This window comes from Symphalangus syndactylus, chromosome 12 (genome assembly GCF_028878055.3).
Source record: "Symphalangus syndactylus isolate Jambi chromosome 12, NHGRI_mSymSyn1-v2.1_pri, whole genome shotgun sequence".
Classification (NCBI taxonomy): Eukaryota; Metazoa; Chordata; class Mammalia; order Primates; family Hylobatidae; genus Symphalangus; species Symphalangus syndactylus.
Window position 1 is genome coordinate 37,341,190 of NC_072441.2, and position 576,716 is coordinate 37,917,905.

The 576,716-nt window shown below is 38.3% G+C and overlaps 1 protein-coding gene and 1 long non-coding RNA gene across 7 annotated transcripts; both read right to left on the bottom strand.

The window, feature by feature from the left end:
* Window positions 1–53,288: 53,288 nt before the first annotated feature.
* Window positions 53,289–399,017, bottom strand: LOC134733700 (uncharacterized). Of its 4 annotated transcripts, none has more exons than XR_010117331.1 (3): window positions 398,914–399,017; window positions 387,905–388,018; window positions 53,289–53,419 (listed from the first exon to the last, which is right to left on the bottom strand). It is a non-coding gene; the product is annotated as an uncharacterized lncRNA (long non-coding RNA). The 4 variants fall into 4 exon arrangements; XR_010117330.1 differs by lacking the exon at window positions 53,289–53,419 and adding an exon at window positions 130,800–130,897; XR_010117328.1 differs by lacking the exon at window positions 53,289–53,419 and adding an exon at window positions 284,516–284,721.
* Window positions 399,018–404,514: 5,497 nt separating this feature from the next.
* On the bottom strand, window positions 404,515–540,167 carry TTLL7 (tubulin tyrosine ligase like 7). Of its 3 annotated transcripts, XR_010117321.1 has the most exons (22): window positions 539,733–539,958; window positions 491,563–491,771; window positions 491,219–491,350; window positions 489,241–489,362; window positions 488,013–488,080; window positions 486,181–486,339; window positions 481,531–481,747; window positions 476,929–477,093; window positions 472,644–472,802; window positions 468,178–468,272; window positions 460,010–460,157; window positions 459,850–459,923; window positions 458,463–458,598; window positions 456,387–456,473; window positions 449,939–450,137; window positions 446,222–446,427; window positions 445,097–445,231; window positions 442,842–442,922; window positions 427,897–428,057; window positions 420,800–420,973; window positions 406,713–409,563; window positions 404,515–405,352 (listed from the first exon to the last, which is right to left on the bottom strand). XR_010117321.1 is itself a non-coding variant. In XM_063624200.1 (21 exons), exons 2-21 carry the CDS (start codon window positions 491,585–491,587, stop codon window positions 409,443–409,445), a joined length of 2,664 nt encoding a protein of 887 aa, XP_063480270.1. In that variant the 5' UTR covers window positions 491,588–491,771; window positions 539,733–539,958; the 3' UTR covers window positions 404,515–409,442. The 3 variants fall into 3 exon arrangements, 2 of the variants coding, with proteins under 2 accessions (XP_063480270.1, XP_063480271.1); XM_063624200.1 differs by having other exon boundaries at window positions 404,515–409,563; XM_063624201.1 differs by lacking the exon at window positions 420,800–420,973 and having other exon boundaries at window positions 404,515–409,563; window positions 539,733–540,167.
* Between the last annotated feature and the right edge of the window lie 36,549 nt (window positions 540,168–576,716).

The window sequence follows — 576,716 nt, forward strand, 5'->3', positions numbered from 1 at the left end:
TCCGCCTGCCTCAGCTCCAAAAGTGCTGGGGTTACAGGCATGAGCCACTGCACCTGGCCTGTGTCCCCATATTCTCGCCAACATAGTGTGTTATCAAACTTGTTGATCTTTGCCAATCTGAAAAGCAAAAGTAGTATTCCCTTACAGTTTCAACTGCTTTTTACTTGACTTACAGTTTATCTGGGTGGAAAATTTAGGGATCACATTCTTTACAGGTTGTGGTTATTGCTTCAAAAGACTCTAGCATTTTACGTTAATGTAGAGCTAATAAGGATGACCTGTTTTTCCCCTAGAAGCGTCTTGAACCTTTTGCCTGCTTGAGGCGTCCTTCATTATATTTCGAGTCCAGTAGTGTTAACAGAATATGTCCTTTAAATATATAGACTTAGGTCTCCTTTTATAAATAAGTCCTCTTGAGTTATATTTTCAAATACATTTGAATCATCAACCACTTTTCTAAACTCTGCAAGCTCATATTTCTTTCCGTAGTCTTCTCATATCTTTCCTGAACTCTTACATGAATTTTTTGTCTTTTTGTTTTATGAAAGCAGTTGCTTTAAGTCTTATTTTAATTTCATTGATACATTTAGGAACAACTTTTACTGTTCTGTGAAAAACAGGTTTGTTTTCCAGAGATTATTCTGTAACTGCCATTCGGTTTTTATGTTCTCTTTAAAAATGACAATACATACTATGCTAGTTTTTGTTGTTTTTGAGAATATACCTTTTTCATTTGACTAAAAATCCTTGACCAGCTCTTTCCAGAAAATGTGGTAGGGGAACAGAGTCATGTTCCAGTCTAAAAAGACAGAATTATGTATGTTATTTCAATTTTACTTTGCCCCAGTCTACCAAAATCAATTCTGCAGAGATGCTCACGACGTGAATTCTCCTTATGTCCTCTGCCTTACTGACACTCTACCTGCAAGTGCAGCTCATCTGTGAACGTGGCCCATGCAGATTTCCTTGTCTATTTCTCCTCAGAATCAGACTCAGGGAATTTCCCACTAAGAGTCCCTAGCCCCTGGTCCTGTTATAAAGAAAAACGTGCTGTTTTGCAATAGGTTGTGCCACTTGAGTTAGAAAGGCGTGCTTTGCCAACGTTTTCTGAGCTCTGAAGTTATGACCATTTTTTTCCAGTGTCTCTCTCCACTCACCCCTGTTTCACCTTGACTGATTTGGGCTGCTCTCTTCCTCTTTTGCAATTCAGAGATTTAAGTAGTCTGCTGGTTTCAACCAAAAATTTAACTTTTTTGCTTCTTATTTTTCTGGTTAGTTTTTAATAATAATTGAAAGAAAAAATAAGAAATGTTCATTTTAGTCAGTCACAATAAAACTAAATTTTTTAATGTTTCTTTAAGGGAACATTTTGACTATATTTTGTTTCTTGTACTGTAATGGGTCTATTTAGGTTATCTACTTTTGTTGAGTCAATGTTAGTAATTTACATTTTTCTAGAAACTATGCATTTCATCTGGATTCTAGATTTTTTTAATGTATATGCTATTTTACATATATTTGATTACATGTATAATGGTTACATATATGACAAAAATGATATATATGTTATTCTTTTCATTTTTAAAAAGTTATCTTTATTTGTAATTATATCCCCTTATCTTCTTTCTTCAACTAACTTACAAAGTAGATTGGTATAGATTAGCAGATACTTTTCACTGTTGTTTAATTCATAATTTTTTCTTTGCAAATTCTGATTTACTTGCATTTTACTTATTCTTTTCCTTGATTTCGAGTACAATACTTTATATTGAACTATGTTGTTTTCAATTAAGCATTTTGGGGATTGTGAAATTAACTCTGAATATTGATTTTATTGTATCTCGGAGGAATTGATGGTTAATATTCTCACTGTTTGTTTTTAAAAAGTTTCTAACACCAATTTTGATTCTCTATTGTCATTGTTATGCATTTTTTTAATTTCTTTGGTAAATGGATTTAATTGGCTATTAATTCATTGTTCTTTTCTAAATTTATGCATGTAGTTTAATGATATAGTCTGAATTATATCCATTTGGTATTTTGTTTTTAATTTCTTGAGATGATGATTAATGACTAATGTCTAGTAAATTATTTTAGATATTTCATTAATGTTAAAAATAATGTATATTCTTAGCTTAAGTAACATATTTCTGTTTAGTAAATATATGTTGTTCATCGTGTTTTAAAAATTTCCTATATTCTTAGTTTCCAAGAAAAAAGCATTAAAGTGCCATAGAATATTAAAGAGCAATTAAAAGAATGAAGATCACTTCATATGCTGGTAAGAAAAGTCTTCCATATGTTTAGTGTTAAACTAAGTTTGGAACATCTCCTACAAGTCTTTGCCCAAATACTCTCTCAGTGAAGCTTGCCTGGCCATCTTATTTAAAATTGCGGCACTCCTCACTACACACACAAACTTCTCACCCCTCTTCCTCTGCTGTGCAATTTCACCGCATTGCCATCTTCTAAGATGTTACATGATTTGATGATATGTGATGCTTATTGCTCATCATCTGCTTTTCTCCACTAGAATGGAAACTTCATAAGCCCAGTAGTTTTTGCTTGCTTTGGTGACCAATGTATCTTGGTGCCTGTACATGTGGGTGCTCAGTAGTTACAGGTTGAAAATATTAGTATGTGTATTATGGTAATTCATGTAAAAACAAAACCCCAAGCTATTTTGAAAACAAGTATATGCAAATGCATAGAAAAAGATCTGGCAGTACACTCACCAAATTGTTAACAGTTTGATTTTAGGGTGTGATTGAAAAATCAAGACAGCTATTACCTTTTATAAGGGATCTTTTCATTACCTGCTAAATTTAATACTTAAAGAGCATTGTCTTTGTCATTGCAATGTTAAAATTTTTATTTGGAATAATAAACCATTCAGAAAACAATTAAATATTTTGATAAAAAAAGAGTAATAGATGAGGACTATCCTTGACATACATGAAGATACACTGTAAGATTCCAATCATTCAATTAGAATGGTATTGATAAGAAAATAGACCTACAAATCATGGAACTAGACAGATATCTGATATAGATTACTTAGCATATATAAGAAAGTACCACATAACAAAAGAGACATTTCAAATCAGTGACAAATAGAAGGATATAGAGATAACTATTAGCTTTTGGAAAGACAGGGTAAAACAATGTAAATTTTCACTTTATATATTAAAAATATGAGTAGATTTGTGAACATGAAACATAGCACTCAGCACAGAAAACATCATAAATAAAATTTAAAGTCCAATATTGTCTTAGAAAAAATTGTGAACAAACATAAAGACATTAGGTTGAGATCCTTATTAAATCAAGGTCACTAATGAAAAACACTAAAACTCTAGTAAATAGACCAAGCTCTTAAGTATGTAGAACTGATTCAACTACAAACCACCAGTTTGTCTCTCTGATTTAATGGGACAAAAGGCACTTGCAGATGGTTACTTTATACAGAATGACCCTATGAATAAAGTCTGTGGAATCCACAAACAGCACACTTGCAGAATTTTGAAAAAGCTTTGAGATTGTGGGAGTACTGCCCTTTACATAAACTGAGACTTCCCACATTTATTTTTATTGTCGTTTAAACACAATTCAAGGATGCTAGTTCAATGACAAATCTGCACGAAGTAAACTGGGACAAGAGGTTATTCAATGGCCCAGAACAGGGAGAATTTGTCTCTCTATCATCCCTGTCAATAATAATTAGCCCTTTCTGAAAAGGGTGTTGTAGATACACAGTCAAAATGATCCTTAAAGGGAGGATATAATTTGGCTTACAGAAATCCATTACCAACAAATAACTGCTTGTAGAGGAAATATACAACAAAGCACCACACTTGGAAGTGATAATCACAGTAAATAGCATCCCTAGCCTAGACTGGGTCTTATATAAGAAACTATCATATTGCCAATTAACAAGTGTTTTCTCAGTGTGATGACACTTCGAAATGGCTAAATATAAAATTGGGAGGAGAAAAGAAATTGCTTAGTCTCCTCCCTACCCCTCGTCCCCCACCTCCACAGCCCCCCAAACTACACAAGAGAAAACTCAATAATTCTGTAAGAATGATTTTCCTGGCTCAGTTTTATAAGAGACTTGGAAATAATACAACATCAGTTTATAAACCAGACAGGGCTTGGCCTGCTATGTCAACATAGAAAATCAATCCAGGAGTCCCAACCCTGCTTTGTGGCCTTTAGGGCTGCTTCAGAAATCAATTCCCGAGAAGGATAAAAAAGGTCACTGCCATGGGGCTCAGGAACACATGCCTCAAATTGCCAGCTGCAGAGCTCAATTCCCCCAGGGACTTGGCAATTTTTGGCTCTAAATGTAGATTCACAAAGGAGAGCCATCCTGACCAAGCACATATGGTCTTTTGAGGTAGTGGCCATTTTCATGCCGAAATTTTTGAGGACCTATCATGGATCAGGACTGAGCTGAGTCTTTCCATGCATTGCCTCACTGAATCTCCACAATAACTCCTGTATGAGTCCGTTTTCACACTGCTGTAAAGAACTGCCCAAAACCGGGTAATTATATTATAAAGGAAAGAGGTTTAATTGACTCACAGTTTTGCACAGCTGCAAAGGCTTCAGGAAACTTACAATCATGGCGGAAGGCGAAGAGGAAGCAAAGACTTTCTTCGCATGGTGGAAGAAAAGAGACAGCGTGTATGTCAGCGCAGGAAAAACTGCCATTTATAAAACTATCAGATCTCATGAGAATTTGCTCACTATCACAAGAACAGCATGGGGAAACCATATCTATAACCCAATCACTTCCCACCACGTCTCTAAACATCTGGGGATTACAATTCAAGAGGAGATTTGGGTATTGACACAAATCCTAACCATATCAGTTCCTGAGTAGATGCTATCATTATCATTATCCCCCTTCACAGAAGGGCATAGAGGGACTTAGAGCATGTGGCTGGCCAAGGTACTAATCTACCCAGTGAAGTCAGACCTTTTAACCTTTTTCTGGTATGTTTGTATTCATTCACTGGGGCTGCCTTAACAAAGTACCACAGGTTGGGTGGCTTATTCAACAGAAATTTACTTTCTCACACTTTTAGAGGCTAGAAGTCCAAGATCAAGGTGGCGTCTTCTGAGACTTCTCTATCTGGCTTGTTTTTTTTTTCCTGTCTTCATATTATCTTCCCTCTATACATGTCTGCTTCCTAATCTGTTCTTATAAGGACACCAGTCCTATTGGATTAGGGCCCACTTTAATGACCTCATTTAACCTTAATTGCTTCCATAAAGGTCCTGCATCCAAATGCAGTCACATTCTATAGTACTGAGGGTTATCATTTTATCATATGAGTTGGGTGGAGCACAACTCAGTCCATCACATTCTCTATTATTGAAATTGTTCAGATCCATTTATCTCTTATAAACCAATGATCAAAACCTGCACATCCAACTCTCTGCTCATCCCATAAGAAATACCTGGTTGTGGCTGGAGAAAGAGCTACAATATACTGACTGGTCTCACTTGGCATGTTCTTGACATTCAGGATAGGCGGAGTGACCCAGCAATCATATGGACACCATCCATTCCAGTGACACTCAAACTTCAGCGTGCATCAGAATTCCTGCAAGGCTTGCTAAGACACCGACTGCTGCGCCTACCTCAGAGTTCCTGAATCAGCAAGCTAGAAGTAAGGCCTGAGATTTTGCATTACTAACAAGTCTTCAGGTGATACCAATGCTGCTGATCTGGAGACTGCCCTTTGAGAGCCACTATTCTCTTTCCCAATCAACTGTCCTTTCTCAACTCCCTTTTAAATCTCCAGCACCTGCTCCCTCATGTTCATTCTCAATGCACAATCTTGTTTTCTCCTTTACTGACAGAGGTGAAACAATTAAAAGAGAATTTCCCCAGTCTCTCACTACTGCACCTGCTCACCCTCCCACAAGCACGTGTACTCACTGTGCTTTTCTTGCTGTTTTGAAAGGTGAATTGTCTGTGGTCTTTCTAGAGCCAATCTCTTCATATGTGCACCAGATTCCAAGCCCTGCTGCCCACTCAAGGGCATCCCTGCATGTATTCTCCCATCTCTCTTACCTTGTCAACTCTTTCCACTTTTTGAATCATCCTCCTCCGCACAAAAGATTGTTATTCATTCATTTATCTTCAAAAAACTAAACCAACAAAAACAAGAAAAAACAGAAATAAAACCTTTTACTGGACCCTCTCTCCCTACCAGCTATGACTCCATTTCTCTTTGCCTTTGCAGAAAAACATTTGGAAAGGGGGTCTGTATTAATTCTATCCAGTTCCTCTCCTCTCATTCTCTCACAGACCCACTGAAATCAGGTCTTAACTCTCACCAAAATTGCTGTTACTGAGGTCTCGGATAAACTTCAGGTGGCTGAATCTCATGGCCCACATTTGGTCTTCCCACATTTTACCCCCCTTGACAGAGATGACACCACTCCTTGAAACTTTTTTTTTTTTTTTTTTTTTTTTTTTTTTTTTTTTTTGGCTTCTAAGCCTTCCTAATTCACTGGTTGCTAGTCTCAGAACTTTGTGAATGACTTATCTTTGCTTATACCTCTTAGTCCTGGACTGACTTGCCCCAGATTGTAGTTTCTTTTTTTATCCACTCTCCTTCCTTTAGGGATCTCATCCAGTCTCCCTCTGCATGCCCTTTGTTGCCAAATTTACATCTCCAGCCCTGGATGCTCCTTTGCCTCAGACTCCAAAACTATATTCAAAGTCTCCCATTTAGATCATTCAAACTTTTCAAGAGTGACTCCTGATCTTCTCCCAAATATCTGAGCTGCTCAAAGCTTTCCATCTCAGTAGATGAAAAATTCATCCCTCTAGTGCTTAGGTCAAAAATCTTTGAGTCACCCTTGATTCCTTTCTTTATTACTTCCATTGCACATCCAATTCACCAGGAAGTCTTCCTGTGTTTACCCTAAACATATATTCAGAGACCAATTACTCCTCACCACCTCCACGGCTATCACTTTGGTCATACTTGCTAGATTTTAGCAATCGTCTCATAACTGTTTTCCTATTCCCACCCTTGCCTCCTTCCATTCTATTGCCCACAAAGAAGTATAAGTGATCCTTTTGAAACATAAGTCAGATTATGGCATTTCTTCCACAAAAAATCCTGTAAAGGCTCCTCACCTACCTCAGAGTGGAAGTCCAAGTTATTATATGGCCTGTAAAGACCTCTGTGTACTCTCCTCCTCCCTCCATTAGCTCTCTGATCTTCCCTCCTTCTTTCTTCCTCATCCTACTCTGCTCCAGCCACGCAGTCTTTCTGGCTATTTCTTGAACACAGTAAACGTGATCCCTCCTCTGAGCTTTGAGTTGTTTCCTTTGCCTGGGAAATTCTGTCTGGAGACTTCTGGGCTTGCTCACCTATATAGGCAAGTCTGTACATAAGACCTGCTCTGACCACTCAATTTAAAATGGCAGCAAAATCCTTCCTGACGCTCCACCTTTAAAATGGCAACAAAAGCCTTCCTGGCACCTTTCCTTTCTAGCTTTGGACCTATTACATAATCTATGTACTTTTTGTGTTGATTATCATCTGCCTTCCCCGCTAGTATGTAAACTCCACTAACGTTGAGATTTTTGTTTAGTTCACTGATGTATCCCAAGGACATAGTTCAGTATCTAACTTGCAGTGGAAACTCACCAAGTACTTATCAAATTATTTGATAAATGAATGTGATGATCAGATTAAAATGATACTTTATAGTCACTAGAGAAATCAGTCTCTGACATCCCCAGGAACAAAATCGACGTTCTTTGGAATAGTCATTGATAAAAGGTTCATAACTTTTTGTGCCATGGACTTCTTTGGCAGTCTGTTGAAGCCTACAAACCCCTTCACAGATTAGTATTTTTAAATGTACAAAATAAAATCAATAAACTAAAAATGTAGTAAATTATTTTATCAGAACATTTTTAAAATTATAAAACAAATTTGTAGCTAATAGTAATACACATACTTTGTTATCCATTAATTGACAACATCTGGTAATGGTTCTAATAACGACCATAATTTTGAAATACTGATGTGTATGAATGATATTTCAAGATGTCTGTAATAACTCTAATGTGATACGAATGTATCTGTAATTTCCATTGTGAACGAAGTCACAGGTACTGCTAATAGCACCATGGTTTCTTGCCTATATTCATAAACGAAGGAAATGTTAAATTTTAGTTGGTTAAAAAGAAAACTGAAAATGAGGTTGTATTTTCTACAGATACTTAAATGAATGCTTTGGAAACACTTGTAAAGAGTAGAAATAAAAGCAGAAAGACTTTCCCCTTTCTTACTCCCCCAAATGGTGCTAATGAATTGTTGCAGATAAGGAAATTGTAAGATAATTTAAAAAATAATAAAAATCTGGAAGAATTCTGTTTCAAGACTGTTTTTGCTTTTGCAAGTGTCTAAATTCTTGTTCTACTTTAATAAAATCAAATCTGCAAATTTTCAAAGAGTGATGATGTACATGGTTCATATAAAGCAGACAATGTGGAACTCCAAGTATCTGAACAATCAGATCAAAATACCCAGACTATCTATCAAGAAAGCAGGCTGAGTGCGATGGTTCATGCCTGTTATCCCAGCACTTTGGGAGGCTGAGGCAGGAGGATTGCATAGGAACTCAAGACCAGCCCAGGCAACATAGCGAGACCCATCTCTACAAAAAGAAAGAAAAAAGAAAAGAAAAGAAAAAAGAAAAGAAAAAGAAAAGAAAAGAAAAGAAAAAGAAAGAGCTGGGCATGGTGTCACTCGCCTGTAATCCTAGCTACTAGGGAGGCTGAGGCAGGAGGATCCCTTGAGCCCAGGAGTTTGAGGTTGTTGTGAGCTATGATTGTGCCACTACCCTCCAATCCAGGCAACAGAGCGAGACCCTATATCTTAAAAAAAGAAAATAGAAAGCAGTGCCTCCATGTGCCTCAATGTGCATTTATGTATTTAAGATAAATTTTTTATGATGTGTATTTATAATTTCCTATCATTTTTCACTCACGGTTTTGTGGTTTTCTCTTTCTTTTCTTTTCTTTCCCTTTCTTTTTCTTCCTTTTATTTTTCTTCTTTTTTTTATTCACCAACTACCCACCTTCCCTAATTCGTAGGTTAGAAGGATTTCTCTACAATTCTTCCTCTTTTTTCCAATTTCTTCTGGATGTTTCTTCATCTCAAACTACATAGACATTGTGGAAATCCATATCTTCATTTCAAGTCTAGGTGGGTCAAATTTGATTCTCTTGTATTTTCACTCTTAAAATAGCATCTTGAACTTTCACCTGTGATCCATCTATAAGGATCAAATGTAAAGACTTCAAGAGGGCATCTTCCCAATAATTTCTGTATACCCAGTACAGCAAACAGGGTGGTATTTTTGATGTGTACTCAGTGCATACAATAGTATAGTAGTGTTGTACATGCTTTGCAGAGAGTAGCATTATTGTTGTACCAGTACATAGGACAGGACAGTTTTATTGCAACATAACCAAAACATAGGTTAAATGTTAATGTTGTTGTATTCCCAGTGCATAGAACAACATAAAATTGTTGTTATATATTCAATGCAAACCACAGAGTAGAATGCTCAATTTTTGTCGAATGACATAAATGAATTAAATGGACACAGCATCACCTACATGCCTCACCTACAAAAGCCTAACTTGTAATGGGATTACTATTGTTGTTTTAATAAATTAATTAATGAATACAATTTCAAAAAGTGCTTAGCTTTATTTTTCAACACAGTAAATATGAATATAACCCATATCAGTAAAAGTTGTTTGGGGTCTTCAATGATATCTTCAGGCTATAAAGAGGTCCTGAAACCAAAAGGGGGAGAAGCATCACAATCTTGCATGCTCCTGGTTCCTGAGAGGTCCATGTTGCAGTCTGCCATACTATTGTATTTCCGGTGCTTACATAGTGTTTTGGCAAAACCTGGGCATGTGTTGTCAAGTGGCTGATGAGGATGTGATTCTGAAAAAGGCACCATGAGATAAAAGATACGAATCTCAGCTGGGTGCGGTGGCTCACGCCTATAATCCCAACACTTTGGGAGGCCAAGGCCGGCAGATCATGAGGTCAGGAGATCAAAACCATCCTGGCTAATACAGTGAAACCCCGTCTCTACTAAAAATACAAAAAAAGTAGCTGGGCGTGGTGATGGGCACCTGTAGTCCCAGCTCCTGGGGAGGCTGAGGCAGGATAATTGCTTGAACCAAAGAGGCAGAGGTTGCAGTGAGCCAAGATCGTGCCACTGCACTCCAGCCTGGGCGACAGAGCGAGACTCCAACTCAAAAAAAATAAAAAGACATGGATCTCTTTAACGTGAGTAAGGTTTAGATTTTTATCCTCGCAGAAGAAATAGCAATGCAGAGAATAGACAAATCTACCAAGGTCTCAATTCCTACAAGTTCCCCCAGCTGCTGAGTGTGAAGCCCCACGAGGTTCTTTGAAAAGTGTTCCTTTGCCAGTCTAAACTGTTCTGGGACTTCATTATAGCAACGCCTGCTCACCACAGGCAAGGAACCAGCAACCTGCTGAAGGATTTATTGAAAATGTGGGTAAATCAGAGTTTTTGTTCCCATGTGAATGATTCCCCTGGCAGGCTTGAGCTTTAGAAGCTCTATAAATACTTACTAAGTAATTAATTGATTGACTAAAGAAATAAATGAAAAAAATAATAATTATAAATTGAGGAAATGTAAAATGTATATTAAATTGTCACAATGGATGAAAATATACCAAAAGAGATCATTTGGTTGTGAGTTAGGTTTTAAAGTATATGCAATATCAGAAATGAATAATTGAAGATAGATTCAATAATTTTAAAAACTACCACCCAATGGTAAAAGATATAAAAGATTATGTAATTTACAAGGCAGATGTCCTATATCTCTTGAATTATTTTAGACTGGGACACAAAAATCCCAGGCAGTCAAGATGATATTAAATGATTCAAAAATAGCATTATTTCAATTAAACAAATAAAGGCCCACAAGACCTATACAACAAGCTGAAAAAGTTAGGTGCTTATCGCATCAGGATTCTATACTACCTTCCTTTGGGAAAAAAATATCATTGAAATACTGAATTTTATTGAAACATCATTTTTAAAAGAATTAGGCAATGCATGGAACATACTTCTGAGTCTTTTTCCCTGAGTTTCAAAACACAATTCAGTTATTGCTTCCTTTCCAAGAAGTCAAACAAATATTGCTATTTACAAACTAGACAAATAGCATCAAGAGAAGAAAATATATTTCTTTTTACTTTCTCTGCCGCTGAAGATCTACTAACACTAGCAGAGAAGACCATTAATACATAATAAGGCCACATTCAATGCCCCATGATTTCTACTACTCTACATCAACTTAAACAGGGGAATTCTAATTCTTTTGACTATGCACTTCCTCTTTTTCCCTTTTCTTTTTTTTTTTTTAATTAATGTTAAAACTTTCAGGGCTACAATATTGCAATCTATTCTTTCAAAACACTATTTGCCTATGAAAAGAGATTTCACCAAGTTCAGACATTATCTTAGCAAAACAGTAGAATATTTTTCTACTAATAAAAAAATCAACTCCTGCAGTTTTAACCAACACCTATGTGTACATAGTCTTCTCATTTATATCACATTTACAACATTGCCACTACTCAGTTAAGGTGCATAAGAGCAGAAACTGTGACTTCTCAGCACTAGGACCTGGCCACATAGTCATTGCCTGGTTCAAAATAAGCTCAACAACAGTTAAACGGCAAGTTTAGACGGTGCCATCTGAATCCTCCATAAGCACTGCAAATTCGGCATTTTATTCTTCCATTCTTACTTATCTGTGTTGATTGCTTCATCACCTACCCATTTGTTAAGGCCAAAAATGTTGGCTTCATCAATGGCTGTACACTCTCCCTCCTTTGAAATTCTTGCCCTATTATTTGCCTAGTCCTACAGATTCTCTGCAAATTCTCTATTACTACACAAATTTAGCTTTCATTATTACTCATCAAAATATTACTTTTGTCTCTTTCATTGTCACCAATAGAATGCCTTTTCTACCTTCTCCAACCTATTTCATTATAAAGTTAGTTGTGCTTGCTTTCTAAAAAGTGGATATACTTTTGCTTTCCTCCCAGTTTCCCCTCTGTTTAGATTTTTAATGGCTTCCGATTTTCTGTATTATCTAAATGCTCAGCACGTCCTACTGGGCTTCACTACTACCTTTAAATAACAGCTCCCCAATCAGCTCTCGCCTAGACTCTCCTTATGCCTTATATGACCAACCAATGTCTCTGTCTTAAGTTGGTTTCCCCAGAAGCAGATTCGGAGACAAAGATTTGAGTACTGGTGCTATATTATTTGGGAAACGATCCCAGGAAACAACAGTAAATGTCTGGAGAGAGATAAAGAGAAGGAAAGAGAACCAATAATTTGTGCCTTGTCAAGCAGGTGTTAGAGGTAGGGCAACTGAGTTCAATCTCACTGGGGACTCCTAAAAGATAGTGAGGAACACTCTTCCTTATTATCCAACCCCAACCCCTCCTGCCTCCAAGGGCAAGGAAGGTAGAGTGTGTATTCTCCGATCCATTTGTCACTGGCCAAGAACTGCTACTGCATGCATTCATCACTTACCATTTCCAGCCTGCCCAATAAACAGAAAGTCTCAGGTAGAGAGTTACAGGTGATTCTAGCGGAATGCCAGAATGACATGGGTAGGCAATGATGCAGGACTGATTTTATGCACATACCACACAGCCTCACATATACACTATTGTTCTGTATAAACTGTTACTTGTGTAGGAACTCTCATTGTTGTTGTTCCAGTGAAATTCTACTCAATCTTTAATCCCAATGTCAAAAGTCACTCTGATTCCATTTCTGAGGAAGAATTAATGATTCCTCCCCTGTACTTCCATAATACTTCCTTGGAGATTAAGATTTCAAATTGTACTCATGGTTCCCCCTTTGTATCACTATGCAATGCAGTAATCTCCATTTAACAAATCAGGAAACAGTCAGATAGATCATGCCAGAAATTACATGATTCCTAAAAGTTGGAGTGTGGAACTCCAACCTAGCCCTCTTAAAAATCTTCTACTTTGCCCAATAAATCAGATATCCTCAACCTGAACTGACTATGTATCTGCTATATTAAATAACTGAAGACCAACTGGCCTAAATAAATGCCTTGCTACTCAGAGAATCAGCACTACAATGTGGAACAGATCTATGTGCCTTATAAGCAAGAAGTCCAGTTTCTCCTTCTTCATGCTCTTCACTCCAATGGACTGTTCATAATCATGAGGGTTTCACAAACCAAAACAAGAACCTTACAAACTTCCACACTCAAGCCTGCAAAGACCCAGTATCTCAAGTAAGCACTTCCATTGGGTCTTGTTGCAGCATGGTGGACAATAGAATGTGGCCCCACAGTCTACTAGTCAATATTGGTCTCCTGCTATGGTCATCTCACTGCTCTAGATGCTTTCCAGCTGCTCTTCAAGGAAGCACACTGAAGCAGTAAGTGCTCAGTCCTTTCAGTCTCCTACACAGTCAACTCAGGGTGTTCTCAGTTCCAGGGCAGCAGGACAGGATGGTTCAGGCACCTGTCACTTCGTATGAGTAGTGCTAATTTTCCTTCCCTTCTTTTGCTTCTTATCACCATCTCTTGGGCCGTCATGTCAATATCACACTGGCTGTTCTTTTTAACTCTATTTACAGGTACGAATCTCAGCCCACAAATTAAAGTGAGCAAGAAGTCTACAATCTTTACATTATAAAACTTTATTTTTTGTTGTAAGAGCCTCCTTTCCCGCATGAGTAGTGGGAGACTTAAACTCAGTCCCATTCATGATTTTCTGTCCCTTAGTGGGTTCTTAGAGAGTGCCTTGGGATTAAGGAGTGGGATCTCTCTGATCCTTAAGCACCTGTCCACACACAGACAGCTAATGAGACACTCTCTGTCTTTCTCCACGTCACGCATCTGGCATGCTGGCTCGCTCCTGCCAAGCACACTTGGGACATAAAACCTTTCTCTGAGTTTGTCCATGGAAACCACCTTCTCAAATACCCCACATAGTCATTTCCTCTCAGGGGTTTTCCACCACTCAACCTTACTTCTGTTGACTGAGGCCTTGGTCTGTACCACACAGGGACTTTTACAAACTATCTTGCTTTCTCCTTGCAAGTGGAGACACATCTCTCTAGTCTTACAGGCTTTAGTCCAGCTCTCCCTACTGCTTCTGGCCAAGATACTCTGTCTAGCCTGCCAATTCTGTCTTCTCTGTGGGGCTTTTAAAGGACAGATAAACTAATAAAATCCAAAAATATTGGAATGCCATTTCTTCTTTCTGCTTTTTAACACCCCTTCCCTGAGTTGAATGAGAGGAAGAGAATCAGAGATTCAGGGAGAAAACAATTCTAGATTAATATTACAAATTATTTCTCCAGATACACCTAGAAACACAAAGAAATAATTATAGCTATTTCATCCCATTGGGGTTATTAGCTCTGTCCTTCTTACTCTACTTAAGCTAATATCCTAAATCCTTGTGCACAAATATCCTCTTTATATCCCACTTCCTCTCCAAAATATATCCTCTTTCCCTGCCCCTATTCTTGTAGGAGTAATTCCAGAAGGCCCTGACCATTGCTCCCCTTTTAGGGAGGAATTGCTCCCTAAAAGTCCAAGGTGATTTTCTGGCTACAAATGTATTCTCTAATGGGAGAGTCTACATGAAACAACAGAAAAAAAAATTAAATGTGTCAATTGATACAACTTGATAAACCTTAATATCAACATATTTGCGACCAAAGGATGTGGAAAAATGAGCAGGTGGAGATTAACCAGTGGTTAGGAAACAAAATTCTGAGTCAGAAACTGGTCTTCTGTTTCAAACTGTATCCCTTCATCATAAAATACATGCATGTTTCTAGATAAAGCAACCCTTTACTCTTTTCCAAAAGGGGAAAAATATCTCTGTGAGTGTCTGTTCCTAAATTCTGACAAGTGTCATCTTAGAAAAAAAAATTAGAAAATTGCTAAACAATCCTGCTAGCTGCTATTCAGTTATAAAGATCATAGTCATTCTGTTTGTGAGATACCCTAAAGATGTTATTCAGAGGCTGCTTAGGAGAAAAAAAAGAAGAATGCAAACTGTTAGATCTCAGTTAAATAACTGAGTTTATTGCAATTTAAGCTAATAGTTATTCAGTATTCAGTCAACTATTTGGTGCAAACAAATAAATATTCTTCCACTTGTTAGTCCCTAGGGGCTTTCTTAATCCTATCTGGATTTACTTTCTGTGAATTTCTGAGTAATCAGAAGTTATAGGGTTGGATACATCTTGTGCTAGGGACACCCATGGTGTAACTGCTTCATTTTTTCTTTTCATTCCAAAGGAAATGGTCCATCCAAAGTGAAAATTGTTGTGTTTTTTTTTTTGTGGTAGAGTATATTTTCCTTTTTGTTGGTGTTGTTATTGTTGCTGTTGTTTTAATCAGAGAGTTATTTCAAACAGAAGCAATCAAGTTCCTTTTTTCATTGCCATCTCCCTCTACCCCTCCTACTCAATCCATGCTGTTAAGAAAATATCCTTGTTAGTAATGTGATTCATCTATTTTGTGTGTATGCAGCTGAAGCAGCTGGGAAGACCATCATAAAGAAATCTTTTCAGATGGTCTATATAGAGCTAAACTATCATTAGCAGTATGACAATACTCAAGGTTACAGGTAACCTCGAGGTTACAGGTATTTGCTGAGGTCTAACATGTCTTTTGAAGAAAAGAGGAATAATTGATACTCATCAGGGACGAAGAAAGAGAATACTTAGTTCCAAGCTCCACAATCTGAAAGTGTGCTATGCATCTCCATCTGGCCTTACAATTGCAGCTATAGTCAACCTCTCCTCTTCTCATCTATGCATTAGCTGGAGACAAGTCTTTTCTCTGCACATAAACAGATAATGCACTCCCTCCTGCCCAAATAGCACATAAAATTTCCACGTGATAGACATGATCCTGTGTTTTCAGATGGATGGCTACCATGTTCACATGCTACCACTCAATAACATGCTTCGGCTTACAGATTGAATTCTCTCACTCCATTGGGAGTAAAACTATAAGGGAATGGGATACAGGACAATAAAGTATGACTACAGGAAAGACGAACAAGATCTGAAAAAAAAGAGGGGAGAACTATCTGGAGAAGTCAGATCAAAAACTAGAGTGAACAAAGTAGTATGAAGGTAGGAAATTGTCATGGACTTCTTCAAATCTGCACTGAAAATATTCACTCAAATGCTATTCGTAGTGTCTCCTTTCTATACAAAGGATAGATTGTAAACAGTGGTTGTTCCTCGTGGTAACTAAAACAATTTACTGAAACCAACTGTCCAATTAAATATTGCATTAAATAAGTCACAGCCAAATAAATTACAAGGAAAGAGGGTGCTATGTTATGTTTTCTTCAATATGGTAGAAAATTTCCTGCTTTAAATCAAAGTCAACGCAGTCGAAAGAACTATTATTATATCTTATTTATAGATATTTCTTCTTTCTCTTGCTTTGTCCAAGTGGAAAATTAGCTCTAAATGGAGGAAAACAGAGAGGAGACATTATGTTATCTTCTCAGTACTTCTACTTTAGTTGAGAACAATCACAGAAGAAATGATTGTTGAAATGTAGTCAAATATTTCATGGGTAGTTTAAATTTGTCAAAAGTTGTAGCTTATGATTTTCTATTCAAATTTTCTCCAGCCCACATATCCAGAACTCATTATGAGAGTATTAACTAACCAGATTTAAAGTTCCTAAATGCACTTAAATTTGAGAAGATAAGCGATTTGTCACAAAGGACACTACCAGGTAACTGGGGACACAACCTAGGTATACAAAACCCAATCAAAACTAATTAATTTAAAAGTGCAAGATCCCTAGAAAAAAAATAGTAGGTTTTGAAATGTAGGACTCATTAAGTCAAACCTCTCACAATGGTAAAACCCCCTGAAGAAAGAATTTAGTCAAGTGATGTTTAGCTGTCATAACTCGTGTATAGTATGTGGGAGGGGGTAGGGGTATGTGTGTGTATAAGAGAAAGCATGAAAAAGTGGTATTTGAGTGCCTGTGATATGTCAGGGACTGAGGCTCCAGAACATAATGCTAAATAAGCCAGTAAGAAAACACAGTCCAGTGGCAGAGAGACTTCGACCCACTGTCAAGAGATCTGATGACCTTAGGCCTTGCAACCTTATTGACCTAAATAGCCACCCTCTCCTGTCCTTCCAAACACCTAAGCTGCTTGAAAATCCTAACCTAATGTTCTTACACATGGTTACTCTCCAGCCCCATCCCTCCTTCACCTTAATTAATTCATTATTTCCTCCCATTAATTCTCTTTGCCTGACAAATTCTCCACTTGCCTTTTGGGACATAGCTTTAAAATGACAGTCTTTGGGAAGTCTTCCCTTGCCTTTCTAGGCAGGTGGGCCCTTCCTTCTCTGTGGTCTGGTTCAGTAGATATGAACATTCCTCTGTTTAATGGTCTTTTTCCCCCCTGGACCAGAAACTTCTAAAAGACAGAGATTATGATCTATTTATCTTAGCATCCCCAGCACATAGCACAGCTTCTGGAACAAAATAGATAGTATCACGAGTTTAGAGAATAAATCAATGACGGTAAGAACAAACTCCAAGCAAAATAAGTAATAACATCTCTGCAAATGCTGAGAGTTTTATAGAAAAAAAATATAAAATCATGTGAAAATTCCTTGAATATGTAAAACCCCAGGCAAACCTTTAACAGGCAAGTGTTTATTGTGTGCCAACATATACTAAGCACACAATGTGCGGTATTGGACAAAGCCAAGGTTATGTGGCTTGTGATTCCTGTAACTTTGTTAAAAGTCTTCCATAAAATAAAATAATCCTGTCTCCTTCATTTTAAATATGTTTCCCAGGAGCCTTCATGTTCCCTGGAATTTCTATTAATAATTCCATTTATCCCAGTAATACAATATGTGTCAAATATCACAGTGTCTATGAGAGATTAATAACCTAAGTTTCTCTTGACATGAGAAAAGATTGATGGGAAAAAAAACTCTGGAAAGAGATTTTGATGCCAAATTAAGACTTCAAGGTGAATTGATAAGAGCTTTTTAAGAACTGAAATGTCGTCCTATAAAGTTTCTTTTAGGTACCACATCCAGTTCACCAGGTGCCCTGGATTCAACTTTGTGTCTCCGGGGCCTCAGCACTTGAATTCTAATTGGGCTCCTGTACTCTTTCCTCATGTGGACAAAGCCTGTCTTGCTTCCAACTCTCTAGGCTTTTAAATATGCTCCTCTTTCCTACGTTTGCTTATTCTTCTGTTAGTTGGGTTGTGAGATATACTTTTTTCTAACATACCTTTTAATTCCATTCCAGTTCCTTTTCTCATGCTACTTTGAGTACATCTCCAGGGTAGGACCCTCTGCCCTCAGGATTTCTTTCACTCAATCAGGACCAGACAACTTGTGTAATGTAATATGTGGCATCATTCTAGTGTCCACAACCTTGAACCCAGTGCCTGGCATGTCGTGGGCACACAATAAATATATAATAAATACATTAATTATTTATAGCTTACATTATTACTGTCACATTGGACCGGAGACAGTAGGACATTAATGAAATGGGGTTTTATTTCCAAGATAAGGAACATAAAAAAAAGAAAGCCAGAAATGAAGTACCAGAGCAAGTCAATAACGTAGTGAGGAGCAAGAAAATGAAAAGAAAAAAATAAAACAGTAAAGATGAGGTAGCAGTAGATTTGGGGGAAAGATAAAGAAGCTTAAGTTTCAGGGCCCCTCATTTGCACAGGCCCCTTCCAAGGCCCTGTGCCTAATTTTATGTTTAGGACTTAATATTTTATTTATTAAAGAGAATGCTACAAATTATATATTCTTAAAGCCTCACAAAAATGGGATCTTCCCCGGATAAAAGACAAAAATGGAAATAATTATGCATGTTGTCAATCAGCAAACATTTATCTAATATTAGATCCTTTTCAGGTCACTGGAGACCCAAGGTCAAATAAGAAAGTCTAGCAAGCATATTATTTATTAACAATTTTATTCATATGTCATACTGGCATATTACTTTAAAATGTGCAAAGTACCCATACCTCATCAGTTGATCCTCACTGCAAATCAATGTCTGGATCTTCACCAAAATACAAGTGAGAAGGATTAGTCTCATTGTACAGATGAGGAACCTGAAGCATCATTTAGATAGAATAATCCACCCCCCCCATCCCCCTTAACATGCCCAGGCCCTAAGCCCCAAAACCCATGAATGTTATCTTACATGGAAAAGGAGATTTTGCATATGTGATCAAGGTTGTGGACCTTGAGATGGGGAGATTATTCTGGATTTTCTAGGTGGGTCAATTCCAATCACGAGTTTCTAAAAGTGAAGAACATTTTCCAGCTAAGGAGGGTTACACAGCTGAAATGGAAAGAAAAAGAGGATCTACATAACACATGTACTTCTTTAATGCATTGATAGAATTCTGAAAAAGAAAGGGAAATCCCTAAAATAAAATTAATGAATGAAGGTTCTTTAAAAACAAACAAACTCTAGAACAGTGAGCTAAAACCAAACGCTGATTAGTAATGTTAAACCCAGAGTTACCCTTGGCACAAATGCAAGCCACCACGAAATCCAGAACAAACCTGAAACTCATCCACTGAGCCAGGATAGTTGAAGGAAAATAAAGTGGACCCATATCTGTACTGCCCTACTAATACAGCCAAATACATTTCTAAAAAATACTCCTAAACATTTGTTTGAAGTTTTAGTGAAACTTCAAACAAAAACCAAGAGAACATCTTAAAAGCTGCCAGAGAAAAAAAGACAGATCTATACAAAAGAAAAGAAACATAATTAGTGGAAAACTGATGCCTCAAAAGCCATAATGGGAAACAAAAGTCAGTTTAATGACATCTTCATGGTGCTGAAACATAACTCTCAACTTAGAACTGTGTACAACAAAATTATCCCTCAAGAGCAAAAAGAAAAATAAAGACATTTTTGACAAACAAAAATTGAGAGTTTATAAAAAAAATAGAATTTCATTAAAATAACCCCTAAAAACTTCACAGTCCTTCAAGTGGCAGGAAAATGACTCCAGAAAGAAGATCCAAAATTGAAAGAGGATATAAGCAAAACTCTGGTAAACATGTAACAAATCTTTAAAAAATTATGCTTATACTCAATTAAAATATGAATAATGTCCAGTTTAAGTGATTGGAAAAAAAAGAGATCTACAATATTGAGAATTTTTCATCATATAAAGTAAGAAACTGTTGACTGAAATTAAAGTGTACTAAATTCTGTATTGTCTTACTCCATTTGGGCTATTATAACAAAAATACTATAAACTGGGTAGCTTATAAACAGAAATGTATTTCTCACTGTTCTGGAGGCTAGGAAGTCCATGATTAAGGCATAAACAGATGTGATGTCTGGTTAGGGCTTGCCTTCTCATAGATGGGGCCTTCTTGTGTCCTCCTATGGTGGAAGGGCAGAGAAGTTTCTTTGGACCTATTTTACAAGGGCACTAAACCCGTTCATGAATGCTCCACTCTCCTGACTTAATCACACCCCAAAGCCCCCACTTCTTAATACTATCACTGTGGGGGTGAAGGTTTTAACATTTAAATTTTCAGAAAACGCAAACATTCAGATCATAGCACATATTATTCAAGTTGATATCAAGTTATTAACTTAAGCTCTTTCAAGTTTTAGGTGTGCATGGTAAAACTTCAAAGGTTAGCCATAAAATAATAGAAAGGGGGTTTATAATTTCCAAATATGTGAGAGAAAAAACAAAATGAAAACAAGCAAAAAAAATCTATAAAAACAAAAGCAAGAAATACAAAAGAAGAAAACAGGAAATGGGGACAAAGAATAAACAAACTGAAATGGCAGAAATAATTTTAAAAAAATACAGGGATTATCAGTTTGATTTTTTAAAACTTTAAAAAATAATCCGCCCATAAACTATAGAGACATACCTAGCACGCAAGGACACAAATAAGCAGAGTTAAAAAATACAAGTCATATACCAACCAAACGAAAGCTGGGGTAGCTATAGCAATGTTTTTAAACACACTTCTGGGGAACACATGGCTCAAAGAATAAATCAAATGGATTTTTAAAAATACATAGAACTGAGAGACAAGGAAAACATTACACGTTAAATCTTCTGTGAAACAATAAAAGCAATATTTAGTAGAAATTTCTAGCATTGAATTATATCACCAGTGAGTGAAAATTAATAATTTAAGAGTCTAACTTTACAATTTGAGAGGGGAGGAGGAATAAAATAAAACCAAGGAAAGTAGATTTGATGGTATAATAAAGAGGAGAAATTTTAACGAACTAAAATAGAAAATAAAGATAACAGAGAATCAGCAAAGCCAAACCTGGTTATTTGAAGAAACATAATAAACCAGACAAAACTTTGGAGGCAGTTTAAAGAAAAAAGACAGGTGGAGAAGACACAGATGAACAATATTATGAATGGGATAGGAACACAGCAGCCACGCACAGGAAATTCTGCTGGTGCTTTGACGGCATCCACCACCAGCCAAGGCCATGAGCGAGCCTCACAGTTTTACTCTCCTTTGTGTTACATGGCCCACTGTTATTTAGGTGAAGTCATGGGAATTCAATAAACTATTTAAGTTCTCTGTCATAGGACTGAAAGAAAGAAGGAGAAGCAGATGTTTGAGAATAAATATTTCGAGAATGAAAGCAGTATGGCAGGTAAGAAGTTGAATGCACACGGCCATGAAAATTCATTTCACGTAACTGCACAAGAACCCTAACTTGTGACCCTGCTCAGCCCTATTGTTTAGACAGCGGCCATGCTAATTCCTCCAGGAAGACTCCCTCAGGGACACCTACCAGTTAACTCCCCCACCCCCAGTTCCGACTTGGCATCTTCCCTTTCTGCCGTCATGAGACCCAAATTGTTCCCTCCCACAGTACTTATGACATAAGGATTATAAACTGTCTTTCTAGTTATCTGTATCCCCCAGCAGATGGCCATTTCCATTAACACTGTATTTTCTTCATCATTATACTCTCCACAGTTGGCGCCTGGCATATACAAGGTAGTCAGTAAATACGTGTCACAAGATTGAGTATGAACCCAAAAGTCAGAGGTGGAAGTGGCCACTACTTAATCCTGCAGCAAAAGAGTATTTCAGGGTGTGGTCAAGGAAAGATATGAGTTGCAAAAATATGTCATCAAATCCTTGCAGGGATGAATCTGAATCTGTGTACCTTGCTGAGTCTGAGGTCAATCTCAACAGAAGAGGAGAAAAGCACAACGCTAAGTGCTAGATGGGAACTTGGGAGTCCGAATCTATCATCCTCATTGCCCAGTCGCTTGGGTCAAGGGTCATTTTAGAGGAACAGACACCCTCTGACCATCTGAAAAGCACAGTTCTATGAGCCCAGCATCGACAAGAGGCTGCATGTTGGGTTTGATTTAAGATTTATTTGGTAGAGGATGCCCTTTTACTAGCTGACATCCACACTATGAAATAGTATTTTTTCTTTACCTTAATGGTCTGTGCACAGAGAAGTTTCATGATGAAATAGGTTAATGGGTATAGAAACTCCTGAGGAAGCAAGCAGTAGCTTCTTTCCACCTCTTTTCATCCCACCCGTCTGAGACAGGCATTGTATACAATTAGAGTATTTCTTTATGTGGAAAGCTCCCCTTTGCACAGGATATGTGAATCCAAACATTTTGAGCTATGCCCTGGAATGATTACATAAAACGCATAATTATAAAGGAATTTAATCTTCATGTAGCCAGGAAACATGGCACACATGCTTATGTCATTTTTTTTAAAGAGTATGTTCCAATCTTTGTAGTAAGTAAAATAAACTAATTCTTCCTTATTTTTCCAAGGCACCTTCTGCAGTCTGTAAGAAGCAGGCTTCCTAGCCAGAGACAGTGTAATTTGCGAGGTTAATTTGGTTGGGGCTGTAATGATATTTGTGCACTGAAAAATGCTATTTATATATCTGTGCAAGATGGAAGTGGACAACATAGATGACATAGGGTTGACATGAAGCTGTCCTTTGCTGATGTGTACGAATGTTACATGAGCCCTTTCTTCTGAGAGTGGCAGCTTCCCAGTCAATGTTGAAGACTCACTGTGTTTTTTGACATGGAATTACTGGATACTGAGGTTCAACTCTTCCGGTTGTTGAAAATAATGGATTTCAATGGTAAATTCAATTTGACGTTTTCTTTTTATCCTAGGAGGATAAAAAGAGTAGGACTCTATTGATGTATTGGACCAAATGAATGGGTTATACTGATGCCTTATAAACCCAGTATATATAAGTTTCAAAATAATGAAGGGCCTGGAGCCTGCTCATTCTCAGTGCAGATGTAAAATAAGAGGGAATTAATTTGCCTTCTAATGTGAGACTCACTCTACTTCCTTTGTGCAGAGAAATGCAATGCAGATGGGAAAGGTAGCTTCAGAGAAGAGGACTTATTTGACTCAGATGGGAAGGGACACCTAAGAAGTCATAAGAAGACCTACAGCCTCTTCTGACTCTGATGCAGTAATGCCTCCTGCTGCTGGCCAAAAAGTGTAGTATAGCTCTAACAAAAGCAAGGTCCAGACATTTTTTAGCTTTAAGTGTCTGGATTTAAAAAGCTGTGATTTTGCATTTCTGTTGCTGCCTTGTGCTATTATATGCTTGTACTATAAAGATAAAAATAACATGTCACAGAATCTCTGTAAATTGAACTGCACGGTGGCAAAAAGGTGGCTACTGGGACATAGGAAGAATAAATGATCTTAGTTTATTTATTAAAAATATGTACAGCCATGTGGAAAACTTACCTTTCTTTTTATCCCAGTGGGATTTTTCATCTAAGGTTCACTTGCTACATGAGAGAGGCACTTTAAACTTCATCTTTTATAAAACTCAGCTACTTCCCTCACATATTACCATTTTGAACATTTTTTTGAAACAATAGATGGTGCTGACTTGTAATAAGACAACAGCTTTTGGCTCTGAACTAGACATTTTTTTCCCAATTTAAGCATCTTCTTGTTACCAGTGGCCTCCATTTCAAACATGCTCATTACCTTGAATGTACTGTGACATGGAGTATATCACAATACCAAGATGACCTCTCTTTGCTGTTAAAAAAAAATGCCTTCAGAAACCAGAATGAATCAACAATTTCATATTTTAGCAACTCAGAGAGCACAAGGTGGTCCTGTCCCAGTGCCAAAATAAAAGCCTTGGAAAGCATTTAAGAAGTTTGCTCTTCCCAAGACATAAAAACATAACCCACCTTAGCATTAATTTGAGTTGTGCACGCACAGTGAATGAAAGGTAGACCTCCCCTAAGTGCATAAATCTCTCTGAAAAGGAAGGGGTGGATATTGGCTTGCCTAAATACATACACTGTACATAAAAATATAAAACATGCATGCATGCAGTTTTAGGCAGGTGTAAGTATAATTGAGTGGTGGCCAAGATTCTGAATAAGAGGCATATGACGTGTAAAGAACATATGGTAACGTGTGAAAAATGTAAGCCTATATATGGAAGACCTGACCTATGTGTTTATGATGTGCTCAAAAGGTCATTCATTTCTATTTCAATCGCTTTTTTTATTGATATGTCCCTTGTGACAAGGGTTTACAAAAGGGAAGCTAAGTAATGAGTAAGTTCTATATTGAGTGAAACTTACTAAATTTCATCATAGGTGGATATATTGAGAGCCACTAATAAACTTTTAAATTTAGTATTAGTATTGCAAAGCTATTAACAGTATGTAACATCTTACCAATAAATTTACCCCTCTTTCAAGATTTGGAACCAGTTTAGGTATAGTTGTATTTCCTACAGATTAAGTTACAAGTCATTTCAAACTGCAGCCCAAATATCCACCCAGCCCATTCATTTCCTATGAGCATGTTGAGTCCCCATATCTACTGTGTCCATCCTCCTTAACAAGAACCTTAATTCACGCTTCTGAAAATCCATCAAGACAAGTTGTCTGCCATGTTGCATAATCGATCTGTGGTTGGAAGCCTGCTTATCACTATAATCTACATAGAGGATGCATGAAAGAGTTAAAGTGCTAAATCAGTGAGCTAAACCCTGCCCCAAGGACAGAGGAGACATAAACAGTGAACCTAAAATAAGACCTAAAGAAAAGTGATTTAGAGGAATTGAGGAGAGCCCTTTAAACCAAAATCCATCCAAGAAAATTCTACTTTTGTTCTCATAATCAGAAAGAAATATTAATTCCATCTACTACAAAGAAGGCATCCAGAAACATTTACAAAATGCACAGGGGAGTTGGGATCCTCGAACATAAAATGTTATAGTAACAAAATGGGAAAGAAAAAAATAAGTACTAATAGAAACTGAGTTGCTAAAGTGAAACTGCTAAGAAATTACAGATAGTGAGAAGGGAAGCTCTAGGCTAGAACCTTCAAAAATATCAATGTGGTATCAAACTAGGCAGAGAAGTATTCCACAAAGCAGAATGAGAAGGAAAATCCAAAGGAAACCCAGGAAAACATGTAGTCATGGATTCAAGGCAAGAAAATGTTTCAAGAGGAGAGGAGTCAAGGATCAAATGACACCCAAAAGTCATGGGAGACAAGGATGGAGAAGAGTTCACTGGACTTAGTAATAAGGGGGGCAAAGGAGGAAGATCTTGGAAAAAAAACAGCAACAGAAAGGGAGGCGAAGAAGGGAAAACTGAATAAAAATGTTCAGCTCTGAAGGAGAGTAAAGAGATACAGAGGAGAGATGGAAGAGAGTTCCATTATTTATTTGTTCATTTGTCGTTATAAGGATGGAAGACCCCTAAGCAAGTTTTAGTGTTGATGTTTTGGAATCAGTAGAGATTAGAGAATGTTTATGTTAGAAAAGAATAGAAAAAGGAAAAGGTGAGTTAGGGGTGTTCAAAGTCATTAGTTTGGGGAACTGAGACAGTTCCCTTTCATGATTTCTGTTTTCTGTGTAGTGTAAAAGGCAAAGTCATTTCTCAAGAGTGGGGAAAGATGACAAGGTCAGAAGTCTGGGCAGACTAGAGAAGTCCTGAAATCACTGCTGAGGAGAAGGCGAGGGAGATGATTAGGGGAGGCTTAAAGGAACAGCTTAGCTGGGATGAACATCCACCAAGCCTGGACTAAATGAGATCATGTTTTCAAGTCTTCTAGCCTCATATTGGGCGTAGAATGTGTGCCTAATAAAGATGAGTCTCTGCTGTCACTTTTATCATTTGAAATCTTTGGACAAAAGTTGTTACATCTATAGCATTAGACAAACTTTCAGACACAATAGCTCAGCAACAATTTTTTAAAATCTCTGTTGAATTACTCCCAATGTGAGCTTTGAGTATGCCAGATTGAAGGAGAAAATGGTTTGTACAAAATTATTTTAAGAAGATAAATGGGAGAAAGGGTCTCCCATATTTACAGAAAACAATCACAATCATTTCCCAGCACTCTTATGAGATGTTAACAAATAGTCTGTTTCTGTTTCGAGCTTTTGTGCCCTCAGCAGCCCTGCTTCAATTTGTGTGTTCTCAGCCATCTGCCTCCTGTCTTTCTCCCATTACTACAGAAAAGGGCTAGAAAATTTCTATTTTGAAAAAGAAACATTTCTTTTATCTCATGTTTGTATGTCATATTTAAATAGCATATTTGATATCTCATATTTGTAGAATCATATTTATCAGTGCAAACTTAGCACTATTTGATTATCCCTGAAAACGATAATTAAGTTTAGTCAATAATCTTTTTAAGGGCCAGTGTGTTAACTGTCAAGACTGCCTAACAGAATTAGAAAGAAGGTACCCTAAGTGGCCTTTAGCAGTAATTACCTTGTCTTAGGCTGTGTCCTGAGAGCAAAGGCACAAGGTGTTTTCCCATTACTCATTACTTACATTCCCCTATCGCATAACCGTATCTCAGTCCCCTTTCACCTTCTCTTGTTTATCTTTCTCTTTGACCCTTTTCATCCGTGCCAAAGGCTGAGCTGTACTGGCAGAGAAGTTTGTAACAGTCACAAAATAGCTCTCCAAAGGTTAAATAAAGTAACATGGCATAAGAACAGAAGAGGAAGAAAGCGTTATGTCATTGATCTTTCTGTTTTGCCATTTGTTAGGTACCATGTCATATTTTAAGGCTGGAGAGAGTGTTTGATGAGGACTTTGATTTTTACTTAGAGTGAGACGAGATACCACTGAGTAGAGAAGCAACACTATTGCTGGCAGAGAATAGTGCCAGAGACAAGACTGTAAGCAAGAAGAACAACAGCACTGCAATAATCTAGAGAGGGGATGCTGGCTTCACCCAGGGTGATGGTAGTAGAAATGGCAAGAAATGGTCTAATTCTGATGTATTTTGACAGTAAAGCCAAAAAGTTTTGTTGGTGGATTTAATAGGAGTATGAGAAAAAAAAAAATAACATTGAAGGGTGAATGTAAACTTCTGGACCTGAGAACTCAGCAATGGGGAGTTACAATTCACTTAATAAAGAAAACACAGTGGGAGAAGCGCTTTTGCAAGGAAGATCAGGAGTTTGATTTGCAGCAGGTTCTGTTGAGATGGCCATTAGACAACCTAATGGAAAGTTGAGTTGGCAGCTGGATAGATATGTCACAGTTCAAGGGAGAGGTCCAGGCCCAGAATATAAATTTGAGAATAATGAGAAAATAAACAGTACTTAAAGCCATAAGACCAGATGAGTTTACACTGAAGTGAGTGCAACTAGAGAAGGGTTCTGGAGACTATACACTAGTGCATTTCAGCCTTTAAATATTGGGATGGTAATGAGGAATTAACAAAGGAGACAGAGAAGGAAATATTAGAAAAATAGGAGAAAACAAGAAGCTTGTGAGGAATTTAGGTAACTTACTAGTTAATGTAGTATCTGGGAATCAAGCTCAGCAGTCTGGCTACAGGATAGGGTAGCCAGTAGTCTATCTGAAATTAATAGAGATAGTTATACAAAGCAAGAGACAAATAGCTGTCCTTCAGATCAATGCAAGGGCTTTGCAGATTCTAAAAAAGCAAAGAGAATCTGAATTTTTCTCTAATAGATTAGTAATCTTAGCATCTATTTCTAATTAATTTCCTGATGAAGAACATAAATATATGTGGGTATGTAATGGAGTTACTGGGTATTGGCACTGGCTTTGCCTTAAATTTTTGTGAAAAAAATCCTAAAGGTGAGAAAGCACTATTTCTAAAAGAATAATGGTTTATTTGCCAGATTGAACAAAGACAGACCCATTTCAGCAGCCACTGAAGGGTCTTTGGCTTTTTTTGTTTTTGTTCTGATTTTATTTTTGGGCATTAAACATAGATCTTAAAAGCTGGATTTCTTTCCAAAATATCATATGAGCACTTGCTTTGTATCATTTTGTCTGGGAGAGAGGAGAGGAAACTTCCAACTTCTTGTTTTTCATTATTGCTTCACTGACTCATCTAGTCTTCTTTAAAGAACAACAACAAAAAAAAGAACAGAACAAGAAAACAGCTGAAGCCATGCAAGAGGAAAAAAAGGAAAAAGAAGTCTATATTAATAAAAATAACCACATTCTGCCCAAGTGCTAAGCACTGGAATAATAAAATAAGCATAATTCCATTTCTGGTTGGTTGCTTTTTCTTCTTCTTAACTTGAACAAGTCATGAAATTATGTCATTAAGTGGGGATATCTTCCTCTTAAAAATAACTTGGAGATAATTTTACATGAGTGTGTTTACTGGACTACATCAAGAGATTTGTTGAAATTGCTTTCAAAGCGAAGACAAAATAATTTAGATTTATAAGAGTAAACAGAAATAAATTTTTTAAGGCAAGGGAAAGGGGGCAGCATGTCTCCCAAGCCATCACCCAATCAGCTAAGCATGAAGAAATTGGGAATTCAAACTTTATGTTTTCTGAAAACAATGTTTAAATAAGCCATTTGAATATCCTCAAAGCATAAAAAAGCGTATCCTTTTTCTAAACCATGCCCCTGAGGACTTACATCTCGACTTTCTGATACGGAAATAAAAATAGGTAATCTGTATTTTTAAAAGTTTATGAAATTATTTCATCTTCATTACTATAAACACCTAAGATATTTATTCACTGATTCAGATGACAGTCATTTTCCTAGAATGACACTGAAATTTATGTGTGGCTATTGTTCGAGTAACATGTTCAATAACTCAGTAACACTTCATTTCTCTTGATGTGTAAAAAGTTTTCTTACCAGATGAGATCACCCTTTCAACTATATTCTATTTGTGATAATCCCTAATGCCCTTTCGGTAAAAGTCCTTCCTTAAAATTCTACAATTATATCATAAATTCTTTATCAGATTATTCAACAGGAGAGCTTTGACAAGCCAGCCTGCAGAATGTGCTCAATAACCAGTGGATTGCACAGTTCATGGACCCCAGATTGCCTTCATGCCTAGAAGAAGAGTGTATACCAGAGGAGTAATGTAGGTGAAATTCTCCCTTAAAGATTATCACATGGGGTTTATCCAGTTGTGGATTAACAGTATTCAACCAACATGGGCTTGATGTTGGGCAACATTTCAAAATGGAGATCTGTCAGTAAATGAAATAGTCTCCCAAGGGAACTAATGAGAGTATAATTGCTTTTCTCATTTAAAACAGGGCCAGACAAAGCCTTTCTGGAAAGAGCCATGATGTTATGCCAGGGTGATGGACTGCACAACTCATGAGGCCTCTTCCATCTCTAATTTTAAGACATGAAAAATAAAGAAACACATTAAAATTAATGCATTTTAGCACATATCCATCTATCACCCCCAAATAATTCATAGCTGAAAGGGACAAATAACAATTTTTGAAATCTACCACTAATCATAAGAAAGTACTACTCATCAGAAATACTCTTTTAAGAATAGCCACCATCTAACTCATGGCACCTTTGATTAACATTTGGGTGGACTGCCTGAAAGCCAACCTCACAGCTGGCATACCCTCCAAGACTCTATTTAATAATGTAGCTAGTGTTCGTTCAAAAGAAAATAAAAATCATTTCAGCTTTTCACAAGCTCTCTGCCACTGCTGTCATTTCACTTTTTGTTATCATAGCAATATTTCACACAAAACAAAACTCAGATGTTGTTGGATGTAAAATATGTTCAGTGGTTCTCTAAGTGTGGTCTAGCAACCCGAGGGTCCCAAGATGCTTTCAGTATGTCCATGATGTCAAAACTATTTTCATAAAGACACTAAAACATTATTTGCATTTTCACCCTCATTGTCTAATAATAGGCTACATGATATACTCACAACTATCAGAGAACATATCTAGGTAGATAAAGATATTTATTAAAATACGTATCTGTATGAGGCCTGAATTTCTTCATTTGTTTGACCAAAACAACAAATTGCAATAAATTAAATACAGAGGCATATATGAGAATCTGTTCTTTTCCCCTATTAAGCCAAACAGTAAACACATTTGCAAAACTGTAAAAGAATACCACTGGGCTCACTTTTTTTGAAAAAATATTTTTATTAAAATACGCTATTTAACATGTGATAGTTTGTTATTTTAACAAATTAATAAAAGAAATATGTCTACATTTTAATTTTCAGTACAGTAAATATCAATAGCTGTATCTCACAGAAAAATTTTTCATTTTTTAATAATGTTGAAGAATATAATGAAGTTTTAAAACCAACAAGTTTAATAACCATTGACCTAGGAATTTTACAATTTTTAGATTGATTTTATATTATCTAGGTAGTAAGTACTGTTATATGTCTGTTTCTCTTTTTTTAAGCACAATTTTTAGAATTTTGTCTTCATTTAGTGGCTCCACGTTCTTACCTCCTAATCTTTCTTTAACTTAGTCAAATAGATGTTTTATTCCTCAAAATTCTCTGAAACTACTCTTACCAGGAGATCTATGACCTCCATTCTATCCATGTAGAGATCAATTCTCACTCCTAATCTTAATCACTCTACCAGTCAAGGGTTGACCCCTCCTTCTTTATTTACTCATCCTCTAGCTCACCACAGTCTTGGGGTCTTTCTCCTGCCTCCTCCTCCTTCCAGAGCCATTTTATTTGCAGTACTGGCTCCCTTCTCTTTCTGACTGTGGTTTACTTTACATTGCTTCAGGGCTCAGTCGTTGGTCCACTTCTCTATTCTCTATCCCAGCTAAACCCATGACCTCAACAACTATCTACATTCAATAATTGTAAGTGTTTCTATTTCCAGCCATTCTAAACTCTCAGCTCTACCACCTGCAAGACATTGTCATTGAAATATCTAAAAGGCATCTCAAATCTAAGATGCTTCCAAAAGAACTTTTTATTCTGCCCGTCATCCAAATTTGCCTCCTCCTTTTCCCCACTTCATTTAAATGACACCACAGCTTTCCCTAACGCTTAAGCCAAAAACCTAGATGTTACTGAGACATCTTCTCTTTCTGTTAGGCCCCACATTCGATTCATTAACAAGTTCTGTGGCCTCTACCTTAAGAATATATCCCAATCTAAAAATATCTTACCAACTGTATATTATTGTCATGCTCCAATCCACCTTTTTTCGTTCCTGGACTACTCTAGTAGCCTCCTAACTCATTTCCTTCTCCTGCTTTTGCCATCTTACCATCTCAATTCCGTACCACATCCAGAGTAATCTACTCAAAATGTAAATCAAATACCATCATCCCATCTCCCAACTAAACCTGTATGCTTGTTCTCCTGACAAGTGACTGGCCATTCCTGCATCCCTACCCTCATCTACAAATCTTCCCTCACTGAATCTGTTCTGTCTATGTTAATCTAGTTGGTGTTCAGCAAGCATACCAATCTCACCCATCTTCAGGATTTTTATACTTAATATCCTCTACGCCAATGCTGTGACTCTGGATCTTTGCATGGCTTGTTTTTCAAGATATTATATTAATATAATATTAATAGTTCATGTCTCAACTTACATGCTATATCTTTGGAGAGTTCTCTATCTTCTCATCCTTCTTTATTTTCTTCACTATACTTATCACTATCTGAAAATGTATGTTTATTTATTTATTCATTTACTGTTTATTCTGAGCCTTAAGAGGGCAGGGACTTTGGCTTCTTTGTTTTTTCCTTGGTCCAGGAACACAGCCAGAGTCTTAGTAGACATGTAATAAATAAGAATAATAATGATGATAGTGTTAATCCACACATATTTCCTTCAGTAGGATAGATGCTGCTCACAATAAAACTGTTTTACTCATATTTTTATATGTAGCATTAAGTACTATACCTGGAATATAACATATATTAAATAAGTGATGAATGAAAGTAATGAGTTTAATAATTTAATGCTTAATTGTTTACAAAACACTTTTATATATCCCTAATGCAGCTGATAATCAACATATCTCTAAACAATAGATAAAACCTCTCCCTACTTTTTATTTGTAAATACATTCCCTGTTTCACATAAATAGTTAGATGGTCTTCTTCTTTTTTTGTTTATTTATTTTTTTGGGAACAAAGTTTTGCTCTTGTGCCCCAGGCTGGAGTGCAGTGGCACAATCTTGGCTCGCTGCAACCTCCACCTCCCAGGTTCAAGTGATTCTCCTGCCTCAGCCTCCCAAGTAGCTGGAATTATGGACGCAGATCACCATGCCTAGCAAATTTTTTATTTTTAGTAGAGACAGGGTTTCACCATGTTGGCCAGGCTGGTCTCGAACTCCTGACCTCAGGTGATCCACCTGCCTCGGCCTCCCAAAGTACTGGGATTACAGGCATGAGCCACTGTGTCTGGCCAGATGGTCTTCTTCTTAACAGAATGGAAAACTAATTTTTCTAATACTAAATTTTATGCTCTTTTCTTTAGAAATAATGTAATAAATAAGCAGTTAAACTTCATACAAGTTTAAAAAGAAACAACTAGAGCTCAAAATGTATTTTTCTATTAATTATTCTACATTCTAGAATAATAATTTTTATACCAGTTGACTATATCTCTGGATGACTAAATAGTAATAATGAAATGGAGAATAGTGACAAAATTGAGAAACTAAAATATATTTTAAACTTTACTAAATTTATAGTCACCACTCAGAGGGTGCAAGTGGTCTAATGGAGAAATGTGTTCTTTTCTATGAGATGTGGATTGCTTAAAATCTAGTTGAGCTAGAGCCTAGTTCCAAAAGAATCTGTTCCAAAAGCAACCAGGCATTTTTCAAGTCTATGCAGATTCCCTTTATGTATATATGGTTGGTGGAGGGGCAGTGTAAATACGGGGAGTGGTGATGATGAGCATACTAAATCTCTATACTCATAACATCCCATTAATGCTTTGAACCCATTAATGTGTTAAACTTGAGCCTCAAAATGACCTACTGAGACAGTAGCTTTCTTGGATGAGATATGAAACATTCTTTGCCTGCTTTGATCATTGAAGATAGTCTTCAGAATCTGAAAAATCCATTTAGTTTATCTTATAAGATACATCTCTTAGGGATAGCTTTGCCAATGATGAAATAATAGCATCATCCCTGTTGTGAGTTGGGGACATTTAGTCTTGCTTGTATCAAGGGAGGCATACATGGAAGATTTAGCAGCTATAACAGGAACCTTCTTGCCAACTGGGCATTTAGGAGAATGTGGCCTGCAGTTGAGCCAGAGGGACAGTGTTACCATGCTGAGTGTGTTACTATGATTTATGCATCTCTCTCCTCTCTCTCTCTCTTTTTTTTTTTGATGACTTCCCAAAAACTCAGGTTTTGTTCCAGTGTGTTCACTTTTTGGGAAATGTAGATAAGATTAAATTTCTTAGGCCCAGCTTCATGCAGGGTGGATAGAATTCTGACTTGAGCTTTGCTGCAGCATTTATTCTTTGTACATGAGCTTAGGTGCCCTTAAGCATTTGGTGCACTTAAAATAAATCAACAACAAGTAAATAATTTGAGCTCATCTACCTGTTACTCAGACTCTTCAATAGGAAGTCCATGTTTTTTAACGTTAAATCATTAGTGTTCAATGTTTAAATCTTTTGTGATATGTGTCTCCATGGCCTCAGAAACAGGATTTGAGGAGATTATGGAGGTCATGTGCTTTCCTTGATGTCTTCGGAGTGCCAAGGAAGAGAAAGAGAATCAGGATATCCCTTTCCACAGTGTGGAATAAATTACATCTTTGCACAACATTTTTATGAATTTTAATTCAAAAGTTATCTGCAAATCTAACTTACCTCTTATAAACACGTTTTCAGAAGATAATTACTAAGACTGCTGCAAAATACCAAGCAGAATCAGGAAGACAGGTATCTGACTTCAAAGCTATTCTTACTCCTCACTTCCCTTCCCCGAACTCTCAACTCCACCCAAAAGCAAGTCTCTTTTTAAACTCTTGAGATTTCATGCAAGTCTGGAGTCTGGCTCTGACCACAAGGCAGGAAATAGCTCATATGCAGCATCCAGAGAAGAAGGTTACGAGACAGAAAAAAAGCCCACACATACACACACACATTTCTTTTTTATCTGATACTTTACAAAGTTTATTTGGAAGAAAGGTTGAATTGTGCTTTTTGTTTGTTTTGTTTTAAAACTGCCTGTTCCCAAATGGCTGATGAGCATTGAGTTGAGATGAGGACAAGTTGGCTGTTAGCCTGAAGGCTCTTCCTTGTTGCACCCAAAGGGAATTGTAGAAAGATTTAGAATTCTTCAGATCTTTAGCTTAGAGACCATGGGTGGAGCCTACTTGAACAGCATTCAGCTGATGGTTGCTAATTAAATGCTGGCCCAGTGACTTCAACTGGCCAGACTATTTCACAGGAGAGGAAACAACACCCCATGAGATAACTGCCAGGGAAAGAGGGATGTCTGGCAAAGTTTGCTAGAAACCAGAGGTGCTGGCTTGGAGTGTATTTCTCTCTGAAGAAAAAGTGGTAGCCAACCTGGAAATCTGGGTCAAATAAAGCATACTTTAAGTCCACCCATAGGAAAAGGACAGAATTGAGAGTTAAAAAGCTAAAATAGTTCTTTTAAATTAACGAACGACAATTAAGTAAATAAAGTCAAACAGTTGTGATTTCTAACTTCATAGTTAACAGAAGTTTTCAAACTGATAAATTTAACTCCATTCTAGTTTAGACTGAGGTATGCATAAACATCACTTCTAATCCTTCCACAGTCTGGGACCTTGGCTGGGTCGGTTTCTATTTACACTGGAGTAATTAATAGCACCCTCTTCTACTCCCCAAAGAGTCCAAGTTTGGATGATAAATTATATGGTCATGCTTTCCATGACCAACGCCTTGCAAGACTTCAGATGGTTTCTAGTGATACATTATAATGTGATAATTAGGGAGTCACTGACAAACCTAGTAAGCCTAATTGTATCAAAACTTCTTAAAAACACAACCAGAGTGAAGAATCCAACAGTGCTTCAGCAATTAGTTGTAGTTAAGTACAAACCCAAAACAAATTGACTCTGTCATGAGATGCCAAAACAAGTTAATAAGTTATCTTAAATTGCATAAATTGAATTCTAATGTCCAGAGCCAAGGAATGTATCGATATCTCTTTTCGTGTTTCTGAATTGTGCCTCAAGAATAGTATTTCTTGCTAAGCATACATTGCAAGAAGCACTAATAAACTGAAGCACATGCAGAAAAACAACCACAAAGATGGAAAGAAACATTTTAGGAAACTATGGCCTAAGTGGTATAGTTGAAAGAGCTAACAAATGGTGCCCAAAAGGTAAGAAGGCTATCAAGTCCTGCTAGATGTCTTCAAATACTTAAACATCTGTTATATGAAGGAGAGAGCCGATTTATTCTGTAGATCTTGAGGTTAGATAATATGTTAAAGGTAAGCAAAAAAAAAAAAAAATCTATTCAGTACAAGGGAAAGCTTTCTAACTAATAAAACCTTCCAAAAATGGAATGAAATATCTTTGGAGGCCATAAACATTGATAGAGGAGTTCAAGCACAAGCTAGATAATATCTTGATAGGGATATACAATAAATTAATGCACCTCTTAGAAGCTAGAACTAAAGAATCCTAAACTCCTTTCAAATTCTGTATACTATCCTTCTAATGAAATGATGAGTAGGTAATTCAGAAAAATCTCTACCATGGCATTAATCACCATCACCATGTCTATATTTTGAAGAGTCTGAATTGTTCACACTATCTCTAATTTATAGTAAATACAATAATATTAAGCAATTATTCTCTCTCAGTCTATCAGCTATCAGTACCATTGCCTAGATCTCAGGAGCTCATCAGAACTGCAGGTTCCTGAGCCAGCCCAGCCCAGGTCTACTTAACCAAAATCTCTGGGAAGTTCCCAGGAAGTCACAAAAGATACATATTCTGGAATGGTTTACAATGTGAATCTGTCCATCCACTAGCACTTAGTACTCACTGGGAAACTTGGAAACAGTCTGAAGTCATTTTTATACTTGGAAGCTAGAAACAGACAATGTTGTCTCAAACATTATTATTAATGTCCCTTGTTTTGAGATTGTGTAGCATCCTTTAGGATGCATATGACAAAAACCTTACCAATCAAGAAAAAATATTGGCTCAAATAACTCAAAAATTGAAATGAGGAGCTGAATCAAGCATGATTCCAAGAGCATGCCATCTTCAGGGTCCTGTTTCTTATTCCTTTCTTGTGTGTTTGTTTCACTCTGCTTGGCTCCCTTTTCCAATTGGCTCTTGTCATGTAGCCATAAGATGGCCACAGAAGTGGCCACCAGCATCCTTACAGCTCAAATACATGGATAAATAGTGCAGATGTTTGGGTAAGAGCTCAGAGAAATCCTGGGGAGGATTCTGATTGACCTGACTTGGATCACATGCCCACCCCTGGAGACACTGGGCTCAGGGTAGCAGTCCCATTGTGACCATATGGGCTAGCAGAATTATTATAGAGGGATGACTGGGCAACTATATGCTCACTATAAAAGGTAATAAACTGAGCTAAGAAATGGAAGGAAACCACAATAATTTTCTATTTTATTCTGCAACAAGGTGGTCTTTTTCATGATAACACTTAATAGCAACTGACCCCAGCTATGAGGTTATACTATAAATTTATAATCTCTGCCAGAAACTATCACAATGCATTAGAAAAAAGCCATACCCTGTGAATATAATCCAGTTGGCTCCTATGGATTTGTATTATAAATATGTGACGGTACATTATATATAGCTTATCAGTATATTATACTACCTATTACCCTAGCTTGGAAAGTTCCCGATAGGAATGTCTCTTCATCTTGCACTATTCTGGGCTTTCCTCCAAGTGGCTCATAAATATGGTTGAGTTGCTGATCTAGATTAAAATGTTCTTTCCCTAAAAGACAACAATGAAAGTCCATAGACAATACAAATATCAAGGTATAAATCACACATAATTGAGGTGAAAAGGACTTTTTCTAACCCCTAAGGTTTGGGATTTGGCTTGCTGCTCTAAAGCCAACAGCAGCTGAGCACATAATTCTTTATTATAAAAAACTCAAAAACTAAGGTCAAGATTTAATTCCAATGAAATTATCACTTCTTAGAAGTTCCGTAGATTTTAGTTAACTCACTTTCTTGATTTTCACATAACTGATTAATTCCCTTTTCAGTTGCTTTTCTAGTTCCCCCATGCCTGCCACCTTTTTATAAATTCCTTTGATAGGTTCATTAAGTTAACTGCTAGTTCTTGCCCTGAACATCCGGCTCTTAGGAGAACCCTGGTTAGCTTCTCCCTCAACAACTTAATTGGAGACAAGGGAATTCTGAACTACTCTCATTTCAGGGACCTTTAAAAACCCCAAAGAAAAGAGATTTTAATAGGCTTAACTACCTGCTATCAAAGAGAAGTTAGATAATTCTGTCCCCCATAAGAGAAATATCACAAATGTGTTTCAACTTCTACACAACCACTCCAAAACTGAGTAGTCATTAACAAACTAGACAGTAGAAAGATATACATTTTCTGCAGAGGAAACCAGAAGTGAAGAGAAAAAGAGAGTGGGAAGGAAATTTTCAAAGCAAAGTAATGAATATTTTCAAGATAAATGCTCAAAAATGGAATATTTGGCAATACAATTATCATCAGCAGAAACAATTAGCTGGAGAATTTATACTCTTATATGCTGTATAATCAGAAAATCTTCCATTAGATTTTTATGGAATGCCTTACCATTATCACCTAAATAGAAGTAATAACTGATCTCACTGTATAACTTAATAAATGCTATTTATCCCTTTTATATCACTTAATGTATTTGCCAAACAATTACTCTTCCTAGGTAATTGGTGTTGTTGCAAAATCTTGGGGTTGCCAGGGGAAATGGTTTCCTGTGTATGTGGAATGAAATACTAATATATTTTCCCTGCTGCCACCTGCAGTTCCCAAGGGATCGGACTTCCAAAGATAATTCTTTTATGCAGGTGGTGAATATTTTTTTCTTTAATTTATTTGGAAAGGGTCAAAGTCAAGGAGGGGGACTTTTTTTCATTGATCCATTTTCTGTATTTAATTATTTGACTCATGGCTGTGTAATTATCTTTTGGAGTGTTTAACATTAATGTCAAATGGTACTGTATTTCTAAGCCAAATGGAATTTTTATGGGGCCATACAACCCTTCTTGGCTTTACTTTTTGTTTAATGGTCATGCTGTAGCAAACAGCAATGTGCAATATGAACAGTTAAACTATTCTCTTAATTATTGCATCTGGTTTACCATATCCTGCCCATCTAGTATGTTTTAATTGAAGGGCAGAAAAGATCTCTAGTTGATCATTGATGGTTTTAAATTGGCACATAATGATAATACTGAGTTCTGGAGGGAGTTCTTCCTAAATCTCAGCATATGTCTTTATGTTAAACAATTAAACCACATCTGGAAAGAGAAAGCAGATCAGTACATTCCTCAGCGGAATCTATGAGAAAACTGATTCAGTGGACTGAATACTTGTTACCAGACCTAGAGAGAGAAAGAGAGAGAGAGGAAGAAAGATAACCTTGAACTGAAGAGAATTTGCAGATTCTTTTAAAAAGGAACAGGTGTTTGAAGGAAAATTCCCACAATGAAATAAATAGTTTTATATCGGCAAGGGCATTTAGGCAATAATGAGGAGATTTCATGCATTTTATGCAAAAGCACCAGGGGGAATTTGTAACAGAAGAATATAAAGAACTTATTTCAAGAAAGTATATTATTATTAGGATTTGCCAAGTCCCATGTATAAGTTAGCTGAATAAGGACCCACTTAGCATTTAAAAGAGAATCTAGATTATGTTTAGAAAGGGTTAATGTGCTCTTCACATTGCCTGAGGCAAATCAAACTAAAAGTTACACTTCCGCACAAATTTCTAGGTGAGAGTTAAGGGGAACTTTTATAGACACAAAGTTGGTTCAGACCCCAGTCTCTTCCTCGGTAGACTACCACCAACTCTGTCTATCGCCCACCTCTAGTATCTCACCTGAAGTCTTCTAACACAAGTCACTGGATGCCAAAAGATAAGTCTCCCTAAAATAGGCTTTTATCACATCACTTGCCTGCGGAAAATCATCAGTGGCTTCCCCATCCCTTTTTTTTTTTCCTTTAAGAAAAAGTCCAAATTAATGCATTTGACAGTTAAACTTTCCATAATCTGCTTCAACACTATTTTTCCAGGCTTATTTTTCCACTATTCCCCATAGGAATCCTCTATCCTAGCCTAATCTGTTTATCTAGTCTTATTCCCCAAACGCCTTTTGTACTTTCCTCTTTTAGGGATATTTTCCTTCTCCAGAAGTCTTCTCTTCATTTATTTATTTATTTATTTATTTGTTTTTCTTTTGAGACAGAGTCTCACTCTGTCACCCAGGCTGGAGTACAGTGGCACAATCTCGGCTCACTGCAACTTCCTCCTCCCAGGCTCAAGCAATTCTCCTGCCTCAGCCTCCTGAGTAGCTGGGATTACAGGCATGTGCCACCACACCCAGCTAATTCTTTTATTTTTAGTAGAATCTGGGTTTCACCGTGTTGGTCAGGCTGGTCTGAAACTCCTGACCTCAGTGATCCGCCCGCCTTGGCCTTCCAAAGTGCTGGGATTATAGGTGTGAGCCACTGCACCTGGCCTTCTCTTCACTCTTAACTGATGTATTTTCTGATTTTAAGGCCCAACTGAGATGGCATCTCTCTATCAAAAGGTTTCCAACAATTCCAGTTTGAAGTGACCATCCCTGCTTCCCTAGAATAGCCATGTTTGTTACATTCATTTCGTATTTCTTGATCTGTTTCCATTTTTTGTTTCATGTGCAGATGGCTTAAGTACCTAAATGGACTGCATACTTCATGCAGTCCAGAATTTTGTCTTGTATAGGGTTGTGTCCACTTTTCCACAACCACTCTGTATTCTTTCACATAATAGATATACTTTTTTAAGTAACTGACAGTTTCAAAAAGTTGCATTTACTCTTGAAATTAAAGCCCACTTCTGTTGGGAACAATAAATGTGAAATATATTCTGTATTAGTTTGCTAGGGCTGCCGTAACAAAATACCATGGAGTGGTGGCCTAAACAACAGAATTTTTTTTTCTTACCCTTCTGAAGGCTAGAAGTCCAAGGCCAAGGTGTCCAAAGTTTTGGTTTCTTCTGAGGTCTCTCTCTTAGCTTGCATATGGCCATCTCCTCTCTGAGTCCTCACATGGCTTTTCCTCTCTGAACATACATCTATAGTGTCCCTCTCATCTATGGAGGAAGAGAGAGACTTTTTCTTGAAGGCAAAAAAAAAAAAGGGCAGGGGAAGCCATTGATGATTTTCAGCAGACAAGTGATGTGATAAAAGCCTATTTTAGGGAGACTTCTCTTTTGGCATCTAGTGGCTTATGTTAGAAGAATTCGGGTGAGATATTAATATCTTCTTTTTATAAGGACACCAATCATTGGATTAGAGACCAACCTAATGGCCTTATTTTAACTTTATTACCTATTTAAAAGCCTTATCACCAAATATGGTCACATTCTGAGGTACTGAGGATTAGGGCTTCAATGGTGGTTGGGGGGAGGGTGCATAATTCAGCTCATAACATAAACTATACAACAGTCTTAATTGTTTATTCTATTGTACCTTCTGCCGCATTTCCAAATAGTTGCACTTGTCAAAAGTTATGAGTAGAGAGACTCAATTTAATGGGCCCCAACACAAAATCAAAAGTTTTGGCCTTTGAATTATAAATCCAAAGCTCTAGAATTTTCATTCTTTCCCCTTTTCTCCTCACTGGACTTATTTCCATGTTTTCTCAGACAACCATTGCTTTCATGCTTCCACTTCACTTCCCCAGTATCAAATCTTACTTTTAGAAAATAAAACAATGAAAATTAGAATGTAAACAGTCAACGTGTCAACAGTCCTTTAGTTGCAACCAACAGTAACCCAAACTCCACTTTTTTAAATACAAAGGGAATGTTTTGACTCACATAACTTAAAAATAAAAATGACAGTGGAATCTAGATGTTCCTGTGATGGCATTAGGGCCTGGTTTCTGTCTTTCCTTCTCACAGTTTTGCTTTCTTTCATGTGGCTGCATTCTCTGACATCACTCATCTTTTCATGAAAAAAAACAAGGGGCCCTGAACCTTAGCATATGTCTCTCCATATTCAATACTAGTGAAAAAATGAGTCGCTGTTTCCTGGAAGCAATTATCCAAGTCTAAAGAGTTTCTGTGTTTTTGTTTGTTTGTTTGTATGTTTGTATGTTTGTTTGTTTTACTATAACAGTTAAGGATATGTTCCCATTCCTAAACCAATCCCTGCGGCAAAGGTGACATGAAGTGTCAAGTGTCCAGACTTGGATCACACATGCTGGCTTCTCAATGTGGGTATGGAGCTCCCTCTAAGGCAGAAAGATTGACAATGGAAAAAGAAGTGATTCTCCAAAAGAAAATCCGCATTTGGTTAACAAAAGGAGGGGGAATAGAGACATGGCAGTCAAAACTTAGCAAAATCCCACAGCAACAGCAATGTATAAGCTTAAATCTACTACCCCCCTTGATAATGGTGGTGAGGTAGCAGCACGGCAGCAAGAATTCATTAACTATCATGGCAAAGAACACTTTCAAAAAAGGTCTTGCCTTGTATCCTGGAAATTACACCACACAGAAGTCAGCCATGTTTAACTGCCCCTGATTTGCCCAGCTTAAAAGAACAAATTCACTCAACTTCCTGGTGCCCCAATTTTCTCAATGTCTCTCTAAAAGCCAGAGTCAGGATTAGGGCTGGAATTCAAGTTATTGAGGATGCCTAGTGAAAGGAAAAAGCAATTTGAAAATGGAAAGCCACATTCAAATTCTTATTAATAATTGTGTCTCTGCTGAGCACATGTAGAGACAGATAATTAGAATCACATAAAGAGTGATCTCTAATTGGATCCAGATGTGAAGGAGTCGGCAGACATCCACTAAAGGGAAACTGTACAAAATAACAAAGAAACAAATGGAATTGCAATGTGGAAGTTTATGAAGAATGATGGGCTGAATGAGTATAAAGCCTTTCAGGCAGCTTTTAGTGACACACTTGAAGAAATTTATTGTTTCATTGAGCATTATTACAGATCAGCATTGTCAAGAACCAATGGTGTTTCCTGAAGAAAGAATACAACATGGGACACAGGACTCTCAGAAAGGTCATTTTAGGGATTTTAACTGGGCCAGTCACGGTGGCTCATGCCTGTAATCCCAACACTTTGGAAGGTCGAGGTGGGTGGATCACCTGAGGTCAGCAGTTCTAGACCAGCCTGATGAACATGGAGAAATCCCTTCTCTACTAAGAATTCTAAATTAGCCAGGCATGGTGGCACATGCCTGTAGTCACAGCTACTCAGGAGGCTGAGGCAGAAGAATCGCTTGAACCTGGGAGGCAGAGGTTGCAGTGAGCTGAGATCACACCACTGCACTCCAGCCTGGGGAATAAGAGTGAAACTCTATCTAAAAAAAAAAATATATATATATATATATATAATATATTTTTTAAACTGGTCTGGAGATTCCCCCTTTTTATTTATCGGCTGTGTTTAATTTGAATTCCATAGCATTAAAAACTGAATCCCATCATTTTTTATCTCAAGTTTATGCCTGCGCTAGGTGGGGAGATTCTATAAACACTGCTAAAAGCTTACCTTGTCTCCATTTAATAGAGAAGACCTAACTCAATGTTTGTCTAACATAGCCCCAAATGAGTGTCCTCAATCCATATGTAACCATGGCCAGGTTTTACAAGGAGACAGCAGTCACATCAAAACTACCTACATATAACATCAGAATCAATAAATGCAAATACATATACTACTTGAGGCAAAAGGGAATTATATAGATCCTGTGGAGAATTTTAAATCTAAAATCTATCTTTTTCATGGCCATTCAATAGCCATTTTGTGAGTAGGAGAATGAACATTCTAAGTTTAGGAAAGAGTATATATATATGTCAAGTCCCCAGTAAAGACTATTTGAGTTTGAGGAACTGGAAAAACCTAGGGTGGCTGGATTGTAAAGAGAAAGGAGGGGAGTAAGAGACTGGGAATCAGACAAAAGCATAATTATGGAATTATGAATTACTTACAGATTTTTAGATTTCTGGCTTGAATAAGTGAACTATAGTGTAATTTTCTAAGGTAGAGATGAGTGGGAGAGAGAGAGACGGCAAAGATTTTAGGAGAGAAAAGGGTTCTGTTTTAGACATATCAAGTTTGAGATGTCTATGAACTACCCAGCTGAAAATGTCAAGTAGAGTATGGAGGTCTGGAGATCAGGAAAGAACTCTCAGCTGAAAACATACATTTAGAAGTCATCAGTATAATGATGGCCTTAACATGCAGGGAAAGGAATGAAGTCATCACTGAGAGAGTGCATAGATAGAACAACAAGAGATGAGGGGCAATTACAAAGGAGGCTGGAAAGAAGTAGGCTTTGGGGTGATCAGAAGGGCAGAAAAGTGGTGACAGAAGCCAAAAGAGAGGAAACAAAAAAGGAAGTTGAAAAAATGCTATCCCCATGAGGACAAAGATGAGGACAAAGAATTGTCCAATGGATTTAGCAACATGTCAGTCACTGACTAGAGCAATTATGATGAAACAATAAACCCTACTTCAGTGAGTCAATGAGTAAATTGGATGTAAAGACAAGAGAATAGTGATACTCTAAAATGCAAGCTCCATAAGTGAGAGGGATTGTATGCTTGGTGCTTCTTTGGTTCTCCAGTGTCTAAAATATTTCCTGACACATAAATAAAGTAGCTGCCGAAGGAATCATTGTTAATTGTTGAAAAAAATGTTATAAATGTCAACTAAAGTATTCAGTTGTGAGAATTTTCTGGCCAAATTAACCTTCTCATATGTTGGCATTGAGGCAGTTGATAGAAGAGTTCATCTTGTGTTGGATTTTGCCAGGAGAATGACAGAGAAAGAGGATGGCAAGCGTATGTAGGATATTTTCGATGAGCAACCACAGCAATACTCTATGGAAACTGAGTAGAATAAAAGGACAAAGAAAATGGTAGGGGACAATAGATTACAAGTCTCAATGCTGTTGAAGAATCCTGGAATTGAGGGAAGTTGTATAAGGGACATGGAGAATGAAAGGTTTTATCAGAGAGTAGAGATTTTATAAAGTCAGCATTTCAAAAGTGGTATATTTTTTCAGGTGTGGTCCTAGGTAGCTGAAGTGAGATCACATGTGATCAGATCAGAGAATAGAGGGTATGAGGCAGTTTCTCTAGATGGATGTTCAAGTCATCCAGAATAATCACAGGATCTGGGAAAGAGAAGATTCTTTGGAGTCGAGGAATAAGGTCTTTGAGAAACGAAATGAACAAGTGGTCAATAGATGAAAGCACTGGGCTGAGGAAGAGGATGGCATAACTAAATGCCATGTATCTCAATGGAGTAAAGTGTGTGTGTGTGTGTGTGTGTGTGTGTGTGTGTGTGTGTATGAGAGAGAGAGAGAGAAAGCAATGACGATGGAGAGTACACAACTCACATATCCCAGAGATATGTGAGTAATAAGGGATAAAATTAGACTAGCCCTGAGGAGGCTACAGAGTAGTGGCTTGCAGAGAAATCAAGGCTTCAGTTAGAAAAAAGTGATACAGAAAGGATGGTTTCAAGAAGAGGTAGAGGATAGAGAAGAGTTGAGCAAAGAGCAGGGGTCCCAGCGGGCAGAGTAGAAGGGTTCAGGAAAGAGGGACAAGCCAGGTGGCTGGCTGGGGCAGAATGGGATAGCAGTATGATTCTGCTGACGATGAGGGGCCAGGGAGAACAGACACCTAGCAGGAACTAAGAGAGTCAGGATACATGGCGATATCAGAATCCTCTCTGAAAGGAAGCGTGAGCTGTGGTCCCTATTATTTTCTTTCTAACTATGATACGAGTAAAATGCTGTGTGGGGGCTGGCGGGGTCTTCTGAGAAAGTTACGTGCAGTGACATGACATTACAGGACAACAAAGTTTTTAAGTGTTTCTTTGGAGTAATGTTTTGGCAACACTTTCTGAAGTTTTGTTGCACCATTTCTGTAGGTAGAGAATCCAAAGTGGTTCTGTTCTGGATCAGGGCTTCTTCTGAGAATGCAATCAAGGCACAGGTCAGGGATGCAGTCTTCTGAAGACCAGACTGAAGGAGGACCACTTCCAAGCTTATGCACTGGGTTATTGGCAGGTATCAGTTCCTTGTGCGCTGTTGGCCAGCTGCTTCAGTTCCACACCATGTGGGCCTCTCCATAGGCCACCTGACTGTCCCAATAATGGCAGATGATATCTCTCAGAGCGATCCAAGAGACAGAGACCAAGGCAAAAGGCATCATCTTTTATAACCTAATCTTGGAAGTGACATGCCATTACTTCTATCATATTCTGTTGGTCATACAGACCAACTCCAGTACAATGTGGGAGGGGACCACACAAGGGCATGTGTACCAGGATGCAGAAATTATTGGGGACTTTTCTGGAGGCCGGCTACCCTAGTATACCCTCTCTCTGGTCCTTAAGGATTAACATCTTTCCCTTGTGCAAAATATACTCACCAACTCGAAACCCCCAAAATCGTATCCCATTATAATATCAGGTCAATGTCTGGAATTTTTTCATCTAAATCAGACATAGTAAATAATGAGGCTTGACAGATTGAGCTCTCCCAAGTATCTTTCCCCTTATCTATAGATTTTAAACTTAAAAAATGAGAAGTTCTTCCTCCAAACGCCTATTCCATAACAGGAAGACATGAACAAGATAACTATGGTAGGCATTCTCATTCAAAAAGGGGGGAAATGAGAGACGCACAGAAGTCACTAATCCATAGATGTTCTGAAATCAGACAAGCAAATATTAGAAGTTCCTTCATTAGGACTCAGTATTATCTGCCCAGGAATCATTCTCCATGGCTTTTGGTTCTGCTTTCAGAGCCCTTGGTTTAGCCAGACAATTTCCTGCTGTTTCCCAGGTACAATAAAGCTCACAGCCTAGAACAGTAGAGAATTAAAAAAAAAAAAAAAAAATCCTCCTAATGAGTTTTCCTCTACTTCTCAGCCACCTCTCTTTCTTTAGTTCCCTTCCCCTCTCCCCTACTGATATGTTACTATAGGTGCTTACCTTGTTTGGAGAAAAAAGTAAAACTGATGGAAGGAGATTTCGAGTATTGTTTTCATTTTTTATCTCCTTATTTTTCGTGAAATCTTTTCTTGGATTAAGATTTAGCCTGAGACATTGCCTGTCTCCCATGGTATAGAGAATGCCATAAAGACAAGAACATCTTCTAACAGTCTAACAACTAGTGCTTTCCATCCTAAATTAGAATAACCCAAGAACTCCCCCTACACAGTGGGAGAATGGGTCCATTTGTCCACTATAAGATAAAAAAAAAAACTCATTGGACAGCCTGAGATGAAGAAATCAAATGACAATTCATGAATACACCTCCACTGACTTGCATGGGCATTCTTTAGATAGTGCTTACCCAACACTACAGTTTCACACTTCTAGGACACATCATAATCTATTGTAAAAACAAACAAAAGTAACAAACAAAAACAATGTAACAAAAGAGAAAAGAAGGCAGACATTATATTACATCATCCAAAAGTAGTTGCTACTATCAGGGCCTCAGGCAAAATCACAGGGTCAATCTTCATCAGATACATCAGAGATCTTTGATCCTCAAATAACTGTGATCCTTTCTCCTAAGTCTGGGCTCTTCTCCTCTGCTCATGAAAATAAGTTTTTCTTTCCTAGCCATGGGTGTCCAAGCTTTCCCTCCCTTATGTCACTGCTTCAACTCATCCACTGATCTTTCTTAATTTGTCCCGTATTTGTCACCTTCAATAGATTTCTTGGGCATATTTGTTTAATGTTTAATAAACTCATTTATCTAGTTGACACAATTTTGAATCACATCTTTCTCAAGCATTTAAACAACTATTACAAATTTAGTAAATAATTTATCTTGATTTTAACTGCTATTATGGCTGATTCTTTTCAATACTGCAAACATTTGAAATAACAAAGCATACACAAATATGAGTTATAAACTCAATTAATTATTTTAAATGTCAACATCATAGGTCTAACTCATTTATTTATTATTTCTTTACTTTTATTATTATACCTTTCTAGAGTAACTACTAATTTTCATTTATTTCCAGCGTTGCAGGCCCCAAAATAAAAAGATTATCATTTTGACCAGTCAAGTTAAGGTACTTTAATTATAGATGAATTCATTGTTGGCCAAGGCTGGATTTAGATTGCTGTTCCCAAAAAAAATCAAACGCAGGCCACTGGTCACCCAATGTAGTTTGTTTTTATTAGTAAATTATATTTGCTACATATATCAATAAGAGTAGAAAGTTCACACACTTCACATAGGCTTTAGTTTCTTGCAACTTTAATACTCCACCTAAAATGATACATTTATAAGTCTTGTTTGGTGAACATTACATAACCTATCTTTTTCTGTTTTAATGAAATATTTATTTAGACTTGTCATTATGAAATAGTGACTTGATCTGTTAGAATAATCAAAAATTCATGTTTACCTTATAATATTTCTTGAAATTAGCAGGGCCACATTGAAATTTTATCTCCAAGAAATGAGAGATTGAATCTTTAAGGTCAGATCTTTTCTTGAAAATATTTGGTTAACATATTATCCAATAACATACTGTTGACCTTCTTTCCCCTCTTTCTCTCTCTATATATGCTTTTTTTTCTTTTTAAATCAATTTTTTAAATTGATGAAGAGTAAGATTTACTCTTTTCCATTCTTAGACTTCCAATATCCAAAAATTATTTCATATTGCCCCTTTGTAGCCAGCCTCTTCTCTGACTCCCAAGTTCCAGGAAATTGCTGCTCTGTTTTCTGATCCAGTCTGCCACATAAATGGACTAACGCAGTATTTAGCTTTTGAATTCTGGCTTTTTCTCATACAACACAATCAATGCACTAGAGCTCCATCCATGGCATTGCATCTATCAGTAATGTGTTCCTTTATATCACTCAGCAGCATCCAATCTATGGAGGAACCATAACTTGTTTATCCATTCAACAATTGAAAGACATCTGAATAGTTTCCAGTTTCAGTGATTTTGAATACAACCACTATAATTGTTTTCATATGTTTTGTGTAAATTTAAATGTTCATTTTTCTTGGGTAAATACCTGACATTGGTCTTGATGTATCGCATGTCATTGTATGTTTAACTTTAGAAGACTGCTAAGCTATTTTCCAAAGTAGCTATACTATCTGCATTCTCTCCAGCAATTTAAGAGAGCTCCAGTTGCCTCAGAACTTTAGATAAGTAATAGTACACCTTTCTCATGTAATTTGCTTTTCCTAATGACTAATTACATTTAGTATCTCTTCATGTGAACCTTCTTTTGATTTTAAGCTCCATTAAGACAAGGCTTCCGTGTTAATGCTAAACACTGAATCTTCATCACTTAGTGATTTTCAATAAATACTTGTTGAATGCAGGAATGGCAGAAACATTACATTCAAGAAGAAGTTATGGAACCAGTCTTTAGTTCAGGTCTTTCTAGTGAAGACTTCACAAAAATTGCAGAAATAAAATAATAGGAAATGAAAAGAATGCCTAAACTACAAAGGTTCCTTGCTTCAGGGTAGATAGAGTAAGGGGGAAAATGCAGAACCTTGAAACCAGGACGTGGTCACTGCAACCACACCAGAAGATTGGGATGGAGATGAGCAATCATACTCAGCAGTGTTAAGCTGCCAAAACAAGGAGGTGCACAGTGGCAATCAATCTTGCTTCAGCGTATATAAATATAAATATAAACTCCTCAAAGGCCAGTCCAATGCAAGTCTTCCTCCTCCTCCCCCTCCTCTTTCATTTCCTCCTTCTTGTCTTTTTCACTATCATCCTAAACACTTATTGAACAATGATGATAGGCCAGCACTGCCCTATCAGTACTCTGCATAGAGTAAGTCACAGAGTCTTCACAACTCTAAAAGGTGTGTACTATTATTTTCATTGTGCAGATAAATAATTAAGGCTTACAGCATGCTGAATGTCATAGCTGGCATTCACAACTGATTTCGAAACTGAATCTCAACGTCTCCTCTGTCAAACTCTGAAGGCCATGCTACTCTACTTTATACAGCCATCTGCTCAGTGAGATCTCTTTGCTAGTCTCCATGATCATCTTTCATTCTACAGTAATTCACTTCTGGTTTTCCCATTTCCTTGCAAACAAGGATCCAAGGCCAGCCTACTGCACAGATCAATTAGGTAATGTGATTTCAAAGAGACTGGGAAGACCCAGATGTCCTAAATTCTCCCTGCCCCAATGGTTGATACATACTTCATTCTTTTCACTCAAGATTTGGATCTATGTTTAACTGCAAGGTTGCCAGAAAAAGGTAATATCGTAGGTGCTTATAAAGTTATTATAGGTGAAAAATCCTGAGAGGAGGTTTTGATTATAGTAAGGGCAAAAGAAACATGAGAGCAGTGAGTACTTGAGAGAAAAAAGATGTAGGAGAAAAGATGCCAAATAGGAAGACTAGTTTCACCAACAACACAGAATCTGATATGCATTTAGTAAATAGATGAATACATAAAAGATAACGTTGAGGCACCTCTCGAATTTAGCCCACTGGGAACTCTAGCTCTTCTTGTGCTCACACTCTTTCTGGCAAAGTGACAGGCTAAGGAGCCTCCCTGCACCTTAATCAATTAGGGAACACTGACAAATGGTGATTCTCATCCAGTATGAAAGCTAAAAAAGTAATTACCAGGTGATCCACTACTTGTATGATCTTTGATTCCACTGAGTTAAATATAGTGCTGTTCAAAGAGATCATCAAACGATTTTGAGTAGTTTGAGATTCAGTGAAGTCCAACACATTTTTCCTCCAGCACTTTCCTCTTAGTTTTTGTAATGAAATATGCCAAAGTAAAACAAATTAGTGGAATTTGTTAAAACAGAGGGTTGAAAATACAGAATAACTAGCTGGATCAAGTCCTTCACCCATACCATTCCCAAGGGTTTAAGGATCAATCCAGCTCGCAGGAGGGGCAGACATACAGTCTATACTGATGTGCAGACTGTGATGACAGTGGATCATGGCTGTGGGACCAGAAAACAAAACTGGAAAGCTTGGGCATGAACTGGAGCCAAACTAGGCACACCTACATCTTTTACAACTTCTAACTCCTTCTACACTAGAATTCAGAAGTCACTCATCCAGGCCCTTTTCACAGTATTATCCTTTCTGTATAATATTGACAGGGACAAATAGAATAACTAGGGAATAGTAATGCAATCAACCAAGAGCAGAAAATTAGAGGGTAAAGTTTGAAGAAGAAAATTAGTTTTGCACATGTTTAATATGAATTTTTGGTTGAGTAGTCACATGAAGATGTCTAGTAGAGAAATTAGTGCAGAAAATTTTTTAAAAACTGATTGGGCCTGGACCTTTAGGAGTTATCAGCATATAAGTTGTAATTAAAACCACTCTAGACCAGTTCTCTCTTACCCAGGAACTAATTACCCGTGCTGAATTCACCAAACAGTAGACCCACTTATACTCCAGTCCTTGCATTGGATCCCTGATCTGTTTATGGTACCTCAGCTCCTCTATTTGTCCCTTATTACCTTATTTATTCTAAGACTGGGCACCTTGTTTTGCTCTTTCTGGTCCCTTCCTAACTTCTGCTAACTCTGCCCTATGTGGGATGAAGACTAGTCTTTATACTTGTTTCTTGTATATTTGATCATCAGTACAGTGTGGGCATTGTTTGACCCTTGCTGCTACAAAGAATTTTATTGACTATCAGGCCTCATGTAAGGGTCACATTGGCTATCTGGGCATCCTTGCTAGAGCTTCTTTTGAAGCCATCTCTAGGGCCTATAGCTGTCTAATCTCTGATTCTATGTTCACCAAGCTGCCACACCAGAAACATATTGGTTATCATATAAAGACCTAACTGATAATATCTCACCCAGCTATGATCATCATATAACAAAGTACTAAGGCATTTTGTTTACACAGGCTCAGCTTCCCTCTGTTTATCCAGGCTGGTTTTTTTTCTGCCTCTCTTTGTGACACTCAGCGCTTATTCCAATTCCCCTTCTTATTTCTTTTTTTCTGACTCTGTCTCCTTCTTCTCCTACAACAGTAAAGTTGCTTCTCCTCCTTGTAGCATCTGATAAGCCCCCTTAGCTCTGTGATAGCCATCTACAACTTTAGGTTGGGATTACCAGGTAAAAAACCTCCTAGATGGAGACCTTCATGCTGGAGGTTTATTGGGAGCACTCTGTGGAACAACACTTGTAAGGAAGTAAACTAAGTAAGACTGGCTCGGCTACCCCAGAGGAAGAAATTGAACTGTGAAGCTCTTATAACATTATAACAGGGACCTCAGCCAATCATACAGGAGCTCTGAAGTTGGAATGGCACTTCTGAGTTATCCAAACTGGGGCAAAGGGCAAGGCCTGTGAGACGCATATCAACCAGTCACTGGATATAGGCTACTTCCAGGAAGAAGAAAACACCCTGGGCAAAAGAGGTCCTTTCAGCTAACAGCCATTGCAGGGAGAAGAACTCACCTATGAGTAAGGGAAGCTGGGGGAATGAGTGCTCACTATTGGAAAGAAATTTGGTGCAACACTACCTTCACCACATCTGCACTAATGTAATGAACACAGCCTAAGTTCTCCTTTGTTTCAAATAAATACAGATTCACTTCATATAAAAGATTTCCCTGACTCTCCTTCCTCCTCAAGTACTGTCCTACTCAAATATGTATGTGTATACATGGCAGCCATAATGATCATTGTATGCAGGAATAGGACCCACCAAGTGAAGTCCATGGATATAGAAATCAATAAGCTATTTAACTGTTATGGTTGTTTCATTCTAAGCCTTTCTAGTCTACTGGGAAAACCCAGCTGCTATTAACAGACTATAACAGATACATCAAATCTATTACAGATAATTTTAGTACAAAGTTAATATACTTTAATCTAAAAAAGAAATCTTCAAGGACCCCAAAAGTCCATCTAGTAAACATGTTGATCCTTATGCATTAAAATTTTTAACTTTTTCAATATAAAAAAGGTTTATGTTCTCTATCCCACTTTTTGAGGAAGAAATAATCCTCCTCAAATTGACATTCTGGTTACCAAAAGAAAAAAAGTACCAGGAAAAAAAGAAGTACTAGGATTACTGTCAGCAAACCTAGGTTTGAGACCAAGCTAAACATAGTTATTAACTGTGTGATCTGACACAAGTTAAAACCCATTTTGAACCTAAATTTTTATCATATGTAAAATATGTAATAATAATGAAGTCTGCTTCATAAAATTAACCAGAAAATTGAGCATCATTAATGATAACCAAAAGTAATATTAATTACAGCTTTCTAGTTATTCTGTGAATTGCATTACAAATATTTTCTGATTTTAAGCCTTATAAGGGCCTAAATAAGTATGTATTGTTATTATCTCTACTTTGAAGAAAAGGCAAAATGAAACTTGTGCAGATTAAGTAGCTTCCCCAAGGCCACAGAGCTAATAATCATCACTTCTGTGAAACTCCAAAGACCATGATTTAATTGTTTTGCATTCCTTTTGGAAAATACACCTGCAAGTGTTGTAAAGCCATGAAGCTCCATTTTAAATGTTGCTTCATTTTGTCATTTGTTGTTGCTGAACTTTTTATCGCTGGGCCTGTCTCTGAAGTGAGAAGGTTGTTTGTGCAGATTGCATCTGGTCAATCAAACTATTTGTATAACTCATCCCTGGAGCTGCGCCCTGGTAAGCAGGAGGAGGTGGAGACAGAATTCTCTGGTACCTGAAAAGAATACGTAAGTCTAATTACATTTGCTGGCACTACATAACGGCAAAGTCATTCTCAAAGTCCAGTAAACCAACTGCAAACAGAAGTTTCAGCATCTTAGTAATTCTTCTAAGATTGAGGGCATATCATGTGTTTTAAATACTTCTCAGTGATATATTTGTAGATTAGTGAATGTCCAATGATATTAAAGTCTTAGTCCTTTTTATAAATTCAGACAGGCTCCACTCTCTAAAGATACGTTGTTATTCCAGTGATGTAACAGGGTAAGCTAGCCTAGTACCTTTCTTAATTACTCTATTTCACTATGCCAAAAGAAAAAAAAAAAATCTGTTTCAAAATATATCAGAACTCAGTCCAAAATATAAGCTATTCACCTGTAAAAATAGGGTTGAAAGGATTTTGGAGAAATGTAATTGCATTTTTTTGAGACACAAAAAAACTTTAATTGCTGACTTTATTTTTCCAAGGTCTCTGAGAACTCAAAAGAGGGGCTAAACAGATTCTGGACTTTATAAAAGAAATTAACTTCCCAGATTAATATATTGTTTGCCAAGTTTCAGTTTAGAGTGAATTTTTACAACCAAGTTATAAAACTCCTGAAAATACCATGGGGACTTAGAATGGAAAAGCTCAGAGAACTCCAATATATCTGATGATAACCTAAGAGCCAAAAACACATGGTGAGATTGCTATTCCAAATGGTGAAAAAGGGACAGAGTCAGTTCATATGGTAAAATAAATGATATATTTTATGGTGTTCATATATTTTGAAAGGCATGCCATAGGGTATTCTGTAAAACTTTATTTGGATCTGTGGGAGACTGAATGACTCATTGCTGGTAATGGGATACAGAGCTCTCTGCTTCAGGGCCACCAATACAAATCTTCCCTGGGAAGAAAGCGATATAAAATTGTTACAATGGATCAACTTTTGTTTAATCCTCCTCGCCATTTACCCCTGCACTCCACACTCTCCATGCCTTCCACAGGCCTTCAGTCTTGGGGATAAAAGATGTATTGATAATTGAAGATAGAGGGATTTTTAATAAAGTAAAAGTTAATGCTTCTCATTTATTTCCTCTCTGAATCAGTTAGTAAATAATTTGGAAACTTTAATAAAGACCTTAGGAAACCAAAGTCATATATCACAACCAATTAGCAAATATTCAGTGGACCTCCTTAGTGCTTAAAAAATCAGCATAAAATACAAGGACAGTGTTCATCTAATGAAACCTTATATAAAGAATGAGGTGGAATGTTTTTCCATTTGTTTGTGTCCTCTCTGATTTCCTTGGGCAGTGGTTTGTAGTTCTCCTTGAAGAGGTCCTTCACTTCCCTTGTTAGCTGTATTCCTAGGTATTTTATTCTTTTTGTAGCAATTGTGAATGGGAGTTCATTCATGATTTGGCTCTCTGCTTGCCTCTTCTTGGTATATAGGAATGCTAGTGATTTTTGCACATTGATTTTCTAGCCTGAGACTTAGCTGAAGTTGCTTATCAGCTTAAGAAGCTTTTGGCTGAGACAATGGGGTTTTCTAGATATAGGATTGTGTCATCTACAAAGAAAGATAATTTGACTTCCTCTCTCCCTATTTGAATACTCTTTATTTCTTTCTGTTGCCTGATTGCTCTGGCCAGATCTTCCAATACTATGTTGAATAAGAGTGACGAGAGAGGGCATCCTTGTCTTGTGCTGGTTTTCAAGGGGAATGCTTCCAGCTTTTGCCCATTCCATATGATATTGGCTGTGAGTTTTTCATATCTGGCCCTTATTATTTTGAGGTATGTTCCTTCGATACTTAGTTTATTGAGAGCTTTCAACATGCAGGGATGTTGAATTTTATCTAAGGCCTTTTCTGCATCTATTGAAACAATCATGCAGTTTTTGTCTTTAGTTCTGTTTATGTGATGAATTATATTTATTGATTTGTGTATGTTGAACCAACCTTGCATCCTAGGGATGATGCTAACTTGATTGTGGCAGATAAGCTTATTGACGTGTTGCTGAATATGGTTTGCCAGTATGTTATTGAGGATTTCTGCATCAATGTTCATCAGGGATATTGCCCTGAAGGTTTTTTTGTTTTTGTTGTATCTCTGTCAGGTTTTGGTATCGGTATGATACTGGCCTCATAAAATGAGTTAGAGGGGAGTCCCTCTTTTTCAGTTTTTGGAATAGTTTCAGTAGAAATAGTACCAGCTCTTCCACAACCTACAGAATAAGAGAAAAATTTTGCAATCTATCCATCCAACAAAGGTCTAATATCCAGAGTCTGCAAGGAACTTGAACAAATTTACATGAAAAACAAACAACCCCATTAAAAAGTGGGCAAAGGACATGAACAGACACTTTTCAAGAGAAGACATTCATGTGGCCAATAAACATATTTTAAAAAGCTCAACATCACTGATCATTAGAGAAATGCAAATCAAAACCACAGGAGATACCATCTCAGGCCAATCAGTATGGTGATTACTAAAAAGTCCAGAAACAACAGATGCTGGCAAGACTGCAGAGATAAAGGAACGCTTTTACACTGTTGGTGGGAGTGTGAATTAGTTCAACCATTATGGAAGACAGTGTGGCCATTCCTCCAAGACCTAGAGGCAGAAATATCATTTGAGTCAGTAATCCCATTGCTGGGTATATACCCAGAGGAATCTAAATCATCTTATTATAAAGATACATGCATACATATGCTCATTGCAGCACTATTTACAATAGCAAAGACATGGAATCAGCCCAAATGCCCATTAATGATAGACTGGATAAAGAAAATGTGATATGTATACATCATGAAATACTATGCAGCCATTAAAAAGGAACAAGATCATGCCCTTTGCAGGGGCATGGATGGAGCTGAAAGCCATTTTCCTCAGCAAAATAACACAAGAATACAAAACCAAACACTGCATGTCCTCACTTATAACTGGGAGCTGAACAATGAGAACACATGGACACAGGGAGGGGACTACGCACACTGGGCCTGTCAGGTGTAAGGCAGAGCATCAGGAAGAACAGCAAATGAATGCTGGGCTTAACACCTGGGTGATGGGTTGATCTGTGCAGCAACCATCATAGCACACGTTTATCCATATAACAAACCTGCGCATCCTGCACATGTACCCTAGAACTTAAGAGTTGAAGAAAAAGAATGATGTAATAACTAAACTGAGTTTGTAAAAGTGGTAGGAACAAAGAAAATACGTTCATTGGGCAGATTCTATGGATTGAGTATTTCTACTTACATAACATTGAATTCTCACCACAACCCTCTGAGATATAGGTATTTTGCTTACATGTTGGCAGATGGAGAAACTGGAGCTTAAAGAGGTTGAGTTGCTCAGACCTCACAGATAGTAAGAGACAGGGCTGAGAATCAAACACAGATCTGTATTATTCTAAATCTTGTCTCTGTTTTCACCGTCAGTCCTTGAGGGCATGCTGAAGACATAAAATAATTGCAATATGCTCCCAGCAAACTAAAATAATTATGCTGCCAATGAATGTCCATGCTAGTTTTTCAAATACAGGTATTCTACACTTACAGGTCATCTCTCTACCAAAAATTTCAAGTGCTTTAGGAACCTGATTCTGGATGTTCCATGGGAGCATACCCCCATAATGATCAAACCGTGCATCCTATTCTAGTAACGGAAATGCTTCAGCAGCAAACCTAGCAAAAGTGACACCTGAAGAAAATCATTTTTAACACTCCCTCCTCTATATCATCAAATTTTCTTATTCAAAATCATAAATGTGAGAGGGGGTGGAGCCAAGATGGCCGAATACGAACAGCTCCGGTCTCCAGCTCCCAGCCCCAGCGACACAGAAGACGGGTGATTTCTGCATTTCTGCTTGAGGTACCGGTTTCATCTCACTAGGGAGTGCCTAACAGTGGGTTCAGGACAGTCGGTGAAGCGCACTGTGCGCGAGCCGAAGCAGGGCGAGGCATTGCCTCACTCGGGAAGCGCAAGGGGTCAGGGAGTTCCCTTTCCTAGTCAAAGAAAGGGGAAACAGACGGCACCTGGAATATCGGGTCAGTCCCGTCCTAATACTGCGCTTTTCCAACGGGCCTGGAAAACGGCACACTAGGAGATTGTGTCCCGCACCTGGCTCGGAGGGTCCTATGCCCACAGAGTCTTGCTGATTGCTAGCACAGCAGTCTGAGATCACGCTGCAAGGCGGCAACGAGGCTGGGGGAGGGGCGCCCGCCATTGCCCAGGCTTGCTTAGGTAAACAAAGCAGCCAGGAAGCTCGAACTGGGTGGAGCCCACCACAGCTCAAGGAGGCCTGCCTGCCTCTGTAGGCTCCACCTCTGGGGGCAGGGCACAGACAACCAAAAACTCAGCGAGAACCTCCACAGCCTTAAATGTCCCTGTCTGACTGACAGCTTTGAAGAGAGTAGTGGTTCTCCCAGCACGCAGCTGGAGATCTGAGAACGGACAGACTGCCTCCTAAAGTGGGTCCCTCACCCCTGAACAGCCTAACTGGGAGGCACCCCCCCAGTAGGGACAGACTGACACCTCATTCAACCGGGTACTCCTCTGAGACAAAACTTTCAGAGGAACTATCAGACAGCTGAATTTGTGGTCTCATGAAAATCCACTGTTCTGCAACCACCGGTGCTGACACCCAGCCAAACAGGGTCTGGAGTGGACCTCTAGTAAACTCCAACAGACCTGCAGCTGAGGGTCTTGTCTGGTAGAAGGAAAATTAACAAACAGAAAGGACATCCACACCAAAAACCCATCTGTACATCACCATCATCGAAGACAAAAAGTAGACAAAACCACAAAGATGGGGAAAAAACAGACCAAAAAAACTGGAAACTCTAAAAAACAGAGCACCTCTCCTCCTCCAAAGGAATGCAGTTCCTCACCAGCAACGGAACAAAGCTGGATGGAGGATGACTTTGATGAGTTGAGAGAAGAAGGCTTCAGACGATCAAACTACTCTGAGCTACGAGAGGAAATTCAAAACAATAGCAAAGAAGTTAAAAACTTTGAAAAAAAATTAGAAGAATGGATAACTAGAATAACCAATGGAGAGAAGGGCTTAAAGGAGATGATGGAGCTGAAAGCCAAGTTTCGAGAACTACGCGAAGAATGCAGAAGCCTCAGTAGCAGATGCGATCAACTGGAAGAAAGGGTATCGCTGATAGAAGATGAAATGAATGAAATGAAGAGAGAAGGGAAGTTTAGAGAAAAAAGAATAAAAAGAAATGAACAAAGCCTCCAAGAAATTTGGGACTATGTGAAAAGACCAAACCTACGTCTGATTGGTGTACCTGAAAATGATGGGGAGAATGGAACCAAGTTGGAAAACACTCTGCAAGATATTATCCAGGAGAACTTCCCCAATCTAGCAAGGCAGGCCAGCATTCAGATTCAGGAAATACAGAGAACGCCACAAAGATACTCCTCAAGAAGGGCAACTCCAAGACACATAATTGTCAGATTCACCAAAGTTGAAATGAAGGAAAAAATGTTAAGGGCAGCCAGAGAGAAAGGTCGGGTTACCCACAAAGGGAAGCCCATCAGACTAACAGCTGATCTCTCAGCAGAAACTCTACAAGCCAGAAGAGAGTGGGGGCCGATATTCAACATTCTTAAAGAAAAGAATTTTCAACCCAGAATTTCCTATCCCGCCAAACTAAGCTTCATAAGTGAAGGAGAAATAAAATACTTTACAGACAAGAAAACGCTGAGTGATTTTGTCACCACCAGGCCTGCCCTAAAAGAGCTCCTGAAGGAAGCACTAAACATGGAAAGGAACAACCGGTACCAGCCCCTGCAAAAACATGCCAAATTGTAAAGACCATCGAGGCTAGGAAGAAACTATAGCAACTAACGAGCAAAATAACCAACTAACATCATAATGACAGGATCAGATTCACACATAACAATATTCACGTTAAATGTAAATGGGCTAAATGCTCCAATCAAAAGACACAGACTGGCAAACTGGATAAGGAGTCAGGACCCATCAGTGTGCTGTATTCAGGAAACCCATCTCACGTGCAGAGACACACATAGACTCAAAATAAAGGGATGGAGGAAGATCTATCAAGCAAATGGAAAACAAAAAAAGGCAGGGGTTGCAATCCTAGTCTCTGATAAAATAGACTTTAAACCAACAAAGATCAAAAGAGACAAAGAAGGCCATTACATAATGGTAAAGGGATCAATTCAACAAGAAGAGCTAACTATCCTAAATATATATGCACCCAACACAGGAGCACCTAGATTCATAAAGCAAGTCCTCAGTGACCTACAAAAGGACTTAAACTCCCACACAATAATAATGGGAGATTTTAACACCCCACTGTCAGCATTAGACAGATCAACGAGACAGAAAGTTAACAAGGATATCCAGGAATTGAACTCAGCTCTACATAAAGTGAACCTAATAGACATCTACAGAACTCTCCACCCCAAATCAACAGAATATACATTTTTTTCAGCACCACACCACACCTATTCCAAAATTGACCACATAGTTGGAAGTAAAGCTCTTCTCAGCAAATGTAAAAGAACAGAGATTATAACAAACTGTCTCTCAGACCACAGTGCAATCAAACTAGAACTCAGGATTAAGAAACTCAGTCAAAACCGCTCAACTAAATGGAAACTGAACAACCTGCTCCTGAATGACTATTGGGTACATAATGAAATGAAGGCAGAAATAAAGATGTTCTTTGAAACCAACGAGAACAAAGACACAACATACCAGAATCTCTGGGACACGTTCAAAGCAGTGTGTAGAGGGAAATTTATAGCACTAAATGCCCACAAGAGAAAGCAGGAAAGATCCAAAATTGACACCCTAACATCACAATTAAAAGAACTAGAAAAGCAAGAGCAAACACATTCAAAAGCTAGCAGAAGGCTAGAAATAACCAAAATCAGAGCAGAACTGAAGGAAATAGAGACACAAAAAACCCTTCAAAAAATTAATGAATCCAGGAGCTGGTTTTTTGAAAAGATCAACAAAATTGATGGACCGCTAGCAAGACTAATAAAGAAGAAAAGAGAGAAGAATCAAATAGATTCAATAAAAAACGAAAAAGGGGATATCACCACCGATCCCACAGAAATACAATCTACCATCAGAGAATACTACAAACACCTCTATGCAAATAAACTAGAAAATCTAGAAGAAATGGATAAATTCCTCGACAAATACACCCTCCCAAGACTAAACCAGGAAGAAGTTGAATCCCTGAATAGACCAATAACAGGTTCTGAAATTGTGGCAATAATCAATAGCTTACCAACCAAAAAGAGTCCAGGACCTGATGGATTCACAGCTGAATTCTACCAGAGGTACAAGGAGGAACTGGTACCATTCCTTCTGAAACTATTCCAATTGATAGAAAAAGAGGGAATCCTCCCTAACACATTTTACGAAGCCAGCATCGTCCTGATACCAAAACCTGGCAGAGACATAACCAAAAAAGAGAATTTCAGACCAATATCCTTGATGAACATTGATGCAAAAGTCCTCAATAAAATACTGGCAAACAGAATCCAGCAGCACATCAAAAAGCTTATCCACCATGATCAAGTGGGCTTCATCCCTGGGATGCAAGGCTGGTTCAACATACGCAAATCAATAAATGTAATCCAGCATATAAACAGAACCAAAGACAAAAACCACATGATTATCTCAATAGATGCAGAAAAGGCCTTTGACAAAATTCAACAACCCTTCATGCTAAAAACTCTCAATAAATTAGGTATTGATGGGACGTATCTCAAAATAATAAGAGCTATCTACGACAAACCCACAGCCAATATCATACTGAATGGGCAAAAACTGGAAGCATTCCCTCTGAAAACTGGCACAAGACAGGGATGCCCTCTCTCACCGCTCCTATTCAACATAGTGCTGGAAGTTCTGGCCAGAGCAATCAGGCAGGAGAAGGAAATAAAGGGTATTCAAATAGGAAAAGAGGAAGTCAAATTGTCCCTGTTTGCAGATGACATGATTGTATATCTAGAAAACCCCATTGTCTCAGCCCAAAATCTCCTTAAGCTGATTAGCAACTTCAGCAAAGTCTCAGGATACAAAATTAATGTACAAAAATCACAAGCATTCTTGTACACCAATAACAGACAAACAGAGAGCCAAATCATGAGTGAACTCCCATTCACAATTGCTTCAAAGAGAATAAAATACCTAGGAATCCAACTTACAAGGGATGTGAAGGACCTCTTCAAGGAGAACTACAAACCACTGCTCAATGAAATAAAAGAGGATACAAACAAATGGAAGAACATTCCATGCTCATGGGTTGGAAGAATCAATATCGTGAAAATGGCCATACTGCCCAAGGTAATTTATAGATTCAATGCCATCCCCATCAAGCTACCAATGACTTTCTTCACAGAATTGGAAAAAACTACTTTCAAGTTCATATGGAACCAAAAAAGAGCCCGCATCGCCAAGTCAATCCTAAGCCAAAAGAACAAAGCTGGAGGCATCACGCTACCTGACTTTATACTACAAGCCTACAGTAACCAAAACAGCATGGTACTGGTACCACAACAGAGACATAGATCAATGGAACAGAACAGAGCCCTCAGAAATGATGCTGCATAGCTACAACTATCTGATCTTTGACAAACCTGACAAAAACAAGAAATGGGGAAAGGATTCCCTATTTAATCAATGGTGCTGGGAAAACTGGCTAGCCATATGTAGAAAGCTGCAACTGGATCCCTTCCTTACACCTTATACAAAAATTAATTCAAGATGGATTAAAGACTTATATGTTAGACCTAAAACCATTAAAATCCTACAAGAAAACCTAGGCAATACCATTCAGGACATAGGCGTGGGCAAGGACTTCATGTCTAAAACACCAAAAGCAATGGCAACAAAAGCCAAAATCGACAAATGGGATCTCATTAAACTAAAGAGCTTCTGCACAGCAAAAGAAACTATCATCAGAGTGAACAGGCAACCTACACAATGGGAGAAAATTTTTGCAACCTACTCATCTGACAAAGGGCTAATATCCAGAATCTACAATGAACTCAAACAAATTTACAAGAAAAAAACAAACAACCCCATCAAAAAGTGGGCAGAGGACATGAACAGACACTTCTCAAAAGAAGACATTTATGCAGCCAAAAAACACATGAAGAAATGCTCCTCATCACTGGCCATCAGAGAAATGCAAATCAAAACCACAGTGAGATACCATCTCACACCAGTTAGAATGGCCATCATTAAAAAATCAGGAAACAACAGGTGCTGGAGAGGATGTGGAGAAATAGGAACACTTTTACACTGTTGGTGGGACTGTAAACTAGTTCAACCATTGTGGAAGTCAGTGTGGCGATTCCTCAGGGATCTAGAACTAGAAATACCATTTGACCCAGCCATCCCATTACTGGGTATATACCCAAAGGACTATAAATCATGCTGCTATAAAGACACATGCACACGTATGTTTATTGCGGCACTATTCACAATAGCAAAGAGTTGGAACCAACCCAAATGTCCAACAACGATAGACTGGATTAAGAAAATGTGGCACATATACACCATGGAATACTATGCAGCCATAAAAAATGATGAGTTCGTGTCCTTTGTAGGGACATGGATGAAACTGGAAAACATCATTCTCAGTATACTATCGCAAGGACAAAAAACCAAACACCGCATGTTCTCACTCATAGGTGGGAATTGAACAATGAGAACTCATGGACACAGGAAGGGGACCATCACGCTCCTGGGACTGTTGTGGGGTGGGGGGAGGGGGGAGGGACAGCATTAGGAGATACACCTAATGCTAAATGACGAGTTAATGGGTGCAGGAAATCAACATGGCACATGGATACATATGTAACAAACCTGCACATTGTGCACATGTACCCTAAAACCCTAAAGTGTAATAAAAAAAAAAAAAAAAAAAAATTCAAGGAATAAATATTGAATTTCACATCTCCAAAAAAAAAAAAAAAAAAAAAAAAAGAAGAAACCGGAGATCTCCTCCTGCTCCCCCACCCCTCTACCTTGTGATTATATAGTAGGAAGGTGGCCGTCTGCAGGCCAGGACGAGAGCCCTCACCAGAACCTGACCATGCTGACACCCTGATCTCAGACTTACAGCCTCCAGAACTGTGAGGAGAAAATTAATTTCTGTTGTTCAGGCCACCCAGTCTTTGGCATTTTGCATGGCAGCCTGCGCTAATACAGCCTCTCAATAGCTAAATGAGGAGCCCAATAGGTTACCAATTTAGAAAGGCCAGGGAAGTGTGTTACTGAAAATGTTACATAACGAGAATGTCCATTATGTTGTTCTTTCCATTTCTACTCTGCTATAGTCTGTGGCCTGAGATAACAACTTTATCAGACTTTAAGATTATCCTGGACCAGCTCTGTCCAATAAAACTATAGTGGGATACACGTAACTAATTTAAAAATTTTTAATAGCTACATTTTAAAATGTCACAAGAAGTAGGTAAAATTAAATTTAATAACTCACTTAATTCAATATAGTCAAAATATTATAGACACACTACCAATATAAAATTATTAATAAGATAGTTCACATTTTTTTCCTACTAAGTCTTTAAAAATTGTTGTGATGTGCTATTTTACTCTTATAGCACATCTCAATTTGGACATGCCACATTTCAAGTGCTCAATACATACATGTGGCTAGTGGCTACTGTACCAGATAGTGCAGTTCTAGACATTTCATTTTTTTAAGAAAGACATAGACACAGTTTGTTTAAATATGAAGTCCCATTTTTCTTCTTGAGGGTTATTACCTGGCTTTAAAGTCCCTTATTTTTCTCTTAACTCTTTGAAGTCTTCTCTTTCTGGTTGCGCCCATCTTTATATCATAAAACAATTAATTATAAGACTATGTAATGGACACTGTGGTCCTGCTATGGTTTGAAAGTGTGTGTCCCCTAAAGAGTCACATGTTGGAACCTAAGACCCAATGTGATAGTATTAAGAAGGGTCTGTAGGAGGTGATCAGACTATGAGGGCTCTGTCCTCATGAGTGGAATTAGTGCCCTTATAAAAAAGCTTACGGGAGTGAGCTATTAGGCTCCTTTTGCCCTTCCACTCTTTGTCATATGAAGACACAGCAAGACGGCCCTCACCAGACACCCAAATGCCAGTGCTTTGATCTTGGACTTTGCATCCTTTCGAACTGTGAGAAATAAATTGCTATTGTTTATAAAAAAAAAAAAAAAAAAAAAAAAAAATCATAAACGTATACAGCCAGTCACTAATAAGAAAAGTTAAATGAAACTGAAACATCTGTGCAAAGTGCAATTTAGATAACTACTAATTTTTACCACTGATGCACATTTTATGGTTTTTTTGTTCTTTAGTATTAAAACAACTGATCATTTATAATTAAAATTTACAGATATTATTTTATCTCAATAAAATATTTCATATATGAACTAAAATCTGTACTCGCCAACCAAAAACTTTGTATTTAATGTTTCAAATCTTAAACATAGATTTAAAACTCAAAGTGGTCACATAAGATGATAGAATTGAAATAACTCAGATTCCAATTCTCCATTATCACATTTTCTCACTGTTTATTTCAAATCTACTGTTTAAACACAGGAATATGTAGTACCATAGGGATTGGAGACACAAATAATGCCTGAAGAAAATTCAACATTCTAATCTCTAACAAACTTCATCTCAAAACATACATAGTTAAGACCATATGTGTTATGGAACAAGCTGAATAACTGAGAGTTCTCCAAATTAACTTCCATGTAAAAAACAATGCTCATTAAAGGATAATAAAAATGTGCTAATTTGAAGCTTACATACATATTATTAAAATTTACAATTATGATTGTTTAGAACTTAGACAAACAAAACGTTTTTGAGGAAGAATTATTCTGTTACCAACTTTGTTTAGAATTGCCAGCACATGGTTATAATAAAAACCACCCTACTTTTAGCAAGCTTTATTATTCTTTCCAAGTTCTCTCCAGGCCCTGCACCCAGGACAGATGGTGCTCACTGCCCCCACCTTTAGTGTGCCACTAGCTCAGTCGCTTATTCAATATTGACCTACCAAAAATATCTAGAATGGAATGACATCTCCTTTAAGGCAGGGGATAATTAACTCGTCCCCACAAAGTATAAATAATCTCTTTCTTCACAAAGTAAATACGTTTTTCTGACACTATCTGACATTTCCATCCAGTGTGCTTTTGAAACTGTATGCTCTTGTTTTTGTTTTTTGTTTTTGTTTTTTTGTTGAGACAGTCTCACTCTGTCACCCGGGCAGGAGCGCAGTGGTGCAATCTCGGCTCACTGCAACCTCTGCCTCCCGGGTTCAAGCGATTCTCACGCCTCAGCCTCCTGAGCAGCTGGGACTACAGACGTGTGCCACCGAGCCAAGCTAATTTTTCTTTTTTTTTTTTTTTTTTGTATTTTTTGGTAGAGATGGGGTTTCACCATGTTGGCCAGGCTGGTCTCAAACTCCTGACCTTGAGTGATCTCCCCACCTTGGGCCTCCCAAAGTGCTGGGATTACAGGTGTGAGCCACTGCGCCCAGCCGGAAACTACATGCTCTTAATCACCACTCCCAAGAACAAATGATGGAAAATGGTGGCTGCTTTTTTTTTTTTTTTTTGTCATCTTAGTGACATGCCCAAACTGCAACAGAGACGACATGCCTACATAACAGCATGAGTAGGATAATAAAGAGCAGATGACATGCCAGCCATGGGATATAAGGACAGCTCAAGCAATTGTCCATCCAGGAAGGGCTGAGGAAAGTCCAAGCCTTTATGGTTATATTAACATTTCACTTTAAGTAAAATTTATACCTCAACGTGAACATACTTGCTAGCTATTTTGCTGGAAATCATGCCCAACACAATAAAAAAAAAGGGGTAACATGATGTTATACAACCAAGAAATGAACAAAGATTCTATTATCTGTAAAACATAGCCATGTGTCTATCACCAGGGTCAATACTGACCATGTCTGGAAGGTACGAAAAGGCAAGAAAGATGGCATAGAAAAGTATAATACCAAATGAAAACCTATGATTAGAAACAGGAAATAGTTATTCAGAAAGGAAGCCCACCTACATTTGTGTAACACTGACTTTCTCACAGTTAGCTTTTATACCCCACACATGAATTGACTCCTGTTCTATAGCACATGAAAAGCACACCTTTGTATATAACCTTGTCTAAAAAAATCATCTTACATAACATACTACCTGCAACACACACACACACACACACACACACACACACACACGCAGCAACAAAAACAACAGGACTTAAAAAGTATCTAGAGTCAACCTAAAAAATCATTCTCTGTAGTAAACATTGTCTCTGTAGGTGATATTGTAACAATAACTTTTAAATTAAGCTAATTAGTCAGGACTTTCTAAATGCCTTAAAAGTTCTTTATTCTGGACATGTATTTTTACTTGGTTTCCATATCTTACTATGTTATCTGAATAGATTCCATTTAATCATTTCTTTGAATGTTGCCTTCATCTTCACCCTCTTGCATTAACTGAAATCAGCCACACTTGAGGATATTATTACCTCTGCAGTGCATCCAAGGGGGATTTTTTTCTACTTCACCCCACTTACCATTAAGTCTGTTCAAAATGACCTTATATACTTCTTGCTCTTAACTGTTTTTTCCAATGAAATATATTATTTTAACTTTTATTTTAAGTTCGGGGGCACATGTGCAGGTTTGTTACATAGGTAAACTTGTGTCATGGGGGTTTGTTGTACAGATTATTTCATCAGCCAGGTATTAAGCCTAGTACCTACTAGTCATTTCTCCTGATCCTCTCCCTCCTCCTACCCTCCAACAGGCCCCAGTGTGTGTTGTTCCCCTCTATGTGTCCATGTGTTCTCATCATTTAGCTTCCAGTTATAAGTGAGAACATGTAGTATTTGGTTTTCCATTCCTGTGTTAGCTTGCTAAGGATAATGGCCTCCAGCTTCATCCATGTCCCTGCAAAAAACATGATCTCATTCTTTTTTATGGTTGCATAGTATTCCATGGCATATATATACCACATTTTCTTTATCCAGTCTATCATCGATGGGGATTTGAGTTGATTCCATGTCTTTGCTATTGTGAGTAGTGTGGCATGTGTCTTTATAATAGAATGATTTCTTTTTCTTTGGGTTCAATAAAGTATTTTTTATTGCTTTTTCTGTTGCTTTTCATTGTTCTCCAGTGAGCTTTTGTCCATTGCTTTTTCTTTTGTTCTTCCACATCCCTAAAAATGCCCTGTTCCATTGAAACATTTGCCATTGGACTCTACTCCCGTGCCATGTTGCAGTCATCTACCATCCTTCTGGAGCCAGTCTTGTTGTGATCTTCTGCTGATTTTCTTGTCACTCTTTCTCCTTCCATGAATACTGGAGCATCTGGCCTATTGTACTTCTCTCCAATGTCTCTCTTGTCATCTTTGTCCAATAGCCAGAAACTCAATGGAAATTCAATTCCTAGAAATTCCTTTACCTCCTCATCTCCAGTGACCTTGTCTTCTTCCTATATCAGGCCCACCACTCTGTGTTCATACGAGTAATAACTACATCTCCTCAAAAATGTCAATACTATGTTTATGCAATGATTTGACTCCACCAGAACCTTAAAAATATTGACCAAATCACCATGTCTCTGTATATTATCCTGTCATATTTTCACTTACTTCTTTACCCACTTGTATTCTATTCAGTGGACCATCATTGCGTCTATTCTTTTACATATACCTGACCTCCTCCACCTGTCTTTTATTCTGTTGTAATTACTTACGAAATTTATATTCCTGGTTAAATAGGACTCTCCATCTACTCTCTGCTTTTGTCCAGGTATCTGAAGAGGCAGAATCATATCACCATATATCTATGTTCACAAACTCAAAGCTTCAGCACTGCTTAGCAATCCAACTGTATTGCTCTAATTAATTTACTCTCCTACTTCTGAGACAACTCATCCATACCTTCACTTTTATTCTCAAAATGCTAACCTCCTCTATCCCCCTTGTCACTCTCAGCTGTTGATCTTGTTTCTCAGTTCAAGCAGCAACCAGAAAAATGAACCAATTCCTTAAAAGACACAATCTGCCAAAACTCAAGAAGAAATAGGTAATCAGAATAGGTCTATATCTATTTTAAAAACTGAACCAATATTTAATAATCTTTTAAAACAGAAAGTACTATTCACTGGTGAATTCTACCAAACATTTAAGGAAGAATTTTTTTGTGTGTGTGAGATGGAGTCTCACTCTGTTGCCCAGGCTGCGGTGCAGTGGCACAATCTTGGCTCACTGCAACCTCCGCCTCCCGGGTTCAAGCGATTCTCCTGTCTCAGCCTCCCGAGTAGCTGGGATTACAGGCGCATGCCACCATGCCCAGCTAATTTTTGTTTTTTTTTAGTTGAGACAGGGTTTCGCCATGTTGGTCGGGCTTGTCTTGAACTCCTGACCTCAGGTGATCCACTCGCCTCAGCCTCCCAAAGTGCTGGGACTATAGGCATGAGACACCGAACCCAGCCTAAGGAAGAAATTATACCAATTCTCTGCAATCTCTTTCAGAAGGCAGAGGAAATACTCCCTAACTAATTCTGTGAGGCTAACGATACCCTAATTCCAAAACAATGCAAAAACATTACAAGAAAACTACAGACCAATATCTCTTACAAGCAGAAATGCAAAATTCTCAATAAAATATTAGCGAATCGAATACAACTATATATACAAGTAATTATACAGCATGAACAAGTAGGATTTATCCCATATATGCAAGGCTGGTTCAACATTTGAAAATCAATTAATTTAATCCATTATATCAAGAGTGGCTAAAGAAAAAAAATAACAGGATTGTATTAATAGATGCAGAAGATAATTTGACAAACTCTAATGCCCACTCTTGATAATAACTCTCACTAAACTAAGAATAGAAGGGAAATTTCTTAACTGAATAAAGAATATCTACAAAACAAATCTTACTGCTAATATCACATGTGACAGTGAGAAACTCAAAGCTTTCCCACCAAGATAAAGAACAAGACAAGGGTGTACCCTCTCATCAGTGCTTTTCAACACTGAAATGTAAGTCCTAGCTAATAAGACAAGAAAAGGAAATAAAATGCAAATGCATATAGATTAAGAAAGAAGAAGTAATAAAACTTTCTTTGTTCAGAGATGGCGTACTCATTTCTGTAGAAAATTCCAGAAAAATTAACAAAAAAACTGGAACTAATAAATGATTATAGCAGGATGTCAGGATACAAGATTAATATACAACAGTAAATTGCTTTTTTACAAATCAGCAATGAACAAGTGGAATTTGAATTTAAAATCACAATACCATTTAAATTATCACTCAAAAATGAAATAGAAACCTAACAAAATACATATAAGATTTATAAGAGAAAAACTACAAAACTCTGATGAAAGTGATCAAAAAAACTAAATAAATGGAAAAAAGTTATATTTATGGATAGGAAGACTAAATATTGTCAAGATGTCAGTTCTTTTCAATTTGATCTACAAATTCAATGCAATGCCAATTAAAGTCTCAGCAAGTTTTCTGGGGGGTATCAATAAACTGATTCTAAATTGTATACAGAGAGGCAAAAGACCCAAAATAGCCAACATAACATTGAAGAAGAATAATGTTGGAGGATTGACCCTACTTAACTTCAAGACTTAATGTAAAGCTACAATAATCAAGATAGTGTGGTATTGGCAAAAGAATAAACAAATAGATCAATGGAATGGAATAGAGATCCCAGAAACAGACCAACAAAACTATAGTCAATTGATCACTGACAAAGGAACAAAGGCAATAAAAAGAAGAAAAGACAGTCTTTTAACAAATGATGCTTGAACAACTGAACATATATATACAAAAAATAAAAAGAATCTAGACACTGCCCTTCACAAAAACTAACTCAAAATGGATCACAAACCTAAGTGTAAAATGTAGGACTACAAAACTCCTAGAAGATAAGATGGAAAAAAAATCTAGATCACCTTAGGTTTGGTGATGACTTTTTAGAGACAGCACCAAAGGCATGATCCATAAAAGAAAGAATTGTTAAGCTGGACCTCATTAAAATTAAAAATTTCTGCTCTTTGAAAGACACTATCAAGAGAATGAAAACCCATAGTCTGGGAGAAAATATTTGTAAAGGACATGTCTCATTAAGGACTGTTACACAAAATACACAAAGAACTCTTAAAATTCAATGATAAAAAAAAATCCAATTTTTAAAATGGGCCTTAACAGACCTTAACAGACACCTCACCAAAGAAGATATGCAGATGACAAATAGGCATATGAGAAGTCACTCCACATCATATGGCACAAGAAAAATGCAAATTAAAACAATGAGATACCACTGACACCTATTAGAGTGGCTAAAACCCAAAACACGGATAACACCAAATGCCAAGGAGGATGGGGAACAACAGGAACCCTCATTGATTGTTTATTGCTTGTGGGAATGCAAAATGGCACAACCACTTTGGAAGACTATTGGTAGTTTCTTACAAAACTACTCTTTTTTTTTTTTTTTTTGAGACGGAGTCTTGCTCTGTCGCCCAGGCTGGAGTGCAGTGGCGCCATCTCGGCTCACTGCAAGCTCCGCCTCCTGGGTTCACGCCGTTCTCCTGCCTCAGCCTCCGGAGCAGCTGGGACTACAGGCGCCCACCACCACGCCCAGCTAATTTTTTTTATTTTCTGTATTTTTTTAGTAGAGACGAGGTTTCACCGTGTTAGCCAGGATGGTCTCAATCTCCTGAACTCGTGTTCCACCAGCCTCGACCTCCCAAAGTGCTGGGTAATTCCCAGCAGTGAGCCACCGCACCCAGGCTGGGTAATCCCCAGGCGTGAGCCACTGCACCCAGCCACAAAACTACTCTTAGCACACGACTCAGCAATTTCTTTCCGTGGTATTCACCCAAATGAGTTGAAAACTTATGTCCACACAAAAACCTGCACTTGGATATTTATAACAGCTTTATTCATTATTGTCAAAACTTGAAAGCAATCAAGATGTCCTTCAGTAGGTAAATGGAAAAATAAACATCCAGACAATGTAGCCACTATTGTGATACCCGCAGCCTTGTGATTAGATAAGATTATCTATGAGATGAGTGTAGATACAGAAGAAAAGAGGACAGAAGATTGAGTCCCAGGACACTCTAATATTTAGAAGTTATGAAGAGGAAGAGGCCTCTAGATTTCTAGTCTATATGCTCCCCTGAACATTCAATTTGCATATTCAACTCAATGCTGAAAAGAAATGAGCTAGCTGGGCACAGTGGCTCACACCTGTAATGCCAGCACTTTGGGAGGCCGAGGCGGGTGGATCACCTGAGGTCAGGAGTTCCAGACCAGCCTGGCCAACATGGTGAAACTTCATCTCTACTAATAATACAAAAATTAGTCAGGTGGGTGGCAGGTGCCTGTAATCCCAGCCACTCAGGAGGCTGAGGCAGGAGAATCGCTTGAACCTGGGAGGTGGAGGTTGCAGTGAGCCGCGATCATGCCACTGCATTCCAGCCTGGGCGACAGGGCAAGACTCCATCTCAAAAAAAAAAAAAAAAAGAAAAAGAAAAAAAGAAAGAAATGAGCTATCATCCATGAAGAGACATGGAGAAAACTTAAATGCATATTACTAAGTGAAAGAAGCCACTCTGAAAAGGCTACACACTGCCTAACTTCAACTATATGACATTCCAGGAAAGGTATAAATATAGAGAGACAGTAAAAAAAATCAGTGCTTGCCAGGGGTAAGGAGGGAGGAAGGATGAACAGGTGAAGCACAGAGGATTTTCAGGGCAGTGGAACTATCCTGCATAATACCATAATGGGCCGGGCGCAGTGGCTCACACATGTAATCCTGGCACTCTGGGAGGCCTCAAGTGAGGTCAGGAGTTCAAGACCAGCCTGGCCAACATGGTGAAACCCTGTCTGTACTAAAAATACAAAAATTAGCCAGGCACTGCGGTGCACAAATACTCAGGAGGCTGAGGCATGAGAATCACTTGAGCCCAGGAGGCAGAGGTTGCAGTGAGCCAAGATCATGCCACTGCACTCCAGCCTGGGGCACAGAGTGAGACTCTGTCTCAAAGAAAAAAAAAATACTAAAATTATACCTATCCTTATACATTTGTCCAAACCCATAGAATATACAATACCAAGAGTGATTCCTTTTTTTTTTTTTTTTTTGAGACGGAGTCTTTCTCTGTCCCCTAGGCTGGAGTGCAGTGGCACGATCTCGGCTCACTGCAAGCTCCGCCTCCCGGGTTCACGCCATTCTCCTGCCTCAGCCTCCCAAGTAGCTGGGACTACAGGCACCCGCCAACACGCCCGGCTAATTTTTTGTATTTTTAGTAGAGACGAGGTTTCACTGTGTTAGCCAGGATGGTCTCGATCTCCTGACCTCATGATCCGCCCGCCTCGGCCTCCCAAAGTGCTGGGATTACAGGCTTGAGCCACCGCGAGAGTGATTCCTAATGTAAACTATGGACTCTGGGTGATAATGATGTGTCAATGTAGATTTATCAGTTGTAACAAATGTACCACTCTGGTGGGGGATGTTGCTAATGAGGAAGCCTGTGCAGGTTTGGGGGGCAGGGATATATAGGAAATCTCTATACCTTCTGCTCAATATTGTTGTGAACCTAAAACTGCTTTTTAAAAATAGTCTATTTTAAAAAAAGAAGCAACCAGAAAAAACTTCTGTCTCCCACCACCAAATCTATTGGCCTACTTGCATCTTCATTCCTGCACTTTTCTTTCCAACATGGATGAAAGGCGCACCCCTACATAATATTACATTTTATCCCCACCTGCCTATTCAAGGACTTTGTTCCTAGAGTCTTTATTCATTTCTTGTCCACCATTAATTTCCCCTTTTCCAAATCATTTTCATATTGATAAAATTATGCATATCTGCCAACAGAAAATATAAGAAATTCTCTTAATTGAGCATCTTATTCAGCTATTGCTCCATTCACCTGATTCTCTTTAAAGAAAGCCCTTTAAAAATTTAAGGATACCTAATGTAGATGATGGGCTGATGGGTGCAGCAACCCATTATGGCACGTGTATACTTATGTAACAAACCTGCACGTTCTGAACATGTATCCCAGAACTTAAAGTATAATAATAAAAATAAAAATAAATTAACTATACGGTTTCTCAACCTCCTGTTTTCTCAAAGAAGCACCAGTCAGGCTTTTGTCTCCACTCATATATTGCCTTATATTGGTTGCTGATGACTCCATATTGCTAAATCAATGGTCAGTGCACTACCACAAATTTACTTGACCCCTCAGAAGAATGTGGCACAGGTGACCACTTTCTTTTTCTTGAAACTCTGTCTTTACTAGGCCTTTCCATACCCCACTCTTGGATTTTTCTCCTACCTCATTTGACCCTCCTTTCATTTTCCATTGCCTCTTCCTTTTCATGACATCTAAATTCTAGAGTACCCTGGGACACGATCTTCTGTCCTCTTTCCTTCTGTATCTACACTCATCTCATAGATAATCTTATCTAATCACAAGACTTCCAGTATCACAATAGTGGCTACATTTATATCTCTAGCCTAAACTCTCCCCTGGGCATTCAACTTGCTGCATATATGACCTCTTCAACTGAATATTAAATTGGATCTCAAATGAAACTTATTGTTCCTCTATACAACCTGTGGGTGGAGAGGAGGCTGGAGTTTTATGTGTCTCTGCTTTGCTTTCTCAACAGATTTCTTCATTTCAGTAATTGGCACATCTTTGAAGCAGCTGTCCAGTGGTTCTTGGAGCCTCACTGCTAAACCATCAGTAAGGTCAGTCAGCAACTTCTCAACATTTGCATCACAACCACCTTATTGCAAACCATCCTTTTTCTTCAGCATATCCACTACAATAACATTCTCCTTGGTCTTGGCTCCTGCCACCAACCATCTATTCTCCACATAGAAGTCAGAGTTATCCTTTAAAATTTTAAATCAGAGCACATTACTTTCTTGTTCAACAATGTCCAATGGCTTTGCACACACTGATAAGTAAATGTAAAATTCTTACCATGATCTACAGTGTGACCTATCTCTGACTATCTTGTTAATAGTCTCCTACCATTTAACCCTCATTCACTCTACTTCCTCTCCATAGCATCCATGCACTTTCTCAAATAGGCCAAGACCATGTCCACATTTGGCCTTTGCATTTGCTATTCCATCTGCCTGGAATGCTCTTCCACTTCATCTTTCCAACAGCTTGGTTTGTGCCTCATTTAGGTCTCTGCTCAAATGTCATCTCATCAGTTTGATCTTTAGTAACCATTCTATTTGAAATAACATTCCTGTTATTCTCCACACTCTTATCCTGCTTTGCTTTTCAAAACAGCGGTTGTCACCAACTAATATTTTACTGTGTATTAGGCAACATACGATAGTGGGCTATTTCATGAAGATAGACATTTGAATCCAGAGCGCATCAGAAAGTTTATCTAATTATCTTTATCCAATTACCTATGACCAAATAAGACAATTAGGGGCCAAGAACTAGCATTAAACTCAAAACCCTGGAATTGTAAGGGGAATATCAAGGGCTATGGGCCTAGTTGCTAACGCTAAAGAATGTAGTATTGCAGTAATAATGGTGCATTGAGGTAGAAAAACGGTATTGGGGTGGCCAAAGAAGTTACCGAGCATTCCAAAAACGCCCAAACACCAAGACATAACAAAAGTTGTTCTGTACTTCTAACAATAGTCTAGGTTCTTGCCCTAATTTTCTTTAATTGTGTCAGGTCCACTTAACATTTGTTTCATCTTCTACTTACAGTACGATTCCTGTACGATTCCTGTTTTTTCATTAGGACTTATATTTATCTTCACTTACCCAAAGGCAGAAGTAGACCTAAGTTAACAGATAAAGTTTCTGTTTGTTTCAGCAAATACAACTAAGTTAAGGAATGATGAGTTTTTCATTATCTATCCAGTTGTCTCTATCATCAGGCTGGCACACCCTTAAAAATACCTTTCATAGGCTCGTTTCTTGAGTGATTTTATAGTCAATTGTTTATATTTTCATCTGCTCCATTAACTTATAAACTCATCATTAGTAATCTCCTAAAGCCTACCACAATGCCTGGCTTGGTCATATCACATTTTTAAAAATTATTATTGTGTCTGACTTTAGATATTCTGAATATGTTTCTCAGTGCTTACAGGGCATCCAGGCAGGTCTTTAGGATTAAAAAAAAAATGTACATGTGATTAATGTTAGAGTTTTACCAATAATATCTACTAAATTTCAGTCAGATTTCACCATACCAATTATTTTAACAGGCAGAATTTAATGTAAAGATTGTTAATGGGTATTGAGGAAGTGAAAGGCAAATAGGAACACTAAGGAACACAGAGATAGGCATTGCAGGAAACAACTCTCACTCCCAGGAAACAACTCTCACTCCCAGGAAACAAAAGGAAGGGGTTGGAATTATTAAAACATAGAAGCTTACAGGATAAAGTAGACAGGGTAAGGACTCAGTCCTCTGAGGAGAGGCACTGGTACCAGGAGGAGATGAGACTTGTTCTGTGAGTATTAGAAAAACTGCAAATGGGTATTATCTGTGGCCACTGGAACGAACTGCTGCTGCCACTGTCAAGAAGCTGGATTCATAGTGATAGGACCAGGAACCAGCAGAAAGAAGTAAATCTCTCCAGTCTTCATCTAGATATTTATTATAATCATAGAATTATGGGCTAGGAGCGGTGGCTCACGCTTGTAATCCCAGCACTTTGGGAGGCCGAGGCGGGCGGATCACGAGGTCAGGAGATCGAGACCACGGTGAAACCCCGTCTCTACTAAAAATACAAAAAATTAGCTGGGCGTGGTGGTGGGCGCCTGTAGTCCCAGCTACTCGGAGAGGCTGAGGCAGGAGAATGGCGTGAACCCGGGAGGCGGAGCTTACAGTGAGCCGAGATTGCGCCACTGCACTCCAGCCTGGGCGACAGAGCCAGACTCCGTCTCAAAAAAAAAAAAAAAAAAAAAACGAATTATTTGTTTACTGTGTCCTCTTCATAAGCCTTTGAGCTCCATTACTGGGTGGTCTACCATTAAATGCCTAAAGTCTGTCAAAAGTAAGAAGGAATTCACAAAGAAATGAATGAGACCTACTAAATTAAGCAACCTACTTGAAAATTGAAACTGTCAGGAGGCATGAAAAGGCTTCACCCTGAGAAGACAAGAGATGTAGGAAAAATCATCATTTGCCTGTTGGTCCATTGATAATAATTGTGTGCAGTAAATTTGGTAATAATTTTGTTATAGTAGATTTACACATTTTTTCTTTTTTTGTTGTTTTTGTTTTTGTTTTTTTGAGACGGAGTTTCGCTCTTAATGCCCAGGCTGGAATGCAATGGCACCATCTTGGCTCACTGCAACCTCCGCCTCCCAGGTTTAAGCGACTATCCTGCGTCAGCCTCCCAAGTAGCTGGGATTACAGACATGTGCCACTGCACCCAGCTAATTTTGTATTTTTACTAGAGATGGGCTTTCACCATGTTGACCAGGCTGGTCCTGAACTCCTGAGCTCAGGCGATCCACCTGCCTCGGCCTCCCAAAGTGCTGGGATTACAGGCATGAACCACCGTGCCCAGCCCAGGTTTCTTTTCAACCTAGCAGCAAGTGTGTTTCCATAGTTTCTCAATTTTGTTTGACGTCTTCCTGTGAGCAGACAACTGCATTTTTTAAACTGGAAAATTCTATGAGAGCCAAAGCATATTGTTGTGTGCACAATATATTTTGAGTGCTTTCCTTCTAAGATTTATACATTTCATGAAAGAGTTTGTTTTTAGAGGAATCCTTCCCTGTTGTGATGGCCCAAGGGAATGCAAGTTAGACATCCTGGCTTATTTCTAACACCCCCATCTTAAAATTTCATTAAAGCCTTCTAACTGCCTCTCACAAAAATGTTTTATTTTTAGCCTCTTTATCTGATTTTCACATCTGTATCTTAATCACAACATTCTGAAATGAGATGGAATCCAAAGAGAACAACATTTTCTCCCCTATTTCATTGAAGATTATTTCATGCAGAAGGATATGTTGGCATGGATATGAATATAGCACCAAGGGCAGATGCCAATTAATGAATCATTTCTACAGGAAAAACGGGCCAACATATACACACATTGTGTCTTATTCTATATCACCTTCTCCTATTGAGCCTAATTACACAAAAGAAACAGGAAATGTTTGAGGCCAAATAACACAATACAGTCGGAAAAAGTTGTCTTATTCAAAGACTATCTAAATATATAATACAGGAAGGCACTGGTGAGGTTCATAATAATGAAAGGAAAGGATGATTTAAAAGTAAATGACGCACATTTTTCAGCATATTTGATCATATTTCCAAATGACCCATTCTCCTGTTTTTTCCAAATGCTAGTTTCCTTGAATAAATCAATTCCATGTGATAAGCTTTAAAAAAGAGACCTGTGATATGTACAAAAGCATTAAACATAATTTGAAATTTAAATTGTGTTCCAAAGAAATTGTAGTGCATTAGATTGTGTTCAACATTTACTGCTGCTATTTAGTCCATTTACATAGAGCAATAAAAGACAGCTAAACCATTAAATTACATGACTTTCTCAAAATTGCTCTTCAATTATGATAAAATTAAGCTTTTGTGTCCTATTTATAAACATGGATAAATAACCAATACATTGCAGATACCATCGTACTACAACCCAGTTTGATTTTCAATAGTTTCCACGGGGCTTTGATGATTTACTGATATTAGCTGATAAATTTGTGTGTGTGTATGTGTGTGTGTGTGTGCGCGCTCACACAATGTGTCTGTAAGCTTGTTAAATTATCTCTAAGGATGAAGGAAACCATATAATTCTTTGCAAATGCAAGGCATAGAATAGGACTTAACAACTGTCTTGAAGATAAATTGGCTTCGAGAAAATGAAAGTAAAATTAACTGCAAGGAAAATATAGGATAAAGGAATGATCAGGAAAGAGTACTGATTTTCCCAACTTGAAGGGTAGTTTTTGGAGTATTAATGAATTTGTGATTTATTAAAAATCTCAATTCTCATTGATTTTCACAATATTTTTCAGCCACCTTTAAATCTTGAAAAGCCTAGAGTCCTTGCTCCAGGTGATGTTGTGCGATTAGAAAAGACAGTTTTATGCAATTGCCCCCAGATGGCTCCTTGGCTGATACTCCTGTATCTTTCTGCTATATGAATTCACCAGATAAACAATGAGGTCTCCACTCCACTTGAGCTACAATCACATTTGGAATCATCCCTCTTAACTAAATGTCTTTCCTGACTAACTTAAAAACTCAGAAAGTAAGAATTGATAAAAATAAAATTGAATTATAATCTGTAAAATTTACCAAGATGAGTCCGAGTCCAATTCCAACAGAAAACAATAATGCTCATCATGAAGAATTTGTAAATTACTTCTTTCCTTCTCTTGATTTAGCTATTTTCCTTCTACATCTACACAGCACACATCAGAGTAGAGTGTTGGCAAAGTTCTGGTGAAATTGCAAACAGGATATAGCCAAGTGGGAGGACCTAAGCCAACAAGATTGCCTTGTGTTTAGCGTGGAATCCTGAGGTAATCCTGGCTAAAGCAAGTTTATGGCTTAGTGTATACAAATAAATGATGTAATGGGGTCTGCGATCATTACCAGTAAGACAAAAGTGCATTTTAACGTAAGATTCTCATCTCTGTGATAATTCTCGGCAAGCCTGTGATTTGATTCAAGAGCTCTGGCCCATGAGGACATGTGCATCTGCTACATCTAACACAGGCCTGTTCATTACTCCATGCAAAGGCTGGCAAGGGGAAGAGAAGAACCTCACCTGAAGATTTGGACATCATCATCAACACCTGTTTCCAGTTGAAACCTGCTGAACCAGTTTCTGTTTTCAAAACTAATTGAGAAAGTTAAGAAGTTTTGCGGCAGAAGAGAAAACACAAAGGGTCTCTCCTGCCAGAGGAGAAGTTGGGTAATCACAAAAAACATGTCATTTAAAGAGAAACACAGTCATCTGCCAATATGGCAGCCAGAGATTGCTGCCAAAATTCCAACAGTGCTCCAACTTCCAGTCTGCTCCTTGACCAGAAGGGGGACACTACCCCTGCTAACAAGATTGGTGAGCCTGGAGAAGCTGTCCATTATGGCACAAGGAAGCCAGGATATGGCAAAATAGAGGAAATATAGGTTCTCAGGCATGGTGCCAACTGTAAAGGGGGAGCAGAGCTGCTTCCGACTAAGGCTGAAGACACATAAAGCACACAGACTTAACAACAGTGGTGACAAGATGTCCAGACAGGCAGTTTGATCATAGATCTCATCTGGCAGCTCTCCATTCTCTTCTGGTTTAGATACCAGATAAAGATCTTTGTTTCTTCTTCCTTCTTGTCTGATTTTGGGAAAGGTTTCGCCACTGCTGCCCCTCCATTATTTTGACTGATAATCCAAATTGTATCTACAGGCACAATCAATGTTACTGTAGTCTTTGGACTAACTAACGACTACCCTTTTAACCAGCCAATGACAGTTGCTGTACTAAGAAAGACAAAACCACCAACTTAGAGTCAGAGGTAATTTGTATTGTATTTTTACACAAATTGAGTTCTAATTCTTGCTACTACATGCAATAAATCACTAAATTTATCTTGTAGTTTGAGAGGCAGTACACTGAATGCAGTGGTTCTCAAACTTTGCTGTACACTTGGAATCATGGGGGAACTTTAAAAAGTACTGATGCCTCACTCCAAACTCAAACATGCTGATTCAATTGATCTAGGGTGTAATCTGGACATTGAGATTTGTAAAAACTCATCAAGTGATTTTATTGTGCAGGTAGGTGTGGGAACCATTGTCATAGTGACTAAACAAATGAGTTCTGTAGCCTCCTTAGTTCAAAACTCAGCTTCACCATTTTCTAAGTGGATGACTTTGGAAAGATTAATTCACCAACTAATAGTAATGATTTCAAACAGTTACTTTGAGGATTTAATACAAGAGCATAGAAAAGTGCCTAGTACATAGCAAGTGCTAAATCAATGTGAGTTTTAAAATGAATCATTTATTAAAAACATGTATAAGTACTAATCCAAACAGAAGAAAACTGTTTACATGATTTTCTTATTGATTTCTTAAATGAATTCCATTCATTTGATATATATTTACTAAATAATATGCATTAGTTTTCTATATGCATTAGTTTTCTATGGCGGCCATACAAATGACCAAACACTTAGTGGTTTAAAACAACACAAGGCAAGGTGTGTTATGTTCGTTTTATATGTCAGAAGCCTAATGCAGTCTCAGTCAGCTAAAGTCAAGGTGTTGTCAGCAAGTGTTCCTTTCTGGAGGCTTTAGGGTAGAATCTGTTTCTGTGCCTTTTTCAGCCTTCCACATTCCTTGGCTTGTGCTCTCCTTTCCCCTGGCTTTCGTCCATCTTGTAAGCTAGCAGCATTGCATCTCTCTGACACTTTTCCATGGTCACATCTCTTGCTGACTAACCCCAGCTGGAAAAGGTTCTCCAACTTTAAAGACCCATGTGATTAGACTGGGCCCATCTGGATAAGAAAGGCTCCCCATCTCAAGGCCAGTAGTGTCAATCACAGCTGTTAAGTTCCTTGTGCCCTGTACACCAGCATTCACAGGTTCCAGGGATTCAAGGTGTGGACATCTTCAGGGAGCCATCATTCTTTCTATCACAGAATTACTGTGGCCTTGTATCATATTTTAAAAATTTTTCTCTTGGGTGAATAAAACTCTTCCATCCCTTAAAACTTAATATAAACCCCTCATTTTGCAAAATAACTTCAAGTATTATGGAAATTATAAAATTTGAACAAATTATGTCTATTCCTGGCACCCAGTAATTGATAATGTAGTTAGCAATTCACCAAATCATTCCCAGGTAGAGAAATAGCAATTCTTTTTTTATTTTTTATTTATTTTTTTATTTTTCTTTTTAAGACAGAGTCTCGCTCTGTCACCCAGGCTGAAGTGCAGTAGCACAATCTCAGGTCCACTGCAACCTCTGCCTCCCGGGTTCAAGTGATTCTCCTGCCTCAGCCTCCTGAGTAGCTGGGATTATAGGCACGTGCCACCACGCTTGGCTAATTTTTCTATTTTTAGTAGAGACAGGGTTTCACCATGTTGGCCAGGCTGGTCTTGAATTCCTGACCTCATGATTCGCCTGCCTTGACCTCCCAAAGTGCTGGGATCACAGGTGTGAGCCACAGTGCCTAGCCCCTGTGTTAAATTTTTTAACTTTTCTATTATTTCCTAGGATTTAGCTACAAACCATATTACCCAACTTCCCTTAGAACTTTAGTAGGTTTTTAAAAGTTGCCAGATTCCCTTCCCACTGTAATGGCATATTATTCCTGAATATTACATACACCACTCCAAACCCCCACCAAAAAGCTGCTTTAGCAAAAATAAGTAATGAGATCCCACCCAGCTTGATCTTGTTTCCTGACACTATTCATACCTCTCTGGATAATCAATCCATCATTTCTCTGCAGTACCAATTGACCCTGAAAAGTCTGGGCAAGTTACCAGAAACCTGTGAGTCGGCCCACACATTGTGTAAGAAGTTGTGGGTATTACACCCTGGAAAGGCTTGCTGAGCAAATATCCTCCTTCCAGCCAATGCCTCATCTTGAAAATGTATAGTTGGACCTTTCTCCTGGGCATCAACATCTGCCCACCATGCTCACTCAGACAGGCTCGCTTGACCACACCATTGAGTTCAGGTTAGCCACACAACTACATCCTCAGCCCTTCTTTATCAAACACAGTTGTGGTTCATTACAATGGCTCACATTCTCCTTTCTCCTCTCTGAGTTTCTATCATCTTCTGTCTGCAAAGCAATTTATAACAGCCCATCTTCCCCCACTTGTGGGATGGAAGAGGTGGGGAGTCGGGGCCTATGTCTTATTGTGGTGGATAATGGGAAGATAAGACTAGATAGGGCAGCAGGGCCAGATGATGGAAGGCTCTGGATTCTGGGCTGGGGATTTGGGTATGATTCATTAAATGATAGGACACCACCACAGGCTCCTGGGTAGAGGAGTGACAAGAAGATAGTGGTATTTTCAAAAGGACTGTCTGACAGTGCCATGTGTGATGACTTGGAAGCTGAGAGAAAACAGAAAAGAAGCCAGTTAGGAGACTATCACGAAAACCCAAGTCCAAGGTGATAAGAACCTGTAAGGATGTGACAATGTACTTGAAGCAGGAGCAAGGATAAATTCAAGAGACTTCAGGAAGGGAAAACCTATAGGGCTTAGTGACTAATTTTATATGGGTGATAAATTTAAGAGAGACCTCAAAGACGACTCTAAAATGTAAGCCTAAGACAGCAGGAAGATGGTAGTGCCTCTGACACAGTAAGGGGACTGGAAAGGTAATTGGATTTGAAAGTTTGGATCAGATGAACACTAATTACAGTGCTTGTGTTACTCCCTGATCAAAATCCATCAATAGCTTCTCATTGCATGTAGTATAAATTCCAAATGCTTATCACTTATAAGATTCTGCCTTAAATAACCCTAACGTCTCTATAATCTGATCTCTCATAATTCTTCTAATAGTAAATATCTTTCAGTACATTGCATGAGCCAAATTATGGTCTGCCTGTATGGTTGGACCCATGTCTGGCCAAGTGCAGAGCTCCATACTATAATTATCCCAAGGAATGTGAGAATTCATACATGGATGCTGATTTTAAAAGAAATGGTGGGAAAGCCTCTCTCTTTTTCTCTGGGACAGGAGCTATAAGGATCATGTAGCCTTGTGATTGCTAGTGGCCAACCTGCCACCAAATAGAGGAAGTCTCTGAGAATGAGGCCAAGCAAAGACAAATAGAACCAAGAGATGGACAGAGAGACAGAAACCTGAGGCCTCATATAAATCCTTGGATCCAGTCAGGCCTTGGTGTCTCCACCTCTTAGATGTCCCACTTATATGGACTAAACAGTTCTCTTTTTGTAGCTCAGGCTTGGGCTTTGTCACTTTCAGCCTAGAGTCCTGATTCTTCTATTATCTCAAGGCTGCTCATCTGCAGGGAATGTTTTTCTCTATGATCTTTGCCTGACTGATTCTCACTTGTCTTTAGGGCTTAGCTTAAATAATACTTTCTCAGAAAGCCATGTCACAAAGACCAAAGGGGACCAAATTAGGTCCCTCTTTGCTGTTCTCTCAAATTATCCTACTATTTTCCTTTATAGGTTATTCCTATAATTTGGAGTGATACGCTTATATGAATTTATTTATTTAAGATCTGTCTTCCTTAATGTTATAATACACATTACCCTCTGTACCCTCCTGAAGTCCCACTAGAATGATAATAATGAGACTTTTTGAAGACATAAATCCAAATTAAAGAAGGCATGACAAAACATTAAAAGTTAGGAAGCAGATGGATGAGTAGCAACTGACCTGGTGCACCCAAGGCAACTGAATCCTGAGCCAGAAGGAGAAAAAGATGAGAAGCAGCTTGATCTACAGGATGGAAGTCCCCAGAGACTCAGGAATCCTTGGCACCAATTGCCTCTGAATGCAGAAGGTAGAGCTAAAACCAAGTCAGATTAAGAATAGCTAGTACACGGAAAGTTATACAAATAAAATATAAATTATGACTATGATTGTTATTGTTAATCCCAGGAAAAAATAAAAGTTGCACAGGGAAAGATAATAATAAAAGCAAAAATTTCTAACACATATTTAGTGCTTACTAGAAGACATGGATTGTTCTAATTCTTTATATTTATTTATTTTATATTCATTCCGGTATTAACTATAAATTATCACAACTCATTGTTGTAGATACTGTGAGTATCTCATTCTACAGTCGAAGAAATTGAAACAGAGCTAGCTCCTAATAGTAAGTACTGTCTTCGGGATTTGAATCCAGGTTGTTGGACTCTAGAAGCTGTTCTCTTAACTATTACCCCATGTTACCTCTTAAAATAATCATAGTATGTTATCTATCTTTCACCTGTCAAACATAAACCCTGATTATTCATTTAATTCAAATTTTAAAATGATTCTTTAAAAAGAATAGGGGGAAGAGAGGATATGTATAGGTATAATGTGGTATACATGAAAGGAAGCTAAATCTTCTTCATCTACCTTGGAAGTCAATAGCTAAGAACATACAAAAATAGAAAGAAAGAGCAACATAAGTATTATTTTTAGATATTTTTAAATAATGCCCAAAAATACCAGTTAAAAGAATTGAATGTGGTTCCACAAATAGGATATGACAGGATATGAGGTTTCCTTCAGGGAATGAATTTTACCAAGACTTTTAGAAATATTTCCCTCTGTAAATTGTGTGCTTGGATAATTTTCATGTTTTAAGCCACTGCTGAAGGTTTCGGTTAGTATCACTAAGTTGGCATTTAAATGCATGGGTATGGGTTAACTCTCAGAGTGAGTAGAGAGGAAAGGTCCCTAGGACAGAGTTCTTTGGAGCCCTACATGGCCCACAGATTGGAAGCCAAAGGAACAAGAGGAAGCAAAGAAGAAACAGGAAAAAACCAAAGAGAAAAATCAAAGGGCTCAAAGAAGTTCAATGACCTAGAAAGCAAAGACCAGGAGAGAGCATTGGGAAGGAGGGACCCATCAACAGGAACCAAAAGAAGGGAATAACAATGAGCACAGCAACTGAGCCAAAATTGCTCAAAGTTACAAGTGGAAGACCAGAGCATTTCAGCAGTGGGTAGGGAGCAAAGGCCACGTCGTGGGGAATTACGGAAGGAGCTGTTGGTAAGACATCAGATGGAGTGAGGACAAGTTACAGTTGTCAGTGTATCAATGAATCCTAAAGAGGTCGTTCCTCTGGCATAGAACTCTCCACCTCAACAGCTGCCCAGCTGATGCGATTATTTCCTGAAGTATGCTGCCAAGGGAGAAGCTGCCCCTTTTAAAATAGGGCAGGAATAACAGGAAATCATTGGTAAGAACTTGTTGACAGGAGGAAAATGACATGGTTAGTTTCTGGTGGTGGCAGGGTGCCATTATCAGCCATGCCAAAGCAAAGAAATCATTATATCTAGAAAATAATATTTCCATGCCCACCACACAAATTCTAGCCAGATGCTGCCCTGAGGAATGTGAGCTCCTTTGGCTTTGATGACAAGTACAGAGGAGCAAAGACCTCCTTCTCACTATTGATGAGCCCCAGTTGTTGGTTGCATGAATCAGAAGACAAGCTTTGGGTAGGATCACAGCCAGCCTGGTGTTAGACCTGAAGGTAAGTAAGAGGTCACCGTTTAATTTCAAGAAGAGCACCAAGCACACACTGAAAAAGAGAGAAGCTACCTGGCAGCATTAAAGTAGAGCCTCTGGAATGCAATTGTGTTCTGGGGGCTGACTGATGAGATGGTGCTCAGTGCTCCAACCAACAAAGTATGTATGTGATGTGGGCAGCAGTTGATGAAAGCACCCCCGCCCCAGCAGTCGGTTACCTATAGGGGGTATCTGCAGATTGTGCCCCTTTGAAATGTTATAGACACATGTCAGAGTGCTGACTTCTTGAAGTAGAGGAAATCAGAAGACTGTAAGTTGGCTTCCAGTTGTACATTGATATGTAAGTTTCAATTATTCATTGAAGCTGCTGTTTTCTTCCTTTCACTGAGGTACAGTTTGAGAGAATGATCATTCTTTAAATATACATTTTCTACATGTAGATAAGAGACTATCAAGATTTACATAAAATTAGCATAATTCCTGAGAGCTGCACGGCAAGTGAAAGAGAGTATTTTGGCTGGGTCATGTTTCCCTTCTTCCTATATTTTCATAGCGCTCAGAGACAAAGCCAAAATATGCAAGCACACACATGCACACACACACACACAACATTTATGTGGGATTGAGACTAGAACTAAATTCATAAATTTAGTTGTAGTCTCTCCCCACTATGTTCTCCCTACTTCAAGAGGCATAGTAGATACGTGGAAGGGAGGAGCGGGTGATCTGGGGAAAGAGTTGAACTCCCCAAGATATCCTGGAGTAAAGATCAAGGAGCACTTGCCCGCTCACCTCTCACACCCTTGTTCTCTTTCCATGCTGCACCAGAAGCAAAGAATATCAAGGCATATCTATCCGTTCCAATGCATCCTAGACTGTAGATGACTTCCAGGGAACAACACCGCAGCAATGCAAAAAGAGATGCCAGGCTATGGGGTGGTTGCTTTGAAGCCTGTCTCCATCAATGTCCCACTCACCTGTACTTCTGAGAAATAAAAGCTACTAGTAGGCAAGAAAATATCTATGCTTTAGGAAGTGATGTCTGAGTGATACCAACTACAGGCTTGAGTTCACTCTAGATGAGGCAGAAAGACTCTATGCTTTTAGGATTAAAAGAAGCACAGCATAGAAATGAAGCACTTTGGTAGTGGAGCCAGGGTGCCTGGATTAAATTGCAAGTGTGCAGTTACTAGCTGTGTGACTTTAGGCAAGTTACTTAACCTCTCTGTGCCTCTGTTTCTTCAACTTGGAAATGACGTGAATGACCATATTTACCTCATAGGGTGCTTTTGTCAAAATTAAATGAGTTAATTAATTTAACACAAGCCCTATAAATGTTAGCTATTATTATGTATGTTCATGAAGTTTCTGAACTTTATTATGCTCCTTTATTATGCTCCTTTGGGGCAGCGTTGTTTACAGCATGGTCAGAAGAACACTGAAGCAAAATCATTCAGGAACTCTTAAAAATCCAGGGCAAATACATTTCAGACAAGTATCTATCAGGGATGATTCTTCCATTCATTACATTGTGAGAACCAGGATCCCCTTTGGAGTCACACATAAGGCTTCAGGCAGAGGAACTGGGAAAATCAGAGGAAGTGATAAAAGCAGTAGATGTGCAACAATACATTCTTGAAATTTCAAATTTGAAACTTATTTTAAGTAAATTAGAATACTAACCACTAAAAATAATGTCATAAAGTATATTTTTTAATATGGTATGTATATGCAAGAAAAAATGCATATTTACATTGTAAAAGTATATAGATACATACATACAACACACACACAATCTCATTTTGTAAAAAAGTAAGCCTTTGTATATATGTACAGAGAAAATTCTTTGAAGAATAAACCTCATAATGTTAGTGGTAGTTATCACTAGGCAGTGGGAATTGTGTAATTTGAGGGGCCGGGGTTCTGATTTTCCTAAGTGAATACATATTTTATGTGTAATTTTTAAAAAGCACCATAACTTCCTTTTCTTTAAGGCAAATAGCTAAAACCGAACTGGAATTCTAATTCAGTGAACTGAAGCCCTGAGAACAGAAGGGTTTGACCTCAGGGTGGGAGGCGATGACACAGCCCAGAGCTCTTTGCAGGGTGCCAGACCTTGGTCTGGGTGAACATCTCACAGTCAGGCCACCAGGGGAGAGCAGGAACTGAGGCTAAGTCTTCCCTAACCCAGGCAGCATTCGGTTAGGAAATCACAGACCCAGCTGTGAGAACCTGGAAGCACAGAGAAGAGGAAATGAAGCCGAAGCAGGCGGCTCTCACAAGAGATCTGGCCAGGGCCAGATCCAGAGGGTGCCCTGTCACTGCCAGAGTCCTGATCAGATGCTGCTGTCCTCTCCTCAGGGCTTGGAAGGTTCTAGAAAGCAGAGTTTAGCTCACGGCACCCACAATTCAAGTGGAGACTCAGGGTCCCGTATTATAGCAAAGATTCCTAAAGCATGTATTAACTACCCTAAAGAGAGCCCAAATCATTCCCAAACCTGAGATCCTTCAATTTTTCATATTCTATTTGTGAAATCATGACATGCTGTCTCACAACTGTGAAATTTTATTTTCCTACTTTGTGCTTCTAAAGTTGACATAATTGAAGGAGTTGTCTCAGACCCAGTGTTTGGAATGTGTGTTCCATATTCTGTCCCCCAGACTGCACTATCATCCTGTGCCATGCAGTTGTTTGGTAAATGTCATTATGAATAAATAATGATATATGGGATGCTACTCTTTTACATAAAATTATATGTATAATGCAGCTGATACTGGGGATGGAAAAACTTTTCACTGGTCCTATATCATAGTCTGTAAACCATGAGCATTGAATTAACCCAATAAAAGTGACAATTCTGACCCTGGGCTATACCCATTACTCTAAGGTTACAGCTTGCAAGCCAACTCAAATTGTTCTCAATGTAGTACTTTACTGAAATACTTATCATCTGGAAACCGTATGCAGTGCATATTCTTAATAAATAATAACACATTTTATTTTGGTTTACTGAAAATTAACAGGGCATTTGGGAAATTGCTGTTACTGTGGGAGCCTGTTTCACATTTGCCTTGGCAGTATAATAGCTATCTAAGTGGAAAATAGGAGAGCCAATGGCTGTTGAGTGTGGGGTTTGTTTGTTTTTTTTTCCTCTGTTGTTGGTATTCACAGAAAGTCATGCAGCTGGTAACATTAATGACATCCCATATACTCAAAGAGATGAAAGAAGTAAAGCAAAGTTGTAATGGGCATAACCATATGAAATTGTCATTCTGAGTTGATTACTTTTGCATTTGGACACAGTAAATCTACTTCTTTGCACCTATATTCCAATCTGTAGTCCAAATAGTCTGCAAAGTTTCAGGGCTTTTTAATAATTGCCTAAGACAGCTTTGTGAACATGCTGATCTAGAAGGCAAAAAGCAGAGAGCTTTCAGGGACCATTCCTATGTCAAGAGCCACTCTTGAGTTATGACTGTGTACTTTTCTCTGATAATCCCGATTTCTCACCATCCCACATTTTAGAAGCATCCCCTATAAAGTTCTCCCACCTCCTAATGTAACAGTTAGGAGATCAGCCTTAAATAGACTGGTTTTTATTGGAGAAAAATACAGTAGTACAATTGGAGAGAGAAGGATAGTGATGGATTCCAGCGAGGAAGAGAGGGCTGAGACAGAAGACAGAAAAATGCAGATCTTTTTAGTGGTTTCCTTTAGTGCGTTTTCTTCTCTTCCATGCAGGTCCTGCGGTGTAATCAGTGGGAGGTAACAGGGGCCATATTCCAAGCAAGCAATGCTTTCACTGGCTCTCAGGCCTGCTTCAGCTCTGCCAACCCTCTCGTCCCTTGCCCACCTTGTTTGCCAGCCCCCCTTTCTATGCCGAAAAGCTACAAATGGTTTCATTTTCATAGTAACAGAAAAATCTTCCAAACAAGTTTCCCTGTGTTTTTGTTGACGTTTGTTTTTCGTTTTAGTTTTAAATATACATCCTCATTCATTCCTTTCTATCAACTCCATGGGTGTTTCGAGGTTTAAAACTGATATACTGAGAAGCCATAGAATTATTCTTATCTAATGATGCGTTTTATATTTCCTGCATTTAGTAGAATTTGCTTTTTCTTATTTAATCCCTCTTTTTCCACATGGCTGATTCCTAAACATTAATGGTTCTACTCAAGCACACAACCTGGAAACCAAAGTGGCCCTTACTTTCTCTCATCTCCCTCACCTCCCTGCCACCCCACTATCATGCCTCCAAAATGACCCTCACATTTGTCACCCACAGTGATTGCCCTGGTCTTTATTCTTTTCCTCCTGGGCCATTATTCCCTCCTAACCAATCTGTCTGCGTTTGGTCTCCCTGCTTCAATGCACCCAACTATGCCACCAAAATAATCTTTCTAAAGTTCAAAAGAAAATCATATCCCAAGCCTACCTATGATGAATAAGTATATTTCCATTTTCGGCAGGGTTAGGTTAATACTTGTAAAGCAGACAAGCAAGGCAGCTAAAGCAAGGGCTCCAGAGCCTACCTGTCTTGAGTTCAAATACCAGCTGGGCCAATTATAAGCAGAGTGACTTGGAGCTGCACCTTAGTTTCTCCATCTGTAAAATGGGTTACTTATATTGTAGGCTTATTATGAGGATTGAGTTAATACTGGTAAATGGCATAGAACAGTGACTTATACATGGTGAGCATTATATGCCTTTTCCTATATAAATAAAATAACTCCTCCATGTATGGTATTCAGCCCCCTCTCTGCCTACTCTTCTACTTTTCTACCTCAACTTCCATCACTTCTGACCACATTTCTCACTCCCTTCACCACATCCGGCCATCCACCACATATTTTTGTATATTCTGTTCCTTCCACCCCAAATATCCTTATTATTTCTCCACCTTGGAATATTCTACTCAACTGGTTATTTATCACACGTCTTTACAGTAACGTATATCCCATTATTATATAATTTATTGCCCCCACTAAGCTTAAGAACTTTGAGTTTCAAGAACTCCCCTGTGCTCATGTCTACTAACTATAGACTAGTGTGCAAGCACTTATTAAGTATTCAAGAAATGATTGATGTTGGAAAGAAAGAAGGAAAGGAGGGAGGTACAGAAATAAAATCAGAGTTGCTAACAATTTTCTCTGTGCCAGACAAGGTACTAAATAATTTACATGGCTTAATTCAATTCTAACTACAGCTCTATGAAGTTGATAGCATTATTATCCCCATTTTACAGATAAGAAAAAAAAAATGCACAGAGTTGATATCGGTGACTCTTCAAATATCAACCTGACCATAGCATCTGTGTATACAGACATCTCACAAAGCTGTCTCCCACTGGTGCCAAACATAGCACTCGATATCCTTCTCCCCCAACCAGCAGACAACACAGACTCTAGGAGAGCCAGGGAGGCAGAGTGGGAAAAATGCAGGCTGCCATGCGTGGGTTTGAATCCCAACTCTAAGTCCCTCTAACAGACTTCCCTTAAGCAAGTTACTTAACATCTCTGATGCTGTTTCCTTAACTGTAAAATATCTATAAATGGCGCTCACCTCCCACCTTCTAGAATTATCATGAGGACACAGGTAAATAAAAGATGTAGAGCTACAGTTACAAGACCATAGAAAATGAGGCAGTTATGATTTAGACTAGCTTGGGAAAGAAAGTTTATTCATTATAATTTCCATTCTTGGTGGTTTTAAAGCACAGCCTTAATACTCTTTTGTAATACACCAGTTTGGTTTGGCTGAGTAAGACACTTCAAAGAATATGTTTTACACATGTTTGAAACAAAGGCATTAAGGAACGTGGCAGGGAGATAGGAATCTCCTGGAAGTGTAAGGAGCAAAGAAAATCTAATTCACCATTGAAGAAAGCACAGAACACTTCCATTCATATCGCACAAATAAAATAAAACTCCTTCCAGAATCAAGGCACCAATGACATAGTGGTCCAGAATTTCAGCTTAGGATTTGAGAAACGGGGACTTGAACAAGCTGAACAATTCTTTGACATGCATAGGTGTAGAAAACCTAAAGGAAACCTTGAAATCCAGAGGAAGAGTTGGAAGAGGTTCATGTCAATCTTAATTTAATTTAAGAAACCTAACCACATTTGTAACTGAAGAAGCCATGAATACACAAAATATGAAATTTTCTAAAATGGAACTTTGTTTGACAGGATTTAACCTTGTCTATTTTTCTTGTGGTCTTCTGACATTTTTGCAGTACATGATCAAAGACCAGCCCAAGACTTTTTCTCCCCAAATTTAAAAACGATTTTAAGGAGCAATTTATTGCCGTAAAGACAAAGTACATTTTTCATATGGCATAATTAAAACTAGGTCAATGGGAGAAAATGAGAGGCAGAGAGGTTGTCTAAATATTATACTGAAAAATGACAATCTACCTTGAAACACTTCTTCTACCATTTCTTTAGCCATGTCCTCCATTTTTGCATTCAAAGAATATTCAGTTTCCAAGATACCAGGTTTTCCAGCCATCTCCTAGGTTAGTGTGCCAAATGCTACAGATGGAGCTAAATAGATCTGTGGTAATTTACTATTCTCTACAGTCAAAGGGCAAATGTATCTCCTGTCTTTACTGTAGCCCTCTGGAGCATGCTCTGCACTTACTCTCTGGGCAGAGTTCCCACCGATAACCAGGCAGGGCTCACTGGTAGGGTGCATATGCAGAAAACTCCAGGCTACAGATCAGAGAGGAGAATTCAGTCCAGGCCCAGCTGAGCATTCCAAATTGAGGGGGAAAAAAAAAAGCAAAAATAATATCAACAATTGGGAGAAATGCCCTGATTCTGCAAGTTCAGGGTTTTCAAATCTTCTAGGAATTATATCCATATCTCTGATGTGCTCTGTGGTGGATGAGGCAAGGCAACGTAGCAACTAAGGGAATTGGGGCCGCAAGAAAAAGAAAAATAACTGAAGGAAATCATAGAAATGTCTGATTCTGTTCCAGAAAGTCACTCTTGTGAAGCTCACAGGGCATTAAGAAGAATGGTTTGTGTGCTTAGCTTGAGTTGGCTCAGCTGCATGGGGGAAAGAGGAACTAATTGCATAAACTCTACCAAGTATCTGGTAGCCTGACATGTTTTTCCCCTTGTCCTTCTCACACTCACCCCTTCCTACAGCCACAGTTTCAACCCCCACATCCTCTAATCTCCTTTTAGGTCCTTTCTGGAGTGGAGAGTGACATTCATGCTGAGTGTGTAACTACCTGGCAACAACATCCAAGCTTCGCTATAATTCATCGTCTTCCAGTCAACACTTTGGGCCTTGGGCAAAGCTGGCCTGAGATGTGGCCCTGAATCCTGTCAGAGCAGTGTCACTGCTAACACCTAGGACAGACACACCACCAGCAGACCGAATTCTCCAGCAGGCCATTTATCAGTTCCAACCATTTCTATAGCTGACAAGCAAAGAAAGACATTTCTAAGTGACTGATTCAGTTATGCATGTCTTTCAACACTTTCTGTTTTGAATGGTCTGTTCTGGTAGGGTTTGTGGCACTTGATGGCCCTAAAACCACAAATGTCTGAAGTACTTTTCTTTGAAATAATTTAGGCATTTTCTTCCTAGCAAGCTGCAGAAAGTGCAATTACAAAACATGCCTAAGGGATAGATCTTTCTAGGCATATAAAAATAACAATTTCTCCACAAAAAATCATCTTTCCCACACACTCCATCCAGCCTTGGGAAACAGTGCTTCAGGCTGTTGTGATCAGGAGGGTCTGAGGGGCCTTATTCTTCCCAGCTTGCTTACCCACCCTGAGAGTCCCCTCATAGTACCTCAATTTGCTTCCTTTCCCCATTTAGAATCCTTCCTGAGCTCTTAGGATCAAGTGCCCATTTCTGGATGCGGCCTCAGGAATCCATGTGATGTGGACTAGGCCTGTCTCTCTCCATTGCCAGTAAGCTCTCCACATGGCATCATTCCAGGGTCTTAAACTAACCAAGCCTCTCCTGCCACGGAGGCTTCTCACAGGTTGTCACCATGCCTGGGCTGAACTTCCCTCCTCCCAACCTCTACCATCTTTGAACTTACCTTGGAGATCAAATAATCACTTTTAGCAGGCCTTTCCTGACTCCTAAAATAAAGCAGACCCCTCCCTGAATTCTCCACAGGTAACTCTCTTTCTGCTACAGTAGCTTTCATCGCACTTTACCTTCTTCTTCCAGAAAGAAATCCCTGAGTACAGGAACTGTGTCTGTTGCATTCAGTGCTGTCCTTAGCACTTAGCTCAGTTCATGGCACCAAATAGGCCCTGTATTAGACTCCTATGGCTGCCATAACAAAATACCATAGTCTGGGTGGCTTCAACAACAAGAACATATTTTTTCAGAGTTCTAGAGGCCAGAAGTCCAAGGTCAAGGTGCCATCAGGGTTGGTTTCCGGTGAGGCCTCTCTTTCTGCCTTGTGAATAGCCTTCTTCCTGGGTCCTCCTGTGACCTTATCTCTGAGTATGCATGCAGGAGGAAGTGAGACAGACAGCTCTCTGCTGTCTCTTTCTCTTCTTAAGAGGCCACCAACCCTATCAGATTAGGACCCCACTCTTTATTTATTTATTTATTTATTTATTTATTTATTTATTTATTTATTTTGAGATGGAGTCTTGCTCTGTCGCCCAGGCTGGAGTGCAGTGGCGCTATCTTGGCTCACTGCAAGCTCCGCCTCCCGGGTTCACACCATTCTCCTGCCTCAGCCTCTCGAGTAGCTGGGACTACAGGTGCCTGCCACACATCCAGCTAGCTTTTTGTATTTTTAGTACAGATGGGGTTTCACCGTGTTAGCCAGGATGGTCTCGATCTCCTGACCTCGTGATCTGCCCGTCTCAGCCTCCCAAAGTGCTGGGATTACCAAAGGACCCCACTCTTATGATCTTTTTAACCTTAATTACCTCCCAAAAGGCTCTACCTCCAAGTATAGTCACATTGGGGTTAGAGCTTTAACATATGAATTTGGGCAGGGAATGAGGAAAGACACAATTCAGTCCATAATAGGACCGGGATACATTATCAGTTGAGTAAATGGCTAAATGAATGAATGGTTTCTCATTCCGAGTTTTTTTCTTACTAAGGACATTATTGGCTCATGACAGCAGGAACCCTGTCTTTCTCCCCCGCCCCAGCACCCTCACAGAACCTGTCACATAGTGCATATTTCATCCATATTTGCTGGACTGAGTTTGGGTTCAACCTTTAAGGCAAAGGTGCCCTGTGAGAATACAAGTATATGCGAGTCCGTGTGTATATTTGTATTTGTGGGCATTTTCATTACAAATAAAATGTAACTTAATGACTTCCTTATGATCATACAGGAAACTAATTCTAAACTTCCAGGCAGACAGCAAGTAAGCTCCAGCTTAAAGATCAGTTAAAGAACAGAAGCAAATGAGCTGCTTGCAAATTCTGGGCTGCTTAATTCCTTTCCCCCTTATAGTGACAGTGCTTTCTCTGTGAAGTAATTTTCTTTTGATAAAAGGAGATCAGGTCCCCTGACCCCAGAAAGAAATGAATTAGTGATTTCTCTGCCTGAGAGTTGACAAACAGCCCCTTACATCTCTATTCCCTGGTCTCCAGCAGTGAAACAAATAGACTGAAAATAATCTTCTTTTTTTTTTTTTTTTTTTTAAGAGGTTGGGGAATGAGAAAATTCCTGTTGAGTTAGACTTCTGGAAGAGTCTTCATTTTGTTTTTCTTCATGAGGACATCAGTGGCCTGTTGTCTACACATACCTCATATGCAGAAGCTCAAATGTCATTTCCCCAGCCAGCAGTGCCAGACTGGCAGCAAAGTGAGTGCCTCGTCTCCAGAGGCCCACTCACCAGGCACCTTTTCTCTGCCACCTGTGGTGGTCGTCCACACTCAGTGCTCTCCAGGCCTCTGAGAGCTCTGCTCAGATTTACTGCTTCCAACTCTAAACCGGCAGGTAGCTAGGCATCTTGAGAGGATATTTCCCTTTACCTAATCTGAATGTGCTTCTTTCTACCTTTATAGAAGAAGAGAGCAAGTGAAGGTTCTACCTTCTCCCTACCTCATCCCCTTCTTCAATGGGTCCTTTTCATAAGATTAGGTTTCATGGATGGCATTAAGCAAGACTTCTAATGTGGTTGCTGCCAGTCTCAGAACTTTTAGATTCTTTCTGGTGAGTGCTTGTGTAGACTGACCCTTGCTTAGCTTGTTACTGATTTTTCTCAAGAAAATGTGCATCAAAGAATAGGAATTAGCATACATTTGTAGAATATCTGGCAGAATAAATTAATAAGTTGTAATAATAACAATAAGAAATAAATAAAAGGTCATGTAATGTGACCATTTTAATACAATACTTCCTAAGACTGTTTATGAAAAGGACTGAGATCTACACAAATTTACAAAAGCAATCCACACACCACAAACCCCTGAAATATTACCCTTGACAAAAAACCTGGAGCACAAATCGGAAGCTTATTATGTCACACTTCACGTCTCCGAATCTTACCTCTGATTCCCACTGTAGCTGCGGCAATCTGTGAGAATTCCTGTGATAAAGTGTCATCTCAAGTGGCTGCTGAGTGCCTGTAGCTCTATGCCATGGATTTTTCCATCTCTAAGAATGTTCCAGTGTCACTGTATAGAACAATGGTATTGTCCAGGTGTCTACTTGCCACATACCCATGTGCCACCCAAAAGAATAAGGCACTTAACATCCCCATCAGGTGACCTTCAATGGAGAATGGAAACCAGTGAGGAAATGATTTCCCCTATCAATAGTTAGGTGGATAATTCTAAGAGACATTCTATTTGCTCCTCCAAAGGATCCAGCAGAATCAAACCCATGGTGCCCATGGACATAACCAACTGATACTACTCCCTCATATTGGCTTCCCCCTTCCCTCTTTCCCTCTCTCCTGCACCTCACTCCTGCTCCTGGACCAGGTTCTACTACTTACTAGGCAGGCATGTGACTTTGATCAAGCTACTTAACTTCTGTATTCCTCAGTTGCATGATGGGTAAAATAAGGATAATACCAGCACCTACTCCACGGGATTTAATAAGTTGACACCTGCAAAGCATTTATAAGTGTCAAGTACAATAATAAGAGCTCAACAAATATTAGCTAAAAGGGGAGGACATCCAAGTGAAAGCAAGGAACTATGAGGAACCACAGCAGGTAGGAACCTGTCATGTCAGTTACTTCCTGTGGATATAACCTAGGGTCTTGGTGGAAAACAGGGGACATGTGACTGGCAATACAGCCAGGAGTTCATCAGGAACAGATCACAGAGGCTCTTGTAGGATCTTGTGCTAAGAAACTCACCCTTTCTCCTAAAGGCAATATAAAAGTGTTGACAATTTTGAGCAGGAAAATGGTGTGATCAGATTTCTGGTTTCAAAAGATCATTCTGGAGGGTGTAAGGTGATGACTAGGAAGAAGTGAAATATATCATGATGAATAAAACAGAGCCAAATTATATCCACGCACTAGGCGATGTAGCAGGGCCGTAAGGTTCAGTCCATTTTCACCAGCTCTGCTCCTCCCAGTTGGTAGATTACCCTAAAGGAAAAAGTTGATGACGTTTTTGGGTTTTTTTTCTCCAGTGCCATTTTTAAATGATGAAATTATGGCCCTGAGATATGTATTAGTATTCCCTTAGTACGGTGACAAATTACTACAAAGTCAGTGGCTTAAAACCACACCTATTTATTATTGTCTTGCAGTTTTGGAAGTCAGAGGTCGAAATGGGTTTCACGGGGCTAAAATCACGGTGTTGGCAAGGCTTGCTGCTCCTGCAGACTCGACAGGAGATTCCACTCTTTGCCTTTTCCGGCCTCTCTAGGCCACTCCCACTCCATGGCTTGTGGCTCCTTCCTGCACCTACCAAGCCAGGAGCCTGACATCTTCAGACCTCTCTTTGGCTCTTATTCTGACACCCACTCTCCTACCTCCCTCTTCACTTCTAAGGACCCTTGTGAGCACACCTGGATAACCCGGGATGATCTCCCCATCTCAAGAGTCTTGACTTACTCACATCTGCAATGTCCCTTTAGCCATGTAAGGTAACCGTATTTACCAGATTCCAGGAATTAGGATGTAGACATTTGAAGAGGGTGACGTTGTTCTGCCTACCACAGGATGTGAACAATAGGTCAATATTTCTGCTATTTTCTTTCAAGTGCCCCTGATGTCCATATTTGCCATCAGCTAATTCCACCCAAGCAGGCCCCACTATGCGTAAGGCTTGTAAAAGGGAGAGCAGAAGCCCCAGAATCAGTTCAAGGAAGTTTATGATGACAGACAACTGGTCAGGGTGGGAGATAGAGTGTGGAGAGAGACATAAACTCGCTTTATTGCTCCCAAAGCCCTCTCTTCTGAGACTTTTACTGTTTAGGCAATTCCCATAAGATACCTACAACAACCCTTTCCATTCTGCAGATGGAAAAACTAATGCTGAGGGAATTCAAAGAACTCACCCAAGGTCACAGCAATTCCCTAGCAGGGCCATCAATGTCCCCATTTGTAACATCCCCAAAGCACATTTGCTTTTATCAGGGCTTAGTTCTTAAGTGTTTGAATTTATCCAGACCCTATAGTGATGCATTTAGAATACAGTCCCATATTAAAAAAATATACAATTTTCACTTTAGTTTAAAATGAGCTTAAAGTAACCACTATAATTATCTCCCTGGTATTTATGAGTCATTTAATAAAAACTTGTTAGACTCTCAATGGTCCTATCCCTTGCTCTGGGCCCCTCGCTCCCCCAGTCCATCTTTTCATGGCTGGCAAAGATCTCAAAACAGATCAGATCATTGGAGCTAAAATATCTGGGGGGTTTAAAAAACACTTTAACATATCTGTATTGTTGCCAGAATATATTAATATACAAAATATGTGAGTTTTCTGAGACCTTAAACGGAGGCAGCTGATCTCCTCACTTTTTTGTTTCCTTTAGTTGTTTTTCTTCCCGTTGCTCTCATCTCTAGCATAGAACATAAAGTTTTCCCAGCTATTATAAGCTAAGAGAACTACTGAATCTATGTTCCCCTTATTGTGACATCCACAAATGCATTTTAATAAACCTGGGCCCACCCCTGCCCCTGTTGCTGCTTCTTTGATATCTGAGTAGAAGTTTTGCTGTGGAGCAAAATGTCTGAGTGTGAATCGCCCCCTGAGGTGAAGCCAGTATTCGGAAGAATGACAGGGGCCGTGGCAGATGCCATTCTGTACATTTTGAGAGAAATCATGTCAATGCTACATCAATTAGGCTCTTGTTTCCATCATGCGGAGAACTAGGAGGGAGAGCAAATCAGCTAGCTTTCCAGAGTACGTTTTTCTTCTGAGAAGCTGTTCACAGTTTTACCTTTTTGCTTTTTAGTTTGTTATAATGTTTGTCCAATTGGAAGGTGGGCTATAAGAACTCAGCTGAGTTGGAACAAATAAAATATCCTTTATGGTCCTCTCCTGGTTCTCTGTGGGGAGCTGGGACAGTGACAAGGTGATCAAATGTACGCAGTGCCAGAGAAAGGACATGCTTAAGACTGAAAGGAATCTGTTGACAAAAGAGAAAAACACGTCAACCAATTTTTCTTTATAAAAAGAAGAGATAATTGACCTTTTTCCCACATCCCTTAGGGACCATAGAGAAATAGGACAAAAATTGTCATTTTGGGAGTGGAAAAAAAGATTACTTGAGTTTGCCAGAGGTCAGGGTCTGAGCATTATTCTTCCAGGAACCCTGAGTGCCTCAAAGGTTGCCAATGATCTATAAATGTTAGTTTAATGGGATTGAATTAAATTGTATTGAATTATAGATATTGAAAAAAGAGGCAGTTCTACATGGCAATGGCATTATTGAGATATAATCTGTTTGAGGATAATCTTATATGGCTGTTCCATATTGCATTCAAATGTTCAATTCTACCAGTGTTGAACTCTAAGAGATTATGGATTCTGAGAACCACAAACTCCACCCCGAGAAGAAGAAAGTAACCACTTACTCCAATAAAAAAAACAAATAAACTAACCAGGGGGACCACCACCACCACAATATGCCTGATACCTCTCCTGCCTGCCCCATGAGGCTCTATCTCCCACCAGCCTTCATGGGACTTTCAACCAAATATTTTTTAAATGGGTAAAGCCTGCGAAAAAATCAGAGAGATAGAGAACAACACAAACACACACATATACACACCAGTACCACCATATCATGCAAAGATCAAAGAGCCAAAATTAAATTTTGTTTTTCTACCAGGATCCAAGTTTTATGATGTGCCAGTTTGACTGCATGACATTTTTCAGGCAGCACTCATCCTTGAGCCAAATATACTTGGGCCAATAAAATCAAATGGACCAGCCACTTTTGATGTCTCCTACTTTTTAAGTCAGAATGTCAGACAATAGCAAATTCATCAGGAAGATGACCTAAGTCTACTGAGTGCTTAGCGTGTAGAAGTGTTATTCTCTGCACTGTTGAAAAGTTATCAAAGAACTAGAGGAGAAATTATCTTCCACGTAGTATCACGGGGTAGGTGGAGCACTGGAATTGGGGCAAGAACATATCGGTCACCCTCCCTCATTATCAGACCATCCTAGTCCATTTTATTTAACATTAATTCTGCCTCACTAAAATTACACTTAAAATTGTGATAAAGATCAAATTGCATGAGATCCAGTGTTTGAAAGCACATTGCAAACTGTAAAGTACATGTGAATGGCAGTGTTTTAGTATTTTTAAAATCCAATTAGGGAGACAACCCAAATGTACCACATTGTGAACATATGGAGGGCTGGAATTGTGTCATATTCCCTGATATGTCTCCAGTGCATAACACAGTTTCTGGAACTTATAACTATTTGATTAAAAAATTGATGAGTATTTAATTAATAGGTGATGTGACAATAGTTACAAATAAAGTATTACAGGTATAATAGCATAAATAGTACAAATAAGTCATGAGGGCATGATCTCAAAGATAGCTCCTGAAGGGGACAAAGAAAATGGAAAGGAATAATGTGATGGGGGGAAGGAAGAAAAGGAAGTGCAGATGGAAAAATGGAGCAGAGAGATTTTAGAACAAATACAGCATGTGCTGAAGGTGGAAGAGGGACAGGCTTGCCTGGAACAGAAAGGCTCACTTAAGAGTAACGAAAAATGAAGTTTTCAAAATCATAGAAATAGGAAAAAGGATAGTGTAGGGTTAGGTGATGGAGAGCCATAAATGCCAAAGTGAAGCATCCTCTGTTGTGGGTTGGACTGGACACACAGAGAAATAAACAGCGTATAATAAATATTTTATGAACCTCATAATCTAGCAGATGCAATAGGTCAAATAACTTACTAGTGATGAGGAGCTGGATACAAGCCCTAAGGAGGCAATTGAAACTAACTTAGTGTCATCCAGGTGGCCTTTCATGAAGGAGGTGGCTCCTGAGCAGTGTCTGAGCCATAATGCCACAGACTGAAGTTAGCACAGGGAGTGTGGATAGTGTGGAGTCAGGAAAGTCATGATGAGTTTAGTTTTAAAATGAAATATGGCTCTTGAGTAGGACTATTGTCCAACTTCTCCTTCATTCATCAAGCTTCTACAAATTCATTCCACTTTAAATTCTTCCTCTGGGCTTCTACATCATATAGTAATACACTCACTTAGATGTTTCTTCCCTCTTTCACTGCTTACTTAAATATATTTTAGTCTTATCTCCTGCAAGCAGAAAATAAATGTTTAAGAGCTCTTTCCTTGCACTCTAAAGTCATGTCTGCCAAAAGCCTCTGCATTTAAGTCAGCAACAAGAACCCACACATAACTCTCCAGTATACCAGACAGTAGGCCTCTCACTCCCATCTGTTTGCAGCAATGTCCCCGGACCCTCTGGCTGTCATTCTGAACCTGCTGCCACTTGGAGCCATCCCCATCTGGCCCCATCTCTTAGCTCTGACACATCTCCCCATCCCTTTCTCATCCTTTGGAGATCACACTTACATGTGGACTCTTAGCTCCTGACCTTTGGCTTCTGGCCCAGGACCCTTGTTTTAAATCCTCCTCCCCCCAGATACCCTGAATCTGGCTGTCCTGGGTGATTATCCACTCCCACCCACCAGCTTCACATGGCCCATCTTCTAGCCCCGATCTGCCAATGATCTAATATGCTAAAAGCATATTAGCCAGGACTTAATACAGCACCAGGACACAGAACAGATTCTTAATAAGTATTTTACATAATTTAATGAATTAATTTAAAAAGATGTTTGGCGATATTTTTTTCTTCTGGCAGCTGTATACGTTTCTATAGATTCAGCATATAATGCATGTCCACCAGCATTCTTGGGCATTAACAACACCCCATCCTTTAGTGAGACCCACCCTCCAAATTCAAAGAACATTTCGTTTGACCTCTGCAGAGACAGCTTACTTTGAGGGGCCCATGTACCAAGGGCAGACCTATAGACACGTGAACTGCATCTTAAGCACAGCACATGGTGAGAACTCTGTGTAACTTCCCCATAAGTTAGACAAGTACATATAATGAAAGGTTTGTGAGTTCAGAAAGCCCCGGGGTATTCGAAAAGACAATTCAGCTTCCTGTCTGGGAAGAAAATGACAGCTCTCCTCACTGGGATTAAGCTTCAGATATTCAAGTGCAAAAAGAGAAAACTTCTGAGTAATGTATTGGACCCACTGCAGGAAATTTGGTGCCTCGTGAGCATTACCCTGTGGAATCAGATGCCTAATGTACTGACAGTGCACATAGGTGTTGGGTAGCATTTCAGGAAAGGACGATGCCTTTCTCACTCCAGGCATCGCCACAGAGGCGGTACCTACACCCGCTCATAGAAAGATGACAGCACAGCCAATCCACTCACCTTCCACGAACAAGTCTTGTTCCCAAAGATTTTCCAGGCTGCTCCCTTTCCTTCCAGTTCTACCTCCACCTGAGTCTCAGCCACTCTTAACCTCCATTAGACAGCTGCAGCCACTTTCAAACTGGTTTCCCTACCCCAGAATTCACTCCCCGCAAACGTGTTCTCCTTGCACCCCAGAAAGTGATCTAAAACTCAAATTTACTTGGCGCTCCACTAAAAATCTTTCAGCGGCTCCCTGTTGCCTGTAGAATAACAACCAGGCTCCTTATCGCGGCGTGAAGAGTTTTCTCTGAGCTGGATTCTGCATACTCCCAGAGCCTTGTCTCCCCACCCACTCCCTACCCCACTTTCTGCCTTCTCCTCTTCATTCTGATGGTATTGAACTAGGTTTAATTCCAACCACGGCATGATATTTGGAACCACCAAACTTGTGCTTATGCTGTTTCCTCTGCCTGCAGCACTTTTCTACTCCTTTTTTGCTTGGATAACCCACTTTTTTCTTCAAGATTTAGCTCAGATCCTCCAGAAAAGGCCCACTGACCCTGATCAGCCTTGGCTAGATGTCTTATTTCTCTGCGTCCCCTTCCACCCCGTAGCCCCTAGTATCTGAGCACTCTCCTATTTCTATGCTTGTTTTCCGCCATTTCCCAGGTAATTGCTATGCCATACACTGCTTTGAATCCCAGGAAGAACACTTAAATCAGAGCACAGCCTCATGAGTATAGGCAACCCCAAATAAGATCCTCCAAGTTACATGATTTCCAAGCTATTTGGCACCATAGTGACCCCTGAACAAACATTTCTTGAATAAATGAATGTAAGTACATTTCCCAAGCATTTGCAGGCAACAAATAAAAAGACACAAAGCCTGAAGAGATGTTGGATTTAGGTAAAGTGGAGTTAATAGCTAATACAAACAGATAAATAAGGACAGCTAGGATTCTAAAATAAAATGAACCATAAGAAAAACTAGGGCAATACTTTGTAAGGAAGGATTTAGTGTTTTCAAATGACAAAGAACTACAAATTAAAATTCTTGAAAATAATAGTGTAATCTTTAGGTTTCCGAAGAATAACTTCAGTGTCTTCTACAAACCTCCAGAATATTGATTTACTGTATTATTGACTGCTAAAGGGAGAACTGATGCTGGGGAATGATTTAATGATAGTCTCCAAAGAGTCTCAGAAGTATCACTTGTTCACGAAAATGGGAATTTGAAAAAGAAGAAGCTGTAGATATAAATTATGTAGTATTTTGGTGCTTTTAATACTATGCTTCACAAAAGGCTAAGGTAATAAGAAGAGAACAGAGAAGCTTTTGATTAAATAACAAAGCTGGATCAATATTTAAGGTACTGTGTATTTATGAGTGTGGGCACCTAAAAGGGAGAGAGGGGACTAGAAAAATTTAAGGCTCAGCATTAACAAGGATTTAGTTCATTTTGTTCTGTAAAGGTCAGGTAAGAAAGACATGCAAGAGCAGCCTCTCCTTCCCCCATACTGAAGCCACTCCTGAGTTCTAAATTGTCACTTCCGAGATCTGCATTAATTATCACAATAGACCCCCTGCCTCAGTCTCTTTGTTTTGTTATAACAAAGTACCTAAGATTGGGTAATTTATAAAGAATAGAAATTTATTTCTCACAGTTCTAGCGTCTGAGAGTCTAAGATGAAGGCATCAATGGGTTTGGTTTCTGATGAAAGCCCCTGGCTTCCAAGATGGTGCCTTGTTGCTGCTCCTCCACAGCGGAGGAATGCTGTGTCTTCACATGGCAGAAGGGACAGAGGGTAAAAGGAATGAACTCCCTCTGTCATGCCTTTTTATAAGGGCACCTAATCCCATTCATGAGAGTGGAGCTCTCATAACTCAATCACTTCCTATAGGCCACACCTCTTAATACCGTTGCATTGAGGATTAAGTTTCAACATGAATTTTGGTAAGGACAAAAACATCCAAGCCATAACAACCACTTTCTTAGAATCACCCTTTACTAGGATGAATTGTACCACCAGGCACTGAAGGGGATGTGAATAAATATGTAATTTACAGATTGGAAGATGCTTTGTCACCAGAAGAAGCCCATTTAGTAAAACAGATAAAATATTCCAGGAACATTCAGGACTGTGTAAGGCAGAGCATAAAGAAGCCAAGCTGGTGGCACTCACTCTTTGTCTACACTGCACAACTTCTGATAGTCCCAGCAAAGCACAGGCAACAGTGGAAACCATTTTGAGTAAAAAGTCACTTGCCAGTATCCATTTTTACTTCAAATCCATACTTGGTCTAATAGAAGAAATCTCCCAGATATTGGCCACTTTGCCAGCTCAGAAGTATTCATGAAACTTTAAGATACAAACAAACTGAGCATACCATCAGTGTGGAATCAAATAGTAAGCAGTAAATAAAATCTGGGTATTGTTATATGGGTTTCACACTGGGCCCTCTGAGATCTCTCACTGGGCCACTTTTTATCAATTTGCAAATTCTGGAAGTTATATCAGAACCAGGAGTCCCAAACTCGAATGTCCTCAGCAGACAAACATGTAGCTTAAATGAATGAAGCATAGATACCAGACAATATGGAGAAACAGGAGATTTGCAGGACTGGAGAACAAATGACTTATCTAATATTAATTTTCAACTTTTATTTTAAAGAAAAATACTGACTTTGCAAAACCAAATACATCTGGAATCCGAATCCTCTTGCAAAACACTGGTATGTGACAAGCTCTGTAGCAGATAATTCCTAAAGTCCTTTCCAACATCATGTCTCTCTTCACAGATTTATGCCAATTTTATAGAACAGTAGCATCTAAAATGCTTCAAGGGTCTGGGACCTACACTGACTGCAGATATCACTTATATCTGCTTGATCAATCCCACCAGAGGCAAAAAAAAAAAAAAAAAAAAAAAGAGAGAGAGAGAGCGAGAGAGAGGTGACATTTTGGGCTCAACAATAAATGCAAGACAAATTCAAGAAAAAAAAATCCCTAAAGTGGAAAATCTCGTAACAGTATTCAGTACTTGCTATGGTGATGCTCAACTTAGTCAATAAAGAGAAATGCTTTGGGTATACATCCTAGTCTTCACTGGGAACTGCCAGAAAAAAGAAAGGTTTCAGAGACTGAACACCTTCTTGGAAAAAAATGCATCAGGCAAACTCCAAAGCCAAAGCAACATGACTGAAAATATAAACTCATATATTCATTTAATGAGCACATATCAATCACCAGTTTGGTGCTATATATAAGGTGTTCTGAGATCACAGACAAAGAACAAATTACTATTTGTGAGGAAGTCTAGGAAAGCTTCACAGTGAAAAATGATCTTCAAAATGAGGCTTGAAGGATGGATGAATGTCTGATGGTCAGACAAGCAAGGCAAGACATCCCAGGTAGAGTGAACAACATCATACTAACGCAAAGAAGTAAGGAAACACAAGATATGTTTGGGAAACATAGCTATGACTAGACAGAGACAACAGTATAACTTGGAGAAAAGAACATGTAATGTGAATCGAATATAGCTGTGTGACCTTGGGCAATTCATTTCTTCTCTCTGAAAAATATGTTTCAGGAAAAAAATATAATGTGATATCTATTTTACAAGATTTTTGTGAGGATTTTTTCTTTTTTAAATATTTTATCATTTTATTAGTAATAAAAATAATACCAAATGGGTTATGAAGAAAATGTATTCATTGAATTTGATGAGATTTCTAAAAGCTCTAAATGAAGTTATGTTCACCCAATAAACAATAAAACATCAGCAGAACTATCATATACTGAGCAAAAAATCAGGCTGATACGAAAAGCAACATGCAACACTAGAAAGACACAATATAAAGGAAGACAATCTGCTGACTATTAAAGACCATCTGAATATGAACTCCGTGCAATCAGCACACAACTATCAAATCCAAACCACCCCAAGGTAAGTTTGGCTGATGTAGGCCAGAAGTCAACATGGAGGAAAAAATAAGTTCCTGAGTGCAAGAGAGCTGAATAGTGTTTTGGAGCATTTCCCTGGCTGGCACAAGCAGTATTAGAAAACCTTTTTGGCGAGGGAGAGAAATAAATACAAATGAAATGTAACATTTTTAAGTTAGCAGACTGTCTCAAAAATGATAACGGTATCAGTAAAGTAACAAGGGAATAACTTTAAAACATTATTTGCTGTGGGTTCAAAAGATATTCAAAATGGATTCATTTAAAGTTTTCACAATAGCTATGTCCAGGCATTTAGGATTATAGGAAGAAAGCATAAAAGAGGACACTTTTTTCCCAAGGAGAATTTCTTTAAAACCAAGCACATTGCTAAATAGTAACATTATACTTGATAAACAATAATTAGCAACAAAATAAGTTTAGTGTTCTGCCCAAACCAGTCCCAGATGCTGCTTAATAACTAAGATACAAACTAATTTTGTTGTAACAAGCCTAGACCAATTCTATCAAACATATTCTTCGTTAGATACCTAGTTTCATTTAATATTTTGAAAGTTTGAAAGCTCATTTGACAGCCAGTCAAGCCCCACTGTGAGGATTTTAAAAAAAAAAAACAAACCTATAGTGTATGATAGTGGACAGTGTAGAGTAGTTTATAAATTAATAAGTCTTGATAAATTTATTTTTGTTATTATTGGTATAAATAGTTGATGAATTTCAAAAGAAAACAAAACTTTACAGTTGTCACTATAAGCTATATCCTAATCTTGTCCTACATTATTAATCACGTACAGCAGTGATATCCAACCTTTCTGGCACCCAGAGACCAATTTCATGGAAGACAATTTTTCCACGGGATGGTAGGGGCTTTGGGGGATGAAACTGTTCCACCTCAGATCATAAGGCATTAGATTCTCATAAGGAGCATGCAACTTAAATCTCTCTCATAGGCAGTTCAACAATAGGGTTCGCACTCCTGTGAAATCTAATAACCCACTGATCTGACAGGAGGTGGATCTCAGGCAGTAATGATCCCTTGCCAGTCACTCACTTCCTGCTGTGCAGCCTGTTTCCTAACAGGCCACAGACCAGTACCAGTTCATGGCCTGGGGGTTGAGCATCCCTGATGTAGTGGATGTGGTGATGTGTGACCCAGACCTCCCCTTCAGGACTGAGGCACTTATTCCCTCTGCTGCCAAGTGCACCACCTGTTGATGGCTGTCTTCTGTACCCCGATCCAAGAGTTGCCCTCTGCCAAAGGAAGCCCCCTTCTACAAGGTTAGACTCTCTTTCCAAGGACAACCTGCATCCAATGACTGGTTGATGGGAAAGTACAAAGCCCCAGACATCTTGCCTCAATTTGGAACAACTCTGTAGGACATCCCAGATCCACAGCTTTCTGTGGGATGGGCTGAGTTCTTTGTTACAACCGTACCAGAGTTCAACTACTCTCTCCACCCATTTCTGCTTCCTCACTTCCCTACTGGTGCAGTTCCTGAGAGTGCTCCCCAATAAATTTCTTGTTTGCACATCTCCATCTCAGGGTCTGGTTCTAAGTAAAAATGTATGTCCTGGCCCACAGACAAAATGGAGTCCCCATGGCTAATTGAGATCTCAGGCTACCATGACTGGATGAGGGAGCTGTGGCATACTCTGTTCTCAGAAAGATGTTGCAAAAGCACCACTGGACCTCCTTTTCTACAATCAAGCCTGTTGTCGGTGCCAAGATAGACTACAGCTGGAAATTCCCCAAATGACCAACAGATCACCTGGTGCCAACTGACTGACCACCAGGAAGAGAGACTAGTGACTTTGGGCTTAAAAGTCATCTAATTCACACTGTTTCTCACTCCCCTGACTCCCCTCCTCTGCCTTAAGGGTTTTTTGCCTTTATAATCTCCTATTCACTGACCTCGCCTAAGAGCCTGATCTCTTTTTACACCAGGGGCTGCATCTCCGGAATCTGCAAATTGTTTCTTATGGAAAATGAAGCTTTCTCTTTTCCTTCCACAGATCTCATGGTCTTTTGTTACAAGGAACCTGTCTCAAGACAGTCATACTCTGTTAATTCACTATAACCCTAAGAACCTCACTGGAGTTCAGGTCTATGAGAATGATTCATTCATAACATCTATCACCTTAAAACTTATTGACTAGGGCCTAAGGCACAACTGCCTTGCCCTGGGCTGAATTCTACCCTAGAGTAGAGTTTTCAGTGGCCTTGGTGTACTCCTAGTAGTATTTCTACTAAAAAGCCAACATAGAGGGCATAGACTCCAAGCCTTAGAGACTCAAACAAGAAACAACATTTGACCATTCCATGCCCTCCAAATCTATTAGATGCCACCAAACAAAGGCAAAAAAAAAAAAAAAAAAGCAGATTTCATAACACAAAAAAACAACACATTCTCTATCTTTCAGCATTGTGAGGGAAGGTGTCTGGTCCGGAATCATTTCTCAATATAATGCACACCCCAAAACAGCTTAACACAGCGGTAAGCCTAGATGAAAGCACTCAGGTCAATTACATGGAAATGTTCTTTCACCAAGAATGAGAAGCCACATTCAGGACATTCAGTCCTCTAGACAAAATGTATTTGAAATGGAAACTGAGAAAGCAAAGAGAAGCATTTGTTCCCTTCCAGGTGAGAGGCAAGAGAAAGTCTTGAGCAAGATAGCTGCTAGAAATCCAGGCTGTTCTCTTCAGAACTCTTGTTCTCAGATTTGCTAGGGTCTTTCCTTTGGTAGAAAGAGCTGATTGCACTTCTAAAGGCAGCTTGACCTTTGCCCCATCCCACTAGCTGAATGAAACCAAGAAAGACTGCTTGAATGCTTACACCCCCAAAGCGGATTTGTATTTATAAAGTAGCCAAAGCTGTACTTGGCAATGTTTCTTGATTTCACAAACGGAGAGACAAATTCACAGGAGTGAGAATAACTCTCTCACATACTTTACCATACTTTACACTTTGTTGGGAAGTCAGCAGAGAACTTTGCACTTCATTGAAAATCCATTAAAACAATTACCAGGTCATTGGCACAGACTTTGAAGTACTAGCTTTCAAACTCCCTTACTAAAGAAAGCTCTTTGCTAGACCTTCAGCTGCCTTTGCAAGTGTAGTCCTAAGGAGCTTTAACAGATAACCAAAACAGACAAAGAAACATTAAAAAAAAAAAAAAAGTGTACTCACTGAAAAATAAAACAAAGCATCATGCATGAATCATTTAATGAATCAATTATATAACAGTATATGTTACATAATACTGTCATATGTATTACTGTCTCTTAATTGTATCTGGATAAGTATAGTAGATAATCAGTAAATGTTGGTTGATTCAGGAATATGTTTCCCTAGACAATCACAAACAACCACTGAGTGACTACCAAGGCTTTACTGCTTTTGTGCCAACGACTCTCACTTGTATCTCTAGCCCAGATCCCTTCCTTGAACACCAAACTAGCAGTTTCTACTATTCACTTGGCATCTCATTTGGATGTCTGCTAAATCTCTTAAACACAATATGCTCAAAACTGAACTCTTGATCTTTACCAAAACCTGCTCTCCACCTCAGTTACTGGCAATTCCATTCTTCCAATAGCTGAAGTCAGTGTTTTGTTTTTTCTTTTTGTCTTTACTGAAAAGACAGATGATAAACTGCACAAATCTAAAGTATGCAATTTGAGAAGTTTTGATATATGTATACATGTCAAGACAGTAAACATATCCATCATCTGCAAACATGAAACTTGTCCTTGAGTCCCGTTGTAATCTCTCCTTCCTCTCCCTCAACGCTTTCTTCCATTTCTCTTACCAGGCAACCACTGATCTGCTTTTTCTCACTGTAAATTAGTTTGCATTTTCTTGAGTTTTATATAAATACAATCATACAGTATGTACTTTTTCTTCTCTGACTTTTTTCAATCAGCATTAATTTGAGATTTGTTCATGTATTTGCATTTATCACTAGTTCATAATTTTTCACAGCTGGGTAATATTCCATTGTATGGATATGCACAAATTTGCCTATCCTTCACTATTAATGGACAATTTGTTTCCTTGTTTTAGCCATAAAATAGCTTCTATAAGTTTCTAAGAGGCTAGTAGACAGGTGTATGTTTAAATTTCCAAGAGACTGCCAAACTGCTTACCAAATGGATTGTGCCTTTTGATAATACCACTAAGAGTATCTGAGAGCTCCAGTTTCTCCACATCCTCCCAAACACTTGGTGTTGTCAAATTTTTTTTTAATTTTGGCTATTCTAATAAGTGTGTTGCAACTGTACCAGAGTTCAATTACTCTCTCCACCCCTTTCTGCTTCCTCACTTCCCTACTGGTGCAGTTCCTGAGAGTGCTCCCCAGTAAAGTTCTTGTATGCAAATCTCCATCTCAGGATCTGGTTCTAAGTATTCATTGTGGATTTAATTTGCAATTCCCTAATGAACAATGATGTTGAGCATCTTTTCATATGCTTATTTGTCATTTTTATATCCTTCATGGAATGTCTGTTCAAATCCTTTGTGCACTTTTTTTTTTGAGACAGTCTTGCTCTTGTTGCCCAGGCTAGAGTGCAGTGGTGTGATCTGCACCTCTGCCTCCCGGGTTCAAGCAATTCTCCTGCCTCAGCCTCCTGAGTAGCTGGGATTACAGGTGCCCGCCACCATGCCTGACTAATTTTTGTAGTTTTGGTAGACACAGGGTTTTACCTTGTTGGCCAGGCTGGTCTTGAACTCCTAACCTCAAGTGATCTGCCTGCCTCAGCCTCCAAAAGTGCTGGGATTACAGGTGTAAGCCACCGCACCCGGCCCATTTTTTAATTTTGTTGTTTGAGTTTTTTATTATTGAGTTTTGAGACTTTTTATATATATTAGGGATATAAGTCTTTCATCAGATATGTGAGTTAGAAATACTTTCTTCCAGTATGTGGCTTACTTTCTTCTTTTCTTTATATTGTTTTTTAAGAGCAGAACTTTTTAATGTTAATGAAGTCCAACTTATCAATTTGTTGTTTCATAAATCAAACTTCTGGTGCTATATCTAAGAACTCTACCTAACCCAAAGTCACAGAGACTTCAGAGATTTTCTCCTAAGTTTGAAGTTTCACATTTAGGTCCAGAATCTATTTTGAGTTAATATCTGTATATGGTGCAAATTATGCAAGGTATGAATCAAAGTCATTTCTTTTTTCTTTTTTATTCTTCTTTTTTGTTGGCATACGGCTAGCCAATTTTTCTACACATTATTTCTTGAAAAGACTTTTCTCCACTGAATTACTCTTGTGCCTTCATCAGAAATCACTTGTTCATGTATTTGAGTCTATTTCTGAGCTCCCTATTCTGATCTGTTTCTCTATATTTATGCAATATAATGCTGTCTTGATTACTACATTTTTATAATAATTTGAAATCAAGTAGTGTTAGTTCACCATCTTCATTCTTGTTTTCAACTTTCGTTTTGTTTTGGCTATTCTAGGTCCTTTATATTTCCATATGAATTTTAAAGTCTGGTTGCCAATTTTTACAAAATAACCTACTGAAATTTTTATTTGAATTCCATTGAATTTTGGACAACTGACATGTTAGAAATATTGAGTCTTCCAACACATAAATAAGGCATGTATCTCTACTTATTTAAGTCTTTTTAAATTTCTCTCAGGAACAGTTTGTAGGGTGGGGGAAAAGAAACAGCTTTTCCTCACCCATCACTAGGTTCATGGCTAAGGCCCTTAAAACAAAAGACACATTAAGAAGGTAAAAGCAAACAAATTTACTTAATATAAGTTTTATATAACATAGGAGCCTTCAGAAATGAAGAATCAAAGAGATAGGATTTTATGCTAAGTTTGATGAAGAAGTGGATAGCAGAGGAGAAATATTATTGGACAAAGAGGGTATGATCTAATAGTAATAAACTTGGGGGAACTTAGAAAGGCCAGTTTGTTCAGTCTTCTCTGTGTTTCCATGTCTTCAGAGTAAGGATTTTTCTTTCCTCTTGAATGAAGACCTTATGACTTGCTTCAGGGGAGAAGAGCTGGAGAAGGTCAGAGAGTGATCCTGCTAGGTTTTATTACTTTCTGAAGTGACAAGATGCCATATTTGGGGGTAGCATTTCCTGGATGCCATTAGTAGTTTTCAATGTACAGTTTTTGCATAATTTTGTCAAATTTATTCCTAAAGGTTTCATATTTTTATCCTATTATAAACTGTACCTTTTATTTTAGTCTCTGTTTCTACTACACAGAAGCAAAATTAATTGTGTATACTGAGATTGTATCTTGTATACTGGCCAACAGGTTCTTAGTTATAGTAGTGTTTTTACTAGATCAAATTTCATCTGATTTTCTAGATAAATAATTACATTGCCTTTGAAGTAAGTCAGTGTTACTTCTCTTTCAATATAGCTGCCTTTTGTTTCTCTTTCTTACCTTAAATCACTGGCCAGACCTCTAGTACAATGTGGAATGGAAGTAGTAATTGCAGTCATCCTTGTCTTCTTGATTTTAAGGGAAATATTCAGTCTTTCAGTTATGTATGATGCAACTGTAAGTTTTTGGTAAATGTCCTTTAACCGGGTTGCGGAATTTCCCTCCTATTCCTAGTTTGCTGAGAGTTTTTAAAAATCAGGAATTGATATTGGAACTTGTCAATGCATTTTCTACATCTACTGAGATGATTATGTTTTCCTTTTTAGTTTGTTAATATAGGAAATTGCATTGATTATTTTCTAATGTTAAATCAATGCTGCATGCCTCAAAATAAACCCCACTTAGTAATGATGTGTTTGTTAGCCTTTATATATCGTTGGACTCAATTTGATAAAATCTGTTCAGAATTTTTGCACTTACATTCATCAAGATATTGGTTTGCAGTTTTTCTTTCTGAAATGTCTTTTTCTGGTTTTGGTATCAAGATAATGCTGGCCTCATAAATTGAAAAGGAGAGACTCCTTTTCAATTTTCTGGAAGAGTTTGAGTAGAATTGATACTATTTCTTTTTTAAAATGGTTTGTAGTATTCACTAGTGAGGCTATATCTCCTTGGACTTATCTTTGTGGAAAACTTTTAAACTATGAAATCTGTTTTTAAATTAATATAGGAATATTCAGTTCATCTCTTTTTTCTGAGCGAGCTTTGTTTGTGTTTTTCAGGAATTTTGTCACTTTCATCTCAATTGTGGTGTTTATTATCATATAATTGGTCATAACATTTCTTTATTATATTTTTAATACCTGTGTAATCTGTAGTAATTACTTCTGTAATTTGTACATTGTAATTTGAGACTTCTCTTTTCTGTCTTATAAATTTGGGTAGAGGTTTATTAATTTTTTTTTTCTTGAGATGGAGTCTCACTCTGTCACCCACGCTGGAGTGCAGTAGTGAAATCTTGGCTCACTGCAACCTCCCACTCCCACTCCTGGGTTCAAGCGATTCTCCTGCCTCTGCCTCCTGAGTAGCTGGGACTACAGGTGTGCACCACCATGTCTAACTAATTTTTTTTGTATTTTTAGTAGAGACAGGGTTTTACCATGTTGGCCAGGCTGGTCCCAAACCCCTGACCTCAGGTGATCCATCCGCCTCCACCTCTCAAAGTGCTAGGATTATAGGTGTGAGCCACAGCACCCAGCTAGGCAGAGGTTTATTAATTTTATTGATTTTCTCTGAGTAACCACTTTCGGTTTCAGTGAATGTTTCTGTTTTCTATTTCTTTGGTTTCTGCTTTGATAATTCTTTTCTTTCATCTGCTTATTTCGAGTTTATTTTTTTTTCTTTTCTAATTCTTAAAGTGGGAGCTGAGATCATTGATTTGATATCATTCTTACTGTCTAATATAGGGATTTAGTGCTATAATTTCTATCAAAGTACTATTTAGTGGTACCCCAGAAATGCTGATATGTTGTGCTTTCATTTCATTTAGTTCAAACACTTTCTAATTTCTCTTTTGATTTCTTCTCTGGCCATGGGTTATTTAGAAGTGTGTTATTAGTTTCCAAATATTTGTGGATTTTCACAGATATTTTTGTTGTTAATTTCTAATTTAACTCAATTTTTGTCAGAAAGAAGTACTTTCTGTGACTTGACTCATTTTAAATTTATGGAACATTGTTTTATAGCATTACATATTATCTATCTTGGTAAAAATTCTGTGTGCAGTTAAAAAGGATGTATGATCTGCTATTGCTGGAGAGAGTGATCTGTCCATGTCAACTAGGTCAAGCTGGTTGATAGTGTTGTTCAAATCTTCCACATTCTTACTTATTTTCTGTCTAATTTTTTTATGATTTCTTAAGAGAACAATGTTGAAATAATTGAGAATTTATCTATTTCTCCTTGAAGTTCTCTCAGCTGCTGCTTCATGTATTTTGAATCATTGTTATTAGGGGCATAAATATTTAGGATGATTATATTTTCTTGATAGACTGACACCTTTATCATTATGAAATGAACTTCCTAATGATGTTATGAAGTAATATTTCAAGCACTGAAATCTACATTTTCTGAAACTAGTATAGCTCCTCCAACTTTCTTTTGATTAGTGTTATTAAGGTATACCTTTTTTCCATTCTTTTACTTTCAATTTACTTACATCTTTATCCTTAAAGTTCATTTCTTGTAGGCAAAACATTGTGTCTCACATTTTTATGCAATCTGAAATTCTCTTCCTTTTAATTGGGGGTTGTAGACCATTTACATTTAATGTAATTATTGATATGACTAGATTTACATTTATCATCTTGAAATTCTTTTGTCCCCTTTGTCTGCTTGATTTGCCTTCATCTGTCTTAATTACTTTTTATGACTTTATTATCTTCTTGTTTTTGATGTACTATAACTGTTTGTCAACTTTAGTGGTTTGTTCAGCATTTTTAGTACGTATATTAACTCATCACTGTCTACCTTCAAGTGATGTTATACAACTGTACATATTGTATAAAACTTTTAGTGAAAACAAAAATATAAATAAATAAATAAAACTTATAGTAGCACATTTCATGTCTATCCTCTTGGTATTTATGCTATTGTCACATATTTTGTTTACTCATATGTTATAAACTCCACAATATATTGTTATGATTGTTGTTTAGATAATTCATTATCTTTTAAAGAAATTTAACTAATGAGAAAATGTCATATAGTTCGTCATATAGTTTCCATCCTTGGTTCTCTTTATTTCTTCATGTCAATCCATGTTTCCATCTGATGTTATATTCCTTCTGCTTCAAGAAGTTCTTTAACATTTCTCATAGTGCTATAGTGCAGATCTGCTGGCAAAGAAGTCATTCAGAATCCTGTCACATGCTACAATATGAATGAAACTTGAGGACATTATGCTAAATAAAGTAATTTGAAAAGACTAATGCTATAAGACTTAACTTATGAGGTACCTAAAGTAGTCAAACTATTAGAAAGTAAAATGGTGTTTTTAGAGGCTAAGAAAAGGAGGAAATGGGGAATTGTTTTTCAACTGGTATAGAATTTTAGTTTCGTAAGATGAAAAATTTCTAGAGATATGTTGCACGACAATATGAATATAATCAACACTACTGAACTGTACACTTAAAATGATTAAAATGGCTAAATAATATTCTATTATACATTTATAACATATTTTATTTACTCATCCATGTGTTATAGGATCCTTAGGATGTCGTTTTGCCAACCAGAAACCTCTGTGGCCCGTGGTACCTTTGCCTGAGTTTTGCTCAGGCCTGCAGGGCTCATTCCATCCACTCAGCCTGGCAGGCTGTGCTCAGTTCATGCCACTGGCCTGGATCCCATGCCTGCCAAGGGCGAGCCAGGTGCAGAGCAGTGAGGAGTGCATGAGCAGGCAAGCACAGATTCCAGCCACTACACACAGCCAGGCATGCTGGCTGCTGTGGCGGAGCAGCCATCTCCAAGTGCCAGCATAGGCGCTGGCTCCATGCAATCTTGCAGCTGGATCAGATGCACCATAAGCAGCTTCCACTATAGGCACCTGTGTCTGGACGAGAGGAATGTGGTGGTGCCCAGAAGCTTGGAGACACCAGAAACCACAGAGCCCTAAAGAGGGTGTCACCACTCTGGCTTGGGGAGCCCCTAGGTCTGGGCTCCCAAAAGGCCGCAGCTCTTCTCTCGTTCTTGTTGCCCACAATGTGGCAAGTGGTAGGGGGAGGGGAGGCATGTTCAGCCTTGTTTGTGTTGCAGCTTTTTCAACCCTGCCATTTGGTTGGTCCCAAGTTCTTGTCCCACATCCAGGAAGAATGAGGTAGGTCAACAACTGGAGGGCAAGCAAGGCAAAGAGGTGCTTTACTGAGCAACAATACGGCTCTCAGGAGACCCAAAGTGGGTAGCTCCTTTCCACAGGCAGGTCATCCCAATGAATGCAGTGCTCAGTGGAGAGAAGATCCAGAATGGGTAGCTCCTATCTGCAGGCAGGTCATCCCAACATCTGTGAAGCCCTCAGGAGAAAGGAGACCTGGCAGGGGTAACTTATGTCCATAGGCAGGTCGTCCTGACATCTTTCTGTGAGTCTGGATGAGACCACGGTTTTTACGGGCTTAACAAGGGAGGAAGAGCCTGTTGATTGGTCCATGGGTGGCCACGGGTGGGCTGGATAAAGCACTTTAAGTTCTCACTCCCAGCAGGGGACTCCCCCCCCGGAACTGACATCCCCACCCCCATGCTTCAGGCTGCCCTGGCTTGAAGGCAGGGTGATATGGTTTGGCTGTGTCCCACCCAAATCTCAACTTAAATTGTATGACCCAGAATTCCCACGTTGTGGGAGGGACCCAGGGGAGGTAATTGAAACATGGGTGCCAGGAAATACCTGTGCTATTCTAATGATAGTGAACAAGTCTCACGAGATCTGATGGGTTTATCAGGGGTTTCTTCTTCTGCTTCTTCCTCTTTTTTCTTTTGCCACTGCCATGTAAGAAGTGCCTTTTTCCTCCCACCATGATTCTGAAGCTGCCCCAACCATATGGAACTATAAGTTCAACTAAACCTCTTTTTCTTCCCAGTATTGGGTATGTCTTTAACAGCAGCATGAAAACAAACTAATACATGAGGCTTCACTGGGGACCCACCCCTTTCCACCCAGAAGCCTGTCTGCCTCTGGCTGATAGGCCTCCCTTCCATGCTTGTCAGCACCCAAAGTCTGGAGGGGGCTGGGGCAGCATGGGGCTGGTGTGTCAGCACACCCCTGAGTGCACACACACTCAGCTGGGTCATGACAAGACCCAGGCTCAGCCTCAACTTTGCTCCAAAATCAGATCTCACGAGGAGTGGGAAGAGGCCTGGCAGAGGGAGCAGGCACTTGCCAGCCTGCAGGGGCAGGGCAGCTTCCCCGCCCTGAGAGCACAGGAATGCCTGAGTCCACAGCTGCAGCTGGGCAGCTGCAGCTGAGGGCAGGGCTCCCATCCTGCCAACTCAGTAGGAGGTGGGGTTCCCAACTGATCCTGGCCCCTAAGGGTGGAGGGATGCTGGGATCTGGAGCTGCAGCTGGGTAGCTGCAGCTGAGCCTGGGGAGCACAGAGCTCCCACCCTGCCAACTCAGAAGCGGGTGGGAGTCCCATCTGTTCCTGGCTCCTGCTGGCTCCACGGAGCCTGCAACCTGGGCCACACCTCCCCTGCCGCAGCTGGCATCTTCACAGTGGCTGCTACAGATGCGCCACCACTGCCATCATGTGGATAGACATTTGGGTTGCTTCTGCCTCTTGGCTATTGTGAATAATGCTGCAATAAACATGGGTATGTAAATATCTCTCTGAGATCCTGCTTTCAATTCTTTTGGATATATTCCAAAAAGTGGGTGTCTTAGTCCAGGCTGCTATAACAAAATACCATATACTGGTGGCTTAAACAACAAACATCTATTTCCCACGGTTCTGTAGACTGAGAGGTCCAAGATCAAGGTGTCAGTTGATCTGGTGTTTGGTGAAGGCCCTTTTTCTGATTTGCAGATGGCCACCTTCTTGCTATATTCTCACATGGTAGAGACAGAGGGCTCTTGTTTCTTCCTCTAATAAGACCAACAACCCCAGCACAGAGGCTCCATGCTCATGACCTCCTCTAAACCTAATTATTTCCCCCAGGTTCCACCTCCAAATACTATCATATTAGGAATTAAGAATTCAGTATATAAATTTTGGAGGAACACATTCAGTCCATACCAGTGGGACTGCTATATATCATAATTCTAATTTTTTAATCTAATTTTAATCTTCATATCATAATTCTATTTTTAACTTTTTGAGAAATTTCATACTGTTTTTCATAGCAGCTGCACTATTTTACATTCCAATGAAGAGTGCACAAGTGTATCAATTTCTTCACATTCTGGCCAATACTTGCTATTTTCCAATTTTTTATAGTGGTCATCCTAATGGATATGAGGTGATATCTTATTGTGGTTTTAATTTGCATTCCTCTGATGATTAACAATATTAAGCATGTTTTTATTTGCTTGTGGGGCATGTACATATCTTTTCTGGAGGAATATCTATTCAAGTCTTCTGGCTAATTTTTTATAAGTTCAACAGGAGATGTTTAATACAAAGAATCATTAACTATGATAAAATGTAACTGTAACATATAAGGAACCTCTGCAAAGCACCCTAGAGCTGAGAAGAAGAACCTAGAAAAAGACAAACCTGAGAGGAATTCATACCTCTTGGGAAAACATGTGGTTCACCCACTGAATAGCAAAGAACTTGGATACTTTGGCCCACCTGAAATTTCTTCAACTGCAAGAATAAAGGCCAGCCTCTAGTGTGCATATAGAGAGAGCAATCGGCAACTGATGTTGGGAGGTTTTGGGACCTGGGACCAGGCAGGAGCTGCAGCCCTTGGGAACCTGTGGGCTGCAGAAGGCTACAGAATAAGTAGCAACTCAGTATGTGACTTTCCATGCCAAGAGCAGTTGCAGAGGCTTTGCAGAAGCTTGCAAAAGAAGAGATTCTGGCCTCCACTTGAGTGCAGGTGGGAGAGCAGGCAATTGACAACCAGGTTTTTGCCCAATTTTTCATCAGATTATTTGGAGTTTTGTTGTTGTAGAAGTTGTTTCTATATTCTGAATATTCACCTCTTTTCAGATAGATTATTTGTAAATATTTTCTTCAATTCTGTAGGCTGCCTTTTCACTCCATTTATTGTTTCCTTTCATGTGCAGAGGTTTTTAAATTTTAAGTGGTCTCATTTGTCTATTTTTGCTTCCTTTGACTATATTTTTAATGTCATATCCAAAAAATCATTGCCCAATTCAATGTCATCAAGTTTGTTCCCTGTGTTTTATAGTTTTAGTTTACACTGAGATGGTTCATCAATTTGGGGTTAATTTTTAGGTATGATTTCAGGTATGTGTTACAGCCTAAATTATATCCCCCCAAAATTCATATTTTAAGCCCTAACCCCAGTGTGACTGCATTTAAGTGTATCACTTTCAGGAAGGTAATTAAGATTAAGTAAGATGATAGGAGTGGGGCCTTAACTCAGTAGGACTGGTGCCCTTATAATAAATAAATTAATTAATTAAGAGAGAGACACCAGGGATGTGAATGCACAGAGAAAAGGCCATATGAGGACATGGTGAAAATGTGGCTATCTGCAAGCCAAAGAGAGGCCTGAGGAGAAACCAAACCTCACAACCCCTTGATTTGGGACTTCCACCTCCAGAACTGTGAGAAAGTTAATTTCTATTGTTTAAGCCACCTAGTCTCTGGTATTTTGTTTTGGCAGCCATAGCAAGCTAATACAGTAAGGGTAAAACTACATTCTTTGCATATGAATATCTGGTTTTCCCAGCACCATTTGTTGAAAAGAAACTGAAGAGTTTCTGTATATATAAAACAAAAAAATAAAATCTTTATTTCACTTTCTTTTTTAAATAATATTTTCATTGGATACATTAACTTAAATGCATAAATTTTCTTTCAGTAATTTTAAAATGTTGTCCCACTGCTTTCTTATTTGTATTGTTCCTTTATTTTTCTGAGACGGGGTCTCTCTGTCACTCAGGCTGGAGTGCAGTGGCACGATCTCAGCTCACTGCAGCCTTGACTTCCTGGGCTCAAGTGATACTCCCACCTCAGCCTCCCTGGTAGCTGGGACTACAGGTGCATGCCACCACACCCTGCTAAATTTTTATTTTTTGAAGAGATGGGTTTCACCATGTTGCCCAGGCTTGTCTCAAACTCCTGGCCTAACATGATCTGCCTGCCTTGGCCTCCCAAAGTGCAGGGAATACAGGCATGCACTGCTGTGCCCACTCCTTGTATTGTTTCAATGAGCAATTCACTATCATCCCTATCTTTGTTCCTCTGTTCTTACCATGTCTTTTTTCTCCTTTGCATGCATTGTCTTATCTATTATTTTGAGCAATTTGATTATGACGTCTCTTGCTGACATTTACCTCATGTTTCTTGTACTTGAAATTTAATAAGCTTATCTTTGGGTTTATAATTTTTATTATATATGGAAAGTTTTTAACCATTTTCTTCCAATCTTTTTTCTGTCTCTCCCTTTCTCTTATATACTTTGAAAACTCTAATTACATTTGAAATATGCCACTTAAAGTTGTCCCATAGTTCACTGTATTAGTCCATTTTCACACTGCTTTAAAGAATACCACCTGAGAGTCGGTATTTTATAAACAAAAGAGGTTTACTTGACTCACAGTTCCGCATGGCCCGGGAGGCCTCAAAGAACTTACAATCACGGTGGAAGGTAAAGGGGAAGCAGGAACCTTCTTCAAGGCAGCAGGAGAGAGAGAAAAAGGAGAAGTGCCAGACACTTTTAATTAATCAGATTTTGTGAGAACTCATTCACTATCACGAGAATAGCAAGGCACAAGTCCGCTTCATGATTCAACCACCTCCCACCAGGCCCCGCCCTCGACATGTGAGGATTACAATTCAACATGAAATCTGGATGGGGACACAAAGCCAAACCATATCATTTACTGATGTTCTTTACATTTTTTAAAGTTCTTTTATTTCTGAGTATTTAATTTTGAATAATTCCTTTGCTATAGCTTCAATTTCAGTCATCTTTCCATCTGTAATATATAATTCATACATTTTCAACAGAGAAAATTCTTTCCTAAGAAGGCAAAAATTGGCTCTTGAGAGACAAAAACAAAATATTATATAGTACATGTGTGGTTATAAATTTCATGGGGAATGGAGGAGATTAGAAAACAAACGTCCAAAAAGGCTCCTTGGAGATAATAATAAAAAAGGTTGAAAGTCTGGTATAATCTGCTGTTAATATCACATAGTATACTTTTTATACTACTGTTTTATTTTTATTTTATTTTTTATTTTTGTGGGTACATAGTAGGTGCATATATTTATGGGGTACATGAGACATTTTGACATAGGCAAACAATGTGTAATAATCACATCAGGATAAATGGAGTATCTATCACCTCAAGTATTTATCCTTTCTTTGTGTTAAAACAATCTGATTTTACTCTTTTATTTATTTTTAAATGGACAATAAATTATTGTTGATAATAGTCACCCTGTTGTGCTATCAAATACTAGATCTTATTCGTTCTAATTGTATTTTTGTATCTGCTAACCATTTCCACATCCCCCCACCCCCACTGCCACTACCCTTCCCAGCCTCTGGTAACCATCATTCTACTCTCTCTCTCCAGGAGTTCGGTTGTTTTAATTCTTAGCTCCCACAAATAAGTGAGAATATGTGAAGTTTGTCTTTCTGTGCCTGGCTTATTTCGTTTAACGTAATGTACTCCAGTTCCACCCATGTTGTTACAAATGACAGGCTCTTATTCTTTTTTATGGCTGAATACTGCTCTTCTATGTATATACACCACATTTTCTTTATCCATTCCTCTGTTGATGGATAACTTAGATAGCTTCCAAATCTTGGCTATTGTGAATAATGCTACAGTAAATATGGGAGTGCAGATATCTCTTCAAAATACTGGTTCCTTTGCTTTTGATATACCTAGCAGTGGAATTACTGGGTCATATTACCAGTAATAATCATATTACTGTTCTATTTTTCATTTTTTAAGGAACCTCCAGACCACTCTCCATAATGGCTGTACTAATTTACATTCCCACCAGCAGTGTATGAGGGTTCCCTTTCCCAAACATCCTTGCCAGTGTTTGTTATTGTCTGCCTTTTGGATAAAAGCCATTTTAACTAGGAGGAGATTATATCCCAGTTGATGATGCAATGATAGTTTTGATTTGCATTTCTCTGATGACCAATGATGTTGAGCTCCTTTTCATATACCTGTTTGCCATGTGTGTGTCTTCTTTTGAAAAATGTCTATTCAGATCTTTTGTCCATTTTTAAATTGGATTATTTGACTTTTTCCTATTGAGTTGTTTGAGCTCTTTATATATTCCGGTTTTTAATCCCTTGATAAATTGATAGTTTGAAAATATTTCCCCCATTCTGTGGGTTGTCTCTTCATTTTTTTGATTGTTTTCTTCGCTGTACAGACGTGCTTTAACTTGATGTGACCCCATTTGTCTATTTTTGCTTTGGTTGACTGAGCTTTTATGGTATTACTCAAGAAATCTTCACCCAGACCAATATCCTGAAGTTTCCCTAATGTTTTATTTCAGTAATTTCATAGTTTGAGATCTTAGATTTAACTCTTTAACCCATTTTGATTTGATTTTTATACATAATGAGAGATAGGAGTCTAGTTTCATTCTTCTGTATGTGGATATCCAGTTTTCCCGAACTCTTTATTGAAGATATTGTCCTTTACCCAAAGTATGTTCTTGGCACTTTTGCCAAAAATGAGTTAATTGTAGGTGTATGGATAAATTTCTTGGTTCTCTAGTCTGTTCCATTGGTCTATATGTTCATTTTCATGCCAGTGTCGTGCTGTTTTGATTATAGCTCTGTAGCATAATTTAAAGTCAGGTAATGTAATTCCTCCAATTTTGTTCTTTTTTGTTAAGGTTAGTTTTGACTATTTATGTTCTTTTGTGGTTCCATATAAATTTTAGGATTAATTTTTCTATTTCTATGAAGAATGTCATTTGTACTTTGATAGGGATTGCATTGAATCTATAGATTGTTTTGCATAGTACGGACATTTCAACAGTACTGATTTTTCAAACCCTTGAACATGGAATGTCTTTTAATTTTTTGTGTCTTCTCCAGTTTCTTGCATCAATGTTTTATAGTTTTCATTGTAGAGATTTTCACTTCTTTGGCTAATTCCTATGAAATTTATTTTACATGTAGCCATTCTAAATGGGATTACTTTCTTGATTTCTTTTTCAGATTGTTTACTGTTGGCATGCAGAACTGCTACTGATATGTGTATGTTGCTTTTGTATCCTGCAACTTTACTTAATTATCAGGTCGAATATTTTTTGGTGGAGTCTTTAAGTTTTTCCAAATGTAAGATTATATCATCTGCAAAGAAGGCTAATTTGGCTTCTTCCTTTCCAATTTGGATGCCCTTTCTTTCTCTTGTCTGATTGCTCTAGCTAGGACTTCCAGTACCATGTTAAATTACATTAGTGAAAGTGGGACTCCTTATCTTGTTCCACATCTTAGAGGAAACTCTTTAAGTTTTCCATTGTTCAGTACAATACAAGCTGTGGGTCTATCATATATGGTTCTTATTGGGTTGAGGTATATTTCTTCTATACCCAGTTTCTTGAGGGTTTTTATCATGAAGGGATGTAGAATTTTATCAAATGTCTTTTCAACATCAACTAAAATGATCATATGGTTTCTTTCCATCATTCTATTGATATGATGTATCATATTGATTGATGTGCATATGTTGAATCATCATGGCACCCCTGGGATAAATCCCACTTGATCATGATGAATAATCGTTTTAGTGCATTGATACATTCGGTTTCCTAGTATTCTGTTGAGGATTTGTGCATTAAGGTCCACCAGGGTTATTGGCCTGTAGTTTTCTTTTTTTGATGTGTCTTTGTCTGCTTTTGGTATCAGGGCAATACTGGCCTCATAGAATGAATTTGGATGCATTCCTTTCACCTCTATTTTTTCAGAATAGTTTCAATAGGACTGGTATTGGTTCTTCTTTAAATGTTTGGTAAAATTCAGCAGTGAAGCCATCAGGTCCTGGGATTTTCTTTTCTGGGAGACTTTTTATTATGGCTTCAATCTCATTACTTGTTATTTACCTGTTCAGGTTTTGGATTTTTCATGGTTCATTCTTCATAGGTTGGATGTGTCTAGGAATTTGTCCATGTCTTCTAGGTTTTCCAATTTATTGGCATATAGCTGCTTATAGTAGTCTCTAATGATTCTTTGAATTTCTGTGGTATCAGTTGTAATCTCCCCTTTTTGTGTTTTTATTTATTTAGGTTTTCTCTCTTTTGTTCTTAGTCTGGTTTAAGGTTTCTCATTTTATCTTTTCAAAAAACAACTTTTCATTTCATTCATATTTTGTATTTTTTGTTTCTATTTCATTAATTTCTTCTCTGATTTTTATTATTTCTTTTCTTCTACTAATTTTGGATTTGATTTGCTCTTGATTTTTTAGTTCTTTAAGATGTATCTTTAGGTTGTTTATTTGAAGTTTTTTTTTCTTTTGTGATGTAGGCACTTATTTATATAAACTTTCCTGTTAATACTGCTTTTGCTATATCCCATAGGTTTTAGTATATTGTATTTCTATTTTCATATCTTTCAAGGAATTTTTAAATTTCCTTCTTAATTTCTTTTTTGACCCACTGGTCATTCAGGAGCATATTGTTTAATTTCCATGTGTTTTTATAGTTTCCAGAATTCCTCTTGCTATTGATTTCTAGCTTTATTCTATTGTGGCCAGAGAAGTCACTTAATATAATTTTAATTTTCTTAAATTTGTTAAGACTTGTTTTGTGGCCTAATACATGATCTATCCTTCAGAATGATCCATGTGCTGAGGGGAAGAATGTGTGTTCTGCAACCATTGGATACAATGTTTTGTAAATACCTATTAGGTCCATTTGGTCTATAGTACAGAGTAAGTCTGATATTTCTTTGTTGATTTTCTGTCTGGATGATCTGTCCAATGCTGAAAGTGGGGTATTGAATTCTCCAGGTATTATTGTATTGGAATCTATCTCTCTCTTCAGCTCTAATAATATTTGCTTTATATACCTGGGTGCTTCATTGTTGGAATCATATATATTTACAATTGTTATATCCTCTTACTGAATTGATCACTTTATCATTATATAATAAACTTCTTTGTCTTTTTTCATTTTTTGTCTTGAAATCTGTTTTGTGTGATATAAGTTTAGCTACTCCTGTACCTTTTTTGTCTTTCATTTGCATAAAATATATTTTTCCATCTTTTTATTTTCAGTCTACGTCTGTCTTTATAGGTGAAGTGTGCTTCCTGTAGGTAAAAGATCATTGTGCCTTGTTTTTTTCTTTTTTTTAAATTCCATTCAGACACTCTATGTTTTTTGACTGGACAGTTTCTTCCATTTACATTCAATGTATTATTGATAAGTAAGGACTCACTACTGCCATTTTGTTACTTGTTTCTGGTTGTTTTGTGATCATCTCTTCCTTTTTTCCTTCCTTCCTGTCTTCCTTTTAGTGAAGGTGATTTTCTCTATGTTTTAATGTTTTGCTTTTTATGTGTATCTGTTGTATATTTTTTGATTCAAGATTACCATGAGACTTGCAAATAAGATTTTATAACATATTGCTTTAAGCTGGTGGCAACTTAACCTTGATTGCATAAACAACAAACAAACCAGCAAAGAGAAAACTAACAAAAACTCTACACATTAACTTCATCCCCCTGCTTTTTAACGTTCTATTGCTTCTATTTACATTTTATTATACTGTCTTTACCTTGAAAAGTTGTTGTAGTTATTATTTTTGATAGGTTCATCATTTAGTCTTTCTACTCAAGATATGAGGAGTTTACACACCAAAATAACAATATTATAATATTCTTTGTTTTTCTGTGTAATTACTATTACCAGTGAGTTTTTCACCTTCAGATGGTTTCTTATTGTTCATTAATGTTCTCTTCTGTTTCAGATTGAAGAACTTCCTTTAGCATTTCTTGTAGGACTGCTCTGGTGTTGACAAAATCCTTCAGCTTTTGTTTGTCTGGGAAAGTCTTTGTTTTGTTTCTCCTTCATGTTTAAAGGATATTTTCACTGGATAGATTCTAGGATAGAAGTTTTTTCCTTTAGCACTGTAAATATGTTATGCTTCTCTCTCCTGGCCTGTACAGTTTCTGCTGAGAAGTCTACAGCCAGATGTATTGGAGCTCTTTTGTATATTATTTGTTACTTTTCTCTTGTGGCTTTTAGGATCATTTCTTTTTCCTTGACATTTGGGAGCTTGATTATTAAATGTCTTGAGATAGTCTTATTTGGGTTAAATCGGCTTGGTGTTCTATACTCTTCTTGTACTTGAATATTGATATCTTTCTCTAGGCTTAGGAAGTTCTCTGCCGTATCCCCTTAAATAAACTTTGTATCCTTATCTCTCTCTCTCTCTACTTCCTTTTTAAGGCCAACAATTCTCAGATTTGCCCTTCTGAGGCATTTTTTAGACCTTATAGGCATGCTTCATTCTTTTTTACTATTTTTCCTTTTGCCTCCTCTAACTGGGTATTTTCAAATAGCCTGTCTTCAAGTGCACTAATTCTTTCTTCTGCTTGATCAGTTCTGCTGTTAAGGGACTTCAGTATGTCAATAGCATTTTTCAACTCCAGAATTTCTACTTCATACTTTTTAATTATTTTAATCTCCTTGTTAAATTTTTCTGATGGGATTCTGAATTCTTTTTGCTGGGCTTACTCAAAACAGCTATTTTGAATTTTCTGTCTGAAAAGTCACTCATCTCTGTCTCTCTGGGATTGGCCACTGGTGCCTTATTTAGTTTGTTTGGTGAGGTCACATTTTCCTGGACAGTCCTGATGCTTGTAAATGTTCATCTGTGTCTGCACATTGAAGAGTTAGGAATTTATTGTAGTATTTGCAAATCTGGGCTTATTTGTACTCATCCTTCTTGGGAGATTTTCAACTTTTCAAAGGGACTCACTCAGGTGTTGTGATATAGATCTTTGGTGACTGTAGCCATATCTGCATTAGGGGGCACTGCAAGCCTAGTAATGCTGTGGCTCTTGCAGACTCATAGAGGTACTGCCTTGGTGGTCTTGGGTGAGATCCAGAATTCCTTGGGAATACGATGCAGAAATGTTGGTTCTCATCCTTTACTTTCTCTCAAACAAATGTAGTCTCTCTCTCTGTGCTGAGCTGCCTGGAGCCGGGGTAGGGGTAATACAAGCGCCACCAACACTGGAAGTGCACTGAATCAGACCCAAAGTCAAGACAGCACTAAGTCTCACCTAAGGCCCACAGTGACCACTGCCTGTCTATCATCAATGTTCACTCAAGGCCCAAGGGCTCTTCTGTTCGCTTGTGGTAAATGTTGTCAGGCTTGGGTCTCTCCTTTCAGAGCAATGGGCTCCCCCCTACCCAGGGCAGGTCCAGAAATGCTGTCCAGGAGCCAAGGCCTGGAATTAGGGACCCCCAGGAGCTTAGTACTCTATCCTACTGTGACCATGCTGACACCCAAGCTATAAGACAAAGTCCCCTTTACTCTTCCCTCTCCTTTCCTCTAGAAAAATAAGTCCTTCCCCATAGCCACCACATCTGGGAATGTGCTAGGTCACATCTGAAGCCAGTCCAGCTCTGAGTCTCACCCAAGGTTCACAATGAGTACAACCTGGCTACCACTGCTGATTACTGAGGACCTAAGGGTTTATCAGTCAGCAAGTGACAAGTTCTGCTGGGACTGGACCCTGCATTTCAAAGCAGCAGGTTCCCTCTGGCTCAGGATGTGTCTAAAAATGACATCCAGGAGCAAGGTCCTAGAATGGGGGCCTTAGGACTCTCACAGGTGCCCTGTTCTACTGTGGTTTAGCTGATATACAAGTTGCAAGACAAAAATCCTCTTTATTCTCCTCTCTCCTCTTCTCAAGCAGAATGAAGGAGTCTCTCCCAGAGCTGTGAGCTGCACCACCTGGGGTCAGGGGAGGGGTGAGGAAAGCACTCCCTTGGCCACCCATGCTGCTGTGTCACTAAGTCACATGCACCCCAAGTCCACTGGCTCCAAACCCAGCATGGAAACAAGACTTGCCCTGAAATTGCAGTCCTTTTGCTTTAGACTGCCTTTTAAGTTAATTTAGGACCCCAGGGTTCTTTAACCCACAGTGGTGGGGCTTGCCAGAACTCAGGTTCCAACCTCTAGGATGGGCAATTCATCTCTCATTGAGGCTGCTCTAAATGCTTCCTCCATAGGCCCTGGCTGAGTTCTGCTCCATGTTGCTTTCCATTGTGACAGGGCAACACTGAGTTCCAATACAAAGTCCTACAATTACTGAATTTTCCCACCCCAAAACTCAGAAATTCTCTCTCTATGCCATGCAGCTGCTGTCAGGGGGTGGGGAGGGGCAGTGTAGGCAATTCAAGATTGTCTCTTCTATCTTTGTTAGTGCCTCTTTCCTTAATACGATGTTACAACCAGTTACTGTGATTGCTCACCTTACTTTTGGTTCTTATGAAGGTACTTTTTTGTGTGGATAGTTGTTCAATTTGGTATTCCTGTTGAAGTTATAATCACTGGAGGCTTCTATTTGGCCATCTAGCTCTGTTTTCACCGGTCCCAAATATGTTCCATCGCTACATCAGATATATTTTTTTCTCTTGAACTTAGATTTGATTCCATCTCATGACTTCTATGTGCTATTTTGCTCTTTGAATAATTGAAATGCAATTATAATAGATGTTTAAATGTCCTTGTCTGCAATTCTAATACCAGTGTCAGTTCCAGATGAGTTTTGATTGATTGAGTTTTCTTATTCAAAGTCATATTTTTCTGCCTCTTTTATGTCTGCTCATCTTTCAGCAATGCCAGATATTGTGATTTTACCTTTTTCAGTGCTAGACATTTTTATATTCCTATAAATATTTTTATACTTGGTTCTGCAATGCAGTTAATTTAGTTGAAATAATTTAATTTTTTCAGATCTTTTTTTAAGATCTGTTAGTTGGGACAAGAGTGGCATTTTGTTGAGAGCTAATTATTTTCTATTACTAAGACCCTGCTAAAGGCTCTAACCAATGTTCCATGAAATGCAAAGCTTTCCAGTCTGGCTATTTCTAGCTTTTTGTGAGCACTGGGTACTATTCCTTCTATTCTCTTTGAAAAGTCCTTTCCCTAGCCTCAGGTAGTTTCCTCACATGCATATGCTGATTAGTACTCTGGTGGGTAATCAAGGGGAATCCTCTATAATTTTCCTCAGCTCTGCCTTTCTCTTTACCGCCCTTTTCTCTGCACAGCTCTCTAGTCTGAATTACTTTCTCCCACAAACTACCCACCGTAGTCTTCCTAGACTCTCAGCTCCATTTCAGCAAGAGGGTCAGAGTAGCTAGATAAAAACTGACTGGAGATGGAAGAGAAAGAATAAGGAAGGGATAGGGAGAAGACCATGTAGGACCTTGGAAGCCATTATAAGACTTTAACATTGAGTGGTATAAAAAGCTCTTAGCAAGTATTGAGAAGAGTAACTTCATCTGCCTTGAGATATGGTTTGACAAAAAGACTGAAGGGAATCAGAATTAGGCCCTAATCAGAATTAATCCCTAATTGGGAGACCAACTGGGAACTGATGGTAAGAGGTAATGGTGGCTCAGACAAAAATGGCATCAGTGAGAGTAGTGAGAACAGTCTAATTCTGGGTTTATTCTGAAGGTTGAGCTAACAGTATTGGCTGACGAATTTGATGTCAGTGATTTGCATGTTCAATGTAGAGTTTCACCTTGAGAGATATTAAAATCCATTCTTAACATGAACATCGTGGCCATGCTTAACATGAAGAGCTATGAGCGAGTTATAAGGTTAGAAACACATCTTTCCAGAAAAATAAAAAATTGAAATCACAATTTAAAAAGTGCTTCTATATTCTTTTCTAATAGCTAAAGATATAGAGAGCCCAAGGTTTAACAATATCAATCTTTACAGGATTCCTGTAAAGGATTCAACTTTAATCTCAATAATAAGGTATCACTTTACCTAAAGCATAATACAGTAATTGAAATGCTAAATACAATTTTTTTTGTTGTTGTTTAGGGTGGGAGTGATTTAAAAAAGAACTCAAGATTTGACTTACACACTTATTCCTTTATCCTCTTTAACATGACTATCACAGATCTTCAATTTTATAAAATCCCTGCTCCTCTGGTAAAGGTGTCCCTTGGCTCTTATACCAGCTTTGCTATAAAATCAAGTCCATGTGTGGGAGGTCCAAATTCCATGCTACAGCTCTCCTTGAGTCCTGAAAGTGAAGGAGCAATGCAATCCTTTCACTCCAGCTTCAGCTTACTTTCAATTTCTTGCAGCTGTTCCATTTGTAGGCGGTTTGGAAACCAAACATGCCTCAGCTAGGAGTGGAAAGTGAGATTCCTGCCTTTTTCCTTCCTAAATATGTACCTTATCTTTGCCTCAATTTTGAGGAAATCAAATATCATTAGATTTCCAAAAATATTTATCTTGGAGCTTTGGGAGAATTCCTAGTTAGTGAGAAAGTGCTATTTCAAAGAAGGCAGGGAATAAATCTCCTGATGATGTAGACATCCCAAGCAATTGCATTACTCTAGTTGCCAAAGGCAGACCCAGACCTTCTGTGGCCTCCCTGTTTAGTTGGGGGCCTTTGGGAGAAGATCTTACTTGGCAGAATTCCAAGAGGAAGCCAATTAAAGTTCAGTGGGAGCATTAATGCTTTAATTTCAATAACCAATCAAATCAACACTCAGTAGCCACATGAGAAGAGCTGGAGAGGTGCTGAATTAATATTTATTCCCATGAAATATATAAAGATGTTCTCATTCTTGAAGGAAAATTGAAACCTGATCGATAGATGTGGGGGCCCAAACTTTTAGCTTAATTCCCCTAACACTACCCCGTGCTTGGTGGCTACCCAGAGAATAAGCAATTATGAGGTAGTTGGGACGGGAAACATCCAAACTCCAGTCTGCAGCTCCTACGCTGAAAATATAAAATGAGATTTCTCAGACCTAGAGAGGTGTTGAGATACTTTTCTATTTTCTTCTCCTTTGTCTGCTTATACTGCAGTGGGCTTTTTTCTGAATTTGCTGTTATGAGAAATTTAATGGCCTTTCCACCTATGACAGATTTTGGAAGCAAAATCCATAGGCCATATATAACACCAACCCTGGTTGCTACAGCCTGAACCTGAACAATATGAATTGTTAAGTATTGGAGCTCCAAGTGTTTAGTTATGGTTAATTTATAACTAAACACACTAGTATTTAGTGGAACAAAAAGGTCATTAGTGTCTTACTAGGAAGCAATTAAATTAACAGCTCAAAGCCATTCATCAAATCACAAAACAGATGCTGAACTTTTCTGTAGGAAATCAGATTCTACAATGCAGGAAAAAAACTAAATTCAAAACATAGTAAAACACATCCACCTCCCTCCCTCAGCTTCTTTCAAAACAAAAATCCACCTCTTTCATCCGCATCCAGAGTCCCAGAGTTCTTTACATTTTAGAGAGAGGCCCAGTCTGAGAAGAAAAAACTCACACACAAATTCAAAGTGCTTTATCTATCTTCCCTCTCAACAACAATTAACACAGAAAATTTCTGTGACCACATGTGTGTATGTGTATGGGGGCAATATTCCCTACCACCAAGCAAGCAATCAATTTTGCAGCAGCTACCAAATGGGTGTCTTCCAATTCAATTCTGACACTGTCTTCCTGGAAAAAGTATCAACTCTCACAGGTTGGAGGCTCAGTCCACAAGACTGCTCTCCCATCCAGTGTCAATCACAAGCCCCATGTTATTTTGCCTATGCTTCTGACTGACCAGCTATAAATTATAGTTCCCACATCCCCCTCTTCAAGTTTGATTAATTTGCTAGAGTGGCTCACAGCAATCAGGGAAGCACTGATGCTTACCAGTTTATTACAAAGGATATTTCAAAGAATACAAATAAACAGCCAGATGAAGAGATATATGGGGAGAGGTCTGGAAGGGTCCTGAGTGAAGCAGCCTCTGTTCCCATGGAGCTGGGATGCTCCACCCTCCCAGCATATGGATGAGTTCTTGTTCACCTTCCTGCAAGCCTCCATGTGTTCAGCTATTTGGAAGCTCTCCAAAGCCATCCTTTTGGGTCGTTATGTAGGCGTGATTGATTAAACCATTGTCCACTGGCAATTGACATGGTTTGGAGCTGTGTCCCCACCCAAATCTCATGGTCACTTGTAATCCCCAATGTTGGGGGTGATTGGATTATGGGGGCAGTTTCTCATGAATGGTTTACCACCATCCTCTTGAGGCTGTCCTTGAGATACTGAGTGAGTTCTCATGAGATTTGGTTGTTTAAAAGTGTAGCACCTATGCCCTCTGTTGTTCCTGCTCCTGCCATGTGAGACACCTCACTTCCCCTTTGCCTTCTGCCAAGACTGGAAGCTTCTTGAGACCTCACAAGAGGCAGAAGCTGCTATGCTTCCTGTACAGCCTGCAACCTCTTTTCTTTATAAATTACTCAGTCTCAGGCATTTCTTTATAGCGATGCAAGAATGGCGTGATACAGTGATCAAGTTAACCTTCAGTCCCTCTCCCCTTCCCAGAGGTTTGGGGTGTGGATGAAAGTCCCAACCCTCTAATCCCTCTAATCATATCTTGATCTTTCTTGTGACCAGCTTCAGAATGAAGCTACTAAGGGCTGCCAGCCATCAGTCATGCAAAAATACATCACTTTGGAGATTCTAAGGATTTTAAGAGTTGTATGCCAGAAAATGGGGTCAAAGACCAAATATATATATTTCACAATATCACACCATACATCCTCTGAATCCTAGGCAGAGGTTCCCTAATGTCAATTCTTATCTTCTACACACCCACAGGCCCAACAGAGTGTGGAAGCTGCCAAGGCTTGGGGCTTGCACCCTCTGAAGCCATGGCCCAAGCTGTACCTTGGCCCCGTTAGCCATAGCTGGAAATGGAGTGGCTGAGATGCAGGGCACCATGTCCTGAGGCTACACAGAGCAGCAGGAGCCCTGATCCCAGCAGATGAAACCATTTATCCCTCCTAGGCCTCTGGGCCTGTGATGGGAGGGGCTGCCACAAAGGTCTCTGACATGCCCTGGAGACATTTTCCCCATTGCCTTGGCTATTAACATTCAGCTCTTCATTACTTATGCAAATTTCTGCAGCTGGCTTGAATGCCTCCCCAGATAATGGGTTTTTCTTTCTACCACATGGTCAGGCTGCAAATTTTCCAAACTTTTATGCTCTGCTTCCCTTTTAAACATAAATTTGAATTTCAGACCATCTCTTTGTCAACAGCATATGACTGTATGCTTTTAGCAGAAGCCAGGTCACTTCCTGAATGCTTTGCTGCTTAGAAATTTCTTCTGTCATATACCCTAAGTCATCTCTCTCAAGTTCAAAGTTCCACAGATCTCTAGGGCAGGGCAAAATGCTCCCAGTCTCTTTGCTAAAGCATAGCAAGGGTGACCTTTACTCCAGTTCCCAATAAGTTCCTCATCTCCATCTGAGTCTAGACTTCATTGTCCATATCACTATCAGCATTTTGGTCAAAACCATTCAACAAGTCTCTAAGAAATTCCAAACTTTCCAACATCTTCCTGTCTTCTGAGCCCTCCAAACCATTCCAGGCTCTGCCCATTACCCAGTTCCAAAGTCAATTCCTCATTTTCAGGTATCTTTATAGCAATGTCCCACTTTTTTTGGTACCAATATTCTGTATTAGTCCATTTTTACACTGCTATAAAGAATTACCTGAGACTGAGTAATTTATAAAGAAAAGAGGTTTAATTGACTCCCAGTTCTGTGTGGCTGGGGAGGCCTCAGGACACCTACAAACATGGCAGAAGGCAAAGGAGAAGCAAGCACCTTCTTCACAAGGTGGCAGGAGAGAAAGAGAGGGGCGGGGAAAGTGCCACACTTTTAAACCATCAGATTTCATGAGAACTCACTCACTCACTATCATGAGAACAGCATGGGGGAAACCGCCCCCATGATCTAATCACCTCCCACTAGCTCCCTCCCTTGACACACTGGGATTACAATTCAAGATAAGATTTGGGTGGGGACACACAGCTAAACCATATCACTCAGTTTCAATAATGGACAGATCAACCAGACAGAAAGTTAACAAGGAAATACGGAAATTGAGCTTTACTTTAGACAAAATGAACCTAATCGATATACACAAAACTTTTCATCCAACAGAGGCAGAATATACATTTTTCTCTAGTGCATATGAAACATTCTCCAGGATAGACCATATGGTAGGCCACACAACAAGTCTTAACACATTTTAAGATTAAAATCATATCAAGTGTTGTTTCCAACCACAATGGTATGAAACTAGACAGAATCAACAACAGGAGGAATTTTGGAAAATTCACAAATATGTGGAAATTAAACAACATGCTCTGAACAACCAATGAATCAAAGAAGAAATCAAAAGGGAAATTTAAAAATATCTTGACAGAAACAACAATGGAAATACAATATACCAAAACCTATGGGATGCAGCTTAAAAGCAGTTGTAAGAATAAAGTTTATGGCAATAAGTGGCTATATTGAAAAAGAAGAAAGATCCCAAATAAATATCCTGATATTGTGCCTCAAGGAACTAGAAAAAGAACAAGTTAAACCCAAACTTAGCAGAAGGAAGAAAATAATAAATAACGGAACAGAAATAAATCAAATAGGGGATAGAAAAAACATTTAAAAAATCAATGAAACTAAGAGTTACTTTTTTGTAAAAGTAAACAAAATCAACAGACCCTTAGCCAGGCCAGAGAGAGAGAGAAGATTCAAATACATACAAGTAGAAATGAAAGTGGAAACATCACAACAGATGCGTAAGAAATGAAAGGATAATAAGGAACTATTATCAACAATTACATGTCAACAAATCTGATAACCTAAAGGAAGTGGATAAATTCCTAGTAAAATACAACCTAGCAAAGTTGAATCAGGAAGAGATAGAAAGTCTGAATGGACCAATAACACACAAAGAGATTAAAGTAGTGCATTAAAACCTCCCAACAAAGAAAAGCCCAGGAACACATGACTTTACAGATGAATTCTGCCAAACTTTCAAAGAATAATTAACATTAACATTTCTTAAACTGTTCCAAAAAAATAAAGCTGGAGGGAATACTTCCCAACACATTTACAAAACCACTGTCATTACGAACCTATGGCAAAGACACCACAAAGAAATAAAACTATAAGCCAATATTTCTGATGAATATTGATGCAAAAATCCTCAATGAAATATCAGCAGAACTGAATTCAACTACATGCCAAAAAAGCATACATTATCATCAAGTGGGATTTATCTCTGGCAAGCAAGGCTGGTTTTACATGTGTAAATCAATCAATGCGATATATCACATTAACAGACTGGAAGACAACAACCACATAATCACATCAATTGATGCAGAAAAAGCATTGAACAAAGTTCAGCATCCTTTCTTTAGAAAAACTCTTAACAGTTTTGGTACAGAAGGAAAGTTTCTCAATATAATAAAGGCCATTTACAGAAAACCATGAGCTAAGATCATAATCAATGGGGAGAAATTGAAAGCTTTTCCTCTATGATCTGGTACAAGGCAAGTATGCCCGCTTTCACCACTTCTAGTCAACATAGTCCGGGAAGTACTATCAAAGGAAGTTAGACAAGAGAAATAAATAAAAATTATCCAGATCAGAAAGAAAGAAGTAAAATTATAGCTATTTGTGGCTGACATTATCATATATGTAAAAACTTTCAGAGACTCAAAACAAAAAACTGTTAGATCTAATAAATGAATTAAGTAAAGTTGTAGAATATAAAATCAACATACAAGCCAGGTACAGTGGCTCATGCCTGTAATCCCAGCACTTTGGGAGGTTGAGGCGGGTGGATCACTTCAGGTCAGGAGTTTGAGACCAGCCTGGTCAACATGGCAAATCTTGTCTCTACTAAAAATACAAAAATTAGCCAGGCATGGTGGCTTGTGCCTGTAGTCCCAGCTGCTCAGGAGGCTGAGGCATGAGACTGGCTTGAGCCTGAGAGGCGGGGGTTGCAGTGAGCTGAGATCACACCACTGAACTCCAGCCTGGGTAACTAAGCAAGACTCAATCTTAAATAAATAGATAAAAGCAACATACAAAAATCTGTGGCATTTCTAGACACAAAAAAATAGCCTAGCCAAAAGAGAAATTGAGAAAACAATCCCACTTAAAATAGCATCAAAAAAAAAAAAACCATAGGAATAAATTTAACCAAGAAGGTGAAAGACCTGTATACTAAAAACTACAAAATATAGAGGAAAAAATTGAAGAGGACACAAATAAATAAAAAGATAGTCCATGTTCATGCATCAAAATGATTAATATTGTTAAAATGTCCATACTGCCTAAACCAATATATATGTTCAATGTAATCCTTATCAAAATCTCAATGGCATTTTTCACAGAAATAGAAAAAAAAATCCTGAAATTTATGTGAAACTACAAGGGACCCCAAATAGTCAAAGCAATTCCGGGGAAAAAAAGTTTGGGGCATCAAACTTCCTGATTTAAAATTATATTACAAAACTATAGTAATAAAAATAGTATAGTATGGGAGGAAAAACAGACACATAGAGCGGTAGAACAGTATAGAGGTTCTAGAAACACATCCAAACATATATGGCCAATGAATTTTTGACAAGAATACCAGAAAGACGATGAAAAAAGAATAGTCTATTCAATAAATGGTGCTGGGAAAGAATGAAACTGGACTCTTAACAACATATACAAAAATTAACTCAAAATGGATAAAATACCTAAATATAAGACCTGAAACCATGAAATTCCTGGAAGGAAACATAGGGGGAAAATTCTTTTACATGGGCCTTGGCAATAATTTCTTGGATGTCATACCAAAACCTCAGGCTACACAAGCAAAAATAAATAAATGGGACTACATCAAGCTAAAAAGTTTTCACACAGCAAAGGAAATAATAAACAAAATGAAATGGCATCCTACAGGCTGGGAAAAAATATTTGCAAATGATATATGAGATAAAGGGTTAATATCCAAGATTTATAAAGAACTTATATAAGTCAATAGCAAGAAAACCTACAACCCTATTAAAAATGAGCAAAGGACTTGAACAGTAATTTCTCCAAAGATGACATAAAATGGTCAAAGGTATAAGAAAAAATGTTCAACATCACTAGTCATCAGGGAAACGCAAATCAAAATCACTATGAGATACCCCCTCATACCTATTAGGATAATTATTATCAAAAAGACAAAAGATAACAAGTTTTGGCAAAGGCGGAAGAAAGGAAACTCTCATATATTGTTGGTGGGAATGTAGATTGGTGCGGCCATTTTGGAAGACAATACAGAGGCTCCTAAAGAAATTAAAAATAGAGCTACCACATAATCCAGCAATCTCTCTTCTGGGTATACACCCAAAGGCAATAAAATCACCACCTAGTAAAGCCTCTGCATTCTATTCCCATGTTCATTGTAGCATTATTTACAATAGTCAAGATATGGAAAAAAATCTAGGTGTCTGTCAATGAACAAATGGATAAAAAAAAATAGTGTGCATGTGTATATATAGACATGTGTGCATATGTATTTATTATTCTGCCTCCACCTAGGGGGTAGATCTTGCCATTTGCCTCAAAGTGGATGGACCTGGAGGCATTATGCTAAGTGAAATAAGCTAGACACAAAAAGAAAAGTATTGCTTAATCTCACTTATATGTAGAATCTTAAAAAAAAAATAAAAGGTCAAATATATAGAGATAGAGAATAAAAGCAGTGCTTACCAGGATCAGGGTTGGGAGGAGGAAATGAAGATATATAGGTCAAAGAATACAGAGTAGCAAATATGTAGGATGAACAAGTTGAAGTATCAAATGTATCTAATATACAACATGAGAACTATAGTTAATAATAATGTATTGGATTCAGAATTTTTGCTGAATGAATGGACTATAACTGCGCATGCCACAGGGCAAAAAAAAAAAAAAATTAGTAACTATGTAAGATGATGAATTTGTCCCACTGTAGTAACCATTTTAATATATATGTATATGTGTGCATATATATGTATTTATCTTATATCATGTTGTTTACTTTAAATATATACAATAAAATTTATTTTTAAAAAAGCAATCAACAGAACAATTCCCAAGACTTACTCATGAAGCCATCCTCCTCTTTCCCCTGCAACCCACCAACAGCATTTCCTCGCGAAGAGTGTGCTGTTTTTTGGCAGCCAATGTTTAAGTAGTAAGATTATTGTCAGACCATAAAACAATATGTTCAAATTATGTGACACGAAATGCAATATTGCTGAGGTGGTATTTGTGCCTCTCTAAAAATAACTTTCAAATTTAAATTACATTTGATAGAAAGTTTTAAAAATATTTATTGACTATCTGCCATGTACTTGGAATGTAATACGACTAATAATGTATACGTTAGTATACATTATTACATATTACATATACATATGTATATGACTATTAATAGTATAAGCTATTATAAAGACTAATAAAACATTGCCTTATTACTAAGATACGAAGACTAATAAAACACAATCTCACCATTGCATATAATCTAGGGAATGTGCTAGAAGGACATAAATATGGCATATTAAAAGTCATGGGCTTTGGACCTAGAAAGACTGGATTCTGGTCTTGACATTGTCATTTATTAGTCAATTGTCTTTGGGAAATTAGCTTAATTCACCTAAGCCTCAGCAGGTTCATATGTTCAGTGAAAATTATACATAACACATGGAGTTGTTTTAAAGATCAAATGGGAAAATGATACATTAGCAAGAATTGGAGAGCACATTCAGATTAAGATAATTTGAGGAGAGTTGAACAAAAAGACTCTTCATAAAAGTGGGAGCAAGGTTTAAGGAGACCACACAGGGCAATGGAATACCCCGTGACCAGTATTAGTGGGCCTCCCTATAGGTGGTGGGCAGGGAGGTGGTGGCAGTTACCAGAACTTTGGAGTACAGAGGACAATATGAAAAGGGTAGCCTGACAGAAGCTAAGACTTTTTATGGACTTCACAGTGAGCTTATAGTGAGCCTTTCCTCCCTTTCTCAATCCCCTACCAGGGTTCCCCATGGCTGAACTCAAGGTCACCCACTGAAAGAACAAAAATGGCTTATTTCTCTAAGTGCAGAAAGCAGGACATTGAAGGCTGGGAAAAGGATCTAAGAGGACTAGTAGATGACATCTATCCTAAATTACTTAAACATCTAGGGTACATAACTATAAATGATCCTAATAATAATGTGTTTGTTATGTATGAACTTTGCTAAGCAGTATGTATGCACTTTATCATTTAATCCTATAATAAAGATATAGTTATTATGTCTAAACTATATATTACCTGAGGCAATGCACTATTAAGTAACTTTGAAAAGCTAAATCAAGTAGGAATTCACACCCAAATCTGACTCCAGAGTTTACGCCTACTATGATGTACTGTCTCCCACTTAATAGATAAATACTGATTAATTGATGCTGTTAAGATTTCCCATAGCTGTAATCTGCATTCTTAACTTCATGCAGCCACTGGCTTTCCTTGCAATTCATCTCAAGTTCATCAACTTCAGGTCTGGGCAGTCCTTCACTCTCCTTGATAAGTAAAGTGACAATTAAATCAAACCAGTTATACTGAGAATCTCTTTAAAAATTCAGTATGAGAAGACTCAAGTTATTGTTACAAGCACACTATTACATCATGACTATCATATCCCCCACTTTGCTATTATCTCAACGTGACAGTGGACAAGCAACCTAGTCCCTCAACTCGTTTCCTCACAAGTAAATTGGCAAAACTGGGGAAGGAGGGCAAACTGGGTGAGAGGATCTTGACAGTCTCCACTGTACAATTACATGAATTTATTATGTTTTACAAGGTATGAAACGCTCATGATGTATCTATATTCATTTAGTGATTTGTTGTAATGGGGCTTCCTCTCTCAATGTGTTCAGAATAGAGTTCGACATTGATTAGATTATGACTGATATTTTTTCTAGTATAACACTTTCACCAAGATAAACCTATCCCAATATTCACAGTACACATCAGAAATAAAGCAGAAACTCAAACATGAAAAGGCAATATATCAAATGAGAACAGTTAACTTTCACTGAGTATTTACTATATTCCAAACATTGTACTAAATATTGAACAGGTTTTAAGTAATTTAGTAAATCAATAATTAAATTAAGAGTTAGGAATGTCACCCCAATTTTTAGTAACTGGCTAACGTTGGGAGACAATTCCCCATGGATCTCTAGCATTTCTTCATGTCTTGTGAACAGTGGCACAATCGATTCTTATCTTTCCAAGTATGTTTTATAATATTGGATGATAGAGATAGTGACTGTTTTGGAATAGAGGTCAGGTTTGCATACTACTCATTATAAAATATTCAAATTCTTTAAGCTCAGAGTTCCTAAGCTGTGACACAGACTCACTTTCTGTACATATAACATCAGGCTGGGCAATCCCACATCACTTCCATGAGACTGACGGATTGAGGGAGAGAACAAAGGGAACTGATACAAACTTGATGCTCATTCTGCTGGCTATGCTGTGAAAACAAAGTCCTTTGTTTCTGATCCAAGAGCCTCATGTTTTATGCCAGCATGCATGAAACTATGGCCAGTTAACTTAACTTGCAAGTAGGATAAAAGAACCTCCACAATTATTGACAGTGATGTGACCTTGAACAATTAATTTTACTAATGGTTATTTATTTTTGAATTTTAAAATTTTTCCAAATGCACATTTCTTCAAGTGTCTATATATAAGCAGTTGATAGAAACAAACAAATGAAGTTTGTATTTGTAATGAAAGCATGAGATGGGGGTACAGTAGGAATAGCAAATATGTATTGGACACCCATTCTGTACCAAGTCCTGGTCTAGGGGAGGAAGGAGATAGAAAATAAACAATTAACAAATGAACACTTAATATAAAATGAAGTAGTGATAAATGTCAAGAAGATAAAACAAGCAGAGACAGATAGAGTGGCAGGGGTTGCTATTTTTGATAGGATTGTCAAGAAAGGACTCTTTTTTGGATTCCACATATGAGATTGTGCACTTCTACGGCCATACCTCCCAAACACGCTTGATTTCATCTGAGATTACACAGTATTTGTCTTCCTGTGCCTGGCTTATTTCACTTAGCATAATGTCTTCCAAATACATCCAGGTTATTGCAAATGACGGAGTTTTTCCCCTTTTAAAGACTGAATCATATTTAGTTGTGCACATATACCACATTTTCTGTATCCATCCATCTGAAGATGATGGACACCTAGGTTGCTTCCATATATTTCGTAAATACTTTAATGAACACAGGGTGCAGATATCTCTTCAGCATACCGATTTTATTTCCTTTGGATATATACCCAGATGTGGGATTACTGGATTATATCATTATTCTATTTTTAGTTTTCTAAGGAGCCTCCATATTGCTTTGCATAAGTGACTACATTAATTTACATTTCCACCATAAAAGGAGAAAGTAGAATGATGGTTACCAGAGTCTGGAGGAGAGGGTAAGATGGAGAAAGAGGAGATATTAATCAAAGGGCACAAAATTTCAGTTAGGCTAGAAATATGCTTTAATGATCAATTGCACAGAATGCTAACTATAATACATAATAATGCATTGTATACTTAAAAATTGCTAAAAGAGTAGATTTTAAATATTTTCACAAAATGATAAACATGTGAGTTGATAGATTGGTCCATTAGCCCATTTTAATCATTCCACGTTGCAAATTATATCAAAACATCACATTGTACCTCACAAATTATATAATTATTATTTGTCAATTAAAAAATTTAAATAAAATAAAGAAAAGAAAGACTCTTTGAGGAAATTGTATTTGAGTAGAAACCTGACGGAAGGACAGGGCCATGTGACTATCTGAGATAAGATTATTCCAGGCTAGGGAATGGGAGTAGGTTCTAGCATCCTAAGATGGAAATAAGCTTAGCTTATTATAATATTGTCTTGAGGATTCATGTAATCATCATTGGCAGGCAGCCAGTGCTCCTGAAACATTCAAATATTACCTTTCCACTACACACATGTACATCCTAAATCTCCTAATATTTTACTTGTTTTTCTCTATGCCCACAATATATTCAGGGAATAGATAGATATAATACTGCCATAATTTCATGTTCAAATACCATCTTTAATTTTTGGCAGTTTTATCTATGGTAGAAATCTAATTATAAGCCTTGATCTTCCTTCCTACTTTTCTTTAGGATTAATCTAAATGACAGTTCCTCTAACAAAGTGGTAGAGAGTGAAAAATGAGAAGAAAGGGTGTTGCTTTAAGTTTATTATTTGTACTTTAGAAACTGGCTTTTGTCTCAACTTCCAGAAACTTAAATGACAATGTGTTTTTACTGTTAAATCAATTTAGCAGACTTAAGAATTTAGTTTTGATAAGCTGGGAATCTATTTAAAGCTCATAAATCTAAATGTATTTATTCTTGGAGAAAAAACTTAATAGCGGCTTTTAGTATCTAATGGCAAATCTTTGGCATATTTAAAAGTCAACAAAGCCATTAGGAAAAAAGATATCTATACATAAGATATTTTTGATTGACTGACGACAAATGATTAAAATATGTAGCAATTAATGTTTTTGTTTTTGTTTTGTTTTGTTTGAGACAGAGTCTTGCTCTGTCACCCAGGCTGGAGTGCAGTGGTGCCATCTCAGCTCACCATAAGCTCCGCCTCCCAGGTTCAAGGGATTCTCCTGCCTCAGCCTCCTGAGTAGCTGGTATTACAGGTACATGCCACCACGCCTAGCTAATTTTTTTGTATTTTTAGTAGAGACGGAGTTTCACCATGTTGGCCAGGATGGTCTCGATCTCCTGACCTCATGATCCGCCCGCCTTAGCCTCCCAAAGTGCTGGGATTACAGGTGTGAGCCGCTGCTCCCAGCCAATTAATGTTCCTAAAAAACATGTTGGCTAAAATACTGAAAAAGGAAAGTCTCGGTAAGGCCTGTAAAAAATATTAGGAAAAATCACCGGAGACATGTAGCTCATATCCAGTGCTGTTGGAGTCATCCCTTCATGTGCAATGTTAGGGTTCTTAGTAACATAATAAATTAGATATTGTTGTATTTAGGCCAAAATAGCAAACATAATCATTTATGTAGCTAACATTCCTTTTTAGAGAGTAGATCAGAAGCTAAGCTTAAAAATCTCAGCATTTTAGTCATTAAGAAAATGTATGTGTTTAAAGAAACACATTAGTCTTTTAAATGACTGGTTCCAAATAACCTAAACATCATTATCACTCAGACTTTGTTTCCTATTATATTGTGTGTATTAAGGCTCCTTGAAGGCAGCTTTCTGCAGGGAGGAAGAATACAAACTTTGTCAAGCACTAGTCAGAATTTCTTAGTCATTTTGAAGAGAAGAAACCTTGTAAAACAGAAATGTGCTAGACTGCAAAGCACTGTTGAGAGTTTGGTTACTGGACTGTCACCTAGCAGTATGGTCATTAATCTCACTCCAATAGTTTTGAAACAGTTGGTGACAGCATCCAAGATATTCTTTTTTGCCATTCCCTGAAATTATCAAGAGCTCATTTTATATTTCTGAGTACAAGAAGCTAACTGCATAATGGTAGTAAAAGCTAACCATTAAAAGTCCCACAGTTAGGGGCCATGGTTTTTATCTATATTTCTGTTGATTTATAAGCAATGTTGAGAAACAGTACAGTGCAGTATTGAAGAGAGACTCTGGAGCCAAATCCTGGCACTTCTAGATGGACAAGGTTTTTAACTTCTCTTTGTCTTAGCTTCCTCATCCAAAAAGTGAGGATAGTGACTGAAACAACATCAAGGGCTATTTTGAAATATAAATGAGTTAAGTTATAAATGAGTTATTTTGAAATATAAATAAGTTAATATAAATGAGTTATAATGTAAAGGCTTAGACTAGTGTCTCATATACTGTAAGCCTTCTATGAATGTTACTACTATCTGTGGTAGACTGAAAAAATATCTTGCAAAGACATCAAATCCTAATCCTTAGAACCTTTGAACATTACTTTATATGCAAAAGATAAGATTAAGGGTTTTGAGATGGAGAGAATATCTTGGATTATCAAGATGGGACCTAAATTCAATCAAATGTGTCCTTAAAAAGAGAGGCAGAGGGAGAGTTCACATAGACAGACGAGGAGAAGTCAAACATAGAAGAGAAGGCAATGTGACCATTGAGGCAGAGATTGGAGAGAGAGGGCCACAACTCAAGGTATACCAGCAGCCACCAGACGGTGGAAGAGGGAAGGAACGCTCTTTCTTCAGATCCTCCAGAAGGAGCTTGACCCTGCAACATCTCGAGTTCAGCTCAGTGAAACTGATTTCAGATTTCTGGCCTCTAGAAAGGCAAGAGAACACATTTCTGTTGTTTTAAGCCACCAAGTTTGTGATAATTCGTTATGGCAGACATAGAAAACTATTCATAATTAAGAATATAATAAATTAAATTATTTGTACAACTCTTCACCTCTCCTTGTATCCATGATTTTTGCCATGTGACTTTGCAGTTTTCCCCACTAGAGGCAGAAGATACATCTCCATCCTATTGACATGACTTGTATTGCCAATAAAATGCTGAAGCGGGAGAATCACTTGAGCCCAAGAGTTCAAGGTTGCAGTGAGCTAAGATTGCACCACTCTGGATGACAGAGCAAGACCCTGTCTCTAAAAAACAAACAAGCAATAAAAAAGAGTAAAGGAGACAGTATATCAGTCAGCTCCAAGCCTAGAGAAGCATCACATTTTTTCACTTTCCTCCCTTGCTTTTCTGCTATAACTGTGAGTTAGACATGTCTCAGACAGTCCATGTATTAATTGGTTTTCACTCTGTTATAAAAAGCTGCCCAAGACTGGGTAATTTATAAAGGAAAGAAGTTTAATTGACTCACAGTTCAGCATGGCTGGGGAGGCCTCAGGAAACTTACAATCATGGCAGAAGGCGAAGGGGAAGCAAGGAACATTTTTCACAAGGCAGCAGGAAGGGGAATGAACACAGGAGGAACTACCAAACACTTATAAAACTATCAGATCTTGTGAGAACTCACTGACATGAGAACAGTATGGGGGAAACCACGCCCATGATCCGATTACCTCCACCTGCTCTCTCCCTTGACATGTGGGAATTATGGGGCTTATAATTCAAGATGAGATTTGGGTGGAGACACAAAACCTAACCATATAGTCCACTAGTAGCAGAAGTATGTAGGAACACACAGCAGATGTGGAGTGACCTAGGACCTACAGCCAAAGTTAGGCAAGACACACATGAGTGAAAATAATGATTTCGAAATTGTTATTTGGAATAACGGGCTATTGCAATTATTATTACGGTATTAATGTAACATATTAAAGACACAAAGGTAGTGAGGTTTTGCTAATATCTACCATCCCCCAAGACAGCTTACAGTGGGTTACAGTGGGGCTATATCACTCGAATAAAAATGTTATGCATAATCTAAGCCAGCCATGTCACACACACACACACACACACACACACAAATAGGATGAATAGGAACAAATCCATCCATTGCTATGACTTGGAAAGTGGTGCAAACAGTTTATCAATTGTCAATCTCATTTACCAAAGTCAACTCTGGACAAAAATTATTAAATTATTAAATACCAGCATGACAAAATTCCGTGAGAAAGAAGATATGATAACTTTAGATTTTCTGGCCAGAAAGATATTAGTATAGTGGCTGTAATGGTTAGCTTTATGTCAGCTTGGCTAGGCTACAGTACCTAGTTATTTAATCAAGCAATAATGTCAGTGTTGCTGGCTCACGCCTGTAATCCCAGCACTTCAGGAGGCCAAAGCAGGTGGATCACGAGGTCAGGAGTTCAAGACCAGCCTGGCCAATATGGTGAAACCCCGTCTCTACTAAAAATACAAAAATTAGCTGGACATGGTGGTGTGCACCTGTAGTCCCAGCTGCTCAGGTGGCTGAGGCAGGAGAATCACTTGAACCCAGGAGGCAGAGGTTGCAGTGAGCTGGGATCATGCCACTGCACTCCAGTCTGATGACAGAGCAAGACTCTGTCTCAAAAAAAAAAAAAAAAAAAAAAAAAAAAGCAAGTATTTTGTACATGTGGTTAACATTTACAATCAGTTGACTTTAAATAAATATAGGAGATTTCTCTGTTAAATGTTAAAACAATGCTATAATTCTGCATTTTCTATATAGTATATTATCTAACTATAAGAAAATTCTGTCATCTCTACCTTGAAAATAGTATATACGTAGACTCTCAGAGTCAGAATGAATCTTAAAGGTTTGCCTGTCCACCTTCCCATCTCACTCTTGGATCCCTTCCATAACAGCATTGATTGGTGTTGAACAAGAGTCTCCTTGAATGAAGCTAGTGATGAGGAACACCCTCTCAACACAGGCCAATCATTCTGCTCTCAGGTCAATTATAATTTAAAATTCCAAGATGCCTTTTTACAATTTCTACCCATTTTTTAGTTCTACCTCTGGTAGTCAAAAGAGCAAGTTAAATCACTCTTTCAACATGACTGTCAATTACAATATTTATTATGCCAAACCTTCCCATCTCTTTGCTACTTGTCTTGCTTTCTCCAGGCTTAAGATCTCCAATTTATTTAAGTTATTTTCCATTTATTTCATACATATACTTTCTCTTCTCAATAAGACTCTTTTCATCTTGAAGAATGGTTCATATTCTATACTTTTATGTATTCATAACAAATGCCTAACCTGATTAAGAGAATAGACATTTCACTATTTACACACTAATTGTATAAGGCACCATAACAAGCCAGAAAAAGGTCACTGAGGAGCAAATGTGGATGCTAGGCAGAGGTTTGGGGGGCAAATAAAAGCTTAGTTTTGCTTTAAAACAAATGCAGATATTTGGTATTTTTTTCATTCTACATGAAGGCAAGTTGCAGAACAGGATGTTCAGCTATTTGAGCATACTAAAACTCATCCTAAAACATCACTTATTCAAGTGAATCAAGCTGAAGTCATACTCCTCTGGAAAATAAGTTACCATCTTCCTCTTGTCCTCAAACTTACAGAGATATATTCTTATTTGATCTGACTTATGAAAGGTCAATAAGACAAAAGCATCTTGAAAGCTATCCTTCCCTAATCTTCAACAAAAGCAGAGTAAAACATCCCATAATTATATAATATGAAGCCCTTCCTTCACAGAGCACAAAAGAATCCCCCAATCCTTAAAAGATGATGCTCTATTTCATTTCTAACAGATTTTTCCAGAAGATGGACACAAATCTCTTGGAAAAGAACATAGAAATACAAGTAAATACACTCCTGCTAGGAATTTCTTTTTGAAATCAAATTTTATTTTGAGATTCATGAACATTAATATACAGTGAAGACTTCACTGACTACAGCTGACTTACCTGGACCTTCAATCCACTAGAATACTTCCGAACCCCTCTTTTATTAGAAAGGAGGAATAAGAGAACAGTTAAATAATGTCTGATATTTCTATATTATGCAATTTTGAAACCATTAAATACGATGTATATGGATTCTGGTTCCAATGGTACAAACTTCTAATAGTATTATACAAACATATCTGAAAAGATTTCAGAAAAGAAGGGGGTTTAAAATCCAAAACACTAAAAAAAAATTAATAGTAATTCTATTGCCAAAATCTGGAATGAATTTTACTAATTGTGAGGAAAACAGGACTAGATTTAAAGGAATAATCACTGGAACACATATGCTCTGGTACTGATTAGCTTGCTTTCCTGAAAGTAAATGAAAAGATTCTTCATCTTCATTTCCATAACACACTCACAAGCACACACACATACTCACACTTTTGGTTGAACAGATAAATGAAGCTCATTTGCTGGGATGACGGCACATTTGGTTTTAGATAAGTTCAGGGTGTGCTGAGTTGAGATGCCCAGTAGCCAATTGCATATTTTGAGTAAAAACTTGAGCTTTTTCAGTATATAGAAGGTATTTCAAATAATGGGAGATGATAAACTTGGCCAGGGAAAGCTAGAAGAAAAGAGATTCTAGGGCAGAACCACAAAGTGAAGGAAGAGAGGCTCACTCACAAAAGAACTGGGAAGGGGTGATCAAAGAGGCAGAAGAAAAGCCAAGTACTAGAAGCCAAAAGGAGAGGATGTTTAAAGAGGGAGAAAACAATCAGCAGGTCAAGTGCTCTAAGAGGTCAAGTCAGGTACAAACTAAAAGTATCCTTGGAGTTCATGGGTGAGAAGAGGGTCATTAATGGCCTTAGACAGATATTTCAATGGGTTTATGGGGACTGAAGCATATAACAGTGGTTTAAGAAGTAAGTGGGAGGTGAGGAAGTATAAACATAGAGTAAGGACATCTCTTTCCAGAAGATATAATGAATAATGCAATGAACAATCCTTATATATCATTCTTTCACAGCTTAAAATGTCATTAGAATTCATCCTTAGAATTTCTGGCTTGAAAGATACACGTTTAAAAAACTTTTGATAAAAATGCCAAATTGCCCTCACTTTTGTTAACTTCTAAGACAATTTGCAAGTTTGCCCTGCAACCATCAATTTAACTCAATCTTTTCCACTTGTTACACCTATATCACAACCTTATCCCTGCAATATTCAGAAAGGATCACTTTTGGGTATTGCAAGAGCATAAATCATTGAAGAAAATTTGAGGTACTTCATTTATTTCTTCAGTAAATATTTACTGAGAACCTAATACATGCTAGAGTGAGAGAATATTTTGGTAAACACAAAGAACTAGCTCTTCTAGTGGATGAGAAAAATATTCGACCCATAATTATGGATATAGTTATACTATTTCATTTGTGCTTAGTGTTATAAAGAAAACACTATGACAGGAGCTTAATCTTGTCTAGGAGCCAGGAAATGCTGAGTGAAAACAGAAGATGTGTAGGAGTTGGGGTATCTGGGGTGCTGGGGTATCTGCAGTCATTTCAACCTAGTCGCCTCCTCTTTTATTGCAGTCTCTTCAGTCTATCAGAAGAAGAACTGGAAACTACATTCCCAGAATCCTTTTCTCTTTATGGTCTGAGTTTAGAGTCTCACAATCAGTAAAAGACAGAAAGGAAGAGAAGAAGAAAAGTGTTATTCTCCAGTGACAGTTGCAGACTCCCGGTCAGACTGTAGAGGGAAGGTTTGCAGAGGATTTGGGGTGAGGACCTGCAAATCACTTGCTTCAGTGCTACAGGCAGCTGCAAGGGTTGGTGGCAACCTTTTAGAAGCTAATGCTAAAGGCTGAGCTCAGTCAGACTGAACCCCCAGCCCTCCCAGCAGTTGCATAAGCCTTTGATGCCCTATAGGGGAGGAAATGTTTCAGGAAGAAAGAATAAATTGTTAGAAGGCCCTGAAGTGGAAGACACTTGGCCATGTTAGGAAGCCACTATGGCTGGGGCACAGTGAGTAAGGAAGGGGGAAGCCCAGTCAGATTGTTCAGAAAACAATGGAAACCTTAGCGTGCTATCCAAAAACAACGGTAGGAACTCAAACAAATACAACTTTAAAAGATGCATGATAATAAGGAGTTTAGGCTAGCTTTTCTTTAACCAGAAAATTGTATCAAGCAGAAAATCCTATTTTCCAAATGTTGAGTTTCTAATGGATGCTTTATTGCCAAATTTGTATTATTTTTCTCATCATTTAATAACTTTTAGATTTTGAAGATCACATTAAGAGGTCTTCAAGACAGTTAATAACTCCTTAAAGGTATTTTATGACTTCCTTCAGTTCATGTTCAGTCTTCCTCTGTCTAATCAATCCATTAACAAATATTTATTGAGCAGTTTCTTTGACCAAAATACGAGTTAGACACTGTGGGATTACAGCTGATATAGGATGAGGCAAAAATCATTAAATAGTTTAAAACCAACATAGCAGGGTGTTCAGTTCATATCTCTAGTTTAAAGAATGCCTTGTTCAATAATTTATGTGTCCATTAAATTTGAATTAATAAGAACGTGCAAGTGTTGGGTGATTACCACATGCTAGGTCCTCAGCCTGACGCAGCCCCACTCCCTTTGCTTATAGAGCTCCTAAGCATTCTTCAAGATGCAACTCAACTGTCACATGTAAAATCTTCCCTGACATCCACACCCCAGGCTGTTGAATCTCCCTCCTCTATACTCACAAAGCCATCTGTACTTACCTGTACTACAGTGCTTAGCACATTTTCTTGTAATTACATGTTTACACTATAAGTTTCTTTTTTTTTTTTTTTTTTGAGACGGAGTCTCGCTCTGTCGCCCGGGGTGGAGTGCAGTGGCGCAATCTCGGCTCACTGCAAGCTCCGCCTGCCGGGTTCACGCCATTCTCCTGCCTCAGCCTCTCCGAGTAGCTGGGACTACAGGCGCCCGCCACCACGCCCGGCTAATTTTTTGTATTTTTTAGTAGAGACAGGGTTTCACCGTGGTCTCGATCTCCTGACCTTGTGATCCACCCGCCTCGGCCTCCCAAAGTGCTGGGATTACAAGCGTGAGCCACCGCGTACACTATAAGTTTCTATCCAATAGAAGCAGAACAGTATTCCTCACTGTGTCATCACTGCTGATAATGTTGCCTAAAAGAAGCTTAATAAATGTTTTCATCAATTAATTAATTTGGTGAACAAATTCCAGACACACTTGGCAGGAATATACTCCCTTACAAAGATAACACGTCTTTTTGCTTGACCGTGGACTTTTCTTTCCGGGAAGGCTTATCTGATTTCTTTTCTCTTGAGTATTTTAGCGTTTTCTGTTTCAGTCAGATCTCCTGAATTATTTTGTTGTCTTCATGGGAGCTCAGTCCTTTTGCTTATTAACTGCCATCTTGTATATCTGGCCTGTGATTGACAGAGCAACTGGAATCTATGAGCAGAAAATCAATAATGCAAGGCCTTCAGACAGTCCATGGGTGCTCTTGAAGAAGCTGGTTTCTTGGTCTCAGTGGCAGTAACTGATCAGAAAATGTAAAACTAGCGAGCCATGAATAGAAACAATGTAAAGTCAGCCGCACTGTTTCTTTGCATGAGAGGGTTTTTATATTGGTTTCCTGTGTTTAAATTCTGTGATGTTTCTCAAACCCTGGAGGGGGATGAAGAAACGAATATACAGAAAAGAAAGAAGGAAGGGGAGCACTGAGTGAAAATTGTGAAGTGTGCACATTTGTATTCATTTGTTTTCTCATTGCCACACTAACCTTCACCAGTCCTTAAGCTTTAGGGATCCTAAATGTAAATTTGTTCTTTAACATAACATTTTCGTTGTTCAAGTATAAGTGACACTCGAGTAGACATGAAAGATTCAAGACTTATTACTTGCAAGTTAGCATTTTACTGCTAATGTAGTCTGCCACCCTTTACCTCCTAGTTTTATGGTTGTCTTAATTATAGCCCGCAGGCCTATGGTGGTCCTTTGCTACTTCAACTGGAATGTAGCTCCAGTGAATTCTCCCCATTAGGACCACCCACTGAGTTATTGATTATTAAGGTAATGCAGTTTTAGGGTGCATATCTTTAACATAGAAATGTAAAAAAATGAATGGCTTGCAATTGGATGATTTTTAAAAGAAGAAAAAAGAAACTTCCTTAATGGAGAGTGCTCTATGCTATTTAGGTTACTGTTAATTTAAAATATTTTAAGACAAAGCACACTTTCCCTGTCAAGCGATTCTGTGAACAGCATTATTATTATTATTATTATTATTATTATTATTATTATTACTATTTTAAATCTTTAAATAAATGCAGTTGACGTAGAAAAAAGCTGGCAATTTACATCTAAGAAATAAAGAAGAAGAGAAGATGGAAGGAATAAAGGAAGGAAGGAGGAGGGGAGGGGAATGGAGGGAGGAAGAGACCGAGGGAAAGGAAGGAGCCGCACTTGTGAAATTCAACAGATATTTTTTAAGTAGAGAAAGTACAAAGAGAGCCCCTTCATAAGCAAAAAAAGAAAAAAAAAGAAAAAGAAAAGGTCAGGTGGCAATCTTCCTATTAATAAAGCATTCTGATTTTGGACATCTGATCTAGGCAGTAGGAAACAAAAGAGAAAGGAAGCTAAAGCCTCTTCATTATTTAGATGGAAAAAATATGACTCTGGGTTATAACAGAACAATCCTTCATGGCAAGCCTCCATGGGAGCCCACACACAAGATAAATATCAGCAAATGGCACGCAGGAAATGGAGTTTGTTAGATAAATTGTCTGTAGGTGAGGCTTCCGTGATAGAGCATTCCTTTTTCTCCGCTCACGGAAGACACCTTCATTTGTAGAGCCGCTCTTCAGCGCTGATGCCCACCATTAAAGCTACAGGAGCAACAAGGACAAGAAAGCACTGGTAGGTGAGTAATAAGGAAAAGAGGATGAATTGGGTGGGTGCCCCCCAAATCTGAGCTTGAATGCCCAAACCAGACACCTTATTTTAGGTGAATTCACGAATCAGAGGCTGATAAATTCACTCGACTCTCGGAGAGGAAATAGAATCATCAATCACGTCTTTAACCACAAAATCTATGGAAAATAGACCCACCAGCGGGTCTCAGAGGTGATCATGATTAGTTTTTGAGGATTCAGGAATCCTACTGTCTTCAAATTCCTGAGAAAGATAAATGCTGTTTGCTTGAGAGTTACATAATGTATTATCCAAAAACATGCTGAAAAATACAAAATGCTATTTAATGTTAGGTCATATCAATTCATTGTTGTATTTTCTTTCTTGATGAAAGCAGTGCCAATTTGCAAATTTAAAAGCAAAAGCTAAATTGAACCCTCAGAGGCTGTCTGCCATTTATGTAACGATTTGGGTGGAGGCATTTGAATCCTAAATGGTCCAAAGAGGGCCAATTATCATTCAATGGGTATCATAAGCATTACTATTATTCATTAGCCTGGTTCATCTGCAGATCTTAAAAATCTTTGCCAAACAAGTACCATTAACCAGGCCCCTCTGGATGGGATCTCCAGAGAAGATCGCAAGACATAGAAAGGTTAAGAGATGCAGGTTCAGATTTAGAATTAAGCTGGGGATCAGGGATGTGCATCAAACAAAGCCACTGACCAAATAGATTCTGCTTTGTCTCAGAAGCCCAGTACCCAAGAGACCCTTGAAAGCAAATAAGGTACTAACAGCCATTAATTAACATAAGGGTGCGTCCTAGTTTAATGGGAAGGTGTTGACTTTTTTATTAGCAGAAGGAATGTTTTTAATTGGATTTGATAATAACACCCCCTGAGCCATATAAACACCAGAACAGTTCTTAGACTATAAATTTAAAATTCCAGACTTGAGTTGCCAAGGAGAAAGGACATTAATAATGCTCTCTTCCCTAAAGGGAAAAGCTAGGCTAAAATAAAAGGGAATCTGGAAGAGGCTAGCCTTGGAGGAGGTGGGAACAGAGTAGGGATCCGGGATTGGGGATAATTTCTTTGGTGGTTCTCTGGGGTCACAGCCAGTACCATCCCCCACCATCTGCTGCAGGTCAGACTCACACTTCTGATGAGTTGCAAATGTTTTATAAAGCTTCTTTTTACTCCTTTTAGGATAAGTTTCCTGTCCCATTTAAAAAAAAAAATCGCCACAAACTTTCAGCTCTCTTTTAAGCAAACTGCTGTGTGTATGCTGTAATTACGTTTCATTTTTTGGCATTGACTCCACCGGATGGAGGGTGCCATAAATCACATGAACAAATGTTCAAGCTAAAATCCTCTCTGTGAGCACCATAATTTAAGTGAATTCATTCTCAGTTCATCTCTTGGAGACATGATCTCATAGCATCTGTTCTGCACAAAGATAGCCATCTTCATTACCTGGGAAAATAGCAATGAGTTTATCCCAGATCGCTTTGGAGAGGCTCTTTCTTTATTCATTCATGCATTCAAATATTTATTGTTTTCATATTATGCAAAAGACATATATATATATGTGTGTATATATGTATGTATACATATATACATATGTACGTGTCATGAAGGAATTTTTAAAATGTGCATTAGTTGTAATTGTTTTGTTTTCCTGAGAAACCACTCCGCTTCATGTGTTGAACAATTACTTAGTTGGTGATACATAAGCAAATTTCTCTGCACCTTCTCCAGCCTGCGTTTACCACCCAGCAGTGCAGAGAGGAATTTTGGCAATGGCCTCAAAGCGGGGCTCTTCCTTTTAATTCCTTTGCTGGGTAGAATTTCATGAGAGCAACAGCAGATGTGTGACCCGGTTTACAAGAAGATTCATTTGATGGTTTTCTTGTGCCCTATTTTGATTGGTTTGCATCTTGAGCACTATCTTAAGATGAAAAATAGACTGCATATTGATGCAGCTTGCTATGTCAAAAGCAGCAGGGCTGATTTAGTCTTAGACAGTTTAAACATACTTGAACACCACTGCAGTACGACACCACCTTCGTAACACAACTGTTACTACCTACTACCTGCCAAGGCTCAGTTTGTACTATTTGGTTAGCATGCTGTTGTTGTTATTAATTATTTTAACTAATGTGAACTGAAACACCATAACATACTCTAGTTCACCACAGGCCCCACTACTCCCTATTTATTATCCTACCTCTTCTCCTCTTCACCCTCATAACCTAGACTGAGACAGGAGTTAAAATCGTAGGACAGTGACAGGAGCATTTTACCAAGTGCAAGAGTGGTATGCAGATCAAATCTTCATTCGAGAAGACTAGTTAATAGACTGAAATAGATTAAATAAGGAACATCAAAGGCTGGAATGAGAAGCTGGCGAGGCTAAAATGTTGGGCTGAAAACAAGATAAATTTTAATAGGGATAAATGTGAAGTCCTAAATAAGATCCAAAACTATACAACTACTAGAAGCAAACATAAGGGAAACACTTCAGGACATTGGTCTAGGCAAAGATTTTATGGATAAGACCTGAAACGCATAGGTGACAAAAACAGAAATAGACAAATGAGACTATATTAAACTAAAAAGCTTCTGCACAACAAAGGACACAACAGAGTGAAGACCTGTGAACGGAAGAAAATATTTGCAAACTATTCATCTGACAAGGGGCTAATATCCAGAAAATACAAGGGACTCAAACAACTCACTAGCAAAAAAACAAGTAATCCCATTAAAAAGTGGGCAAAGGACATGAACAGACATTTCTCAAAAGAAAACATACAAATGGATAACAGTTATATGAAAAAAAATGCTCAACATCACTCATCATCAGAGAAATACAAACTAAAACCACAATGAGACATTATCTTACCCTTGTTAAAAAGGCTATTATTAAAAAGACAAAAAATAAAATGTTGGCAAGGATGCAGAAAAAAAGGAAACCCTACTACACTGTCATGTTTATTGCAGCACTGTTCACAATAGCAAAGATATGGAATTAACCTGTTTCCATCAGTGGACAAATAGATAAAAAAAAAATGTGGTATGTATGCACAATGGAATACTATTCAGCCATAAAAAGGAATGAAATCATCATTTGCAGCAACACGGATGGAACTGGAGGTCATTGCAGTAAGTGAAGTTAGCTAGGCACAGAAAGAAATATCACATGCTGTTCTTCATATGTGGGAGCTAAAAATGTTGATTTCATTGAGGTAGAGAATAGAATGCTGGTTACCAGAGGCTAGGAAGGGTGTGTTGGGGATGGGGAGGGAAGGGATAAAGAAAGATCAGTTAATGAGTGCAAGCATACAGTTTAGGTAGAAGGAATAAGTTCTAGTATTTGATAGCAGAATACGGGGACTATAGTTAACAACAGTATATAGTGTATTTCAGAACAGCTAAAAGAGAGGACTGGAAATGCTCCCAACACATAGAAATGATAAATACTCGAGGTTATGAATATCCTAAATACCCTAACTCAATCATTACACATTCCGTGCATGTAACAAAATATCATATGTATCCCACAAAATATCACATGTATCCCATAAATATGTATAAAATTATGTATCAATAAAAAAACTAAAAATGTGAAGTCTAGGCTGGGTGCAGTGGCTCACGCCTGTAATCCCAGCACTTTGGGAGGCCAAGGTGGGTGGATCATTTGAGGTCAGGAGTTCAAGACTAGCCTGGCCAACATGGTGAAACCCCGCCTCTACTAAAAATACAAAAATTAGCTGGACATGGTGGCGGGTGCCTGTAGTCCCAGCTACTCGGGAGGCTGAGGCAGGAGAATCATTTGAACCCAGGAGGCAGAGGTCGCAGTGAGCCAAGATTGTGCCACTGCACTCCAGCCTGGGAAACAAAGTGACACTCCAACTAAAAAAAAAAAACAAAAAATTGAAGTCCTTCTTTTATGCTCAATAGACCAGCTGCATAAATACAGAATGAAGAAGGGATGGGCGGGATGGTTTCATAATAATCATGCACGGATTTTAAAATACATAGGCTTTTTAGTTGACAGTATGCTCAACATGAATCAGTAGTATAAGATGTGGCTACAAATTTTTTTTGTTTTTAGTAATTTGAAGTGGCAACTCAGAGTGTGGAATCCAGATCAAGAGAATGATGAGTCTGTGTGCTGTACTAGTTAAACTTTAAGAGAGACATTAACCAACTGGATCTCACCTGAGAAGAGATCTGATTGGAAGAGAGAATTTTAAACCATTTCTTGTAACAGCTGAAGAAACAAGAACTACTACCCTAATAAGGGAAAGACTTAATATATGATTGATTTTCTCAAGTATTTCAAAGACTTTTTTTAGAAAGAATCATTTTATTCTCTACTAATCAAGAAAGAGAAGTCATATTCAGTCTATCAGATCCATGAAGAAGTTCATACTTAGTTTTTTCTTTGCCTTTATTTAACTCAAAAGTCAGTGTGGATATTTATGATAATCTGTTTCCTTTATAGATGATCTATTTGTTGCTCAAGTTGACAAATACTATAACTAAGTCATCCTGCTTTCTGCTTGCAGGACAGGCATAAAGTGTGGAATATGACTGATCCAGAGTACTACATGTGTAGGAAAGTTGTGCAAAAAAGCTGGAAAGGTCAGTGGGGCTAAGAGGTCAGAGTGCCTGAAATGTGGATCTTTCAGGCTGAATTTTATTTTGTAGACAATGCAAACAACTAAGGAGAAACATGATGCACATTGCAATAGTCAGAAGCAGGAGGGACTTTATTAGGCAACATGTATGGAGAATGTCAGCTCAGCACACCAAAGGACTGATGCAGGAGGCATTTCCAGGCAGACTAAACTAAGAATTCGGTCTGGGTATACACATACACACACACACACATACACCATCCCAGCCGTAACCCAGCATTCCCCTGTCACACTGTGAAGGGGGTAAGCAAACAACAATAATGATACAGAGCCTGAGATGGTAAATAAAATACTCAATGTGAGTAAACTGCTGCTTATTAACCATCTCATGCCACCAGATTACCATTTAGGCTGAGGCCTTAATGAGTTCATTTGCCTTTACCTATACCAGAACCATTACCTTAACTGCTCAACAAACCCATTGTTAGATGGGCGCATCGCTAGGGAGTGGAGAAGCAGTCCATGAAATGGAATGACTAGGTCTCCGCAGCCCAGAACTCTAACTTGGTTAAGTTTCTCGGGCATGGATTGAAATATATACTTTTATATTTGAGATCATGTAGCCACAGAATGAACCAATGCAGATGGTGAAACTGGCACTGTTACCAAAACTTGCTCTACCTTGACCTTGGGCATGCATATACAATATATTTACTTGGCACATTTTCTCCCTTTATTAGGGTGAGAACAATTCACATGTCCACTACTATTTCCTCAGCAAAAGTATAAAACGCTATAGATCATAGGGGGGTTATTTTTGCTCTTTAATGCTTTCCAGACTTGATGAGTGAGGAGGGCTCTCTCATCCATCCATGTTTCTTAATAACCAGTGTTGCACATGGTGTGCTGTGCTTCACCCTAAAGCTGCCCTGGGTGGTGGTGGCGATGGTGAAATTTAAGACATTCATAGCAAATACTTACACAACATAGGTTATTATGACCACAATTGCTAGGATTTTTATGATTCCTGATCCTACAGTAATCCAGGGGGTAGTTAATCACCCCCTTGGTGAATACTGTTTACCCATAAACACTTTCATGAAGGCTGAGTAGCAATTACGGTAATGGTTCTGGTACAGGTAAAGGCAAATGACCTCGTTAAGGCCTTGGCCTAAATGGTACCCTGGTGGCCTGAGAATGTTAGTAAGCAGCAGTTTACTCGCATTGAGTATTTCATTTACCATATCTCAAGCCCTCTATCATTATTGTTGTTTGCTTACCACACTTCACAGCGTGACATGGGAGTGCTGGGTTAGGGTTGGGATGGTGTGTCTGTGTGTCTCTGTGTGTGTGTGTGTGTGTGTGCGCGCGCGCACCCAGAGGTTTTCAACTGCTGGCTAGGAGCCTGCACATCTTGAACTGCAAGTTCAGGTACTTGGGTGACAGTCATGTCCTTTATTCTCAGGAATTAGTGGCGTTAATCTTGGTTTAACCACACTAAAATCCTGTAATCACTCATCCACTGATTTGTTTCAGCCAATGTCATAAATCCATCTAAATCCTTTACCTATGGAGAGAGACAGAGCAAACCCTGAAAAGAATTATTCACTTGACTAGCCTGCTAGTGCTGTCATAAAACGCTACTTAATTATTACTAACACTGCAACATTTAATGGATTTCCATTATAGGACTTCTAATCCTTTACTCTCTGTGGGTGGTAGACTCTTTGAAGAGAGCACAGCATCTTCTAAGATGCCCAGGGTTGTTATCATTCATGGCCAACAAAGTGGCCACGACCACACAGGGTCCAGCCTATACGGCCTTTGCTTCAGATTGTTCAGCCCTGTCCAGAGCCAAGTCCAAGCCAAGATTTACTTAGTGGAGTACAAAATCTTACTGATTCTTTGAAGAGCAGAACAGGCCATCCTCATAGCCTTATGCCAGTTGAGAAAGAGGGAGAATGAGAAGAATGAAAAACCACTACGTTTTACATATAGGTCTTCCTTTAAAAGTGAAAGGGCCAGGATGTTGGCCAAGCACCCTGTCTCTATGCACCTGGTCCTTTCCTTCCTATTTTGGCAGTTTTCTAGAGGACAGCCTTCTGATTTTTGTTTTATTCTTGCTAATTTCCTAGTTCATGGGTGTAATGAAGAAAGGTTATTTCTCCTCTATAGGGCTGGAATCTTAAATGATATAATATGGACTCACCAGAAATTAGTAATTAAACCAATTCTAGTCTACATGATGGTTAGACCCACATAACTGTACAACCCACTGAATGTAAAACAAAAGCAAGTTTTTAATGCTGCCTTTTCTACCTCTAGGCTACCTCTAGGCCCAGGTTATGCTTCTCACTACTCCACATAAGGTAGAACTTAGCCTGGCAGAGGAAGATGGGTGGAAAGGAGCTCTGGGTTGACCTAATTTGGTCAGAGGAAGGACAGTGATTCTGCCCATAGGTTCTAGCCGGTGTAACAACAGTGGCATGGACTGCAGTGTGTGTGCATGCACGGGTGCATACATGTATATTTCATCAACTCACCCAAAGTGAAAGCCACTGAGGTCAGTCTATCGCAGGGCTGGCTGGGTTTGGTCATAGTTCTTACAGGTAATGGTCAGACTGTCCTGTGCTGGAGTGTGGGTGCCTGAGCAGCCCACCAGTTTTCTCAGTCTTTCCCTAAAACCAGTATCACTCTTACAATTCAACCATAGCATTTGCTCCAAAGCCATATTCCTGTATTTTAACAGCTTGTTTCATATTTGTTATGACTGAGGACTTATAAAGGCTTCAACTAATTTAGGAAACAATCTGGTGACCAAAAAGAATTTTCTCAGAGACTCCACCAGCACAACTTTGCAATGCCATAAATCTTCAAAGAGCCAACAAATTTAAATGAAAAAAAAGCTCATGTTTTCAATTAAGATTCAGATTTTGTTTTACGTCACTATTTTGGCATCAAAATAGGAGTAGCTGACCAAAACCATCTCAACATCATACAAAAGAGGAAAGAGGCAACAAAGACTCCAGAAGTACTGTGTCTGGTCCAGATGGCAAACTTTGAGTCTAAAAATTCAGTAACAAATCTGCAGGGTTGTTGGTGTGTATGTGTTGTTTCAATTTTAATATCCCACACAGGTGGCTTGATTTGTCTATCCACAGAAGGATTACAACCAGCAAGTCAGGAAAGGAATTAGCCTCCAATGCAACTTCTATGCCACCTGCCTGGCAGCTTCTAGAACTAGACAGGGGCAGGTCATAGGTTCAAAGAAACTTGAGATTTGCAGGAGCTATAGGAGGAGAGAAATGGAGCTCCTGTTCCCTCCTCTAGCCCTAAATGCTCTCAGCTAGATTAGGCACTCCCAGCACACAGGAGGCCCAACTGGCCTTTCCTATTTTCTAGGATGCTGCTGCTTGCTTAATCCTCCCCTTGGGCTATCTAATCCTCACTTAACCACAAGTTAAGGACATTGCCCCCCTCGGAACGCAGAGGAAACCAAGGCACAGAGCACTTAATACAGTGCAAGGTAGTCAGCGACCAATCAATGGCATTTAAATAGGGTCACTTTATAGCAGAAAAAAGTACCATAGAAGGAAAGGATGGAAAGGAAGTCCATGAATAAACTTATGTATGTATGTTTTTCTTTAGAAAACAGAATTAGGAAGCAAGAAGATTTTTTTTTGTAACTTTGGGAGTCAAGAAAAAAAAATATATACAGCCTTGCAGCCTGACCAGTATGAATTGTGCTATTGAGGAAAGTGTACACAAAGTGTTTCCCGAATGGCTCACTTCACAAGACCCAACATACTCAGGTAACAGCTGATGTCCTGGCATCAAGCACCGGGACCAGAACATGGCAGGAAGCAGATGGTGTCATATTTCCTGGGTCTCACTGTCCAGTTGAGTTCAGCACCTGCCAAGTACAAAATGAAACATCTCTCCTTTCACAGAGCACCGCACACATGGCAACCTAGGGTAGCGGCCATGGCAGTAACAGGAGTTCAGGAGAAAGAAGCTTCTGAGGCACTGGGGCATTCTGACTGAAGACAAGGAGGGCACAGGGCAGAACTGGCAGCAGGAGGTCATTCTCTCTTTTCATCCATTTAACAGACAGAGCAGAGTGGTTAGCAAGTCAGATGCTGACAGGGCCAGTGGAAATTCAGTCACAGCAGAAAAAAAAAAAAAAAAAAAAGGTAAACAGCTAAGCAAATTCTTGAGTGACCAGATGGACAGTCAGGTCACAGGTCATCAAATCAGTCACGCAATGCCACATAAAGCAGCAGGCTGGCACTAACAGGGAAAATCCACCTGGCAGGCTGGCAGACAGGCCTGCAGGGCATGGCACAGCTACCTAAGAAGAGGCTGAGAAGGGAGACGATGAGAAATGGGGGTCCCTTCAAAACCAAACCCTCTTAACCTGGTCAAGCTCCCCACATTAGCATCATTCCTTTGGGTTAGGTTAATATCTGCAAAGCAAAAATACGTAACATCCTAAGTTACATCGTGAACATTTATTTACGGATCAGTAGCTCAGTAAATACAGATACTATGTGTGTGTTTGCTCATCGGTATGCTATACACAGAGAATTAGTTAGCCATCCTCAGCAGTGAGCAAGATCCTGGGGACCTATTAAGAGACCCCTATATGTTGATGGGTATAGAGAAAGGGGAAGGAATAAAGCTCTCAGAGCTGCAGGCAGGAAGGTGGAAAAGAAGCCTAGGGGTGCAGAGGACAATAAAAGACCCTTAAGGGAGCTGTGGGTGGGGGCTTAAGGGAGTACTTGGGAATAAATCTTACCAGCTGGGGACACTACGGTAGAGAGGAAAACGTCTGAACATCACAGTTAGACAAATCAGGTTTTTAAATTTACCAGGTCTGTAGCCTTAGGCAAGAGATTCTACTTTTCTGGGTATCAGTGTTTCCATTTGTAAAATGAGAACTGTCTCTACCTTGAGGAGTTGTGTGACATGTAGTCACAGGTGAAAGGTACTCAGAGGATGACAGTAATTATTACTTGAAATTTAGCTTAAGGCGAGCCCTAACCTATAGAGCCCAAACTAGCTAGTTCAGGACACTTTCTGTCGCAAATGCTAGAAAGTCAACTGACGGCCCTTAGCAGAACAAGAGAATGAATTGGCTCATTTGTGAGGAGGTGCAGGGGTGCAGCTGGCTTTAGATGAGGCCAGGTCCATAGGCTCCCCTGATCACCAGGGCTGTCCCCTTTTCTGCATTTTTTGGCTCTACCTTCTTTAGGTGTCAATGTTTTCCTGTTCCAAAACTATTGGCTTCTTTAATGTGACCAAAGAAGATGATGGCAAGAGGCCCAGCTTGCATTGTCCTTACTACCTAGTGTGTGGGCCATTTCCGAGCAGTGCATCTTTATCCTGCAGACCATCTTGCTACTAGAGACCCAGGGATAGGTCTGGGCATGTGCAGGCCCTGCAAGTCAAGCTGTAGCTTTTCTCTACCCACCCCTTTCCTGACTTTCTCTTTAGTATGTTAACCCAGTCAATGTAGATTATCAGGGAACTAATGATTCTGAAGACTTGCCCCAAGTTCGTGCCATGTGGACGAAGCACTCACACCTTGGAGAACTTGTGTCAGCCCCAGTCTGGGACCATGGTTCACAGGGGCTGTACTCTTGCTCACCGGTACCTCCAGACACAGTGCTGCACCTCTTTATTCCAGAACACAGGGTCTCTGGTCTACTTGTTTTTCTGCCTTCCTACATGCTCTCCTTTCCTTCTGCCCAAAGACTCCCAGTTGCTGGAAATCTAGAATCGGTATGTTACTGTCTCCTTTATTTGTGCCACATTTCCTTTACTAAAGCCCCACTCTCCTCCCAGAGTATGGTCACTACATCTATAGGTACCCACAGCCTCATATGTCCAATGTCCACTACCTTGAAAGCTTTAGAATCCCAGACATCTGTGGCCTATCCTCTGTGGTAGGAGCATGATAGAGCCATGTTATTTGCATGTCAAAGATCATCTGCTTGTTAGTTAAAAAAAATAGGGGAAACGTTGGCCCCACTCTTTAAAAGCTCTCCTCTTCCATGATCCCCTAGAGTAATTAAGAGACACCGAAGCAATATTTAGGACCGTAGAGATAAAGACGGACTACTAGCAAGGACTGGGTAACTTCCTCAAACTCTAGTTGCTATTCTTTCCCCTTTTCTTGTACTAGACAGATGAGAGGCATGAGAGGAATTAATGCTTAACAACTTGAATAACTAATTGTCTGCTAATGAGTCCCCCTTAGGCTCTTACTGAAGTGGGTGTCATCTGTAAATGCAGTGTTTTGTGGAGGCTTGAAGGCCTCTAATGGTACATCATAAATATTCTTTGAGAAATTAAAGACAAAGTAGTGGCCGGGCACGGTGGCTCCTGCCTGTAATCCCAGCACTTTGGGAGGCCGAGGCGGGCAGATCACGAGGTCAGGAGATCGAGACCATCCTGGCTAACATGGTGAAACCCCGTCTCTACTAAAAAATTAGCAGGATGTGGTGGTGGGCCCCTGTAGTCCCAGCTACTCAGGAGGCTAAGGCAGAAGAATGGTGTGAACCCAGAAGGCCCAGCTTGCAGTGAGCTGAGATCGCGCCACTGCACTCCAGCCTGGGCAACAGAGTGAGACTCCATCTCAAAATAATAATAATAAGAAAAAAAAAGTAGCACTGATCTCTTTTTGGCTTCCTGAGGACTCTCCAGTCACTGTAGGTCCCCAAGGCTTAGAAGGTCTTCTTGAATAAAACAGGAAGAGCCTGGACTTCAGACTACCCACTGAGTCTATACTCTGCTTCAGTGTTAGTCCCAGATATACACCATCTGAGATGACAATTAAGGGGAGAATTCACATGATGTAAAACAAAGAACCATGGATTGTGAGAGAAAACACCTAAGCCTTAAGTTTTTGCTCATTCAACAAGAGTTGGGGGGAGTTGGGCAAAGCACACACCTTACCTACACCACAGGGTTCTCATCTTCATAATTAGAACATTAGAACAAATCATGGCCTTGATGAGCTAATTTTGTCATTGTGGAAATGAACACATACACAAACATTACAGTGCAACTGGGGTTTACACGAGGTGCTGTGTCAGCCCAAAATGGGGCTAATAACTGAATGGCTACAAGCTTCCAGGACAAAAATACCATGTCTTCTTTATGTCTCTCCCCAATACAAACAACCTGGCACATAGCATGGGCTTAAAAATACAAATTGTATGGATGGATAGATGGATAGTTGGATGTGTGGATGGAAAAATGAATAGCTCAGTGAGGAAATAGATGGAGGTGTATGGATAGATAGTGATATGGTTTGGCTGTGTCCCCACCCAAATCTCATCTTGAACTGTAACTCCCATAATCCCCACGTGTCATGGGAGGGACCCAGTGGGAAGTAACTGAATCATGGCAGGGAGGTTTTCCTGTACTGTTCTCATGATAGTGAATAAGTCTCATGTGATCCGATGGTTTTATACAGGGGAGTTCCCCTGCACATGCTCTCTTGCCTGCCGCATGTAAGACATGTCTTTACTCCTCCTACACCTTCTGCCATGACACTGAGGCCTCCCCAGCCATGTGGAACTATGAGTCCATTAAACCTTTTATTCTTTATAAATTATCCAGTCTCGGATATTTCTTCATAGCAGTATGAAAATTGACTAATACAGATAGGTAGAAAGATGAATGGCTGGGCGAATGGATATGAATGACTAAGGGAAGATATCCAGATAATTGAGTACAACTAAGGATTATGCGGACCAGAGAGAACTGAGGGTAAGACTGAAGCCAATGAGAGTGAATTGTGTGCATAAATAGCAGAATTTTGCCACAGTAAACCCACTGGTATAACAAACCTTACAGTGAAAGGCTTTGTATAAATGTTTCCCTGTTATACTAAGTCCAGGAACAGGTTCATATTTTTTCTTTTGCCTCATGGCCACATTCCTCTTTAAATGTTCTAAAATATGAGGTGAGTACATTCAAGGCCATCCTGTCAAGCACAGTGTAACTTCTAATGGAGTCCCTTTAAATAGCCTCTCTTTATGAGTTCATTTAAAAATAAAAACCAATTCATCGGGTAGGCTTTGAAAAAGGGACTGGGCTTTGAGTCAAGGTACCCAACCTACACTGCATTAATTTATTCACTCATTTATTAATTCTTTAACAAATAAGAAGTATTTGCTCTGTTGTGTGCCAGGCACTGTGTTAGAGAATGTTGGGACAGGAGAGAAAGTAATGATGGGCAAGACACACTCAGATCCTGCCTCTGGCCCCTTCTCTACTGTCAGTTCACAGTGCACATTTCCACCCCCATTTTCCTATCCCTGGCTTTTCCCAGAGAGATGGAAGGTAGAAAGAAATGTGATTAACCACCTCAATTCTCCTTCCTTACTTCTGAGAGGCATTTCCCTCACCTGTGCCACACACACACACACACACACACACACAGAGCTAGGCTTCTTCCAGATCTGTTCCAGTCCCTATTACCTTTCCTTCCCTCCCACAGTCAGGAGAGTTCATGTGCCTTAATTATGTAGCCCCCTGGCAGACACTAGCTCAGCACCATGCTGAGCAAGTTAATGTTCCTGGGCATTGCTACCCTCCCACTTCTTGCCCAATGGCTTTTCTTCCAGGTGAACTGAAGGGATTGGCTCTTAATGTGCAGTTTCCTGAAATCCCATGCCAATGCAGGTCTTTATTGTGACACGCTATACCTGCAGTAACTAGCTCAAAACACAAGTTTTATGGATCCTGAATCTAATGATGAACCAGACTATACAATTTTTCAGAATTTACCAGAGACTCGACTCTAACAAAAGTAGAGCAGAAGTTAAGAATATCCTAATACCCAAAAGCTCAGAGGATTTCTTCTAAAGCTGTGCTGTTTACCCTTTTAATACTGTTGGCGATTCAAAATCAATGTAATACAAGCATTCACCAGAAACATACCAAATGCCCAACAGGATAGAAGTTGGGTCTGTGACACCTTCACTAATAAGGGATGACAGTGAACAAGCAATAAAACAGGCTCCACAACTTTCAGACACTCTCGCCACTAATGTGCATAGCATTCCCTGCTTGGAGATGGTGCTACCTTATTAGCATGGGAGAATCAAAAGACAGTAAAGATCATTCCAAAGCATTCTTCCAGGTGAGTAACCTAGAATAACACTACTCATCTGAGAATTAAAACAGAGTTGACAAGGTCTTACAGGGATATTTCAACCAGGATTTTAATCACTGATACATGCCAGCAAGATTAGCCTTAGGAATAGTGGGGAGTAGACATCCTTGGTGTGAGATCCAAAATATCTACTCATTTGCTTGTAGCCCCCTCTAACTTTCTTCCTATCTTTGAATGAGCAAGGTTCACATTCAAAACCGAACACTTCAGGACTTGAGCCTTTGCAGTGGCATTCCCTCAGTCTGAAATGCTTTTCCTCCAGAAATCCCATAACCAGCCCATCCTTTGTTCAAATCTCATGTCCTCCTTCCCCAGTTACCCTCTGTAAAAGAGGCCTTCCCCAGTTACCCTCTATAAAAGAGAGTGTCCCCAGTGACAGCCTGTCACCCTTCCTCTGTTTTCCTTGTCTTCATAGGGCTTATCAGCCTCCTCTTAGCGAGTGGTTTATTATCTGTCTTCCCAACTGAAGGAAAATTTCAAGAAGGCAGGTGTTTTTCCATACTGTCCATCACTATTCCCAGAGAACACACAGCAGTTGGCATATAGTGTATGTTCAATAAATATTTGTGGAATGACTGAATAGGTGTCTTAGCAGGAATTAGCTCATTGGTTCACTTTCCTCTGCAAAAGAATATCCAAGTAGGAGATGAGAAATCTAATACCAACTCTGCCATTAATTAGCTGTATGATTCTAACAAAGCAGGTAAATTTTTCTTGGTCTCATTGTTTCTCTCTAAATGAAGACAGGGAGTGATGAGAAAGAAACCCATCTTTTCCACTCATCAAGTTTCCATGAGAAAGAATCTTTCCTCTAATGCTCTTGATCTCCTGCCGCAACCCCTCAGGTGGCGGACTGACTTGAGTGAGGTGGGCAGGACTGCTCAGCACCTTCTCCCTCACTATGTACAGGTCTTGGCTGCTCTGTTGAAAGCATCAGTAACCTTTGTGATTATGTCTGCGGCCCTCCTGGGGAGAAGCAAGGGTTCTAGTGGCCCAGTTGCCTGTGGCTGGTGGCTGAGTCAGTTTCATTTTGCATTCAGCATTAGCAAACCTATTGTGCCTCATGCCTATACCGCTTTCCCCAACCCATCCTTTATCAGAAATAAAATGATATTCTGATTTCCATCTGCCTACTCTTTTTTTAAAAATCTTTTGAGCAGTTCTAAAATGGTTCACGACTCTGGTGAGGAAAAGAGATATTATGTATTGACCCACTTACATAACAAAAAAGGGATATGGTCAAAGTCTCTTGTATGACACCAGGTATAAATAAATATGTACATCCTGATTTTTTTCTATTTAATAAATATAAAGTATTGATATATGTTTCTCATTGTGAACATATATATGAGTGCTCTCTTTCTTCCAAGAAGTATAAATGTACAGTGTAAAGCATATATGGACCCAGAGGAAATGTCATGTTCTCCACCCTCTGAACAGTAGAGAACAGGGCATGGTGCGAAGAAGGGGGGAAGATGGAGAGCCCTGAAGAGTGTGTGCCTAATAGGGGTTAATAAAGGCTCAAGAAGGCATCCCAGGAGAAATTTCTGTCAGTAGAGGGTGAAACAGAGAGATTTTAAGTCCAAACAAATGATTGGTGGTAAGAAATTGAAAAAACTTCATGCGAAATAAATAGATAATACAGGGTTCCTGGAATTCATCCATGGAAATTAATTCTATAGGAAAAAAAAAGAGTATTTTTCTCAGTACAGCTGTAAAAAGTGAAACCAGAAAAGCCAAGGCAATGCTACAGTGGTAGAACTGTCCACAGCCAACCTGATTTAACTAATATATATTACTTTGGAAAAGGTGCTTTAGAAATTAAGGCAGAATGGATTGTTAGTTCCCATTTAGTCAAAAGTTTCTGCCATTTTCCAACTCTGCCTCTTTCTTTTTTTTTTTTTTTTTTTTTTTTTTTTTTTTGAGTCAGAGTCTCACTCTGTCGCCCAGGCTGGAGTGCAGTGGCACAAGCTCTGCTCACTGCAAGGTCTGCCTCCCGAGTTCATGCCATTCTCCTGCCTCAGCCCTCCTGCCTCAGCCTCCCGAGTAGCTGGGACTACAGGCGCCCGCCACCACACCCGGCTAATTTTTTGTATCTTTAGTAGAGACGGGGTTTCACCTTGTTAGCCAGGATGGTCTCGATCTCCTGACCTCATGATCTGCCCACCTCAGCCTCCCAAAGTGTTGGGATTACAGGCGTGAGCCACCGCGCCTGGCCCAACTCTGCCTCTTTCATAAACAGCTTGCAAATGTGTCTTTTATTCTTTTTTCTGTACTGTAATTGCCAATGACTGAGCCAAACCCAGAACAGGTAAATCAGGATCCCCAGGGGTAGGTCTTCCACTGCTGTCTGTCTTAAAAGCCCCTCAGGTGACTCTAATGTGTTGCCAAGGTTGCAGAACACTGACCTAGATTACCCAGTACTATAAAATAAGCAGGAGAAGGAAGAAATAGTTACCATAAATACAACGTAAACATAATTCTACCATGCATACACAGGTTTAGTCTTGATCAAAGAAAGACATAAAAACTAGAATTTGGATACCAAATTATATACTACTTTTACATACATTTTTCCATGTAAAGCTCAACATAACCCTATGAAGAAAGTAGGTTTTTCTTGTGTGTGCATTTTTTAAAATTATATTTCTCATTTAGAGATCAGTAACTGAGGCTCCGAATTATTCAATGAGTTGCTCAAGGTCACATGGCTAGGAAGTAGCAGAGTGCTCCCAGCTCTGAACCCATGCTTTTTCATCCATGTGCAGATCATGGAAAAATGTTCTTTTCATGGCCCAGTTCACCATCCTAAAGAAGCTCAGTTATTGGCCTCTTTCTATGAGTCTCTGTAAGCAAGGTTGGTGGTCAACATTTTTTATTGTTCACTGTTAAGTCTCAATACAAATGAGCAATGATGTGTTGAGAAATTGAAAATCAATGCCACTGATTAAGAAACTGTCCTCTAATTTGCCTGCTTGACATTCAGCTTTAAAAGATGCATGAGGGAAAAATCTGTATCTGGTTTGATTGCTTATGAAGAAAATCCCTTTGAGTGTGGACATTTCTTTGAGCTGTCAATAAAATAATGTTAGTATTTACTACATTTTCATTGTACTAAGGATGCAAACTCTTAATAGTAACTCTACATCAGATAGGTACTGTTCTTATACTGATTTTAAAGGTAAGGAAATAACACATAGAAAGGTGAGGTAACTACTTACCATAGGTCCTCTTATTTACTACTATTTAGCATCAAGTCAAGGAGAGAGCCAGTCAGCTATGCCTTCCCCTACCTCTTTCCCAAAAGTATCTTGTAAACCAATGCCTATCAAATATCTCCATACTCCTAGCAAAAGGAAAAACCCATTCCTATCAGTATTCAATTTTTTTTAATGTTTCATAACTACGAAAATTGGCGAAAGTCATGCCCCCAATTGCCCACAGTTGCCACTTGTGCTGGTTGAGAGCCTTCTCTGATCTCACTGAAGCCTTGGATGATGCCACACTTCCTGCAGGTTCTGTTGCTGCAATATGGATCCACCTCCCAGCTAACCATTAGCATACTATACTGTACTGGGCATGTTTCTTCTCCCACTACCTGTAAACTTCATTAGGGAGGCAACATGTTTCTCATCTCTTTACTCTAATGCCTCTTTTCATGCCTTTACAGAGATAGGAAAGAAATATATTCAAATCAAAAAAATGAATATAAAACCTAGATAACAAGACACTAAGTTGAGGACTTCAAAACTAATTCTGTAATTGAATTCCTTTCATGACAAGACAGTCTACTGTATAAAAATATGTTCTTATAGTCATTAAATAAATTTGGGTTGGAGAACTTTGTAATTAATCAGGGACAACCTCTAAACATGAAAAAAATGAAGGGTCACACAAAATAATTCTACTAATAATTTCAGAAGTTTTTAGTAATAATCTGGAGAGGAAACAAAGAAAATCACAGAAATCAAAGAAAATCAAACTAATCAACTTTTAAAGTATTTCCTTCCAATGTTAATTCAAATCTAGTTCTCTCCAACCTCAAACCATACTCCTTCTTGTGGCTTAAAAAAAGTAAACAGTTGGGGCTGTATAAATATTTCCAGTCTTTCAAAATTAAGAACCAAGGACATACTTTTTAGACAATAAGCCCCCAAAAATACTATAGACAGAGGGAAAGAAAGTGGAGGAAGGAAAAGCTACGAAAGAGAAAAAGAAATTGAGAGGGAACTAGAAAACAGGAAAAGAAAAAACAAGGTAATGGGATTTCTGGAGAGATCTGTACCAGAGCAAGGGGATGGAACAAGGAAAGAAAATGTCACATATCTTAACCCCTTAAGTGTCTCCACTCTTGGCAACCCCTTCTACAGAATTCTAAACTCAGTGCCATTTCTTCTGCTATCCAACCTGATGGGTGAGCATTTCCCTTCTGATCATATAAGAATGAATATATCCTATCCTTTCCAGTTTTCTGAGCTTTTCGGCCCCCAACCCCAGGAGTCTGTCTGGAACTTACTCATTACTATCTACAGATCATTCTTTCCCCATAACCCACCCTACTGAATGGAGAATTTTCCTGTAAAACAGAGACCTAAGTTGTACTGTGAGAACTTTAAGATAGCTGCATAACTGATTTTTCTTAAAGAAGGTGTAGCCTGAAGTCTCTGTATTTCAGAAAGCTTTTGGAGCTTCAGGTAAAATTTGGTCAAAGGCTAAATCTGGTGCCCTGGATAGAGGTCTGCATTCCCATCAAATCAATGAAAGGAACATTCTTGTTCCTGCAATGAGTTTGGTTGGAGATCAAGACTAGCTACATAATTTGTGAGGCCTAAGACACAGTGAAAATGCAGGAGCCCTTGTCCAAAAATTAATAAGAATTTCATGCTGTTATCGGCAGAGCATTAAACATGGCATGGGCTCTTCTAAGTATGACGTCCTGAACAACGAACTGCACAGGTCACACGCCCTTGAAACTGATCTGTAGAAAGCTTTATCTGGTGGAGACAACCGGGAGTGCAAGTGGGAAGAATGCAGAGGTAGCTAGTGTGGTCTGGTAATGAGTGACTGGCTCAAAGTGTAGACAAGTCACAAGCTGCTGGTGTGACTGAGTTGAAGTGTTATTAAAGATAGGAGAGTGTAGACGTGAAAGACGAAGAGAAGAAAAAAATAAGAGTAACAATGTGACTTTATCTGCCATTCAGTCATGAGTCATGCCCAGAAGCTGTGAGTGTCAATTCTTATTTATTAATATCTCTTTCTTTTAATCAAAATTGATAACAGCCACAATTGTTGAGCTCACTCAGCAATAAGAGCTTCCCTAAATACTAGTAGGCGTACTGCATGAATGATGGTGTGAAAAAGCGTTAGAGACTCCAAAGCAAAACAAAACCTCAAGAATATCTGAAGGTTTCTTTGGCTTTCAATTAAGCGTAATTCTCTTCTAGTTTAGCCTAATAATTGAGAAAAAGAAACAACATGCCTTATAATGTCTGCCTTGCCTACCTTAGAGGCCCATTGTAAGGATCTCTCAAAAATAAAGAATACGCTAGGATGTGATAAACTGTAACCTCCATACAACAAGAGGCAGTGCTGTCCAGCAGAGGAAGACCTGAAGCCAGAATGCACAGACCTGAAGATACTACCAACTCAATAATATACTACCAACTCAATGATTTACTACCTGTGACCTTGAAACAACTCTGAGCCTCACTTTCCTCTCCTGTAAAATAGAGATGATACCCTCCTATTTAACTCAAGGTGGGATAATGTGTATTTTTACTAAACTGTAAAGTGTTGCACAAATTTGAGGCATTATCATAAAAAGAATTGGCACTACCAAGGTCACCTTGGAAGCTAAAGAATTAAAGCTCTGAAGCCATAAAACTACAATCTCTCAGAGATTAACAACAGGTGATGAAGTTGTATTTCAGCCTTATTTAAGGAAAGATCATGATTGCAGAGGTAAATGGTGATGTAAATAAAGCATCTCCTTGAGTGTTTGTGTTAATCTCTTTGTTTTTGATCGGATGGTCATCTACATTCTGTCAGCCGTAGCACCTGCAAAAGAAGTAAACCATACTTCTGGTTTCATGCGAAAGCCAGCCAACCAGGATTTTCTCCCATGGTGCCTCATAAAGCCTTGTCTTTCTCAAGCAGAGCAAGCAAAATTTTCCTGCTGCCTGGGAAACAAACTGGGTTGCAATCCCAGAATCGCTTCCTGGGAAATATACTGAGTTGCAATCATGTCGTTAGACATGACATTTACCCTCAAGAAAGTCTTAAGGCCTCTCTACACCTCCCCACCTTCTTCCCACCACCCATTCCCTCTTCCCTCAATCTCCCATTAACCTTCCGTCCACTCCCATACCCTACCATTCATGAACAAGGAACAGTTATAATATGAACCGAGAACAAAATGGACCACCATTTAAAGGGCTTGAAATTTAATGGGAAGAATGAAGAAACTGAAAATCAATAGAAGTGATACGGTAAGATATGTATAGAACTGATTTCTGCTTTCTATGAAGAGCCCACTAAAGGAATGATGAGGTTACCTGTTTATCTCCAGTTGTGGCCTTAGGTAAGAAAGGTCAGAGAGTTATTAACAGCCACCTAATTTACCGGGTAAGAAACCGGGACAAAATTTGGCAACAAAGTCTTTGCTATAAATCTAATGTGTGCATTTTTCCCGAAGTAGCATCTGGTTGTATATCTTTGAGGACATAGTTAGACGTGTGGATTTAAGTCCTGTTTATCATCTTTGGAGAAATAAGACTAATTGTCACGGGCAGAATGCTGGTTCCACCTGAAAAGGTTATTTCAAGTGTAAATTCTAGACCTTTTAAGTAACAAAATGATACCAACTACCAGATCTGTTGCTTTTGCCTTTGGAATTACAGACTGTTAGGATTGTTGGTCGAACCTCAAAGAAGGTGGAGTTGAAATTTGAGAGTCACTGATGAGGCAGCCCTGAAATTTCATTAACAATCAACAAAGCCTGTCATTGCGCAGCTGCAGAGAAAATGCACTCTTACAATTGAAAATCTACTATTGGTAAGAAAGACCTGGGTTAGCAGCATTCAAACTCCTGTTCAGTACTTCTTCCTCAGCAGCTCCACACAGAGGTAATCACTGTTACCTCTGTACTCCTATACCTTACACATAGGGTTATCTTGTGTGTTCACTCCACATTGTCATTATTTGTTTACATGACTAGATGCTGATTACAGATTCTTCGAGGGCAAGGACTGGATCTTGTTCACTGTTGTGTCTACAGTGCCATACCTGACGCACAGTAGGTCTTAAAAACATTAAGTGAGAGAAAGCTGAGGAGTTCGGTAGACTGCTTTAAAGAAGTGTAGATACCAAATTATAGCTCATTTGCCATCCCCATGTCACTTAAAGAACCTAGGCATGTCATGTTTAGTCCTGGATACCATATTTTAGAGCATTTGGGAAATTAGAGTGTGTTCACTGCTGGAGATAGGATGGGTGGTAGCAGACTGGGGAAATGCTTGGCAGAATCTGGAAACCATGTCAAATGAAAGAACTGGGAACGATTAACTTGACTGAAAGAAGGCAAAGAAAAGACATGGTCACTCTCTTCAGATAGAAGAGCTTTGAAAAGCTCTCAAGTGGAAAAGGTAGTTAGATTTGTTCTGCATTACCCCAGAGGGCAAATTAAGGTGAATGATTAAAAAGTAAAAGGAAGCAGATTTTAGCTCACCAAAAGAAAGAGCATTCTAAAAAACCAACAACCAACAACAACAAAACAAACAACAAAAAACTCCAACAGAATGCAACAATAGTGGAAAAAGAGTGACCTCTGTCTTTGAAGTGATGAAAGCAAATGGCACAGGCCTCTAGAATCCCTTCCAATGTAGAGTTTCTAATTCTCCACGTACACCAGCAATATAAGCCTTTTTCCTAGACACTGTCTTCAATAGGTAGGACGGCAGAGGAGATAGCATGGAGCTCCTTAAGATGGAAGAGAGAGGAAGAGGAGAAAGTCCCTGAAAGGCAAGAGGAGATAGGTAGTTCTGAAGACAAATTTTCATGCTACAGTTTTGAATAATGCCTCTTCTAGTCAAAGAAAGCAGCTAACTGCAATAAGTAGGGTAATGTTTAAAAAAATTAATAATAAGCAAAATTATTTGGAATGTTGGGGAAAGGCACATCTTTCTGAAAGTTGTTACGGTACTTAAAAGATCTGCAATCACACATCTGTTTTCTTGTTTGGTTTACAATTGAGGGAATGGGAACAGAAGACTCCATGAAATTGAATGACACTTCACATTGATAAGCATTTCTGAAACAATATGGTAGCAATTTGAGGAATACATTGCATTCTCAAGCTGCATAAAGAGCAAAGAATATACCCTTTGATGCTTAATTTTAATAAATAATCTTACTTGTTACAAATACAGCATTTCACAATGAAAGCCTGTGTTTCAGTTCAGTAACACGATAAGATACGGCTTGTAAAAATGAGAATTGAGTTTAACTATGCTTGTGTTTTATTTTTCATTTATCATGTGAATTGCTTCTAAATAAGATTGTCTTACTTTATTAATTTGCATAATTACTGAAAAATACCATGTGATTCCAAATAACAAGCTTCTGAGAATATCATCTCAGATTTACTGAGACATTATTTTGAAAGTGACAAAACTTGATACACAATTAAGTTAAGAGTAAAAGTATATAAGCTCATTTTGTTGCCTTTGAGTCTTCAAAATATAAAGAGGTTATGTGGATTATACAATGAATTTTTGTGTTCAGATGCTGAACAGCTTGAAAGCCCAAAAGCAACTGGTAAGTACCATAATATCGTAAAGTAACAATAAGCCTGGTTTTGACAGAATAGGAGCCAGGTGGAGTTTTTTGTTTTTGTTTTTTTAATTGAATCAAGACTCTTGAAGAAAGATAAGACAAGTCTCCAATGAAAATCTAAAAATACTTGTTCAAATGTATTTGTATTTTTTCAATAGCACCCTTTCAAATTAGCTTGACAGTCTCTGGTCCCAGTCAGAAAATCCTGATGCCCTGTTTGAGTTCACCCAGTCAGCAAGTACAAACATTTCACTCAGCTGGATCTTCAAAAACATGGGCGAGGTGGAAAACATGGATATGGATAAAAAGCTGCAAGCCATACATTCACTATCACACATTGTTTAAAGAGCCAAGTAGTAAATGCTCCTCTTTAGGTGGAGGCTGCTCAAATATAACAAGGCTCACTGATAAAATAAATCCCTTGGCCTGTCTTGGGCAAGCTGATGAACAGGACCCCTGACTGTCTTCCCTAACATCCCAGGGATGGCAGCAGAACAAAAGCAGAGACAAAAGCCACACCTCTTTCTCCTGCCTCCCACATCCTCCTCTTAATCATTTGAAACTGAAAGTTTGGTAACGGCAGTCCTGCCTAAAATACTGCTTGTTTACTTAAGATGACATTCCGGAAGCTGAAAAGTGGTCATTACAATCCTGCTCTCCTTTCTTTCGAGTCATGACTTGAGTAAATCTGTGACTTTCATGAGGAAGGAACATCGTGGCTGAAGAATGATATATAAAATAAAAACCTTTGTATCCTAGGCAGAATCTTGGCAGGAGAATTGTATTTTTTCTAGTAATTAACTGGGTGACATTGATTCTCTTAAAAGGTCTCAGTATTGTTTCACACACTCCAGCCTTCAGTCTCCAACCAGATGAAGAATCTTATTTGTCTGTTGTTGGGTCAAAAGATGTTCCCCACAGCTGTTAGGAATCTTATTGCCTGGATAAAACAGGGCATATTTCACAGGAACTGTTCATATGGGCGGTGAGCTTGTTGCGAGGCACAAGGCCAACAGCTGGATGGAAATGGCAGGTTCTGGGCCAGCTGAAACTCTCTGCTTTCAAGTTTTGCGTGTCGTGCACATACACATAAACACACATGCGCGCACATACGCACACACACACACACACACACTTACACGACCAGCCTGGGAATGTTAAACAACTCCAGATTTATTTTTTAATATGAACGAAAATGTCTAGTGTGGCCTAGAGGTTTGGCAGAACCAGGCAAGCCTACTCTTTCTCACCACAGGCTGGAGGCATCTGGGCCAGGCCTAAGAAGTGGCTGCAGACCATGGAGATGAAGGGTTTGTGAGTGCAGGCTCATCCCCTCAGCGGGGTGATGCAGAAAGGAAGAAAAAATCATGCAAAGCAACTTAGCCATCATAGCATCTGAATGATTATCTAGCCAAACTCATACTTTTTAAGAAAAGGAAACTGAAGTCCAAAGTATACAGTGAACTAAAAGGAACCATTTCCTAATTAGGTCCAGGTTAAGGCCTTCAGAGAGTCTAGTAAACTCCAAAAGGATTGTGGTGTCCACCAGTACGTCATTCAATACAAAACATTAAACAGTCTAATGAGGTAGTATAACATTCTGATTTTTTCCCACTAGGCTTAACTTAAAATGTCTTTTTGGAAATATTTCATGTCACATGCTTTCAGAAATAGTTTCTCCTATCATTAGACACCCTCTACTGCGCTGGTGCTCCGAGTCTACGCTTATCTTGCCTATTGAGAATCCAGCTTTGCTTCTGACCCCAGGGCTGAGCAATTTCCACACCCTTGTAACCTTCCTCATCCTCTATCCTTGAGTCATGGACTGCCTGGACTGGCAGGTTCTGGCAGGTTCCCCTTTCCAGTCTGCATCCAGGGGCAGGGAGGAGAGGGAGGAGAGGGAAGAGAGGGAGGGAGAGTGCCTTCACATTAGCCATGCCAGGTAGCTGCTCAGCCTCTGCTAGAAAGTGCCAGTGAGGACAATACATTCTCTCCTAGGATGGTCTGTTCCGTTTCCGGACAATAGCTCTGATTCTTAAAAAGTTCTTTCCTGGGTTAATTTGGAGTGGTCTTGCTATAGCCTCCATTTCATAACATCGGGCTCTGAGGCCCATGGACAGAACTTTACATTCATCTTATTGAATTGTGTTTGTTATTAAAACCACAAAGATATTTGTAGATTTTGTCTACTATATTACCATCCTTCCCTATTTATTTATTTATTTAAGACAGGGTCTTTCTCTTTTGTCCAAGCAGGAATGCAGTCATGTAACTATAGCTCACTGCAGGCTTGAGGCTCAAGTGATTCTCCCACCTCAGCCTCCCAAGTAGCTGGAACTACAGGCATGCACCACCACACCTGGCTAATTTTAATAAAATTTTTGAAGAGATGAGATTTTGCTCTATTGCCCAGACTGGTCTCTGGCCTCAAGTGATCCTCCAACCTCAGCTTCTCAAAGTGCTAGGTTTACAGGCACGCGCCACTGTGCCTGGCCTTCACAACTTTAATTCAGCACCAGTATAATAATCATCTCTTCATTATCATCATATGTCACTGACAAAAAGGTAGGAAAAGATAAAACAGTAAGAAATAACCATGCTTGTTGCTTTAAACATTTTTAAGTAAACACTAATCTATTAATCACCTGCCTTAGAGTAAATTTTTCTGTAAGTTGTAAATACATCTATTACAGTACCTTATTCGGAGGCTCAGATGTGCTGTCCCACTAAGATGTAAGCTCAGTGTCTAGTACAGTGCCTGGCCCATAGAATATGTCCCATAGTCATGTTATGACTATGAACCGCTAGTATTCTCTCAGGGATCCTGTGCTGGTTACTAGTGATCACTATTTCTTTGTCTACTAAGTACGTAAAATCTATTATCTTCAGAGTCTATTCTAAAAGTTTCCCATAACACCCACTTATCTATAGTTTCAGAGTATTAATACTTTTTTCTCCCTCAAAAATTGCAACTGTATTTGTCCCCATTTGCTGGTTCTTATTGTACACATGGTGTCTTAGTTAACTACTAATAATATTTCAGCTATTTAATGTGTAGTCTGTCTTAGGATACCAAGATTTCATTTATAAAGTCAAGAGAATGTAAATTCATTTAGAACAGTCAATTCTGCTCATTTAAATGAATATTTCCAAAGCCTATTCTGTGCTAGGCTCTGTATTGACACTAGGGATATAAAAGCTAATTTGATTTAATCCCTGCCTTCACAAGGTTTCTAGTCCAGGGAGGAAAAATCAGAAGGTTTCAACACAATGTACAAAAGATATTGGAGACATCCAGAGAGGGTAAGGGGTGACAGCCAAATATTAAGAGGAAATAATACATGGACATAAGCTTGAGGGATCAACAGAAATTCACTGCACCAAAAAGCAAGAGGAATGCATATTGAGAAGAAAAACAGAATGAACAAAAAGCACAGAGGTGTGAATTTGCATGAAATGCACAGGGGCTAGAATGTTCTAGAGTAAAGCATGTTTTGAAGCACAGAGCCACGGGAGATGACGCTGGAGAGCTGGAGCGTCGGCCAGCTCTCCATGGGAAATAGTGTGGACTTACTGGAGATAAATGGAGAGATGTTAGAGGCAGAACCATTGTGCACTATGTGATGATGGATTTATTATAAAAAAGTAGAGCCAATACAATTGTAGGAGTCGCTGGGGAAGTGGGCATCCAGGCAGAAGTAGGAGGAACAGAAAGATCATCCACCAAGCACAGTCATTCACCAAAGTGGGATTTCAAGGGGGAGGTATAAGGGGTTATCTAAGGAAGCAGGGCTTCTTTGATGTGACTGCTTCAGGGAGTCACCCCCAAATGACTGGTTGTGGTCCTAGGGCAGCTGTTGGTCCAGGGGTCGGTTGGGAAGGGTTGCTGAAAGGAAAGGGGAGGGAGAGTGATGACAGTCTGGAACTTGTTGGCACCTTTAATTCTGTCTGCCTCTGCATCTAACCACAAAGACTCTCAATGAATAATGGCTGCTGCTTCACTTCTGCCTTCCAAGTTCACAGTCTTGTACACATTCCTCTCTTGCCAACTCTAACTCATTACATACAGAGAAGGAGACTCTAAATAAGTGTAGGTTAGTCTAACAGTATAAACTTCCACAGTCAAGAAGAGGGGAAACAGAGATGCATCCAAAACATTCCACAAGAAAGACCCAGGGAGAAAGACACTGCTGGTACACTACTCACAACTCTCCAGCTAAGCCAGGAATGCCACAGGATTCTTGACGCTTTCTGTACTATGAAAACCCTCTGATGACTTGTTCAAGACTCAAAGGGATAAAGTTAACTGATTGGCCAAGCCATGGTCACCTACCTGTGCTTGCTGCCAGAGAGAAGAGGAGAGGAAATATCTGCTTCACTTTGGCTTCCATAGAGGGAGACAGGGTTCTTCATTCCTTCTATTTAGGAATTTTCCCTTCAAATAGGAAGGTTGTTTGGATGCTTCAGAAGAATGACAGTGAAGATAAATATCCATAGTCCCTGGTCAGATTTAAATATTAGAAAAGAAACAATCGCACAAGTGCATAGAGGATAGATTTTGGTAAGGCTCTCTCTCCCAATATGTATGAGGGTAGGTTGAAGTAAGAATGCATCTTCACATTTCAACAGCTTAAAAAACAAGAAGGTTCTTTCTTTTCTATGTAATAGTCTACAGTGAGTATTAGATATGACAGTGAAACTCAGGGACCCAGTCTGTGTCATCTTCAACATGTAGCTTCTAAGGTCATGCTGGATGTTCAAATCCCAAGGAGCCAAAGAGAAAATAAAGGAACTAGTATGTGTGAAGGGGTTTCATACGCTAGTCTAAAAAATAGCACATGTCACTACTACAGATGTTCTGCTGGAAAGCACTTGATCACATGGCCTCACTTAATAGCAAAGGGGGCTGGAAAATGTGGCCTGGCTATGTGCTCCCAAGAGAAGAGAATGGATTTTGGTGGTCAGTTATTGGTTTCTGCCAAGTAGTCTACCCATGTGGTTCAGAATTCAAATCCATCTGAGTAGACTTACCTAATCTGGGTCACCAAATTTTATGTAATGGGACAGATAAATATTTTAGGCTTCAAAGCCAGATAGTCTCTGTAACAACTATTCACGTTGGCTCTTGTACTACAAAGACAGCCATAGACAATGTGTTTTTAAAAAAAGGCAGGGGGGTAGAGGGCTGTGTTCTAATAAAACTTTATTTATAAAAATAAAAGGCTAAGGATGGTGGCTCATGCCTGTAATCCCAGCACTTTGGGAGGTCGAGGCAGATGGATCTCTTGAACCTAGGAGTTGGAGACCAGCCTGGGCAACATGGCGAAACCCTATCTCTACAAAAAATGCAAATACTAGCTAGGCATGTTGGCACATACCTGTGGTCTCACCTACTCAGGAGGCTGAGGCGAGAGGATCGATTGAGCCCAGGAGGTTGAGGCTGCAGTGAGCTGTGATTGTGCCTCTGCACTCCAGCCTAGGCAACAGAGTGAGATCCCGTCTCAAAAATAAAACAAAAACAGAAATAGCAGAAGAAAGGATTTGGCCTGCAAGTAATAGTTTGCTGACCCCTGATATCAGTTCTACTGTGAATATTGCTCTCCTTAAGAGAGATGGAGCCAAAGTAAAAGCTGATGAACTTTGCTTTCCCTTTGTCATTCATCAACACTTTACCTTTTGCCCAATCTTTTCCTCCTTTTCTGTTCTTTCTCTTTGCATTTCCTCATTTCTCTTCAACTTTTTTTTTTTTTTTTTGGTCTCAAGCTGGGTTATTCCACCATTCCTTTTCCCTACTCATGTTTATTCTCCATGGACCATGGTTCTGTTAATTTCAATGATCAAACAATCCTTTCTGCATAGCAATTGATTCACACTTGCCTTTCTTTTGTCTCCTTAGCTAAGCAAAATATCACATGTCTCTCCCTTCAGCTGCAAAGATGAAGCCAGAGGCCCTTTTTGCCATGATCACAACACCTTCCACAAAGGCCAACTGGACTCATTACTATGACTCTGATCTATGGACAAGAGCCATGTATTTGGTACAAGCTCACAAGGAGACAGTTCTCCATGGTTCTCTTCCGTTTCTTCATGTCTTATGAACAGAAGTATTGGCAGCCTTTTGTTTCAGACTAACTTTTCAAGGATATTTTTGTAGTGATGTCTCCTTGAGGACAAAGGTTGGGTAGGTTTGCTTGCAACCCACTATTAGGATTTAAGGTTTCTTAAGCTCAGTGTACTTCTCCTGTAGCACAATCCACAGCATAGATAGGTGTCTGTCTCTTAGCCCTTGTCACATGGCACTGTGTGAAATGGGGCTTGGAAACTGGCATAAATGATAACTATTTGGTTACTGCTATGGCTGTAAGTAATAAACTGCTTTTTGGCATCTTCATTCTTCTGCCAGCATCCATGAATCGGTGGCAGGCTAACTTGATAGCTTGTTGGCAGGGTGAAATCTCAGAGCCTTCACTGCTCTTGACACATTGTACCTCCCCCAAAATAAAAAAAAAAAAACTTTTTTACTGAGTAGTAAGTCATCTCTAGAAATTAAACTATGGCATAGCAGAACATGAAACTTTACAGAGATATGCAAGGTTTTCTTTAAAGGGAGTGGTTAATTAAGGTTGTGACTCCACTCCTTTCTAGCCTCTCAAGAATGTAATTGTTTTTTTTTTTTTTTTTTTTTTTTTTCTGAGACAGAGTCTCGCTCTGTCGCCCAGGCTGGAGTGCAGTGGCACGATCTCGGCTCACCGCAAGCTCCATATGTTTTGTCAATTGCATTCAGCTTTGAACAGGCATTGCACTAACAGAAAGAGAATTCTGTTTGTCCTAAAAGCAGTAAGATGTGGACAAGATGAAGCAACTCAGACCCCCTTCAGTTGATCTGTTGATGGATACTAACCTACTATCCATGTAAAGAACTACTGTGTTTAGCACTAGGATAGAAAGTAGGGGAAAATGATGCGGGGAATTCTATCAAGGAACTGATGACTAGAGAAACAAAAAGCACCTAATATCAGGAAGTGGAATCAACCCAAAGTCCTATAAGTTTTACTTGAATTCACTCATGAGTATGTGAAGGAGAGAGGACTGGTGGGACTTGGAGAGATATTTTGACACTAGATGAAGACAGATTAGAGCTACCTGGGGTTAAAGGCCAAGTGTGCTGAAGGAGCTGAGTTTTGAAGCAATGTTCATGGGGCAACGGAAAGGCATACATTTTACAAGGAAAGCTGATGGCATTTCAGGCAGTTCCATCCTTGATCGGTGGCACAAAGGTGAAAATGAAAAAAAGAAGCAATACAGTCTAAGAGAAAGACAATAGGTGGCGGGAAAGGTGACCTGGCCTAAGCCCAGCTCTGTCAGTAACTAGCCATAGGACCCAGCCTATCTCAACCTGTCTTTAGATGAAAATAAGGGGTGAATGATATGGTCTTTCAAAAAAGGTGGGGGGGGCTGTAATTATGTATTTTTTGGGGGGGAAGAAGCAAGTTAACCTGACAAACCAGAGTGTTAATATAGAGTTATAATGACAATTACACTGGGAAGATGGGCTGAGAAATTGGCAGTGGGTGAAGACACTTGTAACTGATTCAAGGATCAATAGGAAGTCACTGCTGGTCCTTGAGCAAAAATGACAAGATTAAAATATCTGTGAAATAATTTTTGTTTAAATTGCTAAAGAGAACTTTTGATATAACTATATTCAATCGCAAATTGTTTTTTCAAGGGACTTGTCAAAGTGACACTTTCATCTACCCAAATAAGGGTGATGATAATTAAAATATCAACTAAATTGTTTCTCTGCTAACTGTTGAAAGATTGGGAGTATTAATTGCCTGGATGGTAGAAAAGAAATGTTTGAGACATGAAGTTATTAATAGATGAATCTTTTGTATTATTTAGGGCGTTTTTTTAAATCTGTGAGAGTGTTGTTGCTTGCTACAGACTTCTTCATAGGAACTGGTTGGCATTGATCTGATTATGATTCACAAGCCAAAATTTAACCCTATATTAAAGTTTACATGTGTATAGCCATATAGAAAACTAACTACATTTTCTTATTCTATTCTGTTGTCTCATTGTCAGCCTTGTATCTTATCACAGATGAGTACTTCCAGGAGGATATCAGTAACTTCGGTAGATGTTCTCATTTCTCTTACTGTCACGAGCCAGCTTGTCTGGGGGTCTAGAGGCACAATGTGACATGGTACCCTTTGATAGCTAATCTAATGCCTTGGATAGAACTAGAAAGGGCCAGTAACGGCCCTTTGTTTGGCCCCCAGTCAAACAGCATCTTACTTTTCACATTAAACTTTATTTCTTATTCTATTTTCAAGATGATGATAATCAACATAGGCTTTTCCATATTTGAGACAAATATCTGAATACTCATTTGAGGACACAGGAAAAGAAGGTTAAAGAGAAGGTTTAAAGAAAGGGTTTCCATGTGCAGGTGAGGATTGTTCCAGTAGCAAAGATATTTGTAAGTCTCCTATCAAAAGAAACTTCCTCCAACCTCTCAAAGCTTATATTCAAATTGTTTACTTTAAAGAAAATATAAATAGCTCTAATTTCAGATTGCCCATATGTTCTTTCCAAGGATATAGAGCTCAATTTAATGTAAATTATAGATTAAAAGTTGCTTCAAAGCTGCTCATATCTGGTGGGATATTCTGGACTAGAAATTCAAAAGTTAGGATTTATCCTTAACAATGATTATTTGTTAAATCAAAATGGCAACTCGGATTTTTCTCCAGCCTAAATTGCATACATAGTTTGGAAGACTAGGAGGAGATGGTGAGTACGATCAAAGGAAGTGAGGAAAACAAAGCAACAGATATCATTGTCGACATTTTCCCTCCAAAAACAGGTAAGATTTTTCTTCATTTCCCTCAGCCCCAAATCAGCTCCTAAAATGAGCTATTTGAAAAGCTACAGGTGGAGCTAACATTCTCCTCAAGGTAACATTCTGAGTAACAGATTTTTCTACTGGAAAAACACATTTTACTTTTTACCAATCTGAAAACTTGGTCTGATATAAGAAGTGGGTTGGATTAGTTTTATATTTTTTCCTTCATAACGTTTTCTGATTAGGCCTTCCTTCGGGCCGTTTCATCTCTTCTTTACAGAGCAATGCGATTTTTGTTTTATCATCCTATAGGTAAAACATAAACACAACTAGAAATGAAAATAGCTTTTGGGAATGGAAAACAGGTAAGCCTGAGTGGCTTAGATTCAGAATGACACACAGATTCTTCCTTTTAATGGCCCTTAGTGTCTGGGAAGTGATCAGCCCTGGGCGAATAGAATTAAGACAATAGGATAATGAAGTATCGAAACCATTCCTTCCAAAAAAATGTATTAAGTCACTATTAAGAGCGTGGCACTTTATGCACATTCTCAGTTACCCCCAAGAGAAGGTAGCATTATGCTCTCATTTTATAGTTGTAGACATCTCAGAGAAGTTAAATAATTTGCACCAGAGCTTTCATCCATTCTTTCAGCAAATATTAATTGAGGACATGCAATGTATTGAAGATTATAATGGCTTCAGGTATGCAACAATGAACAAAGAGTTAAAACCCATGACCTCATGGAATGTGCATTCTGGAGAGGGAGACATATAATAAAGAAATATAATGAGACTGAAAAACACTATAAAGGAAGAGAAAACAGGAAAGGGGTCTGGGAAGTAATGGGATTATAGAATTGCAGATACAATGGTAACTGAAAGCCTCTTTGAGAAGGTGCCATATTGCAGAGACACCCCCCCAACTCAAAAAAAATACAAAACTAAAAAAAAATACAGCACGCTGACATCTGTGGGAAAAGACAGATCAACAAGTGGAAAGGCCCTGAGTCAGAGAGTCCTTGCCTTGTTTGAGGAATAGCAAGAAGGCCATGTGACAGAGAGGAATGAGGAAGGAGGAGAATTATAGATGTAGCACTGCAGCCAGAGCCTTGACCATGTGGGACTTTGAACGCCATGGAGGGAACTTGGGATTTTATTTTGTGTGGCATGAAGCCTTTAGAGGGTTTTGAACAAAATTATAGTTACGGTCTGAATGAGTATCACAAAATTGATACGTTGAAATTTAATCCCTAGTGCAACAATATTAAGCTAGGTGGCCTTTGGGAGGTGATTAGGTCATGAGGGCTCCAACCTCATGAATGGATTAATGCTCTTTTAAAAGGGGTGGAGGGAACTAGCTAGCTAGGCCCCCTTTTGCCCTTCTGTCCTTTATGCCATGTGAGGACACAGTGTTCATGCCCTCTGGAGGATGCAGCAACAAGGCACCACCTCGGAAGTAGAGACTTCTTCCAGTCTTCTCTAACCAGAGAAGTCTTCCAGTCTTCCAGACTTCTCTAACCAGAGATGTCCGCTTAGAGACCAGTTGGTCCCTAAGCAGACATCAAATGCTGGCACCTTGATCTTGGACTTCCAGCCTCCAAAACTATGAGAAATAAATTTCTGTTTTTTTCATAAATTACCCAGTCTCAGGTATTTTGTTACAGGAGCACAAATGAACTAAGACAATGATATAATATTTACATAATTTAAAAAAAATCATCATGACTTTCATGTGGAAAATAGATTGATAAGAGAGGGGAATGGAGGTGGAGCCTAAGCAGAGAGTACTGCAGTATTGCATGTAAGAAATGCTCACCACTCTGATGAGGGTAGCTGTGGTAGATGTGGTGAGACAGCATTGAGTGCTGGGCATAGACTGAAGTAGATCTTACAGTATTTGATGACAGACATGATAATGATTGTAGGTGGAACTGAGAGAAAGAGATAATTCGATGATAAAAACCAGGTTTCTGGATTAGCTGGATGTGTAAAGGTACAGTTTACAGCTATGAGGTTCATTGGAGGTAAGGGTTCAAGAATGTACTTTGAGGATTTGTTAAATTTAAGTTTTCCATTAAATGTATCAGTAAAAATGTCAACCGAGGAGTTGGTGTTTAGCAAAGAAGGCTGGGCTACAGATAAAAATCTGGGAGACCTCTATGAGATTGGGTGTGAGGGTAGAGCAAAGAAAGAAAAGAAGAGGAGGCCTGAAGAACAGAAGAGGAGGACTACTTCCCAGGACACTCTAAAATCTAGAACTAGGAAGAGGATGTGGACCCAGCAAAAGAGACTGAGCAGAAGAAGTTTGGAGGTAGGATGAAAATGGATAGAATATACAGGTTCTAAAAACTAAGTAAATAAAATGTTCCCAGAACAGTGGTAACCAACCCTGTTAATTAATACTGACAAATGTGATAAGATGAGTACTGGGAACTGGCCATTAAATTTGACACCATGGAAGTCAATGGAGCCATGATCTAGAATTGACAAGGTTGATTTCCCATGGAGTGTTAGGAATGAGACCTGATTGGAAAAGGTTCAAGAAAAAGTGAGATGCCTGAATCCAAACAACCATTTTGAATCCAGACAAACATTTTGAGTGTCTGAATCCAGACAACCATTTTGTGTTTTGCCATAAAAGGGAAAGGAGATGAGAGAGAAAAGGGATCAGAACCAGAAGGGATTATAAGGTCGAGGGAGAGTTGACTCATTTCTAGGATCAGAGGTCTATGCAAATGGAGGATCCCAGTGTTAATGAGAGTCTATGTTTTTTGTTTTTTGTTTTTTTGTTTTGTTGTTTTGTTGTCTTGCTCTTTCGCCCAGGCTGGAGTGCAGTGGCACAATCTCGGCTCACTGCAACCTCAGCCTCCCAGGTTCAAGCAATTCTTCTGCCTTGGCCACCTGAGTAGCTGGGACTACAGGTGTGAGCCACTGTGCTAGGCTAATTTTTGTATTTTGAGTAGAGATGGGGTTTCACCATATTGGCCAGGCTGGTCTTGAACTCCTGACCTTGAGATCCACCTGTCTCAGCCTCCCAAAGTGCTGGGATTACAGGCGTGAGCCACTGCACCTGGTTTGCTGGTTTTAAGCTACAAATTTCCAGTCCAAATCCACCCTTCTCAACTCTGCTTTTTAAATTTTGAGGACTAAGACTCTACAAACCTATTTTTCTGTTTCTGACTGGCTCTCTGTAAGTTCTGCCATTAGGGAACTCTAGGAAGAGTCTGGGAGACTGGAATAAAGGGAAATGTCCATGCTCCTTCCTGTTTCCACAATTCCCATCAGTACCTCCCCAGCAATGCTTCTTCACGCTGGTAACAGTGGCTTCTGTGAGCAGCAGTTGGTTCCAATTTTTGTGGTTACTTCTTTCCTCTACTGCTAAAACCATCAGCATTGTGCCCCCTTACCAATATCCAAACCATCAAGATGGCACTCTCTTCTCTGTGTTCTGAGTCCTGGCTTTGCAGGCTCCTCCTCTGAGCCCCTGAGGCACTAGCATCAGCACAGCACAGCAGTCCCATCTTCAGAAGTCTCCATGAAGGCCCCTCTTAAAAGCTTCCAGGTTCAAAAACCCCCAACCTTTTCCCTGGGTTCTCCTAGCCCTTGGGGTTACAGCTGCTTCCTGCAGTTCTGTTTTCTCAGTGTTCCCTTTTAGTCTTCCCATCTTTCAATAATTATTTAACAGCTTTCCTAAAATAAATTCTCTCTATCAAAATAACTTAGTGGTCATATTTTCTTGACTGAACACCGACCTGGAGTCAGAATCAGGATTTCAATCCAGGACTGCTAAGGGTCAAAGCCCATACCCTCCTCATGAAGCCATGCTGTCTATCCTGCAAAACTGTTTTGAGCCTTTCAAAAATGTTCTAATAAAAGTATAAATGAGGACTTACTCTCCATAAAACTAAAGAGTCTTTTTGATACATGTACTAATAATATTTTGGTCTCTTTTCTTGCCTCTGTCTTCCACCACCTCCCCTTACCCCCACTTGAACTTTTTTGATCTCCAAAACTTCTATTAAAATGTCATTTCCTCCTAGTGTTTGCTTTTTCAGGACACACTTCTCTTACTGTCACCATCGTTCTTTGCAGTTAAGGTCCTTGATTCTATACCCCAGGCTCCATGATTGGCTTGTTGGGTGGAGAGGCCTGGTGTCCTTATCAATTTAGGAAACCCACGCCCTGATCTGCAATTCACATTGCTGGCAAAGAGCACGAGATCGGGTGTTGGAAGCTTACAATCAAATCCTGCTTTGCAGTAGATTCAGTCACATGTAGAATTAACACCATTCTTCTGGCCTCAGTTTCCTCAGCTGTAAAGTGAGGAAGTCATAGGAGATTATCTCTGAGACCCTTCTAGCATCAACATGTTGCTAGATCAAAATCCTTAAATATATGAGGCTTCCAGAATTTTTCTTGTTTCAGCTCTCTTCTTGATCCTGGGCTTTATAGCTAATGGACTGTTAGTCGATCTCCTAAAATAATATAAAATTCTATTGAATTGGTAACAGTTCTTTGATTTGCGCTAAAGCTTTTGCAGCCCTTAGAAACCTCACAATCTAATTTTTTTTTTTTCATTCCTACCTTGGCTCCTTTATGAGAAGTCTTTACATTGTATCTTCAGCTGACTGAACTCTAATTACTTTCCTTCTTTTCTTCATCATCACTTAAACTTCTTCATTCTTGGTTTCTCTTTTTAACTCATCCGGTGCTCTTCTTTAAAGAACCACTCTTTTTCTTCCTTGATTTTGTACTCATACCCACACCATTACAGAGGTCTCTTCAAAGACCTAGAGAACGTGGTTGTTAATTCATGTAGTGCTACTGAGATTTCCTTTAAAAAAAAAAAAAAAAAAAAAAAGCCTAACAAGGGCTTCTGCAAATGCATGTGAGGCAGCTGAAAAGTGCCCAGACCAAAAGCCAGAAGAAAGGAATCAAAATTCCAGCTCCTTCACTTATTAGGTAGCTGCAAGGCCCTGAGAAAATAGCTTACCATTCTTGAACTAGAGTTTTATGAAGATACAATATCACCATAGTCATTTATTCAAGCAACATGTGTGAGATAATGTTATATGAAAAGGTATTCAGTAGGCCCTCAGTAATATTAGTTAAAATCTTCATCCTCTCCTTAACATGTTACTTTGCATGTGCTCTTGTATGTCATGTAATCTCTGACCTCCATTTCTTTGTAAACGATGTTCCTTTCTGTTTCATTTCACCATGCTTTCTGTCTTCTCCCCCTCCTTAGTTCTCCCTCCTCCCCTTCTCCCACAATTTTCCACCCCAATACTCATTCCTTTGTTTTCTTTTTTTTTCCTTGAGACAGAGTCTTGCTTTGTCACCCAGGCTTGAGTGCAGTGGAGCAATCACAGCTCACTGCAGCCTTGAACCCCCAGGTTCAACCCATCCTCCCACCTCAGCCTCTTGAGTAGCTGGGACCATAGGCACGTGCCACTATACGTGGCTAATTTTTTTTTTAACTTTTTGTAGAGCTGGGGTTCTCACTGTGTTGCCGAGGTTAGTCTCAAATTCCTGGCCTCAAGCAATCCTCCAACCTCAGCCTCCCAAAGTGCTGGGATTACAGGCCTGAGCTAGGGCACTCGGCCTCAATTCTGCTCTTTAAGAATCAACTTGGCATATCTCTGGAAATGTATTCCCTTTGTCCTCCCATCCTCAGCAGGCAAAGTGGCTCTCCTCTGATTCTCCCCCAGCTCTTAAGAGATGCCTGTTCTTCCTATCTCTGTGTCTGACACTATTCACACAGTATTGCAATTGTTGGTTTACTCATTAGTCAACTCATTTCCTTGTGGGCATACACTGATTTATCTTTGTGTCCTCAAAAATCTAGCATAGCACATAGTAGACCATCCATAAATGCTAAATAAAGAAAATAAATATTTCTCCTGAGTTCATAATTTTAGCCTCAGTATTTTGTTCCCTTCTTCTTTAAGGATTCTTTTTCAGCACTCAGGACCAAACTGTAGGGGCCTTCTTGAGAAACTCAGCCAAGAAAGAAACAGCAAGGAAGAATATGTATCACTGCATCTCACTAAGTAGAAAATATCCTAAGGGGGCTATAACAGAGAAATAACTGTATTATAAAAGCAAAGAGGAGACCTCAAAACAAGCTTTTCTTATTATTGTTATTATAATTAAGGGAAAGAAATTTGGCAGGATCCACCAATTTTAAGGGACAAGGGATGTCGTGGGACCACTATTAGCAGTGGAGCCTCACCTCTGTTTCCATCATACTGTTCAGCCAGTCTGTAAAAGTACATCAAATATACATAGGCATCATGGAGATGGGGAACCAGCTCGCAGTTAATGAATTCTGAAGGAAAACCTGGAAGTGCAATAAAAGGGTAGTGGATTTAATCTTGAAATCCAGAGAGGGAGCTGTATGTCTGTCTTTTTCTCTTTTACATAGAAGATAGAACATTCCCAAATCTCTGAATTTTCGGTTATTCTCCTTTAGTGATTAAAAAACAATCACTTTATTCAGAAGGCATTTTCAACTATGCGCACACACAGATGTGCCAGCTACTCTCAGAACCACTGTGTAAGAGGTCTTCATGCTGGGCCGAAGATACGACTTTGCTGTGGGCTGGAAACAGAAACAAAATCAAGTACAAGAAGAACCCAGGCAGATTCACACACACCACAAAACTATCCCAAATGGTCAGCAGACCTGTCGGCTGCCCTGAGAAGTTTTGCAGCATACGAAAGCCATCCCATGTCCCAGATGAAGGATGCCAAGTCTTGCCCAGTATTGCCAGGTTACACAAAATAGACCCAGTGAAAGGAAAATGTCATTGAAATCTACTTCAGGCATAAATTGAAATGCTTGTGTCTTGACGGGCCAGAAGGTATTTTACTTTGACAGGTCTCACACCAGCCTTTGCAGCCTCGCCACACCACCCCATGCTCCAGCCCCCACTGACTTCACGCCATTCTCTCAACACACCTGACCCATCCAGGATTCTGATTCGCTGGCCTGGTTTGTCTTTTCCCACTTTCTTTCTCTACCTCCAATATCAGTTTCCACTGATTCCCTCAGGCTCTCATAAAATTCTCAACACAATCACCATGGTGTTTACCATATTTATGGAAATTACATGTTTGCAAGCTTGCCTCACCCACTAGGCATAGACATCCTAAAATAGTAATCATGTTGTTTCATTTTGGTAACTTGGCTCTTAGCACGTTTAATGAAACATAGTAGGGTTTCATTAAATGTTTACCCAATAAATGAATTTTACTTAGTTATACTTTGTTTCTTCAAATACAAAATGCAGAGCTGGAACTGTATTGTCTACAAAGCAGTGTGGCTCTGATATGCTAGAATTCTGCAAAATTATTTCAATAGTCATGGAGACAAAGAATTTAGGGTTTATAGACCAAAAAGACACAAATATTTACTGAATACAAGCTGTTTAACTGATAAAATAGGACCACTGTTTGCCTCTGTTCCACAGTTCTGCTTCTTGAGACATTCCATGAGGGAAGTTTCTCTGGGAACTCCTGACTTCGCTCAGGATTGCATCTCTCTCATGGGATATCTCAACCAAAAACTAACCTGCAGCTGGCTGCTCCTTAGAAAACAGTAGACACAAGTGGGTCCTGGCCTGTGAAATTTGGCCTGGTTAGGTATGCGGCCCAGACCCCTAAGCCATGTCAGCATCATGGTATCACAGTGCTATGTGAATGGGTAGTACAGACAGAATTGAGGGCCAGGTCAGAGAAGGACTTTGGTGTCAAACAAAAAAAGTAAGTACTCAAAAGCTGCACACCTTGAGTGTGGGAATGCAACCACTATTTTACATTATTTCAAATAATTAGCAAAATGAAAATGAGACAACCAAGGACTATGTGTTTTTCCAACTGCAGTTGTGAAAATTATGATCCACATCACCTGGAAAATGTCCCGTTTATAGAAATAGAAAAGCCTATCTGCAAAAATTTCATTAGCTTTGCCTAAATATGAAGGGAAATTTAGCAGGATTCCTCATAGTGTGAGCTGTGTCCCCGCTGTATCCAGAAAGTCTGGATCTAATTTAAGCCCAACAACTGTTTACAGTGTGGCTTTGGTCAAACTGTACAGTCTCTCTAAGTCTCATCTGTAAAAGGGGGACAATAATTATACTTCTCTCATTAGGATGTTTATGAAGAGTGCAGCAAATAATGTAAGCCAAGTTCATAGTCCAGCATCGACAGTCTCAGAACATTGTGGGCATTCAATAAATGGTATCTATATTTTAGCATGATATTTTCTTGCCCAGTCCTCTTGTCTTAAACATGAGCAATCTGAGGAATAGAAAGTCTGGAAATTTGCCCAAGCTCACACAACTCATAATTCATAATGACATAGCTGGAGCTAGATCTCCAGTCCAGGCTATCCCACGTGGTCAGCAGAGTTCTTTATATTGCAGGAAAGTCCTACACTTCCATCAGCAAGTCAACTCCAAGAACCAATTTTTACATGCTTTGGAAACACACCACCCAATGACACACAGAGAGGTAAAGAGATGGGCCACACACCATCTGTCCTCTAGACCCCCTTGAGGAAACACTGTAGTTTAAAGGGAATGGCCCTGCAATTCTAGTCCCTTGTCTGCCACTGGGACAGGCTCGTGATCTTGTACAAGCCACTTAAATTCTCTGAACCTCAACTTCCTCGACTATGAAATGAAAATAATGATGCATGCCTGCTCTCACCATCCCCAAAGGTTTACTAAATATTGTGGTGGGCTGCTAATGGCCCCAAAATATCAGGTTGTGATCCTAGAACCTGTAAATGTTACTGTATTTCTCCATTTTCATACTGCTGTAAAGAACTGCCTAAGACTAGGTAACTTATAAAGAAAAGAGGTTTAATTGACTCACAGTTCAGCATGTCTGAAAACTTACAGTCATGATGGAAGGTGAAAGGGAAGCAAGGCACCTTCTTCACAAGGCAGCAGGAAGAAGAAGTGCTGAGCAAAGGGGGAAGAGCCCCTTATAAAACCATCAGATCTCATGAGAACTCACTCACCATCACTGCAACAGCATAGGGGAAACCACCCCCATGATCTAATTACCTCCACCTGGTCTCTCCCTTGACATGTGGAGATTATGGAGATTATAATTTAAGATGAAATTTAGGTGGGGACACAAAACCTAACTATATTAGTTATCTTATGTGAAGAAATGTTTTTTAAAGATATGATTAAATTAAGAATCTTGAGATATGATGATATGAAGATTATTCTAGATTACCTGGGTGGGCCCTGAATGCAATCACATGTATCCTTCTAAGCAGAAGGCACTGGGAAATTAGACACACAGAGAGAAATGTGGGTGATGTTAAGAGGAAGGGCAGAGAGGTTTGAAAATGCTGGCCTTGAGTGGTGCAACCACCAGCCAAGGAACGATGACAGCCACCAAAAACCGAAAAAGACAAGGAACAGATTCTCCCCGATGGCCTTCAGAAGGAACACAGCCCTGCTGATGTCCTGATTTCAACCTACTTATACCGGTTTACAATATTTACACTCTCTGAAGTTTGAATAGAAATGTTACAGTCACCTCTACATATCTAGCATGCACAAAATTGAAGCCCTGATATTTCTGAATGAACCTGACACACAATTGTGCATAAGAATCATCTGGGAAGCTGCTCAAAGGACAGATCCCTATGTCACATCCTGCAAGAGATGTTGCTTCAGTAGCTGGAATGGAGCCCCTGGAATCAGCACCCAGAGTGAATCTGGATACAGCAGGGACACAGCCCACACTATGAGGAATCCTGCTAAATTTCCCCTCATATTCAGGAAAAGCTAATGAAATTTTTGCAGATAGGCTCTCCTATTTCTATAAATGGGACATTTTCCAGGTGATGTGGATCATAATTTTCACAACTGCAAATGGAAAAACACATAGTCCTTGGTTGTCCCATTTTCATTTTGCTAATTATTTGAAATAATGTAAAATAGTGGTTGCATTCCCAGACTCAAGGTATGCAGCTTTTGAGTACTTACTTTTTATGTACTTAGGCACTCATGCCAATTAATGCCTCATGGTTAAAGTTTTAGACTAACTGACTGACTTACTACAGAGATCAGGAAGGAAGAGGTGTGACAGACACAGGATAAGGGAAGCAAGACAATTATCTGGAAAGAGTCACAGAACCCAGAAGTTTCCCAAACTCAAATTTTAAAGAAACCTTCCCTCTCACAGTAGGATGCATTTAGGACAACACCCCTCTTGGAAAAAGAAAAGGAATCTTTGTGTTGGGGGCCTCATTCACACCTTTATGTGAATTTATCAGCCCTTCAGCCATACTTAAGGAATGATGGCTTGTATTAGAGCAAGGTAGAGGGGTAGAAGTTTCGGAGTCTTTCAGAAACACAGCCATTCCTGAAAGGGATCAGGACTCCAACATTTAGGGTACTGAGGAAAGAAAGGAAAGGGGGTAAGAAAAGGGTGAATACAATGACTTTTTTACTTTACAATTGTGCCTAAGATCCTGGAGGCTGCCCGTGAGCCACTAATCATTTGTTGCCTTCACAGATCCATTCTGGGATGATATCAGTGGAAGAAAAGTTCATGCTTCTTTGTGCTAGACCTGGAGGCACACAGATGAATCGAAAGCAGTGACTGTATATGCAGATGTTTATAGCAATATTTATTCATTCTAGCCAAGAGGTGGAAATGACCCAGAGGATCACCAACAGACAAATGAATAAATAATATGTGGCATATCCAAACTATCGAATGTTAGTAGGCTGTAAGAAGGAACGAAGTACTGATACATGCTAAAATATGAACCTTGAAAACATGCTAAGTAAAAGAAGCCAGTCATAAAACATGAAATACTATATGATTCCATTCATATGAACGTCCAGAATATGGAAATCTAGGGAGACAGAAAATAGATTAGCAGTTGCTTAGGGATGGGGTGGGGGATAGAAGGGTGATAGCTAAGCATATGGGGCTTCTTCTTGAGGTGATGAAAATGTTCTAAAATTGACTGTGGTGATGGTTGTCTATATCTGTGAAGATAATAAAAATCATTGAATTTTATGCTTTAAATGTGTGAGTTGTATGGTATGTAAATTATATATTAATAAAGTGATCTTTTAAAAAAAGAAACAAATCATTGCTGTCTTCAGGGAGATCATGTGGACTCCCCATCCTAGAGGTGTTGGTTACTGGTATAAAAAATCATTTTCAAAAAGTCAGCTTTTTATGACTTTTGGATGCCATTGCATTTACACAAACACTTGGGTGAGTTCGTCTATCTCTGTTATTTCACAGGAACAATTCAGCTTGCTCTTTGGCAAATACTAGAACATGAAGAAGATAGATTTTCTGACACTTCAATCCTAACATGTCCAGAAATGAACTCATTATGTCCCCCTGGGCACCCATTCCTCCTCCTTTATTCTTTGCCTGCCACTGATGCAGCTGCCAAGCCAGAAGCTAGACATCATCCTGGATTCCGTCCTCACTCTCTCTGCCCTCATCCAAGCAATTGCTGAGTCCTATCAAGCATTTCTGGTAACCACCCATCCAGCCAGTGAACTTCTGCTCATCCTTTCTGCCACTGCCAATGCTCCAGGTGAGACCACTGGCATCACCTATCTAGACTATTTCAAAGCCCCCCAGCTGGTTCTACCTGCTCCCATCCATTCCCCCACAGCAGCTAAAACACAAACTGGACCATTTCGCCTTCTTGCTTGCTTCCCTTCAATTGCCCTCAGAGTTAAGTCTGATCATTTGAATGTGTTTTACAAGGCTCCTCCTGTAGCTTCACTCTTCACTTATCATTGCAGAACCCACCCCTTATATTTCCCACGGCCCTCACTTCCGCCTTCCTCACCGTCCTTGAGTTTGTCAAGTGCTCCATGCTTTCTCTAGCTTTGAGGCCTTCCCAGATGCTCTTCACTTTGGAATATGCACGGCTCCCCACAGCTTCCACACTTTCAACCCCTACCTTCTAGTGTGACTAACTACAAATTGTCTTTCTCTCAGCTTCATGTTATTTTTTTCCTCCACACCTTCTCAGAACCTCCTTTTCACTCCTGCGCCATGCTAAGTAAGATGGCTCTGTTATGTTTCTAACAGTATTTGAACACTTAATACACAGTATACTTGATTATTCATGTGTCTGTCCTTACCAGTAATATGTGATTCAAGGCAAGGAATTAATTTGCTTTACTCTTCATTGTTTCTTCAGAGTTTAACAAGAGCCTTGCATATAGTAGGCACTCAGCAAACACATGGTGTTATCAAGTCTTTTGGTTTTTGTTTTTGTTTTTTTTTAAGAGACAGGGTCTCGCTATGGTGCCAAGGCTGGTCTCAAACTCCTGGGCTCAAGCAATCCTCCCACCTCAGCCTCCCAAAGTCCTGGGATTATAGGAGTGAGCCACTGCATCCAGCCTGACTCTTAACCAAGGTAGTCTGGTTCCTGTCTATACGAAGCTATGAAATCAAAACAATGCAGATGGACTATTATCATTGACTGTGTTCATAACCACCACTAATACAGTGACTTGATAACAGAGACAAAGGACTTTGTATAGAGGGAACCAGTCTATTTTAATTTAATTTTTAATTATATGTATGTAATTATAAGCCTCACACAAAACGCATATTCTGAATGTACTCAATTTAATTTCAATTATACAACAAAAGCATCCAGGGTTGTTAAATAATCCCATAGAGTTTTTGCCTTGATAATATCATCAAGACTGAGTAGCAAACTGCAAGGAAGAAAAAAATAATCCTCATTGATTTCTTTTATCTCCGTTTTTTAAAATTCTAGACTAACCGACACCAAGGGGCAACACATTAACATTTTTTGGTAGACAATAAGGGATCTTTCATGGATACAGGACTGAGTTACTTATTACCGTATTGAATTTCCAAGCACATTGCTCCTTGGTGATTTCTGGCTCATAATGTATTGACTTTCTGCTTGGGCCACAGCTTACAGAATTCCACTTCACATAGCACCATACAAGGCTACCTTACTTTATGTAATTCTACATTCCATAATATTTCCAATGAGGGGATGAACAAGGCTGGGTGCCCCTTTTTGTCAGATCATATCTCCTATCCAGGGGATTCTTCAGAAAGAAAAAAAGCATATGGTAACATCCAGTCTTTATAAAATCTATGCTAAATGTTGACCATAAAGCACATTTTCTGAATACTTGCCACCCTCGTCTTTGACATGGCTAGCAGGCAGGTGATCTAAGGGGAAAGTCAACTTTATGTGTCAGATAGATGTCTGGGTTCAAATTCTGACTCTGTCCCTTATTAGTTGCTTGAACTTGGATAGGTTAATGCTCTGAGTCTCAGTGTCCTTGTTTCCAAAATGACTATAATGATAGGTACCAAATATGGCTCTATAATCATTTTAAAACTTAGCCTAGTGATAATATCTACCAAGAGTGAGAATCTAGTGTAATTTATTAAAAGTTATCCATATAATCTTCCAACCACTCAAATATGGGAAAATTAAATGGATTAACATGTGTAACAGATATGGAATTTAAAAGATACAGAATAGCTTTCCTGCCTTTTGCTCTCTTTCCCCAGAAAGAGTGCAGTCTTAGAGTGAAAAAGCCAAGTTCCCTAACACTACAGATGCAAACGAACACCAGTGCCTAACACATTAAATGCCAATCCAAAGTGTTGTCCTACATCTGACAAAGTACGGGTGGGAATAGGATCATTCAAATAAGATTTGGCTCATTTTTAGCAAAAGTTGACACAGCCAGGCCTTGTAAGCAGCTGCCATATTCAAAGGAAAATTTACAAGATGAAGAAAATAAACCTTAGGAAATCACTTGAAAGTATTCAATGTTTGTAAAATACAGTTACTGAAACCACTCAGAAAGGTGATTTTTAAGTGAACTACGTATATCATACCAACACTTAAATATATTATTTTCAGCCCTGAAATTTTTAAAATCCAAAATAAAATTTGCCTTTGTTTTGCAATTATCCAGACATAAATTGTGGTGAAGCAAAAGAAAAGCAGTAAGATAGTTTTATATTCATCTTTGTAAAGCGGCTTCAAACCTTAAAATTGAGTTACCATGTTAAAACATTTTGAGTTGGAGATTTTTTAAATTCAGTGGCTACATTCCTTGGCATTTTGGCTTAGTATGATTGTTAAGGTTTAATTCTTGTCAATGCCTACCTTATTTCCCATTTTTTGTCCTGGGTTTTATCTGTGGAGTTAAACATTCATCTATTAGAATTTTTTTCTCAAGTCCTGGCAATTCAAATCATTGCTTTAAAGAAATCATCAATGGTGCTGAATTTCCCTTTCAATGAATATGAATGAATATGTTCCATCTTCTGTTCCATTTATTGTTCCTTCAATGAATATGTCTCATCTTTTGCAAATATTTAATCCTTTCTTTTATGTTAAAAATTCTGGTCATGTAAAAAAGACAAATCAACCAGAGTCTCCCACTGATGAAGAAAGAATGATAGACATAGAATATTTCCATTTTGCAATTATAATGGAAAAAAAAGAAAAATGAATGGATCTAGGCAATAGTCCTTGGCTACTAAATTGACAATGTATACAGATGGACCAGCCTGACAATGCCTACACCCACTGATCAGTCTTAACATCATTACCTAGAGAAAGGCAGGGAGATTGTAGATGCATCCTGATGTGATGCAATCGAATGCTCACCACACAACCTATGGAGGGTTCCTGCCAAACATTCTGATTTGACCACTTTTAGATCTCTAATTTACAGGAAATAAAGATTGGTGGTGAATGAAAAGCAGGGAAATATGTGACATTATAGGATCCAAGCAGCACAATCAAGAATATGAATAGTTTTGCAGGGCAAATGACCCAGTTTCATTAACACAAGCTTGTCCAACCCACAGCCAGCAGGCCACATGTGGCCCAGGATGGCTTTGCATGCAGCCCAACATAAATTTGTAAACTTTCTTAAACTATTAAGAGGTTTTTTTTTTTTTTGCAATTTTTTTTTTTTTTTTTTTTTAGCTCATCAGCTGTCATTAGTGTTAGTGTATTTTATGTGTGGCCCAAGACAATTCTTCTTCTTCCAATGTGAACAGGGGAAGCCAAAAGATTGGACACCCCTATTTTAACCTAAAAAATGGAATGTTAAAAAAGAAGTGGGGTTACATTTGAAATTACTCAAGCAGTATAAACTATATGCAATTTTTGCTTTAGTGGGCCATTTGGACTCTGGTTTAAACAAATGACAAAATCAAGGAAATTTGAGTATTGACTGAATATTTAATGATATTAAGATATTGTGTTTTAGGTGCGATAATGGTATTTTATGTTATGCAATAGAAAAGTGACTTATATTTTAGAACTATGTACATTGAAGTATTTTCATATGAAATGACATGATGTCTAGAATTTGTCTCAAAATAATCCAAAAGGTCTTGGGGGAACAAGAAGGGTATAGATGAAACAAGTTTGTCCCTTTTTTGTTGATTGTTGAAGCCAGAGGATGGGTGTATGACAGTGCATTGTACTCTTCTTCTCTCTGCTCTCGATGTGTTGGCAATGTTCCATAATAAAAATAAATGAAAGACTAAAAAGAGACCAGTATCTAGGAAATGTTTTGTCAGTTACACTGTCTCTCTAACAAGGCAAACCAGGTCTCCATATCCAAATAAACATTCATATAATTATACCTATACTATATTATTTGGCATATACATTGTGTATATATATATATATATGTATGTGTGTGTATATTTATATATTTATATAATCACTGAGATGAAACTATAGCCCTATACACTTATAGAACTATTTCTTATTCTCTAATGCTCCCCTCCAATACTTCACTATATTCCATAAAGAGATAAATGGGTCATACATGAGATGCCAAAAGAAATTGCCTTCCTTTGCAATCACTTCCAACTTCCACTCAGTACAAAAATCCAAGTGAGTGCTAAAAGGGAAACGTCTTGTGACAAGGTCAGGCAAGACAGATGAAAAATATGGCTTGTGATGAAAAACTAACAGCTGCATGTTTTATTGGCATGATAAATGTGGAAAAACCAGATGTGGAGTCCCATATAACATCATACTAAACGTTTTAAAGTATATCTTTCCCCAAAGAAGCTTCTATTTTTTTGTGGCTCCCGTTCTTGTCATTCTGACTGCAACTTCTGCAAGTCTCTTAGGGACCAAGACAAAAGAGTTGCGGAGATTCTCTTTTTACAGGAAATTTATGGAATCCTGCGCCAGGACCCTGTTTCAAGTTAGCAAACCTTTTCGTTTGTTGTTCGGGGGGAGAGGACAAGGTCAGACACCCCCCTAGGGTTCTCTGCAGGGCTGTGAGTGTGTGTGAACTAACCAGCAAGTGCAGAGCTAGAGCAGAGCAAACTGGCTCCACCCTCACAACAGTCCTGGAAGAAACAATGTAAGCAAGTTTGGGGGCTTTATTTTTTTATTTGCTTGTTTGTTTTTGCCATGCATTCTTGTTCTCATTTCCAGGAAAGCCCAAGTAACATGAAGAATCAACTAAATTTCCACTTCACAATGTATATGTATTTCAAAACAACATGTTGTACATGATAAACATGTACAATTTTTATTTAATTTTAAAAGTCAATTTTTTTTAAAAAAAAAGCTAAATGTATGAAGTGGCTCTTAGTTTTTTCTGCAAAGTACAGAGTTATGAATAGAATATGTTCTAGCAAACAATGTGTTCTAGCAACCTTTTGTCCCCAGTTCCTAGCAGAGTGCCTGGGATGTGCTACTCAATAAAGGATAGAATCAATGAACTCAGGATACAGGGGGAATGTAGGCCATTACTATGGATAAATTGACAGGAAAATGTGTTAGGGATCCCTGCCCCAGATGCTCAGACTGCAGCCTCTTACAACTTACAACCAGATGCTCAACAAGTCTACACAATTACACTCTGGTATAATTCTTCCTCTCCTCACACCTGGAGGATAAAATTTCACTGGCCCCTGTGATAGTCAATTTTATGCGTCATCTTGGCTAGGCCATGGTACCCAGTTGTTTGGACAATGGACGAACACCAGTCTAGATGTTACTGTGAAGGCAGTTTTAATATGTGAGTAATATTTAAAGCAGTAGGCTTGGAGTAAAGCAGACTACTCTCTGTCATGTGGATGGGCCCATCTCATCAGTTGAAGGCCTCAAGAGGCAAAAGACTGAGGTTCCCTAAGGAAAATGGAATTCTGCCTCCAGTCTGCCTTTGAACCCACGTCTTCCCTGGGTCTCAGCCTGGCAGCCCACCCTGCAGGTTTTACACTTGCCAGCCTCCACCATCACATGAGCCAATTCTTTAAAGTAAATCTCTCTCTCTTTCTCTCTCCCTGTCTCCCTACACACACACACACACACACACACACACACACACACACACACACACACACACCCTCTTGGTTCTATTCTGTTTCTCAGGAGAACCTGACTGGTCCCCTACTTCCAGGCCTTTTCCCTATTCTTCCTATCTACTCCATTATCCACACAACCCAGAGTGACTGTGTATCTAAATGCAATCTGATAGCACTGTTGCCTCACACCGTACCTATCTGTCATTCTCCACCAGCTCCACAGGTCACACTACCCTTCCCCATGTAAACTAAGTCTAAGTCTCATTCCTTTTCCTGAGACCCCTCAACAGGTCCTACATGAGTCAAGTTCAATGCTCATCACCCAGGATTGTAGAACTATAATTGTTTACTTGAATGCCCCTCTTCTTGCCACATATCCCTATGGTACAAATGATCCCTGCTGACAGGTTTACAAGAAAAACTGGACGGGATTACTTAAATACATGCTTAGAGTTTTCTTTAACAAATGAGTGCAGCCCAAATGCCTCCAGTGTTGAGAATATTAGATTGCTATCTTGAAGAAAAAATTAAGCTGACTGTAGTAATATTGGGGAAATCCTGCAGTATTAAAATTTTAAAAGATCCTGCTAGGACTCATTTTTGTCAAGACCCACCATAAAGTATGCTCAAGCTTGTATATTTTTGCATTTGTCAGTACTGATAGATAGTAAATTAACCTGATGCTCAAGGCAGCTCATCAAGACACTTGAGACTTGATGCTGTCTTGGCATGTATAGACCAAGTCCATGTATAGTCATATGTCAGGCAGAGACAGGCTTGGCCTCCACCAAAAACGTGGAGACTCCAGGCACAGCCTTTCCCTGAAGCTGGGCAGAGCTCAACAGAGAGAGCAGGCCCCACATTAGCCTAATTATGGACAATGGGAAGATAGAAAAGATTGGCACTAGCCAGCACAATATTGTCAATACTCTCCTATATAATAAAACTTAAAATCTCCAGAATCTTTTTTTTTTTTTTTTTTTTGAGACTGAGTCTCACTCTGTCACCCAGGCTGGAGTACAATGGCCTGATCTCGGCTCACTGCAACCTCTGCCTCCCAGGTTCAAATGATTCTCCTGCCTCAGCCTCCTGAGTAGCTGGGATTACAGGTGCATGCCACCATGCCTGGCTAATTTTTGTATTTTTAGTAGAGACGGGGTTTCATCATGTTGGCCTGGATGGTCTCAAACTCCTGACCTTGTGACCCGCTCGCCTCGGCCTCCCAAAGTGCTGAGATGACAGGCATGAGCCACTGCGCCCAGCCACAATCTCCAGAATCTTCTAACACTAATCCTTTCTACAAATTGCCATGGAGAAACTGTAGCAGGCTAGTTAACTACTAAAATATGCTTAACACATTACTGTTAATTACAGAATAAAGCCCCATAGTTCTCAGCCTAATACTCAAGACTGTGCACGTTCTTTTCTCACTAGAACCATCCAGTTTTATTTCCTCACCCATGATTCTATCCCTTCTTCAAGATCTGTCTCTTCTCCATAAAGCTCTTTAACAATTTCAGACAGTATTGCTCTTGTCTTGTCTCTGAAAATCTACTGTACTTACATGAAAAAGAGCACATAATTACACACTGTCAAGTAGTGTTTAACTGATCAATGATTTAAGTGTGTATGCACGTCTTAAATAACATCTAAATCAGAAACTCCTTGAGGGCAAGGGCATCTAGTATTAAGAACATCACATTAAGAATTAGCCTAGACCAGCTCTGTGACTTAACTTGTGCTGTACCCTTGAGCAATTGATTTGAAACCTATTTTAGTTATATGGAAATATCATGCATATCCTAAAGACCTCTCAGAGTTGTTGAGGATCAGAATAATAATTTTTTTCTTTTTCTTTTTTTTTTTTTTTTTTTGAGATGGAGTCTCACTCTGTCACCCAGGCTGAAGTGCTGTGGTGTAATCTCGGCTCACTGCAACCTCCATCTCCCAAGTTCAAGCAATTCTCCTGCCTCAGCTTCCCAAGTAGCTGGAACTACAGGTACTCGCCACTACACCCAGCTAATTTTTGTATTTTTAGTGGAGACGGGGTTTCACCATATTGGTCAGGCTGGTCTCAAACTCCTGATCTTGTGATCTGCCCACCTCGGCCTCCCAAAGTGCTGGGATTATAGGCATGAGCCACTGCATGCAACCCAGAATAATTTTTAAGTGCTAAAGTACTTTACTAATCAAAAAATATTGTGCACTTTTGTGAGATATCAGTATTAGCCAAATATAGATTGCTTGTTGTGTGTGTGTGTGTATATATATATATATAGCTAATACTAATATATCTCATATATATACATACATGTACACATAGGTATTGCAGCCTGATAATGCAATAGAACAGAAAATCCCATTTTCTGAGCAGAAATTCAAGCAATTTCTCCCATTTGGAATGGCTGTATTCACTCAATGCCTGTACGCCCATTGTATCTAGGAAGTAACTAACTTGCTTTTGATTTTACAGGCTCAGAGGTGGAAGGGACTTGCCTTGTCTCAGATAAGATGTCGGACTGTGGACTGTTGAGTTAACACTGAAATAAGTTCAGACTTTGTGGGACTCTTGGGAAACCATGATTGATTTTGAAATGTGAGGATATGAGATTTGGGAGGAGCCAAGGGTGGAATGATATGGTTTGGTTGTGTCCCTACCCAAATCTCAACTTGAATTGTAACTCCCACAATTCCCACGTGTTGTGGGAGGAATCCAATGGGAGGTGATTGAATTATGGGGGTTGCTCTTTCCTGTGCTGTTCTCATGATAGTGAATGAGTCTCATAAGATCTGATGGTTTTAAAAATGGGAGGTTCCCTGCACAAGCTCTCTCTTTGCCTGCTGCCATCCATGTAAGACATGACTTGCTCCTCCTTGCCTTCCTCCATGATTGTGAGGCTTCCCCAGGCACATGGAACTGTTAAGTCCATTAAACCTCTTTATTTTGTAAATTGTCCAGTCTCAAGTATGTCTTTTTCAGCAGGGTGAAAATGGACTAATACAGGTATATAAATATGTAGATGACATAGGTAATCATACATATATATGAATATATAAATATTTTATATAGTACATACATATATACATATACTCATATATACATATTCTTATATTAAATGTTATAATTACTATACAGCAAACTATCTGAAATCTAATGTTTGAAATTAGCCATGTTGTTTTCTATTTTTTCAGCTTAATAGCTGGAGAACATCATCAGCTTCATGTCAAAGGCTAACATTTTACCTGACAGAGAAAGTTCTTGATCGATGTTCGATTAATAAAGGAATCCAATGAAAACAGTTTAGTTATCTGCAATGTTCTGAAACCATAAACATGAAAGACAAGCTGGTAAATTCTAAACCACCTTGCAGACTCTCTAAAGTGCCATGGTCTCATTATTGAAGAAACTAAAAACATGTACCACTTGACACTAAAGAAATCCAACATCACTGTTAGAAATAAGAGAATTGAAATTGTTAATGCTCTCACTTCCTTGAGAGAACAATGACAGATTATGTGTTACATTCAAAATGGAAAATTATATCAATAGGCCAGGATGTCCTTTGGGAGAGTGGCTGACAAAGCATAATGTCAACATGCTTTCATCTCCAGACTCGGATTAAAGGTCAATAGCATACAAGATGTGTTCAATGTGGTCTATGACAATGGGACTGGAGGCTGCCACAGATGAGACATATAGCTTTTTCAACAATCTCATCAGAATCCCCCTTTGTGCCATAATTCACATCAAATATAAAGTTGGAGATGGCAGCAACGTGGCCCTAGAGTCACACAGTCTGATTTCATTTAAGTCACTGCAACTAGAAATGAGACCCATTGTCCTCAATATATGCAGAAAGATAGATGAGTAAGAAGGACCTCAAACAGTTCTAAAGGGCAAGCTGGGGGAAAGCAGAAGTCCTATGTCTCCTGCACAAGAAGAACTCCCAGTAAAACAAGCACCTACTGTTTGATGAGTAATGGGGCTAACTACTGGGAATAAGAATAATTCAGATACAGTATAGCCTATGCCTCAGAGAAGAGCTCAGTCTAGAGGGCAGGACAGAAATATTTACCAAATCATTTTTATTAAACATGCTAAGTGTCAGATAGAGATGGGGGTCTCAGCAATACAGAAGGTTGAATTAAGTCACTTAGCAGTAGTGATGATAGGGGCACCGTCTTGGACTGGCCAAGAGTGAATCAGCAACAGGAACTTCAAGCTCTTCAAGGAATGGCTGCTGCCAAGATCTCCATGAGCCTCCCTAGTGGGAAACAAACATCAGAAAGCCGTAGACTTTTATAACCATCTGGTTACTTATGGAGTTTACATTTAAATTTAGTGAGTATCTCCTGAGTGCCAAGTACCATGCTGGCCATGTTCATTAATATTTGTTTATCTTTTCTGGCTCATAGACTCAACTGCCAGTGTTATAGATTAGTCAAGAGGATGAACTGTAAATAAATAACTAGGTAAAATAAATGATTATTGTATAATATAGCTGGTTTGATATTCACATCAAGACTCAGGAGATGAGAATTATTAGCTCCATTCTATAGATGAGAAAATTGTGCCCCAGTGGGTAAGTGATTGCCCAAAGTCTGTTGGGCTAATAGCAGAGACAGAACATCATTCAGCAGATTTCCTGGCTCAAGTTCAGAATGCTTTCACTGAAAGTACCCCGATCCTCAGCAAACATATCAGCAACTTCTGTGTCTTCTTGCAATTTGTACTATCAGTGTCTTAGCTTGGGCTGTGATAACAAAGCACCATAGACTGAGTGCCTTAAACAACAGAAACTAATTTTCTCATAGTTCAGCAGGCTGAGAAATCTAAGATCAAGGTTCTGGCTGATTTCTTCCTGGTGAGGACTGTTTTCCTGGCTTATGACAAGTAGCCTTTTCATTGTGTCCTCACGTGGTGGAGAAAGACTAGAGAGATGTGTCTCTCTTTCTCTTCTTATACGGCCAGAGTACTATTGCATTACAGCCCCACTCTTAGGATTTCATTTAACCTCAGTTACCTTCTAAAGACCCTGTTTCCAGATATGGTCACATTAGGGTTGAGGGATTCAACATACAAATTTGGGAGTAGCGGATGGGGACACAATTCAGTCTGCAGCAATTGGCTCCCTGGGAACTATTAAGCCCCTTAAAACCATCTTACACTTCCCAGGGACAGACTTCTTTCTTCAAATCTGGCTTTCAATCCTTTTCCCATCAAAGTTACTCTCTCGGGACTATTCCCTCATGTTTCTCTATTCATAAAGCCCACCCTTGGAATACCATCTTCTAAAACTATTTTTGCATGGTAAGCTGAGTAGGTCTATTTTTCTCCTTTCCCACTAGAGAACCCAACATACTTATGATCAAGGAAAAAATAACAACTAAAGGTGGGAGGCCACGAGGAGATGAGAAATTTTGCAATTTTGCAAATATTCTGGAAGCTGGAAGCTTTTTTTTTTTTTTTTTTTGACAGAGTTTTGCTCTTGTTGCCCAGGCTGGAGTGCAATGGTGTGATCTCGGCTAACTGCAACCTCCACCTCCCAGGTTCAAGTGATTCTCCTGCCTCAGCCTCCAGGGTAGCTGGGATTATAGGTATGCACCACCACACCTGGCTAATTTTTGTATTTTTAGTGAGATGGGGTTTCACCATGTTGGTCAGGCTGGTCTTGAACTCCTGACCTCAAGTGACCTACCCACCTCAGCCTCCCAAAGTGCTGGGATTACAGGAGTGAGCCAGCACACCTGGCAAGCTGCAAGCTTTAAAATAAAGCCACAGCCTCCTTGATGTGAGAGGCACAGCAACCAAGGAGGCAGATGATCTGCCCAGCAGAATCCTCATGTGGTGCAAGGCACAAAGAGGGCTATTAAGAGGGAGGGCAGGAGTGAGAAGAGGGGAAGAGAAGAGGGAGCTAATTTGGAATGGAGCTACCTCTGACCTCACTTTTTCATCCATGTATACAGAATGAGTCAAAGCCATAGATTTCATCCAGTCATAACAAAACTGTAGGGCCACTCTCTAAATAAATTGAGCAAATTATCTGAGAAGACCTATGTTGGCTGATGTGAGTTTTTGTGTCTCAGATAAAATTATTGGACATCTTGACACTCATGCTTACTTTACAGTGTAGTCTGCCAGGTGACAATCCCTGACCACATATTCAGAACTCCCAGGCAGCTTCTCTGTAGCCTCATTCTTTAATACAAATAGAAAGGCAAGACATTTGAGAAAAGCCAGAAATACGAAGGAGAGCTACCAAGATAATAGAAATAGGAAGAAGAGAAAAACAGAGTCAGCAGAGATAATTTAGGACCTTAAAGGAAGTTTCACAATACTTTAATTTTTACTGCAGTGATTTGGTATCATAATTGTGTTAGTTAGTCTGAGCTGCTACAACAGAATACCATAAACTAGGCGACTGAAATGACAAGTAATGTGATTTCAGAAAGAGAGAACTACATAAAGAAAACAAAGCACAGCATTTGGGGACACTTAGGTGTTTGTCTTATCAACTATGAGATTTCCTATACCTTTTTCATTAATTTCTAAAATGTTTTACGTTGTCAATCATAGTTTTAGTTTCCAAAAGCTCCTTCTTGTTCTTTTTTCAAGAATACTTGTTTTTGGCTGGGCGCAGTGGCTCACGCCTGTAATCCCAGCACTTTGGGAGGCCGAGGTGGGCGGATCACGAGGTCAGGAGATCAAGACCATCCTGGCTAATACAGTGAAACCCCGTCTCTACTACAAATAAAAAAAAATTAGCTGGGCGTGATGGTGGGCCTCTGTAGTCCCAGCTACTTGGGAGGCTGAGGCAGGAGAATGGCGTGAACCCGGGAGGCGGAGCTTGCAGTGAGCGAAGATCGCGCCAATGCACTCCAGCCTGGGCGACAGAGCGAGACTCAGTCTCAAAAAAAAAAAAAAAAAAAAAAAAAAAGAGAGAGAGAGAGCGAGGGCTTGCTTTCTCTCAATCTGTTCCCTAACACATGAGGATACAAGAAGTCAACCATCTACAAACCCGGAAAAGGGCCCTCATCAGAGCCCAGCCATGACGGTACCCTAAGCTTGAACTTTCAGCCTCCAGAATTAGAAATTTAAGAATTCTAAAAATAGATAGGCTGGCCTAAAAGCAACCCATGGGGTATGAGTAGAGAAAAGTACATTGATTAAAGGAACAACAATTAGACTGATATCAGGCTTTTCATCAGCAACATTGGATTCTGAGCAACAGTAAAGTGGGAAGACATTTTTGCCATTGAGCAGTAACACATCAGAGTGAAAAACATGAGCATTGACTCTGCAGCCAGCTGCCCATGCTCAAATCTGGTTACTACTTAATAGCCATGTGACCTTGAACAAATAACTTCTTTTTGCCTCAGTTTCCTTCTCTATAAAAGGGAGATTTTAATAACCCCTACTTCAATGTTGCTATTAGAACTAAATGAATTATTTTCATAAAAGCACTTAAAACAGAAAATGTTGCAAAGTAAGTCCTACCTAAGTCATTGCTGAATAAATAAAAAACATTTAAGGACATAAGAGGTTTACTTCACTTATACCCTTTCTTAGGAAATTACCTTAGGATGTATATGAGTCAAAGTAGTGATTTTGTTAGGATGCTTTTGGTAATGAGGAGCAGAAAACCCAAGACAAACTGACATGAAAAGAAGTAAGCCAATTCATTACATTGCATAACGGTCGGGTTCAGGAGTAGGCTAGAATTGTGGCCCAATGCAATCAGAGTTCCAGCTGTGCTCCTCAGTTGTTCTCTCAGTCAGTCTTCCCTGGATGTCTCCTCAAGTTGTCTTCTCTCATGGTTATAACATGCCTGTGATAAGCATTGGTGGCTACATGATACTTCAGTAACATCCAGGGGAGAAGGAGTATGACTTGCCTTAAACATTGTCCTAAAGTCATAGGCTTTCCACTGAGTAGGCCACCCTCGTGTCCAGGGGGATGCACAGCCTGATTGGGTTAGACCTTTGAAAAGAGTTGGGGACATAGTCCCTAACAATGCCCTCAAATCTGACACCAATTTCAAGTTTGTGAGATTTTCAAGACCACCCTCAGTTTCAATAATTCGCTAGAAGGTCTCACAGAATTAGAGGAAAGCTGTTATATTCATGATTATTACAGGAAAAAGGTATAGATTAAAATTAGCCACAGGAAAAGTCCAAGAGAGCTCCAGACTTAGAGCTCACAGTCATTCTCTTCCCATGGAGGCACTGACAGTATTAACTCCTCTGGCCATGATATGTGACAATACACATTGTGACAATACACATTGCCAACCAGGAAAGCTCACCCAAGCCTTTGGTGTCCAGAGATTTTACTGGGGCTCTATCCAATACTGCCTGCATGGCTGAGCATTAATTTCCAATCTTTTTATAGGTCAGGCTGATCTTCAGTCTCTTCACAGGTTGGAAATGATGTTAAGTGGCTTAAAGCCCCTTTCATAAATCACATTGCTAGACTGACCGTCCAGTGGACAAACCTCCCATGCAAACCAAGACACTCCAATCAGGCAGGACATTCCAGGACCTAGAGATTACTCCCCAGCGGCCAAGCACAAAGGTCTTTGGATAAGGTTACTTCTTCACTCCACAACCTTGGCAGAGAACACTACGAAGAGACTAAGAGGGACGGGATTATTTAGATTGATTTAAACCATTTGGGACCAACTACAGAAACTGGGATTGAAGTCAGTCCTTCTCAAACTGCTGACACAATGGGGGTGAAGAGGATAAATATGTGAGCAACAATCACAATGACTAATAAGAGAGCAAACCAAGCAGGGAGACGTGGAATCCAGTAAATGGTGCATCCAAGACAGGAGGGCAATGAAGGCAAGATTCAGGATAATGGCTTTACAGCAGTGAAGCATGAAGTCCAAAATGTAGCAAGGAGGTGGATGGTTTAGAAGAACCAGAGATGAGAAAAACAGAAAGAGATTATTTCTAGACTAGGTAGAGGATCTGAAACATTGGAAGAACTTAGAAGATGAACACAGAGTATAAGAGCAGAAACTCTGAAAAGGACAAAAAATTTTACAACAAAGGGCTGAAATCATAGCACAGTGCTGCATTATTCAGCAGTGAATAAATACATGGACATCATAAGTGCTACCAACTGACCTTCAACATTCAGAATCATCCTTTCCATACATTCAACATGAGATTAATGTTTGACTACAGGACAGAATGTAAATGTTATCAACTTTAACAATGTAAAAAAGTACAGGATTCAGGTGAAAGAGAGAGATGGGTATAGAAAGGTGTGGACTCACTAATATCTTTATCTTATGAAGTAGAAAGTCAAGAAAAATTATCTATAATTAATGGAATAAGAAATAGAGTTTTAAAGGTAACCAACAAAGGAACTAAAGAGTAATATATTTATTCAGAGGAAGTCATGAATAGAGATGGGGATTTAGGTAAGCTAAATATGTAATCATGATAGCAAGAAGCCAATAGGAAATGTCTAAATTAGATACAATATCAAGAAACAAGTAGATAACCATAAATTTGAAGACATAGGGGTTATTGCTAGAAAACAAACATTGAAAGCATCAAAAGTGGCATCCCAGATAGTGACCATGTAATTTAATATCTCAACCATGATACTTTGGAGTAAAATAATAGCAATAATAATTTGCACTAGGACAAACAAATCAGGACTGCCCAGGATGTGTGGCTTCCCTAGTTAAAAAGGAATATATATATATTTGAGACAGAGTCTCGCTTCTTTGCCCAGGCTGGAATGCAGTGGTGCAATCTCGGCTCACTGCGACTTCCACCTCCTGGGTTCAAACAATTCTCCTGCCTCAGACTCCCAGGTAGCTGGGATTACAGGCACGTGCCAGCATGCCCGGCTTATTTTTGTATTAAAAAGGAATATTTTTAAGAGCTCTTTCTTTAGTAAAACCAACAGGACTGTCCTTAGAAACCATGGCAAAGGGGGGTTGCGGACTTTCTCAGCATTTGATATTTTTAACAATAGATATATAAATGCATAGTTTTTTTGTATTTCGATAAATAGAAAAATTATTTTAGAAAATAAAAGCAGATGTAGGCCAAGGTGTTAAGGGCTCACTGTGACATCTCCTCCAAAATCTTAGCATTTTAAGAGAGATGCGGTATCTTAAATAGTAGCCATGCTATCTCCAAGTTGAGCTTTGGCTCACAAAATAAACATGATGTAAATGTTCACCCACCAATCTTATTCAAAAACAGAAAGAACATTATTTTCATAATTTAAAAATGTAAATATGTTATACCAGAAAAAATTTATGAGAAAGTTTTTGAGATGAAATCCTGGATATTGGAAAAAATTCTTGCCTGAGACTAAGGTTTGCTCATTCGCCTCTACTTTTAGATGAACTCTCTTTGGAAAGTTTGAAAATCCCCAAGTGAATGGATTGGAAATGCCTGTGGCAAGATGTTAGAGACAAATTTTAAAATGGGAGAGGAGAATAGGTAATATTCTATGCACCCGCAGATCCCCCCATCAAGTTTTGTCCTCTAGCCATTCTGCAGTTCACAATTGACACCCTCTTTTCCAATGTGAACACAAATAGAGGTCACCCTTTCTGGAATGCCCCACTTGCTGAATTTTCCAATTGTTGCTGGACTCCCTATGAATGGTATAATTACCCAGCCACAAAACTCTGGGTTACTAACAAAGCAGCAGAATTTCCTTTGCCAGTATGACAGGGAACATGAATCATAAGGAAAATCTTTCTTTGGTGAAGTGATATGAAAATCAAGACTCCAGATTGTGGTGTGGAAAGGACTCAGCAGCCTGGGAAGAAGGCACCAGAGAGAGACCTGGCATCAGGTCAGCAACTAGGAAGGGCACCCTAGGAAAACCAGGAGCTGACCAGAACACGGAGCCCACTTCTACTGGGACCTTTCTCTTGCGTGTGGGTGGTCACCTTCTCCAATGGAGTCAGTGTTTCCAGCTCGTTACTCCTCTCCCTGTCTGTTTCTCTCTCACCCTCCATCTATCTGCCACCATCTCTCATTTCTGCTCTGCTCCAAGTGCAGCCCTTAGTGTGGATAGACTTTTCCATGGGGTAGAAAATATGCTTGAAAGCAACCCTGGGATTATAATCTTTTAATGTCATAACCTTAGCCAAGGGTACTCACTACCAGTGCTGTTTATAAATCCTTGGGGAAAGACAGCTCAACCTAGGTAATATGCCCACTTCTTGGGCTGATAACCAAGGTCAGGAGAGTTAAGTACTATGATTGATCCTGGTTTTGGGGTAATGGAGCTTGTTACCAGAAAAAGTAGGTTACACCGATACTGCTGTGAGACCAGCAGCCACTCCAATTTGAGCACATGTGAAGGTTCTACCATCTTTACATTTAGTTTTGTGTTCCATATTTCATGATATCCATACTCCTACATACAAGTTCAAACAGAAATCAGTTTGAAATAGCTAGATTTATGTTTTCCAAATTTATTGAGGTTGTATGTATTTAAGGTATACAACGTGATGCTTTGATATACATATATATTGTGAAAGGATTACCACAATCAAGTTAGTTAATATATTCGTTGCCTCACATGGTTACTTTAAATGTACAATGCAGTATTATTAATTATAGTTACCATGTTGCATATTAGATCCCCATTTATGTATTTTATAACTGAAAGTTTGTACCCTTTGACCCACATCTCCTCAATTTCACCACTTCTCAGCCTCTAGCAACTACCATTCTACTCTGTTTCTGCGAGTTCAACTTTTTTAGATTCCACATATAAGTCATAGCATACAGTATTTGTCTTTCTCCTGTCTGACTTATTTCACTTAGCATAATGCCCTCAATATTCATCCATATTGTCACAAATGGCAGGATTTCCTTCTTTATATGGCTGAATAATATTCCACTGTGTGTATGGATAGGTATGTGTGTGTGTGTATATACCACATTTTCTTCATTCTTTCATCCATCCTTGGGCACTGAGGCTGTTTCCATCTGCTGGTTATTGTGAATAATGCTGCAGTGAACATGGGAGTGCAGATATCTCTTCTGGTATACTTCAAGATATGCATTTTGTTTCCTTTGGATATATACTCAGAAGTGAAATTGCTGGGTCACATGGTAAATCTATTTTTAATTTTTTGAAGAATATTCATACTGTTTTTCACAATGGATTTACCAATTTACATTCCCACAAACAATATACAAGAGTTCCCTCTTCTCCACATCCTTGCCAATACTTATTTCTTGTCTTTTTGATAATAGCAACCCTAACAGATATAAGGTGATACCTCCTTGTGGTTTTGATGTCCATTTCCCTGATAATTAGTAACACTGAGCACCTTTGCACGTACCTGTTGACCATCTGTATGCCTTCTTCAGAAAAAATATCTATTCAGGTCCTTTGCCTATTTTTAATCTGATTATTTGATTTTTTTCTACCAAGCTGTATGAGTCCCTGATATATTTTGGATAGTAATCTCTACTCAGATACATGATTTGCAAATAATTTCTCCCATTCTGTAGACTGCCTTTTTCATTTTGTTGATTATTTACTTTGCTGTGCAAAAGCTTTTTAGTTCAATATAATCCCACTTATTTATTTCTGCTTTTGTAGCCTGAGTTTTTGGTGTGACATCCAAAAAAATCATTGCCAAAGCCAATGTCAAGGAGCTTCTCCCCTATGTTTTCTTCTAGGAGTTTCATGGTTTCAGGCCTTATATTTAGGCCTTTTGCCCATTTTGAGTTCATTTTTGTGTGTGGGGTAAGATAAGGGTCCAATTTCATTCTTTTGCTTGTGGAAATCTAATTTTACCTTCACCATTTATTAAATAGATCATCCTTTTCCCCACTGTGTCTTTTTTGGTGTTCTTGTCAAAAATTAGTTGACCATATATGTTTGGATTTCTTTCCAGAGTCTCTATTCTGTTCCACTGGTCTATATGCCCATTTTTATGTCAGTACCATAGATTTTAAAAGGTAGAATTTACTACAGGAATCCTCAGTCTACAGAGTAATTGGAAGAAAGCACCCACAGCAACTAACTGCATATATTTCAGAAAGATTGACTCAATCTTAATATGAACTGTGACTTGTAGGGGTAGATCTCTACCCTTGGTCCAATCACCTGTATGCAAGGGATCACAGCCTGAGTACGGCAGCAAAGAAGTACAGAGGTAAAGGGTCTGAAGCCAGAATGGCTCATGGTCATTCAGACTTTTTAAAGTGTTTTCAGTGACTGACAAGAAACTTCTGATTTCATAAAGCAGTTCAACCCATTATTTGTCAATTCTCTTATTAGAGCTTTAGAGCTAATTCTGTCCTGACTGACCTGAGTAGCTTGGATCGAGCACTGGGTTTCTTGCATGCTACTTCTGATTCCACCGTTACAGCCACCAGTTTGGGGGTCTATGACCTCTGACAAGTTTCTGAATTTCTATGAGACTCAGTTTCCTCAACTAGAAAATAATATCATAATAGTACCTCTGTTATAGTGTTGTTGTGATGATCAGATGAGATGCACTAACTTAAGCACTCAGTTTGGTGCTGAACACAACATGTTCAAGAAATCACTATTAGTATTTTAATCAGTATTTATTATAATAGATTAAACTGAGATATGCCTTTCTTGAATTTCTACCTGCTGAACCATAAGTCTACGCTCTGTAATGATACAGACTAGGCCTGCTTCTTCTGCACAAAAGCCCTTCAAAAAATTAAAACCAGACATATTCTCTGTTTATAATATCTGCCTGATGCAGGAAATATGGAAGTTAAGAAAGCAGCCTTGGTCTAGTGGCTTGAGGTCCAATCTTCAATAAGTCGTTCACCAGTTATGGGTCCTTAGACAAGTTCTTACTTTCTCCAAATTCATATTTCTCATTTGGGGACTGAAAATAATTATATATACTTCATAATGTTATTGTAAGAGTAACATGAGATAATGCCAGCAGTGTTACATTATTGGAGGAGTCCCTTAATAGATAATAAATATTTTTTTCTATTTTTGCCAGTAGAAAAAGAGCCACGGGTTAGTGCTTGGTTGTGGTGGACAGTGATCATTGGATGCATTATGAACCTGATGAAGACAGAAGCAGAGAGCATTAGAATTCTCTTACCTGCAAAATTTACCTATCCTTTGTCTATTCATTCAAGGCTCTGCTCTCTTCTGAAAACATTCTAATGATGGCTGGTTAGTTTAATATGTTATCACTCCAATTAATATGGCTGCATTTTAACCAGGATATGTATAACGGTAGCTATTACCAGGATTGGAGCAGGATATTGGGGGAAATAAGAGAGCAGAAGCCTTGGGGCAGACAGAAACAATCACATAACCAACCAGTAGTTTATAAATTAGTGGTTTTCAAACTTTAATGTATCAGAGTCACCTGGTTTAGTAGGGCTGGGCAGGATCATCCTCAGGTGATTATGATGGAACCTAAAATTTGAAAGCCAATGTTGTAGGTTAGTGGTTCTCAACTTTAGTTGTCTATTGGAGTCACCTGTGAAGTTTTAAAACCTAGTAGTCCCCGGCCTTATCCACACTGATACTTTCAGTTGGTCTAAGGTGGGATCTAAGCATAAATACGTTTTTAAGCTCCCCAGGAGATTCTAATGTTCAGCCAAATTTGAAAATCACTGATGGGTGTCTTTCTGCAGCTAACTAGGCCAGGATGAGTGATAGGTGGAGAAGAAGATATGCAGTCCTCCAATAGCCTCCCAGATAGCTGGATCCACCTGTCAAAGTCAAACTCCCTTTAGAAAGAATGTTCCACCTCTCCGGGGTAAGTGGCATATTTACAGCCACTTCCTCTGTTCATTGTCAGGCCTGAGACATTGCTGAGTGCTATGAATAGCTGTCATGCTTCTCTCCAGGTGGGTAAAAATGATTCTGAAATATAATTTTCAGAGTATATAAGGCAGAATGCATTATGTGTGTATAAATTAGTAGTCGTCACAATAATAATGAGGCTTCAGAAAGCACTTGCTAAAAATGGTTTGACTTTCAAAGAGGCCAAAATAGTTTAATTTAAGGGTATATTACCACTCAAGTATAGGGATCTGTTCATGTGGCTTTTATTGATGATAATTGTAGTTTAAACTCTTATTCAGTAGGCGTGGTAATCAAATACTACATTTAAAAGATGACTTAAATACTGGCCCACATATAGGTTGGTCAACATTTTCTTTCCAAGGGTTATTCCCCCACCATTTAAATGCTAAAGAACTAAAGTCAAGTCATTTCAGATTTTTCTAAATCCAAGTCAAAAAAGTTTGCACTTTGTCCTTTATTCCACTTCTTACATTTCTAAGACAGATGAAACAATGATTTTGTTTTGTTTTGTTTGTTTATTAAATGTACTATGTTACCTAGATACTTAAGGACACAAGAAACAATTCTCAAGGTATTGTAAGTGCTATGAATAAGGTGGGAGCAGAACTTCAGGTATTTTTATAATAACAAGATAAGAAGTTGGGTAGCCAGGCCTCATAAAAGACTCATAAAAAGCAGAACAAGTTGGCATTGTCATCAGAGAAAGCATAAAGGAGCTGGCCCTGGTAAGCCAGGAGAGTTTGGGACTAGATGGTTACTCAGGATCCAGAGCCGCTCTAGAAATTGGGTAGTCTCCCCAGGCCTCATTCTGAATGTGGTCATGTGCTTGGAAGCCTCATTGGGCTAGAAAAGTGGGACTGTCCATCCTAGAGATATATGCGGACTGGATGGAAAATCCATGCCAAAGCAAGGCTGTCTTAGGAATCAGCTTCACTCTTCAGCTCTTTCTCATGGGTCTCTTCTTTCTCTTTTATCTCCTCTATCGTCCGCTCTGAACTGACTTGCCAACACAACCAAAAGTAGACTGGTCTGATGGTCTGATTGGTTTGACTAATATTACTGTTGTTATTGGGCTGAGAACTTCACACCAGGGATCTCATGAGTCTGCAGATAGGATCCCTGGCTCACTTTTGTCCCTGCATGAAGAATGTACCAGCCCTACTTCCTGAGGCAGAAGGCTGTTAAGGAGATAGTTGCATCTAGAAGGAGAAGTTGGGTACAGCAGGCACCAGTCTGACATACCCTTAAAACCACGAACGTTCTTTTACTAATCCTACTACTACTAACCTACTACAAATCCCACTACTACTAACAGCACTCTATTCTGTACATGTTTATAGTTTCTTATTACTCATGTTCACTACTGCCTTTTTGGCCTGCCTGCCTTTTAATCTGTAAGTGTTTCATATTCCCTTTCTTGTCAATTGATTTTTTTTTCATATTTACAGTTCAAACTCTTAACCAAGATCTGCTTGGTCTAGCTTGTCATTACAGACCCTACTTGGCAAAGGTATCTTATAAGGCTACACTTTAAGTTACTAGTCAACCAATCAATGTGCCCCTTTGGGTCAGGTGTCCTCCCCAATCCAATCAATTGTATCGAAGGTGGGGTACGTTGTCACACAGTCGCCTATGTGTACCTTAAGATTTCTCATTTAGCTGGCACTATATAGAAGGAACACTGATAAAGCAGCTATAGTAGTCAGTGTTCTTATTTGTGGATCATAGATCTACCTAGTTTAAGTTAGAAAAGGTTTTCATAAAAGATATTAGATAGCTTCCAGAATCTCAGGTAGAACCAAGAAACCCAGGCTTGGATGATATGCCATCAAGACCAGAGCAGCCTGAAAAAAGTATCCAATCACTGAGGACTGTTCTAGAGAAACACCATTGCTGCCAAACCTCCTGCTTGACACCTGGGCCAATTGGTACTAGCTCCAGAAATTCTACCTTAACTTCCCTAAAGGACCAGATGTCTTCGTTCCTGGTTTACCTGGTGATTAGGTCTCATGTCCAGCATCTTTTGCCTCATAAGAACTCAATTACTCTTCTAAGTCTCACAAGAAACCATCTGCAATGGATTGCAAAGCATCTGTAGAGTCATATGTTGAGACTCTTGTCCCAAGGATTAGATGATTTTTTTTATTATACTTTAAGTTTTAGGGTACGTGTGCACAATGTGCAGGTTTGTTACATATGTATACATGTGCCATGTTGGTGTGCTGCACCCATTAACTCGTCATTTAACATTAGGTATATCTCCTAATGCTACCGCTCCCCCCTCCTCCAACCCCACAACAGGCCCTGGAGTGTGATGTTCCCCTTCCTGTGTCCATGTGTTCTCATTGTTCAGTTCCCACCTATGAGTGAGAACATGTGGTGTTTGGTTATTTTGTCCTTGCAATAGTTTGCTGAGAATGATGGTTTCCAGCTTCATCCATGTCCCTACAAAGGACATGAACTCATCGTTTTTTATGGCTGCATAGTATTCCATGGTGTGTATGTGCCACATTTTCTTAATCCAGTCTATTGTTGTTGGACATTTGGGTTGGTTCCAAGTCTTTGCTATTGTGAATAGTGCTGCAATAAACATACGTGTGCGTGTATCTTTGTAGCAGCATGATTTATAATCCTTTGGGTATATACCCAGTAATGGGATGGCTGGGTCAAATGGTATTTCCAGTTCTAGATCCCTGAGGAATCGCCACACTGACTTCCACAATGGTTGAACTAGTTTACAGTCCCACCAACAGTGTAAAAGTGTTCCTATTTCTCCACATCCTCTCCAGCACCTATTGTTTCCTGACTTTTTAATGATGGCCATTCTAACTGGTGTGAGATGGTATCACATTGTGGTTTTGATTTTCATTTCTCTGATGGCCAGTGATGATGAGCATTTTTTTCATGTGTCTTTTGGCTGCATAAATGTCTTCTTTTGAGAAGTGTCTGTTCATATCCTTCGCCCACTTGTTGATGGGGTCGTTTGTTTTTTTCATGTAAATTTGAGTTCATTGTAGATTCTGGATATTAGCCCTTTGTCAGATGAGTAGATTGCAAAAATTTTCTCCCATTCTGTAGGTTGCCTGTTCACTCTGATGGTAGTTTCTTTTGTTGTGCAAAAGCTCTTTAGTTTAATTAGATCCCATTTGTCAATTTTGGCTTCTGTTGCCATTGCTTTTGGTGTTTTAGACATGAAGTCCTTGCCCATGCCTATGTCCCGAATGGTATTGCCTAGGTTTTCTTCTAGGGTTTTTATGGTTTTAGGTCTAACATTTAAGTCTTTAATCCATCTTGGATTAATTTTTGTATAAGGTGTAAGGAAGGGATCCAGTTTTAGCTTTCTACATATGGCTAGCCAGTTTTCCCAGCACCATTTATTAAGTAGGGAATCCTTTCCCCATTTCTTGTTTTTGTCAGATTTGTCAAAGATCAGATAGTTGTAGATATGTGGCATTATTTCTGAGGGCTCTGTTCTGTTCTATTGGTCTATATCTCTGTTTTGGTACCAGTACCTTGCTGTTTTGGTTACTGTAGCCTTCTAGTATAGCTTGAAGTCAGGTAGCGTGATGCCTCCAGCTTTGTTCTTTTGGCTTAGGATTGACGTGGCAATGCGGGCTCTTTTTTGGTTCCATATGAACTTTAAACTAGTTTTTTTCCAATTCTGTGAAGAAAGTCATTGGTAGCTTGATGGGGATGGCATTGAATCTATAAATTACCTTGGGCAGTATGGCCATTTTCATGATATTTATTCTTCCTACCAATGAGCATGGAATGTTCTTCCATTTGTTTGTATCCTCTTTTATTTCATTGAGCAGTGGTTTGTAGTTCTCCTTGAAGAGGTCCTTCATGTCCCTTGTAAATTGGATTCCTAGGTATTTTATTCTCTTTGAAGCAATTGTGAATGGGAGTTCACTCATGATTTGGCTCTCTGTTTGTCTGTTATTGGTGTATAAGAATGCTTGTGATTTTTGTACATTGATTTTGTATCCTGAGACTTTGCTGAAGTTGCCTATGAGCTTAAGGAGATTTTGGGCTGAGACGATGGGGTTTTCTAGATATACAATCATGTCATCTGCAAACAGGGACAATTTTACTTCCTCTTTTCCTAATTGAATGCCATTTCCTTCTCCTGCCTGATTGCCCTGGCCAGAACTTCCAACACTATGTTGAATAGGAGTGGTGAGAGAGGGCATCCCTGTCTTGTGCCAGTTTTCAAAGGGAATGCTTCCAGTTTTTGCCCATTCGGTATGATGTTGGCTGTGGGTATGTCATAGATAGCTCTTATTATTTTGAGATACGTCCCATCAACACCTAATTTATTGAGAGTTTTTAGCATGAAGGGGTGTTGAATTTTGTCAAAGGCCTTTTCTGCATCTATTGAGATAATCATGTGGTTTTTTGTCTTTGGTTCTGTTTATATGCTGGATTACATTTATTGATTTGCATATGTTGAACCAGCCTTGCATCCCAGGGATGAAGCCCACTTGATCATGGTGGATGAGCTTTTTGATGTGCTGCTGGATTCGGTTTGCCAGTATTTTATTGCGGATTTTTGCATTGATGTTCATCAGGGATATTGGTCCAAAATTCTCTTTTTGTCGTGTCTCTGCTGGGCTTTGGTATCAGGATGATGCTGGCCTCATAAAATGAGTGAGGGAGGATTCCCTCTTTTTCTATTGATTGGAATAGTTTCAGAAGGAATGGTACCAGCTCCTCCTTGTAGCTCTGGTAGAATTCGGCTGTGAATCCATCTGGTCCTGGACTCTTTTTGGTTGGTAAGCTATTAATTATTGCCTCAATTTCACAGCCTGTTATTGGTCTATTCAGAGATTCAACTTCTTCCTGGTTTAGTCTTGGGAGAGTGTATGTGTTGAGGAATTTATCCATTTCTTCTAGATTTTCTAGTTTATTTGCGTAGAGGTGTTTATAGTATTCTCTGATGGTAGTTTGTATTTCTGTGGGATTGGTGGTGATATCCCCTTTATCATTTTTTATTGCATCTATTTGATTCTTCTCTCTTTTCTTCTTTATTAGTCTTGCTAACGGTCTATCAATTTTGTTGATCCTTTCAAAAACCAGCTCCTGGATTCATTGATTTTTTGAAGGGTTTTTTGTGTCTCTATTTCCTTCAGTTCTGCCCTGATCTTAGTTATTTCTTGCCTTCTGCTAGCTTTTGAATGTGTTTGCTCTTGCTTCTCTAGTTCTTTTAATTGTGATGTTAGGGTGTCAATTTTAGATCTTTCCTGCTTTCTCTTGTGGGCATTTAGTGCTATAAATTTCCCTCTACACACTGCTTTGAATGTGTCCCAGAGATTCTGGTATGTTGTGTCTTTGTTCTCATTGGTTTCAAAGAACATCTTTATTTCTGCCTTCATTTTGTTATGTACCCAGTAGTCATTCAGGAGCAGGTTGTTCAGTTTCCATGAAGTTGAGTGGTTTTGAGTGAGTTTCTTAATCCTGAGTTCTAGTTTGATTGCACTGTGGTCTGAGAGACAGTTTGTTATAATTTCTGTTCTTTTACATTTGCTGAGGAGTGCTTTATTTTATGTGGTCAATTTTGGAATAGGTGTGGTGTGGTGCTGAAAAGAATGTATATTCTGTTGATTTGGGGTGGAGGGTTCTGTAGATGTCTATTAGGTCTGCTTGGTGCTGAGCTGAGTTCAATTCCTGGATATCCTTGTTAACTTTCTGTCTCGTTGATCTGTCTAATGTTGACAGTGGGGTGTTAAAGTCTCCCATTATTATTATGTGGGAGTCTAAGTCTGTTTGTAGATCTCCAAGGACTTGCTTTATGAATCTGGGTGCTCCTGTATTGGGTGCATATATATTTAGGATAGTTAGCTTTTCTTGTTGAATTGATCCCTTTACCATTATGTAATGGCCTTCTTTGTCTCTTTTGATCTTTGTTGGTTTAAAGTCTGTTTTATCAGAGACTAGGATTGCAACCCCTGCCTTTTTTTGTTTTCCATTTGCTTGGTAGATCTTCCTCCATCCCTTTATTTTGAGCCTATGTGTGTCTCTGCATGTGAGATGGGTTTCCTCAATACAGCACACTGATGGGTCTTGACTCTTTATCCAATTTGCCAGGCTGTGTCTTTTAATTGGAGCATTTAGCCATTTACATTTAAGGTTAATATTGTTATGTGTGAATTTGATCCTGTCATTACGATGTTAGTTGGTTATTCTGCTCGTTAGTTCATGCAGTTTCTTCCTAGCCTCGATGGTTTTTACAATTTGGCATGTTTTTGCAGTGGCTGGTACCGGTTGTTCCTTTCCATGTTTAGTGCTTCCTTCAGGAGCTCTTGTAGGGCAGGCCTGGTGGTGACAAAATCTTTCAGCATTTGCTTGTCCGTAAAGGATTTTATTTCTCCTTCACTTATGAAGCTTAGTTTGGCTGGATATGAAATTCTGGGTTGAAAATTCTTTTCTTTAAGAATGTTGAATATTGGCCCCCACTCTCTCCTGGCTTGTAGAGTTTCTGCCAAGAGATCAGCTGTTAGTCTGATGGGCTTCCCTTGTGGGTAACCTGACCTTTCTCTCTGGCTGCCCTTAACATTTTTTCCTTCATTTCAACTTTTGTGAATCTGACAATTATGTGTCTTGGGTTGTTCTTCTCAAGGAGTATCTTTGTGACATTCTCTGTATTTCCTGAATTTGAATGTTGGCCTGCCTTGCTAGATTGGGGAAGTTCTCCTGGATAATATCCTGCAGAGTGTTTTCCAGCTTGGTTCCATTCTCCCTGTCACTTTCAGGTACACCAGTCAGACATAGATTTGGTCTTTTCATGTAGTCCCATATTTCTTGGAGGCTTTGTTCATTTCTTTTTATTCTTTTTTCTCTAAACTTCTCTTCTTGCTTCATTTCATTAATTTGATCTTCCATCACTGATACCCTTTCTTCCAGTTGATTGAATTGGCTACTGAGGCTTGTGCATTCATCACGTAGTTCTCGTGCCATGGTTTTCAGCTCCATCAAGTCCTTTAAGGACTTCTCTGCATTGGTTATTCTAGTTAGCCATTCATCTAATTGTTTTTCAAGGTTTTTAACTTCTTTGCCATGGTTTCGAACTTCTTCCTTTAGCTTGGAGTAGTTTGATCGTCTGAAGCCTTCTTCTCTCAACTTGTGAAAGTCATTCTCTGTCCAGCTTTGTTCCATTGCTGGTGAAGAGCTGGGTTCCTCAGTTGGAAATGCAACATCTTCTGCGTCGCTCACGCTGGGAGCTGTAGACTGGAGCTGTTCCTATTCGGCCATCTTGGCTCCTCCCTCGGATTAGATGGTATTGATGATATTTGGAGAAGGGGCCTTTGGGAGGTAATTAGGGCATGAGAGTGGAGCCCTTCTGAATGGGATTCATGCCCTTAGAAGAAGAGACCAGAGAGCTAGCTAGTTATCCTTCTGCCATGTGAGGACATAGCAAGAAGATGGCTACCTTTAAACCAGAGAGAGGACCCTCACCAAGACTGTGCGGAAACCCTGATCTTGCATTTCCAACCTCCAAACTTTGAGAAATAAATGTTTGTTGTTTAAATCACCCCATCAGTGGTATTATAGTAGTCTGAACTGACTAACACGGCATCTATTCGGCAGAGATTAGATCATGTGTAAAACTTTAGCTACAAAGGATTTGGGGAAATGTGAAGTTTGTTTTCTAGCCCTTGTGGTTTATGAATCAGGCAAGGCAACCATTCAAAATGGGTTCTGAAAGGACCAAAATAAAGACTGTCACAGGGGAATTCTGAGATTTTAACATTCCCATGTCTCTCACGCAGTCTTTAGAGAATGCTGTGAAGAATGCCATATATGGGTAAACAGTTGTCTTTATTTGGGTAATAGGAAGGTACCCTCTTGCTGGTTTTTTTTCTAAAAAAATGTGGGCTCTCTCAATCAACCAAGTTAAACTTCTGTTTCACTCATTTCTTTCTACATCCTTTTGCTGAAATCTTTCTTCCATTTTTGGAAATCTCTCCTATTGTTCACCACAAATATGCATGCAACCCCAAATTCCAAGAGCCAGCTTATACCTCACTGACTTCAAGGTGCCTGCCTTCCCTAAGTGATGCTATCATATTGTGATCACATCTTCAGTGCAAAACTGTCTTCCCCCTCAAGGAGTGTGATATGGTTTGGCTCTGTGTTCCCACTCAAATCTCACATTGAATTGCAATTCCTTCCCAGTGTTGGGGGAGGGATGAGGTGGGAGGTGAATGGATCATGGGGCAGATTTCCCTCTTGCTGTTCTCATGATAGTGAGTGAGTTCCCAGGAGATCTGGTTGTTTAAAACTGTGTAGCACTTCCCCTTTAGCTCTCTCTCATGCTCCACCATGTAAAGATGTGCCTGTTTTCCCTCTGCCTTCTGACATGATTATAAGTTTCCTGAGGCCTCCTCAGCCATGCTTCCTGTACAGCCTGTGGAACTATAAGTCAATTAAATCTCTTTTCTTAATAAATTACCCAGTCTCAGGTAGTTATAGCAATGCGTGAACAAACTAATACAGAGTGATATTGGATTTTTGAGAATTTGCCCTCCTTCGCATACATGTTGTATTGTTTTTGCTACCACTCCCACAATGGAGTGGCATGTAGTACTCATAGAATATAGATACTTAGCAAATAAATACTGCTGATTTTAACCCAAGTGAGGAAGAAAAATCTCTTCTGTAACTAACAGGAAATTAGAAGGCTTCCACTGACCTGAAATCAAATCATTCAGTCCAAATAGAAATCTTCCATATGTCTTAGAAACCTGGGGAAATGGGCTTATTTATAAATTTGAAGTAATTCACAAATGCACAGTAAATTTCAGCTTACAATTAAACAATCATAAGAGAATTTCTTCACCAATATATTTGTTCACTCTTTAACATTTGTACTTGACCTCCCTACCTCTTACAGCAAATTTACATAAGTTTAAATTATTTAATTTTAAAACTAAATAATAAATAGCAGAAAAATTCTTTGAAGGATTTACCTGTACTCAGTGTCTAATTCCTCTCCTCCAATCATTTGTCAAGTTAGTTGGAGGAATGGGGCTGCCTTTTCATCAAGTTCCTGACAACATTCAGGTCTATGAAAGGGAAGGGGTGTGTAGGGGGATGAGAAGCCGGTTTGGGGAAGGCAGCAGGATATAGATATTTATGAGCCTAGGAACACTTGGAAAACAGTCTCATGTATGACCTTGCAGCCAACACTCTTATGGGGAGCACTTATGACACTCATCAGTGTCTCATTTATGACAGTACAACTGAGGAATATCAGTACGTTCAACTCTTTCATCAAACTCTTTGCATCAAACTGTTAAACTGAAGGTATGTTCAAACCTTTCATCAAACTGCAAAAGAAAAACCATATGTATGGAGAAATAAGTGAGTAAATTCAACTAAAATAAGTACAATGAAGACATAGACAACACCATCTATGAATGTATTCTGTCCATAGCACCTAGTATAAAAACATGTATTAGGTGATCAGTGCATATTGATTGGGTCATGAACATAAAATTCGTTATTTCCATTCAGAAAGTGGAAAACATTCTCCATAAACGCGGATGAACAGTAGAAAGTCATCCAACATGATCCCATTCATGCATCTCTCATGCATATGCATCCTCACTAAACTCTTTCTGCTGTCATTGCTAACCTGGGACCCCCACTCCCACCCCACCTTCTCCAAGCCAGACGCACCTGCTACCCTGGGCACTCACTGCTGCTGCCATGTCTTGCTGTGTAATGCCATTGTCAACCTCCCTGCCTGGTGTGCGTGCCATTCTCCTTCACCGGAGGAAGGAATGTTTAATTATTTTTAATCAGTGGACATGGCATCTTGCTAGACAGCGACACTTGGGGGATCCAACACCATCTGCCTTCCACCAGGTGCCAGCTGCTCTGGTAGATGTCGGTAGAACACCTTAGGACATAGCCTTCCACTGCCAGGCGCCTATGAGCGGCTGCCACTCGGCACCATCTCCAACATGAGCTGCCACTTGGGCTCATTCCCTGTCATGGTTTGCCTCTCTCCGCTGCACTCTTTCAGGCAGGTTCTCCACAGCCCCAGCTCCCAGAACATTTCCCAAACAACCCAGGAGCCTGCCAGTAATCATAGGGTGTCCAAACATAAATGTTACCCTAACCCAAATGGCCACGGATCTTTCCATCACCATTAGTCAACCTAATGGATCTGCTGACTTCAGTCCCACAGAGAACGGCCACTGACTTCGCAGCAGGCAGACCCATGGAGAGCAAGGGTCAGCCAGCTACTGAGCATTTAAAACAGTGGGGAAGGAAAAGGGGAGGGAAATGACACTCAGATAAATCACCGGAGCTGTCTGGGGTGAGCAGTGCCCCTGGTAAGTGAGCTCCTGCAAGTTCCTGTCACAGACCTGTCCCTTCCACCTCCTACCCTTAAGGCAGTTCCTGCAGCTCTCACAGCTGTGCCCACACTTTCACTCCTGCAAAGAACATTTCATTGGCTTCAACGGCTTTAGCGGCTCAGTGCGGCCCCTGTCGGGAGCACTTGTCACCTCCTTCCCAAGCAGCCCGCTTGACACCCAACCTAATTCCTACTTGGTGAACCAAGCCCCCAAGGTTCCTTTCACCCCCACCCCTGCCCCCCATTTTGTGAAAAGCCAAATTAAGCAGCTCCAATCTCAGCTTTATTTTCATGCAAAGAGAAAGAACTCAGCCACCCGGCACTGGCTGAAGGGTAGATAAAAGCCCCAGCTGTGCCTGCTCTGGGAGTCACTTTCACCTCCAGCGGGAAAGCAAACTGTTTTTGTGCCTGAGGGAAATTATGGAGCCTCACACTTTCGTCCAGAGACGGACAAAGGGGAGGTCAGGTGCTGCATCTGCCAGAAATGGGGACGTGTGAAATGTGATTAACCCAAGAAGAAGCCAGACAGAGCCCGGCTGGGGCCTCTCCTGTCCCTGTTTCCCAGTGTCAGAAGCAGGCAGAAGAGTAAACAAAAGCATTAAATAAATATTTTTCCGTTTAACCCATGTGTTAATACAGATTTTTACAACCTCGACAGCACTGACTGAATCAATAGTTGCAAGTATTAGCCTGAATAATGAAGGAAGTAGTGTACATCTGTTGAATTCTCTGCATTTGTGAAAAGAAGGGGAGTGGGGGGGTGAGGAGGGGAAGAGATTCCAGAATGAGCGTGTAATCACATTGTACCTTGGCCTGTCGCAGCACAGCTAAGCCTGTCGGGCCCATCAGATGAACTCGCTAATGTTATTTCTCAGGCTAAATACAAACCGCTGGTGCCTGTAGAATTAAACTCATCAATAGCTAAGCTCTCCTGAATTTACAGGAAGACACAAATAAAATTCCTACTGATATGCCCATCAGAGTGGGAAGTTATCTGTCTCCTTTTGAACAGACTTTCTGTAAGAGCTCTGTGTGGTAAATGAAGCCACCAGTACATTTGTCTCTTTGTCAAAATAAATAATGCCAGTTTCATTTTTGAACAGTGTGCTTGGGCTATATTCATTATTGTGTTAGGGTTTTGTTTCCACCAAAACAGCCCTCCCCAGCCCTGCTGCTTGGAAAACTTGTCTCTGATTAGGGATGTGTGCTGAAAACGGAAACTGTTTGAAATTAACCAGAGATGTATTAAATAATCACAAGAGAAATTCCAGTAAAAAATAGAGTCAGTTATCAAAAGATTAACACTGTTCTTTGTTCCGTTTTTTTTTTTTTTTAAGACAGGGAGGGGAAGCAATTTTCAAGACAGACACCGATGCTTTAAAAGGATTTTTCATAGGTGAATTATTTAATCCTTTGTGACTAAGGAAATCTTTGTGTGCACTACAGAAGATGGGAGCAAAGCAGGAAAAAAATGTACAATACTGAAAAGTGAAAATACAATATTTGGCACACTGCAAACATATAAGTTAGAAGGCCTGTCAGGTGTTTGATACCTGCATCAAATCTTGATTACTCTCTTATAGGAAGAAGAGGCAGATATTTTCTCGAATATTCCTAAAGGATTAACATAATCAGCTATTGAGTGCCACTGCAGCTACTTCACAAAAAAAACGTAGTTAAGGCAGCACTTATCTGGCAGTGGGAAACTCAGCTCTGAGAGCAGGCACTTCATATATTAAGGCTTTAAATGGTATTTTTTAGGGTACTCTTCACTAAGCAAGAGCTGCTCTGGAGGTTGAGAGGGGTGTAGCATCCACAGGGCTATTCAGCTCAGTGGAGCCAGGCATAGGAGAATCTCCCTGTGCCTGCACAGGGCTACCAGAGAAGGCTGAGAAGCAGTTCACCTCCAAGGAAGTTCCCATCGGATTCTGTGGAGGGAGGGACTGGTTGAAAGGCACAGAACCCAGACTTCCAGAAAAGCCAGGTCAAAATAGGATTACCTTAGTTAAAGGAGGGCTGTGAATTGTTAATACCCTTTAAAGGCTGGATGTGCCCATGTCTCTGGGGAAACTTCTCCTGATGAGGTAAGCCAAATTGTTCCTGATCAATATCTTCTTTTTCTGTATGACTTAACTCCAGCCATGGAGATTTTAAGGGGCCTTTGCACCAGCCAGAGCTCTCTCAAGCAGATGAATCAATTCGATTGCTTTAGTAGAGAAGGCTGAAAGGGCTAGTCCCTACAAGAAGGTCAAGTTAGTCTCTCAGGTGGGCTGATGGGCCACAATGGGGGCAGAGACAGGAAAATCAGAGGACTTAGGCCAAGCCAGGTAGGTTTGGAGTGGAGAGAAGCATGTCCTTAGGAACAGAGATTTGTACTTGAATTAGCTTTAAAAGTTTGACTACTTTCCTTCTACTCATTTTATGAGCAATATATATTCTGAGTGATCATCATACATATTCTGTAATTTTTCACTTAGAAAAATAGCTTTTGCATTTCATACAGCTTCTAATTCCAAAATTAGTTCAACATCTAGCAGTGAATGTAGAAATATATACCCCTTTTGGAGACATACTTAGGGCTGGTATTGATTTATGCTGTACCATGATTTTAGTCTTATGGGATAATCACCTTGTCAAGGCTGTATTTATTGTTGTGGCTATTAAATCACATTAATTCCTTGGCGATTACATGAGATAAAGCATCCACAAACTGCAGCAGTGACAGAATTCAGTTTTTCTCCCTAAATAAACTCAATACAAAGATAGCCATGTCCTAGTTTTTCAATGGCATTCCAACCTTTTTTTTTTTTTTTTTTTTTTGCATATCTTACTGAGCATTAGAGTTGCAGCTTGTGCTTTGCCATAGATTTGAACTCTGGTGGAAAAGCCCCTTGAGGGAGAAGAAGAACCATGGAGACAAGTGCTAATGGCAACACCGCACAGAAGCAAATTGCCTATCAAATAGGACAACTTAGTGTCACAGAAACATTTGCAGGGGAGAAACAAGAAGGAAGCAGAAATGATTCAATACTGGCTGCCCTTGATTAGGTTGTTTTCAGTAAATTTGTATGGAAATGTAAATTCTCTGTAGTACATGAGGAGTTTATAATAACATTGTCTAGACCTAACTTTTCTTAAAACTCCCATGGTGGCAAGAAAATTAGGGTCGTGCAGTGAATTTCTTACATTGGAATATGCGTGGATAAGATTCCTTTGAAAATGGGCATGATGAAGCCCATGCCAGATTCACCCTGGATACAAAAGCTGATGTCACTGTTTGGTTGACCCAACGTGGGCTAGCCAGTGCCCCTGCAGACCCTCCAGAATTTGGTGCCACCCCTGAGGTGCAAGTCCTTCCTTGTTGCTACTCATGATCCAGCCTTATCATACTTAGAAAAATACCTAAGAATACTGGCATCTGACAAAAACACATCTAGGTGAAGCTTGCCGACTGTGGGATCTTTTGAAAAGATTCTGCTTGTTTCATATTTTTAATAAAGGGTCAGATAGGACTTCATCCAAATTTGTTCGCCTTTTCTTCCTTGCATTTGTTTCTGGTTATTAATTTTGGGCAGGTTTTTTGCTTGATTGAAGCCGATGTCTATGACCAAAAGTCTTGCTTGTATGCCTCTCATGTACTTCATTTTTATGAATCCCAAATACCTTTTATCTACAACCCATACCTTAGAAGGAGTCCCCAGGCCAATGAGGAAAGAGAGAATAATGAGGAACAAGAACTGTGCACAAAGCTTCCTCTGGGCTCTGTTATTGGTTCATTTTGGACCAGTGAACTGGATCACACTTAACGATGCAATAAGTTTGGACTCCAGTAGAAATGATAATAAGTGAGTTTTAAAATGTAGATGCCTCCACCGTAAGAACAGATTAAAACTGTCCCAGAAATTGAAAAAAAAAAAAAAATAACCTCATTGGCCCATCATGGGTTTTGTAAGAAAATGAATAGCTGGTACCTCATGCAGCCAGTTCCTATTTAATTGGTTTCTGTTTTTGTATTTCTTTACTTTTCTTTACATTTCTTTTCTTTTAAAAAGAAGCATGGAACACCTGAACTGTGGGATAGGTGCTTTTGTTCTGCCTTCTAATATATCCAGCGAAGAGGCAGAATCAGCCTTGAAGAGCTCTGTGTCTCCCTGAATGTACCTATCTTGATAGTAAACTGCTTTTCCTTCAGCACCACCCAACATACCCATTCCCACCTCCCCTTTAATCTGCTTTGCTCAGACATTTCCTCCAGGTTACCTTTCCACTTCCAGCTATCACTCCTTCGGGCTTTCAATACACACTTTTACAGTTGTCCTAACTCCAGGGACTTTTCTTCCTTCTTTAATTTTACAATAGATGTGTTACTGAGCTGTCTATCTGAATAGAAAAACCCTAAAACAGATTTCCCCACCAGCATGCTTCAGAGAGTGGATGTAGCTTTTTATACTTACTATTCTCACCTACATAATCACATTAGGAAACAGCTTAAAATAAATTTCCCCATGTGTTTTACTTGGGCCTGGTCTGCTCCAAAACCCCTTCTAAATTATTGACTTTAGAGAAGGTAGAAGAGGTTTGTTCATTTCTCTGCCTTCCCTGCCTGCTCATTCTCCCCTCTCTTTAAAACCTGACCCTCTCATTTTCCCCTAACCTCTCTCTTTCCTGGTCTTTTGGGAGTGATATTGTCCTTCCCCTACTTAATAATCTTTTCCCCCTGTGGCCAAAAGCAGATCATAATGCACTGCTCTGGCAAACTGTATCTCTTAATCTTTCTCTCACCTAGTTTTACATTTTCTCTTGGTACTTAAGTTTTCCAGGAATTCCATGAAACTTTCATTCGAGCTGTTCAAGTGTATATTCCTCCAGTCTGCCAAAAGGCCCTCTCTAGGTGGATTTTCCCCAAGTCCCCAAGTACTTTTGCTAATGAAGCTGCTGAACGAGAGCTAATTTATCACTCTGTTATCACTATATTCGGGCATAAGAGAGCCATACCTGGGATGAATTATGGATCCATCCAGTGTCCCATGCATCCTGTACATCAAGGTAAGCAAATGCTGCATTGTGTTAGCTGTCAGCCTCTGAAACAGCTGACCTTTGTTATTTTAATTAATAGTTTACTTTGCTGAAATAAGCTTCTGTGAGAAGCTATGACTTTTTATTAAATCTTCACTGCAGCATTGTTTTCCCCAGATTGGGAGACAAAAAGCTAATTTTCAAAACTGCTTTATCCTGCAAGGTCACAGTCAACAGCTTGTGCGCACATGTCAGGGAAACATCTGTTTCTGTGCCACAGATATAAGTAAAATTTGCTTTATTTTGAGATTTAAATTTACTTTTACTTGGAGAAAAATGATGAGTCAGTCATTAAAGAGCTATTAAGTGATGTTGATTAGGAAAGACTTTTTAACCAGTCATTTTGTTTCACAACCAATGCTGAAATTTCTCCAACCTCAGCATTCTGCTTAGACATCACAGGGAACTGTGGTCACTGGTACATCTGGATCCGGACCAACTTGTCTTTTCATTAATGCAAATCATTATTATGTAATTACTCAGCCTGCAATGTAGAGATCATTGATTTCTTTTGCCCAGTAGCAGTATTTTTAAGTCACTGATGACAAAGGGAACTTTCAGGACAATCCAAACTATACAAATTAGCTCCAGTTCAAGAAAGGCAAACTTACTTAAAAGGTTCCAAGACTAAATTTAGTCCTAAGATTTTCTCTTTGCTTGGAATAATTTAACCAAGGAAAGTTCATTCCTTCATGTTGCTTTAATTACTTTTAATAATGTATTTTACTCATCAAATTTCTAAACAATAACACTTTAGTGTTCTTTCCCCAAATGGACTTGTGTTTTGTCCCTAGCATGGTCCCGTATCATGTCCCAACTCTCAGGGGAGTCAGTCACTTTTCTGAGAATGCCATTAACTCCTTTGGAGAGAGATACCCTAATATAAGCAGGCTCATAGTCTTTTGATGTTTTAGGGTCTTGTTTCTCTGAGCCCAGAGATGTCCTCAAACACTACCTTTCAGAAAAGCAGATTGCTATCTGGATGATGATATCCCTATCTGTAGCAGCCTTGTGTCTATTAGTTTCTTACATTTTATGATAGATTTTACGATTGACCCCGATTCTTTATCCCTCCCAGCATCTACAGCCCTGCCTTAGCCTCATTGTGGGAAGGGCACTTCTCCATTTCCAACTTTGGGCTCAGTAATAGGATTTGTTTTGACAAATGACATGTAGGTAAAAGTGGCAATGAGCCAGTTCCAAGCTAAGCCTCTAAATATTCCGCTGTTTCTGCTTTCCCCTTTGCATGTCTACCATGACCATGAGAAATTCATGCCTAACCAGCCCATGGATGCAAGAAGGATGAGAGAGATTGGAGAAGAGCTATTCCAGCGGAGCCCTGCCTAAATCAGCAGAACTCCAGCCAAATCATGGTGATATGAGCTATAAAAATTGATTGTTGTTTTATGCCAATATGAGCTATAGAAATTGTTCTTTTATGCCACTGAGTTTTGGGGTGGTTTGTTAGGCAGCAATAGCTGACTGTTACATATGTGTTATTTTTATTACAGCTCTATCAAAGTACAATAAACTGTGCATATTTAAAGTATACAGTTAAGTTTTGACACAGCAAAACACTCATGAAATCATCCCTACAATCAAGATACTGAACATACCCATCACTACCAGGCACTTCTTCCTAACGTTTTCTAATCGCCTGCTTCTGCCTTTCTTTCCTTTCCTGGCCCCCCTCCACTCCCAGGCAATGTACTCTTTAGAATGTATTTTGCATTTCTTTATTTGTTTTCAGCCCACATCTAGCAGTTTTCATGTGGACTATTCTCTACCATCCTGAGTTCACATGTAAGTACTGTGTTGAGATTTAGTAGGTACTACCTTGAAAGACCACAGGGTCCATTGTGCAGGAAATCCTTGGTAGGAAGAAAAATAGGTAACCCAAGAGCATAGATTTTGGAATGACACAAGCCTATTTTGGATTCTAGCTCTGATATTTAATTGTTCTGTGACTTTGAGCAAACATGTTTGAGCCCCAGTTTGCTCAAATTTTGAAAAGGGTGAGAAATATTCCTATCCTTATGGGTTATTCTGAGGGTTAAATGAGATAATGTATGAAAAGTGCTTAGCATAGTAACTGGTACATAGCATAATCTCAGCAAACAGTAGCTGCTATTATTAGCTTTATCTCATCAGAATAGCTGTCACTTAATGTACACAGTAGAGAAAAAAGAAGCAACCTGACTGTGCCTGGCACATAGCAGTCACTCAGTAAACACTGAAATGAATTTTTTTAACATTTATTTCTTTGGCTGCAATGGGACATTCATTTGTAAAATGAGAGGCTCATTATATTAAGCCAAAGTTGGCTCTCTTTTTAAAATAAGCTTATTCTACACTTTTATACCTAATATTGTCTACAACCCCCAGACCATCGGTGAGGAGTGCATATAGAAGTAGTAGCAATTGCCTTGGGAAAAGAGGTGTCCTGTAAAAGACTGACACTGGTTGTCTGTTCTCCATGGGATTCTAAAGTTTAGGGTCACTCAGAGCTTTTCTCAGGATCTCAGCTTTTCTTCACTCTTCTTCCAATTTCACCTTCTTTGCAAAGAGTAATACTACTACTACTAATAATAACAATAGAGAAATAAAGGGTCACATTTGTGCTTTATATAGGGCCTGCCCAATGTAGCAGGAAACAACTGGACAAGCACAGATTTGGTTCCATATATCCCCCTTCTTCTCTGTCCTTCTGCCACAGTGAATCCCCAGGGACTCTGCAGTCCTTCTCCAGGTGGCCTCCCTCTAACTCCCATGGAAGTCATCTCTAATACCCAACATCCCACATCCGGCCTGGGCCCTCTGGGAGACTGCTCCTGTCCCCTGCTGAGTCTGCTGTGTGGCTCAGATCCTGACACCTTGCTTTGATAGCTCATTTTTCTGACTATGACCCTCAGGACTCCTCCTAAGCAATTATCCTCTGGCTCCACCAGCCACAGTTAGGGGGTGGATGCTCTCACTTCCACCTGGTATCTCAGACCCAGGCCCTGAGAGGGAGCCAGGCCTCTCTCAGGCAAAAGGTTGGGATAGAAACAATGACTGCCCTCAACAGTCATGCACGACACACTACTCCCCAGATACACACGGGCCCCACTTGGGGGTCTGGAAGGCTGCTGTGCCACCTCACCACAGAGGCAGGGTTCCACCAAGGGTGTTCCTTCCATTGTTAGCACCTTCCTTGGCCAGTTATTAAGTCACAGATCCCACCTTTCTATAACTCTGCTTTTGTGACACTGGGGACTAGGACTCTAAAAACTACATTTCTCACTTGTCAGCTGATACCCTGCAAGCTTCTATCAGGGGGAATTTTTAGAGGGATAGTGTTTGAGGCTGAATTGTGTCCCCTCAAAATTCATATGTTGAAGCACTAATGCCCAGTACTTTAGATTGTGACTCTACTTGGAGATAGGGCCTTTAAAGAGGTGACTAAGTTAAAATGAGGCCATTAGGCTGGGCCCTAATCCAATCTGCCTGGCATCCTTGTAAGAAAAGGAAATCTGGACACACAGACAGCAGGGGCACACTTCTGCCCATGCGGGGAGGACACTGTGAGGACAGTTTGAGGAGGCATCTATCTATCTATAAGCCAAGGCCAGAGGTCTCAGGAGACAGTAAACCTGCCCACACCTTGATCTTAGACTTCCAGCCTCCAGAACTGTGGAAGATAAATGTTTGTGGTGGAAGCCCCCCAGTCTGTGGTTGCTTTTTGTTGCTGTTGTGATGGCAGCTGGAGCAGACTGACACAGAGACTGGCAGACAGAAGCAGAAGAGACTCGCTCTCTCCAAGGCACTTGCTCTTCCTGTAAGCAGCACCCCGCACCCAACAGCAGCAGGTGTTCAGGTTCCAGCTCTCCCACTGGCACTCCCAAGACTAGTCTCACCCTGTCCCTCTGAGGGAGAGGCACCCTGTCCTCCCGGGCTGAGTCCTCACAGACCCCTCTTCTAAGCTTCCAGTCCAATTTCCTCTTTGTCCTCCCAGCTCCGGGGATGGAAGCCTTTTCCTGCAGTTGTTATTTGTGTTTGCTTTTACCATCCTTCCACACTCCCAGACTTCTTCCTCCTGAACTCACCACCCCTGCTGACCCTCAACCCCTCGCTCCTGGTGTTTGCTTAACCAGCACTGGTTTGACAACATCGTCAAAAGTTAAAGTTGCTGAAACAAGAGCCCTGAATGGGGAAGATATTTGCTATGAGCAGGATGATACTAGTTTTCTATTGCTGTGGTAACAAATACCACACACTTAGTGGTTTAAAACAATACAGGTTATCTTTACCATTCTGTAGGATGGAAATCTGACACAGGTCTCTGGACTAAAATCAAGGTGTCAGCAGGGCTGCATTCCCTTCTGGAGGCTCTAGGAGGGGAATTTTATTTCCTTGCCTTTTCCAGCTCCCAGGGGCTGCTCCCTTCCTCCATCTTGGAATCTCTCTCTCTCTCAGGGAGGTTATATGCAGCCTGAAAAGGTTCTCTGTCAGGATTTGTGTGATTTGATTGGGCCCACCTATATAATCCAGAATAATCTCACCTCAGATCCTCAACCTTAAGGTTATTTGCAAATCCCTTTGCCGTGTAAGGTAACCTATTCACAGGTTCCTAGGATTAGGGCGTGCACACCTTTGCAGGACATTGTTCTGTCTACGTATGTCTTTCTAGATTCCACCCAATCTTCCTCCTTTCTTACTTGACATAACTCCCCACCTCTAACCACAAGTGAGTGTTTTTGCTCAAACTCTCAGAAGCCTGTTTACATGCCGTTGACCTTGACGGGGCAACGGAAACAGAATCCTTGAGATCTGGTGCCTGGTTGTGAAATTATCTTTGTGGTGACTTTATGCCAGTTCATGTACCTCTCTTGAGGCTCAATTTTCTTACCTATAATATGGAAAAGTTGATACTAAAAACACAACCTAGTTCTAAAGTAATAGGACTGCAGGAAAACGGTATGACAGACACTCTAATTATCCTAAGGGAGGAGAGTTAGGGTGCAAGGTAGGCTGGCTGATTGCTGGGGCACTGGCGAGGATGTATGGATATCAGCAATGTACTCACCCCTCTCACCCAAGACGCAGACCAAGGGCTTTCTGCTCAAGTTTCTTCCCATCCTGTTCTGATTGGCCTCTGAGTAAAGCAGAAATATCACTCACACTGTTCCTGCAGTTTGGGAACAAGGCCCCTTTTCCTGCAGGGTTGTGTGCAGTTTCCAATGGCTATAGAAAAACTTCTAGGACAGAAGTCCTGTTCTTGGGGCTTATGAGTTACATTGAAGACCAACATCAGAGACCATATTTGCAAGGGAAGGACTCAGAGAAAAGGAGATAGAGTGGAGTAGGGGAGAATCAGCTAGTTAGCCAAATTTTCTCCAAATTATTATTATTATTTTGGTGGAAAAACAATGAGAACATAACTAACTGTATGTGGTTCAAAACTAAATACCACTTTTTCTTTACTTAGAGACCTGGTGGTTTCTCTGGGCATTCTGAAGAACTGTTTAGCCATGAAATTTGATGAGGCGATTCAAAAGAATGTCAGTGTCACTCCACGTCATTGGCTTACCCAGTTGGAGACTGGGCCTTGCAGCCCTCACAGCTGCTCATGCCCACTAGAAGGCACCTGGGCAGAAAGTTCTTTGCAGTTTATGTTCCTGTAACCTGAATCTAGAAAGACCTAGGTAGACAGAACAATGCCCTGCAAAGATGTGCACGCCCTAATCCTAGGAACCTGTGAATAGGTTACCTTACATGGCAAAGGGATTTGCAAATAACTTTAAGGTTGAGGATCTGAGGTGAGATTATTCTGGATTATATAGGTGGGCCCAATCAAATCACACAAATCCTTACAGAGAACCTTTTTAGGCTGCATATAACCTCCCTGAGAGACAGAGAGATTCCAAGATGGAGGAAGGGAGCAGCCCCTAGGAGCTGGAAAAGGCAAGGAAATAAAATGAATGTGTATGGATGTGGAGGCAGTAAGTACTGGAAAAAAAGAAAACCATGTTTTTCTCCCTGATCTATGATAGGTTTTGCACATATTTTCTATTTTTTAGGGATTTGTATTTTAGTGTCAGGCTTCATTTCAGAAGGCACTGGGGTTTGCTCTGTGATGATTTATTTGTGTGGAAGGGGGAAGTTATTGGTTTTTCCTCATTTATATGTAAGGCCCCTTACAGGGAAATATTTTTAGAAACATTTTTATTTCTCTTCATATTTTTTCCAGTTGTGGTGTGTTTGCTTGCTTTTGGGGTCGACTGCCTATATTCCTTTTCTGTGCAAAGTTAGAAAACAAATATTTAAACAATAGAAGACGTCATGGTACCTATGCATTTGTAGGTGTCATTGTGTTTCTAGGTATCATCTAGTTAATAGTGCAGGTGTTCTGAGCCTCTTTCTGAGATGGTGTGGCTTTCATGGGTGATGAGGCTGAACAGTAATGCGGAGAGGCCCCACAGTCCTTTCTGTACTCTTCTACCCATATGCATTCATGGATGAACTGTACTGTTGACAGATCTGATTTTTTTCCTGCCACAGTCAGCTCCATTATCCTGCCTCAGGCTTGAACCTGCAGCAGTTGAATCTTGTATTTGCTCTGCCTGAGGCCTTAACCTGCTGCTCTTCCCTTCATCCTTTATTTGCTCCTTCTTTGTGCCACCTGTTTGTCTCATCTGGCACTATAAGAAGGCATTCCCTCCATCTCCTTATTCCACCCCTAGTGGTTTTTAAAAAAAAATCCCATGTGGCTTTCTTTCACCTTTTGTGTGCTGGAATCTGCTCCAGCAGCTATCAAGATGAGTTTTCTTCAGACATGTGAATTGCAAAGCGATTTTCATTTGTTCTAAGCAAACAGACCTCACTACCAAGTGTCAGAAAGGCACACAGGTACTCTGTGCACACTTAAAAGGAACATTAACAAACAAGAATGGTAATGGGTCCAACATCAATGACACCAAAAGCCAAAGACCCTAGTAAAATCTTTTTTAAGTACAGACTCAAAGCAGAGCTCTTATTGAAACCAAAAAATACTATCCTGACACTTTCTAAGAGTACAGCTCCCCACATCTCTCATTCTAGAAATGTATTAGTCAGTTTTCACACTGCTATAAAGAAATACCCAAGATTGGGTGATTTATAAGGGAAAGAGGTTTAATTGACTCTCAGTTCCGCATGGCTGGGGAGGCCTCAGAAAACTTACAATCATAGCAGAAGGTGAAGGGAAAGCAAGGACCTTCTTCACATGGTGACAGGAGAGAGACAGTGTGTGAGACTGCAAGAAAAATCACTATTTATAAAACCATCAGATGTTGTGAGAATTCACTCCCTATCACAAGAACAACATGGGGGAAACTGCTCTCATAGTCTAATCACCTCCTACCAGGTCTCTCCCTCACCACCTGGTGATTACAATTCAAAATGAGATTTGGGTGGGGACACAAAGCCTAACCATACAAGAAGTGCATTGTGTAATCTGGTAACCACTGGCCACATGAGGCTATGAAGCACTTGAAATGTGGCCAGTCCAAGTTGAAATGTGATGTAATTGTAAAAAACACACCAGATTTTGAAAACTTAGTATGGAAACAGATGAATGTGAAAAATCTCATTGATAATTTTTTCACATTGATGACATGTGAGATGAAAATATTCTGGATATATTGGGTTAAGTAGAATATGTTATTTAAAATTAATTGGGCATGTCTCTTTTTACTTCTCTTTTTACTTCTTTTCCATACAACTAGTAATAGAAAATTTAAAATTACATAGCTTATATTTCTATATTTCTGTTGGACACTGCTGTCCTAGAACTAGATTAAAGAATGATGCTTGGGATTTCTGTTTTTCCACCCCTCTGGAACGGAATTCTGAAAGACTAAAATTGACAGATATATTACTATTCTTTAGGTTCTTTTCAAAATATTTGACATGACATTAGGTCACCAGAAGGAGAGTTTGGTACAATTTAGACACATATTATTTTAAATGGATTTGGTTAACATCTTTTAAAAAGGCTGCCTTCCATTTTATGTACTGGGTTTTTTTTCTTAATAAAGACTAGTTTCTTTTATTTATATACTGCCTTTTCATTCAACAAACTCAATCTGTTTTGAGATTAGTTCAACCTTTATGAGGTGCTCCCAGTTTGTACAAGGATTTATAAAATAATATGACTCCTACCCTCAAGAAGAATATACTTCTAATGAACAAAACCTGGCAGTCAAACTTCCTCTGGTTACGGAATTTTAATAGACCAAGTTGTAAATTGAAAAGAAGAAAGGATTGTGATACAGGTTACATTTTCATCGTGTTTCATATATTTTTGAGAATAATTTTTGCAATACACTTTAACCAAAAGGAATAGTACGACTTCACTGCTGAGGATGAAACCCTGTTGTTGGTACAAATCACAGATTCATGAGGCCCCAAAAGTTAGTTTTCAGCGTTTGAAAAATACTAATAGTGGACATTTATATAGCACAATATATCTAACATAGTTAGATATTGCTAACTGCTTTGCATTTGAGAACTTGTATAATACTCGAGAATCCCAGGATACAGAAACAGTATTTATACTCATTTTACAGAAGGGCAAATTGAGGTATACAGTAGTTGAATACATTGTCCAAGGTCATCCAGCCAATCAGCAGAGGGACAAATAATCAATACAAGCATTCCGACTGCAAGACTAGGCTTTGAATCTCCCCACCGCACTATTTCATTGCCATAATATAGATGATTCATGATGACAACTCATCCTGGTTTTGTCTGCTAAATTTTGAAGGCCCCCTGAAATTTGAAGGACAATCTCATTTTCACCTTTATTTTTTCTCACCATATCGTTTACCAGAAATGAATACATGACAAAATGATTCACTTTGGTTTCACCCTGTTTTCCTTTGCCTCAGCACTGTTACTCAAATAACTAAAACAGAAGAGACAAGTGGTATGAGAAGATGTAGCCTAGATAACCAATACAGTATCTAGAAGTCTCTGTACTTTCTTTCTTTGCAGCTCTGAACACAAGCCAAATCTTACCCTTGTTCATGGATTTGTATAGAAAATCCATTTGCATACCAGAAGAGAGAATGGGGCTTTTAATGATCTTAATGGAAACTAGAAATATATTGCTTTCCTGATAACTTGTCATTTTGCATGTTCATCTTCCTGGCACCAGAATACAAGCATGTAAACCTATGAACTGCTGCCTATCATTAGAGAAACTGATGTGACATTCCCAGCTTTTGCAGCCTATTCCCATACCCGATTTTTGTGCTGCTACATGCTGGTTTGATTTTACATTTTTCTCCCGGATTTAAGTTCTTAAAAGCTGATTTCCAATGTCAGCCCATAATAATTCATACAACACTCAACACAAAAGCACATTATTTAGAAATTACACTCCCCAGTTGATCCAGGGATTCTTTCCAAACAAGCCTTTGACCTACCTTGCAAAATCTTTAGCAATATTCTTGGAACCCTCTGACATTATTTTTAATTAAGGTTTACATGTTAATACTGAACAATAAAATGAAGATGGCATAATAACACAGAAAAATTAGAACCAAAGTAATTAGCAGCAATGATACTTGTTCATTGAATTGTATCATTGCACATGTGTCCTTGCCAATTTATAATTTTTTCAAGTTATTAATTATAACTTCTGAAGCAGTATATTTAAAATACCTCAGGAACCATCTCCTAAACATCCCTAGATTTAATGAAAAGCTAGTGATTATTGCCTTAAATAATAGCAGAGATGCCTCCCAACCTTAGAGAAATCAACTGATCTCTAATTTCTCTTGTCTGTGGACAAGCAACTATTGTTTCTCACATTTTTCCTGAAGTTCATTACCAATAATAAAACTTTGCTTTGTTTACATATTCCTTACAACTCAGGTGGAAATTTTTTCTTGTCTCTAGTTTGCTTTTTTCTTGAAGAAAACAATATGAATGTCTTTTATGATTTAAACTGATTAGGACAAAACCTAACAGATATATTAAAAATAGAAAAGTTATTTATTTAATAAAAATGGGCTAGCAAGTAGGGGGAAAAACCCAAGGTGTGTGACAGAAATAAAAATTACTTTACACATGTCCTTCAAAAAAAGTTTAATACATAGTCAGGTCACATTACTGCACATCCAATTCTCTAGGTCTCTGGCTGCCAGTAGCAATTATCTGTAAAAGAACATGTTTTCCCCGGTGACTCGCTATCGGGAATTTTTGGTATACCTAAGCATAGCCTTGAGCAAAACTCCTACGGGGCATATTTGGAATACAGGATTTCATTTGGATGCAATATCAAGGCTTCAGTGCAATATGTCTATCTATATATTTTTACATCTGTTTTAACATATTGATGTGTTTGTTGGCTTTAATTACATGATATAAGCATATATAAATGTAAATAGTACTCTTGAGCTTCCACTCAAGTTTTGTCATGAGGTATACAAATATATTTCCCTAGATGCCTGCATGATTTTATATTATAATGATGTCTCCTGAATTTTCATGATTACTTTGCTAAAAAGGTGTTGAATATTTGCAGATTGCTGAGGCACTAGGTCTCATTCTATTTGACCAGGTCATATTTCATTAGTTTCCAATGACCAGTGGGGTCCCAACTAGTAAAATCTTTTGTGTCCATCCCAACCTTAGACTGGTTAATCATGAGGTCACCTTTCACAGGCAATTCAAGCATAAGCCCAAATTTTTCAAACATTTTTGTGCCTTTTTGCAGAGAAACCAAGAATGGGAAGAATAAATGTTTTCAACTGATGACCATTAAAGATTCCTAAAGTAAGTTCAAATACTCAAAGGTTAAACTGTGATATGTCTGTCCTAGGAATTTCAGGCATTGATTGAGTATGCTATGGTTTGGATCAGGATGCCCAAACAGTGATATGGTAGTTCCCAAAAATTTGAGGCCCCAAAAGATATTTTTCAGAATTTGAAAAATACTAATAGTGAACATTTATATAACCCTCATTATATGCTAGATATTACCAAATATTACAGTGTTTCCATAATATACAGAAATCAAACGTTAGAGTGCCTACTGGGTTAGGATTTAGAAAGGAGCAAAAAGATGTCATTGGCTCTGACAATAGGCAGGCAAATAAAAAGAAAGAAAGGCTTTATTTAAAAATTAAATTCAAAAATGAGCTCAACTCTTTGCAAGCTTTTGAATAGTACATAGCAAGCCCTTCTTTACATTTGAGGAACGGAGCTAGCCAAAATGAAATAATTCACTTTTGTGTCCATTTTCATAATGAGAATGTATGTCCCTTCCCTTTGAGTCCCCACCAGCTCACTCGATGTGGCTTAAAGCAACCATAATCCTACAGGAGCAGTGATAAATATGTTGTCCGGTTAGCGAAGCACTTGCTTTATAAATGAACCACTGATGAGTCCCTAACATTAGCTAGTGTTCCCAGGGTGAATAGGCAAGGTGGCAGGCAAGGTGAACAATGTTGCTCTAATATTTGAAGTTGGGCCACGTACGCACCCAACTTATTGATGGGAGATTTTTTAAGGATCTGATTTATCCATTCTTCAACATGGGGCCTACCTGAGGGGTTCAGGTGATTCCTTCTCTAAGAAAACAGTTTAGAAGGTGAGTTTCCTGCAAGTCTGCATTAGTTGGGGAAATCTGGAGAACATCAGTTTTTACCCTAATACATTAGGTTTAATGTTTGCAAGGGCCATGTAAACCATTTGGGATTTTTATAGAGCCATATGCACTTTTATTACTGCAAAGGACAACACTGTTACAGTCATGATAAATAAAATTATTTGCAGGCCTTTGCAACTTGGGCAATCCAGTGATACTGCATTTTAACTTCTGTGACTACAAAATGTAAATGAAGTTGAAACAGCAGAAATTTTCATCTTTTCTACTTGTAGTAATTCTCACAGAATCATGAATGCTTTTCTTTCTCTTTCCTGGATCTCTCCAAATAGATCCCATTTATCTGATTGGATTTCTGTCCCATCTTTCTACATATTACAGCTAATTAGTACCCCCTGATGAGAAACAGTCCACTGATGGAAAAAGCAGTTAGATAAGATCTGCATTAACAAATGTAGTTCATTTAATATCATTTGTGCTGCTGCATTATTAATAATACATAATTACCCTGCACAGGCTGGAAGGGGAGAATAAAACTGTTCTTTAATTTCTTGGCCTTTGCAGAGAAACAGTATATTAGAGAGAGTAAAACAGTATTGGACTATTGGTTGCCATCCATCATAGAGCTTTATGTGTCACACAATTTTATTAATTTGGGGTCTGGCTAGAATTTCTATATTTCAACACAAATCGCAGATTACCCAGAGACAACCATTTTGTGGAATTTTGAAAAGGCCAGCTTTTTATTTCAGAATGTTAAATTGGGAAGCCCAAATGGATGACTATCAGAAAGTTGAGATTTTCAGCCTGTTATTGAAAATATTTCGCTGCAGTAGATGATGAATGTCATTTTGGTTGGCACTTAATGCTCACAAAATTTGATTGAACACAATGGATCAATCTGACTTTATTCTCCCCATTCTCCTGAATCAGGGTGTGCTGGATTAGAAAGGGATTCGGGCAAAAAGCCTGTGTTAAAATAATAAAACAAGCAGTGACGGCAGCATGAGAAGACCGGCCGGCATTGACTGAATACCTGCTTTATGCCAAGTTTTATGTTAAACCCTTTCCATGTATTCATTCTCATGACAATCCTATGATGGGGGTTACTATTTTTATTCTAGAGGTCATCCAAGTCTGACAAGACCTCACAGGCTGTTTTGAAAGGAAAATCTGTAGAAAAGAGGCTATGCTCCCTGCATTTTTCTCTGCTCTGCTTTCTGGCTATCAAAATCAAGACTCTTGAATGTGGGTTGCCAAATGGGCAGTGTAAATGCATACAGAGCTGCCTTAAGTGGGTTTCTTTGCACAGGTGAGGCCGGCTGGGATGCAGGCCCAGCAGCTGGCTCAGAAAACTGTGGATCTCCTGATCCCAGGTCTCATACCCAAAGGAAGAGAAAGTTGGGGAAAGGTCAAATGGAGGGCTGAACATTGGAGGCATGCTTATTTTCTCTCATTAAAGCCATTGTATTTCATTCATCAACCCATTCACTTATTCAGCAAACCCTTAGCCCTACTATACCAAACATTTGAAAAAATAAGAAGAATTCAAAAGAAGGATTTGAAATTTAAAATGGGGAATAAGGACACTTTTGTTGTCATCATAGAGCTCACACGCCTCTTGCAAAGATAGGCTCAAAGATAAATTACTATAATTTGGTGTGCTGTAGGAACAATGTGCGTACAAAGAAGGGAATGTTCAACCCTGCCCAAGTGGGTCACAGAAGGTTTGACAGAGACCAGAAACTGATTCTTGCAGAATGAGTGCTGTTTTCCTGGTAGACTAGCAGGAACTTGTTTTCTCTCCTGGTAATATTGTTGTTATTGTTTTAAACAATAAACTACAAATTCTACACTACCTAATAGTTGAGTGCAGGAAATTCTGTTGCTCATTAGCACATGGCATCCTTCTTCTTAAGGTTATGCTATCAACATTTCAATATTCCTTCAAAATGCTTTTAAACCAGAGACATGATGGAATGGTTAGGGTATATGCCAATAATCAACGATGAGGCAAGAAGAAAGATGGGTAGGATGTGGGTTGATAACAGGATTTAGATGTAACTCATAGAATATCAGTGTAGGACCTTTATTCATAGTGGATTTTTTTCCCAGCAAGCTTACAGCTATGTCACAGTCTTGAAATACAAATGATTGTGTTTGTTTCTCTCAAAGATTTTAATGTTTACAAGGTGTAGGACAGAATAAAAGTTCTCTGAAAGTTAAATAACATCTGCACTGTCATAGCAATTAGTTCAGGTCTTAGTGCATCAAGTCATTTTATTCATCTACAATTTCCTGTATCATCCATTCCCCCTGCTAAAAAGTGGGCAGCCAGCTCCCTTTCCAAGCTTAAGACACTGCCACAATCTCTCTCGGGCATTGCAAAGAGACAGCCATAGTGTGTTGGAGACTGTCGAGTATGCCTCAAAACTCATTTTATTCTTCCTCTTGGACGGACAGATAGACTCCGTTTCCCACTCTTCCCTGAAGTTAAACAGGGCACATGTCTGAATTCTAGCCAAAGAAATGCTAGCAGCAGTGGTGTCCTCAGTCCACATAACTCTGCTGGTCACCCTTCATTCCCTTTCCTTCTCCTCTGCCTAGAAGTAAAGTGGAGAACTCTGAGGCTCTGCAGGATAGCAGAGGCTCAATATGGAAGGAGCCTGGGGCCCCAAGTCACTGCTTCCAGAGAGCACCAAACCAAGAACACCTTTCTTTGATTGTTGCATAAACAAAAAACAAATTTCCAGGGTGAAATTTTAGCATTTTTGCTTTGTCAGTTGGCCTCCTCTAAGACTTATAAGCATCTCCTTTAGAAGAACAATCTGGAGTATCTGAAGGGTGTGTAAGACAGAAGTCATGTGAGGTCTGCACACAGCACACTGCTACCCACAGTGTTGGGGGTGTGGCATTGAGCACCATTATCATGCAGGGTGGAGGTGGGTGCCAATAATCACCACTGTCATGCAAGGCTAGGGTGGGTAAGGGCAGAAGCCACTCTTACGTGGGGTATTGGGTGGAGTATTGACCACTGCTCTCACATAGGGTGAGGGAGGGCATTGAACACCACTATCATGCAGGGTGACTTGAGCTTTCTGTTTAAGCATCACTTCCTCTTGCAAGCTTCCCTAATCCCGCTGTCCAGGTTGAGCCTCCTGCATACGCTTCCTTAGACCACTGTACTTTTCCTCTGTGGCACTTAACACACATAATTAAATGACTGATTTTTTTGTTGAATGACTCTCTTCATCCCTACAATATAGGCCTTCCTGAGGACTAGGACTCCTTCATTCATTGTTGCATCCCCCTGGTCCAGAATTATGTCTGATATATCTATATATATATATGTCTCGGTGCTTATCAAATATCCCTTCACTGACTAGCTGTCACTTTTGAGGTTTTTATTCCATCTTAAGTCTTTTACTCTCCTAATAGACAAGAGATTGCAATTTGAGGAGGTTACGATCAATTACCTGTAAACCCCTTTCTAATTAGAAGAGATTAGGATTTTAAGTCTTCATTCCCAATAAATATCCCCTTATACGGCCATAGGAAACAAAGACACACACATACATTTGCCATCACCATAGAGGCATACAGATACATATCTTAGAAAAAATTTCACCTGACACCCCCCAAGAGCCATCTCCCTACCCCCGGGCAGCCATAGACAAGTAACACACACAAAACAGCCACAGACACCTAGAGACAGAACCATACCTCGAAAGACACACCCCTCCACTATTGACACACACCAAAATACACATATACATGTTAAGAATCATTTAACATCTGCCATTTTGGTGACATTTATTCTATGCTTTCTTACCTCATCCAATAAAAGAAATGCATAAATCCCAAATTAAAATAACATTCTCACCTCTATTATCTATTCCATTTTTGGAGCTGCTTTCCTTAAATCAGTGTCCTCTGTGGGAAGAAGTACATGGGGCACAGAGGGGAAAACAAATATTTCTCCCAAAGTCTTCTATCATTCTATCATTTACATTGCAAATGTTATCAAAAATGCAAATATATGTGACATATCTAATCGCTTCTAGATCTTATGCTATGATAAACACTGGCTTGGTTAAATTGTATTTCTAAGAATAAAAGAGCTGAAGGTTTTGTTATTGTTGTTCTCTATATTTAGAGGTGCTTAGAGAAGACTACAATAATATTGTTTTTAAAAGTTACCCATCCAAACTAATATGTTCGTCATTCAAGGATGCAGTATTTTGAGTTAAAGAATGTGATAGGCAATGTCTCAAGTCAATCCACAATATGCGAAGATTATCTGAAAATATTTAGCCCTATGCTGGGAAATGAATAGGAAGGTATACAAAAAATAACAATAATAATAAATAAGGCACCATGAAGTACCCTGAGGAAGACCTCAAAACATTTAATCACTTCTGGTTTTCTTTTTCCATCTGCAAGTTTGCAGACATGGCCTCCCCACCTCTGAGTAGCAATTATCGCTCCTTTCACTTCCCTGATTACCCCCTGATGCCCAGTCCACAGAAAGAATAATATTTTTCAGAGTATGGTCAATCACTTTCAGATGCTGAGGAGGCAGCTCCTGGCAACATGAGGAGGACCAGCAGCTAATCAGCCTGGTCTTTTTGCCCCAGACATCAACTCTTTTTTCCAATGAGTCTCATCCATGCATATCATAAAGGTGCTAGGAGGTGGGCCAGAACCAGCCTGAATAGGAGGTGAAGCAAATCATAGCGTTGTTCTTTTCACCATCACTGCAAATCTGCACACACCCACATGTTCATTTTTTTATGTAGGGAGACCAGGCTTTGGGGAGCATTTAGCACAGCACTCAAGCAGGTGGCATGTGGAAGACAGGAAAAGTCCCCACCGTTTTGGTTGTTAGAGGTTGGCGATCTAAAAGACTCAGTACTTTATTTGAGCATCAATTCCTGGAGCCACTTTCTCTCTATCTTCTGTCTTTCTCCATCACTTTCCAGCAATCTTCTAATTGTACCCTTCAGTGGGACTGGGAAAATAAATATTTAGAGCAATGGCAATGCCAAGATAAAGTTGTCTCCAAACACTCAAGGAAAAACCAGTGTATTAGTCTGTTCTCATGCTGCTAATAAAGACATACCCAAGACTGTGTAATTTATTTTAAAAAAAAGAGGCTTAATGGACTCACAGTTCCATAGGGCTGGGGAAGTTTCACAATCAAGGCAGAAGGCAAAAATGGAGCAAAGGCACGTCATACATGGTGGCACCCAAGAGAGCATGTGCAGGGGAACTCCCCTTTATAAAACCATCAGATCTCATGCGACTTCTTCACTATCAGGAGAACAGCACAGGAAAGACCCGCCCCCATGATTCAATTACCTCCGACTGGATCCCTCCCATGACACACAGGAATTATGGGAGCTACAATTCAAGATGAGATCGAGGTAGGGACACAGCCAAACCATATCCACCAGCTCTTCATTAACAGAACTTTTATGAGCACTGAGGAAAGCCATAAATCCTTTCTCCTAAGAAAAATGCACATTTTAACACACAAGCATAATTTTGAATGAAACATCAGAATTTTCTTTTTATTCTTGCTTAACTAACTGTTCAGTGGACTCCAGAACCCAAAGCCCTGTCATCTCTGTCCACCTTCTGCAACAATCAAGCTGGCAGCCACACCACGTGGAAAAGGATGGGCCTCAGAGCTAGAGGCCTGGATTTGCTGCCTACCGGCTCCATGACATTAATTTGCTTAACTTCCCTAAGGACTTCATTCCTTCATTCCATACATGAAGATAATAATACCCATCACACACAGCTGATGTTAGTTTGACAAGAACATGCCTTGCTCACCACTATGTCCCTTATACCTTATAAAATGCCTGGGACATAGAAGAGGCTCAATAAATGATCCTGCCTGACTGAAAAAATGTAAACCTCTTAGTGCAGTGCCTGACTCCAAATAGGTACTCACATTATTTTCCATGTTTTTGTCACAGAGCAGGAAATAAACTAAGTTTCCCAAATGTTTCGTAAGTGTAACACTCATTCCTCTTTGATCAGCTCCTCTAGGGCACGTTCCCAAGTGGTAATCCAGCAGCAGGTAGAAAGAGGGTATCAGAAAAGATTCTTAAATGTCAGTTTTAGAGGGATACTTAAAAAAAAAGCCTTTCATATATATATTTACGTCTCCCATATATCCTGTTGTTTTGTGACTTTCCCTCATTTGATTAATGGTATTTATCCACTTAATGGTCATCGTTTCAGCATCATTTCAAAGCTGACTTTTGTTTGGAGTTGACAGGCTGCAGACAGATTTGAGAATCAAATTTATAGGGAGAGATAAAGGGGTCTTAATTCTGTTAAGATTCCATTAACAAACAGAGTCAGACATGAGCAACTGGAAACAGAGTCTTACTCAAGGGAGGCGCTTTCCAGAAAGAGGGTGAAGAGGAGAGCTTGTCCTATCTGGTCACTGCAGAAAGGAAAATGAGACAGAGTGGAAGCTGGCCCTGGGAAAGGCATGGCAGCAGGCTCACATCTGGGAAGGGAAAGATATGACAGTAGATTGAGGGGAAAGCTGAATTCAGGAAGAAAAGGGGCTTTTGTTCCATTCTCAAGGGTGGTTCCAGCCAGCCACCTAGACAGCTACAGACAGGTAGACAAAGCATGCACGCGATTTGGCACTCTTGGCTGCCCTAGGCTCCCCAGTGGCCTGGGAACAACAAAGTAACAACTGTGACAAGGGCTTATTTTGTACCCAACAGTGTCCTAATTTCTTTACATAGTAAGTCATTTAATTTTCACAAGAAACCTATGAGAGAGTTATTATGATAACCCTTGTTTTGCATGTGAGAAAATATAGGCATAGAGAGGTAATATAAGCTTTACAAGTGCCATAACAGATTTTCTAATTTTCTACTAGCTAATACTTACCAGGCACAGTTCTAAGAGCTTCACATGTATTAATTAACTCATATAAACCTCACAAGGATCTTCTCTATAATGCAGGTGCTATTATTAACCCCATTTTACTGATGAGCTAATAGAGGCACAGGTATGGTAAGCAGTTTGTCTGCGGTCACTCAGCTGGTAAGCAGCAGAGTTGGAAACCAAACCCACGAAAATTGGCTCCACAGTCTATACTCTTATTATACGTTTTTTTTCAATGTCTGTGATAGAATATCTACAATTTAGCTGAAAATCTGGCTGGGGATTGAACAAGTCCATAGTGAAACTGAGGCCAAGAGGTTCAGGCTGGGCCTCCAAAGCTGAGGCCCAGGGGGAGTCAGAGCCAGACCTTAGAGGATCCACAGGGCTGGTGTGAAAAGAAGTGGGTCCAAGTCAGCTAGGGAGATGACTAAGCTCTGTGGGAATCTTACCCATGCAGGAGAACAGGCACTGAGTTGCATCAGCCACAAACTTCAGCCTGGACGGCAGCAGAAGGTGGGACAAGAACGACCACCCCCCCACCCTCCCCTCACCACCACAGTGGGGACCAGCCCAAGGACCAGCAGGGGTTCAGCAGGTCCAACCCCAATCCTTACCCTACCTCAATTCCACAAGGTTACATATTAATACATTACCCAGTGCCATGTGGAAAAAACAGAAAAGGGAGAAAGCAAATCCTGAGCATTCACCCCTATTTAGACAGAGTTCAAAAACAGACCATTTAAACCAGCAAAAACTGAGATACTGTGGGCTAGGAAGTTTAAAACAAAGCTCTTTTTATCTGAAACACACTGGGTGGGATGGTTGTGAGGAAGATTAGATCAGTAACTAGAAATAAAGAAACGACATATTCTTAGAACACCTGAGTGTTGTGTGAATACAACACGTGTGAGCTTACAACTCCAAAGGACTCCAAGAGCCTGTCTAATGAAACACCTGTAGTATATTTATTAACAATTAGGGTGAGGAAATGGGAAACATACTGATCAAACTTGTGGTTGATGCAAAGCTGAGAGTTATAGTAAATACATTAGATGGCGGAATGAGAATCTGTAAAGCTAGCCACTGGCTGGCCCCACGAGCTGTGTATAACCAGAACAAATTTAATCTGGATAGTTAACCAAACTAAGGCACAAAAAGCTAATGGAACAAGAACAGTGGCTGAAAAAGGGTGTTCCTTTTTCCTTTGCCCTGTGGAAGATGGATTAGATTATGGAGCCCAAGGGTAGAAGAATAATAACCATTTCTTGAGCCTTTATTATGTTCCAGGAATATATACCACCTCATTTAATGCTAGGAAGCATGCAGTGTTATTTCTATTCAATCAAATAAGGAAACTGGCGTTCAAAGCCCAAGATCAGAAAGCTAGCAGGTGGAAGAACCACGAGTTAAACTAAGTTTGGCTCAAAGCGGCCTCCATATTTGGGTAATAAGTCTGGCCCAAAGTGGCCTCTGTATGGTCGTGAACTGTAACCTAGCTTGATATGTAAACAAAATGTCACTGAACCTAGGAGCATATCCTTGTAAGCAAGCTCATCAGTCTCAGCCAATCATAGCAGCCCAACCCTCAGCAAATCTGGGACTGAAGGTGGCTAATTTATGCCCAAATAAGGAAAGAATCAGGTAACGGGTAATCCTTGTATGTCATTTTCTGCTTTCTGGTTATAAACATAGCTCACCACAGTGGAGGTGGGACATTCTGAACCATCTTCATTTGGAATGCTGCCCATCTTTAGAAACTTTTTCTTGCACAAATAAACTGTATTAAATTTACCTGTCTTAGGTTTTTCTCTGACATGTAGTTCAAACTCATGTCTGTCTGACTTCAGAAGCCCAGGGTTCTCACACTATAGTACTCATTTGCCTCCCCATCATAAGCCAGTTGTCTTAAGGGGAAACCATGCTAATAGAACCCTCCTCCGAAAGAGCTCATCTTCCAGTGTCGGAGACAGAAGTGTGGCCAACTCCAGGACGGGGTGGTAGAGATACAAGAAATCATATGCCATCGGCAAAACTCTTCACTAATTCTGAGGCTTTATGGTTCTATCTCCAAAATTTTGAAGAAACCATGGTCTCTTTATTAGGTGGCTTTTTGCCTTAGTAAAATACAACCCCAAATCTCAGTGCCTTACCACAACAAACCTTTCTTTCTCACTCTGGGTCTGAGGGCCTGCGATGTCTTAGCTGTGGCACAGCTCCAGGTCATCTTTCCAGCTGGCCTCACCTTTCTTATTCTGGGGGCAAGTTCAGCGAGCAGCCCCTACCTGGGCAAGTTGTTCACACATGAGGGCAAGAGATGTGAAGCACATTTAAAGCCTCTGTTCAGCTCTGAACACTATTTGCTCACACTCTGTTCTCTGGCTCTGTGCCTACTAAAGAGCCTGCATTTGAACTGTGACAGATTTCAACTATCCCCTGCAAGAGAAGAGCATCAGTTCTTCAGAATTCCCCACTGCCCCATGGGCAGTACTACAATATGCCATGGAGATTTTATTTCCTTTTACTTGTTTATTTTGTTTTGCTTTTGTTTTACCTTCAAAAGAAACTGTCAGAGGCAAGGGCAACCCCAGACCAATTTGAAATAAAGGGGCAAGTGGAATGAAAATAATGAAAGATTCCAAATCCCCCCCATAGCTTCCATATTAAGACAAAAGGGTGTAATTATGTGATTTTTGTCTTTAGCTATGGATGCTTATTATTTATTTCTTTAAACTTTAGATGCATCCCTCATATATAAGCCTCAGGGCACATTTACAACCACTGTTGGAAAAAAAAAAAGCTTAAGAAAACTATATTATCTGTTTATTCCAGGAAAGATTTACTTCATTTATGTATTTGTTTATTTATTTATTTATTTGATTTATACAGCTGGGTCCAGCATAAGCCCCTGGGCATGCTCACATCAATTAAAACCATGGATAGAAGCAGAATGCTGAATACAAACAAAATCAACAATTAATGGACTATCCCCAACTGTAAAGCGCTTTGGCAGAACCTTCAAATCATTCCTCCCCACTAGCCCCCTTGGGCAGAAGGATGGGTTAACAGATGGTTAAACAATGTTAAGAGAAGAGAATACAACATTAGTACTAAGGATGGAGGATGGAAGAATGACAGTACACAAAATCCATTGGATAATTCAACAGTAGAGTTACAGGTTGAACTCATAGACTTGGGGCTGGAGTTGGATGTAGCCATGATCTGTCAGGGATTCGCAGTGATGGAGAGAGGAGAGGCTGAGAATTATTGAGTACAGGTAGGACATTAAGTAAAATCAGGTGCATAGTAACACCCCATCCTCTGGACTTACTGGGAGCCTTGCCAGTGTGAGTGATCTGGTTTGGATGATTATTTTACTATAGGCACAATCCAGTTCTTGACCAACCCACAATTTGGCTTTCCTTGAATCACATGCTACTGCACCCAAGCACTCAAGTCAGCTGCTAACTTTGTGTGATACCATCAGATAGGGGTTCGGATAAGGCAGGCAATTTTTATTCTTCGTATTGTGTATTCATGAATATTTGTAATATGAGATTAAGAAAAATCCTTTGACTTTTTTGTTATTGTTGAGGTATAATGTATATACAGTAAATGCAAAAATCTTAAGTAATAGTTCAATAAATTTGTACTTATAAATCATGTACTCACCACCAAGATCAAGATATAGAGTATTTCCAGCATCACCAAAACCTCCCTTATATCCTTTCATAATCATTATTCCAGTCCTAGAAATAATCACTATTCTGACTTCTGTTACCATAAGTTAGTCTTGCCAATTCTTGAACTTCATATAAATGTTATACACCATGCATTCTTTTGTACTTGGCATATTTTTATTGCTATGTAATATTCAATTATATGAATATACTATAGTGTATCCATTCAACTGTTACTAGAGTTTTGGGATGTTTCCTAATGTATTTGTTTTTATTATGAATAGAACTACTATAAACATTATGTACATGTCTGAGTATTTAACTAAGAATAGAATTGTTGAGTCATGAAATAGGTGTACTTTGTTTGTTTGTTTTGTTTTCCACTCTGTTGCCCAGGCTGGAATGCAATGGCACAATCTTGGCTCACTGCAACCTCCACCTCCCAGGTTCAAGCAATTCTTGTGCCTCAGCCTCCCGAGTACCTGGGATTACATACATGCACCGCCATGCCCAGCTACTTTTTGTATTTTTAGTAGAGAGGGGGTTTCGCCATGTTGGCCAGGCTGCTCTCGAACTCCTGGCCTCATGTGATCTGCCCATCTTGGCCTCCCTAAGTGCCAGGATTACAGGTGTGAGCCACCACGCCCAACCAAGATAGGCATACATTTTGCTTAGATATATATTGCCAAATATTTGTAGTAAGTGGTGGTACCAATTTATACTCTTTTCTCCATATCCTTTTCAACACTTGGTATTGTTGGTCTGTTTAACTTAGCAATTGTGGTATATAGTAGCATCTTCATTGTAGTTTTGATTTGCATTTTTCAGTTGTTGCCCACATTTTTATAGTCCTGTTGGCCTTTTTGAAATTCTCTTTTGTGAAGTGCCTATTTGAGTATCTTGCCCATCTCTTCATCGGATTGTCTTTCCTTTTTTGTGTTTATTTTATTTTATTTTATTTTATTTGTAGGAGTTTATACCATGGATACAAGTCCTAGTTTAGCATATGCATTGTCAATTTCTTCTCTTTGTGACCTACACTTTCACTCCCTTTATGGTGTTTTTATTAGCAGAAGTTTTCCATTTTATCAAAATGCAATTTATTAATCTTTTGTTTTTATGATTAGTGCATTTCATGTCTTCTTTAAGAAACCATTGCCTATCTCAAAGTTGTGAGATTCTCCTGTATTTTCTTCTAGAAAGTTTACTGCTTTACCTTTCAGATTTAGGTCTATCCATCTCAAATCTATTACTTTTCCATGTTGATATCCAATTGCACCATTTACAGAAGACACACCTTTGCCCCCACTGAATTGCAGTGGTGCTTTTGTTGTAGATCAGGAGGCCATATATGTACAGGTATGTTTCTGGATTCTTTATTCAATTTCATTGGCCTATTTGTCCACCCTTGCATGGATAACACCACACTCAAAGTCTTGATACCTGTTAGTGTAAATTAAACTCCACTAATTTTAGTATGTATACATGATTGTCTTTCTGTGCCTTTGCTGATTTTTTTGTCTCTACATCTGACTTTTGTCTCATGCTATCACTAAAGCTTAACTATTTCTCTTCAGTGACTCTTCTCTGTGTGTGTGTTATGTAAGGGGGTCCCTAGTGCCACATCGTACAGATATAAACAGAGTTTATTTGGAAAAACTTAGAAGCAGATAAGTAGCAGAGTGTATGCTGCCCCCTGAATCTCATTATTCCATAACATGGGCTGGGTATAGGTATTTTAAAACCTATAAAAATTTAAAACCTACAAAAAATTTCAGCAAAACAGGCCTGTCTCAGCCAGCAGCCTGGACTTGCTCCCAGGAGCACAGGGCAAAGAGAGCAAGTGATATGGTTTGGCTCTGTGTCGACACCCAAATCTCATCTCAAATTGTAATCCCTAAGTGTTGAGGGAGAGACCTGGTGAGAGGAGATTAGATCATGGGGGCAGTTTCCCCCATGCCGTTCTCATGATAGCAAGGAAGTTCTCACGAGATTGGATGGTTTAAAAGTGTCAGTTTCCCCTGTTCACTCTCTCTCTCTGCTGCCACCTTATGAAGACGTGCCTTGCTTCCCCTTGGTCTTCCACCATAATTGTATGTAATTGCCCTATACCATGGTACTTACTTATAGGCTTGCCTAGGGGGAGCTAGAGAACACCTAGCTTCTCTAAGATCTCTAGAAAGTAAGAAAGGAACTCCAGGCTCAGAAACATTGCTAAGGAGCACAGGGATCAGGTTCAAGGTCTCCATTTTGAGTACCCAGACAGCAGCTCTGCTTTCCAGGGCCACTGACATCAACCAAAGGCCTTGTTTCTGCACCGTTTGCACCAGCTGTCTGTTAAGCCACCAAAAGGAGGAAGGAAGTGTGCTCCTGGATCTTCGAGATTTGTCTGTCATAATGCCCCACTCCCTACATTCACTTTTAATTAAATTAAGTTATCACACCAACATTGCTTAAATGACTACTACACCTTCCAAGTCTTCCAGACACAAATTTAGACAATGTGGTCGCTGCCATGAAGGAGTTCACATTCTCATCAGCAACCACAGTAAACAGTGATCTAAATGTGACAAGAAACAGGTGCACAGAAAAAACTACCAGACCTCACCCATCCTTCAAAGTACAGCTTAAAACTCAATCCCTCTAAGATTTCATATGTATTTATGATTCATATATTTGTAAGAATAATAAAAGTGAATAGTTTTAAAAATTACTTGTTGCATTTTATGTCTATTTTTAAAAGCAGATGTATCTATTATTACAAAATTTAGAAACACTAAAAATCTAGTAAGCAAGGAATAGTTAAATAAATTGTAGTAAATTAATGAGATAGAATATTAATGTAACATTAAAAGTGACCATTAAAAAGACCAAGTAGAAAAATTAAAAAGTGACCCAAATTTGTGTGCATGTCCATACGAATATTTACGGACAAAACATGATGGAAATACAAAACACATTGCAGCGATAACATTTTGCCAAAACAGAATTGTGTTCTCTTAAAATTTCCCTTAATATTATTGTTTTATAATAAACCTAATTCTAGAAGAAAAAATAAAAGTCAGCTTCTCTTCTTTTTCTTTTTCATATATATCTCCATTGTACATTTGTAGACTAATTTATAGACTAATTTATACATGAGATAAGCATTCTTTTATACTTGTGTGTATATGTGTATATATGTATGTCAATTGTCTTCTATATTGAAAATAGTCCCTATCAAAATGGACAAGAGCAATCCAGCTCAGAATAAGTAGCAAAGGGATTCCTCCTGGAGCCTTGGACATAGGCACTGAAAATTCTCTTTGTTTTTGCGACTGTGATTTTCATTTCATTATTCTTTTGAATACACCCACAACAGGGGCAAATGTCAAAACCACATTAGCTAGCCTGTAGTGAGGACCTCCCAGCCAGACTAGAGCTCTGGCTCTCCTGCTTGTGCAGCCAGAAGCTCAGCTCTGGGTATACTGTGAGAGGAGAGGAGTGGCTGCTGCCAAATTCTGGAATTCCTCCCCTGGGGTAGGAGTGCCACTGGGGTGACCATCTTGCCCCTTCTCTCACTTTCTAACTCCCCACCATGTGTATGGCAGAGGCACCTGACAGTTATAACCGCAGCATATTCTGGAGATGACTTTATGGTCTAAAAAGAGTGTTGGTTTGGAGTTCCAAGTTAAGGAAGCCGGGAGTGGCCAACCTGAAGATTTATTTTATATACACGAAGACCTTCAAACCCCTGGCCCATTCCTTGGAATATAGGCCATATAGGGGATCAAGGCCCTTTGTTTTAGGCTAAATGGAAGTTGCTAGGTGAGGGTGTTAAGTGAAAATACTATATAAACTTCATGGTTTTTACAAACGATAATTGTCTTCATGTCCAGCCCATGGCCACTGAACTCCGATATGTAAGTCCCCCAGTAAATCCTATGTCTTGATTGCTAGCTCTGGATCTTTTCTTCAGCTTCTCAGATATGACCACATCCCTACTGGAGTCAACAGAGATCTGATCCAACACCATGAGAGGTCTCTAATGGGCAGGTGAACTGCAGGATCTGGGCATGCCTAGCTCTCTTTCCCTCTCTCTGTCCTTCCTTGTAGTACCTTTTGTGTTGTTATTGTTAGAGATATGGTCTTGTTATGTTACCCAGGCTGGACTCAAACTCCACCTGTCACTTGCAGTGTCTTTACAAGATCAGGCTTTGCCTCTGTGAAGTCGTTCTTGCCCAGACTAGCACTACTGGGAGAATAAAAGTGTGTAAATCTGTTATGTGAGATGAGGCAAGTTTGTCTGCCCACAGATAGATGCCACAGTTTTCAGTATTAGCCTTATCAGTAAAACAGTGATGTTTTCATTTCCTGTCTCTTATTCTTTTGCCTTATTTGGGGGTATTCTCAGAGCTCATGCAGGGAAGGCAGATGCTTCCTTATTGGGCCACATGGAGCCCTCTCTCAAGTCAGTTTCTCTGGGAAGCTGACCCTGAGACAGAGACTGAAGTATAAGATTATTAGGGAAGACTTGGAATATCACTGGTGCAGAATAGAAGGAAGCAGGTTTGGGCAGAGAGGGAGGACCTGGGCAGTCAGGAAAAAGCCTTCAGCCAGCTTCCTGAGGAGCTGTGGGCCTCTGATGGTCCTTCAGAGTCATCCGGAGTTGAGAGTTATACCTTTATAGCTACCTCATGAACCAGTTATTGGATGCTCAGGACTGGCGTGAAGGGTGACCTTGAGTAAGACAGTTCCCTTTAGCTGAGGACACTTCACAGAGAGGGCTGGACCCAAAGGCTTTCTATTGGCAACTCTGAGAAACTGGGGGAGGGCCTGGTTTGGGCACAGCCCACGACAAACCCCAATAGGTTCCATGGCTGGAGTTTCTTTCAACTAGCCTAGAGTTTGGAAAATTCCTTTATTTTTGAGGACATGCAAAAAGATTTTCAAGATCATGTGCCATATGTGTGTGTGTGTATGTTCGTTAAATTCTTTCTGAATATACATGGATACATATGCACAAACACAATTTACCCCTATATCTTAGAATTGTGTTATGATGAGTTGGCAGAAATTAAATTTGAATGAGGTCCTCAAACTTCCACTGACAGAATATAGTACATTAAGTCATTCATTTGTTCCATGAGCTTTTGTTGAGTGACTTCTAGGCATTATGTATGGGAATACATAGGTGTATACATTGTTCCTGCTTTCACCAAGATGTTCAGGCTCACAGCTGAAAAATTTGCTCAAAATTTTTGTATTTTGTATTGAAAAATGAAGTCTTCTCGAAGCCCCAAACTATAATACATTATTCTCCTGCTCTATGTTCCTATATGTGATGTACTTCTTCACCCTAAGTTAATAGCTTGTACTTCTCAAATCATTTGTCCTTTCAATCACTGCTATTGGAGACGATATCTGCTTTATTTGCCACTCTATCCCCAGTGCCTTACAGTGTAGGTTAGTAATTAATAGTAGATGATTAATAACATACCTTACATAGTAGGTGATTAATAAAACATATTGAAACAATAAATGAATAAACAAATATATCAAACATGACAGATCAAAATGCATGTGTTCATTCTGAGAGACTCAGAAAGGCTTCACAAAAGAGACACAAATGTGCAAGGATATTTGCAGAGAGAGAAGAGCACTCAAGGAGCACAATTATGCAAAGGTCTGGTAAGTTTAGTGATCAGTTTTTAATTCAGTGTGGTAGGAGCATAAGGTGATGAGGCCAAAGATATAGGTTAGGGTAATGACGTACATAAATTAAACATTTTAGGGGAGAAAGCTGGGGAGTCAAATGCATGAAACCGTGGTCAGAGTCAGAGCCAGGACAGTAAAATACAAAAAGGCAGGAAAAGCACAGGGCACACCAGCTAATGCTTCAGCCTGCATTCCACAGGAACAAAGCAAGCCTCTCAGTACAGTAAGCACTGGTTTAGAGCAAAGGGCAGAATGACAATCTTGAAAAACCAAAACAGAAATCCCTGGCCCTCATGCTCCATAGCAGCATCCAAACACCTTGCCAAGTCAGGACTCCATCCCATGCAAAGACCAGCCATTATCGTCATAAAGAGTCCTCTTGCATATGTAGCAGAAAATATTTTTTTTCTTCAGTTGATCCCGACTTATTTTCTAAATAAACATGAGCAAAATCAAGAGGTGCTGAGCCAGAAGTTTTGAAGGCAGCCAGATAACACAAGGACTTGACATGATCCAACCTCTGCACACGCAGATTCAGCAGAAAGCAAGAAGCAGGCCGGTCACAAAGTGCCCTGAGAGAGTTCTCTGCAGCAGGAACCAAAGAAAAATCAAATGGCTGCAGCTCACCATTAACAAGCCTCATTGGATGCTCAGGACTAGGGGAGTCCAAAAATCTGAGAGGCCATCATTATTAGCCAAGTACACAAGATAAAGGTCTGGGAAAAAGAAGAGGAAGGCAAAGGACAGAAGTTGGAATGGTACTTCTCTGAGTGAATGTGCCAAACCATACATTTTCTAGCCAAACAGTCAGCCATGGATATTCAAAGTCGAACCTTATTTTCCAAAAGCATTTGGATAAATAACTGCCAGATTATAATCCATTAGGTTTGGAATAAATAGTGTTACAATATTTTTAATATTCTATTACATACTTGTATATATGGTAAAGATCAAGATACAATTAAGTCCACTTACCATAATTGGCTAAATACAAAACAAAACAAAAAACTAGCAAAGCTGTGGTCCTCGACAATCAACTTCTAAATATAATCTTTAAAATGCATTTTCACTTTTATTTTTAGAAACTTCCATCAATTCCTAGCTCTAGGCTTTCTGAAAATTCTTACAGATATGGGCTTCCTGTCTCCTCTTTGCTTATATGCCCTAGCTTTTTTGAGAATGATACTTGTATTTAATTTTTTTTTTTTTTTGCAAGTCAGAGTCTCATTCTGTCACATGCAGTGGCATGATCTTGCCTCACCGCAACCTCCACCTCCCAGGTTCAAGCGATTCTCAAACCTCAGCCTCCTGAGTAGCTGGGATTACAGGGGTGCACTATCACACCCAGCTAATTTTTTGTATTTTTTGTAGAAACAGGATTTCATCATGTTGGCCATGCTGGTCTTGAACTCCTGACTTCAAGTGATCTGCCTGCCTCAGCCTCCCAAGGCCGGGCATGGTGGCTCACACCCGTATTTAATATTTTTAATGTAAATTTATTTGAGCCTCCATTTTCATTTAACTGACAATATGGTTCAATATTCTTAGGTTTCAGTATTTTTGGAGTCATTCCCAATGAAGTGGCATGGGGTGGTGCAGGTTTTCAAACATTTTAGCAAAATTCATTTTAAAAGTTAAATCATATATTATTGCCATATGTGTAAAACAGAACATAAACTCAGCTGAACGTGGGCTTAGATGATGAGGAATGGGGTGCAACAAGGATCACCTCGGAATTCTCAAATGATTGTTTAGAAGTCACTGATGTGTTAGAGAGAGGCCTGGACCAAAAATTAGAAAACCCTGGCTGTCGTCATGGCTGTGTCACTAAGAAAGCTTAACCAGTCATCTAGCACCTCTGAGCCTCAGTCTTCTCTGTGTGCATTAACATAACTAGACTAAATAATTTGGAATGCTCAGTCTAACTAAATAAATCTTAGTTATCCTGAGAATATAAGTTTTATTCACTTGAATAAATTGTGCCTCTTTCATTAAAAAGCTGTAAATGTCCTTTGAAAATCTGAACTTATCAGGAATTTTCTGTTCTCTTATTCATCCTAAGTTTCATTATGTCTCCCTTTGCTTACTCTCTAAGATCATTTGAAACTGCATAGTTAGAATCCCATTCTTGAATGTTTTCCATTTCTCTTAAACTTTCTTCCCTTTCAGAATTTTGCTGTAAAATTATGCCTCTCTGCTCTCCTCTCCTGTTAAAATGCCAGCCCTCTTGAAGTCGAGGGGACACATCTGACAAGGTCCAGCCTCCTCACTGTTGGTTGTCACTTCAAGATGACATGGTGTGGACGCTTTTCCCCCCAGGTTTCAATCACTTCTACTTCATCAACCAATTTCCACTTGCAGTTCAGAATTAGGGCCAGACTAATAGTTTCCTCATTCCCTTTTTCTACCCTCTGGGAGGAAAAATTATCAGAAATTGTGGCCTCCTTAGTCATGTGGGCAGCGAAGTTAAAGCCCATAATCTCCTGGGGCTTAAACTGTCTCACTGACCGCCCCTTATCAGTTGAATGGGAATGAAAATAGACCAATTTCTAGCTTCTGAATTCTCATCAGGACAAACCCATTAAAAGTATTAACATATAGAGTGGGTCTTGTAGGAACCACTCAGCTGCTGTCCTCTTTCTCTTGAGGATGGACCAATAGGGGCTTTTGGGCTGTGTGGTCCATAGGCCAGCCTGTCTTCACTCAGCATCTCTTCTGCAACCACACAATGCCTAGTGCATTCTTTCTCTTAAATACAAGCGGACAGGGACTAATACATCTATGACATTTAGGAGAGATCCACAGGTACAAAAGATGACTATGACTCCCAAATTTGTCATTATTTTTTATTTCTGATCAACTTCTCATAGTTCCAAGTGGAATCTTCACTTAGATGTCCCAAATCACTTCAAATAGACAATATCCAAAATCAATATTACCTTCTTTTTCTTTCCCAAATTCTCATTAATATTGCTCCTATTGTCTTAGCTTCCCAAGCTGGAAAATTTGGAGACACCCAAGACTTTTCTCTCCTCCATGACCTTCCAGTTAAAACTCATTTGGTAACTGGTAATAGATCATGGGAAAGTCTACCCAATTTAAAGAATCCTTTTTATTATTATTATTATTGTTAGAGATGGGTCTCACTCTGTCACCTGGGCTGAAGTGCAGTGACACAATGATAGCTGATTGCAACCTAGAACTCCTGGGTTCAAGTAATCCTCCTGCCTCAGCCTCCCAAGCAGTTAGGACCACAGGCATGCATCACCACACCCAGCTAGTTTCTTTTTTTTTTGTAAAGATAGGAGTCTCCCTATGTTGCCCAGGCTTATTTTTTATTTAAACAAATGTGCCAAGCAAAGTGAAAGCTAGGGAAGGTTGGAGAAGTTGTGTGCATTTGATTGCTTATTTAACTTATGAGTTCAAGCAAAATCTGAGGGTTAAGGAATTTTAATTACAGAAGTTGCACGATAAAATGGTTTCTCAGAGAAACATTTTTGAGTGCTCATTTGTTAATTGGTTTTTCTTTCTATGCCAAATGCATTAAGAATTTGTCATATTTTAAATGTAATATAATTAGGTATAAATTCAAGAGAAAAGTAGACATTATGGAAGTTTTGACCTCAGTTTTCTTAGGAATTATTATTACTAATTATTTTTCTCCAAATTTATATTCACAGCATCCTGTGCAAAGCCACAAAGGCTGCCTGGCATCTGGTCCAATTGAGGCTAATAACGAAAATAGCGTAAGAACTGGGATCCAAGCTAAGCTTTGTGACGCTCACATATATCTGTGCAAACCTCCTGCCATATCTTTCCAATGGAATGCTGAATTATTCTAAATTTCACACTGTGAGAGGTATATAAAATAAAGAAGATAAAAAAAAAATCAACCCCAGAGCAGCAGGTGAAGATCACTGTAGAGAAAGAAACCATATAATGGGGCATTTTGCTTACTGCCTGGCATCACTGGGTAAAGCTTTGAAAGGACAAAGCCTCCTTTGGTTACTAAGCCCAAATTCAGATACAGACCCACGCACTCGATGGGAGGCAATGAAGACTGACTGGAATAAACAGGTGTCCAAGGCTTGAGTCAAATGTGGACTTCCTTTCGTGAGAATATGGGAACAAGAACAGGGATCATTTGGAGTATCAGAAACCTGACGGAATTCTAATTGCTGGGCTCAAACTAAGATTAGAACTAGCAAAATTACTTTTGTGGCTTAAAGGGGGGGTGTCTTTAGGACCTATCAGAGCCAGACCCCATACGACTGGGTAGATTGTGTTTTAACCTCAGAACTATGCCTCTGCACCCAACAGACATTTTTATGTCAGATGAAATCTTTAAGAAATAGCTCCATTTAAATAGGCCTTAATTTGTTTTGGTGTTATCTGTAAGGAAAATTATTGGTGTTTTTTTTTCTTTTTGAGATTCATTGGTGCTTTCCTCAGTCATTGTGACTATTTGAAGGCAAAATCGAAAACTGCAGTATTTGTTCTTTAAAACCTTAGAAATTATCTCAAATTCAACAACCAGTGTTTTTTTTTTTTTCTCAGCAGTAACTACATTCGTCTGAGATAGAAAACCATGCCATTAGAAGAAATGAATAACTTGTTTGTATATTAAATCTGTTTTTATTAGAATAGGGGTTAGTGTGGACATTCATTTAGGTGACTCTGTGGAATAACTTAAGAAAATGTATTATCTAACAGAAGAGGCCAGACTTTCAATAAAGAAGATCAGGTCGTTGGTTCTGGATGTTTGGTTTTGTTTTCTTGTTGGGTGGTTTTGGGGAATTTTGCTCTGTTTTATTTTGTTTTGTCCTCTAGATGAAAGTTGGTGCTCTGCCCACATCCCCTTTACTGAGCGGGACACCATCCCAAGCTGCTATGACTGTCATCTACCAATGATTCACAGCTGCCACTCTCTCCAGAGAATTGTCTTTAGCAGACAGGGGTCCCCTCACCAAAGATTACCCTTACCACCAGATCCCCCACTCTGGGGGAGCCCACAAACAATGACTTTCCTTGAGCAATGGGATTTGAAAGGCTCACCGCAGGGCAAATGTGTGGTGAGACTGATGCTCCAAAGGTCGCTATAATCAGGCCAAGGTTAGACTTGGCTCTTTCCCTTTCCCCTTCCTGCTTCCTTACTCTCTCAGGTTTTTTGTTTGTTCTGTTTGGTTTTATTTTTCAGAATAGCAAACAATCAATCAAGGATTACAGGACTTATGTCACAAGCTCTGCTTCTTGGAGACTCAAGACTGGTAGTGTTTCCTTCTCTGTCTTGTCATAGATTTCATAATCTGTATAATGTAGGCAAATTATTTAGTGACAATGAGGACATTAAATCACATTATTAACTATTTAAGGGCTTCCTGATATGTTGACTCACTGGCTTAGGTCCTGTGGGAAATCACCGTAAGAGATGATTCTAGCCCACATGGTGGTAAAATTTGGTTGGCAAAATATATAACAAGGTATAAACAAGTAAAACTAACATTTAAATAGTCGAAGATAACACTAGCTATATCAAGACAGTACATGATTAATCACCAAATGAATTATGAAGATAATTGCTACAGTAATTGTTTCTACCAGAAGTCAGTAAATTTGCTTCTATTTCTTACTGACTGTAATGGGCAAAAGTTGCGTGATCTCTCTGGGCCTCCATTTTATCAGTAAGATGAAGGTTAATGTCTAAAAAATCCCAGAGGTCTTTCCCAGCTTTGAACTGCTTTGGCCATGTGAGTGTCTGCCTGGGGCTGGTGTAGCTTTAGGGTGGAAGTCAATGTTGAAATAGCTGATTTAAGAAAATACATTCCAGATAAAGGGAAAATGTGCAAAAGAGCAGAAGTGAGAAAGCAAATTCACTAGGATGGTTGTCATTAGAGTACCTTGGTAGAGCATCTTGGGAGATGGAACTGTAGTGAACATCAGATGATAAAAGTGTTTAATGCCAAGGTTCAGAAATATAGACCTTATCCTGTGGAATAAAATGCAATTTCATTGGCATGGGAAGGATGGCACCTAAGCTTTTTTCCTGTTCTGGGCCCTGACTATGTTTTCTGTAACCCCGAGGGTGCCTGCAGGCACTCCGTGCAGTCATATGAACTATCTACAGTTTCTGGAAAACACTAAGGCCTACCATACCACGAGGCCTTTGCATATGCCACACATTTGCCAAAAACACAGTCTGCTTCATTGCTCTTTATTAATCTTTCTCATTTCTCAAGACTCAGTGTAACCATCATGTCCTATATGAATCCCTCCCTCTAAACATTCCCACTAGGCAGAGCTGTTTACTTCTTCCTCCTCAGCACTTCCCTCGCACCTTGTCTATAGGCAATACAATACACCTCCCACAGTGTATTGTAATCATAGATTCACATCCTTTCTCCACTCATTAGGAGGTCATGCATTCCTTGAGGACAAGACCTGGGTCCTAATCAGTTTATCCAGTCTACCACTGCACCCACTTTTTCCTATCCCAAACACTTACCAGTCCTAGCACAGTCTCTGACAAATAGCAGGTAGTCAGTGATCTCCATAGGATGAGTGAATTAGGACTGCATTATATCTTGTGTGATCCCTAGGCATTTCAAACTTCATGGGCCACTTTCTCTATATAAAGAATTAAAATGGTATTTTATGATTGCATTAGTATAAAGATAAATATATTAATATTACATATTAAAACTTTTGTACTCAAAGGTTCATGTTTTTCCTTTTGATTTGAAAATAAAACACTTTCATGTGCCCTGAAAGTACTTTGAATCCTAAACACTGTGACTACTGAGCCTAATGAATAAGCCAACCCTGGAATGAATGACCAAATGTATTCATCAACGGAAGTCTTCTAAAAGATATTTACCTTTACTTACGTAAGCTGATTAAGGTTTATTTCATCTGTTATGAGTAAGATATAAAATGTTTGATTATATATTTCTTTGGCTTTTTTTCTACAACAGAAGTTATTTTTTAATCCATAAGTAACATCATAGGAAATTTAATAGAAATGTTCACGTAAAACACTATCCAGTCCATTTTTGAATAATGATTTTAAATGGGTGGTCAAAATTATCACTAGGAGGGCACCCTACTGTTCTTTGAATAGAATAAGAGAAACATATTAAAAATCAAAAGGAAAAAATTAATTTTATAATATAACATAAGGAATGATTATTTCAAACAGCACTGTATATTATTAGCTCATAACTGCTATCTACAAAATGTCATGAAAATTAGATTTCAGATAGTAGATGAGGTTTGTCTCAGTGAAAAAAAGGTTTTAATAAATATTAAGCACAGAAGTATTTGGGGATGATGAAGATTCAGTAATTAAGCATTAAACATGCAGTGATCCATTTGACACCAAAGAATTAAGGACACAAAAAATTGCTTAGCTAAATGCAACTGCCAAGAGGGTTGAACTCACTATTTTTGTGCTCTAAAGAATGACAATTCATCTAGCAGCAAATCTTTCTTCACCATTTATGAGTTGTTAGAAATACTGCATATTAGGATTAAATAGGATTTTAGAGACACGGATTCTAAGAAATGAAGCAGGTTCTTAGCGATCCATTTCCTTTTCTATATAGAATTAATGTCTCCAGCATCCCAGGAAATTGTTAAGTAGAGATGGCTACAATATTCTCAATAGATGAGAACCTCACCATCTCACAAAGCAGGCTGTTCTGACGCCATATAATTCTAACTTTGTTGTTTAAATCCTGTTCATGTCAAGAAGAAAATATACTCCTCTCCCCATCCCCTCAAAAAAGTACACAAAGATTAACTTACATAATACTCTGGAGGAATGATAGGTAGAACAGGATTGATTCAGTTTCTAGATTAGCAAACTACATCCTTAGGCACTGAAACACTTTTTTTTCCCCATCATAAGCAGTTTTTGATAAGCATCTTTTAGGTAATATGGGATAGTAGACACAGGGGAGAGTTTTCAATCAGAGAAATCTGAGTTTGAATCCTGGCTCAGAGGTTTATTAGCATCTGCATGACCTTAAAAAGTGGCTTAAGCTCTCAAAATCTCATATTTCTTTTTTCCTAAACCTTAAGGGTTGAGAGGATTAGACATAATGTATGTAAAGTACCTGGCACAGTTCTTGCTACAAAGTAAATACTCAGTACATGCTAGCTACAAATAGTATGTCTCTTTAAATGTGCTGACCTTATTTTGACATTTTAATGATTCTGGGGTGATAATTATGAGTATTAATGATTGTATAGCACTTTGAAATGGGTCACAATGTTTATTACCACCTTAAAAGTGTCAAAAACCTGCTTTCTCTAGTTCCATGGGTTGTTTTTAAATTTTTCTTCTTTATCCCTCCTTGTTGTCATATAATTGAGTCACAGCCTCTCACTACCTTTCTTAGCCTTTTCTCATTTAGTCTGTTCTGGTCTTGGAAACAAACTTTAATTAGCTTTGTGTTTAATTGAAATAAGTGTCCATAGGTTCTTCACAGAAAGTCTGAGATCTTCTTTAAAATGAAGTATTCCCATTTTGGAGCCTAGGTTTTTGTGTGTATTCTATGGCATGCATGTTGACTATGAGGACATTTTGCCTTCCCTGCAAGCTTCCAGAAGGCTGTAATTGTCAGATACCTAGTGATATAGTTTAGATATCCTCTCTAGATCTCATGTTGAAATGTAATCCCCAGTGTTGAAAGTCGGGCCTGGTGGTAGGTGGTTGGATCATGGGGACGGATTTCTCATGAGTGATTTAGCACCATACCCTTGGATGCTGTCCTCGCAATAGTGAGTTCTTGTGAGATCTGGTTGTTTATAAGTGTATGACATCTTCCCCCTGGCTCTCTCTTATTCCCGCTCTCCGCATGTGATATACCGGCTCCCCTTAGCCTTCTGCTGTGATTGTGGGCTTTTTGAGGCCTCACCAGAAGCTGAGCAAATGCCTGGTGCTGTGCCTCCTATACAGCCTGCAGAACAGTGAGCCAATTAAACCTCTTTTCTTTGTAAATTACCCAGTATCAAGTATTTCTTTATAGCAATGCAAGAATGGCGTAATGCAGCTGGCCTTTAGATAAGGACAGAAAATAGGTGGATGGGAAGGTGATAGAGTTAAATCCCTGTTTCTGATCTGTAAAATGGGCCAAAAATTTTTGGCCTATTTCACAACTGAACTATTAATATTAAACAGATAGACATGAAAGATATGAAAAACAGCTATGAAAGCTCCCTATAAGTCCAACCCATCAATACTATTATATATTTTGCACACTCTTTAAAAAATGGATGATGAATATATTTGCAGTTTTATCTGGTAGAGTACAAAATATGTTTGCTTTCAGTTATACGACTCCTTTTCATGAGATCTGTATTATTACGGATTTTTCTGACACCCAGAGTGCTGTGCACAGATGTCATTTGTGAACCTTGATCCTAAGTTGTGTTGTGACTTATTACTGTGGTGCTCAAAGTGTTTTCAGCAATGCCATGACTAACTTCTTTACCATGGGTGAAAATACAATAACTTTGCTTATTTTTTATTTTACTAAGTCTAACAACATTTCACTTACTGATTCTACTAAGTTAAAAAAAAAAACAATATAAAGTCACCCCCTGATTAGATTTGTCCTTCATTTTTTAATGATACATATGTGATACATGCATGTGAGGGTTCCAGCAAAGAAATAAAACTTGGACTTCTATCCTATTGTTGGAATACTCAAGTTTAATAAAGTGTGAATATTCCTGTGCTTAGAAAAACACATATTTGGTCCAAGTTGGTGTAGTAGTTTCATGTTGCTACATGGCAGATTACTCCAAAACGTAGCAGCTTAAAACAACAAACATTTATGATTTCAAAGTCTTCGTGGGTCAGGAATTTAACTAGGTGCAGCTTAATGGATGCCTCTGGCACAGGTGCAGCTGGGGCTGGAGAATCTGCTTCCAAAACTAGTCAGGTGACTGTTGGCAAAACATAGAAGATTCACTTCCAAGCTCAGCTCACACATGCAGTTTCTCACCTGTGGGCCTCTCCATCGGCTGCCTGGCTGTCCCCAGGGCACAGCAGCTGGTGATGAGAGACACAGAAAATGGGCTGGGAGCTGGTGAGAAATACACCAGAGAAGAGCTCTCAAGACAAAAGCCACGGTCTTTTTGTAACTAAATATCAGAAGTGGCATCTATCATTTTTGTTCTAGTCTATTTGTTAGAAGGGAATTGCATTCAAGGGAGGGTAGGGATTGAATAAAGGCATGAGTACCAGGAGACAGGGATCATTGAGGGATACTTTAGAGGTTGCCTAACAGCGGGGTTAGATGTCCAGGTTTGCAATTACTAAATTTTTCTTTATCCTTATAGCTGGGATATAATATACCTTTTTTTTTTTTAGCTTCACTAATGATCTTTCCATACAACCATGAATTAGGTGCCTAAAGTATTTATCACATAAATATCCCGGTTATGCTAATACTAAAAACACTGGAGCAAACACGATCTTTTGTGGCATGTAACCTCTGTGGCACATCTAAAGTTCCAGCGGACTTATCTGTGTGCATCTGACTCTATGGAGGGAGCAGGCCCCATGAGCTCCTGCAGAGCAGTGACAGAAGAGGGAACTAACACCCACGATCCTAAGAAGGAGAGGGCCCTGTCCTAGACATGCTTACATGTATTATCCTAATCTTCACCAAACCCGCCAGGAAGGCCCTCTCTCCCTGAATTTATAGATGAAGAAAGTGAATTTAAGTAACTAACTCATGGCCACATAGGTGGAAGATGGCAACAGAATCAGGATTGGTTTTCCAAGGTTATGGGGGGGGGCGGTCCAAAGCCCATGCCATGACCACTGGCATACCATGCTGCATCCATGCCTTATGTCATTGTGTGGGGGCCTTAGTTTTTCTAAAGAAATATTTAATGAACAAATACCACATTTTGGAAAGTTGAAGGAAATTAGATGTGCAACCAATTTCTAAAGGGTTTGTGAATCAAAATAACAATAATAATAAATTTGTGTGTACACATTACAGGCTAAATTATATCACCCAAAATTCTTATGATGACACCTAACCCCCAGAACCTCAGATTGTGACCAGACATGGGGATGCGGTGCTTAAAGAGGTGATTAAGTTAAATGATGCCCTTAAGGTGAACTCTAATTCAATATGACTGATGTCCTTATAAAAAGAGAAAATTTGGGCCAGGCATGGTGGCTCACACCTGTAATCCCAACACTTTGGGAGGCCGAGGCAGGCAGATCACCTGAGGTCAGGAGTTCAAGAGCAGCATGGCCAACATGGTTAAACCCGGTTTCTACTAAAATACAAAAATTAGCTGGGCATAGTGGTGCATGCCTGTAATCCCAGGTACCTGGGAGACTGAGGCAGGAGAATCACTTGAACCCAGGAGGCGGAGGTTGCAGTGAGCCAAGATCACGCTATTGCACTTCAGCCTGGGTGACAGAGCCAGACTCCGTTTCAAAAAACAAAAAAAAGAGAAAATCTGGATATACAAAGAGACAGTAGGGATACATACACAGAGAGGAAAGACCCCGTGAAGACACAGCCAGAAGGCAGCTATCTACAAGCCAAGGAAAGACGCTTCAGGAAAATCTAAATCTGCCAACACCTTGATTTTGAAATTACAGCCTCCAGAACATAAATTTCTGGGCTGGGTGTAGTGGTTCACGCCTATAATCCCAACACTTTGGGAGGCCGAGGTGGGTAGATAGCTTGAGCCCAGAAGTTCAAGTCCAACCTAGGCAACATGGTGAGACCCTGTCTTTACAAAAACTACAAAAAATTAGCCAGGTGTGGTGGTGTGTGCCTGTAGTCCCAGCTACCCAGGAGGCTGAGGTGGGAGGATCAACTGAGCCCATATGGTAGAGGCTACGGTGAGCCATGATCTCAGCACTGCCTTCCAGCCTGCGTGACAGAGTAAGGCCCTGTCTCAAAAAAAAAAAAAAAAAAAGAAAAAAGGAAAGAAATATCTGTTGTTTAAGTCCCCCAGTCTATGGTTTTCTGTTACGGCAGCCCAGCGAACACACATGAACATTCATATATATGTGCATATATGGAATAACATAGAAGTATATGTCTATATATAATATAGATATAAATATATATGCATATGTGTATGTCAGAATCCCTTAAGACAAAATAAAATTTTTTACTAAATGTTAACCAATATTTTCTACACTGGGAGTTTGTGTTAGGTTAGCTAATAGGTATTATGCTTGATTTCTTCACCTGTCATTTTTCAAGAACTTGTGAGGCTCTCTGGTGTTAGGATATGAGCAAAGAGAATTAGACTCACACTCAGACAAACTGGCTTTAAGTCTTGGCCCTGTCATTTATTTTCAGCGATATGATCTTGGGCAATATGCTTAGGCTTCCTAAGCCTGTGCTCCTTATTTTTTGACTTTAGCTAACATTTCTTGAGTACCTACTACAGGCCAGACTGCAACTGATCTCATTTGCATAAATCATCTCAATTTGTAAAGTGTGATAACAATGCCACCTAGCAGGGTTGCTGTGATGATCAAGTGGGCTGATACTTATGCAAGAGCTCTATAAAATGCATGGGCTCATACAAAAACGAAGGTGTGTCATTTTTCTGTTTTCCACATCAGTGCTTCCGAATGATAAAACTGTAATTTTGACCTTAGAAACAACTGTTCATCTAGTTTTTTCTCAGTTAAATGATCCAGAGGTAATCTTAGAGTTGTACTAATCTTCCCCAGGTTCAGCTTTAAACCTATCACTCCTCTGCTAAACAAACAAACTTCAAAATTTGAATAATATCCAACATATTTGTGTGATGTATAAATTTAAGGTCTTCAACAATCCAGCCTCAACCTAACTTTCCAACTTTATTTCTCATTGCATATTCTGCATCAGGTTTTCAACACAATGAAATAACTCCTATTCAAACTCAGAACATTGCTTCCTTATATCCTGTGCTAAGGATTCCTGTCTCTAGCCTTTGCAACTGATGATACATATGGAGCATTTAGCAAACAGCCTGGAATATAGCATTGTTACCAGAGGTTCTTGCTCCCAGAGCTCCCAAGATGGTGGCGGGCCACTTCCAAAATGGCAGTGGGCCACTTCCAAGATGGTGGCAAGCCTCGTGTCCTCTGACCTGGGGTTCTTGGCCTCACGGATTCCAAGGAATGGAATCTTGGGCCATGCAGTGGGTGTTACAGCTCTATTACAGGCCGTGGGTCACGGAAGAGAACTGTGGAACTCAGTGACTAGTGTTCAGCTCGATTAGGAAGAACCCAGGCACTTAGCCATGCAGGAACAATGGCAAGCCTTTAGCCCGATCAGGAGCGGCAATGGGTGCCTCGCTGGATCAGGAGCACAGCAGACACCCTGCCGGATCCAGAGGGATGGAAGTCAGTGGCGGGTCTGCGACGGTGACAAACAGCAGTGGTGGACGGTGAGCAAAAGCTCAGCTCGAGCAGTAACAAACACGGACCAGAAGAGTGCAGTTGCAAGATTTAATAGAGTGAAAACAGAGCTCCCATACAAAGGGAGGGGACCCAAAGGGGGCTGCCGTTGCTGGCTCGAATGCCTGGGTTTATATCCCGATCCTTGTCCCTACCACTGTGCTCTCAGGCAATAGATGATTGGCTGTTTCTTTACCTCCTGTTTTTGCCTAATTCGCATTTTCGTGAGCTCTCTGATTGGTCGGGTGTGAGCTAAGTTGCAAGCCCCAATGTTTAAAGGTGGACGCAGTCACCTTCCCAGCTAGGCTTAGGGATTTTTAGTCAGCCTAGGAAATCCAGCTAGTCCTCTATGTCCTCAATAATGGTAGCTGCTATCATTTTTACTACTATTACCATCATTATCATCACTGTCAGTCCTTCTAATCCTATTGAAATATTTCTCCCATGACAAAACTTGTAAGTTACAGATGATTTCATCCTCCTCCTCATGTCTATAGCTTTATATTCTAATCTTTAGGGAGAAATTTTAGTCATTTTCTATGATACATTGAAGTTACATATACTCAACAAATAAACATTTATTTACTAAGCACCTACTTGGTGTTAGAACCTGTGTTAGAAAGGATACCCTGGACAAAATTTGTCTTCCCTAAGGGAATTTGCACTCTAGTGGGGGAAACAGACAAGTAATCAGGCATCACCGTGTCTTGCCTGGATTGTAGAGACACCTCTGAACTAGCCTCTCTGCTTCTACCCTCGCATCTTAGCACAGCAGATGAATGCACCTTTTAAAATAGACATCTGATTGTGTCCCATTTTTCTGCTAAAAATTGTGCCATGAATCCCTAATTTACTCGACCGTTTATCTGGCCCTTCAAAACTCTGCTTCTGACGTGGTCTCCTCCTATTCTCCTTGATGGTTCTGTCCCAGCCATACTGGCCTGCCGGCTGTCCCTCCACATTGCCAGGTTTATGCTCTCCCTTCACACTCATTGCTCCCTCTGCCTGGAATGCTCTTCCTTGGATATCTGCTTGTCTAACTCCCTCACCTCCTTTAAGTCCCAGTTCAAATAGTACCCTTTCAATGAAGCCTACCTTAATCACACGATTTAACCTGGCTACTCAGCCACTTTCAACTATCCCTGCTCTATTTCTTCTTGTTGTTGGTTGTCCCCTTCTAAGCACTATATAATTTACTAATTATGTTAATTGTTAATCGTTGGGCTCTCCCCTCTAACTCTATGAGGGCAAGGAGCAGGAATATATTTTGTTGTTAACTAATGTATCTTATGGAACTAAAAGAGTGCAGTGAAGCAAAGTCGAGGCTCAATTTTTAGCTCCCTAATTTTTGTAGCCTGAAAGTACCTGTTATAGGGACTTTGTGAGAATGTAAGCTCAAAATGACTGATTGACAAGTGGAGCTCCAGATTGTGAAGCTAGGAGGTGTTGAATAAATAATTGTTATTGAATCACTTTCACTCTCCTTAACCGTATTTCTAGTGTTTTCAGGGGGTTTCATTGTTCTAGGATTCATTTTTATGTTTTCACATTTCTAGTAGAATGTATTTCAAACAGATTGCGTGTGTGTGTGTGTGTGTGTGTGTGTGTGTGTCTGACCTTTCAGGACTTCAGGTATTACTTTGTGACCATTGAAGTTCTAAGGAAAAGTTTTGCTTTTAAGTTTTATGAAAGTCATCAAAGTACACATTCACTTCACATTTTTCAGGAGTCTTTTTTTTGTATATGAGGCATTAACATACAAAGTGGCCGTTTGTTGTTTGTCAAACAATATGTATCTAAAAACATATTAGAGAGGCAACACCAATTCAACTCAGCAAATAATTAATGAACATTGACAATGTGAAATATTTTCTACAGGTTTTACAAAAATGGAAAAACACTTCTGCTCTAAAGTTGTTTTTAACCTCCTGGGTGAGAGAAACATATGGACAACACACTACAATATAAAACAAATATAAGAACCAGAAGAAAGCCACAAAGTAGTGTAGGGTGAATCAGCGAACTGTGCACATCCGAAAAGAGACATTCATCTTTCTGTACTCTTCACGAAAACCGCTGCCCTAGGCAAGCTCTCTCCATAAACAAGTTAACAACCAATTATCCAGAAATTCTATTAACCAGAATGCCTTGCTCCTCAAACTTGTCCTCTAACAAAGGATTTAGTGTTCCTTCATTCTTTTGTGTATCTATGCTATGTTTGAGTAGTATGAAAGGCATTGTAAGAATTAACTGAAGCTAGACTTTAAAGCTGATCACAGTTATTCAGTAACTTGAGTCCCCCTCCTCTACTCCCCTCCCCCACCTTGATGGATTTAGACAGGGGCTGCTCTGAGTTCCTTTGTGAGCACGTAAGCTCAGAATGACTGATTGACAAGTGAAGCTTTTTCCTTTTCTAGGGGAAAAGAAATTTCCAGGGTCATGCTCCTTGTATTTGCAAAGAGCTCTAAAAGCTCCAGAGAGTGAAAAGAGTCAAAATTGACTTCTTGCTGATGATCACAAACTTCATGACAGGGAAAAGGGAAAAAAAAGGGGGGAGAGATTGAGGCTGTGATGCAGAATGTCAGGATAACTACCAAGGAGGATGATTTCAAAACAGGCCTCTAGACAAATAGGAAGTTAGATACTCAACTAGAAACTACAGGCATTAGATAGAGGACAGAAGCTGAAGAACTTCAACCCCAATCAAGATAGTGTCTGCAATAGCAGCCTGTCAGGAAAGAAGGGTGACAGTCTGCTGTGCATGGCTTTCTTTAAGGAAGACACAATGCCCATTAGAGTTTCCGTAGACTTGCCATTCCTTCAATATTAAACTACATACATCCTGGTACTTGTTTCAGTTGTTCTAGGGGGAAAAAAGCTGTATTTCTACTACCCATATTCGTATGCCTACAAAGTGTATCTATCTGTATTCTAATACTCATCTTGATTTATTCATAAAGGGCTGCAAAATTCATGCTCTAGTGAGGAAATGTTTTAGCTCTTCATATCTCTTCTGTGGTCATTTTCAAAACTGAATGACGAAAAAGATGGAAGTTTCAATCCGCATTCATTTTGGGAGCAAAAAAAAAAAGAGTTCTATATACTTCAGGTCTTCATTTCTAACAACAAAGTCTGGGATTTTGAAGAGGGGTATTTTTATCCTCAGGAAATAATCTTCTTTAGAAAAAAAAATAGCTGAAAAAAAACCTAGTTAGGCTGGTATGTGTTTAAGCCTTTATATTGAGGAGGGAGATTATTAGCATAGTGGTTTGAGAAAATAAGTAGGATTCCTGTTTAATGAAACCCATTTTCATTACTGCTTGACTTCGTGACTAGATAGCCAAGGGCAGGAAGGCAACAGAAGCTGGTGCTGAGTGGGGCTCTTTCCGAGTCTGAGAGAAATGGGCTGATTACTCAGAAGTCACAAGGAAGCAAAGCGAGAAGCTGGTAGAGTTACGTAGAAGGACACACGGACCTCAAAGTTATAAAAAGAGACTCTGAGAGGGCAACATGAAAAAGGGATCTACTCCAACAGGTTTCAACCATATATCTGACATCTGGAGTGCTTTTCTGACCTGAGCTGCTGATTCAGTTTCAGGTGCATTGCCCTTTCCATAATTTTACCACTAATAAACATGGTTTGTTCACCAGTGAGAATAAAAACCTTATAGCTTTCATGCTATAAGATTCCTAGGAATTCATTTCACCTTGGAAAATCTCTAGTTTTACAATCAGAGCTCAGAAATTAAAAAAAAAACTATGTGTTTGTTTAGCTTTGCACAAAGTACCAAATGCATAAGAATCATGAATTGTTAATGAGAATGTAAATAGGCATGAAAAAGGAAAATTTCATTTATTAGTGCACATTTAGGGAATAGCCTTTATCCAGGGATGCAAAGCATGAGTGTAAGATTTGGCTCATCTCTGAAGAAAAACAGTTCACATCATCACAGCCCTGTCTAACCAACTACAAAATGAAGAGTAAATACACACCTCACATTTGACAGAGGTATATTAAGTGATTTAATTCAATCATTGATGTAAAAAGCATTGAGTTATTTGAATAAATGAGGTTATACAAGTGGGAAGTATCATAAACTTTCACTTCCATATATCACTTATGAATCTCCAATCATCAAACAAGATCTGTACAGAAGTGTTTTCCCCATAAATCATTTTCTGAACATAAAGTTAAAAATCCCAGATGCCCTGGAAAACATAAAGTAGATCTACGCTATATAATTAGTTGAGAATGGAGTTGTGCTAGTCACTCCTCCAGAACCAACACTGTCATCCAGCCTCTGAAAACATTCAATCAAGTCATCCTATTGTTTACAAATCAGATGCAAACCAAAATACCGCAAGGTTAGCCTGTTCTTCAAATAGCTACACTTCTGGCATCATTTCACACCAAACTGGAAATACAGAGATTTGAGAGTTTTCCCTGTTGTTGCTAATCTTCCCACTCCAAATTACGCTGCTGCTTCTGTATTTTCTGCTACATTTGCTCTTTTGCAGGTGGAGCTGACAATTCTGAGGTCACACTGGGTCATCAATGGCAAGCTGACAGTAGGACATGGCTGTTTGAGCTAAGTTACTAATAAGTGAACCCATGGAGTGCCATTTCATTAGCGGATGTATCATTAAAAGCATCACCTCCATGACTTACTCATTGTTCTTTGCCCAGCCTGGCCCTTGCCTTGAAGCCCTAAAAATAAAGAAACCATGCTAGCTTAGTGAAGGGCTGGGACCAGCTAATTAGTGGCCCCCTTCCTGCATACTCTCTTTTCTCTATAGCACAGAGAAAGAACACCTCCTTCCCTACCCACAACTATAGTTATGAATGGATTTGTTTCAGGAAAAGGGAAGGAAGAGTATAGGAGACAATGGTCAAACCCAGGAAAATAAAATCAGAAATCTAGGGAGACAGTGCCCTGGGTCCAGGGGCTCAGGACTCAGTGACTATAATGTTGGTATTTTTTGGTTAGTGTTACAAGCTGTCATTGAAGTCAAGCAGGCCAGGATATAAGCCCTGTCTTCACCACTTGCTAGCTCTGTGAACTCAGGCAAATTACTTGCTTTCTCTGAACCTCACTTTCCACATTTTTTAAATGGAGATAATATAAACATCTATCTCAAATAAGATAATAGATAAAGTACTCAGCACAAATGCTTAACTATTGCCATTAACTTCAAAGTTTGGCATCAACGTCTCTAAAATGGCTCAAATATTTCTTGCCCTGGATGTCTATTGAGATATTCTAAATTTCCCATCCCCTAATGACGTCATTGTCAGCCTGAGGTCAGTTCCCAAACTTTGTGCTCTCCAAACACTTATTTTTTGCAGCACTGATTCATCTGTGTTATCTTCTTTTCAGGACTGTAAAGCACTTGAGAATAGACACAGCTGAAAACAAAGTCACATATTTTTCAATATGGCTTACTAAGGATGTTATCTATGGCCACAGAACTGAGCCAAGACAGTTGGACATGGTGTGACATAGAAAGCAGACCTGAGAAGCTCTTCATTTATTTATTCAACACACACTTAAGAATTTACTATATACCATGCACTGGAGATACAGTGGTGAGCAAGATATAGATTTGTTATCATTGTAATAAATGCTTATAGTGAGTCATAGTCTTGAGGCGAAGAGAAGTTTTCCTTAGGGAATGATATGTTAGGAAGCTATCGCTGCAATTAATACTCCATAATAAACCAGCCCTAAACAATCCCAAAACATAGTACCTTTCAACAGCGAGCATTTCTTATTTCCTTCACAGGTCTGTGGGCTGTTGGGGGAAGTTCTGCTTTGGACTCTGGCTTGGTTGTACTTGGCTACAGGTTTCAGGTCAGGTGCATGTTCACTCTGCGTATCTCATTCTGGGGCCCAGGGTGAAGGAGCAACAAATACCTAGGATTTGCCCTCCTCATAATGAGCAGAGGAGCCCAAGTAGTCAAATATCATTTCACAAGCACATTTAAGGTCTTTACTCACATCATATCCCCTAATATTTCAATGGCTTCAAGCAAGTTATATAACCAAGCCTAACATCAGTGAGATGGGAAGTATACCCCACCTACTCTAGTTCTCTGCAAAGTTCCATAGCAAAGGGAGTAAGTGAATAACAGCAAAATGTAATCTAATATACCTCAAGTGACAATTGCACTAACAACTTAAAGTGTAAATCAACATTAGCAAGGTAGAGGAGAATTCGGCAGGACTAACATGATGGAACTAACTGTTCCATCAATTTAGACGATTGGCAATTATTTCCAGATACTACTTTATATGTCACATCTTTAAGATACTATTAATAGCCAATAACTCTCTAGCCTCCCTGCCATGTTCCTTGAAGGGTTGAATAATACAACCCAATAGTTATATGGAGTGTGTTGGGGAACATTTTTTCTATTTCTAAGGAGAATTCTTTGAGCCCTAAAAAACTAGATAAGACAATATGAATACATATTACAAATGGTAGCACTTATTCTCCTTAATTGAAATGTATGAGTACTGAGGAACAAGGGTAAAAGTAGGATTTGTCTATCTATCATTGTGACAAATGGGCAGTTTATCGCTTTGCATTTGCTCAGCAGTGCAGGAAAAGGGTGTAAGTTCAGAAAAATCTATTTCCCACAGAGCAATTATCAATTTTAATATTAAATTTTAAAATGATTTTTAATTTATCAACTGGTCCCGTAATTCAGGGTTGGAACTGTCAGATCTCTGCCTTGGATATTAGGCTGATGATGGGTCATATCCAAAGTCCATAGATAATGAACATTTTGTAAATCTGTAATACAGTTCTTTTTTTTTTTTCTCATTGTAAATTAATTGATCTTTTTGCCATTAGGGAGACCATCAATTGCTCTACTTTTCTCTCTTCCTCTTTCACTTCTTTTTGCTTCAAATTCAAAGCAATTCATTCCAAAATAAAACCCAATTTTAATTAAAGCTACCCTAGTCCCTGGAAAAGTAGCATTCTCTTGCTTCACCTGGACTTTGAAAGCTTCCTGCTTTCACGCAGTGTTGAAAAAGCAATAAAACAGAGGTGAGTGGCTTTAAAATGAGAGGTCAAAAATTGGCCTCGTTTTACTCCCCACTCTCTTGGCAGTGGAACCTTCCTCTTGTCAACAGTTCAGATTCCAAGAGAAAATTTGCAGTTGGTAAAACCACAGACCTAAGTCAACTTGTACTTACCAAATATCACACATAAGAAGCTAAGGCTACCACCGAGACCAGAGCCCTCTGCTTGGCTCTGATTTGATATGGGAGATTCAAATGTGTTTGAGGAAGTCCAATATTAAAATGCATCAGTGTGCATTTTAATTAACAACACTTAATTTTCCCTCAATGTTTATGAATTGTCCTATTCAGTCTAAGATAACACTCTCCTAGTCAGATCTAAGGTGGTACTTTCCTATCCAGGTCTAAGATGTTTTTTGCTATCCGGCTCTAAGAGAACATATATAATAAAATGATTGATACTCTCTTTACTAATCAGGTAAAATTACTGAGAAATCAATATACCATATTAATTCCTAGCCTTCCATATAACTTCTGAAAATCCAAATATGCCATGATTTCCTTTTTTTTCCTACCTTTCAGAATTGATCTAATACCTCTAAAAGCCTATCACACAGTGAAGAACTGAACAAAGTAATTAGTAGATTACTGTTGAGATTAATGAATCCAAAGCTAAGCTCCTTGTACCAGCTATCTTTGGCAAAAATATTCTTATCATTTTTTATGGAAATAAGAACAACCCTCTATACAATAAATAGTATAATTTTCTCCTCAACTTAATGAAACATGATAGACCTAAAGTTCTGTGAAAGTACATGCAGCATCTGCTTTAGTCAATTCACCATCCCAGACACCTTGCACAATATGTAGCACATGTGAGGCATCGAAATATTACATGAATGATTAGATATATACTTAGTATATAAACATGTAAATGGACAGATAAATGACTTTTAAGCCAGCCCAAGACTGTTTGATAACACAAAATAACCCAGATCAGAAGAAAGAAAAGAAAACCTGGTTATTTGTAAAAGGTGTGATATTTTCCCCTAAAAGATAAAAAATCCAAGGTCAGTTTTTGCCCCCAGGGAAAGTAAAGACCAATGCCAGCATCCCAGCAGTCACCGGAAGTCCCCCAGTGCACGCAGACCTGATGGAGGAGAGAAAATTGAAGTGAGGAAGTAGATTTCATTTTTGAGTTTTAGAGTAGTTGTTATAAGTAATAGGGAAGAAATAATTATTTTTTAAATGATAAGCACTACCTGGTCAATGTAACAATCTTCTATTTAAATGTAACTTTGTAAAATGTGACTATTTGATGGGTACATAGTTCTACCATGCTGGATGTCTTAGGTCAAGAAGTACGAAAAATAATCACAATAATCAAAACACATCAGGCAATTAGTTACTGGTTGTCATTGTCATCTACCTAAAGAGCATAGTGGGAGGCCCTCTCTCCTCTTTTCAGACAATAACAATTCTTTTAAAGAGAGGATTTTTATTCCCCTTGTGCAAAATGAAGAGTAAAGATTTTTTTTACATCAAGACGTTTGGTGGCGTGTTTTAGTTTGACATTTTTGTTTCCCTTTTTGATAACTTTCAACCTCTTCAACCACAGAAAAACAAATAACCAAGAGATAACATCACAAACAGGACTCTAGCAGCCCTGGAAATTGGAATCTGGCCTTCTCGTCCTCAGCATAAAATTCAGATCTCCAGATATATTCCAGACCCTGCCTTTCAACTGACTCTTTGTCATCTACCCCTTCTCATCCCCACATCTTCCCAGCCCACAATTTCATTGCAGCACCTCGTCCACAGAACTCTTTCAAAAAGGAACAGGGAAAAACACCTCTAGCTGTACTCTTTACAGCTCTGCATTCCTTTGCATCAATTAAAACAAACTGCTACAGGACACTGGAGCACTCAGCAGTCTCCTTGCTCAGCCAACCTGAAGAAATCAGAGAGGAGTCCCAACAAAAAAAGGCAGAATAGGTTTAGCAGATAAATAGACTGGATGCATTTTCCCTTGAAACCTTCTGGGGCTTGTTTACCACAATCTTAGTCTCCAATAAAGAATTGACTTCGGGCTTTGTAAAGCATGATGCCCCTTAAACACCAGACAACTGGGCTTATTTAACATGGAAGAAGAATTGTCTCTAAAAACCCACCTGAGGGTTGCAATAATATTCCACTATCTATGTCAGAGCCAAAGATCTGAAAACAGACCTTCATTCCAGACAGAGGCTCTGATAATTGAGTGTAAATTGGCTTTGGAAATAGATACTAATTCCTGGGTTTAAAAAGTCCAGTGCAACTAAAGATGGACAAGAGAACCAAGGGCTGATGGAAGCTGCCACATGGCATCGTTCAAGGGGCCTACACACCCTGATAAATAAGAAGTAGAGGTTTTTGTGCATTTCTTGAAATAACTCAATTGTGTATGTGTTTGTGTATATATATATTTGAGTGTGTACAGTCCTCATGATGTGAGCATGGAGAGGCCATGTGTCTCATGCTGGTACGTAGGCAGGTGTACATGATAGGTTAACTGGTTTAGGCTTTGAGGGTGCCCTGGCCAGACATCCTACTAGGTTCACCTATGAAATGAACATTTCAAATTCATATATACACACACATACACAATTGGTTATTTCTTTTTCTGTGTGTACATATGTATATATGCATGTCTTGGTCTGTTTTGTGCTACTATAACAGAATACCTGAGACTGGGGAATTTACAAAAAGCAGAGATTTATTTCTTACGGTTCTGGAGGCTTGGAAGTCCAAGGTTTGGGGGCTCACATCTGGTACAGACCTTCTTGCTGCTTCCTCATATGGTGGAAGGTGTAAAGGCAAGAGGGTAGGGAGGGGGAGGAGGCCAAACATCCTTTTATGAGAAACCCACTCCTGCCATAACTAACCCACTCTCACAAAAGTGGCATTAATCCATTCAAGAGGGCAGAACCCTCATGACTTAATCATCTCTTAAAAGTCTCACCTCTCAACAGTGTTGCACTGGGGATTAAGTTTTCAATACATGAACTTTAGGGGACACATTCAAACTATAGCAATACGTATTTATCATTTTCCCCATTCTCAACCCCTAAGACTTACCATTCTTAAGGAGTTAGCTCAACAGCAAGATCAATTTTATTTCCTTTGCGTTCAACAGCTTCATGTAAGCCCATAAAACAACAAATCAGTCAACTATCAAAACTAACAGCATTTCATCAGTCCTACTTTCCCCTTAATAATTCATCCCTCTTATGTTTACTCTAATACCTGTGCAACATAAATATGCATGACATGTGGCTGTGTATGTTCAAGCACTTTCATGGATAGACTAACAGCGGGAGACTTTTGACCTTGGTCTGAATAGGAAAAAGTTACTGCGATGACTAATGACAGAATTGACAGCTTCGTACTTTAAAGAGGAAAGAGGAGAAAAACATTCCCGAGAGAGAATTTCTTAACAGCAATTTAGATTTCCGTCTAAGAGGTGCTCTTTGTAAATTACATTTGAAAATAGATACTTTTTCTGTACCAGGTTTAACAAGGATAATACCTATCCTGTTGCCAAAAACCTTACAGAGATATTGTAAGAAATAATAAAAGAATGTCTGTGGAGCCTTTGAGCTACTTGGAATAAATATGCTAACAAATACAAAGGCTTCTTATTAACTCTAGTAAATATTCTGTCAGGAAAAAAAAAAGCCACAAATAAAAGTGAGATTTGGGTGAAATCTACTAACTCCTAATCCAATTCTTCTGGATGCTTCAATTACTTTTTTTCTGACTCCCTTAAATTTGTAAAAGAGCATATTAGATATTTAGCATCTTATTTTCTCAATGTTTAGAGGTTTTTCAATATCTTGGCAAATAATACCGAGTATTACAAGGACCAATTTAGTTAGGATCCATAGATGGCTGGCAACTCTGCTTCACTGCAATCAAGAAATAGCAAAAGCACTAAGATTGAGACTTTGTTGTTGGCTTTGTTGTGCATCATACGCTTTCAATCTCAAAGGGATTTTTCCAGATGTTTCAGCCCGTTTTCCTGATGCATTCAAACTGTTCTGTCTTCTGAGTTCATTTGCCCTAAAATATACAAACCCAAATATCAGGCTGAATTGAACTCAATCATCCTTCTTTGCCATTTTTAAATGAAGCATTCTGTTCTGTCATCAGGCGAAAGGGAGAACAATACCTTCAAGATCTTATTTGCAGATACAATATTATGAGAAACTTGGCACAGATTTATGTATCAGCTTGTAATGGCACAATTAGGATCTTTAGCTGCACAGGGAAACACAGGCCAAAAGGCATTTTTCATTCTTTGAACAAGCACCAACCAAACAGGGAAGGCTGTTGAAGTTAAAGAAGCAAGACTTCCAGTTACATTAATAAGTTTTACCTAGTGATGCTTTTCCTGGGCCCAGAAAATGACAGACCCAGAAAATGACATTTGTCCCAGCAGGGATTCCAAAACTGTGCTGCAGGTATTACTTATGTTGGTAGGGTCACAATTAACACACCAGATGTGCAGAGAAAGGGGAGCTTCTTCATTTTCTACAAGTGATAAAATCTTTCTCACAAGCTTCCATCCTGCTGGGTGGCTGATGGGAGTAAAAGGTGGGGAGCAACAGGCTTTAACTTTAAATTTGCCTATTAATGATGTTTCAGCTCCTCTGGGTTACATAGCCTCTTTGAGATAATTTTTTAGTCAACTCAAAGTTCACTCCCTAATGGAACTGTTCTCCTTTCTCCTATTCTTTCACCAAATGATGTTTGAGTGCAGGGGATAAGTTAGTCTTCATGATTGGGGTGGAGAGGCCCTTGGTCTCATGCTGGTACCTAGGCAGTTGTCTATGTTAGGCTGACTGGTCTAGGATTTGAAGGTGCCCTAGCTGGACATCCTACTGTGTTCACCTTTGAAATGAACAGCTGTAATTAATGAAGTTCTTGGAGAACCAGGCCATCTCCCTTGGTGAATGACTCAAAATTGGGTCTCACTACTCAAACTTGAAGCTGCATTGAGGTCTGTGACCTCCATTTGGTAACCTCCCAAATTTTTTTCTAGATTAGAGCTCAGAACATGTCATTTCCTTACATCTTCCTTTTCTCTTTCTACCATTGCACATGACTGAAGGCACAATCTTTCTATTTTCTCTTCCTTCATAACTAGGGCTTCCCTTTCATTGTCTTAATCAGCTCAGGCTGGCATAAGAAATTACCAAACATTGGGTGGCTTAGACAACAAACATGTTTCTCATGGTTCTGGAGGCTGTAAAGTCCAAGATCAAAGTGCCAGCGTTTCGATTCCTAGTGAGGGCCTCTTCCTGGGGTTTGCAGATGGCTGTCTTCTCATTGTAACTCACATGGCAAAGACAGAGAAATAGAATGGAAGGAGGCTCCTTTCCAGCTCTCCCTAGGAGGGCACTAATCCTTTCATGAGGATTCCACCCTCATGTCCTAATTACCTTCCAAAAACCCCATCTCCAAAGGGCATCACACTGGGGATTGGAGTTTCAATAGAATGAATTTTGGAGGAACACAAACATTCCATCCATAGCAACAATAGTTTGGATTTCTTTGCCCTGGGTGGTGCATTCCCCAGCCCACACCTTCCCAGACGTCATATGATTCATGCTCAGCCTTAGAGGTAAAAAGTTTCAAGAGAATAAGATTTAAGGGATAATAAAATACATAGCATAGTATTTTCAAAATTTTATCTCTATTACAAAGCACCAAAATAAAAGCCTTTTTGAAAAGTACAAAGTTAAAACATCAGCAGTGTGTCTGTGTGTGTGAGAGCATGTGTACATGCATGTGCATGGTTTTCTATGTCTATACATGTGTACACATGAAGTAGAGGCCTGTAAAGACTCACAGGGAGTACAGCCTTCTCAGCCTATGAGAGCAAGACCCTTTTGAATTATTCCACGTTTCACAATGTCAAAACTTACAGAGTATTTCATCACCTGCCATAGGTAATGGTGCCTTGAAAATAGACATGAGCTGTCAGCCCAGAACACGCTCCCCTCTAGGAACCTGAGTATTTCCTCCAGGAGGTATCAGGGAAATGTCAAATCATTGGAGACCGCCTTTCCAACCCCAGCTGGCCTCAGCCCAGGATAAAATACATGTTTCCTGAGAACACTTCATAATTTAGACTCCACGACAGAGGTCCCTTCTGGATTTTCCACACAGAGTATTTATTCTGCTCTCCCCAGACTTCCTCATGGAGAACAGACATACTACCCCTACTACAGTCTATGGATTAAGCTGATGTTTAGACAATCTTTTGTTTTCCCTCTGGAATAAAGTAAGTCTGTGTTTCTCTCCCAAATAGTATCCCAGAAGTTATTCTTAAGTAGACTCAATCTTAGGAAGAAATTGAGTAAGTAAAGAGGAAGTTGAGTAAATGAAATTTCCTACAGTAAATTCCATCTGCTAAATAATTATTTGTCATAAACTCTGGAGGAGTAAATTGACCTAACATGGTACTCATCACACCTCACTTATAACCAGTCTCTTTTTATAGCCAAGGATACAGTCTGATGGCAACTTTTAGTTACTCACATATTATTTAGGAGTTTTATCCATATAAAATTTGCTGGTAATCTGCTCTCCCCACAGTTTTTTTTTATTGCTGACAATTGAAAGAGGAGTGTAATTGAATTCACTTTATAATACATTGCTTTTTTGTCAAGGAATATATAATTATAAATAAATTGATTTATTCAAAACTTGGTTTGAATATGCTAGGTTGAAATTATCCTTCTAAATAGTATTGTGCAAAAAGCCTAGATTTGGAAAATTAGGCAGATCTGGATTCAAATTTGGCCTCACTACAAGCTATTTTAGAGGAAGTTGCCTTCTGTCTAATTTGGTCATCTATAAAATGAAATAATATTCTTACAGTAATTAGGAGGACTAAATGACATCAAGCCTGAAATACCTAAAACCATTCTTGGTAAATTCAGAATACTTTTTTTTTCCTCTTCTGCCCTGGAAACCAAGTCTAACAGTACATTATTAGCAGTTTTACATGTATAAAATGTAGGGAGGACAGAAACCAAGGTCAGATAAATCTGCATGCAGTTTCCACTGCATGATCATGTTTCTGCTGAGCCTTGGACTCTGTCGGAGGCACCTAAGTATTAAACATAATATAACATAGCATAATAATCAACCTAAAGGGGATGGTGGGTGGTCAAGAAAGAACAGTATCCTCCAGGTGTGGACCCAGAGGGGAAAGCTCCCACAACACGGGTCCTCTGCGCAGCCAACCTTGAGACGTCACTGACAGACATGTCCCTTTGCTCAATATGCCTTGTGAATGGGCCAGATACAGAGCACTGAGCTAAATAAGAGAGACGTGGCAATGAACAAGACAGTCCTTGCTCATTGTCTGTTTGGGGAACCAGAAAGTAAACCCGCAACTCAAATTTGGTATAGTAACGGCTAGCTGAGAAGGAAGTACTGAGTGCCATGATGAAGAATTTCTCAGAGGAAGTAGTATCCAAGCTGTGACCTGAAGAATAGGAGTGATCCTAAGGCTACCAATGCCGATACATACCTAAGGAAATCAGCCACATTGTTTTCCATATAACTTGACTCAAAATTTCTGCTCTTGTCATAGTCTCTCTATTTTTATGCTGAGTATAATCTTATCTTTAGTCCACAACCAGTTTGTTTACTTTCCCAATGTTTCTCAGATACATGTAAAATTAGTTACTAACAGCTAGTTATTTCGTTGAATTCCCTAGAAGTCACAGGATCCTGAATCAGTTGCCCATTCATGTAAGTGTAGGCTGTAGAAATTGCTCTTATAGTGAAGTAATGTCATGTTAACAAAGCATGTACTAGTTTTTTTTTTTAGTGTGTTCAAAGTTAATATTTGATAATACCCAGTTCAATGGATTCAGATGACAGGTTTCAAAATGCAATTTTAAAATGGCTAAAAATATATACACCTTTATCTTGTAAAGCTCATATAATTTGTACTTGTGTAAATAAACTGGGAACATGTTTGTTTACCTGGAATCTTTTTTGATGTCACTTACAGAAACCTAACTCAAATTAGCTTAAACTGAATCACAGAGAATTTATCAAATTATCAGATATGGGTAGATCCAGGTCTTCAAACATTGCATCGGTGCTCCTTCTCTCTCTCCCCCTTCCTCCCTCCCTTCCTTCATTTATCTCTTGGTTCTGCTTTCTCTTTGCACATTATGGCAAAAATAATCCCCAACAACTCAACTCAAAACATATGTTAGATTTAGTTATGACAGGGAGAAGTCAGGGCTTCTTTACTAACAAATTCTGCAGAACTCCTGAAGATGCCTCTAATGGGCTAAATTTGAGTCATGTGACCATTTACGAACAATCACAAGAGCAGAGAGGGGGTGCCCTAGTTGGCCAGATTGAGTCACATGCCTGCCATCATGGCAGGGGAAACACCTGCTTATAGCCAACATCTTCAACAGGTTGGAAAGGACAATTGCTGAAGGAAAAAGATACTGGGAAGACAACATAACAGCTATTCATTATAACATAAAATGATCAACTGTGATACCTTTTTTTAGCTAGGCCAGGAGAGCATTTCAGTGTGTGAGGCCTTATTGCTAGTTCACCTTGCAATAGTGCCACCTCTGCTAAAGAATGAGTGAGAATTATCTACAGCCCCTGCATGTATTTACAATCATATTCCAGCTCAAAGGGGATGAGCCTCTCAAAAGTTAAACTTAAGCCCCAGGCTCAGACTGAAATAGGAGTTTTTAACGGGAAAATCAGAGAAATTTCACCTGGGATAAAATATCTATGAAACACATATGAACATCCAAAGGAGGTAAAGGCAAGTTAGGTCTTCATACTTCACACTTAATACTTCAAATATGGGAACTTCTTAACTGGTCACAAAAACATCCAGATAACAAGGCTTAGAAGGGGACATTTAATTTTAAGAGAATTGTGGGGCAATCAAAAAGTTCCAAACTGTGCAATAGAGATTTACAAAATATAAATGCAGTGAAAATTAGGGAAGTATGGATTATTTAGTGGACAGAAAAAGAGAAAATGATTTCTTAATTTTCTCTTTGATTCCCCCAGAACCATGTAACAGCTTAATTGCAAAGAGATGCTTTAAGCAACCATCAAAAAACATTAAACTGCTTTGTGATAGGAATTGTGCTAGGGGCTGAAGACAGGACAATAAATGAGGCATGGTCTTGGCCTCAAGAAAGTCATAGTTTTATGGGGAAAAAAGTCCCCTTCAGCAGACAATTAAAATATAATATTCTACAGAAGATTCTATTACAACATACAATAATTTAAGAAGTCACACCTGCAACTCTGCCAATAGATATATTCCTCTATATTGCCTGAAATTCCACCATTAGAAGTTGGTCTATCTGAGTTGGAAGGCATCTTTTTAAAATTTCAAATAGCTCTGATGTGAACACCACCTTAATCAGGATTGTTAGTTTTCCTTACTCGGTGTGAATTGATCAATCTGATGGTTTCCCCTCTGAAGCACCTCCAGGCAGTAAACTCAAGAAATGGTGGTGTCTTGGGGCTTCAGGAACAAGGGTAACAGAAGAAGAGAACATTGGATCTGTGGGACTGGGGAACCCCCAAAGCCAGACTTCCTCTAAGAGACCAATTAAGACTCAGGCCAGCCCAGCATAGCTGCTTCCTCTTTCAGTGCACTGATGCACTGTGTATCAGGACATTAAAGAACACTCGATCCTATAGAATGGACAATGAGTCACTGATTCGATTACTTGGCTGGCGATGTACTCATCAGGAAGAACTGAATAAACTCTCCAACTGCACATCTTCTGTCTCCCGTGCCGAGGTGACCAGGCATTTGGGTCTTCAAGATCTGGAGGGAAGTTGCTAGGTAGAAACGAACCCAGGCAGACAATCACTAATCAAGCCTATGCACAACCACTGAGACAATTAAGCTGAATTTATCTGGGTTTGTATAGAAAGGCCAGGATCTATACTGGGAAGAACTTGAATCCCTAGGGCCTGTAAATGGGATGAGATGTGCAGATTCTGAGAGGGTTGTGGGAATCTGAAATCACATCTGAGAAGACTTTATAGGCCTGGGCAAGGACAACAAGAGTGAGGCACCGCAGACTGGGGATGAGGTCCTCCTCATATCTTATGGATCTGTGTAAACCCCAGGATTTCCATCCAACAACATGAAGAAAGGGAAGGGAGTCATGAACAGTGAGTGTAGAAGACATCCCCCCAATCTTCATGGATACGCCTACATTGATAAAGCAATGTAGCAGTATTTGTACACTGGATAGTGTGGAAGAGTCCATTGCCTATTACAGAACTAGCTAGAAGTTATCTTTTCAGCGGGAGGAAATGCAAGATCAAAAGAGAAGATACTTAGAGGAAGGCAGAACACACACACAGTAGTTAATTCCCCATAGTTTGTTGTAAAATAATATCAAGTGTTTAGAAATGGTCATTTGACCTAATATGGCCAATGATAGGAGGCATGCTGAAAATTTCTAGGAAAGGATTCCTCACTCCTAAGAACGAGATATAAAAAAAAGAGGTGGTCCTTCTTCCTCTGGACATTGTATGTCTAGATGGGACTGCCAGAACTGCTACAGCCATATCACTATCAGCCCGAGGAGGCAGCCAACACATGAAGAGGCATAGCTAAGAGATTGGCTGACAAGTGGAGCTGGAATCCTGGCATAGCCCACACAGAGCCATCACTTCTTGTTACATAAGTTTCAATATTGCTTAAACCAGTGTTCTGTGACTTGCTGCCAAGAGCATTTGCTATACAAAGTACGACTGTTTTGGTGTGTTCTCTCCACACTAGCCACAGTTGGTGCATTAAGCTTCAACCTGAACAGTGGATCTATACACTGTGTAATGGCCCCTCATTTCCCCAGTCCTACCTATTTTCTATCATATACCAAAGTGCTGTCACCCCCAAACAACCCCGCCAGACTGTATCTTTGCTTAAACACCTCTACGGGCTTCCCATTTCCCATAGGGGCAACTCTCTTCCATGGCAGACAAGGCCCTTATGCATTGGGCTTCACATGCCATCCTGTCATCTCCCGCCACTCCATGCCCTGTACCTGGAACATAAGCCATTCTGGCCTTCCCTCTGTTTCCCAACACAGTAGCTCTTTGTGTCTCTTAGACCATTTGTGGAAGGATTGTGCTGTCTAAAATGCCCTTTCTCATCTATTCTATCTGCATAGAAAAGTAGACTTTTCCATCTATACTTGTCTCTGGGAAGCTGTTCCCTGACTTTTCTTTTCTGTGTGTTTCTTAGCACTTGTGTCATATCATCTAGGACCTTTTTAAATATCTGTTTATATGCACTAGTTCTCCCCATTAGCCTGTGCACCTATGATGGTTAATTTTATGTGTCAACTTGACTGGGCTAAGGAATGCCCAGGTGGTTGTTAAAACATAATTTCTGGGTATCTCTGTGAGGGTGTTTCTGGGATAGATGAGCATTTGAATCAGTGGACTGAATAAAGAAGATCTGCCCTCACCAATGTGGTCAGGCATCATCTAGACCACTGAGGGCCCTGACAGAACAAAAAGGCAGAGGGAAGACAAATTTGTTTCCCATTTGGGCTCAGACATCCCCCTTCTACGCTCAGCATCTATGCTCCTGGTTCTTGGGCCTCTGGACTTGGACCAGGACTTACATCATTGGTTTACCTTGTTCTCCAGCTTGCAGATGGCAGATAGCAGGAATTCTTGGCCTCCACGATTAAGTGAGCCAATTCCATAAGTCGAACAAATCGATCACTTTTGATGGATGATAGAGATAGATAGATAGATAGATAGATAGATAGATAGATAGATAGATAGATAGACAGACAGACAGACAGACATAGATAGATATATCCCATTGGTTCTGTTTTTCTGGAGGACATTTACTAATACAGTGCCTCTTGAGACCACCTCTGTAACCTCAGTTCTGGACTCATCCATAATAGGAACTTAGTGTTCCTGGAACAAATAAACAAACGAATGAATAAATGAGTACAATCCAGGATTTCAGAAAGTCAGAAACAAATTCTATAACATCTGGAGTCCTTCTGCGAAGTGAGCAACTACTTCCCACAACTCTTGAGGGTATCACAGCTAACCAGTCCACTAATACTTTCAACCCACACAGTGACTTGTTCCGCCACCTTAAGCTATATTCCTGATTACTGCTAATCTAAAGAGCAGGATCACTCTGGTGGGCATGACATTTTTCTACTATGCTTTAAGTGTGAATGCTGACTTTCGGCCACAACAGAGTTATTTGCAATGTTTGCTTAACACAAGTGTGACATCGTGTTAAGAAGTCTAATTCAGAAGCATGTTATGTAGTGATGCAGAAACCAAAACAATTATCTTATATATTTTTAATTAACTGGCTCCTACATATATTTATTGATCAGACACAAAGCACATATACATATTTTTAATATGACGCATTTCCAAAGAAGAAAAATGCTGGTAGGAATTAAAATTTTGTCCTATTTTTACATAAAGTGATATAAATAGTAACATTTATGCATGTAAGTATGAATGTATGTTAAAAGAGAGAAAATAAATCTGTATGGAAATACATAATAGGGAAGAACACAGATTTTTATGCAATTTTTGATGCAATTTTTATCAAGGGGTTCGCATCAACTGCTTGCCAATAGGACACAAACCATGGCATCCCAGGTCTGCAAAGCCACACTGGTCGCCAGCAGTTTGAAAAGTTGGCTGTAAATGAAGGTTTTCTAAGTGGCTGCTTATGATGCCATGTTGGTGGCATTAGTGCCTGGGAAATATGAAGAGCTAAATGCTTCCCCTATTTCATTTTCTAAATTTCATAGCCTGATGGCAGTAGGGCTGCAGGCACTGTATCCTGAAAGGATTATTGCACTTCCTGAGAAGTTAAAGTCACTCAGCTTTTGCCCCCATGGCTTGGGACACCAACCGAGACATACTGCAATCACACAGCTGCAATAGACTGTCTCTCGTGGCTTACTGCTTAATGATATTCCAAACATTAGATCTCCCTTCTATTATGTAGCCTCTTTGCCACCAACTCCCTTTTGCTTCTTTTAAGCCTTTTTTCATTTTTGTATTTACCTTATTTATCTTACCTTCACACTTCCGTGACCTGATTACCCTTAGACATAATCATCTCCGGTTTTCCTTTATGTATCAGTGGCTGCCACTTGATATTATGGTGTTATTTTAATATCATAATGGAAAATGATAAAGACCAATCAATTACTTTGTATTATCCATTGTGTTCCATTGGGATTGATTTTCCTCTATGTAATCATGTTTGCAGCCATAAAAACAAAGATTAAAAAGGGTTTTCTATTTTTCATATTCAAAAGACTCATATTAGTAACTCTGCTTCATAATGTTGCTGCTAAGAGAGCTAAAGCTCATCTAGAGAAACGGAGTCCCTGGGAGGTGGCTTGAGTGATGGGCAGGACCCAGGGCTAGTTCTAGGACACTGGTCCGCACCTCAAGTATTTATTTTCCCTGCTGTTCTCTGGAAAAAATCTGGCATCACACTTATGATTTAATAAATGGCAATCCTGTGTCGGCTGCACAGTTTTGCACATCAGAAGAGCTTCCCACATTGTCACTTTGCCTTCTCCTCACCACATAAACTGATGAAACTCTCCCATGTCAAATAACCTAGAAATGTACCGATAATGAATCTTTCCCAGTGCGGCTATGCCATTCACTCACTTAAACTTCAGCTGCCTGCTGAGGCTCTCGGTCCTTGAGAATAAATATACATTAGATGCAAGCAGGGTACATACAAACGCCAAGAAATAATACAAAGCAGGGTGAACAGCTTGCAGGAGGAACCTACGGAAGACTCCAGTCTCTCTACAGCAGGGAGATTCTCTGAGTGTGGAATCACCTTCAAAGAGATGAGCTACGGAGACTAAGTCCTCTAATCACTAGCTTTACATGCACTGAGATTGACAAGCTGGTGGGCAGCCCCAAATGGCAGCCTTAGGCATGACAGAGAACTTAGCTTCTCCATAGCCCAGCTCGGCTGCCGGAACTGTGCTCCCTGCAATTCCCATGGCCAAATGGGTAGACGAACTGTTTGTCTTTTGTTTGGTGTAAAAACCCATAGAGAAATCCAGCTTGTATGCAAGCTCTGCAATGCTAGGGTTTTATCTGACCTCACTTTTATTGCTCAAATGCTCCAGACTCTCTTTCCCTTCCTCTCGCTCAGCGATTGACCCTTTTCCTTGAAATAAGCAAATAGCATATATTAAAAATCATTTCAGGCTATGGGGGTCCTGGAGCCAGGGATGAGGATCAGAGTGTGTGACATCAACATTCTCCTGCAGTACGCAGACACATAAGGATGCTGGTGAAATTTCAGAGATTATCCCCTGGAGCTGCTGTGTCCCCTGTGCAGGAATCTGGAGGCTCCCTGGTGCCTGGGTTCAGTTGGGGAGCTCTGCGGCCACTGGCCCCTGGTTCTCCCCTCTAGAGGCTCATGAGATTCAGTTCTCAGGGTCCTTGGCTCTGGAAATTGCTGCTTCTGTCAGTTACTACAGCTTAGACTCAGTGTACATTAGGGTGTGTTAGGACATGGCATGAATCTTATTTGCTCCTGTTCTTATGAAAATGTCTGTATTACCTGTGTGTTTGGAAGGTGCTTCACAAAACTATTCTGCCCAGCTCCCTCCCTATAGATTCTGAGTTACACTTACCACTTCCCAATTCTAGAGAGTTTCTCTTTTGCAGCTGCCTCATCTAGGGGAGTCCCCCAGGGGCCACACTGTTGCCTGACAAGCAAATGAAGCCAGGAGGAAGCAAGAAAGGCCGCTACAAAGCCATCCCCTCTCGCAACAAAGCCCTAAGCTCCTGCTTGCTCATTTGATTAAAACAAAGTCTCCAGCTGCCTCCCACAGCACCCTCCCTTGGAGAGTTCATGCTCAGAGCCACCGAGTAATTTTTATTGTATAACAAACAGTTGCTTAAATAGGTTGTCTGCAAATGGTCATTATATCCGCCTCTGCCTCCACCTGCCACAAATCTCCCAGGGTGGGGGGCAGGCCCTGGCAGCTGTCGCCCTGCCCACCCACCCCTCACCAGCCTTCATAAATAAGCTCCAGTATCAGCAGGACCAAGAGAGACCTGCAGTGGTAGGAGTGGCCGGACGACCTGGAACTTTGAAGGAAGCATTCCAAATGCTTTGTGGCACACTTAGCACTTTGAGAGAAGGGAGGCTGTGGGAATAGGGTCAGATTTCTTCTGCAGGGAAATTACTCAAATAGGTTTTAAAATTTATAGTCCGTGTTGTGATAATAAATAAAAATAAAATATACTCCCCCCAACTCAGAGTTTCTTTGGCTGCAGAAGTCCTCTGGGGTTGGCTCCCTCCACTGCTATGCTGTTTAGACAGAAAACTGGAGAGTAGTTTTCCCTGAAGCTGCTCCAAGGCTCCGGCTTCTGTTCCCAGTTGAATTTGCATTCCACCGGCTTGATTCCTCCTAAAAGGCACCTTCCTTCTCTGCAGACTACCGCTGACCACCCTGACCCCCTCCACACCTCCTGTTCACTCCCACTTTGGTTCCTTCTTTCCTTTGGTTTCTGTCCTGCTTGGCCAGAGAAGCCCCTCCCAAATCACAAGCAGCTTCGCTAAGCCATTGACAGCACACACTGATGTCTAATAACAAAGCATTGCTCAATGATCCTCACCCCATCTACCCTGTTGGTCCCAACTCCAGTGCCACTGCCCCCCATTCTGGCTCACATGTGTCTGCTGCATAATCCAGAAAGGTGACATGCAGAATTAAATTTAAACATTCAAAATCTAGGGTTCCAATTGTGGGTGCAGTTACATAATTACAACACTTACAATATAATAGAATAACATTGTTTAGGGTAAGATTTTGGAGTTGCACTAATGGATGCTTTTTTCTGTTTTCTGTAAACAATCTTGATATATTGAAGAGGAGACATTGTCAGTAATCATAGTACTTCTCAATGCATGTCGTGAATTGTGTCCAAATGTAAGAAAAGCAGACTAGTTTTGAAATATCAACATCTGCCCTAATTTACTTGCTTCTGCATTATGGTTCTAATTGGACTCAATATAACCTATTGCTGTTGGATCCCCTCGGGGTCTTGGAAAAACTAGCAAAAAAACATGGAATGGATTCCATGTGTGAAATCTATAGACATTTTTTTTTCCTTCACCTTTTATTAAGTTAGAATTTATAACACTCCACAGCCCATATGAAAAGTATTTCAACTGATATCAGTGAAATTATCTCCTAAAACTAATCTCTCACATAAAAATTGAACTGGATGAACTTTTCTTGTAAGCAGCTGACAGGTGAGGAATCTTCAGTGAGATAACTTCAGTTTTGGAATATTCTGACATTAAACATATCCTTTGGGCAAATAATTCAAGTCATTTATAAAAAGCCTTTTAAAGGTGCATGTATCTGAAATCATTTTGTGCCTATGTTAAATTTCATGTAATCTAAATCAATGACCATTTGCAGGGCCCCTTTTCTAGGGCACAGCATTATACATATTCTGGGGGTATTTGCCACATGCTTATTATTTTATTCTTATGACAACACCCCAAGAGTATTCTTTTTAGAATGTTTTAGAATATTCTTGGAGTGTTGTCATAAGAATAAAATAATAAGGATATCTCTGTAGGAACAAAAGCAGGTCTATTTCTCAAAACATATTTATCATTGGAGGGAAAATGACATACAATTATCTTCCTTAATAAGAATTAATATCCATATTAAGCACCTTATGCATTACCCATTTTGACTTGCATGACGACATTTTAAGTCTCATGATCCCCATTTTACAGATAAGGAAACTGAAAAGGTTAAGAATCATACTCAGCTGATACGTGGCAGAGGCAGAATTAAACAGAGGTTAGTCCACATATCACAGAAGCGTTATTACAAGAGGAAGACCTAAAATTGGCTTTTGTTGTTGAAGATGGTTTTTAATGCAGGCAGAATATAGTGACTGTAGAAGAGCTGATGTTTGAAGATTGTTAGAGAAGATCCCAGAGGAAAAAGTTGGGTCTGCAAGGAAAGTAAACTTTTATGACCATGTTGTTGCAGACTTGGCAGCACTAGTTACTCTCACAACTGCATGTATTGCTCTGTTACTTAATCAGTATTATACAGTGCCACTTAATCCTTTTTATGGCTTAGCTTGTCTTGTAATGTGGTTGTACTGCTGATAAACCCATTCACAGGAATAATGTACCTTTAAAAAATCGACACCACGCTCTGTTTTTAATGTAAGGACATGTCTATGTGGAAGTTTATTATGTCCCAGCATTTATGACAACACTGACATTAAAAACAGGGTTACCCAGTAAAGACTTAGGAAACATGAAACCATTTTTAAAACAAGTAGTTATTACACTGTCCTCTGAGATTCTGATTACAGGGCATGAATCCTCTTGAACCATGGGTTAAAAGTACCCAGATTTAATTTTTATCATAACATATGTATTAAGTATGTAACAGCTAAAACCACAGTAAAAAATTTAAAAAGTAAAAAAGAGCACCTCAGTCCTGAAAACTTACACAGATTTATTTTTTTGACTCTTAAAGACAATATTTATTGTAACCTTTTTTGTAAAAGCTTTTTCAGTCAAATATCCATTCAGCTAGCAGTTTTAATTTTGCTAAAATAAGCATGCTTAAATGGAAGAATTTTTAACATCACATTATAGTGACAGCATCAGTCTGCTTCCTTTGAGAATCAATTAGCAGCCAAACAACTATACAGACTCTGTAATGATACAAGTCTGTGGTATTTCCCCAAATTACCTGCAGCAAGGTAAATGGCATGAGAGCTTTGGTCACCAGGGAAAGCATGAAAGGATATACCACACAAGCATGAAGTTATTTAGGAAAAATCTGCAGGAAAAAAAAAAAAAGTGTCTGAGGCTACACGGCAGCTGTTTCAAATAATAAAATACCATTTGCATCTCTGCAGAGGGTTTTAGTTTTGTCGGCTGGTTGTGTCCCACACATTTTTTCCTGAACTTGCTGCTCATTTTTTTGAGCTTAACCAGTTACAATTAAACCATCAAGTAGGTACACTTGTTTGTTTCGGGTGTGTAAGAGACAGTAAAGCTTCATTTCAAATAGAGATACCCAAGAGGAAAGGATTAGAAAGTGCTGTGCAAAGCTGTGAAACACTGACTAGCAATTTAAATTGGAATCAGACAATTCAGTGTGAATAGGGAAAACAAAAACAAAAACAAAAACAAAAAAACAAGCCCTCACATACACAATGTGTGTGAAGGGGCTGAGGATGGCAGAAAAGGTTTTATTTTTAGAAGTCCTTGCTAACTTCTTTATAAGCATCTCAATCTTTGTTAAAAAGAAACAGCAGATACGCACATTTCCTTGGGGGAGCATTTTTTTTTTTTCATATAAAATTTTAGTAGTTGGCTGCCTACAGTGAGGCTTTTTGTAACAGAATATACAAATTGTATTTTTTATGGTTCCTTATTTATAGTGAAACAACCATTTTAATAAAATGATCCACTTAGATTATTTTATTGCTTTTCATTATGGATCTTCATATTTCTTCATTTGTTCTCATCTTTCTCGGCTAAAATTAAAATATTTGACTCTGCAATTAATCACAAATGAATTTGATTTTGGAGTATTTTATTCTTTCCAAAAGATTTGCTAAAATATCTTTCTACAAATGTAGAAATCAAAATCAATACAAACCATTTGGCTGTTCATAGAAGTCACTCCTGAGCTGAGTTAAACGTTACTTAGAGCAAATATCTAGCATTTATTTATGGGGCAGGGGAAAAGGCAAAGTAAACTTAGTATGAGAAAGAACAAACTGTCATCTCTCTTTTCAAATTATACGCACAATATTGATACCTACTGAATGCATTTTTTTTTCCCACAATGGTAGGGTGTTTTGTTTTGTTTTGTTTTGTTGGAGGGACAGAGGTGGCTGTTGTTTTGTATTTAAAAATCATAATCTAAAGTCTAGTCTGTAAATGGCTTTTTCATGTGGTATGTGCCATAGTTTATCTTAAATCATGAAGAAGAAATATTGTATTCAACAATGTGACTACTGTTAAAGAAAATTCTCAATATTGTGCAACTGGATTCCAGTAAATCCAGTTTAAAGCAATAGGGCTTGCATTTGTGGAGATGAGTATGGTAAAGTGTATCACATTATATGAATGCCTTTTACATGCCTCTTAGAAACCAAAGGGCACTTAGACAGCCAACTGGACATTTATGGTTCCCCAAAATAGATTGTATCAATACAAGGTAATGATTTCTCACCTTATTTCAATATGATCTAAAGCAATGTTAAACAGAACTGATAGTATTAATGAAAAATTAACCTAAAATTTTAAATTAGGGATTTCATTTAAACACTGGAAAATCTAAGAGCAATCTCTTTGTTTTGAATTTATCTTATTGCCAAAATATTCCATACGTTGCTTTGACAACATTCGGTGCACCTAGAGATTTATAGATAAAATGAGAGATTTCAATTGGAAAATATGTGTAAAGATAAACGCTGCTTTTATTATGAATTCATATTCTCACAGAATGTGTTGCAGCTTAAAATGTAAAAATATGCACACACAAACACACACACACACACACACACACACAGGTCTCTCCTCTACTTAATTTCCTGAGTTAATGTTCCTTCTCAGGAAATACATACTTTGAGTAAGATGGATTAAATATGTTGGTTAAATTTTAGAATGCAATAAAATGATTATATTAAAAATGACCATACTTAAGGGAAAAATAGCTAAGTTGGGCTAATTTATTATTACTCATTGCATTTAAAGAAACTTGGACTAGAGATCAAAGTGCATTTTGATTTGTTTGAAAATTGTAAATGACCCATTCCCAGTTCTCCAACCCCATAAAGTTAGAATGCAGTCTGTGAGTACTCTCTGTTCTAATCAAGAAGGAAGGGGCTTCAGCTTCAAATGTCAATGCTGTAAACATGTTAAATCTGGAAAATATTTTCTAAGCAAGCAACCATGTGTAAAATTTACCGAACTTGTCATGAAATGGCTGCAGCTGCAAACCTGCAAACTTCTCACTTCCATGAAGACTCCAGATGCTGAGACAGGGAAGAGAGGTTTCAGCTTGGCTCCCCAGCTGTTGCACCTTAGAGCTTTGCATGCTGCCATCTTCTCAGTGTTTCACCAGGTAAAGAAGCAGTGACCATTTACTATCAGGAAAGAAAATCTTGGGCTTACTTCAGAAGGTGCTCCATGTAATTTATTGTAACACCAACCCAAACATTCAATAGTAAATTAAGGTTTGTAATCTGTCCAGCTGCCTTGCTAAAACAAGTTAGTTTAACAAAAGCTTCCAAAATACAGAGGGAAAATATAGGCTAATGACAAAAGTAAGCAATCGTCATATGCTACTGCCAAAGAGGATTCCCATTAAATTATACTTATGCATCATTTCGCGAAAACTTTTTACAAACCATGTTTGCTGCTTATAGCTAAAAACATCTTGGGATAAATTTGAAACTTTGCTTTAATACAGAAATATAAAATCTACTAGATATCATCATAAACAAAGAAAATTTGATGAATTTTTAAAAATTACTAACACTACTTTTAACACCACTAACATTATACATAATATTTACAATAGGCAATCTTCTTTTATAATGTGAAGTGTTTTTAAAATGAAATCTGCACCTAAATGCCAATATCCTCTCCTTCTGCCTTCTCACTTTATGACACTAACATAGGATCTCATTCACCAAGCCAATTGAAATTTTAATAAAAGAAAGCAGGAGTTTCTAATAAACTCCTGCAGTGAGCTGATAATACTAAACATCTTTAGCAGCATGGTGTTTTTTTATTATTATTTTAGCTGTATATTAATATGCTAGTATTTGTAAACTCCCCAGTGCCACTAGATTTATTTCAGAAGCCATCACTACATTCTTCTATTGTGAAAAGTTTATCTGACAAAGAAAAATTCTTTTTTGGTGGTTCTCCACCCAACAACTACTTGACAGGAAAATATACAACTGACAAATATATCGTGACTACGCGTCTAGTCCTGAAAAAGCTCTAGCAACTGATTTCACTTATTGTGGTGCCAGTTCTAGGCTAGCCAGGGAAACCAGCATAATCCACAACTGCAATAGAAGCATGATTTGGGCTTTTGTTGGGGATTTAGCACAACATACTGACCTATACCTCTCACCACGATACCTCCTTGCTAGCTTTGCCTTCTATTCCATCCCCTCAACACCCCAACCCTCTAGATCCCCACCCCAACTTTCCAACTAGAGGATCACCACTCCTCCCTAACGATAGGGACTGTGGCTGCATAGCTTTCATTTAAAAATAATACACAAGGATCCATGTTCACGATGTAGTCTGGAGTGTGCAGTTCAAATAAACCCATAGGGGATATTCTTCTGTGGCCCTGGGTATGATGTGGGACTGCTACTGTCGCTCGTCAATGAACTTCAACATACATTGTATGTAATAAGTCTTAACATTTAGACGGTGTTTATTATGCAGCAGGTGCTGTTCTAGGCACTTACACATATGAAATGACTTGATCCTTGCTACAGCTCTGTGTGGCAGATACTATTATTATCCCCACTTTACATATACTAAAACTATGATTCAGGAAAGTACCTTGCCGATGTCATACAGCGAGGAATGGCTGTACCAGATGCAAACTCAAGTCGTCAGAGTTGGGCTATTCGTCACTCTGCCTCTGTAAACGTCGTTAGATTAAGACTGAAACTGTCTGAGCAACTAGTCTTCGTTGGGGCTGCTCCTCTGGAGGACACCTATTCCACTTCTTCACCGCTTATGCTCTGAGTAAGCAGGACCCCTCAGGTTTTCTTAATCTTAAGAAATCTTAATCAACAAGCAAGGAAAACAAATTCTGTCATCCTTCATCCATACTACACCTTCAGTGTAATTTGGCAAAACAGTCAAGAAACATTTTTGTTGGTATTCTTGACACAAAGTTGAAAGGAAGGCAGGAACAACTCAAGCTGTGCTGGCCCTTCCGAAACTTTGTGAGATTTAGGACAAAGTTCAAAAGATGCTTGACTTGACAAGTAGGGGATCCTGACACACAACTTTTTAAAAGCACCCTTTGTCCCAGGCAGACAGAGCCAGGATACAAGGCTTGGTGAAAACACTGCCATTTGCAGTAAGCATCCTACACATATATCACTATAACCATGATGAACCCTGTGGTCAGACCTGGAGAGCCCTGATGGCAAGAGTGCACATTTTAGGAAAGGAGAACTTTGCTTCTTCCAGAGCCCAGATACTAAATCAGTTCAACAAGACAATGGCAGCAGCTGGGGCTGAAGTTGGGAGACAGTTTAAGCAGATGTACAAAAATGCATCAACACTGACCCAAAAAATCACAAGTTTACTTTATTCTCCAAATTTCCCATCTTCATCCTAAGTCCAAGTGTTGGTTTTGAGTAGGCAGCCATATAGGGCAGTACTATGCCGTATCTGGAATTGTAGTTTAAATGTGCTGACATTCGATTACTATCCAATACAGCTCACAATATTCAGTCACATTTTGCCCACTAGTGTTTGGCAACTGCTTTCGACAGGCAGACCACTAGAAGCTACAGGCACATTTGAAAAAAAAAAAAAAAGTAGCATTTGGTGATAGAAATACCATATATCTTTGTTTAGAAGTAGTGGCTTCTATTAAATTTAATTACTTCCCCTGTGGCTTTAAATCAAGGGCAGCTTCTGTTAAATTTAATTACTTTCCCCTGCGGTTTACATGGCAAAGGTGTCATTACTACTTTCGGAGTGCTTCTGGCCAAAGTGAAAGCTTGGATATGATTTGCTCCATTATACCAATGCCTTCCTTCATAATTTTACTGTTTCCCTCTACCCAATAGCACATTTATATGGACATTTTATTCACGAAACCTGCCCTCAGTATCTTAAAAATTATTCAATTAGTAGCATGTGATTGACAGTTGAAATCTGAAGGAAAAAAGCAATGTTGATAAATTTCAACACAAAGATACTCTGGATTTATTTCACAGTTTTACTGTACAGATGTTTATGTAGCACACCAGCACTTTAAAGGTATTATTATGCATATTCTACATAAAGGTGCACTTTCTTAAATTTTCTGAATTAGATAGTTATTATCACTTTTATTTTATTAGTTCTGTGCCAAGCTAACAATTTTTACTACTAATTATGTTGACACCAATTCCAATGGCTCTTCTGCCCCCTAACTGTCAAAGTTCACATTTAAGTGTAGCTACCTAACAATGTTGCCCTTTATTGATTTGTCATTGGAATATATTCACAGAAGTGAATTCCTAAAAGTTTGCTTCTCTCAAGATGAAATGGATCTTCATTAACATTCTGAAAATGAAATGCAGCTTCATAAAAAAAATAAGGCAGCTTTCAGACCATTTTAGAATTTCAGAGGAATTTTGCATTATCTTTCCCATGATTCTATGCTGATGTCAGGCTGTATTTCAACTGAAATGACAATGAAATCATTTCAATTCCATGCAATGTGCAAAAAAACAGTCAATTTTTCACTTGGCAAGCTGAAGTCTAAAGTAATTAAGCACTGCTGTGTGGGAGGCAGCTTCCTGCTCTGAAGTCAGCCTGAGATAATTACCATATTAAAGTCAAAACATCATGTGCCGCGCTGATAGATAGATGGATGGAGAGATTGGGCATCTATTAAATGATCCATTTTGTTATGCTTCCTGGGAAATGTGCCATTGATGCCAATTAAGAAATATATATTCCAAGTGAGTATTTCTAAGTGGAAAAACTTCTATCTGGTAAATTGAATTTATTATTTACTGATCATGAAGTACTTAAAGTCATAAAATCTAGATAGAGACCAACCTATGAGGAGAATTACATGCTCTGACTCGGTTTACAAACCCCTCATTACCTAATTGCCATGTTAGCATAAAGTTCTTCATAACATTTCTAGCCAAGGTACTAAGTTATTTCTGTCAGGAAAACTCTAGTTGGAATAATAATGTGATATTGCAGATAAAATGTAAACATTCGGAAATTTCAAAGTCACAAACAGGTGAAGTGAAAAAAATATTTTTTATGTTTAAAGGAAAGATAAATAAAATATACTTCAAAGAATCTTTCTTAGATATGAAAAAGGAAATAATCCTCCAAATATCGAAGTTGGATAAGTAATTTAACAACACAGTTTGGTTGAATGCACTGCGGCAAGATGAAGTTGTGTTAAAAAAAATTCCTAGCAACATCATTTGTTAAAAGTTAATAATTTATTAATATTCTTTTTCTAGTCACCAAACATATGATATTATTTAGGCTTTTATAAAGATACCTGGTTAGGAATAAACTAATGAAACAATCTGGTCTGTGATTTAAGTAGAACAGTTTATTTTAGTGTAAATATTAGTGAAAAAATAATATATTGGCTTCGTGAAAGAAGAGGGCATCTCCAAGTCAGGTTCTTTTTTTTTTTTTTTTTTTGATGAAGAAGAATAGGCACCTCTATGACTGCAGTGAAGGTTATGTTTGATCTTCTCTATTTTCTATGGGATTTATTTGCCACTATTTCCACTAACTTACTGATACCATAAAATATGGGGAACTAAGTAATATCCCTTTAAAATCAGAGACAAGAACTTCTGAGGATCAAAACTAATATTTTTATTGTTGACAAAAAAAGTAGATTTTAAAATACAAAAATCTTCACTTATAAAGATTAAATGATAATTAGTTTCTCAAGGAGGTAATCTAGAGAATCAATAGGCTGCCTTAATATCATATTCCATCCATCCCCTCTGGCACATCACTTGATTGGGGGTCCCAGTGGGTCAGGCAGTCATTTGAGCCTGGCTGGCATTGCTAAATTTCAGATTGTCCTGACAGACAGTCTCGGTCAGGCCTTTGGTTGTGTGTATGTTTCAAGAGAAATCACAAAATGAATGCAATTTTAAATTACCTTGTGTGGGAGAAAAGGAAAAATAGCGCTTGTCTCTGTGACCTGAGATTCAACAGAGAAGTTCACTATCTGACTTACTGTGATCCCTTTTCCATTTCTAGCAACACCATTTTCTTGTAGATGGACAGAGAAATAGAGAAAAAGTAATCATAATGGAGAGTAGGGAGGAAGAAATATTTTCTTTGATGTGCTGTACGATATAGATACAGATACACACACATACCCACAGTAAAAGCTTTCTATTTTAAGCCCGAGGGAAAACCATCTAAATTAGTTAAAAATGGAAATGAATACTTTCATTTTGTTCTTCACAGGAGTTAATACTTCCTAGTGGTGGACCATGAAATTTTATTTTGGTCCTACTTTGCTTAATATTTTCAAAAATGAAAATGTACTGCTTTCATAATTGGAAAAATAAACTCCAATTTTAAAGCATTTATAAAAATTCAGTAAGAAATATTTAGTCATTTTATAATACATTCCCAAACAAAATGAAGATGGGAGGCCTTGGGGCAGGGAAGATTGCTTTGTAATGGCTGGTCCTGATTAGAAAGGAGGAAGAGGCATGCAAAAAAGTCTAGTCAGTGGCAGCCAGTCTTCTGGAGTGTGAAGCCAGCCCAGACCATCTGAAGAGGGCTAATAATCTCAACTCTGTGGTGTATTTGGTCACTTGTGTTCCATTCTGTAGACACAAATCAGCAACTGGATTTAGAATCGACTACATGGTAGGAATTTGGTTTGATGACTAGAGCTCTGGTCTGGGAGCAAGAAGATCTAGTTTTCCGTTTCTGCCTGTGTCACTGACTTACTTCGTGAATTGGTACAGTTCAGAATTTCATTCTTTCCTTTTTCTCCATCTGTAAAACGGAGGCAGTAATATGCCCAGCAGGACCCTTTAGCAAAGCAGGAGAATTAGCAAATAGTCGGAGAAGACTACTGTACATTCAGAGCATGATTACTTTGGGGAGAATTTCAGTTCTTCATTGTGAATGTTACTATCATTTTCACCTGCCCAAATCCAGGTGCCATTTAGAGAATTCAACTTCAAACATTGCATTTATTTTCTGCCCTTTAAATGTCCATGGTTTTGAGGGTTTTCTCACCATATTAACTGCAACAGTGAAATTAGATTGTTCAGCTTCAGTTTATAGTCCATTTCATTCTTTAATTTCTGTGTTCAGAGATGATGAGTTTTGGTTTGCACTCACAGTGTTTCAGAAAAATAACATAAAATGGGCTTTCATTTGAAACATTTAAACTTCATTAAAAAATCTGGCTTTACCTATTGCACTGGAATACTGTGGATATAAACAGCAAAATAATATATGTGAAAACTGTTTAAGATTTTCTAAGAGCCTCCCCAACTCTCATCCCCACCCCCAACACACTTTTGTATAACTAAAACTGACTTTAAGCTACCTGCCAACGTCTATTTTGATATATTTTGATTATGCACTGGAGAGCACATTTTTAAGATAGTTCTCCTAACATGCCAAGAAATGAAATAGATTAATTCTATCTCAAACTCCTAAATCAAATAAACAAGACATCAATGCATGTAACCTTTCATTCACACTTCATCCACCACCTCATTCTTTACTCTCTTGCAATTCACCCATGGTAATCTTCCTTCTCTCAACAAATGTCATATTCAGTAACTCAATCATACATCTTAATCAAAAGCAATAAGTGTAGCACCCGACATGAAAGAACACCTACATAAACATAGGCTTTTGTGCCTTCAAGTCTCTCTCACACTGACACTGTTAACACAAGACAGCACTTCTCATCACTGGAAACACACCCCTGAGTTTATTAAGTGCTCAACACTTTCTCTGGAAATGTTGGAACGACAGCTAGCAGTGGTGTCATCTGATTTTAAAGCAGACTGGCACTATAAAAGTTTAGATTTCAGAATTAAGAGGAGATAAGAGAGTGCTTCTTTTATTACTAAAATAGTCCCCCCAAGTTACTAGACCAATTACCTGACCCTTAAATATTATTTTTATGTGTAATTTGTCTAATTGCTCCTGGCAACTAAGGCAATAAAATGGACTCTCTTCTGTCTTCAAATTTCAAACCAAGGCAAAGAAACTAGATTTTCTGATGGGATGTGCTAATGGATTTTTATCCAGTGGAGTTTCCTGTCATTTTCATCAATGTCATCATCGCCTTGGAGAGTTTGATCACGTTCACCGTGTGCCTGTAAGAAATACAACCATTCTCTTCTCTCTCATATTTTTACAACTTCATTTGCTTCCTAATACTGTATTAATATTACCCTGGTTTGACCTTAATATTTAAGAGGGTACTGATAGAGGAATGAAGACTAACATTTCTTGAGCCCCTAGTACAAAGCAGACACATTGCTAGGTGCCTTCACGTAGTTTGTGTCAATTAATTCTCACAACTCTGTTAGACCAGTATTATTTGTCTCCATTTTTACAATGAAGAAAACTGAGACTCAGAGTTAAGCAAGCTACATCACAAACTAGAAAATGAGGGTGCCAGGCTGAATTACGTATAGTGGACTCTCAGTAAATATTCGTTAGCGAACATACGAATCCATACCTAAGTATGCTCTACTCGATGCCGGGCTGAGATTCTCTAAGTATAGGATTTAGAAAAACAGGATTTTAAACTCTAAGCTGCTCAGGACTATGTGTTTTAGTTTCAGCACACACTCTCACACCAAATTATCTTCCATAAGCTAAAAGTTGGATACTATTTACCCCCATTGTACAGATGAGGAAATTGAGATTAAGAGAAATTATGTTCATATAGCTAGTAAATGTCAGTACCAGTGTTATACTTAGACTACCTCTTTGACTCATATTTGAAAATGTATGAGGAAAAATAGACAGAATACCATTAAACAATAACTCTACCATTTGAAAGAAAAGTAATGTTTGAAATGACTTTGTATAATTTTTTCTAGTCTGTGTCTCTCATGGTGGTGACTATTGACTTGAGCATACATACTGAATGCAAGGCCAGACGATTGGGGTTCCAGTCCTGGATGTGCCACTTATTACCCCGACTCAGTTTTCTTCTATAAGAAATGGGGATTAAGTGACCTACTTTCATTTTGGCTTACCAATGAATTTCTTGCATCAGTACCTGGAATATAGCAAGTCCTCAACAAGTATTTGATGAAGAAATAAATGAGATGGTAGCTCACAGGCAGTTACATAAAAGTGCTTGATATGTGTGAAGTTCTGAGTAGATTTGAGGAATGATAACTGCAATTCTCTAGGCTCTGGCTCCCCCACCTCCACCCCCATTTATAGAAAGAAGCTGCCTTTTTAAGTTGCTTAACGCTGTACATTTGTGTAATTTATCTATTAATAGTTCATTTGGGTTGATTTTACACTAGTCCTTGCTACACTTTAACACAATAATGATCTTCTTACTCTGGTCTATCACAAAGATTTAGGTCAGGGGTCAGCAAATTTTTTCTGTAAAGGGCCAGATAAATATTTTAGTCCTGTGGGTCATACAGTCTCTGTCAAAACTACTCAAGTCTGCTGTTGTTGCACAAAATTAGCCAGACAATACATAAGTGAATGAGCTTTGCTGTGTGCCAGCAAAACTTTATAAATGGCGGGCAGATCTGGCCCACAGGCTGCATAGTTTTCCAAGACCTGATCTAGTATGAAAATGACCACCAGAGACTGGCATATCTTCATAGTCATTATGTTATTTCAAGTGCTTTGTACATAGTAACTGCATGATGCTACTTTGCTGAACTGAAAGAATTTTTTTAGTTGTGCTAGGTGCTATACTATGCATCCTAGAGAACAGAAAGCAAAAGAAGGTGGTGGCCTCAATAGCATACCTGTTTGAGAACAGTTTACCAAGCAACACACCCAGGAGGGCTAATTGGTCCACTGTGGTCTGTCAATAGTGCTAACACCCGGCAATAGAAAGTGTTATAACAGAATATTCCTTTTGGGTTTGTGGGCACATTCCTTAATGTACAACATATTTAACTTTCTGCAATAATGAAGTATGAGCTATAATATCACACCAATGACAAAATGAAAAGAAAGATACATAAGTGATCCTTGTCAAATCAATTATTTCAAGAAAAGCTTTTATCAGGAGCTGGTTTTCAAGAGACAGCAAAACAGTAGAGGTGGAGAGAAAAAAAAGGCATCCCAGGTGGGATGAAAAACACATACAAAGCCATAGAACAAAGCAAGTAAAAGACAAGTTGATTAGCTCACATGAAACAACCATGTTAGTGAATAACAAGAAACAATATCAAAGATTTGCACAAAACCTTGTTCACTCAGTCTGTCCTTTTGTTGTACAAATTATTAACTGGAGAACGGGAATTGTAGTGTGACCAAAATTCTCAAAAATGATTCCCATGGAAAGATATGATTTGAGGAAATGACTCTTAACTATGTACCTCTGCCAGAAATGATTTTATTATGCAACAGGTAGTAGATTAACAGCAACGAATGAGTTAAACTCACAAAGAACATTCATGTTGTTAAACAATAGCCTTAGCCAACCAAAATCACTTAAGTAAAATTATGTGTAAGGAGAGGAATAGCCCAAGTATAAGACCCAAGCACAACAAGGATTTCCTAGACCTGCCAGCAGTGCTGAATTACTTGTCTTCTGTAGTCCACACTTGCCGGTCACATGGCTGCCCCTGTGCAGTCTTGAACTGACAGTACTTGCAACAGGCAACATCTATCAAAATGCAGCCGACTTCAGTAGGCAGGTGAAGTTCAGTAGCCAAATCTCTTTTCTTATTTTTCCTTTTATTGAAAGAAAAGTTCGTTTTACAGCATATGGGAAAATAGCAAACCTACATGCTGCCTACTTGGAAAAGCCTCCTGTTTGCACTGGGGTTAGAGTTTTGCCCTTTCCTCATCAAAAGCTATTCTCACTGCTGGGAATACTCAAATGTCTCTCAGTTCAAGGTAATACATAGGACTCAGAGATGGGGACTCTCTTTACCATTCATCCCTGAAAAACCAGTGTTATTTAGGGTAGGAGGTGGGAAGAGACCTTGGTTCACAAATTCATTTAAGAATTTATTAGTTAAAAGAGAACTTTGGTTCCTGGGGACTGCCTTATGAAATACACCTTTCATTTTTCTAGCAACCCAAGTTGGCTGTATTTCTAGTTTTGTGGAGTCTCTGACTTTGGCTAATTCAAATGATAAAATGACGACAGGCCGTATCTGTTGAAATTAAAATCCAAAAACAAAGCAAAGAAACAAAAACAAATGGACAATAGCAAGCCATAGAATTTTATATGGCAATGAATTATCTCCAAGATTCTCTGTGCTCCCATAATCTACCATACATACTGCAGCTTTAAAAACCAAAGTAACCCATTATCTAGAAGGCTTGAACAAGTAGACTGAAAACACTTCTCAGACTGGCATTAATTACAATTAGTAAATTGCCTCGTTTCTTCAAAAACACCACCTTTTTACTGGAAGTCTGTGATGGAATTTCTTTTTGATGGGAAGCAGAGAAGCAAGTGCTTCAGTTGGGCAAGGGCACCAAGAGGAAGCATCGAGTCTCTCATCTCTCATACAAGATCTGCAGCGTGCATTCTTGAAGACAGAGTGACATCTAAAGGGATTTTGAAATAGCCAGGACTGCTATATGGCAGCCAAACTGACAAAGTCAAGGGCATGTCATATTTTGGAAAACTGATGAGTTTTCAGGTTTCCTGTGCTTGACTGTCCCAAGTAACCATGAAAAGAGGATCAAATTCCGATTTTAATGACATGCCTCAGGGTGCCCTCAGGACAACTGCCATTTTTATCTTAGATTCTGCAGGTCCTCAGTGAACAAAAGGGGGGAAAATCAGCTTTGAATAGATTCCTTACGCTCTTGTCAAAAGTAATCCAACTCTGAATCTATATCCCAAAATATCATCATGCGGGCAGCTTTTATTAACCTGAAGAATTAATAGAGCAGAATATTTAAAATGGGGTTTCAGTTATTGATTCTCCAATTAGATCTTGTGTTCCCTAGGTGCTGTGTATAATAATGGTTTTTGCTCAGCCTCCTGCACCCGCTAGCTCGCTCTTGCTCTCTCTCTTTCTCTCAGTGTCTCTCCATTTCTCATAAGCATGCATGCTTTGAATACACATGTAATGTATAATGACCAGATTTGGGAGGCAAGGCTGCATTTGTGGATTCTGATTACGCTTTTGAAAAATATCCTCAGTCCCCAAATTTAGTCTTTTCCAAGCTTATAATCCCCATTCTCTTTCATTCCGCATAAAATAATTTTTATTTTGGAGTTGACTATCATAATATGTGGCAGCTTAGCCAGAGAGCAGGGCCTGTGTGCTTGTTAACAGCACCCTGATGTTAACAATGAACTAATTACTTTTACTACTGATGTGCTCTGGGGCATTATTTTCTTTCTGTACGCTTTCCTACTGAACTATTGTCATTACTCAATCAGAGAGGACTGAGGAAAGCAAAAGCAAAAAATAAGAAAAAAAGCAAACGCATTTTCCTCCACAGGGCTGATGCCAGAGTCCCATATCCTAGGTCTTGTTTTTCTCCGTTTTCTTTAATTGTGCATTCCTTGGGAGGTGGGCATCCTTCTGATGCATTTTTGCTTATTTATGAAAAATAGTATAAAATCATGCAAGGCTCCTGGGATACTCTAACACATTTATAACCATGATGCCCCAGTGAACCGCTTAAGCACGGATCAGCTGCAGACCGAGAAGTTAACTCTTTCTTCTTTACAGAAGCTGTGTCAAAGTGGTAAAACAGTTTGTGGTGTATTCCCTTTTCAGTAAAAGTGCCTCTGGAAAAGAGAAGTATGCACATTTCTCCATTTGCACAATAGTATTTCTAGTTTTATTAGCGTTGGGAGGCACAAAAGGGAGGAGAGCAATGAGAAAGGACCACATTAGCCCAGAGAAAGCTATGATAAAAGAACACTTACAGTGGGATATCATTTGCAGCAAAAGTGTTATTTTGCCTGAAGATAGAATTTGTTCATGCGACTGATTTTCTGTGATTGTTTTCATATAAAACACCCACCCTAGACCCATTCACACATCTACCCAAACAACAATATTTCACTTTCATGTCAAAAGAAGTTGGCATAGAAAATTCAGAACAAAACACAGAACCTGAGGCATTGAAATGATAAATAATGACAGGACCTTTCAGCTAGTCTTAATAAAGGAGATTAAAGCAACATGTAACATAAGATGTATGTTAATAAAACAAGTGGTGAAAAATAATGAATTGACTCCCCTAATAATAGACACATCTTTACATTTCCATTAGTCTTTTGCCCGTGCCATCTTTTTTTTTCAACACTTACAAATATATTATAACCATAGAAAAATGTTGATTATCAAGCCAGAGTGTTCTTGAAAATATGACTATCTGGGTTGCTGTTTTAAAATAAGTTTTCTCATACAGCAACTTTTTATTGAAAGCTGCTCAATCAGAGCAAGAATCAATCATTGTATGTTCAGATGCTGCTCAGTTTCCCAGAGCTGTCAGTGCCCACAATCTGCCTCAGAGGGTTGGAATTCTGATAAGAAATGAGAAATGTAAAGGCCAGAAATAATAATAATCATCACCATCTAATATATTAGTTCACCAGGGTTTAGGACCAGAAGGAAATCGGCTTCCTATTATTAATGCAGTTTGAACTTCATTGCTAAAATATTTCTTTAAGTGTGAGTCAGACACTCATTTTGATTCTTTTGTTCTTCCAATAGTTGTTTTCACACCAAGATGTTGCATGTTTAGCTGTTTTTTCTATAGAAGAGAAACTATGCTAATAGAATAGGTCTTTGTTCCTGGTGTTTCTTTCTCCGAGTTGAGCAACAGCAACGTGAAAAGAAACAGTAGAAGTGGGGAAGCAGAGGGATGGCATTCTTCAGCTAGTATGCTGTATTCTCTTCACCATACCACTTGTAAGTCTGGTTTAGTTCTTGTTCTGATGTAAAACTGTAATTTTATGTTGCAGTATCAGAATTTTATGAAGTTGTTTCTTTTTTTTTAAAGTAAACATCTTGAAGGTAGGACTTATAAATGAACACAACAGTAAGCAATGAAAATTGTGCCAGAATAAATCTAACAAGGATTATGCTAAACTATAATATTTAGGCATCTTGCAATAGCTTTAGCTAGAATCATAAAACCAAAATGTGGCCAGTGCATAGATCTAGTGAAAGAACAGAAACCCTGAACTATCTCAAAATTTAAAAGCAAACCATTACTAAAAATATGTTGACTTTGCATTTTTAAGAGGTAAAAAGCCTATGATTAGAAAGCAGACAATTTAAGGATTCTATAGTATATTTCAGCAAGAGAGGGAGAGGGAGACAGGAGTGACAGCAAGAGTATTTGGGAGGGTGAGGCTTTCAATTCTTCCCAAATTGTAATTTTATTATTTAGCCAGACCTCTGTGGATTTTTGCCTCTGTTGAATAGATGATAGACTTGATTTAGACGTAAATTTTTTAACTTGGTAACAAGTAAATCAGGTTTGGTCAATGCAAAAATATTTGAATAATTTTTTTAAAGATTTTCTCAGGAGTTTCTTTACAAGTGTTTGTGAATTATTCAGCCTCAAGTCTGGACTTTCTATTTATGAAATAGAGTATTTTGTTAATATTAAAATAATAATCTAAAATATTCCCATGTATCACATATAATAATAATTTTTAAATTGTTTGTGATTCAGGAAAAATTGGTGTAGAGCCCAAAATTAAGAGAAGAGCTAAGTAATCATCTAAATAGGCTTAGTTCTGTGAGCCTTACATGGCCAAGAACAGTGTCCTATGCACTATTTTCTCCTCAATAGGATAATGGTTGTTAATAATGAGTAAAAGATAGTATATAAGGAGGGTGTTTTGAACAATCTGAAATCAGTTTAAGTTCTCACAAAAGGAATGATCCAGACATTGATCAATTCCATGCCAGCCATTCCCACATATTCATCTACATCCTGAAGAGAAATATGAGATGTAATTACAATGTTGGCTGAGCTTAGCTGAAACTGTTGCTATCGGGAATAGCCAACAACTTCCACTCCTTATTGTACAAAATCCCCATCCCCTAAAAGGAGGGTGTCTTTTTCTAGTTCTCATTTTAACTTGAAAAACCACATCTCAGGAAACTTAATATTGCTTTTAAGTGTAAGAACAATTAAAATGATATATAATATATTCAGCTCATAACAAAGTTATCATTGAGACAACTTCCAAGATATGAAAATATATCTCGTAAAGCTTAAACTTGGTTTTGTCAGAAAACCAGCATTAAAAATAGCAAGCTGATTATATAACTTCTGGGAGGGGAAATTGAGGCATTTGCAAACAAATGAATGAAGGAAAAAAATAAATCTAAATACCATTTTCATGAATTTATAAAGAAATGAGTTACACCAGAATAAGAGTCTAAGTTTCTAGCCAATGAGTAATCAAAAATAAAATAAAAGAAAAGAAGCTTTTAAAAAAAAATTAGTGAAGCATGCAAGTTTTTGATAAATACTGTACTTGGAATTCCCTGACACCTTCTCCTGAAGAATCACTCTGTACTACTTCATTTCTTGTCATGGTATTGAATTAATAAATGCCATTTTCCTTGGCACAGTTTTATAGAATAACGAAGCTGAAGAATATATTTAATTCTCCCAATTGTCTTAATATCAAGTCGGCCCTTTAATTCTCTTCTTTCTTTTTTAGACCTCAAAGCACCACTTAGCATATAAAACACAGTAGGTGTTTTCTAAGTGCCTATTAAATAAGGAAACAGTTTAATAACTAACTGTGTAAGCAAAGGTATGCTTAAAAAAAGAGTTCTTGAAGCACATTTCAAACTTACGTTTTAAGTGTTATTTTAAATATAGACACCACTAGCTGTTAGAAAATGATCCTGGATTGGCCAATGTGTTTATTTTCAACACTAGCTGGCCATTACCATGTGACAGGTGTACAGATTCAAGGACAAATATAACACAGCTCTAGCCCTCAAGAAAGTCACAGTCTAGTGGAGTATGAGACAAAGTCTCTGCAATTATTAAATGAATGATAAATGTAAAAATAGAAACAGCCCCAGTATAGTAGCTCCAAGGAAGAGTATCAGCAGGATGGGGTGGGAAGCAATTCAGAGGCAGCTTCCAGGAAAAGGTCATCCAGGCAAAGAGGGAAGGGGAAGGATATAGAAAGTGATTCCAGGCAGAGGGGGCTGTGTCGGGAACCCCCAAGGCTACCTCCAGGTTTGATGTTTTACTACAAGGACTTACAGGACTTACCATAATTCACAGCTATGATTCATTACAGTGCCAGGACACAAAGCAAAATCAGCAAAGGAAAGAGCCACATGAGGCAAAGTCCAGGAGAAATCACGACAAACTTCTAAGAGTCCGCTCTCAACTAAGTCACACAGGACTTGCTTAATTGAAATGAGTTGTGAAGACACGTGAAATGTTGCCAACCAGGGAAGTTTGTTAGATACTCCAGGATTTTTACTGGGGGGCTAGTCACATAGGCATCTTTTCCTAACATGTACCAAAATTCCCAACTCTCAGAAGGAGAACAAGTGTTTAGCATAAATCATATTTTAGCACAGTGCAGTCATTCTTACCAGTCCTAGGAACGGTTGGAACTGAAAACCTTCTGACATCCAAGTTTTCAGATCATAGCCAAGGGAAAATCTTGTAAGCAGGACTTTCAAGAGACAGCAGTTAGCCCTGCTATGTCAACTCTTTTCTGCACAAGGGTTAACATGAATAACCTCGAATAAGCAAAACACAGCTAGAGGCATGATAGGTAAGATGACCTTATTATCCAAACTGGCACTCTTAAGAGCGAAAGGAGGATCAATTAACTATTATGCCAGGATGAGAGGTGTAAACCAGAAATGCCCAGGGTATAAACATATGGTTGTGGTAAAATATGAGACAATAGTTTGGTGCTACTGGTGTTTGGTGTTGCATGAGTTGGGTAAGGCTCAGGAGCTGGTTGAGGCTAGATGATGGAAGGCTTTGCATTTAAGAAGTTTGGGCTTTACACATGGATGGTGAAGAGCTCATGAACAGTTTTAAGTAGGAAAGGGACAAGGTCAACAGTTATCTGGAAAATCTAATATTTTCCATTGATGAGGATCTCAAAAACAAAACTGCTTCTCTGCTCCCATCATGTACCATGGCCATATAATGTTTGATAAAGAGCATAGACCAAAACTCCTACATTCTCATCCTAGCCCTGTCACCTACTAGCTATGTGACTTTGGAAAAGTTCATCTCCTGTACTTCAATTTTCTAATTTCTAAACATGAGTAATAATAGCAGCTTCATGGGATTTTACGTAAGAATTAAATGTGCTATCCATATTTTATTGAATCAAAGGCACTATCAGCTATAAGATATATCAGAAAAAAGAAAAAGACTACCAATAAAATTATGACTCAGTGCTTTCTCATGACTTAACGCTTTCATTTTGGCTGATTTGGTCATGGCTTTTCTCCTGTATTACTATGATACCTACATAAAAAGCAAAATATAAGTGAAATTAATTGGTTATTGCTTTGAAATAAAATATTAAATTATGATCATTCTTCCTATAACATTTGCTTCACTAATGTTAAATGTTGCTGTCTTTTCTTGCCATTCTTAATATATATTCTTGTGTGGTTTCAGTGCTGAATCATAATGTAGTTATTTTACAATATCTTATTACTTAAATAATGACAATATAAACAGCCATAACCAGCTTTATGCATCCACAGGCAATGATGACTATGCCATGACTTCTGCCTGGCTGACAACAATTATAAGATGTCATATTTTATAGGACATATTCCATTTTCAGAGATGTTAAAATATAAAAACAAATGTGCATTTTCAAATAAATGAAATAGAATAGAATAAGAAGTAGATTTAATGTGAACCTAATGAAGAGAGAGCCTCATGGCATCTCAATTGCATAGGCCCTTTCCAAAGCCTTGTGAGTAGTAGTATACTCACAGTCATGCAGTTGTGAAAATTTCTATTTTAAGAAGCTAGAAAAATAAGAGAAAATTAAACTAAAAGTAAGAAGAAATAATACAATAAGAAAAAAAAATCAGTGAATTAGAAAGTAGATAAACCATAGGAAGAAAACAACCAAGTCAATCATTGGTTCTTTGAAAAGATTTACAAAAAGACTGATTTTAAAAATGAGAGAAAATGCAAATCACTAATATTGAGCATGAAAAACAGAATATCGCTCAACAAATATTTTAGAAGATAATGAGGGGATACTATGAGTAACTTTAGCCACTATGGAAAAAATCCTTGAAAGACGCAACTTACCAAAACTGACATAGAAATAAATAGAAAGTGTATGTAGCCCTATATCTACATGATAGACAGAATCTAACAATTATCTAACAATTATCCCCACCTCCCACTATTCATGCCTTTAAGAAATTCCCTCCCCTTGAGAGTAGGTGGGACCTGTGACTTTCTTTAATAATAATATAAGGCAAAGGTGATGGGATGTCACTTTCATGATTATGTTACACACAATTGTAACCTCCTTCTTGCTAGCAGACCCTCTCTACAGACTCTCTCCTTTGCTGGCTCTGATGAAGTTGCCCTGTAGAGACGTTCACGTGAGAGGGGACTGAAGGCATCTCCAGCCAATAGTCAGCAGGGAAGAGTCCCATATTCCCAAAGGGTACTGGATCCCATCAATAACCAGGTGAGCTTGGAAGCTAACCTTTCCCCAGTTGAGCCATAGATATGACTCCAGTCCTGACCAACACCTCAATTGCACCCTTGTGAGAGACCTTGAAGCAGAGGACTCAGCTAAGCCATGCCTGGATTCTTGACTCACAGAAAGAGTAAGATAATAAATATGTGTTAAGTTACTAAATTTGTTTTAATTAGTTACACTGCAGAAGGTAAATAATAAAACCTATTTTTTATTTAATTTGCAATACAAAATGTTCTCACAAATAAAATTTCAGGCCCAGAAGACTTCAGTGGTTAATTCCATCAAACAATCAAGGAAAAAATAATACTAATCCCACAAAAAATATATTTCAGAATGCAGAGGAGAAAGAACTACTTTGCAACTGATTTCATGAGGCAGCATAATATTGAACTCAAGATCTGACAAAGATATTACAAGAGAAAAAAATACAGATCAATATCATTCCTGAAGATGGATACAAATAATATATGTTAAATATATTAGCAAATAGAATACAGAAATATATAAAAAGAAAAATATATCATTACCAAGTGAGTTTATCCCAGGAATGGAAAGTTCAGTCAACATTAGAAAATCTATCAATGTAATTCACCGCATTAACAGAGCAAATGACAAAAAAAGTCTCCATAGAAACAGAAAAAAAAAACTTGACAGTATTTGTCCATGATAAAAACTCTCATCAAGTTAGAAATAAAAGAAAGTTCCCTCGTCCTGATAAAGGCATCTGTATAAAACATATAGCTAATATCATATTGAATGCTTAAAGGCTGAAATTGGAAAAAAGTTAAACATTACTGTTCTCACTACTTTTCAACATTCTATTGGACATCTTAACAAGTATAATAAAAAAAGATAAATACATAAAAGATGTATTGAAAAAATAGTAAAACTGAGATTATTCACAGATGATATGATTGTGTACATAGAGAACTACATGGAATCTACAAAAAATAATAACCGATATGTGAACTTAGGTTACAAAATACAAAGTCAATATTTAAGAATCAATTTTATTTCTATGCATTAGCAATGAACAATCAGAGCATGAAATTTTAAAATAAAATTTCCAGAAGTTTCAAAAACTGTCACATACTTAAAAAAAATTGATGAAAATGTGCAAGAGCTCTACAAAAATATTATAAAACACAACTGAGAAAAATTAAAGACATAAATAAGTGGAAAGACACACCATATATATGAATCATAAAACTCAGTAGTATTATAATGCCCCTTCTTTCCAAATTTGTCTATATCTTCAATACAATCTCTATCAAAATTTCAGCAAGGATTTTTTAAACAATTGAAAGTTAATTCTAAACCTTATATAAAATGCAACAGACAAAGAATAGCCTAAACAATTTGAAAAAGAATAAGTCGAAGGACTTACACTACTTGATTTTAAGACTTATTGTAAACCAAAATAATCAAGACAATATGGTACTGGCATAGGATGTCAAATCGATGAAAAAAATGCGTCAATAAATAGACCCTGATATATAAGGAAAATTGATTTTTTTTTAAACTGCAGCACTGAGTTAATGGAAAAAAGACTTTTTTTTTTTTTTTTTTTAACAAACAGCGCTGCAACAACTAAATATCTGCATGGAAAAATACTAATAAACCTAAATGCTGTTTCACTCCATATACAAACAATTCTAAATGTACCATAGACTTAAATAAAAAACTCAGAACTATGAAGTTTCTGAAAGGAAATATAGCACACAAGAAACTGTCTTTGCAAGCTTGGGGTAGGCAAAAATTCTTTGGACGGTACAGAAAAAGCTTCACAATGATCAAAAGAAAAAAACTGATGAATTGGGCTTCATCAAAAATAACATTTTCAGCCAGGTGCCGTGGCTCACGCCTGTAATCCCAGCACTTGGGAGGCCAAGGCGAGCAGATCACGAGGTCAGGAGATCCAGGCCATCCTGGCCAGCATGGTGAAACCCCGCCTTTACTAAAAATACAAAAATTAACAGGGCGTGGTGGCGCACGCCTGTAGTTCCAGCTACTCAGAAGGCTGAGGCAGGAGAACTGCTTGAATCCAGGAGGTGGAGGCTGCAGTGAGCCGAGATCCCACCACTGCACTCCAGCCTGGGCGACAGAGAGACTCTGTCTCAAAAAAAAAAAAAAAAATTCTGTTTATCAAAAGACACCATTATAAAACTGAATAGGCAAACCCCAGACTGGGAAAAATTTTGGAACATGTATATTTTAAAAACGCATATAAATGGAAGATATTTTTTAAATTCCTACAATTTGAGACTAAAAATACAAACAAACAAATGAAGAGCAAAGACGTAACCACTTCAAAAAAAAGATAAACAAATGACTAGTAAGGACATGTCAGTGCTCATGGTCAAACCCATAATATGGTACCAAATTAAACCCATAATCTGGTACCAGTTCACATTCACTACGATGGATAAAATTTAGGAGATTAAAAACACAAAATTTTAATGAGGAGATAGAGCAGCTAGAGCTATTCTCACACTGGTGGTAATGTAAAATCTCACAACCACTTGGAAGAACTTCATGGCAGTTTCTTGTAAAGTTAAATACACATTTACCCTACACACCTGTAATTCGATCCTGGGTATTTATCCAGAGAAAATGAAAATCATCCACAAAAACACTGTATTGGGCTGTTAATAGGCCAAAACCTGGCAACAACTTAAATGTTCATCAACAAAACAATGGGTAAATAAATTGTATTATATTTATAAAATGGAATATTTCTTAGTAATAAAAAACAGTGAAGCGCAGATTCAAGTAACGACATAAATGCATTTCAAAAATATTAAGATGAGCAAAAGAATCCTGGCCTAAAAATGTACTGCATGTTTTCATTCACATGGATTCAAATGACTGGTAAAGTTCATCTACAGAGACAAAAAGTGGTGACCGAATTCCAGCATGGGGGTAGGAATCGATTAAGATGCATGAGAGAATTTTCAGGGTGGTGGAAATTTTTTGCTTTTTTAGTGAATGTAATGTTTATAAGGTTGAAAAATATTGTTAGAATGCATCAAATGAATATATAAGATGCATGTATTTCACTGTATGTTAATTATATACCAATTAAAAATTTTAATTTTAATTTAAAAATTGCAATCCAACAAACATGTATTAAAAATCTACTATTTAGAAAGTACTGTGTCATACTGTGAAATGCCACACTATTTAAATTGGAAGAAGGCCAGATAGATCCACACGTTTAGCCAGGTAGCCCCATATCTGCCAGTGTTGGTTAGTTACAGAGGTTTTAATAAAACTATTAAATATATATTCACAACTAGTGCACAATTAGTACACATTTTTGCTTTTAAAACTCAGTGGAAACACAACAGCAACAACAAGACTTATTCCTACAGGATAAATGTAAACATCTGCCAAAACATTAGGTCTTTGAAATGCAAAGCCAGTGCATTCAAGCAGGTAGAAGGTATCAGAAGGAAATACAAGGTGATTCAATAGAAGGAGGATAAGGTTAATCACAAAAAGTCCCTTTGGCTAGGATACCCTGTGACCCCTCCTAGCCATGAAGTGACTGACTTTATAATTGTTGTCACTCATTGCTCCCAGCAAATGTTCTATCCCAAAGACCATGACCTTATCCAATTAGCACTCACTTTGCAAGTAAAATAGTGGGAGAACCTATTCAACATAGTAAAACACTGTGCTGGGTCATCTCATTTGATTTTCACTGATTCAGTCATTGCAATGAGGGAGAAAAAACTCTTTTTGGACTAATTTGGCATTGATTAAGTTATCCTCATCAGTTTTGATGTGTATTTTTGTGGATTTTTTGCTGCTATTTATAGGTTTAAATATTTTGTTTTAAAATGGAATTAGTTAATTTAACTATTTTTTTAGATCAAACCTAGAATGATCATTATCAGACTATCTTTGCATTTGTTAAAGCATCTTTGTCACCAGTCATTCATCCTTCTAGAGGCTTCCTGTGGTGAAGAAAATATTGTACACCATTTTATAACCTACCTGGGAAACTATGGAAATATATCACTTGATGCACAGTAAGGTGTTCAAAAAACACTTGTTGAATGAATGAATGAACAAATGTTATGGCCATAAAGAGCCAACATTTCATAATGTCCTGCTCCAAATGGTTCAAAATAGCATTATGATAGCATGGCTCCAAACAGTGTTATAATTATATAGGATCATGGGCGTTGAGGTCAGTCTCTAAAGTCTGAGTCTTGGATTCTATCATTAATATTTTTGAGATTTTGTGCAAATTTCTTAATTTTTCTAAGCCTCAGTCTTGTCATTTATTAAACAGGGATAAAACTATTTGCACTTTATATAATTATAGTAAAAATAATGTGTACAAAGCATTTTGCAGCTGACCTGTAAAAATCTCTCAAGTACTTGTTGCTATTATTTTAAGTTTTTTCATAATTTTAAAATTGTATTATTGTTATTGTATAACAGCTAAGAACACAAACTCTGGAGCTAGACCTCTGCTCTTTAGTTTTCACATAAGGATGACAATGATGATAGTATCTATTGCATAGGGTTGTTACGAGAATCAAATAAGTTAACAGGTGATGTGCCTAGAATAACAAATACAGCATGAGGCTTAATTGTTCATGTTGATGGTGGTAATGTTAAAAGATATCCAGCTAGGTAAATGTGATTTTAGTGTTACATGGGTTCGAACCTCAGCTCTGCCCCTTACTTAGTATGTGATCTTGTGTAAGTTAATTAACCATTCTGTGCCTCAGTTTCCTCATCTCCAAAGAGAAATAATAGCACTCATCGCATACAGTTATGGTTACGATCCAATGAAAGAATACATGTACAGCACTTAGATTAGCACCCAGGACACAGTAGGTATGTAATGAATGTTAACGATTATTGTTGCCATGGTGTGGTTATCATCGTCATCTCTGCCAAAGGAATTCATATTTATAGCCTGAAAATATTGACAGACAAAAGCCCTGTTTATAATGAACACATAGTGAAGATTCTCAAATTGCATTCCTTTAGTTCAAAAACTTAATGCTTCCCTGTTTCAAGGGCCTAATTTTCTGAACTTCTCTTTCATGTTCCTATCCATCTAGATAGTTGAAAATCTCCCACCATCAAAGGCAACCCTTCCTCATTAGCTTTGGAGGCCATTTTCTCACCAATTTAGTTATTCCTTTAAAACTAAAAATATAATAATTGCAAATCCTGTCCCATGAAGATCAAAATATGTGAGTTCTGTTCCCGAAATTGCCAATAAATTGGATTCCTTGGTGAAATCATCATTTCTCTGAATTATGCACATTCTTCCTCAAAAAATATGTCCACAAGCTAACTTGCAAACTTATACACACTTAGTATACAGAAACCAACTTGGGGTACTGAACAAATATTCTACATTGGTTGTAATTGTCACCACTAAAATTCCAGGAAACCCCATCAAAGATGTAGCCATAGCTGATCCTCAGCATTACTGGTCAAAGCCGGTCATTGCGAATCCACGCCCCCTTAACATTCTGCCCAGTGTGTAAGTGTTGTTCAATAGCCACAGAAAAAAATATAATTAAAAGACACCAAAGCTGAGCTAGAAGAGATATTAGAGGTCGTCTGGATTAATTCCTTATAAGAACAGGAAATGCTAAATAACTTTGCCAAGGCCATAAACTTATTTGAGCAAATTTAGCAGTTAAATAACAGAAATAATAAGAATACTTTACATGTAAAAGCCTTTTTTTGAGACAGAGTCTCGCTCTGTCACCCAGGCTGGAGTGCAGTGGCGCGATCTCGGCTCACTGCAAGCTCCGCCTCCCGGGTTCACGCCATTCTCCTGCCTCAGCCTCCCCAGTAGCTGGGACTACAGGGGCCCACCACCGTGCCCGGCTAATTGTTTGTATTTTTAGTAGAGACTGAGTTTCATCGTGTTAGCCAGGATGGTCTGGATCTCCTGACCTCGTGATCTGCTCGCCTCGGTCTCCCAAAGTGCTGGGATTACAGGCGTGAGCCACCGCGCCCGGCCTATGTAAAAGTCTTCTATAGTTTAGAGCGCACTTTCAGACCTATTATCTTATTTGATTCTCATGGCAACTTAATAAGGTAGAAAGAGAGTAAGCACCATCATCTACATTTTACTGGTAAGGAAATAGGCTTAGATAGGTGAAATGATTTGACCAAGTTAACACAGTTTGTATGTGGCAGAGTAGAAATCAAAAACCACTTCCCTCCAGATTCTCATGCCCTACTTTTCTTCTGCAATTATATTATCAAGTCATCTAACAGTAAAAAAGTTATTTTTCAAGTGTGTGGCTTTATTGCTTGCCTTGTGGTAAGAAGAATGTAGACTATTTCCTGTGCATTTTTCTAGTATTATAGAGACATAAGGATCTGTGAGAGCCTTTATCTATTCCATCCTCCAGCATCAAAGCGGGATTTCACATAAATCATATAGGGCAGACCAGGCATCTATTTGAAGATAAGATATTTTTCAAAATTCCAAGAAATGTGGCTTTAGCCAACCTCATCCACAATGTATTTTTAATATTAACCAGATTGGCAAGTCTTTTGTGTTTTACCTAGTCCTTCATGGAATTAATAGGAAACTAAGATTTCTTTTATTAATTTAGAATAATTCTACTATTCTAAAAGTGATTATTATGTTTAAGTATCACTATGTACTTTATTTAAAATATCAAAAATAATTTAGTGGCTTAAATACCTACAAAAGGCCCTGATTAACATAATCCCATTAGTGAAACTCATCTCCCAGACTACCATGATTGGTTTAACAACAGGCACATAATCCAGTTTGGGCTAATGGGTCAACAGGAGATGGTGTCTAGGGATTCTGGAAAAGGAGACATATTTTCACTTCCTGATGGATATGAATGAAAAGGCATATTGCCTCAGGACATGTTCAAAGCCATTTCAAGTCGGCCAGCTTTGGGCTAAAGTCAATATTGGAAGTTAGGGGGATAAACAAAATGAAATAGGTGTTTGGTGAAATGGTTGATCCACTGTATATGCTTTGTTTAGTACATTCTACTTACTCCCTTTTAACTTACTTGAGCCAATAAATGCCTTTAACTTTTTAGCTATTTTGATACTAAGTTCCAGGTATGCAGTGCATGCCATTTGTGTGTGTGTATATGTGGATGTATTTAGCAAGCAGTGAGTTCTGGCCCTTTCATGAAGCAGAGAAGAGAATGAGGCCTTTTCTCTGGCCACAGAGACCAGTGACATGTGGCAATGCCAAGCAATCTATCCTGTGACCTGCCTAGAAAGAGATAGACAACGATACACTGGCAGGACCCAAGGGGAAATGGGAGTGTTCCCCACCTCTCTAAGGGGTAGTCTCCCTTCACTTGCCCCATAGTCCTGTAACATAAAACACACAGAAAACCCCAGCTTTGATCCCAAGGCCTTTAGGAGCTGGTAGACTAGGCTACCAAAACCTGACCTAAAGCCAGAAAAACCTCTGCTGCACATACTCATCAGCCATTGCTGCCTACAGATGAGATGTGCCCGCAAGTTGAATATTCCTTTACAGCAATGGGAAGGCCACTATCAACCAGAGACAACCTCTCCCTGGCAATGCCTCTCACCCGAATATCTGCTGACTCTAGCTCCAGCCACACTCCAGTCCTTAACCACAAGAAGGGAAATTATGATGCCCAGAGTGACCAGCTGACTGGTCCTGAGTCAGAGCTTTAGGATCATAGTCTCGGAGGCTACAGACAGCTATAAAAAACAAATCTGGGCAATTTAGCCAGTTTCTTACCTTATTCTAAGACCCTTTCTTCTTTCCTTAGGTATCAGTAACCCAAGAAACTTCTGTCTTCAAGTTGGGCATGGCAAGAAACGTGCTTTTCATTATCTGTTGCCCACATTTACTTTTGTTTCCAGGTCTTTATTAGTCAGACTCCTACGACCCATATTCAGGAAAATCCAGGCTTTGCCTTGATCCTAGCTAGCTGCTGCCAGTATTATTTACCTTGCCTGATAAGTCCTGCACTCTTACTGTCCTGATGCCAACTTACGGAAGTTCTGTTCCACAATAAATCTGAAGAGTTGGCCCCATACTGCAAATATGATTATACAAATAATACAGAATCTCAGTTTTATGTTCTCATCTCTCTCCAAACCCAAGGTCAGGTGTTCCACCGGTATATGGACACCAACTGAAGGCAGGAGGTCATCAGCTTTGCATTTACCCCAAAGGGATCACAGTGTGTTTCCTAAAGAGTAGGTTGTTCTGCTTTTGCCATGAAAACCCCAGTTATCAATGTGAACATTATCTGTCTGAGCATGTCACCAGCTTCTGATGACCCACCAGCTCTAAGGGGATATATAATGTCTACAAAATGAGATACCAAGGGCACCTACAAATTCATCTGTATCTAGTGATGAATAAAAGGTGACCTTTCTAGTTTACCAACATACAGCTCTCACAGAACATCTCATCTAATCACTCAACCCAAGGAGACATGGCCTAATTTGATGAAATGCCAACATGCTATGTCTAGCTGGTATCCCGTGAGCCAGAGCCTTTATTAACTACCTGAGGCCACCACCTCTAGGTTAACTCTAAGATATGGGAACGGTCATATACCACATAATGACATTCAGTCAATGGCAGAGCACATATAGGACAGTGATCCCATAACATAATATTAGAGCTGAAAATTTTCTATTGCCTGGTGATGGAATGTCATAGCACAATGTATTTCCTCTTTTATGTTTGAGTATGTATAGATACACAAGTACCATTGTGTCACCATTGTCTACAGTATGCTGTACAGGTTTGTAGCCTAAGAGCAACTGGCCTGGGGGCAATAGGCTATACCATTAGCCTAGTTGTGTAGCAGGCTATACCATCTACGTTTGTGTACACTACATATAGGGTACATCACAAGTACACTACATCTATGATGGGCACACAATAATGAAATCCCCTAGCCATGCATTTCTCAGAATATATCTCCATCTTTTAGTGACACATGACTGATTTGAAAACCCTGAAGTGGAGAACTGGAACATAATCTGCCCACCAAAAAGTCTGGGGAGGGGGTTTTGCCTAAGGTATCATCAGCTTTAGTGAAAGTGACCTCAGGGCAATAAAAACATATCCCATCACTGCAGAGTTCACAGGTCACTGTCTTCCATCCACTTATTCTCCATTGTTTTGTACATTTTTCTCCAATAATTTTATGTTTCCTGGTTTGGACCATAAACCATTGCTGCATCCTAGGGGAGAAAGATCATATTTGTCTTTATCCCTCCAAATCCCATGTTGCTTCTTAGTTTCTCCCATTGTAGGCTATTAGACACCTAATTAGAGAAGGCGAGATTGTCCTGGAATTCCAGGGGAAAGGGAGAGGTCATTTTTTTTTTAGCACTTTTCCATTTCACCAGTATCAAGTACTCCAAAAGAATAAATAAAGGCCCTATTTTGGAAACCAAAATATGAGAGGGACTTCATCTACTTCATCTTCACATACCTGCCCAACCACTCTTGTTTAACAAAGATTTTCTGCTCTCAGGGACTGTCATGCTACGGAATATTCAACTGCAGCTCCTAGAATGTTTCCAACCTTATATTAGGTTGGTGCAAAAGTAATTGTGGTTTTTGCCATTAAAAGTAATGGCATTTAAAAAAAAACTGGTTAAAATTCTCCAAGTTTTGATATACCTGTATATTGCTCACCATCCTCTAACAATTAACTAATTAACCGGAGAACTGAAGAATAACTCCATCTCCAAACTCTCGCAGACAGCAAACCTGGGCCACATCCTTGGTTTATATAACTTACTACACTTCTCAAACCACAACATTCCCTGCAACTATGGCTTACAGCCATACGACCTTCTCTCTCTTATATTACATACAATAGGAAGAAACATGTCCTTAGAATGACCTCTAGGAAACTCATGGGTAAGCTGAGGAACAAAATTATCCTTTAACAGAAGTTTCTGAGTAGGAGGTTTCATGAAAGATAGTCTGGCTTTCCTCTAAGCCCATACATAGCCTTTGAGCCTCAAAAGAAGCTGGAAAAGGATAAACGTAGTTTTCCATCAATGCTTTTGGTCTTCCAAGTACAGTATTCTTTTTCCCCCAAAACATTCCCCTCATAATCTGCTCACCAAGAAAACTGAATTACTAAGGAAAGGAAGTGCTGGATTCATGGAGATTTCATGAACAGCTTTAATAGTTGGTCCATTAGAAAGAGCATAGCCCAGAGAGCTAGACTTAGAAATTTGACTTGCATTTTCACATACTTTATCAGGTCTTATTCTGAGTAAACCAGGGAAACCCCAGCCCACTGATACTTGAAAGCTAGCTCAGTACCTTTAATAATGACACTATTTTGCCTCTTATTTGCCCTAAACATGTTCTATCTTATTTCTATAATGTATGAAAGATAGTCACAACTGTTATTCAGTGTGTTCCCTAAAATTGAAAACCTAGTTGCAGTCTAATTTTTAAGTGTTTTCACCAGGGTTATGTATTTCATAACTGATGGTGCCCAGTTGGAAAGGTAGATTTCTCTTCAGGGAAAACTTCTTGATTTGGAGCTTGAATCAACTTACTGCTTACCAGTTCATAAGATCCATGGCTACTTCTCCAGTAGAAACTACATGGATGCTCAAAGGAGCAGAATATATATCAAATGCGGATACATTTATGATTTAAGGCATTGGCAATGAAAGATATATAAATAATTGTATTATTATACATTTATTTTGAATGAGTCATAAATTCTCTTCATCACTTTGAGTCCAGAGCAGCCTGATACTAACCAATAACTAAGTAAGTAAATAAGTAAAGAAATAAATCAGAGACTCTTCTTTCCCCTCTTCCTATAAGTTTCTAGCAAATAACATACTTGCTGATGTTTTGGAGAGCTCAGTTATTAGGAAGAACTCCTAGGAGGAGATGTGGGCTATAATACCAAAATATTTACTGATAGTTTCCATAATATTTCCACAAGAAATAATATCGCATGTTCAAAAATAAAACTGGAATGTCCTTCTATTTTAGTTGACCAGACTCAAATCGTTACAGGACATTTACTGTATGGCATTTTTTCTGCCGCAGAAAGAAGGACCATACTGTTTCTACTCTGAAGAGAATTTCAAATCTGATCAGGAAAATAGTAAATTTCTATAAGATAGAATATGGTAAATGTTTAAAAAGAGGGAGTCACATCCATTTGGAAATCAACATAGAAGGTATTAGGCTTTATGCAGATGGAGATTTCAAATCAGGACTTGAGAAATTAGGTAAGAATTCCAAAATAAGCCCTCTGGGAGGGTTTAAATAAATCAGTGAGGAGTGAGTACATTCATTAATTAATTAATTTATTAACAACTGAACTAATACATTCCTGAATGAGAGGATAATACACTGTTGTTCAATATGTGCTGTTTAGTTTCTAAGGATGTTGCCCTCAATAAGAACACTTGATATTAACCTCTGACAAAGTACCACTATAAATCTGAAGCCATGTATTAGTGGTTTAAATTAAGAAACAGCTGTGATATTAAAATTAAGACACTTTTGAATAAAGCAACAAGCCATATCATAGACTTCCCAGAAACAGAGGGCATTTCACATATTTCAGCATATACAGGAGTAGAAATCTATATATTTATTAATTTGATATGCATTCAATAGATATCGACTGTTTACTTAATATTGTACTAATTACTATGAAGATATAAAATTAAGTAAGGAAATAGTTACTTGCTGATGGGTTGCCCAATATTTAATAGGTGAAATAAGGTACGTGAAAATACAATAGGAGAACATTTCTGGACAAAATAGGACAAACTGAGAAATGCAAATGCTACCTATGGTTTTGCTCTCCCAGGGGTCTCAAAGTATATCATAATTATCTGGCAGAATATTATTCTATAAACCAAGAGTACCTGAGATGGGTCTCAATTAATTTAGAATGTTTATTTTACCAAGGTTAAGAACGTGCCTGTGACATAACCTCAGGAGGTCCTGATGACACGCGCCCAAGGTGGTCAGGGCACAACTTGGTTTTATACATTTTAGGGGGACATGAGACATCAATCAATACATGTAAGGTATACACTGATTCGGTCCAGAAAGGTGGGACAACTTGAAGAGGGGAGGGGGCTTCCAGGTCACAGGTAGATAAAAGACAAACAGTTGCATTCTTCTGAGTTTCTGATTAGCCTTTCACTGAATACATGATTTGCAGGAATAGCCACGTATGCCTTTGTCTGGCTTAGTGAAACAACAGGGCAAAGGAAGCAATCAGACAGGCATTTGTCATGTGAGCAGAGGGATGACTTTGAGTTCCATCTGTTCTTTATCCACAGGAATTTCATTTTGGTCAAATTACAAAGAAAGTATGTAGCTTTTTTATTTTGGTAGCCATCTTTATTTTTTTTCTTTTTTTTTTTTTTTTTTTTTTTTTTCTGAGACAGAGCATCACTCTGTTGCCAGGCTGGAATGCAGTGGTGCAATCTTGGCTCAGTGGAACCTCTGCCTCCTGGGTTCAAGCGATTCTCCTGCCTCAGCCTCCCAAGTGGCTGGGACTATAAGCACGTGCCACCACACCCATCTAATTTTTGCATTTTTAGTAGAGACAGGGTTTCACCATGTTGGCCAGAATGATCTCGATCTCTTGACTTCGAATCTACCTACCTCAGCCTCCCAAAGTGCTGGGATTACAGGTGTGAGCCACTGTGCCCAGCCTGGTAGCTATCTTTTCTAGGAATAGAATGGGAAGCAGATTTGCCCTAAGCAGTTCCCAGCTTGACTATTCCCTTTGGCTTAGTGATATGGGGGTCCTGAGAATTATTTTCCTTTCATAATACTTATAAGCATTTTACATGTGGATGCAAAGACACTAAGTGATCCACACAAAACCATGTAAGTTGAGTTTTCTCTATGGTATATTGCTGGCAATATCAGTAGGCCCAGAGTTTGAAGACCTCAAGATTATAAGTACTTGGTAGAATATCATTATTACTAATTTATCTGTTTATTATGAGCCTATACAAAGTTTAGATTAAAGCGAAGGAGATGTTCTGTAAAGAGACTGAAGATACAGAGGAATCTGTGCTTCATTTGATAGGGTACAGTGCAAAATTTGGGGTGGTAGAAGAAGAAAAGCTGAAAAGTATATTAGAAACTTCAGGTGCCCAGACACAAATGCTGGAGAATAATAGCTGTGGGTGTGTGGTGGTTACAGAGGATCTAGGCAGCCCCGCTGCATCTCTCTTGGCCACAAAAAGTCCTTCTGTATCCCCCAAGATGGGTTCATAAATCAACTAAAAAGGAAAGAAAGTTATCCCAAAGGTTGTTACAAAGATATGCCAGAAGAGAAAGCAGCAAAGGTGGTAAACTCAGAGACCATATGGAAACATGGGGGTCTGGCCACTTGGTGAACATCAGCATGGAGTGATGACAGTTCCTGAAGACCTGCTCCAACATGGACAGACACCAGCAAATGGCCAATGAACTTCCAGATGATACCAGGAAACTATAGAGATCCCTAGGATTTTTGATGTCACCATGAGGTGAAAAGTAAAGAACAGCAAATCATGATCAACTAAGTTTAAATTTGAAATGGCTGAGCTAACATGAAGTAACTGTGGTCATCTAGAATTAACTGGGAAATTCTCCATCATACATACAGTACAGAAAACCTGACATAGAAGCTATGTTCCATATACAAAAATAAAGCTATGTTTTATGGCTACCTGATATTGTGGACTGAAAATATCACATCTGCTATAGATTATAGAGTGCTATGGGAAGTTTGTTGTTATTGTTGCTTTGAGATGGAGTTTCGTTCTGTCGCCCAGGCTGGAGTGCAATGGCGCTATCTCGGCTCACGGCAACCCCGCCTCCCGGGTTCAAGTGATTTTCCTGCCTCAGCCTCCTGAGTAGCTGGGATTACAGGCATGCACCACCACGCCTGGCTAATTTTTTGAATTTTTAGTAGAGACAGGGTTTCTCCATGTTGGTCAGGCTGGTCTCAAACTCCCTACCTCAGGTGATCCACCCGCCTCGGCCTCCCAAAATGCTGGGATTACAGGCATGAGTCACCACTCCCAGCCAGGAAGCATTTAAGCAGAAGAATATCATAATCAGATCTGTGGACCATGAGGATGTGTATGGGAGGCAGAGAGGAAACAGACAGCAGAAGCAAGCAAGATGGCAGCCTATGTTGGCCTAGCTCAGTGCTCCTCAAATTTTAATGGACAGATGAATCATGTGCGGGCCTTGTTAAAAGGTGAAGTCTGATTTGTCCTGAGGGTGAGAGAGTCATTGAAATTCTAGCCAACACCCAAGTGAGGCTTATGCTCTAGTTCATGGAGCATGTTTTAAGTAGCAAGTGTCTAGGTGGCAGGTGACTTAGCCTGAACTTGGCAGTAACAATGGAAAAGCAGGGAAGACACAGCTGAAAAGCATCAGGAGGAAAAATGACAAGACTTAGTGACTGCTTGGAATAAGAGAAAATATTCACGATGACGCCAAGATTTTTAGGCTTGAACAACTACGAGTATCATGGTGCTATTAACTGAGTCCTCAGAAATAAAGATTATGCAGAAATACCACAAAAGCCCTTACACATACTGATTTCTACCAGGTTGGAGAAAAACACCCCTACTGTGTAAGGTTGCCTTTTTCTTTTCTCTCTCTTTGCCCACTCAAGCAGAGTCCTTGGTAGAACACTGACTGCCTATTTTTCAGCCCTTTGGTATTACTGCTTAGCACACAGGCCCCCGCACCACAGGAAGATATTTGAGATTGGGATCCATTCCTCCTTGCATACGAGGTTTTGGCTGCTTTGTTTTCATTGCACATTGTTAATGATTTGTCCCTGAACAAACTGAAAATATGCCATTAGAGAGATTAACAGATATGGAACTCCAAAGAACCTAAAAGTACTTCAGTGCAGCTTGAGAATTATAAAGTGAGTTGCTCCCAAAGTAGAAAGAAAACTATGTCAAACAGGTGTTTTAAGATTCCCCAAGTAATAGTCCAGAGAGGGCCCTGGGACCCAGCAACAGTTTTCACTTGCTGTGTGAATTTGGCTCCCAGTCAGAGAGAGAGAGTGATAAAGAGATCAGGAGAGGCCTCTGCTTCTGCTGATGCCCAAGAGTCATCATTACAGGTGAAGCAGCAAGTCAAGAATGGTCCATGCAGTTGCCAAAAACCATTTATGGAGATGAACTATGGGAAATGGCCATGCAATTTCATTTCTCATTTCAGATTCTTATTGAAGTGAGACCAGATTAGACTCAAGCCCCTGTCTGTACTGCCTGTGTGTGTTTTGGGGGAGGGAGGTGTGATGGGAGAAGGAAGGGGGAATGCCTGCTATTGTGCTTCTGTGAACTGGTTTCCTTAATGCATGAAGGTAACACTTAGAATAGTTCATAGCTTCCCCAGGAAACCATTCTAAGTGGGCCACATGCCCAATGGTTTCTATCCCAGTTAAGTAAATAAATGAAATATGCTAATTAGCACCCTATTAGCTCACAGCAGGGAGTAATCCATGGCATTTTGATTGGAAAGAATTCTGTCATCCAAAAGGCTGGTCTGTAACAGAATGCAAACTGGTCCAATTTCCTCCCTCCCTTCCTCGTGGCAGTTGTCCAAATGTCTCAGAAGCAGACCTCACAACTGTGTGCAATTCCGAGGGTGTCACTTCACTCCATGAACGCATCTCCTGGCCTCCACTAAATCTGGCACCATGCTGCACTCAAAGCATGGATTTATGCAATTTAGAAATATGGACCTGAGCTCAAAAACACAGAGCAGGTTGGGGAGGATCTTTGACGGGGGAGGGGCAGTTCTTATTTCTTTCATTATGAGAATATCCCTACTTTTATTCTCTTGCCCTCCCAGACTCCAATCTGGAACATATTTCTTTAACTCAGGTATGCAGGCATGCTGCCATGGAGTGGTTCAGTTGAAGCAGTCTCCTTATTAAATGGTGGAGCTTTGGGGTTTTAGTTGGGGAAAGGCCAGCTCATTTAGGTTTACCTCTTTCTATTTTTATTGTTTCAGCTGCAGGGAAATCCCATTTAGCTCCTGTTTCCCTAGTACTATTTCAACGCTAGATTTACATCTTGCATCTCCTGTAGTACTTTGCAGAAGGGAGGGATTGGGGGGCAGTACAGATACTGAAGGAAAAAGCTCAAGGCAAGAACAGCATGTTTTCCAATCTGCTCTTTTAAAACATCCACTTTCTAAGAGCTTTGGGGTTTTAAAGGGATTAGACATTATGACACATCTGTCAGGTTGCCACAGAATTTGTCGAAAATCCCCATAAGAGTGGGACTTATGCAATGAAGCTTAGTTATATCATGGATAGGCTTGTAACACATTTTCTGTTCTTTATACCTAAAGTTACAGGGATCACCTGTGTATTTGCTGGTGGCTGTCTAATCTAAAGATGTGGGTGTGGAGGAAATAGATTTTTAATTATCTGAATGATATAGAGGTAAGTTTCCAATGAGTTTTCTTTCTCATGTTTGGTTTTCCCTTTGCATGATGACCTACTAAAACCAAATAGATTTTGAATGCCTATGGCAATGCCTCATGAAAGCACTGGTTCTCTGCATGCTCTCTTGTTTCCTCTCCAATAAAAAATCAATTAATATTAAAGTTAAAATATATCAATAGAACGTATTGGTTGTAAGTACATCACTTTTTCTTGCATCCTAGTTTTGTCTTTTTTTTTTTTTTTTTTTTTTTTAGTTTCTGCTTAGGTATGAAGAGAATCTATTATCTTGATTAGATATAAATTCAAAACAAATTTTGAATACCAGCTGTTGTATTCTCAACATTTTAGAATTCAACTTTAAATGAAATCTTCAAAAAAGCAAGTCCAAGAAAAACCTCATAGTAATATTTGTGTCTCATTCACTACCATCACCAAATGATATTGATTGCAGTACCTGAAGAAATCATTAGGCACCATATGACACTGATGTCTGTTTAGAGTGTTTTTTATTCTGTATTGGAAAATAAAGCACATTACCTAAATGATTCAAATGGCAAGAAAAAAATTTATCCCTAAAAGCCATCTGTGAATTAGCATATGGGCTTCTGGAACCCAACATCTTGATTCTATATGTGAGTCAGGAGGAAAAGAAAAAACAAAAAAAAGAAAGAAAGAATGAAAGGAAGAAAATGGGATCCTGTCTCTAAATATAAAACAAGAAATGGTTTTATTCAATCAAGGAGATTTCAAAGAAAGTATTTATGAGAATGAAGTAGTCAGCTGGACCTCACAGAGGCTTCACCCAGGGCTGATCCCAAGAACAGTCACAAAACTTTAAGTTAGCCAAGACCCAGACTCTGCTGATGGAAAAATATGTTCCTGCATCCTTGCTCTGTAAATCTAGGCACGTTCTATATGCAATATAGGCTTTGTAGTTTTGGCAGATCTACCTATCTTGAACTGGAAAACAGTTCAGTGAAGCATGAAGAAAGAATGAAAGGAAGGAAGGAAGGGAGGAAGGGAGGGAGGGAGGGAGGAAGGAAGGAAGGAAGGAAGGAAGGAAAGAAAGAAGAAAATGAAAGAAAAGAAGAAAGAAAGAAAGAAAGAAAGAAAGAAAGAAAGAAAGAAAGAAAGAAAGAAAGAAAGAAAGGGAAAGAAAGAATATGAATCAAAGGCAAGAAACCTAGCTGTAGTGGCAGCCACTGCCATTACTACGTAAGTGTTGGTGAGTCTTAAAAGACTCCTGCCTTTGTCCCTTCAGCCCAGCTCCCAGTCAAGTTGGCAAAGCATAACTTTGCTGCTTAGGAAAAGGCAACATGTCCCTCTTGCATTTATCAGATACTGTATATCTGCCTTGAATATATAAACTAATACAAACCAATAAAGTCAGGTGGACAGAGGAATGAGGCCTAAATGCTTTTATGTACTTTGAGTTGCTGGGGAATATTTTTCCTGTATATTCACATGTTCCAAATATCTGTCTTACTTTGAGCCTGGATTTCTGAAGTAAACATGTACAACCTAGCAGTGGGAACAAAAGACAGAAATAACTCTCTGTTGACACTTTTAATTAGATGTGGTTGCAGGGCCACTCAAGATGACAATTAGCCCCACTGCAACCACTATTGACGGATTACAAGCAAACACCGCCTGCTACCTGGTAATTCTACCTGCTAATTACTTGGAAAGATTCAGTCACTCAACAACTGACCTGAAAGTTTTTGTGAATTGGAGGACCTGTTAGAGAGGGGTGGGGGACGACTTTAAAAAAACCACATGGTGAAGCTGACAGTCAGGAGCTGCTGAAATTTTATCAAAAATATTCTTGCAGCATAATGAAGCTTTCCAGGGAGTCAATCTCCCCAGACATTTGCCTTTGCCAACAGTTACAACAATGAGGAAAACTTTAATAGTGGTGTGGCAATTATTTTCTTAATGCTGACTATGAAAACACCCACTGAGCTGTTTGCAGTCTCTGCCAAGTGGCAAGTGCACAGTGAATTTCAGCTAAGAGAAGACTTTGGACTTCAGCCCTAAAGTGATACTTAGAAGGGGCATGTGTGTCTTTCTGGATGGAAGAGAGAAGACAAGGAGGTCTGGGGCTGGGAGAAGCAGGGAACCAAGGAAGATACCAAGAAACAGATGAGGAAACACTTAGACAAGCCCACACTTTTGCTTGATTTTCTCCTACTTCTTCTCAGTCATCCCAGTGGGATAGCATCGAGTGAAGCCTCAGGGCCTCTCCAGTGATAACAGCAGACATCATGCATGATTTGCATTTTCAGTCATTCCACTATATCCACTATACTGCATCTCCACCATTCAGTGAAAAACATAGAAGACAAATTTATGTACATTTTGATTGGACCTATCAAGCACAAGCATCTCTATAGCAGAGGGTGAAAATGGAAGTAAATAAACAGAAGGGTATTAATGCTGATTATATTAGCTTCTTGTTGCTGGGTGACTAAGTTACCCCCAACACTTGGCGATTTGAAACAACAAGCATTTATTATCTCACTGTTTCTCCATGCTAAGAATTTGGGAGTAACTTAGCTGGGTAGTTCTGGCTCAAGGTCTTCCATGAAGATTGCAGTCAAGCTATTGGGTAGGGCTGCAGTCATGTGAGAGCTGGACTGGGGCTCTTGGATCTGCTTCTAAGAAGGCTCATGCATATGGCTGGTGGCAGGGGGGCTCAGTTTATTGTTGTCTATTGCCAGGAAGCACAATTCCTTGCCAAATGGGCCCCTACATAGGCTTCTTAGGTGTCCTCACAAAGTGGCAGCTGGCTTCCTCCAGAGTGAGTGAACCAAGAACAAGGAGGAAGCCACAGTGTTTGCTGTGAACCAGGCTAGAAAGTCATACATTCTCACTTCTACCACATTCTATTTGTTAGGATCAAGTCATTAAGTACAGCTCTTACTCAAAGAGAGGAGAATTAGCTTTCTTCTTTGGAAAGAAAGATTATCAAGTAATTTATGGATGTTTTTAAATCACCATAGTAGCTGGGGGATGTGGCTGATGCCTGTAATCCCATCAATTTGAAAGGCCGAAGTGGGAGGATTGCTTGAGGTCAGGAGTTCAAAACCAGTCTGGGCAACATAGAAAGACCTCATCTCTGAAAGATGAGCCAAGCATGGTGTTGCATGCCTGTAGTCCCAGCTACTTGGGAGGCTGAGGTGGGAGGATTTGTTGAGCACAGGAGGTTGAGGCTGCAGTGAGCCATGATCACACCACTGCACTCCAGCCTGGGTGACAGAGTGAGACTGTGTCTCTGCAAAAAAATTTTTAAATTTAAAAATTGTCTCAACTACCCTGATATAAAAATAAAAACAAAAATTAAAAATAAGTTTTTTAAACTACCAGAGTAATCATATTAAGATTATGAGAGTAGTAGGTAATTTTTTCTTTCTTAGTCAAATTTCTGTATTTTTATGACTAAAAACTTGAAAAAACAAACTTGTATTTAATATTTAAATAGTTATAAACATGTCTGCAATTACATTCAGTGCACTCAGCAATACATACATACATACATACACACATACAATCTCTCCAAAGCTCAAATTCAACTCTATCAAATATTCCTCTGGTCTTTATCACATCTTCTGAAAATGACAGTTCATCCTCAAATGTCTGAGAGGAAGGAATATTTTAAAAAGCAAGCATGAAAAGTACATGCCTCTCTTCTGCTCCCCAAAGTATTCTGATGTCTGCCTATCAGTGCAGGCAGACCTCCTCATAAGCCTAGATGCCCTTAGAATTGTGTGAAGTTGCACAAAAACCCCGTGCCTCTAGCTTTTTCAAGGACACTGCCTATTATGTCTCTCAATGTCTTCTATAGGATGCACTGCCATGACAAACTTGCTCCCTTACAGAATTGATGTGCCTGTTCATCCCCGAGTTGAAAAGCTTCCTGAATTTCCTTTCTTTGTCCTTGCTGCAAGGAAGCTCACAGTAATATACTGCCTTTTGCAGTGAATATAGGCCTTTTTTGTTTTTCACATGATCCTGTTTTTACAATATTGTAACCTTATTTTACAGAAGTTCTTTACTCAAAAAGTCCTTTTTGGAAAGAAACAGGTAGGAACAACAGATACTGTTTTAGTGCTTATCATGTGCTAAACACTAGCAAGTTGGTTCCCCAGTGAAAAAAGAATTTTTATTTTCCTTTTAAGCATTTGGAGTGCCATTTGGGAGTGGTTGAGAGTTTTCAGTTTCTCTAGATGGAGACCTTTGGGACATTCTTTTGGAAGCAGGGAGTTGCTATTATTATCAGGAAAGTTTACTATTACTACAGTAAAGCTCAAGGCTAGTTCCTAACCATAGCTGTCTAGGGAATAAAAAAACCTGTGAAGTCACTCCAAGTCCTAATGATGATGCTATAGATCAAGATATTGTTGTATTTATTACAATATAAACTAGAGCTAGCTTTAACTATGCTATATCCTTGCTTATGTAAAGAAATCTTTTTGAAAATACAGATTTAGACTGAAATTTGGAGCCCACATACGGAATTACTTAAGTTGGAGAAAACCTACGTTTTGAGCAATGTACTCTCAACTTTCAGGATTGTCTTGTCAGGACAATAGAGTTCAGACTGTACCTCCGGGTGGGTTAGGAGCATCCCCTGAAGAAAATAAGTTTCCACTGTCAGTCATGCTCAGACAGGAAACACCATGGCCTTGGACAGTGGCAAGGGAGGATCCCCACCAATCTCACATGCTGTGGACGGAGACACTCGGGGTATCTGACAATGAGAAGCACTGTGGGAGCGAGAGATTCCCATGAGAAGTGGGACCTCTGCTGCTTGGGAGCCCATAGAGAGCAAAGCAAGGACTTTCAAATGGGGATCAGAGCCTATAAGCCCTAAAAGGAATCACTGTTGACAGTCGTATATATAATTATTTTTGCTTGTTCACTGAACACTTTGAGGACTTTCTCTCAGTTAAGTAGTATGATCTTTATATACATCTCTAGCCTGTTTGATACCTGCCACAGCACTGACACATTATATTTCTATTTTTCTCTAAAATATTTTTCTCAAAATAAAAAAAAAAACTAAGAAGATAAGTACTTCTATATGGCCATCCCATATAGTCTATACACTTCCACTTGGATAAATACAGGAGAGCTGGCAGGGCAGACCAGACCGCTGACTTGTGGCTAATGAGCATCAGAGTCAGATGCTGGAAACACTCTCAAAGAGCTGAGTGCATTCTGTAGTCTTTTCCCCTCTGTGCATTTTTCTGCATTTATTTCTGGCAAATAGTTTTAATGCATAATGGCTGACAAGGGTAAGCAAATGAAGTGTTCAACCTGCCACAAAGAATGAGAATTATGCTAACTCTTCAAATGCAAGTTTTCTGGCTGTTCAAGGATACAATAAAGCAAGCCGAGGGTAAAGATCAGCAGTCACTTAGGTATTGGTTGGTCTTTCATGAATATCACTGCAGAGTGGAAGGATAAAGCAATATTCTTGGAAGTGGGATCTACAAGAAACCATGGCCAGAGGTGCATCACCGCCTGTCTGCCCTCAAATCCTTTAGAGTGCTAATTTGTAGGAATACAGCCACTCTGCACTAAATGGACTACATGTGTATCATTTCATTTAATACTCATAACAACCCTATTATGTTACAGATTGGGAAACCAGAAGCCCAGAAAGTTTAGGGGAAAATGCTGCCCATAGTCTCATAGCTAAGAAATTATCACAGAACCAGTGTTTGACCCAGACAATCTGATTCTAGAGCCAATGTGCTTAACCATTATGCAATATTGCCTTCAGCTCTCTGCAGTGTTATTTTCTTATCATCCTCTGCATTCAATTAAGTTTTATTAAATTAGACTCTTGGCTGTTTTGAGTCAGGGGAGGGAGTGGTAATGGTAAGGGAGTACGCTAGGTCCCCACCTAGAGTAGAGTTGCAAATGAGAAAAGCCTTGTGAGATGAGAAATTGCCAATGGCCCACCCCTAATATCCATTTTCCCCACCTCCTCAATGATAGGAGCACCTATAACCATGTGCCTAGCTAATACATATCTCAGTTTCCTTTGCCGACAGGTGTGGTCATATGATGAAGTTTTGGTCAACAAGATGTATGCAAAAGAATCCTTATGTGCACGAGGGCTCACTCATCTTCAATCCTTCCTCCTTCCTACCATTTAGAACTTGGATAAGATGGCATGAGCTCTAAGGCTATCATGGACCATTAAATGACCCTAACACTGGAAGCCACATACTTAGGATGGTGGAGCAGAAAAACAGAAACCAGGACTCTGATGATAGTATGAAACGGTATCATCGGGTCAGCCTTGGAAGTCCTACCTCCTTTTACATGAGCAAGAAATACACTTCTATTTTGTTTAAGCCAGTGTTGTTTTGGGGTTTTATGTTACATGCAGCCAGGGACTACCTAGGCCTGTTGCTCAAGGTTGTATTGGTTTTTTAATTTCCAAAAGCATCTGGCTAAGGAGAGGAATGAGGGCTGAAATGCAGCCGGCGTTCTCTTCAACAAACTGTGGACCCTGACATGGGGCTGAGTCCACCCGGAAAGACAGGACATCATTTTCTAATTCATTTAAAGGCCTAGTCTGTTCATGAAGTCATGGAAGGATCACCTTTTGGTGATTGACACAAAGGCACTATATGGGCTAGCTGGAGCTTCGTTTTAATTCAAGTCCAGAGAAGGGAGCTATACAATAGCAAGAGGTTACACAAGACATTTGGAGCAGCAGAAATTGTTCAGTGGAATAATGACTACCAGGTTAACATGTAGAACTTAAAACTACTTTCTCTGGGCCAGGCATGGTGGCACACGCCTGTAATCCCAGCACTTTGGGAGGCCGAGGCAGGTAGATCACTTGAAGTCAGGTGTTCAAGATCCCTGCCCAACATGGTGAAACCCCATCCCTACTAAAAATACAAAAATTAGCCAGCTGTGGTGGCACATGCCTGGAATCCCAGCTACTTGGGAGGCTGAGGCAGGAGAATCTCTTGAACCCAGGAGGCACAGGTTGCAGTGAGCCAAGATGGCGCCACTGCACTCCAGCCTGGGTGACAGAATGAGACTCCATCTTAAAAAACTAAAAAATTAAAAATTAAAAAAAACTGCTTCCTCTGATGTTCCCCAAAATAGTTTGGAGACTCGTGGCTATCTACTCAAAGGAAAAGAAGTCATCATATGAAAAAGACATTTGCACATGTGTGTTTATAGCAGCACAATTCGCAATTGCAAATATGTGAAACCAACCTAAATGCCCATCAAGCAACAAGTGGATAAAAAAAATGTGGTATATTTACATCATGGAATACTACTCAGCCATTTAAAGAATGAAATAATGGCATTTGCAGCATACGGGATGGAATTGGAGACCATTATTCTAAGTAACTCAGGAATGGAAAAACCAAATATTGCATGTCCTCACTTACAACTGGGAGCTAAGCTATGAGGATGCAAAGGCATAAGAATGATATAATAGATTTGGGGGATTTAGGGGAAGGAGGAGAGGGGGGGTGAGAGATAAAAGACTACATACTGGGTATAGTGTACACTGCTCAGGTGACAGGTACATCAAAATCTCAGAAATCACCACTAAAGAACTTACCCATGTAACCAAAAATCACCTGTTCCCCCAAAACTACTGAAATAAAATAAACCAACAAAATCTTGGAGAAAGGGGATCCAATAGAAAATTGGACTTTCTATAATCAGTAGGATAAGGGCTTAGAATAATGTAAATATTAATATGAAAAAGTGACTTTTTAAATCATAAACTGTTGTGCATTCCTTATCTCATTTAATCCTCAAAACTACATTATAATTAGGTATTATTGTTTCAGTTCTACAGAAGAGAAAGCAGTCTGAGAGCAAATAAATAAATTGTTCAATTCACAGCTAATAAGTGGCAAAGCCAGGATTCTCACCAAGTCTGACTCCTAAAGTTGTGCGCTGAACCACTACTCTGTATTTCAGTCTAGCACCTCCTAAGTGATCACATGTCCAAATTAGTGAAGTTCTAAACTTGACTGAGCTTATGGAAATTTGAAAACACCCTATAATGGGCCCAGATGATGTGTCAGAGCCCCTTTGTTTAGAAGAAGGAAGTTGCCTTACTTCCCCAGTCATTTCTGTTTCGGAGGAGAGGCGTGCTCCACAGATGTGTGAAGTGGCCCACTCAGCGTGACACAAGCGTGACACATTCCCGAAGTGGCCCACACAGCGTGATACATTCCCACTCAGCGTGACACAAGCCCTTCCAGCTTCAAGAAGTCAGACCTAGACCTCTCTGTGGAAAGGGCAAGTCCTCTTTAATGAAATTTCTCCTCCGGAGGTACAGCTTCCCTCTGGTGCTCAACTCGAGTTCCTCTTGGGATCACCCTACCCTAAGTTATTTTAAGGCAGTATTGTTTTATGACTTATTTCTTAGTTTCCTGCTGGAAAAAAAAAAAAAAGTTACAGCCCAGGCATTCTGCCTCGGACACTGCAAACAGCTGATGTGTAATTCGGAAAAGTATATTTTATTGTGAGTGGGAAGATATGCAAGAAATAGGAAACTATTTCTGTTAGAGTAATATCTGTTTCTTGTTCTCCCCCTTGCCCCAGTGCCCACACCCCCATCTCTGCACACACACACCTTGGCTCTGGTAGCAGAGCTCTGCATTGACACTTCCTATGTAAGATTTACCCTAGAGAGACAAAGAGTTGTTTTTGAGCAATTTTTTGCTTCTAAAAGTTGACTCAAGATCGTTTCAGGGATACGCCCTTGGATTCTCTTCTTTTTGGAGGTCTCTGTGGGTCCTCCCCAGCCTCAGATGTGCACGTGTGTGTGCGTGCATGTGTGCAACCATATAAAAAATATATATTTCTACCTCCACATAAAAGCTGATGCTTAATAAAAGGAATACTAATAAAATTGCCCTAGTACCCTGATGAGGTCAGTAATGCCTGCTTTTGCTAAGAAGAAAAATGGAAAAAAAAAAAAAAAGAGAGAGAAAGAGAAAGAGCCAAGTTACAGAGTGGCTGTGGTGTAAGGGAGGGACATGAGCTCGTCTCCCCCTGTGTGGCTCCTGAATCCATCCACTCCTGGTGGAGCTCTATTCCCATCTGACCCCACACACAGCAAACCAGACATACCCTAGGCCTATTCCTGAAACCACTTCTCTCACAACATCTAGGAGAGAGTAAAACATTTTCTGTAAAGCAATTGCTGCGACTTGTCCTAAAACTAAAAACAGATAAACAATTTTTAAAAAATGAAAATAATTTAACAAAACAAATCCTGAAGACTTACCTACTCCACCCAAGGGTCGAGACTTGTAGCTGCTGAGTAGAGTAGCTGACCACAGTGAAAGCTGAGAGGACAATTACACCTTATATTCAAAAGGTTTTATACAGCAGAAATATGACATCATTTCAAATTGCATATTGGCAAATTTGTACAAATTTCCACAGACTAATTTTAAATATATATTCTAAAGAAAATTATTTGTCCCGTGTTAGAAGAAAACACTCTGGGGAGGCAAGGACTGCCTCTCCTAAGTCCCAAATGCTTAGGACCCTTTTTTATGTTAATAATTGTTCAGTGATAGCTTTATGCTAATGCTAATCACATTATGTCTCTTTTTTTTTTTTTTTTTTGAGACAGTCTCATTCTGTCACCCAGGCTGGAGTGCAATGGTGCCATCTTGGCTCACTGCAACCTCCGCCTCCTGGGTTCAAGCAATTCTCGGGCCTCAGCCTCCCAAGTAACTGGGATTACAGGCACGCACCACCGTGCCATGCTAATTTTTGTATTTTTAGTAGAGACAGGGTTTCACCATGTTGTCCAGGTTGGTCTCGAACTCCTGACTTCAAATGATCCACCTACCTCAGCTGCCCAAAGTGCTGGGATTACAGGCATGAGCCACCACACCCAGCTAATGCTAATCACATTATGTCTTACTTCATTTACTCAGTACGTATCTATAATGTAGGTGCCATCATTATTCCCATTTAAGGGATGAAGTAACTGAGACATAGAAACTTTAAGTAACTCATTCAAGGCCACATCGATTTAAACCAGACCTGTCCAGAACTAGCACTCACGTTTTGAAATCCCAACCATATGCTCCAGGAGGCTTTGTCTGTATTTGTTTGCCAGGAGACGGTAAGGGGAAGGTAGAGTATCGGGAAATGTGTCAGAGAAAGGACTAAAATTGTAAGAGGGCCTCTTGTGACACCACATTCTGTGTACATCAATAGAGGAGAATATAATTTTCATTGTGCATTTAGTAGTTTAAAAACTGCACATTTCCTTTGTAATAACCTTATAATAAACTACTGAACATTTTTCCCACAGACCAAAGTGATAAAATTATAAGCTTATGAATGATCACAAACAACTTGTAGATTCCTACTGAGCAAAGCATCATAATGTTCAATAAATGGAAGCTATTACATTGCTGTTCTTGTTCGTATTATGGAGACATAGCATCACAATGTCTTCGAGCAAAAGCGGTTTCACAGCCCTTTTCTTACCAAACTATATAATAACCTCAGGGCTATTCCTAAAGTAATGTATTACTTCATTCAGTCACTGAGTGCCTTTGCTGGACCCAACACCACAGTGGTTCCCCCTTAACAACAGGGGATACATTCCAAGACCCCCAGTGGCTGCTGAAACTACAGATGGTACCAAATCCTACCTATACGGTAGGAGGTTTTTTCCTATGCATACACACCTATGAGAAAGTTTAATGTGTAAATTAGGCACAGTACTCTTACACTTCGGGGCCATTATTAAGTGAAATAATGGTTCCTTGACCATAAGCACTATGTTGCTGCTACAGTGGATCTGACAGCCTAGATGGTCGCTAAGTGACTGGTATGCAGGCAGTATATACAGCGTGGATGTGCTGGGCAAAAGGATACACTCCAGGGAGCACAAAATTGAATGGTACGAGATTTCCTCACACTACTCAGAAAGGCACACAATTTAAAACTAACAAATTCCTTATTTCTGGAAATTTTCACTTAATACGTTTGGACACCAGTTGACCGTGGGTAACTGAAACCACAGAAAGCAAAACCTCGAATAAGGGGGCACTACTGTATTCTATTCACTGGAAATACTGCCAGTGAAGGAAACAAAGTCCTACATTCTAGAAGAAGAATTAGGCTTTAAATAAATAACAAGTGTGTGTTTGTGTGTGTAGGAAAAATAACGCTGATTAAGGGCTAGAGAGTGATGATTGCTGGTGCTAATTTAGACAGGGTAGTCCAGGAAGACCTCCCTGAGGAGGTGACATTTGAGCAGAACCTCATAGTGTAGCTATATGGGGAGATCAATATTCTGGCATGAGGAACAACAAGTACAAAAGTCTTGAGGTGGGATCTTGAGTTCTTTGACGTGGGAAACAGCAAAGAGGCCTGTGGCATTGGAACATAGCCAATAACATAGAGAATGAGAGGAGACTGGAGAGCAGGCAGGGTCACATTGCGTAGGGTCACACAGGCCCTGGGATGTCAGGGCCTGATGGTTTATTCTAGTGAGATGGGAAGCCACTGGAGGGCACTGAGCAGGAGAATGTCATTTATTATCTGGCATGTTTTAAAGAATCACTCTGTCTACTGTGCCAAAAACACACCATAATACCTAATGATCCTAATGATGGGTGACAGCCACTCAGGGATTTGGAGATAACTGCAGTATTAAATGCTAACTGCAGTAATTGCTGGTGTCTCCACCTTCAATACCCACAGACATTGAGGCAAGGTAATTTGAACCTATCCCTAAGGGAAAAAATCTTAAGATGGGGCTATATACATTGAGAAATATGAACTTAAATCAGGAATATGAGCTTAAAAATTATGCATGCATCTACTGATACCATCATGGAATAAAGTAAGACAATTCTGTTCTGGAAGAAGGCAACCAGTGCACCTCTAGGAATCCCAAATGCTCACCTTCCCTTCACGATGGACAAGGAGATGCTGACCAAGTAACAGCATTACAGGAGTGTTCCAACTGCAGGGTGAGCTAGTGTTTATTGATTTGCTTTAGATTAGTCAAGAGAGAAGAGGGAACTAGGAAGGGCTCATAGAAAACAAGAAAACTGAGGTGACACAAAGCAAAATGGGCCCACAGGAAATTAACTAAAAGAGAACTAAATTGCAGGCCTACTAGGTGCCAGGCACTGTGTGAATGTGGTCTTGTTTAACTGGAACAACCCTGTGAAGAAAACGAAGCTCAGATATGTCCAATAACCAGCCCAAGGTCAGGCAATTGATGAGAAGCAGAGCAGACATTTAAGCCCAGACCTTTTTCTTTTTCTCCAAAGCTTGTGCTTCTTTATGCAACATTGAGTTGTGCTGATAGTGTTGGCACAGTGACAGAGAGAAAATTGTCCTAAATAAATGTGAAAATAAATCTTGGGCTATTCATTACCCAAGCTTTATAAGCAAGCCATCATCCCTGTCACAGGGTTGAACTGCACTAGAAAAATCTCAGTACACAAATAGGAAGCATCATTCCAGTTTATGGTGGTCTTACCTGCCAGATTATAGAGGTGGGGTCTGGAGGAGAAAGTCTCCCCCCAAACAGTGTTACCTGGAACTGAAAAAATAATAAGGGAAACAGAATTCCAGCAAACAGGAAAAGGCCTCTCAGATCGAGTGAGCTATTTTATTCAGGAAACATTATGCATCAATTTTAACCAATTCTCATTTAATCTCCATCTGGTTTGGAATTTTAAGAGAACCTAAATTACTCAATATTTAAAAAATATAGTTAGCTGCCTGAGTCCACTGCATGTGACAGTGTGGATCATCATTGCCACAGGTGAATATATTTTTATGCCTTCATCCAAATATTTATTGAGCATCATTATGTGCCAAGCACTTCAGTAATTGGTCAAAGAAACTTCTAAATCCTGTTGGTGTTCTTCCTGAAACAATCAAGTCCTCCTGATACATCTCTGATTCTTAATAACAAATACCTGATGGAATGCTTCCCAATTAAATTATATATAAAACCAATTGCCTTTGGAATTTGGATCTTTACATTAGATGAAAAATATGATATACAGATGATTGCCCTTCATTTTTCAGTAGTCTTGCATCTTGTTCTCATTCTCTTAAGTCTGGTTATTATTAAGGAAAGAGAATTCTCAGCACACTATAGCATATTAATTTCCATTGGCCAAATGTCAACTAGAATGAGTATTTCTTATGTGTGGTTGGCATGTGCGTGTGTGGAGGTTGTTAAAGTTTCCTGATTTGTTCCAAAACTCAGATGGGCCTGGGTGTGGAGAGATGAAAACCCCATCATGAACCAGGGCTTCCCATCTGGCTGGTCACCTTCTTGTTGCACCATCATCTCTGGAATTAACAATTGGAGGCCCTCCAAGGGAACATTCTCTGTGGCAAGTTCCCAACTGAGCTTCAAGTTACACTTCTGGAGTTAAACGGGACAGAAGACAGCGTTATCTCAAAGGCCATCTCTGTGCTGTTAGTCCAGGGTATGCTTCCTTTCTGGAGTTCTGCCTGACACCCATCCTGCCTGCCAGACAAAGATTAATCCAGGCAGAGGTAGCCAAACTGACAACCTAGGTGACACTATATGAGCTAGGGGTCTCCCTGGGGCAGATGGATATGGAGAACTTTGCAACAAAAAGCACCTCAGAGCCTGTGGTAAGCTATAATATATTAAAAGATAAATCACAGTGTTGAATTTTAGAGCAGGAAGGAGGCTATGTCCACCATTCATTTTACAGAGGAGAAAATAGCCATCTAGAAAAAGCACGTGCTGTAACTAAAGATATTTCACTGCTAACTTGCAAAGCCAGGCCTGGTCCCCATGACTAGAATCCCAGCCCCAACTGTACATGGAGAGCCACAGTAGGCACCGCCCTGTTGCTGTGTTTTCTAGAGCTATATTCTCAATGGGATAAAAAGGAGCTCCCTCTAAAGTGTTAACTCATAACATATTCAGGCCTCCCCATAGGAGATTATCTCTCCCTCACCTCTTTTAAAATAAGTCATCTCAAACTTATATAAAAGTTGTGCCTATAGTAGCAAGAACTGTTTTCCCTAAACCATTTATGAGTAAGTTGCTAGCATGACATCCTAAACCCCTAACTGCTTTGGCGTGTATGTATCATAAACAATGATAATTTTCCCATATTATAAAAAATCTATTTATCTTATATTATCTACTATCAAAATTAGGAAATTAACACTTATACATTACTACCATCTAATCCACAGATTGCATTCAGGTTTCCTCACTTTCCCAAAAATGTTCCAGTCCAGAATCACACAATGCTTTTAGTTGTCATAGTCTCAGAATGGTTTCTCCATGTTCTCTTGACTTTCATGACCTTAACATTTTTGAAGATTACAGGACAGCTTTTGGAAAATGTACCTGAGTTTATCTTTGTTTGATGTTTCCCCATGATTAGAGTTAGTTTTTGTACTTTTGGCAAAAATATTACAGAAGTGATGCCATGTGTGCCTCATTGCATCCTACTGGCAGCACATGATTTGGATTTTTTCCATTTCTAATATTAACATTGATCACTTAACTAAGGTGGTTTCTGCCAGGTTTCTTCACTGGATAGTTACTTTTTTTTCCTTTTGCAATTAACATATATTTTGTGGGTAATATCTTCAGCCCATGTAGCCATCCCATTCTTCATCAGATTTTCAATTTATTTATTCAATTATTTATATGAATATGAGTACATTGATTCTTATTTTATTCAAAAGGTTCTAATCTAACAATGTTACCATTGCTGTCTTTTTTTTATTCATGGGGAAACACCTTCCTGCAGGATTCTGTGTCCTTTTGGCATGTTCTCGTCATTCTTTGAGCACTTCATTGCTTTCCAGAAGAAGACTGTGAGGCTCGCCTTGTAACTGCCCTGGCCCATCTGCCAAACCAACCAAAGATGTGGATGTTGGTTGTACTCACTGCTAGGAGTTTGTCACTGATCTCAAGCACTCTAAGCCCACTCTAAGCACTCAAAGCTAGAAAATACACACACACAAACACACACATGCACACACACACCCCAAACTCATATCTCTCTATGTATTGGAAATCATGAATTCAAACTGGTAACTCCATTTCTAATACAACACTAAAGAGTTCTTCTTTTTTTCTCATTTCCATACATGGAAGTACCTTCTCCAACAGTGAAAAATCTGACCCACATTATTCCTAATATATTTCCTTACTTGGTCCATCTCTATGGCTGTCCCACTGTCTCCTTGCCTGGACACTTTCCTGGGGGGCAGCCCTTCTTGCCTCACTTAGGCTCCAGCACTCTATGCTGGGCCCTGACTCACCTGCATAGACACCTTTCCCCCGCTGTTGGAGGGACCATGGAGGCTCCCCTCACTGTAGCTGGAAGACACCACTCTGCTTGGTCCCTGCTAAAATCTTTGTGAAGAATTGTTCAGGAAGTAGAGAAAAGGAGAAAGATGAAGAAAAAAAGGATAAAACTCTCTTCTCTCTTTTGTCTATGTGGCCAACTCCTAGACCCCTTAAGCTTCCCCATTACTCTCAGGGCCTCCATGGTCTGCCATCACTTTCTCCTCACCTGTGAAATGGCGTGAATCACACTGTGTAATGGTCATCGGCGCATGCAGGGTCACTTGCCCTAAGCTACTTTAGGCAGCTGTTATAGCCTCTTCATCTTTCTTTTTTTTAATTATTATTATACTTTAAGTTCTAGGGTACATGTGCACAACGTGCAGATTTGTTACATATGTATACATGGGCCATGTTGGTGTGCTGCACCCATTAACTCGTCATTTACATTAGGTATATCTCCTAATGCTCTCCCGCTCCCCTTCCCCCAGCCCACAACAGGCCCCAGTGTGTGATGTTCCCCTTCCTGTGTCCAAGTGTTCTCATTGTTCAATTCCCACCTATGAGTGAGAACATGCAGTGTTTGGATTTTTGTCCTTGTGATAGTTTGCTGAGAATGATGGTTTCCAGCTTCATCCATGTCCCTACAAAGGACATGAACTCATCATTTTTTATGGCTGCATAGTATTCCATGGTGTATATGTGCCACATTTTCTTAATCTAGTCTATCATTGTCGGACATTTGGGTTGGTTCCAAGTCTTTGCTATTGTGAATAGTGCCGCAATAAACATACGTGTGCATGTGTCTTTATAGCAGCCTGACTTATAATCCTTTAGGTATATACCCAGTAATGGGATGGCTGGGTCAAATGGTATTTCCAGTTCTAGATCCCTCAGGAAACGCCCACACTGACTTTCACAATGGTTGAACTAGTTTACAGTCCCACCAACAGTGTAAAAGTGTTCCTATTTCTCCACATCCTCTCCAACATCTGTTGTTTCCTGGCTTTTTAATGATTGCCATTCTAACTGGTGTGAGATGGTATCTCATTGTGGTTTTGATTTGCATTTCTCTGATGGCCAGTGATGATGAGCATTTTTTTCATGTGTCTGTTGGCTGCATAAATGTCTTCTTTTTATACACCAACATAACCTCTTTATATTTCATAGCCAAGGTCCAGCATAGTGCTTACCATGGAGTAGGGACCCAATATATATTTGTTGAATAGAGATTACATAAATGAATGGATGATCACTTAAGTTATAACCACCTCTTCATCCCATAGATGCATTTTCCTTTTAACTAATGTCTCTTAATGATTAAATGTTTTCTAGTGCTAAATGGATAAATATTGCTGTAATTTGGATGTTTATGCCCCCAAATTTTATGTTGAGATTTGATCCCCAGCATTGGAGGTGGGGCCTAATGGGGGGTGTTTGAGTCCTAGAGGTGGATCCCCCATGAATGGCTTGGTGCTGTCCTCCTGGTAATGAGTGTGTTCTTGCTCTATTAGTTCCCCAGAGAGCTGGTTGTTAAAAAGAGCCTGGTACCTTCCATCTCTCTCTTGCTCCCTCTCTCACCACGTGATCTCCGGACATGCCAGCTCCCCTTCCCCTTCCACATGAGTGGAAGCAGCCTGAGTCCCTCACCAGAAGGAAATGCCAGTGCCATGCTTCTTGTACAGCCTGCCAAACCATGAGCCAAATGTATTAGACCTTTCTCACACTGCTATAAAGAACTTCCCTGATACTAGGTAATTTATAAACAAAGGAGGTTTAATTGACTCACAGTTCTGCATGGCTGGAGAGGCCTCAGGAAACTTACAATCATGGCAGAAGGCAAAGGGGAAGCAGACACCTTCTTCACAAGGTGACCGCAGAAAGAAGAGCCAAGGAGGAACATCCAAACACTTATAAAGCCATCATATCTCATGGAAACTCACTCACTATTAAAATAACAGCATGGGGAAACTGATCCAATCACCCCCCTCCCTTGACATATGGGGATTACAGGTCCCTCCCTTGACTCATGGGGATTACAAATTGAGACAAGATTTGGGTAAGTACACAGAGCCAAACTGTATCACCAAATAAGCCCACTTTCTTTATAATTTACCAGCCTCAGGTATTCCCATATAGCAACACAAACAGACTGACAGAAAATTAGTACCAAGGAGTGGGGCACTACTATAAAGATACTTGAAAATGTGGAAGCAGCTTCAGAACTGGATAATGCGCAGAGGCTGGAAGAGTTTGGAGAGCACAAAAGAAGAAAAATAAACAAGGAAAAGTCTGGAACTTCTTAGAGATTGGTTATACAGTTGTGACCAAAATGCTGGAAGAAATATAGACAGCAAAGTCCAAACTGATGAAATCTCAAATGGAAATGAGGAATTTACTCGGAACTGGAGCAAAGGTCACCGTCATTGCCATAGCAAAGGACTTAGCTGCATTGTGTTCATGCACTAGGGCCAAACTTAAGCGTGATGACCTGGGATATCTAAGGGAAGAAATCTCTAAGCAGCAAAGCTTCAAGAAGGAGCATGGCTGCTTTTAACAGCTTATGGTCATATACAGCAGCAAAGGAAGGACCTAAAGTGGAACTTATAATTAAAAAGGAAGCAGAGCATAATCATTTGGAAAATATGTAGCCTGGCCCCATGGTAGAGAAGGAAGGAGCATTTCCAGAAGAATTCAAGGGCACTACAGAGCAACCACTCACTAGAGGGATTTATATCACTAAAAGGGAGCCAGGTGCTAATAGTCAAGACAATGGAAAAGAGGCCCCAAAGGTATTTCAGAAAATTTCAAGGCTACTCCTCCCATCACAGGCCCAGAGGCCTAGGAAAACAGAATGATTTCCTAGGGTGCAGCTGTTCTGCTCCATCTCAGGGGGCTGCTCCCTGCATCCCTCCCTCAGTCTGCAGCTTTGGGTCAAAGGGCCACAAGTATTGATCTGGCCACTGCCCTGAGGGCAATAGCCATAAGCCTTGGTGGCTTCCACATAGTGTTAAGTGTGTAGGTGCACAGAATGCAAGAATGGTGGTGGCTTGGCAGCTTGCACCTAGATTTCAGAGAATGTATCAGAAAGCCTGGGCACCCAGGCAGAAGCCTGCCACAGGGGTGGAGCCACTGCAGAGAGCCTCAACTAGGGTAGTATTGAAGGGAAATGTAGAGTTGGATTCCCCTGCACAGAGTCCCTACCAGAGCACTGCCTAGCAGACCTGTGAAAATAGGGCCACAGCCCTCTAGACACCAAAATTATAGAGCTACCAGCAGTGTGCAACTTCAATCTGGAAAAGTCACAGACACTGGACTCCAACCCGTAAGAGCAGCCATGTAGGCTATGCTCAGCAAAGTCATGGATGTAGGGCTGCTAGAGCCCTTGGGGGCACACTCTTCACACCAGTGCACTCAGGATACGAGACATGGAGTCAAAGATTATTTTGGGGCTTTAAGATTTAATATCCACCCTGCTGGATTTCAAACTTACATGGAACCTGTTACCCCTTTCTCTTGGCCAATTTTTCCCTTTTGGAATGGGAATGTTTACCCAATGCTTGTGTATCTTGGAAGTAAATAATTTGTTTTTGATTTTACAGTTTCCCAGCTGTAAGGAATTTATCTTGACTCCCAGATAAGATTTGGGATATTGGACTTTTGAGTTGATGCTGGAACAAGTTAAGACTTCTGGAGACTATTGGGATGAAACGATTGTATTTTGCAATGTAAAAAGAACGTGAAGTTTGAGGGGTAAAGGGTGGAATGCTATGGTTTGGATATTTATCCCTCCAAACCTCAATCTGAAAGTTGATCCTCAATATTGGAGATGGGATCTAATGGGAGGTGTTTAGGTCATGAGGGTGGATCCCTCAATAATGGCTTGGTGCTGTCCTAGGGGTAATGATTTCTCACTTTATTAGTTCCCACAAGAGCTGGTTGTTAAAAAGAGTCTGGCACCCCTTTTCCCAGGTTCTTGTTTTCCTGTCTCAGTATGTGACCTTTGCACATGCTGACTCCCTTTCACCTTCCTCCATGAGTGGAAGCAACCTGAGACCTTCACCAGAAGCAAATGTTGATGCTGTGCTTCTTGTACAGCCTGCAACACCTTAAGCCAAATTAACCCCTTCTCTCTATCAATTACTCAGCCTCAGGTATTCATTTATAGCAACACAAATGGACTAAGACAAATATCTACTGTGGTACTGTACAAGTAGATAGATGGTAGGAGTAATATCTTTATATAGGGATTGGGGTCAAATCAATCAGTCAGAAGGGATCTGTCTGCTTTTCATTCTTGAGGGGCTACCCATGTAATAAAAATATTAAGTGTTTATAACGCTTGAGGCACACGCATTGTAAACACCTACAAGGTGCTCTGGCACATTACATGTATTCTTTTCCTTTCCACTTGTACATGGGTTATCTGACCTTCCAAGCCTAGGTCAGCCCTCATGTCATACATGAATCTTTGCTCAATAATTCTAGTCCACATGAACTCCTGGAGTTCTCTGAACTCTTCTGGAGCTCTCTGGATTTCAACTGCACTTATAGTTAGTACTACCAAGCCAGCCCTAAATTGTATTTAAATTATCTCAAAATAGACCATAAGTCTACTGAAAACAGTAGCAGGCCTTTTACATCCTTTTACCACTGTTATCTCCAACAGTGTCTAGAAAAATATTAAGTGCCTAATAAGTATTTGATTGACTCAATGACTGATTAATATCTGGTAAGCAGCAATAGAAGTTTTAGTAGTCAGTATCCCTGAACCTATTGTTTTAATAAATACTCAGAAAAAATATTCCTTTATAGAAACTAAAATGGCTATAGAGAACCATCTATTACAAGAGTAAATCTGTGAATTCTCAGGGAACCAGATAGCACTCTAAAAAGACATATCTGACATGTAAAAGACATATCTGACTGTCTGACTCTTATCCTAATAGACAAATAACTCTTAAAGCTCAACAATAAGGAAATGAACCATCTAATTACAATATTGACAAAATATCTGGACGGACACCCCACCAAAGATGATATACAGATGGCTGTCATTGAAAAGACACTCAACATTGTACGTTATTAGGGAATTTCAAATTAAAACAAGGAAGTATCACTACACACCTACTAGAATGGCTAACATCCAAAACACTGACAATACCAAATGCTGGTGAAGATGTGGAAAAACAAGAACTCTCTTTCATTGATAGTAGAAATGAAAAATGGTACAGATATTTTAGAAAACAGTTTGGCAGTTTGTTACAAAACCAAACATACTCTCAGCATAAGATCCAGCAATCACACTCCTTGGTATTTACCCAAAAGATCTGAAAATTTATGTCTACATCAAAACCTGCACATGAATGTTTATAGCAGCTTAATTCATAATAGCTGAAACTTGGAAGTAAGATGTCTTTCAATAAGTAAATGTATAAACCAACTGTGGTACAGCCATATAATGTGTTTTACTCATACTACCTTGGGTGAGGTATGGTGAGTCCAGACACAGAACAAGAGGGAGGAATTGGAAAGAGTTTTATAGTCTGTTACACTCACAGTTCCCTGGGGAGAATACAGCATGCTATGCAAGGCCATTTGGGGAAGCACCGGGGCCACTCACAAGACAGAAGGAGAGAGGAGAACTATGAGCAAACGCCTTGACCATGGTTTCAGCAGGAAAGAATGGGCAAGTCACGGTAAGCAAGTTTAGGATTGAGTAGTTCAAATAATTTCCATAAGCTCTTGGGCATAGAGGCTGTACCTGGTTTTCTATAGCCTGGCCTAGGAGGGGTTTGAGTGGCTCAATGCATGAGAGCCTAAAAATGGAGACAGTTGGGAGTGTGTACTTAATGGGCCACTCAAGAATGGAAACTGATTGCCTCTAGCTAGAGCTCGAAACTGGGTCAATTCAATTCTTTTTTTAAAAACTATATTACACAATGAAATTTTATTCAGTGTGAAAAAGAAATGGCTATCAAGCTACATAAAGACAAGTAGGAATCTTAAATGCATATTGTTTAGTGGAAGAAGCCAATCTGAAAAGGCTGCATACTATATGATTTCAACTATATGACATTCTAGGAAAGGCAAAGCTATGGAGACAGGAAAAAGGTCAGTGATTACCAGAGGACCGGGGGGAAGGAGGGATGAATACATGAAGCACAGGGGATCTTCAGGGCAGTGAACTCATTCTACATGATACTATAATGGTGGATACATGTGATCATACATTTGTCAAAACCCATAAAATGTATGACACCCTTAGAATATACAAAGGATGCACAATCCATAGAATGTGCAACTCTAATGTAAACTATGGATTTTGGTTTATTATGATGTGTCAATGTTGATTCATCAGTTGTAACAAAAGTACCACACTGATGTTGATTGAGGGGAAGGCTGTGTATGGGAGGAGGTACCAGGTATGTAGGAACTCTGCACTTTCTTCTCAATTTTGCTGTGAACCTAAAACTGCTCCAAAAAATAAAATCTATTAATTAAAAAATAAAATAACACAATGTAAGTCATTTAGAAACAGAAAGCTAAAGAAAAGCTTTCCTCTGGAAATCAAGACTGGTGACAATTATGAAGCCATTATGCAATAAAAAGGAATAATGAAAGGGATGATGAAACCCCATTATTATTATTATTATTATTATTTATTTATTTTTTTTTTTTTTCTTGAGACGGAGTCTCGCTTTATCGCCCAGGCTGGAGTGCAGTGGCGCAATCTCGGCTCACTGCAAGCTCCGCCTCCTGGGTTCACGCCATTCTCCTGCCTCAGCCTCTCCGAGTAGCTGGGACTACAGGCGCCCGCCACCACGCCAGGCTAATTTTTTGTATTTTTTTAGTAGAGACGGGGTTTCACCGTGGTCTCGATCTCCTGACCTCATGATCCACGCGCCTCGGCCTCCCAAAGTGCTGGGATTACAAGCGTGAGCCACCGCGCCCGGCCGAAACCCCATTATTATTAAAAGACAATCTAGAAAAAGGAGTCATATTCACAGAACAATTACTGAAGGGATACTACATGCTAGCCACCACAAGAAGCATTTAAATAATGAGATATTATCTCACTTAATCACATTTAATCCTTACCTGTTACTCATAAAAATGTATAATTAACCCATTTGAAAATGAAGAAGCTGAGGTTCAAAGATGCTAGGTGGTTTGCCCAGATTGATTAATTCAAGGTTTCTTGCCCAGTTTGATTAATTCAAGTAAGCAGAGTTGTCTCTATAGAAGATCGTTCTTATTTATCATGGAATCTTCTCAGAGTTTAGTATACTGCTTGCTCAGAATCTTCTCTCAGAAGACTATATGATAAATAAGAACCATCTTCTATAGAGAAAGAATTGACAACTTCGAGAAAATGTGGTCATCTACACCACATCAGTCAGGGCATAGGGAATGGAGGGGTGATGAAAAAATTAACTTTACTTGCAAAGATCCAAAAAAGAAGCAGCATTAGAGCTAGGCCTTGAAAGATGAGTACAATTTCCAATAAATATAAAATGTCGTAAAGGGTGGGTAGGAACAATGGCAAAAGCAAAGAGTTATAGAGAGCAGGGAGACCAGAATGGGTGAAGTATGGCTCCCAAAGAGGGATGTGGCATAAAAGAGGACAGAGGAGCATCCCAAGGCCATGGAGGTCGTGCCAAGGTGTGTGGACTTGACTCAGAAAGCAATGGAGAGCCACTGGATCTTTTGAGGAAGAATGTTACACAATTCAGTCTATATTTTTGGAATATCATTTTGTGTCAATGTGGGAATGCCAGTTACAGAGAACCAGGGCTGCAGACAAAGAGATCCTAGTTAAGCAATGGTAATACAGTGAACCAAATAAAGTAGAAGCAGAATAGGGTTTGTGGAAGGATCTTTACATTCTATGAAGTAACTAGCTGGAAGTATTAAGGGTTCAGTGAGAGAAAAAATGTAGTATATTCTTCTAATTGCTTCAGAGTAAAGTAGCTTTTATCTAAAATGTTTGTCTAAATGTCACCTTCTCAATAAGGTCACTCCTAACCACCCTATTTAAAATTGCAATTTCACTCCAGACTCCTGATCCCTTTAGCCTTCCTTTTGCTTTTTTTTTTTTTTCACAAAATCTATCAACATAACTAGTAACATTCTATATAATTTACTTTATCTTTTTTTATTGTCTGTCTACCCCCACTGGAATATAAGCTTCATAAGGAAAGACACCTTTGGTATGTTCACTGAGTATCCCAAACACCTTGAGTACTGCCTAACACATAGTAGGTGCACAAGAAATATTGTTGAGTGAGTTAATAAACACAGGCATACACTGACATAATGCTAGCAGTGCTTCAAGCTAGGCAAAAGATATGGTATAAACTACAGACAATTTCAAGGATACTTAAAATCTATTTTCTTTTTATTTATTTTTATTATACTTTAAGTTCTAGGATACGTGTGCACAACGTGCAGGTTTGTTACATATGTATACATGGGCCATGTTTGTGTGCTGCACCCATTAACTCGTCATTTACATTAGGTATATCTCCTAATGCTTTTCCTCCCCACTTCCCCCACCCCACACCAGGCCCCTGTGTGTGATGTTCCCATTCCTGTGTCCAAGTGTTCTCATTGTTCAATTCCCACCTATGAGTGAGAACATGCAGGTTTGTTTTTTTGTCCTTGCAATAGTTTGCTGAGAATGATGGTTTCCAGGTTCATCCATGTCCCTACAAAGGACATGAACTCATCATTTTTTATGGCTGCATAGTATTCCATGGTGTATATGTGCCACATTTTCTTAATCCAGTCTATCTTTGATGGATATTTGGGTTGGTTCCAAGTCTTTGCTATTGTGAATAGTGCTGCAGTAAACCTACATGTGCATGTGCCTTTATAGCAGCATGTTTTCTAATCCTTTGGGTACATACCCAGTAATGGGATGGCTGGGTCAAATAGTATTTCTAGTTCTAGATCCTTGAGGAATTGCCACACTGACTTCCACAATGGTTGAACTAGTTTATAGTCCCACCAACAGTGTAAAAGTGTTCCTATTTCTCCACATCCTCTCCAGCACCTGTTGTTTCCTGACTTTTTAATGATGGCCATTCTAACTGGTGTGAGATGGTATCTCATTGTGGTTTTCATTTGCGTTTCTCTGATGGCCAGTGATGATAAGCATTTCTTCATGTGTCTGTTGGCTGCATAAATGTCTTCTTTTGAGAAGTGTCTGTTCATATCCTTCACCCATTTGTTGATGGGGTTGTTTTTTTCTTGTAAATTTGTTTGAGTTCATTGTAGATTCTGGATATTAACCCTTTGTCAGATGAATAGATTGCAAAATTTTTCTCCTATTCTGTAGGTTGCCTGTTCACTCTGATGGTAGTTTCTTTTGCTGTGCAGAAGCTCTTTAGTTTAATGAGATCCCATTTGTCAATTTTGGCTTTTGTTGCCATTGCTTTTGGTGTTTTAGACATGAAGTCCTTACCCATGCCTATGTCCCAAATGGTATTGCCTAGGTTTTCTTCTAGGGTTTTTATGGTTTTAGGTGTAACATTTAAGTCTTTAATCCATCTTGAATTAATTTTTGTATAAGGTGTAAGGAAGGGATCCAGTTTCAGCTTTCTACATATGGCTAGCCAGTTTTCCCAGCACCATTTATTAAATAGGGAATCCTTTCCCCATTTCTTGTTTTTGTCAGGTTTGTCAAAGATCAGATGGTTGTAGATGTGTGGTATTAATTCTGGGGGCTCTGTTCTGTTCCATTGGTCTGTATCTCTGTTTTGGTACCAGTACCATGCTGTTTTGGTTACTGTAGCCTTGTAGTATAGTTTGAAGTCAGGTAGCATGATGCCTCCAGCTTTGTTCTTTTGGCTTAGGATTGTCTTGGAAATGCAAGCTCTTTTTTGGTTCTATATGAACTTTAAAGTAGTTTTTTCCAGTTCTGTGAAGAAAGTCATTGGTAGCTTGATGGGGAAGGCATTGAAATCTATTAAAATCTATTTTCTATAAAAACATTTGTATATGATCCTAAGGATAAATAACTATGAAAGGGTTTACAGGATTAGTAAATAGTATAGAACTCCTATCCAGGAGACCATATTTTTTACATGTACTAAAATCTTCTATTATACTCAGTATACTTAGAGGTTGGGCAAAAGACTGGTAATGAGAGGGATGCTTTAGGTGCGACAATTGAGTCATAGTAAGCCCACGTCATGATTTGATGCACCACAACAGATTTTTGTTTGTTTGTCTGTCTGTTTGTTTGTTTTGAGACGGAGTCTCACTCTGTCACCCATGCTGCAGTGCAGTGGTGCAATCTTTGTTCACTGTAACCTCTGCCTCCCAGGTTCAAGCTATTCTCCTGCCTCAGCCACCCAAGTAGCTAGGATTCCAGGTACCTGCCCCTGTGCCCAGCTAATTTTTGTATTTTTAGTAGATACAGGGTTTCACCATGTTGGCCAGGCTGGACTCGAACTCCTTACCTCAAATGATCCACCTGCCTCGGCCTCCCAAACTGCTGGGATTACAGGCGTGAGCCACTGTGCCTGAACCACCATGACAGATTTTTTTAAACGTATTTTATCTTAATTAGTCTTTGTAATCGTTTGTCAGCACTGTGATATGTTGTTATTTTCATTTAGCATATCAGGAAACTAACACTAAGAAAGGCAACTGGCTTCTCCGGGGACATAGTTTGAACAAGTCCACCTGATTTCAATGGCTTGTTTCTCACTGCAGCCAAGGAAATTGTAACAGTAACATGGAAAGAAAGAAGACTTTATTAAGCCTTTACTCTGGACAAGACACTGTGCTACTCACTTTACAACAACCCTATAAGATGGTTAATATCAGTTTACCCATTTTACAGATAAAGAAACCTAGCACAGAGAGTTGATAGAAGCTGCTCAAGATCACATGTCTAGCAAGTTCTAAAACTGGGACTCAGACCTGTGCCTAATGAACTCTACAGCCCAAGCTCATAACCACTACACCATATTGCCAAGTGGGAAACAATGATATTGCCAGATGGAACAGGCTGAGGTTTTGCTGATTTGGGGGAAGGGGAATTAGTAAAAGATAGGTTTTCACAAGGCAAGTGCAAAGAGATAACCATTCAGCAAATTAATGCAGAGTTTAAAGGGTAGTTTAAGCAGATGCCATGTGGAAGTTACCAGAGAAAACATCAGTTCTTTAAGCCAAATGGTATTTTGCGAGCATGAAGATAATGTAATTATAAGATTTTTAACCATAAAAACAAACCCATATACATAAACACTTAGCTAGAAGGAGAATAGGGCATAGCTGGGTATATTACATTAAACATGTTTTTTACTAATTAATGAGATACTGGTCATACTGAAATTACAAGCACTCAAATGCAGTGATTATATTGGGATTTGATGTATAATTACTGACATTTATATTTACCCAGAAATACAAATCTTCCCAATCACTTCTCCCAGTGAGGGCTTCTGTGAGGACAAGGCAGGAGCAGAGAATGTCTCATGCGTGATAGTCCAGGGCACCCCTCCAACCCAGAAAATAGAGCCAGGAACTGTGCGAGAAATGGAAGTCAGAGGGGAGCTGAAGATAGATTACTGAAATGAAGGTGCCATGGCAGAGATCAACAGCTGCCTACAACAGATGCTGTGCTTTTCACAAAAGCCATCTTGTCTTATTACTTTTGTCTGCATGTTAGAAGGTAAGGACTCCAAAGGGACAGGTGGTAAAGAGAAATAACTTGGGCGTTCACCAAGAACTTCAACATATATGAAATACCTTACTAGTCTATGAATAATTCGAAGGCTGTGAGTAGAACTAATCCATCTTTGTTACCCCAGCTCCCAATATGGGCCTAACAAGTTGCTCAGCAAATGTCTGTTGACCAAAGAATGACTGGTCTCATTATCAACAGATCTGTGGTGATTCTTTTACTTTAGGGTGTGGCTTCCGCACAACATGAGATAAAGACAACCTAGAATATCTATTTAAATAATGTAACATTTGTAACTACTTATATGTAGCCTGGGGGACCTTCCCTGCCATATTAGGAGATAATTAAAAGAAGCAAATTTCACTCATCTGACCAGGAGATTGACCTAAGTGAACTGGGTTCCAGTGTCCCATATCATATACTTAGCCAGTGCTAATGTGTGTTTGTGCATGGCAATGTTGAAAGAATGTGAAACATTTTCACATTATGGGAACTGGAGGCACAGAAAGAGAGAAACTTCCTCCAGCTGAAGAATAGAGAGTAATCTCCTGTTAAACAGTGAGAAGCACTCAGTCTGCCATACGATCCAGCCTGCTTATTTTGAGGAATGGAATGAACAAATGTTTTTCTCATTCTACTGCATTTATTTCACCAGCAGGCAACAACATCTCTGCCACCACCCTTCTGAATGCCATGCTCAGATGGAAGTTTTTGCCTCACTGTAAAGTTTAAAAATATCTTACAATTAGAAGTAGAAATAAACTAAAAACAATGTTGAACAGAGAAATACTTGACAGAATGGAATCCAACAAATGTATTTGGTAGCTTACTTTTCGCTAGTTATGTGGAAGTCAATCTTGGTAAAATTATAAGTTAAAAGTACTGTCAACTAGCACACATGTGATACATCTTTGGTACTCCGTAAATATTTGTTGAATTAATTAATTAATCTTAGCTTTCACAGTGTGATACCAGATGGGAAGATTCAACATCATTGTCAAAATGTACTCAACTCTCTGCTCACCTGGCTGTGTCACACTACGCTTTGCTAAGTCTCCTCTTTCCTCTCCCCGCAGTCTCCTTCACTGGCATTCTCTTCCTCTACCCTCTCAAAGAGGTGGTATCCCCAGCTGACTCAGCATAGCTTCTTGTTCTTCTTACTCCATATGTTTCACGTGAGCACGCTAATCCTGTCTAATTGGCCTTAACTACAGCCCACATGGTAATGATGCACACATCTCCATCCCCAGCCAGACCCCTGCCCTGAGCTTCAACTCTGGAAAATTTCCCGTGTCCACCCATCATCCCCTTTATTGTCCTGCCTGCTGCGCTTCCCCAGGCTCTCATCAGTTCTCTCCGGAACTACTGCAAAGTCTCTTGTCCTCCACCTCCAGCCTCGCCCTTCTCAAATCAGCCCTACTCAGGCTTTTAAACCCAAACTAAACCAGACTAGTCACTCACTTCATGGCTTTTAAAGCTCTGTCACCCCACCTCTGCCTATGGGAAAAATTTCTACCTCTTTAGGGTGGCATGCAAGCATCTCCATGATCTGTCTCTGCCTACTTCTCTACACCCACCCCCACTCTTTATCTTCCACTTTAGTCGCTGGCAATTCAAACTGCTTGATGTTCCACACACTTCATGCTCTTTCAGCTTCTCAGACTTTGCCGTCACTGTTCCCCTAAGCCCTACTGCCTTTTTAAACACCTGGTTCCAGTGGCCTCTCCTCCAGGAATCCCTTCATGATCTCTTCCCCTATTTCCTGGTGACTGGGTCAGGTACCGCTTGTCATGGGCCACCTTAATACATTTCTATCACTGAACTTACCACACTGCAGTAGAATAATCTAGTAATAATTCTTCCTCCTCCAACAAAATCTGCATGGAAGAGGAATAAGGCTATATTTTATTCAGCTTTGGGTTTTCAGCCCATAACATGGTGTCTGGCACAGAGGGTAAACAAAACAAGTATTTGTTGAATAAAACTGAACTGATGGTTGCAGATGTGTGCATTAATTAGCATCTCAACAATCTCTGAGCGCACAGCTACTCAGAGCACAATCAATTATTCCAATTCCCACATCCCCCTGGGGGAGAAGCTTACCCCACTCCATGCCATTCAGAGGCATGATTGCTTAACTGATATTGCCAAACTGGGTCACAAATAATGAGAAAAGTTCCATTTCCCTCAGCTGTGAAGGTTTTGAGGCACACAAAATGATACTAGAAGCCTAGCCACTTGGACTATGCATTTAGGATCATGGCACCTGTCGGTATGAATGTGTTGCCTAATTAAGTATTCTTTGGGTAACAGTGTCACAGGCCAGGACAACCAGTCTGCAAGGTAGATCTCCCCTTAACCTCCCTGGAATTTCCAATTCTTTGTCTTTACACTGTGACCAGAAACAACTTGCCAATTTTGTTGATGCAAGCACATTCTCAAACAACTTGAAACTACTCCCAAAGACCAACAGCCATGTGAGAAAGAGATGACGTGCAGTTTGTGGAAAGTAAATTCTTGATTGTGTTGGAATTAAAGGGTATATACTTTGCTGCACTTTCAAGAATTACAGGTAAGAGGCACAACAGTGTTTTACTCCTATGTTAAACAAAGAGCTGGCAATTTACTGTGCAAAATAAACAGATGGAGAAAAATAGAAAGGTGGTATCTCTGCTTTTTAACTATATTCCTCAAGGGTCGTCGCAAAGAGAGAAGTAATAATTATAGCAACGGAGTGAGTGTTCTCTTGCCTCTTGGAAAGATTTATAGGCCAGTTGTTTACTGCTAACTTTTGGTGAAAGACTAGTTTATCAAAGCTTTATGGCCTGAGTGGGAGCCACTACATATGGAAACTGACCTGACTGCTACTTATAAGGCGGTCAGAGACTGGGATTCAAGAAATAATGATGTTACCATTGCAAAGACAGAGAACAAAATTGTCCTAGGAGATCATTTTGAGTAATCAAGGCACTAGCTTTCTGCTACCTCAATGTGCAGGGACAATATGTGTGGTGACCTCTTTGAAAGAAAAAGACAAAATCTAGACCCCGAGAGGTGTTGAGTGGGCATATATTTCCAAGGTTTGAAGTAAGTCACAACCAGCATCCATGGCTCACTTTGAGGGCACTAAATGGATATGAAATAAAACTCAAAATATCTGAATCTATACCTAAGCAGTGCCTGGTATCTGGTGATCTGTTGGGCTGTTACGGATTCACTAATCACAGCAAAACATACAAGACCCAAGTTTGCTTAGATTGCTTAATCTCTTCTTCATAATGGTTCTGTGGGCTGATCCTTTATTTCTTTACCTGCTTCCATCGGTTTAGTCCAAGACACTGTCACTTCAGACTGGAGCTAGTCTCCTAACTAGGTCTCCTAACTAATGACTTTCCATTTTCCAGTCTCTTCTTTACATCTCTATCACACTTATCCTTTTAAATACTACTTTGATGGCGCAAACTTCACCCACCTCCATTCTTTTAGGAAAATATTGCTTCCCTTTTCTAACCATGCATTTTGGAGTGAGGGGAAGATGCTGCTTAGCACAAATATCCCCACGCAGACACAGGGGTAAGCACCTCACCTCGAAGGGACCAATCACAGCACCCCAATCCCCTGGCCACACACTTTTTACTGACAAGGAATCAGCTAAGTTTGGCAACTTCTGCACAGGTGAATTTATTGTGACACTAGAGATGTTTAAACTTCAGGGCCTCTCACTAGAACAGACTCCTGGGAGTTGAGGGCATCCTGGGACTGGCAATGTCCTGCTGGGGAGGCAGAAGCCAGGTTTTAATTATAGAGGATTTCTGTGTAGGCATTTCTGGTAAGTTGCTTAAAGACGTCTCAGATGACAGAGACCTAAATCTCTAAGGCTCCAATAATTTGGTGAGGATTTATTTTTTCATTTCAGATCATTTTTGTCTATACATAACTTTAAATTCATAATGTTGTATTCTTTTTCTTAAAGAAGTCCCCCCAAAGTAAACAAACTGCAGACTACTGTTCCAGTGCAGAGATATATGTGCCCTACTCTTCTCAGACTCCTCCAGGAGATGAGCCATTTTCAGCCACATTCTTCATGACTCTCCCTTCCACGTGCATCCTTGCTTCCATCCTCCTTACCTACCAATCACGCCTTCCATGTTCTGTGCTTTCCAGCTTAGCAGCCTCTGCTCACCCGTTCTACCTTGGAGTACCCTTTGGCCCATCTGGATCAACCAAAGACAGATCCTTCAGGCCCTGCTGAAACCTCACCTCCTTCATGAGGTCCACCCAGCTAAATTCACCAGAATATTCTTACTACACTGTCTTTCCGTGCTCTGTGTACGACCTGAATAGATATTTGTGGAATAAAACTGGGTTGGATTAGGATACTCATTGCATTCTACCTTGCATTAGTTACCTGCATGTTGATTTTTCCTTCTTCTTGATGAACTCACAGAGGTCAGGACTCTATTTGCCTCAAGTTTACATGTCTACAGCCCCTCTCGTAGCTTTGAACATAATAAGAGCTCAACAAATAACTGAACTGAACAGACCTGCTCATTAACTGATTGTTGATTGACTGAGGGCTGAAAATTTCTATTTTGGCAGATATTTCCTGAGCTCAGAGACCTAGTAAACTGCCATAGAGGTAATTGTTTCCATTTCTCAGATTTTTCTCCTTTAGCACAAGGAAACACACAGTAGGGAAACAGGCACGGCAGCCTTGTACTTCCTGGAGTGGGTACTGAAGTCCTGTTCAAATAATTTCTCTTCCTCTCACTATTCCAGCCAACAATGACAGCTCATGATGCTGTCCCTGTGAGTCCCTGCTGGATCTGGCTATTGGTTTGTAATGTCCCTCTGGCAATCAAAATCTTTCTTACAACTTTCACTAAATAAACCTTGCTGCAGGGTATGTGGAGAAAGGCATAGCCAGGGAGCCTAAGGCATAGATAGGTAAAGCAAAGTCACTTCCCCACCCCCGCCCCCAAATCTTCTGTTTAGGGAATAAAACCATTAAGCAAATAAATAGCAGGTCTAACCACAATTCACAGTTGTTAATCTACTTTGACTCAAGGCATGGGAGGGGGAAATAATAAAGACTGCAAATTGCACATGGACCTGGATTGCTCAGTTCAGATTCAAGGTGTATCACTTGGGGTGACCTGGGGTGATTTGTTAACCCTTTTACAGTTTTTGTTTGAAGAGGACAAAAAGTTCTTCGGGCAATGTTGAGGCACAGATTTATATGGCAGGGCTTTTCTTACACTATATAGTCCTGTTACAGTGATACTGTCTACATCGGAGTATTTCCTTTCTGAGGTTGATGAGTATTTGAGAAGGCTTCTTCCTTTTTTGAGCTGAGGTGGTCAACACGAGCGAGGCTTCTTTCTTTCCTCTCCTGCTTCAGTATCGCACTTAGAGATGCAGAGAGAGTAGTTCAGGCCAGCAGGGAGGAACCAGAATCCACAGGCAGAAAGAAAAAAGGATTCCATTTTAGCTTGACCTCTGCCTTACTCAGGAAGATTGAGTTTGCTCTCAGAGTCTGAACAAGCTCCTAGGGGTTGGTGAGCTCTCCCGTTTGAGGCTCCCCTTTGTCACAAGGTAAAGAATTTACTAGTGAGAAATTTCAATTTCAGACCTTCGGATTGTCTTGGTTGGCCTCAAGCTCTGTCCACAGCACATATTGTAATATACTTCCTATCACTGTTTGAACATTTTTTTACCCCATGATCCTTTCCATGCTTATTTGAAAAGGGATTTTCTTTTAAAACAAAGGAATTATTGCTTCATTAGGGCCATTATACCCATTCTCCCAAAGGATTCCTAACGGGCTATAACAATTCTTAAGGGAGTTAGTGGAGAATTCCAGCTGAATTGTGTAACGCCCATGTTCTGGTCAGTCTGCCCAGGACCAAGTGCAGCACCACTGCCCTTCCACTTAGACGCAGCATGTGTGGATCACTGTGATGGTCTGCTAGAGCTGCCATGACAAAGTGCTAGACACTCGGTGCCTCAAACATAGAAATGTGTTCTTGCACATCAAAGTGTCAGCAGGATTGGCTCCTTCTGAGGGTAATAAGAGAGAATCTGTTCCACTTCTCTTCCCCAGCTTCTAGTAGTTTGCTCCTAGTTTTTTGTGTTCCTTGGCTGGTAGATATCTGCCTTCATCTTCACCTGGCATTCTTCCTGTGTGCATGCCTGTGTGCCCAATTTCCTATGAGGACATCAGTCATATTGGATTAGAGCTCACCCTAATGGCCTCCTATTAAGTACTTACATTGGCGACAATCCTATCGGTGGGGAGCAGTACACGACTCAGCCCATAATAATCGCTAAAGGGACATCAGGAGGCACTTGGAAGTAGCCTGACTTATGGTCTAGATTTTGTGTCATTTGTTATATGATAATCCTGAGTTAGTCAGAAGACATTAGGATAGCCTTCGGTAACAAATTAACTCACAGCTTAACATAATAAAGGCTCATTTCTCACAACGAAGTCTGATATGGATTCAATGCCTATTTTTTTTCCAGTGGGGGCAGCTTTCTTCCAACAGTGACTCAGGGATCCAGATGACTTTCATCTTGCATTCCAACCATCCCAAAGTTCTTTCTTTCCAGCTTGCAGATGAGAGAGAAAGAGCTTTGGGAACAGGTCACTGCTCTTAACTATCTTGGCTTAGAAGTAACACACATCACAGAAGTGGGCCACACAGTTCACAGGCAAGAATTAGTCATATGGCCTCAACTCAACTGCAGAGAAGACTGGGAAATGTAGTCTTCTACATTTGAAATATTCCAAATATTCTTCTATATTTCAAATATTCCAAATGTAGTTTTCATGGATATTTGCTGAGCACACACTACTTTTGCTATGCCCTCCTTCACCTAGAACATGATAGGCTTGATAAACTGTTTCTAGGAGAGGCAGAATAGAAAAGCATATTAGTTTTAAAATCTGGGCTTTGCAGTGAGGTTATCCAGGTTTGAAAGCTAGCTACAGTACTTACAAGCTAAGTATACTTAGCCAATTTACCTAATCTCATTGTCTCTCAGTCTTCTTCCTGTAAAATGGGCATAATAGGCATAATAATACTACCTATCCCATAAGCTTGCTCTGAGGATTGTGTTGTAAGTTTTTATTACATGTGTTTCTAGAGCATGATTCCAGAAGAAATGGGCCATTCCATTCATAACAGATAATTTACAAACATTAAAACAAAAACAATGGGGAGGGAAACATGTTGCCAGACACCAAGGGATTGGCTTAGATCTGGTTGCTTGCTGCAAAGAAAGCCAATCACAGAAATGGCAAGTATTGCCAGGGAACAAAGGCTGTATTACAGATGGTGTCAGCTGAGAGATGGGATACAAGTCTAAGCTAACTAAAATAAAGGGTTTATATAGTGGGTAGTTAGGAAGGGGTAAGCAAGAGGAGTTGGTCAACAGGCAGCAGGTGTGTCTCATTGTCCCGATGCCACGATCTGAGATGTTTCAGTTTCTCGATACTTTCTGGGAGGCCTGATGGTCAGGTTCCTGAGAAAGGAACTTAGATAAAACAAATGTCTGTTACTCAAACTTCAGTTCTACGGGAAGATTGGGCTGGTTTCAAACATATGAAATGTTCTGAAAATGTTACTGATCTCAGTCCCGAGTAATTATGTGTCTTGGTACTTAATAAAATTTATATTAAAGAATGAAGAAAGCTGGCTTTGTAGTGGCTGAAATGAGAAGAAAAAGTCATAATTTATGCCATCATTGTCAGTCATCTCATTTATAAGAGGGAGTCAGTTCACCCTGCTCCTCAAAGCTGGGGCTATGTTGTTCCTGTGGAGCTTCGTTCACCCCTTATCAAGTGAGAGATCCTCCATATTTGTGGCAAAATCTCACCATAAAAGTGAGGAAAAGTGGCAAAATCTCACCATAAAAGTGACGAAAAGTGGCAAAATCTCACCATAAAAGTGAGGAAAAGTGGCAAAATCTCACCATAAAAGTGAGGAAAAGGATGCAGGTAACATCTGATCCTAAATATCATCCTGAGTGGAGGAAAAAAAAGAGAGACATTGTTGAAAAAGCTTTTTTTTTTTTTTTTTCGGTAAAATTTTTTAATTTGAGGTAGAATCCACACAGTATAGAATTAATCATTTTGAAGTGTACAATTCAGCGGCATTTAATACATTCAAAACGTTGTGCAATCACCACTTCTATTTACTTTTAAAATATTTTCACATCCCCAAAGGTAACCCCAGCAAGCAGTCGGTCCCCCCATTTCCTCCTCTCCTAGATATTGGTAACCAACAATCTGCTTACTATCCCTATGGATTTACTGAATCTGGATATTTCATATAAAAGGAATTATACCATATGTGCCCTCTTGTGTCTAGCTTCTTTCACTTGACATAATGTTTTCAGCTTCTTCCATGTTGTAGCATTTGTTCCTTTTTATAGCTGAATGATATTCCATTGTAAAGTCTTATCACATTTTGTTTATCCATTCATCAGGAGAGGGACAAAGTTGTTTCCACATATTGGCTATTGTCAATGCTGATGCCATGAACCTTCATTTATGTGGCTTTTTTTTTATTTTTATAGATTTAGAGGATACAAGTGCAGCTTTGTTACATGGATATATTTTAGTGTATCACCCAAATAGTATACATTATACACATTAAATAATTTCTCATCCCTCATTCCCCTCCACTTCAGCCCCCACCCTTCCAAGTCTCCAAAGTCAATTATTCCACTCAAGTGTTTGCCTGAATACATGTTTTCAATTATTTTAGGTAGGAGTAGAATTACTGGGTCATAGGGTAATTTTGTATTTAACTTTTGGGGGACCTGCCAAACTGTTTTCCACAGAAGCTACACCATTTTACATTCCCACTAGCAATGTCCAGGTGTTCAAATTTCTCCACATCCTTGCTAATACTAGTTATTTTCCACGTGTTTTTTTTTGTAACCATATTAGTGGCTGTGAAGTAGTAACTCACTATGGTTTGGATTTGCATTTCCCTAATGATTAATGATGATGGGTGTGTTTTCAAGCACTTGTTGAATATTTGCATAACTTCATTGGAGAAATGTCTATTTAAGTCCTTTGCCCATTTTTTTAAAAATGAGTTTTGTCTTTTGTTGTGGAGTTATAAGAGTTCTTTATATATTCTGAATACTAGGCCCTTATCGGGTATGTAATTTGAAAGTATTTTCCTCCTTTCTACAAGTTTTCATATTCTTGATAGTGTTCTGTGATGCACAAAGGTTTTTATTGTGATGAAGTCTATCTAATTCATCTACTTTTTCTTTTGTTGCTGGAGCTATTGGTATCATATCTGAAGCCTTTCGAAAAATCAGTTTCTTAAAGTTTGACTGTTTCATTCACAGACTAATCGAAAAGAAAATCTAATTTATTAGCCAAGACACTGAAATAATATAGAAGTCTTACATTCTCTTCGTTCATCTTTAAGAATTTACTAAAATTAGTTTCTAATTTGTAATATATTTCCAAAAAATCTATCTGTTGTTAAAATATCTTAACAAGTATGAGAAATATGCAGAGTCCAATAACATATCATTAAAGTATTCATAAGTATCATGGCCTAGAGTGGCAACAATACTATAGAAACGATCCAGAATTTAATTAGGAAATATAGAAAATAAAGAGTAAACTGTTGGCAGTTATATCCTGGTTGGGGGTGTTACAGACTGATCCCTATTCAAATTAGCTGAAGCAATTAGATTAAAATGTATCTTGAACTTATGAGGTAGGAGTTGCAAAATAAACCTCATCTGAAGGATGTAGCTTGGGGTCCTTCTTTTTATAGCAACTATTTAAAAGTGCTTCAAGTGTCCATATTTGAGATAGAATCACTCTGAACATGCACAGCCCAGATTCCATATCTGAGATGATAAAATTGTTCCCTTAGTGAGTATCTTTCCAAATCCAGGATGGTTTCCAATTAATTATAAAGATGAAAAAGTATTAATATTTTTGTGTCAAGTTCAGGAATGGATTTTTAATCATTGGTACAATTTGTGTATATTCAGTATTTAAGGTGTTTGTAATGATTTAGGATTGGCATGTTGGAGACTCTGACAGATTAGCCTGGTGATTCCAATTTAAAATATGTAATTGAGTTGTGATTTAAAGTTGAAGGTGTAAGTTTTGACTAAGTTTGTAAACAGAATTAGATCATTTCAGAGAACTAGATTTACTATGTTTATAAATTTAATAATTTTTTTTTTTTTTTTTTTTTTTTTGAGACGGAGTCTTGCTCTGTCGCCCAGGCTGGAGTGCAGTGGCGCAATCTCGGCTCACTGCAAGCTCCGCCTCCCGGGTTCACGCCATTCTCCTGCCTCAGCCTCTCCAAGCAGCTGGGACTACAGGCGCCCGCCACCACGCCCGGCTAATTTTTTTGTATTTTTAGTAGAGACGGGGTTTCACCGTGGTCTCGATCTCCTGACCTCGTGATCCGCCCGCCTCGGCCTCCCAACATGCTGGGATTACAAGCGTGAGCCACCGCGCCCGGCCTAAATTTAATAATTTATTAGACTTCAATGACTTATTTAAATTCTCAAGACAGTTTTGCTCATTAGAGACATGAACTTGTCACACTGGTCAATTACCTGTAAAGCTTAAAAAGAAAACTGAATATATTATATTTATGGTTGCAGTTTCAAATTCCCACATACATAAATGAGACTGATTGTTTAAAGAGAAATTAGTTAAGTTGATCAAACACTTAATCAATTGCGCCTCAAAGTTATGATGCTTAATTCTTAAAAAATGTAAATTTTCAATGATAATAATACTTATAAATCAAACTTAAATATTTAGGGAAAACTATGGGGTTTTAACTTTAAAAATCCAATACCACTATAATTTATATTATAGGTAACTCTGATTGTACAAAGCACTGAATTTATGTGAGGTGCCCATGTGTCATAATGCCCATTCAAATTACACAATCAAGGATAAGTAGTAGTCCTAGGATAAGAGAAATGAATTAGTGAGCAATGGCCAACACAAGATAAAGTGAGTGTGGGCAATTCTGCACAATTTAGGTAAAGGCTTATTTATTTATTTGTTTATTTATTTTATTTATTTATTTATTTATTTAAATGGGGAAGGTAGCCTCCTTCCACACAGTTACAAAAAGGAAAAACAGCTTTAGAGTAAGGTATTGTTCCCTGGGTTCTCCTAGTGGAGAAATGTAATTGCTGCAACCAATGTGTGTCTCTGAAACATCGGGGACCAGACTAAATCTCAGAGAAAGACAAGGTCTTGACATTCAGGATGCTGAGCTCAACATCCTTTTAAACTGCTTGCATATGACTTTGTGGTTTTCAAATGAAAAACCTGCAACATTTTAAAAACCTTAAGGAGTGAATAACTGATATGTTTCTCTAGTGGAAAATGAAGGCACTGGATGGCAATAAAGACCTGTCTTTGGACTCAGATAGCTTGGGTTAAAATCCGAGCTCAGCCACCTATTAAAAGAATGACTTTGTACAAGTCACTGCCCTCGAAGAAAGTTCAATTATTTAATAGAACTGTAAGTAGAAGGTAATAACTATCTCTTATGGTTGTAAAATATCATAAAGTGTTTAGCACCATGATCAACACATAAGAACCATTCAGTAAGTTACTATTGCAGTCACTGTATTGTTAGGAGTAGGAAATTTCTGCAAAAGGACATGAGTTTACCATTCACGTGGTGGCAGATTTTTTCTGTCTTCCCTTTGGCTAAGAAATACACTTTACTGTTTTACATTAAGTTCATGATTTTCATACACTTAGAGCAAGTTGTCTCTTTAAGAATCAAGAATGATACTGTCATCTGCTAAAAATTTGAAGAAAGAACATGAATGCTGAAGGCTTTTATTAAAATGTTGCTAGATATGAAATAACATTCTTCTCATTGAATGGTCACAAATTGAGAAATATGAAGAAAACCAGCTTGCACAGCTGTGAACATCTAGTTACTGTAAACCAAATTTTTGCTTTTGAAAACTTCATTCATACATGAAACAACTATGAAATTATTGAGATGTGATAGTTTGAGAAGCTTAGGCATGAATTTATTATTTTTTTAATTGATCTTTTAGTACTTCGCTGTTGTTTAAATTAATTCTCATGCATTGGTCACATCAGTCATTTCAAAGCATTAATAAAATGAACATGGTCACCTTTGTTCATTGTTAGATAAATTTGGGAGACCGGAGATGAATATATGGATCGTGTCCTCTAAGACCTCTGAGGCCACCTGGGAAGTTAAGTCTTCCGGAAAAACACCACATGATTCACCTCCACCTACCTAAGTTTCCAAGAAGACAGTCCTCTTATAAGAAAATTACTCTGCTAAATAAATGTTTATTACAAAAAACTTGAAACTGTGTAGAGACAAATAACATTTTTCAAAACAATGTATTCTGTATGGTTTCAGTAAGTACAATTTTTACTATACTCATAAAGACTTGGGGTTTCAGTTTTTAGTTAATTAAGAAATATTTTAAAGAAATTAGTATTTCAGTTTTTAATCAGAGTAAGGGAGAGGTAGGACTATCATGAATAAAGAAATTCTATACAGATATGGACCAGCTGTTCCTTATCTCCACTGGGAGAAAAAAATAAATAAATTAGGAAAGAAGGCCCTCAAATGTGCAGAAGGACATTTAGATACTGAGAATGACTGAAGAAGGTTATGAAACCTCTATACCTGGAAGTCTTTCAAAGGACAATCCATAACTACCTGGGGTGATCAGGTCCTCCTGCACCAGACGCTATCTCAAAGCCTCAATTAATCTAAATATTCTATTTTTGACAGATGTACTCTTGGGGTTTCTATGACAGGAATCTGAAATTTACAGTTGAGGAGTGCACCTTTGATTGTTAAGTACTAAAACTAAAACTAACTTGCCAATACCAAGTAGCCTGACCTAGGATGTGGACTTTGATCTCAAAATGGTTGAATCCAAAAAATACTGTCATTGTCTTTAGAAAAAAAAGCCCAAGAACTGGAGACAGCTTTTTAAGTAGTACAATTAATGTGGAAGCATCTTTCACAGATTTCATGGCATAACCTTCCATGAACATGAGAGGGAAGATTTCCTCACACCCAGCAGCTGGGAGAGTTTTTCCTTACATTCCTATTTATCCAGTTTAAAAAAAAAAAAAAAAAAAAAAAAAAAAAAAAACTTAAAACTAAAGCACATTTAGGGCTCAGAAATTGTAGTACTTAAGAGGATTTATTTAAATCTCTCAAATAACAGCTTGAAAACAAATCCTGTTAAATGCTCCATTTCGCTATTCTTGTCAAAAATTTTTGCTTGGCCCTGTCCCTTTTATTAAACTCTGTAGCTATCCATTATGTTGCAAAATAACGTGTATGGTTGTTAGCAATCACCTGTAGCCATCGGCATTTCTGAAAGCAGTTAGAAAGCAAAGCCGTGAGATTTGCCAACATGGTAAAGCTGGATTATGAAGATACGATTCATTAGAGAAAAGAAACTGAGAGAATTTTTTGGAAATGCTATGAACACACCCCTTCTTCTTCAGATCTTTTCCCCCATTAGCATCACCTGCAAGAATTATTTACTCTATGAGTGGGTGCCAATACCAAGTTTTAAACTGAAAATACACTGCAAAAGCTGATGGGCTTCACTTGTCCCAGAAGCAGGAAAGGTCAGCCAGGTCTTATTTGCAAGAAGACTCAAGGATTCAGAAAAGCTTTCGAACTGCTGAAACTGACATCTGACTGCCAGGGCTAAGATCCCTAAAATGTCCAGGAAGGAGGCCTCCCACAGGCTCCAAGCACGGTGACTGGGTGGACACTGTCAAGATGGAGATGATGCTGATGGTCTGATGAGGGAAACAGGCCATCCTAAGAAGGTGAGGTCAAACACTTAACCCAGGGACACAGTTGGCGGGGGGAAATTACAGGAGACAATGACTTTGAGTACCTCTCAGTTTGGTGACACTCAGATTACCTTCAAAGGAAAATGCTTATAAAAAATATTAAGTCATAGGGAAGAGTCAAGCTACTAGAGATGAAAAAGGAAGAAAGCAAGAGAGAAAAGAGAGCATTTTCCCACTTCCATGTGGAGACCACTGGAGCAAGACTGAAGAACAACTGGAACTAAGCTACTTGGAAGTAGCAACAGATAATACCACAGATACCTGGGAGCAGCATGGCTTTTGCTAAAAGTGACAGAGCAGAAATGCAAGGTGAGATATGTGGAAAGCTGCTGAGCCAAAGGACTTGATGACAGACCATAGGATACTTCTTTACTTGATAGGAAGGGTTTTGGGGAATTAGGAATCCATTGATTTCGCTAAGCTAAAGATTATTGCTTTTCACCAATGTCATGATCCTGTTGTGGCCGCAGATAAGGATCCCAGAAGAAAGCAAGTGTAATGAAATACTAAATAATCTAAGCACTACAAGGCTTGGCCTCAGCTGCATACTTTCTTGTCAAGGGAGGTGCCCTCTGACATGATTTCTCCCAACCTTCTCTTTATCTGCCCCTGACAAGAATCCCCACAGCCTCCCTGCTGTTGATGTCCCTTCATACAGCACTGGGGCAGCATCCTGGACAGATGGTTCAAGCCTGGCTGGCCCCCAGTAGTGACCTAGAGATCCAAAAGAAACTCATAGAACCCTGCTAGGCCAAACAGTGCTATGACCACTGGCAATATTTCCATCCCCGCTCTTCCTTCCATTTCATGCCAATTCCTGTTTCCCTTACTCAAATCAGCAAGTCTGCTTCATATGCAGATGTCTACCTGTACAGAAGAAGCCAGTCTTTCCTTTTATTAGCCACCCTTACACATTTAAAAGGCTGTCTTAGCTCTCCTCTCACTTGATCTCGTGTGTGGGGGGAGGTAGGTGTCCCAAGAATGTGCCATCCACTAAACCAACAACTTCCCTAATTGTTCCCCTTGACTTCCTTATGTAAATGGAGAGGATAATAGCAGGGATAGTTCTGCCACCTCTTAAGTAGGTCCTGCAAGGATTTTTGGAGGTTCTGTTCAGAAGAGAAGGATTACTGTCTTCATTTCGAAAGATTTATTTGCAAATCTGAGACAAAGACCCAGTTCAATTCAACATCCTGTTACATCCAGTAAACACCTTACTAGAGGGGATGTTAAATGGGGCAACAAAAATGCCTGCTAATCAAAGAAGCAGTCTCAGAATCTTTCTTAAGACAGTATCACTGCCATTCTACTGGTATAAAATATAATAGTAATATTATTTTTATTCTCATTCTATAGGCAACAAAAATGAGGCTACAAAAGGTTAAGCAGCTTGCCCAAGATCACACAACTAATAAGGGATGACAACAAAATTCTAACTCAGTTATCTCTTGAACATACTGTAATAACATTATATGGTGGTCAAAGGTGTTGAGAGAGTTGTGATTTGATAGACCGTCACAAGTATCTCCTATTGTTTTCCCTTAAAGTGAATATTTTATCTACTTAAATCAATATCCATGTGTTGACCTGCCTGAATATTTTACATTGCTAAAAACTAAACTTTATAGTCGTAGCATCTCAAATAGATATTAAATGCACATTGACCTAAACATATGGCTAAACCCTCTATATCTACAAGATCAATTATTTGTAAGTTGACTCTTCATATTCTAATTCTCTAATAGACTTTGTAAAATTGAGAATCCATTCTCTGTTGTGTGAGGAGAGCAGAGTCTGTAAGTATGATCGTCTTATATCAATATCTACTACTTGAGACTGTCTCATATTGTACATCCTCTAATAAACAGCAGGCCAATTACAGACCAATTAGGTAATGTGGGAAAGTCATTAGTGAAACTAAATCTAGCATATCTGGATTTCCAAGCAAACACCATGCAAGGGAAACAAAAAATCAATCTGACCCAGCTTTACTCTAAAGATACTACAATTCCAGCTATGCATTGCATCGTGTCCAGTACAACACATCATTCTAATACTGGTGAATTTTAACATTCTGTCTAGGAATATCCCTGAATAATAACACATAGATTTGATAAACTTTTATAGGGCAGCCAGCTTTTAATTTTGTCCTAAGTATATTCCAATTAAAAGTCAAATGCCAACTGGATGCATCCAGAGAAAATCTTGTGTTCAACAACAAAAGCTTCAGCTGTGAGCTCAGGCAGTGAAGATTATGTGGTGGTCAAAGGTGCTGAGTTAGTTGCTATTTCATGCCAAAATGAAGACAAAATCCCTGCGCTTAGGTGACCTGGGAAGTTCGGGTACAGGTGGGAAAATACAAAGAAGAGTCAAGGACACTTTGGGAGTACTCAGGATGGAATAAATTTACTCTTCTCAAAGCAGAGGAATGAATACATAGTTTACTTAAATGAATGGGATTTGAGGCTTGTATGGATTGTCAGTAACTTGACTGAAAGAATTAATTAGCACATCTAAATTGGATCAATCATTTCAAAGCAAAGAAAGAAGAGTCACAGAAGGAATGCACAGGTGGTGCTCATCAAACATTGTTGGAAGACAGGATAGCCTGCCAGGCCAACATGCATATAATAATTTTGACAGGTTATGCAGTAAGGACAACACAGCAACTGTAAGGTCCTACAATTAAACATCTGAATCATATATGAATTTCCTTGTTCTGATTTTATTCTTATCAAGAAATATTCTAATATTTAGCTTCTTATGGAAATTTTCTGTGGGAAGAAATTTCGCCTGTCCAGTATGTGTTCAGTATTTTTGTAAATTAATAAATTAAAATTTCAGGTTTTATGAATAAGTTTTATATCACTTAGGGTTCTCTGGAAAAAAGCAATTAAAATTAACTTTGACTAATGTAATCAAAGGAGAAGCTATTAGAGGAACAAACAGTTGGAAGACTAGAGATCCAGTCCTAGGAACAGGCAGGAACCAAAGCAACTCCAGAGACCAGAAGCTGGAAATATTAAAGTTGTCTTAGAGCTGGTGCAACCTGGACAGGGAACAGCCTCTAGGCTGCTTGACTTCCATACATCTCACCTGTCATTGTGCCATATGCACAAAATCTAAATCCCAGAAGAGAATATCTGCTTGGCCAAGCTTATTCACAGAAGTGCTCCTGGCCATAACAGAGTAATGAAAGTATATGGAAGGAGGAGCCTCTTCATCTGTAGCAGGTACCAGAATGCACTGTGCCACCAAGACAACACAAAATAAGACATAGCTATTTCCTCCTCTCAAAAAAATCAGTGCTAATGGGAAGGAAGAAGAGATATTTGATGGCCAGAACCCAAATGGCCACCACACATTCCCATGAGTGTTTTAATGGGACTCAAGAGTCCAAAGTCTGGTTACATTTGGGGCAAAGACAAATTTAAATTCTTAAGTCTCCAAGGGTAAGGGGCAGAGTCTGAACCAAGGCAAATTCACAAAAACAAATGTCACCTTACGAGTTTTGGAATGAAGAGCTTTTATAGGTCATACAGTCTTACTCCATCTCAACCTCCCCATTGATTACTGGTATTCTGTTACACATCATGTCTGAAAAAGATTGCTTGACCTGATAGTTTCCAAACTTGGTTTCATATCAGAATCACCTAAGAATGTCAAACAATACAACTCCCAGATTTCCAGTGCTGCAAAGAATTCTGGGGTGGGCTTAGGGATCTATAAATTTTACAACCTCCCCAAGTCACTCTGATACAGCCCACTCTACCTTATGACTATTCTGAATATTAGAAATTTCTTCCTTCTATTGACCCCAAAAGATACTAAACTGTAGATTAATACCCATTAGTACATATTTTAATTCTTGGGACTAAAATGAATAATGACTCTTCCTTCTTCTCCCAGCAGCTTTCAGAAATTTGAAAGCGACTATTCTGTCCCATTACATACTTCTTAATTTTCAAGACACCTCCAGGCCAGTTATTCCAAGCTTTTCCAATCTTTCCCATCATGCCAAGATTTTAAGTCTTTTTACCTTCCAGGTTACCCTTCTCTAATGCTCTTCAATTTCACTCTATTACTCTTAAATATTTCAAGTGATCTGTGATCAGTTCAAATATTATAATTTCTCTTTTGCAAACTAAGATCACATAGCTTGTGGGTGGCTATATCTCACATAGCCCATTAACAAAGGTCTCTCAATTATTTTTGTTAAACAAGCATTATTACCAAGCTAGTGCCCTGCCCAAGTCCCCTTTCTCTAATTCTGTATTGTTACAGCTTGTTTAATTTTATTTTGGACTCACACACATGACCTTACAGTCAACTCAAAAAACTCATTTACTTAGGTTCTGCTTATCCTTCCTGTCAATCTTTATCTATACTAGTAATTTTGTCCTCTAAATCAAAGTGACTGCAGAATTTCTACCCATGAGGGTCTTTGACAGTGAGCAGGAATCTACCTAGAGACAGGTTCTTAAAGAAGCATTTGCCAAACATATTAACAAGACTGAGAAAATCTCTAATGGAGGCTAATGAAATGTGGGGGATAGTTCTGCCAATTCATCTCTTGATGTCTCCATGCATCAAATATTTGATATTCATCCCAGTCTCATCAGCAAATTTGAAAATCACACCTTTCATATTTTCAAGCAAACTATTGACAGAATGTTACACAGAACATGTTTGAAGATAGCAATATGTTTATTATCTGATATGCAACCAGATTAATACTGATTAATTCATCAGAAATGCTTGGATACTGTTGTTCAACTTGTTATTACACTATCAAATTTTACCTCCATACAGCCTTTGTATTTCTTCAATTCAAGTTTATCATGATACAGCTGGCAAAAGTAAAAATAAAAATAATATAGTTCTAAGATCTTCCTGTAAGATAGCTTTGGCAAAGAAAAAAATAGATTAATAAGTCTTGTTTTCAGTAAATCCATCCAGTCATTCAATGGCTATCCTACAATTTTGCCTGGAATTGACATCAGTTGCCAGAGTTTACCTTTGAGTTTAGTATATTGAAAACTCCATGACAGCAGGGAACCATAATTGTCTTGTGTCCTGAGAGTCCTGCAACACTGCCTGGCACCCTGAGGGCACTCAATAAATGTTACAATATGTACTTTTTTTCCATTTTTGAAAAATCAAACTGGCATTTATCTCAGTCTTTTGATTCCTCTACCATTTCTCGAGAAGTTCTCTGCCTAAGATGCGGCAAAATGGTATCCAGTTATGGGAAGGATCAGCCTTGAATAGACCCTGGGGCAATAATAGTGGAGTCCTATCCCTCCCAACCAGTGAGTTCATAGCTCCCACATCCTGTGGTCTGTAAATTTTGTGTCCTGAATATCTAAAGGAGTTCTTACCTTTAGCCCCTTATTCTAACACTGACCATATATGTCGGAATATGTGCTAGTATGCACCTGACTACCCTTGCATCTAATTTCTTTTAACCTGGGTGATAAATAATCTAGGCATATAATTTTTCACTGGAACTAAGCCCTGGCACGAATCCCTGCTGCCAGTGGTAGTGAACTCTTCTTTTTATTGCCAACCAGAGATTAAATCTTGCTTGTAATATTCTTGTTACTAACTTTATGCAGCAATATGACCTATCAGTTACGTACTGTTGCCATGCCCTGCTCTACCAATTCACAGGGCCCCTTGGCACCACCAGAGTCTGAATGGAATTAGAATTTGCTATCTCCTTTGTACTGAGGGGCCTTCAATGTCCATCTGATTTCTCCACATGTGGGAGTAGATCTCTGGTAAGCTCTCATGTATTCTGCTTAGTTTCCTTAGCTCCCATTTTGCCAGTCTCTCTCTGGATTCCTAGAATGTCCCCTGTTCATGGGAAGAGTGGCCTCCAGAGTGTAAGACATCTGTGCTAGGAGACTCAACATCATTTCAACCGTCTAGGTCTTCTCAGAATCTCTGTCATCCTGGGCTCTATTTTCCTTGTATAATTTCAGTTCTAGTCTATGTGGTTTGAAGATTAGTTTCCTTGACAGTTAACAGAAGCAAAAACAATTGAGGAATTCTGTTTTTTTTTCTTTTCTATTGATATACAACATCAGTTCTTAACATGTAAAATACACTTCCATATTTTGTGTTTTAATCTGGTTGGCATGTCACACAAACACTGGAATGGCCCAAACTAAAATACTGCCACCATATGCTGGTGAGAATGTGCAGCAGCTAGAACTTATACACTGCTGGCAGGAGTATAATAATGGTACAACCACTTTCGAAAACTGGCAGTTTCTTATAAACATATGTCTATCCTGTTACCTAGAAATTCTTCTTCTAAATAGTTATCCAAAAGAAATAAAGTCATATGCCAACAAGAACATTCACAGCAGCCTTATTCGTAATAGCCAAAACAGGGAAAAAACTGAATGTCTATCAACAGGAGAATAGATTAAAAACAAAAAACAACTGTGGAATAGTCATACAATAGGTTGCTATTTAGCAATAACAAAAAGAATGAATTATTGATATAAGCAACAACTGGATAAATCTTAGAAACATTATGTTGAGCAAAAATCCCCATATAGTTTATTATTCCATTTATATAAAGTCCAGAAAAAGGCAGAACAAATCTAGGTGTTAAAAATCAGAACAGTAATTGCCATGGGGTTGGAGATTGCCTACAAAGGAGCACGAGGGAACTTTCTAAATCTTGAGCGAGTTGTGTTATATGGGTGTTCACATTGTCCACACTCATTGCATTGTACACTGGCAATTTATGGAATGAATGGAGGCTGTGATTTACAAAAGAATAAACTGAGTTGAATAAAGATTCCGGGAGAATCCACGGTCAGTGTTTAACACCTGTCAAAATGCTTAGATATTTTGCACATATGTATACATGCATACAAACCCCAGTGACCGAGATGGGGCAGGAGAGAGAGGGAGAGAGAGAATAGGAAAAGGGAAAGTACAAGTGGAGTGCTATGGTTTGAATATGTCCCCTCCAGAATTCACATAGAAACCTAATCCCCATTGTAATGGTATTAAAATGTGTTACTTTTACGAGATGATTAAGTCATGAGGGCTTTCCCCTCATCATGAATGGATTAGTGCCTTATAAAAGGGCTAGGGGCAACCAGCCTAGGCCTCTTTTTGGTTTTTTCTCTCCATCCCCTCCGAAGGATGCATCAACAAGGCGCCATCTTGGAAGCAGAGAGCAGCCCTCACGAGACACCAAACTTGCTGGTGCCTCGATCTTAGGCTTCCGCCTCCAGAACTGTAAAAAAAAAATGAATTTCTCTTCTTTACAAATTACCCAGTATGTGGTATTTTGTTATAGAAGCATGAACAAGCTAAAACATGAAACTGGAAAGTAGGGATAACTCTTTGGGGGAAGTTCTGCTATAAAGAGATTCCAAAAAATGGAGCATGAAGGAAATGCAGAGGCAAAATTGGCTTAAGTTTGTATAAAGTCATGATATATTTAAGCATTTTTGTACCATGAAGATTATTCAGAAAAGAAAGAATGTATGAAGATGCAGGAAAAAGAGGGCACACATGTGGAAGTGACGTCTTTGTGAAGGTGTGAAGGGGAGAATCCAGTGTACAAAAAAGGGCTCTTCTGAGAGGCCCTTGAACAACCAGCCTGTTTCTTTAAAACACCCCAAATTCAAAGAGATGGTGTGCTTAAAATGTTTATTGCGGTATATATTCAGTTAAGAAACTAATTATTATTGGCAGCTGCTCTTCCTTTCTCTTTTCCTTGATTACACAAATTACATGCCATGGGTGATTGCACAACAACTTACACTCCTTCAAGCATGCATAGAAAGCAAACTTTGTACTAGGGAAGGGTGATGAATGTGCATTAAGGGATTGTCACAAAAGGTTTTAGAAACTGATAACTTAATGGTTATTCTCAAAAGAAAAGTACAGCAAAAAGTGGAAACGTAAAAAACTTCTTGGTCCAATCGAGGTTCAAGGGCTGAGTAAAAGTTACAGTAGAATAACTGTTAATCATCCTTTTCTCATTTTGAACTGATTGAAAGCTCCAACTCTTACATAAGTGCTACAAATATCCTAAACTGCCTGTGATTTTCCTAAGCCTCACTGGTTTAGAATTAATATCGCTAAAGCTCCATTCTCACCACATACAGGACTATCTCACAAAAAAAGCCTGTGTTCACCATCGACAAATACCCACAGCTTGAGATTAATAGTCAGGATTTAGGAGGGCAGGAACCTTCCATAAAAACCACATGTGAAGGCCAAAGTGGATTTTTAATATTAGGGACAACAAGCATTAACTAATTTTTCCTACTGGAGTGCACTGTCCTTTAGTCTCTATTTTTGCTCCTAATTGTTCCTGCAGGTAGTAGGTTAACATGTAACGTACTTAGAGAAGGAAGCAATTGAACATGGCATAGATACTGAAAGAAAGGGCTCAATAAAAGAGCAGCATGTGCTCTAATCTGGCCTTTTACAACATCCACTATCAAAGAGCTTTAGGGGTTTAAGGGGATTAGATACCATAACCCATCTGTCAGGTCATTATGGAAGGAAACACTCCTGCTGTTTTCAAGGGAAGATGCCCTACTGTATATTATTATCATTAAGCATTTACAGAGTACTGTAGGCTTGCAAAGCACTTTGAAAGCATTTTTATTTGTTGTTCCTTATAAAATGCTGTCAACTCTAAGAATTATCTACAAATGAAGAAACTGAGGTTCAGGAAGATGGTAACAAATATTTCAGTCACTCAGGGAGTGGCAGGAGCTATGAGGAGGACTTGGAGCCTTCAGAAGAGGGAATACCTTCTATCTCCTCCTACCTAAAAACATGCCAAAGGTGTGTTCATGTGTGCGTGTGTGTGTGTGTGTGTGTAAGGCCTAAACCAATTCTCTTGGGTTTTCCTGCAATCTTATACATTATTCCATAACGAGTACTTATGAGTTATTTTCTGTAGACACAGGATGTATCTTAACAGCAGTCGTACGTCATGATTGACACCATTCCATATGGGAGGAGAAGCAGGATGCATTCAAGCATGAGCATGTGTAGAGATGGACTGACATATCGCAGCTATCATTTACAAAACTGGAGATCCCAAATCTAAAGCATAATGAGGCAAAAATGAAATACTTATGCCCATTCATCCGTGTTGCTTGTAATTTGCTAGAAATAATTTAGCATTCCAGTAAATTCTAAGCAAGCGACTTAGTATACAGTGCAAAAGATAAAGATGTCTACTGGAAAACAGCAAAGCTATCTAATATGGGCTCCCAGGAGAGGAGCTCTAACACCCACAATAACATGGCTGCAGTTACCTGATCTCATTTCTTTTTCTGAGATTCTCCCTTCTATTTAGAACAGAATTATGGGAGTTATTTTTGTGAGTCTTACAATTGAGGGGATTATAATTTTCTTTTAAAAGGGAATTAATCTCCATTAAAATAAAGAACAAATAGCACTGATACATTTAGACATTAAAGGGAGACATTGCCTCAATTGTTTAAATATACTGATCAAACTGGATGACTTAATTAAATGGTTATGTTTTGTATCTATTAAAGTTGTTGTGTCTTGAAGAAAATGGAGAAAAACAATTTTTCATACTATTTTTTAATCATGAGTTGGTAAAAATGATTACTGATATTCACTTATTTATTCTATACTGAGCATCATCTATATGCTAGACACGATCTCTTTCCCAAGGAGTTCAGAGCCTGATAAAAGAAATAAGATATATTCACATATAATTATATTACAATGTATGGGGTGATGGTTCCATAGCAAATTATAGGTAAATTATCCTGGAGTTTGAGGGAAGGTCCAGTGCTTGAGAGGATTATCATCTCATTCACGGAAGCTGGGGTCAGGTAAGAAAGGAGGGGGAATATGGGAAGGCTTTACAGGACAGATTTCAACCAAGGTGCTTCTCCAAGGTTGTATAGGGATTGGGCAAACAAGAAAGGAGAAAATGAGACATTCCAGTTAAAGGCACAGGGGCAAAGAAGCAGCTGGTAGGGGAGCTCAAACAGTAGCTGGTAGTAGTTCACAGTTACTACATGCTTAGGCTAAGTCATACATAACTAGATGTAAAAGGAAGGAGGAGAGAAGGTGAAAGCAGACCAATTCGTGCCATGGTTCCCAAATCTGGCTAACCCAAGAGATCCTGAATCCTGGAGATTCTGGTTTTGGCTTCATAGATTCAAAGCCCTTCTACCCTAGCCTTTGAATCTATGTAGCTATAATTATCCAGCTACTTGCAATCCTCTCTCATTCAACTTATCACTTCATTTCATACCCAGTGCCCTACCTCTGGTCCTTCTTACCTCTCAACTGGATGATTGCAGTAGCTTCCTGCCTTGCTTTCTTATTACTGCTAGAATCATGTTTCTATAATAAAATGTATTTCCTCACTGCCATACTTCAAAGCCGTTAATGGCTCCATGTTGCACAGCAAAGGACATCGTATACTAGGTTAGTCAAAATCTGGGCAAAACCTACCATTTCCCTGGCACAAATGCACACATACATGCACACTCTCTAAACATTCCCTAAAACCCATTCAGCCTCCATCGGAATGCTTTTTTCTCCTCTTGTCTCCCAGCAGAAATATTAATAACATTTAGCATTTCATTCCTGGGAATCCATCCTAAAGAAATAATCTAAAATGTTAAAATATCTCTCTTTAGCCTCATCTCTTGTGATTTCCCACCTCACTCTAGCTCCAGTGGTAAGAAAGTACTGGGAGTTCTCATTGCCTCTGGGCGCCTTGCAAAGGGTGTTCCCTCTGCCTGATGGCTTCCTGCGGGTAGATTTTTCCCTTCTTGCTTTTTATTTTTCTGTATTTCAGCCTTAAAAGTATCAGTTAAAACATCCGTACTCTGTTGAATCTTCTCCATTCTGCTAAGCATTTAGCTATTCCCTTCACCAGTTTTCCACAGCACCTCGAACACATCTCCACTATCACGCTAATCACATTGAATTATAATGGCTTAGAGGTCCATCCCTCTCTAAACCACAAGAGCCAAGAGAACAAGAAGCATTTCTTGTCTATCCCCGTGCTTTATCGCTAGCATTGAGCCCTCCAACATTTGTGAACAGTTCAAATGAAAATTATGAAAGCTTCAACCAGGAGTGTTTGGAAGTCTACAGCAGAGGTAGAATTTATAGGAATTGTTAAATGTGTATGGAGTAACTAAGAGAGGTGTCAAAGGCAAGGTCAAGCCCAGGTGATGGTGAGGATGATCTTGACAAAAGAAATCAGACAACGCAGGATGAGAAAGCCGTTTAAAAAAGAACATTGACAAATTCAGCCTGGGACTTGAAAAAAAACAAGGCAAAAAAGACCTCTGAGTTCTAGGTATGGAAGAACCATGGTCTGTTCGTTCACTCTCTCTCTATCTCCTTTATCATCTCCCTCTGGCTTTCCTAGAGTTGGAGGAGTGGGAACGGAGTGTCTAGAGAAAGAGATGAAATATTTTCACACAGACAGCGCTCCTTATAGTTCTCTATTGACTATTCCTGGCCTCTCACACGCCATCTGTAGGTCCAAATGTTAACTTTTTTGCAGGGTCTATTTGTGGGTATTTCACAGCCTCCTCAGCTCCCATGAGATGTGTGGATCAGCTCATTCATCCCTCCTATAGGCTAGGAAGTCTGGATATTTCCAGCTCTACCTATGATTCTTCTTCCTTTAGCTCTTATGCTATTGAGATGCAGTGTGGGTAGCTGTTAGTCACTGTATGACTACATAAGAATCAATAGAAGTGTAACCAGTTTATTGAAAGGGCTGAACGTAATCAGTACAAACAGGAAGCAGCTGTATTTCCCTCCCACCACTGCCTTTCGATATGTGAGATTCCCCTTGCCTATATGCATACCTTAATGACATTTCAGGCAGCTCCCATAGCTTTCCAGTCATTTTAAACAACAACAGCAACAAAAAGCAGTCTCATTTCAGTAATTATGAGTCACTTCTAGGTAGTAAAAGGCTCTGGTAAATTTTGACATTCTAATCGCGTATCTCAATCAAAGCTTCTGCCCTCTCCCTAAGACAAGCTCAGTACCCACCTGATTCCAAGCTCCTGCAGTGGAGAGGCTTGGCATGGTCTGCTCTTTTACTCTCTCTGTCTCCTTCACCATCTCCCTCTGGCTTTCCTAGTCAGACCAGAAGGGAAGAAGATTCTAGAGAAAGAGACAAAATATTTTCACTTAGACAGTGCTCCTTATATTTCTCTATTGACTATTCTTGGCCTCTTACATGGCATCTGTTAAATCCAAATGTTAACTTTTTTGCAGGGTCTATTTGCAGGTACTTCACAGCCCCTAACTCCCTGATGTGGGCACTCTCTGGCTAACCTCCTGTGATCTGCATATTCTCTCTCTCTTACTTGCACGTGCACTTGTGCGTGCATGCGTGCACGCGCGCACACACACACACACACACACAGAGTCCTGTCAAGGCGGCTGGAGAGTGGTTACTTCCAACACTTGCTCCATGGAAACTATACATCTGTGTGATGCTACATGATGGGAGGATGGGCTTGTCTAACTGCTGCCCCTTCTCCCAGCACAGGTGGCTCCATAAGCGCCATAAAATCTTGATGAGTTTCCCAACACTCAATAATGAACGGCCTTTTCTTTGTCTCAGAAAGATCAGCCTTGTTAAAATAGAATGAAAAGAGAGGAAAATGAAACAGTCAGTGCTCAGTTCTGAGTTTTAAAGTAGGTTTATGAAACTGATAGCAGAGACAGAAGTGTGAAAGCAAAAGCTTTTACTTGCAAGAACTAGGTTATTTTGCAAGAAACAATTGTTTCGTTATTTTTTTTTAATTTAAAAAGTGTGGTGTGGAGAGTTAAGCAAGGAATAAAAAGGCTCAGCACTGAAGGCGCTCAGGGCATAAGGTTTATGCCATAAACACTAATGAGAAAGCCCAAAAGAGAGCCAGGCTACTGCACTCCAGCAGACATAAAGATAAAGAGGACTGAAAGAGGGAAAAGACAGAAATGGAGGAGAATGTGATGAGGGTGGGAAGTCAGTGAGGCCCTTACTGGGGACCCACGCCTGGGAGAAAAACACGGTATACCCAGAAACTGCCCAGCCTTTGCCAAAGCAAAAGCCATATGTCACCATCAAGCACCAGAGTGGCTCAGGAAACTATCTCATTGTCCAAAGTCCATTCTGAGAGCAGCCAATGAACCACTGCATATGACTTGTGCTGAGAAATTACATCAGCTGTACTTTTCATCACCATCCAGGGAGAACTTACTATCCACTGCAATCTACTTACCACTTGGCATAAGCTCCAACTGAATCATCATTTGTGAACAATCCACCCTTCTCCCTGACCCTTCAGTGGCTCAGAACACGTGAAAGTTCCCAACACAGTGCCCTGGAATCTTAGCATGGTGGTATTACTGTGGGAAGAGAGGTCCCCAGCCCCTAGCTCCTATACATGTGTTGCACTACATAGATTGCTCCCACCCAATACCTTTAGCAGCCCCCATGCCAAAACACTACCATTATATACTGGTTTTCTTAGGATAAGGTCCAAACACACCATAAAACAACCCAAGACTTGCCTAGAAGACAAGCATGATAACAACAATAGAAATAAAGCCTGGCCATTTGAAAAATGCAGAATAAGGCAAAGTAAGTTTCCATTCTACTTATGAGTAGATACAAGTTAATCATACCAGTCACCTAATCCTTTCCTCAACTTGAACATGTGGGAAAATGGGCTTTCCAGCGTAGCTGGGCTTTAAACCAATTTCTTCCTTAGCATCATATATTAAAAGGAGTATAACAATAATACTTTGCTCTCTTCCAGAAACTAAATTATGTAAAATAGGTCCCTTGCCTTATCAAAAGAAAACCAAGGAGAATATGTGGAAGAGATATGGCTATGAGGAATACCAAAGTCAAATAAACACAAGTATTTAGAGATGCTATATATTGAATTTGGTAACATTGAATTTTCAAAATTAAATACCCAAAATTTAACAGAAAACATCCATAGTGCATTTTCCAATTCCCTAGATATTCACAGGCAAGCATTTCAGTCAGCCTTAGAGAAATTTTCCAGAAAGTCCTAAAATGTGTTTGTATTGACCATTTCAGAACCTGTCAATGCTGACCTCAACAATTCCAAGTTGCAACTCCTCCCTCCTATTGCTTTCCATATCAAGAGGCAGCATGGGTAGAAAACTTTAATGTTCAGTTAATTTATTACAGTCCTTGGAGGAGTGACTACAAATAGTTCATATACTCTATTCATGCCTATAGCTGCAAAGTACCTTTGTCGGCTACAAGGTATTACTCAATAAAACACCGTTTTCTCTGATTTTCAACATTTTAATAAATATTTACTAAAAATCGACTTTGGTGTGCTAGGAGTTGAAGATACAAAGATAAATGAGAAATAATCCTTGCCTTTAGGGAGTTCAAAATCTCTTTTATTTAGTGTGTTTATATGGTGGCTTATTTTTTTTTCTATTCAATTTATCTAGATAAATGGGGAATGTATGTTGAACTTTGTATTCATACTCTATGTTGTTATGTCATTGTGTTTGAGGGCAAATCCCATTCTCTCTTCCTCTCTTTGTAGCTCTCCATATGAATGCCAGAAGTCTGTTTCTTTTTCTGATTATCTCCCTCCCTTTACTTCAAACTTCCTCCCTTCATTCTCTCTTCTTTAAAGAGTTAAGTGGGAATATATTTTATTTGTTAGAGTTGTTAGATTTTTGTGTTCCCCGATCTTAATTTTAATTTTTGCACTTCAAATTTTTCCATATTACTTACTTATGTAGCTCTTATGTAATTTTTTTCCATGTACATGTCAGTAGAACTTGACAGAAAAACAAGTTCTCAATCTCCTGAACTAACTACTCCCAGGTAAGATATATAAGATACATATACATAAACTCACACATAATGGAAGGATAATTATATTCATCACTCACTTTTACTCATTGGTATCAAAAGTCTCATTATGATTTTCATTAGGATTTGGCTTGATTTCTTTTATGCTCATAGTATGTGGGCCAGGAAAATACAATTTAAGAGCAATAAGAAACAGAGAAATAGGAGGGCCAGGCACAGTGGCTCACGCCTGTAATCCCAACACTTTGGGAGGCCGAGGAGGGCAAATCATGAGGTCAGGAGATTGAGACCATCCTGGCTAACACAGTGAAACCCCATCTCTACTAAAAAATAAAAAAAATTAGCCGGGCGTGGTGGCACACACCTGTAATCCTAGCTAATCCGGAGGATGAGGTAGGAGAATCGCTTGAACCTGGGAGGCAGAGGTTGCAGTGAGCCGAAATCGCACCACTGCACTCCAACCTGGGCAAAAGAGTGAGACTCCGTCTCAAAAACAAAGGAAGGAAGGAAGGAAGGAAGGAAGGAAGGAAGGACGGAAGGAAGGAAATACCCCTAAAAGAAATCAGGAAATGGACAGATTATAAGCAAGAAGAAAAATTCTGTGATACCTAGAATATCACATGTCAACAAACTTGGCCCAATCACCATTTTACTTTATTTCATAATCCCATATAATTAACTCCCCAGTATAAAATAAAAATCAAGTTTTACAAATATATTAATCACACCCTTTTCTAAAGCACTACTATTCTAAAATCAGATTATTTACTTTATTCATTCTTATTTTGGGGCTTTTTATTATTAAGCCTTAGCCTTTGTCAAACGTAGCTCAAAGTACTGAGTGATGAATATTATCAACTGATTTTTCCTGAAACCTTTGCCTCCTTCCAATCTACTTCATGAAATTTATGAATCCACAGCTATAGATTGCTGCAGCTCCCTGTCTCTAACCTGCACAACATGTCTGAGTTCTCTCTGTGGGGACCTATGATCCTTTGTTCTGACGGCTGCCTTCTCTCTATGTTATGTGATCGGAGAAAGTTTTGAAGATCTTTTGGTCGCGTTTCTGCATTTGGAGCTTAAACTGAAAGTCAACTGCACCACTTGCACTGCTACCCAGAGCATCTGTGTAGCTCAAACATCCCCTGCCCTCTGTGAATCCCCACAATGGTCCTTATTGACTTCAGGCTCAACTCTCACAGTGGGCCATGAGTAATTTAGTACAGTTGAAACTTAGGCAATATATACTCTGTGCTAGGCAATCTGATAGGTGTCTGGAGACACAAAATGGAAAGACAGGAAACTTGTTTTGATTAATTAGTGCACAATTTCATAAGAGGGAAAAACATGAATAATCACAAGAAAGTTTTAATGCAACATTAGAAATCAGGATTATATAGCCTTAACATAAAAGACTGAGGCACTTTTTAATGGGGACAGTAGTGGCAGGTGGGAACTTTTGACAGATTTCAGGTCAGAGGAATAGTATTTCACAAAAGGAAAAGCAAGGAGATAAACAGTAGAGCTTCTTCTGAGACTTTGCATGGGGTATATGGAGTACCTGCTATGGATGAGTAAAGAGCGGCTCAAAGAGGTTATGTAAAAGGCTGAAGATGGCAGCACTAGTATTTGAAGCAGAATTAGTACACAGGTCTATCTGACTCCAGAATTCATGAATAGACGTCATTTACTGTCTGTGTTATACACATAGAGCAGCATGTGATGCTTGCTTAATTCCTTGTTTGGTACCTGTGCTTCCCATGATACGTTCAATCTAATTTAAACTGGCTTCCTTCCCCCCACTGAAACTGCCCTTATGAAGGTGACACACAGCCTCATGTTGACTAATCCACCTCTCTTATCTTACCCAACTTCTACATAGCTTTCACTCCTTGAAACAATTTCTCCCTTCATCCCTATGACTCCACAAACCCCTGACATCTGACCTCAGACCTCAGTGGCTGTTCTTTTTCAGTCTCCCTACTACCTTCTCATCTCCTTCACCACCTCTAGTGCAGAAATACCTAGTCATGGCTGTGCATCTTTCTTCTCTCTACTTTTTTCCCCCCCAAAATTAGCTCATTTCAACATCATAGTCTTAAATGTCTCCAACCTTGAATACCCAAATGGCAGAGGAGTGGCTAAAAATGTAAACTCTGGATCCAGGCTTCCTGGATTCTCATCCCCGATCCACTGATTATAAACACTTAAGTTAGGTGCTTAACCCCTCTGTGCCTCAGTTCTCTTACCTAAATGGAAAAGACAATGGTAGCTATCTTTATACACAGCTACCTTCCCTACAGCTTCACTTAGATATCAAATTTAATGTGTCCTAAACTGAATTCTGTATTCTCATCCCCTCATAAGCCTGTTCCTCCTCATGTAAATAAATATCATCATAAACTCAGATACTCAAGTCAAAACATTTAAGCACATCCTCTAGTCTTTCCCTTTATTGACTCCCAACAGCAGCAAGTCTCAACTGCTGATATGTATGTATCCTCCAAAATATGTTTCAAACCTCTCCAGTTTTCTTCATCTCCTCTTTCCCACTCTAACCCTAATACCATCATCTCTTACTTAGATAACTTTAGTGGACAACAAACTGACGTATTGCACTTGCCACCCTACAATCTATTTTCCATATAGAAGTAAGAATTATCTTCTTCAAAGTGTATAGCACATCACATCTCTCCTCTGCTGAAAACCTTCCAGTGGCTTCCCACTGAACTTAACATCCAGACTCTACACCATGGCCTAAAACACCCCATGTAAATGGCTCCTTCCTTCCCATCCTCTCTGTACCACCCTCCCTGACTCCCCACACAGCAGTCACAATAGCCAATTTCTATTCCTTAAACATGCCATCTTGTGTCACTCCAGGACTCTTGAGCTTCCATGGAATGTTCTTCCACTGGCAAAGATATATTTGATTGCTAGTACTTACAGAAGCCCCTGGCACATAGTATGTGCTCAGTATGTATCTGTTTAACAAATTGATGGATTTATAGTTCTTTAAAGTTAAGATTTCATTCATTTAATTTCTATTTTAAATTACTAGGGGTGCTGTCTGTGTAAAGGAACCCTGAAGTGAAATATTTTTAAATGTGTAGAATCATTCTTAAGTTACAATTTTAAAAATAGGATTTTTGCCATTTTTATATAGGCAATTGTGATTGGCTCCTTATATAGGAGAGATAGATAGATAGATAGATAGATAGACAGACAGATAAGACAGAGACAGGTATCTACTTATACATATATACAAATGATCTAAGAACATGCTTTTTTATGAAGAAAAGGTAGCTCACTGAATACATAAAACTTGTTACAGTCTGAGATAACAATGTTAAATATAAAATTGGACCAAGGATCTAGAAATAATTACTACTTGTTCAAGCCTCTGTACAAAAAGATAAGAGTAGTACCACACCACAAGGGTTCACAAGGCAAATGCCTTCTTTTGGCATTGACATTCCTAACACATGCCTGTCAACATTCTGAACAGCAAGCTGTAGAAATCATACAAATATTTATACAGAATTTTTTAAATCCACAAGCTCTTGCCTATAAAGACTTCTAAAAATAAATATTTTAACAATAAATCATTTATGTGCATTTTTTCTGAATTTTTCTTAATTTACAATCACATAAAAATAAGTTTCCTGAAAGCACGGAACTGTTGCATTTATTTGTAGCCATTATCTTTTTTTTTTCCTTTTTCTTCCCCTATCCTGGTAAATGCTTCCCACTCTCGAGGCTGAAAAGTACCTGAAGATCTGTAAGTCATGAGGTTAATAAGTATAATAAATCATTTGTTACAGTTATTTTTAAGACTTGACCTTATCGAGTTTTAACTGATATGTTTTGCAGGTACTCCTGCTGTTATATGGAAGCAATATAAGTTTAATATTTAGTTACTGCAACCTAAGGACACTTTCTTTTACTGAAGTATGAAAACTGTGAGTGGAAACGGTGTCCCTAAAATAATTAAGGCAAGACTTTAAGCCACAAGATACAGCAAAGTTTCTAATTAAGGCTAATCTTTGAAAGTTCAAAATTTAGTGATGAAATCTTCAGGTTTCCATTTTATGGTCAAATGTCAGTTGTTTATATTCAAACAACTGCCATTACATTTAACAGTACTAAAATCTTAAAGAAAATTTCCAGACATACCAGTTCTCTTAAAGTTGGATATATACTGTCTTAAAACAAAATTTAAAATCCACCATTTACACATTTAAAACTATTGCAATTTTTCCTAACCTTATTAGCACAGATGGAGAAACTGTATCCTGTTGAAAGCCATTTGTGACAGGAAAAGCAATGTCAATTTTTAGACACTCATAAATGTGCACCATAAGTGAAATCATAATGAAGTAACATATTGTGCATATGAAATATCTAAAGACAAAAAGATGATCTCTATAGAATGCATCATCAACTGCCATAACCCTAACTAATCACTGCACTTCATCCATCAAGTTCAGAAGCAGATGAAGTAATAGATTCCTAAGTAACACATGTACATGACCCTACTGCTTACAACGTAAAATGGCCACTTCAATATATTCTGTTACATGTGCTTATGTTGCTCTCTCTTGGTGGAAAAGCAGTACTGTTCAAATTGATTACCACTGATTTTTTAAAACTTTTTTAAAGGCTTTCATGTTAAGAGAACCAGTTTGTTTTGATACAGTATTTTCAATGCCATTTGCACAAATTAAAGTGCTAATTGCTAACCTTAGAACAGCTAGAACTACTTTAAATAATTCCCAGTTTCTAAATTGATGTGAATTAAAGCTGGTTGGAGCACACACTGAAATGTTTTCATTTATGGACTCCCAGGAGAGTTCATCTTGTAATAAACAAAGTACCAAACAAAATGAAGAGCAAGAGGGTACTAACTCTGTAAGAATTCAGCTTTGAAAACCTGAGTCACTGAAAGAAGGTGAAAATATTGGTAGAGTCTCCTAAGTGCTCCATCCATTTATATATTTGCAGAAACAAACTAGGATTCATTTTTCAAAGTTACTGGATAAACATTAAGTGGTGGTGGAAGCCCAAACATGTAACAGAAAAAAAAAATTTTGTGATAACTAATTTTAAGATGAGAACCAGCGGCATGCTGTAGCCAGCTGGTGCCAGTTTGTGAGAGCTGACTGTACACGTATCTTCCCAACTCCATGTTTAGTGGCATAATTTTGACAATTGAAATCTGTCATGGTGGGAGTTTTTACACTACAGAAATTTTCAGTCATTATAAGTAAGGGTTTTGTCTTTCTTTTTGTACTTGTTTCATTTTTTTTTTTATTTTTTGGAGGACTGGTTGTTATTTACCAGCGTACCACTAGAAATGCCAAAGAACATGCCAAAAAGAAAATCTTTCTCCCTTTGGCTAATGACATTTAAAAACGTGTCTTAATTGCAAAGGATATAAATGCCAAATAAAGGACTTCTCGGAGGAAGTCCCTCCTTTTAATACACTGATAAATCAAACAATATATAGCATTTTATGGTCAGAATAGAAACTATTCACAATGACTATTTCCTCTCTTGCAAATCAAGAGTCTTTTCAGAGAGTGGCACGGCAGTTGTATTTCTAACCAGTTCTCTACAGTAGTCAAAAACAGCTGAGTAACCTTTGGGAAATTGTTCACTTATCAAAACGCTACATTCAACCGAAGTGAAAAAATGTTTTGTATGCTGCTGTATGACTGGTAACATAGATGTTCAATAGCATGAATGAAGATGTCAAAGATGGAAGCAAAAAGTCTGGTAAAGACTTGAAAATGATGCTTCATAAGCCAAGCCCCTCGTGTGCTCACTGGGTTACCCTCACCTTTAGAAGAAGGCAAGACTTGGGAACGTTTTAGGGTCTTCCTTTCGCTTGGGAGATTTACCCGTAAGTTCAGAGAAACAACTTCAGAAAAAAACTGTTAGGGCATTTAAAATCTTAGAGAAGCACCTCCTATCTAGAAAACATGAGAGTTTAAATTCTGAAGCATCACGGTCTTCTGCAGCTCACATATGTGAACAGCATGGAAATAAACTCGTAATGCACGGTCTGGTAGCTTGCGCTTGCATTAGGTACAGCGCACTGTGTGGGGAGGATTATCAAGGGAAGGTTTGATTGACTATTACTCCAGTTCTGTCTATGCCCCCAGGACCCACTTGAAGACATTATACTTCAAGGTGACTATTCTGTTGAAGAGAACATAATATTAATTAATTAATGATTACATATAAATAATGGAAAGAGACTAATTGAGCGATAGTTCAGCTAAATAGCCCCAACAATGTCACCAGCAGTGACAGCACTGCTGAGCAACTGATAAACAGTACCAGCCATGGAGGGCGGAAACAGAGCCTTTTAAATTCATCTTTTCATGTATTTCCTTATAATGAAAGCCAATCACAAAAGCATGTTTTAGGCGAAAAGATGTTAAAGAAATTATAATCATTGAACAGCAAGGGTTACTTGTTTACACAAACACTAAAACCTCAGAATAAAAAGATAGCTCATGATGTAAGATTGTTTCCAATTATTGGCAGAAGGACAGAAAGATCATCATATCAGTAACATAGAACAATCATGCTGCAAAGAACAATCAATGGAAATGCAATTTCCAATGTTACAAATCATTAAGCTGAAGATATATGAGTATCAGTTTTAAATATAACATGTAATCAGAATCTGCCGTAAAACCAGATAAAAAATAACTTTGAAAAACTGTACTAAATCAATGAGGTATTCATTTAATAAAATAAAAATCTGACTTCTGGGTACAGTCATTCTGAAGGCTCTATCATAGGGAATGAAAATGAGACTTCATCTCTTAACTTTAGAAATACAAAAATCTTCATAACAATCTTATGGGGACTATAATTATCATCCCCATTTCACAGAAAAACAAAATGAGAAGCAAGGTATTAAGCAACTTATACAAGGTCAGCCCATGAGTAGTAAGTGGTGCAGGTGGGATGTAAACTCTGGCAGTTTAGCTCCTGAGTCCAGCCTCTTAACAACTACATTACACACCTCTCATCTGGATAAAACATAAAATGTAGAAAATCCAGGAGTCTTTTCTAAAGAGAGAGGTTTTAGCTGGGTTTTGGAGGTAGGTTGTCTTTTTTTTTTCTTTTTGCCTGTACTATATGCCCTTATTTATAACCTAAAATATTAGATATGCAATTCTGCCTTCTGTTAAGCAAATGACCCATTATACCTGACGTCCATAAGAGCCATTCCATCTGGAAACCAGAGCTAGTCCCTTAATTGTTCCATGCTAATAGTTAATAGAACATTTGATAGAATTCCTTACATATACCTTTGTTATTTAGCCTTATGACATTTCATTAGAATTATTTAGATGACTTTTTCCTGTACTAGAATTTGAACTCATGGAAAGTGAGGATGTTATTAATAATTTGTTTCTCTGTTATCTAGCATAGCAATTGACACACAGCTGACACTCAACATACATTTGTTAAATAGAAATTACATGCCACAAAGAAAGAAAGCCTGAAAGAAACAACCTTAGCCCGCATATTAAACGCGCAGATAATTGCCCGTTTTACACTAAATGAACTTTTTAACGACAATGAAAAAAATTTTTAGACAAGTTTCCTGACCTCTATCCTTTATTCCTCATGTAAAATAGGTCAAAAAGTCTGAACGATCCTTTCTCAGACACTTCTCCTGAATCTGGATCATCACCATGCCACCCGGGGTAGGCTCTGGTCCTAACCGGCCTGGACTATGAGCAACGGTGTCCTCACTGCTCTCCTGACACCTGCCACTCCCAGGCCCGGCCACTCGCCGTCTCAGCGCCCCCTCGCGGCCCTTCTCCACCCACCTCCGGACTTCTCAGGCCTCCTGGCTCCGCCGGAGACCCTCCCCGTCCCAGATCCCGCCAGGGCCCACTCGGGTTCCAGCTGCTGCCTGGGACAGCCAAAGGCCGGCCCGGGCGGTTCTTCCCCAGGTGCTCTGGGGCGTCCCGGGCCGCACTGGCCTGGCCCAAGGGCCCCGAGGAAGGCGCTCACCCAAGGACCACCGTCCGAGCGGCTTCCCCCGGCCCCGCCTGGTGCCGCCTCCCCAGCAGCCCAGGGTGGCAGGTTCTACTCGGGAAGCCTGTTTTATGTCTTCTTTCACACCCATTTCACACCGACAACGGTGAAGCTGTGGAACTCCTACCTCGGCTGGGCCCCGCCGCCAACTCCTCCCGCACGGGAACTGCGCACAGGACGGGGTTCCGCCAGGGGCGGAGCTTCCGCTCTGCCCTCGGGCAGGTGAGCCGGAGCCTGGCACGTGGGCCTGGGTGTCCTGATGTGTCCGGAATTGGTGGGTTCTTGGTCTCACTGACTTCAAGAATGAAGCCGCGGACCCTCGCGGTGAGTGTTACAGCTCTTAAGGTGGCGCGTCTGGAGTTGTTCGTTCCTTCTGATGTTCGGATGTGTTCGGAGTTTCTTCCTTCTGGTGGGTTCGTGGTCTCGCTGGCTCAGGAGTGAAGCTGCAGACCTTCGCAGTGAGTGTTACAGCTCTTAAAGCGGCACGTGTGGAGTTGTTCGTTCCTCCCGGTGGGCTCGTGGTCTTGCTGGCTTCAGGAGTGAAGCTGCAGACCTTCGAGGTGAGTGTTACAGCTCACAAAAGCAGTGTGGACCCAAAGAGTGAGCAGTAGCAAGATTTATTGCAAAGAGCAAAAGAACAAAGCTTCCACAGTGTGGAAGGAGACCTGAGCCGGTTGCACCTGCTGGCTCGGGCAGCCTGCTTTTATTCTCTTATCTGGCCCCACCCACGTCCTGCTGATTGGTAGAGCCCAGTGGTCTGTTTTGACAGGGTGCTGATTGGTGCGTTTACAATCCCTGAGCTAGACATAAAGGTTCTCCACATCCCCATGAGATCAGTTAGATACAGAGTATGGACACAAAGGTTCCCCAAGGCCCCACCAGAGCAGCTAGATACAGAGTGTCCATTGGTGCATTCATAGACCCTGAGCTAGACACAGGGTGCTGACTGGTGTGTTTACAAACCTTGAGCTAGATACAGAGTGCCGATTGGTGTATTTACAATCCTTGAGCTAGACATAAAGGTTCTCCAAGGCCCCACCAGAGTAGCTAGATGCAGAGTGTCCATTGGTGCATTCACAGACCCTGAGCTAGACACAGGGTGCTGATTGGTGTGTTTACAATCCCTGAGCTAGACATAAAGGTTCTCCACATCTCCACCAGACTCAGGAGCCCAGGTGGCTTCACCCAGTGGATCCCGCACTGGGGCTGCAGGTGGAGCTGCCTGCCAGTCCCGCGCCGTGCGCTCGCACTCCTCAGCCCTTGGGATGGGACTGGGTGCCGTGGAGCAGGGGGTGGCGCTCGTCGGGGAGGCTCCGGCCGCACCGGAGCCCATGGAGGGGGTGGGAGGCTCAGGCATAGCTGGCTGCAGGTCCCGAGCCCTGCCCCGTGGGAAGGCAGCTAAGGCCCGGTGAGAAATCGAGTGCAGCGCCGGTCGGCTGGCACTGCTGGAGGGACCCAGTACACCCTCCGCAGCCGCTGGCCTGGGTGCTAAGCCCCTCATTGCCCAGGGCCGGCAGGGCCGGCCGGCTGCTCTGAGTGAGGGGCCCGCCAAGCCCACGCCCACCCGGAACTCCAGCTGGCTTGCAAGCGTGGCGCAGCTCCGGTTCCCGCTGGCGCCTCTCCCTCCACACCTCTCCGCAAGCCGAGGGAGCCGGCTCCCGCCTTGGCCAGCCCAGAAAGGGGCTCCCACAGTGCAGTGGTGGGCTGAAGGGCTCCTCAAGTGCCACCAAAGTGGCAGCCCAGGCAGAGGAGGCGCCAAGAGTGAGTGAGGGCTGTGAGGACTGCCAGCACGCTGTCACCTCTCACTGACAGCCCTGGCCCCCGCCGCCTCTGTACCAGGGAGAGCACCTGGAAGGCGCCGCTGCCTCTCTCTCCCTAGGTGCCCACCTGCCTCTAGGAACTGGTGAGTTACTTCAGTTGTATGTGACTCTCCAGTGCCACAATTTAGTGTGTACACCAAACAGTGTTATTGAATAGATGAAGATGATTACCACCTGGTAATGAGTTTCCTTAGTCCCGTTCTTACAGAACCTGAAACTCAACGCTAACCACCCCCGCCCCCGACTTACAATCACAAAGTGGATAGAATCTTTCTGACAATCGGGTGAGTTGGGTTTTTTTAATATGCAATGAGGAAATTATACTTTACTCCAAAGACTAGTGCTTGTTATTTTCCTCACAACAAAACTCTCAGATAGACAAAGTTGGCAACCCTATTCCACTCAGCAAGTAGATAGAAGAACCAGGATGAAACTATGATAGGAACCCACATCTTCAGCTTCCTATTGCAGTGTATGTTCTATTACATATGAAAAAGAGACAATAGAGGATAAGTAGGACGCTAAAGAAGTGAGGAAAGGAGAGAATCCAGTGTTTGTAAGGAGCTTCCTTTTATTTTCCCAAAGCTTGGAGATTACTTGGCAAAGTGTGATGGTGCTACATAGCCCTTAAGAAATTTGTAATCACCCATCTAACAAGTACCTAGGCTGGATCTGCAAACTGCTTGGAAATTTCTATCACGTGTAGGAAGAAGCATGATCAACATTTCTTAGAACATTTCAGGTCCAGAAGTGGCCCTTTTGCAGTTTAGCAGGACATATATTCTGAAGAGATTCTGAGTAGCCACAGAACTTACAGAAGTTGTCATTATTTACCTACTGCTCAGAAAAACAGGACACTGACTGTGGGCCAATTTGCTAAGAAAAAAATTTAAATAATATGTAAATAAATGTAAATAATAATGTAGAAGCACAATCTGCCTTTGCTCTTTCCTATAAATATAAGAAAACGTTTTCATTAAAACAACCAAAAAATAGACAAGATTTACCCAGCACCTTTAGAATGAAAGTAACGTGGCAGTGCTTCACTGGGAAAAATTGAAGCTGAATGAGATGAAATTTAGAAACTAAGAAATGGTCAGGAAAAAAACAAGAATTCAAAAAGCAAATAGAAGTATTATTTGACTGAAAAACCTGAGGCTAAAATATGAAATCAAGCTAATTTCTGAGGTGTCTACTTATTCTTTGTTTCAAGACAAGTCTGACTCCAGTTTGGGAAGAGTCAAACAGAATGGAATTAGCTAAATTTGCTTATTTTTAAAACTCCCCTCAATTTCTCCCCCAAATTTGAGTTTCCCTTTGTACTTCTCACATTATGATGTAGAACATTTACCAAACAAATACCAATTTGGACTAAAATGATATTAGGTTTTGATGATCTACCTATTTTTAGCCTAAGGACTAAGTGGTTTTCTGAATTCACATTTTCATCGTTTTAATGAAAATGAGGCAATATGCTGAAATGGTATTTTCTTAGATTGTATTAAGGTTTATATACCTAGATTTTTCACATACACTGTGTCATATACTTTTCCTCTAAATCCAATATATTATGAACACAAGGGTAATGTTTTTACTGCTAACAGCATGCTGTAGGTTTTAAAAAATTATTGTTTCTTGACCTTTTACAAGTTATTCTAACACTAACAGCAGCATAGTTGTAACAGGACAGAACTCGACTAAATATATTAATAGAGTTTTATTATCCTTGATAATTTTTGTCACTGCAGTGTCTAGTTAATACTTAAAGGGTTTTTGTATGTTTGCACCCATTCTTAGAGAGGACGAGAGTTGGAATTTGCATATTCTCACTGTGTGTTTCTATTACAATATCAAAGATTGAAGGCTGCCTTAATAAAACATTTCAAAAACAATGAGAGCCCATTGCTGTGCAATAGTCAAAACGCTATTGCACAGCAATACTCATCTTAGTATTTTTGATAACCGTATAAAACAGCACAATTTAGGTCACTAAGTGCCATCAGCATATACTCCCTAAATATACCAAATAGTGGTATATTTATTGTATTTTTAAAGAAGGAGGTTAATTTAGCAGTATTTCACATGGAACCATACAGAATGGAGTAGGATAAAATTTCTTAAGGCCTAACATGTTGCTTAAAGAAAACTTAGACACATAAAAAAAATCTGACTTGACAAATGCTGTCTCTCACAAATATGACAAACTCTGAATAAATTCCAGCTTTGAAGGAAGGAAGTCAGCCACAAACAGGCCTTCTTGTTTTGTGTGAGAAGATGCTTTCAGATGGCCAGCAAGTGTTTCTAGATATATCCTGTTATTATGCAAAGTTCTCATCTGCTGATGGATGACTTTAGACTCTTATTAAAGATGAACTTTTATCATATATGACCCAATAAATAATTAATATCTATTCATAAAGGCTTGGATCACATTCTGACCACATTCTCAAGCATTTTGCATTACTTCACATGTCGTGATTATGTTGCAAATATCTAACATAACGCATGTTTATCATTAGGGTTATTTACCTCTGGCCATCCTTCCTGGCTTCAAGCCATCCCTCTTGAAACCCTGGTTCAAATATTCCCCTGGAAATGACCAAATTCTCAAGTGCAAGTAAATTTCTTGCACCAGATTTGTCAGTGTTCATATTTATACCACCAGTCTGTATTTGATAAATACATTATTAAATGCTTTGATTACTTTATTAGTGAATGAATTTGTGTATTTTGGTGTTTTCTAAAGTGTGCTCAGTAGAAGTCACTTAGTCCTGAGAGATGCGCTGCAATAAAACATGCCATGGTGAAATTAGTTTGGGAACTGATGCATGCTGCTGTCCCTTTCTGAAAAATCTCAGTGCATCTGAGGATACTAAAGACTCTTGAAGTACTGAAAGTAGAGAAACACCTTCCAATTTTTATACCGTTTCCAAATTTGCCTGACCATGGCGATGGGCATGATTGTCACTATACTGTATACATACCTGATGAATAACCATTAAAAGATAACTCTCTGCAAGTTAAAGATTATGTTATTCTCTACAAAAGAACCAAATGCTTGTTTTTAAGGTACTATATAGTTTTCTAACACTTGAAATTATTCCAAGATTATTTTATAATTTAAAAAAGATTTCCATTCCATTAACAATGAAATTATATATATATAAAATTAAAATTATTTGATAAAATAGGGAGATAGCAAACTACCCATATTGGCTTCATCTTTAGCAGTCATTGAAAGAAATCAATTCAACTTTCAAAGTCTTTATAGAATATTTTAACTTTATAAAAATAATAATGAATTTTTAAAAATATATTTTTGAGTCAACCATTATACCATTTGGTTGTCAGTTCCAAAAAGCAAGGCATACATGCATTAACATCCCGATTTCCTAAATTTTTATCCAAAGTGTGTCTTTTTTTTAAAGGAAAACTATTCTAGATACTTTATGCATAATTATCCTAAAGAACAATGGCATAAATGGCAATATGATATGCTTATTTCTGAGGCTTAGTATTCTAATTTTTAACAATGATGAGATTATAAATTACTGAAGAAAATGAACTTCATAGCAGAGATGCTGACATAATTGTAATCAGATTAGTAATACTTTTGCTATAATCCATGATGCTAGATACAAAAATGTCATTTCTAAATTTTAGCAGTCGGCCTACTAGCTAACTATGAGAGTTGACACCAATTATGTTGACTTGACCTGACTTTAATAGCAGATAAAGTTATCCCCATAGTGGTATTGCTGTCTGTACACAGTAAAAATTACTGTAAAAATATATCTCATCACTCTGAAACCTTAATTGGGAGCCAATGTCTTCTATTACAAAAAACCATTTGTGTGTGTGTGTGTGTGTGTGTGTGTGTAAAACAGAAATAAGCATTTGATGACATATTGTAGCTTTCTTAGGTTAAACTTTTTTATTATAGTATCAGAGTAATTGAAATAACTTCACCATACAGATATCACATGCTGGAGCATGACAATGCAACGCTAATTGCACACTGTATTGACATTTCAGGCATATTTTCTGTAACAACATTTGCATTCATATACAGGTAGTAAAGCACATGGGGATAATTTGAGTCATGATTCATGTTAGCAAATGTATTGCTTTCGAGCTAATCCTCATACCCAGAATCTGCAGCAAAACCATTAATATTCAGATGTTGTAGCATGTACAGTAGTTATTGTATGAACTGAATAGCTCAGGACCAAGAATTGCTGTTAGCCTTTGAAAGTGAAATATCAGTGTTATTTCATTACTTTTGTAAGTCTTATTACTAATTTAGGAACTATTGGCCCATTAATCGTAGCTGTAGATAATACAGTGCAGTTAACGTAGAATGTGTAACTTGAGTAATTTTCCCTCAATATACGATACATCCCTTTATGACGAGGTCCAAAAAGCACCAAAAAATGGCAGCAATCTCAAAGTGTGCAGTAAATTTTAATATACCAATTTTGGTTGCAAGACTTATTTGTAGCCATGTATCTTGCTTTATATGGATCCAAACAATAAATGCTTTTTTAGGCATAGAGACTTCAACCTGGTTCTTAAAAATAATCTCAGCAGACAAACTGAACTTGATGCAACAACATATTTTATGTTTTATTATTGCTGAGGCAAAACCACACCACCATAACATGCAAGGAAAACCAATGTTTAAAAGGCAGAATTTCTCTTTTCTTGAGGCTTTGTTAATACAAAGGTCAAAATTTCACCTTTGAACTAAAAAAGAAGAAATAAAGAATAGGCAGTGTAAGTAACAAAATTGTCATCATGAATATAGTTCTAAATTTTTATTTATTTATAAATCAACATTAGCCCAAAATATTTAGATAACTAATATGGCCCTTGAAAACTTAAATTTCTTAATTTAAAGAGAAAAGCAAATTTTCAAAAAATCATCAGGTCACAAGAACACAATTAATTGTACAGTTATACATTTTATTATTTAACCCCTATGACCATGTAAACTAAGACTCAAAGTTTAAATTAGCATTACAGAACAGAAAAGGAAAGTTTTCTGTCATTCTTGAGGTATTTACTATTTTTTAAAGAATATACATTTTAAGAATGAATCCGTGTTTTATAGAAAATCAAATAATGGCATTTCTGCAGCTATCAATTTTTTGATACTTTTGAAAAAGTCGAGTAATGTATATGTTTAGATCTAAAGAAATTTTGAAACTATTAGTACTTCGACATGCTAAAGAAGAAAGTATCTGGATTATTAAAACATCTGAAATTTCAAGTTAGATACAAAATTCCATACTCATATATTTTACAAATTAAAAAGACAGTTAAAATGAAATCTTTTTATTGATGTCTAGAAGCTACTATTATCTAGTTGGGTATAACTATTAGATGAAAAGAAGTTTAGGTTTCTTCATTTGGGTTTGGTTTGGTTTTAGTTTTAGGGAGGGAGAAATAGTTGAAACTGTTTGTGTATTTAGAAATAATTTTGACCTATGATAAAATTTGTATAGATCTTTGCATCTTACAGACAACCAAGGACATTCAACTATGTTCTAGGCAGAGTTACCATTGCCATTTCCATATTTGATCCTGTTACAACTTCATTTTTACATATTTAAGGTAAATGCAATGCTACTAAAATAAAAATTTGTTACTAGTAAAATTAATCAAAATATGAATAATAATAGTTCCTTCAATAGATTATATAGAGCAAATGGTAACTAATCTATAATGCTGGATTATTCAAGTGAAAACTAATTTGCAGTCTCAGACTACATTTGTAAGTGATGATTTAAAATAAAAAAGGTTGTTTCTTAGACATTTCTAGAAATTATTCAAATATTGCATAGTTCTAGAAAGCATTCCAATCTTAGATTTACTGAATGAGCAGGGATATGTTTTTCTATAGCAGAATGAAAATATGCTTTCATTGTAAGTAAACCCAGTTCCCCTATTAAAAACCTCTGGTAAGATTAAGTAGCTTTCGGAGTTTTCGAATAAAGCTATTTTCTCTCTTAGAAAAGGGAGTCACACCTGTACTATCACTTATGCTGATATGTTTTAACCTATGAATAAAAATTTATAATAAAAACTGGGGAGTATTTTATACCTCTAAATCATTTCCATGGCCTCCCGACACTTCCATGGTTTATTGTTGTGTCTTCTCTTCTTAGTTGCTCATTAGGGAATAGCACTACAGCAGACACAGTCCATAGCATACCAGGTAGTATATATAAATAATGAACACAAGGCTTTTATTCACAACTTCATCATATCAAATTACATCAGTCTAAACAGGCAAATGAAGGCAATAAAATTGTAACGCTCAAAATAAGGCCAGACATAAGTAGCTAGAGAAATGAAATTTATTTGTTGAAATCAATTTGTCGGGTACTTTCATATATTTAAATTTACTCAGTTTTTAAATTGTGTGTGTGTGTGAGTGTGTGTGTGTGTGTGTGTTTTCTGGGAGGAGCGTTTCTCCTGGTGATGGACATTGTTATTTTTTGTTTTAAATAAAAATTTTGCTCTGGTACAAAAGTTGCAAAGCACACACTCCAGCAAATTAAGTAATTATTTGTGATTTAAGATAATGCAAATGAGTGGCCAACAAACTGGGCTGTTATCATATATCAGACACTTAAAAGTTATATATATATTTTTGTGGCCAAATCATGAATTTAAAAGAAAAATGAACTCCATGACAATACTTATTACTTGTTGATCATCCTTATGGTGATTCTGTAGTATCCCAATGTTTGCATTATTTTTTCTAAAAAAAATCTATAACATATTTAAGAATTCACAAAATGGAGTCATAAACAGTGTAGTCACTGTAATTTCCTTCATTCTGACACTCTTATCCTCTTCTTCCACAAATAGCAAATTCTTCTTTGGGATGCATGCAGATAGGAAAAATACCTACCAAATGTGGATGTTAGGTAGTCATAAGAATCAAGTAGCTAGCAATAATTTGAGAAAGAAACAAATTATTTCAGCCTAAAAAAGGCTCAGAAGATGGTTTGAAAAGCAAAATACATCTAACTCATAACTTTAGGTTGCCAATTATTCAGGCTGTGAATTAAACCAGGCCAATTTGCCCCTCTCAGTTCTCCTGCTTTGGGGCCACTTCTTGAAATAACTTTCAGAATAGTAAAAGGAGGTAAAACATTCATGAATTTTGAAAATAGCAGCTAGGAGAAAATAAAACTGTTGGGAGAAGTTTAAATAAATTCTAAGAAGTGACGGCTGCACTGATGATTTCAATGTCAAAGTAGTACGGCTTATATTTTTATGGAAAACTGAAAGCACATTCTTGGTTTTAAAAACTGTATTCAAGAAAAGGAAGTAAACTGCTATTAAACTTATGCATAACAACTTTGGACAAGAACACCTCGTTCTCTGTTTTGATTTTTAAAAAACCCTCAAGGGTACACTGATGACTTTTAATATGTGATAACTGAAATCTTCTATTCACAATCCTTTAACTGTTTCTGTGGTGCAATGAGAAACTACTGTATTAGACTTTGCAACATAAGTTGATTTCAACCTTGAGAGATTTATAAAAATAAGTTTGTCTCATTATCCTGTAACACTAAAATGAGTGAAATGTGTCAGCTCTCCTACTTCTGTGAAACAGCAGAAATTGTATTTAACCATATATTAAACCCATCAAAGATATACTTTCCAAATAAAAATGAGTGGTATAAGACATAAAAGCCATATAGATTTTGTTACCATCATTTTCTGTTCCTTTATGTGATTCACTATGAAAAGTAAAAATGAAAGCTAGTTTACATTTTATTTTTAACCCATTGGATTGTCTTCCATTTTATTTATTTTTATCTTCTTGTTATTTATTTATTTATTTGAGACAGAGTTTCATTCTTGTCACCCAGGCTGGAATACAATGGCACGATCTCGGCTCACTGCAACCTCTGCCTCCCGGGTTCAAGTGATTCTCCTGTCTCAGCCTCCCAAGTAGCTGGGATTACAGACGCTTACCACCACGCCCAGCTAATTTTTGTATTTTTAGTAGAGATGGGGTTTCACCATGTTGGCCAGGCTAGTCTCAAACTCCTGACCTCTGGTGATCCACTCACCTCAGCCTCCCAAAGTGCTGGGATTACAGGCGTGAGCCACCAAGCCCAGCCTGTCTTTCATTTTAGATCATAATATGATCTTACCAGATCCTTACTGAAAACGTACATTATTACAAGTAGCTAAATTTCCACATAGAGGAATAAAAAGGTTGGAGAATCAGGTTATGACTTTTCTAGTACTTTACAGTGTGCTACAGTAATGATAAACCCGTTTTAAACTTCTTAATCTTATCATCAAGCAACACCAGGCTTCTAAATCTTTTTGTTTCATTTAAAATAGCTACTATATATGAGAATTTTTAAGGTATTATACTAAACCGTTTTTCAGGTCAAAAGGCATGTTATCTAGAAAATAATTTAACACTGTAATTGGATCTTCAAGATCAATTTGTTTTATATACTCTGCAGCAAAAATAACATTTCTAGTAGGAAGGAATTAATTATAAACCTAGCAAGTTCTAGACATTCACATATTTGTGTAAACAATTTTAACATGGTTTATTACATTTCCAGAAAGGTTAAGTCTTATATTCCATTTTCTGCTAATTCTTCTTTCATATATTATTTAATATAATAAATATATGTTATTTGGGTGCATATGTGCATATATTTTCACACATATATATGTCTTATATACATAAAACAGCACTTAATGGTCATGTTCTTTGCATGTTCAACTTCAGGGGAAAAAAATGAATTGCTGTTATGTATAACCAATGGCGATCTTCCCTTCTGTTTCACAAATGGCCATATCTGGATGTAAACAAAACACTGGAGCGAGTCATTCCGGGTGAATTGTACTTCAAGTTGTAGGTTGGTGTTCTCAAGAAGAATTGGGTACTCCCTGGTAGTAAATACCTAAAAATGACAGTTAACAAATTAGATTTTTACAAGCGAATTATAACTAACTCACTAAAGGGTTATGTGGTTAGCAATTTACATATTCTATATGAGAAATGTTACTGTAACAAAAATGCAATTCATATAAAAAGATTTCCTCCCCAGACTGTAGGAAAGAAGGAGAGAAGAGCTAAATATAGATGCAATATATGATGTTAGCATCCCAAGACATCCCATAAAGAGCCACTGTACTCAAATACTGTGAAACTGTTTATGTGGCTAATGTTAATTTAGAATTCATCATCAGTCCTTGTAAGTAATATGTGGAGCCAGTCAAATATTTCTTTAAAACATGTGATTTGAGAATTTGACTTAAGCCACATTATTGTTAAGCCACATTAACAATAATTGTTTGTTTCAAGGGAGGTGGAACCACTGATTATAATTTAATAATACATCATTAATGTATTATTACTATAGGTAACCTAAGAGAAAAAGTTAAAGATTAACATTCCTAATTAGAATATAAATTTTATATTCTTTGACCATAGAGTACTCATGATTACAGAACATCAAAAACAATCAGCCGGGCGCAGTGGCTCACGCCTGTAATCCCAGCACTTTGGGAGGCTGAGGCAGGCGGATCATCTGAGGTCGGGAGTTCAACACCAGACTGACCAACATGGAGAAACCCCATCTCTACTAAAAATACAAAATTAGCCAGGCATGGTGGCAGATGCCTGTAATCCCAGCCACTTGGGAGGCTGAGGCCAGGCAATCACTTGAACACAGGGGCAGAGGTTGCGGTGAGCTGAGATCACGCCACTGCACTCCAGTCTCGGGGACAAGAGTGAGACTTCGTCTCAAAAAAAAAAAAAATCATGATTACAGGTTGCATGTAACCCTTGCAGCCAAATGTATTTCAAAATATGTGATTTTTTCCTTCAGATTTTAGAAAGACAATATGGTGATTTATATATATTATATAGTATATATATTTATATACATTTATATATACTATATTATATAGTAATATTTATATTACTCACTGCAACCTCTGCCTCTAGGTTCAAGTGATTCTCCTGCCTCAGGCTCCCAAGTGGCTGGAATTACAGGTGTGTGCCACCACGCCCAGCTAATTTTCTTCTTTGTATTTTTAATAGAGATGGGTTTCACCGTGTTAGCCAGGATGGTCTCAAATGAGTTATGTTTTGTTTTCAAGTTTGCAAAGCTTAGGAAGTTAGACGTTGCAAGTGAGAGATTGTACACCTGTAGAATCTGTTTTCCTGTGAAAAATCTTGACTAGCATTAGGCCAGTCCAATCTATATGTCTGGAGAGAAATGGTCAAGGAAATCCACATAAACAAATGCAAACAACACTATTCAAAGTATAAGTCCTAGTAATGATGAGGAGGAAATGCTATAAAATCAGGATAAAGATACTTATGAGGAATTTCCAAGAGCAGAAGCAGCAATATACAGAGATTTATAATTAGTCTTGGGAAATAAATAGTGGGACGGTATCAAATCATTTATTTTCTTCACTTGACATTAGAATTCTCCAGGGATAGGCCCGGCGTGGTGGCTCACGCCTTTAATCCCAGCACCTTGGGAGGCCGAGGCGGGCGGATCACGAGGTCAGGAGATCAAGACCATCCTGGCTAATGTGGTGAAACCCCGTCTCTACTAAAAATACAAAAAAATTAGCCGGGCGTGGTGGCGAGTGCCTGTAGTCCCAGCTACTCTGGAGGCTGAGGCAGGAGAATGGCGTGAACCCGGGAGGCAGAGCTTGCAGTGAGCAGAGATCGCGCCACTGCACTTGAGCTTGGGTGACAGAGCAAGACTCCATCTCAAAAAAAAAAAAGAAAATAGAATTATCCAGGGATAGTATCATACTCCCACAGATACATGAAAAACGGAGGACCAAGGGCACAATTAGCTGTCTATTCTATGTTAAATAATATTGATAACTATGATAATTCTATGTCAATGGAAAATTATAGTTGTGTTATATGAATTATGTAGAAAAATGCATTATAATCAAACTATATGCAGCATTCAGATTAAAATAGCAGAACTTCCTATAATATCCATGAACATTTTGTCATGAATTATCTAATAATATCTTCTAAACCTATTACCTAATATCACAAATTATAAATAATTACTCAAATCATTAAGTTAATAGAGCAGCAAAATAACATAAAACAAACCAAATTAAATCCAAATTGCATAACAGGTGATGAATAATGAAACAAGTGATTTCTCACATCACAGATTATATAAATCATTTTCTTAAAATCACTCGGGTAATTTACATGGATTAATTATTATGTCAACAATTGGTGGGGTCATGATGATTGATCCAATATCTTCGGCCATGAAAAGGCTATCCTTCCTATCTAGGGCAAAGTTGCAAAAGAAAACAAGGTGTTTGATCAAAATCCACTATTCCATAGTAGTTCAGAGTTATTCTACCTTCTACTGAAGATACATTCTGTCGTACTGATAATTACACTGTAAACAGTAACGTCTACCAACTTTCTTTCAAAGAATTTCCAAATTATAGTTACTATTGACATTTCAGTAACATTTACATATTCTTTTGAGATAAAGATCACTATTTTGCACATGAAAAAATAAAAGCACAAAGTTCAGGATCACAACTAACTTACACTATTTTACTGAACAAATATTCAAATAGTGTTTTCTATGTGCCCAGCACTATTTGAATTGCTTTACAGATATCAACTCATTTAGTTCTCATAACAATTCTATACAGTAGATATTACTGTTAGCTCCATTTTACAGATAAATAAACTTCACGAAGCATACATGGGTCAAATGCCTTGCTCAAGGTCTCCTACCTAGTAAGTGGCAGAGCCAGGATTCAAATCCATACAGGCTAGCTCCAGCAGCAGAGCTCGTAGCAACCATACTATATTGTCAGGACAATTCTACATAATTATCATTGTATATTAATTTCAGTTTTAAAACTAATGGGTACAATTATTATACTCATTTTTTCAGAAATATGAAGTATAAAATAATCTAGAAAGTAGAAAGATATTATATATGCCACAAACCTAAACTTTTTCATAGAAGCAGAAAAAGATGAAACTTTTTATTAAGACTTGAAAAGAAGTTTGGCATGAACTAAAAAAAGCATATAAAATCACATTGGAAGAAACACTTTTCTTCCCTAATGCAAGTGCTGTGGGATATTTTAAAGTGTTGCAGGGAAATACAATGGATTATTTGCCTTAATATCTCCATCAATATGTCTTGGGAAATCCAACACTAGCTGAACATCGAAGATTGTTTTTGAAATGTTCCTTGCAATGAAGTTAAATAATTTGATTTTTTTAAAGCAGGAAGACTATCTCAACGAAGTGGGTTTACGGATTAAAGAATTTGTGTAAAGCACTAAAAAATGGGAAAAGTTTACAGCTTACCTATTTTTCTAGCTTATTCTTTACATATGAAAATGGCTAACTCATTGCTAACTCGTGCCAAGGAGAAATACCTCAGACTACCCTATTTGTTTCATAGCCTCACTCCTCATCCTCCTCATCCCTAAGGCAGGTGTGCACATCTTTACATAACCATTATATTAAATACAAACATAGAGCCCGCATTTATGTAATTCCTGATTGATGTAGAAGTAGTTTGTCTTTTATATACCAATTTATTGCTGACCAGGAGGATCTCTGGAACATGAAGCATTTCAAGACTGGTAGAAATTAACCTTGAAAACGTAAGCTACACCCACCTTCCTTTTCCTCTTCCTGGAGTTAAGACCAGGACCCCTGATTTCCCCAGAATAATTTTAGGAGCTGGTTTGGAAAACTCAGGGTAAATAAAGTTCATCAGAATATTTGTCCTGTCTTTTTAAAATATTTATATTATAGTGAAATATATAACATGAAATGTACTATTAAAGTGTTTTTCTTACCATTTTTAATTGTACGATTCAGTGCATTAAGTACATTCACAATGTATGTAACCATCACCATTACTTTCAGTACTTTTCATCATCTGAAACAGAAACTCTATACCCCTGAAGTACTAATGCCCCATTTTCCCTTCCTTCCTACCCCTAGTAACATCTATTCTATTTTCTGTCTCTATGAGTTTGCATATTATACATGCCTCATATAGGTGGAATCACAAGATTTGTCCATTTGTGTCTGGCTGTGTAACTTAGCATGTTTTCAAAGGTCATCCATATTGTAGCCTGTATCAGAATTTCAGTCCATACTGTGGCTGAATAATATTCTATTATATGTGTATACCATATTTTATCTCTTCAACTGTTGATGGGCATGGGTTGTTTCCATCTCTTGGCTATTGTCTTACAAATAATACTTCTGTGAACACTGGTATACAAGTATCCGTTTGAGTCTTTGTTTTTCATTCTTTTGAGTAAACACCTCGGAGTAGAATTGCTGGGTCATATGGTAATTCTATATTTAATTTTTTAGAAACTCCCAAACTGCTTTCTACAACTGCCACACAGTTTTATATTTTTACCAGCAATGCATAAGAAATCCAACTTCTCCACATCCACGCCAACACTTACTATGTACTTTTTTGATAATAGCAGTTCTAGTGGATATGCACTAAATCCTGTGGTTTTAACTTCCATTTTTTGGGGGGAAAAGCCCCAGTTTCAAATTCTACCTTTGCCACATCTAAATCCAATATGGATTTGGATAAGCCTCACTTTTCTCAGCTGTAAAAAACTCCAATAGTTTCTGCCATGCATGGCTCACAGAGTATGGAGCCAATGAAATAGGGTACATGAATTAAATATTATTTATAATTTATATATTATGAACACTGGCCTCAATAACAAGAATATCTCTGTTCTTAGATAGATATATCCAACTATCTTAACCTAAGAACATAAATAATACCATATATTTAACTAGTCTTTTTTTAAACTTTTAAATTATAAAGTATAAGGTATATTAAAAAGTACATAAAACATAAATGTTCTGTTTAATGAGTATTAAAAAGTGATTACTTGTGTCATTACCACCCATGTTAAGTAACTGAACATTCCTAGCATCCCAGAGCCCTGTATTCCAGTACCCTCCCTCCTCATAAAGTTAACCACTATTCTGACCTTTATGGTAATTACTTCCTTGTTTACTACCCAATTATACATTCCTTAAACACCATAATTTAGTTTTGCCTGTTTTTGATTTTTTCAATAAATGGACACAATATATATTCCTTTGTATCTGGCTTATTTTGCTTAACTTTATGTTTGAAACTAACCCTTCTTGCTATATGTGTAGGTGCAGTTTGTTTATTTTCAATGTTGTATAATATTCCATTGTATGAATATTAGAAAAAATGTGCCCACTCTTTCATGGACATTTGGGTTGTTTCCAATTTTTAGCTATTATGAGTAAATGCTACTATAATCATTCTAGTAAGGGTCTTATGCACATGTGCACACATCTCTGCTGAGAATTTACAGGGAAAGTAGCTGTAAAAAGCGTAGGCTCTAGATGTAATGCCAAACTGTTTGTAAAAGGTATCAACTTTCACTTTACAAGCAGGGTAAGTGAGTTCCTATTACTCTATGTTCTGATCAGCACTTGTGATGGATATGTAGTGATTTTGACATTTTGCATTTCCCTGATTATTAGCTTAAACACTTTTTCAAATGTTTATTGGTCCTTGTTTTTCAATTATCTTCCCCATTTTTCTATTGTGTGGTCTGCTTTTTTCTTAGAAATTTGTAGGAGTTCTTATATAATCTTGTAAGATTTTTTTATAGATTATATGGGTTGCAAACACTTCCTTCCATCCTGTGGCTTGCTTTTCCACCTCTTAATGGGGTCTTCTGATGAACATATGTTTTTAATTTTAACATAATCTTTTCACTTATTATTAAAATTTTTTGGTTCTATTAATCTTTGCATACCTCAAGGTCATGAAAATATTCCCCTGTATTATCTTCTGAAATCTTTATGCAGTTTTACCTTTCACATCTACATACTAATTTCATCTGGAAATGGTTTTCGTTTATGGTGTAGGTAAAGTTAAGTTTCTTTTTTATTATTTGGAAATACAATTGTCCTAGAACCATTGTTTAAACAAACTTCCTTTTCCTATTTGTCATAAATCAGGTGTACACCACTTTTGTCATAAATCAAGTCTCCAGGTAGGCGTGGGTTGGTTTATGGTTTTTCTGAATGGTTCCAATGGTCTATTTGTTTATCCTTTTTGCCAATATGATACTATCTTAAATTAGCTTTATTGTAAGTCTTGAGACACTGTAGTTACTAAATCCTATGATGTTATATTGCTCTGTTTCAAGATTGCCTTACTTATTCTTGGTCCTTTGCTCTTCTGTATAGTGACAGAACAAACTTTGGTCAAATTCTTCTCCCCGCCAAAAATAAAAAATAAAAATGTGTTGAGATTTATAGTAGAATTACACTGAATTTACAGATGTATGAAATTATTTAAGAAGAACTGACATATCGATAATATTGAGTGCAATGACGAATAAGACATACTTTTTCATTTTTTACATTTTCCTGCATAAAGGTCATATACATTTCTTGCTACATTTATTCCTAAGTATTAGATATTCTTTCATGCTTTTGAAAAAATTTTTAAATTTTATATCTCAGATATTTGTTGTTGATAAAGAAAAGTGCAATTGATTTTCTTATATTGACTTTGATTTATATGATTTCATCAAAATTGTTAAATTCACTTTATAATCTATCATAGATTATTTACATTCGTATGAATACAATCATATCCACTTACTGAGTTTAGTTCTTTCTTTCAAACCTAATGCCTTTTATTTCTTTTGTCTCATTAAACTAGCGAGGACCTCTAATACAATGCTGGATAGAAGTGGTGATCACAGACAGTCTTGTTACTCATTTGAAAGGCAAAGCCTTCAGTGTCTCAGCACTAGGTATTTATGTTGTAAGTTTTTCTTAGTTATTCTCATCAAACTGGAAAACATCTTTTCTGTCTAGCTACTAAGCACTTTTTAAAGCATGAATGCATATTGAATTCTATCAAGATTTTTATCTCTATCTTTTGAAATTACCTTTTATGCTATTACTGTAGCAAATTACACTCATCACTTTTTAAAGTTATTGCATCCTTACATTGAGGCAATAGGCAGAAGTTGGTCATGATATATTATCCTATTTAAGCTTTCTGGGTTCATCTTCCTAATATTTGGTTTAGGAGTTTTGCATCTATGTTTAGGAGTGCAATTGAACTGTTATTTTCCTTTGCCATAATGTCTTGGTCAGGTTTTGGTATCAAAAGTATGGTAATCTAGGTCAAGTTGAAGAGTGTTCACTCCTTTGCTGTTCTCTGGGTGGGTTTGATAGAATTGGCCAGTGATGCCATCTACAGCTGGAGTTATCATTGTGGAAGGGCTCTTAATAATTGATTTAATTTTTTCAGTAGTTATGACTATTTAGGATTTTCTATGTCTTCTTTTGTTTGGCAGTATGTGTTTTTCTAGGAATTTGTTAACATCAATGAAATTACTACATTTACCAGCATGAAATTGTTCATAACATTTCCTTATCAAATTGTAAATATCTGTAGAATCTGAAGTAATGTCTCCCTTTTCGTTCTTGATATTAGCTATTTCTCCATTTTATATTCTTTATCAGTCTCACTCGGTATTTATCAATTTTATTAGTATTTTCTAAAATCTGCTTTTGGCTGTGTTTATCTTCTTTATTCTATGTTTGTTTCATTATGTCATTAATTTCTTCTATTTTTATTATTTTTTTTCTGTATTCTTTGGGTATATTTAAATGTTATTTTGTTACCTCTAAAAATGGTTGCTTAGATTTAATATTTGCCTTTCCTTTTTCCTGATATATTTATTTAAAGCTATAAATATCCCTATATTACTGATTTAGCCATATTCTACAGGTTTTATTTCTAATATTTTTGTTATCACTCAGTTCAAAATATTTTCTTATGTCCATTATAATCTCTTATTTGATTCGTGGATTATTTACAAGTATATTTTTTGACTTTCCAAAGCATAGATTTGCTGTTTATATTTTTCTATTGTTTTCCAGCTTAAAGGCATTTGGTCAGAAAAAGTTCTCTGTATAATTTCAATCTTCTGAAATTCTGTGAAAATTGGGTGTTTTTCTTTTATTCCACTATATGGTTGATTTTTAAAAATTTCCCATTGTGCCTGGGGTACTGAAATCTGAAGTTAATACATTTACTTCTACATATGACAGTTAAGTCTGTTAATTTTATCATTAAAAATTTTATATCTTTACTGAGTTTTTTCTGAGAAATGATTATTAAATCTTCCTCTACGGTTGTAAATTTATTTCCTTTTTGTTTCTGTCAACTTTTGCTTTGCAAACCATCCTGAGCACTGTTACTCCTAGGAATCTAGAGTGTTGACAACAGCCACCATCTTTGGCAGGCCCTGAACTCCTATTTCATCCCCTAGGCCCACACAGCTGTCAAAAGCACTGCTCAGCACTAACAAATACTCACTAACAGGTACTGGGTTAGCAAGTACTTTTGAGCAAACGTGATATTTTGTACAGCTTTTCTAGTTATCATCAGAGGCAGGATTTAGCCAAATATTTAATGCTCTATTACCAAAAGCAGAAGTGCTAACTTGGTGGTTTTTAAAATGTTTTTTAGCTATGGAACCCCTTGTGAAATGTGCTTATATGAAAGCTCAGTACATAAAAGGTAGAAACCCAGAAATGTCTTTTCCTTTGGTATGCATATTATTATTTTTTTCTGAGAATGCAAAGTTGAAGGCCACTCTCTTCCATGTAATAGATGCCATATACTCTTTAAATCCTCTTAAGAAATATCCAGTAGATCTTTGGTAAAAATAAACCTGGTCCCTAAACCTGTCTGCTGTTAGCTCTATTTTCTATCTGTTTTAATTTTATAAATAAATTAACCAAATATGAATCTCCTCATAAATTATTTAGGTATACTTCGTAAGTTATTTCTATTAGGTACATTTACATTTATTTATAAATACTATAAATATAAATTCATGTTTATATTACCAAGTATACTTCATAAATAAAATGTGTCAATCTATTAATAAATATTAAGTGACTTCTACATTTAAGTAAAATGCTAAAGAGTCCGTTTCTTACCTATGAGGAAAAGAAATAGGGCCACTTTTTACATATTGTTAAATTAATGTGACATTGACTTGGGTTTTAATAGCTAGATATTAGGGAGAAATGTTTACTTCTCTTTGCTCCTTGTGTTCCAATGTAGAAGAATTTCCACTACTGTGAACTTCCTGGCCTCTTACCAGAACCAAATTATCTGATTTGTGGATTTAAAAGAAGGAAACAGGCACGCTTAGCTCAGCCTCTTTGTCTTTCTGGCTCTGCCTTTCTGCAGCAAGGATGCATCTTTTCTTGCTCTCCTGCCAATGCTAAAAGAACAAGACTTTATGGGCTAGTGACATGGAAGGTTTGTGTTGATTCTGATCTGCCTTTGACTGGGTGGATAAGTTGAATTCCAAAATTCAGTATTAGAAAACTCACTTGGCTCACATCTACACCATGTCCCCTAATGTAACTTTTATCAGCAATAGTACTATGGAGTAACAAAGTAATAGATGATGACCATATGTCTGACTCTAGTATTTCTCTATCAAATGGTTCTGAGCTTGGGCAGGAATGAAAATGTATTTACTGACATCTCAAAATGATTATAATCACAATACTGGGCCATCCTGATCATTTATCAGAAGTCCAGAAGTCAAGATTCCATGGTCAGAAATATCTCTTTTGACCACCAGCAGAAGAAAATAAAAGAGTCTGAAGCAACTGTAAAGCATACCTTTTTCCTCCAATGTAACCAAGAAGACTCATCCTACTTTGTGTACCCACAAAAGCTAAAAGATCTATCAACAGAAATTAGTTTATGAAATCTAGAATTATGGAAATGACATTAAAGAGTCTCAGTGAATTACTTCTTAGATTGAAATTTAAGATTTTCCTGACCATGCTCCCAGAGTATCACCCCTTAACAAGAAGGCTCTTCATTTACATGGTATGATGTCCAAAAAATGGCTATCATTCTTTTAATTCATATAAAAGTATTAACAAAAGTATTAAAAGTTTTATTTCAATAATTTGCTTCAGTCAAACCATTAAAACTGTAGAATATAACTTTGATATTTAAATATTTTAAATATTAATGGTTACCTTTACCACTGCTATTATTGTGATCAACCAGCTTCTATTTGTAGAAGAGTTAAAAGAGGTTAAACGTCCTGCAACACTACAATGACAGAATCCAAGACAAACAAAAATTTAAAATATTTCTCTTAATACTTTCTATTAAAAATATTCTGAGCCATTCTGCTGTTACAGGACACATCTGTAATAAAGTTAGTTTTATTATACTCCCTGAGTTTTTTAAATAAACAGATCAATTTCTAGATGTTTTCAAGAAAAGAAAGAAAATCCAAGCTATAGTGGTTCCATTTTCCTCATTGTTTATTCAACTATTCACTGACTTTTTGACCATCACTTAGTTTTTCAAAGTCATGGCTTAATTTCTTCTATCCTGAATAGTACTACAACTTACAAATACTAAAACTAAAGTTATATATTCATCTCTATTTCTAATGAGAACTACAGTTGTCTTGAGAAATGCTAAAAGGTACTTTCTTTACTCTATGTGTTTTTGCAGCTTAAAAACAATATTGCTTCTCATGCTTTTTGGAAAACTATTTTAACTGGATATTTGTGAAACTCATTTTTCAAATAGAACTTGACAAAACTTTACCGCCTACATATTTGGTAATGAAAGGAATAGCAGAGGCAAATTGAACAATAAAAATGAAACCAAAGGTATCTTCCCAACTGTATAGTAGGCTCAAGGATAAATGTTGAAATATCTGTATTGGAGAACAGAAGTTAAATTTATTTACCACATTTTCGGATACTCTTGCTCTGGACTTTTGAAAGTGAAGGTATATAAGTCAAATAACCTCATTTCCAAGTATGTTTTATCACCTTTAGGTTTGTGATTGCTGTCCTTGTTCAGTCCCTTAAAGGTAAATACTGTACGAATTAAAAATATTTTGCAGATAATAGCATGTATGAACTTTCAGTCTTTAGCTTTTTCTCTAGTCACATAAACAAAAAAACACTGTCCATTTCAAACTGTGTTTTAGCATTACTTTATATAAAACTCTCCAGGGTTAGAGAATGTGAACAAGTACCTGGAATTACCCCAGTCAGGACCAATGCCTGAAAGTGATCCTCTTTTGTCAGTTGCATATTTGTAAACCACTAGCAGGCACTGTTTACAAAGCTCCACCAGGCGCTGGCAACACTGGAGCTGCAAAGGAGTCACCACCTCTGGGCTTTTATTGAATATACTCTCCCAAGAGGATCTGTTGGCATGGAAACAGACATGATCTCATGTTGGCTGTTAAAAATGACAACCAGCTATATCACTTCCCTAGCAACAAACCAATAAGGGAAATAGAAATGGCCTCATACATTTGCAATAACTATGAATGGTTTAAAGATATATAATAAACACAAATTAGGAAATTAATCTTTATATTAAAGAAACAACATCAAATACATATACTATTTGTCTGTGTGTGTGTTTGTGCATGCGGGTGTGTGTGTGTTTGAGAGAGTGTGTCTCACTATGTTGCCCAGACTGGAGTACAGTGGCTATTCACAGGCACAATCATGATGCACTACAGCCTTGAACTCCTGGCCTCAAGTGATCCTCCCTCATTTTAGCCTTGAAGTAGCTGGGACTACAGGCATGTGCCACCATGCCCAGCACTATTTGTCCTTAAAGCTTTTAAAGCTGCCAACTCTGGATGGCTAATAGGATAGTTTTCTAACACCTCTTAAAAAATGGAGTTACTCTATATGAAGGTATTTGTAAAATACTGAGCTAATTTCTCAAAAATTAAGTATTCTTGGAATTTAGGCTTTCTCGGAATCTGTATTTACCTTAAGAATGATCCCTTGAAATGATTAAAAAGTTGCTGAAACAATTGTTGACCTCTCTTCACTAGGAGAATTTAGGTTAATACTTGATTGTGACCATCCCTTTCAAAACACTTTTAGACATAACTATATCCATGATATTCCTAGAGCACAGGTTCTGTGTGCTAGAAGTAATGCTATCTTAACAAGTACTGCCCTACTGCAATCCCAGAAGCAGTGTGCCTTCTCTTTCATTGAACTCAGCTTATTCCAAAGCAGGTAATGGTGCATACTTCCTTGGTAAACTTCAATTTTGTGTGGGGTGTGTGTGTGTACGTGTGTGTGTGTGTGTGTGTGTGTGTGTGTGTGTTAACCATTTCTAAGTTTACCATCATGGCATCATGGTTTATATCAGGAAACACCTTAGTACTCCACCACTAGGGAGGGAGGGAGGGAGAGACAGAGAGAGACAGAGAGAGAGAGAGATTTATTCCTCAGACTTACTCCTTGAAACTCTTCAAGCCTCCAGGGGAAATTTTGGTTTGAGACTTGGTAATGATTCACATCTCATTTTGTATAAACCAATTCACATAACCCTCAGAGAGAAAAACACAGACTTTCAAAAGGAAAAAGTATTCAGGACAATATTTTCCTGGAAGTAAACTTCCCAATGGGAAACACAAAGACTCCACTTTCAACCTTCTGTGGATATTTGACATATTTTGAATTTTTAAAAAAATGCCGTAGAAACAGAAATGTATTTTTTACTAGAAAAGCTACTGTTTATTTTTTCAGAGAAATGTGGCCCCAAATAGACAGCATGTCATCAATGAATGACAGGTTTTCTTAAAGGGAGTAAGACTGAAATGAGTTAATTGAAAGAAACAAATTTTCTTCAGTGTTCTGAAATGTTCAGGACTAACTATAATAGGCTTTTAAAATACTGGGGTTTTTTAATTGGCAAAGGAATGAAAATTATTTTTATTTAAGAAACAGTAATTTGATGGTAAAATTAACTGTAAAAACAAAATTTAAATTATTGCTAAATGGAAGAAAAACCAGATATGACACATGTGTTATCAAGATTTATAGATGTAGATGGAGATATAAATCTATCTACCTAATTTGATAAAAAATGCTGGAAAAATAAATTAATTAGGGAATATGTTTATAATTAGTATACTTTGATTTAGCAGACCCTATAAAATTTCATATAAATGTGAATACATTAAAAAAAATCCTGTGTTTTGACTGTCTGCCTAGCACTTTTCTTTCTGCTGAGATTTTGGGTATGTCTATAAAAGTCTACCTCCATCCCACCCTCTACTCTTAACTTGGATATATTTATTTCTTGATACTCTTGAGCTATTTGATCAGATCAACTATCAGATCACTCATATTATGGTAATTTTTCTTTAGCGGTAGGGAAAGAACAAATAAAATGGAAGAAAGTTAAAAGGGCTTCTTCTGTAACACTCTAATCTGATGTAACTTCTTGAATAATATGTGAGTTATAATATGACCAGCTTTGGCTTCTCACTCTCTTATTCTCCCTTAAATATTTAAAATAAATATATGAATCAAGGTCCTATACATATTTATTTCTGGTGTGTATATTTACCACTACTAGCCAAGACTAAATTCTACTCTATATATTAATCCATATTTAGGTGTCAGCATGCCAAAATACTCAAGAAAATGAAAGCAACCTGCTTCATCTGGCCCTAGGGTAGTGATGCCCCCTCTACACAAAGGAAACCTGAGTACAGAACTGTATCCCCTACTCCTACCTGCCACCTGGCATAGCTGAGTAGATGTGAAATGCCTCTGTAATACTCAAGTATTTCAACTTTCAACACTAGCAACACAAAGTTTTTTTTAAAGGTGAAGGGAGGTAAAAATAGTTAAAATACCAGTGCTTTTATCAAAGAACGCCAGGTCTCATCTACCTGCTTTTTGAATCTAAATTCCAAGGAAATAGGATCACCAAAATCCATGAATTCAAAAAGAAAAATTAAATGATTAAAAAGTTCTTTCTGGCTCTCCATAATCCTCACAGCAATATAAAAGGAAATCGCTTTAAATGACTTTTTAAAGTAATATAGCAGTAAGACATAGAATACTGAATATCTCTGGCAACAAAGGAGAGTTATTCATGAAATCCAGAGACTTAGAAATCCTCACATTATCCAGTAATCCAATAATTTTCACCCACTTTCTCATCAAAACATTTCATAAAGCAGTTATCTAAAGAGTGAAACTGATTCATTCCTTTCTCCACTGGTACAAGTCCTAACTAAGTAGCCCAAAGTTAAGTAGCAGAAAGGAGAAAGGAAAAGTTGTGGTGGGGGGTCCCTAGAATTGGCCCAGGGGTTTTACTGATGCATCAAACAGAAAACACCCTTGTCCCTCTCTTTTCCTCTTCCAGGCTGCTGAAGTTTATACATACCAACACAGTAATCACCAACAGAAAGATTAATGACCTAAAAAGTATAACAACAACACATCCAATTGAAAGTGATATGAGAACAGGGAGATTCACATCATTTTAAGTAGTCTATATATTATGCATACCTTTTCAAGTAGGCATAATCCAGCCTAGAAACAGACTACCGCCTTAGAATATTCCTTAAAACTTCTTCTTGCCCTAAGATTCTAAAAGAAAAGCTTTTACATGACAAACCCCCACAGGAAAATACTTTCGCCTAGGGAATCCAAGCCAGATTCTCTTCTTTAGGGTTTACATATTAGGATTTTGAGTGGAGATGGGGCTTTTCCAAACCATGCATTCCTTCTCGCATATTACCCTGGCTCCTCTCTTGGCTTTACCTCACAAAGTCCTATTCTTCCTTTAACTCTCACTTGAAATGCCACTTTCCATAGCCACCATTCCCCAGCTCTCAGGCCTAAGTTTGAGTCCCATAGAACTTCAGACTTCCTCTATCCCAGTAAAACATGGTAGATAACTTTATTTATGGAAATTCCAAGAGCTATTTCCCTAAAGTAAACATATTCCAAATGTGGGCATCATAACACTCCCAGGAGGTGGCATGTGATAAAAGGGTTACTGGGCATGGACATCAGCAGCCTGGTAGAGGAAAAGAGAGGAACAAGGGTGTTTTCTGTTTGATACATCAGTAAAACCCCTTGGCCAACTCTAGGGAAACCTACCACAAAGATCTACATTACTCTGGTGTTTCTGGAGGTGGACAGAGGATGGTTTACTTACTTTGTTTTATTGTTGGGGATGTTGACAGGCAAAGGCAAGAATCAAGGCCTTGGATTCTTGGATATAATCAAAGACTTGGATTATATTTTTCTAAGATTTTACACCTAACTGTGAAAGAAAGTCGAACCTTATATTAAAATCATTCCTTAAAAACTGAGAAGAGTAGATTTTCACCATGACTGTTAGGCCTTTGGACCAAAGGTTAAAGGAGTATACATTGAGAAGGCATGATTCAAAGGATAAAGAACTATTCTGGGTCCAAACTGAGAATCAAACACACACAGTCCTATGTGACTTCACTAAATTGAGGAAGCCTAAAAAACTCATTAATGCAAAATAAAATCCGATATTAAATTCACCTCTTTAGCCTACTAAATTGAAAGAAGTAGATGAGAGTGGAGTCAAATTGGTCTTACAACTACTCCTGCCTCACCTGCACAGGCATAGTAGGCTAGGGATTTGGCTAATGCTATGGACTTGCAGTAAAACAAGCTTGTCAACCATTGGCAAATCTGCTTTGGGGAATGTCAATGAAGCACAGAGTTAAGAGCTTGGGCTTCTGACTCAGATTACCTGGATTTAAATATAGGCTCATACAGTTACTATGGGAAATTGAGTAAATTATATACTCTGTTTATGCTTCAATTCCTCATCTGTAAATGATGGTAATAATTTACTCAAAATACTTTTTGTGGAGATTATACAAATATTTAATATGTAAAACAATGTCAGACATTTAGTAAACCTTCAATAAATACTACTTACTATCCCTATGATTACTAGTACTAATAGATACCAACAGAGAAACTGGCAGGCAGTATTGTGCCAAGGATAGGAGAAAAGGATTCTGAATCAAGTTAAAGTATGTTAGCAAAGTAGTTCAGGAAAGAGGAGCCCTAGAAGCAAGGAAGCACCACTTTATGGGTATCTTTAGGGTCTGGTGTTGGAGATTATCTATGGACTCAGAGCCACAGCATTGATTTCACTAACAGATTTTCTCATTGCTCTCCATGGTAGAGAGTAGCTGGGATTCATACATAGCATCAAGCCAATGGATCAACCAACAGAAAAAAAACATTTCCATTATAAGTTCAAATTGGGAGAAGTTTTACAGGGAGCCACCAACTAAGGGGCTGTGGAGTTCAAATGTTTCACTTCAGTCTCTGTAGAAATAATAGCCCAAATTATTCTCAGATTTCAACACACCCAGAGTGCCTTATTAATTCTCCCTGTTAGTGAATGGCAGTTAAGAAAAAAAATGCTAGAAAGACTGAGTCTCCAAATGATATGAATGATTCTGTATCACATGGCTAGAATATTTAAATGAAGAATATTCTGAGATCATTTCAGAATAGAACAGTCTGTTAAGGTTTTACAGAAGAGATAGGTATAGTATGGAGCTTTATATTAGATTCAAATAATACAGAGGGTACAGAAGGTTGGGGTGGCAGAAAGCCATCCAATCAGATATTAAATGACATCAACAGTTCAGAGGAAGAAAACGACAAATTTTTAAGAAATCTGAAAAACAATGAGTTTTTTCTGGAGCAGAATTCAAGTAGGAGAGTAATGAGAAGGAAGACTGGGGAAATAAGAAGAAAACAGCATATTAGATAGCCTTGTACCTGTAGATAAGAAGTTTAAACTTAAATTATAAATGAGGAAAATCACTACAGATTTTAGGAAATGATTCTGACAGTAAGAAGGATATGAGAAACAAAAAACTGGAAACAAAAATGCCTAGAAATCTATTCATTTCACTTAGCTCTCTTACCAAAAAAATGCTCCTTTTGTCTAAAATACTGTCATACTTTATCTGTATCTCTTTTAAAATGATGTATTAGTCCATTCTCACACTGCTAAAAAAGACATACCCAAGAGTGGGTAATTTACAAAGGAAAGAAGTTTAATTGACTCATAGTTCAGCATGGCTGGGGAAGCCTCAAGAAACTTACAATCATGGCAGAAGGGGAAGCAAACATGTCCTTCTTCACATGGTGGCAGCAAGGAGAAGTGCCAAGTAAAAGGGGGAAAAGCCCCTTATAAAACTATCAGATCCCATGAGAATTCACTCACTATCAAGAGAACAGCAGCATGGGGGTAACCATCCCCATGATTCAATTACCTCCCACCAGGTCCCTCCCATGACACGTGGGGATTACGGGAACTACAATTCAAGATGAGATTTGGGTGGGGACACAGACAAACCATATCAAATGATTTGCTTTGTATATATCATACTTAATCTGCTAGACACATCAGAGTTTATAGGTTAAGAGCATGAACTCTGGGGTCAAGGCTAAATGAGTTCAAATCCCAGTTCCACTAGGTCCTTAGCACCTAACTGTGCCTCAGTTTCCTTTCTATAAAATAGAGATAATATAAAACCTGACTCAAATTGATGTTATGAGAATTAAATCACTTAACACATGTAAAGTGATTAGAACAATGCATCTCACACAATAAGTAGTATGGTTAGTTATTATCTGTGTCAGATTCAACACTGTACCTCCAAAAATATTAGCACAAAAGTAAGTACTTAATGATTGTTGAAAGAATGAATGGAAACAAGCTAGTTTAGCCATGTGGGAATGTGACAGAAAAATAATAGGATTTAGCAAATGATTGAATAAAGACAGTGAGGAAGATGCAGATGCCCCTGTGATATCCAACTTGTATGACTGAGAGAATAATAATAGGATTAAGGGAAGCCAAAAAAGGAAGCCATTTCTTAATAAAAGGACGTGGAATGTTTGGTTTTAGATATCTTGAGGCTAAAGTGACACTGAGTCACAGCAGCTTTAGCAGCACTAGGATTCTGGGGAGGAGGAGAAGTGTAGCCATAATTTTAGAAGGCAACTGCAGAAGAACTTCAAGGATATTGGTTTGTATTTTCTTTAATTAGGACTACCTTCTCTCCACTGAATTCAAATGAATTAGGTTGTGTTGTGTTCATATTCATCATCTTATCTAGATCAGCTTAATTGACATAAATTATAGTTGAGTGCTAAACATTACATGCAGTAAAAGAAATCCATATTTTAAAAGATCATTCAAGCATTTTATTAGGATACCTCTATAACTAAATAGTAAAATATTAAAAATGACGATAATAAACGATGACTTAGAACTTACCCTGAATCACAGAAACAGTTCCACAGCCCTTGGCCATGACTCCACAGTAAGCGATTAAAAACCCGGTTGAAAATCCGATATAAATTTACTTCTTCGACATCAGGCACCTTCCAGATGCGTGGAAGAACTGTACGAATGCTTGTTTTCACTATGTCCAAAACCTAGTGGAAAAACCAAAGTACTTACAGTCTAGGAATGTATATCTGTGTCTAAAATTCAAAGATGTAGCTTGAGCCCAGGAGTTCCAGACCAGCCTGGGCAATATAGTGAGAACCTGTCTCTACAAAACTTTTTTTAAAATTAGCCTGGCATTATGGCCTACATCTGTAGTCCCAGCTACCTGGGGGGAGGGGGGGCTAAGATGGGAAGACTGCTTGAGCTCAAGTAGTCAAGGATGCAGTAAGCCATGATCAAAAGTAAAAGAAATAAAAATAAAATTCAAAGAGGAACACACACACATGAACAATAGCATAGAACAAAAAGTCTAGAAATAGGCCCATGTATTTATGAAACTTCAGTATATGACAGAGGCAATTAACTTATATCAGTGGAATAAGAAGAGACTGTTCAATAAATAGAGATTTCAAAATTATAATCTTTATGGATTAGATGAAGAAAAGATAAAGCTGAATCCCTCATTAAATTAAAAAGAATCAACTCTAGAGGGGTTAAGGTCTTACATGTTAATAAAAATAAACTATTCTGTATCTTAGTGGAAAGTACAGGTGAGTATTTTTTGGACCATGGGCTAGAAAAATACTACTTAAGTCACAAAAAGGTATGGACCATAAAGGATTAATAGATTTTGATTATATAAAAATTAAGAACTTCTGGTCATTAAATATACCTTAAAGAAAATAAAAGACAAACTTACAAACTGCAAAAATATATTCAAAACATATATATCCAACAAAAGATTAGTATCAGGAATACAAAAGAATTTTTACCAAAATTTTTAATAGAAAAAATGGATAAAACATTACAAACAGGCATTTCAGAAAAGAGGAAATAAATATGCCCAATAAACACAAAGAACAAAAATTAAGGCTATAATAAGATATCCATGTAGCTGACAAAAATTAAAAGTCTGACAATATTAAGTGCTAGAGAGGATATGGAATCTACCGGGTCTCTTAGACATTGTTAGTGTGAGTACAGATTGGTGCACAAAGGGGAAAACAGTTTGGAGTTTAGTATTATCTCCTAAAGTTGAAAATTAATATCCCTATGGCCCAGCAGTTTTATTCCTGAAATTATTTCTCATAGTTAAAAACAGGAGGCAGCATGTACAAGAACGTTCATAGCAGCTGTTAACAATTGTAAACACCTAGAAACAATCAAACTCTTCAACAACAGGAGATTCAGTAAATAAACAGTGGATACTCACCCCCTCTGGACTATTATGCAGTATTAATACAGTAGTCAAAACGAATCAAATATAACACACAAGATAGAACATCTTCCTAATAAATGGTAAGGTAAAAAAAATGTACTAGAGACTATATATAGCATGATACCACCCCCATTTTTTTGAGGCAACGTCTCGCTCTGTCACCCAGGCTGGAGTGCAGGGGCACGATCTCAGCTTACTGTAGCCTCAACCTCTTAGGATCAAGCTATCCTCCCATCTCAGCCTCCTGAGGAGGCGGGACAAGAGGCTCACACCACCATGCCCGGCTAATTTTTGTATTTTTTTGTAGAGACAGGGTTTCACCACATTGCCCAGGCTGGTCTTGAACTCCTGGGCTCTAGTGATCTGCCCACTATGGTCGCCCAAAATGCTGGGATTACGGGCATGCGCCATCACCCCTGGCCATGATACGCTTCTAATAAAAGTAAAAACAATTTTTAAAAACACATGGGGAATACACATAAACATTATATATATATATATATATATATATATATATATATGAGAAAGAAGAAAGAAAGAGAAAAAAGAGAGATAAAGAAAAAGAAAGAGAAAGAAGGAAGGAAGGAAGGGAGAGAGAGAGAAAAAGAAAGAAAAAGAAAAGAAAGAAAGAAAGAAAGAAAGAAAGAAAGAAAGAAAGAAAGAAAAGAAAGAAGGAAAGAAAAAGAGAGAGGGGGGAGGGGAGAGGAGAGGAGAGGAGAGGAGAGGAGAGGAGAGGAGAGGAGAGGAGAGGAGAGGAGAGGAGGGATAAGATGAGATTGGTGAACACCGAGTTCAAGAATATAACTACGGGGCCGGGCGCGGTGGCTCACGCCTGTAATCCCAGCACTTTGGGAGGCCGAGGCGGGTGGATCACGAGATCAGGAGATCGAGACCATGGTGAAACCCCGTCTCTACTAAAAATACAAAAAAATTAGCCGGGCGCGGTGGCGGGCGCCTGTAGTCCCAGCTACTCCAGAGGCTGAGGCAGGAGAATGGCGTGAACCCGGCAGGTGGAGCTTGCCACTGCACTCCAGCCTGGGCGACAGAGCGAGACTCCGTCTCCAAAAAAAAAAAAAAACAAAACAAAACAAAAGAATATAACTACCTGGGAAATGGGGAGCCAGGGGGATGGAAGGGAATCACTTGGTTATATACGTTATTTCCAAGAACCTAGCTTTTGATTTGCGTGTTGGGTTCACAGGTGGTATAATAAACTTAAAAACACTAAATAACACTAAATAAAAGCAGGCCATGCACAAATCAATCATGAAAGAGTATCATGAAATAAGGACTATGATTAATCTGGACCACTGAAATCCTAGAGGTCCTAAAAAATTTGTAAACCCCAAAAAACTGTTTTGTCTAATTCGCATGTACTTGATACTTATGCAATGTAGGTATTTCCAACAAAATTCTTTTCTAAAAAAAAAACAAAAAAAAGAAAGGAAAATAAAGAAACACCAAATACTAATATTCTGATCTCCATTCATCAAAGTGGATTTTTCACTTTTTGTTTTATCTAGCTATAATTATGGCAACTGCCTATACAAATGAAAGTGAAAGATGAAAAGGGAAAAAGACTTTCAAACATAAACACTAAATAAAGACATTTCTCTCAACAGACATAAACATGAAGAATTGGAAGCAGATGAAAGAATGATTTGTTTCTCTTTAAAACAGCAATATTTAAAGAAATGATGTTAGTTATCTCTGATCAAGGCAAATTTAGAATAAACATTTGTTTAAAAATAAATTTAGTAAAAAGCTTTCAAGGTGATATTTATAGAAGACTAGGAACTACAGCTTCTCACAGGGAACTGTGTGATCAGCAGCATTCCTTCCCTTCCTGTTCCAGCTTCTTGCACTGTGACGGGGGCAGTAATACAAATCCTACTGTAGGTCAGGGTGTGTCCTAGGGGAAGGGGCAGGGGATGAGGGGGGAAAACGCAATCTGTAATAAAGTAGTGTGAGAAAAACCTCATGAAAAGGCTCATTACAGGTAACAAATGCTTCTTTATAAAGAGTAATATCTTAAAACTTCACAATAATACTGAAATATGAGTATCAAGGTATTAATTCATGCCTTTAAGTTTTTACAATTTTAAGCTATTAGTTTAACTCTTTATATTTTTTAGTGTAGAAAGCAGTGCTCATGACTAATGTGATATACGAATAAACATTAACTGTAAATGATAAATTTAAATCATTTTTCTTCTCACTTTTCCTTTCTACTTTCTGTCAATATATTAGTAAGTAATAATAGGCCAAAAGTCATAATGCAGAAAGAAAATAATAAAAAAGTAGCCAAGATAACCCATATATTAGTCTCAAGGATAAATATGAGTTATATAAAATAACTGAAATTGAAAAGTGTTATTGATACTGGCAATTTTAACATTACCTTAAGTTCATCAGTTTTCACATTATATTATAAAATGATTATTCAATTTTAAAATGATAAAGGATTTGAGATCACGGAGTACTCATTCATTTCTTTTTAAATACACTTCAAGGGCAACTAACATGTATCATCCACCTGCTCTATGCCAAACACTGTGCTAGGTACATTACTTAGAGGAGATTCTTTTGACCACTACTCTGCATATACTTTCTTAATTTAGAGGGAATTTTAATAGCATGACAATACCATATTCTAGCCCATACATGACTAAAAGCAGCAACTTGAGAATGGAGCCAGGGAGTTAGGGATGGGGAAGGCTTCTGCTCCATTCCTAATGTTTTCTTCAATATGGAGATGGAAAAATCTGCAGGCACCCTGGCACATCATCAGGCACCCCTACCTAAGAAGCAATTTCCCAGATTGGTGAGACTGGCATGGTTTGGGCAAACTAGGCACATTCTCCTTCCTGTCCAGAGCAAACCACTGGGAACATGCATTCCTCTTTGCTTCTCTTTGCTTTCAGTTTTCAAGGAGCCTCCACAAGAAGGCAAGCTTTGGTCCTGGGAGACCCACCCCTATAATTTGGAGGACATGGAACAACAGACTGAGGGAACAGGAACCCAAATCCCTCAACTCTCCTCTGAGTCTTCACATAAGCTCTTTCCTCTGCCTGAAACAGTCTTCTTTCTCTTCATCTGATAAACTTCTATGTTTCACTTCAAATGCCACTTCTAAGGGAAACTTTATCTGCCACTGAACTATTGTTTGATATCTTAATGCCCAGTTCTTCCTTTATTAGCAATCATCGTATTTTATTTTAATTTCCTGTTTAATTAATGGTGACTGTTATGCATATAAAGGGAGTAAATTCTGCCCATCTTGGTAATAAAGTTACCAGGTCCCCAAGGCTTAAGACAAGGTCTATCATTTAGTAGGTTCCTGTCTTAGTGAGTCATTCCTTGCAAGAAAGTAACACCTATGTAGACAAGATAAAAAATCATTGAGAGAACTTACCATGTGCCAAGCACTGTTCTAAGCACTTTTACATATATTAACTTATTTAGTCCTCAAAACAAAAACATGAGATAGATACTATTGGTCCACAGTCCCTTTCCAAAAACCTCAAGCTTAGATTCCATAATCATACATATTATTATTTCTGCAGGAAAAAAACATAAATATTCAAACCAAGAGATAGACAAAATCAATACATAAGTTCTTGTCAGGGCATTGTCACCAAATGAATTCAGGTAGGTTAGGTTTTGCTGCCTAGGGGTTACAAAAATTTTTTTGGTCGTGAAAACATTTTGGATCCCCATTTTATGGATGAGAAAACTCAGGCACAAAGTAGATAAGTAACTTGCCCAAGATTACCCAGCTCATTGTATCCAGACCTACGCTCTTAACTGCATCCAGCACTGCCTCACAATTTAGATTTTTCAGATGCCAGCAGCAAAAGCCTAGAGAGAACCCCATTATCTCTTCTTAGATTCAGATTCATCTCTAGTCAAATGGTATTTGGGAGGAGGGTGGGATCACTGTGTAAAAACAAGGTTGCCTAGGCACCCCCTCCTTTATGGCCATGGAGTATGGAATAGTTTGTTTAGAAGGCTACACAGATGGGGAGACAATGACTGCACTTTTAGCCAAACACTCACTTGCTAATTTTAAGAAAGCACAGACCAGGCAGGCAAGAAATCAGACTGGAATGAGATAAATTAGTGCCAGTTCTACTTGTGATGCTTTTTTGGATTTCTGGTGCTTTGGGGATTGAAGAAATTGGGTGTAAGATGAATAATTTGTGAAACACAAAAATAAATGATCAGCAAGGTGCCCTTGTGTTATCTGTGGGCGTAACTGAGGCTAACTTATAGAATATAGGTATCCATTTCCTTACATTATGACTTTTAAAAGCATCCCAATCCAACATTAAGCTCTCCAAGGGAAAAAATAAATGGGAGATTCAGTCAATGACAACATTAATAAAATGAAAAGATTTGTCTTTTCCACATGAAATATAGCACATTTGAAGGCATAAAGCACACAGACAAATTCATATTTTGCAAGAGCATACAGATGTTGAATGACAAACTGCTCCATATGGCTGAACAGTTGGTCCTAAATTAAAATAATGGCACGAGGTGAAGGCGGTTTAGAAATAACATTAAAATCACTACATGCTGTACTAATGATGCATGCAGCAGCGATGGCTATAGGGTAAAGGCATCTGTGCTGATGCAAAACGAACAGCTCTGAACAGCATCTATGTCAGCCTGAATAAAACAGAGACAGAAAATAGTATCATCAAAATGCATGCAGAAGCAGCCGCAGTAGGTATTAAAAATAAACTGCTATTTAGAGAAGTAATACTTGATAAACAAGGATCTCTTAGCACCCTAAAATAAATGCAAATATAGTACAACCTTAATATCATTAGTTATTTCTCTTCATCCTCCACTCTTAGTTTATGTCTAGGTATCACATAAGATAATAAGCTTTTCAGCAAATCTGTCATTCTTTGCAGCCCACCAACATGACTGTATTTTCATACTTCATATATATTCCTCACAAACCATATAAAGCAACTGCATTCTTGGGAGAAAGCTAAATTATGCAAGTATGGAGTTACCACAACATGACGTTAAATAAGATTAACTATTTCCATTTTCACCTGGTGAGGGTTCTTTTCAGGATTTAATTCTCATACCCCTGATCTTTACATTTTACATCCATTAAAGAAAATTTGAAGGCAAATAATTTTTTTTTAATTTCCAAGAACAGAAAAAAGGAAAGCATGTGGAAGACTCTGTGTGTATGTCATTCTAATCTTGGAGCTTTACAACAGGCTAATAACAACAAATGCCTCAATCCTGGAACAGGAATAGTGGGACATATATTTCCATAATGGTCTCTAAATGGAATTAAGATACTTAAATAAGAGTCTTGTGCCTGCATACCTTGACTGGTGCCTGGGGCATGGTAGTCCCTCAATAAATATCTGTTGAATGCATGATTAAGTGAGCAAATAAATGAACGAGTAAACAACTCTCGAAATCCCTAACAGTGTCTAGCATATTATTTGTATAAAATTGGCAACCAATAAATGTTTGTTAAATTAAAATGTATCATGCACAGCCTTTGTGGCAGCCATGGAGATGTGCCACTTAAATTAACATGTTTCAAAGAATGCAGTTAGCTGATGGCTTCCCCATTGGGGATCCACTGCAATATTCAAACCATGCTTACACTCTCCCGAGATAGTTCCCAGCCAAGGATGAAGCATGGCTGGGATAAGAGTGAAGAGCTATTTCTGCTCACTGTGATCCCTTCAACAGCCAGTCTTTGTTCTGGGCTCCCCATCAGCCTGACCATGACTTTCTCAGAGATCCACTAAAGTCTGAGGTTCTTCCTACCCAGTCCTCCTCCCTTGCATTCACTGGAGTCAGACCTGCATTGTAGCCCTAAGGCTCTTCCTGCCTACTTGCGCTCTCTCCCCCCATTATCTTCCTTGGGTGTTTTCCACTAAAAAAAAAAAAAAAAAACTTTCACTGTTAATTCCACCTTAGTGTCTGCCTTCCAGAAGATTAAGCTGGTAAAGCTTTTCAATGATTATTGACTGACATCACAGCCAAAAGAAGGATGGATCTGATTAACATGCATCTAATGTAAATTAGTTAAGTCCTTAGCTTTCTAAACAAATACATTTTTATAATATCTACTTCTGCATTCCACAGCTGACCTACATTTCCAGGTTTCTTTTAGTTTCTTGGATGCAGTTTCTAGCTTTATAAGACAATAGCACAAGTTTCTAACTGATAGCCAAATAAATGATCAATATGTTATAGGCCAACAGACAATTTTTATACATCATTTTTACATATTCTATACAAAAGAATACCCCATATGAAGAATTCTTAGTAAAATAAAATACATCAGAGAAACAGTCTGACACGGGGAACCTTAGTAGAAAAGAAAAAATTTCAGCCTGCAACCCTTCTAAGGCTAGAGTACATTCCCTTATGATGTCTCGCTTAAGCACAAGGACCCTTCAATACTTAATGTTGTAAACCTCAGAGAAGTTCTGAGAAGTCACCTGTCCAAGGTAAAGGGCATAGGCAATACTGAACTCAAGTCCATACTGCTTCATGAGATGTCCACTACAATGTCATGTAATGAAAAGAGGTCTAGTAACTCTTTCTATTACATGCTTTTTCCTCTCTAATTTCACCATATAAAGCATTTTTTCAATGTGCTTTGACTCATTATTATATTAGCTCTTATATTGTCAGGCAAAAAAAAATATTTCAGTCAGTCACTGTCTGGTCACTTTACCTCTGATTTTATTGGAAATAAAGTTCAGGTAGGGAAGAGGTGGAGAAAAAAATTATATATTAAATATATGTATATAAATAAATCAGCTAAACACATTTAAATTTGTTCCAATGATTATTTCCAAAATTACCTCTATATTTTTCTCTTATTCCTGTCTGCGGTAAATTTTGAGTATTTCACATAATTAATTCTTTTTTTTTTTTTAATATATATTTTTTTTTATTATACTTTAGGGTTTTAGGGTACATGTGCACAATGTGCAGGTTTGTTACATATGTATCCATGTGCCATGTTGATTTCCTGCACCCATTAATTCGTCATTTAGCATTAGGTGTATCTCCTAATGCTGTCCCTCCCCCCTCCCCCCACCCCACAACAGTCCCCGGAGCGTGATGTTCCCCTTCCTGTGTCCATGAGTTCTCATTGTTCAATTCCCACCTATGAGTGAGAACATGCGGTGTTTGGTTTTTTTGTCCTTGCGATAGTTTACTGAGAATGATGTTTTCCAGTTTCATCCATGTCCCTACAAAGGACACGAACTCATCATTTTTTATGGCTGCATAGTATTCCATGGTGTATATGTGCCACATTTTCTTAATCCAGTCTATCGTTGTTGGACATTTGGGTTGGTTCCAACTCTTTGCTATTGTGAATAGTGCCGCAATAAACATACGTGTGCATGTGTCTTTATAGCAGCATGATTTATAGTCCTTTGGGTATATACCCAGTAATGGGATGGCTGGGTCAAATGGTATTTCTAGTTCTAGATCCCTGAGGAATCGCCACACTGACTTCCACAATGGTTGAACTAGTTTACAGTCCCACCAACAGTGTAAAAGTGTTCCTATTTCTCCACATCCTCTCCAGCACCTGTTGTTTCCTGATTTTTTAATGATGGCCATTCTAACTGGTGTGAGATGGTATCTCACTGTGGTTTTGATTTGCATTTCTCTGATGGCCAGTGATGAGGAGCATTTCTTCATGTGTTTTTTGGCTGCATAAATGTCTTCTTTTGAGAAGTGTCTGTTCATGTCCTCTGCCCACTTTTTGATGGGGTTGTTTGTTTTTTTCTTGTAAATTTGTTTGAGTTCATTGTAGATTCTGGATATTAGCCCTTTGTCAGATGAGTAGGTTGCAAAAATTTTCTCCCATTGTGTAGGTTGCCTGTTCACTCTGATGATAGTTTCTTTTGCTGTGCAGAAGCTCTTTAGTTTAATGAGATCCCATTTGTCGATTTTGGCTTTTGTTGCCATTGCTTTTGGTGTTTTAGACATGAAGTCCTTGCCCACGCCTATCACATAATTAACTCTAATGCTACTTATTAAGTAGACAAAATTTTTTTTAAAAAATCCCAATAAGAATCTGTTTACATTAGAGTTCAATACCTCTGTTGCTGGCTGGTTTGCACTGCTGGCTGGCTTGATGATTTGTATTCATGATGTGTATATTTGTTAGGCTTCTTTTTGTGAATATAGATAAAAGAACCTATAAATTTCGGCAGGGTTAACTTTATAAAAATGGAAAGTTATACAAAACTTTATAGTAAATTTTTAATATAAAGCTCCTTATATTAGTTACTCATGGGTAAGGGGTCTTAAATTACCTGAATAAGGGGAAGAATGTCATCACAGAATGAATGCTGCTGAAAGCTGTCCTCTGCTTATTTTCCCAGACGTGCCTCACATTTCACTATATATCTGAGAAATTTGAGGCTGTTTTGGGAAGGCCTCTTAAAGAACAAAACTGTTGAAGGAAGAAAAGGAGCCCCATAATCATGAGAATAGCAAGAAAAATTGCTATAAACAAGTTGCACTTGTTTAAATCCTGGGCTTCCACTTCTTTCACAGCCTAGGAGTAGCACTCCTCAGCGACTTTCAGGGGTCCATAAAATTGGGCATCTTTGCAAGATAAACTTGCTGTAGTTAAGATCAGCCCTTTCTGTTCTTTTAAGAGCCAAAATTCAATATATGAATTTTTCTGTGAAAAATAGAATTGTCTATAGAATTGTCTATTAAATTGTCTATGTAGAAGAATGACAGTAAACGTTTGGGTAATGCAAACTGTGGGACTTTAACAAGCTTTTACTGAAGACAGAATACATCGTTACTTTCTGCAAGCACAAAGGAAACACAATACCTTTGATTTATACCAAAGGAAGACGCAGTGAAGAAGCAGCAAAGGAGCTCAAAAAAAAGAGTAGCAGGGTATAAAAATTGTAATAAAGCTCCTCCCCTCACATTAGTCCTTCCACTCCCTCCACATAACAGTATATGATTAATACTTAAAGGTGGTTGTACATCAGAGAACTGGAAGAAAAGATTACATAAAAATAGTTCACTCCAAATATTCTTAGAGTAAATCAGTATCAAAGAAGTAGATATACTGGTATATGTACTCAGTAATAAATTTATAAACAAGCATTTATTTTTCCTCTAAATGTGGAAAGTCAATTGAGCATAATAACCCTAAAACATATGAAATTGTTTCTTCCAATTCACAAATATTATTATTCACACATATCATTTAATCATCCCGGCCGGGCGCGGTGGCTCACGCTTGTAATCCCAGCACTTTGGGAAGCCGAGGCGGTCGGATCACGAGGTCAGGAGATCGAGACCATGGTGAAACCCTGTCTCTACTAAAAAATACAAAAAATTAGCCGGGCGTGGTGGCGGGCGCCTGTAGTCCCAGCTACTCGGAGAGGCTGCGGCAGGAGAATGGCGTGAACCCGGGAGGCGGGGCTTGCAGTGAGCCGAGATTGCGCCATTGCACTCCAGCCTGGGCGACAGAGCGAGACTCCGTCTCAAAAAAAAAAAAAAAAAAAAAAATTCATCCCATCAATGTTTATCAGGCCTTCTCACATCACAAGTAAAGAACAGAATAGCACTGTCTTATTATTGCTGTCAAATAAACATCACTAACTAGTAAGGAAAGAAGGCTACAGAAAGAAGCAGCTAGCTTGCTATTGAGTCTAGAATTAAAAGAGTCTAGAATGGAATCAACAAAAATTGATAGAAAGCCTCCTGCAGGTAACTACAAAATGAGACCCCTCCTCTGGCTTTTTAGAGGGATGGAAAAAATTATCCATAAATTTCTCAAGGGAGATCATAAGATAACTGAATACAAAGTGCCATGAAGATTCAAGTAGGGAAAGATATCTGCTTGTAGGGGACTCCAGATGCTTTGTGAAGGAGATGGAGGTGGACCTTCAAAATATATGGTGTGTGAGATTGTAAAGAAGGTATTCTAGTTAGCAAGGACAGCCGAAGCAAGGTCCTGGGGTCAGGGAGAGACACTCTCTGCCTCTTTCCCTTATTCCTACCTCAATACAAACAAACGCATAGCACCGTTACTTCACAAGCTCTTTCCATGGAGATGCCTTATCACTGTGATGAATGCTCATGTACAAAAATCTTTTATACATTCAGGCAATTATTCTGTAGGATGGAATGCTGGAAGTGGTTTTGCTGACTCGTAAGATTATGAACATGTCATTTTAATAGATACTACAAATTACTTTTCTAAAAACTTGGACCAGTGTACTATCTTTCTCTCTAATGGTATAGCAAAGGCCCTTTTACCAATACTATTTCCATCACTGGATATTATGTGTCTTATTAATTTTTGCTCATATGATGTTTTTTACTTGCTTTTTCTTCTTCATTAGTAAGGTCAAGGATCTATTTATATGTCAAATGGCTATCTGAAATCCATAAGTTGTCTTTTCTTGGTCTTTCTATATGCTTTGCCATTTTATTTGTCAATATTTACAGGCAATTTTATTTTGTTGATTGATTTGCAGAAGGTATTGGTTCACTAGTGTTACTTTTCATTTTATGTGCTATACTTATCTGTCTTCCTCAAACTCCTCCTCTATCCCCCACCCAATTGCCCTCACAACTTCTGCCTTTTAAGATATCTTTTACCTTTCATAAGATTTTATGTAATCAAATCTGTTGATCTTTTCCTAAGATTATAAACTTATCCTTTGTATTTTCTTTTAAATCTTTAACATTTTCTTTTTTACATAGAAAGCTGCAATTATAAGAAGTTTGTTTTTATATGGTGAGAATTAAGGCTCCAACTTAATTTTCTTACAAATAGATAATTGCTTCAGTACCACTTAGTGGAAAAATCATCTTTTCTCTATTGGTTTGAAATGCCACATTTATCCTGTATTATTAATATCGTACTCTCTATTTTTTTAGATTAGCAACGTATCTACACTTCTCTCTCTTCTAGATTACAAAAATTATATGGACTTAAGGAAATTCAGGGTTCCAATTCTAATAAAAAGTCTGCAACTCCATTAATCGAAGCCAAAGTCAGCAACTTGAAAACATATTCAGGGCTTCCCATGTGTTTTGCAATCTGCCTCTGTCACCAGCTTTACTATACCCTCCTCAACAGTGTACTCTATGTGGCACATGGCAGGACACTAAGCAAATATTTGCTGAATGAGTTAATGTGCAACAGTGAGTTCAGCTTACTCAGATAAAAGTATATAACTTAAGAGTTATCATGTAATCAGCATCAAGTTTCAGCTTATTCATGATAATTCCTAGAAAGGGCAAGTGACAGTTTGTATTACTGAAGGAATTCGACAACTTCACTCCGCTACTAAAATAGACTATCTCCCAGAAAACAATGTTACAGTGCAGTTGATGGGCCCCTCACGGTGCTGGCCACTCCACTCTTCCACTCTCCAAGACAACCATTATGTACCTTATACTCTCTCCCCAAATCTCCAGAAGCCCTCCCCACTAGAAGAAAACTTTCCCATTTTCCCACCACATTCCCGTGCACCTGCCTTCCCCGCTGTTAGAATAAATGCTCATGATTAGGAAAACCCTCTCCCTCTCACAGCTTACTTACTCAAGAACTTTTTATCACCTCTCTTTCCTGGGCCATTCCTCTCTTCTAACATCATTCTCATCATCATACAAACTGAAAATACCTTCATCTTAAAAAAAAAAAAAAACAAAAAAAAAAAACCTTCTTGTTGGCCCACATTCCTCTCCATCTACCACCACCACATTTCCCTTTGCCCTCTATAGCAAAATTCCTTGAAAAAGTGCCTGTAGTAACTGTGGTGTTTTGCCCTCCACTTTTCTTCTTCTTGTACATATTCCAAGTTTTACTCCCCACCACCCCTCTAAATTTATGATTGGGGTCATCACTAACATCCACATTGCCAAAAATTACAGTCGGTTCTTAGTGCTCAGCTTACAACCTCTGTCAGCAACACATGACACGATTGATTACTCTGTCCTTAAAATGATTTCTGTACTTAGCTTCAAGGACACCCAGTTCTCATGGTTTTTTCACATTTTACTGGCTGCTCCGTCTCAGCCCCCTTTGATAGCTTCTCCCCATGTCTCTTATTTCTACATGTAGGAGTGGCCCAGGCCTCAGTCCTTGAAACTCGAGGTAGTTTCAGCTAGTTGACACCTTAAATATCTGAGAGACTCCTAAATTTTTGTTCACCATATACAATCTTAGCCCTAAACTCAAAACTCTTATACAACTACACACTCAACATTTTCACTTGGATGTCCAATCAATATATCAACATCAACATGGTCAAAATAAAAATAAAATGAAACAACAGAAACAGCAAAACCCTCCCCCTCCTTCTCCAGCATCCATCCACTCAGTTACCACCCTAGCTAAGCACCCGTTAGCTCTTGCTTCAGTTACCCTAAAAACCTTCTAGCTGGTCCCTATTTCTATTCTGCCAAATTCTCACTCCCCCAGTTCTATTCTCCACAAGTAGTTCTCATGATTCGCTTAAATTCTAACAGGCTATGTAACTTCTCTACTCAAAATTTCCCGTGGTTCCTCATCAACTGGAATAAAACCCAGTATCTTTCCATAGCCTATAAAGTTGTGACCTAGGTCCTCCCTATCTGTCCAACCTTGTCTCTTACCAAGACCCCATCACTCACCATTTTCCAGCTAAAACAGACTATCCTATAAATATATAAATAAAATGGTGCCTTGCTCTGCTTCATATACCCATCAAACTAATTTCTACCTCAGCATCTCTGCATTTGTTCTTCCCTCTGCGTGAAACATTGTCTCTGCAGATATCTGTATAGCATGATTCTCATTTCATTTAAGTCTCTGCTCAAATACTACCTTCCCTCTATTTTTTACCTCAATTTATTTTTCTTCATAGTACTTAGTACAGTCATCCCTCTGCACCTATGAGGATTGGCTTCAGGACCCCCACTCCCAGATAGCAAAATCCATGGATGCTCAAGTCCATGATATAAAATGGTGGAATATTTGCATATAACCTATGCACATCCTCCTGTATATTTTAAATCATCTCTAGATTACTTATAATTACTTATAATATCTAATACAATGTAAATGTTATGTAAATAGTTGTTACACTCTTGTATTGTTTAGGAATAATGACAAGAGAAAAAAAAGTCTGTACATGTTCAGCACAGACACAGCCATCCTTTTTTTTTCCAAACATGTTCAATCCCTGGTTGGTTGCACCCATGGATGTCAAACCCACAGACATAGAAGGCTGACTATACTACCTTACATTCTATTACACATTTATTTATTATCAGACATCTTAACTAGAATGTAAGTTCTATGAAAGCATAAATTTTTTAAAATCCACTTTTGTATCCTCAGAACCTAGAAGAGTGCCTGACACATAATAGATACTTAATAAGGGTTTGTTGAAGAAATGAGTAAACAAATGAGCAAATATACAGTCTGTCCATGAATTTGGCTTAATAATCCTAGCCTAATACATAATCCGAGAGGAAAAAACTGTTTTTGAGCATTACTCACTTTTCGTTGTTTTACGGAGTCCAATTTTATGAGCCAATATGAAGCCACTTTGGTTTTATGATACTTCCAGTTATCGATGATCTGTTTGGAAGGAGGAACATTAAGAAATTTACAGGTTGAAACCCATTTTTTAAGTTAATTTGTGTAATGAAAGCACTATAATATTACTTGCAACAAATAATGCCAACTTTCATAAAAAGACATGTGCAAAGATTTCTAATACAAATTAAAGAAGTCATCTACATCCAAAGCTTTCTATTCTACTTGTATTAAGAATACAATCTCTGTGGCCCACACCTGTAATCCCAGCACTTTGGGAGGCCGAGGCAGGCAGATCACTTGAGGCCAGGAGTTCAAGACCAGCCTGGTCAATATGGCAAAACCCCATCTCTACTAAAAATATAAAAATTAGCTGGGTGTGGTAGTGCAGGCCTGTAATCCCAGCTATTTGGGTGGCTGAGGCACAAGAATCACTGGAATCCAAGAGGTGGAGGTTGCAGTGAGCTGAGATTATACCACCACTGCACTCCAGCCTGGGCAACAGAGTGAGACACTGTCTCAAAAACAAAAACCAATATCCAATGAATGAAAGTCAAATTTCTTCAGGCACATAAGATTTGGCAAGAAATCCAAGACATAGATTTTTCATTTGTATTTTAGAGGCTGATTTATGACATCATTCATAGTAATAAAATATTGAATAATGCATTAGAAGGCAGCCTATATAAAATGAGAATTCTACTTTGTTTTGTTTTTTGTGCAAGTCTGCAAAACTTCTGAATATATAGTCTTGTAATATATACTGTAGTAAACAGATTAAAATATTTACCACATATAGTGAACACACAGTAAACAATTTGATGTCTGCTATAATTATTAATTATATTTTATTAATTATATAAGCCTATATATATTCTTTATAGAACAATCATGATAGTCAGAAATATTAGTTTTACTCTCCAATTGTTTAATTTTCTTCTACCTGATTCAAAAAGATGGGATATAACTAATATCTCTAAGAAATATATAAAATAAAGTGCTACAAAGTCATTAGCTATATGTAGAAAATTTTATCAAATAAGATGACATAGGTAAATAAAAGCACATCTAGCATAATACTTAACATCCAATGCTTTCTTTCATTTCCTTTGATGTAACTAAGTAGCACCTAGCTTGCAAACAAGTTACCATTTTCACTTTTTAAAAATATATAAAACAACAAAATATATAATAATTGGGGGCTTTGCTTATGACTGTGTCATCAGTACATAATATAAATTGTAATTATGGGTATTTTTCAGCAAGAAAGTCTCTTTTATTGTTGTTTGTTTGCTTTTTGTTTCTACACACTTACTTTAGACAAGTCTAAAGTATATGCTAAAAAACGAAAATGCCAAGTGCATGGCTGTAGTTTTTATCTTATAACTGGCCACTAGATGGTGCCTTCTCCTCTGGAAAAAAAAAACCATATATATATAATTTATAAAATTGTATTTGTAAAAAAATATATGGCCCAAAATACATTTTTGTGTATTTATAAATACACATGTGGCCCCCAAAAAACAAGGTTCTATTCCTGAAGGAACGAAAAGGATGTTTGAATGATGAAATGTAATCTTGGGTGAAGAAATGCTCTTTCACCAAAATTATCTGAAATAACTTGGACCCTCTTTCTAAATTAGGAGTAAGTCACTGATTTTAATGTGAATTTTAGGATCCTCTGACATTTTAGAATGTTCCACTGGGTGGTGCACATGTATGTGTAACCAGAAAAACACACAGCTCAGCATTAGTCATTTCAAAAATCTGACCCCAAAAATGTGACATTCAAGGTGTCACATTCAAATATTCTTGACATTTTATGCCACAGCCCCACATTTTTCATCATACCCCATTCCATATTAGTTCTTTCTAAATCTTTATCGCAGCAGGTTTAACATGATATTTGATTAATCAGTAAGAACAATAATTATTTAACACTAATTATTCTCACTTGATGAAGCAGACTTATCATTAAAATAGCACTATATACTAAAAGATATTTCACACTGTTGATTATAATCTTATCTCACTGTTCATGAATTGTAACAATTAAAATAAACCCCTGCATTTTCTAAAGCTAGTAGAGGTTGAAAAGAACATCAATTAAATTTACTATGTCATTGAGCATAATGCCTTCGGAAATAAATTTTAATATTTTAAGAAGAATAAAAAGGTACCAGCTCCTTGGCATTTTAGATACATCAGATACTCACATCTTCTATCAGAAGTTCTGATTCTGCATCTGACTTTCCTGGAAACCGGATCTTCATGTCCTTGAGAACAAATAAGGTCTGACTTGTTAGATCATCTTCTTGTTCTTTTGTTTTCAGTTGCCGCAAAGACTCACTCTTAAATTTGAAAGAATACAGATATTTGGAGGGGGTCTTATTTCATTGTGCCAGTATAATCTGAAAGATATTTCTAGGTAAAAATGATGCACTTTTAACTGAAAACAATAACAATGAAAAAGGAAGAAAATTTTCTTTTACACTTGTGAATTCTTTGGATTAAATGGATATGAATCCCAAGAGTGTCTTTCACACTTCCACAAGGTTATACTTATTTAGCTCAAAGTACTAAAATAAAAATATAAATACTTAAAAAGGACTTCCTGGTCAGTTTCATTTGCTACATATACCTTAGGCAATTTTTCTTGATTAGAAAAAAAAATTCATCGTTACCAAGTGAAATTCACTCACTTATATTTCCTGACTTCCCTTTGGAAACACGATCCATATTAAATAAGCAAATTAAATAAATCCTTAGTCTATGTGAAGGTAGTCAGAGCTATCTATTTGAGCATCTAAAAGTAAGCCTTCTTACAAACTAAATTCACTACTTTCTCAATACCAAATCTCTGGGATTCATGCTAACAAGGGAATACTATGTTAATTTAACATACAGAACACATTATAAATAACATTGTACTTAAGTGTTCTAAGGAGAATTTATCATTTTTTTAACCTATTAATCAACTGTCCCATTAAGTAAAATTTTCCAAATTTCCTCAAATTTAAAGATAGACTGCATAATACACTGCAAAACCATACATTTCCTCAGGTAATTTTCAGTAATATTATCCTACTATATCAGCAAATAGAAAATAAAATAATGCTATTCTCAGTGTTCATCTTTGAGTTCTGTGATAGAGTGAAGTCTGCACTTTTTAAGAGTCATACTAAATTGTAGGCTAAGCTAGGTGAATAATCAAATTTCAACAGGTCATGAGTTGAATTATGGAAAGGATCTGAGGTTCAGTCTGTCCTCCTCTCATCTGATCCCCTTTGCCTGAGTACAGAGCTCCCTGTAATCTTGAAAGAGCAAAACAGACGACCTACCACTTGAGAGTTGGTAGAGCAGGCATCATTACTGTGAGGCAGATGCCTCACGTAGGAGGAAGCACGGTTTAAGGAATGTGACCGAGATGCAGAAGTTGGCCGTGACAGAGATATCATTTGTTGAGCAGAAAATGGGCGGGTGTCCCCACTGGAAGGTGATTGAGCAGAGATGGACCGAGGACAGCTGACTGAACGTCTTATGGAGCCTATCAGTGATGGAGAAGAGGGATACTACAGTAGCAGTATTAACACAAGTTTTTCACTGTATGAAGTCTATATAAACTAAAGATTATAGCAGCTAGTAGTAAAGTGGCAATAAATGTCAAAGCATAGGCATCATCAAGAGAATATGAGTTTGGAATGCATTTTTCAACAACAGTGAACTTGTTGCAGAAGAACCCCTGTGATGTATAAAAAATGGCCCTTGTGGGAATAATACTATCAACAATCCTTCAATGTTACATCCTCAAAACATGAGATAAGAGAACCAGAAGAAAGGAAAATTAGCATTTATGGAGCACCTTCTATAAGCCAGGCATTGTGCTAAGTGCTACACTTTTATCTTAGTCCTCATGGAAACCCTCTGAAGTAGGGATCTCCATTGCCCAGAGGCTTAGAGAAAGAACTTTTTCAAGGTCATACAGCAAGAAAGTGGTCAAGATCAGATTTCAATCCTGACCCTATCTAATTCCCGTGTCTTCCCTTTTTCTATAATACCATGATGCTATCCACTATCCCTTGAGATTTGACTGGTCACTCACAAGAATCTGTGTATAGGTTAGAGATTGAACATTTTACAGCAAGATTCATAGGGAGGGCTGGAAAGGAGTATAGACAGTGTACAGGCTAAATAGGTTAAGTTATAGAATTTAGAACCCATGAGGAAAAAAACAGTAATAAAACAAAAGAAAAATATACAGATTATCCTAACGGAGTTTAAATATAGAATTGGTTATTATAAAGAGTAGTACTGAACACAGAGTATTCTAATTCACAAGAGTAAATAATTTTTTTAACTAGGTTAAATTCCAATAGAAAAAGACTTAAGTAAAGAAAAAAATGTATGGAGCTATAGGGTTGTTATCAGAACAAATATCTAAGAGAAACCATAAAATATCTTCCCCAATGCATATTAAGAACATCTAATAAAGAAAACCAACTGTTCCAGATAAATTTTGACTCCTGACACAAGGAAATAGATCATCACTCAATACTATCAATATTTTTATTGTTTTTCAGTTCCTATGGTCTATATATCCTCTGTTCTGTATTCTTTCTCTGCTTGGGGAATATATCTTCATTAATTAAATAATTTAGTAAAATTCACATGAAGCCAGGTTGAATACCCAAATATTTCTCTTCATTAGCTGTTGAAAAAAAATTTAAACCTTTATAAAGGGAATAGACATAAGCTTTATATTTAGGGATGTACTTCTAAATTAAATTTTCGAGAGTACGAAAAGGTATACTTATTAAAGCTATAAAAGATTTTTAAAAACTTCTCTTTGTTCCAATGATTAACTTCCTTCTGAAGCTGAAACTGTCACCGCTTTTCAAAATGACACTGTGTCTATATTTCTAGAGAAGGGCTATGTGAGGAACATACCACTGGTCAATCTTTTTTTTTTTTTTTAACAAAGAACTGCACATATTTAATGTGCGCCAAGAGCAAATTTATACTGAGAAAATACCCAAGGCATGGGCTAGTAACTGCACTGTAGTCCTACTCCCTTTGAGGGGTTATGGTAATGGTTTGGTTGTATATAACCTGATCACTGGGCAGAAGGAAAATATCCTTTGTCTTGAATCATCACAGATTACTTTTTTTTTCTTTTTTTTTTTTTTTTTTTGGCTACACATGCTAGAAATTCAGATAGAATAAGTAGCTAGACATGCCAATGATGTTTGGGTAGGTTCACAAAAAATCTTTGTAACTTGCATATCCCTTTGAAGCTGAAATAAGTTTGAATTTTTCAAACTATATGCAAGAGAAAGTGTTACACATAATCTGGATTTTGTCCTTGATCATCAGCATCACTCTGAAGACAAAACTCAAGTAGGATTTGTGGCTGAAATGTTCCTTAATGTAAGATTAAAGAAAGAATAAACACAAAGTGAAAGACTTGTTACAATTCCTTGTGTATATAAAAATAAAATATAACTAATAAAAAACATGTAATTAAATTAGGCTAGATTTCAAATGAAAATTCATACTTAAAAACATTTTAAAAATCTGTATGTTTTAGTGCACTATTGTCTGATATCAATTTGTTAACCTATTGGTCTGAGAACAAAGAACAATCTCAGCGTTATAAGAATGTTAGCAATTTTTTCTCTAACCTGTCCCCATCCCCCATCAGTTCATGCCATTAGGGAGGTACACATCAGCTAATAGGAAAGGGAATTAAAAACTGACGAAATTTGGGCATAAAAACGTCAGCTTCTAAAACCAACACAGAGCCATACTTACACAAAGACACACTGAAAGTATTTCAGGAATCCTTAAGAAAAAAGGAAGCAAATGATGAAATAGCTTACAAACTGTGTAACAGGTGCTCAATAAACATTTCTTAAATGAATGAGTAAATAAATAAATGAAATGGAACACAATACATTAAATTCCCCTCCAAAGACATAAACCCGGAAAGATATGAAGTAGTAGCACGTTTCTTTAGAGAATAACATATAAACAAAGACCATTCCTCTAAAAGCTTCATCTATTGGTTCTTTATTCCTCATGCATTTTGCCGTAAGTGTTTAAGGCCAGTTTTAAAACATCCACATTATCAGGGAAGTTAACACATTAAATACACTGCTGAGGGTAGAAAGGGCTCAGAATTGTGTTCACTGCATTATTGAGCTGGTTCCTTTAGTGGAACCCTAGGACAGTGGAGCAAGAGGCAAATTGAGATATGAGAGACAAGGGTTCAGATAAGTCCTGGACTGGAGGCAGCATTAGGAAGGGGTTTTCCAACTGAATCTAGGCAAACAGCAATCCCACACTGGACATTTGGGGATGAAAGAAAAATCACAGACACAATATTGCACATTTGGAATTGAAGAATAAATGAAAGAAGAGACAAAGGAAGAGAGAGAGAATGTAAAAAGAAATACAGACAGAAGGAGAGAAAAGGAAGCAGAAAAGGAAGGAGATGGAGCAGCTAGTTGGCTGCTCTCCTAAGTAGTTCCTATGCATCATAAGCCCTGACTTAAGTACTCACCCGTGATGAAAATGGGAGGGAACAAAACTTCAACTATTTCACAATTATGTAACTTACAGATACATTCAAGTCAGATGCCTAGGGATATACATACTTTTTGAAAAATATATAATAAGTGATAGTATAAAACAAAGTGGGTGAAAGAAGTAGAGAGGCAGAAATTGAATGAGAGAGAATATATTGGCTTAAGAGACACATAATCATCAGATCAGCCATGAGGCACATTTTACAAAACCCAGGCAAAAAATCTGGCACCTAACAAAAACGATGAAATATAAAAGAATAGATCCTTAATCCAGCCCTTTCGTTTTCTATTTGCAGATCTTGAAAGGGATTAAGGGATGTGCCCGAGTCTGGTTAGGGAAGGAAGTGGGATGGAATCCAGGTCTCCTCACACACAACAGAGTCCATTTGGCCCAGGGACCTTTTACTGGGTTTAATAATTTCAGTTCCATAATTCTTTATATAACATCTAAATTAGAAGAAATTGACTTACTGGGTTGTTGAATTAATTTGTAGTGGTTGGAGGGTTTAAGATTATATGTAACTTGCTTTTCTCTCTTCTTATTTTGGTACTCTTCTTTTTCATTTTCGTCAGATTCTGAAGAGCTGCTGCTACTATCATAACTGCTGTCACTGCTGCAGTACTTTGGTCTTTTCATTATCTCAGTACTCTCAGGCATAGAACACAGAGGCTAAAAAGACGGAAATGTGTTATTTTGTTAGAATTCTTAAAAAAGGTTTATTGATATGATTAGTTACTGTTTTTAATTTCCCCCTATGCTTGCTGCTTTTTACTGAAGGTTGAGAATCCCCCCAAATACTAGTGCTGCCATGCTGCTTAGCCTACAATGCTATGCATTGATTGTTGTTTCTGCAAAATATTCTTTCTTAGATGATATCGTCATGATGAAGAGTATGTTGTTCCTACATGATTGGAATAGAGGGCCAGAGTATCTATAAACAAAGAATAACAAAATAAAGGGAAAATATTTGAGATAAAAATATAAAAATAAGAAATATAATCAGCTTTTTTCATTCCATAAGAAAGATTACTCATCAAGACTCAGAGATCTACCTTTGTCATATCATTAACGTTCAGAGTTACTCAATAAATGTGTATGCATGTGCACGCGCAAGTGCATCCATGTGTGTATGTGTGGTGTGTGTGTGTCTGTGTTTGTGTATGTGAGGGGGTGGAAGGAGAAAGAGAGACAAAAAGGATAAAGAGAATAAGAATACTAAAACATTGCCTGTGAGCCTATCCATTCAGATAATGTACAGCAAGAAGTTAGGTATCCCTTACATGACTAACTGGCTATGGATATTTATAAAAATAAAATTTTTAGTTAACTGTCCACTTTCCAAACTGCTCAAGAAGAACTGATGTCTTTTCTCAGAGTATTCCTAACTCTGGCACGTAGCTTCTGACCATAATAGAGTGACATAACTTTTCATTGCCCATGCTACATTTTTAAAATTAATAATATAATATGAAGTTCAATATGGGTAAATTTTCATGGGGGAAGGATAAATTCCTCTAATAGAGAATGGAAAATCTGTAAAGATTGAAAATGCCATGCTGTTACGTGTTACCATCCCTATTAGAATTACTTGTTTCTAGTCCTCTCAATCAATGTGTTTCCAATGATGCCAACTGAAGGAATGGAAGGAAAGGGATGTGGGACGGCTTCACATCAGAAAGAATGTGCATAACCAAGAACAAGACAGTTTTATAACTCAGTCATTCTAAGAGACTATTTATTACACACACCATATGCCTCCTATTCCTGATAGGAGAGGTTCCTTCAGTTGTATACTAGTTGCTTGTTTTCTGTTAAATCAAACAAAAATGTTTTGATGTTAGCATACACTATAATGAAATCCTTGGATAGCATGGGGATTTCACTGAAAGAAGGTATACCCTCTAGTGTAACAGTGTAGAATAAAAATAAAGACAGAAATAGCATTTCATGAAGTGCCTGGAATACAGAGTGAGCCAAAAAGCATGATCTTCTTAAATTTACAGTCTTTGCAAAGGATGAAAAATAACCAAAGCAGGAAAGTAGTTTAATTCACTAAGGTACCAACTTGTGTTTAAAAGCATGTGCTCCTTCTGATGGTCTAATATTTACTAAGTACTGACAATGTTCAAAGAGATATGCATAAAAACATTTACCAGTAACACAATCATCAAACATTTTGACAATCTTGGGGAATATGAATTCTAGAGGAAGGTTGTTTCCTCAGAAGTTTAGCATACCCAGAAGAAACAGTGGCACAATCAGGCTTGCTAGTAGTGCCTTCCTTCATGTAGCAAACAGCTTTAAGTGTTCTTAAAGAGCTTGACTACATAATGAGTTATTCGACCCTATAAAGAATCACAAGGGGAAACGTACAGCTGAGCCTTTGTGTCTTATATGCACTTGGGACTTTTTGACCAATACACTGTTCAAGCAATAATTAACTAGCAGTCACAGCAACATAAACTCTAAATAGTGTCTTAACTGCAAAACGGAATTTGTAAACTGGCATTGAGTTATGGCACAACCATACTACTTATTTTTTATGTCCAATTTTATTATGAAGTAGGCTATATATAAAAAATGTATAAATACATGAAGAATAAACACCCACATGCCTATCACCCAGCTTAATAAAAAGAACATTGCTAATATTTTACTGCAATTACTTTTGCACCAACCTAATACTTTATGTGATATTTATTATTTATGTAGCTAATGTTTCTTAGATTCTCAAATTAGTGAAAAGTTACTATTTCTCCTACTACAAGTACCAGTTTTATTTAACTTTGATTATCTCCAATTATTCTTCTACCAGTAAAGACACTGGAAATCAATGTTTGGTGTGTGATACCATCCCTCTAAAAAGGAACGGCTGTTTTGAAGTTTGGCTCACTTTGAACCCCTGGTAAACAACATAAAATTAAAAGTTAAAAAGTTTCTTCTAATTCAGACTGATTATGCAGACTTCAACAACTTTGAAATATAGCTGGCTTTAACAACTACAGGAAATGTCTAGTTCATTTCATTTCAACAAATACATTGTTAGTTTCCACTACTTGAAAGGGATTGAACAAATCAGACAAAGTGAATTCTTCTTCCTCCCAAGAGGTTATAGTTTTGTTTGGATGATAAGCCTTATATAAATGAAACCCAGGAAAATATAAGACAATATAAAGCTGTCTCAAGGCTTCTGCATTTGCCATTCTGCCAGAAACACTGTGCCTCCAGGATATCTCATGTCTGGTTTGCTGAATAGCAATAATTAATATACAAAGCTTAGAAACTTCCCAGTGTTTCCCAAAGTGATGCCATGACTCATGCAAGTATTCACTTTTACAGATACTCTAAAATATATTTCTTCCAAAGGAAGTATCAATGACATATTCTACAATGCCTCAATATAGAGCACATAATTCGGAACAGTCTCTGACATCCAAGATCTCCACCAGATAAGTATCTTATCTGTTAACCAGGCTCACCTGTATCATTTCACTATCCAAGAACCTTCCACTTGAGTCATACCAAACTTTTCATGTTTCTACAACATCCTATAGAGTATCATAACTCCATATCTTTGCCTTTAATGTTCCGTCTACCTTAAATGTTCAATGTTCTTCCACCTCTTTTTTTTTTTTTTTTTTTTTTTTTGTGAGACAGAGTCTTGCTCTGTCGCCAGGCCAGAGTGCAGTGGCGCGATCTTGGCTCATTGCAACCTCCGCCTCCCAGGTTCAAGTGATTCTCCTGCTTCAGCCTCCTGAGTAGCTGGGACTACAAGCACACGCCACCACGCCCAGCTAATTTTTGTATTTTTAGTAGAGACGAGGTTTCACCATGTTGGCCAGGATTGTCTCAATCTCTTGACCTCGTGATCTGCCTGCCTTGGCCTCCCAAAGTGCTGGGATTAGAGGCATGAGCCACCGTGCCCTACCTCTTCCACCTCTCTTAATGCTTAGAGCACTACTCATTTTTCAAGATCCAGTTCTAATAGCACTACCTTTCTCAAGCCATCCACATGCTACCAATCCCTTTCTTCTCTATGCTGCTGTAGCACTTTACACTCCCTTTATTATAGTACTTGCCACGTTACTCCCTGGTTTTTTATTTACCTGTCTGCTCTTCTACTAGCCAATGAGGTTCTTATGGATATATTTAACAAATTGAACTAATGGATTTTGAGAACCTACTGTGTGTCACACACTGGCTAGGTTCTAAGGATGCAAAGATGAAAATCTACTTGCTACCCTCAGGAACTTGCAACCTCATACTGAGGCAAACATGCAAATAATTACCTATCACAACTGCTCTATAAAAGTGTTATTTATGGAACAGCAGGAGAAAGAAAGAAGGGAAGGTCTAAGCCTAACTAGAGAAATGAGGGAAGGTTTCACACAAGCAACAGTGATTCCGCTGAAATAAGAAGGAGCCTCAAACAACAAGCCAATGACTTTTTTTTTTCAGTAGGAAGACATTTCAGAAGCATGGAAAAGCATGAACATATGACAGAACAAAGCTGGAGGAAGCACACTACCTAACTTCAAACTATACTACAAGGTTACAGTAACCAAAACAGCATGGTACTGTTACCAAAACAGAGATATAGACCAATGGAACAGAACAGAGCCCTCAGAAATAATGCCACATACCTGTAACTATCTGATCTTTGACAAACCTGACAAAAACAAGAAATGGGGAAAGGATTCCCTATTTAATAAATGGTGCTGGCAAAACTGGCTAGCCATATGTAGAAAGCTGAAACTGGATCCCTTCCTTACACCTGGTACTAAAATTAATTCAAGACGGATTAAAGATTTAAATGTTAGAACTAAAACCATAAAAACCCTAGAAGAAAACCTAGGCAATACCATTCAGGACATAGGCGTGGGCAAGGACTTCATGTCTAAAACACAAAAGCAATGGCAACAAGAGCCAAAGTTGACAAATGGGATCTAATTAAACTAAAGAACTTCTGCGCAGCGAAAGAAACTACCATCAGAGTGAACAGGCAACCTACAGAATGGGAGAAAATTTTTGCAATCTACTCATCTGACAAAGGGCTAATATCCAGAATCTACAATGAGCTCAAACAAATTTACAAGAAAAAAAAACAACTCCATCAACAAGTGGGCAAAGGACATGAACAGACACTTCTCAAAAGAAGACATTTATGCAGCCAAAAAAACACATGAAAAAATGCTCATCATCACTGGCCATCAGAGAAATGCAAATCAAAACCACAGTGAGATACCATCTCACACCAGTTAGAATGGCCATCATTAAAAAGTCAGGAAATAACAGGTGCTGGAGAGGATGTGGAGAAATAGGAACACTTTTACACTGTTGGTGGGACTGTAAACTAGTTCAACCATTGTGGAAGTCAGTGTGGCGATTCCTCAGGGATCTAGAGCTAGAAATACCATTTGACCCAGCCATCCCATTACTGGGTATATCCCCAAAGGATTATAAATCATGCTGCTATAAAGACACATGCACATGTATGTTTATTGCAGCACTATTCACAATATCAAAGACTTGGAACCAACCCAAACGTCCAACAATGATAGACTAGATTAAGAAAATGTGGCACATATACACCATGGAATACTATGCAGCCATAAAAAATGATGAGTTCATGTCCTTTGTAGGGACATGGATGAAGCTGGAAACCATCATTCTCAGCAAACTATCGCAAGGACAAAAAACCAAACACCACACGTTCTCACTCATAGGTGGGAATTGAACAATGAGAACACATGAACACAGGAAGGGGAACATCACACACTGGGGCCTGTTGTGGGGTCGGGGGAGAGGGGAGGGGGGAGGGATAGCATCAGGAGAAATACCTAATGGTAAATGACGAGTTAATGGGTGCGGCACACCAACATGGCACATGTATACATATGTAACAAACCTGCACGTTGTGCACATGTACCCTAGAACTTAATTTAAAAAAAAAGAAAATACGATAGAAGACGAAGTGTCTAAGGACAAAGAAATAGCATAGTAATTCTGAAATATAAATGGAAAACAATGAAAATAAAATCCAAGATTTTTCTAATTCAACTCTTTCCTACTCTACTAGCAAGAACTTTGACATATATCAGAACAGCACTGGATGCAGTGGCTCATGCCTATAATCCCAACACTTTGTTAGGCCAAGGCAGGAGGATCGCCTGAAACCAGGGGTTCAAGACCAGCCTTGGCAACACAGCGAGACACCATCTCTTTAAAAAAAAAAAAAAAAGAAGAAGAAGAATTTTTTTTTTAATTAGCCAGGCATGGTGGCATGTGCCTGTAATCCCAGCTACTCAGAAGGCTGAGGAAGGAGGATCACTTGAGCTCAGGAGTGTGAGGCTACAGTGAGGTATGAACATACCACTGGACTTTAACCTGGATGAGAGTGAGACCCTGTATCAAAAAAAAAAAAAAAAAAAAAAAAGGAGAACATGTAGATGTCATCTACATGACAGCTTTCTACTTATTTCTAGGAATTACACCTATTTTAACTAAAACAAAATCAGTGTTGCTAGGTCAGCAAAAGATGGGGCTTCTAATTAGGGTCTCTAGATTTCATGATTTGCCTTATTTATATTGTTACCCATTTATTTGATAATTATCTGTCTAGAGGTATGAGGCAAACTTAATACTTAGTTTAGAATAAGAGTACTAGCTCTGGGTCCCTTTTGGCCCTGATGGTCTTTTCACTGACATCAGGAAAATAACCAAAATGACAAATGAAACTAATAAAACAAAAAAAACCTCCTGAGTGTAAGGTATCATCATCTTCCAAACTCTACCTGCACTGGGCACACAGTCCCTGTGGTTCCTTTTTTAAAGCAGCACCAGTCTTTCTTATAGTGAGAAGTATCAAGGGCTAGTAGCATCTACTTGGTAAGTAAGGAAGGTAGAGATATACTGCACCTTTGGTCCTCGAGTCTTGGTAGTTTTTCCCATCAACTTTTCATCATCAATTTCACATTGCTCCAGAAGATCCAAAATATCTTCCTCCTTCAAAAAATATTCTAATTAAAATTACAACCACTAATGGACTCTAGAATTTTTCCAAGTTAATTCGTCTCCACAAAATAATGCAGAGCAAGGATTCCTGAAATTATTCAGTGAAGATTGCTCAGAACAAAGGAGAAATATTAAAGGGTCACGGCAAATTCTCTTGAAACTTTCACTAAAATCTGGCATTATAATTAATACATAGCCAAAATCTATTCTGTATTAATTATCCTAAACAAATATATCTTTATAGTACAGTATAGTATTAAAATCTTAGAGTATAATACTTCAATACATTAGACCATTGGACACTAAAATTTCTGGAAAGTTCATGCTGTTTTCCAGATTTTAAGTTTATGAATCATTTCTATACAGATTAGTGCAAAATGGTATTAAACCTCCAGAGAGAAAACTGATAATTGGACTAACAGTTTCACTTAGAAACATTCTAATGTGAGTATTTGCACTGGGCACTATTTAATGAAACTCAAAATTTTAATGATTGCATAAAAGTATTTTTAGAACTTTATAACGGTTTTCATTCTATAGTCATCAAAGGTAGCAAAAAGCCACAAGTGCCCTAACACCTTTCCTGTGTTCTTCTAGAGTCATATTCTGAATCAAAAGGAAAATTTATAAAAGCATACACCCCAGTGGATATTAGGCAAGTCAGAACAATACGAGTATAATAGCTACACTGAAAGAGGTATAATCAACTGTATCATTGAGTTATTTAAGAAAGGATTCTAGAAAAGGTTTTTGAAGAAACTAGAAATCTCACTGTGCAGTAGAAATGTGTAAAGTAAGTTACTCTTTGTCTCAATCTGAGGAAATTTAGCTATTGAAATCCCAAAATACTCTTATTATACATTTTTTATTAAATAATAATCTTACAATGAATTCCATGGATAGCAGTACAACATAGCCAAAAAGAAACTCAAGGAGTTCTGCTTCTGTTTAGGAGAAATATAACAGATAATACTTTCATCATAACAGCCAGAAAAGGCCAGATAAACTAAACAATCATTTTCTAAAACATCAGAAAGCTGTAGGTAAAAAGTAATGTAAAGAAACTAAATTCCAAAGAGGAACAAGTTCTTCCTAGGTGAGCAGAGATGAGTGGCCATTTTCTTCTTTGGGGTCATCTGTCATGTCTGGACATATGTAGGCAGAGATCAGGTCTAAAATAGAGAGCTCCTACTAGGATAAAAAGAATCTTCTTGAAATGCTCCCTTTTAGACTCCTGAGCTACTATATTGAGAGGTCTGACTACCTTGCTGAGAGACTGTGTAGGGAGGAAGAGATACCAGCCAGCTCCCAGATGTTCCAGCTATCTTATCTGACACAGCAGACATGTGAGTGAAGCTACCCTGGATTTCTAGCCCCAGTCGGGCATTCAGATATATGCTACTCTATGATTCACCCCAGGAAAGACAAGCAGAAGAACCACTCAACTGTGCCCAGCCACGATTGCAGAGTAATGAGCAAATAAATGAAGTGGTTTGTTACGCTGTAATAGAAAACTGATAGACCTGTTACTAAGGTGTACAGATTAGAATGTGTGTGTGTGTGTGTGTGTTTCATTTACTTCCTCTCATATGCCAGATCTACGTAGCATCAAGAAAAAGTACTATATAATGTTTGTTATAATCCAAAAAATAAGAATGCTACAAACCACTAGGTTAATTCCATGGGTTTCTTTATCCAGTTACATATACACATCTATGTAAGAAGACATGTTATTATAATATATTGATATTACAACATAATATCACAATTCTCTACTCCATAATTTGTCGTGGTAGATATCTTATTTATGAAGTAAGTTGGTTCATCATGAAATGTTACCAACTGTTAAAATAAAAAGCTTGAGGAAAGCGTATCTTAAAAGTAAAATGTTTTTATATGTCGGACCAACATGTCTTGTCTGTAAAGACATATTGTTTAGCTTTATTCCTTTTTCTCTGTATAAAACTTTCATTCTCTTACCTTCATCCTTTTCAAAGGATTATTCAACTCTCGCTGGAATGAAGCTGCTCTTCCTGAAAGGAAGGTCTGAAAGGCAACAGCTAACAAATTTTCATACTTTTCAAGTAGTGCTTTATCTTCAGGAGGATAAATTCGTCTACAACAAAATCAGATAAACCAATTTTTTAAAAAGAAGCTGTCATAGCTCAATAGTTAATATCAACTCCATAGATAATCCTTGACTACCTATTCTATACTAGTCACATTGCCAGGTATAAGCATTTCTATACTGATTAGTGCAAAATAATATTAAATATTAAACCTCCAGACAGAAAACTGATAACTGACCTAATAGATTCACTTAGTAACTTTCTAATGTGAGTATTTGCTGACTGGGCACTAATTGATGAAATTCTTTCAAAACTTTAATGATTGCACAAGAGTATTTTTAGAACTTCATGAAGATTTTCAATCTATTCATTAATAATGGCACAAATCCACAAATAAAGTTTATCTAGAGAATTAGCATTAAACAATGCAGTTCCAGAAGGTACAGTGTAAGGGTTTAGTTGGGGGGAAATGGTTGACGAAGAATGGTGATTGGGCAAATTGGAGAAATATTGAACTTTATAGGAGAGTGTTCAGGTAATAAGGGATACTGCAGGAGTTTTTTACTTAGTATGGTTACTGAAGTATACAAAAATGTAGACAGTGGTTCTGATGATCTCTTTTGTAGTGATGGAATTTGCCTCTCTAGTAGAGAGAAGTGGGTAGAAGTAGAGTGGGAGGAAGGTGTTCTCATCACTACTGTTGTTGGTGTTAAGGCCATGAAAGAACACCTTACCATGAGTGCAAGAATGCCCTCACACATTCCTTTATCCTGCTCAGGCAATGTCAAAAGTTGGAAAGTGGGCAATCTTTCCAAGAACACGATGAGCTGGGTGGGGTAGGGGGGTTTGAATCTGTCAAGGGTGATATTGTGGAAGGGTTCCAGTTTAACACAGCCCACATCCCTCTCCACTGTCTCATACTTAACTCCTTCAAACATTTTCATTATTTGCCTAGTTCCTGAAAAAGTACAGTAACCACCATGGATTGGCAGGAAGAATACCAATAGACCTGAATTCTGATTTTTTTTAAAAGACCACATTATAACTAAATATAGTCACAGGATAACAGCGGGTTAAAAAGACCTCCTACAACCACCCAGAGGCTGGCTAGCAGTAGCGCTGTCAAGGCTGAACCATCTCCTTGCTGACTACCTTTCTTTCTGAAAGACAGTAAGCAAAAAGCACTTGCTTGGAATGAAAGAAAAATGCTTAAAATAAGCACACAAGATTAAAACATGAAGAATCATTGCTTTGATACTTCATTTTTTCAATCTATACAAAAATAGCAGCACAGTTACCTATAATTCCCCATATGTCGATTTTCATGTTCTTCTCGTGAGATCTGCTTTCGTACTTGAGCGAGTCTCTCTTTCTGGAAATGAGAAAAATTTTACAAATAAAATCTGACAAGTGAATTATGCAATTTAAATTGTGGGTACTTTCTTAAAACTTTCATACCAGCTCTTCTTTCCGCCTCTCCAACTGGTGTCTCTGCTGTTCCCAGTCTGAGGAGCCTGGTAAGAGCCTTTTAATTGAATTTTGACCATAGAGCCTTCTTTGAGCCTCAGCTTTTTGTTTGGCCAAGTTTCTCCTTTTGTCACTGGTCCTAAAATATAAAACATAAGACCATATTCTAGAACTCGAACAAGTTCTGATCTTATCCCTGTGAGGAGAATTTGCAGAACAGGAGACATAGTGAAGCTCAGAATCAATGTTTATTAAACTTATATATTCACTTACATTATATTCATCTAACCATACCTCAAATATGGCACTCTGGCAATAGATATGGTAAACAGAAATTCTGAAGATACAGAGACAAAATGGAAACAGTGCATGTTTTAGAGGATCAGAGAGACCTAGTTTCACATTTTGCCCCAACAATTTACCACTATACAATCTTGGGCTGGTCAATTAACTGCCTAGTTTGGATATAGTTTCTCCGTCTAAAATGTCAGCAATACTGTTTCCTCCTTAAGTTCTTATAAGATTAATTTGTGGTAACATTAATAGGTACTTAATATGTAATGGCTCTCTTCTCCTTCTTCAACCCAATTCCATTTATACTGACCACTCTTTAATACATTTTCATTTCTGACCGAAATCTCAGCCTAACAATCATCATTTATTTGAAAACATCTGCATAGTCCTTCTCGTTTTTTACTCAATTATGAAAATTTACTTATAACTCTCTGATTTTTAAGGAAAAGTCCTGTTTGGGGATTATTTTCCTCTAAACCACTTTCTCTCTCTTCCCTGCCACGTAGCTGGTGAGATAACACAAGCCCGAGCATTTTTCTCTCCAGCCCCTCCAACTTAAACTCTACCATACCATCATTGAAAGACCTAGCAGGAACAGGATGTACTCCAGGAAAAAAGGAAAAGCAAGGCCGATTCTGCCCTCACCTTTAGGGGAAACAAACAAACAAAAACAGAAAACAAAAACAAAACAGAAAGTTCTATCCTTAAGCTTACATTTCCATGCTTCTATTGTCATTAGGCTGGTAGGGCCCAAATAAGAGTGTAAACCAAAGGAAAGGAGACAAGAAGGCCATTTGGCTAGCTTCCAGTGCAGAGGTAAGAGAAGTGCTTACGTTTACATATTGCCTCATTTAATTCATCATGAGATTGCATTAAGAATATGAGTCCAAGGCCCTAAACAATAAAGAGTGTTCTTTTGCCTCAAGTATGTACCATCACAACTTGACATGTTAGGAAACTGATCCATTCTCTTTCATGACAACATTCAGGCTTGAGTGGCAAGAGGTCAACAGGTGGTCAGGTAAAAGGAATAATTTGAGAAAATAAATAAACACATCCAGAAAACTGCAAGTCATTCAGGATTACTGGAGCTCTGGGTGAATGCAAGAAACTCAGCTTCTCACATGGGCTTGAATACTAGGTTATTGAGCCTCAAATTTAACTTTACACAATGAAGGAGGACATAATTTTTTTTTTTTTTTGAGATGGAGTCTCGCTCTGTTGCCCAGGCTGGAGTGCAGTGACGTGATCTTGACTCACTGCAAGCTCCGCCCCCCGGGGTTCACGCCATTCTCCTGCCTCAGCCTCCCGAGTAGCTGGGACTACAGGCGGCCACCACCTTGCCCGGCTAATTTTTTGTATTTTTAGTAGAGACGGGGTTTCACCGTGTTAGCCAGGATGGTCTCCATCTCCTGACCTCGTGATCTGCCTGCCTCGGCCTCCCAAAGTGCTGGGATTACAGGCGTGAGCCACCACGCCCGGCCGACATAAATTTTTTAAAAGAGGGCATAATTATATTTGCATATGTTAAAGATTACACTCTTGGTAGTATATACAGTGGCTTAGAAGTAGATGAGAAAAGAAGCAGGAAGTTAAGATGAGATGCTATTTCATTAACAAATATAAAGTATGAGGGCTTGGAACAGGGGGAGCAACAAAGGGATTAGAGAAAAAGGGTAAGTTTAGAGTAATATTTTGGAGGAAGAATGGATATGCTCTGGTGACTAATTCAATATGAAGAATAAGAAAGAGAGATGAACTTGTGATGACACCAAGACTTCTGATTTTAGTGAGTCCACTGGCATTTTCAATGATGAATACAAATTTGGCTCTGAGTTTCCCTAATTAAGGGTAAAGGAAATGCCATGGTTTAGGTAACTCTTTAAATTTTGATTTTTTTCATTTTATTATATCTAGAGCAATCATTTTATCATTCTATCATATATCAATGAATATATTATCATATATCCATTTAAAATGGATAAAATTTGTCCGTTTTATCTAGAATGATCATTTCTATATAGCATTCAGTTTAAAAGAAAAAGAAGACAGGAAAAGGAAATAGAAATGAAAGGAGGAATAGAGAGGAACAAAGACTAAACAATCCACCATAGAAAAAAATAGAGGAAGCAAAAAAAAGGAAGGAAAAATTAAGAAGAAGTGAAAAGAAAGAAAGATGATGAGTATTCTATGAAAGAAATAAACATAGATCTATATGAATATCTACAGCAAACAAAACACTCATAGACAAGGATACTTATACACAGTTTGAACACACACAAAGAAGAATAACAAAAATAAGCACACAGAAGTTCCTTCAGACACATTAAGAAACAAAGAAAATCCAACTACCCTGAGACATTTTTTTGTATAAAGGAACGTTCCCACTTTCTGGCCTTTAGAAATATTGTCATTCTAAAAACTATTTGCATTTCTATGAATATTCACAGGCATAAATCAGCACTAATGACTCTCAGTACTTACATCACAGGCCAGAATAAAAATCTAACCAAAGCCCAAAAAGATCACCATTCATTTAGCATTTTAATTAGCATTTTCCATTCAACTATATCCATATACTGACCTAAGCAATTTAGTTTACCACTTTCTTGAGTCTTTTCCACTACTTATTACCCTATAATTCCATCCAAGGGATTTCTCTGATCACTTGCTTCACGTGCTGTATACTCCAGGAATGTAGAACCACTAGAAGTTCTATGAGCTTGTTTTGCTTTGTCTCACTTCATCTTTCTACAAGTAGTTGAATGGAATGCCCTCCCCATACCATTGTCTTCCAACTCAAATTTTATTTAGTACTCACTATTTGTTAATTCCAGATATGGCCCTGGGGATACAAAGAGAACCTGACAGGGCCATTACCCTCAAGGAGCTGACCAAATAAAGGAAGTGGGAGCAATGGCATATAAACAAAAACACAGGGTATGATGAGTACTATTTGAAATGTGGGGGGAAGTATGATGATAGCACAAAGGAGTAAGTAAACAATTTTGCCTCAGCAAAGGCTTCAAATAGAATGTCAGGCTTGAGTTAGGTTTTATGAATGTGCCGATAAAATATGTGGTATTCATATACATACAATAGAATGTTATTCGGCCTTAAAAAGGAGGAAATTCTGACACATGATGCAACATTGAAGAAATTGAAAACATTATCCCAGTTACTTTAAGCCAGTAACAAAGGGACAAATACATATGATTCCACTCTTATGAGATACCGAGAGTAGGACACTCAAATTCATAGAGACACAAAATACAGTGATGGTTTCCAGGGACTGGGGAGAGGGAGGAATGAGGAATTAGTGTTTAATGGGTACACAGTTTCACTTTTGCAGGATTAGAAGAGTTCCGAAGATGGATGGTGGTGTTAGTTGCACAACAATGTGAAGTACTTGATGTCACTGAATTATACACCTAAAAATGGTTAAAATGGTAAATACTATGTTAAGTGTATTTTACCACAATTAAAAAAAATCAGTTGGCATTCACCAAAAAGACAAAGGTGAACAAATATTAAATGAGAATAAGTGCAAAGCTACAGAAATTTGAAACTGTACCACAAAAGAGTTCTTAGAAAAGTCATTTCCAAGGCAAAGGAAAAAGAACAAGAAACGATCAGGTTGGAAAGAGATGTTAAGGGCCAGCTCAAAAAGTGCCTTGTACATAATATAAATATCAAAAAGTGCCTTGTACATAATTCTAAGGAGTTTAAACTTTATCTGACAATGTGGAAACAATCTGATCAGAGTGTCAGAGCTTATAAATCTCTCTTCTGATACTGGCATCCCTCAGGGTTCTGTCCCTGCCCTTCTCAAAACACAGTCCGACTGTGTGATCTCGTCCACTAGGTTCAAGGGCAATCTATACATGAATATCAATCAAATAGATATCTCTGTCTCCTGGGGCCCTGTATATCAAATTTTCCAGTTAACATTGTCTCAAAGCATCCCAAAATTAGCATGTTTGAAACTGAATCATCTTTTTCTTTCTATCTTCCCCCATTACTTTTCTAAGCCTCTTTCTCACCTATAATCTTCATCCCAATGAATGGCACATCATCAGACAAGTCATCCAACCCAGAAGCCTAGGAATCGTAGGAGGCACTGAATTCCCAGTACCTATTGCAGTGGTAGTGGACTCGAAATAAATGGTTGTTGAATGATTTGCAGAACAACAGAATGGAAGATGCAAAATGGGATGGAGGTTAGTGCTGGAAGCAGGAAGGAAGCCAATAAAATAGCCCAGGAGAAAGATAAGAAGTTTTCAACCTTGGAGAGGAGATGGAGAAATAAAGTGATAGTCAGAAATTTGACAGGATTCAGTAGATTCATAATAAAGTTAAGTATAACTCCCAGCTTTCTAGCCTGGACTTTCAGCTGAATTGTTTTGCCATTAACTTTAGCAAAGCAAAATGGATAATTACATTGTATTGTACTTATCTATGAGCATATATATCTCCCTTTTAACAACTGAGCTACTTAAGGTGGGGAAATTTTATTCATTTTTGTATCTCTAGCTTCTAGCAAATCATAGGCTCTTTAAAAATGTCCAGTAGGCCGGGCACGGTGGCTTACACCTGTAATCTCAGCACTTTGGGAGGCCAAGGCGGGTGGATCACCTGAGATCAGGAGTTCAAGACCAGCCTGCTCAACATGGCAAAACCCCGTCTCTACTAAAAATACAAAAATTAGCCGGGAGTGCTGGCAGGCGCCTTTAATCCCAGCTACTCAGGAGGCTGAGACAGGAGAATCGCTTGAACCTGGGAGGTGGAGGTTACAGTGAACCAAGAGTGCGCCATTGCACTCCAGGCTTTTTTGGGACTCTCTCAAAAAAAAAAAAAAATCCAGTAAATATATATGAGTGATTAGGTTTAACCTTTGTGGGTTGGAGGTATTTGATATTGTTAGCAGAGAAAAAAAATAATAAACCCAAGAGGAACATGATCGAAGGAGAAAATAATTCAACTTTGGCAATATTGAATTTAAGTGTTAACAGAACACTATCCATTCATTCATTTATTTATTTACTTACTCACTCACTCACTCACTACATGTTCATCGAGTATCTATTGGACCAGGGCATCCAGGGTACGTGGTCAGCAGAGAGCTGCAGATGCTGGACTGGAGCTCCAGAGTGGGGCAAATCTAGTGAGAGGTACTCCAGTCTATATTGCTACATACATATTAGACTCAAAAATGATGCCACAAAAGGGAGTAAGACTGACACAGGAGAAAAGAGGGCTGAGGCAAGAACACAGTGAGAAAACAACGGGTAGGGAGCAGAAAGTAAGAGAAATCGTAAGAGAAGACTAAGGAATGCTCAAAGTTAAGTAAACTCAGAGACTAGTGTCAGAGAAGGCCAGTGAGGCTAAATGTTCAATAGTAGGGTAGCATTAAATGCTCATGCTGCAAGCCTGTAGCCCATGAATTAGTCGTAAATAAGGGACAGATAGGCAATTTAACTTAATTTAATTTAATCTAATTAACAAGTATTTCAGACCCAAGGGCTCATGGGATTGTGAATGTCTTTTCTACATTCTATTTTAATGATTGTAATAGAATACTTATGGAGGAAAAAGATTCTTCTTATTAACCCAGTAACACCATCACAGAATGACTGGATTTTCCTTTTATTAGAGAAAAAAGAACTTTTACTTGTTCTACATATAACCCTTTTCATGTTTTCTTGTCTCTGAGGACCCCAAGCCTAATGTTTTAAAAAATTATTTGAATCTGTACCCAAATTGCATTCTGTCATCCAAGTAAAAAAAAAGGATCAATTCTGATGCCCTCCATGTGAAATTCTGTTTTCACAGCAGTTGTGACGGAATATCTTGAACAATTTATATTCTTCCGAATTTCCTTGAGACTAAAAGCATATGTTTACAAAATGAACCTGAAGGTCGTACTATAAGCAAAGCACTGTACTAAGCACTGTGAAGCATGTAAAAGTATGTACTCTTCAACTTCAAGGAGCTTAAATCTAATTGAAAAGAAAAACCAGCTGTGCCCAGGTAAAACACCACAGAGGATAAGGGAGTAAACAAAGTGATAAGCCATATACTATGCAGACAAAAATTCCTTCTAGAGCTCCAAGAAAGGAAAGATTCATTTTGGTCAAAAGGAAGACTTCATAATAAAAGATGGGATTTGAGTCACAGGCAATAAGGAAAGGCATTCAGAGTAGAGAACAGAATAAATAATCAGTGAGAATGGGCAAGCTATGTGGGAAAAATAATGAGGCAATCAGCCTAACTAAAACAGTTTGGGTTGGAGAGAAACAGGAAATAAGATAGAACAGCTAAGGTTAAGTTATATTAGAAGCTTAGGCTTCTGTTGGTAAACAGAACTCTATTTAGGTTCTTGAGCAGAAAGATAACATAATGAAAGGAAGATCATTCCCAATAGTCTGATTAAAATTAATGTAAGTAGGGGATTTCTGGATTCACAGAACAATTCGTTCTGTCCAAAATTAAAGCACTCCATATGAAAATTAATTCTATTTAATAAATAGACAAGAATTTTCCTAGTGTTCTTAGTTCCTGCTTAAGTTACTGTGATGTGCCCAGTGAAACTCAAGTCTAACACATGCACCCATGGAGCTCTCCACCCAGCTGGAGGAAGAAGGCACTTCTGAAACATAAGCCTCATTAGCATATGCTCCAAACGTTAAGAACTGTGCTAAATTCTCTGTGGAACAACACTAAGATAAAGAAAATGAATTTCTACTTTCCCTTAGTTTTAGGTCTAGAAATTTCTGACTGCTTAAACTATACATACCTCACTTTTAAAAACACCAAAAACACCCACAGATAATGTCCTGAATTGATACCATAAATGGCAAAGTCAAAAGACATGCACACACAACAAAAAAACTAAACACAAGGCTTATTTAAATAATAATAGCAAACTTTCATGCAAAAAACATGTATAGGCATATTGTTTGGAAACATCTTAAATTTTAAAATTGCTTGGAAGCATACCATAACTCTGCTAGAACTCTTGAATGATAAATAAATTGAAATCATAAAATCACTGAGCTTAAATCACCTCAGAGGCCCTTTAATCCAATACTCTAAGCTCTGTTGGAACACTTCTAATAACACGTAACTCACTATTTCAGGAAGTGTTTCAGTCAAACATCTAAAAACTTCATTTTGTAATGAGCCAAAAGCTTTTCCCACATAACAGCATTTCACATATTTGAATCCCACGATCATGTACACTGCAACCAGCCCTACATCCCTACTAGCCAAGTCTTTTCTCAAATTTTACTTGCCTCTCTAAATGGAAAAGTTAACTCTCACTGAACAAATGCCTCTATTTTTTATTTACATAGGGAGCATGATGTAATGGGAAGACCTCTGGAGAGAAAGTTAGAAAATCCATGTTTGAGATTTTTTTTTTAATTTCTTGAATGAACTCTTTGTGCTTTAGTTTCTTCTTATAAGATGAGGAACATAATCTAGAGGGTCTCTTAAAGTACTTACCAATTTAATCTTGTACTCTATATTAAATAATTATACCTACATTGAAATTTAACCTCATTTACTGCAGGTACAGACTGTTGCCTGGGAAGCAGGAAAAGCAGTATACAGGAGTAGGGGGGAAAGATTTTTTTTTTTTAACTATATGAGTTTAAAGAATAGATGGAATCAAGAAATGAAAAATACAAAATAGATGGAACCAAGAAATGAAAAATACAAAATGGATGGAATCAAGAAACGAAAATTACAAAATATAAAAATAAAAAATACTATTCTGAAAAGCCAATTTTATGTACAGATGACTAATCGATGTCAAATGTGGAGATAAATGTCCAAAAGATAGAGAAAATCTTTTACCTTACCTTATGTTTAGCAGCTTCAACGCATTTAGCAGCACTCCCCTTTTCACATCATAGTCTATTTTCTGATCAGTTCCAAAGCTTGGGGCTCGGTTAATCTGAAATTTACAAAGAAGACAATATTGGAAGGTGAATAAATATTCAACACATACTTGTTAATCCAATGTGGGATCTCTAGCCAGTAGAACAACTCTACAATAAACCTCAAAGCTTTACATGGTAGACGGCCCAGTTGTTATTGCCACATCTCCATTCCGCATCACCCTAGGTCAACAAATTGCAAGGGATTGACTATTAGCACCATCTCCTTCCCACGGCTGCCTTAGTTCAGGAGCTTTACTGTCAGTATAAGCTGGCCTCTCCCTCCATTCCACTCTCTCCATTACCCCATGCAATTTAAGTTTTTTAAGTTTAGGAAAGTTAAAAGTGATTTAGCCCAACAAAAAGGAAATAGTGATATTCATGTTACCAACACAGTAATAATTATATCAACACAGTAATAATTATATACATCTATATATTTAAAATATGGAAACTATCAGTGCTCCCTTTTCACTGCCTCGGATCTTCAGGAATTCATTAAGATGAAAAATAAAAGAGCTGGAGTGTTTGTTTTTGTCTTTGTTGAGTCTTGTTACTATTGTCATTGTTATAAAAATATAACTGGAATAGCTGATGTTTAAGAACATTTCTTAATCAGTTAAATCAGTTGGTTAGAACACTGCTGAGTTCAACACAACAGCTTAGCTTCTTGACCACCAACTAATCCCTTAGGCTATCTCAAATATATGTATGTATGCTACTAGTCACAGTTATACACACCTGTCACCACAAGAGACAAAACAATTGAAAGCATGCATTCCACAACTTGCACCTGAAGAAATATCACATTATAATCAAGAAATTACCCAGGAATCCAACATCTTTAATTAGAAATGTGTCACAGGTTCACCTCAGAAAAATAAGTAAAAAGAAGGAAAACAAATAACAAAAGATTACCTGTAATCCCACTACTTAACACTTAAGTGTCATGTTAACCGTTTGGTAGATAGTATTCCAGATATTGTCTATGTATACATATTTAAAATATTCATTTTACCTTCCAAATGCATGTCTATACTAACCATACTTTATTTTACATTCCAAGCTTTTCTCTTAATAATGTATCATGAAAATCTTTCATCATGCCATCATTTTGATGGATGCATGGTACTCCTTTTAGAGAGATACGCCATGTTGTATTTTGATTCCTTTGTTGATTTCTGATTTAGAAGGTGATGGACACATTCCTTTATTTGTGATATAGTCTCAAAGAGAAGAAAATAGCTTGAAAACAGCAATAACATCCATTTATTATAGGTCAATTTGAGAAAGGGAGTTTATTAATCTATTACGAAAGCTCTAAGCATTTCCTTTTACAAGTGCAAAGAAAATGTAAAGTAATATATTTTATGGGAGAAAAGTTTCAACCATACTAATTCAAATTTCTGGAGTTTATAATACAATTAATGACAGCGTTGCCACTATATGTGACAGGGTTATAAAATAAACCAGACATTAAAGAACTGATGAGTCAGTGGTACACTGGAATGTTACCTGTCTTTATAGAATTCCTCAGAGTTTCCATTCCAAATTTCAGTGGGGAATTGTGCCAGGCATATCCCTCCTCCAGGATGGTACTGAGGCCATCTCAGATCTCAATCTCTCTCTCTCTCCTTACCTATTTCAAATTTTTCCCTCTACTATAAGATAAATTGGTCTGTGAAGAGGTATACTCACACAAGATAAACTATTAATAATACGTGGAAAGGCAGGAAACCTTTTTCAATTTAGGTTTTCATTCAGGGTTGTTCTTGTTTTTTTTTTTTTAAGTTTTATGAGAAAGGTAAAGAAAAAATAAAAGAAAAACCACAGATGGCTGACAGAAGAAACTAAAAATTAGTGTTCCACCCAGCCAAAATTCTCCTTTATAATAAGATGATTTATTTGGTTCTCATTTCCTACCCCAATTCTAAAACAGACAAAACATAGATGTTAAAGTCTCAAAATTCAACAGCTTGTAAATGCATTAAAAAATGAAAATTATTATAAAATATATTAAATTAGTAAACACTATTTTCAACTGTCCTAAAAAGTTTTATCAAAACAAACAATCACTTTTTCCACAAATTAAAGTATCCATAATAGCTTCTGTGCTCCTAAGTTAGTGCTGTTCCCTCAGCGTCACAGCCTTTCCCCACCCCTGCTTTATCTCTCTCAGCCCCCAGCCCCTACCCCACCCTTCTGTAGCCCTACAAACTTTGCTCAGGTGTTTCTTCTGCAAAGATTTTTTTTAACTCTCCAATACACACAGGTACACAGAGATATTAATCATGCTATTGTTTTTGTCATTTCCCTTTTACCTACTAGTATTTATAACTATTACCATAAAATGCACATCTGAATAATGGCTACACCAGCGCAAGTATTCTGTCTTCTTGCATCCCCACCACCTAACACAATGACTATAACTTACTAGGTTCCTGTTTAAGAGTACTTAAACTATTGGTGGTATCTTCATACTCCACCCAATTTCCATGTTTTTCCTAAAAAATGTTTTCTACTTATGAAAATTTGTGCAATTCTGCCACTAGCAATCAGTCCCTGAAATTATTCTGGCTAACTAAAAGTTATCACATACCCAGAAGCACCTTCTACCTCATTCCACTTGATGGCGCCAAAAGGTTTTTAACAATGTATATGAGACCCACTAAAATATCAGCAGGGAGCAAAACACAAGGCAAGATTAAAGATTCTTTTAACTGTTTTAATATAACAAATGTTCATTATCCACAGCTCTTGGTTATTGTGGAGTGTTTTATTGGTTCTGATTGATCTAGAAACAATGAAGGAAAGAGTAAAGAATGAAGAAACATTCATGCAAACAATGGTTATTTTGAATCTTTTAAAATCCAGAATTCAACCATTCAGTCAATTCTGATTTAGCAAGCTAATGGAAAGCTCTAGCGAAGGAAATGTTTTCTCTAAAAAGGTAACTAAGATATCTATAAAGTCATTATTTCCTACTATCCTCCTTATGCATGTGCCTTCACTTTTTCCCCACTCCATCAATGACAAAAGAAAAGTAACAGGGGCAGAAGACAATATAGCTAAGAACAGGAAAGGACTGCTGCAGAAAAAGGAAGAAATCTAAAGAAAACTCCAGGCCTTAGCAAGATGAATGGTCCATAGTGCATAGTCAAGTGTTTTCATATCCAAGGAACGGAGGAAGCAAAGGATAAGTAAAACTCCTCACGTTTATCTTATCTCTAAGACCCAGGCTGGAGCAAACTCTGAACATCCAACAGAGAGAACTGCATTTCCTTGGAGACACAATACATGTTATTGTTTAAAGTAGATGTGACCACACACAGGCACACACACACACACACACAAACACACACACAAAATCTTTGGCCCTCAAATTAGAAAAGTGTCATTTCTTTGAAATGTATTTTAGTATCTTCATCTCACCTACCACTCATTCAATTTGCTTATGCAAACCTTGATATTATACACACAACTTCTAACTTATAAATCACTAACAAAAAGAGAGATACTTGATTTAAAATGAAAGGTAGTGGTTGACTACATCTTCTATAGCAATATGTTCCTGATTAAGTTTCCAAAACATGGTATTTAAGCAGCCAGGAGAAGGTGTGTAAACCCAGATCAAGGAGCTTAAAGGGAACTGCTGGATGGGATCTTCTGGACCACGTGACTTCTAAGGTTTCTTCTGGGTAATATAAATATAACTAGCAGGAAAAAATATAAAAATTGTCAACAGAGATAATTTTTACTTTCTCCTCTTTACTATTCTGTATGTGTTACATGACCTTTTATCATCAAAGAAAAATAATGGTAACTCTCACCCTACCAGGGACTGGCAGCAAACCTGAAGGCATACAGTTGACAGTCTCCCTGAGGGAAGCCACAGGTATATAACACGGCCTTAAAGGAGAAATTTACCACCTGGGGTATCGGATACTGAATACTGATTAATGAACCAATTGGAGCCTCTCGGAGAGTTTGAAGGGGAGACACACTGAAGGCAAGATCCTGAAGCCCAGGCACCCACAGAGAGGAGAGACGCTATCCAGAACTCACGACATGGTAGAAGGGAGGAGGCTGAGAAAATAGTAGAGCAAGTAAGCAAGAAATCAGTAAAAGCACCTCCATACTTCAATCCCAAATACCTGGCCTAGAAATTCACTTGATGCTAATTTGGGAAAAGTAATATCAAACACTGTGATTCATTCTTAGAACTGTTCTAGTCCCTGAATTTTTATCCTCTTCTTCCCACTTATTCCATTCAGGCTTCATTCTGGACAGTTAATGGGACAACTGTGTTAAGTATACATTTTTAAAGTATTTATTTTAATACATAAGGACAGTAATAACTCTTCTTTTTTTCTTAAAGAATGCCTTACCTCCAGAAGCCATGGCTTTAGTTTTCTATCCAACAATATATCAAATCCCAGGACTTCAAAGCAGACACTTTCGCTTCCTGGAGGTTGACCAGGTCTACACATTCGATACGCATGCAGGACATGAGGTTCTGCTACAATCAGGGTCTTTACCACCAATTCCTATAAGATTGTGATAAAAGAGGTGAAAATGCCTTTGTGTCTCATTTCATATGTGCAAATATAACCGGGGCCCACAAACTGGCAGCCTGGCCAAGTCTACAAAGCTCTGTGGCATCTAGCCCCTGCCACTGCTCTGACTTCATTCTTCACTCTTACCCCTGCCCACTGCACTCCTCACACTTGCTTTGGGTTCCTCAAGTAAGTGACACTTCTTCTTATCTTAAGTCCTTTGCATTGGCTGTTCCCTCTTGTGAAATACTCTTTCCCCTATATTCCCAAGTCTGGCTCTTAGACATTCAGAGAGGCCTTCCTAACCCTCAAGTTAAAAGCAGCCACCTTTCATTTCTTACTGTACCACTACACACGGCATATAACCAGTTGATATTTTTCTTTTTACATTACAGCAGGGTCCTTGTCTGACTTATTTATAACACCATTCCCAGTGCCTGCAATAGTAGCTGGCATTTAGTAGATATCCAAGTAAATCCAAGTAACTTGTTTACTTTGTAAACAAGTAAAACAAAGCTGATAAATACGGTTTCTATATGTTAAAAACAAGTAAGGTAGGAGCATACGCTAGCCCCATCCAGAAAAGATGAGGGTGAAAGGAAGGAAAAATTCCAAGGAGAGTAAATTATTTCACAAACACCAGTATAGAAACTCCACTTAGATAAAGGCTGAAAGTGCTGGAAGACAAAATCTATGAGAGTTGAGTTTCTTTATTCAGTGATGATTTTGTAGTGTGTAAGTTTTATCTGAGAAGAGCGTTATCAATTAAAAGATTGGCTCTCAATATTTTCTGAGAGAAAACACATAATACTACTAGGGTGAGTTATTAACCCTAATTTTTAAAAAGTTGTTTTACTGAAGTTTCAGAATAAGCTGTAGGAGAAAAGCTGTCTCATTTATTTTTGCTCAGAAGACACTGTCATTTTAACTGCCTCTCTACAGGTATAGGCAATAGAAAAAGACAGTTAAGAACTTGGCTCTAAAATAGGCTTCTTGTGTTTCTTCCTGGCTTTTTAACTTGTTAGCTGTGCAACCTCAGCCATGTTGCTCAAACTTTGTCTCATTTTTCCTAAATATAATCTGCAAAAGGTTAATGTAAGAAAAAAATGAGATTCCATGTAAAACTCTTAGCATAGTGCCCAGAGTACTATTATTGTTACTGTTATTCTATCATTCCTCTAGAATTCCACCTCATATATCAGGTTAGACTCAAATATTCCACTACCTGGTGGAACAATATTTATTATATGGGTGATAAAAGGGAAGACAGAAGTTAACCTCACTGTTACCCAGAACCAAAATCCAGTTCATATTTGGGAATAAGTATCAGATGTCCCATGAGAGGCTGTTTTCAAAAAATTTTGTTCAAGGTTAACAAATTCATGACAGCACCATAGCATATAAAACACAAAAAGCCACTTTATATAAATCTTCACCAATATTACTGAAACCACTTGAGAGCAGAAAAAGTTAAAACTTTGACTGATAAGTATCCATATGGAACAGTACGGGCTGAGGGATGGGGTGGGGACTGATTATTAATCAATAGACCCTGAATTACAAATCTGTGTTTCTGCTACATAGAAAATAACCCGCTTTTAGATTGTAAAGGCAAGTTTTCAGTAGATGTGAAAATGAGGAGTCATATAAACAAACACAAATGAAATTCCACTACTGTTTTTGAGAATTTACAACATAATATCACTGCTTTAAAATGTGATTTGCAGATTTATACCTTAGGTATACAAAAAGCAGTAAGGATAGTTTTTTTTTTTTAATGATTATACTCATTTTTAATCTCCATGGCTTGATTTTCTACTGATTTTTATTATTGACCAGACCAAAAGTACACAGCTCTGTTCTTCACGGAAGGTATTGATCAATGCTGCTTTTTATATATTGATAGCTACCTTTTAGATAAATTGCCCCCCAAAAAGACGTTATTAAAAATAAGTTATAAATTAAATTCAGGGAATTTGTAAACTAAGACATCAAGATAAAAATTTACTGCATAATTGCTTTCTTCACCTCCTCCTGTCATTCTCTTTTTATATTAGCCCATTGATTCACCTTAAACACTTATCTATATAAAGTATACCAATTCTTAATAAAGACAGCCAATTTTCAAATAATTACATAAATGCAGACAGGTGTTTGACAAGATAATTAAAATAAAAGTACTTGAAAAAGCTAGATTTATTAACTGATTGTTTATAGATGATTAATATGCATTCTAACTAACATAGCCAAGAATGATGCAAAATTTACCCACCTATAGACAAGACCATGAAATGTGTCAGAGCTTAATAGGCCCACACTGGCTATGTTTGGGTCATATCTAAAAATTATACTTAAGGTTCTAACAGAAAGTTAATTTCCATATCCTCTCATTAGTATTAGTCTTGCTTGTTTACCTTCTCTTAATTCAATTGTGTAGGAAAAACGCCACTTAAAACCAATACGTGTAAAGCTAATGACCCTCATTATTCTCCCTGATTCTCTCTATACATGCCTCACCAAAGCAGCCCAACAGGTTCCACCTTTTCACAAACATGTCCCCAAAGAGCCAAATCCAAATGAGGGTTACAAATGTGTACAGAAAAAGAAAGAATGCCAGAGGGTATATAAAACTTTCTTGGTCCCACTGAGCAATAGACCAATTCATTGAATTATCATCAGATAGATGATAATATGATCTTCCATCAATGAACTATGGTCCAAAATTAATGAATTTTACCATTTTGATGCTTCTGACTCACTATGATAGTAAACTGTCATTAGAATGGTTTTTGGAATTTCCACGAAATTGACCTTGAGAAAATAATTACATAAACAAATAAATGCAGCATTGTTATGATCCAATTTCTCATTTACATGCATTTCATCTCTCAGGAAGCTCTAACTGAAAGTTAACAAATTGGTGGATATCTGACCAAATCCAGATGACATTTTTGTTTGTCAGAGTCCCAACATTTTTAAAATTTTTGAGTCCATTGCCAACATTTAAAAATCATTTATGTCATTTATGTCATTTACAGGTAATTTATCAACAAATTAGAAGAATGAGCCCCACTGGGCCTGAAATATCACTGGCACCAATAAGCTGGTGCTGAGTGGTGGCTACCTCCTTCAGACCTCTCCTGACTTTCAAATTATCACAGTTCGCAGAACATCCTAGTTTCTTCTATCCAGAGACCACTTCACTCCTTCTTACTTGTCTGACACCTAAGGACCTTTGGATTTATGGCCTGTGATATAGAAAGTAAGGTAAAAATGTCAACAAACAAAATAAACAAAGTATAAATAGAGTCGTGTGCCACATAACAGTATTTTGGTGTACAATGCATAGCATATTCAACACGGGTCACATAAGATTATAATACTGTATTTTAGTGTACCTTTTCTATGTTTAGATATACAATCTTTACCATTGTATTACAATCACCTACACTATTCAGTACAGTAATTTTTTTTTTTTTTTTTGAGACCAAATCTTGCTGTGTTGCCCAGGCTGGAGTGTAGTGGCACAATCTTGGCTCACTGCAACCTACGCCCCCTGGGTTCAAGCAATTCTCCTGCCTCAGCCCCCTGAGTAGCTGGGATTACAGGAGCGTGCCACCACATCCAGCTAATTTTTTATATTTTTGGTAGAGACAGGGTTTCACCATGTTGGCCAGGCTGGTCTTGAACTCCTGACCTCAAGTGATCCGCCTGCCTCAGCCTCCCAAAGTGGTGGGATTACAGGTGTGAGCCACTGTGCCCGGCCTAGTACAGTAATGTTTTGTACAGGTTTGTAGACTAGGAGCCACAGGCTATACCATATACAGGCTATATGATAGCCTAGGTGTGTAGTGGGCTATTCCTATTCTAGGTTTGTGTAAGTACAATCTGTGATGTCTGCATAATGACAAAATCACCCAAGGATGCATTTCTCAGAATGCATCGCTGTTGTTAAGCAGCGTGTGTGGCTGTGTAATGATCTGATTTTTTTCTCTCTGGTCCTCTCAATTATAGGGAATCAAGTTCAATCAACTCTTAATGAACTTTCATGGCCTGATGATGCTTCAAATCATTGCTGAGGAAAGACTGTTATAATTGTGGAATGGCATAATCTTACTGAAATATCACTCCAAAACTTAGCAACATCATGTTGATTTGCTTGAAGGAATTCTGTAAACCATCTGATGGAACGTTTGCTGCCTTTGTTCTCAGTTTCATCCCGTTCAAAACGCTCATTATGCTTGTTCACGGAGTAGTTTGTCAGATGCATGTATAACTGGGTCTGTAACAAGTAAGAACCAAAGTTGTTATCACCTATGACATCCTAGAACTGCGAAGTTTCGGAGGAAAAAAAGACACTCAAAGACTAAAGAAAGTTTTAAAGTTTAAACTACGTAGATGAACAATCTCATGATTATTTAGATAATATCCCAATTAAATGGAATGGCACATTTCCCTTAAAAGGGTTGAGAATGTAATCATCTAGAGTTACTTTACATATTATTTGAAATATATCTACCATTAAAAAGTATCAAATTAATAAGAATATAGAGTAATTAAAATGTGAAACTACATATTGCTAAGCAAGAAAAATGATCTGAGTTTGTTCTTGTTAATTTGTTTGTTTTTAATGTTTTTGGCTCTGAGAGTTTTCACTCAAATGTGTTTTGGGAAAGGAATTTTCTGAGAGAGCATTCTATGGCTTTTCAAAGAAAAATAAAAAATGAAAACTCAAGTAAGTAACATAAGCCGAGAGGCAGGACTACCCAACACAACCTCTGCACACCCATACTGACTGAGAGGCCCCTTCAGCTCGGTACCAGAGTGCACTTAAGAGTCAGCAGACAGAATGCACCACATAATACTGTGCAGGTGTCCAGTACCGTATCGTCCTCCATACTGGAGCTCTACGTTTTTGTCTCTTTATAATCTTACATTTGTTGATACTATTTTCCTTAAATAAACTTGAAAAAGAATCCAAAATTTAAAACTCCTCATAATTGTCAATTAATATATATCTAATGGCTTTTTATCAAGCTAGCACAAGCATTCATAAAAATCTATCTTTAATTCCTACCCTCCTCATGATCCTAAAGATTACTTGAGATAGCAATGTTACATCACAATTAAAATATACTTCATTCACATTATTATTATTTTGATTTGTTAATAGCCAACTATATTCATGTTGTATTTTATTTTTGCTGCAGTTCCTTAGGCCTATGGTATTGAAATCTTTGAAGCATGAAGGCAGAAATGATAATTTGAGGTACATGTTGTTTATTAATCCATGTGCCTACCACTGATTAAGAATTTATTTTTTTCATTCATTAAACAATATTTAAGGAACACCTATCTGCAGCAATCTCTGCTGGGCACTGTCGATACAAAGACAACAAAATAAACAACAATCTCTATTCTTGTGAAACAGGAAAAGTTTTAAATTAAATGATAGTTAAAAGAAAAAGCATAAATCTTATGCTTACCTAATTTTAAGTGCTTAATTTAAAGAAAAAGGAAATTAATCAAGCTGAAGCATTTCCTGGTTTCCAAAATACAAATTTTCTTTAACTTTTAAAAAAGAGGTTTGGAAAATAATTTTGTAAGGAAGTCTTTATTTGGCAAGACTTTCTTAAAATTAATAATACTAATAAAAACACTAGTATTCTAGTGAAAAATTAAGTAAGGGAACTTTGCATCTTTTCTTAAACAGTATCTTTGTAAATGGACTGGAAATTCCACAACTTCACATTTACCTTGACAAAAATAGACATCTAAGCAGTTCACTGCCAGTTAGTCATTTGCAAGAAATAGAAGCAAAAGCAGCTATGAACCATATAGCAATCTGCAAGGAGTGAAAATAATATAACCATAGCCCACCCTGTTTTTCAGCATGTAGGCTTGATATAATAAATTGGTGTACACAAAATTTTTCAAGGATTGGCCAACCACTACATTGGTAGCAAAAAACAAATGTTTATTATATTTCAATGTTTGAAATTCTGTCTTATAATCTCCTTATATGTAGTTTATGAACATTTAATTCTTATAGAAATAATACAGCTCAATATAAAATACATGCTCACTATTTTTAAAATTTGAAATAGGAAGAAGGAAAAAATATGTAGTAAGCTGCCATACAGAAACAACCAATGAGAGCACTTTGGTTTAATTCTTCTAGTCTTTTTTCTAAACTTACCTTTTACATAACCGTGGTCTCACTTTACAGACACTTCTGTATTTCACTTTTTAATATTTTCATATCTCAACGTAGAAATTCAATCATGAAATTCTAGAGATATATGAGTGATATTGACACTTAAGTATGAGAACATCCTTTTTCTATATATGTAAAAACCAAAGCCTGGAGCTTATGTGATTCAAGAGCACATAGCAAAATGAGACCTAGAGGCCACATTTCCTTTCTCTCAATCTCTCATTCAGATTAATCCCACTGGACTTAAGCGAATTATATACACATAGGACATTAGAATAAAGCACTTTATCATCCAAAAGAGCTTCCAAGTCTTATTCTTTCCAATACTATAAAAAGATCACTCCCACCTTACATATATATAATCCACTCTTACCCATGCCAATTATTTAAATTATAATCTATGTATTGACAAGTCTCAAATTATGTTTGTAGCTAGAAATGTCTTCTGAACTTCAAACTTATGCTGTATAACCAAATGCCTACAGAAGAGATCCATTTGGAGGTCACATAGGCCTTTAAACTGAATACATCCACTTTCCACAAAACCTTTAATAGTTCCTATATTCCCTTATCACAATGAGTAATACACCACCCATCAGATGTCAGAAACCTGAGTTTTATTCTTGATTTCCCTTTCCCTTGCTCTCATTCCACAAATCCAACCTGTGACCATATTGTATCAATGTTATCCATGTTATCTTAAATATATCTCAAATCCATGCTCTTATTCTTGGTCCAGACCCACTGCTACTATTTCAATTTAAGTCCTTTTTCCTTCCATATATGGTCAGACTAGAATACAACTTTACACATTATTCAAAATATATATAACTTCTTGTCTCTCTTACTCTAATCATTCCCATCCATCTCCACCCCCATCTCACATTCCAGACCAGGGGACCATACCTTCTTTCGTTAGTGTAAAACCTTTCAATCCTTCCTTTTATCTTAAGTTAATTCTAAAATCCTAGACAAGGCCTACAAAGCCTTAAGAGATCCTGGCTTCTAGGACTCACCATCCTCATCTCTGAACAGCCACTCCTTCTTATTCTATACTTTAGCCAAACTGACCTTGTCTGCTTTCTCCAGACATGCCATACTCTGTCTTACCTCTGAGCCACTCTTTTGCCTGGAGCTTCATCCAACACTACCCTACGCCTGAACCTGGCTAACTCCTCATTATTCAGATTTCAATTTATACAACACTCCCTCTCTAACCTTTATCTCCAACTGGGTTATGTGCCCCTGCTATGCACTGCCACAGCACCCTCAGTTTCTTAGACCATCACACTTACCATCAGATTATAATTGCTTATTTTATTTTCTGCCTCCCCACTAGACTGTTGCTTCTGTGAAGTCAAGCACTGTATCTGTCTGGTCATTGTTTTTCCAAAACTAGCACAGTGCCCAGAATGTAGTAGAGTTCAAACATTACTTGATGACTGGCTTTATCTAGACCGTATAACCTTTAATAATGTTTCTTTCTTTTAACTTCTTTTCCTATGAAAAGTTTGACAGTTTCCTTATTCTTCCTTTGCCAGGTTTACAACATTTTTCATTTTATTGAACATAGTACCATTTATGATCAGTCATTATTTAATGTTGAAAAAATGACTGCACTTAATGGAGTTAATTGTGTGCATAATATTAGGGGAAAACAATAACTAGGTATTTGACATTGGGAAACAATTGTAATTTTAACTATAGTTAGGTAATTCCAAAAATAGGTTTAGAGGTTAACTAAAGTTTAAGTATGCATAATAAATTATAATTTAACTTTCATAAGCTACAAATTACAGTAATTATTTTCATGATAAATTATAGCTATAACTTTTATAAATATGTTATGGCTGCACAAAAAAAGTCTTAATGAAAAAATATCTACACAAAGCTCCATTTAATAGGCTTTAAAATGCACACTGAAACTGCTCATTTGTCTCAACTTCACATTGGTCAATGTAAGTTGACAGCCTTACTTCTCTTTTATTGCAACAGAAATTAATAACTACTTTCTGATAACTTTTGCTTTTTCCTTTTCATATACTTTCTCCCACATTCAACATGTTCATACCCTACATGTTATACAAAGCCTGCTCAAATGCCACGTCATCCATGAGAAGCTGAACACAAACTGTCCCAACACAGCTCCAAAACACTTAATCTGTACTTCTCCATTGCATGTTAGTATTATTTATAATATAGTCATTTCTATACAGGGCCACTGCATACAGATGTTTGCTTTGAAACCCAGCCTTGTGCTCACAGCATCCAGAGAGGGTACTTTTTCCCAATTAGCCTTCAATTAGCAGATACCTTTATTTTCTAATGTCCATAAAGCAGCCTGTAAGATAAAAGCAATCTTATTTATGCACACAATTCTTCTAGACCACAAAAACCTGAGAGAAGCTGTCATTCATACAATCTATATGCCTAATGGATGCTTTAAAAAGTATATGTTGAACAAATGAATGAAAACATAAGTTTCTGTCTGGTATCACTTACCAAATTGGACTCATTAGGTGGAATGTACTTCTCTGTACCCATTCGCACAAGTCCATCATGATAGAGAAATATTTTTAGTGGATCACACGATGTAACCAGAATATAAATTCGTAAGTCAAACTTGTAACCTTCCATTAGGAAAGGCTTTTCAATGTATTCTTGAACAATCAAATGATCCTGAGATGGAAGTTTGTCACCATTTCTTATCAAAGAAATCCTACATTTAAAGAAAAAAATTAAAAGAATGATTTGACATAGAGCAAGATGTTTAAAAAGTTACAGATATACTCAAATGGAAAATAGTGGAGTAAGGGACTCCAAAAGTCTGTCCCTCCACAAAAGCAATGAAGAGCAAAAGAAATCATAGGAATCAACTTTTTGTAACCCCAGAAACTAAGCAAACGCTTGCAGCAAATGGAATACTTAACTAAGAAAAAAACAGCTGGATCTGTGTCAAAGAGGTTTGTAACATTTTAAGTCAATCTAGTCCCATCATCCACTCCCAGCTCAGCAGGAGCCTTGAAGAGCCTCATTTTCAATATCAGTACTGGTCCTGGAGGGGGTAGAATGGGCTATTCTTACGGTTGTTTGTTTTGACCTGTCTGGTGGCTTCCTGGAGGACCTCAAAGGGCTTGCTTTTAGCTTGCCTAACTTGGAACTTCACCAGTGCTGAGGCAACTACTTTCAGAGATAATTGTTGGAAACATTTAAAGGCAAATGTATTAGTCACTACTGTCTAGGTTGTCTAGGGCAACAGTTAGGCAGACAATAGACCAATTAAAAAGACTGGGAAGAAGGGCTGAGCAACAAGAATCTTTGAAACTTTGAAAAGCTCTGACATATTCCTGGGAATCTAGACGACCAGTTACATGCCCAAGGTTAGAAGCATGCTCAAGAAAGACTCAAGAAGGCCCTAAGCTGTCTCCTCTGTCTAACTATCAGACTCTGTACAAGCAGGAAGTTAAGGCTAAGGCAGAGTTGTATTTGTTTGCATGTTGAAGGCATGTCCCAACAATCATGCACACACAGCCATCTACAAAAATTGGGAGCTTTTTGTTGTTTGTTTTGTTCTGTTTAAGGAAATCCCTGTCCAATTATTAGCTGACCACTGAGCTAACAGAACAGGAACTTCAGTGGCCATACACAGCAAAGAACACAGACTACAACTACTACAATGAGCTGCAACAACAAATTGTGTAGAGGGGGAGAGTCTGATTTCTAGAATTGCTATAGTATAATACTCAAAATGTTCGGATTTCAACAAAATATTATGAGGCATGCAAAGGAAAAAGAAAGTATGGCCCATATACAGGGAAACTATCAATTAATAGAAACAGTTGCGAGGAAGCCCAGACATTGGGTTTACTGGATAATCAACTATTTAAAATTTGTTCAAAGAGCTAACAGAAACCATGTACAAAGAACTGAAAGAAACTATGAGAACAGTGTCTCACTAAATAAGGAATATCAATAGTGATAGAAAATTGGGGAAAAATAAAGGAACCAAACAGAAATTTTGGAGTTGAGAAGTATAACTGAGATAAAAAAAATTCACTAAAAGAGATAAACAGTGTACTTGACAAGGCATAAAGAGAATCAGAAAACTTGAGGATAAGCCAACTGACATTATCTAGTCTGAGGAACAGAAAGAAAAAAGAAGAAAAATGAACAGAGCCTACAAAATCTGTGAAATACCATCAAGTACAGCAACACACACATAATAGGAGTCTCAGGAGAGAAGACAAAGAAAAAAAATCCAAAGAATATTTGAAGAAATACTGGCAGAAAACTTCCCAATTTGATAAAAACATTAATCTACACATCCAAGAAGCTCAATTACCTCCAAGTAGGATAAACTCAAAGAGATCCATATCAAGATACATTATATACATTACAATCAAATTGTCAAAGAACACCAGAAAGGTGACTACTCAGGTAAATATAAAAGTTCTGGCCGGGCACAGTGGCTTACACCTGTAATCCCAGCACTGTGGGAGGCCAACATGTGTAGATCATCTGAAGTCAGGAGTTCGAGACCAGCCTGGCCAACATGGAGAAAACCCCATCTCTACTAAAAATACAAAAATTAGCCAGGCGTGGTGGTGTACACCTGTAATCCCAGCTGCTCGGGAGGCTGGGGAAGGAGAATCGCTTGAACCTGGGAGGCAGAGGTTGCAGTGAGCCAAGATCACGCCACTGCACTCCAGCCTGGGTGACTGAGTGACAGAGCGAGACTCCGTCTCAAAAAAAAAAAAAAAAAAAAAAAAGTCTCTCTTACTGTAGTTTCGGTTTTTAACTCCTCATTTTTCTTAATGAATTAAAAGACAACTGCATAAAACAACAGTTATAAATCTATGCTGATAGACACAGAAGGTGCAGAGATATAATTTGTGACAATAACAACATAAAGGGAGTAAATCTATGTAGGAACAAAGTTTTTATACACTACTGAAATTAAGTTGGTAGTAATATAGACTGGATTGTTATAAATTAAGATGATAATGGTAATTCCAGGGCAATCATTTTTTAAAAACTCAATATATAGTAAAAGAAATAACAAGGGAATTAAAATGGTACAGAAGAAAATATCTATTTAACACAAAAGAGGACAATATAGAGAAATTGAGGAATAAAAGCTACAAGACACATAAATCAAGTGGCAAAATGGCCTAAGTAAATATTTCTTTTTCAGTAATTACATTAAATGTAAATAGATTAACTCTCCAATAAAAGGCAGAGCTTGGCAGAATGAATTTTTAAAAAACATAGTCCACCAATATGCTGTCTATAAGAGACACCCTTTAAAGTCAAATAGATTGAAAATGAAAGGATAGAAAAGATATTGCAATAAAACAGTAACCTGGAGTGGCAAAATTGTTACAAGAGACAAAGAATCACATTATATAATGATTTTTAAAAGTCAATGCTTCAAAAATATATAACAATTGGAAACATTTATGTGCCTAATAACAGAGCACCAAAATACACGAAGCAAACACTGGTAGAATTGAAGGGAGAAATACTTCAACAGTAACAGTTGGGTTCTTCAATAGTCCACTTTCAATAATGGACAAAATAACAAGATAGATTAGCAAGGAAACAGATACAATTCAATAGATGAGAGAGGTGTTCTTTACCTAGGTGCTACTGCATTACATGAGATAAACCCTGGGAACACATAATGCCCTTTCAGTTATCTGCTTTTCCAGCTATTTGTTTATATTGCCATCAAAATAAATTAAAAGATTATGTATGTTTTAATATCAAATATAAGTATATAAATATAGATATTTTAATATTAAATTTTTAACATTAAAATTGAGAAAAATGTGAAAATCAATTCTTTACCACCAGAAACATTCCTTTAATGCTAACAGAGAGACAGCCAACTCAGCATTAAGCAACTGGTATAAAATTCCCACTAATACTATTAGTTTAAAATTACCAAACCACATTTACAAATAATGTATGATTGGATTATTAAGTTATGATTAAAAGTTAAAAGAAAAATTTTGAGCAATAATTTACCTGCTGGCTATATTTCCAAATATTTTTTTTCCTATAGCATTTTAAATTAAAATGACTCAAGTGTATTTTTTTTTTTTTTGACAGTGTCTCACACTGTCACCCAGGCTGGAGTGCAGTGGCTCGATCTTGGCTCACTGCAATCTCTGCCTCCCAGGTTCACACCATTCTCCTGTCTCAGCCTCCTGAGTAGCTGGGACTGCAGGCACCCACCACCATGCCTGGCTAATTTTTTGTGTTTTTAGTAGAGACGGGGTTTCACCATGTTAGCCAAGATGGTCTCGATCTCCTGTCCTCATGATCTGCCCGCCTCGGCCTCCCAAAGTGCTGGGATTATAGGCGTGAGCCACTGCGCCCAGCCAAGTGTATTTTATTAAAAGCAGCCTCAGCCACATTTTCTTTGAAAAAGTACATTGCAGAAAACTAACATAAGCAAAAGGAAACAAGAATATTACTTGCACATTCTTTTTTTATAGTAAATACATAAACCAGTAACAGTCATTTATTTTCATTATTATTATGTACTGTGTATAATTGTACATGCTATACTATTATATGATTGGCAGTGCAGTATTACTTACACATTCTATTCTCAGTTAACATGTCTAGTTCTTGGAACTTCAGTTTAAAATGTGTTCTACTCACTTTTAATCCAATTACCATGGCTACATAAAGAAAAAACTTATTTAAAGGCAAAGAAGAAACGTATTTTCCTTCAAGATTTCTAGCTATGAAAAGAATAACTCCCTTTTCATTTCTTTCTCCAAGTCAGTTTTAGCTTTACTGTAGCAACTGATTTTACTCTCCAAGCCTATTGAAATTATTATAAATGTGAGTTTTATGTTTTAGAAAAAACCAGAAAATAGCTTTTTCCCCTTATATTTTGTTATCTCCTTTTAAAGCCTCATAACCTGTTGATTAAATTTTTAATTGAATTACTGAAGCCTGTGGGAGAGTTTAAAAGAAAAGAGATCATTAAATATTTGGTTCCAAAAATACAATAGTTAGAAACCTATTTCGTTATTTTTTCATATTGGTACTCACCCATAAGTAAGTATGCACATTTATTCTCCCCACTCCCAAATTTTTTTTATTTTTATATATTCCAAATAAAAGCAAACATACCCATGACCCATTGCACCATTAGCTGGTTTCACTATAAAAGTTTTCTGCTTCCGTTTTTTCTTCAATTCTTTCACATAATTTTGGAATTGAGTATATTCAGCAGGAAAGATCCATGTTCGAGGAACAAAGGTATAATCCAGAGGCCGAGACTTGATCATTCTGTAAATTGGACATAATAGGAAAAATAATTTCTATTCAAACTTGTATATATTTTCTTTCTCTGGGCTACTGATATTTGCCACAAAGATTTAAATTTTCTCCATTCCTTCATGTACTTATTCATTGATTCATTCATTCAACAAATGTCTACTGAGCACCTATTAAGTGTTAGACACTATTCTGGACTATGGACACATCAGTGAAAAAAAAAACAACCTTACCCTAATATGTGCTAATTTACATATTAGTATATCAAAAACATTTTTTTTAGAGTACACACTCTGTGCTAGGTACTGAGGATAGTAAGATAAATTAGTATCATCTCTGCTCCCAGGGAATATATAGATAGGCTATTCATATTAAACAGTGTGACAGGTGCACTAAAGGCATATAAGGCAAGGCAACATGTAGAAGGAGTCAATAACTCTGCCTCAGGGATGGGAGTAGGGAGTAAGGAATTATTCAGGCAAATACTATTTATATTGCTTCTTTACAAATTATTTTGAGTCTCTGGGTCACCCATAGGGAAAAGTTTTTGATTACCTTTTTTTTTTTTTTTTTTTTTTTTTTATTAGATGGAGTCTCACTCTGTTGCCCAGGCTGGAGTGCAGTGGCGCAATCCTGGCTCACTGCAAGCTCTGCCTCCCGGGCTCACACCATTGTCCTGCCTCAGCCTCTACGAGTAGCTGGGACTACAGGCGCCTGCCACCACGCCCGGCTAATTTTTTGTATTTTTAGTAGAGACGGGGTTTCACTGTGATCTCGATCTCCTGACCTCGTGATCCGCCCCCCTGGGCCTCCCAAAGTGCTGGGATTACAAGCGTGAGCCACCGCGCCCGGCCTGATTACCTTTTATACTACCATTTTTTAGAGTCAGAAAGTTTACTAAATCTCTGTGAACTGTCTTCTTTTTTAAAAAATTATCAGTTTATCACTCAACTTTCTTAAGCTAAAAAAAAAGGCAAAAAACCCTAGTCAACAGGAATATAAACTGCATAAAAATTTTTCAGTTTATTAAGTAAAAGACTGGGGTACTTATTATCAGCTTTTCCATGAAAGTAGATTGTTACTCTAAATATTGGTTGCAGAGATAAATATCTGTGCATGTATATCCCGGGGTGAGCATATATACATGTGTCTTTGAGTAAGTGTGTGCATACATGTACCTAGTACAATCCCTGGCACGTATTAAATGCTCAATCACCAGTATGAAAACACACACAAACACATGCGCGGGCACACACACACACACACACACACAGCTTATAATGCAACAAATTAGTTCCTGCAAAGTTTAACTGAAAATAAACAAGTATCTCTTAAATGACACATACAGATAACCTCTTACATTTAAACGAAAAACTCTGTTACTAAAGAGGCAGCAAGTTGCAGTAAAGAGGGCTGAGATTCTGGAGAGTGATTCTGATCCACCTCTGCTATTAACAATTTGCTTGAGCTTGTCCAAGATATTCATTTCTCTGACCCTCATTTACCTCCTCTGCAAAGTGGAAGACTGGAACCAGAGACCTTCTAAGACCTTTCTAGCTCTAAAATTCTATCACTCTCATCTAAATATCATTTCAAATCAATGTAACCTTGTGAAAGATAGCACTACAGTATTTATGGTATAAATTTTGAACAGGTCTTCTCCATTACAAGAAAATAAAGATTACTTGGTCATATTTCTTGCTAAGAAATCCTTCCTACAGATCTCCCCCATTCCTGGAAAATGGTTGATCCTCTGGAAAATAAAAAGGTAAATATTAATATTCTCAGCGAATTAATTATATTCATGTATATGACAATACAACACTATCCATCCTTTGAGTTTTATGTTTTAATAAACTGCCAATTATTAATCTAAAAGATTTAACATTAAATGACCTACAGTGAATTTGTAGAATTAAAGAGTATGGTAATCAGAGAATAAAACTGCAAAATTTTAAAGAAAACACAAAAGAATATCTAACATAGATAGTAAAGTTATAATCTTCTAGGTTGAATAGTGATAATTCAATATCCAAATTACTTTTGTTATTCTAGATTCACTATATTCACAGACGTAAGCACTGGTAAAAATGACTTATTTGTTCACTACAGTCAATTTTACATTACCTTCTAAACTAATAAATGAAGAAGGTCTACACAAACTGTCAATTCTCTAGAATTCCTTATATTTGGCTTTTTAGTTTGAGGTCTATTTTCTTCTGAACATAAGTTTGTATTATGTTCTAAAAATAAAAGAATGAAACCAGATTACATATAGCTGACATCACAAGTATTTCTGCATCCTGGTCTCCCTGTGCAATCTATTCTACATCTTTAAAGCACCATCTTAGGAAGAGGTTTTTTTTTTTTTTTGGTTGTCGTTGTTTGTTTTTTGAGATGGAGTCTCGCTCTGTCACCAAGCTGTAGTGCAGTGGCCCGATCTCAGCTCACTGCAGCCTCCACCTCCCGGGTTTAAGCAATTCTCCTGCCTCAGCCTCCTGAGTAGCTGGGACTACAGGCGTGTGCCACCATACCCAGCTAATTTTTGTATTTTTAGTAGAGACGGGGTTTCACTATGTTGGCCAGGAAGGTCTCAATCTCTTGACCTCGTGATCCACCCGCCTTGGCCTCCCAAAATGCTGGGATTACAGGCGTCAGCCACTGCGCCCAGCCAGAAGAGGTTTTTTCTATTGATTCTTCCCTAAAGATAGAAAGAGGTTAAAACTTAAGTCTGCAAAAGATGCAGGCTTCATGCAAAGAGCCAATACAACTGGATAGCAACAAAACAGGCTATTCAGGTGAGTAAGAACTGAAATGTAATAAGGCAACAGATTAAGAACCTATCTAAAAAAGTTATGGTGGAATCCATATAAATTTCCTCATACCACTAACTGGTCATGATTAATTTCCTACCTGATAATTTTGCAGCTCTGAAATTTTCTCCTGCTGAACAGCAGAATCACACCATATAAGATTACTTGTTTCATCCTCATCTGGAGTTTTCATAAATCCCATTTCATCTATTACTAAACGAACTGCAAGTAAACAGTTAAGTTAAATCAAAATTAAAATACTTCTGAAATATATTCATTGCAGAAACATTTTTCTATATAAATTTTAGTTCACAGTATTTCATTTGAAAAATATTAGTTACAGCATAACCTTATTTTTAGTTACAACAGTTTTATCTAGGGCCAAATTATTCTCGGTAGTAACTGAGAACTGTTTTTCAGTTGCACCCAAAAATCCTTCCTTTTGATCTTCTCAGGTTTAACAGGTACACAAAACTGCCAAAGGGTTTAGTGATTATTTATGGCACAAGGAAAACACACACAGCTGAGACAATATGTCTACTCAGGAAAATGTACTTTTTATAGCTTTTTTTATGACCTTGGATTAGGTACAAAAGAGCAAAAGTAAAAATATCCGCTGATCATCACACCTATGCCATACTTTCCACCTCCCTAGTTCAAATTATTTTTAGTACTTAAAATCAACTCATCTATGTTTACTTAGGACGTGAAATAATGAAGCAATATTCACAGGAGAGATTTGGATTTGGTTCTCCACTGCTCCCAACCCTCTAATCCTACTGAAAACGTTTATGCTCAGAGGAACATTTCCTTTTTAGTACAAACTATTCATGTGTTCCTCTCCAATCTAGATTTTACAATTAACATATTGGCATTTTTCTTCCACTGAATTTCAAGTGTGGAATAAAGATAAGCAGAAGACTTCAGGTAATTTTTGGCTTCCAACAGAATCCTGAGTCTTAACAGAATGGTGTAGTCCCAGGTAACAGTGTACAATCCCAAGAGTTGGGGAAAGGAACATTCCTCTCTCATCTGTCACAGACCACCATGCAGTTTTGGCAACCTGAGGACTCAGCAGCTGCTGTGCCACCTAAAGCTCACGTAGAGAGCAAGGGCAATAGCAACACAGACTATTCCTTACCTGGCTCACAAGCAGAAAACAACAACAAATTCAGAAGAGCATGTCAGGAGCACAACTGTTCCTGAGTATATGAGAGACACTGCCTGCAGCATCTCAAAGATACCTGGGAAGAGCTTGGTGAGATAAATGGAACTCCTGGCAGTTACGTTTAGAAGGAACGTAGGCTGCACGGTGGCTCACGCCTGTAATCCCAGCTATTTGGGAGACCGAGGCGGGCGGATAAGGAGGTCAGGAGATCGAGACCATCCTGGCTAACACAGTGAAACCCCGTCTCTACTAAAAATACAAAAAATTAGCCGGGCGTGGTGGCGGGCGCCTGTAGTCCCAGCTACTCGCGAGACTGAGACAGGAGAATGGCGTGAACCCGGGAGACGGAGCTTGCAGTGAGCCGAGATTGTGCCACTGCACTCCAGCCTGGGCGACAGAGACTCCGTCTCAAAAAAAAAAAAAAGAAGAAGGAATGTAATGTGTTATTTAAATTTGGGTATTTATGTATACACAAACCCATGAGGCTAGGAACATTCAGGTTATATATGAATATTGGAAGGATCCATTTTTTCTTTACATTCATAAATTCAAATTTGTCAGGTCAGTCATATATAAACCTATCTTATTATGAAATTCAAAGCTTGAAGAGCTGACAAAATTAAACTTCAAAGAAAAATACAATGCCAAGTCCCTTTTTTCAGCTAAGATGTCTAATCATATTAAGTGTTTGAACTAAAATTTTAGAAATCAGTTGGGATCTTTTTAAGGATATCATCCTCTACCACACAGAAAAAGAATCCTTCTAATATGTTAGACATTTTATAGAAGGCATTTAAAAATCCATTATATAAAAGATAGTTATCTCTCTGGATTTCTACATTGTTTTTAACACCAAATCAGTTTTTCCAGCAATTATGAGAATCCCATGATTGATTCTAAGGAAACCTACCAATTTCAAACTTTGTCCCGGCAACATTTGCTGTAATGGTTCCCTTCTTTTTCTTCTTTCTGACTTTCCTTTTCATTGTGCTTTGATAAGGTAATTCTGTATTCAAATCCAGGGGAGAGGGTCCCTGAATAACTTTAAAAAAATGTAAAATAATCAGGTAACACTGAAATAACAAAAATCTATACCAGACAACACAAATACCACCCCCACCCCACACCAAGGTAAAATTATAAATTCTGGTACTTTAAAAAGTCCCCAATTAATTTTTAATACTTTAAAAAAATTAACAGTAATGATGTATAACACCTCCATATTTTGTAACATAGTTAAGTCAATTTCCCTACCTCCTTCTTGAGGCAGAGATGGCATTATTGCCTGTGCTGATTAGCAAGCAGTGTGTGCTGCTGTACCAAGCTCTCAGGAAATCTGGAAATTCCACATTAGTCTAAGTAGGATATGGCTCCAAATCACTGAAAGTTCTTATCATATTATCTTGGTGGAATCCTCAGATTTCAGGATAACCAATAACCAAAGTTATTGGATAACAAGGTACCTGCAGTGATTTTAAAACAAGGTCATTTAGAAAAAACTTTTTTGTATTTTTTTCATATACGCCAAGACTATTCTTTCTAAAAGTCAAGGTGAAAGTTAATGTGTTCAATCAACAAATAATTGTTAATCAGTTTATTAAACCTTATGCAAAATGCCAAGTGATGGTTTTCTATCCTGAAAGAATGCATAGTCTAGGGGAAGAAGTTTTATTAAGTCACGTGTCACATGTATATTCAATAAATAATATACTATACACAAACAATAACAGCAATAACAATATTCACTACCATTTATTGAACACTTACTATCTTAGGCATTTATATTATACCATTTAATCTTTCAACAAACCTGTAAGGTAGAAGCTTTTATCCCCATCTTACAGATAAGTTGAGCTTAGAAAGGACAAATTATTTTATATATCTTTACAAAGAAAATTCCAACACAGAGATTAAAATGAAGATCCTTCTAATGTCAATGCCAGAGTGTCTTATTTAGAAACCCACACAACCTTCAACCCAATGCCTGAAACACTGCTTTTAATATGAGGCAGTGAAAAGTGCCAGGCAGGGTAGAGGTCACATGTTGACAGAATGCAGAGAAGTGATTCCTTTATAAGGGAGTATGGGGGACAACTTAATAAAATAAAGTAAACCACATCTTGAATTGTGCCTTAAAAAATGAGAACAGTTTTGAAGGACAGAAAATGGGTGGGGTCATTATTATGATGATTTTATTCAGTCACACAGAGGAATGCAACAATGAATGAACTAATTTGATCTGGCTACATCTCAACATGGCCTATAGTACACTTTGCTTGTATTTTCATTGTAAATATATGAACGTAGGCATTTATGCCCTAACAATACCATGTTGCTCAGTCTGTACTATCAACTTTCTAATTTCTCCTTCACATTGTAAGAATCCTTCAGTTCTTGTAAAATATCTATAAACACAATGAAAAATGATAAAACCTATTATGATAAGCAAAGGTATAATGTCAACACCTTTATTAGATTTTCAAGTTTATCAGAAATTCAGAAACATCCAACATTCAGCTACATAAAATGTGACTATATCACCCCAAATATTCATTATTATTAATGTTTCAATACTAAAGAAAATTTAGGGTTTTATTTGTTCTCAGGTATCATTTTTTTTTTTTTTTTTTTTTTTTTTTTTGAGACGGAGTCTCGCTCTGTCGCCCAGGCTGGAGTGCAGTGGCGCGATCTCGGCTCATTTTTACTAAAATGATTCTCTAGTATAATTCAATATCAAAACTGGGGAACTTTTATTTATTACAGACCAACTGTAGGCAGGCATTCTATTAAGCATTTTAAATATTTTATTTCATTAACAAACTTTAAATTTAGGTATCATTTCTCCCTATTTTCCAGAAAAAGAAACTAAGGCTAGATAAGTTAAATAAATCAAGGTAACACGGCTTAGAAATAGAAAACTTAGACTTTAAACCCAATTCTAATTATTCTATTCATTAAGCTCCCCTATTTTCAGACCCCATGCTAACATACTATATAGACATATGAGAAGTTTGCAACCCTACTGCAGTACATGCCACAAGATATGGCCATATTCTGGGAATCTGCAATACTTCAAACAGTGAATTCACAGTAAAACATCTCTAAACTGATCTCAGCTCCCAATGCCAAGCTGGAAACAGACTAGATCACTTCTCAGAATACAAGAAAGGAGTAGTGTAAAGTTTAGTTCAGTTTCTTTCTGGAGGCGCCCTGAAACCTCAGGGAGGTAACTATTTGAGTTTACAAGTTTTTTGTCCAACATCTTGTTACTGGAGTAAACAAAGATCCCCTTTACAGTAACTACTTATTACATTGAAAGTAGGTGACAAAGTCAACAAGACTTTGAAAACAAGCTTCGCCTAACTATACTAGATCCTACAAACAAATTTGTTAATTTTTGACTTAAATAATAAGCCAAATGACTGATTTGTACAGAGTTCAAAACAAGAACTTTTATCCCTTCCCCAAGGCATACAGGAATTTAAAGTTCTTAAAATTGTACTATGCATATATGCGCTTTACTTAATTCCATTTATGCCTTAGTCAAAGTGCTTTAACAAACTCAAGGACTTCATTCAACCATGGCAATTCTAATCAGCTTTATTCTAAGCAAGAGATCTGAGATGACAGATTTATCCCACCACTCATTTGAAACCATAGTTACCTACTTTCCAAAAGCAGAAAACATGTTTGAGTTACCTCTGAAATGTTAAGCCAATGGCTTCTCAACCTTGGCTGCAAAGCAGAATTGCCTGAGTGAGGAGCTTTTGAAAATCCTGCTGTCCAGTCCACACCCCAGAACCAAGTAGGGCCCAACCATCAGCATTTTTTTTTTTTTTTTTTTTTTGAGACGGAGTCTCGCTCTGTCACCCAGGCTGGCGTGCAGTGGCGCGATCTTGGCTCACTGCAAGCTCCGCCTCCCGGGTTCACGCCATTCTCCTGCCTCAGCCTCTCCGAGTAACTGGTAACTGGGACTACAGGTGCCCGCCACCACGCCCGGCTAATTTTTTGTATTTTTAGTAGAGACAGGGTTTCACCGTGGTCTCGATCTCCTGACCTCGTGATCCGCTTGCCTCGGCCTCCCAAAGTGCTGGGATTACAAGCGTGAGCCACCGCGCCCGGCCCCAACCATCAGCATTTCTAAAGCTCTTCATGTGATTCCAGTGCAGCCAAGGTTGAGAACCTCTACTGTAAGGACACGATGACAATGCAATAAATAATAGCTAATTATAACAACACACGAAATTACAAGAAAAAAAGTAAAAGAAAACTCATAACTTTTTTAAAAAGACCAAATAGGTAAAAATTACCTATAAAAATCCTGTTTTCCTATCTAGTTCAAAGAAAAAAAATTTGACAATAAGCGCAAAATGATTTTTAAGATAAAGAAACGGAATTTATTTACAAAAGTAATCAATTTTCCAAAATTTCAAGCAAATGTTAACCTTGAACATAGAACCGTCAAGCACCAATAGATAAACGAAATTGAAACAAAACCAAAATAATTCCAGTACATTTGTGCTAGAGTACCATTTCTTCCATATTCTTCCGTTGAGCTTCTACCACACTTAAATTCCACATAAAATACCACTTTTTCCTGAAAGCTTTCTCTGATTATATCTGAAGAAATTCATTTCTCCCTCTTTTGGGCTATCAGAGGCCTTATTTTTACCCTTATCATAATCACCTGCCAAAAAGATGGTTTTCTTCTATCTTGTTCACTCCTCCGTTCCCAGGTCCTAGAATAGTGCCTGATCATGGTATTCAATAAGCACTTGTTAATGCATGCTATGGTTTGAATATTTGTGTCCCTGCAAAATTCATGTTGAAACATAGTCCCCAGTGAAATAGTATGATGAGGTAGGACCTTTAGAAGGTGATTGGGTCCTGAGGGCTCCTTCCTCATGTATGGGAAGGACTTTATAATCAAGGCTTCACACAGCATTCAACCTTTCCATCCCTTCCACCATGAGAACACAGCATCCATCTCCTTCAGAAGGTGCAACAACAAAGTACCATCTTGGAAGCAGAAACAGCAGCCCTCACCATCAATGAACCTGCCACCACCTTGATCTGGACTTCCCAGCCTTCAGAAATTTGAGAAATAAATTTCTATTGTTTATAAGTTATCCAATTTGTGGCATTTTGTTATAGCAGCACACACGGGCTAAGATACTGAGTTAATAAATCGGTTAATTAGCCAGGCACCACGGCTCATGCCTATAAATAATCCCAATACTTTGGGAGGCCGAGGCAGGAGGATCACTTGAGACCAGGAGTTTGAGACCAGCCTGAGCAACATCTCTACAAAAATTTAAAAATTAGCCAGGCATGGTGGTGCCTGCCTGTAGTCCCAGATACCTGGGTGGCTAAGAAGGAATGATAGCTTGAGCTAGGGAGGTCAAGGCTGCAGTGAGCTGTGTTCATGCCACTGCACTACAGCCTGGCAGCAGAGCATGTCTTTTTTTTTTTTTTTTTTTTTGAGACTATGTCTTGCTCTGTCGCCCAGGCTGGAGTGCAGTGGCGCAATCTCGGCTCACTGCAAGCTCCACCTCCCAGGTTCACGCCATTCTCCTGCCTCAGCCTCTCCGAGTAGCTGGGACTACAGGCGCCCGCCACCACGCCCGGCTAATTTTTTTTTTTGTATTTTTAGTAGAGACGGGGTTTCACTGTGGTCTCGATCTCCTGACCTCGTGATCTGCCCGCCTCGGCTTCCCAAAGTGCTGGGATTACAAGTGTGAGCCACCGCGCCCGGCAGCTCACTATAATCTTGAACTCTTGGGCTCCACAATCCTCCTGCTTCAACCTCCCAAGTAGCTGGGACTACAGGTGTATACCACCACAACTGGCTTTTATTATTATTATTATTATTTATTTATTTATTTATTTATTTATTATTTTAGAGATGGGGTCTCACTATATTGACCAGGCTGGTCTCAAACTCCTAGCCTCAAGTTATCCTTTCACCTCAGCCTCCCAAAGTGCTGAGATTACAGGCATGAGCCACCGCACCTAGCCCACTTTTTTTTTTTTTTTTTTTTTTGACACAAATTCTTGCTCTTATTGCCCAGGCTGGAGTGCAATGGCACAATCTTGGCTCACTGCAACCTCTGCCTCCCAGGTTCAAGTGATTCTCCTGCCTCAGCCTCCCAAGTAGCTGGGATTACAGGCATGCGCCACCACACCTGGCTAATTGTTTTGTATTTTTAGTAGAGACGAGGTTTCTCCATGTTGGTCAGGCTGGTCTCGAACTCCCGACCTCAGGTGATCCGTCCACCTCGGCCTCCCAAAGTGCTGGGATTACAGGCGTGAGCCACTGTGCCCGGCTCTAACCCACATTTTTAAGTGGAAAAAGCAAAGTACGTAAAAGTTTACATATTACACTGCCACTTGAGCAAACCAACAGAGGAATATATGGAACGTATCCACTGAGCAGTAGTGGCCTGCCATGGCTAGGCGTGGGGCTAAGGGAGACTTACTTGTACTTACCTTTAGTACTCTGTGTATTACCTGTTCAAAAAAGTAAAATACATCTGATAAAATCTTGTATCAATATTATCATGTTGATAACCAAAATCATCAAACTGTGTTCTCCATTTAGGTGAAAATATTTTTATTTCATTTAAATGAAAGTATAATACGGTAGAAAGAGCACTGAACAAGGAGTCAAATCAAATTCCTATCCTTTAATTTTCCACTTAGCAGATATAAATTCTTAGGCTGCAAAAGTAAAAGATTTATTCTTTCCACCCCTAAAGTCTAAAATGGCAACCAATGAAGATAACATTGCTGATATATTTTATGGCAAAAGATGAAGACAAACTTCTTTTACTTAAAAGAAGGAAACACAAAGGAAACTCAGACCGTCTCCAGCAACCCCCAAATCCATACCCCAGTAAATATAAGAGGTCTTTGTACATTAATTTTTAGCTCACCCAAAGATTACTAAAATAATCAAACAAAAAGTCAAGAGGATCCAAAAATAGGGTTGTTAAAAACATGTAAAATAATATTAAATAAAAACATAATAAGAGCTGTTTTGTTGTGACAAGAGGAAGGAGAAAAGAACCAACACAAACCAGTATCTACTTTCACATAACTTTATTTAATCCACCCAATAAATACCCAGTACCTTTTATTCCCATTTTATATATGGGAAAATGTAGGCTCCAAGGTTAGAAACTTGCACAAAGTCACACATCTGATAGGTTGAAGTGGTTTGTGTCTTCTACCTATTAGAAGAAGTATGGGAAGGAAACCCATATTCCTTCCCACTTTTTGTGCTACCTTCAAAATTCAGCCTTTAAATAAAACATATTGAAGATTTCACAAAGATGCTTGATTTTGTTCAACTGAATCTACGTTAAAAGCTGGAGCCCAAGGACATAGTGAGAAGGCAGTCCTCTGAAAGCCAGGAAGATAGCCCTCACCAGGAACCTAATTGTCTTGAACCTTTTTTTTAATTTTTTTTTTTTTTTTGAGACAGAGTCTCGCTCTGTTGCCCAGGCTGGAGTGCAGTGGCGCAATCTAGGCTCACTGCAAGCTCCGCCTCCCGGGTTCACGCCATTCTCCTGCCTCAGCCTCTCTGAGTAGCTGGGACTACAGGCGCCCGCCACCACGCCCAGCTAATTTTTTTTTGTATTTTTAGTAGAGACGGGGTTTCACCGTGGTCTCGATCTCCTGACCTCGTGATCCGCCCGCCTTGGCCTCCCAAAGTGCTGGGATTATCTTAGACTTCCCAGCCTCCAGAACTGTGAGAAATAAATATCTATTGTTTAAGCTACCTAGTCTATTATACTTTATTATAGCAGCCTGAGCAGACTAAGACATTGAGTCCAGTCTGCCCCTGGCTTCACACAGTAGATAACTGAACTCTATCCTGAGCTTGCTATGGATTGTAACAATGATAATGAGGAAGAGCAAGAAGACGACAAAGAAGAAGAGAAGGATGGAGGTGATATCATCACTTATGTAAAACATCCTATGTGCCAGGCACTTTTTGAGGTTTTTACATATAAAACTCTGACTTTCAAAACCCTAAAAGATAGATTATTATCCTCATAGATAATCGTTTAAAGAAAAGAGATATAATGAACAATGATATTGAAAAACAAGTTATAAGAAAATTTTAAAGTAACAATTTTGCAAATATGTCTCAAGATAATCTTCTCCAGATCCCTAAATTGTAATTATCGGATGAAAGATATTTCTACTATCACTTCCAAAAAAAAGAGAAAAATAACAAATGTAACAAAAAATATATCCAAGTAAGCTTTTACTTTGAGGCAAAAACACTCTCCACACACATTAACATTATTTGCAGAGAGGTCATTACAATTAACAGTCAGAAATCTATTACTTCCTAAAAATTATAAAAATAAGGCAGTTGATTTTTATATGCAAAAAGTAGTATTTCCAAATATCAGGTCATGAATGAAATTTTGTCCATTTTTGTATTATTAATTTCATTAAATTTTAGCACTTGGTTCCCAAGCCAAATTTGATATATGCTTTCTCTTATATGAAATCATGCTTTCTCTTATACGAAAGAGAATAAAAGTAAATGAAACATGCCACTTTTCAAACATCAAAAATTAAAATGCGTATTTGTTTTGAATATTATTCAGATTGGATTTAATGTCAGTTCTACATTAGTGTTTCTTAAATTGTAATGTGCACACCTGGGACTACTGTTCAAGTTCAGATTCTGACTCGTTAGGTCTGAGGTAGAGCCTTTCTGACAAGCTCCTAGGTATGCTGGTTCACAGACCACACTTTGAGTAGCAAGGCTCTGGATGACCACAATGTTTATCATTATGCAGATACAAATTTTTTAACTTAAAGTCCTTCTTCAAAACAGTAAAAATTAGGAAATTATAACATGATTGAAAAATTCATGTAGGTGATTGTGAAATTATATATTAATGTCTAAAGAGTTCCATGAGTCAAAAAATAAAACAGGTTGGGAAATGCTGAACTTGAGCACCAGTATCATCTGCAAACTTCTTAGAAATGCATATTCTCAGGCCCAACGCCAGAACTTCTGAATCAGAAATCTAGAGGTGAGGCCCATCAATTAACAAGTCCTCCAAGTGAATCTGATGTAGGCTAAAGCTCTGAAAACTACCACACTAGAAGGCAACAGCTGGTGGCCAGGGCAGATCCAGGAAAGTGGGAGAACACCGCTGCTGGAGTCTATTCCCTCCTACTGGTCTTTTGAAGCACAGCAATGTGGGTGACTTAGAAATCACCTGGCCAAGTAATGACTGGAGGAGAAAGCATTTGCCCAGCAGGACTCTCACTTTTTTTTCATAATCTGCTTTGGAAAGCATCTAGAAAAGAAGAAATTTGCTACAAAAGATCTCACTTGCTACTGCCAACAGTCCTGGTAAGTGAGATGAGGTTTGCTAATCTAGACAGTTTACACCCCTTGTTCGACCCGAAACCAGCTACCAATGCTCACTAACCAACACACTCATTTTCTAGAAAAGCAATCCACCAAAAATAATTAAACTTATGAGGATTAACAACAACCACAAAGATTAATAATACACCCTCTATGGATAGTAAAAAAATTGTAGAGGGAAGGGAAAGGAGGAATGCAAATCAACATCAACAAGGGAGTGAAGACATTGCAATACACTCATACAATGAAAATACTATATATCAGTGATACATGCTGAATCACAAAATGAAGATTTAAAACAGCTGATGAATACATACAATATATCATTTACATAAAGTTTAAAATTATACAAAATAATATATATTTCTTATAAATTATGAAATAATTATGAAATAAGCATATAAAGAAATACATAGGAATGATAAACACCAAGTCTGATACCCCTTGAGAGGAAGGATGATGCAATAGGCAGTTCTACAGAGAGTGAGCACCTGTGTTCTTATGCAAAGAATGTAATTCTTAATATAAAGAATAAATACATAATTATCATGGTTTAGGCATTTGAAAGAAGAGGTAGAAATGAAATAACCACCATACTTTTGCTTGAATCATTATGTGTCTTTTTGTAAGTATTGTGATATAAATCATACTGCTGAAACTTAGGTCTGATCCTGACTCATAAGCAATGTGAAGTCACTGAAGGACTCTAAGAGGAGTAACATAATCCAGATTTATTTTTGATAGATTACACTGGCAGTTATTGTGGGGGCAGTAGTGGAGACAGTCTTAAGAGGATATTACAAAAGTCCAAGAGAGAGATGATAAGAGCTTGATCACACACTTTGGGAGGCCGAGGCGGGCAGATCACGAGGTCAGGAGATCGAGACTACGGTGAAACCCCGTCTCTACTAAAAATACAAAAAAAAATTAGCTGGGCGTGGTGGCGGGCACCTGTAGTCCCAGCTACTGGGAGAGGCTGAGGCAGGAGAATGGCGTGAACCCGGGAGGCGGAGCTTGCAGTGAGCCGAGATCGCGACACCGCACTCCAGCCTGGGCGACAGAGCGAGACTCTGTCTCAAAAAAAAAAAAAAAAAAAAAAAAAAGAGCTTGATCACAGATAAAAGCAACAGACATAAGGAGACAGAACACTGCTATTGCAGTATTAGCAGAATAGCAGCAGGACTTGGTGACTGATAAGGAAAACGTAATCCTGAATGATTTTGCAGATTTCTAGCTTAAAGAATTGGGTAGAAGATGGTACAATTCATCAAGAGAAGGCTTGAAGACAGAAGAGCCAGTTTGAGGGGTGAGATTATTTCAGCTTTGTATTTGCAATAAGGGTAGATGAAAATAAACAGAAAATAAGACAATAGAATTAGTGGAGATAAGAGATAAGGGAATCCTCTACTTTTATAGGTAAAATGGTGTTAATTAAACACAAAGGTCCCTTCCAAAGCATAACTGCTCCTATTTCTGTCCTTTCTGCCAAGAAAGGACAATAGGTTTCAAAATGCACAGCTGCATGACTGGTATGCAGATGACATCACCCAAACAACTCTCATAACAATAAAACATTGCCACCACTCATTGTGTGTACAAATTGAAAGGGTATTTAGAGAAGCTACTTACTCCTTGAACATAGTAACTTTTGTCTCCCTTTCCCTGGCTGGGCCCATTACCCAAAGCTGGATCTGTCGTGTGTTCTAGACCTGAAAGAACCATTTGATCAACTACTTCTAAAAACCTGCTAAGAGCCAAGTATGATATTATGTAAGAATAAACACAAGAACTATTTATTCATTCTAGTAACAATTAACCTTGACCTTGAGCAACAGTAACTCCCACTAATGTACTTAATACTTATTTATTGTTCAAATTGGCTGTAGCCTATTCCCAGAGCCTGGAACATAGGAGTTCAACTGCTGAGCTACCATATCAGGGAAATACAGTTCTCTAGAAGGTTTTTTGAATTTAAAATAAAAAAAAATTCAATTGTGCTGATTTCGAGAATCAGACAAATTTGTCACAATTTTCAAACCCCTCTAAATTAAATTTAATCCCATAAAAAATAAGCCACGGTCCAAGAATTATGCAAAGTTGGGAAAAGCCATATGGAAAAAGGCAAATGTATAGTATGTGTAATTAGAGCAACCACACAAAATGTCTACTAAACTCTGTGGCCTGTCTTGTCTTTGGAATTTAGCCTATTATGACATGAAAAAGCAGGGACTGATAAATGGGTAATGATAACACAGCATACCTTCAAGGCATTTTCTCTTATTAATATTTGTATTTCCAGTACCTAGGATAATGAAAAAGCAGAAAATCTCACTCAGTAAGTGGTGAATTGAATAGAGTTCAAAGCAAATAACAGCTATAACTCGGTTATTAAGGTGACAGAAGACAAGGTTATTTCATAATATATTCATCAAGCACTTAAGCAGAATCAAAAGCCCCTTTGGGTATATTTCTCCTACAACATAATATTTCAGTTTTAAGTAGTTCTCTAGTAGCCTAAAAGTCTTATTTGCTCCCTACGAATAATATGTGATGTAATCAGTTAACTTTTGCATATCTCACTCACTTTTGTCAATCCATTTACCTCTCCCATTTCCTGATCCTGCAAAGAATTATACCAAACCTAAGAGAGCTGAACTTCATATCCTCAAAACACCCAACCTGTACTTGACTACGCAAAGACTTCTCTTGTTCTGAGCTGTGGAGTTGAAACTTAGGGTCCGTTGTACTTAAGTCTCCTGAGATTTCAATAACTTTGATCACAAGGTTTAAAAGAGAGGGACTAGGGGAAGCAGAGAATTTCTAAAATAGTCAGTTCATTCTTTGCCAAAAAATGCACAATAGCTATCAAAATGTGCAGCTGCTTAGCTGGTGAACAAATGACATCACCCAAATGTCATCTGATGCCAGCATTTATAGTTTTTAGTGTCCAAAACTTAACTCTTTAACTTTCCCTGAAAACCTGATATTCCTCTTATGTTCCATATCTTGGTAAAGGGTATCACTAATAGCCAAACATCTAAGAGATAGATACATCAGAATCATCTTTAACTTTTCCTTTGAACCCTTACTTTGATACTTATTCAATGCACACCTTATTGCCAATTTTATGGTTTGTATTAGTTTACTATTTATATTTCCATCTACTTTTATGTCTTAAATCTTAAATATATAACATTCACTGAATTCTTAAATAAACCTCCTATGGCATCCATATTATTTAACAAGTAACAAAGACAACTAGCTCCTTACCTAACAGCCATTCACTAGTTCTTCCTTACTAATAAAACACCTATTCCATTGTTATTATTAATGGTAGCATTGTGCCTAACTAAGTAACTACATTTCCCAGACTTCCTTACAGGTATACGTGGCCTGGCCAATGAAGTGTAAGCAGAAGTTGTTGAGCAGGACTTCCCAGTAAAACACCTCTAAAGGGAAGTAGACAATCACTGGACACTCATTTGCTTCTCTTCCTTCCAACCTGGAATGCAAATGTGATGGCAAGAGTTGCAGCAATCCAGTGTGACATTGGTTATGCTCCATCAGCTTTGGACCACCTAGCTCCAGAGAAAGTAAACCTCCATCTTGTTTAAGCCAATGTTATTTGAAATTTCTGTCACCAACAGCTAAATTCATCTCCTAATGGACAACACTACTCTAATAAAAATTATTATTTTGGTTTCTAAAAAACATACATAGCCTAAACACAAAGTCAACGGCACAATGACTTTGGACATTTATCATTTTTGCCATAGCCTGCTTTTACCTATTTTCTTGTAACCATAATCTGAATTTCCGCTAGTGAAGCACTACTTCCTCATTCTTCAAAGCATGTTTTGGGTGGAGTTGATGCCAATCCCAGCTCCAAGGATGCGTACATGACTTAGGACTAAACAATCCTGGGATCCTATCCTCTTGGGATCCTATCCTCTTGACCATAGAATTGGTTCAGAGATGAACACAGGATCCAACTAATGCCAGTGAGAATCAGGCTCAGTACTCATTTTCAGAATCTAGAAGAAGACAGGTTCTTTTGTGAGCTGTGTTTGAACCTGAGAGGATGCACTACCTGCAGTTGCTGGTCCCCATCCTTTCTCTACACACAGCCTGTGGATGAAGTCAACATGAAGGAGGCAGAGCAGAAAGAGAGAGGGATAACAGATTCCTAAACTTTTCAGTAATACAAACTAAAAAAAAAAAAAAAAATCATGTTTTTTGCTTAAACCAGGTTCCTATCCAAAACAAATAAGGAACTTAGATCCATTTTTTATTTTAAAATAAAGAAAATTACTTCAAAATGTCCTTGCATAAAATGCCACAACTCACGTGAAATAAGAGGAGGTTTCCTTACGTGTTTCCTCCATGAGACAACTGGCTGCTAGGTAGCAGCTTTTAAAGTGTCTTTTAATTTACATATTCTCCAATCTCAAACACACAGCCTGGAACACAGGAGCTAAACTGCTGAGCTACCATATCAGGGGAATACAGTTCTCTAGAAGGTTTTTTAATTTAAAATAATAAAATTGCAATTGTACTAATTTCTACAATCAGGCAGAATTTGTCACAGTTTTCATATCCCACTAAATTAAATTAAATCCCAGAAAAATTAAGCTATGGTACAAGAATCATGCAAGTTTAGAAAATCCATGTGGAAAAAAGCAAATGTACAGGACTAGTTCATAAAATGTTCTGTATATCTTCCCTCAGTTTTGTGTATAACCAAAGATTTTAAGGAGGGAAGGAATAATAAGGCTATTTTGCTTTTAGATTATTAAACTAGCTGCAGAGTTAATTTATGAAATCACCTTTGGAAAGAAACAAAATACTAATAAACTTTACGTGAAGGCCCTCTCCAAAGAAAACTAATTAAATTCAACTATATTTTAATAACTTTAGCTCACTTTAAAATAAGAATCTTTTCCAAACCCCACTCCAAATCTTTGAAAACAGTGTATCTATCTGGCACCACAATGTTTGCCGTGAAACCAGTCCTTTTATAGAAATGCAGAGGAAAAGAACTATTTTTGTCCTTCATTCTAACAAACAATCATGGAATGCAGAATAGAATTGGTGCCTGAAGTTAACCATTGCACAATAATATAATCTCTATAGATCCTCTCAAATGTCCAAATTTGTTTTTTCACTCATTCTTTCTTCTCTTGACCTCTACCTTCCGCTCTCACAGAGTAAACACTGTAGAAATGAATCACCAATCTGTTTAAACTTTAATTATTGTTTCATTATTTTATTCTATATCTTGTTAAGGCAGTAAACATGTTTTTGATACTCATCATCTTATTGGGTGCTCCAGCAAGAAAAAACAGTATCCTCCTAGCTTCAACGTATACATTTTTCTTTCAGAGAAGTTCAGAGATTTTCTTTCAGAGAAGTTCAGAGTTTTGCAGCTTTCAGAGCTTCACAGCTCCAAAACTACCTGAAATCTAATAATTCATCTAAAACATACTGACACTGATCATGTCAATGATAGATATATTCAAGAATGACAGTTGGCCCTAGGTATTGATAAAATTATACATGTAACCATATACCCACAGTGTGCATCTCAGTTTTATAAACTGAATATTATACTAAATCAACAAAGCTGATTTTCAGTTGTGCCTCATGGGATTTAAATTTACTATTTTTTTAATCCTATCTAGTATTCAAAATTATCCATATATACAAGTCTTACTAGAAAGGAAAATGTGCATTCTTTAGAACAATCTTAATCAATGGACCACAAAATTGTCATCTATTTCTGCCTTGAACTGGCTTTGGTGAGCATGCCATGTTGCTGGAACTTGTGGATTATTTTGGAAGAGGTCATCGATCTCTCCCCAGTCAATCTCTCTTTTAAAATAGACTTGCTTATATTAAGAACATTAAAAAGATGAATCTTACAACAATACTGATATGGTTTGGTTCCGTGTTCCCACCCAAATCTCATCTCAAATTTTAATCCCCATAATCCCCACGTGTCAAGGGAGGGACCTGGTGGGAGGTGACTGAATCATGGGGGCAGTTTCTCCACACTGTTGTGATAGTGAGTGAGTTCTCACGAAATCTGATGGTTTTATAAGTGTTTCAAAGTTCCTCCTTTGTTCTTCTGTCTCTTCTGCCACCTTGCGAAGAAGGTGCCTGCTTCCCCTGCCACCACGATTGCAAGTTTCCCGAGGCCTCCCAAGCCATGCAGAACTGTGAGTCAGTTAAACCTCCTTTGTTTATAAATTACCCAGTCTTGGGTAGTATCCTTATAGCAGTGTGAAAATAGGCTAAAACTTGGTATTATAATACTTGGTATGCAATTTTAAATGCTCTCCCTAACTATAGTATTGTTTTTTGCCTTATTTGATTATTTAAATATTTCATTTGAATATCTTCTTTAAACAACTAAAATATAAGCTTCTTGAAGGGAATATACAGTGTATACATTCTGCATTCTCTACAGTGCAGACATTGTGCTCTGCATTTGTAAGTCCACAATTATTATTTATTTAAATAATTAAATATTTCAAACTCTTCTTTCTCATCAGTAGATCTGACTTCTACATCGTGACCACATCCCCAAAGATCTAGAGTCTGACAACTGAAACTTTCCACCTGCTAATAAGTAGGTAGTAATTGGTGAGAACGCTAAGATCATTTAGGAAGCTCAAAATGATGTCCATGGCAAATCAAGATTTGCTATCACACAATTAAGATTACGAATAAAGGTAAATTCATTGTGATGATTAATGTTATGTGTCAACTTGGCTAGGCCACAGTACTCAGATATTTGTTCAAATACCAGTCTGGATGTTGCTTTGAAGATACTTTGTAGATGAAATTAACATTTAAATCAGTAAACTTTGACAAAAGCAGATGACTCTCCATAAATAATGTGGGTAGGCCTCATTCAATCAGTTAAGAGAATGCAGACTGAAGTCCCCCAAGAAAGAGAGAATTCTGCCTCACACCATCTTTTGGCTCAAGCTGCAACATCAGTTCTTCCCTGGGTCTCCAGGCTGCTAGACTACTCTGCAGGTTTTTGACTTGCCAGCCTCTACAATTGCATGAGCCAATTCCTCTCCCCCTCCCTCCTCCTTCCCTCTGCCTCTCTCTGTCTCTCTGTCTCCCCCAACCCCTCTCCATATATATAATTGATTCTGTTTCTATGAATAACCCCGACTAATACATTCATTATTCCATAGGATCAGCTACATTTCATGAAACTATAAACCTGATTTAAAATACTCTATGAGGCAAGAAGGTTCTGGAGGAAATGATATACCAACCTAAATATAACCACGGCCTAAACTAAGGATGCCAGATCATTATGAAAAGAAGGAAATGGATGAAGACAGTTGTATAAAGAATAATTTACAGTATTTATCTCTAGAATAGAAGTAAGGAAATGGGTAGAAAATAGAGATTGTCCATAAACACCATCATATTTCTTTGGTTCTATACATACTGTTTTTTTTAACATTTAAAAACCTCTGGCCGGGTGCGGTGGCTCACGCTTGTAATCCCAGCACTTTGGGAGGCCGAGGCGGGCGGATCACGAGGTCAGGAGATCAAGACCACGGTGAAACCCCGTCTCTACTAAAAATACAAAAAAAAAAATTAGCCGGGCGTGGTGGCAGGCGCCTCTAGTCCCAGCTACTCGGAGAGTCTGAGGCAGGAGAATGGCGTGAACCCGGGAGGCGGAGCTTGCAGTGAGCCGAGATCGCGCCACTGCACTCCAGCCTGGGTGACAGAGCGAGACTCCGTCTCAAAAAAAAAAAAAAAAAAAAAAAAAAAAAAAAAAAAAAAAAAAAAAACCTCTAAAATTCTGATTATCTTATAATCACTGTCAAGTGGTTAGTCCTGACACCATTATCACTGCTGTACATACACATCAAAATTTGCAGAATCCACGTCAGAAGCTGAAAGAAAAACCCAGAAAATAGTGAAACACTCTTTTAAGAAATGTGGCATCAACTCTTGATGGCCAGAGAATGATGTTGTGTGGAAAAACATAGACAATGAGGGCTGAATCAAGAAGAGATTCAGAGGAGTCTGCCTTCCAATGTGAAGAAGTTTACAGAATGCCTTAATGAATTTATTTTACTTAAATTTTCCCTCTTTTGTATGGATGAAAGTAATGCAATATTTTTAAAACTACCTTTAAAGGGTTCTTTCGACATGTATAAAATAAAATTGTACTACTAAGAAAGCACTGTTGCATAGTTGAATTTGCAGAGGTTTTTTTGAGTAAATAAAATAATGGGGTGTCTTATAACAAACAGGATCTTAGATGTGATTTTTAAAAATGCAGTTAATTGGCTATCAAAATTTCTAGAGTGCAACAAGATTTCTAAGGACAACAACAACCACCTTTTGCCAGCTATGCCAACAGTTCTCAAACTTGAATGTGCACAAGAATCTCCTGGAGAATATTACTAGACCCCATCCCCGACTTCTGGTTCAAGGCAGCACAATTCATTCAGACCTCATCTTTGGTCAGGGCTAAGAATCTTCATGTGCTTTGACTGGGAAGGATTAGCTCAGGAGGAAAGGGCTGAACCTGCAGAAGGAGGACACAGTGTCTGCAGCTGCACTGTGGTAGGAGATGCAGTGACTGACTCAGGAATGAGCTATTTCCAAATCCAGTTCTAACACCGACAATCTGCGTGGTAACTGCACAAGGCACTGAGGTTCCCAATTATTAACATGAAAAAAGAGAAAGTGGAACTAAGACCCCTTTTCACTCTAAACTTTTTGGCCCCGGAAGAATAGTATAATTTAGTTGTTCATAATCTAGATAGGTTTTCTAACTCAAGCCCTCACTCAAAATACAACTTTTAACATTCCAGTTAAAACCGGATCCAAAATGGCAAAATTTCCAAAACGCTGGAATGAGGAGTTCAGCAATTCTTCTCAAAAAACAATGATAGGCCGGGCGCGGTGGCTCACGCTTGTAATCCCAGCACTTTGGGAGGCCGAGGTGGGCGGATCACGAGGTCAGGAGATCGAGACCACAGTGAAACCCCGTCTCTACTAAAAATACAAAAAAATTAGCCGGGCATGGTGGCGGGCGCCTGTAGTCCCAGCTACTCGGAGAGGCTGAGGCAGGAGAATGGCGTGAACCCGGGAGGCGGAGCTTGCAGTGAGCCGAGATTGCGCCACTGCACTCCAGCCTGGGCGACAGAGCGAGACTCCGTCTCAAAAAAAAAAAAAAAAAAAAATGATGAAACAGCAAAAAAAAAAAAAAAAAAGTCAAGAATAATAATTTCATGACTCTTGAAAATGATCAAAGGCATACAAGAAAGGAAGACACTTTTATTCAGGAAAAACTATTGAACCTGGGGTAAGAACAGTAGGGATCGCATTTTCACCTTGAGCCGTTCCCACACACCACCACCCTCCAGCTCCATTGGTGCAGCAGTTCTACCAGAGTTGGCAAGGTATGAAAACCAGCAACTTTGCTGTGGGAGACTGACTTAATTTGGAGCAAAGTGTGAAAAGCACCATACCCATGGGCTTATAAAAAACAATAACAAACTCAGTGGCAAATAACAGTGGATGGCCAATATCACAGCTGCCCGTTGTTGTGATACTGGGCCATAATATTATTGGACAAAAAAAAGGAGTCATGAGTACCAGCTCTCCATCTCACCTAATCCCAAAATGAGGTTGCCTGCCATCTTTTCTGCTCTCCTTATTCATAACCTCAATTACTGACCCACCAAGAAGATAAGAACTGTACCATGGGAAACAAAGGCAAAGAGATTATATCTCAATTCATGTTCTGAGTAGACACATTACTTTGGCTAACTAGAAGTATATTTACCTTCTGATTCTACTTGGGTTCTAGTTAGATGAAACTAAAACAGCTAAATTCCAAGCCGAAGAGGTTTAATTACAAAGAGTAATAGAAAAAAAAAATATGTATTGGAAGACTCAAAGTCACCTAGGATACTGGCCTGGAAAACTGTCATTTCTCTTGGTCTCTTTTAACATTGAGACTAGGAAACTGAAGTATCTTTCTCAGCTCATGAGTTCCTCATTATTATTCCTACATGGAGTACTCATCCTATACTGCAAGGAAAAATGAGAAGCCGACTTCATGATCTAAATCTGTATTATTGTCAAATAGAATTTTCCTTCACCAAAGGTGGTGGTAAGTTGTAAGGATATCAATAATAAGCATTAAAGTTGTTTAGAGAAGTCTCCCTTCAATATAAAATTGAAATAAATTCGAACATTCTTACTTATCACAATGGGAAATAAGAAAAATATACACAAAAAATGTAATTTTCCCTTGAATACAGAAATTTCTTCTGAACATAGTAGGTACTCCATAAGTATTTCTTAAGTGAAATTAATAGTTTTAAATAATAACTGCAAAAAACTACTCAATTTCATGTACAGTGATTTTCTCAAACATAGATATTATTAGCAATGTGTCAAGAACACCATTTGATGATATTCAATGTCAGTATTTTGTGGTCACATTACTTTTCTCAAGTTTACTTTTGGTAAAGTAACTATATAGGTAATAGAGTAATTTGGTAAAAAAAAAATTCAGATTTCCAGAGAGAATGCAGGTACACTAGAATAGGCTACTCATGATGGACAATGGTAAGTTTCTCAGTTTACTCTCTCAATTATATTGATTCCAATCAGTGTTACATTACTAAACTTAAAATGTTATTTACAACTAATATCTCATATATCACAAAATTAAATATCACTTTTGTATATATAAATCATCACTTTAAGAAGAACTCACTGACTTTAGTATTATTAACTTACAAAATTGAGTAGAATAAATTACTCAAGTCAAACTCAAAGCAATTTATTAGTCTACTTCTTTGAGGGTGGCCTATAATGTTTGTCTCTCTAGACCATCACTAAAGGGGAACACTGGAAAACAATTAGAAAGTATAACAAAAGTCTAAATTACACAAAGTGTTTATGCTTTTGATTTGTTAATTCCACTTAGGAATCAATCCTGATAAAATTGTCTAAAATGCTGAAGCACATTTGTGAAGACGAATGTATGTCAAGCCATTATTAATAATACCTGTAACTGAAAACAACCTAAAAGTATCCAATAAAGCAATGATGTAAATTACAATATAGCCAAACAATGGATAATTAAATGGTCATTAAAATTGAAAATGAAGATCTTTCGCTGGTATGGGAAGATGTAATTATTTGAACAAGGATAAGAATGATTCATAATAAATGAAATGATATGTATTTTACCATGAATGAATGAATGATGAAGATTTGCTTTAATTTACTAAGCCTAAACACATATGCCTACATCGGGATATTATATTCACTGTCTACCTGCTTCACATGTCACAATTTGTTTTTTGAAAATTCAGGATGTTTTAAAGCAATGATGAAAAGAATCAATTATGAATCATACACCAGGATAAATTTTACTATACACTATTGATAAATCTTAAAATAATCCATAAAATTGGCTACTTCCAAAAGAGCCTGATTCCTAATTACTACACAAGGATTATGATTGCGAATTACATTTTGTGTTTATTTTAGTACTTAGAATATTTGCTACTACCTCTGAGGTTAACACTTCCAGAGTAAATAAAAATGTAAACTAACTGATTCCAGATTCCAAGAATTCAAGCCAAGACTGAGATCATTATGTGAAAATAGCTAGCAGTGAAGTTACAGTACAGGTTATATTTGTATGAGGTACTATTCACACCCAAATGAGAGAAAATTAGGAACATACAGTACATACTGAATTCATTTAAAATATTTCCCCTTAGAAATGAACAGAAAGAAAGCACACAGACAAAATCCTAGAATCTTTTTTCCTAATCAGTGTGGAAGCAGTTGGTTTTTCAAGTTCTGATTTCAATTTGGACACGTCAGGTTTGAGATATCAACAGCATGTCCAAGTAGAAAGTCCAAGAAGTACTTGAAAATTAAAAGATAATTGCTAATTAAGAAAATAAGATGTAGTTTTTCTCCTGTCTACCTTTTAATTGAGGGTGTTATCCAAGAGGCCTTAGTTTGAGGTCCCCAGAAATAAACCTTGATATGAGGACTCAAATAAAAGCAGTTTATTTTGGGAAGTGTTAGAAATACCGGCAGGGGAGCAGGGAAGCAAGACAGAGTAGGAAAAGCAGCCAATAAAGGGTGTATGATAATGACAGCTTCATGGTGGGTGGCAAGAGCTTAATCCCCTAGGAAAGTCTGGGAACCAGTGTAAAACACACAGCTTCAGAGTTAACCTAACTAGAGTCAACCAGCAGTTGAAGGCTGCTGTGGGTGTGAGGGTGAGTATTAATTCCATGGCAATTCCTGCTCTTCTGGGAGGGGGAAGGGAATGTAGGGAGGAAGCCTGGAAAAGCAAAGGCCTGCAGACTCAAGGCTCCCAGAAGAGTTCTTGAAAGCCTTCAAGCAAAGAAATGCAGATACTGACATACAGTTGGAAATACAGCATAATGAAGTAACATACAAGGGATATGGGCAGGACATTGAAGGCATCTACTCAACACTTATCCCTAAATTATATTATTTGTGCCCAAGACTTCAACTATCATTTACCTGATGATGGATCCATTGAGATGTGGCCTTTAAATTCAGCCAACACACCCTGCCATGGTCCAACTATTATATAAACACATATTAAGTATTAGCACTGATTCTTAGCAAGGCCTAGGATCTAGTTTCTATGTGGAGGATTTAGGAATTAAAATCTGTTTGGTGGATGTAATTAAATGCCTTGATATGGCACAGCAAGTACACTATAGTTGATTATATTGTTCATTTGTTGTACTTGCATAGTAGGTATTCCATATTTACTTAGTTTTTTTGGAGTGATTTTGATAGAGTTTTTGGAGAATGGTCCATACATGGTTCACATCTCCAGGATGCTGCTCAGTTTCCTACTGCTGGAATCTTTCACTCACTGTTAACTCTACTGGACTTCCTGGAGTTTGCTAGGCTCTTGGTTCTGTACTCCATCATTGATCACTTTTGAACCTAGTAGTTTTGCAGGTCATTCAGACTTACCTTCTAGTTCTTGGCACATAATTCTTGGTTCTCCTTGCTTCTAACGTTTTGATGCCTCTGTTATCTCTAGTAATAAACTCCCCACTTCAGTCTCCCTGTCCTGTAAAAACAGTCCTAGCCATCTTAGTAATAGAATGTAAGACAAAGAAGAATATTGGAAAGAAGGCATTTAGATCATCTATCTCCAGTTCCTAACTGTTTTCAGGGCCTAGGGCCAAAGATTTTTCATATTGACTTATTTAAATACTTAATTTTTAAGAGCAGTTTTAAATTCACAGAAAAATTAAGAGGAAGGTACACAGATTTGCTCTGTACCCCTCCCTGCCACACACACACATACCTTCCCCCATTATCAACATCCACCACCAGAGTGATACATTTTTAACAACTGACAAACCTACATTGATATATCATAATTACTGATATAGTTTACATAGGGTTTACATTAGGGTTCACTCAGTGTTGTACATTCTATGGGTTTGGACCAATGTACCCATCATTACAATATCCAAAAGATTATTTTCAGTGCCTTAAACATTATCTGTACTCTGTCTGTTCATCCCTCCCAATCCCTGGCAACCACTGATCTTTTTCCTATCTCCACAGTTTTGTCTTTTCTAGAATATCATATGGTTGGAGTCATACAATATGTAGCCTTATCAGACTGGATTCTTTCACATAGTAATATGCATTTAAGGTTCCATGTCTTTCTATGACTTAATAGCTCATTTCTTTTCAGTGCTAGATAATATTCCTTTGTCTGGATGTATCCATCCATCTGCTGACATACATCTTGGTTGCTTCTAGGTTTTGGCAATTAGGAATAAAGCTGCTATAAACATCCATATGCAGGTCTAGGGTAGACATAAGTTTTCAACTCCTCTGGGTAAATACCAAGGAATGTGATAGCTGGATCACATGGTATGAACTGCTAAACTGTCTTCCAAAGCATCTGTGCCATTTTTCATTCCTGCCAGCAATGAATGAGAGCTCTTCTTTCTCCGTATCCTCATCAGTACTTGGTTTAACTTTCATTTCCCTAATGACATAGATATGGAGCTCTTTTTATATGCTTATAGCCATCTCTATATATCTTCTTCAGTGGGATATCTGTTAAGGTCTTTGGCCCATTGTTTGAGTTGTTTGTTTTCTTATTGTTGAGTTTTAAGAGTTCTTTGTATATTCTGGATAATAGTCCTTTGTCAGATGTGTCCTTTGCAAATATTTTCTCCCAGTATATGACCTGTCTTCTCATTCTCTTGACTTTGTTTTTCACAGAATGTAAGTTTTTAATTTTAATGAAGTCCAGCTTGTCAATTATATCTTTCATGGATCATGCCTTTGGTGTTATAGTTAAAATGTCATTGCCATACCCATGATCATCTAAGTTTTCTCCCACATTATTTTCTAAGAGTTTTATACTTTTGCATTGTACATTTAGCTATTTGGTCTGTTTTGAGTTAATTTTTGTGAAGAGTGTAAAGCCTGTGTATAAATTCATCTTTTTGCATGTGATGTCTAGTTGTTCCAGCACGATTTGTTGAAAAGATATGTTTGCTCCATTGTATTGCCTTTGCATCATTGTCAAAGATCAGCTCACTATATTTATGTGGTTCTACTTCCAAGCTCTCTATTTTGTCCTATTGATGTATTTGTCTATTCTTTTGCCAATACCATACTGTTTCGATTGTTGTAGTTTTATAGTAAGTCTTAAAGTTGGGTAGTGTCAGTCCTCCAACTTTGTTCTTCTCCTTCAATATTGTGTTGGCTCTTCTGGGTCTCTTGCCTTTCCATAAAAATTTTAGAATCAGTTTGTCAATATCCACAAAATAAATTGCTCAAATTTTGGGAATGCAATGAATCTATAGATCAAGTTGAGAATAATGGAGATCTTGACAATGTTGAGCCTTCCTATAACTGAACGTGGAATATATCTCCATTTATTCAGTTCTTCTTTGATTTTGTTCATCAGAGTTTTTGTAGTATTCCTCATATAGATCTTATACATATTCTGTATGACTTCATTTACACGAGGTTAAAAAGCAGGCAAGACTAAATCTAAAGTGACAGAAGTTAGAATAAAGGTTACCTCTGGGCAGGATGACGGATAATTATTTGGGAAGAGTCATGAGGGAGACTTCTGGGGTGCTGGAAATGTTCTCTATCTTGACCAGGGTTATGCTTATACAAGCATATGCCTAAGTAAAAATGCATCAGGCTGGATCCTGAAGATTTTTGCAGTTCACTCTATGTATGTTTTACCTCAAATTTTTTTACTAACTCATTCACATTTAAGAGCATAGGTATCCTACAAATGTTTTAATAATTGAATAGGTCAAAAGAAAAAACACAAAAGAAAAAGCAAATAGGCCGGGCGCAGTGGCTCACGCTTGTAATCCCAGCACTTTGGGAGGCCGAGGAGGGCGGATCACGAGGTCAGGAGATCGAGACCACGGTGAAACCCTGTCTCTACTAAAAATACAAAAAATTAGCCGGGCGTGGTGGCGGGCGCCTGTAGTCCCAGCTACTCGGAGAGGCTGAGGCAGGAGAATGGCGTGAACCCGGGAGGCAGAGCTTGCAGTGAGCCGAGATTGAGCCACTGCACTCCAGCCTGGGTGAAAAAGCAAGACTCGGTCTCAAAAAAAAAAAAAAAAAAAAAAAGAAAAAGCAAATAAACAGGCATTTCACCTAAACAAAGCTGATGTCGCAATTTATAAATCCATTTCATGGACACAGGAAAAATGTTATTTGAATGCATACTAAGTATTACCAACACATATATCTATGAAAAAATGAATGCTTTTTCAGTGCCATTATAGAAGCTGTCATTGAAAACTTGGAAGAAAACCAAAGACTACGACAAAATTAGTAAATTCTTATTTAAGTGCAAAGTAAATGAATAGGTTATATATTAAAATAAATCATTGTTTTAAATTTTCTTTTTAAAGCCATTATGAAAAAAATCATATTGAAAAATAATCACAATAAATTTTCTAAGCCCAAAATCCAAAAAAACAACAACTAACAAAAAGTATACCAGCAGACTACTAAATGTATCTACTTAATAAAATGAAAAATATGGATCTTGTTAATAAACATAAGGTATTGTCTTCATGCCATTAAGCCTAATAAATTTGGGTGTCAAGTGAATTATAATATGGCAGACGCTATTTGTTGGTTAATGTTCGCTTTTTGGTACCATACAGAAAACATATTAGACATGATCTACTACATAATATCAATACATCCCTGCTAAAATTAGTATTGTTACATGTTTTTATCTTTGTCAAATTGACCTATTGATCTTTGAAGTATTTATCTTTGTCAAATTGACCTATTATACCTACCCATAAGTCATTATCTAAGGTTTAAATTTTCAATCTAAAAATTTTTTTAAGTTTACAATCTCTATTCTGGAAGCCAACTCCATAATTCACTGAAATAATTACATATGTAACTTAGCTCCTGATGATAAAAAATAACCATTTTCCTCTGTAATAAGCAGTGCCCTCTCTTTTTATCCCAGCCATATGCTAATTCATTACTTGACAGAATAACAAGGCACACATTTTCTATATGATATGAAAAGTGCTCTACACAGTGCCTATTACATAGTGAGCATTATAAAAATGCTAGCTATACGTTAGTTTATATTTATTCAAGGGAACAAGACATGTATCAAATATCTACCATGTTACATAAATTGCACTATAGGCTTTTCAACCAGGCATTTCAATATAGACTGCATAAAAGGAGCTTTAAGAAATACTGATACCTGGCTCCCAGCCCCAGACTTTCTAAGCTAATGGGTCTGGAGTGCAGCCTTGACATAGGGATTTGTTAAAGCTCCTCAAGTGATTTAAATTTGCAGTCAAGTTTGAGACCCACTGTTTAAACAGACATGTTATTTCATTTACTCCTCACATATTGCTTTATTAGTTCCATTTTACAGATGAGAAAACTGAGACTTAAAGGCATTCAGTAACTTGTCAAAGACTTAGACAAATCTGTTTGATTCTCAGAACCTTTGTAAACAGATGTGTTATTTCATTTAGTCCTCACAGATTGCTTTATTAGCTCTATTTTACAGATGAGAAAACAGACTCAAAGGGGTTCGGTAACTTGTCAAAGACTTAGACAGGTCTGTTTGATTCTCAAAACCGTTGTGCCATAGCATGTCGCTTTTTGAATGGCAAATATGCCAGTCATCAGTCTGTTTCCAACCATCTTGAAACCCTGCTGAAAAAGAGTCAAATAGTTACTTTGCAAATCTGCATATTTCAAAGGGGCCTCCCCATATATTCTAATGTTCTTTTTACTACAGATGTAGTAAAAACGTAGTATTCTAATGTACTTTCTACTACAGATTTTTGTTTCTATTTCATTTTTAAATACAGACCATAACCTCTAGAGGATCATGAAATCATTTGGTGAGTCTCAATAAGCATTTTATTTGAAATAATACAATAGAATACATGAGAATATTACAGTGCCAGAGTGCACAGCATGTAGTAAGAAATGTATTAACTCTAAGTACTGTGTCCTGAAATTTTCTCTCTCTCTCTCTCTCTCTCTCTCTCTCTGTGTGTGTGTGTGTGTGTGTGTGTGTGTGTGTGTGTGTGTGTGTCTGTACTATGTCAAGAAGTAAATTGTATTTCTTACCATGGATTGCAACCAAAATAAGTCTGAAAGATATTCGAACTAGAGATAAAAATCATAAGATAAAAAGACAATCCAGAAATGTCATTCATTTTCTAACTTACATATACTTACTTGTGTTTTTATCTTATCTTGGATTGTCTTCCTTCTGTAGCCATCATCAATCCAGCCTAGCTGTCCCCTCCCTTCCTTCTCTACAAGGTAGAATTAACTGTCCTTCAGTGTATTACCAATCTTAAAAACTCATTATATCATATATTTTAAAGTGTTTGCTTCAAATTTTTTATTGGAAAGGGCAGTGTCTCTCATTCTGAGCAAAACAAACAAAACAGAGAGTTTGATACAAAATGGAGTTTAGTTTCTTTCATTAGGTACAGCAACTCTTCAGTATTCATGAAATTTTTGTGATATGAAATATAAATTGTTAATAATGAACTAAATCTTTCATCTTTTTAAATAATTGCAAATTCCCACTAGAGTTACTTTAATAGCAGGCCAGGCACGGTGGCTCATGCTTGTAATCCCAGCACTTTGGGAGGCCGAGGCGGGCAGATCACGAGGTCAGGAGATCGAGACCACGGTGAAACCCCGTCTCTACTAAAAATACAAAAAAAATTAGCCAGGCGTGGTGGCGGGCGCCTGTAGTCCCAGCTACTCGGAGAGGCTGAGGCAGGAGAATGGCGTGAACCCGGGAGGAGGAGCTTGCAGTGAGCCGAGATTGCGCCACTGCACTCCAGCCTGGGCGACAGAGCGAGACTCTGTCTCAAAAAAAAAAAAAAAGAGTTACTTTAATAGCTGGGTGATCCATGCCTAGTCCCAACAATACTCTTCTCTGCAAAGATAACATCAAAGGAGAAGGAAGACAAACTTTGAAAGTAGCTTTACTGGATAATCCAATGTTTTATACCAGCCTATTCCCTTACCCATTTCAATACTAAATAGACCATTCCATTTCCTGTTTCCCTACTTGCTCTTAATTCCACAGACATTATTGAACACTGAAATAAAATACCCTAAATCAGTTTCGTTTCCATTTCATGAATGGTAATGGAAAAAAAATTTTACAAAAAAATGTTAATGGAAAGGAAACAACCACTGATTCTCTCTTAACATTAACTTAACCCCATCAAACTTTTAGGAATCCAGGTGAAACAATTCAGCCAGTCTTTCTGGAAAGTTAACCTTCAATATTTCTAGTTACAAGTTTATGCAATCTTAAAACATGGAGGAAAAAAATTCACATACCTTTTTCTTGTTTCAAATTTTGGGCCTAAATCAAATGACTTTATGATGTTTTACTTTATGCAGCCTGACTTAACACTATGGGCCCAGCTATTAGAGTCAAAAGCCAGCCATGAGTTGACTGGCAGACATCTCTAATTCATCTCAGGAAGAGACAGAATGCAGCATCCACAATTCTGATGATGTCCAAAGTAGGTAAAGAATTGGTCATATGCCAAGTAGTTCCCCTTGGAACACAAACAGAACGGCTGGAGGTGGAAAAAACTCATAGCATGCTACTATTTAAATTTAAATTTAAATTTAGCTCTTTTTGGCTAGAAAAGGGGGTGTAGTGGGGGTAGTGTAAAAGCAATAATTTGGAAAGTCATATTGTGACTGCAAGATCAGACAATGTAGGTATGGTTTTAGAATAGAACAATGTTTTCCTTATTTGTTTAATGTTATTAACAGGAGTTATGTGACTATTTCATCTAAATATTTAGTTTGTACTTTGAGTATAATTATCTCTGGGTAGCCTGTAACAAAACAATGAATTTCCTATTTTCCTCATTTTAGTCCATTAGGTTTTTTAATAAGAATTTCTTTTAATTTTTAATTTTTGTGGGTACATAATATATATATATTTATGGGATAAAAATTAGGTTTTATATATCATCTATCTCACCTACCAAATGTAAAACTAAACACCATAGAGTTAAAATAATAACTCATCCATTATGGAATCTGAGGCAGCTGCTGAGGTAGACCATCAGGATAAAAATGATGCAGACACCAGTAAGAAAGGGAGATTGAGTTACAAGTGTGCCCCAGGGAATATATGAACTGATGAAGCTTTTGTTTCTCAGCTTCCCAATCCTTTTTAGCTAGCTCCTCACAAACAGATGAGAAATCACTAATTAGAGGGAACAGCTAACCAAGGGACCCTTAACCAGAACCCTATCCAAAGCTCAAATGAGACAGAAAAATTATAGTCAGTTAAAAAAAAGAAAGAATGATTCATTTTAATCATCCTCTAGAATGGCATACTGGAGATTTTACATATTGAAAAGAATGATCTTTGTCAAACATCATAGTCATCTAGTTTTTCTATGAAAAACTACAAATCTCAACCATGAAAGGATGATTTAAAATAGGTGGCAAAAAATTATTGTTTTAATATCTTTGTAACTGATTTTTATAATTCATTTATTAAAAATTAGCTTAAATCAGAATTATATCAGAAGGCTTTCAGTAAAGGAAGAGGTACTTTGGCACTTGGAAAAGGAGAAGTAAATGAGAATGATAGCAGAGCATATAGTTAAAACCCTGAAATTCTAGTCTAGCAATGATCAAAATGGAAATGTCTAATATAAAAGATATTTGACTGTTATTATCAAATTAGTTGCTTACAATTTCAAAATAGTTATGGAGCATAAGATAAATAAACTTGACTCTGAACTGATTCTTAATTTATTCATTAATTCAACACATATTAAAAGTACCTAATGGCCTGAAAAGCTTATGACCATGACTCCTCCCCACTGAATTAGTTTGGACAGGAAGGATCTAGACCCTTCTCTTGTGAGCTCTCAGAAGCAGAGAGGAGACCATGCTTAACTTCAGCAGCCCACAAATGTAATCACCCAATGTTACACAAACAACCAGTTCACAAAGACCATGGTATTGCAGTAAGGAAAGTTTAATTAACAGGAGGCCAGCCACACAGAAGACAGAGCTATCACTCAAATCAGCCCCTCTGAAGCCTCAGAGATTAGGGTTTTTCAAGAATAGATTAGTGGGCAAGGGGCTAGGGAATGGGGAATGTTGACTGGCTGGGGATGAAATCATAGGGGTGTGGAAAATGTTCCTTGTGTGCTGAATCTGCCTCTGGGTGGCGGCCACAGGACCAGTTGAGTCAGGAGTCAAGAGTCCAGGTGGAGTCACCCAACAGTCAGAAATGCAGAAGTCTGAAAAACATCTCAAAAGGCCAATCTTAGGTTCTACAATACCGATTTTAGAGAAATAACTGGGTAAGTCACAAATCTTTTAATATCCAGATCAATGGCTGGTTGTTGTTTAACTACACCTACATTTTAGCACAATGCAGGCCCCTCTCATAATCCTAACCTTGCAGTCTTTCATTAGTTTTAAAAAGGCAGTTTAATTTGGGAAAGAACTATTATCATCCTTGCTTTAAGGTTAAACTATAAACTAAATTCCATCCAAAATTAGCTTGGCCTACACCTAGGAATGATCAAAGATAGCTCGGAAGTTAGAAGCAAAATGGAGTCAACTATGTCAGAGTTCTCTTTCTGTCATAATTTTGCAAAGCGGCTTCACAAACACCACAGTGAATCTAAGTACTCTTGGGGTAATCCTGAGAAGGCTTTTAATGGTGTGAAAAATGTATGGGGCTTGCAGGACTTGCTTATGGCAAATTTTCGAGGGATTACTAACGAAAACAAAATCAACTCTAATAAAGACTCAAAAGATTTTTTAAAATCAAATACACATCATGTTCTTCTGATAGCTAACTTTAAAAGACCACTAAGGTATCGACCCAATCTTCTGGAATGCTTGTGCAATTACTACAAAGTAATTTTACACTTCTGTTCAACTAAAACATATATGTAAAGGCTAGGGCTTAATTCATCTTTTAGTGAGTGAGAATTTACCAAATCCCAACAATCTTGTCTTCTCTTTCCCTTAACAGAATTCACTGTTAAAAGAATATTCTAGAAGAAAAATTTTGGTCTGAAGAAAAAAAATTACACTTCCCTCTAGTAAAAGTGGAGGTGGTGGTCTTGCTTATCATATTTGTGCATAAGACTGCTGGCTGAGATAGGCATTTGGAGCCACATTCTCCAAATGTGGCTGAAGCACAGAGGCACAATCATAGCTCACTGCCACCTTGAACTCCTGGGCTCAAGGAATCCTCCCACCTCAACCTCCCAAGTAGCTGGGACTACAGGCGCACACCACCACGGGCCTGGCTAATTTTTAATTTTTTTTCTGCAGAAACAAGATCTTGAGCCATCTTGGCCAGGCTTTTCTCTTTCAAGTGCTGAAAGAAAGTAACTGTTAATCCCATTTCCTGTATCTGGCCAAACTATCATTCAGGACTGAGGAGTGAAAAAAGACATTCTGGACAAAGGAAAACTAAGAAAATTTGATACTACCAGATGTCCTATGAAAGAATGGCTTCAGGAAGCTCCCTTAACACAAAGAAAATGATAAATCTGAGATCTTCAGAAGGGAAAGAGTAACAACAGAATTGGGAAAAATACAAGTACACATAACAGACTATCGCTAACATACAATTCTTTAATAATATTTTATGGAAAAAGCAACCATCTCTTCTGTTACTCAAAGTATGTATAGGAAATACTTAGAACAATTATAATTTAAAAAAAGAGAGGGTAAAAGGATCTAAATGGAAGTGAAGTTTTCTATACTTAATTCAAAGTTGAAAAATGTAAAAAAGTAAGCTATGATAAACTAAGTATGTATAAAGTGATACCAGGGGAACCACTAAGAAAAACAGTAATACCTAGGCCAACCACCAAGAAAACTACACGAAGCTATGTTTCAAAAACTTACAAATAAATAAAAATACAGCTCTAAAAAAATCCAAGTAATCCACAGAAAGGCAAGAAAAAGAAATAGAAAAATGAGAAAGAAAGGAAATAAAAAACAAGAGGAAAAAAGTAGACTTGATATATCAATAACTACTTCACACATAAATGCTACAGACACATCAATTAAAAGAGAGATTGGCACAGTAAATTTTAAAATGCAACCCAACTATACATATCTATGAAAACTTCTTTTCACACATAATGACATGTATAGATTGAAAATAAAAATATGGAAAAAGATATATCATGCAAGTATTTATTTTTAAAAAGCAGAAGTGGCTATATCAATATCAGATAAAATAAATTTCAAAGCAAAAAAAAAATCACTAGAGCCAAGGAGGGCTACTGCAAAATTATAAAAAGCATAATCCACCAAGAAGATATAACAATAATAAGTGTATATCCACCAAACAAAAGGGCTTCAAAATACACAAGGCAAAAACTAATAGATCTGAAAAGTTTAAAAATCAACAAACGTAGGCCAGGCGCCATGGCTCATGCCTGTAATACCAGCACTTTGGGAGGCCGAAGCAGGCAGATCCTGAGGTCAGGAGATCGACACCATCCTGGCTAACGTGGTGAAACCCCATCTCTACTGAAAAATAGAAAAAAAATTAGCCGGGCGTGGTGGCAGGTGCCTGTAGTCCCAGCTATTCAGGAGGCTGAGGCAGGAGAATGGCGTGAACCAGGGAGGCAGAGCTTTCAGTGAGCCAAGATCGCACCACTGCACTCCAGCCTGGGCGACAGAGCGAGACTCCATCTCAAAAAAAAAAAAAAAAAATCAATGAAGGTAGCTGGGGATTTCAATACCCCATTCTCAGCAATTAATAGAATTACTAAATTAAAAATCAGCAAGGATACAGGAAAACTGAACAATACCATCAACCAGTAGGCTATGATTGACATTAGACATTCTACTCAAGAATTTCTCAAGTGCCCATAGAGCACTCACCAAGATGCACCATATCACAACTCATAAAACATGTCTTAGCATATTTAAAAGAATTTAAACCACACAGAGTATGTTATCTGACTAGATTGAATTAAACTAGAAGCCAGTAACAGAAACAGCAGCAAAATCTTCAACACTTGGAATTAAACAATAAATTTCTAAATAGTCCATGAATCATATTTTTTTGAAACCACATAGAACTGAGTAAAAGTGAAAAGAAAACATAACAGAATCTGTCAAATGCAGCTAAAGCTAGGCTGAGAAGGAAATTTAGACACCTAAATGCTTACATTAGAAAAGAGAAATGCTCTCAAATTAATAATCTAAGTTCCTATTTCAAGAAATTGCAAGAGGGAGAAAAAAATCGAAAGTAGACAGAAAAAAATTATATAAATATAAGAAATCAATGAAACTGAAAACAGGAAAACAACAGTGAAAATAAATGAAACAAAAAAATTAGTCTTCAGTAGCATTTCCATACACCAATATTGTTCTAGCTGATAGCCAAATCAACAACACAATCCCATTTACAATAGCCACACACACAAAAAAATGAAATATGTACAAATATATCTAGCAAAAGAACTGAAAGATCGCTACAGGGAGAACTATAAAACACTGCTGAAAGAAATCAGAGATAACACAAAAATGGAAAAATATTCCATGCCCATGGATTGAAAGAATCAGAACCATTTAAACAGCCACACTGCCCAAAGTAACTTATAGATTCAATGCTATTCCTATCAAAATACCAATGTCATTTTTCACAGAAGTAGAAAAAACTATTTGAAAATTCATATAGAACCAAAAAAGAGCCCTGATAGCCCAAACAAACAATCCTAAGCAAAAAGGACAAAGCTGGAGGCATCACATTACCAGACTTCAAACTGTACAAGGCTACAGTAAACAAAATAGCATGGTAATGGTAGAAAAACAAATAGAAAGACCAATGGAACAGAACAGAGAACACAGAAATAAAGCTGCATAGCGACACCTCTCTGATCTTTGACAAAGTCGACAAAAATAAGCAATAAGGGGCCAGGCAATAAGGGCTCACACCTGTAATCCCAGCAGTTTGGGAGGCAAAAGCGGGTGGATCAGTTGAGGTCAGGAGTTCGAGACCAGTCTGGGCAACATGGTGAAAGCCCCATCTCTACTAAAAATACAAAACGTAACTGGGCATGGTGGCGCACACTGTAGTCCCAGCTACTTGAGAAACTGAGGCATGAGAATCGCTTGAACCCAGAAGGCAGAGGAGAGGCTGCAGTGAGCCGAGATCGCACCACTGCACTCCAGCCTGGTGACAGAATGAGACTCTGTCTCAAAAAAAAAAAATAGAATAAATAAGCAATAAGAAAAAGACTGTCTATTCAATAAATGACACTGGGATAACTGGCTAGCCACATGCACTCCTGCAAGTTGTCCAAGAAACTGGACAACTCCCTCTCACCACAAGCAAAAATTAACTCAAGATGGATTAAAGATTTAAATGTAACCCCTCAAACTATAAAAATCCTAGAAGAAAACCTAGGAAATACCCTTCCTAGCAAACACTGGCTTTGACAAAGAGTTTATGGCTAAGTGCCCAAATGCAACTGCAACAATAACAAAAACTGACAAGTGGGATCTCATCAAACTAAAGAGCTTTTGTACAGCAAAAGAAACTATCAACAGAGTAAACAGACAACCTACAGAATGGGAGAAAATATTTGCAAACCATGTATCTGACAAAGCTATAATATCCGGAATCTGAAAGGAACTTAAATAGCTGAAAAATCAAAAAACAAATAATTTTGTTAAAAAATGGGCAAAAGGCTGAGTGCAGTGGCTCACACCTGTAATCTCGTAATTTGGAAGGCCGAGGCAGGAGGAGAGCTGGAGCCCAGAGTTTGAGACCAGCCAGGGCAATACAGTGAGACTTCATCTCTACAAAATATAAACAAAATTAGCTGAGTATGGTGGTGTGCACCTTTAGTCCTAGCTACTCAGGAGGCTCAGATGGGAGGACTGCTTCAGCCCAGGAGGTCAAGGCTACAGTGAGCCAAGATTGTGCCACTACACTCCACCCTGGGTGACAGAGTGAGACGCTGTCTCAAAAAAAAAAAAAAAATGGGCAAAAGACATGAACAGACACTTCTCAAAAGAAGATGGGCAAGTGGCCAACAAACATGAAAAAATGCTCAACATCATTAATCACTAGAGACATGCAAATCAAAACCACAATGAGATACCATCTCACATCAATCAGAATAGCAACTAACAAAAAGTCAAAAACCAACAGATGCCAGCAAGGCTGCAGAGAAAAGAGAACACTTACACACTGCTGGTGGGAATGTAAATTACTTCAGTCACTGCGGAAGGCAGTTTGGAGATTTCTCAAAATAACTTAAAACAGAACTACCATTCGACCCAGCAATCCCATTACTGGATATATATCCAAAAGAAAATAAGTTGTTCTACCAAAAAGATACATGCACTTGTATAATATGTTCACTGCAGCACTATTCACAACAGCACAGACATGAAATCAACTGAGGTGCCCATCAGCGGTGGACTGGATAAATAAAATGTGGTACATATAAACATGGAATGCTATGCAGCCATAAAAAGAAGGAGATTATATCTTTTGCAGCAACATGGATGCAGCTGGAGGCCATTATCCTAAGCAAATTAACGCAGGAACAGGAAACCAAATACTGCATGTTCTCACTTATAAGTGGCAGCTAAACATTTGGTACTCACAGACATAAAGATGGCAACAATAGACACTGGGAACTACGAGAGAGGGGAGAGAGGAAGGGGGACGTGGGCTGAAAAACTACTGATTGGGTACTATGCGCACTAAATGGGTTATGGGACTATCCATATCCCAAACCTCAGCATCATGCAATATACCCAGGTAACAAACCTGCATATGTACCCCTTGTATCCAAAATAAAATAAAATAAAATAAAGTCTTGTAAAAGAATGTATAAAATTGATAAACATCTAGCAAAACTGACAAGGATTTTGTATTAGTCACGGTTCTCCAGAGGAACAGACCTAGTAGGATATATGACTACATATATAAGGGAGTTTATTAGGGAGAATTGGCTCACAGGATTACAAGACAAAGTCCCACAATAGGCTGCCTGTAAGCTGGGGAAGACAGAAGCTGGTAGTGGCTCAGTCTGAGTCCAAAAGCCTCAAACCAGGGAAGCCGACAGTATAGCCTTCAGTCTGTGGCCAAAGGCCCAAGAACCTCTGGCAATTCCCTGGTGCAAGTCCCAGAGTCCAAAGGCCAAAGAACCTGCAGTTTGAGGTCCAAAGGCAGGAGAAGCAGAAGGAAGCATCCAAGGCTGCAGAAAGAAGGCAGCCAGAAGGCTCAGCAAGCAAAGCTTATCCCACCTTCTTCTGCCTGCTTTGTTTTAGCCACACTGGCACAATGAGGGTGGGTCTTCCTCTACCAGTCCACTGACTCAAATGTCAATCTCCTCTGGCAGCACCCTCACAGATACCCCTAGAAATAATACTTTACCAGCTATCTAGGCATCCTTCAATCCAACCAAGTTGACACCTAATATTAACCATCACAGATTTTTTAAAAGATAAGACTCAAGTCACCAACATAAAAAATGAAACAAAGACGGGGGAGAATTGCTTGAGCCTAGGAGTTCGAGACCAACCTGAGCAACATAGCAAGGCCTATCTCTTAAAAAAAAAAAACTATCTCAACAGAATCTAAAGACAATAAAAGGATAATAAGGGAAAATTATGACTAACTTTACTGTTATGAATCCAACAACTTAGCAAAACTAATCAATTTCTTAAAAAAACACAAACTACCCAATCTCAGGCAAGATAAAACAGATCACCTAAATAGTTCTATAACTAATAAAGAAATCATTCTGATTTTGTCATTAAATATCCTGAAAAAGAAATGTCCAGACCAAGGTGGTTTTATTATGCAGTTTTGCCAAACACTCAATGAAGAATTAACACCAATTTTAAACAAACTCTTTCAGAAAATAGGAGAAGAAACACTTTCCAACTCATTTTATGAGACCAATAGTACTCTGACAACCAAAGCCAAAGAAGCACCAAAAAAAGAAACTACAGACCAATATATCTTTCACTTAGATGCAAAAATCCTTAAAATTTTGCAAACTGAATCTAACAATATTTGTGGATATACTGTGTGTGTACCTAATGTGTGTGTATGTATAATGTATGTGCATGTATAATATATGTATAAGTATGTGCTGTCATGACAAAGTGAGATTTATTTCATCTATGCAAGGCTGATTCAATATTCAAAAATAAATCAATGTAACCTACCATATCAATAAGAAAGAAAAATCACACATCTATATCAATTGATACTAAAAAAAGCATTTGATGTAATTCAACATTCATTCAGGATAAAATGTCTCAGTATACTAAGGACAGAGAGAAACTTTCTTGACCCCGTAAAGAGCAGGTACAAAAAACCTACACAATTAGCATTACATTTAATAGTGAAAGACTGATTTCCTTCTATGATTAAGAAGAAGGCAGCCAGGCGTGGTGGCTCACGCCTGTAATCCCAGCTCTTTGGGAGGCCGAGGCGGGTGTACCACCTGAGGTCAGGAGTTCGAGACCAGCCCGACCAATAATTGTGAAATCCCCTCTCGACTAAAAACACAAAATTGGCCAGGAGTGGTGGCATGCACCTGTGTCCCAGCTACTCAAGAGGCTGAGACAGCAGAATTGCTTGAATCCAGGAGGCAGAGGTTGCAGTGAGCCGAGATCGTGCCACTGCACCCTAGCCTGGGCAACAGAGCAAGACTCCATCTCAAAAAAAAAAAAAAGAAGAAGAAGGCAAGGATGTCCACTCTCACCACTTTTATTTAACATAGTACAGGAAGTTCCAACCATTGCAATAAAGCAAGAAAAATGAAGACATACGGATTGGAAAGAAATAAAACTGTCTCTATTTTCTGATGACATGATTGTCTACATTTTTAAAAAAACCTCAAAAGGTCTATAATTCTCAGAACCAAAAAATGAAGAACACAATATCAACACACAAAAATCAACTGCATTTCTACATCTTGACAATGAAGAAATGGAAATGAAATTTTAAAACATAGGTATAATTTTCCAAAGAAAATTGAAAACAGGTATAAGTCTAAGATAACATGTGCAAGATTTATATAATTAAAATTATAATTGTGCAGGAAGGTTTACATGGAAAAGAAAGAAAAAACAAAAAAATTTAAAAATTATAAAATCCTGATGAAAGAAATCAATGAAGACCTAAATACCTGGGGACATGCCATGTCCATGGATTGAAAGAAGCAACGCAGTGATGATGGCAATTCTCCCTAAATCAATGTATAGGTTTAACACAATTTCTATTAACATTTGGTTAAGTTACAACAACAAAATTCTACATTGGATAGATCTTTTTAAAGTGGCTCTTCCACAGAGACAAATTCCATTGAAATTAATTTCAATTTGTAAAATAATTATGGCATGTATCATCATTACATAGTCTCAAGAATACTACTGTGGACTTTAAATAAGGAGGAAAGGAATTAGTAAACAGCAATTTGAAACAATTCTAACAATATTTTTTTAAAACTGCTAATAACAACAAATGCTACACAGGCAACAAAAGCAAAAATAAACAAATGGGACTAAATCAACTTTAAACTTTTTGTGCACCAAGGGACACAATCAACAGAGTGAAAAGGCAATGTACAAAATGAGAAAATGTTTGCAAAACATATTATCTGACAAGGAGTTGATACCTAGAATATATAAAAAACTACAACTCAACAACAAAAAATCAAATAACCCTATTTGTTTATTTATTCTATAATTTCAACTTTTATTTTAGATTCAGGGGGTACATGTGCAGGTTTGTCACCGGAGTATATTGCATGATGCTGAGGTTTAGGGTGTAATTGATTCCATCACACAAGTGGTGAGCATAGTACCCAATCGGTAGTTTTTCAGCCCACATTCTTCACCCTCCTACCTCCCTATAGTAATCACCAGAGTCTATTGTTGCCATCTTTATGTCCATGAGTACCCAAAGTTTAGCTGCCACTTATAAGTGAGAACATGCAGTATTTGGTTTCCTGTTCCTGCGTTAATTTGCTTAAGATAATGGCCTCCAGCTGCATCCATGTTGCTGCAAAAGATATAATCTCATTCTTTTTATGGCTGCATAGCACTCCATGGTGTATATGTACCACATTTTATTTATCCAATCCACCACTGATGGCACCTTGGTTGATTTCATGTCTTTGCTATTGTGAATAGTGCTGCAGTGAACATATTATACAAGTGCATGTATCTTTTTGGTAGAACAACTTATTTTCTTTTGGATATATATCCAGTAATGGGATTGCTGGGACGAATGGTAGTTCTGTTTAAGTTATTTTGAGAAATCTCCAAACTGCCTTCCACAGTGACTGAAGTAATTTACATTCCCACCAGCAGTGTGTAAGTGTTCTCTTTTCTCTGCAGCCTTGCTGGTATCTGTTGGTTTTTGACTTTTTGTTAGCTGCCATTCTGAGTGATGCAAGATGGTATCTCATTGTGGTTTTGATTTGCATGTCTCTGGAGATTAGTGATGTTGAGCACTTTTTCATATTTGTTAGCCAGTTGTCCATCTTCTTTTGAGAAGTGTCTGTTCGTGTCCTTTGCCCACTTTTTTTTTTTTTAAGATGGAGTCTCGCTCTGTCTCCAAGCTGGGGTGCGGTGGCACGATCTCAGCACGATCTCAGCACGATCTCAGCAACCTCCGTCTCCCGGATTCAAGCAATTCTCCTGCCTCAGCCTCCCAGGTAGCTGGAACTAGAGGCGTGCGCCCACCACGCCCAGCTAATTTTTGTATTTTTAGTAGAGACAGGGTTTCACCACGTTGGCCAGGATGGTCTCAATCTCCTGATCTTGTGATCCGCCCTCCTCGGCCCTCCAAAGTGCTGGGACTACAGGCATGAGCCACCACGCCTGGCCTTTTGCCCACTTTTTAATGGTGTTATTTGTTTTTTGTTTGTTCAACTGTTTAAGTTCTTTAGATTCTGGATATTAGACCTTTGTCAGATACATAGTTTGCAGGCATTTTCTCTCATTCTGTAAGTTGTCTGTCTACTCTGCTGATAGTTTATTTTGCTGTACAGAAGCTCTTTACTTTGACTAGGTCCCACTTACAAATTTTTTTGCTGCAATTGCTTTTGGGGACTTAGCCATAAATTCTTTATCAAGGCAATGTTGGAAAGGGTATTTCCTAGGTTTTCTTACAGGATTTTTATAGTTTGAGGACTTATATTTAAATCCTTAACAGAGTTAGTTTTTGTACACAGTGAGGGGTAGGTGTCCAGTTTCATTTTTCTGCATATGGCTAGCCAGTTATCCCAGTATCTTTTATTGAACAGGGAAACAGGAAGTATTTTCCATATTACTTTTGTCAACTTTGTCAAAGATGAGATGGTAGTCACCATGTGGCTTTATTTCTGGATTCTCTATTCTGTTTCACTGGTCTATGTGTCTGTTTTTGTACCAGTACTATGGCTATTTTGTTTACTACAGTCTTACAGTATATAGTTTGAAGTCAGGTATTGTGATGCCTCCAGCTTTGTTCTTTTTGCTTAGGATTGCTTTAGCTATGCAGGGTCTTTTTTGGTTCCCTATGAATTTTCGAATAGTTTTTGTTTTGTTTTGTTTTTTTAGTTCTCTGAAAAATGACTTTGGTAGCTTGGTAAGTATAGCACTGAATCTGTAGACTGCTTTGGGCAGTATGGCCATTTTAACAATATTGATTATTCCAATCCATGAGCATGGAATTTTTTTTTCATTTTTTTGGTATGTAGTCTCTGATTTCTTTCAGCAGTGTCTTGTAGTTGTCCTTGCAGAGATCTTTCACCTCCTTGATTAGATGTATTCTTAGGCTTTGGTTGTTGTTGTTATTATTGATGTTGTGGCTACTGTAAATGGGATTGCATTCTTGATTTGGCTCTTAGCTTGAATGTTATTGGTGTATAGAAATGTTACTGGTTTTGTGCATTGGTCTTTTATCCTGAAACTGTATAACAGCTGTTTATAAGTTCCAGAGGCTTTTTGGCAGAGTCTTTAGGGTTTTCTAGGTACTGGATCGTATCAATAAGGAGAGATGACTTGACTTCTTATTTGCATGCCTTTTATTTCTTTCTCTTGCCTGATTGCTCTGGCTAGGACTTCCAATAACCCTATTTAAAAATGCGCTAATGCCTTGAATAGAAAGAGGATATACAAATGACCAATAAGCAAATGAAAAGATGTCCAATGTTACTAATCATAAGAGAAATTACAAATCAAATCTGTAACAAATATCATATTGCACCCATTACGACAGCTACAATCAAAATATCACAAAATAAGTGGCAAGGTTGAGGAGAAATTGCAACACCTGTGCACTGTTGGTGTGACGGTAAAATGGTGCAACTCCTATGGAAAACAACAGGGAGGTTCCTCAAAAATTAAAAATAGAACTACCATATACTCCAGCAATTTCACTTCAGGGTATAATCTGAAAAAAATTAACAGCACAGTCTTGAAGAGCTATTTGCATGCCCATGTTCATAGAAGCAGTGTTCACAACAGCCAACAGGTGGAAGCAACACAACTGTCCATGGATGATGAATGGATAAACAAATGTGGTACATACTTATAACGGAATAGTATTCAGCTTTAGAAAGTAAGGAAATTCTGACATATCCTACAACATGGATGAACTTGGAGGACATTATATTAAGTGAAATAAGCCAGTTACAAAAGACAAGTATGTATGATTCCACTTGTATGAGGTATCTAAAGTGGTCAAATTCATAGAAACATAAAGTAGAATAGTGGTTACCAAGGGCAGAGGGTGAAGCTAGGGGGAGGTGAGTGAAAAGCAGAGTTGTTTAACGAGTATAGAGTTTGAGGTTTACAAGATGAAAAAGTTCTGAAGGTCTGTTTCACAATAACGTGAACTGTATACTTCTGCACTGTACATTTAAAAATGTTTAAGACATTTCCATCACAGTAAAAAAAATTATACAGCCAGGCATGGTGGTTCACACCTGTAATCCCTGCATTTTGGGATGCTAAGGCTGGTGGATCACTTGAGCTCAGGAGTTTGAGACCAGCTTGGGCAATATGGCAAAACCCTGTCTTTAGGAAAAATACAAAAATTAGTTGGGCACGGTGTTACACCTGCAGTCCCAGCTACTCAGGGGGCTGAGGTGGGAGGATCGCTTGAGCCCAGGAATTTAAGGCTGCAGTGAACCATCATCACACCACTGCACTCCAGCCTAGGTGACAGAGGGAGACCTTGTCTCAAAAAAAAGAAAAAATATATATATTAAAAATAATGCTACAAAATATTTACTGGAAGAAAAATTTGCCTTTGTGGAATGCCTACAATCACCCAAATAATTGTATAAATACTAAGATTTTCGCACTCTTGAACTATATTATCATGTAATTTTACTTGGAGATCTAAATCACTCTATTTATAGATATTGCTGAGTGTATTTGCTTAATTTTATTCCCAGTAGAAGCTACACTTGAGGACCTTCACACATCCTATGTTTATATTATTCTAAGTCCTTGAAGGTTCTAAAAACAAAATTCACAGATACACTCTTAAGCACAATATGGAAGTATATGCCCTACTAGAATGAAAAACCATATTCACTTTTAATCCTAAGTCAAGGATGAAAATAGGTCTTGATGCATATTATATACTCAAGATAAATGTTTAAAAAAGAAAATGCCTCTTATTCTGAAATGTCAACCCCATAACATATGTAGCAGTAAATGTTTCTTTCTGCCAAAAATGCTCATTTGGCACTGATTTTTGACAAGGTTTTTTGCACATATATATTTTATATATATATATAATTTCACTTAATTTTGAGAAGCACTGATCCCTCCCTTTCAAATTTTCCTTACTATTTGTCTATTTCCCTATCATTATTGTGGCAAGTTCCAGAAACAACTTATTTATATTTTCCAAAAAAAAATGGGTTGAAAAGTATATGTACTAACTAAGGGGGAAGCTGATGTAAACTGGAAATAGGCATCACAGATTAGTTTAAGAAAAATTCAGTTAACTTGAGAAGATACTTTTTCCTCAAATACTCTGAAGAAAAAAAAAACAAAAGGACTAATAAACCAATAAAGGTTGTCCTTTTACATATGACAGCAAATACTAGCATCTACTGTCAAAATTAGTATCTAAAACAGGCAGCTATAGACCAATTTCAAATCTCATTATGCTTCTGCATGCTAATTCTGCCTTGCTTTTTCTCTCTAGCTCCATTTTTCACATTGTAAAAATGGTGGAAATAATATCTGCTAATCTTTAAAATTCTAGATTTAAGAGATGCTAAAAAAAATTATCATCTTGGATGTGATCAAACCTAAACATAAATGAAAATGCCCCCATCTGGTTTCATAAATGTTAAACTGGTTATAGAAAGTATTCATGTTTTTTTTTTTTTTTTTTTTGGAAATGTTTAGTTTCTAGCTTTTCTCTCCATAAAACAACTAGCATGTATTTGTTAGTTAACTGCAGACTGACTGATTCTAAATATAGACTAAGATGTGTGCTAAAATTACTGTCCTGATTTTTCAGCAATCGTTATGAATATCACACATGGTCATAGATTTTATTTGTTAAGTACCTTGAAAAAATAGATTTTTAAATAATAGTAATGACAAAATACATATGAAAATTTTCCCATCAAATGCAATAATTCAAATTAAACCCAAAGATGCTAACTTTTTCTACCAACACTTTACATTATGACATAGTGTTAAGACCACATCAATTAAAGCAGATTTTACACAATAAAGCTTAAGTGGAGTCATTTCACTTACAAAACAAAAATAGTCCTACCTTACATGAGAGGTATATCTAAGCATCCTGAAAATTCCAATCCAACAAATAGCATTGAAATGATCTTGAAGCTGCTGCCTAGATTACTGCTGAGCCACCTTCCAAATCTAAAAATGCTCAACTTACTTTAAAAAGTCAACTTCACTACATATACACTAATGGAAGAGGGAGGAAAATGTTTATAAAAACAGCTACTGCCATACTGTTGAATTAGACATGGCGCCAGCTCACACTCTGCAAAATAGGGGGTAAGAGAGATGAAAATTTTCTAAATAATCCTTTGTCAAATATACTGTTCCATTACACATAACTAAGCAGAAAAACAAAAATAACACAGAAGTTAGAAAGCTCAGGTGCTACAGCACAATTTAGAAAAAGCAAACAATGTGGATGGTTCAATATGCCCAGTGGACCAACAATCTCACCAATTTCAAAAGAAAGGATCAGAGACCTTTGGGTCAGCCACAGAGAAGACCCAGTGAATGCTGGAGTACTTAACTCTAAACCTTCAAAGGAAACATAAGCCAACTAGTTGCTTGCAACTAAAAGGTGAAAGAAAAAGGGGGAAAATTTACTTATCACTCACCTTCCCAGAGCCAAAACAATTCCAATACCTTGGCTCTGTCAACTACTGTGTGTACTATAGACAGAAGTGTGTTAACAGATAAATGTCAAATAGGAAATAACATAAATAAAGATTAGAGGAGAATACTCAAGCTTATTTAAGTTTAACTTTTCCACTTTAACTCCAGGAAAAATATTTGCTAAGCTCACTTCAACTTTGACAGATAATGCCTGAGAATGGAGATAGATTTACCACCTTCTAAGAGGTTACAAACTTTTCAATAATAGGTTTCAACTAAGCACAGGACAAATTCTGCCTAAAATACTCTGCCTATGTTAATGTCCAGCTTCTATCAGAAATCCTCTTTCAGGACCTGAAAAGTGGGGTGGGAATCCTCTTTTTGGTTTATAATGTGATGCTTTTGTTTTCATTGTTTCAAGTCTCTCAAGACTGATGGCATAGTATCAGAACCTGCTTCAGGACAGTGAGGAAGCTCAGGTGAGAACCTGAAGGAGCAAGTCAGGAGCCCAAAGTACCTGTCCAACACTGGGCCCCTGTCCTTCTCATTGCAAGAAGGTAGTGCCATGTATCCCTACAATGAATAGAGGAAACTGAAGCACAGTCTCTCTCCTCCATGAGGGGAATTTCCTCTGGTGGAAGGAAACTGGGAACAAGGGGAGCGGGAGCATCTGAATGCTGAGAAGAGATGTTGGGAACTTTATGCATCTGACAATCACTGTTCTCAAAGGTCATCTCTGGCAAATGTACAGGGGAGGCAGGAGAGGTCTTTAATGTCTGTCAACTGTCCCTCTCTTACACCTTATACCTTGTGCCCAGGACTTCTGCTCAGACCTAAGCAGAGGTCCCAAATTCCTGCTCTCACCTTCGTGAATTCCCCAAATTAGAGTGCAAAAGTGAGCTCACAGCTGTGCCTTGCAACATCAGGACCCTGAAGCTGGAGACCTGGGAATCTAATACAAGAGGATAGAATAAGCTGAAATTTGAAGGAGATAGATATGTGTGTTGTGGGTGAGGGAATGCAGAGGTTTACAGCTGAAGTCCACAAATACAACACTGGAACCAGAAAGTAGTCTATCACATATTCTCCTTCTCTGACTATAAACTCTTACTCACTCTCACCAAGCCTGTTCTCCAACTTAGTATCTTCTCTCCTCAGTGACACCAACTGCCTGCCTTTCTCCCAGTCTCCATGATTTAATCAGTCTTTAGTCTAATCAAAAGAAGTTGCTTGAAAAAGTATAATCTGAGGAGCCACCGACAAGATTGGGTATTATGAATTACTAATATGCAAATATTCTATAATCGACATGTAAGTATTCCAAATTGAACACGGGGAATTGATATACTTTGGATATGGGTCCCTATCCAAATACCACGTCGAATTTTATTCCCCAGTGTTGGAGTTGGGGGTGGGAAATATTTGAATCCTCGGGACATATCCATCATGAATGGCTTAACGCATGCCTTTGGTGATAAGTGAGCACTCACTCTGAGTTCTCGCAAGATCTGGTCACTTAAGGTGTGTGGCACCACCCCCTCACTCTCTCTCTTGCTCCTGCTTTCTGCTATGTGACATGCCTGCTCCCCCTTCCCCTTCAACATGATTGGACGCTTCCTAAGGCCTCCCCAGAAGCAGATGCTGCTATGCTACCCGTACAGCCTGCAGAACTGTGAGCCAATTACACCTCTTTTCTTATAAATTACCTAGTTTCAGGTATTTATTTATAGCAATGCAAGAATGGCCTAATGTAAGAACTCAGTAGTTTCAAAACTTGATTAAAATAGTGCAACTTCAAGACCTCATACCCTTTAATCCAGAAATTTTATTTCTGAGACTCTATGCTAAGGAACTAATATTCAAAATACAAAAAAAAGAGCATCTGCACAAAGATGTTCATCACAGTGCTATTATTATCATCAATAACTGTTTATTATGATGTCATCAATAGTGACACTGAGGAACAATTAGGCAATGATAATACATCTACCAAATGGAAAATTATATAGGCATTTTTAAGCCTGCCATTAGGCATTTTAAACCTAGTATTAAGCCCAATTGTAATTAAATGAAAACTAAACTTATAGAATTTTAAATTTAAAAATAATATAAAAGTAATATAGATACCATAACTAAAACTACGCATGAAAAAAGTGGAAAGAAACATGTCAAAAATGAATAGTGATTGTCTTTAGTTGGTGAGATTTTGAGGGTGTTTTTTTTCCTTTTTATATTCTTACACTTTCCAAATCGTTCATAATTCTCTAATGGGGGCCGGAGCTAAAAGGCAAATTCCTTTGGAAGAGGAACAATTGTACTTGCACAGAAAACTTTTTCTCAGTTTAGTTGACAATCCTTTTAGTACCCAGGAAACAGATCACTTCCTGGCAGGGGACTCAGGGCAAAGGATATGGAGAATGTAAGAAAGAGAAATGATTAACAGATCAGAAACATATCTCACTCTCTGACATTCAAGTTTCTTCATGATCTTTCACCATGTATCCAAACAGTAGATGAGCACTTCTTAGCTGAACCTTTATGTGGCATTCTCTTTGCCTATCAGAATCCTTCCAATCTCTGAGACTGAATTAATTCACTTCAACCCATGAAGACTTTCCTGATCCTCTGATCATCTAAGGCTCTACTATTTCTCCTTTCTCTTAAGGTATAGATATAGCAGTTAGGTCTGCACCACCCTTTTCTGGTATTAAGCCAATTCTAAGTTATCTGTTAATTACTCATGTTTAAGTAAAATTTCCCCTGCTAGACTTTAAGTTCCTTGAAGTGGGGAATTTAGATGGTTTGCAGACTGTAGTCATTGCACAAACAGAGAGAGGAGAGAGAGCAGTTCTAAAGCCAAGTTGGTATTATATTCATACTCTCAGTGATGTCATCTAAGTAAAATGTGCTGCCTCTGTTTTAAAATGTTGCTGCTGACCATCCATCACCAGGACATGCACTTTCCTTTTTTTTAATAGCAGTGGTATTGTATTTTTGCTTATTCATTGATGCCAGTTCTGCTGTCCCCCTTAGGATTAAACAGATTGGATTGCAAGATGCCTTGCCAAGGTTCAGGATATAGGTTATAGCCATGTAAAGAACAAAATGAAATGACCTTTTAGTAATCAAACTCAAGACTCTTCACAAGACCCCACTTATCATACTCTTGTTTGAACAACAAATATAAATTTGTGCCTCCATTTTATGTCTTTATTTAGGCAGTGGACTTTATCAATATCCCCATTAACTTGAAAAAGAATTCTCCAATGCAAATCGTTCAATACTTTAGAAACGACATACTAAGATGACTCTGTTCCTGCCTACCGTCAATACTATGTGAGTATTTACAGATAATGAGCATCTGTACTATAGCAACCTGCCTCCTGAGACATAAACAAGAGATGCATCTCTTAAGAGAAAATCCATAAGTCGCTAATGAAAGCAAGTCAAAGGACCCATCAACGGGCGAAGAAAGACCTAGCATCTGTTATTTTTACAGAAGGAGCATAGAAGGTCAATATAATCGTTGACTCTTAAGGGCAGGGTAACAACAAACTAATTCAGTTTCCCACTATATAAGAACTACATTTTACTACAACACTCATATTTCTAAACTAAGAGTCAAGGCTTGTCCAAATTCCACGGCTTACTGAGTGGTCTTAAACCTTCTCCGAATTTTGTTCCTTAGTCTGTAAAATGGAGTTATCACCTGTTATGCAAAATCACAGAGTTGTAATGAATCAAATAACCTTATCTTAGTATGGATTCACCTGTCACTCTATTGTGGGGTGCAGTTCAGTCGCACACCTCATCAACTAAGTAATTATTATTACTGTAAATGTCTCCCTAACATTTAAGACAGAAAAAGATTTCCAGGGTTCTTCTTACTTTTTTAATCGACTTCTCCAACACTTGAGCATCCACCAAATATCACTGCCAAAAATGTACTGAACATCTCCTGTTATGACCTCACTCTCCTATGTAGTGTTGTTCACATATTTTTTACCATATGCTTTCTAAGAAAATGGATTATTTTTCACATGATTCAAAGCATCTTTCTTTCATATTGAAGGAGCAATAATTCCTTATGCAGGAAGTTTACAGGTTGTTGTTGCTGTTGTTTGAGATTACTCCTCAATTAATTAATTCTATGTTTAATATCTAATAGAGCATATATATGTACACTTGGACACACTTTATTAATACAGTGGAAAATCCATGGACTATAGCGCCAGGAAAACCTATATTCGAATTCTTGTTCTGTGACCTTGAGAATGTAATTTAACTTCTCTGCTCCTCAGTTTCCACATTTGGTTCTGGATTATGATGATTTAATAAAATACGATATATAAAAGTAAGTGCCTAGGCTATGAAGGTATTATTTCCTACCTCTCCTAAATCTTTTCTTTCTATGCCAGGATCAATCAAACCCACCCAGAATACAAGGCAACTTTCATAGGGTATCTTTTACATCAGTCGAGGGAACGCTGCGATGTGATAAAAGTGGATGAAGGCATGAGTTAGGCATCCAATAGAGCAGGACGTGTAGAAAGTAAGAGGTATCTACAAGGGCCCCAGACTTCACTTGCATGTGCGAAAAGGGCATTAATCTGACACACTTTCAAGAATGCCCCGCATACTCGCGGAGGCTTATACCAAGATGTGGGAAAACGACGGAATTACAGAATAAACCAACAGGGAGCCTCCTCGTTCACCCAACCCGACCCCGCCCGCCCGAGTCTCCTATCTGGAGCCTAAAAACTGAGCTGAGATCACAGCAACTGACCCCGTCCCCTGCGCCCCCTCCCTCCCCCATTCTGCCCAAACCTCTTAGGGCACGAATGGTGCTGAATCATTTGCACGAACGCAGCTCCCCGTTCCGAGGCTCCCAGCGGGGACGGTGTCCCCAGAGCAGTGACAGTCCGGGGATGGGGGCCCGGAAAGAGGGCCAGGGCGGAGCCTTTGGGGGCGTGGGGACATGGAAGGGGGTCGGGGGAGGATGGCGGCAGCAGGTACTCACCCAGTTAAGCCCAGCCCGGGTCCTCGCGTCCCCGCTGCGAGCGGTCCCCCAGGTGCTCCCGCGCCTCGCAGCTTCCCCGCGGGCGGCCGCCCCGACTCGGCAGCCTGCACTGGTGGTCCGGTGCTCTCCTCCGCCCGCCCACCGCCCGTGGCAGCCACGGCTCGGGACTCCGGTGCTCGACACGGAGCGCCTGGAACAGCTGTCGCTGCCCAAACGGGTGGCGGCTACCGACGGGCCAGACCATTCGCCTGCTGCGGCCGGGGGTGCACGACGTGCGGAGAGGCGCGGGCGCCGGAGGCCGGCGACGGTTGGGAGGAACAAAGGAAGCGGGGAATCCTCTGCCCCCTCGGAGTCAGGAGGTCTTGGGGACAGGAGGGATCAACGGAGGGGCCGCTGCCTCTTCTGGGGGTTTACTGAAGACACTGCTCGAGCTTTCCCGCGCCACCCCCCCCCCCACCGTTTGCCTTGGTCCCGCTCGGGGCTCCTGTAGAACGCGGCAAACAGAGGACTTAGCAACGCGAGCGCCTGGGCGGCGCCCCACCTCAGAGATGCGAGAGGCGTTGGCCTGAGTGCCTCCTGCCTCCTCCTTCTGCCTCCGGGCCCTAGGCGCCCGATCCACCTGCCTGTCTGACCACAGACATCTTCCCACAAAACAGTGGAGCTTCTTGAATCTTTGAAGAGAGTCTTCAGATCTTTTATCTAAGCATCTTTGTGAAGCAAAGAATAAACGGGTATCTGAGGCCAGCTCGAAAGTTAGGAAATAAAATCAGGTGGGGCCCCATCCCGTAGCTGCTGAGGGACAGCTCTGACCTAGGGTTCCTGCTAAGCAAATGTTGAACCACAGCAGTTTGAAAAAATGTAGATTTAGGAAGCCATTTCGAGATAAAGATTTACAACAGATTATTGCAGAAATTAAAGAATATTTGAGGTTCATTGTTCACCATTTTAGAGTTGCGTGTCTTGAAAATGGGAAGGCAATCTATGTCTTCTCATAAAATGAATTGTATAGAACTGGAAGAAGTCCTAACACATGAATTCCTTAGACTTTTGTGGTCCCTGCTTCTGTCACACCGGGCTCACACAGGTTCATTTCAGACCATGGTGAAGATCAGGACAAGTGTACAGTTTTCCCTGTAGAAAAAAAGAAAAGATAGAACAGAATTGGCAACTACCTATAAAATGTGATTAAAGGTAGGAAAAAAAAAAGGCCCTCCAAGTGCATCCCAAATAATATAAAATTTCACAATTTAAAGTTTTGTCCTTTGTTGAGTAAATCAACATAAATTCAGCACTTTGTATAGACCACTGTGCTGAGAATAGTCTCATTTTCATTTCTTCGTTTATTCTTCTAAAAACTGCTGTGAGATTGGTAACCTGCAATAGACCTCCAGCCTTGCCAGCAATGGGAACTGATCTGCTCAGTGAGGGCATCTTCTCATAAAGGACACTGATGAGAAACTGGGCTCAGGGTTTGTCGTGCTGGGTTAGTCTCACGATCATAAGCGGCAGAGCAGACATTGCCACCTGGAGTTTTTGACTTGTTCCTTTCCCCTAGAATGCCTCTGAGAACGATATACATTAAACCATGTCACATCTGTGATTGCAACTTGAATGTGAGTCTGTTTATCCTTCCTTTGTGAGAAGGGGTTTTAGAGTGGAGAGGGGGCAGTTAGGTGTCTAGGGTAGGCATCACCCCGAGGCAAAAAGAGTGATCAGAAAGAAGAAGCTGGACTTCACCCAGAACTAGCCGAACATCAGCATCACAATACACTGTCAGGGTCACATGAAGGTGAAGAGGAATTCTCCACTGCCTTCTTGTTAATCATCTTTACATCATCATTTTCATTATATTACACTTTACACTACACATACACTATTACTATATTACATGTTATCATTCTTCCTTTCCCAGGAAGGGGCAAGAATTTTTCAATGAACCTATTATCATGGGTCCTCATATACCTTATCAAAATAAAACGTTAAGTAACAGAGGTATTAGCAACACTTAACATCACCTCAAGAAAGCTTTTTGAGAAATCAGCAATAAAATTAAATTGTTTCTGTATGATATGATATTGTTACTATGTTAATGGTTGTTGTAAAGGTTCACACGTCAGCACCAGCAAAACAGAAATCCCCAAAGCTCCATGTTGCCAAGGAGCTGGAGCATTGGGTCCCCCAGTGGCCAGACTGGCCTCAGGCTCAGAAATGTGTGATTCTTCTCTCCATGTGCAGTTGTTTCACTTTCAAAGGCAACAACAGGAACAGAACACAAGTAGATGAGGCATCTTCTGAATCAGTGCTTTATGTCAGATGTTAGATGATAGGGATATAGAAAGGGATTTAGAACCTTATGATTTGTGGTCCTGATGGGCCAGTGACATCTGCAGCAATCTGTTTGTATAAGTTGACATTCTTGGAACATATGTTTCTGAATGAAGAAAGGGGAATTTTTGTGCTGGCAGCCTTGGGAAATTGTCAAAAGAAGTGGAAGGAATGGTGTGATGCCTGCATTCCCTGCTTTCCTCAGAGTCCAGAGTCCTCAAATGGTTTTGAGCCTGCTGTGGAAAGAACTTAGGGCCAGAAGCTAAATAATCATCTTCCCCACAAATGACTTTGTGAAATTTAAGTTCTAAGAAGTACTACTTTAGGCCTGGTGACAAAGGACAGCGTGGAGCTGGCAAGAGAGCCATTCTCTCACCCAACCTGAAACAGACCTCCATACAGCCTTGCCAGCAATAGGAACTGATCTGCCCAGTGAGGGTATATTCTCACAAAGAACACTGGTGGCTGATACAGGGTCAAGGTAACTTAAGTAGGAGCCCAGAGCAGTAAAGCAGGAGTGGTATTATTCCTGAGCCCCTGAAAGACACTGCTGAGGATTTCTTGCTGCAAATGATGGAGACCAGGGAGGCAGTTGCAGGGTCAAGGGAATGATTATTAAACTTAAGATGATTGTTAAACCTTATTTAGGCACCGATATTAACATGAACTCATTTGTATTCACAAACTAGCATGATCTGGGAACATTCCAATGATATTACTTTTTAAATGATACTAATAAGGAGAGAGCTAGAGAGAAAGAGAATACTTAATGCCTTTGATAAAACTTCATTGTGAGCCACAAGATGTTAAATCTTGATGCAACATATTCAAGTACCTGCTATGTGTTGGTCTCTTACCAAAGCATGTGGTGACATTAACCTCTCAACTTACTCTTGCTGAAGAGTGTTTAATTGTGTTGTTTCTGTTTGCGTTTAGCTAACTTATTAAATCATTAGTGTTTGAGTAACTAGTATTATGGGAAGTAAGTACTATTATCACTCCCATTTTATAAATGAAGAAACTGAGAATTACAAGGGTGTATTAATTTGTCAAAGGTAGCACAACTGGAAAGAGACGAAGCTGGATTTCAAACACTAACCAATACATGACATGAATATCAGCATACTTTTACTGTCTCCTGCTATAGAGAACAACATGTACATTGCAGGTTTCTCTGCAGTAGAAAATCTATTTTTTATTTATTTTTAAAAACCTGTTTTCAACTCTCATTTCTAAGAGGAAATGAGTCCTTTCCCACAGAAGATTTAAACATTGAATACCCTTTTCTAGGTTTCTGTGCTCAGAAAAGAGACCCTGAATTTAAGAATAAGAAGTGAACCTTGTAACGTAAACTTGACTAGTGATGCCTAAAATTCTTGCTACAAAATTATGATTGCAGGAACTCTTGCATGAGACTCTAGAAACTAGATTCTTATGAAGTTCTGTAGGTGGTTCTAATGTGCAGCCAAGTTTGACCAGACCATACTGGACAAAAACAATAAGGGGCCTACAAAACAAATATTCAGGCTTCTAGACTTAACCCCTTAATCCCACCTTTTATTGAGAAGGAAATAAGAGGCTGGTATTTAAAACCTACTTTATGTAATTTTACATTTATCATATAAAATGTATTTATTAAAGGGTTTAGAATTTTTTCTCACTGTTGTTTTGGTCATTCTCAACAAATCTTCAAAAAGCCCCAAGTTTAAAATGACACTCATTCAAAATTACTTTTATATATAGATATCGGACTTTAGGCGCTTTTTAATTATTATATGGCATTTTATACAAGACAAAAAGTCATACTGCATTAGACTGTTGTATTAATTTTTGGAGAATTTACATGACAGTTATTCATTTCATCCAAGAAGATAATAAGCTTTTCTAGTTTATATTTTTTCATTTCCCAATCATCTTTTTATAATTTTGTTTATATATATATGTTCTGTAACTTTCTTACCAAATTTGTACCAAATTTTTTATAGCACTTCTATTCTGAATGAAATGTTCTTTCCATTTCCTTTTCTAGGGGCTTTTACCAGAACAGAGAGATGATGCTTTCTGTAATTTATTTTGTATTCATGCAGTGCACCAAATTATCTTATTGTTTTTTCATGAGTCCCTTGGATTTTCCAAGAAAACAGGTATATCAGCAATATCAAGAACTTTGTTTCTGGCTAGGCACAATGGCTTATGCCGGTAATCCCAACACTTTGGAAGGCCATCGTGAAAGGAACACTTGACCCCAGAAATTTGAGACCAGCCTGGGCAACATAAGGAGCTCTATCTCTATAAAAAATAAAAAATTAGCTGTGCGTGGTGGCACCTGCCTACAGTCCCAGCTACTCAGGAGGCCGATGTGAGAAGATCCCTTAGTCCAGGAGTTCAAGGCTGCAGTGAGCCTTGATCACGCCACTGTGATCCACCCTGAGCAACAGAGACTGTTTATAAAATATATAAAAATATATATTTATTATAATTTGTGCCAGTTGTTTTATTTATATTTGTTAGAATCACTAATGTAAGTGATTGTGGTGATGCCTGATTCCAGATTTTAAGTGAAAGATTTAATTTTTGTGATTTAGGATGATGTTCGCTATTGGGCTTTCCTTTATTATGTAAGAAATTTTTTCTGATTCTATTTTGCTTAGAGTCACTTGACTTTTATCTGATGCCTTTTCACAACTTATTGATAATGGTTGGGCTTTTTCCCTTTAATTTTTAATGTAATCAGTATGTAACTAGACTTCCTGATATTGAACCGCCTTTTCATTCCTCTAATAAAGCCTATTTTTTCACGCCATGTTATTCTCGTGATTCATTCCTCTGTTGTACTCTCTGTTATTTAAACATTTGGCAGCTATATTCAGAAATGAAATCAGCCTGTACTTTTAATTGTTGTTTTACTCCTTCTTAGGCTTTCGTACTCAAGTTAGTCTGGCTTCATGAAATTAACTAGAGAACTTTCCATTTTTTCCTAAGACTTACAATAGTTTAAATAATATTGGAATTATCCGTTCTTTAATAGTTAGATTAAAAATTCAGCTGTGAATTCATCTGCCCGTGGCCTTCTTCAATAGCAGATCATTAATCACTTCTCCAATCTCTTCTGTAATAATTGGTCTATTCAAGTTTTTCACTTCTTCTGTGTCAGTTGTGATCATGTATATTTTCCTAGGGGAGTATTCACTTCTTCTAGGTTTTATTTTTCTAATGAGTTGCTAGAATCATCTTTAGTATTCAGTCAGAATTCTTTTCATCTCTTTCCTACTTTCGCACAATTGATCATGTCTAATTTTGATCTTATTATCTTTTCCTTAGCAGGTTCACATGATGTTTGTCTTTTTAAAGACACAATCTTTGAATTTATCATTCTTTTCTACCATTTTGTCTATTTTAATAATTTCATTGTTGATACCCTCTTCAGAGTTTCTTTTGTTTTGTTTTTACTATTGTTGTTGTTCTCACATGCACTCATTACTTACTTAATGCCTTTGTACTCACCTTTCTGCTTCCATAATTAAAGGCAACACATTTTCCTCTGAGTTCAGTTTTTGCTGTGCCCCATTATTTTTAGAGTGTTTGATTTGTCAATGTTTCTGGACATTTCTATATTCTTTAATTTCCTCTATCATACAAGGTTTGTCTTATTATGTGCTTCTTTATTTCCAATTTATTTTACTGGACTGTGGTGAGAGGATGTAACCTGTAAGCTCTCTACTTCTTTGAATTTGGTTTTCCTCTCAGCTAAGCACATGATTTGTTTTGTAAAAGTTTTAGGGAACTATGAAATATATGTGTATATGTGTGTGTGTGTGTGTGTGTATGTGGGTGGGGGTGTATATATATATATATGTGTGTGTGTGTGTATTCAAGGAATAAAATGTACTATATTAATATGTGCTCATGCCTGTAATCCCAACACTTTGAGAGGCCAAGGCAGGAGCATCCCTTGAGGCCAGGAGTTCAAAACTAACCTAAGCAACAAAGTGAGACCCTGTTTCGACAAACAAATTGGCACATCTGTAGTCCCAGCTACTAGGGAGGCTGAGGTGGAAGGATCACTTGAGCCCAGAAGTTCGAGATTACAGTGAACAACGATAGCACCACTGCATTCAGTCCAGGTGAAAGAGTGAGACCCTATCTCAAAAAGAAAGTGCCATAGTCTGAAAGTTTATGTTCCCCAAAAATTCATATGTTGAAACCTAATTATCAATGTGATTTTATTAGGAGGTGGGGCCATTGGAAGATGATTAGATCATGAGGGCAGAGCCCTCATGAATGAAATTAATGACTTATAAAAGAGGCCCCAGCCAGCTACCCTGGCCTGCCCATCATTCGAGGACACCAGGGAGAAAGCATCATATATGAACCAGAAAGCAGGCCTTCACCAGACACTAAATCTGCTGGCACTTTGATCTTGAACTTTACAGCCCCAGAACTGTCTATGGTATTTTGTTACAGCAGCCTGAATGGACTATGACAATGTTTAACATGTTAAGTTTAATAATTGTATTACTCACTTACTCTATGTTGTCTCCATAGCTTTTCTTTTTTGTCAAAATCATTTCATTTCTGGGAGAGATACACTGAAAAATCCAGAACAATTATTTTTATCATGTTCTTTAATTTCCTTTTTTTAATTTAAATAAAATGTCCCCTTGCAGTCCTAAAAGTTTGGCTTGTTTATTTAGCTTTTTTATTTTGTTTGCTAAAAACAGAACATATAATCAATTTGATAATATCTTTCCTTATATTACTTAGTGCTTTAACCTTCTATTCTGCATTATTTGCTGTTAAAATTGCCTCTGTTCATACTTTTCTGTGCTTTTCCATTGTTTGGTTTGGTTCTTCTTTTATCTTCAGCCTCTTTTATTACTGTATTTTAGGTATGCATTTTTCAAAAAACATAAATCTACTTTTTTAAATAAAATCTTTTTTTAATAAGAGAGTGTCAGTCCAATCACATTTTGTGAAATGCCTGATATGTGTAACTTTATTCTTCCCATCTTACTTTGTACTTATTTATCTTATCATGTTGTTTTCCCTTTTACATTTTTTTATGATTGCCAGTCTGATCAAGTTTCATTAATTCCCCTTTCTATTCATTTATCTGCAAGCTTGCTGGGATTTTTCCTTTTCATAAATTGTTATCTTCCCTTCCCTTGATGTTATAATAAGATAGTATTACCAGACCATCATATGAAAGAAAGATATTATTTTCCTAATAGTTGTATTAGTCCGTTTTTATACTGCTATACAGTTTTCATACTGCTATAGAGAACTGCCCAAGACTGTGTAATTTATAAAGGAAAGAGTTTTAATTGACGCACAGTTCAGCATGGCTAGGGAGGCCTCAGGAAACTTAGTCATTGCAGAGGAGGAAGCAAAAACGTCCTTCTTCACATGGCAGCAGCAAGGAAAAGTGCTGAGGGAGGGTGGGGGGAAAGCCCCTTATAAAACCATCAGATCTCATGAGAACTCACCCACTATCATGAGAACAGCGTGGAGGTAACCGCCCCAATGATTCAGTTACCTCCCATGACTCATGGGAATTATGGCAACTACAAGATGAGATTTGGGTGGGGACACAAAGCCAAACCATATCACAGGTCCTATATTTCCCCTCTTTCCTCCACTTGAATGAGACAAGTCTTGTAGAATATTTTCACTTTCTTCCTTTTTCAACATTCTTTCTCTCCTATCCTTCAGCTCTACTTCTCTCTTCATCATATTCCATCTCTAAAGATTTCTATTCTGGTCTATTTACTGTTTAGTTCAGGCCTTTTCTTATGGATTTTCCTGTGATGAAATACTAAGTGATAAACTCTTTCTTGTGTATCTATGAATATTTTTATTTTATGTTGAGAGATGAATGATATCCTGTCCAGCTACTGAATCCTTTGGTTAGGGCCCAATTCTTTTTTTTTTTTTTTTGAGATGGAGTCTCGCTCTGTCGCCAAGGCTGGAGTGCAGTGGCGCGATCTCGGCTCACTGCAAGCTCCGCCTCCCGGGTTCACGCCATTCTCCTGCCTCAGCCTCCGGAGTAGCAGGCGCCCGCCACCGCGCCCGGCTAATTTTTTGTATTTTTTTAGTAGAGACGGGGTTCACCGTGGTCTCGATCTCCTGACCTCATGATCCAGCCGCCTCGGCCTCCCAAAGTGCTGGGATTACAGGCGTGAGCCACTGCGCCCGGCCGGTTAGGGCCCAATTCTTAAACTATAGATACTAGTTAATTTTTGTTTCTAGCTTCCATTATTACAAATGTGAAATCTGATGCAAGTCTAATACTTTCTCATTATAGATAATTTGTTCTTACTGCTTGATACTTGTGAGTTTTTCCCTATATCTTTAACATTCAAGAATTTTACCACAGGGGCCAGGTGTGGTAGCCAACACCTGTACACGCAACATTTTGGGAAGCCTAGGTGGGAGGATCACTTGAGACCAGGAGTTCAAGACTAGCCTGGGCAACATAGTGAGACCCTGCCTCTAAAAAGAGAGAGAGGGAGAGCAAGAGAAGAATTTCACCACACTTAGGTCTTAAACTAGGAAATTTTCTTCTGGTTATTTGAAATTATTGTCTTTTGAAATTTAAAACATGCTATCATTTCTTTTTGAGGTTCATGCTCTTTTGCCTTATGCTTTGAAATATTTCTCAGACCTTGATCTTTCAGACTTTTAGTTGAGATTTCTATAGAGACTATCCTGTCCTTCAGTTCTTTTTGTGAATTTTTTATTTGGGAAGCCATGTTTTCAGTTTCAGAAAGAATTATTTATGCTGCTCTTTAATCGCAATTCAAGTTGTCACTATCCCCTTTAACTCTAACAGTTCTTTGTTTGCTCTGATTACTGCCTCTGAGCCATTGGACAGGTTATTTTTCTACATCAGTTAATTGGAGCTCAGATGCTTAATGACAAGAATCTCACTGACAGTGAAAGATAAAGCCCTCTCCACCTACAGTTGAAAGCAGAGAGGATACCAGACCCTGCTCCAGGTCTTGAAGGAAACTCTCCTACTCTCAAGTCTCCTGGTACTGTCAGAGCCTCAGAAACAGGAAGATCCAGTCTTCCTGCACAGTTCTTTCTTGGCCTTGTGTAGAAGGTGTGGAGATATGAGCCAACGTTTTCTTCTATCCAAAGATCTACAGATTTCTTAACCACCGAGCATTCCCTAGGCTCCAGTGCTCTTTGTCCTCACTAAGTCCCTGATATTGTTCTTTGCCCATCCTTTGGGAGACAAAGCACTGGACTAGGTTTCCTCTGCTAGAATCCCAACAGAGCCTGAGACCTCACTTCTACCCAGTTGCACATGGAAGCCAGCTGCCACTAGACTTCTGAGAGACAGACACCTTAGAGCTGAGGATGAAGGGAGCTGTGTTTGTGTCAACATATGACCCGATCTCCCTTAGGTCTAACTGTATTTTTCTATAACTCAAATTAACTTTTATTTGAATCTCCCACTCCACCAGGCCATGAAGATTTAGTCTCAGTCAATTCAAAATCTTCCCATATTTACCCCGGATCGTGGTTCTATGGTTCTTACATGATGGATGCTGAGATGTAGAGGCAGAAGTAGACATCTAATCTGCACCATCTATTTTACTACCTACATAGAGCCAGGCTGTCTGTATTAGTTATTATTGTATGTTGCATGCTCTAACACCTATTTTCATCTTATAAAAAGGATACATAAAGAACAATGAAGCTAGCATTTACAGAGCTCTAGGTAGTCCATGCTTTGAAGATAAGTTTGGGCTTGTCTGGAAGATTAATGTCTGCCAAGAATATATCTGAATAAGAGTCTGAGGAGTTTCCCAGTAAAAAAGAATTCATTCTAAGGGAGAAAAGGGCAGGCACACAAATTTGTTTCAATAACCATAACTTTGTGCCAGAAGGGAGGGATGATTCAAATAGAGTTGGATATCTATTGCTCACAATGTCCTCCAACCCAGCTCCCAGGCTTAAGTCCTGGGAAGATGTTAGTCCGGCAACACTAAAGAGCCTGTTTTATTGGAAACTCAATAAGACACGGAAAGCACAAAACACCTGGGAACTCCATGACAAAGATGAGTGAGTCTTTTTGTTTAATTTTTGGGTTGTTGCTGTTTATTTGCTCTAATTTCAGCTGTTCCCATTTCTGTGAGCAGTAACTTATCATTGACATCAGCAGTACCAGCAAACTAGGGGAGAAGTGGCACAGGAGGTGGCAGCAGACTCTGATTTCCTGGAATCTCAAGCAGAGGGGAAACTTATCATCCTCCACGGTGACCGAGCATCCTGAGTTGAGCAACTCCCCACCAGCCCCATTCCTCTCCCTGAAATAACTAGAGAACATGCTAAGTGGAACTCAAGGAATCTCAGAAGATACAGAAAGAACCAAGGTTAACTACTTGTAGTTACTGTGTCTCCATTTACCTCCAACAGCTGAAGTTTGAGGAAACATAATTTTATAATCAAAATCCGACCATGAAGGAAACTGGGTTCCATAAGAAATCAATAACTGGACCAAGGATTAAACTAATTCATCTAGCTCATAATGTTATTTATGAGCTATAATAAATGTTATTTATGGAAGGAAAGACTCAAATCACAAACAAATCACATGAAAAAGGCAAACCCTTAAATATTTGTTCTATTGATTACAGCTCTATGATTTTTATGGTACAATGTGAGGACTACACACTTGTTAGCCCTTCAGGAAAGAGTGATCTTTGGTCTTCTGCATGGCTCCTATACTCAGCTGATATGATCTGAAGAAGGATCATGGCTCTTCTCATCCATTGCAATCTTCACTTCAGTCTTTCAGGGACGTGGCTTAAGGCTTTCTGTTTGTTGCTCCCAGCAATGGATACCTTCTTTTTATAACTGTAATTTGCAAGTCTGATTATTTTAAGAGTGAGACTAAAATTTCTGGTTGATAATTATAGTAAGTCAATGTGTGTTAATAACAGGACTCAGTACATCAAATTTATCTTCATAAAAAAAGTAAGCAATTAAACCTAAATCACCCACAGAAGCTACGGGCTTGGTGGATTATTATAGTAAAATAGCTAAGAATGATAGTTATTTTTTACTGAGCTTTCAGTAAGCACAATACTCTGTACAAAATACTTCATTTAATTCTCATTAGAAGATCATATTACATCCATCTTATAGATAAGGAAAGTGAAATTTTCAATTTATCAAACAAATTCCTCAGGTTACAAAGCAAAGTGAGATTCAAAACTCAATTTGTCTAAATCCAGTTCTTTCTGATTTCTGGCTTCTCTTCCTCGTTAAGGAAGAGAAACCAGTATAGTTCATCACATCTGTGAACTCAAGTATCCCAAACATACAATATTTCATCCTCAGGCCAATTCCTTAGGAAAATCATTCCATTTGCCAAGAAAATAATACAACATTAAACTTGCTCACATTTTGGTTCACTCTCAGATTCCAAGATAATTTTCTTAGAAGCACAAGGAATGAAATCCTGACTCATAATAAATAATCCTATCAAATGTAATTCTGTACTACCTTTGACCTTGCTCTTTTGCCTTAAGTCACTGCCAAGACTAATACAGATCTCATAATATTCTCAGGGAATAGAGAACAATCATTGAAATTCAGCTAATTATAAAAAGAAAAAGAAGTATTTTTACAATATACAGAGCATTTGTTTTCCAAAATCTAAGCTATCTCTTTTCCTTAAAGTATCATATAATAATCCACATGATGATTTTGCATTTTCAGTGTGTAAAATAGTTACCCTAGTATTATTCGCTACCATCCCTTATTACTCACTGCCAAAACAAAAGATTAGCATTTTACATATTCATTATTACCTAAATATTCAAGAATAAAACCAAGAAATAAAGCACAAAAATTAATAATTTAATTAATAAATGTTCTTTATTTGGTGTTTATTTGTCTGTAATTCCAACAATAACATTGCCTTTCATATAACAAATACCAAATAAATATTTGTTGAGTGAATGAATGAATGAATGAATGAAATCTGGATTACAACAGATTGAAATCTGTAGGCCTACTGCAAAATTATTTTGTCTTACTGACCCAGAATCCATTCAAATTACTCCAGTTATATAACAACTATCTTGATGTGTTACCTACTCTCCATTGTGTCTTCCTGAAATATACTGTCTTTCTGAAACCAAAGGATAAGCGTGAGGACTAAGCTGGTTATCAGAAATACTCCCAAGACTTTAAATCAGGAGTACCTGAGACAGCTGGAGTTCATTCCTTTTAGTCGAGGTACCCTAACAAGATAGTTAAGTAATCCTTGTTGACTAGGCCTTTGAAAGTACCCTGGTTCTTGTGTAATTTTTAACCTTTTTCTGTTTATTGTTTGTTTCTTTTTTAGAGACAGGGTCTCACCGTATTGCTCAGACTGGAGGGCAGTGGCACAATCACAGTTCACTGTAACCTCAAACCCCGAGGCTCAAGCGATCCTCCCACCTCAGCTTCCCGAGTAGCTAAGACTATAGGCACATGCCACCATGTCTAGCTAATTGTTTTTTAATGTTTTTACAGAGATGGGATCTTGCTATGTTGACCAGGATGTTCTCAAACTCCTGGCCTCAAGGGATCCTCCCATCTCAGCCTCTCATAATGCAGAGATTACAAGTGTGAGCCACAGCTCCTGGCCTGAACCTCTTTCTTTCGCTTACCTGTGGGTTCAGTTAGTGCCCCAATATCAATATAAGGGTCTTTTTTGCTTAAGTTATCCAGAACTGATTTCTATTACTTAAAACTGAAGAATGAAAAATTTCAGTTTCCTTTTAAGATACTTGATACAAAGTTAGTGTGATAAGGATTATCACACTAACCCTAAAAACAAGGAAAAAGATGGTTAATCTATAAAGGCATAACCTGCTCCGAGCATTTTAGAAAGCTGCAGTCACTAGGCAGCTGAATTGATTAACCTGAATTCCAAAGTGAGACAGATTCCTTCAAAAAGAGACAGAGCACATGAACCTTTAGACCTCTGGCGAAGTATGGGAAAAACCGGTGGTCATCATGTAAGTACGTAACCAAAAGATTGTCTAAAATAAATATAAAATAAAATTAAGCCATATATAGGACAGCATGTGAGCTTGGGATAATTGAGCTTCTCAGAAACAGAAACTTCACTCGCACTTGGACTTTTTCTCACAGCCCACCGCAGGGTACTCACAAAAAGACTAAGGTCTGAAAGGCTCATCTCACTGGCTCAGGTATGAAGGAAGTGATTGGTGACTGTTAGGGGATGGGCACAAGACCTGACTTGCTTTTGGTTCCTTTTCTTCTATGAAGCAAACACCTTAAAAACTGGGAATGGAGCAGCAAACCTTCTTTCCTACAACCAAAGGCCCATTTCACTGGGAAAGAATAGAATCAAAATGCATCTCCCTCTTAGGGAGAGGCAAGAAACTATCTTGGGCCCTGTGTCTTACACCCCTACTAATCAGAAGTCTGCTAGCTGTCGGGGAGAGGCAGGATACTCCTGCACAAAACCAATCCCAGAACAAGACAGTTTCATTGCCACTTGGAAGCTGTGCAAGAATAGTGAGAAAGTGCCACCCTGGAGGCCCAGCTGCACAAGGCCTAAGAATGAAGTTGGAACAGGACAACAGGGAGCCCCTCCCTGGAACAGTATTACACCGTTGAGGAAGGGGAAGCAAGAGTGTAGGGAGTGATTCCGTCTGCAGCACAGGTATGCAGAAATGACTGAAAGATGAGGGAGGAGCAAAAACAATGAAAGAAACCCTTCAACACCCTGTTTTCTATCCCAAGGAGTACAAGGTAGTAGTAGCCCAACTACTAAAGGAATTTGAAGCCTGTGGTGCACTGAAAGCAACAAATGAAAGACAATACCCAAATCCAACTCAACACCTAACTAGATTGACCCAACTCCACACTAATGGCCTGACAGAAGAAGAGGCATGAACATATGCAGGAGTTAATACTGTTTACCTTCCTCTCTACTGTTGTACACATAATGGTCCAACATTCAATCAAAAGTTACAACACTGAGGCTGGGCACCATGACTCATACCTATAATCCTAGCACTTTGGGAGGTCAAGGCAGGAAGACCGCCTGAACCCAGTAGTTAGAGACCAGCCTGGGCAACATAGGGAGACCCTGTCTCTAAAAAAATTTTAAAAATTAGCCAGGTGTGGTAGCACATGCCTGTGGTCCCAGCTACTCTGAAAGCTGAAGTGGGAGGATCACTTGAGCCTGGGAGGTTGAGACTGCAGTGAGCCATGACCATTCCACTGCACTCCAGCCCAAGTGACAGAGTAAGACCCTGTCTCAAAAAAAAAAAAATTACAAAACTAAAAAGAAAGAAAAAACAACCTACTGTGAAGATATAAAGCAACTCACAGAACCAAGTTTAGAGATGACCCAGATATTGTAACTACCAGATGAAATCTTTAAAATAATTATGATTAATGTGTTAAAGACCAAACATGTAAAGTATACAACATGTAAGAACCAATGAGGAATTTCAGCAGAGAAATAAATCAAGAGCCTTCTACATTTTTGAGGAAATTATATTGCTAAACAAACTGTGAGCTCTAACTAAAATAGCATTTAACCATTTGAGATTTAAAACAAACTTTAAGGCCCCAAATTTGCACCAGAAAAAAATGGGCATTGCTATTTTCAATAGTGCTGCAATGAACACCCACATGCATGTGTCTTTATGGTAGAGTGATTCATATACCTTTGAGTATATACCCAGTAATGGGGTTGCTGAGTTGAATGGTAGTTCTGTTTCTAGCTATTTCAGAAATCACCACACTGCTTTCCACAAGGATTGAGTTAATATACACTCCCACCAACAGTGTATAAGTATTCCCTTTTCTCCGCAACTTAAATGCCCAACAGTGACAGACTGGGTAAAGAAAATGTACATATACGCCATGGAATACTGTGCAGCCATGAAAAAGAGTGACATCATGTCTTTTACAAGAACATGGATGGAGCTGGAGGCCATTATCCTTAGCAAACTAACATAGGAACAGAAAACCAAATACCATATGCTCTCATGAAGTGGAAGCTAAATGACGAAAACTCATGGACAAAGAGGAAAAAACAGACACTGGGGCCTACTTGAGGGTGGAGGGTGGGAGGAGGGAGAGGATCAGAAAAAATAACTACTGAGTAGTAGGCTTAGTACCTGGGTGATGAAATAATCTGTACAACAAACCTCTGTGACATAAGTTTACCTATATGACAAACCTGCACATGTATCCCTGAATCTAAAATAAAAATTAAAAAAGGAAAGAAAGGACTGAGCTGTGAACACTGGGCAGGGCCTTTCCAGAAGGATTTCCTAATGGGTTAGATATGGGATATGAAAAGGAGGAGTTAAGCTTCTAATTCATCCTAATTGGAAGTATCCAATTTTATTAACTGAGCTGTAGAAGCCTACTGGAGAAGGTTGTTGGGAGTGGGAGAAATAAACAGTTCCATTTTAGACATGTTCAGCTTAAGTCGTTTATTGGACATCCAAGTAGAGCTGTCAAATATAAAGTTGAATGTATGGGTCTGGAATTTCAGAGAGATATCTGGGCCGGAGAAATAAAATTGGGAATTAAAAACATACAGATGGATTTGAAGCCATGAATCTAGCTGAGGGCACTATAAGAATGGATGTATATAGAAACAGAAAAGATTCAAAGACTAAGCCTCAGGGAATTCCAAACTTAAGAGGTTGGGAAGAAGAGGAGAACCCAACAAAGGAGACCCATCTGCTATCCCTAGACTAGACACACCTGATTATAGAGTGGTCGTATAGTCTTGACAGACTGGCAGCTGTCAATGAATCTTATTTGATGGGTCATCTTAAAAATCTGGAAATACAGACTTTTAAAAATAATGAGCAATCATAATATTGTTTTATTTGTACCAGGTTTTTGAGCTAATTTTTTTTTTGCCAAACTGAAAATTTAATATGAGAATTATGTCATTTTCTGTTAGTAGAGTATTTTTAAATGTATATAGTGGTTAGTTTTTAAAATAATTTGCCTTGAGCCAAACATACCATTATATAAATCTATGAATGTAACAAGTGAGATAAAAGGAGTATAAATAACAAGTTTTGCAGTATTTACACTTGTATAGGAACTACCGCCAAATGGTTCTAAAGAAAATAAATTTGCAGTTATAATGAAACTATAAATTCTGCATACTGGTGAGGACTTTAATGTTTTTCAAAGTTTTGTATATTTTCAATACAAATTATGACTGCATCTTTTCATAGAGTAATTTGTGAAGCATGACATGCTTTCACATAGTAATCATGTTTTCTAACTTTTGTATTTGATGTTTTGACATCTGGGGCCTTGCTGACCCTAGAAGGGCAGCCCCTCCCAGGGACAGCTAATTCCTAGATGGCACGCAGCTCACCTGCCTGCACATCTCTCATGTAGGAACCAGGCAATCCTCACCTACCTCCTGTAACAGCATCTTATGCCCAGTACCACTATTCACCTACCCTAGTCAACCCAGATTCAAGGAACAGACAACTAAGTACAGCGCTATGCCCCAGAGACTGTGGAAATAATTTAAACTAGCCAATCCTAAACTTACTAACCAACCATGGTACTTCCCCATATAGCCCTGTGTGGTGAGACAGCCATTCCTCCTATGTCTAGGGACCTGTGAGTGTAAACTTCTTCCTTCATGACCATCATTTCTGTGTCTTTGTGTCTTACCATACCTGATTAAAATAAATCCTGGATACCTGATTTCTGTGTCTGTGTCTTACCATAATGGATTAAAATAAATCCTGGGTACCTGATTAAAATACTGTGAATGTCACCTCACAGTAGGAGGTTTTACTAGAACAATACCAAATTTTTTAAATGTCCAGCTCAGAAAAGGCAAAAATCCCCCAATTCAAGTTTTTCTTACTGTCTGTCTGGCTTCTTTCTTTAATGAACAAATGATACAGTCGTCTCTGGTTTGCTGTAGGGAGCACTAATTAGGAGAATAAAGCCTTCCATTTTCACCATGTACCATAACTGAAGGCCTAAAGATTTAAGGTTTAAGAACACAGATGTTTTTCCTTTTTTTTCTGAACTTTTTTTTTTTTTTTAGACAGAGTCTCGCTCTGTTGCCCAGGCTGGAGTGCAGTGAGCGATCTCAGCTCACTGAAGCCTCTGCCTCCCAGATTCAAGTGATTTTCCTGCCTCAGCCTCCTGAGTATCTGAGACTACAGGCACGTGCCACCACACCCTGCTCATTTTTGTATTTTTAGTAGAGACGGGTTTTCACCATGTTGGCCAGGATGGTCTTGATCTCCTGACCTTGTGATCCACCTGCCTCAGCCTCCCAAAGTGCTGGGATTACAGGCATGAGTCACTGCGCCTGGCCTCTGAACAATTTTTTAATTTATCTTGGAGATGATTCAGATCTTGCTCTAGTTCTACTGTATTTTCTAGTATTTCTTTTCTGACAATTCTAAGAAGCCATTTTATTTTTACCCCTCCTATATATACATATATATATATATTTTTATATATATATCTCAAATTAATGCAAGTTGAGACATTATTGAACTTCTTCTCTGACATCATTTTACTGAAGTCATTAATGGGGAGATTAATGATATTTTTCTTCAGAGAATAGAATAGAGAGCTTTTGCCCTTAGCTCATCTCTTGTGAGATGAGATTACAGGCAGCTTAAATTTTTGGCTTTTATAAATGGTTTTTTGTTGTTGTTGTTTTGTTTGTTTTATTTTTGAGATGGTGTTTCACTCTTGTTGCCCAGGCTGGAGTGCAATGGCGCTATCTCGCCTCATCGCAAATTCCGCCTCCTGGGTTCAAGCAATTCTCAATTCTCCTGCCTCAGCTTCCCGAGTAGCTGGGATTACAGGCATGCACCACCACACCCAGCTAATTTTGTATTTTTAGTACAGATGCGGTTTCTCCACGTTGGTGAGGCTGGTCTTGAACTCCCGACCTCAGGAAATCCATCTACCTCAGCCTCCGAAAGTGCTGGGATTACAGGTGTGAACCACCACACCCAGCTAATAAGTCGGTTTTTTTGTGTGGTGACAGGACGTACAGGCAATTCTTTCTTTCATGTGTTTGCATTCTGGCATCACTCACAAGGGCACTTTGCCCCAAGGTTGTTAGAAAAGACACTCTAAATCCCCGCAAAGGACAGAGGACCAGTCTGGTATATCCTTCCAGGGCTCTGTTCATATCTTTTCCATTTCAGAGTCACTAAAGCCATGCAGTACCTAACCCTAGCTGGGGATTTCCCTGAGTGTTTTTGGGATGCCATTCTGTAAGGAGTCAGAATTATGAAACTGTACTGTTTTTCCGGGTGGTTTTGGTTGGGATCTTTATAAAGTGATAGCTCATAATTAACATTAATCAATATTAATAATAATATCAATGTTCATATCATTTAGAAGTTTAGAAAGAGATTAACTGAAATTAGCCAAGGAGTGTGTGCTATTATTTATACTGGGCTCTCCTATGAAAGCAGAATAAAATTTATCACATTCATTTTTATTTTATTAAGTTGGTGCAAAAGTAATTGCAATTTTTGCATTACTTTTAATGACAAAAACCAGGATTACTTTTGCACCAACCTGATATTTTACTATTATTTTTATAGTAAATTCAAATGTATTAATACTTAAAATTTTAAATTGTATGCACTTAATGAATTATATTAAAATAAAATGTATTATTTTAAGAATTCTCTGCCACATGGTTGAGGTTTTCTGTGGGAGGATGCTATCTAATGAATCTTCGGAGCATTAAGAAAATGTATATTATAATTACCTACTTCTTTTTCCAATGAAGAGACTGATTTTGTAGAAATGATAATTGTCATTGGTTTCTAACCAGTTCAGATTCGGGACTTGGAACAGTGGTGGTCTCAACAAGTTTGTCATTTTGGATATTAAGACAGTAATTATGGAATGGATCATAGCTCCTCCCTCTGCTGTATGAGTATTATTATCATATGATATCATGTTGTGTTCTACGAACCAATACTGAAAGACGGAAATTTCAGGTGGCTGAACCAGATTAAGGGTAAGCAAGAATAGGTTGTCGAGGAGGCACAAACATCATGAAGGAACAATGGAAGCATGGCTGCAGACACTCCAGTCTTACAAACTGGGATATTTGCCTATAGAGGTGTAGAATCAGCTGGGAGAGTAGGCTGAGCTGGTTGACTTGGGGGATTAAACCCTTCTTTTCATCTAATTGTTGCTTGGCCCTCGAGGAGTTGTTTTTGTGATTCCTTTTTAAGTTTGTTCTCTTTCGCCAGCTTATGTTTCTATCACTGTCTGAAATTAAACATATCATATTAGTGTAAAGGTTATATCTTGCCTACAAAGTCTGTCAATCAAGTCCACGTTCCGCTGGAATGGTAACTGGGTTGCCATGGGCCCAAGTGCATTACACTGGGCTCTTGAACATGTGCTGCAGCACCCCAGGAGAGGCCACACTCCTTCCACTTTCCCCTTCCTTTCCTGTTTCTCTTCTCCACCTCCCACCTGGTGGAGGGTGCAGGGTGGCACAGAAGCAAGAGCCTAGGAAAGTTTTATGAAGCCCACACAGATAAACTACAGATTGCTTGCTAGTTTGCAAATTAAAAATTTTCTGCTGCAAATCAGGACTTCATTACCAATTGCAGCATTCCTGGGGACAGCTGGGAGACTGGGATCATTGCCTGACTAGGTCCAGAGACACATAACACCACTTAGTAATAGCAATAATAATGATAGTTGGTATTATTATTGCTCTAGGCACAGCACTATCTCATTCAATTATCCTAACAAACTTATGAGGTAAGTACTATTATCTTCCCCATTTTACAGATTTAAAAAACTGGTTTAGAGGGATGACCCAAAATGACACAGTGTGTGGCAGGGCTCAGATTCAAACCAAGGTCTATGTAGCTTCTACACTCTACTTCTGCACAAGGAAAATGGTCCCATATTTCCTAAAAGTCATCCACAAAATTTACCTCCCCCTCTTTATGCCTACACTCTAGCTTATACCAACTATCCTAATTGTACACTGCCAGAGCCTTCTGTACTTCTCTCTCAAAACACCCATCACACATTTGATATTTGCCTCCCCTCAGCTCTGAGGGGGACAGGACCATGTCTGCCTTGCTCCCCATTCTATCTCTCAGGCCTAGTGGTTAGTAGTCAGTTAATAGAAGTTTTAAAAAATTTTAAAATTCTCATAATTTCAGAATTTCCACTTTAACATACATGAAAACATTTGATGCTTAAACCTTCTGTAATGAATTCTGTATTTTAAAAGGTACTCTCTTCATGACCTGAATATGAGAAAACAAGAAATTTGACTCCCTATGCATAAAATCTTTCTTATAACACATACATTTGTAGAGAATATGTCACAGAATATGTCCATTAGGAACCTATCCAGTTCAATTCTCTCATTTTACATGTTAGGACTCAAACAATTATGTAACTAAAACAAAGTCACATAGTTAAGCATAACAGAGCTGGAATCAAAAGCCTGACTTCTAGGTTAGTGAACTTTTGAAGTCCACCTGTCCTTTAATTAGTTGACAGCTTTCTATTTCTAGAAATATAAATTCAACATTTTTGTGGTTGTGGGGGAAAAATCCCGAGCAGTAGAGGTGCAGGAAAATTAATACGGTGTGTACATTTAGAGAACTTGGAAGACTAAAAAAAACCAGAATAATATTGGCTGAGTCATTAGGTGCATATAATATATTTGACATCAAAGGATAGTGTAGAAAGGACCAGGTGCTGGGTGGGAGCGTTAGGAATAAATCAACAAAGGAAACATGGCTTTCTTTGTAAATAGACAATTTCTTTTGCTGCCAATTGTTTTGTATTTACCTTCCCTGTTTCTTTAGCAGTGTGACCATCCTTTCATTATGTTATATACATTGAAGTCTTTCATACACAACCAGGACACATGAGGTGGGAGCAGACTCCCTGGTTTGTCCAGCAACTAAATAGGAGCCCCAGTGGTACTTCTACCAACACAAACACTCCACTGCCTGTGTTCCAAGGGCAGAGAAAGCCACAACACTCACAGAGAGTGTGCATTTTAAAAAATGTATTTGAGAATCCCCCACTTTTACTCACAATGTATTCCCTTAAAAAGTGAAAAGTGTCTGAATGTATGAAACTCAAAACTAGACATGTATGTTATAGAATCGTAATGGTTTCTGTATCCAGATAATTCAAACTTAAGTATAATCACATTTTAGAATCTATCTTTAAGGATATATTTTATCATTTTTATATCTTTTAAAATTTTGTTATTTACTCTTGCAGTTATTAAAGTATGCCCCAGGCTAACAGACAAAATGGGCTCCCCGTGGCTAATTTGCTAAAAGTTAAAATAGAATCAGGTGGCCATGGCTGAGTCAAGGAGTGGTCACAAACTCTATGTTCTGGGAAACACGTTGTAAAAGTGTCACAGGACCTGTTTTTCTGTGATCGAGCCAAACCAGTTCTTGTCACTGCCAAGATAAACTGCCACAGGACCTCTCCTGCCCCCAGCAGTTGAAAGAAACATTTGACAGAAACTCCTGGTTTGGGGCTTGGAAACCATTCAATCAGGGCTTGGCAACCATTCAATCAGGGCTTGGCTATTTTGATCAATCAGAATTGAATAAGTTTGAATCCTTCATTTGTGTAAGTGAGCCTGACTGAGAATCCAGACAAGAATTTTCCTATTTAAGCCAGACCCTCCCTTTGTTCTTCAGAAAGTACACTTGAACTTGTGCAGGAGGCTGTGCCTCCCCAATCTGAAGATTTTTTTTAATATATAGGAAATAAAGCTCTCCTTTTTTCCTCTGTAGATCTCATAGTCTTTTGTTAACACAGTTGACTGGCATTGTAGCAGGCATTTTATTTCATGTATTAGGCTGATCTGCTATAATAAAAAGACTCAAAAATTCAGTGCTTAAAAAAAAAAGAAATTTGTGTTCTCTCATGTAACTGTCTGGAGTGTAAACCAAAAAGCATCTGAGACAGGTCTCAATCAATTTAAAAGTTTATTTTGTCAAGGTTAAGGATGTGCCTGGGAGATAGGTGAGTGCCTTTCTCCAAAGATGATTTTGAGGGATTCAATATTTAAAGGAGAAAGGTGGGCTGGAGGGGAAAGAGGAAGAGTGTGGAAATCCACATATTGCAAGAGAACAGGAGCAGGTAGGGGAGTAGTCAATCATGTATTCATGCGGTGCTCTGTATATCGGCACTTTACATAAGATGAAGTACAAAGTGAACATAGGGTAGCTACCCATGGAGATATTTAACCTCTCATCTGTAGCTATCTGATTAGGAACAAAAAGAAAGGCAGCTCCTTGTGTGACTCAGCTTTTGGCTTAATTTTTTCCTTTTGATATAGTGAATTCGAGTCCCGAGTTTTATTTTCCTTTCACATTTCTTCCCCCTTTTCTTTTAAAAATCTTTTGGAGAAAAAATTTTAGAAGAAAATGAGTCTCTGGTCTTGGGTTTTCTCTGATCTCTTGTGGCTAGGACAGTTTATTTCCAGACAGATAAGTCCCACATTGTTAGTAAAGCTCATTTTTAGCAGACTGTGAAGTCTCACATCCCACAAAGAAAAAAACAGGAAAGGAAAACAGAAAGAAAACAAACAACACCAACAAAAAGTACCAGAAAACAGATACAGGCCATATTACTCTAAAGTCCATACATCGGTAGGTAGGTATGAAAGTGGCTCACGTATATGAATAGGTTACTGTTCTTTTCTTCCAAAGTTTAAGTTGTCTAGCTTCTGTGTTTCAAATCAGGAAAAATGGGGGGAAAGAAAAAGAAAGAAAGAAAAAAAAAATTGAAAACATTATTTTGGAGACTTGTGGCCAGGAAAAATTTTAGGATTGGGTCCAAATTGTACAAAATAATAGAAATTAAAAAAAACACTGGACAAGGTTAGAATCTAATAACAGGTTGTATTAGTCCATTTTCATGCTGCTGATAAAGACATACCTGAGACTGGGAAGAAAAAGAGGTTTAATTGAATTTACAGTTCCACATGGCTGGGGAGGCCTCAGAATCATGGTGGGAGGAGAAAGGCACTTCTTACATGGTGGCAGCAAGAAAAAATGATGAACATGCAAAAGCGGAAACCCCTGATAAAACCATCAGATCTCGTGAGACTTGTTCACTACCATGAGAATAGTACGGGGGAAACTGCCCCATGATTCAAATTATCTCCCACTGGGTCCCTCCTGTAACTTGTGGGAATTATGGGAGTACAATTCAATATGAGATTTGGGTGGGGACACAGAGTCAAACCATATCACAGGTGTACTATGGTTTATTTTGAAACATACATTTTCTCTCTCCAATTCCCCAGTTTTATTAATGTCAAAATCATAGTAGGACCAATTTATTTGTAAAATAAATTTTAGTCCTATTCTACTTGGCTTGATTATTTGCATAAAATGCAGCAAGAACCATCATTTGCCACATACTCTCTCTCTCTCTCTCTCTCTCTTTTCAAATTGGCTTTGCTGGAAACTTTTTCCTAAGGAACTTCATATGAGACCTTTTTGAAAGCCTCAAGCCCAGCCAAGGATTTATCTGTGTCTGCAGATACTTATGAATTGGGTGAATTCCCTTCTTTTTGAAGTCCCAAGAAAACTTAGAGTTCCTAGGCCTGTCAGAATATGACATTCTTTACTCAATGTGGATCAGGACACTGTAAAGGACAAGGTATGGAGTCAGTTTTTCTAAAGTATTTTTTATCAGCTCTACAGGTCAGCCTCATTTTCTCAAGACAGTCTGAAAATGTCACTCCAGTCAAAGCGTGGCAAAATGACCGGTGTCTCCAATTTTGCCCTATTATATATAATATAAAGATTCTTATTGATTTTATGCAAATAAGTATATTGTCATAAATTACGAATACTCACAAAACAGTTTCCAAGTTTGGGAGGAATTAAATTGAGGGAAAAAATTATATTTCAAATTTTTCTCATAAGAGTAGACTTTACTCAATTGTTAAAAGCTGTAAATAGCTTTAAAAAGAGAAAGTTTTCTTGACTATGAAAAACAAAACAAAAACAATCAGCAAATGTTTTCAATCAAAGAATTATAGAATACTATTTCAGTCTTCTGTTAGTTCAGTTCATGAAATTATCTCCTGTTTTGTTCCGTGTTGGATCAACAAACCTCACAAATACATCAGCTTTCCACGACAGTCCTATCTCTATTCCAATGACACAATCTCTAAAATGATTGGAAACCTATATTTAAGAGTCCTCAGAATTCTGTAGCTGATTATAAGCCACCCTACAAAAGGACCAAAGTAAAACAGCAATTGTGGATGAGAAAAAGTCTTACAACAGCCATGGCTAAAGACACAATTTACAAGGAAATTTGTTTACATCTGTGGCATACAGCAATGTTATATAATAATTATAATTATAATTACTACTAATATTATCTTAAGACATATCAGAATCACAGGACTCTCACACAATTTTGGAACACATATTAGTCATACATTTATATAAATGTATATCTCTCATTTTATCTATCCAGTGTGCATGGAAACATATTGAAACATATTTTCCAGTTTGACTTTTCCCTTTTGATTTTTATACAGCTCAATACACCTTAATGGTCTGGCAATACTTCAGTTGGCCATCAATCCATAATAATAATAGCTAATAACAAAAATAATAGCTACCACTTATTCACTGCTTATAGTTATGTGGGCAATTAGTATTAGGGTGTTGTTAATGGAATTTCTTAAGCATTCTGTGATTGCCAACTAAAGTATCATATCAGAGCTTATAGTCATAGCCAATCCAAAATTTTAAAATTTTACTACCAACTTTCTATGCAATTTTCTTGTCTATTAACAAAACCACTGTTGATGCTTAATCCCAAAATGTGTCATCATTCCTTCTGAGTGGATGTGCAAAATCTAGACTAATTCTGAGTACTTGGGCTACTGAACCTGGAGCTGGATGAAGGCTCAAACTCAAAGATATCTAGTAAGGAACTAAAGACAGAATAAGAGCCACCCAATGTTGCAAACCAGAACTGGCACTGTGACAAGATGAAAGAAAAGGTTTTTAACTTTCTTATAGAAGCATTTTTCAGAATATCCATTTTGAAGAAACACTATAGCCATCCATGCTGTCTTCCTCATTAGGCCTATCCATCCCAGAAATACAACATTAACAAATCGCAGTGGATGGCATACTGGCCTATCTTTAATATATCTCCAAGTCTTGTAAGTACCTTAGAGGGTCTCTAAAATTTGTCCCTGATGACAGTGTGCAACTTCCCTACCAGTCCTATGATGGGAGTATTATTATCAGCCCAATTTTGTAGATGTGGGAGTAGAGGCTCAACAAGAAAAAATAACTTGTCCAAGGGCACAAATCTAGGAAGTAGCAACCAGGGCTTAAACTTAAGGCTGCATCTCTAAAACACTGAACTATACTTGCCCAGCTGCAGGAAGCTCAAACTTTGGCAATCATTTGAGTACTCATCATTCAGCCTTCTCTCCCATTCAGGCACCAAGTCCTGTCCCTTTTTTTTTTTTTTTTTTTTTTGAGGTGAAGTCTCACTCTATCCCCAGGCTAGAATGCAGTGGCTGTGATCTCGGCTCACTGCAACCTCCGCCTCCCAGGTTCAAGTGATTCTCCTGCCTCAGCCTCCTGAGTAGCTGCGATTACAGGTGTGTGCCACCATGCCTGGCTAGTATTTTGTATTTTTAGTGGAGATGGGGTTTCACCATGTGGGTCAGGCTGATCTTGAACTCCTGACTTCGTGATCCGCCTGCCTCGGTGGATATCTTTTTATCTCTATATCCTTTTTATCTCTATAATAATTTTCCATTTGTTCTCACTTCTGTATTACTATTGCTCATAAGTTAGTTCAAGAGCTTTTCATTTTTTTCCAAGATTACTCTAATTCTAATAATTACCTAATCTTGCCTTAGATTTGGTCCCACTTCTATTCCATCCTCTATATTATTGTCCAAGTGGCTTTGTTTTAATAACACAAATCTGATCTTGCCTCTTTGATGCTTAAAGCCTTCACTGGCACTCCATGGCCTCTAAATTAAGTTTAGACTCTTTGATATAAAAGACCCTTGGAAATTTGCTCTTGCTTAGCTCTTAGTCCCATCAATCTCACCACCAGCTCCTATACCCACTGTACAGCCCCCATGTGGAAAAGGGTCACATCTCCCATCACCAAGCAGCTCTGGTCATGGACTTCCAAAGAATTCTCTATCTTTGTGATTAATTATCCAAAAATTTACTTTTAAAGTACAACGTCTTTATCAACTATATTTAGGTAGCCGTGAATATTTGTGTTTCTGTAAGCATTTTCAAAGGCAATGATGAAATATATGGAGATGCCTTTTTTCTGTAACTCTCCAAATATACCCTGCTATGACTGACTGGGAGTTCTATTTTCTCTTTCTGTGTGAAGTGGGTAGTGGTTTTTTAGATTGCCCTGACTTTTGGTAGGACGAAGCATTTCCAAAATAAGCACTACACAAAAACTTTTTTCTTGCTCCTTAGAAGTCATTTATTTCACTGTGTGGAATTGTCAAATGTCAAACCATGACTGTGTGACTTGATATAATACATTAAAGGTAATCAAAATAGTTGCTGTCCCTCCCTTTTAGTGCCATCCTTTGTGCCCTATTGATGGCAGGCTTAGCTACATGACTTGCTGTGACCAGAAATAGAGTGGAAGTGATGATGCCAACTTTCGGCAGAAGTTTTGTGAGCCCTCATATGATCTTACAATTTCACAGTTGCAGCAATGGCTATGCACAGGCTTCCTTTTCAGCCTGACTCCAAGAGAATGAGATATGGTCCAGAATTTTACTCAATTTGAAGCTAACATGGAATGAGAGTAAGAAAGAAATCTTTGTTTCTTTCTTGTTAGGCCACAAAGATTTTGGAATTGTTTGTAACTCCAGTATATCTAGCAAAAACAGACTGATGGAATTGGGGCTTCGATATTTGCCTGCTCCATATTCCACTATGTAGATCATTTATTCACACATTCTCATCTATAATCATTTAAGCATCTTTGGTTGGCTTTCATATGCACCATAATGAAGTCTTAGCACATATCTTCAAAATTCAAAGGAGGAATATTGATTCTCCAAAGTCTCAGGTTTGAAGGGGACCTTAATGTCATTTGCCCAGTTCCCCGTATAGCATTTGCATATTCTACAAGATTTCCATGACGAACTTCTGCTTAAACAACTCTGGTAGTGAGAAGCTCACTCCTTTCCCAGGAAAAGTCATATCATTTGAGGCAGCTTGACTTGTTAGAAAACTCATCCTTACATTTAGCCCAGAGGCAAGCAGACAAAGGGAGGGGGGAGAGAAGCATATGGCCATTGCTGGATATGGATAAGAATATTTGTATGATGCCACAAAACCACTTTAATGGCTTTTGCCAGCATTAAACGATCATTTCATAATCTCAACCATTCTTAGGACTTCTCACCTTTTACTTCTCTTTCTAAAGAGAGAAATTTGTTTTTCCCTTAATTTCATATAGTCAGTTCTAACTCTATGGCCATATGCTTCTCTCTCCTCTCCCTTTGTTTGCTCGCCTCTGGGATAATCATTTCTGGAGCATTTGAATATTCGTCATACGTCATGATTTAAATTCCTCATCATCATAATGGTTGCTTTCATCCAAAAACACTTGCAGTTAGCATCGTCCCTCTTAATGTGTGTATTCAGGACCAATCAGAGTAATAGAAGTATGCTTTGATACCTGGTGGAGCGTATAGACAGCCTATCATTTCCCTTTTTCTGGACTCTATATTTTTGTTAATTCAAACTAAAACCATATCAACTTCTTTGACAATTACATCACATTATGGGAGAGAGGGTTTTTTCCTAAAGTAAAATTTAAATTTTAGAAAGGGAAATAGAAACAGAAAACAGAGTTGTAAATATTAATAAGACTATAATACTGGATATGGATGAGAATATTTGCATTATGCCATAAAACCACTTCAATGGCTTTTGCTAACATTAAATGATCATTTCATAATCTCAACTATTCTTAGGACTTCTCACTTTTTACTTATTTTTCTAAATAACCTTTAACAACATATTCTCCTTAGAGAGGTATACACCTCCTTGCATTCTAACTAAAACACATCTACTTTCTATGGTATTTCCTAATTTCCCTACATAATTACTTTTTTCTTTTTTTGTTTTCCTATAGCACTTTTAGATACATCTATTAAACCCACTTACCACACTGCATCATAGTTATTTACTTATATATATATATATATATGCACATATATATATACATATATATATATATATATATCACCATTAAGGATAGTGTCAAATTTAAAATTTTATTCCCTGCACTTAAAATAAGATATAGCTAACACTTATTGAGTTCTTACTACATGCCACTCTACTAATCACTACATACACCATCTAGTTTAATGGTTATCACAACATATGAACTAGGTACCATTATTGTCCTCATTTTTTCTTTTTATAAGACAGGGTGTCACCCTGTCACCCATGCTGGAGTGCAGTGACATGATCATGGCTCATTGCACCCTCAACCTCCCAGGCTTAATTGATTCTTTCACCCTAGCCTCCCAGTAGCTGGGAGTACAGGCTCACAACACCATGCCTAGCTAATTTTTCTATTTCTTATAGAGACAGGATTTTTCTATGTTGCCCAGGCTGGTTTCAAACTCCTGGGCTTTGGCGATTTGCCCACCTTGGCCTCCCAAAGTGCCAGGATTTACAGGCAAGAGACACTGCACCCAGCCTCTGTCTTCATTTTATATATGAGCAAATGGGGCTTACACCTTTCCCAACGTGGCACAGACAATAAGAGGAAGAGTTGGAATTCAAACCTAGATCTCTCAGTCTCCAGTTTGTGCATAGCAAACACTTATAAAGATTTACGGTTTAGGTCAAAACATCGATTTCTTAAAACTCTGAAGTCATGAATATAACAAAAATAGCTTGCTCACTAGTGTTATCCACTGAAGGATAACATTCTTCAGTGGTTATTGCTCTCAAACAAGCTAAGGCCCTACCCCCAAGTCCTGTGCATCCCTTGGCAGGGTGCTGGTGGTTCCTGTCCCCTGATTTCCCACTATTGTTGTTGTTGTTGTTGCTGCTGCTGCTGCTGCCAATCTCTGCTCCATCTCTTCGGGGCCTAGATCAGCTGCTTCTGCCTTCAACACTGTCATTGTCCTGTTCCCAATTTTGTTGGTTCCTCCTCTTATAGTATAAGCAAGTCGATCTATTCAACATATTTCTTTTATTTAAGACTCAGTTCTCATATCTGTGATATTTACCTCAAAGTCAGGTGTGTGTGTGTGTGTGTGTGTAGACAGTGCAGGGAGGATGGGGAGTGTCAGGGATGGGAAAGAAAGGAGGAGTAAGGGCACATAAAATAAGTAGGACTACTAGTTACTTCCTTATTACTCAGCTTCTGGAGGAAGGTAAAAAGGCTAGGCAAGCACCCACTCCTGTTCCCCTAATATTTTGTTACAGTAACTTTGAAAAAAATGTGTTTTTAAAATATATGCTAATGAATTAAATTCTTATTTTATGTCTTTCCACATAAATATGCCATGTTCTGATACCAACTGACAAAATATTAAGTGGAATTAAATAGAACTTACCATTTATTGTTTATTGGGTTAATAGCTTTATATACACTGAAAGGTAGGAAAAGATGGAGAGGAATATTTTGAATGACTTAAATGGTTAGCATAGCAAATAAGTGGCCATAGCCAAGCAAATTTATTTAGGAACTCCCCAAGGCAAAGGGATTAACCCAAGAGAAAATAGAGCAACAGGCAGGGATTAGAATTGTTGCAGAATGAGTGTTTGTGTCTCCCCCCAAATTAATATGTTGAAACCCCAATCCTTAGTGCTGTTGTGGGGTCTCTAAGGAAATAAGTAAAATTAAATGAGGCCACACAGGTAGGCCCCAGATCCAATAGGATTAGTGTCCTTGTAAGAGACACCAGAGGTCTTATGTGCTTTCTCTAGATACATAGGTAGATAGATAGATAGACAGACAGACAGACAGACAGACAGACAGAGATGGATAGATCTGTATCTACCTGAATATCTGAGACATGTCTCAGTTAATTTAGAAAGTTTATTTTGCCAAGGTTGAAGACACGCACCAGTGACTCAGCCTCAGGAGGTCCTGATGACATGTGCCCAAGGTGGTAGGAGCACAGCTTGGTTTTATACATTTTTGGGAGACATGAGACATCAATAATGTGTAAGATGTACATCGGTTCAGTCGGGAAAGGTGGAACAACTTGAGGCAAATGTAGGACAACTGGAAGTTGGGGAGGAGGCTTCCAGGTCATAGGTAGATAAGAGACAAATGGTTGCATTATTTTGAGTTTCTGATTAGCCTCTCCAAATGAAGCAGCCAGATATGCATTTATCTCAGCGAGCAGAAGGGTGACATTGAATAGAATGGGAGGCACGTTGGCCCTAGGCAGTTCCCGGCTTGACTTTCCCTTTAGCTTAGTGCTTTCGGGGCCCCAAAAGTTATTTTCCTTTCACATTTTATTAAAGGAAAATAATTTTCAATTCACATAAACGTGTGCGTGTGTATATATACATATATATATATTATAGATAGCTAGATAGATAGCCAGATAGATAGCCAGATAGATACATAGATAGATAGATAGCCAGATAGATAGATAGATTAGATAGATAGATAGATAGATAGATAGATAGATAGCCAGATAGATAGATGGATAGATAGATAGATAGCAAGATAGATAGATGGATAGATAGATAGATAGCCAGATGATAGATAGATAGATAGATAGATAGATAGATAGATAGATAGATAGATAGATAGATAGATAGATAATGCTCTCTGTGTGCACATACTGGAGGAAAGACCATGTAAGGACATAGTGAGAAAGTGACAAGGGAAACCTTCTTGCAAGCCAAGAAGAGAACACTTACTAGAAACCAAATTGGTAGATCTCCAAGTTCAAGGTTCTGGCTTGAACCTTTATCTTGGACTTCTAGACTCCAGAAATGTGAGAAAATAAATTTCTGTTGCTTTAGCCATGCAGTCTGTGGTATTTTGTTACGGCAGCCCAGCAGACTAATACAAGGACCTAGAGAGTGTCAAGAAGTAGCAGCAAGGACCAAACATGTGCATCCTAAGGCAAGCAATCAGTAACACAAAACTACAGCATCACTGGAAAACTCCAGGGTCAGTAGAGACCACTGGAAAAAAAACAGAAACCTAAAATTTTGGAATAAGACTCCTTATTCCAAAGGGATGGGGAATCAAAGCAATTTACATACAAGGAGTGGGGGCTTAGGTAACCAAAGCAATTTACATACAGGGAGTGGGGGCTTAGGGAACCAAAGCAATTTACATACAGGGAGTGGGGGCTTAGGGAACCAAAGCAATTTACATACAGGGAGTGGCAGCTTAGGGAACCAAGCCCCCTTATTCCAAAGGGATAGGGAACCAAGTCTCTTATTCCAAAGGGATAGGGAAACAAGTCTCCTTGTTCCAAAGAAATAGGGAACCAAAGCAATTTACATACAGGGAGTGGCGGCTTAGGGAGCCAAGCCCCCTTATTCCAAAGGGATAGGGAACAAAGCTTCTTATTCCAAAGGGATAGGGAAACAAGTCTCCTTGTTCCAAAGGGATAGGGAGCCAAAGCAATTTACATACAGGGAGTGGGGCCTTAACTTAATTGTAAACATTTATAGACTACTTTTTACATGCCAGAGACTTAATGTATAGCAGTCTGAAATTTATAGTCACAATACAGACAAGCAGTAAAGTCATTATTTCTATGTAAGTGAAATTAACTTGCTCATCATCTCCCCATTTATGCTCTGCAGAGAAAAGCACGTCCAGTATTATAACACATAGGTTCCCTGCCACGTGAAGTGAGGGCTATTACAGTGGGAAAGGCCAGATGGAAGCCACTAGAACTGTCTCTACCAGGGGAAATAGTAAACCAAAAGCAACACCATATCCCTGGAAGGATTGCAGAGATTAGTGCCATGATCAAGCATTTGAAGGATGCAGGGATGGTGATTCCTCCCACATATTCATTCAACTAACTTATTTGGCCTGTGCAGAAGATAATTGGAACATGGAGAATGACAGTGAATTGTAAGGTTAACCAGATGGTGACTGCAGTTGCAACTGTTGTATTAAGTTGGTGCAAAAGTAATTGTGGCTTTTGCCATTAAAAGTAATGGCAATCAGGAGTGGTGGCTCACACCTATAATCCCAGCACTTTGGGAGGCTGAGGCGGGCAGATCACCTGCAGTCAGGGGTTGGAGACCAGCCTGGCCAACATAGTGAAACCCCATCTCTACTAAAAATACAAAAAAAAAGGTGATGTAATTTTGCTTGGGAATCCATTGAATCTGTAGATAAATTTTAGGAAGAAGTGACATCCTAACAAAATTGAGTCTTCTGATGCATGAACATGGCTAATCACTTCGTTAACTTATATCTTCCTTAACTTTTTTTTTTTTTTTTTTTTTTTTTTTTTTTTTTGTTGAGATGGAGTCTCACCCTGTCGCCAGGCTGGAGGGCAATGGCGTGATCTCGGCTCACTGCAACCCTCCCCCCTCCAGGGTTCAAGCAATTCTCCTGCCTCAGCCTCCCGAGTAGCTGGGATTACAGGCATGCACCACCACGCCCAAGTAATTTTTGTGTTTTTAGTAGAGATGGGGTTTCACCATGTTGGCTAGGCTGGCCTCAAACTCCTGACCTCAGGTGATCCACCCGCCTTGGCCTCCCAAATTCCTGGGATTACAGGCGTGGGGCCCCACGCCACCGTGTTAACGTCTCACAGCAATATTTTATAGTTTTACGTTTACAGGTCTTGGACCTCTTTTGTCACATTTATTCCTAAGTATTTAATACACTTGATGCTGCTGTAAGTTGAGCTTTAAAAACTTTAATGCACAAACTAGAACTTTCAGTAAAATGTTAAATAGAAGTAGTGAAAGCAATCACTCTTATCATGTTTCTGACCTCAGGAAGAAAGAATTTGATGTTTCAACACTTGTTAGCCTAAGGGTTTAGGTAGATGTCATACATTTGGATGAAGAAGTTCCCTTCTATTCCTAGATGAAAGTTGTTTTAAAATCAGAAATGAAATTGGATTTTATGAAATGATTTTCTGCATCTATTGGGATGATTACGATTTCAATATTTTACTGTTAATATGGTAAATTATATACACTGATTGCTTTTCAAATGTTAAGACAATCTTGCATTTCTGATATAAGCCCCACTTGGCAATGATGTATTATCCCTTTTATACATTATTGGATTTGATGTGTTACCATTTCATTTAGAATTTTTGCATGCATGCTAGTAATTGATATTGGTTTGTAGATTTCTTTTCCTTTTTTTTTTTTTTTTTTTTTGTGACAGAGTCTCGCTCTTGTTGCCCAGACTAGAGTCCAATGGCGTGATCTTGGCTCGCTGCAACATCCGCCTCCCAGGATCAAGTGATTCTCCTGCCTCAGCCTCCTGAGTAGTTGGGATTACAGGCGCCTGCCACCACACCTGGCTACTTTTTTTTTTTTGGGATTTTAGTAGAGACAGGGTTTTGCCATTTTGGCCAGGCTGGTCTTGAACTCCTGACCTCAGGTGATCCACCTGCCTTGTCCTCCCAAAGTTTTGGGATTACAGGCGTGAGCCACCATGCCCAGCCTGTAGATTTCTTTCTTGTAACATCTTTGTCTGGTGTTGGTAACAGAGTAATGCTGGTCCCACAGCGTAAGTTAAGATGTATATCCCCATCTTTAATTTTTGGGAAGACTTTGTGTAGAATTGGTATTATTTTCTTCTTAAATATTTGGTAGAATTCACTAGTGAAGCCATCTGTACTTGGAGTTTGTGCCCCAGTGCTAAGCAAAAATTTGTTAGATATGACAGCAAAATCATGATCCAAAAAAGAAAAAAAATTATAAATTGAATTTCATTAAAATTAAGAACTTCTGTTCTTTGACAGACAGTATTAGTAGAATGAAAGACAAACCACAGATTGAATGAATATATTTGCAAATAACATATCTGATAAAATAACTGTATTCAGAATAAAGAACTCTCAAAATGCAATAATAAAAATAGAGAACCCAATAAAAGTGGGCAAAATGTTTGAATAGCTATTTCACCAAAAAAAGATACATGGATGGCAAGTAGGCACAGAAAAAGATGCTCAATATTAGTAGTCATTAGCTAAATGTAAATTATTACCATAATAGAATACTATTACACATTTGTTAGAATATCTAAAATTAAAAATTAAAAGGATTGATTATATTAAAGTGCTGGTGAGAGTGTGGAATAATTGGAACCCTCATTCTGTTGGGAATGTAAAATGTTAGAATATCTTAGGAAAACAGCTTGGCAACTTCTTTAAAAATTAAACATATGTGTCTCACATGATCCAGCCATTCTACTCCTAGGATTCACCCAAGTTAAATGAAAGCATAAAATCATACAAAGATTTCTACATGAATATTCACAGTAGCTTTACTGTAATAGCCAAAATTGGAAATATTGTAAATATTGATCAACAGGTGAATGTATACACATAGCCCTACAATGAAATACTACTCAACAATAAAAAACAGTGAACTTTTTTTTTTTTTTTGAGACAGAGTCTCACTCTGTCGCCCAGGCTGGAGTGCGGTGGCACGATCTCTGCTCACTGCAAGCTCCGCCTCCCAGGTTCACGCCATTCTCCTGCCTCAGCCTCCTGAGTAGCTGGGACTACAGGTGCCTGCCACCACGCCCGGAGAATTTTTTTGTATTTTTAGTAGAGACGGGGTTTCACTGTGTTAGCCAGGATTGTCTCGATCTCCTGACCTCGTGATCCGCCCACCTCGGCCTCCCAAAGTGCTGGGATTACAGGCGTGAGCCACCACGCCTGGCCACCGGTGAGCTCTTGATACGTGAAACAACATGGATTAATCTAAAAATAATTATGCAGAGTGAAAGAAGTCATACCAAATAAGATTACATACTGCTTGAGCCCATCATTTAAATTCAATGAAATGCAAACTAAACTATAGTGACAGAAAGCAGGTACATCATTAACTAGGACTTGGTGGGCAAGGAGGGGCATGAGGGAAGGATTACAAAGGAGCAAGAGGAAACTTTTTAAGGTGATGAATATATTCATTATTGTAATTGTACTGATGGCTTTGTGTGTACATAACTTTTAAAAATTATTGCACACTTAAATATGTCATTTATCTTTAATAAAGCTGATAAAATATTAAATACATCAGAAATACTAGAAAGGAAATAAAAAGTCTAACCATGTGTGATGGTTAATTTCAGGTGTCAACTCGACTGGACTGAGGGATGCTTCTGGATGTGTCTGTGAGGGTGTTTCCAGAAGAGATTAACCTGTGAGTCAGTGGACTGACAGAAGAAGACCCACACTCAATGTGGGCAGGCACCATACAATCAGCTGGGGCCCTAGGGATGAGAAAAAAACAGGGGAAAAAAGAGGTGATTGGTGATTCTGTCTCTCTCCCTCTTCTCTCTTTCCCTCCATCCCTTTCTCCTCCCCCCACACTCCCTTCCTGGAGCAGGATACTTGTTCTACGTCTGCCTTTGGACATGAGACTCCAAGTTTTTCAGCTTTTGGACTCAGCAACTTGCACCAGAGGTTTCCCAGGGCTCTGGTGCCTGACTGGGAAGCTGGACTGTCAGCTTCCCTGGTTCTGAGGTTCCTGAACATGGACTGAGCCACTACTGGATTCTTTTCACCTTGGTGATACCATGAGCCAATTTCCCTTAGTAAATCCCCTTCCATATATCCTACTGGTTCTGTTTCTCTTAGAGAACACTGATTAATACACCATGAATGGGGAGAAGATAATTGCCACATATATAGGCTAGAAAAAGTTAGGATTTAGCAAATATGCAGAGCCCCTAGGAATCAGTAGGAAAAATGTTAACAACTCAATACAGAAGTGGATAAAAGTAATGGAGAGAAATGCCACATAAGTGGCTCTCAAACATATGAAATTTTATACAAATTTTTTTCAGCATGCAAATTAAAACCACTTTTCAGATTGGTTAAACTAGACTTTTGGAAACACTGGTTTTACTGGTTATGGCTCTGGAATGAGACAGATCTGGGTTGAAATGAAGTATATACAGTTCTTGATTTCCTAAGGTATAAAAATTTGGGCAAGTTATATTACCTGTCTCTGTCTGATCTTCATTTTGTGAAATGGGAATATAACAGTTCTTTAAATATATTACTTCTTATAATTCACAAAACAGTAAATTGTTGTGTGAATTATGTGAAGTAATATATTTAAAGGGTTTTAGTGCAGAGCCTGGTAGATGAGATAAGCTTTTGTAAATTTTAGTTACAATTACAATTGGTGGTGGTGTTGGTTGTGATTTTGTAGGCCAGAGGTCAGCTGGGGCCATTCAACTACTTAACTCTACAAAAAGTTGATTCAAATCCCAATTACATGGATTTTGTATCCAAAACCTTCCCCATAATTTTATACACACCTCTTATAGGTTTATATTTTAATATACAGGTCATACATTTTCTGAGACACTCTGGTTTTCTGAATTCCTGTCTGTCAAGAGTTT

Excerpts from the sequence above, each read along its gene's own strand:
- TTLL7 (XM_063624200.1), bottom strand. The coding sequence starts at position 491,587 with ATGCCATCTCTGCCTCAAGAAGGAG. Across the intron at positions 489,363-491,218 it reads CGGGACAAAGTTTGAAATTG|TTCGTTTAGTAATAGATGAA; the intron begins GTAGGTTTCCTT and ends GTTTACTTGCAG. Across the intron at positions 477,094-481,530 it reads CACCTAATGAGTCCAATTTG|ACCCAGTTATACATGCATCT; the intron begins GTAAGTGATACC and ends TACTTGTTACAG.